Here is a 576,716-nt window from a genome sequence, read left to right as displayed (position 1 = left end):
GTGACTGTTGTGTTTTCTCCGGGTGCTCCGGTTCCTCCCACACTCCACAGAAGAGGTTAATTGACTTCCATAAATAAGGATGATTGGTGGGCTGAAGGGCCTGTTTCCACACTGTATCTCTAAAGTCTAAACTCTACCGATGTGGGAGTCGTCTGCAAACGTACAAACTTACCATGTACATTTATGTCTAAGTGGTTTAACATAAACAACAGAGTTCCCAGCACCGATCCATATGGAACTCCACGTGCCACAGACTTCCAGCCTGAATATCGTCCTTCCACCACAACCCTCTATGAGTAAGCCAAGTCTAAATTCAAGTGACCAAGTAATTGTGGATTCCATGTGTTTTAATTTTCTGAATCAGCCCACCATGATGGACTTTATCAAATGCCTTACATGCACCCGCCCTACCCTCAGCGATCACCCCCATCACCTCCTCAAAAAACGTAATCAAGTTCGTAAGACATGGGCTGCCAGCAGACTGTCCCAAATGAACCCATTATTTTCCAAGTTGAAGTAATTCCTATCCCAAAGAATCCTCTCCAATAGTTTCCCTACCATTGACGTGAGACACACCAGCAAAAACTTTCCTAGTTTCCCTCTACTTCCATTCTTAGGAAAGGAACAACATTTGCCCCAAGGGTGCAGAGAAGATTTACAAGGATGTTGCCAGGACTCGAGGGCCTGAGCTATAAGGAGAGGTTGAGCAGGCTAGGACTCTATTCCTTGGCGAACAGGAGGATGATCTTATAAACATGTACAAAATCACGAGGAATGGATCGGGTAGACGCACAGAGTCTCTTGCCCAGAGTTGGGGAATCGAGAACCAGAGGACTTAGGTTTAAGGTGAGGGCGGAAAGATTTAATAGGAATCTGAAGAGTAACCTTTTCACAAAGGGTGGTGGGCGTATGGAACGAGCTGCCAGAGGAGGTCATTGAAGCAGGGACTATCGCAACATTTAAGAAGCATTTAGACAGGAACATGGATAGGATAGGTTTAGAGAGACGTGGGCCAAATGCAGCCAGGTGGGACTAATGTCGATGGGACATGTTGGCCGGTATGGGCAAGTTGGGCTGAAGGGCCTGTTTCCACGCTGTGTGACAATAGACAATAGACAATAGACAATAGGTGCAGGAGTAGGCCATTCAGCCCTTCGAGCCAGCACCGCCATTCAATGCGATCATGGCTGATCACTCTCCAGTCTCCCTGCAACCTTGCCTGTGGTTAGAGAAGATACAAAGATCTTCGCCAAGACCCCTGCAATCTCCTCTCGCCTCTCTTAATAACCTAGAATAGATCTGGAGATTTATCCATCCTAATGGTCTTCAATCTCCTTGATTTCAACTGCCCTTGCGTATTAGTATTCCACACACTGATCTCACTGCCCTCCATGTCCTTCACCTTGGTGAATACAGATATAAAGTACTCATTTAGTACCTTGATTACATCCTCTAACTCTAAACATAAATTACCTCTTTATCCTTGAACAGTCCTACCTTCTCCCTGGTTACCCTCATGTTTGTAATGTACGTATAAAAAGCCTTGGAATATTCTTTATCTGACTCGCTGTGGCATTTCATGGCCCCTTTTGGCCTCATAATCGCGCATAAATTATATCCTGCTCGAAGTGCATGTGTGTGTATCAGTTGTGTGTGTGTGTGTGTGTGTGTGTGTGTGTGTGTGTGTATGTATATCAGTTGTGTGTGTGTATATATCAGTTGTGTGGGGCCACACATACAGAACAGGTGTGCTCACATGTGCACATGGAAAAATGAAGAATATGTATCAATGCACTCGTGTTATAACTTGTGTCTGTGTGGGTTTGTGTATTCGGGCATGAATATATCTGTGAGTGGGTATGTATATCTGTGTGTATGCGGTGTGTGTGTGTGCCTGCATGTGTGCTTGTGTACCGGTGTGTGTATCTGATTGTGTGCATCTATGTGCATTTGTGCGCGTGTGTGCCTGTATGTGCATGCTTCTGCGTGTGCATGTATAAGTGTGTGTAAGTGTGTATCACCACAAGGGCATTTGCAGCAAACCACTGAAAGAACTGGAGAGATAAAACAAAACTATCTCCGTCCTCACCCCCCTCTCCCCAATCACTCCCCTCTCCACTGTCACTACCCTCTCCCAGTCACTCCCCTCTCCCCAGTCACTCCCCTCTGCACTATCACTCCCCCTCTACCCAGTCACTCCCCCTCAACCCAGTCACCTCCCGATGTATTCAAGAGCGAGTTAGATATAGCTCTTAGGGCTAACGGAATCGAGGGATACGAGGAGAAAGCAGGAACGGGGGTGACTGATTTTGGATGATCAGCCATGATCATATTGAATGGCGGTGCTGGCTCGAAGGGCCGAATGGCCTACTCCTGCACCTATTTTCTATGTTTCTATGTTTCATCTCCCCAGTCACTCCCCCTCTCCCAGTCGCTACCCTCTCCCAGTCACTCCCCCTCTCCCCAGTCACCCCCCCCTCTCCCCGGTCATTCCCCCTCTCCCGTCACCTCCTCTCCCCAGTCACCTCCCCTCTACCCAGTCACTCCCTCTCTACCCAGTCACTCCCCCTCTCCTCAGTCACTCCCCTCTCCCCAGTCACTCCCCAGTCACTCCCCTCTCCCCCGCCAGTCCCCTCTCCTTCCCCTCTTCCCAGTCACTCGGCCTCTAGTTACACCCCACCGTTTCGGTTGCATACACCACACTGCCCACCCGTCCATCTCTCCCGAACCACGCACCCTCCATCAAGCCCCAACACAGCTGGAGGTTTGGAAGACATCATTCAGGGAAGTTGTTGCAACTTCCACAAACTATGTAATGTTCCGGAATCCCGGGACTGTCGCTGTGTAAAAACACGGGGAGCAGGAATGTTGGGGACAGGAGCAGCGAACCCTCTCCCAAACAGTCTGAAGAAGGGTTCCGACTTGAAACGTCACCCATCCTTTTTCGCCAGAGATGTCGCCTGATCCACTGAGGTACTCCAGCACTTTGTATCTATCGTCCGGCTTCCTTCCGCGTTCCACGGATATTTTGGCTGCTGGGCTGGAAGGCCATTGTAAATAGCTTGGAGTTCAGGAGCAGCTTCTTCCCAACAACCATCTGAGTAGTTGGGGAACACTACCAGCCCCAACTAAACTCCAAACTACCGACTGCTTGGGTTGCACAAGGCACTTTGGGCTCCGTTTAGGTTTTGCACCATATTGGGTTTTTTAAATATTCATTGAACTTCTTGTTTTATTTGATTGTTTATTTTTATATTATCAATTAAGTACTGTGTTTACAAACCTGTGTGCTGCTGTTGCAAGTAAGAAAAAAATTGTTGTGCTTTGGAACAAATGACAATAAAACACTCTTGACGACTTTTGAACGATAGATTCTTCAGGCAGAGGGTGGTGAATTTGTGGAATTCTTTGCCACAGAAGGCTGCTGAGTCAAAGTCAGTGGATATATTTAAGGCAGAGATAGATAGATTCTTGTTTAGTACAGGTGTCAGAGGTTATGGGGAGAAGGCAGGAAAATGGGGTTGGGGGAGAGATAGATCAGCCACGATTGAATGGTGGAGTAGACTTGATGGGCCGAATGGCCTAATGCTACTATCACTTATGATCTTATGAATCAGAGAGTTGCAAACTCATTGAAGAGAGCTGTAGATGTAGCCCAGACCATCACGTAAACCAACCTTCCTTCCATTCACTCCATCTACACTTTACGCTGCCTTAGCAAGGCCGCCAGCATAATCATGGACCAGTCTCACTCTGGTCATGCCCTCTTCTCCCCTCTGCTAGGTACAGAAGTTTTAAAACGCACACCTCCAGATTCAGGGACAGTATCTTCCCAGCTGTTGTCAGGCAATTGAACCATCCTATCACCAACATGAGAGTGGTCCTGACCTCCCATCTACCTCATTGGAGACCTTTGAACTATCTTTAATTGGACTTTACTGCACTTTATCTTGTACTAAACATTATACTCTTTATCCTGTATCTGTACACTGTGGACGGCTTGATTGTTATCATGTACTAGACCAAGTGGACCTGTTGGGCCCAAACCTCTCCTGCATTGGTGCAGCACCCCCTCTCCCATCCCCGCCATCCCCCCTCCACTCTCCTCCCTCCCCCCCCCCCCCCCCTCCCTCCCTCCCCCCCTCCCTCCCTCCCTAGGAGATAGATTTAAACTAAAAGGGGAATAACTTTTAAAATATAACACCGATTTCAATGAAACTTCTTCCATTGGCACCAAAGGGATGATGGTGAATAAGGTGGGACTAAAATTGTCGCGCTATCGTGTACCATTTTGGCTGTAGTTAAGGAACAAACAAACAAACAAACGATAGCTTTAGTATATAGATAGTCTTTTTCACTGACTGGATAGCACTGAGCAAACACTTTTCACTGTACCTTGGTACACGTGACAATAATAAACTAAACAAAATAAATTAAACAAAACTAAAGAGTCTGGTAGGAGTTATTGGGAATCTGAGGAGAATTAAAAAGTGGGATTGATAGAGGATTTAAGTCAAATTGGATACTTGATGGTCAGCAAGGAGTCAGTGGGCCGAATAGCCTGATTCTCTGCTGTGCATTTCTCCAACTCTGGGAGTCTAAGCACCAGTTGTGGCAGAATTTATATTCATCCTCCAGGATTATTTCTGTAAGTCAATCAGGAATGGCATGAGATACTAGCGACTGTAAATGTTGGTTTACAAAAAAGGACACAAGTGCTGGAATAACTCAGCGGGTCAGGCAGCATCTCTGGAGAAACTGGATAGGTGACGAAGGGATAGGAACCCTTCTTCAGGCTTCTGAATTGTGTGATTGTGTTTATAGGTAGGAGAGAGGTGACACAACAGCAGGCAAATACTTTGGCCCACCGAGTCCACACTGACCAGCAATCCCCATACACTAGCACAATCCTACACACTGGAGACAATTTACAATATTTACCAAAGACGTTCCAAACCTGCACGTCTTTGGAATATGGGAGGAATCTGGAGCACCTGGGGAAATCCCACAGTCACAGGGAGAATGTACAAGCTTCGTGCTGACAGCACCCATAGTCAGGATCGAACCCGGGTCTCTGGCGCTGTAGGACAGCAACTTTACTGCTGCGCCACCGTGCCGCCCAGAGAGGTCGAATGGCTATCTCTTGTCATAAGTAAATCTAAATGCCTGGCCTGCAATATGATTGATCAATGTAATTGTTTCCTTTGTAGAATCCTTCTCCACGTCCTTTCCAACTTCCTGCCAGCAAATGATCACCAAAATAGGAAATATGAGTCACAACTACCGAGATACACACACGATTGCCTTGACACCCCTGACAGAAATATCGCTGAGAGCAACAGCCTGCAATTCAATCTGTCAGGTGGCAGATGAGTTTGTATTTACAGCTGAGCAAAAATGTATCCATCTTTAAACATCAAAGGTGCCATAAATGTAACGTAACTGCGGACAAATGAGGGGCAAGAGCAGGCTCCCTGCTCCCTCCAATCTGTTCCATCGTTCATCAATGTCATGGTTGATCTACTGCCTCAGCTACATATTCCATATCCCTTAAAGCCCTTCGTGTCTGTATATAAAATGATGAGAGGGCACAGATAGGGTGGACGGACGGAATCTGTTTCTCCAGGCTGGAAATGTTTAGTTTAGAGATACAGCATGGAAACTGGCCTTTCAGCCGACAGAGTCCGTGGCGAGCAACAGTAACCCATACACTAGTTCTATACTACACACTAGGGCCAATTTACAGAAGCCAATTAACCCACAAATCTGTACATCTTTGGAATGTGGTAGATAACTGGAGCACCCAGAGAAAACCCATGCAGTCACGGGGAAAACGTACAATAACTCCGTACTGACAGCACCCGTAGTCAGGATCGAACCGGGGTCCCTGGTGCTGGAAGGCAGCAACTCTGCTGCTGCGTCACCAGAAGGTTCAACACTAGAAGTCATAGCTATAAAGTGAGAGGGGGAAAGTTTAATGGAGATGTGTGGAGCAAGTTTTTCACACAGAGACTGGTGGGCCTGGACTGCCCTGCCAGGGGGTGGTGGAGGCAGATACGATAGTGGCGTATAAGGGGCTTTCGGATTGGCACGTGAAAATGCAAAAAAATGGAGGTATATGGGTCATGTACAGGAAGATGAGGTCAGTTTAACGCTGTCATATTCCGTATGGACATTGTGGGCCATAGCTGCACCTTTCAGTGGGCAAGAGAATGGATTTGAGAGGGAAAAATAGATCAGCCACGATCGAATGGTGGAACCAACTCAATGGGCTGAATGGCCTCATTATATCTTATGATCTAAACACTGATTGTCCCCCCTGTGCTGGTTTTCAATAACTTGTGGATAAGCTGATCCACGAATCTTTGACCATCAACAGTTCCCAATGTCTCACTAATTAATAAATAAAACCCCCTCCCTTCCCCTCCCTCCTTGCCTCCTTTTTCCTCCCTGGTCATTTTACCAGTTCCACAGCTCCTACGCTGCACTTTTCTATGTTCTATGTCCAGAAATGTATTCATCTCTGTTTCTGAATGACTCGTGTGCTGCCTTGCTTCTGGGTACAGATTTCTCAGGATTCACTAGCCCCCGAGTAAAGAAAGTTTCCCTTATTCTGTCACTGTGACTTTTGGATCAAGTCACCTCTTACAATGAACACATCATCCCTTAAACTGGCCCAGTGAATCTTGATGCATTCCCTCTATGGCAAATATATCATTTTGTTTAGGAAAGGAACTGTACAGAATATTCCAGATATTCTACAGACAGCATATTGTCGGTTTGCATCACAGCTTGGTTTAGGAATATTTATTCACAAAATGCTGGAGTAACTCAGCAGGTCAGGCAGCATCTCGGGAGAGAAGGAATGGGTGACGTTTCGGGTCGAGACCCTTCTTCAGACTGAAGAATTTGGTTTGGGAATAGCTCTGCCCAAGTCCCTAAGACATTGCAGCGAGTTGTGCATGTAGCCCAGTCCATCACACCACCATCAACTCCATTTACATTTCACGCTGCCTCGAGAAAGCAGCCAACATAATCAAAGACTTATCCCACCCCAGTCATTCCTTCTCTTCCCTGCTCCCATCCAGTAGAAGGTATAGAAGCTTGAAAGTGCTCACCATCAGAATCAGGAACAGCTTCTTCCCCTCTGTTATCAGACTAGTGAATGGTCCTTCCATAAGCTAGGGTACAGTGCTGATTTTCCCAACTTCATTGTGGACATTGGACTTTTTCTCTGAAACTGTAATGCTACAATGCCAAGGACTGTATTCTGCATTCTGGTATAATCTCTTTACTGCACCTGTAATTCTGGTTTACTGTTATGATTGTGTATTATATTAATGTATAGTGTTATCTGATTTGATTAGATATCACGTATCTAAAAGCCTTTCACCGTAGCTCAGAATAAAAGGACAAGCCTTTAGAAAGGAGATGAGGAGGAAATTCTTTAGCCAGAGGGTGGTGAACCTGGTGAATTCATTGCAACAGATGTCAGTTGAGGCCAAGTCATTAGGTATTTTTAAAGCAGAGATTAATAGGTTCTTGTCTAGTAAGGGTGCCAAAGGTTACGGGGAGATGGCAAGAGAAAGGATTTGAGAGGATCAGCCACGATCGAATGGTGGAACCGACTCAATGGGCTGAATGGCCTACGCCTGCACCTATTGTCTATTGTCTATTGTCTATTCTGCTCCTATATCTTATGATCTAAACATTGATTGTCCCCCCTGTGCTGGTTTTCAATAACTTGTGGATAAGCTAATCCAAGAATCTTTGACCATCAACAGTTCCCAATGTGTCACTAATTAACAATGGAATGTTGGCCTTCGTAACAAGAGGAGTTGACTATAGGAGCAAAGAGGTCCTTCTACAGTTGTACCGGGCCCTGGTGAGACCGCACCTGGAGTACTGTGTGCAGTTTTGGTCTCCAAATTTGAGGAAGGATATTCTTGCTATGGAGGGCGTGCAGCGTAGGTTCACTAGGTTAATTCCCGGAATGGCGGGACTGTCGTATGTTGAAAGGCTGGAGCGATTGGGCTTGTATACACTGGAATTTAGAAGGATGAGGGGGGATCTTATTGAAACATATAAGATAATTAGGGGATTGGACACATTAGAGGCAGGAAACATGTTCCCAATGTTGGGGGAGTCCAGAACAAGGGGCCACAGTTTAAGAATAAGGGGTAGGCCATTTAGAACGGAGATGAGGAAGAACTTTTTCAGTCAGAGAGTGGTGAAGGTGTGGAATTCTCTGCCTCAGAAGGCAGTGGAGGCCAGTTCGTTGGATGCTTTCAAGAGAGAGCTGGATAGAGCTCTTAAGGATAGCAGAGTGAGGGGGTATGGGGAGAAGGCAGGAACGGGGTACTGATTGAGAGTGATCAGCCATGATCGCATTGAATGGCGGTGCTGGCTCGAAGGGCTGAATGGCCAACTCCTGCACCTATTGTCTATTGTCTATTGTCTATTCTGCTCCTATATCTTATGATCTAAACACTGATTGTCCCCCCTGTGCTGGTTTTCAATAACTTGTGGATAAGCTGATCCAAGAATCTTTGACCATCAACAGTTCCCAATGTGTCACTAATTAATAAATAAAACCCCCTCCCTTCCCCTCCCTCCTTGCCTCCTTCTTCCTCCCTGGCCATTTTACCAGTTCCACAGCTCTCCATGTTGTATCCCTCGTGACTTCACGCCGTCCCTAGCCAACAATGGGCCTGCCAGGGCACCAGCCTGCCCGAGGTCATTTGTCGCCAGCCCTGATTGTTCCGGATCTTTTCTCTACTCCAACAATTCACATCCAACCCCCCCCCCCCCCCCCCACCCAACACCCCCCCCCCCCCCCCCCACCTCTACTTTCAGTCTGAAGAAAGGTCCTGACCAGAAACCCGAACGTCACTCATCCTTTTTCCCCAGCGATGCTGCCGGCCCCACTTAGTTACTCCAGCACCTTGCGCCTATCTTTGGTGTAAACCAGCATCAGCAGTTCTTTGTTTCATCAAATAATCCTTCCGTTTTGATTGAAATAGCTAATAGCTGCCCAAGCATACTTTCCGCATTGCTTCCAATCTCTCATGTTGTACACAATCACTTTGCTCTCCTCTCTCCCCTTGATTGGAAAGTGGCGTCACATCCTCAGTGAGCTGGATGCCTCCCTGTGTGGTCTGATCAAGGGGGATGACAGGACAGTGCACAGCTTGTATTGAACAGGAGCTGATTATTGGATAGATTTTCCTTTTGTTCAAAACAATGCTTTCAAAGAAGAAACCAATTCCCAACAAGAGGAAGTTGCCTAACGAGGGAAGATTGAGCAGGTTGGTCTCCAATACCCAGTGTTTAGAAGAATGAGAGATGATTGTATCAAAACATAAAATGCAGAGAGATCTCAACGGGGTCAACTGGGACCGGAACAATGAGATTTTAACGCTGCAGTTTTTCAGGCACATCAACACAACACACCAAATAGGATGGAATTATCAAATACTAGGGCACAGATTTAAGGTGAAAGGGGCAAAGTTTAAAGGAGATGTGCAAGGCGAGTTTTCTCTGGAACACCAGAGGAGGAGGGGAGATATGATGGAAATGTTGTAAATTATGAGAGGCATACTTAGGGTAAACAACCAGGAACCTTTTTTCACAGGATGGAAGTGTCAAAGACTAGAGGGCATAGCTTTCAGGTGAGAGGTGCAAAGTTCAAAGGAGATGTGCAAGGCAAGTATTTTTCACAGAGGATGGAACCTGGAACGCACTGCTGGGGTAGTGGTGGAGGCTGATACAATAGTGACATTTAGGAGACTTTTAGATAGGCACATGGATGTGGAAGGACATGGATTATGTACAGGCAGAGGAGAGTTGATCTTGGTATCATTTTGTCACAGACATTGTGGGCTAGGTTATAAATAAATGCACAATAAACAATCTTGCCATAAACTATCAGTTGTGGAGACAAAAGGAACTGCAAATGATTGAATCGTGAACGAAACATAAAGTGCTGGAGGATCTCCGCATGTCAGGCAGCATCTGTGGAGGGAATGGACCAACGATGTTTCAGGTCAGGACCCTTCTTCAGACTGATGCATAAATTATCAGTTATATCAGGCAACTAGACCATAATAGTGCAAGCCAAAGCACGGAGATCAACTCTGCAGTGTAAGGTCCAGAGTATTTTTTGCTGAGATAGGGTTGTGATTAATGTAGTGCAGGGTGGTTCAGCAGCCTGATGGTTGATGGGGAAAAGTTGTTCTTGAATGTGGAGGTAATGTTTCTCAAGCTCCTGTACGTTCTTCCCGATGGTATAGGTTTAGTTCAGTTTATTTTCACGTGTACCGAGGTTCAGTGAAAAGCTTTTGTTGTGTGCTAACCAGTCAGCGGAAAGGCAATACATGGTTACAATCGACCCATCTGCAGTGTAATAGAGGTTTAAAAGAGTGGAGTAATTGTAAAGCGTGATTGCAGATCCACTTCCGTGACAGGCACACTATGAGTTGCCTGGCGTGGATGCCATTTTGGATCCAATCCCCATTGTTGGGGTAAATAATGTGTAACTGTGCTGTTTGACTCTATGGCTCTGACATGTTTACATAGAGATTAATTATACATGGAATCTTTCTTTCTCTTTCTCTCATGCATCTTCTTTCTCTCCACCTCTCTTTCTCTCTCCCCTCCTCTCTCTCTCCCACTCTCTCGCTCTCTTCTCCCTCCCCTCTCTCTCTCTCTCTCTCTCTCTCTCTCTCTCTCTCTCTCTCTCTCTCTCTCTCTCTCTCTCTCTTTTTTTCCCTATCTTTCTTTAATTCAGATGGTGCTGATCCCCTAATTATGGCTCCCCCTTCATTGCAGTTCTCCAACTGTGTTCCTCCTGTTGTTTCTCTAACCATGCAGCACCCCCTCGGTGCTGTATTTCCAACAATGCAGCACTCCATCAGTGCCATCCCTCCAACCATCCAGTACTCCCTCATTGTATCTCCAACCATGCAGCACTCCCTCAGTGTTTCATCTCCAACCATGCAGCACTCCCTCAGTGCTGTGTTTCCAACAGTGCAGCACTCCATCAGTGCTGTCCCTCCAACCATGCAGCTCTCCCTCAGTGTTTTATTTCCAACTGTGCAGCACTTCCTCATTGTATCTCCAACCATGCAGCCTCAGTGTTTTATTTCCAACTGTGCAGCACCCCCTCATTGTATCTCCAACCATGCAGCACTTCCTTGGTGTTTTATTTCCATCAGTGCAGTTCCCTCAGTGCCATCCTTCCAACCATGCAACATTGCCTCAGTGCCATCCTTCCCACTATGCAGCATTCCCTCAGTGCAGTCCCTCCAACAGTGCAGCATTCGCCAGCATTGCCTGCCCAGCTCTCTCAGCATCGCTCCTCCGTGTACACCCACTCCCCTCGTGACTGCACGACAAGGAATATGTCACATGCAGCCGAGACTGATATCCATCCGAGCTACTTTTAAAGTGTGTCTCCACAAAGCCCACTCACATCCATTACTGCTGAGGAATCCAATTAGAGGTCCTATAAATACCTGCAGAGATTCAGAATTTTTAGTCATTTCCATTGCTGTATTGTATTAATAGAAAGTTGGCCAAATTTCTGAAACTGTGTCATAATCAGAAATATCTTGTCTGATCCACTGAAATGTTGGAGATGCAATGTTGGGGGGTGGTATCAATGAATGGACCAAGCACTGATTGAGAAACATGTGGCATCTGAGCCACTGAATGTGCTGGTCACTAGGACCTGTGCCCAGCCTGGGCATCATGTTAAGCGCTGCTGGGCCCTGTGTACTAGAGAGGGACCTATCATGGGACCCATCATTCCCTCCACCACCGGTGGGTGCAGGGATGGCATTGACAAAATATACTGTTTTTTTCTTTAGGTTTTACAGATACAGGGTGGAAACAGGCCCTTCAGCCAACTGAGTCGGCACCGACCAGCGATCCCCCCTTACACTAGCACTATCCTACACACGAGGGACAATTTACAATTTAACCAAAGCAAATTAACCTACAAACCCACATGGCTTTGGAGTGTGGGAGGAAACCAGAGCACCCAGAGGAAACCCACGCAGTCATGGGGAGGACGTACAAACTCCGTACATACAGCACCCGCAGTCAGGATTGAACCTGGTCTCTGGTGTGGTAAGGCAGCAACTCTAACACTACGCCACCATGCCACCCTGAGCATGTCAACTATGGTGGAAGCAAGCTATGGTTATGGAAATTTGACTTCAGTAGCACTGGAGTGAAAAGTGTTGTTAGACTAGGGATTATAGAAGTTGAGACACTGGGAGAATGGTGTGGAGTCTTTACACTAAGTATAGTTGAACAGGCAGGAGCAGCCTGAAGGGTTGTAATGTAATTTAGGGTGAAATACTGATGGAGAAATGGTGTTTATAAAATAAATCTTGCATCTTTTCATGAATTACTCATGAACTTCCTTTACAACCTAACTATTAGGATAAAGGTAAAGCTGCTATTATAGTCAAGGGAAATTCTATTTAAAGATTATCGGAGAAAATGCCCACAGAGCAGAGTGTGTCTCTGATGGTCAGTGTTGCTGGCGAGGCTGCAGAGCATGGCCCATTGGTTCGATGCTTCCTTTATTTTCACGTGGACCAAGGTACAGTGAGATTCATTTTCTGCACACAGATCAGTAAGATTATTGTGTAGGAAGGAACTGCAGATGCTGATTTGATCCAAAGATAGACACAAAAAGCTGGTGTAACTCAGCTGGTCAGACAGCATCTCTGGAGAAAAGAAGAAAAGGTGATGCTTCGGATCGAGACTCTTCTTCAGACTGTCGGTGACATTTTGGGTCGTCTTTGGAGGCGTCTCGACCCTAAACATCAACTGTTCCTTTTCTCCAGTGGTGTTGGCTGACCCACTGAGTTACTCCAGCTTTTTGTGCTTATCTTCAGTAAGATTATTGCCATAAATAAGTACAATCTCTGATTAAGTACATCATGCATAAAAACAGCCCACTGAATCTATATGCAAGTCTCATCAGGTTTTGGCAACATTTTCAGTCCAAGCCACAGCTGGCCATAAAGGCCCATTGCAGCTGTCACCTCCATCCGTCGTCCTCTCCTCACACGGCCACCATCAGCCTTCGTGCCACGGGGGTGTCTTCTGCAGCCAACCTTGAGGGCACGGAAGGTAAGACCCCCCCAGTATTGGCCCCTTGTCCAGCGTCTTCCGGTCTTCGAGGGCAAGCAGAGGTTGGGCTCGGCAGCTTCTTGGTTGTGCGTTGGCTGGATCCCGGAGCTGGTTGCCAGCGTTCCAGAACAGCAGCGGTCACAGGTGGCCAGATGTCAGAAGAGGCCGCCTCTCCAACACTATTTATTGATTGAATTGATTGAAAGATACAGCATGCAAACAGGCCTTTCAGCCCACCAACTCCACGCCAACTATCAATTACCCGTTCATTGTAATTCTATGTTATCCCACTTTCACAGCCATTCTCTGCACACCATGGGGCAATTTGTGTCCATTTTTTCGGGCGGCACGGTGTCGCAGCGGTAGAGTTGCTGCCTCACAGTGCCAGAGTCCCATGTTCGACCCTGACTACAGGAGCTGTCTGTACGGAGTTTTGTACGTTCTCCCTGTGGGCACGTGGGTTTTCTCCTGGTGCTCCAGTTTCCTCCCACACTCCAAAGACGTGCTGGTGTGGAGGTTGTTTGGCTTTGGTAAGTTGTAAAATTGTCCCTGGTATGTAGGATTGTGTTAGTGTACGGGGTGATCTCTGGTCGGCGTGGATAGGGTGGGCCAAAGGGCCTGTTTCTGTTCTGTAACTCTAAAGTCTACAGTCACAAGGATGTTGCCTGGATTGGACAGTTTGAGTTATCAGGAGAGATTGGATAGGCTACATCTGTTTCCCTGGAGTGAAGGCAGCTAAAAGATGATAGGATAGAGGTTTCCAAGATTATGAGAGGCATAAATATTGTGGATAGCCAGAGTCTCTCCCATGGCAGGGGATCTGAAACTGGAGGCATAGGTTTAAGGTAAGAGAGAAAAGGTTCAGAGTGGAGTCAGAGATGTTGCTCTAAAGGTTTGATGGATTAAAAGATACAGCACGGAAACAAGCCCTTCGGCCCACCGAGTCCACGTTAACCATCGATTACACGTTCACGCTAAATTTTTCGCACAGAGCATAGTTGGTATCTAGAATGAGCTGCCAGAGGAGGAGGTGGAGGCAGGAACAGGACCAACATTAGAGAGGCATCTAGGCAGTGGTTGAATGAGCAGAGCGTCGAGGGAGATGGAATTAATGCACTCAGGTGTTTAGTTTAGTTTAGCATGGGAAAAGGCCCTTCGGCCCACCAAGTCTGTGCCGACTATCAATCAATTGTTCGCACTAGTTCAATATTATTCTACTTTCTCATCCACTCCCTACAAACTAGGGGCAATATACAGAGGGCAAATTAACCTACAAGCCCGTTCATCTTTGGTATGTGAGAGGAAACAGCACCTGGTGGAAACCCATGCGGTCACATGAAGAACGTGCAAACTCCACACCCGAGGCCAGGATGGAACCTGGGTCTCTGGTGCTGTGAGGCAGTGGCTCTACCAGCTGCGCCACAGTGCCATCCTGGGATCAGTATAGATGAGAAAGATGGTTAGCATAGAAGCATTGGGCTGAAGGGCCTGTTTCTAGACTGTAAATTCTTCCGCAACAGCTCCGTGTGAACTCCTACACCACACAAGCTGCAACGGTTCAAGGAGACAGCACTCAGACACCTACACAAGGGCTATTAGGGATGGCCAATGAATAGTGACCTTGCCAACAACTCTTCATTTTACGAATTAAAAAATATGTTGAGCTGTTTCAAAGAGTTGACACAGGCTGAGTGGCTTTTCTCTGTGTTTAATGATTCTATAAACAGACTGTGTGGATAGAGTGCGTACAATAAAGCAGAAAATGCAGTGAATGTATCACAGATCAGTCAGTACGAAATGGAGGTACTGGTGTAGGCTGAGGGAGAGAAATTATTGAATTTACAATTTAGCTTGAATCCCTGCAAGCCCAGACTATGGGAAAATAAGACAGCTGGGTCCTTCCTCAGGGGAATGGGTTAGATCAGGAGTAGTCACTTCGCTGGGAACACCTCCCTCAGTGGAATAATGATGGAAAAGTCCCACTCCCTCCGAATGTTTAACTTAAGTTTAGGCTTATTATTGTCGCGTGTACCGAGCTACTTTGAAAAGCTTGTTTTGCATGCTATCCATTCAGATCAGATGTGGGATGTGGATTTTAAGGGCGGCACGGTGGCGCAGCGGTAGAGTTGCTGCCTCACAGCACCAGAGACCTGGGTTCCATCCTGACCACAGGTGCTGTCTGTACGGAGTTTGTATGCTCTCCATGTGACCATGTGCGTTTTCTCCGGGTGCTCCAGTTTCGTCCCACACATCCTAAGATGTGTACGTTTGTAGGTTAATTGGCTTCGGTAAAATTATAAATGATCACCATGGGGTGACTGCTGGTCGGCGCGGACCTGGTGGGCTGAAGGGCCTGTTTCCGTGCTGTATCTCTAAAGTTTCAAAGTAAAGGGCGGCCCAGTGGCGCAGCGGGAACGTTACTGCCTTCCAGCGCCCGAGACCCGGCCCACCAAGTGTGCCGACCCGTCTTTTCATCAAAGATGTTGGTTCATATTTGCATCCACTGATAAGATTTAATGACGAAGAGTTCAGATAACACCAGCTGGTCAGTTTTACAAGCTTGCAAAATTATTCATAAGCATTCCACAGCAAACAGCAGTGCCGAGCACTCGCGGTGATTCAAACACACCATGCTGCAACAACAAAGTCTATGAAGATGTGACATTTAAAAATTACTTTGGCTGTCCTATTTGCATGGGTTGTGAATCTAAGACGCCGCAGTCCTCTGCTCCCAGGAAGGCAAACGGTGTTGAGCAGTTATCCGAGCCACTTGCTTAGAATAAAACACTGTTGGTGCCTGAGATGAGCTCTTTAAATCACAGCGGGCTCGCCGTGTGGGAAGGTTGCTATTAATAGCTGCGTTGAAGGTTTGACTGCCAGGGAGGTTGGCCGGTTGGGACGGCAAGATGAGACTCTCCAACAAATTGCCGAGCACTTCTTTGTGTAGAGATTCCAGCAGCACACAGGGGATAAAGCTTCTGGCAACAACAAAAACAAGAAATGGAGCTCAAGACAAAGAGACAAGGAGCAAAGAAAAGGGTTCAGAGAGATGGAGATCGGAATCTCGTCACCGCCATTGTAAAAGCCTTTTGTGGGCAGTGTGGCGTGACTGGACAATAGAGATGTCCAGGACAATACTGTGTCTGCCCAGATTTATAGAAACCACAGGATGTAGCCAGGACTCCACGGCCTGAGCTATATGGAGAGGGTGAGCAGGCTAGGACTTTATACCTTGGAGCGCCGGAGGATGAGGGGTGATCTTATTGAGATGTGCAAAATCATGATATGATAAGGATAGGGTAAACTCACAGTCAGTGAAAACACTATATGTACAGAGTCATTTGCCCAGATGAGGGCAATCGAGAACCAGACAACATAGGTTTAAGGTGAGGGGGGAAAGATTTAATAGGAACCTGAGGGGTAACTTTTTTTACACAAAGGGTGGTAGGCATGTGAAACGAGCTGCCCGAGGAGGTGGTTGAGGCAGGTAATATTGCAACATTTAAGCAGCATTCAGACATGTATATGGATCGGATAGGTTTAGAGGGATATGGCCAAACGCAGGTGGGACTGGTGTAGATGGGTCATGTTGGTCAATGTGGGCAAATTAGGCCAAAGGGACTGTTTCCACACTGTATGACTCTATGACCGGACATAATCTGCAGACCAGGGAAAGACACAAAGTGTTGGAGTACCTCAGTGGGTCAGGCAGCATCCCTGGAGCACATGGGTGGGTGACGTTTCAGTTCAGGCCATCTTGTTGTCCGCAATGTCTGCAATGGGGTAGAGGTGAATCGGAAGTATCCTAGCTTGTGGAAGGACCATTCAGAAGCCTAATAACAGAGGGGAAGAAGCTGTTCCTGTCTGGTGGTGCGCACTTTCAAGCTTCTGTACTTTCTGCTGAACGGGAGCAGGGAGAAGAAGGAATGACCAGTGTGGGACAAGTCTGTGATTATGTTGGCTGTTTACCCGAGGCAGCGTGAGTTGTCAATGGTGGGGAGTCTGGTGTGTGTGATGGACTGGGCTACATCCACAATTCTCTGCACAACCCCCCAAATAAAGTTTGAATCATAGAATGATTAACCCAAACGGGGGCCATTCAGCCCCTTTGGAATAGGAATAGGAATACTTCATTGCCACATGTGACTAGGCACAGTGAGATTCTTTGCTTGCACACACAATGTATACAAATAGCAGCCACCTACGGCGCTGACAAAGTTACGAAGCACGCCGGCTCCCCCTTTTGTCCCCCCACGCCAGGTCCCCATTGTCATTTGTCCCCCCCTATTGTCCATTGTTCTCCACCCTCCTCCCTCACGGCGCTCCCCCACCACCACGCCATTGTTCTCCCCCTTCCCCTTCACGGTGGTTCCTCCAAACTCTCATCGACCGTCGACCGCGGGTCGACCCATGAGGCATCACCGCCGCCGCGAGCTTCTCCACCACAGAGCCCCATCATCACGAGGCTTCACCACCGCCGAGGCCCCATCGTCGCGAGGCTTCACCACCGCCAAGGCCCCATCGTCACGAGGCTTCACCGCTGCCGCAGCTTCACCCCGGTCGAGGCCTCCCCGCTGTCGATGCCCCACTTCACGCCTCCATGGTGCCGATCCGGGCCCCAGCCGCGGGCTCCGTCGGCCACTCCACCGACCCGGACTCCGACCCGCGAGGCCCCGGCTTCTACGCAGCGATCCGGGAGGCATCGAGACCGCGGCGCCTCAATAAAGGCCGGCCGCGTTCCCAGTCACAGCCGCGGCCTGTCGGGAAGCTTTCCCATAGGTGCAGCAAAGGGCAAATGTAGAACAAATGAATGAAAGATATGCAAAAAGTAGCAATCTCTGGAGGAAAGGAATAGGTGACAATCTCTGGAGAAATAGCCCATTGTGTGTGCTAGTCCCTATTGAAGACCCATCCAGCGGATCTATCTCCCCCTGATGCTCCTATAACACTTTTGGTTTTAGGTAGATATTTGATTCCGTTTTTTTGTTAAATAATTCAATTGGATATGACTTTGATGTTCCATCAAACATCCAATTATTGCCTGGACATGTTGCTGAAACCCTCTATCCAGTTCTTGACCTGATATTGATTGAGTTCAATTTGGTCAAATGAAGTTAATTGATGCAACATTAACTGCCCTCCCAGTAAGTCCAGAAAATTGATCTATAGTCTACTGGGAAGAAACTCTGCAACACTTGGCCTCACCTGAAGCCTAGTTAACTCTGTACCCGCTCCCTGCCAATGGATCTACGAGAGTCTGCGGGGTTCGTCAACATAGAGTCAGACAGCACAGAAACAGGCACTTCCGTCCAAATCACCCACGCCGACTAGAAGCCCCATCGAAGCTTGTTCCATTTGCCTGTGTTTGGGAGAGATTCTAATACTAGAGGGCATGGGTTTCAAGTGAGAACGGTGAGATTTCAGAAGGATCTCAGGGGCAATTTTGTCACTCAGAGGGTAGTTGTGTCTGGAATGAGCTGCCAAAGAAAGCTACAGAAGCGGACACAATTAGTTTAGTTTATCGCCACGTGTACCGAGGTACAGTGAAAAGCTTTTTTGTTGAATGCTATCCAGTCAGCAGAAAGACTATACATTGATTACAATCAAGCCATCCTCAGTACAGATATAGGATATAGGGAATAACGTTTAGTGCAAGATTACATCCGGTAAAGTCCGATTAAAGGTAATCCAAGGATCTCCAATGAGAGAGATGGTAGGTCAGGACCGCTCTCTAGCTGGTGGTAGAATGGTTCAGTTGCCTGATAACAGCTGGGAAGAATCTGCCCCTGAATTTGACATTTGGAAGACAATTGGACAGATGTGTGCATAGGAAAGGTTTAGAGGGATAAGGGCAAAATACAGGATGGGTCTAGCCCAAAATACCAACTTGGTCAGCATAAACAGGTGGGCTGAAGGGCCTATTACCCTGCTGTACACTATGTGATACCTCTATGGCTGGTAGTGTATAATTGTACATGGGCTTTCTTTAGTTTAAAGATACAGAGTGGAAACAGGCCCTTCGCTCCATCAACCAACAACCACCCAGTTCTATCCTACCAACTAAGGGCAATTTACAAATCCATTTGGAATGTGGGAGAGAACCGGAGCATCCGGAGGAAACCCACGTGGTCACAGGGAGAACGTGCAAAATCCACACGGACAGCATCCGAGGTCTGGATCGAACCTGGATCTCTGGCGCTGTGAGGCAGCAGCTCTACCACTCCACCACCATGCTGCCCTGTGTTCTCCAATGTTATGACCGTGGACAGTTGGGGAACATTTCGCTCCATCTGGTTAACATTCAAAAGGTTAAAGCAAGAACTCCTATATTTATAAAGTCACAGACAGAAGCCATTTGGCCCATCAGTCCATGCTGACACCAATTGGCACCAGCTCACCTTGGTCAAAGAGTCGCCTGAATCTGATGATGCTGCCTCTCTGCCATCTCCTTACGCACTTGCAATGACAAGGTTGGCACGAGCAGATCGATGACAGCATCTCGACTTGTGTGAAGACCGTCACTAACAACATATGGAGCTCACGAAGGAGTAAGGATCTGTCACCTTGCTCATTGATGGTGTGGTGCCCTATACATTCACCAAGTCAAGGCACGTCGGTATGAAAGAGAGCTGTGTGCAGTAAGCTGGCACAGAAAGTGCATCAGTACCGCCATTACAGGTTCAGGAAATGGCGCAAAATGCTGGAGTAACTCAGCGAGTCAAGCAGTATCCCTGGAGAACATGGATAAGTGATGTTTTGGGTCAAGACCCTTCTTCAGACTGATCATAGGGGTAGGAAAGAAAGCTGGAAGAGAGGAGAGGCAGGAGTGGTTGGTGATAGGTGAACACAGGCCAAGTTTTTGTGGTAGATTTAGGTTTATTATTCATGAACCAAGATACAGTGAAAAGCTTTTTTTTGCAAGCTTTCCAAATAGATCAGATATACCATACATAAATACAATCAGTTCAAACTCAAATACAATAGGTAGAGCAAAGGGCAAGATATGGATACAATAGTTCTCAGTATTATAGAGCACCAGTTCCAGAGACAAATTCTAATGTCCACGATGGGGTAGAGGTGAATTGGACAGTGCCCTAGCTTATGAACTGACTGTTCAGAAGCATGATAACAGAGGGGAAGAAGCTGTTCCTGAGTCTGGTGCTGCGCGCTTTCAAGCTTCTGTACCTTCCGTTTGATGGGACGAAGGTGAAGAAGGAATGATGGGGTGGAACAAGTCTTTGATTATGTTGGCTGCTTTTCCAAAGCAGTGTGGTGCAGATGGAGTCGGCAGTGTGTAAATCTGGTCTGTGTGATGGACTGGGCTACATCCACAACTCTTCAATTTCTTGCGGTCTTGGGCAGAGCTGATCCCAAACCAAGCTGTGTTGCAACACCTTGATTACCTGCCTCCTCCAGGGGTCCAACACTCTCCCCCAGCACGGCAGCAAACACCTCCAGAGGATTCCCTTCCCCGAGTCCATCTCACACGACCGCACCTCAGCCCCGGCCCCTGGTCTCTGAGGAAACACTGCCCTCACTCACTGAGATCTCTGCCTCTCTCAGCAGTGCTCCTACAAAGCCTTCTCCCACTGCATTTCCGCCAACATACCACTGCAGTCTCCCTTCCCCAACTCAACCTGAACTCTTTAACCACATCCCGCACCTCATCCACCCCTTGCCTCCCACTGACAAGAGCAAAGCCAGGGCTCCTGACCGTTTTACATCTCCCCCTGAGCCTGTGCCACCCTGTTGCCTCCTCAATGCACCACATGAGACATAACCCTCAATCAATGTGGATCCCAAATCATCCCAAATCAAAATCATCTACATGAAATGCTGCCTCGATAAGGCGGCGTCTGTCATGAAGAATTTCCCCCCCCCCCCCCCCCCCCCCCATCCAGCCGTGCCTTCTTCTCGCTGCTGCCACAGGGCAGGGGGGTTCAGCATTCTAGCAAACCTCATCTCCCCTCTCTTCAAAGCCTCCTTATCCTTCCTACCAGACCTGCACACAATACTCCAAATGCGTGCGAACCAATATCCTGTCGTTTGCTTTGGAGAGGCTGCAGAAAGGTTTACTAGAATGATGTCTGGATTAGAGGCTGTTATCTGCAGGGAGAGGTTGGACAGACTTGGATTGGTTTCTCTGGAACACCAGAGGTTGAGGGAAAACTTCATACATGTATATGAAGTTAAGAGAAGCATGGACAGGGTAGACAGTCAGAACCTTTTCCCGAGGATGGAAACGTCCTCGCTGTAAAGGGAGGGGGAGGGGGGAAGTTTAAAGGAGGTATGAGGGGAAGGTTTTTTGCACAGAGGGTGGTGGGTGCCTGGAACCCCCTGGGGTGGTGGCAGAGCCAGATACAATTGTGCCATTTAAGAAGCTTTCAGATAAGCACATGGATATGCAAGGAAATGGGGGGATATGGACAATGTGCAGGCTGAGAAGATTAGTTCAACTTGGCATCATGTTCAACACGGACATTGTGCTGTACTGTCCAGTGTTTTATGTTCTAGTCACAATTCTGCAATCGTTATTTGCAAATTAGGGAGGAAAGGTTCAAAAGGAACCTGAGGAGTAACTTTTTTACACAAAGGGTGGTGGATATATGGACGAGCTGCCAGGGGAGGTAGGTTGAGGCAGGTGCCATTGCAACATTTAAGAAACATTTAGACAGGTACATGGATAGGACAGGTTTAGAGGAATATGGACCAAACACAGGCAGGTGGGATTAGTTTAGATGGGACATGTTAGCTGGTGTGGGCAAGTTGAGCTGAAGAGCCTGTTTCCACGCTGTATCACTCTATGACTCACTGACTCTATATAGCTCCTACGAGAAAGTCATTTTAGAAAGTTCTTGACTTTGAGAGTTTTAGTTCTGACCCGGGAGCTCCAGCAGCTTGTTGCGGCATTTGTTGTGCTAACGATATTCAGCAATTATTTACGGAGTGGAGCAACGAGTTGCAGACTCCAGCAAAAGGAAGAGGTTTGCAGCTTAGAGTTTTCCGTCTGGTGCCACCGACACCTTAAGCATGAAAACATCACCCGTGTAAAATATACCAAAAGACTCCTGCAGCTTCCATCCCTCACTATAACACTCTCAGACTCATCACATCCGCTGCAGTAGCACCCTGTTATACTCCGGATCCATCAGTATCGTGCGGACATACTCCACACTCACAGCTCTCCTGCTCCCTCTCAGTGACACACCCCAACACTATACGATACACCCCACAATAGTGTGTAAAATCATGAGGGGAATAAATGTGTGAAGCATTGGCACAGGTGGCTGAGGGGTGATCTTACAGAGGTGTATAAAATCATGAGGGGAATGGGTGGGGCGAATGCACAGTCTTTTACCTAGAATAGGGGAATGAAGAATAAATAGGTTTAAGGAGAGAGGGGAATGATTTAATAGGCTCCCGAGGGAAATCTTTTTCCCTCAGAGGGTGGTAGGTATATTGAACGAGCTGCCAGAGGAGGTAGTTGAGGCAGGTACTGTAACACCATTTAAAAGATATTTAGATGGGTGCATGGATGGGAAAGGTTTAGATGAATATGGGCAAACACGGGCAAATGGGATTAAGTTAAATGGGGCATCTTGGTTGGCAGGAGCTAGTTGGGCCGAAGGGCCTGTTTCCATGCTGTATGATTCTATAACTCTTATCTGTAGCTCTAATCTGACATTCAAAGTTATACCTGTGCTGCACTGTTCTATGTTCTGTGTTGTTCAACAATCTCTCGGCCCACAGAGAGGAGCCACCAGAAGGACAATCACACTCGAGTGTGAATGATTGCTGATGACCCTGACCCACACTCCATGTTACACCCCATTTCTGTCAATATGAGCATTCTGGTCTATTCCACTGAACCATTCTCCTATAAATCTCTCAAAGTAAATCCAAGTTATACGCCTCTAAAGTATGTAGTGCAGAGCGTGCATCATCTCTCTCTGAAACACCAACCATCCATTTCCCTGCGTGGAAGATGCCTGGCCCGCTGAGTTCCTCTAGCAGTCTGCTCTAAATGATATACCCCATAAGCAAATATTCTCTGACATATCCAAGAAACAGATCCGCCATGCACGGTCTTTTACCTAGAATAGGGGAATGAAGACTCCAGACTTTCACACAGAAGGTGGTGGGTACATGGAATGAGCTTCCATAGGAGGTAGTGGAAGCGGGTACTATAACAACATTTAAAATACATTCGGACTGGTATGTGGATAGAGGGAAAGGTTTAGAGCAAGGTTTAGGGCACAAAGTGCTGGGGTAACTCAGCGGGTCCATCAGCATATCTGGAGAACATGGTTTCGGGTCGGAACTCTTCTTCAGACTGATTGTGAAAGCTAGGAGAGAGGAGAAGCAGGACAACACGTGGACATAGGCGAGAGGGAGTTGGAAGGGGGGGGTGGGGTGGGGTGGTTGATAGACAGATGGTTAGATCAAAGGCGAGGGAAATATGGGCCAAACGCGAGCAGGTGAGGCATTTTGGTCGGCATGGACAAGTTGGAGCGAATGGCCTGTTTCCATGCTACATAACTCAATGACTGTACTATATATGTCACACTATCACACTCTCTTAAATCCCATATAGCAATACACTTTGATGAACCACACAACCCACACTGCAACACAAAAGTAGTCACAAAGATAAATTGGACTATCTGCAGCATTCCAATTTAGTACAGAGAAATGTTCGGGAAGATTTGATGGAATGGTTTAGAATGAATAAAAACTGAGACAAAAATAGATTCTCGGGTGTGCTGTAAATGAGTGAATGTACTTTATTTTCGGTTCAATTCTCACCACAGAAACCTGCATCAGATCCTCTTGCGGATGTCTCCACTGTGAGTTTTAAAAATAAAACAAGTCGCAGTGCAATAAAGCTGAATATTGGCTGCTACCTCTCTCCGCATTGATCTTCAAGAGCCATCAGCCTGTAATTGTTTTCCTTTGGTAATATTAATCTATCTTTTGATAAGAGTTGCAAAGAATAAAACTAATGTCATTGCGGTATTCTGTGACATTTTAATAAGAAAACGCAGATAGAAGCTTTTATTGGAATCATTTATCATCTTTACAATTTTGGCTCGCTATTAGTGGCTTCTGAAATTAATTTGATAAAAAATTAATCCAAACGCATGCACAATGAACGAGGAGGTAATGATGGAATTTTTAATATTAACTATATTCTTTCCTCTGCTATTTTCTGGGTTCCAGTTTAGTTCCACCATCCTTTGAAGGGCCCAATCCTGTGGTGTACTTTTCTTCTGTTCTATGTGTTGGTAGATGTGATTAGTTTATCTTGGCATCGTGTACAGCACGGACATTGTGGGCCGAAGGGTCTGTTCCTGTACTGTACTGTTCTACATTCTATGCCATACACCCAGTACATGGACACACTCCCCATCACAGACTCTCATAGAACACAGAACAGTACAGCACAGGAACAGGCCCTTCAGCCCACAATGTCTGTGCCGAACATGATGTCAAGACCAACTCTATTCTGCCTGTACATAATTCATATCTCTCCATCCCTGCATATCAATGTGCCTATCCAAAAGTCTCTTAAATGCCACTGTCGTGTCTGCCTCCACCACCACCCCTGGCAGCGCGTTCCAGGCACTGTGTAAAAAACTTGCCCTGCACATTTCCTTTAAACTTTGCCCCACTTACCTTAAAAATTATGCCCTTTGGTATTTGATTTTTCCACACTTGGAAAAAAATTCCAATTGTCTACTCTATTTATGTTTCTCATAATTTTATATACTTCTATCAGGTCTCCCCTCAACCTTCGGAGTTTCAAAGAAAACAATCCAAGTCTATCCAACCTCTGCCTGTAGCTAATACTCTGTAATCCAGTCCATCCCCTCCAACAGCCCACGACACTCTCCTCTATCAGTGACTCTCTCCACCCATTGAATCTCTTGCCACACCGTGCACGATCAACACCCCAGCATTTGCAACCATCCACCCCCTTCTGATCTTGAAATGGCATTGATGTGAATATGGGTGATAAATTAAGTTAACTTATTGTTAAATCATTCTTATTATTATCCTCACATTTTTCTGTTTACGCACTGTAGATTTTCATGGTGTGCAACTGAAATGAATTAAAACTGCAGAAGCCTGACGTGTGTCTGTGCGCGTGTGCCTGTGACTGTGTCTGTGCGCGTGTGCCTGTGACTGTGCCTGTGCGCGTGTGCCTGTGCGCGTGTGCCTGTGACTGTGTCTGTAGCCATGCGTTTGTCTGTGTCTGGGTCTGTATTATGTGTGTCTGTGTCTGATTGTAACTATTTGCGTGCCCGTGTCTTTGTATGTGGCTGTGTGTGCATCTGTCCTGTATGTGTGTGTGTTTGTGTGCGTCAGGGTCTGTGTTTGTGTCTGTGTGCGTGACAATGTGTGTGTCTGTGACTGTGTATGGGTTTCTGTGTGTGTGTGTGTGTCTCTGTCTTGTGTGTTTGTGTGTGTGTGTGTGTGTGTGTGTCTCTGTCTTGTGTGTTTGTGTGTGTGTGTGTGTGTGTGTGTCTCTGTCTTGTGTGTTTGTGTGTGTGTGTGTGTGTGTGTGTGTGTGTGTGTGTGTGTGTGTGTGTGTGTGTGTCTGTGTTTGTGTCTGTGTGTGCATGTCTGTGACTATGTGTGTGTCTGTCTATCTGTCTATGTATGTGTGCGTGTGAGTCAGTAAGTATGTATATGTATATGTTTTTTGTATGTGCATGTTAGCGAGACAAAACATGCCTGTTTTGACATTATCTCTGTGTGACATTGTGCTTGGATGGGTAAGAGAGGGAGATTGCATGGTGATGTACTTGTGTTTTCAATATATCTGTGTGTAGATATACCTGTGTATGTGTCGTATGCCTGTGTCTGTACGCATGTGCCTATGCATGCGTCTGTGTGTGTCTGTGTATATACTTGTGTATATGTCTATCTGCTTGTGTCTCTAGCGTAGAACCACAGCCCAGTCACCATGAGGGTCCCACAACCTCATTCCACACTCTGTCCCCGACCAGTCACTGCCTGGGGCCAGTCCTGCCCCTGCCGGCTTTGTCTTTCATTTGAGGATATAACCATATAACCATATAACAATTACAGCACGGAAACAGGCCCGTTCGGCCCTACCAGTCCACGCCGACCACTTTCTCTGACCTAGTCTCATCTACCTGCTCTCAGACCATAACCCTCCAATCCCCTCCCATCCATATACCTATCCAATTTACTCTTAAATAATAAAATTGAGCCTGCCTCCACCACTTCCACCGGAAGCTCATTCCACACAGCCACCACCCTCTGAGTAAAGAAGTTACCCCTCATGTTGCCCCTAAACTTTTGTCCCTTAATTCTGAAGTTATGTCCCCTTTTTTGAATCTTCCCCACTCTCAAAGAGAAAAACCTACCCACGTCAACTCTGTCCGTCCCTCTTAAAATTTTAAAAACCTCTATCAAGTCCCCCCTCAACCTTCTACGCTCCAAAGAATAAAGACCCAACCTGTTCAACCTCTCTCTGTAGCTCAAGTGCTGAAACCCAGGCAACATTCTAGTAAATCTCCTCTGTACCCTCTCCATTTTGTTGACATCCTTCCTATAATTTGGCGACCAGAACTGCACACCATACTCCAGATTCGGCCTCACCAATGCCCTGTACAATTTCAACATTACATCCCAACTTCTATATTCGATGCTCTGATTTATAAAGGCAAGCATACCAAACGCCTTCTTCACCACCCTATCCACATGAGATTCCACCTTCAGGGAACAATGCACAGTTATTCCCAGATCCCTCTGTTCCACTGCATTCCTCAATTCCCTACCATTTACCCTGTACGTCCTATTTTGATTTGTCCTACCAAAATGCAGCACCTCACACTTATCAGCATTAAACTCCATCTGCCATCTTTCAGCCCACCCTTCCAAAAAGCCCAAGTCTCTCTGTAGACTTTGAAAATCTACTTCATTATTAACTACACCACCTATCTTAGTATCATCTGCATACTTACTAATCCAATTTGCCACACCATCATCCAGATCATTAATGTAAATGACAAACAACAGTGGACCCAACACAGATCCTTGGGGTACTCCACAACCTGACATACAGTTGTCAACCATTACCCTCTGGTATCTCCCATTCAGCCATTGTTGAATCCATCTTGCAACCTCACTATTAATACCCAACGATTTAACCTTCTTAATCAACCTTCCATGTGGAACCTATTTTCTGGATGGCAAAATTCCGGAACATTCCCCCACTAGTAGCAGCTTCGAGTGTGAGCAAGCAGAGTGGGCTATCAGTCAGAGATCACTGGGTAGGGCAATGAGCAAATCTGCACCCTTGGGAAGCAAGGGAACTACGGCGGAATGCAATGTCGAAAAGTAATCGCAAAGAAATTAGTAGGATACTTAAAAAAAACGCTGCAGGCTTGATTAAGTAAGTCCCACACTCTCTCTCCAACCCCATCTACCCATATCCCTCCCTCCGACTTTACATTTAACTTCACCTCTTCTCTCGTTATCTGACACCTTTTAGTCTATTTTTCACCTCTAGCCTTTGTCACTAACTCCACCCATCTGCCGATCACCCCCTTCGCCTGTATTCACCCAGAGTGCAGGAGTAACTCAGTGGGTCAGGTAACATGTCTGGAGAATAAGGCTGGGTGACGTATCGCGTCGGGACCCTTCTTCAGACTGAACAACATGGGCACGTTGGCCAAAGGGCCTGTTTCCATGCTGTATGACTTGGGGCGGCACAGTGGTGCTGTGGTAGAGTTGCAGCCTTACAATGCCAGAGACCTGGGTTCAATCCTGACTGCAGGTGCTGTCTGTACAGAGCTTGCACGTTCTCCCTGTGACTGCATGGGTTTTCTCTGTGTGCTCCAGTTTCGTCCCACAATCCAAAGATGTACAGATTTGAAGGTCATTGGCTTATGTAAATTGTAAATTGTCCCTAGTGTGTCGGATAGTGTTAGTGTATCGGGATCGCCAATCGGCGTGGACAGTGGGCCAAAGGGCCTGTTTCTGCCTGTATCTCCAAAGTCTAAACACTCTATGACTCAATGACGCCTCCAACTAGGTTTAAGGGCAGCTTCTTCTCCACAACCATGGCTCTTGAACACTACAAACACCAACTAACCTGCAGTCTATGAACTGTCTCTATTGCACTAAAGACTTGGGCTTCTTGCAATAATATTGGGGTTTTAAGTCATTGCTTTTTTTGTTTATTATGTTATCTATGAGTATTGTGCTTATAGGCCCGTTAAGCCGCAGCAAGTAAGAATTTAATGGTTCCATTTGCGGTGCATATGACAATGAAACACTCTCCTCTCCTGATTCTTGTCAAGCATTATGTTGGAGATGGTGATCGAGGAGACAGCTGTCTGCTCTCATTCCCATCTCCCATGCCTTGCTGTTTCAACTTAGTCTTGCAGCCTTGGTGCATTATAACTGATTGGGTGGACGGTTCATTGGGGATGGGTGCGTCGTTTGACAGGACCCATGGCTCAGTCCCTCGGGATCTTGCCTTAAATCCAGCCTCCCCTTCATTCCCAGAGACTCAGAGCAGCTCCCCCGTCACGACTGACCCGGTGGTGTCATCTCTTCAACGTGCCCTACGTCAGCCATTCAGAAGGAGCTTATCTCTGTATCCAGCCCTGGCCCCTTCCCTGCCCTGGGCATGTTTGAGAGGTCAGCAGGGGAAGTATTTTCAAAAGTTCATGTTCATAAATTCTCGGAGCATAATTAGGCCATTCGGGCCCATCAAATCTACTCCGCCTTTCAATCACGGCTGATCTAACTTTCCCTCAGAAAGGTCTACTCCACCATGCAATCATGGCCAATCTATCTTTCCCTCTCAACCCCATTCTCCTGCCTTCTCCCCATAACCCTTGACACCCTTACTAATCAAGAATCTGTCCCTTTCCACCTTAAAAATACCATTGACTTGGACTCCAAAGCTGTCTGTGGCAATGAATTCCATAGATTCACCATTCTCTGACCAAAGAAATTTCTCCTCATCTCCTTTCTAAAGGTACGTCCCTTTATTCTGAGCCTATGGCCTCTGATCTGAGACTTTAGGGTGAGAGGGGCAAAGTGCGTTGAGGGGAGACTTGATAGAAGTATAAAAAATTACAAGAGGCGTCGATAAGGTAGACAGACAGAACCTTTTTCTCCAGGTTGAAAATGTGAAATATTAGAGAGCATAGCTTTAAGCTGAGAAGGGCAAAGTTTAAAGGAGATGTGCAGGGCAGTTTTTTTACATAGAGAGGATGGTGGGTGCCTGGAATGTGCTGCCAGGGATGGTGGTGGAGGCAGATATGATAGTTGGATTTAAGAGGCTTTTAGATAGGCATATGCATAGGCTGATTTAGATATATTATTGTCACATGTACTGAGTGAGGTTCAGTGAAAAGCTTTGTTTTGCATGCTTTCCATTCAGATAATATGACACATAAATACTATCAATAGACAATAGACAATAGGTGCAGGAGTAGGTCATTCGGCCCTTCGAGCCAACACCACCATTCAATGTGATCATGGCTGATCATTCTCAATCAGTACCCCGTTCCTGCCTTCTCCCCATACCCCCTGACTCCGCTATCCTTAGGAGTAAAACTCAAGTACAATAGGTAGAGCAAAGAGTACAGAATATAGTTCTCAGCATTGTGGCGCACCCAGTTCTATAGACAAAGTCCAATGGGGTAGAGGTGAAACGAGCAGTACCCTACTTATGGAAGGGTCCTGTTGGAGGGGCTGCTCCCATTATGCAGGGCTCCAACCCCAAAGGTCACCTATTCCTTTTCTCCAGAGATGCTCCCTGACTTGCAAGGTTACTCCAGCATTTTGTGTCTAACTTCGGTACAAACCAGCATCTGCAGTTCCTTTCTACACGATGTTCTACATTTCAGGAATGTGTGAGTTTAACTCTGAGGGCAACAAATGAAAGAAAGGAATAGTGAAGAACTATAGATAGGCACAAAAAGCTGGAGTAACTCAGCGGGACAGGCAGAACTGTGCTCACTTTAAAGAACAATAAAACATTGAAGTGCCATGGGAACTGCACTCCCTCCACCAGCACTGAAAGCATCCGATAATTCTTCCTCGTCACTGTACCTCTGATGTATGTAGAGTCATAAAGTCGTAGAGACATACAGCATGGAAACAGGCCCTTCGGCCCAACTCATCCATGCTAACCAAGAAGCTCCAAACTAATTGTTGTTCATGGGATCTTGCAACTGGGAATTAGCTACTGGGTTTACTTCACTGTACCATTGACCACACACACACACGTAGATCATTCATGTGAAGCTTCATCCCCAGGGCCATAGCTGAGCCGGTCCTGCTGAGCCGGATGGCCACAACGCATAGATCAACTTGCACTTTACCCTGTCCAAAACTGTTACAACTGTTACAACTGTTTCGTTTTCGTTGGGTTGCTGCTGTCTAAATCACCTAAATTATTGCATCGTATGGGAGGCGCATTCCCAATCTCGTTGTACCCCTGGGTACAATGACAATAAAGATATATTGTATTGTATTGTATTGTATTGTATCCTGAGATGTTCTGAGCTCCTGGAATATCACCCAGGATGGAAAGTCTTGCCTGGATGTCAGGTAGATATTGGCTGCAACAACCCCATAAATTAGCAGCATCCTCTCTTCTATACGAGGCTTTGGAAGCGGACAGGGTATCATTCAAAATGTTCCTCTAATGGTGCATCGCTCCTCAATAATCCTTAGAGTGGATCGGAGGCAGCCTGCAGTAGCACAGAGGGGCAGAGCAGTGGTGGAGGACACTGACAACATTGCCTGGCCAGGCCGACCCCTGCAACTCCGACCCAATGCCGTTGCCAGAACAATGGGCCCTTAATATGTTTAACCTTTAGAATCTTTTAAATCAAGATAATACTCTACATTTTTAAGAATTTTGGAACTTGAATACAAGATGGCACCTGAAACATGACGACTCTTGTGCACTGCCTTAGTGGAATCTACTGTTCTTACACGACAACTGTTGCACTCTTTATGTTATGTTATGTTTAGTTTAGTTTAGTTTAGTTTAGTTTAGTTTAGTTTAACGATGCAGCATGGAAACAGGCCCTTCAGCCACCGTCCATGCTGACCATCGATCACCCGTTCACACTAGTTCTACGTTATCCCACTTTCTCATCCACTCCCTGCACACTAGGGGCAATTTACAGAGGGCCAATTAACCTACAAACCCACCACCTTTTGGATGTGGGAGGAAACCGGAGCACCTGGAAGAAACTCATGCAGTCACAGGGAGAACATGCAAACACCACACACAGACAGCACCCGAGGTCAGGAGTGAACCCAGGTCTCTGGTGCCGCGAGGCAGCGGCTCTAGCAGCTGTGCCACTGTAAAGGGACTATCCCATTTTAGGCGATTTTAAGGCGACTGCCGTCGCCGACAGTTCGCCAGGTGTCGCGGGCATGATCATGAGGAGCCTTCCAAGAATCGTAGTGGATCTCTGCGCGTCGCTGAGAAATCAACCGGAGTGAAATTTCTCGGCGACAGCTGGCTTGTCGCCAGCTATCGTTGCTTATTGTGGGCGCTGTCGCCTGCTGTCCCCAGGTTTGCTAGGTTCTCTTAGATGCATTTAGAAACACATTATATTAAAATAAGTAAAGTCATTTCGAAATACCATAAAATGCTTGTGTTTAACCAATTTATTTACCGTCAGGACATTTGACAGGTAGATTGGAGGCGACAGTTTGACGGTCAGGTGAGCGTGGGAATTTTGCGATGTTTATGGCCATCAGCCATTACATTTAAAGTGAGCTCCCAACCCAGATATGCAACCCAGAAACCAGATATGCATCTACCGTACATTTTCAAAGAATGCCCACACACTTTCCACAAAAATCCACTTAACCACTTTTTAAATATTTTTTTTTAATACAGCTATTAGTAAACTGGAAGTAAATCCAGTTTATGCCTTGTTACAGTGATGCTTGGCTTTTAAGTAACCCATACAAGATGTTATAGTTCAAAACTCTCAAGTACTTACCGACTTGTCAGCAATTTCAGCGAAAATGAGGACGCCGGAGAAGCATTGACAGCGTGGGAATTTTGCGATGTTTCGGAAGACGCTGTAATCTCGACCTGACTCGGCATTGTCGTGGTCATTGTCGTCGGGTAAAAGAAAAGTTCGGCGATCTGCTACGACTTTGACAGTCGCCGGCAGTCACCTTAAAATCGCCTAAAGTGAGACAGGCCCTTAACGCTCAATGATTGTGCTTGTGTAATAAGATTTGTACTGAATTGTATGCAAAAAAGGAATTTCACCGTATGTAGGTACATGTGACAATTTGTCTCCATTTTGCCCTGGAGCATGGTACATTAAACCCTGACATCAGATTGTTAAACAGAGAGGGTTAAAGATTGACATCTTTACACCCACCAACGTGTGGCCTTTCTGCAGATTAATCAGGGCAAGTTTCTAACGAGCGGTTGCCAATTGAGCCAGAGCTTTACCCCCCTCAGGAGTCAGTCAGGAGAAAGGCAAGTCTTCAGAAACAGCTCGGTAGTTGTGAAATTATTCACTCTGACAGATCGCTTGCTAGGCCGGAATGGTGCCTGCTAATTTATCACAGTCAGCACTGAGCTAAAACAGAGAGGAACAAAGAAAGCGAACAATGATAACCAGACAATAGAGTTTAACTTGATCTGTCCTTTGCTACTTGAAGGAGAACATATTCATAAGCACATATCGTCGGGCAGAAGATACAGAAGCTTGAAAGTGTGCACCACCAGACTCAGGAACAGCTTCATCCCAGCTGTTATCAGACTGCTGAATGGTCCTCTCATAGGCCCAGTTTCCAACCTACCTCATTGTGGACCATTGGACTTTTTCTCTGGAACTAACGCTACAAAGCTGCAAAACTATCTTCCGCACCCTGTTATTTTTCTTTTTGCTCTATCTGTTGTACTTGCATAAGGCTTGATTAAACTCCTGTATACTCATGTTTATGAGTCTGAAGAAGAGTCCTGATCTGGAACATCACCTATCTGTTCTCTCCAGGGATGCTGCCGGACCCACTGAGTTACTCTAGCATTTTGTGTCCCTCTTTGGTATAAAGCAGCATCTTCCTTTTTGTTACATGAATGGTATTGTCTGGTGTACCTGGATGGCACACAAACAAAAGCATTTCACTGTCTCTCAGTGCACGTGACAATAATAAACCAATGGCAATACTTATTTAGAGGGACAACATCTGATCCCTCTCCTGCCCATTGCCTGCAGAACAGGTTTAACTCCATTTCCCAAGGGTTGGTCAATCTCATTTGGTGCCACAAATACTTCTGTGTCTTGTACATTTAAGCCCAATAGTCAAAGACAAGTTCCAAACCTAACACTCAGGTAAGACTTAGTGGTCTATTGGACTGGACGCTCAACTTATAACTTCATAAGTTCATAAGACAGAGCAGAAGTAGGTCATTCGGCCATTCAATCATGGCTGATCTATATTTTCCTCTCAACCCCATTCTCCTGCCTTCTCCCCATAACCCTTGACTCCTCTCCTTAAAAATACCCAATGACTTGGCCTCTACATCCATCTGTGGCAATAAATTCCACAGATTCACCAGCCTCTGGCTAAAAGAATTTCTCCTAATCTCCTTTCTAAAGAAACGTCCTTTTATTCTGAGGCTGTGCCTTCTGATCCTAGACTCTCCCGATAGTGGAAGCCTCCTCTCCACATCCACTCTATCCACCTCTTTCACTATTCAGTAAGTTTCAATGAGATCCCCCCCTCATCCTTCCAAACTCCAGCGAGTACAGGCCCAGTGCTATCAAACGCTCATCAACTGACATCCTGTCCACTCCCCCAAGGGAGTGACCCTGTGAGGGACCCTGGACTGTAGACTGCTGTAGAATGGCTTATTGGCTTCTTGGTGGCATTTGGCCAAATGTTGACACTGCTCCATCCATCATGAGGGGTTATAAGTGGTGAATTTCAAAGAGATAAAGAGGAAAGTTCTCCACTATTTATTTTCGATATTCTGACTCGTACTGATCTGTATGCAAAGAATATCATTTCACTGTACCTTGGTATTCATGGTAATAATGGAAAGATTGAAACATTATTTGGTATGAATATAAAATTCTCCAATTTCAAGTAATGCCCCCTCCTAAATGCTACCCCTCTCCTTAACCTGACGCATGCACAATTTTCCCAACATCTACCTCCCCCTCAGTCACCCTGCTCCATATACTCATCTCCCATCCCCAAATCCCATATCTTATTTCCCTCCCTCCAGCTTTGCATTTCATACCTCCTCTTCCTATCTGACACCCTCTTGTGTCCTTTACCATCCCTAATTGAATTTATTTGAAAGGCGCAGCAAGGAAACGAGCCCACTTTGACCATCAATCACCTGTGCGCACTAGTTCTATTTTATCCCACGTTCTCATCCACGTCCCTCACACCAGGGGCAATTTTAGAGACCAGTTAACCTACACACCCACAGGTCTTTGGGATGTGGGAGGAAACTGGAGCATCAGTGGAAACCCCCAGGGATTACCGGAAGAAGGTGCAAACTCCACACAAGCACCTGAGGTAAGAGTTGAAAACCCTGGAATTTAGAAGGATGAGGGGAGATCTCATTGAAAATTTCCAAATAGAGAAAGGCATGGATAGAGTGGATGTGGAGGTGATGTTTCCACTAGTAGGACAGTCTTGAAGCAGAGGGCACAGCCTCAGAATAAAAGGATGTACCTTGTGAGAGGAGATGAGAAATAATTTCTTTAGACAGAGGGTGATGAATCTGAGAGGCAGCAGCTGTACCAGCTACGCCACTATGCCGCCCAATAGGTCATTGGGTTTTTGTAATGGCAATGGTTTATTATTGTCATGAGCAGCGAATTACAGTGAAAATCTTTGTGTGCCTGCTGTCCAGCCAAATCTTTCTGTTGCCTGACCCTACAATTAGTGCATGGCTAATCAACTCTTTCACTCTGCTTGACATTCGTACCCAACAGAAGTCAATCAATCACACTCTTGGAAGTTCCTATCACGCCCCAATTCTCATTTCTCAATTCCCAATTCTCCCCCACACTAGTCGTCTTGCTAGTTTCACTGTTTGTATCCCTTCATTATCACCTCCTCCACAGCCAACAATGGACCATTGTGGGCTCTACCTTTCCCAGGTCATCAGTGTTGGCTCTGATTTATTCTGAACCTTTTCATACATCTAGTTTCCGTTTCCCCTTTCTCCAGAGATGCTACCGGCCTGCTGAGTTATTCTAACGTTTCGTGTCTATTCCAATTTTCACTCTTTACTTGAAACAATATTCTCCATTTTATTAATATTTCTGCATAGTAAAGGTGCCTCCTGAAATATTGGCTCCAGTGTAAATGGGTTATGGATTTAAATTGGCTGTGAGTTTCTGCATTGAGTTGTCAAGCACTGTAAAGTTTGCTGCCAAGTACTTAAAAGGAAATGTGTGCTGGAGATCAGAGAATATGGATGTGTCAATAATCTCCACATAAAAATATTTTAAAGTAGGAAGGATCCATGCTGAGAGTTCTTTGGAGTGTTTTTGATGTGATTGATGCATCTCAGATGAAGATATGTGCAAGATGCAAAGTGCTGGATGAACTCAGCGCGTCAGGCAGCATCTGTGGAGGGAATGGACAGGCAACCCTTCTTCAGACATTGGAAAAGGAGGGAGAAAGCTGGAAAAGAGGGGATGAAGCATGCAAGTGATAGGTGGATACGGGTGAGGGCGGTTTATTGCTGGTTGGATGGTGTAAGTGGCAAACTCTGGAGGTGAAAAAGAGACGTTGTATGAAAAAGAGGTGTTATATAAGGAGAGAAGAGAAGGAGCAAAATGTAAACCAGAAGGAGGGATGTAGTTGGAAGGGAAGAGGGGAAAGAGGAAAGAGGGGGCTCCATCTTATGGGAAGACCATTCAATAGAGTCATAGAGTCATACAGCACAGAAAAATGCCCTCAGTCCACGAGTCTATTGCAACCAAGATGCCCCATCTCAGCCTGTCCCACCTGCCCGAGCTTGGCCCACATAACTCAACCTATCCTACCTATGTACCTGTCCAAATGTCTCTTGAACGTTATGATAGTACCTGCCTCAACTACCTCCTGTGGAAGCTCCTTCCATATACCCAACATCCACTGAGTGAAGAGGTTGCTCCTCAAGTTTCTATTAAATCTTTCCCCCTCACCTTAAACCTATGTCCTCTGGTTCTCGATTCTTTAAACCTATGTCCTCTGTTCTTCATTCCTTAAAACTACGTCCTCTGGATTATTTAGAAAAACAGGTTGCCCCTCTTCTCACTCATTCCTTCATGAGGAATGAATTTGTTTTAGGAGAGAGGGCGTACACTCCCTCTCAGTGACTAATCTCACCGTCAAGTCCTTCTTGAACAGGGTTCTCATTAAAAGCTTGCCAAGTCAGGAGGAAATTGATGATCCACTCAGATCCCGGGCACCTTGCGGGAAGCCAGGCTTTCATGATTCTGTCCCCGCTGAGCAAAACCTGCTTCATCCCAGAATGAGTAATTGCAACAAATTACACAGAACAGCAAGGGGTGCATGATTTTTTTTTTAAATCACGTGAACACTGAGGCACACCCCAGCAGGTATGACTGCTGCAAGGAAAGCAGGTCACTGCAAAATGCAGCAGATCGAGGCAGCAAAATGCAGAGCTTGTCATTTTGGTTGGGGAGTGAGGTCAGCTCTTACAATCCCATTGGGTTCTCTCATTGCGTTGGAAGGAACTGCAGATGCTGGTTTACACCTAAGATAGACACAAAACGCTGGAGTAGCTCAGCGGGTCAGGCAACGTCTCTGGAGAAAAGGAATAGGTGACATTTCGGGTTGAGACTCTTCTTCAGACTGAGAGTCAGGAGAGAGGGAGCTGAGAGATATGAAAAGGTACATGGAACAAATGAATGAAAGATATGCAAAAAGACAAATCAAAGCCAGCAACGACGATCAAGGAAAGGTGAAGCCCACAATGGTCCATTGGTTCACAAGGCCCAAAACATCACCCATCCTTTTTCTCCTGAAATGCTGCCTGACCCACTGAATTACTCCAGCACTTTGTGTCTATCTATTTTTTTTGTTGCATATAGTTCAGTAACAATCTTACTATACAGAGGCACAATCATGGTTCAGTACAAGAGTGTACGAATAGAGGATTACACTGAGACAGTTCACAACAGTCACCACGTTTCTGGTGCCATCTTGCACCCTTCAGGTTCAGAGTCGTTAAAAGAGTCTTAATCTTTGATCACACAGAGGGTGGTGGGTATATGGAATGAGCTGCCAGAGGAGGTAGGTGAAGCAGGCACTGTAACATTTTATTGACACTTGGACAGGTACATGGAAGGGAAAGGATTGGAGGGATATGGACCAAATGCAGGTAAATGGGACTAGCTTAGATGGAGATCGTAGTCAGCACAGACGAGTTGGACCGAAGGGCCTGTTTCCGTGCTGTGTGACGTGATTCTATTGCTTTAGAGGCCTGTTGTCCTGCTTTCAACCTGTTTTTCAATTTTACGGAGCACAACAATAGCTTGCAATTATCAAAAAGAGCTTTAATTTAAAACATCTAGTACATTTTGCAGGAGTGATGATCAAAGGCAATTTGACACCAAGCCAGGGATGCAAGATGATAACTAAAAGCTTTGCTCAGCTTCATCTTAAAGGAGAAGAGAGAGTTTAGGGAGGGAGTTGTCGAGCTCAGGGTCACAGTAAGTGAAGATATAGCTGTCAGTGAAGGAAGGAACAAATCCAGGAGTGATCAGAGGTGAGAACCCAGAACAGTGCAGCACAAGAACAGGCCCTTCTGCCCGCACAAGGTCTGTGCCGAACATGATGCCAAGATAAACTAATCTCCTCTGCCTGCACGTGGTCCATATCCCTCCATTCCCTCCACATCCACGTGCCTATCTAAAAGATTCTTAAACACCACTGTCATAATTGCCTCCACCTCCACCCACGGCAGCATGTTTCAGGCCCCCACCTGTGTAAAAAATCTTGTCCCGCACATCTCCTTTAAACTTTGTCCCTCTCACCTTAAAGCTGTACTCTCTAGTCTTTGATATTTTCAATCAGTTCAGTGTTGATCTTTTACCTCAGCATCATGTTCCTCGGAGCATTGGGAGCCTGAGGGGTGATCTAATAGAGTGTATAAGATCTTGAGTGGAATAGATAGGGTGAATGCACAGAGTCTTTTACCCACAGAGAGTCAGGATCCAGAGGACATAGGTTTAAGGTGAGAGGAGAAAGATTTCAAAGGATCCTGAGGGGCAACTGAGGGTGGTGAATATATGGAACGAGCTGCCAGAGGAGATGGACACAAAAAGCTGGAGTAACTCAGCGGGTCAGGCAGCATCTCTGGAGAAAAGGAATGGGTGATGTTTCGGTTCGACACCCTTCTCCAGAGGAGATAGTTGAGGCAGGTACTACAACGGTATTTAAGAGATACTTGGACAGGTACATGGATTGGAAAGGTTTAGAGGGATATGGGTCAACATGGGCACCTGTAGCTGACATGAGGCATCTTGGTCGGCATGGACGAGTTGGGCCAAAGAGCTTGTTTTCATGCTTTATGACTCTACACCTTTTTGACTCTATGACCCAGTCCAATGTCCATTGGCTTTGTCAATACCCCCCAAAAATCGACTGACCCCTGTCTTGAACACATTGAGTGTCTGAAACTTCCCAGCCCCTTGAGAAAAAATCACCGTCTTCTGGGTGAAGACATTTCTTCTCATCTCTGTTTTGAATGGCCAAGCCCTTCAGCTGAGTCTGTGACTCTAGGTTCTAAAGTTACCAGCCAGGAGAAATAACATCCCAGTATTGACACGATGCCATCAGCATAATCAAGAATGTGTCTCACCCCTCTCCCTCGTCTCCCCTCTCCCATCAGGCAACAGGAACAGAAGTATGGAAACGCATCCCTCCAGATTCAGAGACACTCACTTCCCAGCTGTTATCAGGCAACTGAACTATCCTATCACCAACTAGAGAGCGGACCTAAGCTACTTCCTCTTTGGAGATCTTTTCGGACTACTTATAACTGTACTTTACTGGACTTTGCATTAAACGCTATTCCCTTTATCCTGTATCTGATCACTGTAGGCGGCTTGATTGCAATCATATATAGTCTTTCCGCTGGCTAGATAGCACGCAACAAAAAAGCTTTTCAATGTACCTCGATATATGTGACGATAATAAACTAAACTAAACAGTCGTCAGTAAGAATTTTGTGCATCTCAATGAGATTATCTGGTCTCTCCACAGAATTTATGGATCACAGGCAGGAAGTTCATCAGAACACCAGCTGTTACTCAGTTTGTACCTTTGCACATAGAACTGCCTGAAGAATCAAGTCTCGTCTAAAATAACCACAGAATTTAATTACATGTTTGGGAGTTGATTCATGAAAACAGTGTGAAGTCAAAAAAATTATTCTTGGCTTTTTGTAATAATTCCTATTTTAATAATGAATGTCAAACGTTTGGAGAAAATAAATCTGTGGGTGTCTGTGCTGTTTAAATATTGACAGGAAGCTACAATTCAATGGAATCAACTATTTGAAATTGGGGAACATTGCCAGGAACACGACCTTTGTGTGTAATGAGGGGTAGAATTTACTAGAATGATGCCTGGATTAGAAGGTAGAGGACATAAGGAGAGTAGAAACAAGGAACTGCAGGTGCTATTTTATAACAAAGTGCTGGAGTAACTCAGTGGGTCAGGCAGCATCTCAAGAGAAAAAGAATGGGTGACGTTTCGGGTCTGAAGTAGGGTCCCGACTTGAAATGTTATCCATCCAATTTGTCCAGAGGTGCTTCCTAACCCGTTGAATTACTCCAGCACTTTGTGTCTATCTTCGCCATGAGGAAAGGTTGGACAAATTTGGATCGTTTTCTCTGGAGTGTCGGGAGATTTTGAGAGACATGGATAGGTTAGACAGTCAGAAACTTTTTCCCAGGATAGAATTACCAAGGATTAAAGGGCGTTGCTTTAAGTTAAAAGGAGTTGTGAGGGGCAGGTTTTTTTTACATAGAGATTGGTGGGTGCCTTGCCATAGAGGTGGTAGAGGCAGATACAATAGTGGTATTTGAAGACTTTCAGACAGGCACGTGGATATGCAGGGAGTAGAGGGATAAGGGAGGGGAGATGAGTTTCACTTGGCATCATGTTCAGCACAGAAGTTGTGGGCGGAAGGACCTTTTTGTGCTGTACAGGAGGGACAGTCAAAGAGAATATGGTATAATAAGTAATGGGATTAATGTAGGATTAGTGAGAATGGGTGATTGATATCCTGCATGGATTTGGTGGGTCGAAGGGCCTGTTTCTATGCTGTATCTTTCTTTGACTCTACGAAACACCACAGATCAGCACTATTTGGTGAAAAAGAAACAGGGTACACATTTCCCCTCAAAGACCATTCATGAAAAATGTGAAAGAATAGAAACAAGGAGGTTTTCAATACTTTAATTTAGTTTAGTTTAGGGACACAGCATGGAAACATGCCCTTCAGCCCAACGAGTCCACACCGACCATCGAACACTGTTCACTATTTGCAGAGGGCAGTTAACCTACCGACCCGCACATCCTTGGGGTTGTGGGAGAAACTAGAGCACCCAGAGAAAACCCCATGAGGTCACAAGGAGAACGTGTAAATTCTACACAGACAGCATCCAAGGTCAGGATCGAACCCAGGTATCCGGCACTGTGAGGCAGTGGCTCTACCCTCTGAGCCACTGTGCCGCCCTGCAGTGGAGAGGTTGGGAAGGAAGGGGTTGCACAAAGGGCATATCTCCAACAGAGCGACGCCAAATGGGTTAAAGTGGTTAGATAAGATGATGCTTCTTTGTCTGTGCTAAGTATTACTCAGAGCAAAGCTGTGGGATATTGCCAGCAGGCCAGACTATGCGCATAATTGCTGAAGATGCTCAGAGCACTTCTGGGGATTAAGTTGCCAATTCAGTAGGCCATCGGCTAAAAATGCAAAATAAAATAGAGAAAATTCCTCCCACAGCAGTTTGGGATTTACAACTTAACTTTGAAACTGACCAGTAGACTTGACCAGCTCTGGCCAGCAATCACCCCGTACATAACACTAACTACATACTGGTGTCAATTTACAAATTTATTGAAACCAATTAGCCTGCAAATCTGTACGTCCTTGTGGTGTGGGAGGAAACCGGAGCACCCCTTGTAGTGTGGGAGGAAACCGGAGCACCCGGAGAAAACCCATGCGGTCACAGGGAGAATGTACAAACTCCGTACAGACTGCACCTGTAGTCAGGATCGAACTCAGGTCTCTGGCGCTGTAAGGCAGCAGCTCTACCACTCCGCCACTGTGCCACCCTTTAATATTGCAGCGACATTTAAATATTGTGTTATAATCATAGAACTGTACAGCACAGAAACAGGCCCTTCAGCGCACCCTGTCCATGCTGACCAAATTGGCAGACTGGGCTAGTCCTATTTTTCTGAGGTTGGGCCATATCCATCTAAATCCTTCCTATCCATATATCTGTCCAAATGTCTTTTAAAAGTCATAATTCTTCTATAGCTTCCACTGGCGGCTCGTTCCAGATATGGACTGCCCTCTGAGTGAAAAAGTTGCCCTTGAGGCCCATTTTAAATCTCTCCCCACTCAGCTTAAGCCGATGCACTCTAGTTTTAGAATCCTCTACCTTGGGAAAAAGGCAGCGAGTGTTCACTTGATCCATGCCCCTCGTGATCTTGTACACCGCAATAAGTTCACTCCTCAGCCGCCTACACTCTAAAGCACAAAGTCCCAGCTTATCCAACCTCTGCCTGGTAGTCCAGGTAACATCATGGTGAATCTCTTCTGCACCCTTTCCAACTTAATGACATCCTTCCTGTAGCTGGGCAACTAGAACTGCACACAGTAGTCCAAGTGTGATCTCACCAACTTTTACCAACAGTGTTGGTGAACGTCCGAGTGTAAAAAACCAACTGATGTCCTAATAACCTTTAGAAAAGGAATTCAGTCAATAGAACCATTGTGGCCATATGTGACTCCAACCTAGCTGAGTGCTAACTGCTAACTCTCTTCCGAAGTTGCTCGTAATCAGGAAAATGTACTAAACACCAGTAGACACAAGGAACAGCTCGGTCCACCAAAGCTGCTGGATCTCCTGGTTGGTAACCATTTTAATTATCTTTCCCATTCCCACACAGACCTTTCTGTCCTGGGCCTTCTCCATTGCCAGAGGCCACAAAACAAACTGGAGGAACAACACCTCATATTCCACTTGGGTAGCTTACAAGTGTGAACATTGAGTTCTCCAATTTTAGGTAACTTCATAATCCTCCCCCTCTCTCCTTCCAGCATGTACCCCTCTTCTTTCCCTGCCCCTCCCCCCTCCTCTATGTCTCACCTGTACTCACACCTATGTCTCACCTGTACTCACATTCCCCACTCCCTCCCCTTCCACCTGCATACCTTCCTCTAGCTTCATAATTCGTAACTATTCAATTATTTTGGCTGATACCATTTTGTCTTTTCATCTCAGGCCTTTATCCAACCATTTGCCTATCAAATAACCCCCTCACCAGCCTCAACCTATTACCCACCAGGCTTTGTCCTGCCCTTCCTCTCTTCCAGCTTTCTCCCCACCATTTATCTGCAAAACCACTCATAAATATAAACCAGAGCAAAAGCCTACAAGTAAAAAACAAACTGCTGGAGGAACTCAGTGGGCCAAACAGCATCTAAGGAGGGAAATGGATTAACAATCATTCATCTGATGCAACTCAAAACCTAATTTGTCCACTCGCTCCATAGATGCTGCTTTGCCTATTGAGTTCCTCCAGCATTTTATGTTTTCCTCAAGATTCCAGCATCTGCAATTTATTGTGTCTCCTAGACACCCATCAAGATTGGGGTAAAAAGTCACAAAGTGCTGGAGTAACTCAGCAGGTCAGGCAGCACCTTTGGAGAACATGGAGAGGTGACGTTTCGGTCGTGACTCTTCTTCAGACTTGAGTTGGAGTAAAAACCAACAATAAATGATTCTTATGTTTATTCCTCTTTGAACTAACAGCCTAGCAAGAAATGGATATTAAGTAAATAATTCACCAATCCAGTAAATTAATGGATGTTATCACACATTTAATTCTTCAATTCCCAAAGCACAACCACTTACATTATCAATTTGCACTTTGTATTTAACTTGCTAAGTGAGGGTGTTAAACTGTTGTTAAAGGGGCAATGGCCTCTCCTTAAATTGCTGTAACGCGATATACTGTAACTGCACATTACATACATCAATTCTCCAGCTAATCAACAATGGCATGAATTGATTGTGGCTTCCGCTCCTAATGTTCCGGTAAGTTTTGAACCGTTCCTGCCATCCATCCCTGATCCAGTGGAGATTGGGTGATGTGCAGAGAAGGGTCAGTAACAGTAGACCTCAGTGATCAGACAACAAACTGTGCAGGAATCTGAGGTGTTTTATGGCAAATCAATGGTGTATTCTTAGAGTCGGGAGGGCATGCATTTCAGTAAGAGGAAATAAAAGACAGATTGTTATCTAAATGGAAGGTGACTTCAAATGAATAAGTTAATACCTATAGCAATACACAGTCAAGAGTGTTTAGTTTAGTTTAGTTTAGTTTAATTTATTTTAGTTTAGTTTAGGGATACAGCGTAGAAACAGTCCCTTCGGCCCCACCGAGTCCATGCCGCCCAACGATCACGCATGCACTTGATCGATGTTATCTCAGTTTCGCATCCTGGACGCAAGGGGCAATTTACAGAAGCAATTAACCTGCAAACCTGTACGTCTGTGGAATGTGGGAGGAAACCGGAACACCCAGAGAAAAATTTGCAGTCACAGGGAGAACATACAAACTCCGTACGGGCAGCACTTGTTGTCAGGATTGAGCGTGAGTCTCTGTCACTGTAAGGCAACAATTCTACCACTGCGTGGCTGTGCTGCCCCAATTATTATATGTACCAACAACGGAACTATGAAATGCAGTAGCATAACAGGCCTGTAAACACAATACACACAGATATATAATATACTGTCATTAAGCTGGAAAGAGTGCAGAGCAGATTTATGAGGATCTTGCCTGGAGTCAGGGCCTGAGCTGTAGGGAGAGTTTGGGCAGGCTAGGACTTTACTTCCTTGGAGCACAAATCAATGAGGGGTGATCTTATAGAGGTGTACTGTACAATAATCACAAAAGGTATAGATAGAGTGAACACACAGTCCTTTACCCAGGATAAGAACATCAAAACAACCAGAGGACACAGGTTTAAAATAAGAGGGGAATGATTTAATAGGAACCCAAGTGGCAACTTCCTTTGCCCAGAGGGCAGTGAACCTTCTGAATTCCTCCCCGACCCAACCTTGTGCCTGTGTCGACTCAGAGCGTCGGGTCTGGATGCAGGTGACCCGCGATGTGGTCACTAACTCTGAAATTGGTTCCTCCAGTGTACGGCAGGAAACTTTGCCAACAACAAATGCTGATTGGAAGAAGTCTAAGTGAATCACAAACCAATGGTATGAACACTGAACTCTCCAATTTTAGGTAACCAACTAACCCCTCGCCTTTCTTTCCCCCTCGCTACCCTGTGCACCAAATGGACTCGTTCCCATCTCCCCTCCACCTCCCCTTCCACCTATATTCCCTCCTCTGACTTTGCAAATCGGACCCCGTCTATCCTTACCTCACACCTTTTGTCTTTTCATCTCTGGCCTTTGTCCAACCAATCAAAAACCTCTCCTCACCTGTATCCACCTATCGCTCGCCAGACTTTGCCCTGCCCCTACCTCTCTTCCAGCTAGGGTATTATCTGGTTCACCTCTACCCCAATGCGGACATTGGACTTTGCCTCTGGAACTGATGCACTACAATGCTGAGAACGATATTCTGCACTCTGGATCTTCCCCTTTGCTCTTCTTATTGTACTTGAGTTTGAACTGATTGTATCGATGTACGGTATATTTATTGGATAGCATGCGAAACAAAGCTTGTCACTGTACCTCGATACACATGACAATAATAAACCTAAACCTAATTTATCTGCTCGGTCCACACGATGGGGGAAAAAGGAACCTTTGCTGGCTTCTCCCACACCTCCGAGCAAAAGATAATGCCAGTTATATCTGAGGTTCGTCAGACCAACTTTTCTTCAACTTTGTTTCAGGGCGACACAGTGATGGAGCGATAGAGTTCGATCTTGACTACAGGCCCTGTCTGTACGGAGTTTGTACGTTCTCCCTGTGACTGCGTGGGTTTTCTCGGTTGCTCCGGTTTCCTCCCACACTCCACAGACATACAGGTTTTTAGGTTAATTGGCTTCTGTAAATTGGCCCTGGTGTGTAAGATTGAACTAGTGTATGGGTGATCTCTAGTCACTGTAGACTCGGTGGGCCGAAGGGCCTGTATCCAATATGGTATCTTGAAACTAAACTAAACCTCAAAGCAAATGATAACGTTTGAGGTTTGTCAGACCAACTTTGCTTCAAGGGAAAATAGCAGGTGAGAGCAAGTGGAAGTTTAGCAGCCTCCACCGATCTCTTCAGATCTTTCTCCTTCACTTTTTTTAACCCAGAGCCCTCCATTCAATGAGATATAATTCAGAAATTCTTCAGTAACTGCCAGGCATCAACCTGGAGATTCATTGCTGTTGGAAATAATTGAGTCAGGGTCCCAGATGAAAATGTGACCCAGCTTCTAACGCAGCTCTGACGTGAGGTCTCTCATCTCTGGAGAATTTACGCAAGCAGAATTTTATTCTGAACATCAGAAACACGAACCTGGAGAATTCACTCCATTCCACGAATCCATTAAAAAGCTTTTACAGGACCCAAGAGACTCTTGCCCCTCGAAGCAAATCTATCTGTGCCGCCAACTCCATCTCACTGCGTTCTGAATTTCAATTTGCAAAGAGAACAGCGGAGTGCCACAATTCAACTCATAAGTTGGTCAGAAAGGGAAGAATCGCAAGGGAAGGAAGCAATTTGTTTTGTCAGAAACTCGAGCACAAGATTCAGTGGAACATTTACGATGCTTTAAAACTGCGATAATCTGCATCTGGATTTCCTGGATTATTGGATTTTACTATGACAGCTCACTTTTATTTCACTTTTTTTTTACATGTTAGTCAGAGTCATACAGCAGGAAAACTGGCACTTCAGCCCAACACGTCCATACCAGCCAAAATGCCCCACCTACGTTAGTTCCATTTACCCATGTTTGGCCCTTATCCCCACCAACCCTTTCCTATCCATTTACGTCCAAATATCTTTCAAATGTTTTTTATAATACCTGCCTCAACTACTTCATCTGGAAGCTCGTTCCATATACCTGCCACCCTCTGTGTGATGAAGATGCCCTTGAGGTCCCTTTTAAATCTTTCCCTTCTAAACCTTTTAAAACAATGCCCTCTTGATTCCCCTACCCTGGATAAAAGTGTGCATTCACCCTATCTGTTCTCCTCATGATTTGAGACACCTCGATAAGGTCATCCCTCATCCTCCTGTGCTCCAAGAAATAAAATCCTAGCCTGCCCAATCTCTCCCCATAAGACAGGCACTTGAGTCCTGGCAACATCCTTGTAAATCTTTTCTGCGCTCTTTCCAGCTTAATGATGCCCTTCCTGTAGCAGGGTGAACAAAACTGCACACGATACTCCGTGTGGCCTCATCAATGTCTTGTACAACTGCAACATGATATCCCGCCTCCTATACTCAGAGCCCTAACTGGTGAAGTGCTGTGTGCACACACCTTATTCACCACCCTGTCCTCAATACATGTGACAACAAAGTACCGTTGCACTATTGAACCATTGAACCTATGACTGCATTTTCAGGGAAACTATGTTCTAGTACTTCTAAATCCCTTTATTCTGCAACACTCCCAAGGGCACTACCGTTCACTGTGAAAGTAATTCCCTGGTTTGGCTTCCCAAATGCAGCACCTCGCATTTAACTGGATTGAACTCCATTAGCCATTCCTTAGCCCATTTAACCACTAATTAAGATCCCGCTTAAGATCCCAATCATCTTATTCACTGTCTGCGATATCACCAATGCCCTGTGCATTTACTTTAGACTTTTGACTTAGAGTCATAGTCATAGACTGATACAGTGTGGAAGCAGGCCATTCGGCCCAACACGCCCACACCGGCCAACAATGTGCCAGCTACACTCGTCCCACTTGCTTGCGCTTGGTCCATATCCCTCCAAATCTGTCCTATCCATCTACCTGTCTAATTGTTTCTTAAACGATGGGAGAGTCCCAGCCTCAACTGCCTCCTCTGACTCATCTGCCTTACCCATCAGGCCCGTTGCATTAAAATGCATGCAGTTTAAACCAACCCTTCCTCGCTCTCTGCCTTTCACCTGCCTATTCTGCCCACTAATCTTTCCCACACCACCCTCCATACCCACTTCTAGCCTCTCACATGCCTCTGTCCTGCACGATATCCCACCCCCTGCCAATCCAGCTTAAACCCTCCCGTGTAGCATTAGCAAACCTTCCCGCTAGGATGTTGGTCCCCTCCAGTTTAGGTGCAACGCGTCCCTTTTATACAGGTCACCCCTGCCCCAGAAGTGATCCCAATGATCCAGCGTGGATCTTTAGAGATACAGCATGGAAACAGGCCCTTGGGGCCACCAAATCCGCGCTGAGCAGCAATCACCCCATCCACTAGCACTATCCTCCACACGAGGGACAACTTACAATGTTACCGAAGCAAATCAACCTACCAACCTGCACGTCTTTGGAGTGTGGGAGAAAACCAGAGCACCCGGAGTGAATCCATGTGGTCACGGGAAAAACGTACAAACTCCGTACAGACAGCACCCGAGGTCAGGATCGGACGTGGGTGTGTGGCGCTGGCTGTGAGGATTTGATTATTTTCGAAGGATTTGTTTGGCGAGGACAAACGAAGGCAATCAGAATTTGCTTTTTGGACTTCTGTCGGAAAGTAGAGACTCTCTTTGTTGAAAGAGTCCTCTAATTGGGGAGGATTTGTTCGTGTTTTCTGAAAGTCGTAGGAGCGGCAGTGGCTGGCGGAAGGCCAAGTTGCACTTGAACTGGTGGGAGCTGAGTCTGGAGCGGTGTTTGTGGTCTGTAGCAGCGGAAAGCTCCCTCCCACACCGACTTTGCCCGGTCCAGGTGTGCCGGGTAAGTACGGCAATAGTGCATTGGATTTTCGTTGAAGCCGGGAGGGCGACCGAGACCTGGGGAAGAAGCCTCCGGAAGCTCCATTTTCTACGACGGGACGATTGGCACGGACTTTTCCCTATCTTATCAGGAGGAGACTGCTTCTGTTGCTTTGCCAGGAAAGCCTTCACAAGACTTTAAACTGCTGCAAATGCGTGGAGGTGCAGCAATAGCAGAAAGACTGCTTTGACATATAAAATACTGAGACGTTTTGTTTTGCTCCACGCCCTAAAGATGGCGGCCCCCAAGAATTATGCAGCTGCCGTACAGTCGGCAGTCTCCGTGACTAAGGGCCATGAGTCGTTGGGGCGTATACATGGGGTGAAAGTGACCTTGCAGGGCAACATTACCTTCAAGGCTGTGCTAACCGCGTTGGGGGAGACTGTTGGCAAGAAGGCCATAATGGCAGGCGCGGTGGTCAGTGGGAAGGCTGTTGTCATCCTAAAGACTGAGCAGTCGGTGGCTACCGCATTGGAAAGGGGGATCACGGTGGCTGGGATTTACATGGCGGTGGACCCATGGGGACGGCCCGTGCTGCCGGTCATGCTGTCCAACGTTCCCCCTTATGTTCCGGACGCGCTCCTGCTCCCACATGTAACTAAGCTGGGGGAGGTGCGGTCTGGGCCCACCAAACTGTTGCATAGGTTGGATGATCCCGAAATGCAGCATGTATTAACGTTCAATCGCCACGTGTACATACAGCTGGCACAGGGGATTGATATGGAGGGGAGTTTTGAGGTTGAATGGGAAGGATTCTGCTATCGCGTGTTTTGGAACACGGGCCAAGCACGCTGCCATGCATGCAAAGAGGTGGGGCATTTCCGCAGGAATTGTCCCAAGCACCGGGCTGCCAGCTCCACCAAGGTGGCCCAGGAAGGCAGTGCTGGCCCATCTGGGGCTGCTGGTTCTACCACGGTGGCCCGTGATGACTTTGTTCCCTTGCTCCCATCCTCCATTCCCCCACCACCCCCATGTCCCGTACCTGTGGCGGAGGATGCCGGTGCAGTGTGGGGGGTGGATGAGGGGCACTGGGAGAGACAGAAGAGTAAGAAAGCTAAAAGGAAGAAGAAGAACGTTCAAGCGGGACGCCAGGCAGAAGGTCACCTTAATGAGGGTCCCCCAGCAGTAGATATTATCGAGCTCGCCTCTGAGCCTGAGGGTCTGAAGGCTGGAGAGGATGAGCAGGTAGATGGCGGGGCGGAGGAACAGGCTTCAGCAATGGAGCTGACTGTACCACCGCACGCTAGTGGTTATAAGAGGAGGAGGCACGGGGCCTCTAACACGGAGAACGGCCCTGAAGGTCAGGGGCGACCTGAAGGGAGGTGTTTCTCCCCTGTTGAGGCAGAGTACCCAGTACACGCTTCCTCTGGGCAGGAGGATGCCTCTGTAGTGCAGGGACCACCTGAGAGTGGTGACACACTACCCAAGGGGGCTGTTCCCCCAGGGATTGCGTCCGCTGGCTTAGAGGGTGACCAGGGGAAGATTGATGGGGGGGACTTGAGTGTGGGGGTGGGTCCCCAGCCCATGCTCCCCATTGAGGCTACAAGTCCTATTGAGGGGTGTGCTGCCCCATCGGCTGAGGGAGCAGGGGAGACTCCGGGAACATCGCCCCCTGAGGGCCAGAGCGAGGTGGTTCCCCTGGTGGTGGGGGACGGGGACTCTCTGGGTGACGGTGCTAGGCCGGGTGCCCTGGGTGCGAAGGAGGACATGGTCGTTTCGGATCGTGTCCTTCGGTCGGACTCCAGACGTACCCTCTCACTGCCCGCCCCGGAGACTTCCTCCGACATCACTGCCCCCAATCCGGTTACAGAGGGCAGTGGGGGTGTGCAGGAGCCTGGCCATTTACCAGGCAGCTTGCCACAGTTAGAGGTACCGGTACCTGCCCCCGTCACTGATCCTGGGGGTGGGATGGTGACGGAGGAGGGACCGGGTGATGTGGCCGACCCGCCCACCTCACAGGGAGGGGTGAGCGAGGCGGCTGGGAGTCAGAACTATCCAGACTCGGGCTCAGACATTGAGTGGGAGGAGGAGGGGGACGTGGAGTCCAGCGACAGTGAGTTGATGGACTGTCCCACCCGCAGCCCCGTGTCTCGGCTTGTTGATATCTGGGAACTCCGGAAGTTTCTGAAGGACAGCAGAGGGAAGAGGAATAAGGCAGATCTGGCTGTTGACTGCTGGTCGGACCTGACGGTACCCTTGCAGTCCATTTATGCCATCCTTCAGGAGGAGGGGAACGTGGCAGGTGTATTGAAAAATGAGCGGCGCCAGCTCCAAGAGCTTTTTAAGTCCCTAAAGAAAGGGCAGAGGGCTCGGGGAGGCTCCATTCCGTCAAGGGGGGCTGGTAAAAGTTCTTGTGCGCTTTCAAAATGAAGCTCACTATAGCCAGCCTGAATATTAATGGGGCCAGGGAGTCTCTCCATAGGTTTCACCATCTCTCGGTGCTGAGGGACGGGAGGTACGCGGTGAGCTTCCTGCAGGAAACACACACTGTGGCTAGTGACGAGCCCACCTGGCTCCTGGAGTGGGAAGGGGGGGTCTACATGAGCCATCTCACCTCCATTTCGAGTGGAGTGGCCTTCCTGTTGGCCCCATCTTTCCAGCCGGAGATTGTCAAGGTGCAGGACATTGTACCAGGCCGGTTGTTGTATCTGGCCGTGCGCCTGGATGGCGTGCCGTTACATTTTATTAATGTGTACGCCCCCAAGAGCGGTGCTATGCAGACGCGGTTAACACAAGAAGTGACCGCGCTGTTGAACACCATCGATCGGGGGGAGTGTGTTTTCCTGGGGGGTGATTTTAATTGTACCCTTGAGGCGAGAGATCGCTCTGGCATTCAGCGCGATCCGGCAGCGGTCAAGACATTAAGGGAGTTGGTGGATTCTTTTGAGCTAGTAGATGCTTGGAGGAATTTCCATCCCAACTCCGGCGCCTTCTCATACAGGTTTAAGGGGGGTGGTTCCCGTATTGACCGTGTATATGTGTCTAAGGCTTATGTGTCCTGTGTCTCGGCAGCCTCCATGCGGTTGGAGCCGTGCTCGGACCACTGCCTGGTGCGAGTGGACTTTATCCCGACGCGCACACGGGCAGGGTCCGCGTACTGGCACTTCAACAACCGGCTACTGGAGGAGCGCCGGTTCCGGGACTCATTCAAGCAGTTCTGGGCGGAGTGGAGGGAAAGGCAGGGGCGTTTCCCTTCCCTAAGGCAGTGGTGGGATGTAGGGAAGGCTTACGTCCGTCTGTTTTGCCAGGACTACACGAGGGGGTCGACCAAGGGGCGGGACTCCGAGATCGGACGGCTTGAGAGAGAGTTGCTCGACTCGGAGTCTCGCCTGGGTCAGACGGAGGGGGACTCATGTGAGTGGGAGGAGTACCAGGAGAAGAAAGGGGCACTGAGGGACTTGCAGCTGAGGAGGTCCCGGGGCGCGTATGTGAGGTTGCAAGTCCAGATGTTGCACGATCTGGACCGCTCCTCCCCCTTTTTCTTCTGCCCTGGAGAAGTGCCGAGGTGCCCGCAGGCAGTTTGTCGAGTTGCTTGTGGACGATGGCTCCTCCGTCACGGATCCAGAGAGGATCGGTGCCTCAGTTAGGTCGTTCTATGACACTCTGTTCTCCGAGGGAACATCTAGTGAGGAGGCACAAGGGGTGCTGTGGGAGGGCTTACCCGTAGTGTGCAAAGAGGTGGCTGAGCGCCTCGATGATCCCCTAACTCTGGAGGAGTTGACTGGTGCCCTGCACCAGCTCAGTAGGGGCAAGTCTCCGGGGCTGGATGGGCTGACTGTGGAGTTTCTTCGAGCCTTCTGGGGTGTCCTGGGGGGCGACTATGTGAAGGTGTTGGGGGAGAGCCTGGCGACCGGGGAGATGCCCTTCTCATGGCGAAGGGCAGTCGTCGTCCTGCTGCCCAAGAAGGGCGATCTCCGCCTCTTGAAGAACTGGCGCCCGGTCTCTCTTCTCAGTACGGGTTACAAAGTCTTTGCACGGGCATTGGCCAATCGCCTGGGGCCCATGCTGTCCCATGTGATCCACCCTGACCAGTCCTACACAGTCCCGGGCCGGTCCATCCAGGACAATATCCATCTGGTCCAGGACCTGATCCATCTGTGCCAGAGGGCTGGTCAGTCCGTTGCCTTTCTCTCCCTTGACCAGGAGAAAGCGTTTGACCGGGTGGGACACGACTACCTTCTCGGGACTCTGCGGGCGTTTGGATTCGGACCCCATTTTGTGGCCCGGGTCCGGCTCCTATACGCTGCCGCAGAGTGCCTGGTCAAGGTCAATGGCTCTTTGTTGGCTCCCATTCACTTTGGGAGGGGGGTTCGTCAGGGATGCCCCATGTCCGGCCAACTTTATTCCCTCTGTGTGGAGCCATTCCTGTGTCTCCTACGGAGGCGGCTGGCAGGTTTGGATTTGCCGGGGCCGGGGGTGGAGGTGGTTCTCTCGGCCTACGCCGACGATGTGCTACTAATGTTCACCGACCCGGTTGACCTACGGAGGATGCGTGAGTGCCAGCGGGTGTTCTCAGCCGCATCCTCCGCCAGGATCAACTGGGGGAAGTGTGCTGGGCTCTTGGTGGGTCAATGGCAGGTGGACTCCCTGCCGGAGGAGATGGCAGCTTTTGCGTGGAGCACCACGCACCTCCTCTATCTGGGGATCTACCTGAGTCCCACTGAGGGGGCTTGGCAGGCGAATTGGCAGGAGCTGGAGGCGAAGGTGGTCGCCCGTGTGGGGCGCTGGTCAGGCCTCCTTGGTGTGTTATCATATCGGGGTAGGGCTTTGGTCATAAACCAGCTGGTGGCCTCTCTGCTGTGGTACCGGCTGGCCACTCTGGTCCCGTCCTCTCGTTTCATCGCCATGATACAGAGGAGGTTAGTTAACTTCTTCTGGGGTGAGAGGAACCACTGGGTCTCTGCTGGGGTTCTGAGTCTCCCGTTGGAGGAGGGCGGTCAGGCGCTGGTCTGCGTCCGCACTCAGGTGGCAGCCCTCCGACTCAGGACCTTGCGGAGGTACGTGTACTCCGAGTGCCCTCCCAGATGGCACACGCTGGCCACGTACTTTTTCTGCCAGGGGCGCTGCCTCCAGGAGGGATCACGGCTCCCGGTAGCGGGCATGAGTCAGCGCGCTAGGCGGGAGTTGCCTCGTTTTTACCGTGATCTCCTGAGAGCCAGGAATTTGGTCACCTTCAGCCAGGGCGCTGCTCCTCAGGGGGAGGGGGGTGCTGTGGTTGTGAGGGGGGCCGGTCCTCACCCTGTCACGGTGGGTGTCGAGGAGAGGCATGTGCGTGGAGCGATTCCGACTGGGCTTACCCCCGCTCCGTCGGAATTGCTCATCGGGCCCACGGCACGGGTCCCTTCCCGAGAGCCGGCCCCACGCAATATGAGCCGCCTTTCCCAGATGCCCAGCGTGCCGTTCCGTGACGCGGAGAGGCGCGTTTTGTACAGGCTGCTCCTGCACACTCTCCACTTCCTCGCTCTCGTCTTCCGTCCGGACACGCCCTGGCGGTCCGTGTTACCACCTGACGGCGGGAGCGGTCCCCAGTGGAGGTCTCTCTATAAGGGGGTCCTCCCGCTTTACATCGGGGTCCTGGGGTGGAGAGTGTTGCAAAAGGCTATAGCCTGTAACAGATACTTGAGCCGGTTCACGGTCTCGTCTGCCGCCTGTCACTTCTGTGGCGAGGAGGAGACCGTGTACCATTTGTATACAGAGTGCGTGAGGTTACAGCCCCTGTTCCAGTATCTGAAGGGGCTGCTCCTCAAGTTCTGGCTCCATTTTAGCCCCACGCTTTTAATTTTTGGGCACCCGGTACAGAGGGGGGAGGGTCAGGAGGGAGGAGGGGGTCTCCCTGTCGGTCTGCTCCTGGGCCTGGCCAAGATGGCCATCCGCGGGTCCAGGCAGCGGGCAGTCGACGGCCTACCCCTGTTCCGGGCTTACGTCCGTGCCCGCGTGTCCCTGGAGAGGGAACACGCGGTGTCCACGGGGACTCTGGAGGCCTTCCGTGAACGCTGGTCGCCGCGGGGGGTTGAATGTATTGTTGACAGAGATGGCGGGATTTTAATGTGATAATTGTTTAATTTGTAAACTGCCGATATAGGCGGCTTTTGTTTGATCACATTTTGCATAGTATGTTTGTATGTTTTTCTTTGGAATAAAACTTTTATATATTAAAAAAAAAAAAAAAAAAAAAAAGAGGTCAGGATCAAACCCAAGTCTCTGGCACTGTCAGGTAGCAATTCTACTGCTCTGGTACTGTGTCGCCTCAAATTGGCCCAAACGATTTCTCATCCAAATTGTTGATATAAACCACAAACATCAATGGGCTCGAAACCGATCCCTGAGGCACACCAATAGTCACAGGCCTCCAGTCCAAAAAACAACCTTCCATCAACCTCCTCTGCTTCCTTCTGTCAAGCCATTTGGGAATCAAATTAGCTATCTTTATCCAATTAGCTCTCTCTAGCTCTCTTTTATGTTTCATTCAAGTTGCTTCTTGCTTTTCTGAACTTCAATAGATACAAGTTAAAAGTTGACCTTGTCCAACCGTTCATAAGACAATCTCCTCATTCTGGGTCTTACACGAGTGGATTGCATCCAATGCATTCCAATCAACTAAACCACTCTGGACCCCACATGATCTAATCTTCCAGACCAGTCCACCACGTAGGGCTTTGTCAAAAGCCTCACTATAATCCATAACAACAACATCTACCACCCTGTCCTAATCAATCCTCCCAGTTACCTCTTCAAAAAACACTTACAGATCAGTGAGACACACACAAAGCAATGGGTGTATCAAATCACAAGGTGAAATAGATAGGGTAACTGCACAGAGTATTTTACGCAGAGATGGGGAATCAAGAACTAGTGGACACAGCTTTAAGGTGAGAGGGGCAAAATTTAATAGGAACCTGAGGGGCATTATTTTCACACAAGTGAATGGGCTATCAAAGGAAGTAGTTCAGGCAGGTACTATAATAGCATTTTAAAGATATTTCGACAGGTACATGGTTAGGAAAGGCTTAGAGGGCCAAATGCAGGCAGGTGGGACTAGCGTAGATGGGACATCTTGGTCGGCATGGATGTTGGGCCGAAGGGCCTGTTTCCGTGCTGTATGATTCTATGATTCTGAGGCAGTGAGCAGCCATTTACACTTCTCTGTTTGACCTTCCAAATAAATGCTCCTAGTCTCTGCCCTCCACCCCCACTCCTACCCCCATCTCCTCTCGCTTGATGTCTGTTCCTTACTACCGCCCTGTGGGGGAATTGTGTGCAAGGAAACAGCCTGAGTGTGTGTTCAGACTGGGTGGGCTGTGAAGGTGAGTTGTTTGGCTGTAGCACAGACTGAGTGATAGCATCCTCACTGTCTGACTCACAGCCTGTGAATGCCTCTGAATATAAAGCAACATCTCTTATACTTTCAACACAACAAAGGTATTGTACATTGGGATTATGAAATATATTTGTCATCGGGTTTTGAGGAAAGATCAGTTCCAATGACGTACAAAACAGAGGCACTGCCAGTCCCATTTGTCTGCATTTGGCCTCTGAAACTGTGCTGTTCCTGTGCTGTACTAGAACCTAGAACATAAAACATAGAATATAGAACAGTGCAGCAGATAGACACAAAGTGCTGGAGTAACTCAGCGGGTCAGGCAGGATCTCTGGTCTGAAGAAGGGTTCTGACCCGAAACATCGCCCATCCTTTCTCTCCAGAGATACTGCCTGACCTGCTGAGTTACTCCAGCACTTTGCGTCTATCTTCGGTATAAATCAGCATCTGCAGTTCCTTTCTACACATAGAACAGTACTGCACAGGAACAGGCCCTTTGGCCAACAATGTCTGTGCCCAACATGATGCCAAGTCCAACTCTTATCTGCCTGCACAAGATCCATATCCCTCCGTTCCCCACATATCCATGTGCACATCTAAAAGGCTCTTAAACACCACTATTGTATCTGTTTCCATTACCACCCCTGGCAGCGCGTTCCAGGCATTCATAATTTCTGAGTAAAAATCTTCCCCTTCGCATCTATTTTAAACTTTGCCCCTCTCACCTTAAAGCTATGCCCTCTGGTAATTGATATTTCCATCCTGAGAAAAAGGTTATGATTGTCTACCCTATCTAGGCCTCTCATAATTTTATGTACTGTACTTCTATCAGGTCTCCCCTCAACCTCCAGCGTTCCAGGGAAAACAATCAGGGGAAGGCAGCAGCAGCCAAGTTCATGGCACCGTGGGTGGCTCTGCGGCAAAAGAGGGGAGGAAAAAGAGTGGAAGGGCTATAGTGATAGGGGATTCAATTGTAAGGGGAATAGATAGGCGTTTCTGCGGCCGCAAACGAGACTCCAGGATGGTATGTTGCCTCCCTGGTGCAAGGGTCAGGGATATCTCTGAGCGGCTGCAGGACATTCTGAAGGGGGAGGGTGAGCAGCCAGTTGTCGTGGTGCACGTTGGCACCAACGATTTAGGTAAAAAACGGGATGAGGTCCTACAAGGTGAATTTAGAGAGCTAGGAGATAAACTAAAAAGTAGGACCTCAAAGGTAATAATCTCTGGATTACTACCAGTGCCACGTGCTAGTCAGAGTAGGAATAGGAGGATATTTCATATGAATACGTGGCTTGAAAAATGGTGCAAGGGGGAGGGATTCAAATTTTTAGGACATTGGAACCAGTTCTGGGAGAGGTGGGACCAGTACAAACAGGACGGTCTGCACCTGAACTGGAATGGAACCAATGTCCTAGGGGGAGTGTTTGCTAGTACTGTCGGGGAGGATTTAAACTAATGTGGCAGGGGGATGGGAGCTGGAGCAGAGAGACAGAGGGGTGTAAAATGAGGGTAGAAGCAACAGGTAGCAAGGTGAAAAGTAAAAGTGGCAGGCAGACAAATCCAGGGCAAAAATCAAAAAGGGCCACTTTTCAACATAATCGTACAAGGGGTAAGAGAGTTGTAAAAACAAGCCTGAAGGCTTTGTGTCTCAATGCAAGGAGTATACGTAATAAGGTGGATGAATTAAATGTGGAGATAGTTATTAATGATTATGATATAGTTGGGATTACGGAGACATGGCTCCAGGGTTACCAAGGCTGGGAGCTCAACATCCAGGGATATTCTATATTCAGGCGGGATAGACAGAAAGGAAAAGGAGGTGGGGTAGCGTTACTGGTTAGAGAGGAGATTAAAGCAGTGGAAAGGAAGGACATTGGCTTGGAGGAAGTGGAATCGATATGGGTAGAGCTACGAAACACTAAGGGGCAGAAAACGCTAGTGGGAGTTGTGTACAGGCCACCTAACAGCAGTAGGGAGGTTGGGGATGGCATCAAGCAGGAAATTAGAAATGCATGCACTAAAGGCGCAGCAGTTATAATGGGTGACTTCAATCTACATATAGATTGGGTGAACCAAACTGGCAGGGGTGCTGAGGAAGAGGATTTCTTGGAATGTTTGAGAGATGGTTTTCTAAACCAACATGTCGAGGAACCAACGAGAGAACAGGCTATTCTAGACTGGGTATTGAGTAATGAGGAAGGGTTAGTTAGCAGTCTTGTTGTGCGAGGCCCCTTGGGCAAGAGTGATCATAATATGGTAGAGTTCTTCATTAGGATGGAGAGTGACAAAGTCGATACAGAAACAAGTGTTCTGAACTTAAAGAAAGGTAACTTTGAGGGTATGAGGCGTGAATTGTCCAAGATAGACTGGCGATTGATGCTGAAGGGGTTGACGGTGGACATGCAATGGAAGGCATTTAAAGGTCGCATGGATGAACTACAACAAGTGTTCATCCCAGTTTGGCAAAAGAACAAACCAGGAAAGGTAGTGCATCCGTGGCTAACAAGGGAAATCAAGGATAGTATTAAAACAAAAGATGAAGCATACAGATTAGCCAGAAAAAGTAGCATACCAGAGGACTGGGAGAAATTCAGAGTCCAGCAGAGGAGGACAAAGGGCTTAATTAGGAAAGGGAAAATAGATTATGAGGGAAAACTGGCAAGGAACATAAAAACAGACTGCAAAAGCTTTTATAGATATGTCAAGAGAAAAAAATTAGTTAAGGCAAATGTAGGTCCCTTGCAGTCGGAAACAGGTGAATTGATCATAGGGAACAAGGAGATGGCAGACCAATTGAACAAATACTTTGGTTCTGTCTTCACTAAGGAAGACATAAACCGTCTGCCGGAAATAGCGGGGGACCGGGGGTCTAACGAGATGGAGGAACTGAGGGAAATCCAGGTTAGTCGGGAAGTGGTGTTAGGTAAATTAAATGGATTAAAGGCAGATAAATCCCCAGGGCCAGATAGGCTGCATCCCAGAGTGCTTAAGGAAGTAGCCTCAGAAATAGTGGATGCATTAGTGATAATTTTTCAAAACTCTTTAGATTCTGGAGTAGTTCCTGAGGACTGGAGGGTAGCTAATGTAATCCCACTTTTTAAAAAGGGAGGGAGAGAGAAAACGGGGAATTATAGACCAGTTAGCCTAACATCGGTAGTGGGGAAAATGCTAGAGTCAGTTATTAAAGATGTGATAGCATTACATTTGGAAAGTGGTGAAATCATCGGACAAAGTCAGCATGGATTTACCAAAGGCAAATCATGTCTGACGAATCTTATAGAATTTTTCGAGGATGTAACTAGTAGAGTGGATAAGGGAGAACCAGTCGATGTGTTATATCTGGACTTTCAGAAGGCCTTCGACAAGGTCCCACATAGGAGATTGGTGTACAAACTTAAAGCACACGGTATTGAGGGTTCAGTGTTGAGGTGGATAGAAAATTGGTTGGCGGACAGGAAGCAAAGAGTAGGAATAAACGGGTCCTTTTCGGAATGGCAGGCAGTGAGTAGTGGGGTACCGCAAGGCTCAGTGCTGGGACCCCAGTTATTTACAGTGTATATTAATGATTTGGACGAGGGAATTGAATGCAACATCTCTAAGTTTGCGGATGACACGAAGCTGGGTGGCAGTGTTAGCTGCGAGGAGGATGCTAGGAGGCTGCAGAGTGACTTGGATAGATTAGGCGAGTGGGCAAATGCATGGCAGATGCAATATAATGTGGATAAATGTGAGGTTATCCACTTTGGCGGCAAGAACAGGAAAGCAGAGTATTACCTGAATGGTGACCGATTGGGAGAAGGGGAGATGCAACGTGACCTGGGTGTCATGGTGCACCAGTCATTGAAAGCAAGCATGCAGGTGCAGCAGGCAGTGAAGAAAGTGAATGGTATGTTGGCATTCATAGCAAGAGGATTTGAGTTTAGGAGCAGGGAGGTTCTGCTGCAGTTGTACAGGGCCTTGGTGAGACCGCACCTGGAGTATTGTGTGCAGTTTTGGTCTCCTAACCTGAGGAAAGACGTTCTTGCCTTAGAGGGAGTACAGAGAAGGTTCACCAGATTGATCCCTGGGATGGCAGGACTTACATATGAGGAAAGACTAGATAGACTGGGCTTGTACTCGCTGGAATTTAGAAGACTGAGGGGGGATCTTATAGAAACATATAAAATTCTTAAGGGGTTGGAGAGGCTAGATGCGGGAAGATTGTTCCCGATGTTGGGGGAGTCCAGAACCAGGGGTCACAGCTTAAGGATAAGGGGGAAGTCTTTTAGGACCGAGATGAGAAAACATTTCTTCACACAGAGAGTGGTGAGTCTGTGGAATTCTCTGCCACAGAAGGTAGTTGAGGCCAGTTCATTGGCTATATTTAAGAGGGAGTTAGATGTGGCCCTTTTTGCTAAAGGGATCAGGGGGTATGGAGAGAAGGCAGGTACAGGTTACTGAGCTGAATGATCAGCCATGATCATATTGAATGGCGGTGCAGGCTCGAAGGGCCGAATGGCCTACTCCTGCACCTATTTTCTATGTTTCTATGTTTCTAATCCAAGTCTGTACAACCTCCCCTTATACCCCTAATCCAGGCATCTTTCTGGTAAACCACCTCTGCACCCTCTCCAAAGACTCCATATCCTTCTTGTAAAAGGGTGACCACAACTGCACACAATACTCTAAATGCGGCCTGACCAAAGTTGTATAAAGTTGAATCATGACTCTTAGACCCAATGCCATGAGCTATGAAAGCAAGCTTCCCACATGCCGTCTTTACCATCTTATCTACTTGTGTTTGCCACTTTCAGGCAGTTATTGACTTGGACCCCAAGATCCCATTGTACATCCTCTCCCATCCCAAACTTCTCAAGAGTTAAGAATCAAGAGTGTTTTATTCTCATATGTCCCAAAACAGAACAATTAAATTCTTACTTGTGCCTCCTCCAGTGTATCCTTTAACACCTTCATGTTATAGAGTTCTACAGCGCAGAAACAGACCCTTCGGCCCATCCTGTCCATGCAGCATTTTTGCCCATCTGCACTAATGCTATTTGCCACATTAGTATCGTACCCTTCCATGCCTTCATTATTTAAGTGTCTGTCTAAATGCCTCTGGGGTGATTGTATCTGATTCCACACTTCCCCTGGTGTTAAGTTGCAGTTCAAACTACTCTCTGTGAGAAAACACATTCTTCCAGATTCAGGGATGATTTCTTCTAGACTGTTATCAGGCAACTGAACTGTCCTCTCACCAGCTAGAGTGCTGTCCTGACCTCCTATCTACCTCGTTGGATACCTTTGAAGAATCTTTAATCGGACTTTATCTTGCACTAAATGATATACCCTTTATTCTGTATCTGTACACTGCAGACGGCTTGGTTTTAATCATGTATAGTCTTTTCATTGACTGTACAGCATGTAACAAAGAAGCTTTTCACTGTACCTCGGTACAGGTAACAATAATAAACTAAACGAATAAACTAAACTAAATCTTCCCCCTCAGATTCTTGTCACTCTGATCAAATCACCCATTGGCCTGTACTCAAGGGAATGCAAGGAAGGGGTAAAGGTGTGGATGTGGGAAGGAGCGGGAAAGCATGCCCCCTTTATAAAGCAAATGATCCCAACCCGTTCACAATATGAATGGGACTGGAAGGTTGGGGTGCTGCCGGTGTGCTCCTACTGCCCTCCTCTGTGCGTTTCTGATATTGCAGCACACATTACACTTTGACTAAGGGCCTGTGTGTGTTGTGCACAAATGAACTCTTTAACTGCAGCACTGTACCGGTTTCGTTTATTGCATCCTGTGACAATAGAGCTCAGAATGAGACCCTTCAGCACATGGTGTCTGTGGCTTTTTAAAGAGTGACCCAATAAAACCTACTGTCCTGTTATTTCCAATGATCTTTGCTTAAATGGTTTTCCAATCTCCATTGAAAGTTCCAGGATGCAATGTCTAACTGTAGGAAGTCAAGAGAATCAAGAGTTTTTTATTGTCATATATCCCAAAATGGAACAATGAAATTCTTACTTGCAGCAGCACATCAGATATCATGTTACTCTATAAAACCCATAATAAACAACAACAAAAGTTCAGTAAATACGTATATTAAAAAAGTAAACAGGCAAAGAGTGCAATGTCCCCAAGTCTATATAGTTCTGGATTATAGCCTATTTGGAGGTTGTAGTATTTAATAGCCTGATGGCTTTAGGGAAGAAGCTGCTGCTGAACCTGGACAATACAGTTTTCAGGATCCTAATCCTTAATCCAGATGGCAGGAGTTAGATGAGAATGTGGCCAGGGTGCTGTGAGTCTCTGATGATGCTCGCTGCCTTTTTTGAGGCAGCAACTCCTGTAGATCCCTTCAATGGGGGGGGGGTCAGTACCCATGATGGACCGGGCAGTGTTCACCACTTTTTGCAGTTTTCTTCGTTCCTGACGTTCAAGTTGCCAAGCCAGGCCATGATGCAACCAGTCAACATGCTCGCTATTGTACACCTGTAGTGGTTCAATAGTAATTCCAAAGAACATGGATGCCTTGACTATTCCCACTCCAAAATGTGCTGGCAAGGGATTAGCTGCTGTAAATGACCCCAGGTGAGAGGTAGTGACTCTAACAAACTATTTTTTACATAGAGAATGGTGAGTGCCTGGAACGAGCTGCCCAGAAAAGTGGGGGTGATACATTAGCGACTTTTAAGAGGCTTTTAGACAGGCACATGAAGAGGAAGGGGTACTAGTGGCGCAGTGTGAGGCCCCTTTCAGTGAGTGTGCCAGTGCCGCAGTGAGTCTGTCTGTGTTTGTCAGTGAGTGCCACTATATATGTGTCCCTGTGAGTGTGTGAGAATGTGTCAATATCATAGTGTGTCATCAAGTATGGCAGTGTTCCAGTGATCGTGTCAGCGTGAGTGTGTCAGTGCTACATTGAGTGTATGAGTGTGTCAGCGCTGCAGTGTCAGTGTATGCATGTGTATGTCATTGAGTGTGTCAGTGTGTGTGTGTGTGTGTGTGCCAGTGCCATGGTGATTGTGTGTGTGTGTGTGTGTGTGTGTGTGTGTGTGTGTGTGTGTGTGTGTGTGTGTGTGTGTGTGTGTGTGTGTGTGTGTGTGTGTGTGTGTGTGCGAGTGTGTTTGTGTGCGAGTGTGTTAGTGCTGTGGTGTCAGTGTGGGTGTGCCACTGCCACAGTGAGCGTGAGCCAGTGGGCGTGCCAGTGCCGCAGTGCGTGTGAGCCAGTGGGAGTGCCAGTGCTGCAGTGAGTGTGTTAGCGTGAGTAAGTGTGTGTGCCAGTGCCGCAGTGAGTGTGAGCCCATGGGTGTGCCAGTGCCGCAGTGAGGGTGTCAGCCTGAGTGTGCCAGTGCTGCAGTGAGTGTGTTAGCGTGAGAAAGTGTGAGTGCCAGTGCTGCAGTGAGTGTGTAGCATAAGTGTGAGAGTTCCAGTGTTGCAGTGAGTGTGTTAGCGTAAGTGTGAGTGTGCCAGTGCCGCAGTGGGTGTGAGCCAGTGGGTGTCCCATGCCGCAGTGTGTCAGCGTGAGTGAGTGTGTTAGCGTGAGTGTGGGTGTGCCAGTGCCACAGTGAGTGTGAGCCAGTGGGTGTGCCAGTGCCGTAGTGTGTCAGCATGAGCGAGTGTGTCAGCATGAGTGAGTGTGTTGGCATGAGTGAGTGAGAGTGTGAGCCAGTGGGCGTCCCAGTGCCGCAGTGTGTCAGCATGAGTGAGTGTGTTCACGTAAGTGTGAGTGTGCCAGTGCCGCAGTGAGTGTGAGCCAGAGGGTGTGCCAGTGCCGCAGTGTGTCAGCATGAACGAGTGTGTCAGCATGAGTGAGTGTGTTGGCGTGAGTGAGTGTGAGTGTGCCAGTGCCGCGGTGAGTGTGAGTGTGCCAGTGCTGCAGTGTGTCAGCATGAGCGAGTGTGTCAGCGTGAGTGTGAGTGTGAGTGCGCCAGTGCCACAGTGAGTGTAAGCCAGTGGATGTGCCAGTGCCATGGTGTGTCAGCATGAGCGAGTGTATCAGCATGAGCGAGTGTGTCAGCGTGAGTGAGTGTGAGTGTGAGTGTGAGTGTGCCAGTGCCACAGTGAGTGTAAGCCAGTGGATGTGCCAGTGCCGTGGTGTGTCAGCATGAGCGAGTGTATCAGCGTGAGTGAGTGTGAGTGTGCCAGTGCCGCGGTGAGTGTGTGTGTCAGTGCCGCAGTGTGTCAGCGTGAGCGAGTGTGTCAGCGTGAGTGAGTGTGAGTGTGCCAGTGCCGCGGTGAGTGTGAGTGTGTCAGTGCCGCAGTGTGTCAGCGTGAGCGAGTGTGTCAGCGTGAGTGAGTGTGCCAGTGCCGCAGTGAGTGTGAGTACGAGTGTGAGCCCGTTGCCCCCGCAGTCCCAGCTCAGTATTGCAGACCGCCGCAGACTTCCTCTTCCTCCGCCCGGCCGTAGGGGTTCGGTCGCCGCTGCAGCACCGGCTCCGGGACCGGGACCGGGACAGACAGACTCACTCAGACTCGGGCTGCGGGCTGCGGGCTGCGGGCATCCAGCGGCGGCTCCAGAGCCCAGCGCTCCTCGGTGAGTGTTTACCGGCTGGAACACCGCACAGAAGCTACCGGCGACCGTGCAATGCTCGAGTGTGCAAGCGGTGTGGGCTTCAGTGAATCAGATAGACAGTGAGTGTGAGAGGAAATCTGTGCAAGGAGGGGCAAGCGTGAGTGTGGTGCTGACGTGTAAGGAAATAGTCGTGAGAGACGCTCGTGTACAGTGTGAGCAGAAGCGAATATGTATTAAGCTGCAAGTGTTGGAAATCAGAAATGAATCAGAAAAATGTTGGAAACACTCAGTGGGTCAGGCAGCATCTGTGGAGAGAGATGCAGATCAAACCCTGCAGGACTCATAATGTGAAGGTTAAATCCCTCCCCCCACCCCAACCCCCCCACCCCCTCAGATGCTGTCTGACCTGCTGAGTATATACAGCATTTCTCCCTTTCATCAGAAAGTGTAAGTGTGCAAATGAGTGTGAATATTTCAGGTGAGCGTGGATTAATGTGAGACGGGATCACAACCAGTTAGAGGTTCTGGGTGTGAGAATTTGAGTGTAGATCCACGAGCCAAAGTCAAGTATGCAAAATCAGTGTGTTTAATCAAGTGCGCAAGGAGCAGAAAATTAGAGGAGTTTTATAGTCAAGTCGTTCGAGCAAATGAGTGAATAAATATAAAAATTAGCGTGACGCTGAAATCAGTGTGGAAGTATTGCGAGAGTGAGTGTGAAAGTGCATGAATCAGTCTGGTGTGTAAACGTGTACGGTGTTTTAAAGTCAATCTGTTAATCCGTAAAGGGGAAAAAAATCAATGATGATTTGATGGCAGAGCAGACAATGGGCTGAATGCCCAATTCTACTATGCCTTGTGGTCCAAGCTGCAGTCAGTGTTGATGGTCGCCTGGATTGGAGTGTACAGATTATAACAGAGGTTGGACAAAACTTGGATTATTTTCTCTGGGAATGTCAGAGGCTGAGGGTGCAGAAGGATTTAACAGGATGATGCCTGGATTAGAGGGCATTATCTTTAAGGAGAGGTTGGATAAACCTGGATTGTTTTCTCGGGAGCATTGGAGGTTGAGGGGAGACCTGATATAATTATACAAAATTATGAGAGGCATAGATAGGGTAGGTAGTCTTTTTATTCCGGGGTGGAAATAAGACCCTGAGACATTGGAGCAGAAAAGTCTACTCTGCCATTCAATCATGGCTGATCTAACTTTCCCTCTCAACTCCAATCTCCTGCCTTCGCCTCATAACCCCTGACAGCCTTACTAATCAAAAATCTGTCAATCTCTGCCTTAAAAATATCCATTGACTTGCCCTCCACAGCCTTCTGTGGCAATGAATTCCATAGATTCGCCACCCTCTGACTAAAGAAATTCCTCCTCATCTCCATTCTAAAGTTATGTCCTTTTATTCTGAGTCTGTGCCCTCTGGTCCTAGATTCAGCCACTGCTGGAAACAACCTTTCCACATCCACTCTATACAGGGCATTCACTATTCGGTAAATATCCCCCTCATCCTTTTAAACTCCAGCGAGTACAGGCCCAGAGCCTTCAAACACTCCTCGTTTGTCAACCCAATCAAGCCAAGAATCATTCTCATTTTCATAAACCTCCTCTGGACCATCTCCAATGCCAGCACATCATTGCACAGACATGGGGCTCAAAACTGCTTATAATATTCCAAATGTGGCCTGACCAGCACCTTATAAAGCCTCGGGACTCCATTCTTGCTTCAAATGTCAAATACTAGAGGACATAGCTTTAAAGTGAAAGGGGGAAAGTTTAAAGGATATTTGTGAGGCAGTTTTTTTTACACAGTGTGGTTAGTGCCAGCAGTACAATAGGTAAAGGGGATAGGTAATAGTGCAAAGGGGAAGATACAAAATTCAGAATGTACTTCTCAGCATTGTAGCGCATCAGTCTGCCGTTCAGAAAACATTTTGGTTTAAACCAGCATCTGCAGTTCCTTCCTGCATAAAATACTTGGCTTGTCCAATTTTCTTTCCAAGTTACGCAATCTCTCGTCTGTCCACATTAATCCATCTGCCACATCCTCACCATATCCCTCTGAAGTCTCTGCGTCCTCCTCTTACCTCACACTGATGCCAGGCTTTGTATCGTTAGGGACTTTGAATATTTAATATTTGATTCTCCTCATCTAAACCCATTGATATTGTGAATACATGGGGTCCCAATACTTTAGAGATATAGCCTGGAACTGGCACTTCGGGCGACCGAGTTCACACCAACCAGTGATCATCCCGCACACTAGCGCTATCATACACACGCAACAATTTCCAATTTATGGAAGCCAATTAACCTACAAGCCTCTATGCCTTTGGGATGTGGGAGGAAGCTAGAGCACCCGGAGAAAACCCACGCGGTCATAGGGAGAACGTACAAACTCTGTACAGATAGCACCCGGAGTCATTGTTGGACCCCAGGTCTCTGGCTCTGTAAGGCAGCACCTCTACCACTGCGCCACTGTGCCGCTCTACTGCTCTGATATTGACATCAAACATTGGAGTAGAATATTGATCCCTGTGGGACCCATCATCCCACCGTCCTCCAACCCAAAGATCACCCTTCATCCCCACCCCCTTCTTTTCTACCTCTTAACTGACCTTCAATTCACATCAGTGGATTACCTCTAATTTTCTTTAATACTCACGTGGGTCTTTGTTAGAAAAGAAATGATTATCTCTTTCTGGACAGAAGGTTTATCAGATTAAACTATTAATAGCTTATTCTAAGGGCTTCCTGAAGGTGCAAGTGCATCACATCCACTGGGTCTCCCTCATCTAGTCCCCTGTTCACACCAACCTGAATCTGTTGAGCTGCAGCTAGTAAGAATTTATGAAGAAGGGTCTCTATCCATATTCTCCAGAGATGCTGCCTGACCCGCTGAGTTACTCCAGCACTTTGTGTCTTCCTTAGTAAACCTGCATCTGCAGTTCCTTGTCTCTACACTGTGAGTGCTTGTCTCTACACTGTGTTCCTCGAGCACATGACAATTACACAAACTTGACCACAAAATCGCTTACACTTCTCTTCCATAAATCCACGTTGACATATTATTTTCCAAATGGCCTATTGTCACTTCCTTAGTGATACTGGTGATGCCATCCTTGTTGGTCTACCGCGCTCTGATTTTCTCTCTTCCTCTTTTTCTTTAATGCCTGTAGACGAGCTCCTACACAGCATCTTTCATGGTCTCCAAATCATCATAGGAGCAGAAAAAAGCAATTTGGCCCATCGAGCCTGCTCCGCCATTTGATCATGGCTAATCTATTTTTCCTCTCAAGCTCATTCTCCTACCTTCTCCACAAAACCTTTGACACCCTTACTACCATCCTACCAACAACTAGAGAGCAGTCCTGAGCTGCTATCTACCACATTGGAAACCCTCAGACTACCTTTAATCAGACGTTACTGGACTTTATCTTGGACATTATTCATGACCAAGATGCCCCATCTATGCTGATCCCATTTGCCCAGTCTTGGGCAGAGCTGTGATGCAACCCAACAGTATGCTTTCTATGGTGCACTTGTAGAAGTTTGTAAGAGTCACTGGAGACGTGCAGAATTTTGTCTGTCTCCTCAGGAAGTAGAGGCGTTGGTGTTCTTTCCTGGTCATCTCATCGATGCGGCAACAGAAACTCATGCAATCTCTGGTTTCCGCACTGGAGTCCCAAGAGTTCTGGCTCCAATTCTCCCTTCCCTTGGGGAACAGGAACCGTGCTCCCTGCCTATCACTCTGCTGTTAGTGGGAGCTTCTGGTCCAAACTGCCTGTTACATTCCCTGTGTCACAAGAGTGACCACACGTCAATGCACTTAGAACATAGAAAGGTACAGCACAGGAACAGGCCCTTCGGCCCACAATGTCTATGCCGAACAAGATGCCAAGATTAACAAATCTCATCTGCCTGCACATGATTCATATCCCTCCATTCCCTGCCTATCCATGTGCTTATCTAAATGCCATTAGCGATGAAATTTGGACAGTTACATGGATAGGAAATGTTAAGAGGGATATGGACCAAACATGGGTAAATGGGATCAGCGAAGATGGGGCATCATGGTCAGCATGGACAAGTTGGGCTGAAGAGTTTGTCTGTTTGCTGTATGACTCTATAACTCTCTGTAACTCTAACCTGGGCCAAAGAGCCTGTTGCTTGACTCTATAACTCAACTTTCACTCCCTAAAATGCTGACTATTTCAATAGCGCAGCACTCCTTCAGTCAGTGCAGATTTTGACATGTCTGGAGTGGGATTCGATCCTTTGGCCAACTAGTTTGGGGATAAGAGTTGCCAAAGTTGGGCCAAAGGGCCTGTTTCCGTGCTGTATGACACTTTGACACTAAATATTTCTGTACAACCTAACACTATGATGTGTGTAATGTGAATGCAAGATCATTCTATTTTTATTTAAATTATTTTATGTTTGACTTTAGACTTCAGAGATATAGTACATAAACAGGCCCTTTGGCCCACCGAGTCCGCACCAACCAGCGATAACCCCATACACTAAGTGATTAGTTGGAAGGCGTGTAGAAGAGATTCACCAGGATGTTACCTGGACTTGTGGGCTTGAGTTACAGGGAGAAGTTGGATAGGCTGGAACCTAATTCTTCGGAGCGTAGGAGGCTGAGGGGTGACATTATTGAGGTTTACAAGATCATGAGAGGCACAGATAATGCGAACGCTCACAGTGTTTTTCCTCGTGTAGAGGTTTCTAAAACTAGAGGGCATAGGTTTAAGGTGAGAGGGGAGAGATTTCAGAGGGATCTTAGGGGCAACTTTATAAACTCATAGGGTAGTCTGTATCTAGAATAAGCTGCCAGAGGCAGCAATAAATACAGATACAATTATGACTATTAAAAGACATTTGGACAGATATATGGATAGGATGGGTTCAGAGGGCTGTTGGCCAAATGCAGGCAAATCTGACTAGCCCGGTGATCAGCATAGATAAAGTGGGCTGAAGGGCCTGTTTCCGTGCTGTACAACTACATGACTCATGGCAATGTCGTCTTCAGCTCCTGTGTGTGAAAGTCAATGACAGGAGAGTGCAGATGGGGTGGGGGTTGGGGGTGAGAGTGGTCTGTTTAGTTACTGTTAGCAGGCAGCAGAGGGAAGGGGAGGGGAGGGGAGGGGACGGTGAGCTGGTGTGTGTGGTTGGTCAGGTGCTTTCTAAAATTGGCGTCCCAAGCTCACAGATGCAAGCAGCGTGAAACCACAAGAATTAGCAAACTCTTTAACACATCTCCACCTGCACCTGACCTCAGATGAGATGAAATCGCTGGTTCTGTTTTGAGTTGCAAGGCCAAAACTCTGGTTGAGCCATGGGTATTATGTCACATGCTGTTGCTCCTTTCCCACGTCGCTTCCACTGACTCACACGGCCAGGAAATTGTCCCTCCCTGCCACCGTCATCGCTGCTTACAGTGGGTGGGGAAAGAGTGGGGTTTTTTTTACCTTGGACCCCACCAGAGTGACACATTTTGCTGGGGTATGTTTATCAGAGCGAGGAGTGGGGGGGGGGTAGTCTAAGGCTTTCAAATGTTGAATTGGACGCTGTCAGAATGTACACAGGGCTGCACCGAAGCATTTCATGTTCATAAGTCATCGGAGCAGAATGAGGCCATCAAATCTATTCCTCCATTCAATTATGGCTGATATTATCTTTCCCTCTCAACCCTATTTTCATGCCTTCTCCCCATAACCCTTGGCACCCTTACTCATCAAAAATCTATCAATCTCTGCCTTAAAAATATCCATTGACGGCCTCCACAGCCACCTGTGCAATGAATTCAGCAGATTCAACACCCTTCTGACTAAAGAAATTCATCCTCTTCTCCTTTCTAAAGGTAGGTTCTTTTATTCTGAGGCCCAGTACAGGCCCAGTGCAGTCACACGTTAACCCCGTGCTCATCACAGGTCAACCCAATCATTCCTGGGATCATTCTCATCAATCTCCTCTGCACCCTCTCCAAAGCCAGCACATCCATCCTCAGATGTGGGGCGCAAAACTGTGGCTCGCAATACTCCAAATGCGATCTGAACAGTGCCTGGTAAAGCCTCAGCTTTACATCCCTGTTTTTATTCTCTATTCAATGAAATGGAGCCGTCAAATTGCACACAGCAAGCCCCCATGAACTCCAGTGAGATAATGGCTCAGCACTGGGGTGGCAGGGTGGCGCAACGATAGAGTTGCTTCCTTACAGCGCCAGAAACTCAGGTTCGATGCTGGCTGTATGGAGTTTGTCTGTTCTCCCCGTGGCCAGGTGGGTTTGCTCCAGTTGTTCTGGTTTCCTCCCACACTCCAAAGACCTACAGGTTTGTAGGCTAATTGGCTTGGTAACATTGTAAATTGCCCCTAGTGTGTAGGATAATGTTAGTGTACGGGTGATCGCTGGTCGGCACAGACTCAGTGGCCGGTTTCTGCGATGTATCTCTTAACTAAACTAAACTAAAACACTGGTTGAGATGCTGAGTCCGGGACATTGGAGGAACTTAGCTGTTCTATCACAACACTGTTTGTGAGATCTCGTCTACCCACTCCATAGGACTAATGGGGTCAATGTGTGATCAGACGTGACGGAATTGTTTGAGTGAAAGATGCAGCATGGAAACAGGCCCTTTGGCCCATCGAGTCCATGCCGACGATCGATCACCCGTTCACACGAGGCCTATGTTATCCAACTTTCTTATCCACTCCTTACGCACTAAGGGACAATTTACACAGGACCAATTAACCTACGAACCCGCACATCTTTGGAATGTGGAAGGAAACCAGAGCACCAGGAGGAAACCCACGCTGTCACAGGGAGAATGTACAAACTCCACACAGACAGCACCTGAGGTTTGGATCGAACAGGGGGTCTCTGGCGCAGTGAGGCAGCGGCTTTACCTGCTGCGCCACTTTGCCGCTCCTGTCCTTCTGGCCTGGGTTCTGCGCCCAAGTCTCTGGAGTGGGACTTGAACCCAGGGCTGTCTGAGGGAGAAGAGAGAGCACCCATTGAGTGCATGCTAGGTCGGGCTTGTATGCATGGCGTGACAGTCTTTGAACGAGTTACTATCAGTTCACCTTGTGGGTTTATGGACTCGAGCAGATTCTGCTGTGCAGCTGTGCCCTGCTTCCTGTTCACATCACAACGGGGCTCCACAAATAGAGGCGGATGTGGTCACACAGTCATGGCATCGAGCTTCTTGTGTTAGCTCACTGCGAGTCCCGGTGTTCTCTGGATGTAACAGACCTTGACAAAGTGCTGAAGACTCTCGTTGTACCGGCAAACAGCCGACAAGCAGTGTCGCTCTTTCCTTGCTGTTGCTTTGCCAGTGTGAGTGCTCTGCACAGAAACAAGCCAGTGCCTCACACTGTGGGAGAGACTAGTCGTGCTGGGAATCACCAGGGCAATTCAACACTCCGTCTGAAATCAAGGACCAAATATCAGTGAGAACTACTCGTGCAGACGGTGCAGAATACAGACGGTGCAGGAAAGCAAGCTGCAAAGTGTCTAGACTGGAGGTAACGTACCATTTGGGCATCTAACCACCACACGCTCTTTGCAAATGCTTTGCAAAGGCAGGACCTTTGTAGGTGATGGTGTAGACACAAGGAACTGCAGATGCTGGTTTGCAAAAAGAGACATCGAGTGCTGGAGTACCTCAGCGGGTCAGGCAGTATCTCTAGAGGACATGGATAGGTCTGAAGAAGGGTCCCGATCCGAATCGTCACCTATCCATATATTCCAGAGATGCTGCCTGACCCTCTGAGTTACTCCAGTACTTTGCGTATTTTTGTGTATTTAACCAGCATTTGCAGTTCTTTGTTTCTACGTAGAAGAATACAGTATAGAACTGTACAGTACAACACCTTGTGCCTTTTTTTGGTAAGCCAGAGTGAAGATAGTTGACAGAGGGACTCTGGGGGTGATGGGGAGATACCTTTAATGCTGCCAGTGTTGTTTTGTACAACCTGTTTTTCTGAAAAGGCAGACATGGCTTAAACAGGAGCTTTCAAAGTAACTGGATAAATAGAGGAAAGAGTAAAAGGGTCTCAGTGGGGGACTAATTGGCACCACTCCTTCCCACACATCATTTTAGGCAATGTGCAATCCCTAGAACATAAGTCTGAAGACAAGAGCAAGACTGCCTTACCAAAGGGACATGAGGGAATGGTGGATTCTGTTTCTGATCTTATAGAGGTGTACAAAATCATGAGAGGAAGAAATAGATCGGATCGGATATATGCACAGTATCTTTTGCCCAGAGAAGAAAATCGAGAAGCAGATGACATAGGTTTACGGTGAAGGGGGTGAAAGATTAAATATGAACTTGAGGGGTAACTGAGAACCAGAGGACATATGTTTATGGTGAGGGAGGAAAGATTAAATAGGAACCTGGGGGATACCTTTTTTTTTTACACAAAGGGTGGTGGATATATGGAATGAGCTGCCAGAGGAGCTATTTGAGCCAGGTAGATTTCTTAATCGCAACATTTAAGAAATATTTAGCAGATACATTGGATAGGATAGGTTTAGGGATATGGGCCAAGCGCGGGCAGGTGGGACAAGTGTAGATATAGACAATAGACAATAGGTGCAGGAGTAGGCCATTCGGCCCTTTGAGCCAGCACCACCATTCAATGTGATCATGGCTGATCATCCACAATCAGTACCCCGTACCTGCCTTCTCCCCATATCCCTTGACTCTGCTAACTTTCAGAACTCTATCTAACTCTCTCTTGAAAGCATCCAGAGAATTGGCCTCCACTGCCTTTTGAGGCAGAGAATTTCACAGATTCACAACTCTCTGGGTGAAAAAGGTCTTCTTCATCTTCATTCTAAATGGCCTACCCCTTATCCTTAAGCTGTGGCTCCTGGTTCTGGACTCCCCCAACATCGGGAACATGTTTCCTGCCTCTAGCGTGTCCAATCCCTTAATAATCTTATGTTTCAATAAGATCCCCTCTCATCCTTCAAAATTCCAGTGTATACAAGCCCAGTTGCTCCATTCTTTCAACATATGACAGTCCCGCCATCCCAGGAAATAACCTTGTGAACCTACGCGGCACTCCCTCAATAGCAAGAATGTCTTTCCTCAAATTTGGAGACCAAAACTGCACACACCTGCATGCTTGCTTTCAGTGACTGAGAACGACACCCAGATCTCGTTGTACTTCCCCTTTTCCTAACTTGACACCATTCAGATAATAATCTGTCTTCCTATTCTTACCACCAAAGTGGATAACCTCACATTTATCCACATTAAACTGCATCTGCCAGGCATCTGCCCGCTCACCCAACCTGTCCAAGTCACCCTGCATCCTCATAGCATCCTTCTCACAGTTTACACTGCCACCCAGCTTTGCGTTATCTGCAAATTTGCTATTGTTACTTTTAATCCCTTCATCTAAGTCATTAATGTATACTGTAAATAGCTGCGGTCCCAGCACCGAGCTTTGCAGTACCCCACTAGTTACTGCCTGCCATTCTGAAAGGGACTCTTTAATCCCTACTCTTTGTTTCCTATCTGCCAACAATTTTCTATCCATGTCAGTACCCTACCCCCAATACCATGTGCTCTAATTTTGCCCACTAATCTCCTGTGTGGGACCTTATCAAAGGCTTTCCGAAAGTCCAGGTACACTACATCCACTGGCTCTCCTTTGTCCATTCTCCTAGTTACATCCTCAAAATATTCCAGAAGATTAGTCAAGCGTAATTTCCCTTCGTAAATCCATGCTGACTCAGACTGATCCAGTTACTGCGATCCAAATGTGCTGCTATTTCATCTTTTATAATTGACTGCAGCATCTTCCCAACCACCGATGTCAGGCTAACTGGTCTATAATTCCCCGTTTTCTCTCTCCCTCCTTTCTTAAAAAGTGGGAGAACATTAGCTACCCTCCAATCCACAGGAACTGATCCTGAATGTATAGAACATTGGAAAATGATCACCAATGCGTCCACAATTTCTAGAGCCACTTCCTTAAGTACCCTGGGATGCAGACCATCAGGCCCTGGGGATTTATCAGCCTTCAGTCCCATCAGTCTACCCAACACCATTTCCTGCCTAATGTGAATTTCCTTCAGTTCCTCCATTACCCTAGGTCCTCTGGCCACTAGTACATCTGGGAGATTGTGTCTTCCTTAGTGAAGACAGATCCAAAGTACCTGTTGAACTCATCTGCCATTTCCTTGTTCTCCATAATAAATTCACCTGTTTCTGTCTTCAAGGGACCCACATTTATCTTAACTAATTTTTTCCTCTTCACATACCTAAAGAAGCTTTCACTATCCTCCTTTATACTCTTGACTAGCTTACCTTCGTACCTCATCTTTTCTCCCTGTATTGCCTTTTTAGTTATCTTCTGTTGCTCTCTGGCTTCCTGCTCATCTTTGCTATGCTATACGTCTTCTCTTTTATTTTTATACTGTCCTTGACTTCCCTTGTCAGCCATGGTCACCTCTTACTCCCCTTAGAATCTTTCTTCCTCTTTGGAACGAACTGATCCTGCACCTTCTGTATTATTCCCAGAAATACCTGCCATTGTTGTTCCACCGTCATCCCTGCTAGGGATATGGGCCAAATGCAGGCAAATGGGTCTAGCTGAGATTGGGCACCTTGGTCTGCATTATCAAGTTCAGAAGTCGAGTGTTTAATTATCATATGTACTGCATCTGAACAATTAAATTCTTACTCGCAGCAGTGTAACAGGCTAGTAAACACAGTACCCATAGATAACATGTAATAAACATAAAAAATTAATTAAACTAATAAACCCCCAAAAATAGTGCAAAATAGCCCGAAGATCTTAGTTCAACCAAAGATAGTCCATAGTTTAGTTGGTGTTGTGTAGTGTTGAGTAGTGTTGGGTAGGCTCCCAAGAGCCTGATGGTAGTTGGGAAGAAGCTGTTATTGAACCTGGTGGTCATGGTTTTCAGACTCCTGTACCTTCTTCCCAATGGCAGGAATGAAATGAGGGTGTACCCAGGATGTAGGTCTTTGATGATGCTGGCTGCCTTTTTGAGGCAGCACCTCCTGTAGATCCCATTGATGGTGGGGAGGACAGTACCCATGATGGGCCGGACAGTTTCTACCACTATTGGTCATTTACTCCCTTCTTGGGCATTTGAGTTGCTGAACCAGGCAATACATTCTCTATTGTTCATCTGTAGTTGGGCAGAAGGAACTGTTTCTGTGCTCTATAATTATGTGTAGGCATTAACAATCTTAGTTTCGAGATGCAGTGTGGAAACAGGCCTTTTGGCTCGCCGAGTCAGCGCTGACCAGCGATCACCTCTACACTAAGTCTACACACAAGGGACAATTTACAGAAGCCAATTTACAGAAACCTACACAACCAGAGCATCCGTACAAAACCCATGCAGTCACAGGGAGAACGTTCAAACTCCGTACAGAGAGCACCTGTAGTCAGGATCGAACGCTGGTCTCTCCCGCTGCGTCATTGTGCCACCCAGTTGGCCGGCGTTTATTGCTCTGTCACAATGTAAATGCTGAGATAGACACAAAGTGCTGGAGTAACTCAACAGGACAGGCAGCATTCCTGAAGGACCTCGATAGGTGGCATTTCAGGTCAGAATCCTTCTTCAGACTTCAAGGGTTCCGATCCTAAATGTTGCCTATCCACGTACTCCAGAGATGCTGCCTGACCCGCTGAGTTACTTTGACAATTTGTGTTTTTCTTTGGTATAAACCAGCATCTGCACTTCCTTGCTATTGGAAAATGCTGAGAGCCCTGATTCAGCAACCTTTGGACGTTGATGAGTAAACAGCTGGTCTGGCTGCACAAGTACACTGGCTGTCTCTTCAGTGTGACAAAAAAGATCAAGATCAATCACTTGAGAGTCAGACAATGGCCCAAGCTGCAGAAGGAAACCAGGTTTCCCTTCCTCATGGATATGACGCAGCCATGAGCTGTGAACAACGATCGGACGCCCTCCTTGTCACAGCACTGGGGGTGGGGAGAGTGTCACGTAATTATACCGGATGGACCCACATAGATACATGTGTAGGGAGAAACTGCAGATGCTGGTTTATACGGAAGGTAGACACAAAGTGCTGGAGTAACTCAGTTTGTCAGGCAGCATCTGTGGAGAAAAAGGATGGGTAACATTTTGGGTCGGAACCTTACTTTAGAATGAAGAAGGGTTCCGACCCGAAACATCACCAATCCTTTTTCTCCAGAAATGCGGTCTGACCCACTGAGTTACTACAGCATTTTGTTTCTATCTTCCTTATAAATATATGTTAATATGAAGCTGGGACATCTGATGGTTCATAACAATACTGACCGTATCCGAGTTATGAACACCTAAATTATGGACACCCACCCACTCATGCTGACAAGCTCCCATGAGTTTGTCATTCAACCGTCTGACTTACATAGACACAAGGAACTGCAGTTGCTGGTTTATCAAAAAGAGGACACAAAGTGCTGGATTAACTCAGCAGGTCAGGCAGCATCTCTAAAGGACATGGATAGGTGATGTTTTGGTTTGAGACCTTTCTTCTGACTGATTGCAGTTGGGAGAGAAAGCTGGAAGAGAGGTGGAGGGCAGGACAAAGCCTGGCAAGTGATAGGTGGATACAGGTGAGGCAGGGGGGCATCCAGGTCGGGTGTAGGGAAGAGAGGGGAGGAAAAGTGGAGAATTCAAAGTTCACACAATTGTTCTTTAACAAGATTATTTATATATTTTTTATAACAATACAGACCATGCTTGGGTTACAAACACCTAACTTATGGACATCCCCACATACAGAGCAGCTTCCATTATATTAAATTGAAAGTCCAACTTGCGTGCTTATGTTCACACCTACGAACACAAGAAATAATATTCTCCCCCCTCTTCACATTTAGTTATTGGCCTTTCGTAACAGCCTTGTTTAGTTTAGTTTTGTTTACTGTCACGTGCACCGGAGGTACAGTGAAAAGCTTTTTTTGTTGCGTGCATTCCAGTAAGGCAATGGCATTGAGTGCGTGCTGGACCCAGCACGGTTAGGTCTGCTGCTGAAAAAGTTCTTTGTGTTTGGATCAGGTTCTTTATTAGTGAATGTACTGATGAGTCCACGCCAATCATCAATCACCTCGTACACTAGTTCTATCTTACACAATAGGGACAATTTACAGAAGCCAGTTAATCTACAAACCTGCACACCTTTGGAGTGTGGGAGGGAACCGGAGCACCCGGAGAAAACCCACACAGTCACAGGGAGAACGTACAAACACCATATGGACCGCGCACATAGTCCGGATCGAACCCGGGTCTCTGGTGCTGCAAGGGAGGAACTGCACCACTGCGCTACTGTGCCGCCCTGGTTGGTTGGTCCCTGGAGGTGGAGTGAATGGGGAGTGGTGATGCACTACAATGCTGAAAACTATATACCTGTACCTTCCCCTTTGCTCTACCTATTGTACTTGAGTTTGACGGTTGTAATATCAGATAGCATACAAAACAAAGCTTTTCACTGCAGATCGGTTAATGTGATAATACTAAACCTAGACCTAAAAAGGACTCGCTTCCCCTCCCCCCCTCTCCTGTGCCCCACCTGGATTGACGCCTATTTTCCCCCTCCCCTTCCACTTACATTCTTTACTCTAGATTCACAATTTGCAACTCTTCAATCCTATTGTCTTGCACCTACATTTTCATGGCCAATTGCCATCTGCCGATCAACATCCCCCCTCATCTGTATCAACCTATTACCTGCCATACATTATCCTGCCCCTCCTCTCTTACAATTCTCTTCACCCCCCACCAATTAGTCTGAAGAAGGGTCCCAACCCGAAATGTCACCTATCCATGATTTAAACTTTAGAGTTTAGAGATACAGCATGGAAAAAGGCCCTACAGCCCATCGAGTCCACGCCAACCAGTGACCAGCAACCCATACATGAGCACTATCCGACACACTAGAGACAATGAACAAGGTACAGAAGCCAATTAACGTGCAAACTTGCACGTCTTTGGAGTGTGGGAGAAAACTGGAGCACCTGGAGAAAACGCATGTGGTCAGAGAATGTACAAAGTCCGTACAGACAGCGTCTGCAGTTAGGATCGACCCTGGGTCTCTGGCGCAGTAAGGCAGCAACTCTACACTGTGCCACCATGCCGCCCTGTGCCCCAGTGCTTTCCAGAGATGCTGCCTGACCCGCTGAGTTGCTTCAGTGCTTTGTCTTTTGTTTCTTTTTTTTGTAAACCAGCATCTGCAGTTCTTTGTTTTTACCTAAAAGGGGCGTGTTCCACAGGTGGAGTAATTGGGATCAGTGCCAGAGGAGCACTGATTGGGGAGTGGAGCCACCTTGCCAGTCTGTTCCTGGTAAAAACAGGAAGGTCACAAGCTACTTAGCGATGTATATCTTCACTTCACCCTTAGACTTTACTATAGAGATACAGCGCACAAACAGACCCTTCGACTAACTGAGTCCATGCCGATCAGTGTAGGAAAATAACTGCAGATGCTGGTACAAATCGAAGGTATCACAAAATGCTGGAGTAACTCAGCAGGTCAGGCAGCATCTAGGAGAGAGGGAATGGGTGACGTTTCGGGTCGAGACCCTTCTTCAGTCAGTCTGACTTAACTTAACATAATTTACAGACACATTACACTGATGGGTGATCAGATAAAAATCTCAAACTCAAGTCCCCACTTGCATCCTGGGTCTCTGTTCTGGGGGTACCCCCTGGTGTAGGTCTGGGTGCGTCAAGGCTAGGGTAGTCTGTGATTGCAGCTGAATGCGCAGAGAAGCTACTAGATCTTGCAGGCTGCAAGGCAGTGTAGGCCTGCTGTGATGGTGTTGACGTACGTAGCCTGCCGCTGCTGTATCTGTGAGTAATATGGCATCACTGGTGGTGGCATCAGTGGTGGCCCCATCAGTGACTGTGGCTGCACACAGATACATATCAATGTTAAGTGAAAGGCAAATAAATCAAAGCTTTTAACAAGCTGTGTGTGACAAAGAATTTCAAGTCCAATACACAAAAAAGTATTATAAAATTAGATACCTGGTGAACCTGCTGATGTGGTGGTCCCATCAGTGGCATCTGTTGTGTCATCCCATCAGTCCCATCTGTGCCTGTCCCATCTGTTGCTGCCCGATGTGTCCCATCTGCTGCAGAGTCTGCAACACACATGAATTCATGAATTCAGGGCGGCACGGTAGCGCAGCGGTAGAGTTGCTGCTTTACAGCGAATGCAGCGCCGGAGACTCAGGTTCGATCCTGACTATGGGTGCTGCACTGTAAGGAGTTTGTACGTTCTCCCCGTGACCTGCGTGGGTTTTCTCCGAGATCTTCGGTTTCCTCCCACACTCCAAAGACGTACAGGTATGTAGGTTAATTGGCTGGGTAAATGTAAAAATTGTCCCTAGTGGGTGTAGAATGGTGTTAATGTACGGGGATCGCTGGGCGGCACGGACTTGGAGGGCCGAAAAGGCCTGTTTCCGGCTGTATATATATGATATGATATGATAATATTTCATACAAAAATATAAATTTTAAGGTCAAATATTAAAATCAAATGTCCCCAAAATTCCACAAAAATCACAAAATATTTACCGCCTGGGAGAAGTTATGGGCCATCGTCATGGCAGCCATGATGTAGTTGAGCTATACGTTCTCTGGAATCTTGAGCAGTTCATTCCTTTAGAATCCCAGGAAAGTGTCAACAACCCTCTCATGTGGTGACTGGGGCTGTGTCATGGCCTGTCTGGCTTCCCTGGCCTCTGTTGCCTATTGCATGAGCTGCAAATAAATGGGTAAGTAAATTTACAGGTAAGTACATTTGGAAAAAAAAAAGAAGATGGATGGATGAGAAGAGAACTCTGTCAAAATTTTCCCCAAAAGTACTTCCCACCTTGATCAGCTCCTGCTGACTTGCCTCTCTCTCCTCTACCTGATTTGCTCATGGTGGAGCCTGCAGTGGAGCTGGCAGTGGTCCTGTTCCTCTTGCTGTGCTGCTGACTGGTGGAGAGGGTGGATCCAGAGGTTCCTTCAAGTGGATCAAACTCCTCCTCACTGGACATACTGGGCAGTGGCTTCTTCTTGTCAAACTGGAAGAAAATAAATGTGTTTTTACAAACTTTCAAGACCATCAGGACATGGCAAGCAAGATGACAATCAAATTATCAATTTCACAATAACTATTTTGTAATAATTACCTTCTTGGTGCTCCGTCAAGTCTCAACTCGCACTATATGTAAAGTGATAAAGCCCCATTTGTCGAGGATCCACTGCTGCCTCTGGGTCAATGTTTTGCCACCAGACCCTGACTTATTCACAATCTGAGACAGCTTGCCATATCTTGTCCTCTAGATTTTAAACCACATACAGAGTTGGTCAATGGTAAAAAATAAAGGTAAATAAAGTCCAGTGTGAATTACCTGCCTGCAAGAGAATGGAGATAGCAGCTGCCACACAACATGAAGTTGGTACTTACAGGTGCAGTCAGGGAACTCCTTGGCCTTGGTGTCAAGTAGTTTGTTCTTCTCGGCCTTGTTCCTGTACTGGTGGTGGTTCTTATCATACAACTGTGGGTATGTTTGATATCAATCACCAGCTCACCTTCCTGTTCCCCGCTGAACTCGTAAGGAACCACCTTGGGTCTTCTTACAATTGAGGCCTGGGGGGTGGTGGGGACAAGGGCCACCTCCCTGGTCTCCTCCTGGACCTCCTCCTCCTGGGTCCCCTCAGTCTCCACCTGCCTGGTGGGTGGGTATGGGGGTCGGACTCTGCTCTTGGGCTGCACCTTCTCCGTGGAGCCATGTTGCACTACTCAGTCCACAAGAAAAAAACGCACAATGTCCACACACTATAGTGACATGACCATGGGCGTTCCCCACAGAAGCACCACTGACGTAGCCTGGCGTAGCTAGTCGCATCAAATGTCGCTGATGGTAGCCAGCTGTCGTAGGTTGTCGCCAGTATGGTCGTAGCTTGTCATCGGTATGGTTGTAGATTCACGCACCATCTTCTCGGCCTTGTTCCTGTACTGATGGTGGTTCTTATCATACAACTGTGGGTATGTTTGATATCAATCGCCAGCTCACCTTCCTGTTCTCCGCTGAACTCGTAAGGAACCACCTTGGGTCTTCTTACAATTAGATTCAAACCCACTGTCGCCGAAATTTTTTCAACATTCTGAAAATTCAAAGGCGACCAGAAAGACACTACGACTCTTTGGAGACTACTCACAACCTTACAGGCGACACCCCGGCAACCATGTGGTGATAACCTAGTCGCATGTAGTCGCCTCAAAAATTGCCTAAGTGGGACAGGTGTTTAAAGCAGCAGCTCTACCAGCTGCGCCACTGTGCTACCCACTTCTTGGTTGGTAATCAGATGCAGCCCTGATATTATCAGTTACTTTTATTCCATATCTCAATGGCCCCCAGATATCCTCTGGCGATTTGGGTGGGGCACCAATTCAGATCTATATTGATTCAGTGACGTGCAATCTTAGCTCAAAAGAAGTGGAGCTAGAGAAATATTTACTTTTTCACTAGTGTTCTCCTTGACCAGGGTCAGGTACTAGCTGAATATATTGTTCCTCTCGACGGATTTTCACGTGCACCTCCTTTAACCTCATCTATAGCACCAGGTGTTCCCAATGTGGCCTCCTGTACACAAGCGTAGACTCAGCGATCATTTGGGAGAACAGTTATCGGGGGGATTTATATCCAGACAAGTAGGGGGGGGGGGGGTAATGCATTTTGGGATATCATTTTCTGTTAGGACATACAAAGGCAATGTCAGGGACCAGTGGAGCATTGATATTCAGAAAGACCATAGGAAGCAAATCTATAGCTCATCAACAGTGGCAATGGGGTGGAGAAAAAGGCATTTGGTATGCTTGCCCTCAAAGGCTAAGACATTGAATATAAGAGGTGTATGACTCGATGAGTCATAGAGTCATGACTCATGTGACTCAGAAGAGCTGTGACATTATAATGCAGCTATATAAAACATTTGTTAGACTACCACGGTGCATCCATAGAGGCAGAATTAGTACTGGTATTGATATTTGTTTATTATTGTCACGTGTACTGTGATACAATGAAACGCTTTGTACGCATGTCATCCAGTCAAATCATACCATACATACATACATCAAACCATACAGGTCATACAAAGAGAAAAATACCAGCGTTGAAAAGATGGTGGTACAGCATTACAGCTACAGAGAAAGTGTAAGGTCTGCATTGAGGTAGGTTGGGAGATCAGAACTACACCCTTAGATTATGGGAGGAGCGTTGAGAAGTTTGATAATAGCAGGGAAGAAGGCGTTTCTGAATCTAGTGGAATGTGCTTCCAAGCTTTGCTATCTTCTGCTGAACAAGAGAGGGGAGAAGAGAGAATGACTGGGATGTGAGTGCTAAAAACAAGGAACTGCAGATGCTAGTTTATACCAAAGATAAACACAAAATGCTGGAGTAACTTAGCGAGTCAGGCAGCATCTCTGCAGAACATGGATACCGCGTTTCGGGTGGGAACCCTACTTCGGGGATGCGAGTGGACCTTGATGATGTTGGCTACTTGCCCGAAACAGCGTGAAATGTAGATGGAATCAAAGGGGAAGAAGTTTGTTAGTGTGATGGACAGGGGTACGCCCACAACTCTGCAATTTCTTGCTGCTTTAGCTGTTCCAAATCGTTCTGTGATGCATCCCGACAGGATGCTTTCAATGGTGCATCTGCAGAAGAGTCACCACTGGAGGCATGCCGAATATAAATAAGTTGCTTTCTTGACTGTTGCTTCAATGTGGTAGTCATGTTTCCCATAAAATGGTGAAGGGTTATGATAGATCAATCAGTGGTTCTTTATTAGAGTGGTTCTTTATTATCACAAATACCAAGGTAGTGTGAAATTCTTTTTGTTTTAGTTTAGTTTAGAGGTACAGGCCCTTCGGCCCACTGAGTCTGCGCTGAATAGCCATCCCTGTACATTAGCATTATCCTACACATTAGGAACAATTTTACAATTTTTACCAAAGCCAATTAACGTACAAACCTGTACATCTTTGGTGGGTGGGAGGAAACTGGAGCATCTGGAGAAAACCTACACGACCACAGCGGGAACGTACAAACTTCGTAGCCAACACCCGTAGTCGGTATCGAACCTGGGTCTCTACTGCTGTAAGACAGCAACTCTACCGTTACAGCATTGTGCTGCCCCAAATGCAGTTTTTGTGTATTCAATTCAGTAAAATTATTACCATACATAAGCACAATCTCAGAATAAGTACGGAATGTATAGAAACAGCCCACTGAGTCCATATGCAACAGTTGCCAGGTTTTGGTACCATTTTCAAAGTCCCAGCTATAGCTGGCCGTAAAGGCCTGTTGCAGCCGTCGCCTCCACCTGGATCATCCAACGAACTGACATCCCTCTCCTTGCCAGACCGCCTTCAGCCTTTGTGCCCCAGGAGTGCCTCGCACAGCCGACCTTGAGGGCACAGAAGGTAAGACCCCTGTACCTCTTACCAGCCCGTTGTTCAAGCACCTGCCGTCGCTGACTCCATCCTGCCTCCTCTCCGGTACTCTCGTCCTCGGGGGTCGAACAGGGGCCAGGCTCGATGGCTTCCGTCTCCAGGTGGGTTCCCGGTTCTGCGGCGGGCGAGCCAGGCCTGCCGGCACGGTGTGGCAACGCCCCACAGACTGTGCCGCACATGGCCCGTTGTGATGTAACGAGTCAGTGCAATGGTAAGGGAGAGTCGCTCTGTAAGGCCACTCTGTCCATTTGCCTGGATATGTTCTGCCCCCACCTCTCTTCCACATTTCTCCCCCCTATTGCGATCAGTCTGAAGAAGGGTTCTGAACCAAAATGTCACCTATCCCTATTCTCCAGAGATCTCCTGACCCGCTGAGTCTAGCACTTTGGGTCTTTTTGTGTAAACCAGTATTTGCAGTTCCTTGCATTTCTTTTACTGTATTCCCTTTATCATAAATTTATCCTTCCATACATAGACAGAGAGACCAGACCTGTGGACAATATGTCAGAGAAGGAACTGGAGATGCTGGTTTAAACCGAAGATAGACACAAAAAGCTGGAGTAGCTCAGCGGGACAGGCAGCATCTCTGGAGAGAAGGAATGGGTGACATTTTGGGTCGAGACCCTTCTTCAGACGAAGGGTCTCGACCCGAAACGTCACCCATTCCTTCACTCCAGAGATGCGGCCTGTCCCGCTGAGTTACTCCAGCATTTTGTGTCTATCTCCGACAATATGTCAGGCAATGGTCTCACCAGAATGTGTGGCATTGGAGTGAGCTGTCTCTATTTTTGGTTTCAAACCATCTTGCATGATGGTCAATGCACTTTCTCACAGAACGTGGAACAGTGCCGCACAGGAACGGTCCCCTCAGCCAACAATGTACGCGCTGAGTACAACTCTAATTATTTCCCTCTCCCTTTCTGTCGGGCTGCAGGGCAGCAAGGATGGGGAAACAGAACAGCAAGCTGCGTCCTGAGGTAATGCAGGATTTACGGGAGAACACGGAATTCACGGAGAACGAGATTCAGGAATGGTACAAGGGCTTTGTGAAGGATTGCCCCAGTGGCTACCTGACAATAGACGAGTTCAAGAAACTCTATGGCAATTTCTTCCCTTACGGTGATGCCTCCAAGTTTGCAGAGCATGTATTCCGTACCTTCGATGCAAATGGAGATGGCACGATAGACTTCCGTGAGTTCATCATCGCTCTGAGCGTCACCTCCCGAGGAGGCTTGGAGCAAAAGCTGAAGTGGGCTTTTAACATGTATGACGTTGATGGGAATGGCTACATCAGCAAGCCGGAGATGTTGGAGATTGTCCAGGTAGGCAACTTCACGCCAAATTCCCCAAAACATTTGCATTGGCAGATTGTTTTTTTTTCCCTGCACTGTTTCTTTTCGGAATTGTTTGGATCAGTTCCCAGTTTTCCCTTAATTTAAAGTAAGACACAAAGTGCAGGAGTAACTCAGCACGCCAGACAGCATCTCTGTAAACCAGCATTTGCAGTTCCTTGTTATTACAATTTTTGAGCTGTTATTGTCGAGAGTTGGGATAGTTTAGTCTAGTTTAGTTTGGACATTGAGTGTGGAAACAGGCCCTTCAGCCCACCGAGTCCATGCTGACCAGCAACCACCTGTACACTAGCACTATCTTACACACTCGGGACAATTATTTTACGGAAGCCAATTAACCTACAAACCTGCACATCTTTGGAGCGTGGGAAGAAACCGGAGCACCCAGAGAAAACCCACGTGGTCAAAGGGAGAACGTGCAAACTGTACAGACAGTACCCCAAGTCAGGATCGAACCCAGGTCTCTAGCGCTGTAAGGCAGCAACTCTACTACTGCGCCACTGTGCCGCTCCACCTGATAGGATCATAACAAAATTGCTGCGGGTAGTTTGGGTGGGAACCGGGTAGTACACTGTCTCATCGATCAGACCTGCCTCTGTAGCATGGTGACCATCAATAATGAGAGGGTAGACACTAAATGCTGGAGTAACTCGGCGGGACAGGCTGCATCTCTGGAGAGAAAATGGCACCCATTCCTTCTCTCCGGGGATGCTGCCTGTCCTGCTGAGTTACTTCAACATTCAATGCCTACCTTTGATTTAAACCAGCATCTGCAGTTCTTTCATAAGAGTCTGCCTTCCCCATACACAGGCGATCTACAAGATGGTGTCATCAGTGATGAAGCTGTCTGAAGATGAAGCTACGCCCGAGAAAAGAACAGAAAAAATCTTCCGACAGATGGACACCAATGCAGATGGTAAGTGGCAGTAAAGCTGACCCTTGGTTGGCATTGGCAGAGACTGATACAGAAAGAGGGCAGTCGATTCAGAGTTTTAGTGCCAGCTGTTGAAGAGAGACCTCCAATTAGTCATTAAGTTGGAACGGGTGCAGAAGAGATTCACTGGGATGTTGCCTGGACTTGGGGGCTTCAGTTATAGATGGAGGGAGGTTGGATAGGCTGGGACTTTTATTTTGAAGGAGTGTAGGAGGCTGACGGGTAACCTTAGTGAGGTGTACAAGATCACGAGGGGCTTATTGTCATAGAGTCATGCAGCATGGAAACAAGCCCTTTGTCCATGCCAACCAAGATGCCCCAAGACTCTCTTGCCCAGAGATGGGGAATCGAGAGAACCAGAGGTCATAGGTTTAAGGTGAAGGGTGACAGATTTAATTGGAATCTAAGGGGTAACTTTTTCATACATACGGTGGTGGATGTATGTAACGAGCTGCTAGAGGAGGTAGTTGAGGCAGGACTATCTCAAAATTTAAGAAACAATTAGACAGGTACGTGGTTAGGACAGGTTTAGAGGGATATGGACCAAACACAGGCAGGTGGGACTATTGTAGGTGGAACATGTTATGTTGGTCAGTGTGGGCTAGTAGGGCCAAAGGGCTTGTTTCCTTGCTGTGTGATATAGATTAAAGCTGAGAGGGAAGAATTGTAAAACCAGAGGTAGGTGGAAGGAGACTGGGGGAAATGGATGCAAGTCCAGGTGGGGCACGGGTTAGAGCAGGGGTGGGGGGGAGAAGGAAAAATATCCTGGAAATTCTTACCTGGCTACTGTTGGTCTCACCAGGAAGACTATCTCTGGAAGAGTTCATCAACGGAGCAAGGAAGGATCCATCCATCGTCCGCCTCTTGCAATGTGACCCCAGCACTGCAGGGCAGTTCTGAAACGTTGCCCACGGGACAAGTGCTGTTGCTCTGTGCCATTCCTGCCTGCACCGACCCCGAGTGGTCAATCAATGGAAAAGCTCAGGCAAACGGAAACCCCAGTCTATATTAAAACTGAGCATCCGCCAACCTTCCAATGAAGATATTGCATGCAGCAACAGATTTGCATCTTATAGTATAATAAATACATAAATGTGCCAAGATAAGGGGAATTCTGCTGACCAGCTAAAAGAAAATGCTGCCTCATCTTTACTTATGTCCACTTCTGTTGTGGATATAGCTTTTTGTGGTCCAATATTTTTTTGATTTTAATTTAATAGTACAGAGTTTTAGTTTATACCTGACATAAGGAAAAATGAGGACCAAAGTCTGATGGGTTAATGTTTACACTATAGTACTAACAACTTGAGTTGGTTGCCTGGCACATCCATGACTCTCCGAATTATTTTGTACGCAATCATCCATTTCTATACCCCTAGTCTGAAGTTTGGCAAGCCCACCAGTGGATGACTGTGGATCTCACCCATTTGATGAAAAAAATGTCATCACAGTTTTCAAAGCATTACAGAGATGGTGAGAAAATACTTCTTCAAGATGAGGGGGCAGAAATAAGACCAGCCATTTCAATAGTGAAGAAATTCTTCCATGCAAAGAGAGTGGGGGAAATTTGGAACACACTTCTACAAACAGCAATTGATGCCAAGTCAATTGTTAATTTTAAATTAGAGATAAACAAAATAGAGGTGTTAAAGAACATAGGAAACAGTAGATTTATATAAATATCACAGATTAGCCATCAGGTTGCAGAACAATCTTGAGCCATTGAATGGCCTCCACTGCTCCTGTCTTCCTTTCTCCTGTCTTCCTTTCTCCTGTCCAACTTATGCTTACAATGTCAGACCCCCCCCCCCCCCACCGGAAACTCTAGAGAAACATGATGAATCCCTATCATATCCCTTGCTATTAGCCATTTATCCCAGAAATCTGTTCCCTAAAATCATTCAATCCTCTTAGAAATGTCAACATTTACCAATAAGCTATATACAGCCATTGGCCAAAATATCTGGCAACACCATGAGAGCAATGCTGACCGCTTCTTGTAGCTTACTCTTTCTGTAATGCTCGCCTTTGTTGCTTTAATTAGCCTTGTCCTTAATATCCAAATTTGAAGTGTAGTCCATTATGCTTTTCCATATGTGAAATATTCCGCTTTGTGTTAGGATTTTATCTGCAGTCTGTATTAAGGATAGGGACATTACAGATGTGGGTTTGTACATGTTTGAGAAATAACTGTGGTCTTAAAATGATCAAAGATACTCCTGCAAACATCTTTACCACATCGAGATGTCCCAGAACATGGGGCGCTAGAATTCTCCAGCAAAGTTAAGGTGCATTCTCAACCTCTATCTCTGTCATTGGTCATTAACCAATATCTGTTGTGTCTGAATAAAAAGTTTAATAGTTGCAGTAATGACAACAAATTTTCTCATCAAATCCTCCAGTGTTCTTTCACACCAATGCAGGAGGTTACAAAGGGAATCCAATTGTGAAATGCAGCCTCTTCCAGTCAGTTCAATTCACAACATGTAAGTGCCATACACCATCAGCCCTTTAAGCTGTGGGAATCACCAGTCCCAGTTCCTGTTGGTCAGATTGTTGGGCGTAGTCGACACTGACTCGCCTTTATCCTGTGCACAGTCCCTGAGACTGACATTATTCTTGCATCATTGTCAAGCTGAAATAAAATCTGGTTGCAGTAACGTTTAGGGTTTTTCCAACTCTGGTTGGATGAGTTTTTGGAGGTACCTTCACTTGACTTCATGCCTGCCACTGCCTCAAGCCCATTGCCTAGGAATCAATCAACTGCTGGAAATTTGAAACAAAAACAGAAAATGCTGGAATTGACAGGTCAGGCAACATCTTCGGAAAGGGAAACAGTTAACATTTCAAGTCAAGGGACTCTTTGTTAGAACTGTCCTGGTTTTTGGATGCCTGTCACACTATGGCCAATCTGAAATGAAGTCCCCCTCCCCTCTCCCCTTTGCCCCCTTCCTCCACCCTCATTGTTTTACCAGTTCTCCACATTGTTTCCCTCTTGAGATCATACCTTCCCGAGCCAACGATGGACCTACCAGGGCATCGCACTGCCTGGGGTCATTTGTGTCTGGCCTTGATTGGTCCAGGTCTTTCTTCGTTTCCAGCTCTTCAGCCCCTCACCCCCCCCCCCCCCCCCCCCAACTTTCAGTCTGAAGAAGGATCTCGACCCGAAACATCACCGATCCTTTTTCTCCAGAGATGCTACCTGACCTGCTGAGCTACTCTTGCACTTTGTGCCTGTCTTTGGTATAAACCAGCATCTGTAGTTCCTTGTTTCTACTGAAATGAAGCAAACTAGTTGCACAGTTGGACAATTCCTGGCTCTCAGTCAAGAAGTCAAGTGTTTTAGCAACGTAAACCAAAGTCAAAGATTTTTTTAAGTACTTTGAATGCCCCACTGATTACTCTCTGGTGATTTCTGCTTCAGCAGGGACCTGGAGATTAAATGTAAACTCTGAAGATTCGAGTACAATCCTGGAGATTTGGCAAACTGATCAAACTCTATCTGCAAGTAGTTGTTTTTAAATGTTTCTTCAGTGGCCTTAATTTAAAAAATTAAATATTTTACTGATTCTGCCTTGGAATAAATTACGGACTAATGTTTAGTGTATTTCTGTGCAAAACAGATGTGAGGATCTTCAAACGAAACAAAAAGATACCAGATGCACGTAATCAAACAAAACTGGTTGACAGAGACCCTTAGCATGTTGGGCAGCATCTGTAGAAGACTCTTCCTCACAACATCAGATCCAAAATCTGTTCCTTAAAGCACATCAAGTCCCAAGAAGGGTCCCAACCCAAAACATCGTCATTCCATTTCCCTCCACAAACCCACTGAGTTCCACCAGCACTTTGTGTTTTGCACAAGATTCCAGCATCTGCAGTTCATTGTGTCTCCAGTAACTTTTAAACTTAAAGTTAATAGATTTTTGTTAATGAAAGGGAAGTGGACCAAAGACAGAAGCTTCGAATTAGGGCAGAGTGCTAAAATGATCTCAGTGGAAGAGACTGAAAGGACCCTTCCTGTTGACCCTGTCAGTGAAGCAAAAAAAAGAGGTTGTGCCAAATGTAAGACGATGTTTTAATTTGTTACACACCATCTAGCCATACATAACATTGTGGCTGCACAGTGGCGCAGTTGGTAGAGCCGCTGCCTCACAGCGCCAGAGACTCGGGTTCGATCCTGACCTCAGATGCTGTTTGTGTGGAGTTTGCACGTTCTCCCTGTGACCTCATGAGATTCCGCCGGTTTCCTCCCACATCCCAAAATCGTGCAGGTTTGTAGCTTAATCGGTAGGTCTCTGCAAATTGCCCCTGATGTCTAGTAAGTGGATGAGAAAGTGGGATAACATAGAACTAGTGTGAACGGATGACCGATGGTCGGTGTGGACCTGGTGGGCCGAAGGGCCTGTTTCCATGCTGTATCTTTGACCAAATCTAAATGAACCCACGTTGTCATAGAGTACCCAATCTAGCCAACCCAGTACTGACAGTATAGATGGTCTTGATCATCTTTAACACAGTCCTAATAGAATATACCAACCAGAACTGATCCAGTGGTTCTGTGCTTATTTTGTTCAACTAACTTTCCTGAGAATATGATGCTACTACAATAACTCCACTGAAGAATTTGTTTCGTCTTTCCGATTTATTTCCAATTAAACCTCAGGTATATGAAGAGAAAAGTACTGATCACTTGCTTGGGTCTCGACCCGAAACGTCACCCATTCTTTCTCTCCCGAGATGCTGCCTGACCTGCTGATGAGTTACTCCAGCATTTTGTGAATAAATACCTTCGGCTTGCTTCAGGTTTATCAGTACTTATTAACTTGTAAATTGCATTTTGTTTCTGTACGTGTGAGAGCTGTGTGTCGATTTCTTCACTCTCAGGCTGGTTCCAAGCTGACAGGAGTCAGGGTCTCCCTGAAGGTCCAAAAGGGAACATTCATGTTTACATTTGCCTTCACCTGAGTAAAAATTAAAGCAGTACAAATCACCTAATCAGTTGCAACTTTGTTTTTTTACAAAGCGCCATATGGTATCTTCAAGACATTTTGGGGATGTAAGTGTGACTGTAAAGTCTGGTGTTTATTGTCCAAATCTTGTTGCACTGGGTCAGATGAATTGTCTTGTTCTGATGAATATTTCATTATTATGTGAAATAACAACCTTTTCCTCGAACGTCATGAATTCACAGATTGTGTTCAGGAGTCAAGAGTGTTTTATTGTCATGTGTATCGAAATGGAACAATGAACCTGCTCTCTTGATCCAGAAATTGGTGGCAGTAACTCTTATCTCCAAACTAGATGTTCAGCAATTCAATTCCCACACCAGACACTTCAAAATCTGCATTGTGAGGGAGTGCCGCATTATTGAAATACTTAGCACTTTAGGCAGTGAAAATTAAGTTACAAAATCATGAAACTGTCATAGTCATATAGCATGGAAATGTCCCCTTTCCCCAACTCGTTCATGCCGACCAAGATGCCCCATTTAGCCAATCCCATTTTCCTGCATTGGCCCATAACCCTCTAACCATTCTTGTGCATGTATCTGTCCAAGTGTCTTTTCACCGTTCCACTGGGTGGCGCCAGCAAAGGCCGCCTCACCAACAGTTTGGCTCGTCCCTTTGTTGTTTTTTAGGATGTGTTAAATGAATATTTTAGTGTTCATTAGCTTGTTTTACGTAAGGGGGGGGGGGAATGTTTTTTATTCTCTTACCTCGACGGAGATGCAATATTTTTCTGTATCGTATCTCCGTCCACACTGCGGCCTAACATCGAGGAGCTGGCGGCCTTTGCTGGAGACTGACTTCGGGAGCTCCAACCGCGGGGGCCTGCAGACTTTACATGGTGGAGCAGGCGATCCCTGTCAAGGATCGACCTTGGAGCTCCAACTGAGGGAGCCTACGAACTTTAACATCGTGGAGCTCGCGGTCCCTGGTTAGAGCCCGACTTCAGGAGCTCCAAGCCGCAGGAGCTTCGACCGCTGGCTGCCGGAGCTTCGATCGCCCCGACTGCGAATGGTTCAACTGCCCCGACCGCGGGAGAATAATAAAGAGGAAGAGGTTAGGCTTTATTGCCTTCCATCACAGTGAGGAATGTGGGAATCCGCTGAGTTGGATGTTTATGTTATGTAGTTGTGTGTATTGTTGCTTTTTTTGAAAGGAAAACAGCACCAGGAGGAACTCTATGCGAACATGCAAACTCCACACAGTCGGGGCTGGCTATCAGATTGAATCCAGACTCCAGACTGGCCCTTCGGCCCAAAATGTCTGTGCCAAACATGCCAAGGCCTACTCTTATCTGCCTGCTCATGACCCATATCCTTCCATTCCTAGCAGGGATGATGGTGGAGCAGCAATGGCAGGTATTTCTGGGAATAATCCAGACGATGCAGGATCATTTCATTCCAAAGTGGAATAAAGATTCTAAGGGGAGTAAGAGGCGACTGTGGCTGACAAGGGAAGTCAAGGACAGTATAAAAATAAAAGAGAAGATGTATAGCATAGCAAAGATGAGCGGGAAGCCAGAGAATTGGGGAACGTTTAAAGATCAACAGAAGGTAAATAAAAAGGCAATACGGGTAGAAAAGATGAAGCACGAAGGTAAGTTAGCCAAGAATATAAAGGATAGTAAAACCTTCTTTAGGTATCTGAAGAGGAAAAAATTATTTAAGACAAATGTGGGTCCCTTGAAGAAACAGGTGACTTTATTATGGGGAACAAGGAAATGGCAGACGAGTTGAACAGGTACTTTGGTTCTGTCTTCACTAAGGAAGACACAATCTCCAAGATGTACTAGGGGACAGAGGACCTAGGGTGACGGAGGAACTGAAGGAAGTTCACATTAGGCAGGAAATGTTGTTGGGTACACTGATGGGACTGAAGGCTGATAAATGCATAGAGCCTGATGGTCTGCATCCCATGGTACTCGAGGAGGTGGCTTTAGAAACCATGGATGCATTGGTGATCATTTTCCAATGTTCTATAGATTCTGGATCAGTTCCTGTGGATTGGAGGGTAGCTAATGTTATCCCACTCTTTAAGAAAGAAGGGAGAGAGAAAGTCGGGAATTATAGACCAGTTAGCCTGACATCGGGGGTTGGGAAGATGCTGCAGTCAATTATAAAAGATGAAATAGCAGCACATTTGGATAGCAGTAATAGGATCAGTCCGAGTCAGCATGGATTTACGAAGGGAAATCACGCTTGACTAATCTTCTGGAATATTTTGAGGATGTAACTAGGAGAATGGACAAAGGAGAGCCAGTGGATGTAGTGTACCTGGACTTTCGGAAAGCCTTTGATAAGGTCCCACACAGATTAATGGGCAAAATTAGAACACATGGTATTGGGGGTAGGGTATTGACATGGGTAGAAAATTGGTTGCCAGACAGAAAACAAAGAGTAGGGATTAACGGGTCCCTTTCAGAATGGCAGCCAGTGACTAATGGGGTGCCACAAGGCTCGGTGCTAGAACCACAGCTATTTACAATATACATTAATGATTTAGATGAAGGAATTAAAAGTAATATTAGCAAATTTGCAGATGATACAAAGCTGGGTGGCAGTGTGAATTGTGAAGAGGACACTATGAGGATGCAAGGCGACTTAGACTGGTTGGGTGAGTGGCCAGATGCATGGCAGATGCTGTATAATGTGGATCAATGTGAGGTTATCCACTTTGGTGGCAAGAACAGGAAGGCAGATTATTATCTGTATTGTGTCAGGTGAGGAAAAGGGGAAGTACAACGGGACCTGGGTGTCCTTGTACATCAGTCACAGAAAGTAAGCATGCAGGTACAGCAGGTAGTGAAGAAAGCTAATGGCATGTTGGCCTTCATAACGAGAGGAGTATGGGAGCAAAGAGGTCTTTCTGCAGTTGTACAGGGCCCTGGTGAGACCACACCTCGAGTATTGTGTGCAGTTTTGGTCTCCTAATTTGAGGAAGGACATTCTTGCTATTGAGGGAGTGCAGCGTAGGTTCACGAGGTTAATTCCCAGGATAGCGGGACTGTCATACGATGAAAGAATGGAGCGACTGGGCTAGTGATCACTGGAATTTAGAAGGATGAGAGGGGATCTTATAGAAACATATAAAATTATGAAGGGATTGGACATGCTAGATGCAGGAAACCTGTTCCCAATGTTGGGGGGGTCCAGAGCCAGGGGCCACAGTTTAAGAATAAGGGGTAGGCCATTTAGAACTGAAACTTTCACACAGAGTTGTGAATTTGTGGAATTCTCTGCCTCAGAAGGCAGCAGAGACCGATTCACTGGATGCATTCAAAAGAGAGTTGGATAGAGCTCTTAAAGATTGCAGAATCAAGGGATATGGGGAGAAGGCAGGAACAGGGTACTGATTGTGGCTGATCAGTCATGATCACATTGAATGGCAGTGCTGGCTCAAATGGCCGAATGGCTTGCTCCTGCACCTATTGTCTATGTATCTATGTATGTAACACCTGTGAATGACAAGCCCACATTCCATTCATTTCTGACTTGTGCAGGCATGACTGTGAAACACTCCCATGGGCTGGACATCCTTTGAAATTTCACGCATGATTAGGCTCTCAGCAGCTGAAGTAATTTGCAAAATCTTTGTGAAACTGCATCCAAACCTGAGTGCAGTCATCTTTCGCTTTCATACTACATGAGATTGTATCTGGATTACAAATTGATTCAAACAAGACAGCAGGAAACAGGATCTCAGATACTTCCCCTCATACAGAAAAAAGGTACGACATATTCAGATCAACTTTTAACCCTTTAAGATCATTATTCTCCAATACTGGCCTGTTGTCTCACTGTTTAATTTAGTTTAGAGATACAGCGAGGAAACAGGCCCTTCAGCTCATCAAGTTCTTGCCGATCAGTGAACACCCATTCACTGGTTCAATCCTACACACTAGGGATAATTTAGAGCCCAATTAACCTATAAACATGCACGGAGCACCCAGAGAGAACCCACTCGGTCACAAGGAGAATGTACAAACTCCGTACAGACAGCACCTTTAGTCATGACTCATGATCAAACCCGGGGCTCTGGTGCTGTAAGGCAGCAAACCTACCGCTGCACCCTGTGCCACCGTTGGGGACCATACTTGCAGCAGACGGGACTCTGATCTCTGGAATTTCTTAAAACCTACTCCTTTGACCAGGCTTTTAGTCACCAGCCCTAATATTACCCTATGTTTCTTTTAATGGTGCAGCATGAACACAAGCCATTTGACCCACCAAGTCCATGTCGACCATCGATCACTCGTTTACATTAGTTCTCTAATTCCAGTTTCTCATCCACTCCCTGCATACTAGGAGCAATTTACAGAGGGCCAATCATATCTCCAACCTCACATGTCTTTGGGATATGGGAAGAACCTGGAGTACCTAGGGGAAACCCACATGGTCACAGGAAGAACGTGCAAATTCCACAGAGACAACACCCAAGGTCAGGATCCTATTAAATCTATCCCCTCTGGCCTTCAAATTCTGCCTTCTGGTTGTTGATTTTCCTACCCTGGGAAAAAAGATTACATACACCTCTATAAGATCACCCCCTCGGCTGCCTGTGCTCCAAGGAATAAAGTCCTAGCCTGCCCAACCTCTCCCTGTAGCTCAGGCTCTTGAGTTCTGGCGAGATCCTTGTAAATCTCTGTACTCTTTCCAGACATTGTAAACTAGATGGCTTTTTACAGTTGTCTGGTAGCTTCAGAGCAAGTTTTAACAAAATAATTTTTCATTTTAAACACCAACATGTGCAGATCCAATCTCTCCTTATTAGGTACCTGATCAATCCGGTGAACTTTCTCTGCTTTTGTTTTCAGACGATTATATTCTTTCTTAAGTTAAGCAATCAAAACTGCACGCAGGACTGCTGGTAATGTTTGGTTTATCTGCGGTTAAAGCTGCAGTATTTTCAACAGCCATGGAATGAAGTCTAAAATCTCCTTTGCTTTGCTAATTACTTGCAGCAGCTGCATATTAACTTGCAATGTTACGTGCATGAGGTCACCAAAACAAATAATATTCTGCTTTTCCTTTTTTTTCTACCTGCTGATAACAGTTTTCACAATATACTACATCTGCCATTGTTTTGTCTAATCTGTTTTTATCCCTTGCAGAGAGTTTGAGTCTTCCTTGCAACTTACTATCTCAAGGACTTAAAATCATACAGCCCAGAAAATGGCCCTTTGGTCCAATTCATTCATGCCGACCAAGATGTCCCATCTATGCTAGTTCCGTTTGCCCACGCATGGCCTATTTCCCGCAACCTTTCCTATCCATGCACCTATCCAAATGTCATTATTGTACCTGCCTCAACTGCTTCCCCTGACAGCAAGTTTCTTATGCCTATCACCCTCTTTGTGAACAAGTTGCCCCTCCGGTTCCTATTGAATTTTTCCTCTCTCACCTTAAACCAATGTCCTCTAGTTCTTAATTCCTCAACTTGAGAAAAATATTACGTACTTTCATCCTATCCATGCCCCTCATTTTAGGCAACCTTCAGCCTCTGCTGCAAGGAATACAGTCCGAGCCTACCCAACCTTTACCTGTAGCTCAGGCACGAGTCCTGGCAACATCCTCGTAAATCTTTAATACACTCTTCCCAGACATGGTGAAATGTCTGGGCTTTTTATAGTTGGATACTAGCTTCATTGTAGGTTAGCTGAATTAATCAATATGCTTAAATAAGGGTAATTAGGTTGTTTGGTGAGGGAATAAAAAAGGTCCAGGGGCATTTTACAAGAGTGTTATCTGACAAAACTATTTGAATCTCAGCCACAGTGGTGCAGCATGTGTGCCGCTGTCACAGCACCAGAGACCCGTATTTGATCCTGACCTCTGACGCTGTTTGTGTGGAGTTTGCACAATCTCCCTGTGACCGTGTGGGTTTCCTCCGGGTGCTCCAGTTTTCTCCCACATCCCAAAGATATGTAGGTTTATAAGTTGATTGGCTGCTGTAAAATTAGCCCTAGTGTGTAAGGAGTGGATATAAAAGTGGGATAACATAGAAACAAGGTGTCATCTGTTGTGAAACAAACTATCACAACAGATGATGGTTTACAAATAAAGTCAGAGTGTTGGAGTAACTCCGCTGCTTGACCCACTGAGTTACTCCAGCACTATGTGTCTTTACTGGAATAACATAGAACTAGTTTCACCCAGGTGACCAATGGTTGGCATGGACTGTCGGGTCTGTTTCCATGCTGTATCTTTCAATCAATCATGAGCTGTGACCAGCATTGTCACAACTGTGATCTCATTGAATAGCAGAGTAGCCTCAAGGAGCCAAGCAGGTGAGTCCTGCTCTTAATTTTGTACATTTATAACCCAGATGGCATAAATACTATTGGTGCTGCCTGATAGAGGATGGTGAAGACTTGCTCATTATGGCCAATCTGAGGTGTCAATGACTGAATGCAGGGAGAGAGGAGGGGATGTTAATCCTGGAAATATTGAGCAGATGAGATGGCTTTTGTGGAAACAGAAGAGCTAAGTTAATGGAGACACAAGGAACTGGAAAGTGTGCCGAAAATAACAAGGAAAATGATCAAATGAAGCTTGAAGGCACGTTGGGTGGAAGGTTTGGATAAGCAGAACCCTATCTTTCCCCAGCCTGGAGGAGAGCTGTGAAAAATAGAGGTTGAGAGTTCTTTAATTTATAATGGAGAAGCCACAGCGTAGGTAAAAGGAAGACATCTTAAAAGCACTGATGTGGAATGTTTGGTTCTCAGAACAGATACAACTGAGCTAGAGAAACCGGGTACACAAAATGTAGTCACAGGAAACAGGAGGTGTGGCCAAGGGAGACTGTGGGCTTGGATACATCTCCTGAGATGGAGATGAAGCCAAAAAAGGGTCAGATTGAGAGCTCGCAAAATTGAGGGCAGGGTGGAAATGTTGTAGAAAAGTTAATTGAATTGTTCATTCTCACATGAGTGGAGCTTGAATACAGTTATCAGTTTCTAAGTGTGTTTTTGCACTAAAGTCTTGCTTTGCAGTCTTTTTTTCATTGTGTTGTATAATTGATGTACAACTAATATATAACTCTAAGATAGACACAAAAAGCTAGAGTAACTCAGCAGGACAGGCAGCATCTCTGGAGAGAATGGGTGACGTTTTGGGTCGAGACCCTTCTTCAGTCTCCCTCCATTGCTGACCCAATAAATACTGACAAGTGTTTTCCCAACTTCCCCTTTCTAAAATTATCTTTTAGTCCCTTGAGCTTTGTACCTCGATCAACGGAACACCATGGACCATCTCTTGCACTACCATGGACCTTTCTTCTAATTGTGTTTTACACCATTTTTTTATTGCCTTGCGGAATTGTAAATGCAATGTATAATTTATGTTTTGTGTTATCCGAGTCTGTGCCTATGTTGCTGCTGCAAGTAAGACTGTCATTGCACCTATACCTCGCTGTACTTGTACATGACAGAGGGCTGCGGAGGCCAAGTCAGTGGATATTTTTAAGACAGAGATAGACAAATTCTTGATTAGAATGGGTGTCAAGGGTTATGGGGAGAAGGCAGGAAAATGGGATTAGGAGGTAGAGATCAGCCATGATTGAATGGCGAAGTAGACTCAATGGGCCGAATGACCTAATTCTCCAACAGTGGCGCAGTGGTAGAGTTGCTGCCTTACAGCGTTAGAGACCCGGGTTTGATCCTGACCACAGGTGCTGTCTGTACGGAGTTTGCACGTTCTCCCCGTGATCGCGCGGGTTTTCTCCGGGATTTTCGGTTTCCTCCTACACTCTCTAATCCGGGCAGCACCCAGTTTAGTTGGTGCATTTAGGGAGGAGAGGAGGAGGAGTGGGGGAGCGGTCGGTGTTCGTAAGTTAATTTAAAGAATGGGTCGACTGGGCTTGCATTCACTGGAATTCAGAAGGATGAGAGGGGATCTTATAGAAACATAAAATTTTAAGAGGATTGGACAGGCTAGATGCAAGAAAAATGTTTCCGATGTTGGGGGAGTCCAGTACAAGGGGTCACGGTTTAAGAATAAGTGGTAGGCCATTTAGGACTGAGATGAGAAAACATTTCTTCACCCAGAAAGTCGTGAATCTGTGTCACAGAAGGCAGTGGAGGCCAATTCACTGGATGTTTTCAAAACAGAGTAAGATTTAGCTCTTGGGGCTAAAGGAATCAAGGGATATGGGGGAAAAGCAGGAACAAGGTACTGATTTCAGATAATCAGCCATGATCATATTGAATGGCAGCACTGGCTCGAAGGGCCAAATGGCCTACTCCTGCACCTATTTTTCTGTTTCTGTGTTTACTCTTATAATGTGAACTTGACTCGAGGCCAATCCATTATCCCCAGAGTAATCTTACAAGAAGTCTTCAGATTGGTCTCTGCTTTAATAGACGCAAAAAGGATTCTCAATCCTCTCCATGCACTTTCCAATCCAGCTACCATCTCTCACCAATTCACACCACTCTCTCTGCCATTCCCATCCATCCTCTTTCACCCATCTCTCTCTCTCTCCCACCCCCCATACCAATCCAATCCCCTTGCACCCATTCCCACCCATCCCCTCAACCATTCCCACCCACCCCCTCTCACCCATTCCACCCCAGACCCCCATAGCCATTGCCAGTCACACCAATCCATCTCCACAGGCCCCTGGATGGGGGCCGACATCGGGAGCTCCGGCAGCGGCAGCGTCTTCGCCCACCCCGAATCGCGGGGCTTGGGTCGGCCCGCCGCGGACCTTTCACCGTCCGGCGGGGGCTTCAATGTCGGGAGCCCCGACCGCCCCGACGTGGCAAGTACAACAGCTTGACCGCGGAAGACGGCAGGGAAGAGAAAAAGACATTCTGGCCTTCCATCACAGTGAGGAGGGACTGGAGGAGACTCGCTGTGATGGATGTTTCTTTTGTTTGGTGTTAGTTTATGATTGTATGTGTTATTGCATTTTTATTGATTATTCTTAATGGTCTTATTGTTGAACTGCGGGTAATGTTTCATTTCACTACACATTTATGTGTATGTGACAAATAAACGACTATTGACACCCATTTCACCCACCCCCCATACCAATTCACCCCTTCTTACCCATTCTCACCCCCCTTGCCCATTCCAACCCAGTCCCCACCTACCCATTGCCACCCGAACCAATCCACTCTCTCATACATTCCTTCTCAATCTTGTCCATTTCAACTCACATCCCCACCCATACCAATTCATCCCTTCACACCCATCTCACCCCCCCCACTCCCAATTGCCAGCCATACCAATCCACCCATTCCCACTCTCTGTCGCCCATTCCAACCTAGACCCCGACCCATTGCCACAATCCACCTCTTCTCAGCCAGACTACCCACCTAGGCTATGCCAACCTACGCCAACCCAACCCAACCCAACCCATTGATGGAAGACAGTGGCCAGTTCAGCAGGCCGTGTCTGCTCGGGGGAGGGAGAACCGTTTCCAGTCCCGTCACTCGTCGCAGGGACCGAATCCTGGCGGAGACCGCGGTATCGCCTTCTACCTGAGGCCGACGACAAAAACCGTCCCGCGCCGCCGGCCCCTGCTGATGACCGGGCTCGGCGCGCATGCGCCACTGAGATACGGGCCGACAAGGCGAGCACTGCGCACGCGCACGTCCGGACCATTACCAGCGGTCCGAGGCCACGCATGTGTAGACGTTCCACCGGCCACCGCCCTGCCAACTCTGCGCGTGCGCATTGCAACTCCCCATCGGCAGCGGCTCGGTGGTTGCCACAGCAACAGTGACGTTACACTCCTTGCAAATCTGCCTGGCGACCCCGTGCCCAACTGTTGCCTGGGTGACCCCGAGGGGGGAGAAACGGAAGCGGAAAGGAGCGGGGAGCGGAAGCGTGTAGTCAGAGACTGAGGCAGGGAGCGGCGATAACGTGAGTGAGGGGGCGGCTCAAGGAGCCGGGCCCCGCTCCTAAACCCGCTGCCAGCCACGCCCGGGCAGAGTGAGGGGAGGGAGCGGGGACTGAGGGAGGGAGGGGGAAGAGTGGGAACTGAAGGTGGGAGAGGAGTACATGTTGAGGTGGTGTGGAGGGAAGGGGGTGGGGAGGAAAAGGGAGATGAGGAGGGTAGGGAGGGGAAGAGCAGAGAGGGAGGAGCAAAAGGGTGGGGGAGAATGGGTTTAAGTCGGAATGATGAGAGGAAGGGCAAGGAGTGGAAAGGGGGGGGAGTAGGAGAAGGGTGGAGGGAGGAGGAATGGAGGAGTGATGTGAAGGAAATGGGTGAGGGAGGGGAGGTGGATGGGATATAAGAGGGAGGGTGAGAACTGGCGAGTGGAGACCAAGGTAGGGGGAGAGTGGAACAGTGGAAGCGTGGGAAGGTGGACAGGTGGACAGGTTGGGTTGAGAGGTACAGGAAGAGCGAGGTAGGGGCTTAAGGTGGGGAAGGGGCATGGTGGAAATTGTGTGCAGTACTGGTTATCCAACTACAGGAAAGGTTTGGAGAAGGTACAGAATACGTTTACCAGAGTGCTACCCGAATTGGAGGTGTTAGCTAGAAGAAACGGTTGAACAAAGTTGGATAATTTCCTCTGGAATGCTTGAAATTGAGGGGAAACTGGATAAAAGTATATGAAATTATGAGAGACACAGATAGAGTAGACAGTCAGAAGCTGTTTCCTATAGAGGAAATGTCAAAGACTAGAGGGCATTACTTTCAGGTCAGGTGGGGAAAGTTTCAAGGAGATTTGTGGCATGTTTTATACATAGATACATGTTTTATACATAGGTATGATAGTGGCATTTAAGAGGTTTTTAGATAGCCACAGGGATATGTGGGGAATGGAGGTACATAGATCATGTGCAGGCAGAGGAGATTAGTTTAACTTGGCATCATGTTGGGTGTGGGTAGAAGGGCCTGTTCTTGTGCTGTTCTATTCTAAGGGGAAGCGCAGGGGAGGGAGAGTTGGAAGGTTAAAGGTGGCATGGTGGAGAAAGGAAAGAAGGGGAGGGAGGAGGTAAGTGGAGGCAGGTGAGAAGGGTTAGGGCAGGTTCGTGAGGGGGCTGGTCTGCAGTGTGGACGAATGGATGGAGGCTGGACTGCACTGGGGGGGGGGGGGGGGGCAGGTTGGGGGCCTTGACGTACTACAGAGGAAGTGCTGGTGAATGGAATCACATAATAACTAGATTGTTTTTGCTCCTGGGATCATTGCTGGGCTCCAAACCCTGCACAATCTGATTGATTTGGATCAAGTATAATATATCCAAGTTGCTAAAGATACCAAAGACAGCCATCAGGAAGGAAGATGCACAGGGTCTTTTTACATGATGTAGATGGTGCAGTGAATGGGAGAGGGCATAACAGAGTATTTTGTAACTGGTGAGAGGCTGAAAGCTGCTAGTGTCCTGAGGAAGGGACTTGGCTGTCCTTGTGCATAAATCACCAGCAATGTGTAACTTCTCTGGAAGGATCTGTTTGAGAGAAAGCAGGTTTGGCAAAGGCTCAGCAAATTGGCATATTGGTTCATGGGCTTGTTTTATGAGTAGTAGACATTAAGCAGAGTTGCTTCTGCTCTCTTGATTTTAGATGAAGATGTGATCTTTTTCAAAAAGATCAAAATTCTTGCAAGCTTGCAGAGTTGATGTCTTGAATACAGCTCTGTTTCAAGCAGTCAAACATTCCGGCCAGAAGTTGGAAAGAGATTCAACTTTGCAATTAACTGGCGGTGAGTGATGAGGTGCTCCAGTCATGTGGTATGATTAAGGCAGAGGCCAATTAAGTAGCTTTTAATGGGGTGGCACAATGGCTCAGCTGGTAGATCTGCTGCCATACCATGCCTGAGACCCTTGTTCGATCCTGACCACGGGTGCTGTCTGTTTGATCGTTCTTGTGACTGTGTTTTCTCTGGGTGCTCTGGTTTCCACCAACATCCCAAAGATGTGCAGGTTGGTGGGTTAATGGGGCTCTACAAATTGCCCCCTAGAGTGCCGGGAGTGGATGTGAAAATAGCACAGAACTAGTGAACAGGTGATGGAAAGACATAGGGGACCCAGTGGGCTGAAGGGCTTGTATCCATACTGTATCCCTGAACTAAGGGAATCAAATGAAAGGAGGTTTTGAGGCAAATGGCTCTGAAGTGAAAGGTTAGTCATTATTTAAATGGTAGACCAGACATAACAGCTGGCTGATTTTGGCATGTATTCATAATAACGATGAGGGAAGAGTGTTGGGCCCAGTCGGTGTAGTTGGGGGGGGAGGGGGAGACGCAGAAATTGAAACCAACAGCCTGCATGAGGGATAAGGGATTAATTGGCAGGGTCCAATATATTGGATCAGTGAGCTTGACAAGAAATGGAGAAAGCATTGGGGACTCTTAATTGCTTGGTATTGCAGTGGAATAACTCATGATTTGCACGACAAGTCTCAGAAATGCACTATATTAACATTGCACCTGCAGTGGGTAATAATTCTGGGAGATGCTGGGGCAATAATAGAAAGACCTGTTGGAAACAATGGATTCATGGTGCTGTGCACAAAGATTGACATATTGTAGCAAGGCTTCCAACCCAAAACATCACCTGTCCATTCCCCCTCGAGATGCTACTTGACCCATTGAGTTCCTCCAACACTTTGTGTTTGGCTTGGCATTTGCAGAAACTGAGGTTGAGGTACTGTAGTAAAGGTCCCGACCCAAAACTTTGCCTGTCCATTCCCCCCTCAGAGTTGCTGCTTGACACACTGAGTTCTTCCAGCATTTTGTGTTTTGCTTAGATATTGCAGCAACCTAGAGATAGATGAAAAATCAAGCATTCACTGGCAAAGTATAAACTGAGGGCAAAGATTAGAGTGATTAGATAAAGTGAAGCATCTCAAGGCGCACAATCCACTTTTCTAATATTTAAAATGTTGTACAATATAGAAAATGCATATTGTATTTGGTTAAAGTCTTTGGATTGAGGATGACTTGCTCTGTAGTTCACATTGCAATGCACTTTGATTGCTTTGACTAATTTAAGCAGAATGTTTAATGCTAGAAATTGCTCGGACCAAGTTGGATCCTTGTTAGCCCATACATAAGATACGATAAAACTTTATTCATCCCCTGAAGGAAAATGGTCTGCCGACAATCACAACACACGAGGTACACAAAAACCTGAAATTAAAAGTGAAAAAAAGAAAGACAAGTGACTGTTGGCTGGCTGCTGTGTACACAGCGCCTTCACCAGAACAAATGAACAAACAAACAAATAAACACAGACTTATCCCCTGGGCAGAGGATTCTAAACTAGAGTGCCCCCCTCCCCAATACCGGGTCCCCCTTTGTTCTCACAGCGGTCCCCCCCCCCCAGGCCGGGTCCTCTATTGTTCTTCACGGCAGTCCCCCAAGGTGGGGTCCCCATTGTCTTCTCCTCCCTCACGCTCATCGACCGCGAGGCCCCACTGCCACCGAGGCTCCCGTTGTCGTCGAGGCCCAAGTTGCTGCCGTCACATCGAATGTGATTTTAAATATCTTCAGCGCAGAGGGGCTAGAGGGTATAGCTTTAAGGTGAGTGGGGCAAAGTTTAAAGCTTTTTTTTAGTGATGTGTGCCTGGCATGTGCTGCTGGGGTGATAGTGGAGGCAGATACGATAGCGCTATTTCAGAGGCTTTTAGATAGGCATGTGGATATGCAAGGAATGGAGGGATATGCATCATGTGTAGGCAGAGGAGGTTAGTTTAGCTTGGCATTATGTTCAGAATGGGTGTTGCGAGCCAAAGGGCTTGATCCTATGTTGTACTTTTCAATGTACTGTGTTCTATGCAGTAAATGAACAGGCAGTTTTGGGGTGGTGCCTGCAAATAATTAAATGCCAGGTGCTGTCCTACCTGTTTCCAGCATATTCGATGTTTGCTTTAGCTCCCTTAAAGTTGGTGTAGAGCCGATCATTTTGTGATTCTTAGCCTTCAAAAGTTGCAGCAACTTGTTTATTCTTGCTGAGAGTACTGGTTGAACCAGTTTAATGAAGCAAGTTACATCACAATCTGAGTACTTTGGGGTTTCTGCAGTGGGTGTAGTCCCTCCAGTTGCATTTACCCTGTGAGCAGGTCGCTAATCGAGTGAAGAGACCTGAAGATTACTTGTATAGACGTTGCAAGTTAATGTGTATGTGAGAGGGTAAGCAATCCTGTGTGGTCGAATGGCATAACATTAGCGACCTTAAACAGAGGGTATAGACACTGGTACAATTAGTATGCGTTTCTGTGGGCTTTTCAACTCTTGCATAAAATAAGATCACTTTTCTCGTTTCTAGTGTATGGAACTAATTGTTTCTTTTAAAATCTTGTTACTGAATGGTGTTACTGTAGCTGAATTAAGATGTTAAAATGATAGGGATTGATTTGGCAAGTAGTATTAACTGTTATGAGTCTTGCAATGCAATGTCTGTATTTTTCACGGTCATCCATCTTGCCACTAATGAACTGCGTCATAAGGGGCACCAATACTGCATTGAAATCTGCTTGTAAACTTATTTTAAACTCTGCTGTTTGTCTTCATACTCACGAGTCCTATTCACCTCAGCCCTGTGACTGCTGGCTCACGCTAGCTTCTTGTCTGACCACACCTTGCTTTTAAAATTCTTGTCTTCCTTTTCAGATCCCTCCATGGTGTTTTTCTCCCCTCTCATTCTCATCTCCAACCCTCTGCATCCTGTGCTCCTTCAATCTGGGGTTCTTGTGCTTTATTAATTTCAATTATTTCTCTTCTGCTGGCTTCTCCTTTCAGCTGCCAAAGTTCTGAGTTCTGAAACTTCCTAAACCTCACCTCCTCCCTTGTTTTTCACTTTCACCCATTAAAAACCACTTCTTCTTGACCCAGCTTTATTTAATGGTTTTAATATTTCCTTGTGTGGCTTTGTGTCATTTGTTCTGATAACATAGCTGTGAAGTTCTCTGGACTTTTTAAAGGTTTGAAAAATCCGTATAAATCCCAAGTTTTTACTTTTTCAGCATGACTGAAATTTAGTTGAAGAGGGAGTTTGTGGCAACAAACGTGTTCCATTACTTGTCTAAAGAACAGTGCGCATTTTACTCTGCTTTTGCTGCTAAATTCGAGCACACATAATACTGTCCGTGGCTGTATTGCTTTAAGGATATTGTGAGCTATCAGATTACTGCTTTTTGTTCTAAGAGAAGGTACCTGAATATTACAGCACTCTTGAAATATCATTTTAATTTGTTCGTAAGAGTGTGAATAAAGAACTGCAAAGTGCCTGCAGGGGTGGGAGTGGAACGGCTATGGGCAACGCCTGTGAATCTGCCTCTAATGGGGTGGGTCTTTCAGAGTCAGCACAGTGAGTAACATGGGCTGATTGGACTCCAAAGACATGTTTAGCAGTTGTCTGGTCTGTTCAGACCTATCCCTGGCATTTCCCCAGCTTGGCTATATTTTTAATTAAAAATAAATTTGTAGATGACAGATCCATGCTGAGTGTTCACTCTGCACATTGAGCACCTGGCACATTTAGTGGTGAGTAATGGGTGTGAATACTTCCTGTCTTTTGGTGGCACTGTGCCAGCAGAATAAGTGTCCCACCCTAATTGAACCATCCTAGAATTGGCCCAGGTTCTCAGGCAATGTAACTATTAAAACTGTAAAATATTAGAACATTTTTAAAATTGTAACTCAAACTTGAAAAAATTGCAAATTTATAAAGACCGTGGAAAAATAATTTCTGAAATGTTTTTCTGGATCTCAGCTTGTGAAGTACTTTCAGCATTAATGTTATCGTGTAGAAAGCACAGTAGTCAATTTGGGAGGAGGAAACAAATTGGTGGAGGAACTCACTAGGTTGGGCAGCATCTGTCGAAGCAACGGGATACTTGACGTTTTTCGTTAAAACTCTGCATCAGAGCTGAGTCTTGAGTGTTTAATTGTCACATGTACCAACAATGGAACAGTGAAATTCCTACTTGCAGTAGCATAATAGACCTCTAAACACAATACTCATAGTTAACATATAAACATAAAGTTCAATAAATTACAAACCCAAAACAAATGCAAAATAATCCCGAAATCCTGAGTGCGACCAAGATCGTTCATAGTTTAGTTAGTCTTTTGTAGTGTTGATGGTTGTTCGGAAAAATGTGTTCCTGAACCTGGAGTCACTGTTTTCAGACTCCTGTGCCTTCTTCCGAATGTTTGGATGAGAGACTGGCAGTACAAAGGGTGAGGTCAGCCAGGATAGGTGAATCCAGGTGAGGACTTCATGGGCAGATGGTGCTGGTTGGGGAGAGAAGGGACAACAAAGAGGAGACAACAAATGCTGTGGATGGAATCTAACAAAGGTGTTGAGTGAAACCAGAAAAGGGAGGAATGTGGGGACACAAACTGCAGTTGTTGGAATCTTAAGCAAAACACAATGTGCTGGAGGAACTCAGTGGATCAGGAGGCATCTGTGGAGGCAATGGATAGGTGACATTTCGGATTGGGTTGGAGAGAGAGGAGAACTTTTTCAAAGTAGTCATAATTTGAGGAGATTTTACTGTGGAGCAGTAAGATGCAAACATGGGGAGCTGCAGATGCTGGAATCTTGAGTAAAACAAAGTACTGGAGGTGCTCAGCAGGTCAGGCAGCATCTGGGAGGAATGGATGGGCAGCATTTCAGGATGTGATCTTTCCGCAAATGTATAGACTTCTGTTATGTTTTGTTAAAATTAATGATAGTTTTGTAGATGTAGGTAGATCGTCATTTTGATTGGTCATAAGATTGCCGGGTTCTAAAGATGTTAGCTTGTGTTCATGACAGGAGTGTTGTGCTGGGCTGTGAGATCAGAGTATCAGAAGGTAGGAGTGATCATCTATGTTGGTCTCGTTGAACTGTTGATGATAGTATGGTAAAGACCTTCACATCAGATAATTTTCTTTGGAACACCGTAGGTTGAGAGGAGACCTGATAAAAGTTTATAAAGATTATGAGACATAGATATGGTAGACAGTCAAAACCTTTTTCCCAGGATGGAAATGTCAAAGACTAGAGGGCTTAGCTTAAAGGTGAACGGGTCAACATATAAAGGAGATGTACAGGGCAAGTTTTTTTACATGGGGTGGCACGTGCCTGGAACACGCTGCCAAGGGTGGAGGTGGAGGCAGATAAGATAGTTACATTTAGGAGGCTTTTAAGAAAGGCACATGAATATACAAGAAATGGAGGGATATGGATCACGTGCAGGCAGAAGGGATTAGTTTAACGGCGTCCTGTTTGTTAGACATTGTGGGCCTTAGGGCCTGTTCCTGCGTTCTAAAAGGCATTGTTTGCACTAGAAAAACTTTGTGCACTGCAGACCGTCTCTACTTTTTACGGGAAAGGTTCTATCTTCTTTGCCATCATTCATCATAAGGTAACTCAATAAAAGAAAGTTCAATAAATTATTTTAAAAACATTAATGCAAAACAAAAACCCAAAGTCCCTAGTGCAACCAAGACAGTTCATAGTTTAGTTAGTGTTAGTAGTGTTCCTGATAATTGTTGGGGAGAACTGTCCTCAACCTTTTCAGACTTCTGTCTATCCAGTGCCAGTGGTGAAATGAGAGCATGGGCAGGGTGGTTTGGGTCTTTGGTGATACTGCTTTTTTAGGCAGCGCCTCCTAGTGATCCCTTCCATGGTGGGGAGGTCAGTACCTGTGATGTACCAGGCAGTGTTCACGTTTTGTATTCTCTTTCGTTTCGATGCATTCAACTGAACAAAAAGTTATTTGGTGTTCTCTTCCATACCCTTCAACTCTGTTGCTTTCTGTGTTTTCTCTTCCTCTGTACCTTTGCTCAAGGCTGCATCAATCCCAGTGATGTTCTTTGCTTTTATTCTGATGCTTTGCAATTTGTTGATTTTTTTTTCATCTTATTAATTTGATTTAATGTAGACTTTGAGTCCTTGCTATGTATTTTAACCTGTGTAGCCTTTATTGTTTGGACAGGTTCTGTGCTGTAAAACAATGACAATGTGTCCATGCCGACCAGGTTATCTAACAGAGCTGGTCTACTGTACACTAAGCATTATTCCCTTTATGATGTGTATGTGCACTGTGGATGGCTTGATTGTAATAATGTAAATCCGCTGACTGTTTAGCACGCAACAAAATGCTTTTCACTGTACCTTCGTATACGTGACAATGAACTAAACACTTGCCTGCATCTGTTCCATGTCCCTCCTAGACTGATTTTACTCCAGTATACCTGCTCAAACTGTTGAATTTTAGCTGCTGTATTTTAAAGCCATATGGTGATCAATTGTTGGGATTGTTTATCCCTATGAAATTTGCATGTTGCTACCATTGTCTTTTTAGTTTGGCATTGGCTTACTTTGCTCTTCGCTTCCGCTCTCTTAAGCTTTATAGGCCATTTGATATTTACATTCTGCCAGCACCCAAGACCAGTGGTCAGGAAATGAGTAGGATCACTGGGATATTCAACACATTGATTTTTCTATCACCCTACTTCCCCACTCTCATCCCCCCCAAAAACCCCATTACCTTGAAACTTTCAAATATGGAAGATTCAATATAAACAAGACAAGTGGTTCATATGAGTTGGTTCGCGTTTAGGCATTATCGTTGGTTTGGTACACTACAGGAGATTTCTGATTTCCACAGTGAGATCTCTTGTGCAGAGATGCAAAGAATTGCCAGACTTGAGTTTGAGGTTTGCGTGTTGGCTTGTGATCCCAAGGAAATTGTTAGATTGTGTTGAAACAAGGAACTGTAAATACAGATTTATACCAAAGATAGACAAAAAGTGATGCAGCAACTCAGCAAATCGGGCAGCATCTCTGGAGAAAAAGGATGGGTGACATTTCAGGTCGGCACCCTTCTTTAAATTGAGTCTGAATAAGGGCCTGAAATATCACACATCTTTTTTCTCCAGAGATGCTGCCTGACTAGCTGAGTTACTCTAGTACTCTGTGTCTACCTTTGCTAGATTGTATTTCTGTATATGCAAACATCCCAAATATCTTTGAAAGCAGCCTGTCTTTTTGTTGTTGTTGTCAGTAGATCTCTTCTGCAGGTGCATTTAACACATTGCAAATTCTTAATCCTTTGTGCTTGATTTGCCTTTTTAACTTTGTTCCAGACTCTGAAGACAATAGGTTCCTTTATTTTACATTGGCAGGTGTAATTGAGTGGGATAATATTTCAGTTCAGGGCATAGTAATGGAACTCTGAAATTGGTGTTGTTCATATATCAGCCCAGGGCTCTGACAAACTTCCTACTCGCCTATTAAATTTCAAAAGCAGTACCATCCCTTCAAAATTTGAATTGTTGCCCCTATCAGTATTCGTGGGACTGTCACTGCCAGCAGACCTGCCACCTACACCACACTGATTTAACAATCACTTTCACTCCGTTTTCCATGTATGAAAGCAACAAATGATTCTACAAGATTATTATTTATTTATTTTTGTATCTGATGTCTAATCATCAATTGTGCAAGGATCTGGTTTGAGTGACTAACTCTGGGTGGCACCGCAGAGCTGCTGCCTCTCAGCAGCAGACACCTGGGTTCGATCATGATCTCGATTGCTGTCTGTGTAGAGTGTGTACGTCTTCCCTGTGGGTTCCCTCCAGGTACTCTGGTTTCCTCCCACTTCCCAAGGACGTGTGCGTTTGTCGGTTGATTGTCTTCTGTAAAGTTGTCCATGTGTGTAGGGAATGGATGAGGAAGTGCGATATCATAGAACTAATGTGACTGGGTGATTGATGGTTGGTGTTGTGTCGGTGGGCCGAAGGGCCTATATCCATGCTGTATCTTTCTGCCAAGCTGACGCAGTTTGCCTGATGTTTGCCTTGACTTCAAAAGCATGGAGGCAACTTTAATTTGTTGTAGCTCTTAGTTGCAATGTTGACATCAAGGTACTTATGCTAATTATTAAGTAAAAATGTGATTAAACTGCAGTTACATGCTACATCTAAAACTGGAAGTATTGCTGTTTGTGAGCTGCTTTCTATTTCACGTATTTAGTTTGTGAGCAAGTGTATTGATTGTCAACTTAGAAATAATGATCTATATAAATGCAAGGATAAAAGTCTTCAAATCATTTGATCCACCTGTGTGAATTGACATGTTTTTTGCAACATTTAGGTCAAACAAGCTATTTAGGTCAATGTTTTTTCTGGTGTTCTCACTCCACCTAAGTCTTAGTCTCAGCCTATCTGTCCATCCACTTTTGAAGGAATCCATGTTTGACCTACTAATAATACATGTCTTCTAAATTCCTCCTCTGGATTAATAGTGACTATCTTGTATTTATGACCAAAGTGTGAACATCTTTACACAATCTTATTGAATCCTGCACTGTTTTTGAAGACCAGATCAAGCTTAATTTGCAAACTAAGACCTAGTTAACCCAGCTCCATGTACCTTTATAAGAATTGCTAGCAAAAATATGAGTAGTCTTTGGTTTAAAAGCTATCAAGCCTCTCTCTTATGAATGTATTTTTCATTTCTATCATGTTATACATTTTCCTGTAATTTTGCCCAACTGAGAATTTAGAAAAAAATATTCTTCCTAAATTACATGGGCAGGCTCCAGCAATGACTAACCACAGGGAAACGTGTGCAACTAATTAAAGGCCTGTCCCACTTAGGCGATTTTTTTAGGCGACTGCCGGCGACTGTCAAAGTCGTAGCAGATCGGCAAAATTTAATTTTACCCTACTACAATGACCACGACAATGCCGAGTCAGGTCGATACAAGTTCGTTTTTTGGGAAACTAGCACCTGGCTAAGAGATTACACCATCTTCGGAAACATCGCGAAATTCCCACGCTTACCTGACCATCAAACTGTTGCCTCTAATCTACCTGTCAAGTGTCCTGACGATAAATAAATTGGTTAAACAAAACTATCTTCTGGTATCTTCAAATGCCTTTTCTTAATTTAATATTACGTGCTTCTAAATGCATCTACGACAACCTAGCAAACCTGGGGACAGCATGCGACAGCGCCCGCAATAAGCTACGATACCTTGCGACAACTAGCTGTCGCCAAGAAATTTCTATCTGAATTTTTTTTTGCCGTCGCACCGAGATCCGCTACGATTCATTGAAGACTCCTCACGATCATGCCCGCGACACCCCAGCGAATGTTTGGTGACAGCCTAGTTGCCGGCAGTCACCTTAAAAATACCTAAGTGGGACAGGCCCTTTACTTAATAAACTCCATGTTGGTGGCACCGCAGCGGTGTGAGTGTCCCGGGGAGCCATGCGCGGCCGCGGGAGTCCTGGGGAGTCGCGAGCAGCGGCAGGAGTGTCCCGGGGAGTCCTGGGGAGTCGTGAGCGGCGGCGGGAGTATACAGGGGAGCCGTGCACGGCCGCGGGAGTCCTGGGGAGTCGCGCGCGGCGACGGGAATGTCCCGGGGAGTCCTGGGGAGTCGTGAGCGGCGGCGGGAGTATACAGGGGAGCCGTGCACGGCCGCGGGAGTCCTGGGGAGTCGCGCGCGGCGACGGGAGTGTCCCGGTGTGTCACGCAGGCCCGTGCACCCACCGAAGACTGGACACGCCCCAGTAGGCCCGACTCGACCCACAGGCCTTCCAGGGGACTGCGGAAAAGCCGGGTGGCGAGGCTTGTCTCGGTCGAAGGAGGCTCAGTGGTTGCGGTGATGGGAGCCTCGGCGGCGACAGCAGGTGACTTGGCAGCAGTTGTGCCTCGCGGTCGACGAGGAGGAGGGGAAGACATTGGGGACCCGGCGTGGGGGGACCACCGTGAAGAACAATGGGGACCCGGCATGGGGGGATCGCTGTGAGGGACGGTGGGAAAACAAAGGGGGGCCTGGTGTGGGAGGGGCATTCTTGTTTACAATCCTCTGCCCAGGGAATGTCTGTTTGTTCATTTGTTCCGGTGAAGGTGCTGAGCATATGGCAGCTAGCCAACAGTCGCTTGTCTTTTTCTTTTTGTTTTCACTTTTAATTTCAAGTTTTTGTGCACCTTGTGTGTTGTGACTGTCGGCAGACCAATTTCCCTCCGGGGATGAATAAAGTTTTATATCGTATTATGTATTTTTTGATGGGAATAACACAGTACTATCATGTGTGTAGAAACAGTACAACACAGAAAGCATGTTGACTATGGTGCCTGTTTTAATCCCATCTGCCTGTACTTGATCCATATCCCCCCATTCCCTGCCTGTTCATGGCCTGTCTAAATGCTTCTTAAACATTGCTTTCTCATCAGCTTCCACCACCTCTTGCATCATATTCCAGGCATCTACTGCTCTGAGGAAAGAAGATATCTTTCAAATCTCCTTTAAACTTTCCCCCAGCACCTTAAAGCTGTGCCCTCTAGTATTTGACATTTTTACCCCTGTGAAAAAATCATCTACACTGTTTATGCCACTCATAATTAAAAAGACCTCCAGTGTCACAAAGATCCACAAAACCCTGGACAGACTCTCATTTTACTTCTACCATCGGAAAGAAGGTACAGAAGTCTGAAACCCCTGACCACCAGGTACAAGAATAGCTTTGTTCCAACATCCATCAGGCTCTTGAACACTGCACAACACTAACCTCAACTGTGAACTATGGACTGTCTTTGGTTGCCCAAAGGACTTTAGTTTTTTTGCACATACTGAAGTTATTTATTGAATTTTTGTTTATTATATTATCTGTATTGTTTATAGGCCTGTTGTGCTGGTGCAAGTAAGAATTTAATTGCTCCACTGTCAGAGCATTTAAACACCTGAACCTTGTATGGTTTCTCCCTGCACATTCTCCAGATTGTCTTTATCATGGGTGTAATGTGGAAATGGAAACTAAGGACAGCACTCCTCTGATAATTATGGGGATAATTTCTTGTGTTTGTACAGCCTTAAAGATGGATAAAGCTGAGCTGGTTGAGAAAGCAAAGTTTGCCGAGCAGATGGAGCGCTATGACGACATGGCGGCCGCCATGAAAGCCGTTGCGGAGAAAGGCGAAGAGCTCTCAAACGAGGAGCGGAACCTGCTCTCCGTCGCCTACAAGAATGTGGTTGGCACCCGCCGCTCCTCCTGGCGTGTCATCTCCAGCATTGAGCAGAAAGAAGACAATACCGAAAAGAAGCTGCAGATGGTAAAAACTTACCGAGAGAAGATTGAGAAAGAGCTTCAGGATATCTGCGGTGATGTTCTGGTATGTGATTGATCCCATTCAAAGCCAAATTAAATTTGTTCATATGTTCAAGGAGTAGAATTATGCCGTTTGTCCCATCAAGTCTACTCCACCATTCTATCATGGCTGATCTATCTTTCCCTCTCAACCCATTCTCCTCATAACCCTTGATAGACAATAGACAATAGGTGCAGGAGGAGGCCATTCGGCCCTTCGAGCCAGCATCGCCATTCAATGTGATCATGGCTGATCATTCTCAATCAGTACCCCGTTCCTGCCATCTCCCCATACCCCCTGACTCCGCTATCCTTAAGAGCTCTATCTAGCTCTCTCTTGAATGCATTCAGAGAATTGGCCTCCACTGCCTTCTGAGGCAGAGAATTCCACAGATTCACAACTCTGACTGAAAAAGTTTTTCCTCATCTCAGTTCTAAATGGCCTACCCCTTATTCTTAAACCCCTTTTCATATTCTATTGGAGATAGTGCAGACAATTTGTGTACAGCAAGTTTCCACAAACACCACTGATAGTTTTACTGATGTTGATTGGAAAACACAGAGTCCCAGGAAGCCAAGAGCTCTCCTGACCTTTGAATAAATGCTGTGGGGTTTTTCCTTTGAGAACATGGTAGGGATCACAGCTTAGCTCTTTCTCTGGATGATGGCCCCTCCTTCAGTAAAGCACTGCATCCACAGGCTGGATATAGGCACTGATCATCCAGAATGGATTTACAGCCCACAGCTTTACTGGTGCAGAGACAAGTATGCAGCCAGCATGCCTTAGCTGTCATGGTAATTGGGAGAGCCTTTTGCATACTTTCTGGCTCCTGTTATTCATGGTGCTTCCCCCCTCCCCCCCACTCCCCTTCCCCCCCACTCCCCTTCCCCCCATTCCCCTTCGCCCCCACTCCCCTTCCCCCCCACCCCCCTTCCCCCCCACCCCCTTCCCCCCTCCCCCCCACCCCCTTCCCCCCCACTCCCCTCCCCCCCACTTCCCTTCCCCCACACCCCAACCCTGCCCAACATCAAAGGGCCCCAACTGCGGAGGCGCAGACCCGTTGGGGATCCGGCGGCCATCTTACGTATCGGATCAACGGGAGTGCCCCCGGGGCCATGCCAGGCCCAGAAATTGTACCTATCCGTGCACCCATTGGCGGGCAGGGAGTGTGCTCTGGGGCCGTGGGCGGGACGCGGTGGCAGGCGGGGAGTCTCTCCCGGGGCCGTGCTGGCCGCAGCAACCCTACCAATCCATGGACCTGTTGGCGGTGAAAGCCACTTACCTGTGCGTGCAGCGCTGATCAGCGGCGAGCGGAGGGGAACAGCGGCGACGGCCACCCTGTTGGACCCTCTGCTGGCACCTCGCTGCACCACTGGAGGAAGGTGAGGTGCGAAGCATGCCGGGATGGGCACCGATCCTCCCGGCGGGGGGGGGGGGAGCGCATTTGTTAAAGTCAGTTCCCCAACCCTCATTGGCCGCGACTCCCTGCCCCCCCTCCCTCATTGGCTGTCACTCAGGCAGGTCCCAGTGCGACGTCACACGCTGAACATGGCAAGAAATCATTTTTTTAGGGTAATTTTTAAACTTTAAAATCTCTCTAACTTTAAAAATATAACCAATTTGAATGGAACTTGGATGAAAAGGTCCCCAAGACAAAGGTGAGTAAGGTGGTCCTAAAATTGTCGCATTCCCGTGTGACGGGGGCTCAAAAACACGGTTACATCACGGGCATCGGATAACATCCCTCAGACTAACATCCCTCAGAATAACAAACAGAGTTTTAGTAATATATAATAGATATAATAGCACTTTGAGGCAGCGCTCTGTGTTTCGGTCCAAAATAAGTTGGTAAACCTGTCAATTGTAGGGGACTTGCAGACATGACCCACCTTTGGTGCTGAAGTGAAAATGTCAGCAAAGGACCTATCCACTCACAGGAATGCTACTTTTTACACCCAACTGCATTCCTTCCGTAGGAGTGGCTAGTAAGATTTATGTTGTAAACCTAAATAATTTAACCTCGAGTGTAATGTAGTCAGCTACATATGATTATTAAACTACAGAGATTCTAAATCATTCCAATGACTCTTGCCTAATGGGAAAGTGGAGAAAGTGGATGCAGCTTGTCCTTAATTATGCTGGTGGCCTTGCTGAGGCTACGTGAAGTGTAGGTGGAATCAATGGCATGGAGGTTGGTTTGCATGATGGTCTGAGCTACATCCACAATTCTCTTGCTATTTCTAGCAGTCTTGATTGGAGCTGTTCCCAAACCATGCTGTGATGCATCTCAATAAAAAGCTTTCTGTGTCACATCTGTAGAAACTGGTGAGGGTTGTTGTGGACATGCCAAACTTCCTAAGCCTTCTACGGAAACACAGGCATTGGTATGCTTTCCTGACCACTACTTTGATGTGTCTGGTGATGTTTATTCCCAAGAACTTGAAGCTTGTGATCATCTCTACATAATCCATATTCCTCCATTCCCAGCATTGCATAATTGTGAATTATCTCCTGTGGAATTGCCACTGCAATTCTTGCAACAGGGTAATAGCAAGACGATTTGTCAATCTTTTTTTTTTTTCTTGAGGGTTGTATGAAACTTTTTATCATCACTCTGAGCTATGATGATTAGTACTCCAATTATATTTTAACCATACCAGTGCATTATGTTGGGTGCAGGGATTTGGGGCCATACTCTTCCACTTGTCCCAAGCTGAACCAATAGTTTAATGAAATAAAACAATGCTGGAAATATTCAGCAAGTCGGGCAGTTCCAGTGACAAGAGAATTGGCGCGGCCCACTGGCACAGTTGAACGAGCCACTGGCTCACAGCGCCAGGCACCTGTGTTTGATCCTGACTTTGTTCTGTCTGACTAGCATTTGCATGTTCTCCCTGCGAACGCATGGGTTTCCTCTGGATGCTCCTGTTTCCTCCCACATCCCAAAGACGTTATAGTTTTTGAGTTAATTGGCCTCTGTAAAATTGCCCTTAATATGAAGGAATGAGAAAGTGGGATAACATAAAACTAGTGTGAGCGGGTAATTGATGATCAATGTGGTGGGCCGAAGGGCATGTTTCCATCCTGTATCTCTAACGTAAACTAGAGATCAAATTGTTGAATTATTGCACAGTTCCAACATTTCTTCTGTGTTTTACCTCAGGGCCTTCTGGACGATTATCTTATCAAAAATGCATCCACTTCTGAGAGCAAGGTCTTCTACCTGAAGATGAAGGGCGATTACTACAGATATCTCTCCGAAGTTGCAAACGAGATCAAGAAGCAGAGTATGTTTGAAAAATTTAGAACTTAATTGAAATTTGTTGTTTTTTTACACAGGAATCCTCCAGGTTGCGCAAGCTGCAGTTTTGGATCCTTTATCTGTGTATCCATCTTTCCATCACGCATCCACAGGTCCATAACATATTGGAAACCATTGCAAAAACATGAACGTGAAAGATTCCTAATATCTCTAGGGACCAAAAGAGCAGCTTGTTAAACAAATTAAAAACGTGTTTATATTTTTGGAAGTGATCTTTGTTGATGGTGTTTTCAAATGTTTAGCTGGTTCTATTTTATTGCCTGCACCAGTAGGTAAAGTTTCCTTTCCCCAAAGATAAGCTTTTAATGTTTTCAGTAAGTTTCAGACAAAAGGTACTTCAAAGATACAAACAGCTAGGCTTTAAATTGAGTAGTCTGGTCGTGTAATCCACATCAGCCAACAATAACGGGTCTCCAAGTGGATCTGTATTTACAATTCCTATCATTTTTTGAAGTTGGAGGTGCTATCCATTGTTATAATATGGAACAATTTGAATTTATGGAGCAGCTATAAAATAGCAAGGGACTTGCTAAAATACTGCTGGAGCAGATGAGATAAATAGCACAAGAAAGGAGAAGCAAGAAATAGAAACAACGCTGATCAGGTGAGATGTAGGGTTGGGTTGAACTAGATGAGCAATTGAAACGTTCTGGCACAGCTGTTTGAATGGCCTAGTTATATCTTGAAGGACCTTTGTTGCGGCAATGCTGTCTAGATTACGGGTATTAACTGTAAGGAGAAGTTGGACAAACTTGGATTGTTTTCTCTACAATGTTGGAGGTTGATGGGAGACCGGATAGGTATATAAAGTTATGAGGGGTGTAGATGGGCAGAACCTTTTTCCCAAGGTGGAACTGTCGAAGGCTACCGAGCATAGGTTTAAGGTGAGAGGGGGAAAGTTTAAAGGAGATGTGTGGGACAAGATTTTTGGTATGCAGAGAGTGGTGAGTGCCTGGAACGTGCTGTCAGGAGTGGTGGTGGCGGCAGATACGATAGTGGTGTTTAAGACTTTCGGATAGGGACATGGGTTTGGAGGGATATGGATCACATGCAGGCAAAGAAGATTAGTTTAACATGGCATTGTGTTTGACACAGACTCTGAGCTTAAGGGCTTGTTCTTGTGCTGGAGTAACTCAGCAGATCAAGCATCATCCCTGGACATGGAACATGGATAGGTGATGTTTTGGGTCGGGACCTACTTCAGACCGAATGTCGGGGGGAGGTTTGAAGGGTCCCGGCCCGAAATGTCACCCATCCCTTTTCTCCAGGGATGCTGCCCGACCCGCTAAGTTACTTTGTCCTTTTGTGTATTCGCCAGCATCTGCAGTTCTTTGTTTCTATATGCCATTAGCTGATTGTAAACTGAATGGAATATTGTCACACCACCTGATTTGTGTGCACAGCCATCTACCGTTACCAAGAGTAGCATTTCTCTTTTGAAGGTACGGTGGAGCAGTCTCAAAATGCCTACCAGGATGCATTTAAAATCAGTGAAACTGGCATGCAGCCAACACATCCCATCCGCCTGGGCCTCGCCCTCAACTTCTCCGTGTTCTACTACGAGATCCTGAACTCTCCTGACAAGGCGTGTCAGCTGGCAAAACTGGTGAGTGGCAAAAACTGTTTGGTGCTGTAGTCAGATCCATTCATTACGTCTCCAAAGACGTACAGGTTTGTAGGTTAATTGGCTGGGTAAATGTAAAAAATTGTCCCTAGTGGGTGTAGGATAGTGTTAATGTACGGGGATCGCTGGGCGTCGCGGACTTGGTGGGCCGAAAAGGCCTGTTTCCGCGCTGTATATATATGATATGATATGATATGATTACTGCCAGTGTTTATGTCACCACCTCCTGCAGCTTGAATCTCCTCCCCTCACCTCCACTAGATACAATCGTTTCTTCTTCACCATCACAAAGAATAATGCAAGTCTTAAAGATAGACACAGTAACGCAGCAGGTCAGACAGCATCTCTGGACAAAATGGATAGGTGACGTTTCGGGTCGGGACCCTTCATTAGACTGATTGTAATCTTTCAGACTGCCCCTACGATCCATCTGGACCTGACCCAAAGCATCACCTATCCTTTTTCTCCAGCGTCTGTAGTTCCTTTTTATTACACAATGCAAGTCTTTCTAGGTTATGGCACTAACTATTTGTGTCCTGCTCCAAATGGCCAGCATTTGCTCATGGCTCGGACACTAAGTGTTGGAGTAACTCAGTGGGTCAGGCAACATCTCTGGAGAAAATGGATAGGTGACGTTTTGGGTCAGGTCCCCTCTTCAGACGGATTCTAGGGGCAGTCTGAAAGATTACAATCAGTCGTTGGGACCCTTCTTCAGACTTTACCTGAATCATATAAAATAGCGCCAGACGCATGGCAATTCGTGTACTGCCTCAATGTGACCTACTATTCCCATGTCCTAGCACTAAGTATGATTGTGTTTATGTATAGTAAGATAGTTACTGAACCTGTAAGCAAAATGAATTTCACTATACCTAGGTACATTTGACAACTGGAGCTGAGGGGTTAGGTATTACTGGTCAATGGTTGGAATATTGTGGACTCCCCTGATTCTTGCTTGATGTTTGTACCATTGATCGAGGGTCTCAGGGCAAATCCCTAATCTAGTATTGTTCCTGTTTTCTGGCCAGGTTTCAGCCACTGCACCTCAACACAGTGCTGCTGAGGCTGGTTATAACGAGTCAGCTTGTTCACTGACTACAGTCACACTTTTCTTGTGAGTTTAATGTGAACACGGGACGCGGGGCCCCTCTTCCCCTTTCAGTGTTATCCCACTTTCTTATCCATTCGCTACACACTAGGGGGCAGTTTTACAGAGGCCAATTAACCTACAAACCCGCACGTCTTGGGGATGTGGAAGTTAACCGGAGGAACCCCGCAGTGGCAGGGAGAATGGGTGAACTCCACAGACAGCACTCGAGGTCAGGATTGAACTCTGGTCTCTGGCGCTGTAAGACAGCAGCTCTACCAGCTGCCCCACAGTGTTTATCTTTGCTCGTTTCCGTGAATGTGGTGTTACTGGTTTGCCAGCACAGTTTTCTGCTGAAACTCCATTCAGTTCAAAAGCAGGCTCTGTAGAAAGCTTCACTGTAACAGTTGTTGATAAGGTGGAGGGAAGGGATGGGGGTTGTACAGTCTTCTGTTGGTTGATGGGTGACCTATTGTCATTCTCTTATGTTGCAGGCGTTCGAATCAGCAATTGCAGAACTGGACTCATTGAGTGATGATTCATACAAAGACAGCACCTTGATTATGCAGTTACTAAGGGACAACCTAACTGTATGTATTGTATAAATGGGGAATATTTCTAGCACTTAAATCCTTTCCCCCTGCTAACTTTGGCATGTATTCTATGCATATTTGAACTCTGATTTAAGGTAGCATTGACTGTCAACTCCAACTGCAGTAGACCATTAAAAGTAAAATTCTGAATGTTGGAAGGAAACTCGCACTGTAATAAAGTGTAATAAACACTTAAGAAAATACTGAAAATACACAGATAACTGTGGAGAGTAACATTTCATGTCGATGACCTGTGTATTTTCAGCATTTTCTGATTTTATTTCAAGTTTTTAGCTTCTGCGTGGTTTGCTTTTCCAATTAACATTTTGGATTAGAATCATAATTTTAGTTTAATTTTACCTTGGAAACAGGCCCTGCATCCCACCAAGTCCATGCCAGCCATCGATCACCTGTTCACAGTAGTTCTATGTTGTCCCACTTTCTCATCCACTCCCTACACACTGGGGGCAATTTGCAGAGGCCAGTTAGCCTACAAACATGCATATCTTTGGGATGTGGAGGAAACTAGAGCATCCAGAGGAAAACTACGTGGTCACAGGGAGAACGTGCAAACTCCACACAAACAGCATCCAAGGTCAGGATCGAACCTGGGTCACTGGCAGAGTGAGGAAGCAGCCCTACCAGCAGCACCGCTGTGCACCTAAATGGGACAAAACTGGCATTCCTTGTGGACTGTGATGCCCGTCTATGCTGATCCCATTTACCTGCATTAGGCCTGTAAACATGTCTTTCATTTAAGTATCTGTCCAAATGTCTTTAAAACATTGTTATGTTAACTTTTCATCAGAATGCAAAACATTAAGAGGCGACAGATTTTGAGCAAGTGTGGAAAGTGTCTAGGAAAGAACAGAAGGCCTGTTATGTAGACGGCACCAAATAAGAGGAACAGATAGGAGAACTGAAATAGCACAGTGGCGCAGCGGTTGATTTGCTGCCTTGCAGCGCCAGAGCTCCTGACGATGTGTGCTGTTTGTATGTTCTCCCTGTGACTGCGTGGATTTTCTCCGGGCACTCCGGCTTCCTCCCACACTCCAATGGCGTGCAGGTTTGTAGGTTAATTGACTTCTGTAAAATTGTAAATTGTTCCTCGTGATTGGAATAGTGCTAGTACACGAGGTAATCGTTGGGTGGTGCGGATTCGATGCACGGAAGGGCCTGTTTCTGTACTGTATCTCAAGTCTAAAGCCGATGTGGAATGTGACAAGTAAAACAAAAGGGGGTATGAGGAACTAAATGGCCATAGTACAATCATTGTGTGTGACAGAGATTATCATCCAAAACTGTTGGATATTTGTGTGTTCAACATATTCTTTTACAATCTTTCCTCCTGTGTAATTACAGCCATATGCTTTGCTATGGCTCTAACATGGTGATAATTTGTCTATCATTACTCTGCTCTTAATTACTGTGCTGCTATTTTGTGCTGTCTACTCAATAGATTCAGTGATCGATGATGCAATGCTGAACAAGAATTGGGGGGGGGGGGGGGGGGGGGAAATAGAACACTAAACAGTACAGCACAGGAACAGGCCCTTTGGCCCACAATGAGCCAGATGAGGTTGAGGATGTAAAATAGTCTAATGCCCTAAATATTGCATGGGTATGATGGAGCGCTGTGGCATTGGATCAATGATTCTGAGTGCCTAAGGATGGAAGCACTGGTTTTAAAGGTTCAACAGTGGTGGTTGATGGACCAGATGGACGCCATGACAAAGTTGTAAGTTTTGGGTTATGTTCACTGGCAACAAGGCAAAGACAGTTGTCAGACACCGTGGGGGCATGGTGACGAGCGGCAGCATGGTGGCACAGCGCTAGAGTCGCTGCCTTGCAGGTTCGTTTCTGACTACGGGTGCTGTCTGTATGGAGTTTGTACGTTCTCCCCGTGACATACGTGGGTTTTCTCCGGGTTCTCCGGTTTCCTCCCACTCCAAAGACGTTCAGGTTTGTAGGTTAATTGGCTTGGTAAAATTGTACAGTGTCCCTAATGTGTGTTGGGTAGTGTTAGTGTATGGGTCGGCTGGCCGGCGTGAACTCAGCGTGCCGAAAGGCCTGTTTCCGCGCTGTAGCTCTAAACTATATTAAAAGAAGAGCTGCTCAAAGGTATCTGAGCAGCAGCAAAATTAAATGGAAGGATATAGGTCAGGGGTGGTGGAGGCAGATACGATAGTGTTTGGAAGCTTTTGGGATAGGCACATGGATTTGCAGGGAATGGAGGGGTGTGAGTCATTTGCAGGCAGATGAGATTAGTATAGCTTGGCATTATGTTCAACATTGATATTTAGGGCCTATTCCTGTTTTATGTTCTTTGGATCATGTGCAAGCAGTGGGGTGAGTATCATTCGGCATCATAGTTGGCACAGACATTGTGGGCCGAAGGGTCTGTTCTGGTACTGCAGCATTTAATAATCTGTAGATCATTTGAGAGGCTTAAAGCCAGGTAGCTGCTTGGTTGTGAAGGGAAAAAAACTGCAGATGCTGGTTTAAATCGAAGGTAGACACAAAAAGCTGGAGTAACTCAGCGGGTCAGGCAGCATCTCTAGAGAGAAGGAAATGGGTGACGTTTTGGGTCGAGACCCTTCTTGTGTCTGAAGAAGGGTCTCGACCTGAAACGTCACCCATTCCTTCTCTCCAGAGATGCTGCCTGACCCGCTGAGTTACTCCAGCTTTTTGTGTCTGCTTGGTTGTGACGGTATGTTATTACAATGATAAGTTTGCCATGGTCAACTTGTGGTGGAGGAGGATGTGTGGTGAAGGGTGTTCCTGCTCCCACATTAGTGATGGTCATTTTGCTTATTTGCTTAAATAACCCTGTCAGCACTGAACTGATGTAGTTTCCTTGCGAGTGGTAGAAATGGGAAATTTCTGCTTGCTGTCTGAATATTCCTTGAAAAGACACAAAACGCTGGTGTAACTCAGCGGGTTAGACAACCTCTGTGGAGAACAGGTGACATTTCAGTTTGGGACCTCAGACTAGGAAGTTTGAAGAAAGGTCCCCACCCAAAATGTTGCCCATCCACGTTCTCCAGGGATGATGCTTGACCTGCTGAGTTACTCCAGCACTTTATATATTTTTCCTTGGTAAACCAACATCTGCAGCTCCTTGTTTGTGAATATTGCTTGACTCTGACATGATCCCTGTTTCCTTCCCGCAGTTGTGGACCTCGGACAACCAGGGAGAAGAAGTGGAGCAGGCCGAGGGAGAGAATTAAGCCTGCAAGCTGCCTTCTTCATTTATTCACTTTCACCTCCTGTCTGCCAAACTGCCCCACCATTCCCCTCTTGGTTCTCACTGACTTATTTTAGGTAATGCACCCCATCCCCTTAGGATCAACTCTGGGATCACCTACGCAGATCACCTGTTTCCTGATGCACCCACAAATTGGGGGGAGGGGAAAGAGTCTTTCACTGGTGGTAGCTCTAAGCTATCCTGCTTCTTGCAGTTCTTTGGGTAGGTGGCTGTTATCTGGCACGCATGTTTAAATTTCTTTCGGATGGTAAAATTGGCCTGTGTTCACGGTGAGAGTGGAGGGAGGAGTTGGTGTGGTGGAGCACTGCTTGGTGAGAGACTTGTTGCGTGTTAAAATGAATCAATCCTCGAGAGGTAGGTTCAGTTTTCTGCCTTTTCCTACTTGGCGACATCCCTCTTAAACTGGCCGTTCCTCAATCGTTTCCTCCATGTACAATTGCGTTGCCCTCTCACCCTCCCTGCTCTTGAGCACTGCTGCAAACTATCATCCCTGTGTTGGTGGTTGCACAGCTCCCATGGCGCTGGGAACGGGGTGCAGAGGGGGTCTACTAATTATGGGAGTAAGATGGTTGAATAATTGCTGGTGCGCTTTCGCTGTCAGGCGGGCCACGGGGACCTCTTTCTTTTGCAAAGGCCTGAATACCGATCACCCCAGTGATCTCTGAATGGATCACCATTCCTTTCCCTTCCCGTTCTTCTACACAAACCCTTGTGTGGGCACACTTCCAAATCTGACTCTGTTCACGATTCTACATCAGGTGTGCTTGGTGCTCAGTTTTCTGTTCCCTCTGATCTCCTTGTGCTCACTTACCCCACCACCACACTGCTGAGTGTGTATCAAATCACTCCTCACCATCATCCCTTCCCATCCATCCAAGCTCTCCTGCTAATTTTAATGTCTATTCACCTTTGGTAATAACTGGTAGCTGCAGCAACCACCTGCAACCTATTTCTAATCACTGTGCAGATATGCTTCTGGTATTTCAATACTAAAATAGAAGTCTCTCTAACTTATGAATTATATCAGTCCAGACCTTAGCTTGAGACACATTGGACCTTTCCTTCCCCAGACGTGGTTTGGGGGGGGGGGGGGGGGGGGGGGAAGGGATTTGTATGATGCCTTTTAATTTATCATTTCCTACACCTTTATGAGTAATGCCGTTTATTAAAATCATTGTCGTACCCAAGAGCAGGCGTTACCTCCACCAGCCTAGCCTCCCCTCTGCTGCTCTCGGCACCAAGTGCAGGCTCTGGGAGTTACTGTCAGCATCCATTGTTAGGGCTTGCTTCTCGGTGCTCCACACTAGAGACTGCTAAGTGTCAGCTAAGAGTTTTGTAGTTCTGTTAACCTGCGCACTCATCTGCATCATTGAAGAAAGGGCTAAAATGGAGAGGGGAGGGGCCCATACTGGGTGAGAATGTACAAAATATCAGTGCTGCAGAAAGCATTTCTGATTTTTTCTCTTTGATCACATTTTACGGATGTGCACCCCTCATCTGTAGGTCATTTTTGTCTGTTCACTGGAACATGTACCGTGCACTATATTGTTTAAAAAACTATTGAAATTACTTTTACCTGACTTTTGGTGACCTCTGGTAGTGAATGTGGAGCAGCCTCTTGTCTTGCCTCTGTTTATCTCGTGGCTGCCTCTCTGCTTTGTTTTTACTTTACTGACCAGTATTCTGTCTTCATTCACTTCTGTGACTGTTGCAGCATGCATGTGATTGTGGAACCGTGGAGCAAACATATTAAATTTGTCTTTTTTGATGTACGATTAGCTTTGTGTAAGTTTCTTTTTTTAAAATTGGATTGCATGGAAAGTCAATCCAGAACGTGCAAGACAGTTCAAAATGAAATAAAAGTTTTATTGAGAAATTTGTGTGTTTTCTGTCTCTGGGTATCTGGTGATATCTGCCCTCTGTGGTGGGGAATTGTATAACTGTGATGGAGAATGTGTAGAGAAACTTGTTAAAATGTTCCATGGATGAACGACTTGAGATAAATACATAAGCTTGGAGGGAAGATTTAATAGGAACCTGAGGAGTAACTTTTTTACACAAATGATGGTGGGTATATGGAATAAGCTGCCCAAGGCGGTAGTTTAATCAGGTACTATCGCAAGGTTTAAGAAACATTTAGACAAGTATATGGCTAGGATAGGTTTGGAGGGATATGGGCCAGTGTAGATGGGACATATTGGTTGGCATAAATAAGTTGGGCCGAAGGGTCTTTCCACGCTGTGTGACTGCCATGGTGATAAATGAAAACCATGAGTTTATGGGATCTGGTGGTTTATGGGATCTGGAGACATCTTTATATCTGATGGTGGGGATCCAGAAAGTGAACAAAACATCTCCCCACTGATTGTATAATCAGGAAATTATTCCAAACATGACCAATGCAGCTCAAAAGCCATGGCAGTCCCACCAACCTCCTTTTAACCTCACACCTGCAAGTTTAGTTTATTCAGCATGGGTACAGGCCCTTTGGCCCACTGAGGCCACACCAACCATCAATCACCTGTTCACACTAGTTATGTTATCCCACTTTCGCAACCACTCCCTACACACGAGGGACAATCTGCAGAGGGCCAATTAACCCTCAAACCTGCATGTCTTTGGATTGTGGGACGATGTGCAAACTTCATACACAGACAGCACACGAGGTTGGGATTGAACCTGGTCCTCTGGTGCTGTGAGGCAGCAGCTCTACCCACTGCTGCCCTTGAGTCCCCTCACCTATGAACAGACCGAAGGATGGTGAACCAGTGGAATTCATTGCCACAGATTGTAGTGAAGGCCAAGTCATTGGGTATTTTTAAAGCGGAGATTGATGGGTTCTTGGTTAGTAAGGATATCAAAGATTGTGGGGAGAAGGCAGAAGAATGGGGTCGAGATGGTAAAACAGATTAGCTATGATTGAAGACGGAGTAGGCTCAATGGGCCGAATGGCCTAATTCTGCTTCTATGCCTTAAGGTAATCCACACCTGCCCATTTCTCCAGAGATGCTGCCGGACCTGCTGAGTTACTCCAGAATTTTGTGTCTATCTCTGCCCATCAGCTACTCATTTATACTAATCCTACACTGGTAAATGTTGAGAGACTTTCTGCTGACTGGATAGCATGCAACAAAAACGCTTTTTGCTTTGCACGTGACAATAAACTTAACTGACTAAGAGATTTTTAATTGATTCTTGTCAATGATCTTTACTGATCATCTCTGGTTCCAATAGTCAAACTTTCCCTTTTTTTTAAATGGTATGCTGTAGAAAAAAAATAACCAATGGGTTGCTATGATTTGGATAATCCAAAACTAAAGGGCCCAAAAGCACTCAATGGTTTAGAAAATGTGAACTTTCTTCATTTCTGAAGTGGTTAGAATGTGAAACCAGTTGAGGCAAATGCTTTCAAAAAGCTCTAAAGGCAATGTATAAAATAAAAGGGAGCAGATGTGTTGAATCTTAGATAAACTGAATGGACTGAGAAGAGATTTACCTATTAATTAGCACAACCCAGTTGGATCGAAAGGACTGCATCTACTGATTATGTAACAAAGATATCTGGGTTTGTTTGGGAATATAATCCTTAGGAAATAAGATTCCTAGTTTAGATATACAGCATGGAAACAGGCCCTTCGGCCCATTGAAACCATGGCGACCAGCAATCACCCCGACACTAACTCCATCCTAAACACTGGGAACAATTTACAGAAGTCCATTGACCTACAAACCTGCACATCTTTGAAATGTGAGAGGAAACCGGAGCACCTTGGAGAAAACCCTAGTGGTCATGGAGAATATAAAACTCCGTAGACAGCACCTGTAGTTAGGATCAAACCTGGGTCTCGGGCACTATAAGGCAGCAACTCTTACCGTTGCGCCACCGCGCCACCCTACTTTCCAAATAGTTATTGTCCAGTACATCCTTGCTATATAAATTAGGCCTCCACTGTATTAGTTATCTTCCTGCACAGCCCATAGTCCTTTTTGTCACGGCCGCTTTGGACACTCAAATGCCATCAGCAACCCTGTTTCCACCACTCTCCAGCAGTCCATTCCAGGTACTCACCACTGTCCACATGTTCTCCAACTGGAAATACTGTTCAATGAACCAACAGACCAACACCTGGGGTAGCAAAGAATATCGAGTCTCACTGTAGAGGTGACTGGATGTGTTTATTTCTTCATTCACAGATTCCTGGGCGTTAACATCTCAGATGATCTATCCTTGGCTCAGCACATCCATGTATTCGTGATGAAAGCATGCCAGTTCTTCTAGTTTCAAAATTTGAAGAGATTCAGCAAGTTACTAAATACTCTAAACAAATGCAGGTGCAGTACAAAAAGTAACTTAACTGTTTGCATCATGGCCTGGTACGGCATTTGCAACACGGGAACATAAAAGGTTGCAGACAGTGGTGGACTGAGCCCGGTCCATCATAGACACAGCTCCCCCACTGTTGAAAGCAACTACATGAGACGCTGCCTTAAGCAGGCAACATCATCATCATCATCATCACCAAAGATCCCCACCATCCAGGCCATGCCCTCTTCTTGCTACTACTGTCTGGCATGAGCACTATCTGACAGAAACCTTCATTCAGAATAAAAAATATATACAAAATAAAAGCTGTCTATACGGTCAGTGACCATACATACAAATGTGTCATAATCAGTTGTATTTACATCTATCTTTACACAAACACCTGTGCCACTCGTGGGGAGACATCCCTTCCCTCGTTTGAGGCGTGTCCCCACTAGACTCTGCCCCTCAATGACCAGCAGCGGAAGGACCCTAGGTTGTGGTCCTCCCCCACAGAACCTTGACATTGGATCAGCAAGTCCCTCGGCATGTACCCTTGCAGTCTGGAGTGGGCCAGTTGACATCATTCCTTGAAGGATTTCTTGCTCTGCTGGGAGACCAACAAGTTTCGGGAGACCAGAGAGTATCTTTCTCCGGGTTGATGGTCTTCCAGCAGCACTTGATGTCCATCTCCAAATATGTACATGAGTACAGCCCGTAAGTCACTGTTTTCCGGGCGGACAGAACGGAAGAATCCGGGAAATCCAAGGGCGGAGGAGTTTGCTTCTTGACCAATAATAACTGGTGTAATCCTGGAAATATTAAGATGCTTTCTCGTTCCTGCTCGCCGGACCTGGAACATCTAACTATCTCATGCCGACCATTCTACCTACCCCGGGAGTTCAGCTCGGTGATCATCACAGCCGTCCGTCTATATCCCACCGCATGCAGACACCGACGTGGCACTGTCCACCCTACACGATGTGTTGTGTCAACACCAAAACAAGAACCCTGATGCGGCTGTGCTGGTGGCTGGAGACTTCAATAGGGGAAATCTCAAAAAGGTCATGCCCAACTTCTACCAACACATCACGTATGTCACCAGGGGGGAAAGAACTTTGGACCACTGCTACACGCCGTTCAGGAAAGGCTACAAGGCCGTTTCTCTCCCTCCTTTTGGGAAATCTGACCACGCTGCCATTTTCCTGCTGCCGGAGTACAAACAACGGATAGTACGGGAAGCGACAGTGACGAGGGACGTAAAGCGGTGGGCTGACCATTCAGAGGCCATGCTGCAGGATGCACTGAGCGAAGTCGACTGGAACATGTTCCAAACAAGTTCCAGAGACGTAAATGAGTTTGCGGAAGCGGATACGGACTTCATTGCCACAATAGCCGATACCATCATCCCCACGGTAAGGGTCAGTATCTTCCCTAACCAAAAACCCTGGGTGGACAGGTCTATTCGCGTGGCCTTGAATGCTCGCACCGCTGCTTACAACTCCGGTCTGGCATCCGGCAACATGGACGACTACAAGGGAGAGTCCTACCGACTGCGAAGGGCAGTGAAGGATGCAAAAAGGAGGTACCGGGACAAGATGGAGTCACAGATGGAGCAGCAGGACACCAGGCGCCTTTGGCAGGGGCTACGGACTATAACTAGCTACAGGTCCAGCACCCCCTCAACCGGAAGTGCCGGCTCCTCCTTAGCTGATGACCTGAACTCTTTTTATGCACGGTTTGAGACGGGTAACACCCCCAGCTCGCCGTCTAAAAACAACACCGAAGGGGCGCTGGCTAGCGAGGCTGGAGGGGGATCTATCGCCGGGGATGTGCACACATTCTCGGTGTCCGAGCATGAGGTGAGGTGGGCTCTGACACTTGTGAACACGAGGAAAGCTGTAGGCCCAGATGGTATATCTGGGCGAGTACTAAAGTCTTGTGCTACTCAGCTTGCTCCAGTGCTCACCACAATATTCAACCTCTCCTTGGCAAAGTCCATGGTCCCTGCATGCTTCAAAAGATCCATCATTGTACCGGTGCCAAAGAATGCCTCTCCAGCGTGTTTAAATGACTACCGACCGGTGGCCCTCACCTCGGTTGTCATGAAATGCTTTGAGAGGCTAGTCAAGAAGCACATCTGCGCCCTCCTTCCTCGCAACATGGACCCACTACAGTTCGCATACCGTCCGAACAGGTCCACAGATGATGCGGTCTCCCAGGTTCTACACACCGCTCTCTCTCATCTGGACAGCCAGGGGGGCTATCTGAGGATGCTGTTCATTGACTTTAGTTCAGCATTCAACACAATAGTCCCCAGCAGACTGGTTGAGAAGCTGCTGGAACTGGGGTTTAGCACCCCTCTGTGTGCCAGGCCCCAAGTGGTCAGGATGGGGGAACACACATCTAGCTCCCTCACCCTGAACATAGGATCCCCCCAGGGCTGCGTCCTTAGCCCCCTACTGTACTCCCTGTACACACATGACTGTGGGGCCAGGTTCAGCTCAAACTCCATCATCAAGTTTGCTGATGACACTGTGGTGGTGGGCCGGATCTCCAACAACGATGAGAAGGCCTACCGGGAGGAGGTGGCTGATCTGGCACTCTGGTGTCAGGACAATAGCCTCCTCTTGAATGTCACAAAAACTAAGGAGCTGATTGTGGACTTTAGAAGGGCTAAACATCCAAGGACGTACACGCCACTGGAGATAAATGGGTCTATTGTGGATAGGGTGAGCAGTTTTTAATACTTGGGAGTCTGCATCGCAGAGGATCTGACGTGGGCAACGCACATTGCCGCACTGGTGGGTAAGGCTAAGCAGCGCCTTTACCACCTTAGACAACTGAGGAAATTCAGAGTGTCTCTGAGGATCCTTCATTGCTTCTACTCTGGGGCTGTAGAGAGCATCCTGTCCGGCAACATTACAGTCTGGTTTGGGAACAGCTCTGCCCAGGACAGGATGGCCCTGCAGAGAGTAGTGCGTTCGGCAGAACGCACCATGGGAACTACACTCATCCCCCTGCAGGACCTATACATCAGGAGGTGCAGATCCAGAGCAAGCAAGATCATGAGGGACCCCTGCCACCCCAGTAACGGACTGTTCCAGATGCTACGATCAGGCAAACGCCTCCGCTGTCACGCTGTGAAAACGGAGAGGATGAGACGGAGCTTCTTCCCACAGGCCATCAGGACTGTCAACTTTTATAACCCCAGAGACTAAATTTTTGTCGACACTAATAGTAACTTATTAACTTTATTTATATGCTGTAACTGTAATTCTTTTTGTGCACAATCCGCAGGCATTGCCACTTTCATTTCATTGCACATCGTGTATGTATATGTGACAAATAAATTTGACTTGACTTGACTTGAGAGAGTCCTCTGTTAAGGAGCTGCTCAGGATGAACCGTGACAAGGACCCTTGCATCACCGCACAATGCAAATCCACACTCTTCGCAAATCCACACTCTGTAAAGAGGTGGGCAACCATCTCCTCTCTGTGGTCGCTTATCCCAAGGTCAGTGTGCATCATAGGAAGACGCCAAAGATACAAGTGATAGATGGATACAGGTGAGGAGGAGTTTCACTGGCAGATCGGTGGAGATAGTAACAAAGGCTACAGGTAAAAAGGAGACAAAAGAATGTCAAATAATGAACGAAGAGGAGGATGTAAAGCCGGAGGAAAATAAAGTAGAGAACAGGTAATGTGCAAACGAAGGATGAATAATGATGAATAATGCCCCTCTGAAAAAATAGATATATGACCCATAAGCAGAGAACCATTTACACCATGCTGCCTCGGCAAAGCCACCAGCATAATCAAGCACAAGTCTCACATGATCACTCATTCTGTTCTCCTCCCCTCTCCCATCAGGCAGGAGGTACAGAAGTGTGAAAACACACACCTCCAGATTCAGGGACAGTTTCTTCCCAGCTGTTATCAGGCAACTGAACCATCCTATCACCAACTAGAGAGCAATCCCGAGCTACCATCTACCTCTTTGGAGAAGCTTGGACTATCTTTAATTGGACTCCACAGGACTTTATCTTGCACTAAACGTTATTCCCTTTATCCTATATCTGTACACAGTGGATGGCTCAATTGTAATCATGTATAATCTTTCCGCTGACTGGTTAGCAGATAACAAAAGTTTTCACTGTACCTCTGTACACATGACAATAAAGTAAACTAAACTAAACTAGAAAATACAAGGAATTTATCATAGAGGGGGATGTAAGGGCCACAACATTATGAAATTCTAATAGAACCATTAAGTAACAGAGGGGTATTCCCCAGCCTAATGTCGGAAATATCTGTAGTGCTAAAAGAAAATGCGATTTTTTTTTGTCCCAAAGAGTTCCTCCGGCACTTTGTTCTTTGCGCAACATTTCAACATCTTCAGACTCTTGTGTCACTCAAGTATAAATGCAACTGCACCTGGCCTTGGGGAGATGACACCATACTGTGCAGACTGAGTGTAACTCTTACACAAGAAAATATTTACTTGCCATGGAGGGAGTGGACGAGACTGTTGTGTAGAAAGGAAATGCAGATGCTGGTTTACATCATAGACACAAAATGCTGGAGTAACTTAGCAGGTCAGGGAACATCTCTGGAGAAAAGGAATAGGTTCTTCAGAAGGATTTCGAACTGAAATGTCACCCAATCCTTTTCTTCAGAGATACTGCCTGACCCGCTGAGTTACTCTGGCATTTTGTGTCTATCTTCTGACCAGAGTGTTTCCAGGGATATGAGGTTTGGATAAGGAAAGATCAAATACTCTGTGATTGTATTCTCTCATATTTCGAGGATTGAGAAGGGGTGTCATCAACGCTTATAACGTGCTTAGAGGCACAACAGACTGCATATGCTCAAATCTTGAGTGCTGAAGAAACTCAGCAGGTCAGGTAGCATCTCTGGAGGGAATGCCCACCCAGATGCTGCCTGACCTTCGAGTTCCTCCAGCACTTTTTGCTTAGCTGGAGATTGCAGCATCTGCAGTTCCTCCATGAATCGTTGGGATAGAGATAGGCTTAGATCTCACTGAAGGTCGGGGCGGGGCGGGTCGAGTCGGGTCGGGGCGGGGCGGGGCGGGTCGGGTCGGGGCTGGGTGGGGTCTAGTCGGGTCGGGGCGGATCCCATTCCACTGTTTCCGTGGTGGAAACGAGGGTTAATGAATAACACTAACAAGCCCAATCACCGAGCCAGCCGCTCATGTTGTGCGTTAATTAGCTTATCTTTTAGCAATTGCCAGGAAGAGGAATTTGTTGAAATCGTGATATGAACTCAGACAGACCGTCTGGGTGTGTGAAACAGGTGTGGTCAGTGTCTTTCGGACTTCTCCAAGCTTGATTGTGATAGTTTGTGTGGTCGAATAGGCCAAGCGGGATCACCGCCTGCTTTATAGAGCAGTCTCGCCATTTGAGCACGTCAGCAAATTTATATATCAATCCACTGATTGTAAATACAATCCTGCCTAATGTACAATGGACAGACTTGTACCCAAATAAAATTATAATTCCTTCCAATCAAGGTGTGGGGAACCGTGCAGAGCGTTTGGGATCTAATTGGAGGGGGGGGTTACAGGTATCCTATCCTACCCCTCCCTTCTCATCTCACCCTATCTCTTTACCCGACCATTGAGTTGGTGCCTGCGTTAATACGCGCAGTTCTGTGGACTTTATAAACAGTTCGTGTCCGCTACATTAAAATATAATCTCACCCAAAAAAGAGAGTGGAGGCTCGCGGAGGTAAGGAATGAGACTTGTCATGAGACACTGCAATTCCGAGAGCCCCTAATCTTAGATTGGAGCCGTTCCCCACCCTCTTCCAAACCGGCCGGAGATTCCTCGGGGGAGTCAACAGGAGTCGGGCAGGTCCGGTCAATCTGACCCGGGTGGGGTGAAGGCTGGGAGAGGAGGGGAGGGGAGGGGAGGGGAGGGGAGGGGAAGGAAAGGAGGGGAGGGGAGGGGAGGGGAGAGGAGAGGAGGGGAGGGGAGGGGAAGGAAAGGAAAGGAGGGGAGGGGAGGGGAGAGGAGGGTTGCTCTGTGCCCCTTGTCCCGGTTGTAACGCGGATCCCGGGGAGGGTGGTGAATTCTCCGTTGAAAGGCGGCTGAAGGGCGAACGCTTGTGGTCGAGGGTCCCTTCAATGGTGAATGGTCACCGAGTCGTGTTATATTTGGAGTTGTGTTGGGCGTGTATTGGAACCCTATGGGGCAGAAGCCTTGGTTCTGTGTTCCTGTGGCAAAAACCGGGCCTGCCTTTGTGGTCTACCTCCTGGTGCTTCCTCCAAAGGAGGATGTCCAAGAGCCAGTGTACAGAGTGTGGTGGGAAGGGAAGTGTCCCCAGTCTCTCCTGTATATGTATCTAGACTCAGCAAATGACTAATTCTTAAGAGCCCCCTAAAATGGCCCTGAAAACCAGCAAGATTTGGGCCCAGAGAGATGGGGATAAGCCACCTGTAAATTAACAACCTTTTAAAAAAATCAAACCATTGCCTCCCACTAATCCTCACAAGTCTTAAGATTGTGGTGGTGGTGGTGGTGGTTGGTGGTGGTGGGGGGAGATTTAATAGGAACTTTTTTTAACATAAAGGGTGGTGGGTGTATGGGACAAGCTGCCAAAGGAGGTAGTTGAGGCAGGTACTCTCGCAACACTTAAGAAATCTTTGGACAGGTACATGGATAGGATTGTTTAGAGGGATATGGGCCAACTGCAGGCAGGTGGGACTAGTGTAGATGGGACATGTTGGTCAAGTTGGGCCAAGGGGGCAGTTTCTGTGCTGTGTGACTCTAAGTTGATGACTACACGGCATCCTGACGTTGGCCTGTTCTTGATTGGTCCCTGTATAAGGTTTGGTCAGAGGTGACCCATGAGATGTTGATGGAGATTGGTGAAACAGTTTCCAGTTCTGCTCTCTGGTGGTGCGGTAACTGTGATTAGAGGGATATCTCCTTTCCTGCACCATTCACTTGTTCTGTTGAAACTCCCCACAGAACTTTGCCAGCACCAAAAATGAATGCGACCGGACCCGGCTACCCCATTGCCTCTCTCTACGTCGGAGACCTACACCAAGATGTCACGGAAGCCATGTTGTACGAGAAGTTCTCTCCCGCCGGGCCCATCATGTCCATCCGTGTGTGCCGGGATATGGTCACCCGGCGATCCCTGGGCTACGCTTACATCAACTTCCAGCAGCCTGCAGATGGTGAGTGAGCACGAGCGTGGAGGCAAGTTGCTGGGCTAGCAGCTGGAGGTTTGGGCCAATGATCCAGAGCCACGAGTTTGAATCCCAAATAGAAACTTAAATTAAAGTAATTAAATGTAGTTAGTGAGAGTGTCACAGAACTGAACAGCACAGAAATGGGTCATTCGACCCACCTCATCCATGCTGACCAAGTTGGCATACTGGGCTAGTCTGATTTAGCCCAATTCCCTCTAAACCCTTCCTATCCACATATCTATCCAAATGTCTTTTGTAAGCTCATTGTATCTGCTTCCATAGCTTCCTCTGGCAGCTCATTCGGAGTAGAATAAGTTGCCCTGTCCCTCTGAAATCTCTCCCCTCTCATCTTAAGCCTATGTCCCCTAGTTTTAGAATCTCAGCCTCCTACATGCCATAGAAAACTCCCAGACAATCCTAAAGTTAGGAACAAACACAATATTTTAAAGACATTTCGACAGATACATGGTTGGAAAGGTTTAGTGGGATATGGGTTTGGCATAGATGGGTTGAGTTGAACTGAGGGGCCTGTTTCGGCGCTGTTTGATTTTCTGAATCTGGGCCTCTGCTATAAGGCGCTGTGGTGTGGGCTGATGGATCACAGTAGTGAAGCGATGCATTAACAGAATAACTGTTACTCTGCAGGCACAGTGCAGCCTCCTGGTGCCAGAGAACTGTGTTTAATCCTAACTGTGGGTGCTGTCTGTATGGAGTTTGTGACCACGTGGGTTTCCTCTGTGTGCTACAGTTTCCTCCCACATTCTAAGTACATGCAGGGTTGTAGGTTAATTGGCTTTAGTAAATTTGTGCTAGGTGTGTAGGATAGACCTTGTGTATGGGGATCGTTGGTCAGTGTGGAATTGGTAGGCCGTAGTGCCTGTTTCCGCGCTGTATCTCTAAACTAAACCACATAACTGCAGGGACGGTAACTTCACTCTTTCTGTCCCCAGCTGAACGTGCCCTGGACACCATGAATTTTGAGGTGATCAAAGGCCGGCCTGTCCGAATCATGTGGTCCCAGCGTGACCCCTCCCTGCGCAAGTCTGGCGTGGGCAACATCTTCATCAAAAACCTGGACGAGTCCATTGACAACAAGGCCTTGTATGACACCTTCTCCGCCTTCGGAAACATCCTGTCCTGCAAGGTAGGACCCTGCGGGCGCTACATGAACCACCAGAGCCTAGGGAGAGAAGCGTACCACCAGAGTCTCCACTGGACCAAAGGTTCACCTGGATGTGTATAGGACCAGCAATATTTGTCCTTGAATGTCATTTGTTGCTGCCCCTGATGTATCCTGGTCCTTTCTTGCTTCCAGTTCCTCCTCCCTACAATCAATCTGAATAATAATAATAATAATATTCATTTATTGTCATTGCAACGAGTACAACGAAATTAAAAAATAGCCAATCCTGACGGTGCGTACAAACATATATGCAATAAATGCAAAAACAAATAAATACATAAATACAATTAAATACAATTATATTAAGTACAAGATTTTTTAACGGTGTTGCCTAGTGCAAAGGTAGTGTTCAGTTCTCGTATGGCCCTGGGGTAAAAACTGTTCTTAAGTCTGTTTGTTCGGGATTTGATCGACCTGAAACATCGACCAGAGGGCAGATGAACAAACAGACGGTGGCCGGGGTGGGATGGATCTTTTATTATTTTGCCTGCTCTACTGAGGCAGCGTAGGCTGAACAGGTGCTCCAGGGAGGGCAGTGAGCAGCCGATGATCTTCTGGGCCGTCGTGATGACCCTCTGAAGGGCCTTCCTGTCCTTTTCTGAGCAGCTGGCATACCATGTGGTTATACAGTATGCCAGCACACTCTCGATGGAGCAGCGATAGAAGGACAACATGAGCTTCTCCTGCAGGTTGGTTTTCCTGAGGATCCTCAGGAAGTGGAGTCTCTGCTGTGCCTTCTTTACTGTGGTGATGGTGTTGGTAGACCAGGTAAGATCCTCTGCGATGTGCGTACCCAGGAACCTGAAAGCTGGTACCCTTTCCACACAGACCCCATTGATGTAGAGTGGGTCGTAATCTCCACTGGTTTTTCTAAAGTCAATTATAAGTTCCTTTGTTTTGGAGGAGTTCAGGACCAGATTGTTCACTGAACACCATGCTGCCAGCCTTTGGATTTCATCCCTATAGGCTGTCTCATCTCCTTCTGAGATGAGTCCAACCACAGTCGTGTCATCCGCGAACTTGATGATGGTGTTGGTGGGATGGGTGGGGGCGCAGTCGTTAGTGTAGAGGGAGTAAAGGATGGGGCTCAACACACAGCCCTGTGGTGAGCCGGTGCTCAGTGTAATGGTGGAGGAGAGGTGAGGGCCTATTTTGACGGTCTGGGGGCGGTTGGTCAGGAAGTCCTTGATCCATTGGCAGATGGTTTGGGAAAATCCAAGGTCGGAAAGTTTGGTGACCAGTCTGCTCGGGATGACCGTGTTAAAGGCAGAGCTGAAGTCGAGGAAGAGCATCCTCACATAGCTCCCCTGGTGTTCAAGGTGGGTCAGTGCAGTGTGAAGAGCAGTGTCGATGGCATCCCCTGTAGACCTATTTGCTCTGTAGGCAAACTGGTGTGGGTCGAAGGTGGGTGGGAGGCTGGCTTTGATGTGCTGCAGGACCAGTCTCTCGAAGCACTTTGTGATGACCGGTGTGAGTGCTACCGGACGGTAGTCGTTAAGACCGCTGATGACAGACTTTTTCGGCAGTGGGATGATTATGGCGGACTTCAGGCAGGGAGGGATGGTGGATTTTAAAAGGGACAGGTTGAAGATTTTTGTGAAGACCTCAGATAATTGGTCTGCACATTCCCTCAGCACTCTGCCCGTCACACCATCGGGGCCTGCAGCTTTCCTGGGATTCACTGCTCTGAGCACGCGCTTAACATCATACTCCTGCACAGTGAAGGTGTTGCTGTCAGGTGCTGGAGAGGGTGTTATGTCTGCCACTGTAGCTTTCACCTCGAAACGAGCAAAGAAACAGTTAAGTTCCTCTGCCAGCGAGGCGTCGCCGTCGGCAGTCGTGCGGTTGCTGGTCTTGTAGTTGGTGATGTGCTGGATGCCTTGCCATACCCGCCGTGGGTCATTGTTGGAAAAGTGGTCCTCAATCTTCCTCTTGTAGGACGCTTTGGCATCCTTGATGCCTCTCTTCAGGTTGGTTCTAGCAGCACTGTATAGAGCTCTATCACTAGACCTGAAGGCGGTGTTACGGTCCTTGAGGAGAGACCTGACATCCTTTGTCATCCAGGGTTTTTGATTGGGATACAACCGGATGCGTTTGTCGACGGTGACATTGTCAACACAGTTTTTGATGTAGCAAAGTACAGTTGATGTGTACTCCTCCAAGTCCTGATCCTCAAAAATATCCCAGTTGGTCCTTTCGAAGCAATCCTGCAGCTGCGAGGAAGCTCCTTCAGGCCATGTCTTAACAGTCTTTATGGTGACTGGAGCTTTCCTCCTGAGTGGGGTGTATGCTGGAGTTAGGAATATGGACAGGTGATCTGACTGCCCCAGGTGTGGTAGTGGTGCTGACCTGAAACCCTTCTTAATATTTGAGTAAACCTTGTCTAGTGTGTTTTTCCCCCTGGTAGCACATCTTATGTGTTGTTCAAGTTTCGGGAGAACTGACTTTAGGTCTGCATGGTTGAAGTCCCCGGCTATGATGTGGGCTGCTTCTGGATATGTGCTCTGTTGTGAGTTTATTGCACCGAGCAGGTAGCAGAAGAATGGTCCTGACTCAAAATGTCACCTATCTACTTTCTCCCAAGATGCTGCCTCACCTGCTAAGTTACTCCAGTACTTTGTGACTCTCTTTGGAATAAACCAGCATCTGCAGTTTGTTTTTATTGCAACTTGTCCTATGCGCATAGAATAAGTCTGTATGGGACCAGCATCAGTCTGACTTTTTGCCAGAAGGTGGTGGGTGTATGGAACGAGCTGCCTGGGGAGGTAGTTGATGCAGGTGCTATCACAACCTTTAAAAAAACACAATTGGACAGGTAGATGGATAGAATAGGTTGAGAGGCAAATGGGCCAAATGCAGGCAGGTGGCACTGGTGTAGATGAGGCATGTTGGTTAGCATGGGTAAGTTGGGCTGAAGGACCTGTTTCCACACTGACCCTAAATGATGCCTGTCCTTTCCTTCCACTGATGCTGACTGATCCCTTGGGTTCCTCCAACATTTTTTTTGCATCATAAGCTTTTCACTGTATCTCTGACCACATGACAATAATAAACTAGAGTACTCTCATTTAGTCATACAGCATGGAAATGGGCCCTTCGGCCCAATTTATCCATGCTGGCCAAGTGCCAAGCTCAGCTAATTGCGTTTCCCCAGTTTTGATCCATGTTTCCTATCCATGTGCTTGACCTAAACACAAAGTACTGGAGGAACACAGCAGGTCAGGCAGCATCAGCAGATGGAATGGACCGAGTGCAAGGGTTTACTTTAGTTTATTGTCACGTGTACCGAGGTACAGTGAAAAGCTTTTTTGTTGCGTACTATCCAGTCAGTGGAAAGACTAATCATGATTGCAATCGAGCCATCCACAGTATACATGATAAGATAATGGGAATAACCTTTAATGCAAGGTAAAGTCTAATTAGTTAGTCCGAGGTTTGGGGAGTTGGAGAGGGGAATGGGGAATCCTTTAGTATGTTCCCGTCTGGAATTAGAAGGATAGAATTATGGAAGGGGATTGTCAGAAATGTTTAGTTGTTCTGTGGAGAGTGAGAGGGTGAATGGTCTGCCTTTCCATCAGTTCATCTGGAAGCTCTGCTCCTCCTTTTGCAGGTAGTCGGTGATGAGTGCGGATCAAAAGGATACGGCTTCGTTCACTTTGAGACGCGAGAAGCTGCCAACCGAGCGATTGATACCATGAACGGGATGTTGCTCAATGACCGGAAAGTGTAAGCCTTGTTCTGTGGCTGGGAGAGACTGTGGGGGCTATCACAGGCTGTCTCCAGAACATCATTTATTTCTAGATCCTCTGAGGTTGTGCTCTGACATGATTTCCTTATAAAAGAAAACTGCAATATTTTTTCCTCAATATACTGGATGTATAAAATTAGCCAATATATAATTGGACCCCGCTGACGACCAGAAAAGGATAAATTGCTGGAGTAACTTAGTTGGTCGGGTAGCGTCAGTGGAGAGAATGTATCCAGAGATGCTTCCTGACCTGAGTTACTCCAGCACTTTATTCTTTTCAAACCAGCCTCTGCAGTATGTATCACCAAAACTAACAAAGCTTCTCCAATTCTGACAAAAAGCCATTGACTTGAATGGCCAAACCACCCCATCCCCGGGCACTTTCCCCTGCAACCGCACGAGATGCAACACCTGTCCCTTTACCTCCCCGCTCAACTCCATCCAAGGACCCAAACAGTCTTTCCAGGTGAGACAAAGGTTCACCTGCACCTCCTCCAACCTCATCTATTGCATCCGCTGCTCTAGATGTCAACTTATTTACATCGGCGAAACCAAGCGCAGGCTCGGCGATCGCTTCGCTCAACACCTGCGCTCGGTCTGCATTGGCCAAACTGATCTCCTGGTGGCCGAGCACTTCAACTCCCCCTCACATTCCCAGTCTGACCTTTCTGTCATGGGCCTCCTCCAGTGCCATAGTGAGGCCCACCGGAAATTGGAGGAACAGCACCTCGTATTTCGCCTGGGCAGCTTGCAGCCCAGTGGTAGGAACATCGACTTCTCCAACTTTAGATAGTTCCTCTGTCCCTCTCTTCCCCTCCTCCTTCCCAGATCTCCCTCTGTCTTCACCTATATCCTTCCTTTGTCCTGCCCCCTGACATCAGTCTGAAGAAAGGTCTCAACCCGAAACGTCACCCATTCCTTCTCTCCCGAGATGCTGCCTGACCTGCTGAGTTACTCCACATTTTGTGAATAAATACCTTTGATTTGTACCAGCATCTGCAGTTATTTTCTTATATTGACTTGAAATGTCATCTCCTGCTTACCTCCCCACGTTTTCTGCCCGACCTGAGTATTTCCAAAATTCTCGGTAACTGTCAATTGAATTGGAAGATACAGCATGGAAATGGCCCACCGAGTCCATGCTGACCATCGATCACCCGTTCACACCAATTATATGTTATCCCATTTTCTAATCCACTCCCTACACACAAGGAGCAATTTACAGAGAGCCAATTAACTCACAAACCCACACATCTTTGGGATGAGGGAGGAAACCCACATGGTTGCAGGGAGAACATGCGAACTCCACCCAGACAGCACCCTACGTCAGCATCAAACCCGGGTCTCTGGTGCTATGAGGCAACGGCTCCACCTGCTGCGCCTCTGCGCTGTGATAGTAGTTTTCAGTCTGAAGCATCACTCATCCTTTTTTCCCCCCAGAGATGCTGCCTGACCTGTTAAGTTACTCCAGTGTCTATCTTTGGTATAAACCAGCATCTGCAGTTCTTTGTTTCAAATTGAAAGTAGTGGTGTGGAGATGTCTCTAGTGGTCTGGCTGGGGAAGACTTGAGACGATCAATCTCCTCGCACAGATCCATCGAGACATACTGCATACACCTCCAGCCACGGGTGTTGGTCAGGTCTGTCTGTGTCTAGGTGACTTCAGTGGAGTGTACTCCCTCTCTGGGACTGTGCAGGTTAAGCGAACTGAAACCAGTCGCTAACAAATGCAGTTGCTCCTGAATTTGCATCCAGTGTGTTTGTGTTTTGCAAACTAAATGAGGTTGGTTTTTTATCCTTTTGGAGAGATCTCTAGGAGGACTGGATGTGCAAGTGTTTGAAGCTGACATTCCCTATTCCGATGCAGGGTTTTTATGAATAACTAACCTGCCTGCCCCATTTTCAGATTTGCAGTGAGCTGACACGTCTCTGGTAAATGTGGTTGATAGAACAAAGCAACAGCCCCTTCGGCCCATGTTGTCTGTGCCAAACATGATGCAAACTTAAACTCATTTGCTCTGCCTGCATGTGATCCACATCCCTCCATTCCCTGCCTATCTAAAAGCCTTGTAAACACTACTATCGTATCTGCCTCCACCACCACCCTTGGCAGGATGTTCTGGGCACTCGCCACCCTCTGTGTTCAAAGTTAACTTGCCTCGCACATCTCCTTTAAACTTGGTAAGTCATTGGAGCAGATTTAGGCCATTCAGCCCATCATCTACTCCATTCAATAATGGTTGGTCTATCTTTCCATCTCAACCACATTTTCCTGCCTTCTCCCCATAACTCCTGACACCCTTGCGATCAAGAACCTGTAAATCTCTGCCTTAAACTTCCCCCTCTGACCTTTACTCTATGCCCTCTCTATGACTTTTTTATGACTGTTTATTTCAAATCTCCAGAATTTGTGTTCATTTTACTTGTTCCACTGTGGCTGTGTGGTAAGTGTAATCGCCAGGCTATTATCCAATAGAATGCATTTTCCATTCAACCTGGTAAGTTTCAAGAGAGTGTAAAGAGCAGAACCCAGTGAGTTTCAGGGGAACTTGGAAACAAGGTCCATCTTAGTGAGTCATTGGGATTCCCAATCAGTCGCATGGCTGATCCCCTTCCTATTCCTTCCTTTGAGATGCCATTGGGTAGAGATAGAGAGAAGGCAAGAATTTGCTGAGAGTTGTGGACATAGCCCAGACCATCACACAAACTCTCCCTTCCATTGACTCCATCTACATTTCACTGTAAGGCCACCAGCATAATCAAGGAACAGTATCAGTTCCAGTTTACTTTGAAAATAGTTTTCAGTCTGAAGCATCACTCATCCTTTTTCTTTTTCCAGAGATGCTGCCTGACCCGTTGAGTTACTCCAGTGTCTATCTTTGGTATAAACCAACATCTGTAGTTCTTTGTTTCAACTTGAAAGCAGCGGTGTGGACATGTCTCTGGTGGTCTGGCTGGGGAAGGCTTGAGATGATCAATCTCCCCACACAGATCCATCGAGACATCCTGCATCCTCTTCTCCCCTCTCCCATCAAGCAAGAGGTACAGAAGTATGAAAACGCACACCTCCAGATTTGGGTAGTTTCTTCCCAGCTGTTAGCAGGCAACTGAACCATCCTCTCACCAACTAGCGAGAGGTCCTGAGATGTCTACCTCATTGGAGACCCTCGGACTATCTTTAATTGGACTGTACTGGAATTTATCTTGCACTGAACTTTATTCCCTTTATCCTATATTTGTACACCATGGATGGTTGGTTGTAATCATGTATAGCCTTTGAAACTGACTGGATAGCACGCAACAAAAAGCTCTTCACTGTACCTTGAACATGTGACAATTAGCTACACTAAACCAAGGATGCCAATAAAACAAGATCTGAAATTGTAACTGCATGACCTCCTGCCCGTGACCTCCTGCCCGTGACCTCCTGCCCGTGACCTCCTGCCCGTGACCTCCTGCCCGTGACCTCCTGCCCGTGACCTCCTGCCCGTGACCTCCTGCCCGTGACCTCCTGCCCGTGACCTCCTGCCCGTGACCTCCTGCCCGTGACCTCCTGCCCGTGACCTCCTGCCCGTGACCTCCTGCCCGTGACCTCCTGCCCGTGACCTGCTGCCCGTGACCTCCTGCCCGTGACCTCCTGCCCATGGGATTGTTAACAATTGGCTGTTAATTATGTTAATTTTGGTTTCCCTCATTTGTGAATGACTAATTTGGATGTTGTGTTTGTAAAAAGATTTGTCGGCCACTTCAAATCGCACAAGGAGCGGGAAGCGGAGTTTGGTAGCAAGGCTTTGGAGTACACTAACATCTACATCAAGAACTTTGGCGAGGACATGAGCAGCGGCAGACTACGGGAGATCTTCAATGTATTTGGTCAGTTTGGGTGTTTGTGCTCTATCTTCCCCCTCCCCTGACCTTCGACTAGACCTCTGTTTAACGAGCGTGACACAGATCGGTGGTGTCATAGTTATAGTCGTACAGCGTGGAACAGTCCCTTTGTCCCAACTTGCCCACTGCGACCAACATGCCCCATCTACACTTGTCCTGCCTGCGCTTTGCCCATATCCCTCTAAACCTATCCTTATCCTGTCCATGTACCTATCTAAATATCATGATACTACCCCCTCCAGCAGCTCGTTCAATACACCCACCACCCTTTGTTTGGTTTTTAAAGTTACCCCTTGGAATCCTATTAAATCTTTCTCCTCCCAACTTAAACCTATGTCTTCTGTTTCTCAATTTTCCTCCTGAGGTTCCCCAGTTCTTGGGGCACTGACTTAACCAGGCTGGATGGAACAGGAAGGGACAGAAGGTGAGTGTTCGGGGAGGGGTCAGGAGGCCAGGTGATGGGAGAAGGCCTTCTCTCCGCCTCCCACACTCCAACAAATAAAACCCTTGGCCTGTAACTCAAGCTCGCGAGTCCACGTGACACCCCCTTGCACCCTTTGCAACTTAATGACTCAAGCCAAGAGTGTTTAGTTGTCATTTGTACTGAAAACAGAACTATGAAATTCTTGTTTGCAGACACAATATCCATTGATGACACAATTTTAAAAAATCAATAAATTAAAGTAAAATTGTAATATTGCAAAAATTCCAAAGTCCTTAATGCAACCAAGAAAATGTTGTAGTTTATGATTTAGTTAGGTAGACACAAAATGCTGGAGTAACTCAGTGGGACAGGCAGCATCTCTGGAGAGAAGGAATGGTTTAGTTAGCGTTTGAGGTGTTTAATTACCTGGAAAGAAGTTGTTCCTGAACATGGAGGTCATGGTTTTCTGACTCCTGTACCATCTTCCTGATGGTAGGAGTGAAAGGAGAGCGTGGCTAGGGTGGTGTGGGTTCTTGATGATGCTGGCTGCCTTTCTCAGTCAGTGCCTCCTGTAGATCCCTATGATGGTGGGGAGGTCAGTACCCATGATGGACCAGGTAATGTTCACCACTTTTTGTAATCTCCTGGGTTTGAGTTTCTTAAGGCCGTGATGAAACCAGTCAATACGCTTTTCGCCGTACACCTATAAAAGACGTCCTGCTTGTATCTAGGTGGCTGGGATGAATGATGGGAGGGATGTTCTGGGGTCTGAGGAGTCTGTGGCTGACAGAGGTGGGGTGGTGACCATGGGTGTGGGATATGGTGGAGGAAGGGAGGGGTTTGGATCTGCCTGTCTTCCACCCCACCAGCTCCGTGGCTGCTAACGTTGTGTGACTGACACTGAGCACATCTCTCTGGTTCAAGGAAAGACGCTGAGTGTCCGGGTGATGATGGACCAGCACGGACGTTGCAGGGGCTTTGGCTTCGTCAACTTCGAGAAGCATGAAGATGCCCTCAAGGTGAGAAGGTGGACAGAGTTTGCCTGTGTAAACCAGCATCTATAGCTCCTTGTTTCTAACTCCTCTGACAGCTCGTTCCAAATACCCTCTGAGTGAAAAATTTGCTTCTTGGGTTCCTCTCACCACAAACCTGTCCCCTGGTTCTTGATTCCCTTACTCTAAAAGACTCTATGCATTCACCCGATCTGTTCCCCTCATGATTTTATACTCCTCTATAAGTCCACCCTCGGCCTCCTTCTGTCCAAGGAATCAAGTCCTAGCCTGTCCAACCTCTCCCTAGAGCCTAAACCTTTAAGAAACTCTTCATTTTCATGGCTTTGACCCTGTTTCCACTGCAACGCACTGGAACGGAGGTCCTAGCCAGTCCCTGAGACCCTGGGCCAAGGTTTGGTATTTCACTGTGGTGAGCGTTGGAGTAGATGGTCTAAGCTGATGGGATCCCGTGATGACCGAGCACTGTGTTCTGTAATGTAAGTCCTCCCCCTCTCGTCCTGACTCACGGCTCTTTGACATCTCCAGGCCGTGGCCAAGATGAACGGCAAGGAGATCAACAGCCGGGCGGTGTATGTCGGCCGGGCCCAGAAGAAGGCGGAGCGTCAGAGTGAGTTACGCCGCAAGTTTGATCTGATAAAACTGGAGCGGAACAGTCGGTATCAGGTGAGTGGGAGGGGTTGGGAACAGGCCACTCGGCCCCTCCAGCTTGCCCTGCCATTCAACATGATCATGGCTGTGGCACAGAGAGCACCTTGGATGGATTGGGGAACGTGGCAGCACTGGGGCAGGCGTTGCCCCTGTTCCTGGGGCACTGATGCATCTTCTGGTCCTTGGTCCTCAGGGAGTGAACCTCTACGTGAAAAATCTAGACGACGGGATCGATGATGAATGTCTGAGGAAGGAGTTCTCCCCGTATGGAACTATCACCAGCGCAAAGGTACCAGCCATGAATCCCATCCCCCCTCCCCCACCTTCCCTCTTCTACAAGGTACTGGGAACCGGCTACAGGTGCAGAACGGGTTTGGCAACTTGAGGCGATTGGCAGTGAGGTAGTCATGGCAACACCAGGAACTCGTGGACTGTTACATAGAAAACGCAGTGCTGGAGTGGCTCAGCAGGTCAGGCATCATCTCTGGACAACATGGATAAGTGAGGTTTCGGGTCGGGACAGGGTGGCAATTGGCCCTGCGGCCCACCTAGTGCACACAGACCAGCGATCACCCTATATATACACTAGTTCTATCCTACACACGAGGGACAATTCACAATTTTTTAAATATCAATCCTTAGTCAGGATTGAACCTGGGTCTCTGGTGCTGAGAGGCAGCAGTCTGAAGATCGTTTAAAGACACTGAAGAAGAATCTACCTGTAACATCAACTATCCATGTTCTCCAGAAATGCTGCCTGACCCAGCACTGAGTTGCCATCACCAGCGCAATGGTATCAGCCGTTTATCCCCTTCACGGGGGAGTTACTCTGGCACTGGAGGAGGGGAAGGCTGGTTTGTGTGTTCCAGCCCTGTGGGGGTGGAGAGATGGGCTCTGTCTGGCCCGGGGTTAGACTCTAACCTGCGTTGCCTTGCCAGGTGATGACGGACGGTGGTCACAGCAAAGGCTTTGGTTTTGTCTGCTTCTCCTCGCCAGAGGAGGCCACCAAGGCTGTGACGGAGATGAACGGGCGCATCGTCGGCACCAAGCCCCTATACGTGGCCCTGGCCCAACGCAAGGAGGAACGGAAGGTCCACCTCACCAACCAGTACATGCAGCGTTTGGCCAACGTCAGGGCGCTGCCCAGCCCGCTGCTCGGATCCTTCCAGCACCTGCCCCCTTCCGGATTTTTCATGCCCACTCTACCCCAGGTAAGTGGAAGGGGAGACGTGTGGATGGGGGCAGAAATAAGTTGGGAATTGGGCAGATCGCATGGAAACATTTTTCCCCCAAAACTGTTTTTTCCTCAAGACAGCTTTTTTCCACTTGTTGATTTCAATAGACAATAGGTGCAGGAGTAGGCCATTCAGCCCTTCGAGCCAGCTCCGCCATTCAATGCGATCATGGCTGATCACTCTCAATCCAAAGTAATTTTTCAATGGTATTCTCGTATCCCAACGAAATAGTATTGTTATAACCAATTTGGCCCAAATATAACAGTCCCCACTTCTTCATAAAATAGTACAGCACTGGAACAGACCATTTGGCCCACAATGTCTGTGCTAGACATGATGCCAAATTAAACTAGTCTCAATGACCGGGGTGGGACACGTCTCTGATGATAGACACGAAATGCTGGAGTAACTCAGTGGGTCAGGCAGCATTTCTGGAGAGAAGAAATGGGTGACTTTTCGGGTCGAGACTCCTCTTCAGTCTGAGGAAGAGTCTCAACCTGAAATGTCACCCATTCCTTCTCTCCAGAGATGCTGGCTGTAGCGCTGAGTTACTCCAGCAATTAAGTGTCTATCTTCGGTTTAAACCAGCATCTGCAGTTCCTTCCAACACATTATGTTGGCTGCTTTTCCGAGGCAGCGTGATGTGTAGACGGAGTCAATGATTGGTACGGGCATATTGGGGATGGCTATTCCTAAGTAAAATCCCGTGTTAAGTTGCACGATTCTGGTCTCCTTTTCTGATTATTGTTGAAGTGGAAGGTGAATGAGTTGCTTTAAGTTCTGAGCACGTCTTGTGAATGGGAGAGCATCGTGTCTCTGTTCCCATTGGTCAGTGTTAACCTTACTCCCTTCCCATTCCTACATCGACCTTTCTGTCCTGGTCCTCCTCCATTGCCCGAGTGAGGCCACACACAAGCTGGAGGAATAGCACCTTGTATTCAGCTTAGGCAGCTTACAATCCAGCGGTACGAACGTTGAGTTCCCCAAGTTTGGGTAACACCTACAAACCCACCGCCCTACCCCTTTTCCCCCCTCTTTCTCATCCCCCTCTCTTTCCTGTGTCGCACTCATTCCTTCCGCCTCCCATCTCCCTTCCTCAGTCTTCACTCTTCACACCTCTTTTCTCCTTATCTCACAGCCCTTTGTCTTCTCACCTCTAGCCTTTGTTGAACCATCTGCCCAATGCAAGTCCTCTCACCTGTATCCACCTATCACTTGCCAGGCTTTGTCCAGTCCCCACCTCTGTTTTCTAGCTTTCTTCCTTTCAATCAATGAAGGTCCCGACCCAAAATGTTGCCTGTCCAAGTTTTTCACAGATGCTGCCTGACCCGCTGAGTTACTCCAGCCACTTTGCATCGTCCCTTTTTGTGTCCACAGGTTCAGAACCGGACTGCATATTACGCTGCCTCTCCAGTGACTCCCATCCGCCAATCCCAGCGTTGGCCTGCGCACCCGATCCGCCCTCCTGGTGAGTAACGGTTCGATGCAGCCTGACTATTTACCAGGAAGAGTAACTCTCCACAAAATAACAATACTTTTATTTTGTTTTTTAAAACACACGCACAAATTCCAAGTGTTCCGAAATACTTGGCACAAACATTCCCTTCTTCAACTGGTTATTTTCAGCTGTAAGATCGCGAGGATCTCTGAATTCAGCTGCCTTGACTGCGCCAAACTGGCTGATCAGCCAACCCTGTTAACGAACCCTCGCCCAGCAAGCAAACGGGACACAGCACAGATTTCATTAACGTTTTCATTATCGTTCTGTAAAACCTATTTAAAGATTAGAATGTGCACTTCTGGTTAGGTCAGAATTATGAAGAATAAACTGTTAATGTTGGGCATTCTGGTGACTGCTGTTCTTTGGTGAAATTCGGCTTTAAGAAACAGGATTGTGGACTTTCTCTCTGACTATGTCAGGAATACAGAGTGCTTGAGTAACTCCGCGGGTCTGGCGCCATCTCTGGAGGACATGGATAGGTGATGTTTCGGACCAGGTCTCTCCTTCAGACTGCAGAAGGGTCCCGACCTGAAATGCTGCCTGTCCACAAACGTCCAGAGATGCTGCCTGACCAGCTGAGTTACTCCGGTACTTTGTATTTTACACAAGATTTCAGCATCTGCAGTTCCTTGTGTTTAATTGTCATATGTAACATCATCATAACAAGGAGATTCTTGCTGCAGTTTAACAGGCCTGAAATGCAATAACACACTGATAAATATAATCAATGATACAATAATTTAATAACTGTAATACTAGGTACCCATCATAGTGCAACCAAAGACGTGGGCCATAGGAGATCACAGTTGCTGAGGTTAGTGTTGTGCAGTGTTCAAGAGCCTGACATTTAGATTAGTTTATTGTCACGTGTACCACGGTGAAAAGCTTTTTGTTGCGTGCTATCCAGTCAGTGGAAAGAATATACATGATTACAATTGACCTGTCCACGGTGTATAGATACAGGATAAATGGAATACCATTTAGTACAATGAACAGTTCAATTGGATGGTCCAAGGGTCTCCAGTGAGGTAGATGGTAGACCATGACCAGTCTAGTTGATGATGGGACGGTTCAGTTGCCTGATAACAGCTGATGGTTGTTGGGAAGAAGCTATTCCTTAAACCCGGAGGTCATTGTTTTCAGGCTCCTGTACCTTTTCCCGGTGGCATGAGTGAGATGGGAGCGTGGCCAGGATGGTGTGGGTCTTTATTGCTGGCTGCCCTTTTGAAGCATCGCCTCCTGTAGATCCCTTTGATGGTGGGGAGGTCAGTATCTGTGATTAATGCTGGACTAGATTTTTGACCTGTAATGGCTGCGGTGAATACAATTATCTATTATTCTCACCACAAAAATCCAGGCCAGCATTCTAGATTACCTGACTGTTAGGATGGAACTGTAGCGCAGCGGTGCAGTTACTGTTTTATAGTACCAAAGACTTGAATTTGATACTGACTACAGGTGCTGTCTGTATGGAATATGCATGTTTTCCTTCTGACTATGTGGGTTTTCTGTGGGTGCTCCGGTTTCCACCTACATTCCAAAGACTAGCAGGTTTGTAGGTTCGACACAATGCTTGTGTGACCCAGCGAGTCAGACAGCATCTCTGGAGCGAAAGAATAGGTGATGTTTCAGGTATCACCCTTCAGACCCAAAATGTCACCTATTCTTTTTCTCCAGAGATGCTGCCCGACCTGCTGAGTTACTCCAGCATTGTGTCTATCTTTGGTGTAAATCAGCTCTGCAGTTCTTTTCTACACAGGTTTATAGGTTAATTAGCTTCTGTAAGTTGTCCCTAGAGTACAAGATGGAACTAGTGCATGGGGTGATTATTGGTCGGCATGAACCCGGTGGGCTCAAGGGCTGTTTCCATGATGTATCTCCAAACTAGGAAGCTAGTTTCGGGAGCTAATCCAGGGAAGTTGGACCCATTACATCTTTCGAGTGCTTTGTAAAAGTACCACCAGAGGGCTGCCTTCACCACAAACTAGTCTGATTGCTTTGCAAACTAGGAAGGGAACAGAGAAGAATCACAGTGCTGGAATAACTCAAAGGGTCAGGCAGCATCTCTGGAGACCATGGACAGTTTCTTCCCAGCTGATATTGGGCAACTGAACTGTCTTATCACCAACTGGAGACCTAATTGAAGACCTTTTAATTGGACTTGACTGGACTTTATCATACACTAAATGTTATTCCCTTTATCCTGGATCTGTACACGGTGGACAACTTGATTACAATCATGTAGTGTCTTTTCGCTGACAGTATAGCACAAAACAAAAAGCTTTTCACTGTACCTCAGTACATGTGACAATAAATAAACTATACTAGGTGATGTTTCGGGTCAGGACCCTTCTTTACATCCCAACTTGAAATGTCACCTATCCATGTTCTCCAGAGATGCTGCCTGACCTGCTGAGTTACTCCAACACTTTGTGTTGTTTTGTGTAAACCAGCATCTGCAATTCCTTGTTTCTACTGAGGAATGGAGAATATTTTCTGGTTTGCAATGGGTTTATGTTTCACAGTTGGGGAAGTGATATTTCCCCAGCAGACATGTCTAGAAGCAGGGGAGGTCCTTCAGAAAAGGGATATGTGTAGGAGATGACGAGAAATTACTTCACCAGGGATGGTGAATGTTTGGAATTCTCTATCCAGGAGAGAGAGAAGAAACAACATATTCATAGTTTCATACAACGTGAAATGAGCCCTTTGGACCAACTCATCCATCCAAGATGTTCCATCTAAGCTAGTCCTTTTTACTTGCATTTGGCCCATATCTCTCTAAACCTTTCCTATCCATGTATCTGTCCAAACAAATTTTAAGTGTTTTTGTTGTACCTGCCTTAACTACCTCCTCTGGCAACTCATTCCACATACTCTGACTTTCTCATAGAAAATCAGAGTCATAGAGTAGAAACAAGACCTACAGCCAAACTTGTCCATGCTGATCAACATGCCCCATCTACACTAACCCCAACCTGCATGCGTTTGGCCCATAACCCTCTAAACCTTTCTTATTCATGTGCTTGACCAAATGTTTTGTGATAGTACCTGCCTCAACTTCTTCCTCTAGCAGCTTGTTCCATACACCTACCACCCTTTGTGTTTAAATAAAAGAGTTATCCGGTTCCTATTAAATCTTTCCCCTCTCACCTTAAACATATGTCTTATAGACAATAGGTGCAGGAGGAGGCCATTCGGCCCTTCAAGCCAGCACCGCCATTCAATGTGATCATGGCTGATCATTCTCAATCAGTACCCCGTTCCTGCCTTCTCTCCATACCCCCTGACTCCACTATCCTTAAGAGCTCTATCTAGCTCTCTCTTGAATGCATTCAGAGAATTGGCCTCCACTGCCTTCTGAGGCAGAGAATTCCACAGATTCACAACTCTCTGACTGAAAAAGTTTTTCCTCATCTCGTTCTTGATTCCTCTACTCGGGATAAAGGCAGTCTTTTACCCAATCTATTCCCCTCATAATGTACACCTCTAAGATCACCCTTCATCCTCCTGCGCTTCAAAGAATAAACCCCTCGCCTGCTCAACCTCTCCATATAACCCGGACCCTCAAGTCCTGGCAACATCCTCGTAAATCCTTTCTGTGCAATTTCCAGCTTCTAGAGGATGACCAAAACATCTGATAAGGCATGGTTTTATAATTGAAAAAGACACTTGGACATGTTCATGGATAGGAAATGTTTAGAGGGATATGGGCCAAACACTGGTTAATGCAACTAACTTAGATGGGGCATCTTGGTCCATATAGATGAGTTGGGCTGAAGGGCTTGTTTCTGTGCTGTACAATTCTATGACTACAAACAGGAAGAGTTCAGAGTCTCCTTGCTATAAGGTTAAAAAGAACAGATTGGAAGATTAGGGAACGTGATACAGAAACTGCAGATGTTGGTTTCCAAAAACGTCTGGGTTGCTGACCTGCTGAGTTACTCCAGCACTTTGTGTCTAGAGAGGCTAATGTTCCTTTACTTGAAGCGTGGTAGAGATAAACATGGAAACCACAGGCAGGTGAGTCTTGTCAGCAGTAGATAACCTGTTGGGAAAACTTCTTGGATAGGATTTATGATCACTTGGAAAGGCAAGGACTGACTAGAGGGAATGTATGGAATATCCTGTCTGTCAAATCTGAGTTATTTTGAAGAGGTTACAGTGGCGGCACAGCGGTAGAGCTGCTGCCTCTCGGCACGAAAACCCAGGTTCGATCCTGACTACAGGTGCTGTTTGTACGTTTTCCCTGTGACCGTCTGGGTTTCCTGCCATATCCCAAAGACATGCGGGTTTGTCAGTTAATTGACCTCTGTAAATTATCCCTAGGATAGAACTAATGTAAGGGATGATTGTTGGTCGGCATGGACTCAGTGGGCCAAAGGGCCTGTACCCACACTGTATCTCTAAACTAACTACGGAGTGGTAGTGGAGAGTTATTCTTCTGTCTGCACGTTCGTCACCAGTGGTGTAGCATGGGGATCAATGCTAAGACTTTGGAAATGTCTGTGCTCTAAGCAAGATTGCTGAGGATGCAAAGGTTGATGTAGGGAGAATGGTGCCCCACGGGTACAGGGATGGAGATCAGCTGGGAAGAGTTCAGAGTTCCCAGATCCCTCAGCAGGGAGAGGCATGCTTTGACTCGTGGTGTGATTCAGATCAGTGCTGGGCCCATTGATTTGGCATCTACATCAATGATTTGCATGAGAATATGCAAGGCATGATTAGTAAGTTTGCAGATGGCACTAAAAGTAGAATGTTCAGAAAGATTATCAAATTTGTAGTAGGACATTAATCAGTTAGATAAGTGGCCTGAGGAATGAGTTCAATTCTGATAGATGCATGATATTGTATTTTAGGAAGTCAAACCAGGGCAGGACCTTCACAGTGAATGTCTGGGCTCTGGGGAATGTTGTAGGTCAGGGGGATCGAGGAGTACGAGTACATAATTCCCTGAATGGTGTCACAATAGGCAGGATGGTGAAGAAGGCTTGTGGCATGCTGGCCTTCATCAGCAAGGGCATTGAGTAAAGTAGTTGGGATTTTATATTGTAGTTCCATCAGACATTGCTGAGGCTACACTTGGTGTATTATGTTCAGATTTGGTCATCTTGCTTTGGGAGAGAAAATAGATATGGTGAATGCAGAGCCTTTTGCAAACATTGGGGGAGTCAAGAACTAGAGGACAGTGGTTTAAGGTGAGAGAGGAATGATTTAATAGGAGTCTGAGGGGCAACTTTTTCATTGAGGGTGATGGATATATGGAACGAGCTGCCAGAGGAAGTGGGAGAAGTGTATGTAGTCAGTGTTTAAAAACACTTGGCCAAGTACATCCCATAGGATATGAAAGAAATGCGAATAGTGTGAATGGGCATCTTGGTCGGCATGGAGTTGGGCCGAAGGGACTGTTTCTGTGCTGTATGCCTCTGACTTTGGAAAAATGTTTTTTTATGCTAAGGGAATCGTGGGACATGGGGTTGGAGCAGGAAGGTGGTGCTGAGGCGGTGACTCATCCATTATGCAGGGTAGCAGTGTGGGCACAATGGGCAGAATGGCCTCCAGTGTCTTTGTGCTTTCTCTTTTGTGTTTGGACCTGAGATGCCCTTTGTTTTCCTCTGCGGTAGTGTTTTGCATTTGATTGCAGAGGTGTTTATTCTGAACTGTGACTGCCCCCCCATGGTGAGAGGAGGTGTCCCAGTGCCTGATCCCATAGCTCCACACTGAACCTGTACGGTCTTCGTTGAGCTTCGAGGATTGCATCGGGTTAGGAGTTGGATTGTCCTGGTTAGGTGTTGATTTGGGGTCCGAGCTTGGATAGGTCTGATTGACTCTTCAGACTTTAGAGATACAGCGCAGAAACAGGTCCTTCAGCCCACCGAGTCTGCACCGACCAGTGATCACCCATACACTACAGTGTATGTATACCCATACAGTGCAGAAACAGGTCCTTCAGCCCACCGAGTCTGCACCGACCAGTGATCACCCATACACTAGTGTATGGAAACCCATACAGTGCAGAAACAGGTCCTTCAGCCCACCGAGTCTGCACCGACCAGTGATCACCCCATACACTAGCACTATCCTACGCACCCTGGGGACAATTTACAATCTTTAAAGCCAATTAATTTACGAACCTGTACATCTTTGGAACGTGGGAGGAAACGGGAGCACCTTGAGGAAACCCATGTGATCAATGGGAAACAGTCCACCACGGTAAGTAGATGCGAGATGCTGCAGGACGGAAGCAGTGGCCCCATGATATCAATATGGATGTGGCCAAAACGCCGGTGAGGCACTGCAGTCTTGAACTGACGCCCGGACGTGCCGCTGAACCTTCAATGTTTGACATGCAATGCACGTCCGGGCCTAATGACCGGCCTGCTTCCGGACCTATGCCACATTAATTTTGCAGCAACCACCGTCGCCTGGATAGATGGGTGGGCCAAACCGTGAATGGCGTCGAAAACCCGACGATGCCAGGCCGCCAGAGCAAGAGGCCACGGCTGCCCCATGGAGGTCTCTCATCTGCTTACGGTGATGGACCATTTCACGTGGTGGCCGGAGGCCATCCCACTCGTCGACACCTCGGCCCTATCATGTGCACGTGCCCTGGTGGCCCATTGGGGTGCCCGTTTTGGGGTACCGCTAGACATCTCGTTCGACCGGGCTGCCCAGTTTGCGTCAGAGCTGTGGTCCGCAATGGCTCGCCTGTTGGGGACTCGGCTCCTCCACTCGACGGCTGACCACCCCCAATCCAATGGGTTGGTGGAACGTTTCCACTGCCGTCTTAAGGACGCTTTGAGGGTTCACCTCACTGGTCCCAGCTGGATGGATGAATTGCCGTGGATCCTGTTGGGGATTCACACCGCCCAAAAGAAGGACTTGCAATCTTCATCGGCGGAATTGCTTTAAGGCTTTCCGCTTACCGTGCCCGGGGAATTTATTCCAACTGCGGGCAGCCCCCAGGAGTCACCGTCATCCATGTTGGTCCGTCTGCAGGAGAGGCTCCTGTCCCAACGTCTCGGCATGGTGTCACTCCATCGTATGTGCCTCCGGCTCTCGTCGACAGCTCGTATGGTTTTCTTCGCCGCGATGCACACGGGTTGCCCTTGCAGCGCCCATATGAAGGTCCTTTTCTGGTGCTGTGACATGGGCCCACGAGTTTTGTATTGGACATGGGGGGGGGGGGCGTGGATTTATGAAAGGTAAATCATGTCTGACGAATCTTATAGAATTTTTCGAGGATGTAACTAGTAGAGTGGATAAGGGAAACCAGTGGATTGTTATATCTGGACTTCCAGAAGGCTTTCGACAAGGTCCCACATAAGAGATTAGTATGCAAACTTAAAGCACACGGTATCGTGGGTTCAGTATTGATGTGTATAGAGAACTGGCTGGCAGACAGGAAGCAAAGAGTAGGAATAAACGCGTCCTTTTCAGAATGGCAGGCAGTGACTAGTGGGGTACCGCAAGGCTCAGTGCTGGGACCCCAGCTATTTACAATATATATTAATGATTTGGACGAGGGAATTGAATGCAACATCTCCAAGTTTGCGGATGACACGAAGCTGGGGGGCAGTGTTAGCTGTGAGGAGGATGCTAGGAGGCTGCAACGTGACTTGGATAGGTTAGGTGAGTGGGCAAATGCATGGCAGATGCAGTATAATGTGGATAAATGTGAGGTTATCCACTTTGGTGGCAAGAACAGGAAAGCAGACTATTATCTGAATGGTGGCCGATTAGGAAAAGGGGAGATGCAACGAGACCTGGGTGTCATGGTGCACCAGTCATTGAAAATAGGCATGCAGGTGCAGCAGGCAGTGAAGAAAGCGAATGGTATGTTGGCATTCATAGCGAGGGGATTTGAGTTTAGGAGCAGGGAGGTTCTGCTGCAGTTGTACAGGGCATTGGTGAGACCACACCTGGAGTATTGCGTACAGTTTTGGTCTCCTAATCTGAGGAAAGACATTCTTGCCATAGAGGGAGTACAGAGAAGGTTCACCGGATTGATTCCGGAGATGGCAGGACTTTCATATGAAGAAAGACTGGATAGACTCGGCTTGTACTCGCTGGAATTTAGAAGATTGAGGGAGGATCTTGTAGAAACTTACAAAATTCTTAAAGGGTTGGACAGGCTAGATTCAGGAAGATTGTTCCCGATGTTGGGGAAGTCCAGAACAAGGGGTCACAGTTTAAGGATAAGGGGGAAGTCTTTTAAGACCGAGATGAGAACGTTTTTTTTCACACAGAGAGTGGTGAATCTGTGGAATTCTCTGCCACAAAAGGTAGTTGAGGCCAGTTCATTGGCTATATTTAAGAGGGAGTTAGATGTGGCCCTTGTGGCTAAAGGGACCAGGGGGTATGGAGACAAGGCAGGTACAGGATACTGAGTTGGATGATCAGCCATGATCATATTGAATGGCAGTGCAGGCTCGAAGGGCCGAATGGCCTACTCCCGCACCTATTTTCTATGTTTCTATGCACCAAAGTGCTGCCCTGTAACTCGGGGTCTATTTGGATTGGTTTGGTCAGGGTTAAGGGCAGTCCCTGGATCGGTCGGCACCAGTGATCTACATTTCTCTGTGACTGGGGTCAAACTCCTCCTGACCTGGAAGACAAACATCCTATTTGTGACCCTGTCGCAAGCCCCAGGGTCCAGTCCTCTTTCCTCACCTAGCCACATTCTCCAGAGATGCTGCCTGACCCGCTGAGTTACTCCTGCACTTTGTCATGTTTTTGTAAACCAATATCTGCAATTCCTTGTCCACCCCTTCCTTGACTGGTGGGTGCTCTCTCTGAGGTCTTGAACCAAAATGTTACCTGTCCATGTTCTCCACAGATGCTGCCCGACCTGCTGAGATCCTCCAGGGCTTTATTTATTGCCTAAAATGCAGTCAAGGGACTAGTTCTTTAGGAGATGGGACTACCCTGTCCACATAACCATTGGACCCGTTGACGTTGGTTCTATATTGCCCCACTTGTATAACCACTCCTTACACATTATTTAGAATCAAATTAACCCACGAACCAGCTGGCCTTTGAAGTGTGGGAGGAAACACACACAATCACAGGGAGAATCTCCACACACAGCACCCATAGTCAGGATTGAACCTATTCCTGTGCTGCACTGTTCTGTTCTTTAGATTGTGTGCAGGTAGTTGGGGTGAGTTTAATTTTGTGTTTTGGTCGGCACAGATATCACAGTTCCAAAGGATCTGTTCGGTACTGCATTATTTAATGAGCTGTAAGTCATTTGAGAGGCTCAAAAGCCAGGTAGCTGCTTGGTTGAACTCTGCATCGTGTTTAGCACGGACAGGGCAGAGCCTGTTCCTGTGCTGCCCTATTTTCTGTGTAATGTGTGAATGTTGTTGTTACAGCCCCCTACCACGGCATGGTCCCAACCACCAGAGGAGCAGCTCCCCGGAGAGGTGTCACCAGCATCAGCACAGTGAGACAGGCTTCCACCCAGGTCCCCCAGCTCCCCCCCAATACCCAGAGAGTCGGTGAGTAGCCTGCAGCCCCCCACCACACTGTCCCAGCCACCCGGGCGGGCTTGGGTTTAGTTAGGCCAAGGTACAGTGGTGTCTTTGCTGCGTGCTAACCTGTTAGCACTGGTTACAATCGATTACCATCAAGCCATCCACAGTGTACAGATACATGATAAAGGGAATAACATTTAGTGCATTTAGTCAGAGGGTCTCCAATGAGGTAGATGGGAGGTAGATCAGGACCGTTCTCTAGTTGTTGATAGGATGGTTCAGATGCCTGATAACAGCTGGGAAGAAACTGTCCCTGAAACTGGAGGTGTGCGCTTTCACACTTCTGTACCTCTTGCCTCATGGGGGAGGGACAATTTCTTCCCACTCTCCCTCCCACATGGCCCTTTCCCTGTTGGTCTCTTCCCGCAACACTTGTTTTCTAGCTGCCCTGTTACTGCCGCCCGCCTTCAGCTGGGAAATCCCCATCTCCCCAATCTAAACCACCTACCTCACCCCATCCCCCTCCCTGCAACCTCTCCTCCCTCACAAGACAGCCTGTCCCTGCAAAACACTGGATGAGTAGACTTGATGGGCTGAATGGCCTAATTCTGCTCCGATGCCATGGTCTAAGAGGGAGAGCAAATGGGGGGGGGGGGGCAAGAGACATAGTGCGGCATTTTACTACATCGAAGGTGCTATATAAATGCGAGTAGATGTTTCCACACGACCCACTGGGTTTAAATGGACATTGGTTTATGAGGTTGTTGCCGGAACTCGAGGGCCTGAGCTATTAGGGGAGGTTGGGCAGGTCAGGAGTTTATTCCTTGGAGTGCTAAATGCTGTGGTGTGACCTTAAAGAGTCGAGACCTGGTCACTCTCTCTTCTCTCCCCTCCCACCAGGCAAGAGGTACAGAAGTTTTAAAACTCGTATCTCCAGATTCGGGGACAGTTTTTTCACAGCTGTTATCAGGCAACTAAACTGTCCTCTCACCAACTAGAAAGTGGTCCAGACCTATCTACCTCATTGGAAACCTTTGAGCTATCTTTAATTGGACTTTATCCTGCAATAAACGTTATTCCCGTTATCCTAGATCTGTACACTGTGAACGGCTTGATTGTAATCGTGTATCGTCTCTTTGCTGACTGGTTAGCACACAACAAAAAAGCTTTTCAATGTACTTCGGTACACGTGCCAATAATAAACTGATTATGGCGGAGAAGGCAGGAGAATGGGGTTGAGAGGGAAAGATAGATCAGCCATGATTGAACGGCAGACTAGATGCAATGGGCTGAAAGGCTTAATTCTGCTCCTATGACTTATGAACTTGTGCATTTTTAACCTGTTTCTTTATCTTGTTTGGAAACAATCTGATTGTTGTGCAGCCACAATCGGAACACAGACCGTCGGTCCGCGTACAGTGCTATCCGGACCAATGGTGCGGGTCCTTCCACAGTATAAATACACCCCGGGAGTGTGCCACGCTCGGCATCCGCCCGGCACACAGCAGGTACGGCCTAAACCTCCGGCAACAATCGGCTAAATCTCCGGCAACAATCCGCTAAACCTCCGGCAACAATCAGCTAAAGTGGGTGGGGAAGGGTTTTGCTCTAATGTTTTTCCAAAGTGCGGGTAGTTCTGCTGTTGGCAGTTGTCACGTTTCAAAGAAACTTCACCGTTATAGAAAATTGCATTAGAAAATAATTTGACAATGGGAATAGGGGCTTGGAGGCTGGAGTGTTTGACTCGCAATAATAAAGAAAATGGGCACAAATTGCTGGAGTAATTCAGTGGGTCAGGCAGCATCTCTGGAGAAAATGCTTGGGTGATGTTTCAGGTTGGGACCCTTCAGACCTAATAAAGCTTTTATCTCCCAGTAAAATTTTCAAAAAAGTGCAGACTTTCTAATAGCAAAGGTTGTACATGACATGATTTAATAGATCAGCATTGCACAAGTGTGAATGAGAGTGATCACATGTCGGGTTCAAATGAAGCAAGTGCTGGGGTCAGCCGCTGGCGGGGTGGGCTGATCTGTCATGGATTCTCTGGCATCACTCCTTGCCATTGACGATTGGCATTCCACTTGGTCTGGAGTTCAGAGTGTGTAACGGGGTCTCTCTCGTGCTGCAGTTGCAGGTGCCCCAGTCTGTGCCACGTGTCCATGGTCAGATGCCACTCACGACCTCCATGCTGGCTGCTGCCCTCCCTCACGAACAGAAGCAGATGCTGGGTACGTGTCTACCTTGGAGACTGCACACTGCCAAAGGACCAGGGGCTTCTACCGTAGTTGGACCTTATTTTACTTTAGAGATACAGCATGGAAACGGGCCCTTCGTCCCACCAGGTCTGTGCCGATCAGCAATCACCGTACAATGCTACTATCCTACACACTAGGGACAACTTGCAATTTTTTACCAAAGCCAATTAACCTACAAACCTCATCTTTGGAGTGTGGGAGGAAACTGGACCACAAGTGGAAATCCCATGCAGTTACGGGGAGAACATACAAACTCTGCACGGATAGCACCCGTAGTCAGGATTGAATCTGGATCTCTGGTGCTGTAAGGCAGCAAATCTACCACTGTGCCACATAGTTCCATAGTTCCCGACCATAGTCACACAGTGTGGAAACGGGCCCTTCAGTCCAACCTGCCCACGCTGACTAACCTGTCCCATCTACACTAACTCTACCTGCCTGTGTTTGGCCCATATCCCTCTAAAACTATCCTATCCATGTACCCGTCTAAATGTTTCTTGAACATTGCGATAATACCTGCCTCAACTACCTCCTCCGGCAGCTCATTCCATACACCAATTTGTGTGGGGGGAAAAAGTTGCCTTGTTCCTATTAAATCTTTTCCCCCGTCACCTTAAACCGATGTCCTCTGGTTCACCTTAGAAACATGTAAACTCTTTCTGCTGACAGTATAGCAAGCAACAAAGGCTTTTCACTGTTCCTTGGTACACATGACAATAATAAACTGAACTAAAAGGTCTTTTTGGATATATTTAGAACCCACGGGCAGATGATGACTGGGGACGTTTTGGAACTCTTATGTTGCTCTTGATTTTTAGGTGAGCGTCTCTATCCGCTGATTCACAGTCTGCACCCGACCCTTGCTGGCAAAATCACCGGGATGCTGCTGGAGATCGACAACTCCGAGCTGCTGCACATGTTCGAGTCTCAGGAGACCCTCTGCTCCAAGGTACGGGAGTGGCCGGTGTGGCCTGGTTTACCGAGAGGGTTGGATGTTGTGGGGGGTGGGAATAGCAGAAGGTCGCTGGTGTCCTGTGGTTGACAGAGAAAGCTGAAGGATCATACAGTAAACCCTCCTTATTACGGACCTCATTTTAACTGGCTTCGCTTATAGAGGTCGGGCCTACCGACGCCGCCCTTGGCCCACAATACCTCCGCAGCTGCCTCCAAGCCAGACCTACTGCCACCACTGCCAAGCCCAGACAGCTTCCTCAGCTGCGCCCAGACCACACCTGCCACCGCCGCCGTGCCCTACCTGCTCACCGGCCGCCCGTGGGCTGCGACCATTGGCACAACCGATCCTTGCATCAGCTCGCCTGGATTCCAGGCCCAGATCCAGACCAAATCTAAAGAAAGGTCTCGACCCATAATATCACACGTCCACATTCTCCAGAGATGCTGCCTGACCCACTGTTACTCCAGCACTTTGTGTCCTTTTGGGTATTAGCCAGCATCTGTAGTTCTGTTTCTACTACTTATACAATGATACACTATTACTCTGTAGTCCCTTACTCGGTTATAGCAGACAGTCGGCAATAACTGACACCCTTCCCACCCCATGGTCCGTGACAACGAGGGTTTACTGTATATTCTTCACACGGCTTCCTGGTACATGATCCAACTTTGCTATCATCTTGCGCTTGGCCTGCCAAGTTTGGCTGGATCCCTGTCCTGTTCCCTTATCGACCTTTCTGTCCTGGGCCTCCTAGAGTCATATAGCACAGGAACAGGCCCTTCAGCCCATGCTGGCCAAGATGACACGTCCACACTCGACCCACCTCCCCATGTTTGGCCCATATCCTTTAAAACCTGTGTGTGTGTGTGTGTGCGCACTGGGTCCAGGATTCTGCAAAGTCTTGAACTCAGGGATTGAATCTTACCACCCCCCCCCCCCGCAGCGTTGGGCAAAGATTGAGTGGATTCAATGATACGTAATTATCACATGAACCTAGATACATCGAAATGCTTTGTTTTGCCTATAACCCGGTAAAATTATATAGCAGCCATCACCTAGGCCATTGTCCTTGGTCCTGCTGAGCCTACAGAACCTTGCTTGGTCTCTTGCAGGTGGAGGAGGCGGTGGCTGTGCTTCAGGCTCATCAGGCTAAAGACGATGTGCAGAGGAAAGGAGCCCTGGGCTGACCAGGAGAGGCCACGTGCACAGGTCAGTGTCCCTGCCTTCCGCTCGCCTCCAACATGGCCGACCGCTGCACCTTGTCCTGCTTCCCCTCGCAATTCAACATCAGCGGCACAGTGGAGCTGCCGCCTCACAGCGCCAGAGACACGGGCTCAATCCCAACTACGGTACTGTCTGTGTGGAGTTTGTACATTCTCCTCGTGACCTGCGTGGGTTTTGCCCGGGTGCTCCGGTTTCCTCCCACATTTCAAAGAAGTACAAGTTTATAGGTTAATTTGCTTGATGAAATTGTCCCTTGTATGTAGGATAGTGCCGTTGTACGGGGTCAGCACATACTCCGTGGTCCAAAGGGCCTGTTTCCACGCTGTATCTGTAAACTTAACAGCGTTCAGTGTAGAATGAAAGGGACAGTGCTTTGCCAGGCCATTTGGCCCATCTGCTCTGCTGTGGCCCTCCATGTCACTCCAGGCTTGCTGTAAATACAGCATGGAAACGGGGCATTCAACCCACCGTGACCATGCTGGCCATCGATCACCCGTTGACACTAGTTCTATGTTATCCCACTCTCTTAACCACTTTCTTAGTATACATCGAGAGCAATTGTTGGAGGGCCAATTAATCTCCAAACTTGCATGTCTTTGGGAAGTGGGTGGAAACCCATGTAGTTACAAGGAGAATGTGCAAACTCCACACAGACAGCACTCGGTCAGATTCGAGCCTGGGTTTCTGGCGCTGTGTACCCTCTACTCCAGGTCAGAGGGTCAAAGTTTATGTGTGGGGCAATTATTTTAGAGTGGTGGCTGCCTGGAAAGCACTGCCAGGGGTGGTGGTGGAGGCAGATACAATAGTGCCGTTTAAGAAGCTTTTAGATAGGAACATGGATATGGAGAGACATGGATCACGTGCAAGCAGAAGGGATTAGTTTAATTTGACGTTGTATTCGACATTGACAGTGTGGGCCAAAGAGACTGCTTCTGTGCTGTATTCTTCTATGTTCTATCTTTATGATATAGGAGGCCTTTTGGCCCATTGAGGCTATACCAGCTCAAAGAGCGATGCCATTCTCCCAATTATTCCCCTGTAACTTATTTCCTCTCATGACCATTAACACCCTACAACTCTCCTACCACCCACCCACCATGGTGCCCCTTAACCTGTCAGCCTAGTAGACACAAAATGCTGGAGTAACTCAGCGGGACAAGCAGCATCTTCAGCCATTCCTTCTCACCTGAGATGCTACCTGACCTGCTGAGTTACTCCAGCATTTTGTGTCCCATTCCTTCTCTCCCGAGATGCTGCCGTACCCGCTGAATTACTCCAGCATTTTGTGTCTACCTTTGATTTAAACCAGCATCTGCAGTTTTTTCCCTACAAACAGCAGAGGTTGGGATCGAACCTGGGTTGCTGGATCTGAGGCAGCAGCACTACCTGCAGTGTGACTGCGATCGGGTCCATTGACTGTGTTATTCCTGGTTCAGAGGTTTAGACTTGCACATAAATTGAAATATCGATTGCCTTTTTAATGTGTTTAATCCTTTTGGTTCTGGTACATCCCTTGCAAATCTTGCTTCTGCTTTGTTTTTGCATTCTTTTACAATATCAAACTACTATCAGATTAATCCAAAACTCACTGGTTCTCTAGTATGCTTCAGGATTGAAAGCAGCTAGCCTTGCCAGATAAGAGAAATCAGGAACTGCAGATGTTGGTTTACAAAAAATACACGGTGTCAGGAGTGGATGAGAAAGTGGAATAACATGGAACTGGTATGAACAGGTGATCAATGGTCGACGTACTCTTGGTGGGGTGGTGGTATCTCTAAACTGATGGTGACAAAGGCACAAAGTGCTGGAGTAACTCAGCAGACCGGGCAGCATCTCTGGAGAACATGGATAGGTGGCATTTTGGGTTGGGAATCTTCAGACTGAAAGCAATGGGGGCTGAAGAAGGGTCCCATTCTGAAACACTGCCTATCCAGGTTCTCTACAGATGCTGCCTGACCCACTGTGTTGCTCTAATACTTTGTGTCCTTTTTTTTTTTTTAAAGCCTTGCCAGATCTTGGTTTGCATGACCTCAGCCACAGTATATGATCAACTCGTCCAAGGGGTAGGAATTCCAGCAGCACGGCTAGTGTCTTGTGTAGTTGGATGAATAGAGGCATTGCTTCAGCCTTCCATGGGAAGAGGAAACCTGAGCTTTTGACTTTCCTAGTTTATTGTCATGTGTATAGAGGTACAGTAAAGCTTTTTTTGGTGCATGCTACCCAGTCGGAGGAAGGACTAGAGATTACAATCAAGCTGTCCACAATGTACAGATACAGGATAAAGGGAATAACTTTTAGTGTAAGGTAAAGTCTCATTAAACCTAGTCTGAGAGTCTCCAATGAGGTAGATGGGAGGTCAGGATTGCTATCTAGTTGGTGATAGGATGGTTCAGTTGCCTGATAACAGCTGGGCAGAAAGTATCCCTGAATCTGGAGGTGTGCATTTTCACACTTCTGTATCTCTTGCCTGATGGGAGAGGGAAAAAGTGGGAGTGTCTAGGGAGGGAATGGTTGTCTTGGCACCAGGTTATGATGTTCTCAATCTCCTTCCTTTACTCCGTTGCATCGTTATTTGATATCTGGCCCTTTACACTGGTATTGTCTGCGAATTTGTAAATTGAGTTGGATTTGTAATTGGCTGCACAGTCATGGGTGTATAAAACGTAACAAAGGGGGCTGAGAATGCATCCTTGTGGAGCATCAGTGATGAGGATTATTGTCGAGGATGATATGTTACCTGGATACTTGAGGGAGGCAGTCTCGTGATGCAACTCTTATGATCAGTCTACGGGTCTCATTTATTGCAGGATTGGAAAAACTCCAGGAAACCCATTTTGTGAAATGAAGACGACTTTTGGAAAAACAATTAAATAAATTGTTCATGTTGTTGAAGTTTCAATGGGAGAGAATTGATCAAATAGTCTGGGAGATAAAGGTCTATCTGAGATTGTGCTGATTGTCCTGAATGTATGTCCTACTATCACCTTTATTAAACTACACTGAAACTGGATCTAAAGTGCTTTGGTTCTCTTCTTTTCTCGTGTATGGAATTTAGAAATTTAAACGGAAAATGCATGTTGGTTATGGAAGGTATTTATTCACAAAATGCTGGAGTAACTCAGCAGGTCAGGCAGCATCTCAGGAGAGAAGGAATAGGCGACGTTTCGGGTCGAGACCCTTCTTCAGACTGATCTGAACTGTTGGTTCTGGAAGGTCTCCATATAAATAACACCCAGCAGAAGCAGTTTAGTGTCTCCCTTTTTCTAGGAAGGGTTGGGGGAACATGTTTGAAGTTTATTGTGATTCAAATTTAATCTTTTTGCTTTAATGTCCACTTGCCTTTTCACCCTGGGAGGTGCTTAGTTATAGCTTTACCTTTTCGACAATTAAACTAAGATTTGCGGCTTCATCGAGTGTATCCTTCGACATCGTGGGAAGCTAGGGAATAAATTTCGGAGACCCCAGCAGAGATATTTGCATTATCTTTAGCCACGTTTGAGGCAGCGGAAGACTGGAGGGTGGCTGGTGTCTTTATTTAAAAGGGCTGCAAGGATAAGCTATGGAAGTACAGGTTAGTGAGCCTAACAAAGAGGGTAGGAAAATTACCGCAGGGGAATCCGAGGTACAGGATCTTCCCCAGCCAACAATGGGTCATTATGGACTCCATCCTTCCCGAGATCATCTGTTGCCAGCCCGTTTTGTTCTGACCTTCTCTGTCTTTCGGTCTGAAGAAGGGTTCTGACTTGACACATCACTTATTCCTTTTCTCTAGAGATGCTGCCCGACCCGCTGAGTTACTCCAGTGGACAACATTTGTTGGTGTAGTGGGCAGTGAAAGTTAAGTAACACTACAACAGAATTCAGGGAAATAATCCAAGAAAAGGCAGATGGAATTTCACTCAGACAAGTGAAAGATTTTACAATTTGTTAAGTTAAACCATGCCAGGACTGGCTCTAAATGGAAGGCCATTGGAGTGTGTTATAGAACAGAAACCTGGGGCTACAAATACATCTCAAAAATGGTGATGGCTAGATAGGGTGGTGAAGGGATTTGGCACAATTGGTTTCATTGGTCAGGAAATTGAGCACAGGAATTGCAGTCTGAAGAAGGGTCCTGACCGATCATCACCTATCCCTTTTCTCCAGAGATATCTGATTGCCTTAGTTACTCCTGCGCTTGTTTACCTTTGGTACAAACCAGTATCTGCAGGTGTTTGTTCATATAGAAATTGGAATGTCCTGTTGCAACTGTGCAGGCTGTTGGAGAGATCACCCTGCTCTAGGAAGGATGCCATCAATAGACAATAGGTGCAGGAATGGGCCATTCGGCCGTTCGAGCCAGCACCACCATTCATTCACAATCAGTTCCTGCCTTCTCCCCATACCCACTGACTCTGCTATCATTAAGAGCTCTATCTAACTCACTTGAAAGCATCCAGAGAATTGGCCTCCACTGCCTTCTGAGGCAGAGAATTCCGCAGATTTACAACTCTGACTGAAAAGGTTTTTCCTCATCTCCGTTCTAAATGGCCTACCCCTTATTCGTAAACTGTGGTCCCTGGTTCTGGACTCCCCCAACATTGGGAACATGTTTCCTGCCTCTAGTGTGTCCAATCCTTTAATCTTGTATGTTTCAATAAGATCCCCTCTCATCCTTCAAATTCCAGTGTATACAAGCCTAGTCGCTCCAGTCTTTCAACATACAACAGTCCCGCCATTTTGGGAATTAACCTAGTGAACCTACGCTGCACTTCCTCAATAGCAAGAATGTCCTTCCTCAAATTTGGAGACCAAACTGCACAGTACTCCAGGTGCAGTCTCACCAGGGCCCTGTACAACTGCAGAAGGACCTCTTTGCTCCTATACTAAACTCCTCTTGTCATAAAGGCCAACATGCCATTAGCTTTCTTCAATCTAGCAATCAGAAAGCGGCAGAGATTTGCGAGGATGTTGCCAGGACTCCAGGGCCTGAGCTATAGGGAGATGTTGGGCAGGCAAGGACTTTATTCCTTGGAGCACAGAAGGCTGATCTTAGAGAGATGTGTGACATCATGAGGTATACAAGGTAAGTCATCTTCCCTGGCTAGAGAAAATTGTGAACTAGAGGGCATTGGTTTAAGGTGAGAGAGAAAGGTTTAATAGGAACCTGAAGGACATTTTAACAGATGCTGGTGGGTATATGGAATAGACTACTGGAGGAAGTAATTGTGGCATGTACAATAATATTTAAAATACATTTGGTCAGGAACATGGATAGAAAAGGTTTAGAGGGATATGGCAAACACTGGTGCCACCAGCACTGGCTGCCTCGCCATCTGTCTGTCCTTCCTACTGTTTTTGTTATTTTAAGTATGTGTTAAAAGTATGTTTTAGTGCTTCTTGGTTTATTATGTGGGGGGTGGGGGGGAATTGGGGAAAACATTTTTTCCATCTCTTACCTCAGCGGAGATGCGATTTTTCTCCGTATCGTCTCTCTGTCCCCACTGCGGCCTTTCCTGGAGACTGGCCCGGCACTCCATGTTGTGGGCGTGGACTTTAACATCGTGGAGCTTGCGATCCTTTGCCGAGGATTGACCGTGGAGAGCTCCAACTGCAGGGCCTGTAGAGTTTAACATCGTGAAGCCTGCGGTCTCTGGGAAGAAGAGGCCGACTCGGGAGCTCCATGCCGGTTTTTCAACCGTTCCGACGTGGGGTGTTTCGATCATCCCAACGCGAGCGCTTAGACAGTCGGCAGCGGCGACTGTGGATGGTTCAACAGCCCCGACCACGGGTGAACAAAGAGGAAGTTGATTGAACTTTATTACCTTCCATCAGCGAGGTAGGTATGTTTATGTTAGATTTTATTTTATGGGGCTGTGTGTTGTAGCTCAAATTTCACTGTACCTTAATTGGTACATGTGACAATAAATTGATCTTGAAATATGGGCCAAATACAGGCAGATGGGGCATCTTGGTTGGCATGAATGAGTTAGGCCACATGGTCTGTTTCTGTGCTGAGATTAATTGCCACCATGGTGGTTTCACCTTTCCCATGATGGGCAATAGCAATACCTCCACTTAAATAATGAAAAGACATCCCGTGTCATTTATTAACAGTTTAATACCTGAGTTTGAGATTTACAGTGCAATACAAGATCTAAACCACAACATTGAATGCCTGAGATATCTGGAACCATGCTTTAGGCAGGAAGGTTATTAACAATTTAATCTGCAATAAACATTACATCACCAAAGAGAGTCTGATTTCTGATAGTAAACGCAAAGCTTGACCTCAGCTAAAAACTTCTTCCCTACTTTAAATGCAAGGGGTCACAGCTGTCTCCACCTACCACAAATGTTGTCAAATCTGCTCCATCTACACTGCCTCCATTTTATATTCCCATGGCTACATTACTTCAGTTGTAACAGTACCTCAAGTATGACAATTGGGCTAAAGAAAATCCTCCTTGTCAAAATATCAGAGTTGGGAGGAAAAAAAGTTTCACTGCTTGCCTAAAGTTTTTGCTATGACACCTGGAGCACAGGAAGAAATGGGCTGGTACTCAACTCAACAATTCACATTGCAACGCCTTAAACCATGTGATATTTGACTAGTTTATACACCCACTTGTTCTCTCAGTAGGTCTGCCCTGTAGTTGGAGAACTGGGAATAATGTTTGGAACATTTGGTCTAGGCAACTGTTAGTGGTGGGTCAAAAAACACCATATCTCCATTCCATTGCTTGACATGGGATAGCTCCAACTAAACAGCACTAAACATGAATGAATCCAGAGTTTAGTGCTGGAAAAAACTGATCAAAATCTTAGCAAATTGTGTCGGAAGAAGCTGCAGAGGTTGGTTTATATCAAAAGTAGACAAAATGCTGGGGTACCTCAACGGGTCAGGCAGCATTTCTGGAGAAAAGGAATAGATTACATATCATGTCGGAACCCTTCTTCAGAGAGGTCAGAAGGGTTCAGACCCAAAATGTCACCAATTCCTTTGCTCCAGAGATGCTGTCAGACCCATTGAATTACGCTAGCATTTTGTGTCTAGTCCCAGCAGATTTCTATGGTTCTGGCATTTGTGGACACTGGTAATTTTTCAACATCTCTTTTAGGGGATTGGTCCTCCCAGGTTCACCATTCAACCAGCTCGCATGTTAATTCCCTGGAAGCTTTTCCTCCAACAACAATGAAATATGTTCCTATATACACATGCTCTCATGCTGCCATTAAATTCTATGTATTGTTCCTCAGGCAGACTCATTCCCAGCAGAAATGTAGCCCGATAGTGCAACTGACACACAAGTAAAGCATCTAAAGAGGTGGCATAGGTGGAAGCACAAGGTAGATGGGCGATTAAATGAACCGTGAACAAAGACTCACTCCATTACTCTCCCCTCCCGCACAGAATGAACTACATTTAAAAGAACAAACGGTAAGGTTTCACTGACTGGATTGATTTGAATACCTTCTACTATCTGAATGTGTGTGCAATTGTGTATGTAGTCAGCTGAATCCCAAAAGTCAACACGTCTAGGATATTGGACACAGATATAATTGGAATTATACCCGGTGAAGGGCAAAACAATCACTAGAAAAACAAAGGTGGGGTGGGAAACTAAGTAACCCAAGAGGTTACAGAATCCAATTGTTGTAGATTTTCCAAATAATGCTTTATAAAAAAAAAAAATGTGAGATGCTCTTTTGCTGCTCAGGAATTCAAACTGCTAACAGGCCTATTGCTATTTATAGAGTCTTAGATCTATAGTGATCTGTGCAATCCTGGATTAATTCGGGTGAAGGATTCTGATGCAAGTTGTATAGGAGCTGCCACTATTTACAAGTGTCCCTTTTGTGCGAGGACAGGCACAATCTGCATCAAACCAACTACAATTCTAAAACAGCTTAATCCCATGCTCTCTTTGGTGTCAGGCCAGATTTTCAGGAAAGTCTTTGAAAAGCAAAACAAATGCAAATCCATATATGCAACAAGCACAGGTTTTTCCCCCCTAAAATTTGTTCAAGGGTGAGGTTGTCTCAGCAAGTGTCTGAGACTCCCACATAGCAAGCTTTTATTTAACAAGCTTCTCAGTGTCTTGGATCAGGCGTTGCCCAGCCGCGTTGTTTGGCTCCAGTTTCAGCATCTCTCGAGCATCAGCAAGGCTGCCCTTGTAATCCTGAGGAAAGAAAAGCAAGACCTAGAGCTCTCTCTCTTTCCAATCAATCCTTGTGTGGCCATACAATACTGCAAAACAAACCAACCTCAAGCATCTGGAGAAGTCAAGATTTATTGTAGAAATTGCTTTAGTAAGAGGTTGGTGAATCTGTGGAATTCATCGCCTTAGACAGCAGTGGAGGCCATCATGGATATTTTCAGAGCGGAGATTGACACCCTTACTAATCAGGAATTTATCAAAGGTTATGGGGAGAAGGCAGGAGAATGGGGTTGAGAGGGAAAGATAGATCAGCATGATTGAATGGTGGAGCAAACTCAATGGGCTGAGTGGCCTAATTCTTCTCCTATTACTTTGGAACAGAGCAGATTTGTACACCGATCCCTGAAAGTAGTTTCAGGGTGGTCAAGGAGGCTTTTTGTACATTGTCTTTTATCAGTCAGGGTATGGAGTATAAAGGCAAAGAAGCAACGAACTGAGGATTCTGGTTTACATAAAAGGACACAAAGCACTGAACTCCGCGGGCCAGGCAGCATCTCTGGAGAACATGATTAGGTGGCGTTTTGGGTCAGGACCCCTCTTGGTTCAGAGTCTGAAGGAGGTTCCCAATTCGAATGGTCACCCATCCATGTTCTCCAGAGATGATGCCTGACCTGCTGAGTTACTCCAACACTTTGTGTCCTACTGAATTATAGAAGTTGGGATGTCATGTTACAGTTGTACAAATTGTTGGCATGGCTGTGCTTGTAGAGTATTGTGCTCAATTTTGGTCACCCTGCTTTAGGAAGGGCTTTATTAAGCTGGAAAGAGTGCAGAGAGGTCGAGGAGGCTGTTGCCAGGACTCGAGGCCCTGAGCTGTAGAGATATGTTGGGCAGGCTAGGACTTTATTCATTGGAGTACGGGAGGCTGAAGGGTGATCTTAGAGGTGTATAAGATCATAAGGAGAATAAATAGGGTGAATGCATAGTCTTTTACCAAAGTTGGGGAATCAAGAACCAGAGAACATAGGTTTAAGATGGGAGGCAAAAGATTTAATAGCAACCTGAGGAGCAGCTTTTTCCACAAAGTGTGATGGATATATGGAACGAACTACCAGAGGAAGTATTTGAGCCACACTTGACAGTTGTCTGTGTGGTGCTTGCACGTTCTTCCTGTGCGCATGCATTTCTTCTGGGTGTTCCAGTTTCCTTCCACATCCCAAAGTCATGTGGGTTTGTTTTTTAATTGGCCCTCTGTAAATTGCGTAGTGTGTGTAGATAGTAGATGAAAAAGTGGGATAACATAGAACTAGTGTGAACAGCGATCGATGGTTGGCGTGAACTTGGTGGGCCAAAGGGCCTGTTTTCATGCTGTATCTCTAATCTAAACACATTTGCTAGCTGCATTTTACTTACCTTCAGCTCTTTGCGAGCCTGTGCACGTCGATAGAATGCCTTCAGGTTTCTAGGATCCAAGGCCAAAGCAGCCGTGCAGTCCTTCTCTGCTTCACGATACTGCTGCAGGTTCAGGAAACACAGCGCCCTGCCAGGAACCACACAAGCCAGCTCAGGAAATTAGGGGCAGACAGCAGGTAAAACCAGAGCCACTGGCAGTGCAATTAATCATCAGGGATGGGTAATGAACGCAACCTTTCTGGTGACCCCCACACATTGGAATGATTACAGTTTGCCTGAATTAACACAAAGATGAGGTCTGATTTGAGTAGGAAGGAACCGCAGATGTTGGTTGGTTTATACCGAAGATAGACACACAGTGCAGGTATAGCTCAGCTGATCAGGCAGCTTCTTTGGAGAAAAGGAATAGGTGACGTTTTGGGTCGGAACCCTTTAGATCCGATCTGATTTCTTTAGGTTTAGATTATTATTGTCACATGTATCGAGGTACAGCGAAAAGCTTTTGTTCGCCTGCTATGTAAACAGATCGGATAACACCATACATAAATATATCAAGTAAAACTCAAATACAATGGTTAGAGCAAAGGGGAAGATACAGAGTGCAGAATATAGTTCTCAGCATTGTAGTGCAACAGTTCGAGACAAAGTCTAATGTCCACAATGGGGTAGAGGTGAATCGGACAGTACCCTAGCTTGTGGAAGAACCATTCAGAAGTCTGATAAAGAGTGGGAAGAAGCTGTTTCTGGTTTGTTTGCCAGTTACATCACTGTGCTACTCGGACAAATGTTGCTCGGTACCTGTTGGTAAAGGTGGTGTGCTCCTTGCTGTTCAGCCTCAGGCTTTCACTGTACTTCTCCGCTGCCTTCCTGTGCTCTCCTTTCTTCACCAGTAAGTTCCCTGCTTCCTTCAAAGATCTGGCTTGCATGAGGCTGGCGGAAGCTGGATAAAGCAACCATTCGGGGTTAGTGTTCACTCGAGGCTTCCAGGGCTGCCTTGTGTGTCCAACATCATCCTCTGCATCATGCTAATCTCCGTCTTCCCCATGCCCTGTTAGAGGGCATTAGCTATAACTTTAGAGATACAGCACGCAAAAAACAGGTCCTTCGGCCCACTGAGTCCATGCCGACCAGTGATTACCCTCTACATTAGCATTATCCTACACACTAGGGACCATTTACAATTTTACTGAAGCCAATTAACCCATAAAACTGCACGTCTTCCGGTGTGGGAGGAAATCACAGCACCCGGAGAAAAGCCACACGGTCACAGGGAGAACATACAAATTTTGTAGAGACAGCACCTGTAGAAAGGATTGAACCCGGGTCTCTGGCGCTGTAAGAAAATGGCTCTACCACTGTCACAAGTAGAGGTTGGACAGACTTGGATTGTTTTCTCTGGAGCATCGGAGTTTGAGAGAAGACCCAATAGAAGTATAAAAAATTATGAGAGGCTTAGATAGGGTAGACAGTCAGAATCTTTTTCCCCCAGGGTAGAAAATGTCAAAGACTACAGGGCACAGCTTTAAGGTGAGGGGGGCAAAGTTTAAAGATATGCAGGCATAGTGCCCTCTGGTCTTTGACATTTCCACCCTGGCGATAAAGGTTCTGTCTACCCTATCTATGCCTCGTGTTTGGTCTGAGTGACTGACCTGTGCCGTCGCCATTCTGCTGTATAGTTGCTGTCTCCACGCCCGTATTTCCGGAAGGGTTAGGTCTCCACTTCTGCTGAAGTGCGGCGGGCACGGATGGTAGAGGAGGGAGATTATCACGCCAACTGTTCCCATCCCTATCCGTCAACACCTTCCTCATTCTGCAAAAGGGATGGAGGATAAACAAAGGAAGATGAATTGCAAGGCAGACAGGAAGGAAACAACAGCAGTCCAAAACAAGGCAATCACCACCTCACCATCATTAATCCATTCTAGGACAGCTGCCAGCAAAAAAATTACTATTATCATATCGTATCATATATATACAGCCGGAAACAGGCCTTTTCGGCCCACCAAGTCCGTGCCGCCCAGCGATCCCCGTACATTAACACTATCCTACACCCACTAGGGACAATTTTTACATTTACCCAGCCAATAAAACCAGGAACTGCAGATGCTGATTTATTTTAAAAAAAGACTGGAGTAACTCAGTGAATCATGCAGCATCTCTGGATAACATGGAACAGTAACGGTTCAGGTCGGAACCCTTCTTCAGACAAATTACTGTTGTTTATTTTAGTTTATAGATACAGCATGGAAACAGACCCTTCATTGATCACCCATTTCCACTTGTTCTATGTTATCCAACTTTTGCATCCACTCCCTACACACTAGAGGGAATTTACAGAGGCCAATTAACTTACAAACTTGCTTGTCTTTGGGATGTGGGCGGAAACCGAAGCACCCAGAAGAAACCCACATGGTCACAGGGAGAACATTAATTGGGAAAAATCAAGTTCATAGTTGAGGTTGTGCTGCACAGTGTTCAACAGCCTGATGGCTGTTGGGAAGAAGCTGTTCTTGAATGTGGTCATGACAGTTTTCAGTCTAATGCAGTACCATATTCCTTACGATAGGAATGAGATGGGAGTGTGGCCGGGATGGTGTGGGTCTTTGATGCTGGCTGCTATAGATCCCTTTGATGGTGAGGAAAGTACCCATGATGGACCAGGCAGTGTTCACCACTCTCTGTAACCTCTTATTCCCATCATAATTCCCATCATGATACAACCATATGCTCTCTACCGTACACCCTGTAGAAATCCAAGAGTATTGATTGACATTCCAAATCTCCATCTCCCCAGTCTTCTAAGGAAGGAGAGGGATTGATGGGCTTTCTTTGACTGTATCAACGTGCTGCTTCACTCCTCACGGACCTGCATCTCTTGCCCACCGCTTACCTGTTCACAGACACAAAGTGCTGGAGTAACTCAGCAGGACAGACAGCATCTCTGGAGAGAAGGAATGGGTGACGTTTTGGGTCAAGCCTCTTTAGACTGAAGGGTCTTGACCCAAAAGGTCACCCATTCCTTTTCTCCAGTGATGCTGTCTTTCCTGCTGAGTTACTCAAGCATGTTGTGTCCATCTTTGGAAGAAAGTCTAATTTGAGGAAGGAAAATTAGAGGGACTGCAGCGTAGGTTCTCTAGGTTGCTATTGAGGGAGTGCAGCGTAGGTTCTCTAGGTTAATTCCCGGGATGGCGGGACTGACGTATGATGAAAGAATGGGTCGACTGGGCTTGTATTCGCTGGAATTTAGAAGGATGAGACAGGATCTTATAGAAACATAAAATTCTTAAGACAGGGTAGATGCAGGAAAAATGTTCCCGATGTTGGGGGAGTTCAGAACCAGGGGTCTCAGTTTAAGAATAAGGGTTAGGCCATTTAGGAATGAGATGAGAAAAAACCCTTTTCACCCAGACAGTGGTGAATCCATGGAATTCTCTGCCACAACAGGTAGAGGAGGCCAATTCACTGGATGTTTTCAAGAGAGTTAGATTTAGCTCTTAGGGCGAAGGGAATCAAGGGATATGGGGAAAAAGCCAGAACGGGGTACTGATTTTGGATGAGCAGCCATGATCATATTGAATGGTGGTGCTGGCTTGAAGGGCTGAATGGCCTACTCCTGCACCTATTTTCTATGTTTTTATGTAAACCAGCATCTGCAGTTCCTTCTTGCAAGCTTACCTATTCATGCCGTCCTGAGCAGCCTGAACGTTGCCGTCCACCTGTGTGGCTGTCCTGAAGTCCACGAACGCCTGGTCATACCGCTCCAGCGCCTCATATGCACTAGCCCGACGGATCAATGGCTTCAGTGCGAAGGGAACAAGCTCCAAAGACCTGGCGGGAGAACCACAAGACAGAGCGACATTCATTAGCCCACTGCAATTGGAGTAGTGTATTGGTCTGATCGCCACGCTATAAAAGGATGCGACTACATTGAGGCTACAACCAAAAAAATAAATGCCTCTACTTCTTCAGGTGACTGAGGAAATCTAGCATGTCTTCAACAACTCTTACCAAGGGGCAGTAGAGTTGCTACCCTACAGTGCCAGAGACCCACATTCGAAGCTGACTACAGGTGCTGTCTGTACGGAGTTGGTACGTTCTCCCTGTGACTGCATGGGTTTTCTCTGAGTGCTCCGGTTTCATCCCACATTCTAACATGTGCGGGGTTTGTAGGTTAATTGGCCTCTGTAAATTGTCCCTAGCGTGTAGAATAGAACTAAGATACAGGTGATCATTGGTCGGTGTCGGCTGAAGGGCCCGTTTCCATGCTATATCTCTAAAAACTAAAACACTAAACTGACTTCTACAGATGCACCATGGAAATCCTATTGTCAGTTGCCACACAGCTTGTTTTGGGAACGGCTCTGCCCAAGACTACACAAAATTGCAGAGAGCTGTGGATGTCGCCCAAACTCCCCACCACTGACTCCCACATTTCTTGCTGCCTCGGGAAAGCAGCCAACATAATCAAAGACTTGTTCCCCCCCCGATCATTCCTCCTTCTCCCTGCTCTGGTCCAGATGGTACAGAAGCTTGAAAGCACTCACTGACAGACTCAGGAACAACTTCTTCCCCTGTTATTAGGCTTCTGAACAGTCCTTCCATAAACTAGGGTTCAGTCCCGATTCTCTAATCTACCTCATTACAGACATTGGACTTTTTCCTCTGGAACAATACTGAGGAACTACACGCTGCAGTCTGGTATTTTTCTCTTGGCTCTCTATCTGTTGCACTTGTGTATGGTTTCATTGTATTCATGTATAGTATTATCTTATTTTTTTGGAAAGCACACAAACAAAAACTTTTCACTGTACCTCAGTACACGTGACAACAATAAAACTTTACCCAAAAACCCCAAATTAAGCTATAGAGGGTGCTTATTTTGGTGGCCTTCCCAAAAGATAAGCACTTGTAAGCATCAGGCATTTTGTTCTTGTTTTCATTCCCAATTCTTGACTTGGCCTCAGGTAGATGAAATTAACTATGGAGCCTCTGTAATCGAGCCCTACATTACTATCCTTTGTAACAATCCGAACATTGCTTCTTTAGTTCTTGAAGTAGTTAGCTCAGGTACATACGCGGTGCAATCTTTTATACAGTCACTGCAACTTCCAGTCTTTAAATAACAGGCAGCTCGGTTGGAATACATAACACTCAATTCCTCCGGCCATTTTGCACCTGAAGCAAGACAAAGAGGAAAAAGAACTCACATCATCGACAGTATGAACAACTGATGGAAAGGAAAGGGTTGGAGGAGAGAGGGGTAAGGGGTCAGGAAGAGAGGGGAAGGCGTGGGGGGGGGGGAGAGTTGGGTCAGAGAGGGGAGAATGGGAGGGGAGGGTAAGGGAGGGCAGAGGGGGGGGCAAGGAAGGGGAGGCAAGGCAGAGGGGCAAGGGAGGGCAGAGGGGGGCAAGGGAGGTGAGAGAGGTGAGAATGGGAGGGGGGTAAGGGAGGGCAGAGCCAGAGGAGGGGCAGTAAGGGATGGGGGTAAGGAAGGGGAAAGGGGGTAAGGAAGGGGAAAGGGGGTAAGGAAGAGGAGGTAAGGAAGGGGGTAAGGGAGGGGAGAGGGGATAAGGGAGTGAGGAGGGTAAGGGTCCCTCTCCCCTACCCCCGTCTCTCTCTCCCCTTTATCCCTCCCCACCCCCATTTACCGGCCTCCTGCAGCCGCCCAATGGCCTCCGAGTAGCGGCCTGCCGCCTCCCCGTACCGCCCGTGCTGGAACAGATCGTTGCCGGCGCTCTTCAGCTTCGCCGCGGACGCCTGAGGGCCTGAGGCCCGGCCACGGGCCGCCATCGCGCACGGGAGCCGCTCTCGGGGGACGGGACGGGTCTGTGCTGTGGTCCCAGGGCAGCGGGAGGACGGGCCTGTGGTAGTGATGCGGGGCCTGTGGTAGTGATGCGGGGCCTGTGGCTGAGGAGGGAGACAGAGAGAGACACAGAGAGAGAGAGAGAGAGAGAGAGCGAGAGAGAGAGCGAGAGCGAGAGAGAGAGCGAGAGCGAGAGAGAGGGGGAGGAGGGCGGACTGTGGGCGGACTGAGGCTGGCCCGACCCCAAGCCCCGCCCTGGCGCCTGAACCACTGAGGCGTCGGCTCCCCCGCACCACGCAACAAACAGCCGCATTTGTCTCGCGCCTGCGCTGCCAAGGCCCACTCCCAACCTCGGGATACACTTCAAAATACATTTATATGGTATATGGATAGGAAGGTTGTAGAGGGATATGGATCAAATGCAGGCAAATAGGACTAGTCCGGTAGGCCCACTTGTACAGCATGGACTAGACGGGCCGAATGGTCTTTATACCTCAGAGATACAGCATGGGGACGGGCCCTTTGGCCCACTGAGCCTGCACGACCAGCAATCAATCCCACTCTCCTACACACGAGGGACAATTTATAGATTAACCTGTAAAGCCGCTCGATTTAGACAATAGACAATAGGTGCAGGAGGAGGCCATTCAGCCCTTCGAGCCAGCACCGCCATTCAATGTGATCATGGATGATCATTCTCAATCAGTACCCCGTTTCTGCCTTCTCCCCATACCCCCTGACTCCGCTATGCTTAAGAGCTCTATCTAGCTCTCTCTTGAATGCATTCAGAGAATTAGCCTCCACTGCCTTCTGAGGCAGGAAGGGTAGGGTCTCTCTCCCCTGTGCTCTACCACGGACTCTAACTACTGCTGCGCCACTGTGCCGCCTGTTTCAATACTGTACAGCTCTATGCTCTATCCCTTCCTAATAACCCTGCTCCCCTGCCCTGCTACCTGCAAAGATCTGTGAATGGCACTCCAAATCCCCACTGTTCCTCAACTTTTCTAAATATCACACTATGTCTTGTTTGACTTGCCCAAATGCCTCAACATACTATGAAGTAAATTCCATCTACCAATTCAATACCAACCTAACAAAAATTAGGCCTTGGCTCACTGGAGTGAGAAGAATGAAAAGCCGGGTCTCTGGCACTGTGAGTCAGTAGCTCTACCTGCTGCGCCACTGTACCGCCCATGAGCTCTATGATTCTGATTCCCCAGCTTGGAATCTGGACTCTACAATGGAGTAAAACTGTGAAGTGGGGCAGATGTATTACCTCAGATGTCGGGACAAGGTGGTCCTTCTCCTCTCCGGCCTAGTTTCTAATAGATGGTAGACTTGTCGGATGTGGCGGCGCTACCCTAGCAGCTGCGGATCGCCTGCGGTCCGTTTGTCTTTTCCTTCTTGTCTTATTTTTAATGTTAGATGTATGTTATAGTTTACTTTTGGTTGTGTATTATATGGGGGGTTGGGGGGGGAATGGGGGAAACTTTTTTTTAAAATCTCCTTCAACGGAGATGCAACCTTTTTCCGGGTCGCATCTCCGTTCGTGCTGCGGCCTAGCAACAGGGAGCTGGCGGCCTCCAGACTTCCCATCGCGGAGCTGGCTGACTTCGGAGGCTTCGGCCGCGGGCCCTGTGGACTGTGGCGTCGGGAGCTCGTGGGTCCCTGGTTGGCGACCGAGTTTCTGGGGCTTCAGCGGCAGCGTCTTCATCCGCCCAGAATCATGGGCCTTGGGTCGGCCCGTTCGCAGGACTCTTCGTCCGGCTTGACTTGGAATCAGCCGCGGGATCTTCCATCGCCCAGCGGGGACTTCAGGGTCGGGAGCCTCAATCGCCTTGACGCACCGTTCGCAGGACTTTTCATCGTCCGGCGCGGCTTAAAATCGGCCACGGGATCTTCCATCGCCCGGTGGGGACTTCAGGGTCGGGAGCCTCAATCGCCTCGACGCTGCAGTTTTGAGTTTTGACTGCCCGACCATGGGTGAAGAAGCAAGGAGATAAGACTTTTTTTTTACCTTCCATCACAGTGTGGAGGTGCCTGGAGGAAAGTCACTGTGATGGATGTTTGTGTTGAATTATGTAGTTGTGTGTTTTTGTTGCTTTTTTGGTGTTGTGAATGCATGCTAACTAAATTTCGTTCCAACTTGTTTTGAATGACAAATAAAGATATTCTATTCTATTCTAAACTCATTGAGATGCATAATGGCATCAATGGGGCAGCACAGTGGCGCAGCGGTAGAGTTACTGCTTTACAGCACCAGAGACCTGGGTTCAACCCTAACTACGGGTGCTGTCTGTACTAGGGTTGCCAATTGTCCCGTATTAGCCGGGGAACATCCCGTATATTGGGCTAAATTCAAAGAAGTACAGGGTTGTAAGTTAATTGGCTTTGATAAAATTGTAAATTGTCCCTGGTGTGTAGGACAGTACTAATGTATGGGATGATCGCTGATTGGTGCGGACTCGGTGGGCCGACGGGCCTGTTTCCATGCTGCATCTCTAAACTCTCAACTTTAAAGTTAAAGTCCAAAGTCTAAATTATACTACAATGGGTATGATACTGGAGAATACTCAGTGAAAAGAAAAGATTTAAGGCCTCTAAGGCAAGCTGAAAGTGCCGATTGTCTGAAAAAAATCCTCAACTCAAACTGAAACTGAAACTTCATCTCTTTATTTTTCAAACAAACAATGACTATAAACTGAGTCAGGTTCAGTTTCAATTTCCTGAAAAACACTCTGAGCTGTCCACAGACATTTTCAGAGATAGATATTTTGCAGTAAACCTGATAAAGAACATTTAAAGTTACTTCCAAGAGAATAAATTCCCTGTCTATTAAAATACGAATTAAAAGTTAAATGTAGGTGTTAAGTCCCTGTACCTCAACACACATCTTTGCCGTATTTCTTTATTCTAAGATAGACACAAAGTGCTGGGTAACTCAGCGGATCAGGCAGTCTGAAGAAGGATCCCAACCCGAAATGACACCCATCCATTTTCTGCAGAGGTGCTGTCTGACCTGCTGAGTTACTATAGCACTTTGTGTCTATCTTTGGCATAAACCAGCATCTGCAGTTCTTTGTTTCTACCTCTCTTTATTCCTGCTGTGACCAAAAATCTATTAATGTCTATTTTAAAAATACTTAAACCCTGAGCTTCCACAACTCCCGAAAAAAAGAGAATTCATAAGAATGCAACAATCTGACCAAAGACAATTTTGTCATTTCAACCCTAAAATTTTTCAACTGGTACCTGGCCTATTTAGTTTAGTTTTGTTTAGAGCTACAGCGTGGAAACATGCTCATCGGCCCACTGAGTCTGCGCTGACCAGTGATCCCCGTACACTAGCACTATTCTATACACTAGGGAATTTTGCAATCTTTACCACAGCTAATTAACCTATAAACCTGTATATCTTTGGATTGTAGGATGAAACTGGACACCCGGGGAAAACCCACGGATCACGGGGAGAACGTACAGACAGCACCCTGAGTCAGGATTAAAACCGGGTCTCTGGCGCTGTATGGCAGCAACTCTATCGCTGCTGCTAGTATTGATGCCTGAGAATTCTTTGAATCTCAATGAGTTTCCCTCTCATCCTTGTCACTCCAATGAATGTAGACCAAATTTAGTTAGGTTGGCACTGAATTGGTAAATGAAATTTAATTCGGAAACATGTAAGGTTCAGCATTTGACAAGGCAAACAACAGTGTTGAGGAACAGTGGGACCAGAGAGCCTTACCACGGATCCTTACAGCCAGCAGGGCAGGGAGACAGAGTTAGTAGGAAGGGATAGGCTCATGGAGCTGTACAGCATGGAAACAGGCCATTTGGCCCACCTTGTCCATTGGAGAGTGCAGAGGACATTTATCAGAATGCTGCCTGGATTAAAGGGTATTAGCTATGAGGAGATATTGGACACACTTGGATTGTTTTCTCTGGAACGTCAGAGGTTGAGGGGAGACCAGACAGAAGTATATAAAATTATGAGAGGCATAGCTGCAGTCAGACCTTTTCCTTCAGGTGGAAATGTCAAAGACTAGAGGTACAGCTTTACAATCAGAGGGGCAAAGTTTAAAGATGTGTGGGGCACATCTTTTTATACAGGTGATGAGTGCCCGGAACACACAGCCAGGGTGGTGATGCCATGTACGATAGTGGCATTTAAACGGCTTTTAGACATGCACATGGATATGCAGGAAATAGAGGGAAACCAGTCATGTTCAGGCAGAGGAGATTAGTTTAATTTGGCAATATGTTCGGTATGGGCATTGTGGTGTATGTTCCTTTGCTGTAGCTTTAAAGTCAGTGGGACAAAATTTAAGGGAGATGTGCAAGGCACATTTTTTTACACAGAGGGTGGTGGGTGCCTGGAATGCGTTGCCAGGGATGGTGGTGAGGGCAGATACGTTAAGCTTTTAGAGATGCACATGGATATGCAGGGAATGGAGATATATGGATCACGTGCAGGCAGAGGAGATTGGTTTATCTTGGTATCATATTGACTGTACGCTGAATGGCCTGTTCCTGTGCTGTACTGCTCTGTGTGACCGCTGTTAAAATCTCTCCTTCATTTTATAATTCCAGATTACCTCCCCTCACGACAAGAGGAACCATTGCACCGCAGCGAAAACAACCCGGCTTTGTTCTCATTTCCTGGTTGTACGATAGAGACTCCTCCCTCCCTCTCCCTCCCTCCCTTTCTCTCTGCCTTGTGCAAACAGTTGCTTCTCATCCCATCTCATCGCCCCCTGCGGATTTATCTGGGGTAAAGTTTCCCCCTCTCTCCTTGTCCGTGCACTGGCCACAGCCGAGGAGAGTCGTTAGGATGGAGGAGGAGGAGTACGACTCCACTTGGGTGGAGAGCGAAGAGGAGCCGGGACGCTCGCCATCGCCCGCCGGCTCGCCGGAGCGGCCGCAGACGGTAAGAAGACGGGGTTCGGGGTGCGCACCCTCTTGCGCTTGATTGACAGCTCGCCCGGGCCCTGGCTGGTGCAGAGCGGAGTCCCCGCTCCGCCACACTCCTGCACCGGCAGCGACCCACGCCTGTACACAGGCCTCCAGTGTGCTGTATCTGCGTGCAACCCGGCCTTCACTTAGTTACAGAGTCGCACAGCAGGGAGACTGGCCCTTCGGCCCAACTTGCCCATACCGACCTAGACGCCGCATCTCCACTCGTTCCACCTGCCTGACTTAAATGCATAGAACTTCCTGGTAGCGTGTCTGTGATTGATATCAGCTGAGAAACAGGCCCTTCGATCCAAAAGGACACAAAGTGCTGGGGTAACTCAGCGGGTCAGGCAGCCTCTCTGGAGAACATGGATAGGTGACGATTTCAATCAAGACCAACTTGCCCAAGCCGACCAAGATGCCCCATCTACTGCTGCCCACGTTTGGCCCATATCTATCGAAACCATTACTATCTATGTACCTGTCCAAATGTCTTTTAAATGTTGTTTTAGTATCTGCCTCAACTACCTCTTCTGGCTCACTCTATTCCTTAGTGTACTGTCGGGGAAAGATTTAATAGGAACCTGAGAGGCAACTTTCTCACTCAGGGTGGTTGGTATATGGAACAAGTTGCCGGAGGAGATAGTTGAAGCAGGTACTATAACAACATTTAAAAGGCATTTGGACCGGTACAAGGGCTTAGAGGGATATGGGCCAAACATGGGCAGTTGGGGCATATTGGTCGGCATAGGCAAGTTTGGCCAAAAGGCCTGTTCCATGCTGCAAGACTCTATGACTCGCTGTCTATATCCCATTGAAGACTCTCAGAAGATATTTTTGAAGCTTCCTACCATCGAGAACTGGATACTGAGTCACGATGTATCATGCTTGCAGATATTTGGACAATGATGAGGACATAGTCAAGGAGATCAGTGGGAGAAAATGAGGCCAAGATCAAATCAGAATAAAAGGGATGTACCTTTAGAAAGGAGATGAGGAGGAATTTATTTAGTCAGAGGGTGGAATCTGTGGAATTCATTGCTGTGGAGGCCTTCATTGGTATTTTTAAAGCGGATATTGACAGGTCCTTGATTAGTGAGGGTGCCAAAGATTATGGGGAGAAGGCCGGAGAATGGGGTTGAGAGGGAAAAATAGATCAGCCATGATTGAATGGAGGAGTAGACTCAATGGGCCAAATGGCCTAATTCTGCTCCTGTGACTTATGAAATCATGACCTGATGGAATGGTGAAGGAAGCTTGAATGGCCACATGTCCTATTCCGACAATTTCTTACTTCAATCTAGAAAGCAAATGGGAAGCAAAAGGAAACAGATAATTTTATGACAAGGTTGTTGTGGGAGAGACCATGCCAGTAAACAGTTTTAGAGAAGCCAAATGTCAGCCTGCTTCTAAATCATTGTACCTGCCTTTGAGACAATGCAAAGAGAGCAGCAACCACCTACATTGTCTGAAATTTGCAAGTAAGAGAGGTGACCTCATTGAAAAATATTATGTCATAGACTATAATGAAAAGGAAAGCCTACAAAATTTTGAACTGAATGGTATCAGGTGTTTTAAGTCAATGGACAAAAGAATTATATTAATATTTCTGTTTAGGTTTATTATTGTCATTCCATTTAGGTACAGTGAAAAGTTTTGTTTCACATCCAATCAGACCGGATAATACCACACTTAAATAGAATCAAGCCAAACTCAAATACAGGTACAATAGGTAGAGCAAAGGGAAGAGAGAAGAGAGAGTAAATAATATCGTTCTCAGCATTGTAGTGCATCAGTTCCATAGTCAAATGTCTGCAATTGGTTGGAAGTGAATTGGACAGTACCCTAGCTTATGGAAAGCGTTCAGAAATCTAATTAAAGAGGGGAAGAAGCTGTTCCTGAGTCTGGTGGTGTGCGCTTTCAAGCTTCTGTATCTTCTGTCGGACGGGAGCAGGGAGAAAGAGGAATGACCGGGGGTGGACAAGTCTTTATGTTGGCTGCATTTCCGAGGCAGTGTAAAGTGTAGATGGAGTCAATAGTGGAGAGTCTGGTCTGTGTGATGGACATCCACAAATCTCTGCAATTTCTTGCGGTCTTGGGCAGAGCTGTTCTCAAACCAAGCTGTGATGCAAGCTAGCAGTATGGGGCATATGTAGAAGAGTGTGAATGCCAAGCTGGTTAATGAATAATTGTTAGTAATATATTATTATTGGATAACGTCAGGTTAAAAGATATGTGCTTTACTGTACAGGAGGACCGAGAGAAGACATGGCCTGAGTCAAAAGTGTGGAGAAGATCTCTGGATGACGTAGGTACCACAACGCAGATGTTGTGCATGCTTACATTTAGATTATTATTGTCACATGTACCGAAGTACAGTGAAAGACTTTAGTTTTGTATGCTATCCAATCAATCATATAATACTGTACATGAATGCAATTAACTTAAACATAAGCACAACAGGTAGTTTAATTTATTTTAGTTTGGAGATACAGCGTAGAAACAGGCCCTTCGGCCCACCGAGTCTGCACGGACCAGCAATTACCCATACACTAGTTCTATCCTACAAACCAGGGACAATTTACAGAAGCCAATTAACCTACAGACTTACACGTCTTTGGAATGTGGAAGGAAACCGGAGCACCCAGGTCCGAGAAAACCCACGTGGTCACAGAGAGAACGAGCAAACTTCGTACAGACAGCAGCCGTAGTCAGGGTTGAATCTAGGTTTCTGGTGCCGTGAGGCAGAAACTCTACCACTGCGCCTCCCTGAAGAATGAAGAGAATCCGATATATCAATAGTACTTTATTGTCACATTTACCTAGGCACAATGAAAAAAAAATTTACATACAAGTTCAGTAACAATCTTACTGTATATAGGCCCAATCAGACTTAAATGTAAGTGGGTAGATTACACTGAGGCAGTACACAAGAGTTGCCAGAGCTAATCTTGTACCCTTCGAGTTCAGAGTTGTTAAAAATGTAGAGTCAGTACTTGGTCATGAAGGCCTGTTGTCCTGGCGATGGCACTGGGCCGGAGTTGCAGGGGTCGGCGGTGGCCAGAAGATGTGGTCGGTGTCCTCCACTGTAGCTCCATGTCACTGCAGGCTGTGTCCGATCCGCCAGATCATCCTCTTGGAGCAACGCCCAATTTAATTGAGCCACAGGCTGCTGCAGGGACTCCAGTGGCCCACTACACCGACACGTCGACCCACGAATGAACTGTCCCCTCGCCTCGCGCGGCCACCACTCAGCCTCAGTGCTCCGGGGCGCCTCCTGCAGCCGACCTCTGACCAGAGCGCCTCTTGGGGTGCGGGAGGTGAGCCCCCAGTCTGCTCTCAGGCAGCATCGGGCAGTGTTGAGGTGATCATAAATGATAGGAGCAGAATTAGGCCGTTCGGCCCATCAAGTCTACACCATTTAATCATGGCTGATCTATCTCTCCCTCCTAACCCCATTCTCCTGCCTTCTCCCCATAACCTCTGACACCCGTACTAATCAAGAAGATGAGGCAAGGGCTCAGGTACATCCTGTGGCACTATTCACATATCGCCATGTTGCCAGCCTTGTGGACAGCCAGGGTTACGAGAAGGAAGATTGAGGGAAAGGAGAGGAGAGAAGAGCAAAGTGGGAGATGGACAAGGAAAGGGAGTAAAGTGTGGAGTCATGCATTTTGGTAGTTGGAATAAAGGCAAAGACTATTTTCTAAATGGTGAGAGGATTCAGAAATCAGAGATGCAAAGGGACTTGGGAGTGTTGGTGCAAGATTCTCAAAAAGTTAATTTGCAACTTGAATCGATAGTAAGAAAGACAATTGCAATGCTAGCATTCATTTTGAGAGGACTAGAATATAAAAACAGGGATGTGATGCTGAGGCTTTATAAGGCACTGGATAGACATCATTTGGGGTGTTGTGAGCAGTTTTGGGCCCCATATGTGAGGAAGGATGTGCTGGCATTGGAGAGGGTCCAATGGAGGTTTACGAGAATGATCCCAGAGGTGATTGGGTTAACGTTTGATGAGCGTTTGACAGCACTGGGTCTGTACTCACTGGAGTTTAGAAGGATGAGGGAGGGACCTCATTGAGACTTACTAAATAATGAAAGGTCTGGATAGGGTGGATGTGGAGAGGATGTTTCCACTAGTGGGGGAGTCTAGGACCAGAGCCTCAGAATAAAAGGATGCACCTTTAGAAAGGAGATGAGGAGGAATTTCTTTAGCTAGAGGGTGGTGAATCTGTGGAAATCATTGCCACAGATGGCGGTGGAGACCATCATTGGTATTTTTAAGATGAAGGTTGACAGATTCTTGATTAGTAAGGGTGTCAAGGGTTATGGGGAGAATGTCCAAATGTCTTTTGAAGCTCATAAATGTATCCTCCGATAGCTTCTTCTACAAGCTCATTCTAGATACAGACTACCCTTTGAATTAAAAAGTTGGCCCTGAGGTCCCTCTTAAATCTCTCCCCTCTCACTTGGGACAAGATTGGTTGGGGAAGGAATGGATGGGGGTGTGAGAGGAGAGAGGGAGCAGAGCCAGAATCGAGGGGCAACGAGGGAGGGGGGGAAGGGATGGAAGTTGGGGTTTGGGAAACGCGGACTGGGGACTGGAGGAGGGGAGGATTGGATGTGAAATTGGCCACAAAGCCTAGGTTTGTGTTTAAACGAATACAATAATTAAATATAAATGTTTGTCTCTCAAGGACAAGCCTCGGCGGCGGAGTAAGAGGGCAGCCATGGATCTCCAGCGATATCGGCACTACTACCCTGTGAGTCACACAGCACGGAAACAGGCCCTTCAGCCCCACTCGTCCATGCTGACCAAGATGCTCGTCCTATTTGCCTGTGTTTGGCCAATATCCCTCTAAGCCGTTCCTATTCATGTACCTGTCCATACGTCTTTTAAATGCTGTTATAGTACATGCCTCAACTACTTCCTCTGCCAGCTCGTTCCATATACCCTCCACCTTCTGAGTGAAAAGGTTTCCCCTCTGATTCCTATTGAATCTTTTTCCTCTCACTTAAACATATATCCTCTGGTTCTTGATTCTCTTACCCTAGGGAAAAGACTCTGTGCATTCATCCAATATATTGCCCTCATGATCTTATATACCTCTATAAGATCGCTCCTCAGCCTCCTGCACTCCAGGGAATAAGGTCCCAGCCTGTCCAACCTTTCCCTACAGCTCAGGCCCTCAAATCCCAGAAACATCTTGTAAAGCTTTGGTTAAATTCTGAATGTTTTTTGCAGAGATACGCAGAATGTGATTGTTCACTCCAATAACAACTCCCTATCACCTCTCTTTAGTTTAGTTTTGTTTGGAGGTACAACGTGGTGGCAACAGGCCCTTCGGCCCATCGAGTCCACGCCGAACAGCAATGACCCGTACACTAGTTCAGTCTTACACAATAGGGACAATTTACAGAAGACAATTTACCTACAAACCTGTATGTCTTTGGGATGTGGGAAGAAACCGAAGCACCCGGAGAAAACCTACACGGTCACAGGGAGAACAAACTCTGTACAGACAGAACCCGTAGTCAGGATTGAACCCGGGTCTCTGGCTCTGTAAGGCAACATCTCTACCGCTGTGCCACTGTACAACTCTTTAGTATATCCGCTCTCATGTATTTTTCTAACTTTCCCAACTCAGCTGACTTTAACCACTCCCTCTGTACTCACTCCTCTCTGCCTAAGGACGTTTGTGTCACACTCCCTCTTGCATGTAGGTACCAGTGCTTTTCCAACATTGATCCTGCTTCTGTTCCCAACAGGATCTGAAGGAGAACGTGGAGCAGAGTGGCAACTCCAACTTTATGTTCTACATGAACAAAACATGCTCACAGCCCAACGGTAAGTCCTGGCCTGCTGATTAATCCCCTTATCCATGAGGATGGCGGGTGTCATGGGTAAGGCCAGCATTGAGATTGTCGTGGGAAGCTACCACTATAGACACGTGGCAGAGGTTGGGTTTGGTGTGTGGGCTTCTGATCCAGGGATGATGGAGGAATGGTCGATGTATCGGTGTGATCTCCACAAAAAGGACGGCAGGCTTGGCGAGTACCTTCTTAGAGAGCAAGAATGAAAAGTGTCTTGTCATATGTCATGAAACGGAACTATGTAATTCTTACCAAATATTCTGTTTACAGTACTCCGTAAACACCATAATAAACAACAAAAAGAAAAGTGGGGCATCACGGTGGCGCAGGGGTAGAGCTGCTTCCTGCCTACGGGTGCTGTATGTAGTGTTGTACATTCTTCCTGTACCCGCGTGGGTTTTCTCCGGGTGCTCTGGTTTCCTCCCACACTCCAAAGACATGTGGGTTTGTAAGTTAATTGGCTTTGGTTAAATTGTAAATTGTCCCTAGTGTGTAGGATAGTGTTGGTGTAAAAGGTGATCGCTGGTCGGCACGGACTCGGTGGGCCGAAGGGCCTGTTTCTGCACTTTTTCTCTAAAATCTAAAGTCAGTCACACCTAGTGTAACAATTTGATTCAGTCCCTGAACGTAGATTCAACAAGCTATTGTTTCATACATTTATTTTTGCTGCTTTCAATCTTTCAAATACTGATGGAGAATTCTTTGTTTATTAGGTTATAAAATAGTGGACATGTTAACTAAATGGAAGGGAAAATATGAACACTTGGAGAGGAACCACTCATACATCCAGTGGTACGTACCTGAAGGGGACAAATGTTCCCCTACAATAGATGTCGGACTAACTGGTCCATCTTTTCCTGCTTTCTGTCTCCCTCCTTTATTTTCACGTGGTCTCTGTAGGTGACAAGTTTGAACTGACTAAGAAAAGAAGTATGGGGAAAATATATTTTTTAACCCTAATAGTTTGTTGAATCTTGGCAGACGCTACTTCAAGAATGAGGGAATAGGATTAACAATTGGACAGGTGCTCAGAAGTGATTGAGGTGTAATGGGAGAGTGTGTGGGTCTAAGTTATAAACAGGCCTTTCAAGGTGCCAGGACAGACATAATCGGCCAAATGGCCTCCATCTGTGCCACAGGGTTCTGTGATTCCATTAGATGTCCTGGAATAATGAAAAATGTCCAGTATTTTCCAATTTAGCTCCTCTCCTTACAGTGTACAGTGGGCTATCAAACCTGCACGGCATCCTGGTGCATCCCACTGCAACATGCACGCTACTTCATTGCAGTATATATTTCATTATTTGCAGTCATAATTTCTGGTTGGTATGTCTGATTTCATCCTAGTTTCTAATTAATTGAGTTTGGTTTAGGTTTATTATCGTCACATGTACCAAGGTATAGTTTAGTTTAGTTTATTGTGACATGTACTAAGGGGAAAAAACTTTTTGTTGCATGCTCTCCAGTTAGCGGAAAGATGATACATGATTACATTCAAGCCATCCAGTGTACAGATGCAGGATAAAGAGAATAATGTTTAGTGCAACGTAAAATCCGAATGGTGAAAAGTACTGTGAAAACCTTTGTTTTGCATGCTATCTAATCAGATCATAATACGCTACATAAATATAATCAAGTCAAACTCGAGTACAATAGGTAGAGCAAAGGGGAAGATACAGAGTGCAGAATATAGTTCTCAACATTGTAGCGCATCAGTTCCAGAAACACTGTCCAATGTCTGCAATGGACTAGAAGTGAATCGGACAGTTCCCTAGCTTATAGAAGGACCATTCAGAAGCCTGAAAACAGAGGGGAAGAAGCTGTTCCTGAGTCTCGCAGTGCGCACTTTCAAGCTTCTGTACCTTCTGCCAGACGGCAGCAGGGAGAAGAAGGTATGAACGGAGTTGGAACAAGTCTTTGATTATGTTGGCTGTTTTGTGTTTTCAGGTTGTTTCCACTACGAGAGCCTGGAATGAACTGGTGGGCCAAAGAACTGACAATTCAAGAAATCAAGGTGTGTATTGTGGAGAGGGGTATTCAGCATGTTGTCCTGCTTTAGAAAGTCAGACAGCATAGAAACAGATCCATCGGCCCACCGAGTCCCATATTTTCTGCGTTATCCCACTTTTGCATCCTGGTTACAAATAAAGACATAAAGTGCTGGTGTAACTCAGTGGATCACGCAGCATCTCCGTAGGACATGGACAGTCTATTTTTAATTTACTGTAGAGATGCAGTGCGGAAACAGGTCCTTCAGCACACCCGAATCCACGTCAACCAATGATAACCCCATCTACTAACTATCTTACGCACTAGGGACAATTGACTGTTTTACCAAAGCCAATTAACCTACAAACCTGTACTTCTTTTGGAGTGTGGGAGGAACACAGAACAACCAGAGAAAAGCCACGCAGTCACAGGGAGAACGTACAACCTCCACACACAGAACCCATAGTCATGATCGAACCCAGATCTTTGGCGTTGTAAGGCAGCAACTACCACTGCGCCATTGTGCCGCCAACGTTTCCGGTCGGGACCTTTCAAACTGATTGGGGGAGAAAGCTGGAAGAAAGATGGAGGCGGGATATAACCTGACAAGAGATAGGTGGATACAGGTGAGGGGGGTGGCATTGGTAGGCAGATGGGTGGACAAAGACCAGAGATGGGTAGAAGACAAAAGGCTGGGAGATAAGAACAGAAGAGTAGCGAAATGTGAAGCCAGATGAAGGGATATAGTTTGACGGAAATTGATGTACGCCATTTATTATTTATCCATGGACTCCTGAGATGCTGCCTGACCTGCTGAATTACTCCATCGCTTTCTGTCTTTTTTTTGTGAACCAGCATCTGAAGTTTCTTTAGCTGTATCTCTTTTGCTGTTCTCAGTTTATTGTAAATCTATCCTTCCTTAGACAGAGAGATCAGACCTGCGGACAATATGTCAAGGTATGGTCTCACTAGAACATGTATCATTGGAGTAAGCTACCTCGACTCTTGGATTCAAACCATCTTGCATGAAGGTCATTGCACTGTACTGGAACTTTTAAATCATTGTCTGTGTTAAAGATGAATAAATAAACCTTTCACTATCAACAGTCATTCAAACAATCCAACGTTGCAAAGGAGAGGCTTATCGAAGCATACAAGATGATGCTGGATTTCTACGGCATTCAGCTGGTGAATGAAGAAACGGGAGAGGTGAAGCGTGCCTGTCAGTGGAAGCAGCGATTTCACAATCTCAATCAGTGAGTACAGGCAAACACTTTCATTTCTATGGAACCAATGCCTCAGGGAAATGTAAAAGCTCAGTCTGAAGAAGAGCCCCAAAGCAACCCAAAACCACTGATCTCTTTCCTCCACAGATGCTGCCTGATCCGTTGAGTTACTCCAGCTTTGGGTGTTTTACTCAAGATTCCACCATCTGCAGTTTCTTGGCATAGAGTCATACAGCACGGAAATAGGCCGTTCGGCCCATTTTGCCCATGCTGACCAAGATGCCCCATCTACACCAGTCCCACCTGTCTGAGTTTGGCCACTATCCCTGTAAACCTTTCCTATTCATGTACCTGTCCAAATGTCTTCTAAATGCTGGAATACTACTTGCCTCAACTACCTCTTCTTGCAGCTCGTTCCATATATCTACTACTTTGTGTCAAAAAGTTTCCACTCGGGTTCCTATTGATTCTTAATTTTCCTTACTCTAGGTAAAAGACTCTGTGCATCTACCCTAACTATTCCCCTCGTGATTTTGTACACCTCTATAAGATCACTCCTCATCCTCCTGTGCTCCAAGGAATAATCCCTAGCCTACTCAACTTCTCCCTATAGCTCAGCCCTCGAGTCCTGGCAACATCCTCTTAAATCTTCTCTGCACCCTTTCCAGATTGGTTTAATGAATTCAGGGGTGAAAGCTTTTTGTTTGAGGGGTTGTACCATCACTTTCGTATGTTGGTAAGTTATAGGAGCAGAATTAGGCTAATCGGCCCATCAAGTCTACTCTGCCAATCAATCATGGCTGATCTATCTATGTTTCCCTCTCAACCTCATTCTCCTGCCTTCTCCCCATAACCTCTGACACTCGTACCAATCAGGGACACTAGGTCAGAAATGTTTATGTCCCACTGCTACGATGTTCTTGTTGCAGAATAAGGGTTTGACCTTGATGCTTTCCCTTTCTAATTTTAGACACATGCACAACAATCTCCGCATCACAAGGATACTGAAGTGCCTCGGAGAGTTGGGCTTCGAGCACTATCAGACACCACTGGTTAAGTTCTTTCTCATAGAAACCTTGATCAACAAGCAGTTACCTCAGGTTAAGGACAGTGTGCTGGACTACTTTCTTTACACCATCAGAAATAAATCAGAGAGAAGGAAGTTGATCATTTTTGCTCAGGAACATTATCAGCCTCTCACCGATTTCATCTGGGGACCGCCCAGAGGAACAGAACACAGATTCAGCCATATCTGCGAAGAGGTGAAGAAGGAGGTGGTGGAACAACAGAGTGAGGAAGGTTTGGATGAAGACCTATTGACTAAAATTAGCGACGTGCCATCAGAGGCAGGCAAAGACCAGGCTCTGAAAAAGAGACAAAGATGTTCACATTCAAGTGAGGAGAGTACAAACGTCATGAAGGACACTGATCAAGGATCTGAAAATCTTTCAGTGTCTGGGACTCTCGATACCGACTCAAGTAATGAGGAGAAGACTAGTTGTGAGGGGAAATCTCCAATTCCTGAAAACCCTGAAGAACCAACTGAATGCGAGGACGAACTTGTCGCCAAAGTCAGTGAGACCATCTCACCACCAGAGAACTGTGAAGCCACACCCAGGGAGAAACCTGGAGATCCTTTGACATTGCCTACAACAGAAATTGTGGTTGAAGCTAGCAGCGAACAAGGAAAGAAATCCAAAGACAATGCATTGTCTTCAGGAGAATCCAACCTGTTGACCATGGAAGAGAATAAATCGACGACACAGGACCCCGCCATGACGAATGCGGCGGGACTGATGGAGGGAGTATTTGTGACAAAACTAGCCGGCACGGAAGATGATAAGACTGCAACGGAAGCGAACAAAATTGGGAATGTAGCACCTGGAATGATGGATGAGGGAAGTGAGCCAGAATCAAACATCAGGGAAGAGGGAAGTCTTACAAAGGAAGCTACAACAAGGAATACAGGAATGATAGGCCAGAACACATTAGCTGAGTCACTTGGGCATGAAGAGCTCAATAAACCTGTTGATGAAAGTGAGACTCGGAGATTTAATCAAGATGAAAGCGAGTGTGGGGAGGCAATGGAAATTCAAGAAACAAGAACTATTAATGAAGACCATAGGGAAGAAGATGTAGACATGGAGCCAAGTGATAATTAAACGACCAGGAGGCACAGATAATTAGAGATAGAGAAAAAAAAAATTAAAGTCCGAGGAAACAGACAAATGACTTGTGGCTTTGTCATGCTGTGAGGTTTTAGGATACAACTTTGTGAAAGAGCAAAAGGTCTCTGTGCATCAAGAAAACTGGGAAGATCGTGCTAACACACAATGGCGCTTTAGGGGTTGGGGAGTGAATCGGCCCGTTGTCCATAAACCTTTGAATGCAAGAGACTGAATTTGGAATTTATTGCATATAAATAAAGTTCCCGATTTTCTTAATATAACTTTGATTGCAGAGGAAGTTGAATTAAAAAAAACTATTTTATACCATGATCTAGACAGGTTTTCTTCCGTAATTTTGTTGTTCCGTAATACCTGACACAAGTGTCTATGTAAGCTGATGTGCTGACCACTAGTATATCATGTTCAGACAGTCTTGTGGAGAGTAATCAGACTGGGAGGAATTGTTGCAAGAAGCCATGGATGGTGTGTATGTACCTGAAACTCTGGTGCGGTCCAAACTGGAAGGAAATGTTTGCAAGTCTGAAGAAGGGTCCCGACCCAAAACATCATCTATCCATGTTTTCCAGGGATGCTGCCTGAACTGTTGAGTTACTCCAGCACTTTGTGTCTTTTTTTGTGCAGAACAAAAGCAGGTTTTAATGTAATAAAATGCCCAATTCATTTCATAGAATTGTCATCAAACAACTTGAAAAAGCTCGATACATGAATTTAAAACGAGTCAAAGAGTCATACGGCACGGAAATAGGCCCATCGGCCCAACTCGTCTCCTCTGTTTCCCATTGTTCTGTTTTCAGCCCCGTCTCCAAATTTGAGGAAGGATATTCTTGCTATTGAGGGCGTGCAGCGTAGGTTCACTAGGTTAATTCCCGGAATGGCGGGACTGTCGTATGTTGAAAGGCTGGAGCAATTAGGCTTGTATACACTGGAATTTAGAAGGATGAGGGCAGATCTTATTGAAACATATAAGATAATTAGGGGATTGGACACATTGGAGGCAGGAAACATGTTCCCAATGTTGGGGGAGTCCAGAACAAGGGGCCACAGTTTAAGAATAAGGGGTAGGCCATTTAGAACGGAGATGAGGAAGAACTTTTTCAGTCAGAGAGTGGTGAAGGTGTGGAATTCTCTGCCTCAGAAGGCAGTGGAGGCCAGTTCGTTGGATGCTTTCAAGAGAGAGCTGGATAGAGCTCTTAAGGATAGTGGAGTGAGGGGGTATGGGGAGAAGGCAGGAACGGGGTACTGATTGAGAGTGATCAGCCATGATCGCATTGAATGGCGGTGCTGGCTCGAAGGGCTGAATGGCCTACTCCTGCATCTATTGTCTATTGTCTCCTACCTCCAGACGGAACAAACAGTTCATCATGGTCTTTACCTGTCAGCCCACCAACCTCCACATCCGACCCATCATTCTCCAGCATTTCGGCCACCTTCAACATGGCCCCACCACCAGTCACCACTTCCCAAACTCCCCTTTCCACTTCCCATCGAGCCCATTCTCTCCACAGCCTCTTGGTTCATTCGCCCCTTCACTAGGTACTTTCCCTGCCACCACAGGAGATACAACACCTGTTCCTCCCTCGCCTCTATCAATGACCCCTGCAGCCCTTCCACGTGAGAAAGGTTCACCTGCACCTCCTCCAACTTCATCTATTGCCTTCCATTTTCCGATGTGCCCTCCACTACATCAGTAAGACCAAGCGTAGATTAAGCGATTGCTTTGCCAAAATCTTGCATTCCATCCACCAGGGCCTGCTGGATCTCCCGGTTGCTCACCATTTAAAATCCCGTTCCATTCACATTTCTGTCCTGGGCATCCTCCATTGCCTGAGTGAGGCCACACACAAACAGGAGGAACAGCACATATTTTGCTTGGGCAGCTTATAACCCAGCAGTATGAAGCAGGAAGGTTTGAAATGGTGAGCAACTGGAAGATCCTGTTGGTCTCAGCAGACAGTACAGGAATATCTCAAATAAAAAATGAAAATGCTGGAAACACTCAGCAGGTCAGACAGCATCTGTGGAAAGAGAAACAATTAATGTTTCAAGTCCAGAAATTATGATGTCCCAGACCTAAGACATTAATTGTTTCTTCCTCCACAGATGCTGCCTGACCTGCTGAGTGTTTCCAGCATTTTCGGTTTTAATGTTGTAGAGCTAAAGGAATGAGTAAGGAATGCAAATGAGGAGTTTGCTCCATTAAAGGAAGGCAGACGCCCAATGGGCAGAATAGCCTCCTTCCAGCCACCAGCAATCAGGTTCATAGAAAGAAACAATACCCAAACAGGCCCTTCAGCCCATCTAGTCCATGTTGGCCAGCATGTGCCCGACCATTCTCTGATTCCATAATCCACCCCATGGACTTGTTGATCTGACCTTGACATGAGGAGGTGGGATGGCCACCATGTAGTCATTCACCGATCTTCCAATTGCTCCACCCCACTGTCCCTTACTGTCACCCCACTGTCTCTCTACAGAGAGAGACTCTACCCACCATATTCTTATTGTGTTTTGAACTAATGTCTTGAAGGCGACATGGTGGTTCAGGGGTAGAGTTGCTGCCTTACAGCGCCAGAGACCCGGGTTCGATCCTGACTTTGGGTACTGTCTGTGCGGAGTTTGTACGTGCTCCGGTTTCCTCTCACACACCAAAGACGTACAGGTTTGTAGGTTAATTGGCTTTGGCAAATTGTCCTGAGTGTGTAAGATAATGCAAGGTGATTGATTGCTGGTTGACGCGGACTTGATATTAGAGTTGTTTTTTGCATGGTATTTTTCTTTACACTGCTTTGCACTACAGCACACGAACAGGCCCTTCGGCCCACAATGCCCATGTCACACATAATGCCAAAAAAAACTAATCTCCTCTGCCTGTATGTGGTCCATATCCCTCCATTCCCTGCATATCCATGTGCCTATCTAAACGCCACTTCAACACCACTATCGTATCTGCCTCCACCACTACCCCCGGCAGCGCGTTCCGGGCACCCACCACCCTCTTTGTAAAAAACCTTGCCCTGCACATCTCCTGTAAACGTTGCCCTCCCTCACCTTACAACTATGCCCTCTGATCTTTGACATTCCCATCTAGGGGAGAAAGGTTCCGACTGTCTACCCTATCTGTGCCTCTCATAATTTTATACACGGTGTAAATTATCTATATTTGATGATTTTTATGCTGTCTGACTCTTGTGTCCGTGATGCTGCTGTAAGCAAGATGTCCATCGTACCTCACCCCAGTTGTGCAGATGACAATAAACTTGATTTGACATTTGTGCTTGTTTCGATGGCGGTATAAACCACAGAGTGTGGATTGGTTTAAACTTTGAATTGGAGACATAAGGATCTCAAATACTGCAAATGCTGGAATCTCGAGCACAACGCAACGTTGGAGGTACTCAGCGTGTCAGGCACGACAGGCAGCATGTCTGGAGGGACATTTCGAGTCGGGACTATAATTTCTTCAGCCTGTGAGGAAGTGCCCCGACCTGAAACGCCGTCTGTCCATTCCCTCCACAGATGCTGCCGGACCCACTGAGTTCCTCCAGTGTTTCAGCTTTGAACGCTGCTTGAACCAAGGAACTTGCTGCCTTTCCCGGAGCGACGATGTTTCTGTTTAAAAGATCCTTCGGCCCTACCGGGTCATCCCGACCATCACGTTTAGAGTTCAGAGTTTGGAGATACAGCGCGGAAACAGGCCCTTTCGGCCCACCGGGTCCGCGCCGAGCAGCGATCCCCGCATATTAATACTATCCTATACCCACTAGCGACATTTGTTATATTTACCAAGCCAATTAACCTACATACCTGTACGTCTTTGGAGTGTGGGAGGAAACCGAAGATCTCGGTAGGAAACCCCACGCAGGTCATGGGGAGAACGTACAAACTCCGTACAGACAGCACCCGTAGTCGGGATCTATAGTCGGGATCGACTACGGGTTCTATTTGATCCCATATTCTCATCCACTCCCAGCACATTAGGGGTAATTTACAGAGGGACAATTAACCAACAAACCCCGCACTTCCTAACCGGGCAACAGGTTACAGAGAGAACGTGCAAACTCCACACACACAGACAGCACCCGAGGTCAGGATCGAACCCGGGTCTCTGAGCCTGTAAGGCAGCGGCTTTACCAGTTGCGCCACTGTGCCGCCCTTAAACTTAGAAGAGTCCTCGCAAAACCTCTCCGCCTCTCCAGCGCCCACCTTTCAACCACCTCTGCCAAGACGGGGGCCACCGCAGACGTTTTGTGAGCTGGGTGTTTGATTGGGTCTTGGGGTGAGTTACTGAGCGTCCGGCGCTAGCTAAATCCCGGCGGTTGGTGTGTGGGAGAATGATGGGGGGGGCATGCTGGGTGTGGGGGGAGTGGTGGGGGGGGGCATGCTGGTGTGTGGGGGAGGGGGCAGGGCCGTCTTAACGCATGGGCCTGATGGGCACTTGCCCGGGGGCCCACGAGCATAGGGGCCCCATGCTGATCTGTGTATGTTAAGTGACTTGCAATAAATAAATACTACTTTTAAAATGTAGGTTCAATAAGTGCTTTTTTCGCAACATTTTCGGTCACTAAGTGCTTCTCACAGCGATCTGTAAGTGCTTTTCGCAACAATGTAGCACCCTAAGTCCATCGCTAAGTGCTTTTCGGTAAGTGCTTTTCGCCGGCACGACAGGGGGGGGGGGGGGCTGGTAGGGAAAGGGGGGTGGGGGAGAGTAACGGTAGGGGCCCCAGTACACTGTTTTGCCCGGGGGCCCATAATGTTGTAAAAACGGCCCTGGGAGGGGGGGGCATGCTGGTATGTGGGGTAGGGGGGCATGCTGGTGTGTGGGGGAGGGGGGAATATGCTGGGGTGTGGGGGAGGGGGAGCATGCTGGGTGTGGGGGAGTGGAGGGAGGGGGAATATGCTGGGGTATGGGGGAGGGGGAACATGCTGGGTGTGGGGGAGTGGAGGGAGGGAGGGAGGGGACATGCTGGGTGTGGGGGAGTGGAGGGGGGAGGGTTTAATGCTGGAGTGAAGCTTTGAAGGTTTTGCCAAGTCCCCCGCCCCTGTGCTGAGGCGCTGTCAATCACAGTGGACACGGGCAGCAGTCGACAGGAGTCTAGGGGTTATCCTTGCCCTGGTCTTGTCCACTATTTCGTGCAAAGCGGGAGCTGAACGGGAGAGCCGGGGAGCATGGCTGCGTTTTCAGCGCTGGGACTACTCGTGTTGAGCCACCTCCTCGCCCATCCCGGAGCCCAGGTAAGGCACCGGCTGCCGGGGGTCCGAGGGTAGGTAGAGGAGGGTGGGGGGCGGGAGGGTAGATAGAGGAGGGGGGGGCGGGGGGTAGATAGAGGAGGGGGGATGCGAGGGAGAGGTTGGGGGGGAGGGCGATGTTACCCCAGGTCGGAGGCTGGGAGTGAGAGCGTCTGGCGGGAGAGAGGTAGGGAAGCGGGCAGAGGTGTGTGGTGGGGGAGGGGGGGTCTACGCTCAACCCCCCCCCGCAGAATACACTGACCCCCCAAAACAACACTCCACCACCCCACCCCCTAAGAAACCGGATCACACTCGCTCCCACCCCTTCCCTCTCCCCTGGACAATACTTCGACCGCACTCACCCTCCCCCCTTTCCTGGACCATTCTTCCCCCCACTCTCTCCCCCATCTCCCATATTGCCCCCCCCTCCCGGGCCAATTCCCTCCCGCATCCCGTGTACCCTCCGGACCACCCCGGGGGTCTGACCCGCTCCCCGCACTGAGGCGGGGGGCTACCCGGCCCACCGCGGCGATGCTGGCGGAGGGGGAAGCCCACTGGGCGGCCCGGGATGGGGCAAAGCGCCACCAATATCCATCTGCCCCCGCTCCTCCTGAACGGAGAGGCGCCGGTTGTGAGTTATATTTCCCCGAGGAAAGGGGGTTTGCTTGGGGCGGAGAGGGGGAGACAGAGACTGGGATGGGAGCGGTGTGAGTGGGAACTGTCCTCTCTTGGGCTCCTGTCCTGGGAGAGGGGGTGGGGGACGCGAACTCCCGCTCTGTCCCAGGGGGAGTTACTCTGGCTTTGACTGGAGAGGCTGCGGGGGATAAGGGAGGTGGAGGGGCTTGGGGAGGGGGTAGGAAGGGGGGGGGTAATGGGGATTGAGAGAGGGGGGTGTGGAAGAGAATATGGAGAGGTTTGGGAGGGAGGGGGTGGGTGGAGAGGGGTTAGGTGGGGGTTGGAAGGGAAGGGGGTTGGGATGGGGGAGAGAGGAAAGTATTGAGGGGTTGGGAGGGGGTGAGGGGGTTGGGAGGGGGAGAGGGGGTTGGGAGGGGGAGAGGGGGTTGGGAGATGGGGATGGGGTTCCTCTGTGTGTACCCCCTGTCCCGTCCCGTCCCCCGGTGCAAGGAACACTGCCAGTCTGTACTCAAGCCCAATGTACAATGATCTCGTTGTTGCCTCGAATCCCCGCTGTGTAGTTCCAGGGTTGAAAGGAATACGGATCTGCCCCGCACCGTTGGGCTGAGCGGCAGTGTGGCCCCGCCGGGACACCCGCACTCCCTGCTCTGCCCCGCCCCGGCTTCTGTCGGAGCCCGCCCCTACCCCCTGCCCCTACCCAATCCCCCCACCCCCAGCCAATCCCCCCACCCCCAGCCAATCCCCCCACCCCCAGCCAATCCCCCCACCCCCACCCAATCCCCCCCACACCCACCCAATCCACCCACCCCCACCCAATCACCCAATCCCCCCCACCCCATCCCTCCACCCCCACCCAATCCCCCCAACCCCCACCCAATCCCCCCAACCCCCACCCCATCCCTCCACCCCCCACCCCATCCCTCCACCCCCACCCCACCCCTCCACCCCCACCCCACCCCACCCCCACCCATTCGCCCCATCAAGCCCGTGCTAGCTGATGAATTTCATCTCTCTGCTCGCCCTCGGGGCTTGAATCCAAACTGTTGAACGTTACCGATGTCTGTGGTTCCTCATCGTCTCTCCCCGCCCCTCCCCTTTCACTCCCCCTCCCCTTTCCCTCCCCATCCACCCTCCCTTCCCATCCACCCCTCCCTTCTCTTCCCTCCTCTCTCTCCTCCCCAACCTCCCTCTCTCCACCCTCCCTCTCAACTTCCCCTCCCTCTCCCCCTCCCCCCCCTCTCTCTCTCCCTCTCCCCCCCTCCCTCTCCCCCCCTCTCTCCCTCTCCCCCCTCTCTCCCTCTCCCCCCCTCTCTCCCCAACTCGCCCCTCCCACTCACCCCCTCCCACTCACCCCCTCCCTTCTCCCCCTCACCCTCTCCCACTCACCCCCTCCCTTCTCCCCCTCTCTTCTCCCCCTCTCCCCCCGTCTGCCAGATTTTGGGGGTAGACAGTACTCGGCGGTTTCCCCTCTACCCCGCGTATTGCCGCTCAGACTCCCCCTCCGGCACCGTGGGATCTTTGTAATGACCCGAGCGAGGCGCAGCCCAGACTGAGTGCGTGCGCTCCGTTTTATTTCTTGTCCTGATCTCCACTCTCTGCCCCTCGGCCTCTCAGGCGCAGTTCAACGGAGGCGCGACCGGCCCGCCGGGACCCCCGGGAGACGACGGCATTGATGTGAGTAGCCAGTGTGAATGAACAGCCAGCCGGCTCCTTGCAGCGCTGCCGCCACAGACCAGGGATCTGTCGTTTTCACAACTTACCCTTCCATCGTCTACTTCTCCGCTGACTGCCCAGCCTGAAGAAGTTTCTCGACCCGAAACGTCACCCATTCCTTCTCTCCAGAGATTCTGCCTGTCCCACTGAGTTACTCCAGCATTTTGTGTCTATCTGTACGGAGTTCGTATGTTTTCGCTGTGACCGCGTGGGTTTTCTCCGGGCGCTGCGGTTTCCGCCCACACACCCTAAAGACGTACGGGTTTGTAGGTTACTTGGCTTCGTTCTGTAAATTGTCCCAAGTACGTAGTTTGGAGCTGGTGGACGGGGTGATGGTTGGGCCACGTGGACTCGGTGGCCCAAAGGGCCTGTTTTCCTCGCTGTATCTCTAAACTAAACTAAAGCGGGACTCAGTAATGTCAGACTCGTTGCAGCGTAGAACAGCACAGCATAAGATCAGCCCCTTCGGCCCTCGATCTCTGTGCTGAACATGGTGCCACAAAAAAATCTAATACCCTCTGCCTGCACATGATCCAAATCCCCCACCATCATCCTACATACCACCCAAAAGCCTATTTAACGCCATTGTAGTATCTGCTCTCCCCCCACCCACCCCCAAACAGACAACCACCCTCTGGGTAAAACAAAACTTGCTCCACACATCACCTTTAAACTTTCTCCCTCTGACCTTAAAGCTATGCCGTTAGTATTTTATATTTTCACATTGGTTCTGACCTATCTATGCCTCTGGTAATTTTATATACGTCTGTCAGATCTCTCCTCAGCCTCTAATGCTCCAGGGAAAACAATCCATGTTTGTCCAACTCGTTATAGCTAATACCTTCTACTGCAGGTAGCATCCTTTGTAAACCTCTTCTGCACCCTCTCCAAAGCCTCTACACCTGGATCCCTATCCCTCCATTTCCAGCAACTGGATTTCCTTAACAACTGCGGGTGTATTTATTTTCTTAATTTAAATTAAAACACAATTAAAATTAAATCAACTTTTGATAGTCCAGCTGAGAGAGAAGAAACATTTTATTTCCTGCGCTCACCTACCTGCCCACAGGTGGGTTTAAGTGTAACTTTTCTGAAGACGTTTTAAAGTTCTAACTTAACTGAGGACTGGTGGAATGAGATGCAGTTGCGTGGGATGGTCCACAGCTTCATTCCCACCTCGAGGTTCCACCTTCGTCAATGACGTCACTTGGGTTTGAATGAGGGACATTGGGATCTCCCTCCAATGGTCCCCCCCAGAGGACTGACCCTCCTTAAACACAGTCCCCAGTACCTCAATAGCAATGCACCAGGACAGAGGTAACATAGAAACATAGAAAAGAGGTGCAGGAGTAGGCCATTCGGCCCTACGAGCCAGCATTGCCATTCAATATGATCATGGCTGATGATCCCCATATCCCTTGTTTCCGTTAGCCCTAAGAGCTATATCCAACTTTCTCTCTTATATACATCCAGTGAATTGGCCTCCACTGCCCTCTGTGGAAGAGAATTCCGCAGATTCACAACTCTCTGGGTGAAGCCACGAAAACTCTCTAAGACTCAATTGTTCATTTTTTGCAACGTATACCAAGGTCCAATGAGATTCTTTTTTTTTGCCTACAGACCAATAAGGTTTTTGCCATACATAATATAATCCCCAATTAAGCAAATAATGCATAGAAACAGCCAACTGAGTCCATATTTACCAGGTTTTGGCGCCATTTAAAAGGCAGCTGGCCATAAAGGCCCGTTGTAGCTATCACCCCCATCCAGTCAAACCCCCAAACCGTCGTCCCTCTCCTCGCACGGACATTTTCAACCATCGTGTCCTGGGGGCATCTCCTACAGCCGAACAGGGTGCGGATGGTAATACCCCCAAGTTCTTCCTACTGTCGAGCTGAATAGCATGGAAACAGGCCCTTCAGCCCATGTTATCCAGTGTTGCTGTGCAAATTTTTCAGGTGCCGGAGCTGTCACTGGTGCCGGAGCGGCTGCTATTAAATTCCCCACTAGTTAAAAGTCCACGCTGTTTGTTTTGGCTTTACTAGAGTGGCACTCCGTCCGGTGAGCTCCAGCAGTACTGCACCCCTGATGTTATCCATGCTGGCAAAATTGCTGTACTATCTTAGTCACATTTGCCTGCATTTGGCCTGTATCCCTCAAAACATCTGTTGCAAAAAGTAAACTGCTGGAGGATATCAGTGGGTCAAGCAGCATCTGTGAAGGCAAAGAAAGGGTCGATGTTTCAGGTTGTGATGCTGCATCAGGACTGTTGTTGGGGATGCACTGGTCAAATCATGCACAGCACGATTCCAAACTTGGTAATGTGGCAATGATCACGATGCAAGGGAAAAGAGGCCAGCGTGTGATGTGATGTTGATTGAGTAAAGTATAAAGTAGGATAACTGGGAGAGAGTCAGGGGTTGGAGTGGGTGGAGCAAGCATTGTCGGTGGTGGAGGAGAAACTTCTTCGGTTTCATGTAGAGCAATGTTGTCCCTGAGAGAAATGGCACCCTGGTGCACTCTTTCAACTAAAGAGCTTTACTGGGCAACACCAAGGCACAGCGATAGAGTTGATGCCTTACAGCGCCAGAGACCTGGGTTCAATCCTGACTATGGGTGCTGTCTGCAGGGAGTTTGTACATTCTCCCTGTGACCACGTGGGTTTTCTCTGGGTGCTCCGGTTTTCTCCCACCTTCCCCCTCAGAGGTTAATTGGTTTCTGTAAATTGTCCCTAGTGCGTGGGATAGAACTAGTGTATGGGTGATCACTGGTCGGTGCAGACTTGGTGGGCAGGAGGGCCTCTTTCCAAGCTGTATCTCTAAACTAAGCTAAACTGAACTGCTTAAAGACAATGCCAGGTCTACTTAGATGGTTTGTGGACCGTTGAGGTGATTAGGTGTTGAGGTTAACTTGTATTTAAAGTTATTATGCAACTTTATAAAACTTTGGTTAGAATGCGTTTGAAGTATAGCATGCAGTTTTGGTCGTTCCATTACAGGAAGGATATGGGGGCTTTGGAGAGGGCACAGTTGGGGTTACCAGAAGGTTACCTGGATTAGAAAGTATAGTTATAATAATAGTTAATTATAACAATACTAGTTGGACATATGGGTTGTCTTCTCCGGGGTGCCACAGGTTGCAAGGAGACCTGATAGAAGTATATAAAATTATGAGAAATATAGTTTGGGTAGACAGTTAGAACCTTTCTTTCAAGGTGAAATTGTCAAATACTAGAAGGCAGAGCTTTAAGGTGAGAGAGGCAAAGTTTAAAAGAGATGTGCAGGGAAAATGTTTTACACAGAGAGTGGTGGATGCCTGGGATGGTGATGGAGGCAGATACAATAGGGAGGGGTGTTTAAGAGACTTTTATATTTGCACATGGATATGCAGGGGATGGAGGGATATGGATCACATGCAGGCAGAGGAGGTTAGTTTAACTTCACCACAAAATGCTGGAGTAACTCAGCAGGTCAGGCAGCATCTCTGGAGAAAAGAAATAGGTAACATTTTGGGTTGAGACCCTTCTTCAGACTTGCCCTGAAACGTCACCTATTCCTTTTCTCCAGAAATGCTGCCTGACCTGTTGAGTTACACCAGCATTTTGTGTCAGTCTTCAGTGTAAACCAGCATCTGCAGTTCCTTCCTATACATAGTTTAACTTGGCATCAGGTACGACAAAGACAGAGTGGGCCCACAGAGTGTGCTGTGCTGTTCTATGTTTGTTCTGTGGATTCATTGCTTCTGTGTGCAAATCTGGGTCTTGAATTAGATGTGTAAAGTGGGGGGTCAACACGCTGAAAGCTTCAGTTCTAAAAGCACGTCCGACAGATAAGGTGGGAGATGGAAGATTTGTTGACGGGAGAGGTGGATAAACCCATACAGGCCCTTAACTGCTGTGTCCACACTGACCATCTATCCATTTCTCCCCTCCCCCCCATAAATTCCCCTCCTTACACTAGAGGTAATTTACCAATTAACCAATGGGTCAATTAACCCAGCAAACAACACCCCTTTGGGTGTCAAGTCGAGAGTGTTTAAGTGCCATATGTACCATCAACAGAACAATTAAATTCTTACTTGCAGCAGCATAGCAAGTCTGTAAATACAATACAATGCCAATATATAATAAACAAAACATTATTCACCCCAATTCTCATGCAGAAAACCCAAAAGTCCTTATTGCAACCAAAGAAGTCCATAGAAGTTCATTGTGGAGGTTAGTGTTGTGCAGTGTTCAAGAGCCCGATGGTTGTTGGGAAGTAGCTGTTCTTGAACCTGGTGGTCACGGTTTTCAGGCTCCTGTACCTTCTTCCCAGTGGTCGGAGGGAGATGAGAGTGTGGCCAGGATGGTGTGGGTCTTTGATGATGCTAGCTGCCTTTTTGAGGCAGCGTGTCCTGTAGAATCCTTCGATGGTGAGGTGGCTATGCTTCTCCTCGATGGTGAGGAGGCCGTGATGGACCAGGCAGTGTCTACCACTCTCTGTAATCTCTTTATGTAGAAGGAAATCAGGGCATTTGAGAGAAACAGAAAACCTGCAAACTCCACACAGACAGTACCTGAGGTCAGGACTGAAGTCTCTGGCACTGTGAGGCAGCGGCTCCACCTGCTGCTCCACTGGTGTTAGTTCATTATTGACGTGAGTCCTGAGATACAGTGAAAGTCTTTGTTTTGTGTGGTAACCAGTCAAAGCATACCACAAAAGATGCCTGTCCCGCTGAGTTACTCCAGCATGTTGTGTCTATCATATCATATCATATCATATCATATACATACAGCCGGAAACAGGCCTTTTCGGCCCTCCAAGTCCGGCGCGCCCAGTGATCCCGCCCAGTGATCCCCGTACATTAACATTATCCTACACCCACTAGGGACAATTTTTACATTTACCCAGCCAATTAACCTACATACCTGTACGTCTTTGGAGTGTGGGAGGAAACCGAAGATCTCGGAGTAAACCCACGCAGGTCACGGGGAGAACGTACAAACTCCTTACAGTGCAGCACCCGTAGTCAGGATCGAACCTGAGTCTCCGGCGCTGCATTCGCTGTAAAGCAGCAACTCTACCGCTGCGCTACCGTGCCGTCTTCGGTGTAAACCGCATATGCAGTTCCTTCCTACACAAAGCATACCACACATCAGCAAAATGGACAGGAAACAGAATGTAGAATATAGTGTTACAGCTACAGAGAAAGTGCAGATTAGAAAAAAAGTGCCTGGGCTGCAACAAGGTAGATTGGAGAATCAGGAATGCATCTTCAGCTTTTGATTAAAAATCTTTGGTAGAGTACATCAGTTAAGAAAGAACTAAATTAAATAGCATATTAAATTAAAAAAATATAAGAAGTAAGGTCCATGGAGATGGGTGTTTCTTCCCCTTAACCATGGTGGCACAGTAGTAGGGTTGCTGTCTTGACAGCACCAGAGACCCAGGTTCGATCCTGAGTACGGGTGCTGTCTGTACAGAGTTTGTATGCTCAATTCAATTCAGTTCAATTCTCCCTGTGATCGCGTGAGTTTCTCCGGGTGCTCTGGTTTCCTCCCACATTCCATAGATGTGCAGGTTTGCAGGTTAATTGGTCTATGTAAATTGTCCCTAGCATGTCGGATAGAACTAATGTACAGGTTATCGCTGGTCGGTTCGCACTTGAAGGTTTATCTCTAAATTAAGCTAAACTGAACTGCTTAAAGACCATACCAGGTCTACTTAGATGACTTATTCACAAAATGCTGGAGTAACTCAGCAGGTCAGGCAGCATCTCGGGAGAGAAGGAATGGGTGACGTTTCGGGTCGAGACCCTTCTTCAGACTGGAAGCAGATGTGGCTGTGGTAGCGAGTCTGGGTCAAGATGTGGTCGTAGAGTAGGAGGGCAGGAGAAATCACAGAGGGGGAGCAGCGAGAGAGCATGTTGCTAAACTCTCGTCGAAGAGAGGAGGAGAACTTCTTCAAAGTGGACATACCTCGAAGAGAAATCGCAGTGGAGCAACAAGTAGTATAAGAAAATAACTGCAGATCGGTACAAATCGATTTATTCACAAAATGCTGGAGTAACTCAGCAGGTCAGGCAGCATCTCGGGAGAACTTAGATGACTTGTGGACCGTTGAGGTGATTAGGTGTTGACGTTGTGCAACTTTATAAAACTTTGGTTGGAATGCGTTTGGAGTACCGCATGCAGTTTTGGTCGTTCCATTACAGGAAGGATGTGGGGGCTTTGGAGAGGGCACAGATGGGGTTTACCACAAGGTTACCTGGATTAGAAAGTATAGTTATAATAATAATTAATTATAACCATACCAGTTGGACATATGGATTGTTTTCTCTGGGGTGCCATAGGTTGCGAGGAGACCTGATAGAAGTATATAAAATTAATTACGAGAAATATAGTTTGGGTGGAAGGACCTGTTTCCACGCTGTATCTCTAAAGTAAACTAAACCCACTGGCAGTGTAGGGGTTTACTCTTCATTTTAGTATAAAGAGCTTCAGTATCAGTTTGAACCTTTCTGAATCCAGTGGTGTTACCTTTCTGTGGCGCTGGGTCACACTGGCATCGGTCCAACTCTCTCCTCTTCGAAAGCTCAAACATAAACTTGGCTTTAGGCTTTTACCTTCATTAACCTGTGACTGTTTTGCTCGTAGAACGTTGTACAGGCCTGCGGGTGGTAGTTATGAGGGGCAGTAAGAGCTTGTGTGTTACAAATCAATGTGTTTGGAAAGGAAGGGTTTTAGATTATTATTTTAGTTTAGTTTATTCTTGTCGCACTTGACACAGACTATAAATCATAGAGCTAGTCAGATTTGTAATTTGACCAGTTAACGCCAGTTAATTATGTTTGCCCCACTAGTCTAGTTAATTAGTTCACCTTTTAATTACTAATTAACTGGACTACTGACAGCTGCCAGAGCCTGGTTTTTGCTTTTCATTTTGCTTTATTAGCATTGGAAGGCATGTTTCTATTTGAGCCTTACTGTGAAATTCCTTTGAGTAAAATCGCTCTCGTGAAGCAGTTCTGTTTGTCCTTGGGTTCAAATACAGCTCCCCCACTCCTCTGCACAATACCTACACCATTGAGTCCACACAGATTCCAGGCAAGAGCAAGCTAGCTAGTCGTGTACAACACTACAAATTCTTTGCTCTCCATGACCTACCTGAATGCTGCAATTGAATCAGCCTCCACAATGATCAAACAGACATCAAATCCTTTTCACACCTCTTGCACAGAGGGCTGCTAATCCTGTCACCATGGTGATGTTCTACGCAGCAAGCGAAAAGAAACTCGCAGTGTGTTCTGGACTCTAAAAGGTTTGCGTTTGCTTTATTATTGTCACGTGTATCGAGGTACAGTGAAAAGCTTTGTTTTGCATGCTATCCAATCAGATCGGATATGCCATACATAGACACATTCAAGTCAAACTCAAGTACAATAGATAGAGCAAAGGGGAAGATACAGAGTGCAGAATATAGTTCTTAACATTGTAGCACATCAATTCCAGACATAGTCCAATGTCCGCAATGGGCTAGAGGTGAATCGGACAGTACCCTAGCTTATGGAAGGACTGTTCAGAAGCCTGATAGCCAAGGGGAAGAAGCTGTTGCTGAGTCTGGTGGTGCGCACTTTCAAGATTCTGCCGGTTGGGAGCAGGGATGAGAAGGAATGACAGAGTGGGGCAAGTCTTTGATTATGTTGGGTGCTTTTCTGAGACAGTGTAAAGTATAGATGGAGTCAATGGTGGGCAGTCTGGTCCATGTGATGGACCACATTTATCCTTTCTCTTCCTCATGATTTTATACACCTCTACAAGATCGTTCATCATCCAACTGCACTTCAAGGAATAATGTTCTAGCTTGCTCAACCCTATAGCTCAGGCCCTTGAGTCCTGGCAACATCCTCGTCAATCTTCTCCGCAGTCTTTCCAGCTTAATATCATCCTACAACAGGATGACCATAACGGAACACAAAACTCCAAACATGGCCTCATCAATATTTTGTACAGCTCTAACGTAACCTCTCAACTTCTATACTAAGTACTCTGAATGATGTAGGCCTATGTATCCAAAGCCTTCTTGACCAGTTCAGTTGAGTTCAGTTCAGTTTAGATTATTGTCACGTACCGAGGAGGTACATTGGAAAACTTGTGTAGCCTACAAACCAGTCAGCAGAAAGACAAAACATCATTTACAGTTTATAGATAAATGAAATAAAGTTTAGCGCAAGGTAAAGCCAGCAAAATCCGATCAAGGATAGTCCGAGGGTTACCAATGAGGTGGATAGTAGTTCTCTGGTTGTTGTCGGGTGATTCAGTTGCCTGATAATAGCTGGGAAGAAACTGTCCCAGAATCTGGAGGTGTGCATTTTTACACTTCTATACCTTTTGTCTGATGGGAGAGGGGTGAAGAGGGAGTGGCCAGAGTGCAATTCAAACTTGCTTATGCTGCTGGCCTTGCTGAGGCAGCATGAAGTATAAATGGAGTCAATAGAAGGGAGGTTGAGTTGTGTGATGGTCTGGGCTGCGTCTACAATTTGCTGGAATTTCTTGCAGTCTTGGATGGACCAGTTCCCAAACCAAGCTGTGAAGCATCCTGATAAAATGCTTTCTATGGGCGGAGCACCCTGTCAGCCTGTGATATCACTTTCAAAGAATTATGTACCTGCACTCCTAAATCCCTCTGTTCTACAACACTCTCCAGAGCCCTACCAGTCGCTGTGTAGGTCCTGCCGTGGTGCAGCCACTTACCCCCCTTCAAGAATCTGACAACAGAGGGGAGGGAGCTGTACCTGAATCTGGTGGTACGTGTTTTCATGCTTTGTATCTTCTGCCCAATGGTAGAGGGGAGTAGAAGGAATGACAGGGATGTAAATTGTCCTTAATTATGTGTAGGAAGGATTTGAAAATGATGGTTTACACCGAAGATAGACACAAAAAGCTTGAGTACCTCAGAGAAAAGGAATGGGTGACCTTTCGGGTCGTTTTTGGGTTCAGTCTGAAGAAGGGTCTCGACCCAAAACATCACCCATTCCTTTAGTCTCAAAGGGCCGATCCCAAAACAGTCTGTGATACTCTCTATGGTGCAACTGTAGAATCATTGAGACCTACTGCTTGGGTAGCTTACAACCCAATGGTATGAACATTGAATTCTCAATTTGTCGGTAACTAGCTAACAATAACCCTTCCCTCTTTCCCTCCCCACCTCCTTCCCCCCCCCCCCCCCTCTCTTCCCTGTGCCCCATCTGAATGTGCACCCATTACTCTCACAAACCATCTCCCCTTTCCCCTTCCGCATCACTTTCCACCTACATCTCTTCCCCTGGTTTCACATTTAATTTCTCTCCTCATCTTATCTCATTGTCTTTTCATCTCTGGCCTTTGTGCAACCATCTGTCAACTGCCCCCCTCACTGTAAACACTTATCGCTCACAAGGTTTGGTCATGTTCATAAGTCGCAGAGGCAGAATGAGACCATTCGGCCCATCGAGTCTTCTCCACCATTCAATCATGGCTGATCTATCTTTCCCTATCCCCATTCTCCTGCCTTCTCCCCGTACAAATCAAGAACCTGTCAATCTGTGCTTTAAAAATACCTGCCCCCACCTCTCTTCCAACTTTCTCCCTCTACTGCAATCAATCTGAAGAAGGGTCCTGACCCAAAATGTCACCTATCCACATTCTCCACAGATGCTGCCTGACCTGCTGATTTACTCCAGCAGTCTGTCTCTTTTCAAAAATTTATCATTGGGGTGATGCCGAATTGGATCAAGTGACCTGTTCCCTATGCTTGATTTTCTCTGTAAATGTAACTGCTGTGATCTGCTGTTTCCAGGCATATCTGACATTTATCTCCTTTGCTTTCAACAGGGTGAACCTGGGCCTCCTGGTTTACCGGGTCCACCGGTAAGTTAATGACATTAATTACAAAAACGCGGAGCACTGTTCAGTGCGGTTCCACAGAATGCTGGACATCTTTGACCACTTTTACTTTAATTTCTATTCAGGGCTTCGCGGGTGAACCTGGAGACCCAGGGACCCCCGGAATCGCAGGCTTGGCCGGACTGCCCGGAATAGACGTGAGTACCAATCCTGCCTTCTATTATCCGTCTGAACCCCTAACCTGTTGTGGGGGAGCAGAGAGGGGACTGACGTTTGGCACTGGTGCATGAGAAAGTCCTGAAGTGTGAAACAGCCAGTAGAAGGATGAGGGGCGACCTCATTGAAGCTCACCAAATAATGAAAGGCCTGAAGAGAGTGGACGTGGAGAGGATGATTCCACAAGTCTAGGACCGGAGAGCACAGTCTCAGAGTAAAAGGACGTCCCTTTAGGAAGGAGATGAGGAGGAATTTCTCTTGCCAGAGGGTGGTGAATCTGTGGAATTCATTGCCACAGACGGCTGTGGAGGCCAAGTCATTGGGAATTTTTAAAGTGGAGATTGATAGGTACTTGCTTGGTAAGGGTGTCGATAGGACCGAGGGAGTGCTGCAGGGTTAACAATGCTTTTATTGGGTGAAATGTTAAATCCTAGTTTCTCTCAGTTGAATGTAGTTTAAAGAAGGCTGTCCAGAACAAAAAACTCTTCCCCAATGCTTGACCTTTAATTAACATCACTGAAAATCATGCCTCATCACTTAGGCAGCTTACGCTCATGGCATGAACATTGATTTCTCTAATTTCAAGTAACTCCTGCATCCCCTCCCCTCTCTTTGCCCCTCTCCACCCTCGTTGTCCTACCAGTTCCACTGTTCATTCACATCCTTATCCCGCTTGTTATGATACCTTCCCCGGCCAAATATGGGCCCCACCCTTCCTGAGGTCATCTGTTGCCGGCCCGGATTTGTTCTGGCCTTTTCTCGCCTCCAGTACATTTATTCAGCCTCTCCCCCTCCTCCCACCTCCGCTTTCAGTCTGAAGATGGCTTCTGACCCGAAACGTCATCTATTCTTTATTTCCGGAGATGTTGCCTGACCCGCTGAGCTACTCCAGCATTTAGTGTCTGTCTTAACTAGTTCCTCTCTTGTTGATCTCCCCAAATTGTCTGCCACATTTCCTTCATTCCAAAACCAGGCACTTAATACGTATCCCACTGCCCTTAATCATGGCCTAAGATTTTGTAAGGCATTATGTAAACCTGTCTTTCAAAAAAAAAGTGAACTTTATTCCTTGGAGTGCAGGAGGCTGAGGGGTGATCTTGTGGAGGTGAACAAAATCATGAGAGGAATAGAAAGGGTGAATGCATAAAGTCTTTTACCCAGAGTAGGGGAATCAAGAACCAGAGGATTTAAGGTGAGAGGGAAAAGAATTAATCGGAACTCGAGGGACAATTTTTGGGCAGGTACATGGATAGGAAAGGTTTAGACCTAGAACAGTACAGCACAGGAACAAGCCCTTCAGCCCACAATGCCCGAACTGAACATGATGCCAGATTAAATTAATCTCCTCTGCCTGCATGTGATAAAGGGTTTAGATGGATTTGGGTCAAATGCAGGCAATTAGGACTATTTTAGGTGGGCCATTTCGGTTGGCTTCTCTCAGGAACTGGCTGAAATGTATCCTTCAAGAACACTGAAAGGAACGGGCTATTCTCTAGTGTTGCTGATTTTTACGGGAAAGTTGTATGCATATTGGCCACTCATTCTCCTGTTACGAAAGAACCTCAATGACGGTAAAGTGCTTCAGAACATCATGAGATTGCAAATAGAGGCCTACATCCCTGGATTGAGATCACCACCTTCGTGCGGGAATTGATTAGACAAGAAAAATAGAACAGCAGACTTTGGATATTTTTAAGGCGGAGATAGACAGATTCTTGATTAGTAAGGGTGTCAGGGGTTATGGGGAGAAGGCAGGAGAATGGGGTTGAGAGTGAAAGATAGATCAGCCCTGATTGAATGGGCCAAATGGCCTAATTCTGCTCCTACAATTTATGAACTTATGAAGTGTGAAATATCTTCTCCAGGAGTTAACGTGCACAGGGAATTAAATCATTTAATCAGTGAATCGGAAATAAGGTGCTATAGGATCTCCACACTGGTTTCTGTCAAGGGACATACAAAGTTACTAAAAGGAAATTGATAAAGATTACAATAATTGCTGGAACGAGCTTTGTTAACAGCGTATTAGGAAAGAGTTCCCACCTCTCATGTCACCTGATGTGTGTGTGGGATTGGAGACTTCAGTCCCCGAAGTCTGTCCAGGTGCTGCTCAGTGACCGTGAGTTATTTAATAACCAGTGCTTCTGACTGTGATGACCATTACCCAAACGTGTGTAGACATCTACCCAGACTGGTGGCAGGCTGAACAGCCTGTTCCTGTGCTGTGGCAGGACAAATCCCAGCAGCACTAGGGGCGGCTCAGTGGTGCAGCGGTAGAGTTGCTGCCATACAGCGCCAGGACCCTGGTTTCAATCCTGACTTTGTAGGTTAATTGGGTTTGGTATAGATTATAAATTGGCCCTAGTGTGTAGAATAGTGCTGGTGTACAGGGTGATCGCTGGTCGGTGCAGACTTGGGCCGAAGGGCCTGTTTCCAGGCTGTATCTCTGACACTAAAACTAAAAACTAGTGAAGTTGGTTCAGAGTACATAGAACATTCAACTGAGAACATAGAACAGTACAGCACAGGAACAGGCTGTTCAGCCCACGATACCCATGCATACATGATGCCAAGACCTCGCTGATGACTGATTTTATCTCTTCAGGGTTTGCCTGGGTCCGATGGTACATCCGGAGCGGACGGATTGCGAGGAGAACGGGTAAGTCGCATTTCAGCAGCATGGTCTGAGCTTGCACCTCGTGTCCTTGCCTCGGGTCCCCCAGTGGCAGAGTTTACAGACATCCTGAATGTACGAATACTTGTGCCCCTCCCCCAGCAGAGAACGTGACTACACGCCAACGCTGACCACACACTGGGCATTCTGTGGCATTGGTTGAGGGGCCTCAGTGAGATCAACCTGGAGCCCATTACTTGCCATCATGTATGTTCAGACTAGCTGACACCGAGGCACAATGGTGGGAGATAAATGAAAGAGGGCGGCTGTTTTCAGTCCAAGTGCTGGAGTAACTCAGCAGGTCAGGCTATTTCTCTGGAGAAAAAGGATAAGCGATGTTTCGGGTCGGGATCCTTCTTCAGATTGAAAGTAGGAAGTGGGGAGGGGACGGAGGTGAAGAGCTGGAGGCGAGAAAAGACCAGGACCAATGACCTGCAGAAAAACAATGTGGGGAAATGTGGAATTGGTAAATTGATTAAGGTGGAGGGGAGGGGAGTGTAAGATGACACCTAACCATGTCCTCCAGAGATGTTGCCTGACCCACTAGGTTATTCCAGCACATTGTGTCCTTTTCCCACAGCTTCTTCCAAGTACCAAGAAACGAGGGGCAACGGATGCGAGGCACAGCCTCCATCTGAAGTTTCCTCTGAGTCATTCACCTGGGAAACCTATTCCTTGATCGTCACTGGGTCTAAATTCTGGAACTGCCTCCCGAGTACCACCGTGGGAGTACCTTCACCAGAGGATTTGCAGCATTGTTACTGTTGTTCCGATGGAATGATCTGAAACTAACAATACTGAGAGATGTTTAGATATAAGTTTAGTTCAGACTTTAGAGATTTAGAGAAGTGGAACGAGGCCTTTCGGCCCACTGAGTGCGCCAACCAGCGATCACCTCGTACTAGCACCATCCTACACAATAGGGACAACTTACACTTTACTGTAGCCAATTAATCTAAAAACCTGTACTTCTTTGGAGTGTGGGCGGCAACCGGAGCATCTGGAGAAAACCCATGCGGTCATGGGGAGAACGTACAAACTCCGTACAGACAGCACCCTTAGTCAGGATTGAACCCGGATCTCTGGCACGATAAGGCAGCAACTCTACCGCTGCGCCACTCTGCCACCCCAGTTTAGTTTAGTTTATTGTCACATGTACTGAGGTACAGTGCAAACGTTTTTTTGTGCTGAGAAGACTCAGGAGTCAGGAGTAAGTTAAACTCAAAAAGGCTTTCGCTAGAATCCTAATAAATAAGAGTACAAAGCAAAGCGTGAGAAAATCCGAGACTAAACAAAGACAGAGACAAACATCAGCACTTAAATCGGGAACTCAGTAGTTAACACAAATAATAATGCTTCATGGGTGAAAATCCTTAAACATAAATGAACAAAAGGCTATGCCGCCACTGTGGTCATTGAGGGATCAGCAGGCACTGTGAAAGAAACCATCGAAAGCACCAAGCAATGAATAGGAAGGCCTCTTTATCCGTGTGCTCCTGATACCAGGCAATAATTTCATCAATTATGTGTCAAAGAAACAAGAAACAAACACTTTAAAAAACAAAAAGACACAAAGTGCTGGAGTAACTCAGTGAGTCAGGCAGTATCTCTGGAGGGCAGGATAGGTGACGTTTCGGTTCGGAACCCTACATCAATCCTCGGATTGTTTGGCTTTCCCAAACGCCCAGGGCAGCCACCCCTCGGCACCGCGCTGGCGGTGAGTCGGAAGTGGGATTTGAACCTGTGCTGTGTGAGGGTGGGAGCTCTGGGCAAGGGGGTGCAGCCCAGAGTGGGCAGCAGCCCGGCGATGTTGACAGTGAGCTGTGATGTTGTTTGTTCACAGGGAGACCCTGGACCTCCTGGACCCCCCGGTGAGGACAGACTGACGGTGAGTGAACATCCGGAACCTGTGCGTGGTGGTGCCTAACCCCGGGGTCTGCCCTCGTCCCCATCTCCCTCAGCATTCACCGCCTGCCAGGAAACTACCTCCCACTGCTGGCAGTGGCTGTGAGGAGGGAATAACTAAGGGGGAGGGGGAGGGAGATCTGAGGGAGGGGAATTTGGGGAGGAGGGAGAGGCAGAGGAGCTGAGGGCAAGACAGGGGGTAGGGGTAGGACCATGAAACATGGGAGCTGAATTAGGCCATTCAGTCTACTCTGCCATTCGATCATGACTGATCTATTTTTCCTTCTCTATAATTTAGTTTAGTTTAGAGATACAGCGTGGAAAGGAGCCCTTCGGCCCACCGAGTCCACATTGACTAGCAATTACCTATACACTAATTCTATCCTACACGCCAGCAACAGCTTTCACAGTGGCAAATTAATCTGCAAACCTGCATGACTTTGGAGTGTGAGTGGAAACCGGAGCACCCGGAGGAAACCCACGTGGTCACAGGGAGAAAGTACAAACTCTGTACAGGCAGCACCTGTAGTCAAGATCGAACCCAGATCGGTGCCTGTATTTATGTCAGGGACCGGTCAGAAGTCCCCAGCTGTGTGGAGACTCCTGTCCTCCAGACTACGACCCCATCCTGTCAGACTGGGCGCTAACTGGCGTTCCTTGGCTGGCCAACATTTACAGAAATCTTGACTGAGACGCAAGGAACTGTAGATGCTTGGAATCTCGCGGCGTTCTCTCAGTACTGCACATCAACAAAACCAAAATCCAAACACTTACACTATATTGTTTAGATTAAAGATACAGCATGGAAATGTTCACCGAGTCCACGCCGATCACCGATCACCTGTTCATGCTAGTTCAATACTATCCCACTTTGGCATTTACCCGCTACACCTAGGGCAATTTACAGAGGCCAATTAACCTACACATCCGCACACCTTTGGGATGTGGGAGGAAACCGGAGCACCTGGAGGAAACCCACAAGGTCGCAGGGGGAACGTGCAAACTCCACACATAGAGCACCCAAAGTCAGGATCGAACCCAGATCTTTGGCACTGTGAGGCAGCAGCTCTACAACTGAATAAGAGATGCCTCACCTTGTCCTTCTGCTGCCATTCCAGAGATGGTTTGCTGCCTGCTGTAAACTGTCACAGTCACCCTTCCTGACATGGGAGAGTCTATATTGAATTAGGTTTGAGCTCATTGCTAAGGGGATTAGGTATGATGCTGGACCTTTACAATAATGGTAATTGTTTTATTTTTCTTCCTTATTACACAGGAGCCGGGAAAGATTGGACTGCCGGTAAGTCAGAGTTTTACTGGATGTGGACCTCAATGTGAGATAGCTCGCTCAGCCCTTCCTTTCCATGTACCTGAAAAAATGCTTTTTAAACACTGATTGTATCTGCCTCAACCACCTCCTCTTGTAGTTTGTGTAGGAATGAACTGCATATGCTGGTTTAAATCGAAGGTAGACACAAAATGCTGGAGTAACTCAGCGAGACAGGCAGCATCTCTGGAGAGAAGGAATGGGCGACGTTTCGGGTTGAGACCCTTCTTCAGACCCTCTTGTAGTTTGTTCCATACACCCACCTCCCTCTACTTGGATCTCCTTTACATTTTGGTTTAGTTTAATTCAGAGATGCAGCATGGAAACAGGCCCTTCGGCCCACCGAATCCATGCTGAACATTGACTCTACACTTCAAGAACTCACACTAGTTCTATGTTATCCCACTTTCACATCCACTCCCTACACACTGGGGGCAATTTACAGGGGACCAATTAACCTACAAACACGGATGTCTTTGGGATGTGTGAGGGAACTGAAGTACCGGGAAGAAACCCATGAGGTCATGGAAAGATCAAGCACAACCACACAAAGAGCACCCGTAGTAGGATTGAACCCGGGTCTTTGGCACTGCAAGGCAGCAACTCTATCGCTATGCCACAACGCCACCGTCTTAAGTGGCAGAGCAGGCGAGCACGACCTACCCTTGCTTCGGTTACTGATCTTATGTTCTTAAGCTGCAAAACAGATAGGATTTTGTTGGGTCGGCATTTCAGGGGAGGCTGGTAGTATGTATGTAGTGATGTCAGAGACAATGTAGGGAGAGGAAATATGAGATTTGGAAAATAGGATGAGAAGTCTACATTTGAGAAGTGACTGACTGGATCAACGCACACAAGGATGGCTTCACTAGGGCTTGGCGCAAACTAGGGCACAGGCAGCAGTTTACGTGGACCCAGGGAGGCAGGGTTTGGAGGTCAAGTGGACAACTGTTGGGCGTGTAGCCCACGTCAACAAGCTATGTTTCCCGACTACAACAGGACAAGAAATCTTTCTCATGCATTAGAACAACAGCCCCTACCCACAAGCAAAGGTAGATTGAAATTGGACCTTGACTCTTGGGAGATTCAGTGGGTAAAGGAGAGGAAGAATTCTCCCATCCACTTCTCTGAGCCTCACAGTTAGACTTTCACAGAGTAATCAAGGGGTGCAGAAAGAAGTGGGTGGATTGGGATGTTCTGGGAAATAATGGTCCCGGTTATTTCTGGTTTTGTGCCTTATAATGGTTTATAGTTTGTAGAAAAACCACCAACTTTTTTGCATTAAACCTCTCCAGGGATCTCAAGGAGACATTGGACTGGAAGGCCCCCAGGGTCCGAGTGGTCCAAGGGTAAGTGAACAATGTTTACTTTAGTTTAGAGATACAGCATGGAAATAGGTCCTTCAGCCCACCGATTCCACGCCAACTATCGATCACCCGTTCACACTAGTTCTGTGTTATCCCACTTTCTCATCCACTCCTTACACACTGGGGGCTGATTTACAGAGGACCAGTTAACCTACAAACCCTCACGTCTTTGGAGTGTAGGAGGAAACCAGAGCACCCGGAGGAAACCCACGTGGTCACAGAGAGGTCAAGTGGACAGCACCCATAGTCAGGATCAAACCCGGGTCTCTAGTGCTGTCAGACAGCAGCTCTTCCGCTGCGCCATTGTGCCTCCATACATTGGAGTGTGCGTTCTTGTGTCTAAGCGAGCTTGTCTGAGTGTGATTAGAGTGTGTCTTGGTGCCTGTATTTATGTCAGGGACCAGCTAGAAGTCCCCAGTTGTGTGGAGACCACTGTCCTCCAGACCACGACCCCGTCCTGTCAGACTGGTATTCGCTGGCTGGCCAACGTTTACAGACATCTTGACTAAGACGCAAGGAACTGCAGATGCTTGGAATCTTGCAGTGTTCTCTCATTACTGCCCCTCCTACAGCACGGTGCTTCCTCAGTACTACACATTGACACAATGTGAACTTGCCAGGGCAGAGGGCTGCATACTGAGGCACAGCCGTTGTGACGTGGCACTGCCCACTCCTGTATCAGCCCGCACGTGCGCACAGGGTGTAACCCCGTCAGTGCTAATGTTCTCCCTGTCTACCCAGGGTGGTGATGGTCTTCGTGGACTTCCAGGACCTCTCGGACCCCCTGGACCTCCGGTAAGTGTGACACCCATGGCAGATGTTTGAGACTCCGGAACCAACTTGAGGAGGTTCGAGAACATCCAACATCCACCACATACCATGCACCTCCCATCAACCACCACCCACCTCTCACCACCTACCTACCACCCACCACTGGCAATCCGTCACCCACCAACCCCCCACCTCACCGAACACTGAACTCTTGCCACCCATCACCCATAACCCACCCACCACCCACCAGTTACCCACCAACCTCCCATCACCCACCCACCACCCACCCACCGATCACCCAACACTGAACTCTTGCCACCCATCATCCACCCACCCATCATCCACCTCCACCCACCACCACCCACCACCCACCCGTCCCCTAACTCCATCACCCACCAGCCACAGAGAACATGTGGTACCCACCACATACTGTGCACTATCCTCCACCCACCTGTAACCCACCCACCACCCAACATCAAACTCCTGTCACCCGTCGCCCGCCAGCCATCACCCGTGTGATGTGTGTGACCTGGGAAACTGGGAGCTGTGGTTTGGAGAAATAAAGCGGCCGGCCAGGAGTTGTTGAGTCTGGATGTGGCAAAAGCCAGGAAGAGGTTGACTCGGGATGAGTTAAGAGTCGCGTGTGTTTAATTGCAAAATGCACCGAGAGCAGAACAATGGAATTCTTACTACATGTGGCTTTAGAAGCACGTTAAAATCAACAACTTAAGAAATAAATAAACAACGAGTGGAGGGAAGATCAGGCACCTGTGGAGATCATGGGCCAGTTGAGGTTGGCTCAAATGCCTCTCTAGTGCTGGCTGGTGTTACGGTTCACACAGAAGCTCCAAGCACTGGGCTAAGCTGTGGAGAGTTGGAGCTCAGGGGTGAATTCTCATCTACTGAAGGATGATGAGAAATGGTTGAGAAACGAATCTTACTTGGTGTACCTAAACAAGAACTTGTCCTCAGACACTCACTCATTCTGTTTCCTTGCAGGGTGAGCCCGGACTCTACACAGGAGAAGGAAGCGGGGACTTTTCTGTAAGTTTCCCAAGACGTTTGTTGTCTGCATGAGCTGGTCTGAGTGCTTTCTGTAGGTTGCGTACGACACTCTGTACAGAACTGGGGTCACAACCCTTGCAACCAGCAATGCAAGGGGGACATAAGAACATAAGATATAAGAGCAGGAGAGAGCTACTCGATCCCTTGAGCCTGATCCATCATTCCTCAAGATCGTGGCTGACTTTCCTCGGCACCATTTTCCTGCCATTATCCCCATATCTCTAGCTCTTAAATACTCATAGAGTCATGCAGCATGGAAACAGGCCCTTCGGCCCACCTTACCCACGCCGACCAACACGTCCCATCTACATTAGTCTCACCTGCCTGCGTTAGGCCGATATCCTCCTAAACCTGTCCTATCCATGTTCCTGTCTAAATATGTTTTAAACATTGCGATAGTACTTGCCTCAACTACCTCCTCCGGCAGCTCATTCCATACACCTTCTACCTTTGTTTAAAAATATATATCCATTAGGTTCCTAGTAAATAATTCCTCCCTCACCTTAAACCTATGTCTTTTGGTTCTCAATTCCCCAAATCTGGGCAAAAGACTGTGCATTTACCCAATTTGTTCCTCTCATGATTTTGTACACCTCTCTAAGATCACCCCTCATCCTCCTACACTCCAAGGAATAAAGTCCGAGCCTTATCAACCTCTCCCTATAGCTCAAGCCCTTGAGTCCAGATAATGTCTGTTTTGAATGAATGTGATGACAGCCTCCACCATCTCTGGGATAGGGAATTGCCTTGTGAATGGACCTCTGTCCTCAACAGCTAACCCTCTATGATAAGACCATGTCCCCTGGTCCCAACCAGGGAGAGAGCCTCCCTGTATCCAGCCCATTGAGTTCTGTAGGATTTTCTTCAAATTTTAATTAGCTCCTAAATTCTAGAGAGTGCAGATCCAATCTACTCAATCTCTCCTCATAGATGAAAGTCCATATGTAATCAGTGGGCCTTCACTCTTTCTATGCTTTTTTTTACGTAAGGCGACCAAAACTACACACAATGGTCCAAGTGCGGGCTCATCAAGGTCCTGGATAATTACAATACATCTTTAATCCGGTACTCAATCAAGGCTAACATACCATCACCTGCCTTTACTTTGAAGCCAATAGTGCTTGCTTTGATCTTGTCCCTGGTTTCACCCCAAGGATCTTTCCATTCCAAACCTAGTCCAAATCATTGACTTTGTGCTAACCATCAAGCATCCATTATTATACTAATCCCAACCTGCCCCATTATATTCTCCCCATTTTCCCATCACTGTTTCCCAAAAGATTGGTAATGGATATTAATTGACAATGATCATTGATCATTGATTGACAATAGAAACCGCATAAATGGATATTGATTGGAAACATACACTGATAACTGACAATGGATAAAGATTGACAATGGATTTTTATTGACCGTGAATATTAATTGAGAACTTACCCTGATGTCTTTTATTGATTGACAATGGATATTGATTGCCGAACAATTCTAATTGACAATAGTTGATTAATTGTTGATATTGATTAATTTCTAATATTGCTTGACAGCTGATTATTATTTGAGATCAGAGGATGGCTGATGTTAATTGATAGTTATTTCTGAATTTAATTGACAATTGATAATGATGAATGTCTGGCAGTGGTTGACTCTGACCTCTCTGTCCCTCTCCGCAGTGCCCAACGATGTGTCCCGCTGGTCTGCCCGGACCGTCTGGAATGCCGGGATTCAAGGTGTGGGAATGCGTTCCATGTACTGGTGTACACCTGTCAGCCTGAGTTCCCTGTCCAAGGCTGACGTCTCGGCTTCCCCTGTTGTCACATCTACCTTCGAAAGTTCACGCTGACTGGATAATTACTGTGTCGCCCTGAGAGAACATTGAACAAAGAACAGCATAGCACAGGAACAGGCCCTTCAGATCCCAATGTCTGTGCCAAGCATTATGCCAAGACCAACTCTACTCTGCTTGCATATGATCCACATCCCTCTATTTCCTGCATATCTACCTGGCTAAACAAAAGAAGCTGAATGTATGATGGTTCTTAAAGCAATTAGAGAGTCTAGTTGGTGCATGTGTACACGGAAGCACATGTGTCTCACTGTGTGTGTGTGTGTGTGTGGGCGCACGCACTTGCATTGTTTAATATCTGTCCAACATTTTGTGTAGGTATATGTGTCAAGATTACTCTATGTGTGCATGTAAAGGTTGCTCTGTGTGTGTGCATGTATATATGTGCGCATGTATATGTGCATGTACATGTTCAGATGATAGATGGATAGATAGATTAGATAGATAGATAGATAGATAACGGTTGCTATGTGAGTGTGGGTACATGTTACTGTGTGCATCTACACCTAAAGGAACATCCCGTCATATTCCCTGAGTGGGATGAACATTGAATTCTCCAATTTTAGGTAACCTGCCCTCTTCGGACCCTTTCTCTTACCTTCTGGTCCACCCAGGTTTAATTTGTTTGTCTCTCTCTCTCTCTCTCCTCTCTCTGTTTCTCTCACTCACCCTGTTTTCCACCCTCTCCCCTTGCCCCCTACCACGCAGTTTCTTTCCCCTCTCCCACACACTCCATCTGTCCATCATGCATGTGGCCCTCCCACTGGTCCCTGTTCCCCCCACCATTCCCATTTACTGGCTCCTGTTCCCCCCACAATTCCCATTTGCCCACTCCACCGCCCTTACTTGGTTCCATGCTTTAACCTCCCTTTCCCACGATCCCGTCACTTGCAGCCCTTCGTTGATCCACTCATCACCTCCAGCCTCTGCTGCTACTTCTGCCTTCCCAACCCCCCCCCCCCCCCCCCCCAACCGCATCAGCCAATCATAAGGAATAGTAAAATTAGGTCATTTGGCCCATCAAGTCTACTCCGCCATTCAATCATGGCTGATCTATCACTCCCTCCTAACCCCATTTTCCTGACTTCGCCCCATAACCTCTGACACCTGTACTAATGAAGAATCTATCTATGCCTTAAAAATATCCACTGACGGCCTCTACAGCCTTCTGTAGCAAAGAATTCCACTAATTCGCCACCCTCTGACTAAAGAAATTTCTCCTCATCTCCTTCCTAAAAGAACGTCCTTTAATTCTGAGGCTATGATCTCTAATCCTAGACTCTCCCACAAGTGGAAACATCCTCTCCATGTCCACTCTATCCAAGCCTTTTTTCTATTCTGTATGTTTCAATAAGGTCCCCCCTCATTCTTCTCCTGCATCCATCCACCTATCACTCGGCAGCTCTTGCCCCACCCTCCCACTCACCTTTTTATAGTGTCTATCTCTCCTCAACCCTTTCCGTCCATAAATTCATGTCATAGGATCAGAATTAGGCCATTTGGCCCATCGAATCTCTACCGCCATTCAATCATGGCTGATCTATCTTTCCCTCTCAACCCCATTCTCCTGCCTCCTCCCCATAGCCCCTGACACTATTACAAATCAAGAATCTGTTAATCTCCTTAAAAATAAATTACTTGGCCTCCACCACTGACTGAGTCAATGAATTCCACAGATTCACCACCCTCTGACGAAAGAAATTCCTCCTCATCTCCTTTCTATCGATACATCCCTTTATTCTGCAGCTGTACCCTCTAGTCCGAGCTCTTCCAGGAGTGAAAGCATTCTCTCCCCATCTACTCTATGAAGGGTCTCGACCGTAAACGTTGACTGCCCATTTCCTCCACAGATGCTGCCTGACCCGCTGAGTTTCTCCAGCAGATTGCTTGTTGTAGATTCTAGTCTCTTGTGCTTCATAGACAATAGACAATAGACAATAGACAATAGGTGCAGGAGTAGGCCATTCAGCCCTTCGAGCCAGCACCGCCATTCAATGCGATCATGGCTGATCACTCTCAATCAGTACCCCGTTCCTGCCTTCTCCCCATACCCCCTCACTCCGCTATCCTTATATATAAGGATATTTTCTTATATAAGGATATAAGTATAGTTTCTATACATCACTGCGTGTGCCTATGTGTAGTCGTATGTGTGTGTGTGTGTCTGCACATGTGTGCATGTTTACACTGTTGGTCTGTGTGCGTGTGTTGTCTTGATTTGTTCTCAACAAATTGACCAGACTTCCTGAAAGAGTTGGCAAGAGGGAGTAGTGGATTTCCCGTTACCACAGCCCAGAATCCATCCAATGATTCTAGGAGGAGCTTTTATAGAAAGCAGGAAGAGATTTAGTTTATTCGTTTTTTTAGTTTTAGAGATACAACATGGAAACAGGCCCTATGGCCCACCTAGTCCACTCCAACCATCTATTACTTGTTCACACTAGTTCTAAGTTGTCCCTGTTTCGCATCCTACACACTATGGACAATTTGCAGAGGCCAACTAACCTACAAACCCGCATGTCTTTGGGATATGGGAGGAAACCAGAGTACCCGGAGTAACCCACGCAGTCACAGCGAGAACGTGCAAAGTTCACACAGACATCACCCGAGGTCAGGATCGAATCAGGGTCTTTGGCACTGTGAGGCAGCAGCTCTTGCAGCAAAAGAGAAATGGAGCTGAAATTTGACCGATGAATAGTTGGCTCAGGAATGGAAGGGTTGGACTTTGCACGAGTCCCCTTTGTTCCAGGAAATCAGCTAGGGTGGTGATAGGTGTCGTCAGAAAGAACTGGAGGAGGTTGTTCACTGCTGCCTCACCCGGTGGGATTGTTGTCGGTCCCTAATCAATCCGTAGCCTCTCTGATACATACAACCTTCACCCATCCCTGATCCACTCCATGGTATCTCTTTAGACTTTAGAGATACAGCGCAGAAACAGGCCCTTCGGCCCACCGAGTCTGTGCCGACCAGCGACCCCCTTACTCTAACATTATCCTACACACTAGGGACAATTTACAATTTTACAAAAGCCATTTAACCTACAAACTCACACGATCACAGGGAGAACGTACAAACTCTGTACAGACAGCACCCCTAGTCAGAATCAAACCTGTCACAGTAAGGCAGCAACTCTACCGCTGTGCCACCGTGCTGCCTTTCAGTGCCTGGCGGTTGTTCATGATTTGAGTCTTTTGTCGACGTTGGTGGATCACCAGTGCCATTGATTGCTTCCATTTTTCCATCCAGGGTCACACAGGCCATAAGGGGGATCGTGGTGAGCCTGGGAAAACAGGAGCAAAGGTAAATTCCTGGCGCTTTTATACCGGCGGGTGCGGGGACACTGAGAAGGCCAGGGCAAATAGCCAATCGTCTCTTATTTCAAGAGTCAAGGGTCTTTATCTGCCATCTGCAATGGGATCAGCACAACAATATACCTACTTGCTGCAGCTTTGCAGATACATTAAATGCAAAACCTTACGACAAATAAATATATGATAAATTATAATTTATACTCAGTAACCAGACCATAGCATTGCAAACTGAAGTACGTATTGCAACCTTAGTCCAAATCCACAGTAGTTAGGGCTGTGGTTAAGGTAGTGCAGGGTGGTTCATGAGCCTGATGGTTGTTGGAAAGCAGCTGTTCTTGAACCTGGAGGTCATGGTTTTCAGGCTCCTGCACCTTCTTCCCGATAGTGGCAGCGAGATGAGAGCGTGGCCAGGGTGGTGTGGGTCTTTGATGATGTTGGTTACCTTTTTGAGGCAGTAGGATCTACTAGGCAGGATCCTGTAGATCCCTTTGATGGTGGGCAGGTCTACCTGTGATGGACCGGGCAGTGCCCACCACTCTCAGACACCTCCTTTGTTCCTAGGCATTTAAATTAATGCTCTCTACTATACACCTGTGGAAGTTTGATAGGCTATTCGGCGATTTGCTGAGTCTCCTAAAACTTCTGACGAAGTAGAGGCATGACGAGCTTTCTTTGTGATTGCGTGAATGTGCTGGGCCCAGGACAGATCTTCAGAGATCTCCACCAATGAAGTCAGGTCCATGGACAAGGTTTCGGCCAAGGTTTCGGCCAAGGCCAAACTCCACATAGACAGCTCCGGAGGTCGGGATCGAACCTTGGCCTCCAGTGCTGTGAGGTGGAGGCACTACTGTGCCATCTCTCTTTAATTCTGGGAAAAGTTAGTTCTGAAGATGAGATTGAGGGCGGATTAATTATTTGGGCCACCTTGCTTTTCGCCCGAGTTCTAAACATTGATGGTTTGCGTTTACAGGGAGATCCTGGACATCCCGGTGTGCCCGGGTTGCCCGGCACAGTCGGATTACAGGTAAGAGCGGCTTGCACTGGCTGTGGGGAGTGGGGGGGGGGGGGGGGGGGGGGGGGGTTGGGGGTGTAGAGTTTTCAACGGGTGCGGAGGGGAGTGGTGTAGGGGTACTGTAGCGGCTGGGGGGGGGGGGGAATGAGGGTTGTTTAGAGCTTTCAATGGGTGGGGAGGGGGGTGGTGGAGGGGTACTGTTGTGGCTGCATTGGCTGGGGGGGGGGGGGGGTGGGGGAGGGTGAGGGGGTTGATATAGGGCTGGGGGGAAAGGTATTAACCTTTTACAACTCGATGGAGATCAAAGATCCAGAACTACAATGAAACCAGGAACAATGTTGTGATCCACCTTCCCCACCTGTATGTTTCATAGAGTCATACAGCATGAAACCAGGCCCTTCAACCCAGCTCACTCATGCCGACCAAGATACCCCATCTATACTAGTCCCATTTGCTCACATTTGGCCCATATTCCTCTAAATATTTTTTAACATTGTATCTGTCCAAATGTATTTTAAATGTTGTTACAGTACCTGCCTCAGCTACCGCCTCTGGCATCTCAATCCATATATCCATCACCCTCTGAGTGGAAAAATGTTTCTCCTCTCATCGTAAACCTATGCCATCTAGTTTTAGATCCTCCCAACCTGGGATAAAGGCTGTGACCATCTACTGTAACCATGCCCCTTGTGATTTTATAAAGCTCTATAAAGTCATCCCTCAGCCTCCTTCACTTGAGGGAAAACAGTCCCATCTTGTCCAGTCTTTAGACTTTAGAGATACAGCATGGAAACAGGCCATTCGGCCCTCCGAGTCCACACTGACCAGCGATCACCCCATACACTAGCATTATGCTAAACACTAGGGAAAATTTACAATTGACCGAAGCCAATTAACCTGCAAACCTGTACATCTTTGAGATGTGAGAGGAAACCAGAGCACCCGGAGAAAACTCACTCAGTCACAGGGAGAACGTACAAACTCCATACAGACAGCACTCGAGGTCAGGATCAAAACTGGGTCTCTGGCGCTGCGAAGCAGCAACTCTACTGCTGTACCACTGTGCCGCCCCTAACTCTCCCTGTAACTCAAACCTTGTATTCCTGGCAACACTCCTGTGATTGACTGATCACATTAGCCGTGGTGCATTATCTAAACCGGTGCCTACCTGCTAACTATCACCCTGGCATTACACTCCCTGAGAGTTTACTCTGCCATCCCCCCACTTCAGTCACTGACCCTTCCTCTGGTGGGATTACACATGTGATGGGAGAGATGTCTGACAAACGAGGCCTCAGATACAGGAACCGAAGGCACAAGAGCTGCCGGCCGTGAGGTGAAACAATTTATTACAGGATAAAGTAACGGAGGTTCCCCGGCCGGACTCCTGATCATTCCTGGATATTGTCTGGGAGCCAGAGCCCACCTCAGTGACAGTTCATCGTCACGTAGTCATAGAGTTATACAACACGGAAACAGGCCCTTCGGCCCAACTTGCCCACGCCGACCAACATATCCATCTACACTAGTCCCACCAGCCTGCATTTGGTTCATATCACTCTAAACCAGTTTCTCAACCTTTTTACCCTTGCGGAACCCTTGAAATAATTTTCATGTCTCAGGGAACCCCGACATAAAAAACCGTCACGTACAGCTCCTGTCCACTGACCACTAAAGGTCGTTTCACACTGGCGCCGTATAGACGTCGCTAAATATATTCCCTATGATTATTATACTTTTAAATGACATAACAAGTTGAAAACTTTATTATAATACCCAAGAATTTTCCAAGAATATGCCATACGTGTATAATAAAATTACGAATATGAAATTAAACACAAAAATGACTCAAAAATGCATTTACATATGATTGGCAAGGATGTGCATTTCTGCTCTACATTGGTTCTAGTCCTGGGGAAAACAAACCCACATATGACCACTAGTTGCAGTAGTTTAAAGTATAATGTCATCTTGCTTATTGAAGTACATATAGAAGTACTTGTTGAAGTAAATTTGCAAGTAAATTGATAATCAGCCCAAAAAGGTGGCAATTGGCTTTTCTGCTGTGTTTTATATTTTAACCACATCTTAATTAATTAATATAGTTATATAATCTTGCACTTAAATTTAATATTTACTCATTACAGTTCCACCACTGATTTTCTGGCACTCTTGGTTCCAGAAAATCAGAAAATGGTTTATCCATTTTACCTGACCAAAGGAGGTCACGGCCTCCAATAGGGGTACAACAGTGCTGGAACAGTCCACCTAGGCTCCACCTAGGTTGCTGGGGGGGCCGAGATACCGGCCTGCACAGCTGGCCAAGGAAGTCGGCTATGGGAATACATGTGCGGCTCCAGCTGGGCTGGAGTTCCAGAGCCCCGGCCGCAGGTTGCAAATTCAACTCACCGATCGTCCATGGAAGTCCCGATGAGGTCGACATAGGTTGCCTTGCCCAGCCTAGGTGCCACATTTTCGGGAAGACTTCCAGGGCGGGGGGATTTCCTGCAGATCCCCTAGCGCCCTCTAGCGGAACCCCAGTGTTCCGGGGAACCCGGTTGAGAAACGCTGCTCTAAACCTATCCTATCCATGTACCTGTCCAAATATCTCTTGAACCTTGTGACTGCCTCAACGACCTCCTCTGGCAACTTATTCCATACACCCACCACCCGTTGTGTAAAAAAAGTTGCTTGTCAGGTTTGTATTAAATCCTCCCCCCCCTTATCTTAAACGTACGTCCTCCGGTTTTCGATTCCCCTACTGTGGGTGAAAGACTGTGCATTTACTCTCTCTATTCCTCTCATGATTTTGTATACCTCGATAAGATCACCCCTCATTCTCCTGCCTCCAAGACATAAGTCCTTGCCTGCTTATACTCTCCCAATAGCTCAGGTACTCAAGCCTTGGCAACATCCTCATAAACGTGTCTTCGTCTTTCATGGAAAAGTGTTTATTTAGTTGAGTTTAGAAATACAGCATAGAAACAGACGACATCCTTGTAAATCTTTTCTGCACCATTTCCAGCTTAACAAAATCTTTCCTATAACAGGGTAACCAAAACTCTACATGTGGCCTCACCTATGTCTTGTGCAACTGGAAAATGACCCCACAACTTCAATAATTTCATCAATTATGTGTCAAAGTCACAAGAAACAAACACTTTAAAAACCAAAAAGACACAAAGTGCTGGAGTAACTCAGCAGCTTAGGCAGTATCTCTGGAGAACATGGATAGGTGATGTTTTGGATTGGGACCCTTCATCTGTCTGAAGAAAGGTCCTGACCCAAAATGGCATTTATCCATGTTCTCCAGAGATGATACTGCCTGAACTGCTGAGTTTTTTTTGTAAACCAGCATCTGCTGTTCATTGCATCGCTATGCAAGCTGTGTATGTGGGAGCAGGTCTGGCTGTGGAAGAGAGGGAGGGGGTTGCTGGCTGGATTGTCATAGTGTCACTGTTCTGTTCCCTCCACAGGGCCCTCGAGGACCGAGAGGTCTGCTGGGTAAGCTCGGCCCCTCTGGCAGCAGGGTGAGTCAATGCTCGCGGTGGGTTTGATTCTGCGCTCTACAACAACCTGCGTTTAAATAGCACCTTACACAAAAGAAGGGGACCAAAGCCTCGGGAAGGCAGAAGATGCTAGCTGTGGGGAGGAGAGGAGAGGGGAGGGTATGTTTGGCGCTGGGTTCAATGGTACTTTATTGTCACATGTACCCAGGTATTGTGAAATTCTTTTTTTGCATACAGTTCAATAAAAATCTTACTGTACATAGGACCATGCATACTTAGGTGTAAGGGTGTACGAATAGTAGATTACACTGAGGCAGTACCCAAGAATCACCACAATTATGGCACAAATTTGTATGCATTAAGTTTCTAAGGTTTTTTACGTTCAGTTTATTATTGTCACATATACTGAGGTACAGTGAAAAGCGTGTTATTCAGTAAGCGGAAAGACCATACATGATTACAATTGTCCACAATGTACAGATAGAGGATTAAGGGAATAACGTTTAGTGCAAGATAAAGTCCAGTAAAGTCCGATGAATGGTAGTCCGAGGGCCTCCAATGAGGTAGATAGTAGCTTAGGACTCTAGTTCACTACAGGTGCTCCTCAGCTTCCGATGTGGTTCCGTTCCGAGAAACCCATCGGAAACTGAAAGTATTGTAAGTCGAAATGCATTGAAAACGCACAATCGCGTGTCCGGACGCGAGCGGCGGCTCGCTACGGGTTGCTGCCGTTTGCACCATCGCAAAGTCGAGCTATCGCAAGTCGAAACATCATAAGCTGGGGAGCACCTGTAGTTGGTGATAGGATGGTTCAGTTGCCTGATAACAGCTGGGAAGAAACTGTCCCTGAATCTGGAGGTGTGCGCTTTCACACTTCTGTACCTCTTGCCTGATGGGAGAGGGGAGAGGAGGGAGTGCGGCTGCTCCTTGATGATGCTGGTGGTGGCCGCAGGGACGGGGGGCTGCCGCAGGGACGGGGGGCTGCCGCAGGGACGGGGGGCTGCCGCAGGGACATGGGGCTGCCGCAGGGACATGGGGCTGCCGCAGGGACAGGGGGCTGCCGCAGGGACAGGGGGCTGCCGCAGGGACAGGGGGCTGCCGCAGGGACAGGGGGCTGCCGCTGGGACCTTTGGTGGCCGGTCAATGCGAGTTGGTGCCTGATTCTCTGTTCCGATTCTCCTGTTTGCCCACAGGGTCTGATGGGATTTCCAGGAACTTCTGGCCCTCGAGGGGCTCCTGGGAAAGTTGTAAGTATAGAAACACCGGGAATACCCTCAATACCTTCTGAATCCTCCAACCTTCCTTTCATTGGCGTTTAGAGTTGAAGGGGGTTAGGATATTGCTTCAAACAGTTTCGTCTTTGAGTTTTTAAAAACAAAATCAAAGTGGCCAATACACAGCCTTGGAGAAGGATGATGTGGTGGCAAATATTGCAATCTTTACTCTGTTGAGGGTTGCGAGGTGGAGTGGGCAGTGGAGGTACCACAATCTGGGACAGGCTTGTGTTCAATGGTTCTTTATTATCACATGTACCGAGGTAGCAGTGAAATTCTTTTTTGTTCCATATAGTTCAGTAAATTATTACTACACATAAGCACAATCCCAGATGAAATACAGTGTATTGAAATTTATAGAAATAGAAATATATAGAAATAGAAACAGCCCACTGAGTCCACATGCAAGCATTTAGAAACAACCCACTGAGTCCATATGCAAGCATATAGAAACAGCCCACTGAGTCCATATGCAAGCATATAGAAACAGCCCACTAAGTCCACATGCAAGCATATAGAAACAGCCCACTGAGTCCACATGCAAGCATATAGAAACAGCCCACTGAGTCCATATGCAAGCATATAGAAACAGCCCACTGAGTCCACATGCAAGCATATAGAAACAGCCCACTGAGTCCATGGGCTCTCGCAGCTATCCTTGTTGGTGCGGAAGGGAAGACCCCAGTTTCATCTTACCAGCCCCTTGTTCTTGCATCCACTGTTGCTGATTCTCTCCACCCTCCTCTCTGGCTCTCTGTTCCTCGGGGACGAGCAGGGGCCGGGCTCGGCGGTGTCCCTCTTCAGCCGGGTTACCGGTTCCATGGCGGACAAGTCAGACCTGCCAGGGTGTGGCAGCGGCCCGACATTCCCTTCTGCCTGATCGCACTTGTGTTGAGGCTGATTGAGTTACTAGTAGCCTGTGACTTCCGCATGGTGAGTGAGGCCACTTAGTGGATTGGCCTGGCTGCTAATCAATGATTGTTTTGTGTTGATTCCAGGGAGATGCAGGTCGCAAAGGACATGTGGGAATCCAAGGAACTAAAGGCGGCTCGGTAAGTCACTTTCTGATATTTTCAATGGATATTTCTGCCATGAACCTACCTCAATTTCTCAAAACTCGTTGAATGATGCAGAACATGTAGGATAAAAACCATTAGAGCTCGTCATTAGCTTCTGGTTTATTATTGTCACTTTGTAGACACAAGAAACTGCAGTTGCGTGATTACTAATAGAGACACAAAGTGCTGGGTATTCTCTGGGTCTCTCTAAAGGCTCTGAAGGAGAGACAGGACAAAGCCTGGTAGGTAATAGGTAAAACAGACAAGTGAAGGGGGGTTGGGGGTTGATTGTTGGACCAAGGTCAAAGATGAAAAAAAAGATGCGAGATAAAAGGATTGAAAAATGAAGCCAGAGGAAGGAATGGACAGCGAGGGTGAAGGGAGAAATAGGTGGGGCACAGGGGAGGGGGAGGTAAAGAAAAGGGGGTGTGGTGGGGAAGGGGGAGAGTTGTTAGAGGTTATCTAATATTGGAGAATTCAAGATTCATTGGATAACTCTTTACAAAGATCCAGCACAGGCACAATGGACCAAATGGCCTCCTTCTCCAGAGTGGGATTCTGGTCAACCTTTCTTCCGATCGTGGACTCTTGGCAGGGTAGTGTGGAATGAATAGAATGAGCAAGAGGCAGAGAGATGCAGTGAATGATGGGGAGGTTCTGTAGAGTGTGGAAGATGCAGAGATCCTTTTAGACCTAAGACTTTAGAGATACGATGGGGAAACAGGCCCTTTGGCCATATCGTGTCCATGAAGACCATTGTCGATCCCCCCGTATACCACCACTATCCTACACACTAGGGACAATTTTACAATTTTTACCAAACCCAATTAGCTTATAAACCTGCACGTCTTGGGAATGTGGGAGGAAACCGGAGCACCCGAGGAAAACCCACGCAGGTCACAGGGAGAACGTACAAATTGCACACACAGAGCACCTGTAGAACCCAGGTCTCTGGCACTGTGCGGCAGCAACTCTACCACCATGCTACTCTGCCGTCATGAGAGGCTTGGACCACTAAAGACTCCAGCAATATTCACCAAACCAACACCTTGGCAGATCTCCATACAGGTCACGGGTTCTGGTTGTATGTACTTCAACAGGTCACAACACGTGACTTATTAACCCGCCCCAAGTCTCCTGTGATTAGCCACTGACACTCTCACCCTATCTTTCCATAACCAATTGGAAAGTGAGTACAAACTTCAATACCTGATTGGACACTTCTTGCCTTCTCTGCCTTCCCAACATTTGTACAAATAAAGATGACAGTTTTCCAATGAAGTCTCATCGAATTTAGTCCCGCCACATCCACTTACATTCCAGGAGATTCCAGAACATTCCTGGAGCATTGACTCATAACTGGAAAAAGATTATGACTGGACAATTATGAGAGGCATAGATAGGGTAGAAAACCCTTTTCTCCCAGAGTGGAAATGTCAAATAGACAACAGACAGTAGGTGCAGGAAGAGGCCATTCGGCCCTTCGAGTCAGCGCTGCCATTCACTGTGATCATGGCTGATCATCCACAATCAGTACTCCATTTCTGCCTTCTGTACTAAGATGAGAGGGACAAAATTTAAAGGAGATGTGCGGGGCAAGTTTTTTTACACAGAGGGTGGTGGGTGTCTGGAACATGCTGCCAGGAGTGGTGGTGGAGGCAGATGGTGGTGGATCCGATGGTCTGAAGGGCCTGTTTCCACGCTGTATCTCTAAACTAAACTTTAAACATTCAAAACACGTGAGGGTCACTAACGCCAGCACAGAGCTCCCGGCTTTCCCAAGAGCCCCAAAATTGGACTCCTTATGGAAGCCAAGGCCAATGGCCAACATCCTGTGGATCCCCAGCAGTAACTACGGAAACGCGTGCATCCAATCGATGGAGAGGAATGGGGAGAGTCGACTTCAGGGACATCTATAGCTCCGGATTCGAGTTAACTTAGATGGATGTAATGGTTAAATGTGTTAGAATGTGCTCGTTTTCATTCTTATTAAAATGTTTCTTTTTTTTAATAGTTTTGTACAGATTTCTATGTTTGTGTCAGTGGCTTACCTGTCAGCCAGATAGTCTTAGGGTGGGGCTTACCTGGCAGTCAGGTGCTCTGGGGCAGAGTTTACCTTTCAGTCATGTGTTTCTGGGGGTGGGATTTACCTATCATTCAGGTGGTTCATACGATCCTAAGACATACTAGACCAAGTGGACCCGTTGGGCCCAAACCTCTCCTGCATTGGTGCAGCACCCTCTCCTCCCCCACTCCCCCTTCCCTCTCCTCCCCCACTCCCCCTTCCCTCTCCTCCCCCTCTCCCCCCTCCTCCTCCTCCCCCCCTCCCGCCCTCCCCCCCTCCCGCCCTCTCCCCCTCCCGCCCTCTCCCCCTCCCCCCCTCTCCCCTCTCCCCCCCTCCCCCCAGCCCCCTCTCCTTCCTCCCCTCCCTTTCCCCCTCACCCCTCCCTCCCTCCTCCCTCCCTCCCTCCCCCCCCCTCCCTAGGAGATAGATTTAAACTTTAAAATGTGAATAACAAAAAATATAACACCGATTTCAATGAAACCTCTTCCGTTAGCACCAAAGGGATGATGGTGAGTAAGGTGGGCCTAAAATTGTCGTGCTATCGTGTACCGTTTTGGCTGTAGTTCAGGAACAAACAAACAAACAAACAAGAGTTTTAGTATATAGATGAGCAGAATTAGACCATTTGGCCCATCGAGACTGCTCCGTCATTCAATCATGGCTGATCAATTTTTCACTCTCGACCCCATTCTCCTGCCTCCTCTCCGAAACCTATCACACCCTTATTAGTCAAGAACCTATCGATTCGTTCTTTAAAAATATGCTCTTCTGTACCTTCTGCCATTCGGAAGAGAGGAGAAGAAGGTATGACCAAAAGTCATTTTGAGTTTGAGTTGAGTTTAGTTTATTGTCACCTGTGCCGAGTTACAGTGAAAGATTTTTGTTGCGTGCGGAACGACACTACATGATTACAATCGAGCCACCCAGAGTGTACTGATACATGATAGAAGGAATAATGTGAATAATGTTTAGTGCAAGTTAAAGCCAGTAAAGTCCAATCTAAGATAGTCCGAGGGTCTCCAATGCTGTTCTAGTTTGCTTCTCTAATCTATTTCTCCTATTGTTCCAATTTCTCTTGGTTTGATAGGTCTCTCTCTGATGGTACCTCTGGCTTTGTTAACTACTCTCTCCTCTTGTTACAGGGGAAGATTGGTCCTCGGGGGCTGCTTGGTCTAGCTGGTCAGAAGGGGGAACTGGTAAGTGTGTCCAGAGCATTTGCTCTGATTGAATCTCTTCCTTTTGTACAGTCATTGTAGAGCAGGCATGGAACGTGAGATGAATTCTAGGTTTAGGTTTACTATTGTGTATTAAAGCTTTGTTTTGCATGCTATCCAATCAGATCAGATAATGCTATACATAAATATAAACAAGTCAGGTTAACTGTACCAATGTATTCTGTAAAGTTTTGTTTAGCATTCTATCCAATCAAATAGATAGTATAGATAATGCTATACATAAATACAATCAAACCAAACTCAAGTACAATAGGTAGAGCGAAGGGGAAGATACAGAGTGCGGAATATAGTTCTCAGCATTGTAGTGCACCAGTTCCAGAGTCCGCAACGGTATAGCAGTGACTCGGACAGTACACTAGCTTATGCAGGGACCATTCAGAAGCCTGATAGCAGAGGAGAAGATGTTCCTGAGTCTTTCAAGCTTCTGTGTCTTCCATCAGATGGGAGTGGGGTGAAGAAGGAATGACCAGAGTAGGAAAGATCTTTGATTATGTTTCATCTTGTCAGAGAATTTAGACCCTGGGGTCAGTTTTTAAACATACAGGCTGATCTCTTAAAGAGATAAGATGATCTTTTTCCTCGTCGAGGCAGGTGAATCTTTTCAATTCTGCTATTGATGTTGCCATTGGTTTATTATTGTCACATGCACTGACACACAGTGAAATTAAAGTTTGTTTTGCGTGCTGCCCACTCAAATCGTACCATGCACTGGTACAGCAGGTAGTGCAAAGAAAACAGACATTGTGGGCTGAAGGGCCTTGTTCTGTGCTCTATGTTCTTTGTTACTTCAGTTGTAGTTTAATTTACTGAAAATTCTAGGCTTCACTTCATAAGAAAGATTTGGTGACATTAGAGAGGGTGCAGAAAAGATTCTCTAGAACAGTTCCAGGCACAGGGAATTTAGGCATTGGATGAAACTTCTACGTGTTTAGCAGTAAATGTTGAACGAACGCTGAGATTAATCAGAGGCAGATGAAATGTGGGGGTAGGAGTGAGGTACAGTTTTTTTTGGACGTCATGACCGCTTCAAGCTATCTATGAGGGCTCGTTCAAGAATTCTGATTGTCTTGAACTGAGTTGTTTCTAAAGGACTTAGGAATGTTCTGAAATATTTCAGGGAAGTCAAGGGCGTGACGGACGTGACGGAAATCCAGGAGCCAATGGAGCAAAGGTAATGTGTCGAGTTTATTTCCTCACGAGTTAAAGCCACCGCTGTTAAAGTAAAATACAATGAAGTAGTTCTGAGTAGGAGGAGATGGAGATAACTCCAGGAATGTGTTGACAATATGCATCTTGTGTTACAGGGTGAACCAGGGCAACATGGAGCCCCTGGAGAGAAAGGCCCGGTTGGGCAGCCTGTAAGTATTGATCCTCCGAAACGTCAGCAGATCTTAGTGGGGGGGATGCAAAGAAAAATAGACACCAATTAGAGGGCACAGAGGACAGAATGAGAACATGGTTAGGGCCAGATAACCATGTGGCAGATAACAGTGGTCGGAATGAGAGCACAATGAGAGCACACAGTCAATCAAGGCTGGAATGAGAACATGGTGAGAGCACACAGAAATTAAAGGCCTGAATGAGAGCACCATTAGAGTGCACAATTAACAGAGGCTGGAATGAGAACATGGTTAGAGACACAGAAATCAAAGGTCGGAATGGGGGCATAATTAGAAGGCATTGATTACAGAGGCCAGAGTTGAAAACATGGTCAGAACACACTGATAAAAGAGGTCAGAATGAGAGCATGATTAGAGTGCACAATTTACATAGGCCAGAACGAGAACATAGTTAGAGCACACAGATAACAGAGGTTGGAATGATAGCACACAATAAACAGACACCAGGATATGAGCAGCTGAACAACACAATTAACAAAGTATTAAAACAAAGCATTGGTCTGCATCGACCTGTTGCCTCTCCACTGCTTTCCCCTGTCAATAGTCAATAGTCGTTTATTTGTCACATACACATAAATGTGTAGAGAAATGAAACATTACCCGCAGTTCAACAATAAGACCAATAAGAAGCAGGCTAGGACAGCACAGTCAGTTCCACAATAAGACTCGGCAGTGAGGCAGCATTTTAGTTTACTTTAGTTTATTATTGTCACGTGTACCAAGGTACAGTGATAATTTTTTTAATTGCATGCTATCCAGTTGGCGAAAAGACCACACATGATTACAATCAAGCCATCCACAGTGTACAGATACAGGATAAGGGTACAACGTTCAGTGCAAGAAATAACATTGAAGTATGATAAAGTCCGGTTAAAGATTGATCAAAGGTTGTCAATGAAGTAGATGGGAGGTCAGGACTGCACTCTAGCTGTTGAGAGGACCATTCAGTTATCTGATAACAGCTGGGAAATATTGGAATTTTGCGTTCAGTTCCTATCAGGAAGATAGACCTTTAAACTGGAAAGAGTGCAGAGAAGATTTACAAGGTTGTTGCCAGAACTCGAGGGACTGATTTATAGCGCGAGGTTAGGCAGGCTAGGACTTTATTCCTTAGTGCACAGGAGGCTGAGAGGTGATCTTATAGAAATGCATAAAGTCATGAGGAGCATATATTGGGTGAATGCACAGTCTTTTTCCCAGGGTATGGGATTGAAGGACTAGAGGGCATTGGTTTAAATTGAGAGGGGAAAGATTTAATCTGAGGGGCAACTTTTTCACACAGAGGGTGGTGGGTGTAAGGAACGAGCTGCCAGAGGTGGTCGTTAAGGCAGGCACTATAACAATATTTAAAAGATATTTGGACGGGTACATGGATAGGAAAGGTTTGGAGGGATAGGTGCCAAACACTGGCAAATGGAACCATCTTAGATTGGCTCATGGGTAGTGTAGACTAGTTGGGTTGAAGGGCAGGTTTCCGCGCTGTATGGCTTAGTGACTCTAGCTGATTTTTTGTCTCTATTTGTGTACCTCAGGGATTACCTGGCAAACCAGGATATCAAGGAGCTGCAGGTGAACAGGTGAGCTGTCTTGCATAACACAAACAACAGTACATGTAGCGCACAATGCAGCTCGCATACAATGCAACTGCATGTCCCAAGCATCTCAATGAACCCTTGCATGACTGTCGCTGGCCCTAAGCATTGATGCTATGGTGTTATGCGTTTATTTGTCATATGCACCAGATATGAACCACAATAATTAAATTCTTACTTGCTGTAGCTTCTTAGACACATTGGACACAACAAGTTCATAGGTTATAGGAGCAGAATTAGGCCATTCGGCCCATCAAGTCTACTCTGCCATTCAATCATGGTTGATTTATCTTTCCCCCTCAACTCCAATCTCCTCCCTCCTCCCCATAGCCCCAGACACCCTTACAAATCAAGAACCAGTTAATCTCCATTGTAAAAATATCTATTGAGTTGGCCGTCTGTGACAATGAATTCCACAGATTTACCACCCTCTTGACTAAAGAAAATCCTCTTCATCTTCTTTCAAAAGGCACGTCCTTTTATTCTGGGGATACGGCCTCTGGTCCTAGACTCTCCCACTGGTGGAAACACACACTCCACATTCACTCTATCCAGGTCTATCACGATTAATATTTCACGAAAAAATATGCAGTAAGCCCTCAGTTATTCAAGGTAAAGCAGACCATGAGAGTGCAAAAACCAAACAGTGCTGAACTTAGTTCCTAGCTCCGCAGTAATTCGGTGCTGAGTTAGGGATGTGTAGGGTGGTTCAAGGCGCTGATGTGAAGAAGCTGTTCTTGCACCTGGGGATCATAGTTTTTAGGCTCCTGTACCTTATTTCTGATGATAGCAGTGAAAAGGGAGCATAGGTAGGGTGGTGTTAGCTCCTTGAGGCAGCACCTCCCGAGGTGGAGAGGTCAGTACTCATGATGGAATGGGCAATGTCCACCACTATCGGTAGGCTCCTTCATTCTTGAGGGTTTTGATTGCCGGGGTAGTGTGTAGCGTGAGATTACATAACCAAAAGGGAATGAAGTGTATTCTGTTTCACAGAGAAATAGCTCACCCCCAGCTGTCCAGACTCAGTCCTCCAGTCCAAAGGTTCCTCCATCCATTGCAAGGACCGGGAAAAGGGAGAGGTGAAGGCTTTTGCCTCATAGAAAACTCTTCCTGGTGCTCAGACCTGGAGGTCTTGTCGAACTCCTCCTCTTCACATCTGGAACACCTGGCAGTGAAATGCTGTCCCTTCTACTTCCTGAGGGATTTCAACTCCATCATCATGACCATGGTCCACATCCCACCCCAGTCCATCTAACACTGGAGGAACTGCACCTCATGGTTAAAAACACCAGACGCCGTATGCTGAGCCCTTCGCCATCTTTGCCGTGGACTTCAACAAGTTAGCTTGAAGAAGACACTTCCAAACTACCATCATAATGTCTCCTGCAGCACCAGAAGATTAAACACCCTCAACCACTGGTGTTCCACACTCAGAGTTACCTTCTTCCAACATTCAGACAGCGACTGAAGAGGGCAGAGGATTGTACAGAGCAGACCAAGGCAGGCAAAAGGGTGACATTTGCAACTGTTTGGACTCGGTAGGCTGGAGGAAGTTCAAGGTACCTGAATAAATACGCCACAGTTGTGAACAACTTCATAATAAAATGTGTTCCTACCAAGATCATCCAAGTGTCCGCCAGCCAGAAGCCTTGGATTAACTAGGAGGTCCACAATCTACTGAGGACCAGATCTGTGGTGAACAAGTAAGGCAATTCAGAGATGTTCAGAAAGTCCAGGGCTGAGGAGGCTCCCTTGGGAAACAAAGGCAGATGGGTGAGGAGAGGACTTTGGTTGTTGGTCGACCAAGAGAAGGTGATGGCTGGAGGCCTGCAATAGCCTGGGGCTTGCCTGGGTTGGGCACCGCTCTTAACAACTGGAGCATGGACTAGACTTGGAACATGCTACCAAAACTCTTGCATGCATACTCAATAGACTATTGCTGCACAACTGCTAATCATGGGTGTTATGGTGATCCTCTACTGGACTGTTTGTAAGAAAATAATTTCACAGTTTGCACTTCACACGTGACAATGAAGCACCATTGCACCTTTGAACCGTTGAACTTTCAGAAGGCCGTTGCAAGCACAAAGAGACACTTCCAGACTAAACTGGAATTTCAGATGGATGCTCGGCAACTGTGGCAGAACTTCCACACCTTCACTCCCGACAAGGTGAAACTACGTAGCTCAAGTAACAGCAACACCTCACTCCTCATGTTGTCGACCTCCTCGTGGTGAGCCCTATCAACTGACCTCGGTCAGGCGAATGACAACAAACAGTGACTGCAGAAGCAGAAATAGCAGAAATAACAACGAACAAACAACAACAGCCTGCCGTCCAAATGCAACCTCATTCGCTGCAGCTGGGCGCCAACCCGGAGCATGTACCCTTCTTAGGGCGGGCACCTACGAATGTTGAACCGGATGGCATCACCCTGCTGCAGCTGAATGCGGAAGGCCTCACCAAGGCGAGGACCACCATCAATGAACATCTGCTACAGACCCACAAAGTCACTGCAATCCTGCTCCAAGAGACTCACAAAAGTGACAGCTCCCACCTGAAGATCCCTGGTTATACCCTGGCCGCCTACACCGACAGTGACACCCATGGGGTTGCCACTTTTATCTACAGTGCCTGGAGGGCGTTACATAACTTCTGCTGCCTCAAACGCAAGAGAGAAGAGACCTCACTCCTGGGCATGCTCAGTGCTTTCTCTGCTTGCTTCTAAGGGGAGAACAATGATGTACTTTCACAAGCCCTCACTGCTTCAACACCCTGTGATCTCAGTCCCTGGGGCCATCGTCAGAAGATCCTTCACGAGAGTGAACCCCAGAAAGTGTCCAGCCCTGGCAGTGTAATCAGCCATTCTATACACATTGTCATACAATAGTCTAGATATGATGGTCTTACTTGAACCAAGTAATGAACCAGAGTCCAGAGTGTTTAATTGTCACATGTACTGACAATGGAAGAATAAAATTCTTGCAGCATCTTAACAAGCCTGGAAGCACTGTACACACAGATTATATATATTAAACAAAATTCAACACTAATTCAAAATAAGCCTGGTCCTTAGTGCAACCAAAGATTATAGTTGAGGTTAGTGTTGTGTAATGTTCAAAAAGCCTGATGGTTGTTGGGAAGAAGCTGTTCTTGAACCTGGTGGTCATGGTTTTCAGACTCCTATGCCTTCTTCCCGATGGCAGGAGTGAAGCAAGTGTGTGGCCAGGGTGGTGTGGGTCTCTGATGGTGCTCGCTGCCTTTTTGAGGCAGCGTCTCCTGTAGATCCCTTCGATGGTGGGGAAGTCTGTACCCGTGATGAACCGGGCAGTGTTGAATATCACTTGCGCTGTTAGATACCATGCTGTATATTATGCTCACTATGGAACCAGCCACAAATGTTCACAAATAATTCAGAGTCTTGGACACGTACACCTGTACTTGGTCTTGGACAGGTACTGTACACCTGTACAATATCTTGCACAGATACACCTGTACAGTATCTTGGTCCAATTTACCTGTACTGGTCTTGGACAGATACCCCTGTACAGTATACAGGATCCTGGACAGGTACACCTGTACTGTACCAGATACACATGTACAGGTCAGGTCACTCCTCGGCCATCTCCCCTTTACAGGTCCTCAGTTATTCATCCTCCTACGATGTCAGTCCCATTTGTAACCCCAGGGACAATTGTGGATGAACAGCTCGCGTTCATCCACAATGCGTGGTGTCGGCCCGTGGTGTCAGTGCGAGCTCTGCGTGGTTTGGCCTGGCTTGTCACTGATGCTTTGCCCCTTTTGTCCTCACACAGGGAGGCCGAGGACCATCGGGAGGTCCAGGACCCCAGGGACCCCCTGGGAGTGCGGTAAGTCCCCCAACATCTAGACCTCAGCTGGGTACACCACTGGATCATTGTTGCATTTACCTGCTTCTCTGTCTCTGTGTTCTAACTGTTTGCTGTTCATATCACAGGGAGAGATGGGTGACTCTGGCGACATGGGTGAGCAGGGACCAAGAGGTGTTGACGTAAGTGGTAACAATAGAAAATCTCGGGCTAGACTTGCCCTATCAGTATGACCCTCTACCCCCCTCTTCCCTCATTTCCTTGGCCAACTCCATACAGACAGCACTCATAGCCAGGATCGAACCCAGGTCTCTGGTGCTGTAAGGCAGCAACTCTACCGCTGCGCCACTGTGCCGCCCTAGACCGATCCTTGAGCACATTTGGTTTAGAGGTGGGGAAGGAAATGGGCTGCCTTTCCCTGATTTGGCCTTGATGCTACTCCAAACCTCGAGTGCCAGAGACCGAGCAACCTCCGCAACTCAGGGGCAATTATGGATGGGCTACAAAAATTGGCGGGGTCAGTAAATGAAAGGTGTTGAGACTCAGCCTGGTCAAGATAATCTTGAACAAAGAGGTTACTGGGGGTCTATTCAGCCTGAATCTGATGGAAAAGTAGGACAGGCTTGAAGGGCTAAATGGCCTTCTCCCCATTCTCCTGTGGCACTGGTCGGGGCTTCTTGAGACTTTAGGCTTTAAAGATCCTGTGTGGAAACAGCCCCTTCGGCCCACCCAGTCTGCGCTGACCAGCGATCACCCTGTACGCTAGCACCACCGTACACACTAGGGACAATTTACAATTTGCAGAAGCCAATTAACCTACAAACCCACACATCTTTGGAATGTGGGAGGAAACAGGAGCACCCAGAGGAAACCCACGCAGTCACAGGGAGAACGTACAAACTCCGTACTGACAGGACCTGTAGTCAGGATCAAACCGGGGTCTCCGGCGCTGTAAGGCAGCAACTCTGCGCCACTGTGCCACCCCTTCTGATGCACCTGTTGCTGTGGAACCTCCTGCGGCCGCTCACCTGCACGGGGAGCACGTTATGCCCCTACTCCCAGCACCCTGGAGGAACAGGGCTCAGGAGGAGGCTGTTCTGACCAACAAGCCTCTGCTAGTTCTTTAAAATTCTGGAATTAGCCTTGCCTACTTTCCCTTAATCTTTGGAAATTATTTCCTTTCAAGTATTGATGTAGTTCCCTTTGTGAAGCTCAGTGGCTCCAGGTTGTAGAACTCGATGACCGAGGACAGGGAGGCAATCTCTGGGTACCTGTTACTGAGTGGCGTTGTTGTGTGCGCGTGTGCGTGTGTATCAGGCAGTGTGTGTGTGTCTGTGTGTGAATGTGTATTACTGAATATTTGTGTGTTTTCCCACACATGCATGTATGTGTGCATGTTTGTGTGTTTCACATCCACTGCTTTAAATATTTCCATTCAGAAATGCCCCAAGCTCAGTGCGCTCTGTCAGACAGACTTGCATTTCTATAGCACCTTTCAAGGCATCACAAGTTCCTGCAGTATAGTGGTGGTTGCTTTTCAGATGATTCCTCTGAGCTGTGGTCGCTGCTGTGAGACTGGAATTTCCCTCGTCAGTGTGTGCACAGGAAGCACTCGCAGTCAGGCGATGATGTACAAATGACATGCTCTGGTGCTGCTTGTGGAAATGGAAATATTAGCCACAAAAACAGAGGTGTGGAGAATAAAATCCTTCAAAATGCGATCTTTCACTGAGAGAGAAATGTAGTGGTGGCAATAGACTCTTTGGATTGGCTTCTTACCAGGAAGGTAGCAATGGGAGAGAAGCCACTGAAGTCTTTTCTGAAGACGGTATCTCTCGACTGACTGCAGTGTCCAGGACAATATGCTTCATTGAGTTCAGAGAAGTACATTCACACTAGCTTGTGCTGCTGACTGAGTCATAGTTTAGAAAACAGAACAATATGGTAAAGCATAAAGTGCAGGAGGAACTCAGCGGGTCAGGCAGCATCTGTGGATGGAATGGACAGACGACGTTTCGGGTCGGGACCCATTCCTTCCACAGAAGCTGCCTGACTTGCTGAGCTCCTCCCACACTTTATGTTTCGCTCAAGATTCCAGCATCCATAGTTCCTTGTGTCTCTGTAGAACATGATTCGTATCACTCCATTCCCTGCATATCCATGTACTTATCCAAAAGCGTCTTAAACGCCACTATTGTATCTGCCTCCACCACCACCCCTTGCAGTGTGTTCCAGGCACTCACCAACCTCTGTGTTCACAGAAGCAAAGCCTGCCCCACACATATTCTTTAAACATTTCCCCTTTCTAAACTAAACAAAGGGCAGTATGTTGAATATTACAGCACCACACATCAGTCTCAATGAGGTGCTCAAAGAGTTGAGAGCAACATCTTCTGGCGCAGAGATGAGAGCTCTGCTCGCTAGTCAGGGCTCAGGATCAGTAAAGGTCCCGACACAAACCGTCACCAATCCATGTTCTCCAGAGATGCCGTCTGACCCGCTGAGTCACTCCTGCACTTTATGCCTTTCTCACTGTCAGTTCAGTTTTAGTTTAGTTTAGAGATGCAGCATGGAGACAGGCTCTTCGACCCACCGAGTCCACGCCGACCATGACTCAACCGTTCACACTAGTTCGATGTTATCCCACTTTCTCATCCACTCCCTACTGGGGACCATTTACAGAGGCCAATTAACCTACAAACCCGCATGTCTTTGGGATATGGGAGGAAACTGGAGCACCCGGAGGAAACCCATGTAGTCACAGGGAGAACGTGCAAACTCCACAGAGACAATATTCGAGGTTAAGATCGAACCCGGGTCTCTGGTGCTGTAGACGGCAGCTCTACCTGCTGCACCACTGTGCCGGCCTACCAGACGTCCCCATTGCATGCAACACCCATTGAGTCGGTGTAAACAGGTGGTGGACCGGCAAAGGTCAGTGTGGTCAGATCACTCCGCACCTCTGACTGCAGTGGAAATATTTCTTCTGCGTCTGGTAGGGAGTGTGCTTCTCTCTTCTGCATCCACTACCCCATTCTTGAATTCCTCTCTTCCTCCCTTTCCCAACCCCCCCTCCCCCTCCAACTATGCCCCATCACCACCCTGTCCTTCATTCACTCATTCTCACTAACAGCAGTGGGTGTTAAGTTAAATTAATCTCCGCTGCCTGCATGTGATCCATATCTGTCCATTCGCTGCATATCCATGTGCTTTTCCGAAAGCGTCTTAAACACCACTATCGTATCTGCCTCCACAACCACCCCTGGCAACACGTTCCAGCACCCTCTGTGTAAAAAAAACAACTGCCCTTTATACCTTCTTTAAACTTTGCCCCTCTCACCATAAAGCTATGCCCTCCAGTATTTGATATTTTCCATCCTGGGGAAATAGGTTCTACCCTATCTACCCTCTCTATACCTCTCACAATTTTACATCGTTCTGTCAAGACTCTCTTCAATCTCTGACATTCCAGAGAAAACAATCCAAGTCCGGCTGGGTTTCCTCCAGGTGCTCTGGTTTCTTCCCACATTCCAAAGACGTGCAGGTATGTAGGTTAATTGGCCTCTACAAAATCCCCCTAGTGTGTACGAAGTGGATGTGAAAGTGGAATAACGTAGAACTAGTGTGAGCAAGTGATCGATGGCCGGCATGGACTAGATGGGCCAAAGGGCCTTTAGACTTTGAATTTTTTTGGAAATACAGCGCGGAAACAGACCCTTCAGCCCACTGAGTCGGCACCGATCAGCGATCACCCCATAAACCAGCACTATCCTGCACACGAGAGACAATTTCCAATTGTTTTATACCAAAGTCAATTAATGTACAAACCTGGACGTCTTTGGAGTATGGGAGGAAACTGGAGCACCCGGAGAAAACCCACCCGGTCACAGGGAGAACGTGCAAACTCCGTGCCGACAGCACCCATAGTCAGGATCAAACCCGGGTCTCTGGTGCTGTGAGGCAGCAACTCTACTGCTGCGCCACTGTGCTGCTTCTGTTTCCATGGTATCTCTAAGCTCAGAGTTCATGACCAACTGCCCTTGTCCTGGTCCCCAATTTACCCCGCTCCCCTCCCTCACCCCTTCCTTAGGCTGCTGTAGAGAGGGGAATGCATACACTAAGATGCAGCCACCTTCTCTGTGGCCCTTTCACAAGTAATTGAAATTAAATATCCCAGAGATATTTCACTCCCTCCTACAGGAAGGGACTTGGTAAATCTGAGTTGTTGAAAAGACTGGGCTTTCTGTCTAGCTCCCTCGCTCGCTCAAAGGCTTATTGTTCACTCCTTGCATAAGGCTCCATGGTAGCCTGACCCAGCTTGGGACTGATGTTTGCACAGCCCCAGTAAGGAGGGCTGGTTTCTGGCACGACTTTCGGGAGCAGTGAACGAAACAAACTCCACTCAGTACCTGGGATCCTGCAGGAATCTTCCGGAAACTGGCTCGAAGCTTGCAGGGAGCAGATGAATGCAAGACGCGGCCACGGGTCCATCAGACTGACATTTGTGCTGCTGGTACACTACAATAACAACTTACAATTAAGAAGCACCTTCAACACTGTAAAATGTCCTGGGAAGCTGTGGAGGGGCATCACCAAACAAAATTCTATTTAAGAAAAGAAGAGCTTTTTAAAATTTTAATCATACTGTTAATCATAAAATCCAAAGCTCTAATTAAAGTTGGATTGGGTGTGACTTTGCTGCCTTATGCATACAGCAGAATAGTACTAAGAACTAACTTCAAATAACCCTTGCATCCCCTGTCTCTCCGTACCTCCCTCCGCCACCATAGTTGTCATACTAGTTTCACTGTCATCCTGCTGGGTTTCACTGTTTGTATTACCTATTACAACAACGGACCATTGTGGGCTCCACCTTTCCTTGATCATTGTTGCTGACTTTGTCTTTTTGCATATCTTTCATTAATTTATTCTTTGTACCTTTCCATACCTCTCAGTTCCCTTTCTCCTGGCTCTCGGTCCAAAGAAGGTCTCAAACCAAAATGACACCTATTCCTTTTCTCCAGAGATGTTACCTGAGTTACACCAGCTTTTTGTGTCTATTGTCTGTGTAAACCAGCATCTGCAGTTTCTTCCAACACATAGAACAGTACAGCACAGGAACAGGCCCTTCAGCCCACAATGCCTGTGCCAAACGTGATGCAAAGTTGAACTAATCTCTTCTGCCTGCACATGATCCATATCTCTCCATTTCCTGCATATCCACAGGAATGCCTCAGAAGAACTATTGGACAGAGATTTATTTTTTGGGATAAGTGATACAGAGGCAGTGTGAGGATAGGTGTAGGAAGGAACTGCAGATGCTGGTTTACACCGAAGATAGACACCAAATGCTGGAGAAACTCAGCGGGACAGGCAACATCTCTGGACAGAAGAAATTGGTGACATTTCGGGTCAAGACCCTGCTTCAGACTGAACGCCAGGGGAGAGGGAGTTACAGAGATAAGGAAGTGTAAGAGATCAAAACAGATGAAGTTCAAGGAAAATGTAGGATAGACCATTGTTAGCTAGGAGAAGGTGACAACAAAGCAAACAGATAAAATGTCTGTTCAGACTGGTCGGAGAACTGGGAACGGGGAGGGATGGAGAGAATGGGAAAGCAAGGGTTACTTGAAGTTAGATAAGTCAATATTCATACCACTGGGGTGTAAGCTGCTCAAGCAAAATATAAGCTGCTGTTCCTCCAATCTGCGCTGGGCCTCACTCTGACAATGGAGGAGGCCCAGGACAGAAAGGTCAGTGTGGGAATGGGAAGGGGAGTTAAAGTGTTAAGCAACCGGGAGTTCAGGTAGGCTTAGGCGGACTGTGCAGAGAGGTTTTGTACACATGCAGAGATAATGACCAGGTACCTACTACCTGCAAGAATTGTCCAAGTCGAGATGATTATTGATTCTAAAACAAATTTGTATCAGAGGGGATCGAGCAGAGGGATGGAACTTTAGGGAGATAGAATGGACAGAGTGGGCCGAATGCTCCCCTGCTCTGCTATGACTTCCAAGCATGACCGTGTATACCTGTGCCCATGTTCTCCTGAAAGTGTGACTGTACCTGTATACCTACCTGTAGGTATGTACCTCTGGATGTGTATTTAGCTGAATCTGCACATCCACGTTGTTAAGGCAGTATGTCTGAGTGGACTTCAATGGTACTTTATTGTCACATGCTAAGTTAGGGCGGCACATTGGCGCAGCGGTAGAGTTGCTGCCTTAAAGCGCCAGAGACCCAGGTTCGATCCTGATCATGGGTGCTGTCGGTACGGAGTTTGTACGTTCATCCTGTGACCTGCGTGGGATCTCTAACACACTAAAGACGTAAAGGTTTGTAGGCTAATTGGTTTGAAAAAAATTGTGAATTTCCCTAGTTTGTGGGGATCGCTGGTAGGCGAAGATTCGATGGGCCGAAGTGCCTGTTTCTGCACTGTGTCTCCAAACTAAACTAAACTACTGGAGAGTAAGATAGTAGAACACACTGATTCCATACAAAAGAGTCACCGCATATTACCCTTCAAATCCAATTTTATTGTAATGGTTAGAGACCTAACTTAGCCATAAAGGCCAGTTGTTCCGCTGCTGTATCTGCTGTTGGCTGCTCACCTTTGGTGCTGTAACACTCATGCCTCCTTTCCTTGGTCTGTACAGGGTGAGATGGGACCTCCTGGACTTCGAGGTGTACAGGGCCGCGGAGGATACCAGGTAAGCGACTCTCAAGACAACAAGACTCACCACTTGCCGTAATGAAGTACTGACGAGGTGCTGCAATGTTGGAAACACATACTTGAGCTTGACAAAATCCCACAACCTTCTGATAATGGTTGAAGTGATGATTAATGGTTCAATGGTTCCCTTATTATCACGTGTATCAAGGTGCTGTGAGATTCTGGAGTTTTTTTGCATACAGATCAGTAAGATTATTGCCATACATGAGTACAAGTACATAATACATAGAAACAGCCCACTGAGTCTATGCTATTAACTGTATACTTTATCCTTACATTTGATCTCCCATAGTGCAGCACCTGACACTTGCTCACATTAAACTCCATCTGCCATTCCTATGCCCATGTCAGAAGCTGATCTAAATCCAGCTGTATCCTTTGACAGTCTTCCTCGCTGTCCACAACTCCACCAATTCTGATGAGGTCTGCAAACTTACCTAAGTGATTTCAAAATGAAATTGGAATGGCAGAGATCCCTTTCTTCCAATGTTCTCAGTTACATTGGCCTGAGACAGGAGAGATCCTTGTTTAATGATCCCACCTGACTGATGGCAGTGACAATGCAGCACAACCTCAGTGCTGCTGTTGGAGCGTGTGTACTGGTCTTAAATCAAAGCCCTATGTCAATCTCCTGTCTCCTTTGCGTGGATATAGATGTGGAATCCAGTCTGTTTTCCTTCATCTGGACCTTGAATCACTGACCTACCCTGGGCCAACAACTTCCGTCTTTAATATCACACCAACAGCTGCTGAATGCTGTTCAGGTGCTCCCCCTGCAGTCCTGAGAGGCATTGCAGATTCTCAGAAGCCAGAGAATTGTGCAAAAGGGCACAACGTGCTGGAGTAACTCAGCGGGTCAGGCAACATCTCTGGAGAAAATGAATAGGTGATGTTTTGGGAGTGAACTGTCAGGTAAGCATGTTCTCCAGGGATGCTGACTGACCTGCTGTTACTCCAGCATTTTGTGTCCCTTTGTGTAAACCAGCTTCTGCAGTTCTCTCTTTCTACATAGAGTCGTGCAACAAGGAAACAGGCCCTTCAGCCCACCATCTCGATGCCAACTTTATAGAAACATAGAAAATAGGTGCAGAAGTAGGCCATTCGGCCCTTCGAGCCTGCACCGCCATTCAATATGATCATGGCTGATCATCCAACTCAGTATCCCGTACCTGCCTTCTCTCCATACCCCCTGATCCCTTTAGCCACAAGGGCCACATCTAACTCCCTCTTAAATATACCCAATGAACTGGCCTCAACTACCTTCTGTGCAGAGAATTCCACAGATTCACCACTCTCTGTGTGAAAAAAAACTTTCTCATCTCGGTCCTAAAAGACTTCCCCCTTATCCTTAAACTGTGACCCCTTGTTCTGGACTTCCCCAACATTGGGAACAATCTTCCTGCATCTAGCCTGTCCAACCCCTTAAGAATTTTGTAAGTTTCTATAAGATCCCCCCTCAATCTTCTAAATTCCAGCGAATTATTGTCCATTTGCTAATATCAGGCTGGTATCCTTCCGTGCCCTCCCTATTTAAGTGCTTGCTAAAATATCTCTGAAATATAGTGTTTGCAGCACCTTCACTGCCCCAGCCTTTGCTCTTCACCATATCTTTCCATTGTTCTTTCTATTTGTTTCCACCCTGTGCTCTTCCTCCATTTCCTCACCTCCTAACCCCTTCCCTCTCCAGTTCTACCACCTATGAATTGCCTTTTAAACTTCTTGCTCTCATCATAAACCCAACCCCTCTTATTTTTGATACCCCTACCATGGGAAGAAAGACTCCCTGACTATATACCCTTTCTGTGCCTTATAGTTATATAAACCGCATCAGATTTTACAAACCTGTTGTGCTGCTGCTGCAAGTAAGAATTTAATTGTTCCGTTTTGCGACATATGTCAATAAAACACTTTCTCTCTTTCTCTCACTGTCTCTCTTTCTCTCTCTGTCACTATCACTCATTGTCACTCTATCTCTCTCTGCCTCGCTGTCTCTGTCTGTCGTTCTCTGTCTCTCCCTCTATCTCTCTCTCACAGCCTGTCTTGTTCTGACTGTCTCTGTCTCTCTCTCTCTCTCTCTCTGTCTCTCTCTATGTCTCTCTCTCTCTCTGTGTCTCTCTGTCCATGTCTCTGTCCGTCTCTGCCAATGTCTCAACCTCTGTCTTCACCACCCTAACTACAATGTTGCCACCGTCAGGGACCTATGGAGTGCTGGCCAGACAGGGTGGGCTGCTCCCCAGCAAGGACCATACCATCTTGGGCAGGCAAGAGGAAAAGACCCCCCTTCCTGTCATCCTAGCCCCCCCCCCCACCCCCACCCAGGGGGCAGTGTTGTGCTCATGTTCTCATTTATAGCGGTTACTCTAAGTTCTATATGCAAGTGGACGTTTCCTTATAGAGTCATCCAGTCTACAGCGTAGATACACACCCTTAAGCCCAGCTTGCCCACACCAACCAACATGTCCCATCTACACTGCCTGCATTTGGCCCATATCCCTCTAAACCTGTCCTATCCATGTACTTGTCTAAATGTTATGTAATTTTTATTGATTTTTATTTGAGGGCCTGAAGTACACCCCCATCAAGGTGATCATCCAATATCTACACATCTATAAATGTAACTGAGGGAGATTAGACAATGTTTAAATCCTGATGGTAATCCCATGTTTAAATGTATTATCAATTTTAAAAATTATTCTCCGTGTAAGTTTTATTTGTGAAAATTTGTGGTAACTTGCAAGTAACTTGCTCTTCATGCCCCATCCTCACCTCTTCATGTTATCTTTCCCTCTTCCTTTCTTTATCCATGCTTTCCCTTGGACCTTGCCACCTCATTCCCTTCCCTCTGACCGGTTCTCTCATCCACTCACTCCCTCTCTCTCCACCCTTCCAATCTCCAATGCTGTCGTAATAATGTGACTACACTACTCATCCTCTCTCCCCTCTGTTTCACTGTCTCCTCCACCACTGTTTCTCCTGTCCCTGTCCTTTTCTCCACCTCTCTCTCCCCATCTCACCTCCATCCCTCTCTTCTCCTCTCATTCCTCTACTTCAAGCATTTTCCATCCCTGATCTTCACTCACCCAAATCCTCATTCTCCCTTTCCTCATCCCTCCTTGCTTCATCCCTTCATGTCCTCCCTCCCTCCTCTCCTGCCCTGCTATCTCCTTCCCTCTTGGCCTCTCCTCTCTCACTCATTCTTTTCTTAACTTGCGTTACCATCCCTCGTTTTTGCTTCCATTCTTGCTGACCAAACTTATCCCTTCTGATCACTGCCCCTCCTCTCTCTCATTCTCCTCCTTCCTCCCTCCTGTCCCTGCTCCTCCACTCCTGATTTCTGCCTGCTAGCTGCCCCCTCCCTTCCAGTCCCCCCTCTCAATGCACCAGTACCTCACACTGTGAATGTCTCCTCAGGGCAAGAAGGGTGAGAGTGGGGAACCTGGTGTGCCGGGACCAACGGGAATCCGTGGCGATTTTGGCGAGAGGGTAAGTTCGATCACTCTACCTCATCCTTGGCAGTGGTGAATGAAGTCAGTGGTGGGACGGGGTGGTGAGACACCTCGGCTTTCAGTTGCTGCTGTGGTGCTGCAGGTAGAGCCATTGCCTCACAGCGCCAGAGGTCCTGGTTCGATCCTGACCTCGAACTGTCCTGACCTTGTCTGCGCGGAGTTTGCACGCTCTCCCTGTGACCACACAGTTTCCTCCAGGTGCTTTGGTTTCCCCCCATACCCCAAAGACGTGCGGGTTTGTAGGTTAATTGGCCCTCAGTAAATTGCCCCTAATGTGTACAGAGTGGATGAGAAAGTGGGTTAACAGAGAAATAGTGTGAACGGGTGATCGATGGTTGGTGTGGACTTGATGGGCCAAATGGCCTCTGTACATGATGTATCTATAAACTATACTAAACTAAATTCTGCCCGGCATGAGTGGAGGGATGAAGGAATGAAGGGTGGGATGTCTTTGATTATGTTGGTTGCTGTACCAAGGCAGCGTGGTGTAGATGGAGCCGATGGTGGGGAGTCTGGTCTGTGTGATGGACTGGGCTACATTTCTAACTCTGTAATTTCCAGCGGTCTTGGGTAGAGCTGTTCCCACACCAACCTGTGATACAACTCAGGTTTGCTAATGAGATGTGGCTAGGTAATTGGGCAAATGGTCCTTTTACGCCTATATAACTCCTATAAACCCTTCCCCGAGATGTTAAGATTTAGCTTGACTAAGTAACTCGCATACCTTAAACTCACATAGTTTAAGAAAATATTTTTAGTTTAGAGATACAACAGGGAAACAGGCTCTTCGGCCCACTGTAATCCTGCTGACCAACGAATACCCAGTACATAGTTCTATCCTACACACCAGGGACAATTTACAGAAGCCAATTAACCTACAAACCTACACGTATTTGGGATGTGGGAGAAAACCGGAACACACATAGAAAACTCACGAGGTCACAGGAAAACTTGGAAACTCCATACAGAAAATACAAACTCCACACAGTTGACTGTTATGTGTAGATTAGGGAGAAGTGCAGGTTTATTGAGTACACAAGTGCATGCCAAGAGAGAGCTCACTGGGCATCACCTCGGACTGGGATCCAGAACAGTGCCAGTAGCTTCGAGTTCTCTGGGTCAAGCTACTCTAGAAGGAGTCCCCGGAATGTGATAGAAAGGTGTAAGACTCACTTTTGGGTTGTACTGTTGTTTTTTTTGCTGTATTACTAAATGTATTAGTCTTAATTTTATATAGTTGAAGTGAATGAACACCCTAGATAGAGCAGTGGGATCACACACAGTCACACAGCTGGTCAGACAGCTGGTAGAGCTGGTAGAGCCGCTGTTTCATAGGGCCAGACACTCGGATTCGATCTGAACCTCGTGTTGTCTGTGTGGAGCTTATACGTTCTCTCCATGACCGTGTAGGTTTCCTCTGGGTGCTCCGGTTTCCTCCTACATCCCCAAAACGTGCAGGTTTGCAGGTTAATTGGCTTCTGTAAATTGTCCCTGGTGTGTAGGAAGTGGATGAAAAAGTGGGATAACAGAAAACTAGTGTGGACGGATGATCGATGGTCGGTGTGGATTCGGTGGGCCGAATGGCCTATTTCCATATTATATCTCTAAACTAAACTGAACTAAACTAATTAGATGCCTCCATGATTTTTTCACTACCAGGAAATAATTTGTTTATTTTTCCTTCTCAGGGTCCTGTTGGACCATCTGGTCCCAAAGGTAACCAGGTAAGGAGAGGATCTAAGCTACTTCTGCCACTGACTTCTTGTTGCTATTGCTGGTTGAACAACTCTCTGGGAGTCTCAATACGCTGGACCTGTCTCCCATCCCCCACTGCCCACCTTATCACAACCATTAGAAAATGGACTCCTTTCCATGGATGCTCTGGGATAACCTGGATGTGTTGTCTATCTAAAAAAAAGACGCAAAGTGGTGGAGTAACTTAGGAGATTGGGGTTGAGTATGAGATATAGATCAGCCATAATTGAATGGCGGAGTAGACTCGATGGGCTGAATGCCCTAATTCTGCTCCGATGACTTATGGTCTTTTAACACGAACCGAGAATCAATTCACTCATTTCAACCCTCTGGTTAGTTCTGAATTCCCATTCGAGTTAACAAATACATTTTTTTGCCAACCTTTGGTCTCTACCTTCAACTGAAAATAATCAGTAATGATCCAATTAAATTGTAGAACGGGCCTGACAGGTAGCTTGGTCCTGTGGAGGAAAATGTTGGCTATTTTGTATTGTTTACTGTCACGTTCTTTTCTGAAAACTCTGCCACAAGTTTAACGCAGGTTTTGTAAATTGTGCAGATATTTGAAATCTGAAATAATAGCTAAAAAGTTCTGTAAATCCCCAGCAAGTGGATAGAGAGCAAGATTCTATGCCTCTGGTCTCTAGAAATGGAAATGATGTAGGATGTAACTCTGGTTAAAAGCTAACAGATAAATCAACCAAGTCACAATACTAACCAGGCCAACCCAACCCAACAAGACACAAGCTAATCTGCTGGCATTTTTCAAATAACTTTTGACCTGCTGGACATTGCCACCATTCTCAGCCTGACTTCCAACTGTTCTGACTTCTCATTGATTGCTAACATTCTGCCGTGTTGTTCACTTGCTATCCGCTGTGCTGTTTTACAGGGACTTGCGGGGTCTGATGGGCTACCAGGGGAGAAGGGAGACATGGTAAGTTGCATTACAGATACAGTGCAGAGCATGATACTGCTCACATCTAAAGACCGCCATGTATGATACACCCATCAGCCATTAATAATGTGTTCAGTGGAGGCAATCTTAATGTCTTAAGAGTCATGGAACTACAAAGCACACCCAACAGGCTCTTCAACCCATCTTGTCCATGCCGACCAAGTTGGCAAATTGGGCTAGTCCCATTTGCCTGCATTTGGCTGATATCTGTTTAAACCCTTCCTATCCATGTATCTGTCCAAATGCCTTTAGGAGTTATATTGCTTCCACAGCTTCCTCTGGCACCTCGTTCCAGATACGATCTACCCTCTGAATGGAAAAGGTTGCCTCTGAGCTCTCTCTTAAATCTCTCCCCTGTCACCTTAAACCTGTGCACTCTAGTTTGAGAATCCTCCAGCCTGGGAAAAAGACTTACAGATCTATTAAAAACAATAATTTGCTTGTGCATGTTATCATGATTCAAATTGTGACCTGACAAAGAATTTCTGCAACCTATCTTAATCTAATTAGAATGATTTGGAACAGCACATTTTGGTCCACCTGGTTCAAAGTAATCCAATAATGAGATGCTGTTTGTGTTACGACAATGATTTGTTGGCTATGATATGATAATAAGGTAATGTTTGCATTATTATAATGAGGGTTGCTTGTGTTATGGTAAAAAAAAAAAGCACTGGTTATAATAAGATAATGATGTGTTAATTGGAAATTGGCTGTATAATAATTCTAAGCTACTAATTAAGGTAAGGGCGGCACATTGGCGCAGTGCCAGAGACCCAGATTCAATCCTGACTCCATGTGCTGTCTGTGCGGAGTTTGTAATCTGTGACTTCCTGTGACCACGTGGATTTTCTTTGGGTGCTCTGGTTTCCTCCCACACTCCAATGACAATGCAGATTTGTAGGCTAATTGGCATCGGTAAAATTGTAACTTGTCCCAAGTGTGTCGGATAGAACTAGTATATAGGGTGATTGCTGGTCGTGTGGGCCGAAGGGCCTGTTTCCATGCTGTATCTCTAAAAACCAAACCAAAAAAACCCTAAAAATAATAAAATTCTGGTTAGAATATAACAATGCCATTGCACTACAAATATAATATAATTAGCTGCTGTTGAACTGGTAAAGAAATTTTACTGATATAATGATAATTGCTGCTGGTTTTGATAGTATTTTAGCCACAGTGTACGGGGATATTGCTTGCATTGTATTGCTGCAGATTCTGATGATGGGATGCTGCTGTGATAGGAGAATGAGATGCTGGGTGTTTTATGCTGGGAGTCAGGGTGGTGGGCAGTAGGTACCGGATGGGGACACACCACAACTGAGGCACCTTGATCCAGGTACTGGGTGTGACAGATGCAGAGTGTTAGAATATTGTACCCTCATCTGGAAAGTGTCGTGCACACCGACATTTGCACTGGTTAGGTGTTTAGGGACATTGATGGGTACTGCATTCATTTCCTCCCATTTCAAAAGACCATTGTGGGAAAGGTCTGAGTGGAAGCCCCATGAGTGGGATACATAGAACAGTACAACAGAAGAGTAGGCCCTTCGGCCCACAATGTCTGTGCTGAACACAATGCCAAGGCCAACTCTTATCTGCCTGCCCATAACCCATGTTCCATAATTCCCTGCATATCCATTTGCCTATCCAAAAGTCTCTTAAACACCACTATTGTATCTGCCTCAACCACCACCCCTGGCAGTGCATTCCAGGGAAAGTAAAACTTTCCCCGCACGTCTCTTTTAAACATAACTTTAAACATAACTCACCTTAAAGTTATGTCCTCTAGTCCTTTGACATTTCCACCCTGGGAAAAAAGGTTCTGATTGTCTACCCTATCTATGCCTCTCATAATTTTATATACTTCTATCAGGTCTCCCCTCAACCTTCGGTGAAAACGATCCAAGTTTGTCCAACCTCTCCTTGTGACTAATGCCCCTAAATCCATGTATACTTAGAGATAGCGTTGCGCAGTGAATGAGTTGAAGTTAAGGTTTCATATCAATGACCCACCATAGAGTCAGAGTCTGACAGGCCATTGGTCTGAAACAATAGCTGATGTAAGATATTGTTCTAAGTGAATCTTATCTACTGTGTTTGTCTTCCTTGTAGGGTCAGCCAGGATCACAGGGACAGAAGGGAGAGGTAAGGTCACTAGAGAAATGGCAATACTGTCCACTGGGAAGCTTTGAGATGGATTGCTTAACTCACTATACACCTTGTCTTCGATGGTACTCTTCCCCTTAAATATAAACAAGGTCCACTGGTAAATAAAGAAAGTGCTGTTGGAACTCAGCAGGTCTGGCAGCATCTGTGGAGAAAAATGGACAGGCGATATCTCAGGTCGAGGTCTTGATGTAGCCTGAAAGGTTAGTGGGGAGGTAGCCAGTATAAAGAAGAGAGGGGGAAGGGTAGGCACGATCTGGCAAGTGATACGTGCTTGGAGGTGAGGAGAGGCTGATGGGCAGATGGAGAGGGAGGTATGGTGACACCGACAGAGGTTGGGAGGCAATGTGGATATAACAAAGAGCTGCAGATTACATCTCCCAGCCTCTATCACAGTCTCTGTCTGTCCCTGCCCCCAACTCCATCTGCCCATCAACATCTTCTTCCCTGCATCCACCTGGTGCCTGCCAGACCTTGCACCACCACTCCCCCTCATCTCTTTATATTGGTGATCTCTACTCGATTTCATCAGTCCATTATTATTGGGTTATTATTGTCACGTTTACCGAGGTACAGTTAAAAACGTTATATAGCATGTTATCCAAGCAGATCAGATAATACTATACATAAATACAATCACGTCAAATTCAATTACAATAGGTAGGGCAAAAGAGAAGATACAAAGTCCAGATGCAGCCTCTCGAACCTGTAATGTTACCTGTCCATTTTGTTCCACAGATGCTGCCTGATCTGTTCAATTCCTCTAACACTTTGTTTTGCTGCAGTTTCCAGCATCTGCATACTCTTAAACCTCAACAAGACCCACTAACCGTCCATCAGAATGTTACTTTGAATGGATAGTCATTAGGCAGCTAAGGTGACCCATTTTGCTCACCCCCAATATTCAGGCAGCTGGTGGACGTCAGGGGTAGTCAGTGGCCTTGTCCTCTGTGAAGAACCAATGTGTCCTGGGTTTGGGGTGGGAGCCAAGCCATTAGTCTTGGGGATTTACAACGTGTGTCTAACCCACAATGCCTCAGTGTGGGAGATGGTCAGGTGGAGAAAAAACTGACCGTGTTCAAATCTTTATTTTATTTTCTTATTTATCTATTCTCGGGATGTGAATGTCACTGCCAGTGCAGTGACTTGTGAATCAATGGTAAAGAGTCACATATAAAGTAGACTGTGTGAGGATGGCAGATTCACCTCACCGATTGGTGATGCAGCGCTCTTGGGTTTTCACTGCACCCAGTTGGACACTGTTACCAAAAAGTGGCTTTAAATCCACATGTCTGTAATGACGAATCTAAATTCTCTACCGTGTTGGGATTCAAATTATCGTCTGTGGATCAGTGGTCCTGAACTCTTCCCATTAGTCCAGTAACTCGTGTCAAGAGTTCTGGTATTAATTTGTGTCCGTGTCCTTGACCTTGGATCTTTCACTAGGTTCCAGGGATCATGGGCTGACCTTTCTGTAATCAGTAGAATCAAAGAACTACAGATGCTGGTTTATACCAAAGTTAGACACAAAGTGCTAGAATAACTCAGTGGGTCAGGCGGCATGCCTGCAGAAAAACAGATAGGTGACGTTTTGGGTTGGGACCTTCGGCCATTTTCTACATGACCTGCTGAGTTACTACAGCATTTTGTATCTTATCTTTTTGTAATCAGACTCTTGAACACTACAAGCACCAGTTAAATTATGAACAATGATCTTGGTTGCACAAGGGACTTAGGTCTTTTTTGCTGTAATGCTGTTTTTGTTCAATTTATTGAAATTGTTTTCTCTATTATTATATACTTATGAGTACTGTGTTTATAGATCAGTTAAGCTGCCACCCAAGTAAGAATATCATTGTTCAGTTTTCATTACATATGACAGTTGAGCACTCTTGAATGCTCTTCCCATTCCCTGCTCTGTAGCCCGGACCTCGTGGTGCAGTGGGTCCCAAAGGCCACAGTGGGCCAGCTGGCATGACCGGAGCAGATGGAATTCCAGGCCCACTCGGGCCAATGGGTGCAGACGGAGAGCCCGGTATCCCTGGAGTAACTGGAAGAAAAGGTCCTCCCGTGAGTAATCAAGAGAGGGCATGGGGAGGGCGGGAGAAGGGGGGGAGGGGCGAGTGAGGGGTGGGGGGAAGATGCTGGTATCATTTGATAAGCAGAATATAAGCCCACCTGTGTTGCACAGAGACTTTTCTGATAAACTCCCCTCAGGAGCAGCACAGTGGGGCAGCTGGTAGAGCCGCTGCCTCACAGCGCCAGAGACCCGGGTTCGACCCTGACCTCGGGTGCTGTCTGTGTAGTATCTGCATGCTCCCCCTGTGACCACGTTGGACTTTCCCCCGGTGCTCCAGTTTTTTCCCACATCACAAAGACATGCGAGTTTGTAAGTTAATTGGCTTCTGTAAATTTCGCCAAGCGTGAAAGTATGAGAAAGCGTGATAATGTAGGACTAGTATGAACGGGTGATCGATGGTAGGTGTAGTGGGCCAAAGGGCCTGTTTCAATGCTGTATCTTTCAATCAATCAAATCAGTCATCAGTCCACCTCCATTGTCAAGATTAAACCCCATAATACAGAAAGAGGCCTTTCACCCTACTTTTCTGTGATAGCCCAAGCTAGCCCCACATCTCCTTCTCCACATCTTTAGCTCCTCAAGCTTCCCCTTTCTCCTCACCTTTCAAATTCTCATATTTATTTTCAACTTGCTCTCCAGCATCTCTGCTGCTCTCTTGTCATCCCCAATTCACCATCAATCTTCCTTCAGGTCACTCCTATGAACATCCACTCTTCTACCAGCACAAGATTACAAGGAAGCAGGAGTAGGAGCTCACCTCAAGGTTGCCCCGCTGTTCATCAGTATCGTGGATCGTCCACCCCAAGTCACATCTCCTCGTCTTTACCAGTTCCACGTCGGCCTCAATCTTTCAATCTTTCAAATATTTATCTATTAACACCTTAACTATACCTAGCCCAGTCCATCACCTACCATCCCGCCCCATTGACTCTACCTGCACTTCACGCTGTCTCAGGAAAGCAATCAACACATTAAAAGGACGTACCATTAGAAAGGAGATGAGGAGGAATTTCTTTAAGTTTATAAGTCACAGAAGGAGAAGGAGGCCATTTGGCCTGTCAAGTTTACTCCGCCATTCAATCATCGCTGATCAATCTTTCCCTCTCAACTCCATTCTCCTGCCTTCTCCCATAACCCTTGACACCCTTACTAATCAAGATTCTGTCAATCTCCACTTTAAACATATCCAATGACTTGGCCACACATATGTGGCAATGAATTCCACAGATTCACCATCCTCTGACTAAAGAAATCTCCTTTCTGAAGCTACATCCTTTTATTCCGAGGCTATGCCCTCTGGTTCTAGACTCTCCCACTAGTGGAAACATCCTCTCCACACTCACGCTATTCAGACTTTTAGTTTCAATGAGGTAAGTTTCAATGAGGTCCCCCCTCATCCTTTAGTCAGCCAATTGACCTGCAAACTTGTATGCCTTTGGAGTGTGGGAGGAAACTGGAGCACCCAGAGTAAAACCCACACGGTCACAGGGAGAACATACAAACTCCATACAGACAGCATCTGTAGTCAGCATCAAACCCGTGTCTCTGGCACTGTAAAGCAGCAGATCTACCACTGTGCCACTGTGCCTCCCTTTACTAATTAACTCTGGTTATTTTACACTTTTCTCAATGACCTACAGGGAAAGCAAGCAAGTGAGCAGCAGATCCGGGAACTCTGCCAAGGTCTAATCAACGGTGAGTCTAACCTTGCATGTCTCACATAATGTCAGAATGGCCAATCTGTGCACAGCAAGCTCCCAAGCACAGCAGCGTGTTAATAACCAATCTGGTTCAGTGATAACGAATGTAGGATATAGTGATAGGAGTTTGCAGATCCTGCCACGTGATCCTTTACATTCACTGGGAGAACAGAGTATGCCCAATGAATGGATGCGATAGTGTAGTTTATTGTCACATGCACTGAGGTACAATGAAAAGCTTTTTGTGGCATCCCATTCAGTCAGCAGAAAGACTACACATGATTACAAGTGAGCCGTCCAATATGCAGATACAGGATAAAGGGTATAACGTTAGTGCAAGATAAAATCCGATTAAAGAGTCTGATGGTCTCCAATGAGGTTGATGGGAGGTCAGGACTGCTCACTTGTTGTTCATAGGACGGTTCAGTTACTTGATAACAGCTGGGTAGAAACTGTCCCTGAGTCTGGAGGTATATGTTTTCACACTTCTGTACCTCTTGTCTGATGAGAGAGGGGAGAAGAGAGGGTGTCCAGGATGAGACTCATCATTAATTATGCTGGTGGCCTTGCTGAGGCAGCGTGAAGTATAGATGGAGTCAATGGAAGGGAGTTTGGTTTGACTAATGGTCTGGGCTGCATCCACAATTCCTAAGCCTTCTAAAGTAGAGGCAATGGTATGCTTTCTTGGCCATTGATTCGATAGGGCTGTTCCAGGACAAGTTGCTGGTGATATTTACTCTTAGGAGCTTGAAGTTTGTGTACCACTTCGCTTCTTGAAGTCGATCACAATCTCATTTGTTTTGCTGACATTGAAGGAAAGGTTGTTATCTTGACACCAGGATCCGAGGTTCTCAATCTTCTTCCTGTATTCCGTCTCGTCATTATTTGATATCCGGCCCACAAATTTATAAATTGAGTTGGATTTGTACTTGGCTACACAGTCGTGGGTATATAAGGAGTAAAGAAGGGGGCTCAGAATGCATTCTTGCGGGGCATCAGTTTTGGGAATTATAGAGGATGATTTGTCACCAATCCTCACTGATTGTGGTCTGTTGGTCAGGAAGTCAATGATACAGTTGCAGAGATTAATTATAAATTAATTAACATGTACAAATTCAGCTAGTGCAGCTGGAGAGTATTCATGTACTGAAGTGAAAACCATTACATGGATGGCAGGGAATTCCTTCCCCAGAGGGATGAGAATTTGAGGTGGTCAAGGAGAACAGCAGGGATGGGTCAAGGAAAAGCTAGAGAAACATAAGAGGACGAGCTGAAGAAAGGGGGAAGGGGATGGGGAGAGATGAAGTGGGTTGGGAGGATACTGGTGAGTCAGAAACATTGACACTATGCTGTGCACTCTCTCCGGGTTTACACAGATTAGCATTATCACCAACATGGTGTCTGGTTCCACAAGTATGCATGTATGCCACTGAAACCAACTTTACATTCAAGTGGCAGCAGTAATATCCATTCAATCTGAATTATGCACCATATGTAGAAACAAAGAACCGCGGCTGCTGGTTAATACACAAAAGGACGCACAATGTTGGAGTAACTCAGCAGCATCTCTGGAGAACATGGATACGTGATGTTTCAGGTCGGGTCCTGACCCAAAATGTCACCTATCCATGTTCTCCAGAGATGCTGCCTGACCTGCTGAGTTACGCCCGCACTTTGTGCCTTTTATTCACCTTTTGCCATTATTTCGGTTATAAAAGTCTAATCTACACACTTGCAATGGCAACAAGCTCGAGGGGCAGGTGACCCATTCCAGTTGCTAATTCATTGCTGCTATATTTTTAGCAAGCTGTACAGTATACGGCCTGTGGGCAGAGGAAGGGCATTGCCCAGGGACAAAGTTTACATGGCCATTCTATCTTATGTGGAAAGCATTTACAATGGGTAATGTGCGTACATAATGTAAGATTTTGTTCATACATGTTCTGAATGCAAGCAATTCCTATCCCACTAACAGCATCACTTTTAGTGTGGGTAAACTTTGCTTGATGGATAATAAACAAAACAGGTTTCCAAGACTGCATCTAGAGTTTCGGATAAGAATGTTGTGAGATTTATTGTATTAGATTCATAGAATCCTACAACACGGAAACAGGCTCTTCGGCCCAACTTGCTCATGCCGACCAAGGTATTCCATCTACACTAGTCTCAGCTGCCCATGTTGGGCCCATATCCTTCTAAACCTTTACCGTCCATGTACCTGGCCAAATGTCTTTTAAATGTTGTCATAGTACTTGCCTCAACTACCTCCTCCAGCCACTAATTTCATATACCCACCATCCTCTGTGAAATAAATTGCCCCTCAGATTCCTATTAAATCTTTCCCCCTCACCTTAAACCTATGTCCTCTTCTTTTCAATTCCAATCTTATTGTTTTATAAAAGGAAGAGTGCTCTTTTCTCTTTCTTTCCAAGATCTTTTTTCATTGTTTACTAATTGCCAATTCCTTTGTTTTGCAACTGAAATGAAATTTTCAATGAAACTGTTTTTCACGGATAAGGCCCCTCACGGTCACGATCAAATTTTCCTTTTAAATCCAATCAGTTGACTATTTGTGGCGAATGCTTTGAACTTTGCCAACAAGTTGTAAATAAATGTTTGAATGAGAGGGGGAGTCATGTGAAACAGGATGGTACTGTTGGGTTCAATAATCTCCTTCAAACCTATTCAAATTTCACTGAGCAATGGTCAGCATATTGTGCAGGCTAACTTGATAAAGTTAATTGCAGATGTTCAGAATTTATAATGGAGTTAATTTGTGAGCAGCAACTATGATATATAAACACAGACCAGCTGCTTAGTGAAGTTACTGAGTGAATCAGTAGTTAATACATTACTTCCTATGACTATTTCATCACTTTTAAAGTCCAATATATTGATGTTATTATTTTGAAAATTAATGTAATATTGTGTAAATGGGTTTAAGGGCAGCACATTGGTTTGATCCTGACCTCGGGTGCAGTATTTGTGGAGTCTGCACATTCTCCATCTGACTGGGCGCTCCGATCTTCTCCCACATCCTCAAGACGTGCGTGCTTGTGGGTTAATTGGTCTCTGTAAATTGTCCACTAGTGTGTAGGGAGTGGATACGTAAGTGGAATCAAAGAACAAGTGTGAACTGGTGGTTGGTGCGGGTCTAGTGGGCCTGTTTCCATGCTGTATCTCTAAACTAATCTAAAACAATAGGCTTGCATTTCATTTTGTTGTTGAATATATTAGCCAATAATTGAAGAACAGTTCCCCTGTACTTGGGGAAACCTCCAAATGACATCAGTGATAAGCACCAGTATAGCCATTGATTCCAATACAGAACAAAAGTTGTATTTTAAATGTTCTACTGGTGTAATGTTATAGAACTATGTAATTGAAGTTTACACAATTCAAATTAATTATCAAGGAATTAAATTCTGACAGAACTAAATATATTTAAGTTTCTCAGCCATAATCTTCAGTGTCATCTTGCACTTGTCCAGATTCTCTTCAGGGTGAGGACATGCACTCCTCACCAAACAAGACATTGGAAAAGAGAATCAACTCTTCATCTCCTGCTGTAATGTATTAATTGTCAGGATTTCAAACACTGACTGCCTCCCCTCCCTTGGTCTTTGTTCTTGCAATTCATTGAAACAGAAGTTGGATACTATCTCTGAGTTCATCTCATCTTCTCTGCTGACTGGTGTAATCAGTCATGACCTTCAACCAGATTAGCACAAATATTGTTATGCAAGACAATTCCAAATCGTGGCACTACTGGAGTGAAGTTGAGAGCCAGATTTAACTTTGGGTGTCAGTGCCGCAACTGGTAGAGCTGCTGCCTTACAGCACAATGTTCACCTCGGGGTTGTCTATGTAGAATTTGTATGTTCTCCCTGTGACCACGTGGGTTTCCTCCAGGTGCTCTGATTTACTCCCACATCCCAAAGACATGTGGGTTTGATGGTTAATTGGCCTCTGTAAATTGCTCCTAGTATGCAGGGAATGGATACAAAAGTGAATTAACAGAATTAGTGTGAACGGGTGGATCGGTGTGGATTTGTTAGACCAATGGGCCTGTTTCCTCGCTGTATTTCTAAACTAAACTAGCTCATTAACCAAGCTTGGGCCATGAGACATGGGCTTGAACTTTATTCCATGCTTGGAGTCATCGCATGTCTTGGTAATACGTGGTAATACTGTTGCTATGCCAGAAACTGAAGCACCACCTACCTCTTGAAGTGAATATAAAAAATCACACGCCTTCGTTCAAAGAAAAGCAAGGATGTGTTGACCAACATCTTTCCCATCATCAATAAGATGGCTGGCTCTCCATTGCAATCTTGTTATTGCAAATTGGAATTGCGTATGCTTGAGGTAAAAGCAAAATGGAAACTTCACAACATTTAGTTCAGTTAATTGACTGTGAAACACTACAGACATAATGATATAAACGGCTTTGCAGTATACAATTCTTCTTTCTAACTTAATAACTGTAATAATGAAAAGTCAGAATTATAAAAGAGAATTCAGCCAGGTGGGACTAGTGTAGATGGGACATCTTGGTCAACATGGGCAAGTTAGGCTGAAGGGACTGTTTCCGTGCTGTCTGACTATATTTGCAATATGCCTTTTTAAAATTCAGGCATGGAATGTGTTCAGGTCAGCTTGTAATATCATATCATATCATATCATATATATACAGCCGGAAACAGGCCTTTTCGGCCCACCAAGTCCGTGCCGCCCAGTGATCCCCGCACATTAACACTATCCTACACCCACTAGGGACAATTTTTACATTTACCCAGCCAATTAACCTACATACCTGTACGTCTTTGGAGTGTGGGAGGAAACCGAAGATCTCGGAGAAAACCCACGCAGGTCACGGGGAGAACGTACAAACTCCTTACAGTGCAGCACCCGTAGTTAGGATCGAACCTGAGTCGACGGCGCTGCATTCGCTGTAAAGCAGCAACTCTACCGCTGCGCTACCATGCCGCCCTCAAATGTAATGTCCATCCTTGTTAAGGTGGTGTTGCAACATCTTCTTGAACCACTCTATTCTGTGTGGTCTGTTGTGCTTTGACTGGATTGTATCTATGTATGGTATATATGATCAATTTGGATAGCATGAAAAACAAAGATTTTTTTCTGTACCTCAGTACACGTGACAATAATAAACTGAAACTTTAGATTATCCCACTGTGCTATTAGGCAAGGAGTTCCAGATTTGAATGGTCAGGACAGACTGGATGTGCCGAATGGCCTAATTCTGCTCCTATGTCTCATGATCTTCTTCTGCTCCAGTGTCAAGTGGATAGATTTCCAAGTCAGAATGTTCTGAGACATGGAGGGAATTTAGAGGCTATGGAATTCCCACATGCTTCAAGGGAAGAAGTATGAGTAAGTAACTGCTGTGTATTTTGTAGATACAAACTGCAGCCTCATGTAAGGATAACAGTATAACAGTATAACAGAGCTTTATTATGCAAGGATGATTGAAGAAGTAAATGTTGAGGGTGACAGATGGGGTGCTGATGACGGCTTTGACTTGGCTGGTGTTGAGCTCCCTGTGTATTGTTGGCGGAGAATATCTCTCACAATCCCAAGGAGGCTTGTTGATTTATGCATGACCCATAGGAGCATAGGAACTTTGGTTATAATTCCATCAACAATGCAAATTTAACAATGGAATTGAATTTCTTGATTATTACTTTTCCAGATCAAATTGCCTTGTTAGCTAACAACCTCCGGAGGCCACTGGCGCCTGGAATGACAGGACGGCGTGGACCTCCTGGACCTCCAGGTTCCCCAGGACCTAAGGGCCAAGTTGGCCACCCAGGGAGGTCAGGTCCAACAGGACTAAGTGGACCATCGGGAGAGCTCGGTGACACAGGACCTCGAGGTAAGAGCAAGGTGGAAGGCGTTTAACTTCACCTGAAGTCTGACCTGTCAGTCGGTTCTCAAGTGTACCTTGAAGCTGAATGTATAAAGTTAAACAGTAAGGAAGAAATTTGCCTTTGATTACGTAAGCCAGATGTACACTGGCTGCTGTTTTGCATTCACAAAGAAGAGTTCTCCATTCTGCTGTCAGATTTGCTCCTGTTTAATAACAAGGTGACTGTTCCTGACCTCATCTGTGCCCTCTGATTCCCTTAATATCCAAAGCCTTCAGCACCTGGAAAGTGACGGTGATCCAGGACATTGTGGCTTAGATCATCTCGGTGTTCTTCGAGTAATTTGGAAAGCTGTTTATTTATTACTGAGATCCGAGGATCTCTGGCAGACCCAGCAGTTATTGGCCACCCTTAATGGCCCTTGAGAAGCAGGTGGTGAGCCACCTTCTTGAATCATGCAATCATCCTTAGACTATTGTAGAAAATATAATGGTTAGGAATTTCAAAAGCATCATGCAATATTTTGTCTGTACTGTTTCCATGACGCTTTTGTGCTAGATTTTGCAGGGGTTCATCGGTAAAACCTTCAAGTTGAATTAATCACACTCTATGGTGACCTTTAAAGATGCTTTGGAAATTAAACTATTATTTTAGGCACAAAAATGGTAATAGGTATTGTTTAAAGAACTTTTTTTTTTAAACCCTTAGAGTTCATTGTGCAGCCATGTTAACAGAAAACAGTTCTGCACAATTTTTAAAAAATTATTAAAATGCAAATTCCTCAGAGGTGGTAGATCAAATATTGTTTTACATTTTTTTTAATAAATAAATTTTCAACTGTACAAATACACCAGTCTAGAACACAAAGTGCTGGAATAATTAAGCGAGTCAGACAACATCTCTGTAAGGAAAAAAAAGTGCTGGAATAACTCGGGGAGGGGTCAGGCAGCATCATTGGAGGACATGGATAGGTTACGAGTTGGTGTAAGAAATGGCATTAACCATAAGTCGTTAAACTTCACAAAAGGTACTTTATTAAGATTACATACAGAGACCATGGCATTAGCCTCCGTCAGGTTTCACATCGCAGATCAGACCCCCACCAGCTAGTTACATACCATGAGATGGCCTAGTGGAAAACCTGGCATGGATCAGGGATCAGGTCGGCAATAGGAAAAACCAGGTATGGATCAAGTCAACAATAACGATTGACCTACATCCTCCCCCTTTGGCTTCTGCCCATAAGCTAAACACTAGCATGCAAAGACATCATATATATATAGATGTTAAAAAAAAAAATAGCTACAAACTACAGCGAAGCGGTAGAGGATGCAATGTAAAATATGAGAGAGTAATGTTAGAGTCCAACGATTGCATCTAGACAAAGTCCTTGTATCTGGAATTAGGCTTGCAGACCCATGCCGCACGTGTCCAGTACGACCCCTCAGAGGTATTCTTTGCGGGTGATGCCTCGACCGGCACGGGTTTCACAGGGGATTTCTCGACAGGCCTTCCAAGTGATTTCGTCATCGGCACCGACCCCACTGGCGGTTCTCTCACTGGTGTAGAGACAAGCTCCTCGATGAAGAGATCGTGATAGTCTGAGGATATGCTGCGTTGAATCAGGAATTGGAATGAGTTGATGAACAGCTTTGCTGAACGAAACTAGTTCCATATCTGTGCAGGCACCAAAACCCAAAAGTGGCAATTCGTATGATTGTCCCCCTAGATGGCACTGTAGCTTTACCATTCCGATAAGGTTGACTGCACTGCCGCCATACGCTAGGAGGGTGGCATTACATGCATTTAATTACTCAGCATTCTTGGGATTCTGTACACGAATGAATTCCGTTTTAGACATAACATTGCATTTGGCTCTAGTGTCTATTTTCATTTCAACTGCGATGCCGTTTACCTTCACTGTAGCCATTGGTTCACTGTTCCGTGCATTTCGTTTCTTAATGGAATGTGTTTGCAGCGTGATGCCGTCGACCTTGGGCACTTCATCCGTGCTGCTAACAGATAGATCGGACAAAGGCTCTGGCTGTAGCAAATGAACAGGTTATTTAGTCTTCTCCTTGCTGAGACTGCGTGGTCGGGAACTACAGCATTTCCAGAAATGATTGCGTCTTTTGCAGCCGTGGCAAATTTGGCCAAAAGCAGGTCATTTCTCCTTCTTTACAAGACGAGTACCTCCACAATTAGTGGACTCAGTAATAAGTCACATCACAGGCTTATCAAGCTGTGCTCTCATTGCTATCTCAGGCTTCCGTTGTCTATGAAACGGAGCCTGGACAGTATCAATTCCCAAATGTGTTGAATGCTGTGCCTCCGTCAGTGTTCTGGCGTTATGAATAGTGAACTCATAATTCTCGCAAATGGAGACAGCCTTATCCAAAGTTAAGCCAGGGTCGTGGTCAAGTTTTCTTCTTAGCTTATCACACACGAGACTGCACACTAGTCTATCTCTAATAAGCTCGACACAGAGCCCGCCAAAGCTGCAACTCTTTGCTGCCTTTTTAATAGCACAGATAAAAGATTCAATAATCTCACTGTCATTCTGGTTCCGTTAGTTGAACTTTACACGTTCGACAATAGGATTGGCCTGGGGCTCGCATAAGTGGCAAAACTTTCTTTTGAGACATTCAGGGTTGTCCGCCGATTCTGCAGGGGTTACGACCGGGGGTGCAGCTGGGTGAGTTATTGCCCCCGCATATACAAACTGCTGTGCTCGTTCGTACGCTTCTTGCCTGCGAGATTGAGGAACTAGTTTGCACGAGCACTAGCTGGTTTGTCATAGTAAGAGGCCGCGATGAAGACATCATACTGATGTTCAAAGATGCGCCAACACTCTCTGATGTTGCTATCGAAGACGAGCGGGTCCGTTTTTCGAAACGCTTCAGCCATATGTGAGACTGAAAACTCGTAAAAATAGGAGCTGAAGTCGATTTGAAGGTTTACTTCTGACACCATGTAAGAAACGGCGTTAACCATAAGCCGTCAAAATTCACAAAAAGTACATTATTAAGATTACATACAGAGCATGGCATTAGCCTCCGTAAGGTTTCGCATCGTAGATCAGACCCCCACCAGCTAGTTACATACCACTAGAAGGCCTAGTGGAAAACCCGGCATGGATCAGGGATCAGGTCAGCAATAGGAAAAACCAGGTATGGATCAAGTCAGCAATAGCGATTGATCTACAGTTGGGACCTTTCTTCTTCAGCATTTTGTGTTCACTGCAAGATTCCAGCATCTATAATTCTTTTGTCTCTAATAAACCATCCTACTTCTCTTAAGTACATCATGAAATTGTGTTAATGTAGTAAGGACAATTGCGATAATTGATTGGAGACACCAGAGACTGGATGCTGGAATTTGGAGCAAAAAATGAACTGATGGAGGAACTCAGTTGGATGAGCAGCATGTCAGGGGAAAGACACAAAATACTGTAGTAACTCAGCAGAAGTGGCATCGCTGGAGAGGAATGGGTGGTTTCAGGTCGAGACCCTTCTTCAGCTGAGAGTCAGGGATTCACAAAGGAATTGTTTTGGGTCTTCAAACATAATTTCCTTTCATACCACAGATGTTGCTTAGCCCGCTGAGTTCCTGCAGCTGTGTGGGTTGATTTTTCTCCGCTGTAATTATTTTCAGCCTCGAAAAGCACCATTGAAAGTACTATGCTCAATTTGAATGTTTCTCTTTGTTCAAACCAAGGTGATTCTGGAATAAAGGGAGACAAAGGTGTCCTTGGCAGAGCAATTGATGGTTTAGTAGGACCCCAAGGACCTGCAGGTATGCCATAGGTCTTAGCTAAACAATAAATTTATACTCTTAATTCAATAATTTTGTTTCCCTCCAACAATCCCTCAAAAATCCACAAAATATGTGAATTTTATGAGTTTGTTTCTCAATCCATTGAAATGCTATTACATTAATAATCATTCTGTAGAATGTTTAAAGAACAAGTACTTACTGTGATGTGCAATATGCAATTTATTTGTTCAGAAAAGTCAATAAATATTGCTATCTATTTCTGCAACCTCCTTCTGCTCTATCACCCTCAAGAATATCTGGAATCGTTCAGGAACATTGAATTCCTTCACTCCTTCACTAGTACTTGTACCCTCAGACTTTGTCCTGCGTTCTGCAATTTTCTCCTAAATTCTTTCTGTCACTCTTTCCTCCTTTAAGAAACTTTCTAAAATGCATCTCTTTCACCAAGCTTTTGCCATCTGTTCTCATATTTCTTTTTGTGGCTCAGTGTCAGATTTTGTCTATGAAGTACTTTGGATTGTGCAGTACTTTGGATCTTTAGTTGCTCTTTGAATGACTCCCTAGACCACTGCTGTCTTTGTGTTTAGTTTAGAGATACAGGCCCTTCGGCCAGCTGAGTCCACACCAACCAGCGATCTCCATACACTAGCACTATCCTGCACACTAAGGACAATTTACAATTTTAAGAAAGTCAATTAACCTACAAACCTGTATGTCTTTGGTGTGTGTGAGGAAACCATAGCACCCGGAGAAAACCCAAGCGGTCATGGGGAGAACGTACAACGTCTGTACAGACCGTATGTACGTACCATTTATCTGCTTAACTACTTGTGCACCTGTGATTTGCTCTCAATGAATGGTGCATGAGGACATTTCCCAATTTATCAACATTCTGGTTTTTCCACTTAAGTTTCTAACTTCATATTTATCCACGTTATACTGCATCGGTCATGCATTTGCTCACTCAGAATGTCTGTGGAATCTTGAAGCCTCTTTACGTTCTCCTCAGAACTCACAATCCCACAGAGTTTTATGTCTCTGGCAAACAGTGATCACTGCCGATCACCCGGAGAAAGTTCAATTTATTTATATTTTCTGTTTCCTGCTGCAAACCAATTTTAATTCATACCAGTATTTTACTTTCAGCCCAGTGTGCATTGATTCTGCATACCTCAACAATGTAAACAACAAAAACAAAAATTGGCTATGGTAATTTGGGGAAATGCATTCAAATATATGAAAATAGTCCACCGATGTTTATTCTTCAATAATTAATACACAATATGTCTTTAAGGCAAAACAAAATCAGGAAAAATAATCTAGTTGTGGTGCTCAAGAGAAGATAAATATAGTGTCTACCAAAGAAGAATACACGCCGAATGCGGGCAAATAGTGTAGGTGGGCAAAATGATCGGCATGGTGAGCCGTTTTTGTACTGTACAACTCTATGAACAAACGAAAAGGTATATACACGGCTGAAAAAGCAGTAAGCCTGAAGAGTGGGAAAAATTTAAGAATTCAGCAAAGGAGGACTAAGGCATTGATAAGGAAAGGGAAACTAGTGTCAAGGAGTAGGCCAGTAAGTAACGATGACAACAGAGTGTAAAAGCTTTTATAAATATTTGAAAAGGAAAAGATCAGCGATGGTTAATGTTATATAGGCCTTGGAGATTCAGACAAGAAACATTACAGTATTTACTATCATTTTCCATCTCCTTCTGTCTCTAGGTCCCGCAGGCCCAATGGGACTCAGTAAAAATGGTCGAGATGGCGCACAAGGAGACCCAGGTTATCCAGGAGAACCAGGACGTCCTGGTGGGAATGGCGCTATGGGAACCCCAGGAATCTGTGACACCTCCGCCTGTCAGGGAGCTGTTGCAGCAGTAAAATCAGGATCTTCCAAAAAATCATGAACTGGATGATCACAGAAGCAAATAAGAAAACTTGAAGCACAGCCCTGAGATTCAATAAATAGAAAGAGACAACAAAAAGACAATTGATCAATGTTTCGGATCCTGGTACTAAAAGTGTTGTATATGTTCATGAGGAGGTGCTAAAATAGACAAATAATTTTTAATCATGTGTTTTTAGATCATTTGCAATTCTGTTTGAGATCTGTAAAGATTTATCTGGAGTTAGTCTAATCTGGTTAGATTTTTTTTAACACATTTTAAACAGTCCCTATAATTCAGTTACACTTTCTTGTCATTGTTAAATAATACTATCAATTATTAATGCTTATCTCAAAGAAGCACCCTTTAATAATTATTCATGTATTTTAACTGTGAGGGGTTACACTGTACATACGATATAAATTTAACGCTCAATGTTTTGTATAGTAATCTAAATTCAGATTCAATAACATCTCCCAATTTCATGCCAGTTCAAGGACAAAAGAGATTTACAACATTTTTACCCAAGTGCATTTTTAATGAACAGAAATATGGTTGATCATACCCACCCCTCAAACTGCATCATTATTAGTTTTACACATTTTGTGTACAGAAACCGAAATAATTATTGTAAATTCTACGTAACAATTTATGGCTTGTTGTTACTATATAACCATCCCCTTGTGTAACATTTTCCATAAATGAATAAATCCCTATCAAACTCCTGCATCCACTAAATATGATGCTGTAACCTTAACTTTAAATATTTATTTTTTGTGGGTGCCTGTTGTCTGTAAAATAAAGCTGTTGCCACCAACTGTTGTAAGATAATGAATAAAGCCACTTTTCAGAAAAAAAAGAAACAACTTAACTCAGTCCCAGCAATTGCCAATCTGAACTAAAGTTCCAGCTCAGACAAGAAGGTAATGCAACTTTGAGTAGTATTTATAGGGTGAGGATGAACAGAATTTTGTAAACTGAGTTATTTGTGATCTGAAAGGTGTTGCCTGAAAGAATGGGGAAGGTAGACAACATTCAATAGACAATTGACTAAACAGTGAACAAGGGCTGCATGGCTGTTGGATTAACTGCAGAGCTATCTTTGTGAGATGTGTGTGACTGTAATCAGATGCCTCGCTCACCAGCATGATACACCATTCATAAGATGCCAAGTGCTGGATAAAAGGGAAATATCATTGACTTTTGGTAATGTATAGCATTTTTTTGTCAGCTTCTCTACACTCTCGGGAAGATGTAAACATTGCATTGGTAGCACTGATATTTGACAGGAGAACGCAGCATGCACATAGGAAACTATTTAATATTGAGATATCACAGATGTGAAAGAGCAATCCTGAATAATTGCCAACGTTCCAGCAGAGATGTAGAACAGAGATGAGTTTTAATGCACTCTTACAGGTTTAGGTCTCAACTAACTTTTAACTTTATATCGGTGGCACGGTAGGTATTGAAACTGGACTACTAACTGCTGGTTGGTTCATTTTCTTTCTGGAATGATTGGGAAGGGCAGTGATAACCTGAATCTTGCACATGAAACCCAGTGAAATATTCCTGCTCCCCATGGGCCAACAAAAGAAGGTAAAATGCATCATGTTCAACATCCCATGTCCTTTTGTTAGTTCTGACTGGGTTCATCTGGTTGGATAGTTATGATGACCTTCCTGCTCAAATCAGGGTTAAAATCATAACTAGCAGTAAAATGACAATGATCAGATCCTAAGCTGAAAATTTAATGGACACCGTTATCTTTGGAAACCTGACCAAAGCAACTCAAAGCAGATTAACTATTGCAAATTCATAGCTCAACAAAGTGGTTTGAATCTTTGAATGAAACATTTTGTAACAATGCCTTCATGGGCAATTTGGGATGGATGCCAGTATCTACATCCTATCAGACTACAGTACTGAAGTAGATTAATAGTAATACTGCATACAGCTCTCTGTAGGAAAGTGAGAATTTAGGGGTATTTACAAATTATTCAATAATTGAATTACTTGATAGACAACACTGACCAAGCTATAAGTGCAGCACTTCCACGGATCAAACAGCCTTTTTCTGTATACAGATACAATTATTTACTTTTTCCAATAGTCCTACTCAACTTTCATAATTACAAGGGTAACACAATTCTACTCAGTGGTGCAGCTAAGCTATTATGTGCCAACAGCAACTATAATCCAATGGCAAAGGGAAAGAATGGGTAGTGTTTTTTTAAGTGCACCTTCACATGTCACTTGTCATGACACATTTCTTCTCAAGGCAAAGAGTACTCTCAGCTATGGATATTTTACCAATGTAATAAATGACTATTATGGTCAAGGTTTGAGCATGGTTATCTATGAATGGTCGATTAATTCTCACCGTGGAAGTTTGTTTGTGCTGTCTGTCATTATACCTGACTATTGCCTGAGAATAAACTGTCTTGAAATGTTTGAGACACAGGACAACAGGAATATTCTGCAAACCTATTTGTTGGCTAAATAAAATAGACATTTTGGTTTTAATTTCAGGACACAGGAAGTAACCTTTGGACCTATCTTGTCTGAAATGGCTTGCAGCTTTCCAATTAATCCCATTCCTCAGCGTTTTGTGCAGTAAAAAAAAATATTTATCCAATTCCTTTGAAACATTATGGCCATACTTTCTCTTTTCGCAAATGTTTTTATAAAGAGTTCAGTTCTCCCAGGCAATACTTTGACGTTGCATTTTGTCAGCTAGTTGTTTGACATATGGAAAACAAGCTTTGTTCACAAGTCACACTGCTAAAGAAAATCAATGCAAGTGTGGTCCTGCTCATCTGATGCCATGTGCAAGCTTATTTCCCCATTGACAAACAACATATTTGACTTTCAACAAGCTTTGTCAATAGCTAAAGCTTAGGAATTCATTGGAAGTTAACTAGTTAAAACCACATATCTTTGTAGCTGGACCCCACCACTAACCACATTTTCCCATCTCCACCCCTTTCCGCCTGCCGCAGAGACCGTTCCCTCCGCAACTCCCTGGTTAACATCCCTTCCAACCCAAATCACCCCCTCCCAGGTACCTTCCCCTGCAACCGCAGAAGATGCAACACCTGTCGCTATACCTCCTCCAGGGACCCTGACAGTCCTTTCAGTTTAGGCAGAGGTTCACTTGCACCTCTTCCAACCTCATCTACTGTATCCATTGTTCAAGATGTGGACATACATCGGCGAGACCAAACGCAGACTGGGCGATCGTTTTGCGGAACACCTTTGCTCAGCCTGGGCGAACCAACCTGATCTCCCGGTTGCTGGACACTTTCATTCTCCTTCCCATTCCTACACAGACCATTCTGTCCTCAGTCTCCTCCATTGGCAGAGTGAGGGTAAACGCAAATTGGAGGAGCAGCATCTCATATTTCGCTTGGGCAGCTTACAGCCCAGTGGTATATTTATTTCTCTCACTTCAAGTAGCCCCGGCATTCCCTCTCTTTATCCCTCTCCCACTAGCTTCTCATTTTCACCCTACAAACAGCTTACAATTTCCTGTTTCCTTTATCGTCGTTACTTTTTTGCATATCTTTCATTCATTGTTCTTTATCTCTCCACATCACCGTCTATATCTCTTGTTTCCCTTATCCCTAACCAGTCTGAAGAAGGGTCTCAACCCAAAACATCACCCATTCCTTCTCTCCAGAGAAGCCTCCTGCTGAGTTACTTCAGCTTTTTGTGCCTTTCTTCGGTTTAAACCAGCATCTGCAGTTCCTTCTTACATACTAGTTTCTCTAATGCTGCTTTTACTCCAGTACCAGAATAGCTCAAGGTAATGAACAGCATCCTTTTATACCTTTAATAACAGACAATCTGCTGGGGAAACTCAGTGGGCTGAGCAGCATTCGTGGAGGGAAATGGACAGTTGACACATCCTGTTGGGACACTTCCTCTAGACTGAGAGTAGAACAGAGATCGCCAGTATAAAAGGATGAGAGGGCAGGAGTGGGGTAAGAGCAGGCAGGCAGTCCCCCAATCCCTCTCTTTACATTGGCTACCTCTCCTCTACTCTTTCAATCCAGATGGACAGTCCCCACCCAAAATCTCAACTGTCCGTTTCCCTCCAAATATATTGCTTGATCCACTGAGTTCCATAGATTGTTTGACCCATAGATTGTGTGTTGCTCTAGATTACAGCATTTGCAGACTCTTGTGTCTCTAATATAGCAACTGTGACTTTATTACATTATCCTTTCTTGACATCTCTGTAACCACTGGGACAATCCACCAATCACATCACACCTTTTCAACCTACTCCTTTATGTTCTTGTTCAGTAGAACAAACCCATTTCCTTTCCATGAATATCTATTTCGATTTTGTCAAAAAACCTCCAGAAATGGTTTTGTCTTCCTGTATCTGCAGCATTACCACTAATCTCTCCATAATCCATTCCTGGCCCAATTTTCTCACCTAAATATTATCCCTGGTAAGATGCTGTTTGGAAATAGTCTCATTCAATAATGAATTGCTGGCAAACCTTCCAGTATTTCAGAAATGTTATTTCTCAGAAGATTCAAGAGGGTAATTTTGTTATCTTTAAAGATGGTAAAATATGGTAATTTTAGTGTGCTGTAATTGGACTAAATTTATTCATAGTAAAACCAGTCTAGCAGATGTTCCAATTTCCATCCTGCCCTTAAATATACCTGGACTATCTCTGACATCTCCCTCCCGTTTCTGGACCTCACCATCTCCATCACAGGAGAGACTAGTGACGGACATTTACTACAAGCCCACCGACTCGCTCAGCTATCTGGACTACACTTCTTCCCACCCGGTCCCCTGCAAAAAGTCTATCCCCTACTCCCAATTCCTCCGTCTACGCCGCATCTGCGCCCGGGATGAGGTGTTTCAGACTAGGGCTTCCGAGATGTCCTCGTTCTTCAGAAAACGGGGCTTCCCCTCCTCCATTATAGATGAGGCTCTCACTAGGGTCTCTTCTACATCCCGCAGCTCCGCTCTTGCTCCCCCTCCCCCCACTCGCAACAAGGACAGGATCCCCCTCGTTCTCACCTTCCACCCCACCAGCCAGCGGATCCAACATATCATCCACCAACATTTCCGTCACCTACAACGGGACCCCACCACTGGCCATATCTTCCCATCCCCTCCCCTCTCTGCGTTCCGCAGAGACCGTTCCCTCCGTAACTCCCTGGTCCACTCGTCCCTTCCTACCCAAACCACCCCAACCCCGGGCACTTTCCCTTGCAACCGCACGAGATGCAACACCTGCCCCTTTACCTCCCCCCTCAACTCCATCAAAGGACCCAAACAGTCTTTCCAGGTGAGACAGAGGTTCACCTGCACTTCCTCCAACCTCATCTATTGCATCCACTGCTCTAGATGTCAACTTATTTATATCGGCGAAACCAAGCGCAGGCTCGGCGATCGCTTCGCTGAACACCTGCGCTCGGTCCGCATTAACGCAACTGATCTCCCGGTGGCCCAGCACTTTAACTCCCCCTCCCATTCCCAGTCTGACCTCTCTGTCATGGGCCTCCTCCAGTGCCATAGTGAGGCCCGCCGGAAATTGGAGGAGCAGCACCTCATATTTCGCCTGGGCAGTTTGCAGCCCGGTGGTATGAACGTCGACTTCTCCAACTTCAGATAGCTCCTCTGTCCCTCCCTTCCCCTCCTCCTTCCCAGATCTCCCTCTATCTTCCTGTCTCCACCTATATCCTTCCTTTGTCCCACCCCCGACATCAGTCTGAAGACGGGGCTCGACCCGAAACGTTACCCATTCCTTCTCTCCCGAGATGCTGCCTGACCTGCTGAGTTACTCCAGCATTTTGTGAATAAATCGATTTGTACCAGCATCTGCAGTTATTTTCTTATACTAGTAGATGTTCCTAACTACTGGATATTTTTCATTGTTTTTGTCTAGTTGTAATATAGACAAATTCCTCATGGGCCCATTCCTCATAGAGGGGGGACAGGGAAAGGGAGAGGGTGCCACTCACCTCGCTGCAGCCAGAGCGAGCCGTGGACCCAAAGCCTCTCCTGCATTGGTCTTGCACCCTCACTCCCACCACTCATCCCCGTTATCCCCTCCTCATCCACTCCATCCCCCCTACCCCACCCCCATTCCCCTCTCCCACCCCCACTCACCCCTCCTCCCTCCCCATCCCTCCCTAGGAGATAGATTTAAACTTTAAAATGTGAATAACTTTAAAAATCTAACACCGATTTCAATGAAACTTCTTCCATTAGCACCGAAGGGACGACAGTGAGTAAGGTGGGCCTAAAATTGTTGCACTATCGTGCACTGTTTTGGCTGTAGCTCAGGAACAAACAAACAAACAAATGAGTTTTAGTATATAGGTAATAATATATCCAGTGTACCTGCTAAGTTTAAAGAGAATGTATTATGAGGTCTGATACACAAATGGGTGTACAAGAACCAGGTTCTGTGTTGGAACTTGGTTAGTGTGAAATGAACAGCATGTGAATCTGAATGAGTGGACTGGGTACTGGTGTGTAAAAGGAGGAACAAGGGCACTAGTGAGTGAAAGCATAGGTATCAGCACCCAGTATGTGAAAGGGAACAATTATATCGACATTCGGTAAGCCGGATGCCAAATCATCGGGATTTTCAATTGTCGAACAGAAGATTATCAAAGTTTTACTGTATTACAATAATTGGTATAAATCTTTTGTCACTGATTTTTTGACATTTTACAATCTAAAGAAATTCAACAAATACAAATTGGATGAATACCTTTATTAGCTCAAAGATAAATACATATTTGTTTTAAATTTTAATGATAGTGATAGATTTTTTTAAATCAGAAATCTTTAACATACTGTGAAACATCTTTCATTAATATGCTTTGTTATTTACACACTGCTAAGTTGACAGAAAACCCTTCAAGGATTACTGTTTATATTTATTTTAAACATATTAACTAAAAGCTATCCAGTTTAACTAAAATATGAAATATACTTAAATCATATAGTTCAATGTAAGGTTTATTAATTTATGAAACAAATTTATTTTAAAGTATTTGGTCATCCTTTATTTTAAATATCAATAGCACTATCAACAATTAACAGGTCATTGAAATAAAACCAAACAGATCCATTTAATGAATAAAACCTCTTTATAGAGTAAGAAATCATTTTGTATTGCTAAAGATTATAAATATCTTGTACCTTAAATATATTGCAAAATGTTAAAGCTTATGTAGTAGTTAACTATCAGTTTCCAGTAAAGGGACAGCATCCTCTTTTTGCCACACACTGGATGGCATATAAAACATAACAACCCGATTAGCATGCTTTATTAAAGTGCTTCAGTCTTGTGAAAATAAGTTTTTCTTTTCCTAAACTGTTCATACTGTGATAAAAACACTTCAGTATGATAAAACATACACATTTATGCACTCTTATGCTGAGCTTTCACCATACCTTTGTAGTTGTGGATGTTTCATCATTTATAATTAAATGGATACTGTCTCTTTAACTGCATTTTCATTTTATTAGCAGCATTTGGGTGTAGAGTTGTTCAGTGTGTTAATGTTGCTGTTGTCAACATTTTCCGGCTAACAAAAATCAATTTATACAATGTTCAGGCAGTATACCAATGCTGTGATTGGTCAACACCACTGCTCCAAATGCATTCAATTTAAATATCAAAGACAGGAAGGGAAAATATGAATCAACCGTGATTTTTAAATATGTGTATTAAAACATTTATATAATTTATAGCGCACATTAAAATATTTTGAAAGGTTTACATGGGTGGCCTGATAGCCATGATAATATTTTTGAGCTTTAACTCAGCCAAATGTAAACATCATTGATGACTGATTATTCATCATGTATCTGGACATAAAGATCAAAGAACAGCATTCGTCTGTATGCCTGTTCATATTTTGAAATGTTCCCTCAAGAAAAAAGTTGAATGAGAAATAAAAGTACAAATAAAAATGATGGACAGCTAAGTAAAATACCTGGACCTTAGGAATTAGGGAAATATAGTTATATGGCACAAATCATGGTGGACTCAAATTTTCTGCCACCATCTTTGATTTCACAGTGCAAGTTAGGAGTTCTGAACATTGCCAGTGATAATACCACCTAACCACTATGCTGGGATGACAAGTAGTTTATTGCTCTGTTTCACTACCCTTTTCCATTTCCTGATTCTGACTTTCGATATAGTGAATCAGGGAGATACATTTAACTTTGTACCTCTCTTGGAACTGTAACTTCACTCATTCTGGAGTTCATTTACCTTCCATCACACCATGATTGTGTACACTCGTAGTTACAGTGTGATCTACTGGTGCTTCTATTCTTGGTTGTTTCAGTCTTCTGCCAGTTTTCCCACAGAAAACACTCTCAAATTCCTTGAAGATAAAGAATATTTACCACTTACTCCAGTAATAACTATTATGCATATGTTAAATTGCTAAAAATAATAATTAGTAATTTTTAATTTACATTAAGTCTAGTCAACTTACTTCAGCCTGACCGATTTTGTCCGATTGCACCAATTCTGCCTCAGATTGAACATGGAAGAGTACCACACAGGAAGAAATCCTTCAGCCCACGTCTGTGCTGATCATAATGTTAATTTAAAGTGCACATCTGCCTGCACATGGCCTACAACCCTAAATTCCCTGCCTGTTCATATGTCTGTCTAAATGCTTCTTAAATATTGCCATTACATCTGCTTTACCACCTGCTCTGGCAGCACTTTCCAACCCTATCACTCTGTGAAAAATACTTTCCTCGTTAACTTTGCTCCTCTCACCTTAAAGTTATACTCTCAAGTATTTGACATGTTCACCCTGGGAAAAAGACTCTAACACTCCGGAAAAAAATAATGCAAGTTGTCCAACCTCTTCTTATAATTAACACACCCCAATCCACACTACCTTCTGATAAACAAGTTCTGCCACCACTCCATAGCCTCACTGACCTTCCCATAGTGGGATGGCCAGAACTGCACACAATACCCCAAATGTGGCCTAACCAAAGTTTTATAAAAGTGCAACATAGCTTCTTGACTCTTATACTCAATGCCCCTTCTGATTAAGGGAAGCATGCCATACGCATACTTTACCACATTATCTGCTTGTGTTGCCACTTTCAGGGAACTATGGACTTGCACCCAAAAATCCCCAAGGAGAGAGTGCAAGGGGAAAATGACTGAAAAATAAAACTAAAGTTATGACCACATGGCTGCTTCCCTGTGGAATAGTTGATGATCTGCTTCAATAAACAAATATAATTCAGTTGCTTAGCTGAGTAAAGAAAATGTCATTTAATTTCCTTATATTTACTGTTACTTACTAGTTTTGATTGTACAAATTGATTTGAATATTTGAAGAGTAAAAACATTCATTACAATCACGTCATTAATTTGTTCATGACGCATTGTAGGAAAAAGCTTGAATGAAGCAACTCAATGAACAACAATGCACGTGGTTTAATAAGGAATTTATTACTCTAATATTATGTTGTAGCCATCTTTTTCTTCTTAATTAAACATAACCAGGTTAATATCCTTGGTGGTCCTGTAGATAAAGTTATCCACAGATGAGCCAAATCAGATTTCTTCAATGGCCTGTGCTTGTGCTTATCGCTAAGGCTCAAGTATGATTAAGGTTACTATGGCGTAGTAGTTTTGCCGTGCCCATGTAATTTTATTCTACTGCAAATCAAACTTCAAGAAACCAATAAAGGATACTTAGGGGAAAAAAACAAACCTTACCTTTTTTAGTGTATCACCGTGTTTTTCCTGAATATACTTGAGAAACGCAGTAGTCCATTGTAATGTAGTGGCCTTATCAGTCTCAGAATTGCAGAATGGAACAAGATAATTCAACTCGTCACAACATATACGGATCCTGCGCCTGCAAATAAATGCAAGTGTCAGTGAATTCCAACTATACATTTTTTTAAATGCCTACACATCAGAACTTATTTGATGCACTTTAAGAAAATGTTTCATTTCTCCTTTACCTACATTTAGATATAATGGTCAAGACTATAATAATTGAATGTGATAATCATAATATTAAAAAAATGACATGGTCGATTAAAAAAATGGGCAATTGCAATCAACAATCATTTCTTTAGGAATGCAATTAAAATGCATCCTGTTCTCTTCATCAACAGAATCAATTATTTTCATTGTACTTCAGTGCAGTTGCTAAATTAAATAGCTCATCTTCTTCCGTTCCGGCCTGTGAATAGAGGGCTCATTGCCTGGAACGCGTTCACTGTGACTGGAAGTTATATTTATCCAATTCAAATTCTTTTAGCTTTGAATTTTTCAAACCTCTGATTAGAATAAATATGAAACTAATATGGAGAAGAAATAGCTGAAGGGTTGTGGGAGTTAAATGGATTGGGCAATCGAGGTAACAATTTGCAAATTAATTTAAATACTCAGAAATGCAAAGTACGATTATAAAATGAAAGAAACTAAATTAGAACTAAAAAAAATTAAGAGCCAGTAATAGCAGACATGATTTTCAAATACAAAAACAAAGTGCTATAAGCAAATTGGGCCCTCAATACGTGTTCCTGTGTACAGGTCTGCTAATTGAATCAATTCTAAAAAGGTTTTTATATGTATGATGCCTTACTGATAGTGTTATTTTTCTACTCAAGAATAATAAATGAAGGCTTCACTGAGGATAAATATAACTTTTATTAGTTCACATGTGTACAATGAGACATAATACAATGTAAACTGACAAAAATAACCTCACAGACATATTAGAATCACAGAATGGAAAAAGTGGAAGAGGGTACCACTGGGCAGGTGATGGGGATAAGATCTGCTGGGAGGAATGATCAGATTATAAGTCTCTTAGCGATTCACCATTTACTGTTTTGTTTGCCCTTCTTAAAGTATTTCCTCTGTGGTAGGAAATGCTATCAACACATAATTTTCAATACAGAGGAATTGTGCTCTTGGTCTGGCTCAGTCTTAGAACAAAAAAAGCTCAGTTCCCTCCTCAATCTTTGTGGTTTTCCATCAAAATAGCTGTGCACAGGTTTATTTTGACAGGAATCCACATTGTTTCAATGTATTCATCTTCAACATGAACATTCTAACTCTTGTAGTTCCTTTTTTATTAGACTATCCCAGTGAGACTGCAGTAGCACTGCAACATTGTCAGAGAAACAGCTGACTGTGCCTGAACCCCTCTGTCAGTGGATCATCAACTTCCTGACGGACAGGAAGCAGCATGTGAGGCTGGGAAAGCACATCTCGGACCCGCAGACCCTCAGCATAGGAGCACCGCAAAGCTGCGTACTCTCCCCTCTCCTTTACTCTCTCTACACCAATGACTGCACCTCCACAGACTCCTCTGTCAAGCACCTCAGGTTTGCGGATGACACTACCCTGATTGGACTGATCCAGGATGGGGAGGAAACTGCCTACAGAGGGGAAGTGACACAGCTGGCGTCCTGGTGCCATCGCAACAACCTGGAGCTCAATGCTCTCAAGACAGTGGAACTAATTGTAGACTTTCGAAGAGATCCCCCTCCCCAACAGCGGATGTACTTCCTGCGGCAACTGATGAAACACAATCTGCCACAGGCAATGATGGTCCAATTCTATCCTGCTATCATTGAGTCCGTCCTCACCTTCTCCATCAAGGTCTGGTTTGGCTCAGCCACCAAGCATGACATCCGGAGGCTGCGACGGATCATTCGCACAGCTGAGAAGGTTGTTGGCTGCAACCTTCCCCCCATTGACGAATTGTACACTGAAAGGGCCAGGAAGCGAGCGGGCAAGATCATCTCTGACCCCTCTCACCCTGGCCACAAACTCTTCGAAGCACTTCCCTCTGGAAGCCGACTCCGGACTGTCAAAGCAGCCACAGCCACACATAAAAACAGCTTTTTTCCACGAGTGATAGTTCTACTCAATAACCAAAGTCTGTAGTCTCTTTTTTGCTCTGGTTTATTTTCACCCACATGTTTGACCGTAATGTTGTATCCTTATTGGTTTGATGTGGTTACGCTTTATTCTTAATTGTTAACTGTATGTTTGTGTTGTCATTTGTGAGCGGAGCACCAAGGCACATTCCTTGTATATGCATACTTGGTCAATAAACTTATTCATTCATTCATTCATCTAGTCCTGGAATATGTCACTAGTCTTTGCCTGCTCTCTCCTCAAAACCCACAACATCTGGTCAATACTTCTGTCAGACAGCATTCATTCAAATGTTGCAGACTTCTGCCCAGGATGTACTGATATCAACAATGATCTTCATAAAGATGTATGACTTCCAGAATTTCTTTATCAACTGCTTATCTTGAAAATCTGATTTCCAAATGACCTATTTGAATGTGTGTTGAAGATATTAAGATTTGAATTTGGATATGACATCCTGGTGCATTGGCTGGGTAAGGATCATCATGGTTCCAGCTCTGCAGGAAAAAAGGTTGGAAATCTATAAAGTAGCCTGAGCCACTGTCCAACACTAACAATGTATTAAGTTCAAGGTTACTTTTCTCAAAGTAATGCTTAACTGCTGATTAGAAATAGGAAAAGAAGGGGGCAACTGTTATCCAAGCTCTCGTTTGCCTTCCAGATTACAGGGAGAAGCATTTCAGAAAACCTCCAGTATTTTTAGAAATTCTCCCTGGTAGATATGGGGTTTCAGCACAAGATTTTCCCAAGCATTACATCCTGCAGGGGTATCTGATATTTTTGGTATTGGTATATTATATGCCGATAATGAAAATCTTTATTTTCCATGTTATCCAGGCAAATCATGCCGCATGAGTACATCAGGTAGAGTAAAGGGAACATAAATAGTTTGTGGAACTATAGTGCTATAACAACAGAGAAAGTACAGATTAAAAAATTGCATGGCAACGAGGTAGATTGGAAGATTCATTCCGGGCATATGAGGTCAGTTTAAGAGTGGGTGCCAAGTAATGATGCCTCCCGATAAGATGCTTTCTGGAGTGCATCTGTTGAAATTAGCTAGAGTTATTGGAAAGCAATTCCAGGACTAGATGAGTGAATGAATGAATAAGTTTATTGACCAAGTATGCATATCCAAGGAATGTGCCTTGGTGTTCCGCTCACAAATGACAACACAAACATACAGTTAACAATTAAGAATAAAGCATAACCACATCAAAACAATAAAGATACAACATTACGGTCTAAACATGTGGGTGAAAATAAACCAAAGAAAAAAAGAGCAAAACATTTCCTTAGTCTTTTGAGGAAGCGGAGGTGTTGTGTGCTTTCTTGGGCATAGCGTCAATGTAGTTGGATCAAAACAAATTCTTAATAATACTAGAAACTTGAAGCTTCTGACCATTTGAAATTCAGCACAATTGATGATGACGGGGGCATGAACTCCACCCCACTTCCTGAAGTCGATGGCTAAGATCAAGATGGCTGCGTTCAATAAGATGGCTGAATCGACCAACTGGTAAACATTTCATCTGATGAGTTGTAACATTTTCTTTGGATATAGTTTTCCCCTAAGCCAAGAGTGTTATATCAAATCAACAATGCTCTGTGGGTGGTGTTAAGTGAGGTTCCGGTTCAGAAACAATATCTCCAGTTTCCGTATGAGATAATCCTTTCTTTAGATAAAGGTATATTTCTTCCTATGTTAGACACAAAATGCTGGTTACTCAGTGGGACAGGCAGCATCTCTGGAGAGAAGGAATGGGTGATATTTCGGGTCGAGACCCTTCTTCAGACTGATCAACATATTTCTTCCGATGTTGTGAGGTAAAACATGGGTGCTAGTGGTAACATACTTATATCCCTTTATATTTTTCCAAAGTTTGGAGTCTAAATGAACCAAAGATGAAATAAATACTATTTAATAAGGCAAAACATGTAATGCCTAATACTTTATTTCCCGAATTTAAAAACACATTTACAAAACAGCTATCTGCCCTACCCCATTGAGGGTTCACCTGCGATCTCTCTCCATTCGGTTGTGTCTCTCTCTACGCTGGCAATTCAGTTCTTGTTGGTTCCCATGCGTGGGGCCAGGGGTGGTTGGATGTGTCATTTGCCACTGTCCACCTTGGGCAATATTTGTATTTTGATTCTCTGTCATGTTAGTAAGGTCACTAAGAACTTTGTGTTCTGTTTCTACATTGGCTTGCCGTGTGCGACTACGACATCGTTTGTTCACTACTTGTTTACGTAGAGTTTCATCTGTGCAGAGAAACAATTATGAAACATTCTGTATCTTTTCTTTATAAGGTTTCTGCATACTAGTCAGCAGTAAATTGCTAATGGTTTTAATCATAATTGAAAACACATAGTTCGGATACTCAAATCTATTCAATTTAAATAAAATTGCCCTGTTCCAATATTTAAAAAAGTTACCAAATACTGGTGAAATTACACAACATAGAACAGTACAGCACAGGATCAGGACCTCCACCCACAACAACCATGATGCCAATCACACTAATTTCATCTGCCTGCTCATGGTCAGTATTCCTCTATTCCTTGCCTATTCAAGTGTCTGTGTAACTGGCTCTTGAACATTATTACTGTATCTGCCCTCACCACCTCCAATGCAATGCATTCCTACTCCAGTGTCATATAAAATCTTCACACATAAACTTTGAATTTTTCCCCTCTCACCGTAAACCTTTGCACTCTAGTATTTAACATTTCCACTCTGAAGAAAAGAGTGACCCTGTGTCCTATCTATGCCTCTCAAGTTGCCCCTCAGCCTTTGATGCCTGAGAAAAGTTTAGTTTACAGATATAGCATCAAAACAGCCACTTCGCCCCACCAAGTCTAAGCCATTTGCTGTATACTTTGCTCTTGCATTTGAATTCCCAAAAGGCATCGCTACACACGTTTAGATTGAACTCATATTGCCATTTCTTCCCCCAACTTTCCATCTGATCTTAGTTTAGTTTAGAGATACAGCACGGGCAGAACGTACAAATTCCGTACACCCAGCACCTGTAGTCGGGATCGACCAGGTCTCAGGTAGTGCAAGCGCTATAAGGCAGCAACTCTACCATTGTCCACCGTGCTGCCCACAAATCTATATCCTCTTGTATCCTTCACAACCCCATTAATGTTTGTGTTGCCTGCATACTTATAATCATGTTTATATATATTAGTCAACAGATGTCCTAGCACTGATCGTTGCAGAACACACTAGTCAAATATCTCTAACTCGAATAACAATCCTACTTGCCTCAGTCATTGCATGCTTTTTTAGCCCTCCTTACTCCTTGTTTAAATTCTTTCCTAATTTCTTTATATTCCACAAGGCCCATTTAAGCTTTCTAAACCATATATGCGCTTCCTTTTCCTTTCGACTAAATTTACAATATCTTCATCTTTCATCTTCAAAGAAACATGATAATCCTGAACTTTAACCAGTTTTAATACTCCCACATATTAGATGGGCAATTACCCCAAACAGCCATTCCCAATCTACTTTCACCAGTTCTGACCTAATACTGTTGCTTTGAGTCTTCAGCCAATTTAGCACTTTCACCGTAAGTCTTGTTCTTTTGGTAACTAGCTTAAAAGTTATATAATAATGATTACTATTCCGAAAATTCTCCCCCACTGAAACACCAATCATCAATCCAGACTCATTCAAGGTCCTTCTCTGGTTAGACTATCCACATATTGTTTCAGGAAAACAAGATTCAGATTTCCTCATTTTACCAAGTTTACAGAATGACTGAAATTCAAAGATTAAGTCTGACTGTATGATTGCCACTTGTTCATTTTAATGATGAAAAAACGTTTATAAATTCTTCTTAGGATTGCCAGATTTGTCAGTTTTGGTCCATTGGAAAAGTGGATGAATTTCTAAGTTTCCTGCACAATACGAGGGTAAAGTATTTTTGAGGTATTAACTATTTCTGCTGCGGTTGCAATAATAGAAGAAATAATCAGTGTCACATGAACGGTCAAATGTTATCAATTAAAGCCCACGTGCTAGGATATCAGCTGACCACCATGTTAAAATAATTTCAGATCACTGCAAAATTTCCAAACTTAGCAGTTTGCTTTCCCAATAAAATTGCAAAATACAGATTGTGGAAACGTAAATTGAAAAGCGACACATTTTATTTCCTATAAAATGAAAAGCAAGATATCACTGTTTATTTAAAATATCATAAAAATTACAACAGAAATTGCTCAATAAGCATGATCAGTTTCTATCAGTATATTAGCTCTCATGGGAGCACTTAATTTGGCCAATCATTGATATTTAACTTTGTAGAATTAATGCTAAAACTATAACCCATCTCCATAATTTTTACTAATTCTATCTTGAAGATTATAATTCCCCATCAGTGCAGTGGATCCTCCAGAATGACCCACACATGTCCATTTTCTTGTATGATACCAGAGAATGAGTCATTTAATTTTGGAGATTCAATCAAAGCCACGACATTTGTAAAAAGAAATAAAAGCAGAACTTGCTCAAAATACTCAGCAGCTCAGACAGAATCTGTGAAAAGAGAAGCAGAATGTATATCTCATTGAAGACAACTCAGAAGTTCTTTTCCATTTCTGATAAAGTCAGAAGTTCTTTTCCATTTCTCTCCACAAATGTTGCATGATCTGTTAAGTGTCTCCAACATTTCTGTTTTCATTTCAGATTTCCAGCTTCCAGTTTTTTGATTTTCACATGTCACCAAGAATTGGTTCTTAATGTTTATTGCTCTGGAACCAAGGTGGTGTTGCCCCAGCAAAGATTGTCTAGATTTGGCAATGTGAGGATTGAATCCATGTGTTTGACCTTCATAGCTCCTACATTTAACAGCGGAGCATTTTACAGAAAACCTGTTTTTGTGTTATACATTTACAACCAGTGCAAAACATTGCTAGACAAATCATATTCCCTTTCTTATCCTTGCCTTTTAGCTGAAGATTTGCATGGTAGGCTCTATTTAGTTATACTATTACCTTCTTAAATTACTAAATTGTATCCTTACCTTCTACCTTAATCCAGACTTGCTCAGGTAAAGATTTGTTTCTGTTGCAGTTACTCAATGCCTGCCTTGCTGATTGGAGTTCCTCCTGGAAACATAAAGAGAATGCTCTGGGCAGGGTAAGCTCCTGTGCGCCGGCAGATTCTAGCACATTTGCTTGGCTTCCTGTGCCCTATTAAACCAATTAAAGCGACCAGGTAAGTAACTCCGGGTTTAACCAAAACTCAGTAATGTATTAAGACTAGAGCTTATTCTGATCATAATACATGGGAGAAAAATTTCCCAACATTTAACACATTAATGGATTCCAAATGCAGTAGTCAAGTGATTTACAAAGGTGAATTCTTCAAGTGAGAATTAGGGAAAACACAATACATTTAGAAAGGAATGTAGAGGAGAAAAACAGCAGAGAGAATCTGAAAACAGAATGGCAGTTAATTTAAAAGGGACTCAAAAATTACATTTGAAGAGGATGGGAAGTTGGTTAACAGAAGGCATTGATGAAATTAAGAACGAACAGTTTCAGCAATAGATATGCCAAGATAGAGGTAGACGTTGGCAATACTATAGAAATAGGAGGCAATCTTTGTGACAGAAATGATAGGTCACACTGCAGCCACAATCATTAATTTATCATTATAGGAACTTCATGGCTCTGTATGTTTTATTATAGTTCTGAATCTTCTCTATTTCTTACATGGTTTAATGTTACTGTTTCTTTCTATCTCTACTTTTCTAATCGTTTATTCTTTATCTCCTTTTTAATTCTCAATCACCCTCTTCCTTTCAGTAGTAAATGTTGTGGATGTTAAGGAAGCGATTGCCAAAGATTGTGTAACAATATGTGTGTCACAGTTCCTTCCCATCTTTTCACTTATGGTGTCCCATCCTAATTGCATGATATTTTTGCCTCTCATCGCCCAATCTGCCTCACATCTGAAGAGATCACATTTGAAATATTGCATATAGTCTGGTCTACTGAAGGAAGAATATACTTGTGAAAGATGGAATGCATTAAAGATTGATTGCTGTGTCAGAATGTTTCTTGCATGAGAAAAGATTAAGAAGACAGGTCCTAACCTTCCAGTTTTGAGGAATGAGATAACATCATTTAGGAGTACAATTTTTTTACTGGGGTTGACAGGCTAGGAGCTGAGTTGATATTTCCTGGGCTGGGATGTCTAAAACTAGAGGTCACGGTCTTAAAATAAAAGATTGGGTATTCAGGCCTAAATCTTTGCAATTCTCCACCCAATAGAGGTTCTGACATGGAGTATATTCAAGACAAAGGTTGAGATAATTATACAGATTGAGGAATTAAGAGATACATGGGTTAGTGAAGGAAAGTAGCGCTGTGGAAACATAAAACTCAAGGATTTAGTAAATGACAACAGGAATAAAGGCATAATGACCTCTCCCTGCTTCTATTTCTTATGTACGTTGTGGCGGTGATTCCTATTTACTTTGCTTGTAATCACTTACCTTCTTCTTGGGGAAAAAAAAGTATATTGTTCCTTACCTTCCCCTCAGTCTGCTTTTAGTTTTCAATTTGTTCGGAATCTAAAGAATTCTTAGGATGAGGCTTTTACCATGCCAAATAAGTACAATATTTTATATTTTAGCTCGTCAAATAATTACAAACCTTCAGTTTTCTTTGAGATTCTAAATATGTATTAAAATCAAATTGGGTAAAGCATTGCTTTTCGTTCCTCAATCCCAAACTGCTCTCTGGTTTACAGAACGTAGTTTGAAAGCTATAATAATTATATGAATAGCCTATCAATTATCATTCTTGCACATTGGGTCTTCCTCTTTCTCTCTCCCATATTAAAAAATACCCAAATAGAACCCAAATATGCACATTTATTTCTTCAATTGAGAAAAAAAACCTCCAAGAAGCTTGATAAAAATATTTCACATTTTAACTGATTAAAAAGTACTGACATATCTTGGGAAACTGTGTGAACTGGAGAACTGTGTGCACTCAGCCAGTAGTATCGCAGCTCAGGCAACATGTTAACAAGATATTTGGGAAAAAAACGAAGTGTTCAGGCAAAAACTTTAATAATGCACAACATAATAGGTGAAAGTAATTGTGAAATATCAAATCTTATTTTATTTCCTCCTTTATTTTATGCATTGGAAATTAAGTACCAATAAAATTGTTACCAATAAAAGATATTGACGATATTTATAAAAATGATGCAATAAAACATCTTATGGTGGTGCACCTGACAAACAATATTTAAAGTAGGCAAATTAGTTGAATATTTGACATTTGCTCCACAGCAAAGAGATTAGGGCCCATTCTGGCTCCACTCAATTTGTTCATAACAAACACATAAATAAGCAGGAAATTCTCGTGTTTAAAGCAGATTCCATTAAAATAATTATTGTTATATTGTGCAATCATAGCAATGCACAATTTAAAATATAATAAATTGTTAAATTGAGCCTACCTCTAAATAATGAGAATTTTATCTCACCAATATAATTCAGCAAATTTTTTACCTGAGTTTGACCAGAGGTAGTATTGCCAGTTGGTGTACAAGTGTTTGGTGTGTATAAAGGGTATGCAAATTGCAGAGCAGAAGTCCCAGTCTTGCTTTTGACTAAAGTAGTACATTTGTTTTGCTGTGGATGGAGAGGTATCCCCATCAACTCTGAAGGATGCCGGATCAAAGCAACCAAACTAGAGAAAATGAAGCAAAAATAGATAAGTATATATATTTGATAAGTACTGGGCTGCTTTACATTTTCCAAAATTCTGATCTTTAACTTATTAACACATCTCAAACCTGTTTTTTTCAGAACAATCCAAAAAGGTGCAAATGTGAATATGAAAGGTTATACAATGTATGTATTGGCGTAATATATTTTGTGACATTTAGCATATGGTCAACAATTAAAACAGTGGATTAAATTTAAATATTTGCAGATTTTATCAGGTACATAGACATTGTGAAATTTCAAAGTATGTTATCTTCTTCTGAGAGAATTTATATTAGGAGACATGGAGATAGAAACATTATGTCCATGCATCCAACAGGTATGTATGCCAATCTTATATACTGGCACTCGGTCCTGTAGCTTTTTACGCTACTGCATCTCAAGTATTATCTGAATACATTTTGCAAGAATAGCGACAACCACCATCTTCTCTGGGAATGCATTCCAGATTTAAAACATGATCAGCTAAAAACAATCATCATAACTTGTACCCCATAGCATAAACCTATGCCATCTGGCTATAGATTCCTCTGCCAAGGAGAAAGATTTTCACTATCAGTTATGCACCCCCTAAGTTTGTATACTTACATCACATCACCTTTTAGTTTTCTCTACTCCAAAAAAAGAATATCTATTCTTGCTTCATAGTCTAGCAAGTCCACAAATTGTACAAATACATTACATTCTGATAAGTACATGCCTTAGCCAATGAAAATGCTGCAGACTAAACATTTACATTAGTTGTGAGGACTTGTTTTAAAATGTGAAAATGGTTTCTCAAATGAAAGAAAATTATGAACAAAATAATTTAATAAGATTTATTGGTACAGAACAGGTTAATTTACCATGGCCCTAATTGCTGCAGTATTAGGCTAATAAGGTGGTGTTGAAATGAATCGAATTTAATGGTGGTTACTTGTCTGGAGTAAATGTTAAAAATAAATACTACCCAATCAGATATGCATCCCAGTAAGAGAGTATTTGATGCGGGTGTGTTTCATTGTATAATTCTTTACAGTTCTCTAAATATTCAGTACATTGTATGTTGACTTTAAAAAAAAAGCACACACTTGTTAAAAGTAACTCCTGAATCCTGCAACTCCTGTCGTTCCTGGTTTTCATTTTGGACTGCATTAAATCTGTCTTCAAGACGTACTCTGGGTCCAGTTTTACATCTTGATTCTTGTCCTGCCATTGAGCTGTCCCCTGAAATCTTCTCCTTGTCTGAATTACCCATTGTCTCTCTATTTTTCAGCGTTAGTCCATTAGGTCGGGTGGTTTCTGCAGAAGAATTTTGGGAGAATTTCTCCATATTTTGCAAATTATTAGTGCTGTTAATAGGTAGTGGAGGGTCATTCAAAAGCATCATTTTTAACTCTTGGAAATCAATGTGCCCTAAACACTGGTTGTTACCCACATAGTGAGATTCTGAAGTGGGGTTCATAGTACTGGTAACAGGGTACAGATTCTGATTGGCAGAGTTGGCTGTTGAGTAGGGAACCTGGTTAGATGAGTTGGCTGTTGAAAATGCAGCCTGGTTGGTAGGATTGGCAGACTGGTACAAAGTAGAATTCAGACGAGTCTCCAATTCACCTTCCCCTGACTGGGACTCCATATGTGAATATAGAATGTGCTGCAGCTGGGTGTATTCAACCTCGCTCATGTCCACGAGGCCAAGATCGGAGTTGGTGAAGTTCAATCCCGGCTCTGTGAAGGGGCACTCGGAGGTACAAGTGGTTGGGGTTGGCTCCGAGGACCTGGATTCATGAGATGGGGAACGGAGCGACTCTGGTGTGGCCTCAGAAGAAAGCATCATCCAGAAGAAGTAAATATTTTAAAAAACACCTTGCTCGCTTCTACGACTTAGAATGGCAAAAACCAAGAGGCAGGGTGCAATTGGACAGCACCACCTTCACCCATCTAAGCCAACGAATCCCCTCAAAAACTAACACTAGACCCAGTGAAACAAAAACACCTCAAAACTCACGTTATCCACTTCCCTTGCCTTTTAAACTTATGTTCAGAAACACAATTTTTGCTATAATTTAAAAAATAAAAGGATAAGTCTCCCACTCCAAAAGCTCTGGGAAGTCTCACACAATCGCCGTGCAGCACGACCTTCAATTCACTGCACCCTTTGCTCAACCTTTTCAGGCACTTGGGTTTCAGTTTTTATTATCAAAACAAAATAAAACCGATTTCTTCAGAGTGGGGGGGAAAGAGTGGTGAACAACACACGGAGCAAATAGGGCGGATAAACCCTTCCCTCCTGCCCAAGCCCCAAGTTTTACGCCCAGAGCACCGCGAGCTGCCGCGGCCGCCACAAACCCATGTCAGTGCCCGGTGTCCGCGCACACAGTCGCCGCCCTCCCGCCGTCTGGTCGCCACAACCACGGAGGATAGGGCGTGGAGAGGAATAGGCCTCCTTTTTATTGCCCCACCCACGCGCCGCACACGGCCGCCGCCGCCGCTCGGCCCGTCCGTCCGCTTCCCTGCCCACCCTCCCAGGCCGCGAGCTGCCGATCAGCAGCGGCGCCGCCCTTCCAGCGCGTGCTCCGCCCTTTCCCCCTCCTTCCCTCCTCAGGCTTTTTGAAAAGGCGCCCAAGCAACCGCCAGCCGGCCCGCCTCACGCGCCGATAGGGCGTCACCGCCTACGCCCCGCCCATCCAATCAAACCCCGCCGCTCACTGCGCCCGCCCCCGACCGTGGACGCGTCACGTGGGCCTGTCGTGCCACCTCTTCGCTCACCGTGCGCATGCGCCTGTCGAGGCTGTTGTCCGCCTGAGGCAGTTTGTTTCGCTCAGCCGTCGTACACACGCACTTATTTATGAGGTAAACATAATCGTATGTCGGGTGAAGAGTCAGAAAATTTGTGTTCGATTTATTAATGTGCCTGGTTTGCCCGGAATTTTTGCCGGCCCCGTTTAAAATCTGCCCCGATAACCTCAAGTCGGTTTATTTGCGGCTGTGATCAAGCGGTAAACTCAATGTGGCTTAAACAAGCAGATTATGAAGAAGGGTCTCGTCCCGAAACGTCACCCATTCTTTCTCGCCAGAGATACCGCCTGCCCCGCTGTTACTCCAGCATTTGGTGTCTAAGCAGATTCTCTTGTCTCATTAACGACAGCTTGACTATGACAATGAGTCGCCGTCAGCGGTCCGGCCCCTTGACAACCCGCCTGTTATTGACAACAATTAGTCTGAGGAAGAGTCCCGACCCGAAACAACGTCTATCAATGTTCTCGTCGCTCAGTTACTATAGCACTGTGTGTGTGTGTGTGTGCGCGTCTGTGTTTATAAACTATCATCTGTTCCATGCCTCCCCATTATTGACAACCTGTACCTCGACCTCCTACGTTCCGGAGAAGCCAATCGAAGTTTGACTATCTCCTTATAGCTAATGACTACTAATCCAGACAACATTCTGGTAAGTCTCTTCTGCACCCTCTCCAAAGCCCCACATCCTTCCTATAATGAAGCAACCAGAATTGCACACAAAACTCAAAATGCAGTCTAACCAAAGATTTATAAAACTGCAACGTGATTTCCTGACTCTTGTACTAAATGCCCTGACTAATGGAACTCACTGCCTGGAGAGACAAGGAACTCCAGATGCAGTTTAACTAAAAATAACACCAAATGCTGAAGTAACTCAAAAGGTCAGGTCATATTATCCCTGGAGGCCATGGATAGGTGTTTCAGGTTGAGAACCTTTTCGATTCTGAAGAAGGATCCGAGGTATTTCAAAGCTTTTTTTTTTTTCACTGCCTGGAGTCAACTCCACACCATCTTTTCAATGAATCCCTTGGATGGGTGGTAACTGTGATCCCTAATCAGGCATTAGGGAAATTAGTTTGGAAAATGGAAAAGTAGCACATCAGTAAAACATCAGTTAGGATCATACTGAATGGTACAGCAGGCATGAGATACCAAATGTCCTACTTTTGCTTGATTTCTTGTTTATTCCCTTTGCCAATTATGTCGTTACAGACAAGATGTCGTTGCAGACAGTTAACCTGCTTTCCTGCAAATATTTTCCGTTGACCATGTATCCAATTCCCTTCTGAAAGCTTCAATTCATTTTGTTTCTACTGCACTTAGAGAATGTGACTTCAAGATCATCACTTTGTTTTGAGAATAAATCTTTGAGAATAACCACAAATAACTAATATCTTTCCCAGATAATGCAGGATTCTGTTTATGAGAACTGTTGTAACCCAAACTATTTTAAAGTTGGAAATGCGGCTTCCCAGCAATATATTTAAATAAAAACATAGGCTAACCAAGGGGAACATGTAGTTAATGAAGGGCAATTTACTCAACCAAAGATAGACAAAAAATGCTGGAGTATCTCAGTGAGTCAGGCAACATCTCTGGAGAAAATGGATAGGTGGCATTTCATGTCGGGACCCTTCTTCAGACTGAAGTCTCCTGACCAAAAATGTCACCTATCTATTTTAATCGTGCTACAATTACTCCAGCATTTGTGTCTATCTTTGATATAAGCCAGCATCTGGAGTTCATTTTAATTACAATTTACTAAACCATTCAGATTTCCCTGCAAGGTTTAATAATAATGCTGCAAACTGAATTCTGATGAAGCCAAAGATGCCTGTGGCCTCACACCAACCCTACTGGTATCCCAAGTTCTCGTTCATATATGCAGGCTATCCACAAGTCAACCATTCGTAACCTGGTAAGCATCTTCATTTGTCAATCCAATTCAAGGGCAAGCTAAATAAGGCACTTCAATATGATAAATGATTACAGAAAATCCTGCAAGAATTTATCATTAATGAGACATTAAACAAATGCCACACCTACTCTCAGGTGAATGTAAAGCACGAGATATCTCCATAGCATTTTAGAAGGGGAGAAAAGTGCCAGAGAGGTTTAAAAACTAAATTCCATCATTTAGAGCAGGGGTGTCAAACTCATTTTAGGTCACGGGCCAGAATGGGCAAAATGCGACTTCATGCGGGCCGGATCAGTTGTGCACGCGCGAATGCACCCACAGCTTTCGTTGCTTTCATTTGTTCAACCTGTTCTCATGTGTCAGTCTCTACTATAACTACAAAGTGTTTCACTTTACGAATTTCGTTTCTTATGAAGATGATTGCCCTGCAAGCATTACTTTTATGATTGGTATTAACTTACAGTTGTAGGCTACAAGAAAGTTGTGATGAGAGAGAGAAAAAACAATGTTATTTTGGCTAAGATTGTTTCCGGAGCAACACCCTTGCCATTAATAAAACATTTGAAATCGAACATTAGGTGACACAAATGTAGACCTAACGAAACAAATTGTAAATGTAGGCTACACAACTGCACCTAATCTTTATTAGCCTGCATCCAGCAATCAAACTCAGACAATGAACACAGCAAGCCTCTAATTTTTATTGAATTGATCACATTTACAATAATAGAATAGTCAGAAAATGAATAAATCACTCATTTTTCACCTGCTGCTTCCAGACACCTGACATCTCTTGGCTTTAACCAGCCTGTCAACATCAGGGACCAGCCTGTCAACATCAGGGACCAGTTTCTGGGCAGTTGTGATTTTCATATTGTCATTTAGATTAGCAGTGTGGATTTGTTAATGTTCATTATGGAGAATGCCTGCTCACAGAGATATGTTGTCCCGAACATGCAAAGGATCATTGAGGCAAAGTCTGTCATCTTCGGGGACATCGGTCCCAGGTATTGATAGAATGAGTCCAGACCCACAGTCCCAAATTTATATTTCAGAGCCGAGTTACACTGAACTTCAATTAGTTCCATTTGGAGTTCCTCCAGCACATCTGATGCTGCATTGACGGCAAACGGCGAGCAAAACGGTGAGAATTCCTTCTCGAGCTGTGTGAAGACTTGGAAACGATTCTGAAACTCACTTTTCAGCTGTGATATTTTGTCCATGTACATGGACAGGTACATGTTGTCATTATTCCCATGAGCGACACACACAGACTTCAAACAGGGGAAATGAGCCGTGTTGCTCCGGGATAGTTGCATCTCCCTCAGGCCTAATTTAATTTGAAAGGCATGAATGTTGTCGTAGTATTCTGTAATAAGCTTATTGGGGTGCATGTTCATTAAGCACATTTAAGTGCTCTGTTATATCCACCAAAAATGCAAGATCGTGAAGCCAGTCTGGGTCATCCAACTCTGTCACTGGCTTCCCTTTCTCATTCATGAATAGTCCAATTTCTGCACGTAATTGAAAAAAACGTTTGAGCACAACCCCTCTGCTGAACTCAGCGTGGTAGGGTCGGCTGTGTCCAATATTTCTTTCGGACAAAAGAGTGTCAAATTGACGATGGTTGAGTCCCTTGGCTCTAATAAAATTAACCGTTTTGATTACTACATCCATGACATTGTCCATTTTCAGCCTCCTGCTACATAACGCCACTTGGTGTATAATACAAAAAAACTCCAGAATTCCTGCTCTGTATTCTCTGCCTGAACTTTCACTCTGAGTTTCGCAACACCTGCCTTTTTCCCGACCATGGACGGTGTGCCATCTGTTGCCACGCTGACAGCGTAACTCCAGTCAACCCCAGTCTGTCCAAGGCCTCGACGAGGCTGGAGAAAACGTTGTTCGCCGTTGTGGTGTTTGTCATGGGCACCATCTCTACAAACTCCTCGGTGACGGTCAAAGATGCATCAAAACCACGAATAAATATTCCCAATGGAGCTACATCAGTCACGTCGGTGTTCTCATCAATTGCAATAGAGAAAGCAATAAATGACTTCATGAACATTGACTTCTCCAACTTTAGATAGTTCCTCTGTCCCTCTCTTCCCCTCCCCCTTCCCAGTTCTCCCTCTATCTTCCTGTCTCCACCTATATCCTTCCTTTGTCCCGCCCCCTGACATCAGTCTGAAGAAGGGTCTCGACCCGAAACGTCACCCATTCCTTCTCTCCTGAGATGCTGCCTGACCTGCTGAGTTACTCCAGCATTTTGTGAAATAAATTACTTCACTTTGTCTTTTAGTTGACTGTTCAAATCTCCTGCAAGGTCCTGGATTCTCTCTGCCACAGTATTTCTTGACAAGCTGACATTACCAAAAGCCTGTCTCTCAGGGCACACCAACTCAGCCGCCGACAGCATGCATGCTTTGATGAATTCCCCCTCTGAGTATGGGTTCGACGCAGCAGCTATTTTGTTGGCAATAATATAGCTGGCCTTGACAGTTCCATCATGAGTCTCGACTTTTGGTGAACACTGATTGCTGTTTTTTCAGAGCTGCTTCAAGCTCGTTTACCTTTTGCGTTCTGAGTTGTCCTGCGTACTTGGCATATTTTTTTCCGTGTGACGTCTCATTGTGTCATTTGATATTGTACTCTTTTTTGCCACAGCCACTTGTTGCAAGCATATCAGCACACAGGTTTGCCATTGACCTCACAGAAGAAATAAAGATCTTTCCAATTTTTATTGAATATCCAACCTTCGATGTCAAATTTTCTTTTCTTGGAAAGCATTTTGAACCACAGCATCAAACAGCACGTGGTCACTGGCTGGATGAGGTCATGTGGGACATCACCTTGTCCTGTATTTGGGAGTGAAATAGTTGGCACCCCGAGCAGTGGGAGAGAGAGTGGCGAGGGAGACGGAGCGGCGAGGGAGCGGCAAGGGAGAAGGAACGGCGAGGGAGAGGGAACGGCGAGGGAGAGGGAACGGCGAGGGAGAGGGAGCGGCGAGGGAGAGGGAGCGGCGAGGGAGCGGCGAGGGAGAGGGAGCGGCGAGGGAGCGGCGAGGGAGAGGGAGCGGAGAGGGAGCGGCGAGGGAGAGGGAGCGGCGAGGGAGAGGGGGAGGGAGCGGCGAGGGAGAGACAATGTCGTGAATATACTTTTTTTCCCAAATCATCCTGCGGTCCGGATTAGACCTCTGTGCGGGCCGGATGCGGTTTGACATCCCTGATTTAGAGCCTTGCTAACTGAAGACGTAGCCGCCAATTGTAGAACAATTAAAATTGAGGATCTGCAAGTGACCAGAACTGGAGGACCACAGGTGCCTCAGAAAGATGGAGGATTAATTTGGGGGAGAGGGAGGAGGAATGGGCTTGGGGAAGTGGGTATATTGCCTCATGCTAAATTAATTTTAAAACAAGATAACCAAATCAAAATTGCAAGGTAGAACACACGGTGAAGGGAGAACTAGACTTAATTTAAATTTGAACACAGGCCGTTTAATTTTAAATTGCCTTAGACCCAAATGGCTAACATATTCTGAGATTATGTCCTCTAGTTTTAGATTCCCACTATTTACCTTCTAAAACTCTTAGGAATTTAAAATATTTCTATGAGATCTCTCCCCATTCTGAATTTCAGAGATTATTCTGAACTGTCTTTCCTCATTGAATGATTCTCTGATCTGAATGAGCCTTTGTTGCAACTGCTCAATGACTATTAAATATTTTTGATTTAGGAAACTGAAAAACACTACACATTTGATCTCCTTACATAAGTTCATAAATCATAGGAACAGTATTAGGCCATTTGGCCTGCCGAGCAAACTCTGTAATTCAATCGTGGCTGATCTATCTTTGTCTCTCAAACCCATTCTCCTGCCTTCTCCCCATAACCTTTGACATCCTTACTAATCAAGAACCTGTCAATCTTCGCTTTAAAAATACCAAATGATTTAGTCTCTACAACCGACTGTGAGAATGAATTCCACAGTTTCACCACCCTCTGCTAATGTACCGACCTCCCCCATACACTTTTACTCTTTTCCAATAATGTTACCTTTACTTTTCTAATTACTTCCTATCCCCATCAGAAAAATGAGCCACAGTGTTTTTGAGTTTATGAATGCCTTCATCCTATTACTATTTATATTTATTTATCTGCCTTGGCAGGTTGATTATATCTGTAGGTTAAGGTGCCTTTTATAACATGACAGTTGCTTTCCTCCATAAGTTATTAGTGTTCGTCATATTCTCATATTTTCTTACAACATAAAAGTAGACCATTCAGTCTATCTCTATTCACTCATTTTGTTCGGACATGGACTCTCATGTGCGTGTCAAATTCACCCTGATTCTCCTACTACTCAGAGACCATTTCAGCTCTATGGCAGGAAGGCACAAACCATAGAAGCACTCAGGTCATTAAAGTTTGCAATTCATCATTTCCAGTTAACTTTCCTCATTGCGAAGTGTGAGCAAACGGGAGCACCCACGAGGTCACAGAAAAAATGCAAACTTCACACGTGTGGTACTGGAGGTCACAACCCGAGTCACTGGAGGTGTGAATTAGTGGCATGCCCTTTCGCGCCACAATAATTTTAGGTCTGTTTTATTTACTAACTGTATATTTTCACCATTCCACCAAACTAATCTCAATCATGTTACCATCTAAATTAGAATCAAATTGTAAGTCTATCTCATTAACCGTCTTTCTTTTCTCTATAGATATGGGTTGATCCGGTGTATATATCCAACACTGTTATTGCATCAGATTTGTAATTTTATTTTGGTTTTATTTCCCATATGTGTTAAATGGATCTTTCACTTTTCACAGAAAAAGTTTCAGATGTTTTCCAACCAGGAGCTAAAAGAAGTTCAACAAGCTGTAAAATTGGGAAGTGACTAGAAGCAAAAGCAAAGTCCTTCAATTCTTGCTGCAGATGATTTTTAAAGAGGTAAATGATCTGATGTGAAAAGGATTCAAAAATGCAATAAATTCCCAAGTACAAAATATCAGAAAACAAAATCATAACAGATATCAGATATATTGAAATTGTAGCATTAATATGACTGTGAACCCATTCTGTAAATACCACTATTGCATGAACTCATCTCTTGCAATTCTGAAAATTAAGTCTGAAATTTTACTTTATTGATGTTTCTGAATTTCTCCTACAACATCCAATAGGGTGAATTGAATCTGCTGTGAGGTTGCTCATACAAAACTGGTGGGTATTTTGTTGTGCAGCAAAGGTATATCAGACTGTGATTATTGGTGATGGAGTCAGTTAACTTACTTTATTGTATTACGTTCTGAGATTTTTACTATTGTTTTGGGATTCAAATTTACATTTCTTTTCTGTGAAAAAAATATACAATTGTGGCTTTAATTTTTATATATTCTTGTTCATGTGTACACAAATTTTACCTGTCATTTTTCTCGTGTCACCGATTTAATAGATTCTTTAGTTTTACTAATGAAATCCTAGCTAGTTGAAAAATTCAAGCTGGCAACACCAACGCAAAAAAAATTAGAAGCAAATCGAGTGATTGGTTAAGTATTTTCTTTAATTTGATAGTGTTTCCTCACTTTTTGATGATAAGACTGATTTATCGAGGCTAAAAGGACACTGAAAGCTAATGTAGCCAATAAGGCTGGTTACATTTCTGTTCATTTATTTGTAGATTTCCCCCTTTGACATTTTAGTTTTGAATGCGGAATTAACCTAATCACAAGAATGAATTAACATGCCTTAATGTCCTATTCAGAGGCAGTGCCAAATATGGGTTTTTCACATATGACACTAATCACTGGGAGATTTTCACTTTGAACAACAAATGTCCTTTCCTATGACATAAAAGAGGCCACTCAGGTCATGGAATCTGCCAACTCTCAAAGCTATCCCATCGAACCCATTCCTCTATAACCATTTCTCTATAACCTATTCTCTCACATAATTTTCAGTTCCATCCTGATTCTCCTACCACGCACAAACATTAGCCAATCAGCACTTTGGGATATGGTAAGAAACTGGAGCAGCTGGTGAAAACCCATGCAGTTACAGGGAGAATGTGTCAACTCCACACAACACTGAAGCTCAAAATTGAATTTGGGTCTCTCGTGCAGCGAGGCAGTTACACTACTTGCAGCACCACTATATTATTGTACAGGGGTTGTCAGATTCTTTCAAACATGAACATATCAATCTCTTAACATTAAAAAAAACTGTACATGGATAATCTCACATTTTCCCTCAGCATGAAATCTGAAATAAAGTACGAGGAGCACTCAGCAGGCCCGACAGCATCTGGAGATGTATGGATTATGTGCTGGCAGTTACGAGTTGGTCTTGGCATCATGTATGGCACATACATTGTGGACCAAAAGTCCTGCTTTCGTGCTGTACTGTTCTATATTTTAACAGAGAAAAGTCCAGAAGGTCCCACATTCAAATAGCACAGATGTCTCCTCACCTGCTGAATACAACATTTCTTCATTTTTAAAAAATTCTGGATTTATTACATCTTTGGTGCTATTAGTGTTTATTTCTGCCTACTGAGCCGCAGAGTCAAGAATCTTGGTGTTTTTGTGGGGGGTTTGCCCTTAACCAAATTACTACACATACAGAAAATCTGTAGTAAAAACAAAATGTTGGAAATACACAGTAGGTCTTCAATCTAAAACATTATTATTGTTTTTCTCTCCACATACTTTGTCTGAACTGCTAACTATTTCCAGATTTAAAAAAATGTTTTGTTGTTACTGCAATCAAGTCTCTGACATTATTTTGAGTTGCATTGTTAGTTATTCTCCACAATCCTCCCCCTCCCAGCAAAAAAAAACTTCGGCGATTACGTGCGGCGCTTACGGGTCACGTGTGCTGCGTATAATGGCGCTGGTCCTCCGGTCGTGCTTGGTGCTGATTGCGGCCTCGTGTCGAAGGTGACCGTGGTTCAGGCCAGAGCCGTGCTTATTTCGGAGCAGAAGTCGGAGGGCGAGGGACAGTAGCGAAATCAACACCAGGAGCATTTGGAGATATAGTGAGTAGCTCGGAGCCGTGGAACAGGGCGTTGGGCGCTTGGGCGCGGTGTAGGCCGCGCGCAGGCCCGGTTACAACCCAGTGCTGGAACGGCCCGAATAGCTCGGTGCTTGCACTTGTGATGTGTGTCGATTCCCCAAGACAGCGTAACCCATTTATACTGATTGTTTTTGGCATAAAAAGGCGCCGTATGCCCTGGGCAGTGTCCATCGAGAATCCATCCGCCTCAATGATCACCGTTTCATGGCCCTTGTATTTTGTTTCGGATTAATCTGCATCATTTAATACCGGAGTAAATCGGATTAAATACGGCCTCTTTGCACATGTGCAGGTGATTCAGATTGTAGTATGGACTGCTTTTAGAGTGTAATATGAATTATTTGGTTTATTGAGCTCCGTTGACAATCTGGGAGAATACATTCTTCCCAGGGTTTAGCTTTTTAAAGTCATTTTTAGTTGTATTTCAACGATTGCAAAGTTTGCCGCATGTCCCCTCAGTATTTTGCGAAATGTGCCGGCTTGGATGGTTCACATACAAAGGATAGGTTAAACGTTTGGAATTAAAATTAAAAATAGGTTAGCCAGCAACTACAAAGAGAATCGAGCGGACCGAGTTAAAAACAACCTTTTTAGATCAATGACCTTTAGTTATTTAATTTTGAACTTCCATGCTGTGCCACAATTAATGCTTACATCCTTTTTTTTAAAAAAAAAAAGCATTTTAACCTGTAATAACTTCATTGGTAAAGGAAGCAGGAATGTTTTCCGAAACAAATAGGCTTATGAAATGTATTAATTTTGTCCATCAGCTTATTTAGTTTGCCTAGTCCCCTGCTGTGTTTGACAGTCTATCATATACATTGATATGACACTGATTTGGAAAATATTAGGGAGGATTGTGGTAGTATAGTGATTATATTTCTGGACTGGTAATCAAGAAGTCACATTTAAATCGTAGCAGAACAGGCTTTTATGCTCAGTTAATTAAATACATCTGAGTTAAAAGACTGGTATCAGTAATGTTAACTGGTGACTAGATTGTTGTTTAAAAGTTCTTCTGGTTCACTCTTTAGTGAAAGCTGCCAATCATAACAGTTTGTAAACCAACATGTAGCGTTCCCTTTTCTACATAGCAACTTGATCAGTAAAATATCTTGTCAGTTGGTCAAAGGCAATTCATCTTGTTAATGATGCTGAATTTAAGAACTATTGAAATATTTGTAAATTTAGCATAGTTTTAATCACATTTGGACCAAATTACATAATAGGAAAACAAAAATACAGATTTTACTGATGTTTCTGCCAATTACCAACTATTACTAATGTAATACAAAATGAATACTGTTTAAGGAAATGTATATTTAGATGTGGTCAATATATTCATTTATTATGTCCCAGAGTGGTGAAATATTAAGACCTCTGACAGTCAACTTCCCAATGCCCCCTGTACTTGAAAAGTTACACTGTGGTGTATTGTATTCAGATTTTGTGAGAACAGTTAGGACTGTGGTGATAATTTGTAATGAGATTCCATATTGGTTTTTCATAGGATTAGGGAGAAATTAATATTTAAATGAAATTACACATACAAAAAGTGTAAGCACACATTAGACAGATGGTATACAATTTGGTTTTGGGAACTTTTTAGGATTCTCTATTTTATTCTTCACCTTATGATATGTTTCAGATTGTTGGTTATCAACACTTTATTCTCGAGTAAATTTCTGGTTCCTGATAGAATGTTGGGAATCTTGGATACCAGGTGCTATTACATTTAAATGAGAGTTGAGATTGAAAATGCAGATGGGGAAATCGTGCATTGCTAACAGCCAGAGATTTTAATGGATTAAAGCAAAATAATTGAAATACTCAATAGGTTGGGAAGTATTCGAAGGCAGACACAAAATGTTGGAGTAACTCAGCGGGACAGGCAGCATCTCTGGAGAGAAGGAATGGGTAATGTTTCGGGTCGAGACCCCTCAGTCTCTTTTATAAACTTTTCAGGTTATTGACACATTGTCAGAAGTGAATAAGTGGAACTGGAATGTACATCGAACAGTGATTGATCAGAAATGTTAACTGTCCCTCTTCACAGAACGCTACCTGATCAGAGTATTTTCAGCATTTCTATTTTAAATTAACATCTGCAGTTTTTTTTAACATTCAACTTCTCAATGGATGATTTATTAAAATCTTAAATTCTCATGTTCGTGAATCTTCATTTTTCGTTCTTAATGCATTATGTTTAGTGTAGCTTGAGCTTCTTACTGGTAATTTCATTATTCAAGCTGTGCTGTGATTTTGGCCTACTTGTTTTGTTGGCCATTGCTTTGGAATTGCCCAAGGTGGAATTTGCTCATATGTTTCTGCTTTCGCTTCAACAGCAATCCGTTGAAAGCCAAAGAATACTATTATTATGTGCCTTTTCTTAGTTATTTATGTTTCATGACCAGGTCATTGCTGGTAAGACCGATTTACTATCCATCACTAATCTCCCTTGAGATGGTTGTTGTGAACCATTACCATCCTTCTGATGAAAGAACTACTTCTGTTCAGTAGGGAGCTCCATAATTTAGATATGGTGACTATGAAATGTTGGCAATTTACTTCCAAGGTAGGACGGTATGTGACTTGGTGGGAGACCTGCTGATAGAGGTATTCTCCTGCACCTCAATCACTTGTTCTCAGTGATAAAAGGTTGTGGGTTTGAATGGTGCAGTTGGAGCAGCTGAGGCAGATACTTCAGTGCATTCTGTCGATATCATGCACAGCATCCACAGTGTGCTGGTGGTGGAAGGGACCCCAATCAAGTGGACTGGATTGTAGAGCTACTTAAATGCTTGTGGGGGCTGTAGTCAACCGGACAATTGGAGTATTCCAGGCTTTTAATATTCCTGAATGCTCGTGGCTGCCTTGTAGATGGCGAGAAGGGTTTGTGGAATCGAGAGGATGATCATTTGTCACAGTACAGCCAGCCTGTGGTAAATGGCAGAAACCCAAAGGAACTAATGTGGTTGGTTCATTTGGGCTTCTTGTCAACAATGGCCCCATGAAAGTTAATAGTGGGGGGGGGGGGGGAAAGAGATCTTGGTGATGGTGATACCACTGAATGTCATGGTTGGGTGTTTAGACGTTCACTTATTGGAAATGGCCATTGCCCGATACTTTACCTAGCACAAATATCACTAACTACTTGTCTGTTTGTACCTGCATGTTGTCTAGGTTCTGTTGCATATTGTTGGGGGGTTGTGAATGGAATTGAATATAATGCACTCATTGCCAACACTCCCTTTTCTAAACTTATGATGAAAGGAAGGTCATTGAATACAACTGTAAGACATGCAGGTGAACTCCTGCTGTATTTCCTGGGGCTGATTTCATTGACCTCCAACAACATACATTTTTGAGTGTGAGGCGTGACTCCAGCCACTAAATGCATGCTCTTGATTGACCATTGATTTAAGTTTCACCAGGCTTCCTAATTTCGCACATTGTCAAATGTTTCCTTGATGTTAAAGGCAGTAATTCTCTCTCATCTCTAGAATTCGGCTCCTTGGCCCATGTTAGGACAAAGCCTGGCGAAACCCAAATCGCTTTAGAAGTACTATGAATTGCATGATAGCATTGTCGATGACAATATGGGAGAATATTATTTTATGCATGATATTATTTGCTAGTATTTTATACATTAGACATTGTTACGGCATTATTTTATACATTGTTGTTTAAGGTTTGTAACTGCTTAGGCATTAATGAGCTGTCGCATGCAAACTAATCGAATAACTCATTTAACACCACATGAGATGCTCACTGGCAGACCCATGCCGATGCCCAAATGGAGAGGTCCCTACAATCATCAAGGCTAAAGCAAAGGTACAAGCTGCAAAGGAGTGTTATACAAAGGAGTGTTACAGAGATGCGTCCCTTCGGATTCTCCCCATCCCTTTGCAGCTTGTACCTTTGCTTTAGCCTTGATGAATGTCCGCATCCCTTCGGATTCTGCTACCCTTATCATCAAGGCTAAAGCAAAGGTACAAGCTGCCTTCATTTTGAACACCAGTAACCACGACAACACCATCCTCTATTTTGAAGAGTGAACGCAGACTGCTTAATCAGTAATTAGCATGATAGAAGTTGTCTGTCTTTTTTGGATAAAGAGGACATATTTGTAGGGGTTCCATACATTGGATAAATATCAGTGTTATATCTCTATTTCTCATGGCCACATTATCTCTAAAATAATCTAATTTCCACAGCTTCTCCTTGGATGTAGCTAGTTCTTTAAGAAGGAAGTTGTGACGGATCATCCAATGGACATTTCTGGCAGAGCTTAATTTCAATGTTTCATCCATGCTGTGTTGAAGTTGGAGATGTTTTAAGAGCCACTTCCTCCTATATATGTTTAATTGTCCGCCATTCTGGAGTAACTGCAGCAAGACTTTGATCTGATTGCTGGTAGTGAGTCATTTAGATTAGTTCACAGCATAATGTCTTCGCTATTAAGCATGTGCTGTACCTTTCCAAATTTCCAACCAGATGTTAAGGTCTTCTGGTGGTGTCACAGTATGTTTTGATCACACTCCTGATTGAACCAAGATTCCTTGGCTTGAGAGTAATGATGGATTGAAGGAAATGTCAAGCATGAGGTTACAGATTATGCTGATGTTTACCCCTGCTGCTCCTGCGGCTTCATAAAATCTTATGATGCCAATTTTAAAATGGCAGGATGTTTTAAAATCTGCTATTTTGCATGTTTGTACAGATGCTCCCATGCTTACGATGCTTCGACTTCCAATATTTCAACTTTACGATGGTGCAAAATTCATACACATTCATTAGTACTTTGAATTTTGATCTTTTCCCGGGCTTTTCCCAGACTCACAGACCTCCGCCGCTGCCCCGTTATCTCCTCAGCCAGGCCCCAGGATCAACATTTAGCCGCGGCGGCTGCAGCAGCGTCACTCAAATGGCCTCCTGGGCGTATGCGCCAGTTAGCGAGGAGGCTTCTGGGAGCATTAAATGCATTTTCAACCTATGATATTTTCATTTTACGATGGGTTTGTCGGAACGTAACCCCATCGTAAGTTGAGGAGCACCTGTAGCACAACGCTGGATGAATGATTGTGTGCTGGTTGCTTCTACCGGTGCAGTTTGGTACTAGGTTGATGAAGACAGCTTTGCAGTTTTTTTCTTCATGTTGGTTTATTCACAACCTGCCTCGGACCCGTTTGGCAGCTATAGCTTTAGGGACTTGGCCAGTGGCAGTGCTACCAAACCACCCTTGGTGATTTCCATCGGTGTCCCATCCGTGGTACATTATGTAATCTCGATACAGTATTTTTGCCATTCTTTTTCAAAGGTGAGCAGGAAGAGATATCCATCCCCATTGTTCAACTTAATGCTATTGGATTGAATGCGGTCTGCATTCAATGTTGAAGATTTTTCAGAGTACATCCATAATGTCATTCACTGTGTTGGGGCTGTCTTTAGAAATACAGTGTAGAAACAGGCCCTTCGTCTCGTCTGAAGAAGGGTCTTGACCCGAAACGTCACCCATTCCTTCTCTCCATAAATGCTGCTTTTTCATTGTATCTCCATCTGCGGCTTTAACATCGTGGAGCTGGCAGTCCCTTTGTTAGGGATCGACTGCGGGAGCTCCAATCGCAGGAGCTTTGACCGCCCCGATCGCGGGAATTTCGATCACCGACTGCGGGAGCTTCGATCGCCCCATCTGTGGAAGTTTTGATTGCCCTGACAGCGGGAGAAAAGGAGGAAAGAAGGTATGTTATTGCCTTCCATCACAGTGGTGAATGGGAGGTCGCCGAAAAAACAAGATGGACGTGCTGCCTGCACTGGTGAGGCCTCGGAGGGAGTGTGGTGGCTGTTTAATTTTTATGTGGTTATATGTATCTTGTTGCTTTTTTGTATGACTGTTGGCAAATCAAATTCCTTGTATGTTTACATACTTGGCTAATAAATTAATTAAAATACAAAAGATAAAAGGAGCAAGGCTAGTTGAGGGCCCTGGTAGCTGAAGCCATAGCCACCATTGGTGATTAACCTTGGAAATTAGTCGGACAGCACCGAAGTCGGCTCTTTTCCCCAATGTCCATGCTGACCAAGATGTCCTATCTTAGCTGGTCCCATTTTCCTGTATTTGGCTTGTATTCTTCTAAACCTTTCCCATCCACATACCTGTCCAAGTATCTTTTAACTGCTGTTATAGTGCCTGCCTCTTCCGGCAACTTGTTCCATATATTAGGGGGAAGTCTTTTAGGACCGAGATGAGAAAGTTTTTTTCCACACAGATAGTGGTGAATCTGTGGAATTCTCTGCCACAGAAGATAGTCGAGGCCAGTTCATTGGCTATATTTAAGAGGGTGTTAGATGTGGCCCTTGTGGCTAAAGGGATCAGGGGGTATGGAGAGAAGGCAGGTACGGGATACTGAGTTGGATGATCAGCCATGATCATATTGAATGGCGGTGCAGGCTCGAAGGGCCGAATGGCCTACTCCTGCACCTATTTTCTATGTTTCTATACTCACCACCTACTGCATAGAAAAGGTTGCCCCTTGGGTTCATATTATGCTTTAACCTATGTCCTCTGGTTCTTGATTTCCCCTACCCTGGGTAAAAGACTCTGTGCATTCATCCTATCAATTCCCGTGATTTGCTCCTTGGCCTTCTGCACTCCAAGGACTAAAGTCTGCCGAATCTCTTCTTACCTCAGCCCTAAGAGTCCTCGTAATCCTTCTCTACTGTCTTTCCAGCTTGTGTAGAAGAATGCACATACGCATTACAGGATTGGAGACAATCACAGGTATGAATGGCACAAAATTGTACGAATCTGAACACCAGGCTGAGAGTTTAACACAAGGTGCTGCTTAGCAAGCTCAAGCATGGTGGGTGAATAGGACAGTGCGAGTTTGGACATCAAAAGCAGAATTTTGGAATGGGGTGTGGGGAGAGTGGAGAGAAGCGAGAGGAGAGGGGAGCCCCTGATTGCGTGCGGGCGGCTCCGCTAACGGCGTCCATCTTGTTGGTGCGCGTGAAGGGAGAGGCCGTGCGTCAGACGCACAGTGAAGAGAGAGACGTCATTCGCACAGACGCACAGCAGTGCTTGGGAAAATGTCTTTAGAAAGGAGATTTTTGAAGTTTAAAACCTCCTAAAGTTAAAAAATATAAGACCAATTTAAATAAATATGTTATAGGCACCAGCGGGGAGAGTGGTGATTAAGGTGGTTTACCGTTTTGGCGAAATCACTGATTATATATATATATATATATATATATACACAAGATCTGAGTTTTAGCAGTTAAAATAAAATATATATATATACTAGACAAAGTGGGCCCATTCTCCCACCCTCCTGTTTCTCTCCTCCCCCAGCCCCACTCTTACTCTCCCCCACCCCCCTTTCCCCACTACCCCCCTTTCCCCCACTCTTCCCCCCACCACCACCAACCCCCGCTGTCCCCATCCCAGTCGCACTCTCCCTCCCACCCTCCCCATCCCCCCCACTCTTGCTCTCCCCACCCCCCTTTCCCCACCAGTCCCGCTCTGTCGTCCCCGACCCGCTGCCTCCCCCACTCTCCTCCCCCCAGCCTGACCCCCCTCCTACCCCTATCCTCCACCCACTCGCCCACTCCGCGGACCCGTTGGCAGCGAAAGGCACTTACGGAGTGTGCAGGGAGGAGGAGGAGGTTGCTCCAGAGTGCGGCCGTTACTGGCGTGGCCGAGCCCGGACTACTGGAGACGGATAGGGCGGGGGCGCGCTGGGCCCGGGCGATAGCGGGGACTGGAGGAGGCCGTGGGTTGAAGGGAAGGAGGGAGCTCCGGAGTGCGGCCGTTACTGTGGCGTGGCCGAGCCCGGACTACTGGAGCGGCTAGGGCGGCGGCACGCTGGGCCCGGACGATAGCAGGGAGAGCATCCCCCTTCTGCTCGGAGTGTCCCCCAGGTGTGGGAAAGTGGAGAGTGTGGGGAGAGAGGAGAGAAGCGAGGGGAGAGAGGAGAGGGGTGCCCCTGATGGCGGGCGGGCAGCTCCGCTAACGGCGTCCATCTTGTTCGTGCGAGTGAAGAGGGAGGCCGTGCGTGGCGTCTGGTGACGTCATACGCACAGCAGCGCTTGGGAAATGTTTTTAGAAAGGAGATTTTTGAACTTTAAAACGTCTGTAACTTGAAAAATATAAGAGGGATTTAAATGAAATTGTTATCTGCACTGGTGTGGAGAGTGGTGATGAAGGTGGTGAAAAAATTGTTGTGGCGCTACGATTTACCGTTTTGGCAAAATCAGAGATACATAGATACAGATATATACATATACAAGATCTGAGTTTTAGTAGTATAATAAGAGTGTGCTGCCCCCCCCCTGATTTATTGAAGGTTTTCAGGGGGGCGCTGTGGTGCGGATTTAGTCTTCAGCGTGTGTATGTCTGTGATTTCGGCTGATTTCGGGAAAAACGGTCAACCGTAGTGCCACGATTTTTGCACCGCATTAATCACACCGCTGGACGCTTGCCGAAAATGATTTTTTAATTTAATTCGGTCGTATATTTGTTAAGTTACAGAGGTTTAAAAGTCAATACTTTTTTTCTCTCAGTTATTTCGGCTGATTTCGGCAAAAACGGTGAACCGTAGCGCCACGATTTTTGCACCGCCTTAATCACCACGCTGAACGCTGCTGGAAAATGATCTTTTTATTTGATTCGGTCGCGTATTTTTTAAGTTACAGAGGTTTTGGTAAAAAAAATATTAAAACCAGCCGGTTTTTCCATTGCCTTCAGCGTGTGACGTCAAAAAGCTCGCGCAACCCCCCTCCTACTGATTTATTGAAGGCTTTCAGCGTGGCGCTGCTGTGCGTATGGGCTCCCCTCTCCTCTCTCCCCTTGCTTCTCTCCTCTCTCCCACACCCGGGAGACCCTCTCCCCGCTATTCCCCCCCCCCCCCCGGACCTTTGACTGATGCGCCCCCCCCCCCCCCCCCCCAGACCTTTCACTGATGCGCTCCCCCCCCCTCCCCCGGACCTGTTGGTGCTGGGGGCAAGAGAGAGTAGGGGAAAGGGGTGTGCTGGGGAAAGGGGGGAGAGTAAGAGTGTGTCTGGGGGAGAGAGAATGGTGGCGGGGTCTGAGAATGGGGACTGGGGAGGGGGACAACAGGGGTCGTCCGGAGGGGGCTTGGTGGTGGGGGAAATAGGGGTACTGGGAAAAGGGGAGGTCGTGGGGAAAGGGGGGGGTGTGGGGAGAGTAAGATTGGGGTTGGGGGAGGAGAGAATGGGGGGTGTGGGAATGGGCCCAACAGGCCCTCCCCCCCACCTGATTTATTGAAGGCTTTCAGCGTGGCGCTGCTGTGCGTCTTTGCGTATGGGCTCACCTCTCCTTTCTCCCCTTGCTTCTCTCCTCTCTCCCACACCCGGGAGACCATCTCCCCGCTATCCCCCCCCGCTATCCCCCCCCCCCCCCCCCCGGACCTTTCAATGATGCGCTCCCCACCCCCCCCTCCCCACCCCCCCCCGGACCTTTCACTGATTTCACAATGGGGGGTGTGGGAATGGGCCCAACGGGCCCTCTTCGCTAGTTGGGCCCATTCCCACACCCCCCATTCTCTCCTCCCCCAGCCCCACTCTTACTCTCCCCACACCCCCCCTTTCCCCACGACCTCCCCTTTTCCCAGTACCCCTCTTTCCCCCACCACCAAGCCCCCTCCACACGACCCCTGTTGTCCCCCTCCCCAGTCCCCATTCTCAGACCCCCCCCATTCTCTCTCCCCAGACACACTCTTACTCTCCCCCACCCCCCCTTTCCCCAGCACACCCCTTTCCCCTACTCTCTCTTGCCCCCAGCACCAACCCCCCACCCCAGCTGTCCCCCTCCCCAGTCCCACTCTGCCTTCTCCCACCCCCACTCTCTCCTCCTCCACCCTCCCCGTCGCCCCCGCCGTTACTCTCCCCCACCCCCTTTTCCCTACCAGCCCCCCCCCCCCCCCGTGGTCCTGGCGAAAAGCACTTACGGATCTTGCAGGGAGGAGGAGGGAGCTGCGGAGCGCGGCCGTTACTGTGGCGTGGCCGATCCCGGACTACTGGAGACGGATAGGGCGGCGACGCGCTGGGGTCCGTGCGATAGCGGGGAGAGGGTCTCACGGGTGTGGGAGAGAGGAGAGAAGCAATGGGAGAGAGGAGAGGGGAGCCGGTGATCGCGGGCGGGCGGCTCCGCTAACGGCGTCCATGTTGTTGGTGCTGCGAGTGAGGTGAGGCCGCGCGCGCGTGCGTGCGTGCTGACGTCATACGCACAGACGCACAGCAGCGACACGCTGAAAACCTTCAATAAATCTGTAGGAGGGGGGCAGAGCGAGCTCATCTCACAGGGGCATTGTGACGTCACACGCCTGAAGGCCTTCAATAAAAGCCGTTAGAAATAAAATGTTTTAACTTTAAAACCTCTGTAACTTAAAAAATATACGACCAAATTAAATGAAAATATCATTTTCCCACCAGCGTTCAGCGTGGTGATTAAGGCGGTGCAAAAATTGTGCGCTACGGTTCACCGTTTTGCCGAAATCACAGATGTCTATATATATATATATACATATATTCATACACAAGATCTGAGTTTTAGTAGTATACTAGCAAAGCGCGCCGTTGGGCCCATTCCCACCCCCCCCCATTCACCCCCCATTCTCTCCTCCCCCAGCCGCACTCTTACTCTCCCCACACCCCCCTTTCCCACGACCTCCCCTTTCCCCAGTACCCCTCTTTCCCCACCCCCCTTTCACTACAGCCCCCCCTTTCCCTACCAGCCCCACCCCCCTTTTCCCTACCAGCCCCAGCCCCCACCGTTACTCTCCCCCACCCCCCTCCCCCTGTGGTCCCGGCGAAAAGCACTTACGGATCGTGCAGAGAGGAGGGAGCTGCGGAGCGCCGCGGTTACTGTGGCGTGGCCGAGCCCGGACTACTGGAGACGGATAGGGCGGCGCCGCGCTGGGTCCGTGCGATACCGGGGAGAGGGTCTCCAGGGTGTGGGAGATAATAATATTGATAGATATACACCGATCAGCCAAGACATTATGACCACTGACAGGCGAAGTGAATAACATTGATTATCTTGTAATAGCACTTGTCAAGGGGTGGATATATTCGGAGGCAAGTGAACAGTTAGTTCTTTAAGTTGATGTGTTGGGTGCTGGAGAATGGGCAGGATTAAAGACCTGGTGACTTTGACAAGGGCCAAATTGTTATGGCCAGACGCCTGGGTCAGCATCTCTGAAACGGTAAGGCTTGTGGGGTGCATCCGGTCAGCAGTGGAGAGTACCGACCGACAGTGGTCCGAGGAGAGACAAACCACAAACCGGCAACAGGGTGTTGGGCGTCCTAAGCTCATCAATGCGCGAAGGCAACAAAGGCTATCCCGTCTGGTCAGAACTGACAGAAGGTCTACTGTGGCACAAGTCACAGAAAATTTTAATGGTGGTTACGGGAGGAATGTATCGTAATACACAGTGCATCACACCCCTGCTGCATATGGGGCTGTACACGGAGGACCAACAGCATAATGGGCAGGTGGTCTTAATGTTTAACTCATCAGGCCATAATGTTGTGGCTGATAGGTGTATACTAGACGGGTGTGCACCTGTTGGGTGCAAATCTCTGCAGCGGACAGTCCTGTGGGCGCGGCTGAGAGGGGGGGTGAGGGGAGGGGGGATTGAGGAGGGATGAGGAGGGGGGGTTGAGGGCTGATGGAATGGGTGAGTGGGGGGGAGGCGAGGGATAAGGGAGGTTCGGGGGGGATCGAGTGGGGGAAGGGGGATAAGGAGGGATGGAGTGTGAGTGGGAGGTGGGGTGGGGGAGTAGAGGGTGCTGGACCAATGCAGGAGAGGTTTGGGCCCAATGGGTCCAGGAGTGTCCTCTGGGGCCATGTGCATGCGAGGGGGGACAGGGAAGAGGAGAGGAAGCCACTCAGCTCTGCCCCGTGTGGCCAGTGGTGCGGGCAGAGCGAGCCATGGACCCGAAACGCCTCCTGCAGTGTCCTGTGGGTGCAAACCTCTCCTGCGGGCCCAGCATCCCTACCGATCCATGGACCCACTGGCGGGCGGGGAGAGTCCCCCGATGCAGGCCCCAGCAACAGTACTGATCCGTGGACCCGTTGGCGGGCAGGGAGCGTCCCCCAGGGCCATGGGAGTGCGAGCGGGGACAGGGAAAAGGCACTGGCCTCGGCCCCGTTTCTCCTGAGGGTCTCTCCTGGGGCCTGGGTAACCCTCCTGCAACTGACGATCCAGTGGGCCCGGCATGGACCCGTTGCTGGGCGGGGAGTGTACCCCGGGTCCGTGGGCAGGCAAGGGCGGACAAAGAAAAGCCATTTACATGGGGCCATGTGCATCCAGCGTTGATTGGCGGGGAACGATGGTGACGGCCATCTTGTTGGACCCTCTGCTGCCACCTCTGACGCCATACTGCACCACGGGAGGAAGGTCAGGCGCAGGGCACGCCGGGACGGGAGCTGGTCCTCCCATGGGGCGGGGCGAAGCGCATTTGTTAAAGTCAGCCCACCCTCGTTGGCCGCAACTCCGTCACTCATCGTGCACCCCCCCCCCCCCCCCCATCTCATTGGCTGTCACACGAGCGGTTTCCATCGTGACGTCATACGCCGAAGATGGCAAGCATCGGTTTAATAAGGTGATTTTTAAACTTTAAAATATCTCTAACTTTTAAAATATAAAACCAATTGGGGGGGGGGGGGGGAGAAGGGGGGGATGAGGAGGAGGGGGGAGGGGAAAGGGGAGGGTGAGCCATTGACAGCCAGCAGCCATCTTTCTCCTTCGCTGTGGTGCCGTGCTCCTCCAGGGGAGGGTGAGCGCAATTAAAGGCGGTACAGGGAAGGGAGAGGGTGTGACTGAGAAGCCCTGGACCCAAAGCCTCTCCTGTATTGGTGTAGCACCCCAAAACCCCTACTCAATCCCCCTTATCCCAACCTCCCCCTCCCCCACTCTCCTCTTCCCTGACCCCCACTGTTCCCCTTCCCCCACCACCACTCTCTCATCCCCCCCCCACCAGCCCCCCCACCCCTGCTGTCCCCTTCCCCCCACCTTCCTCCTCCCCACCCGCACTCTGCCCTCCTCCCAGTCCCACTCTCCCTCCCACCCCCACATGCATTCTCCCCACCCCCTTTCCCCACCACCACTCATTCCCCTACTCTCTCCTTTCCCCCACCCCCCATTCTCTCCTCCCCAGCCCCACTCTCACTCTCCCTCACCCCCCTTTCCCCACACCCCCCTTTCCACCACTATCCTCCCCAGCCCCACTCTCACTCTCCCCCACCCCAGCTCCTCTCCTCCCCCCACCCTCACCCCCTCCTACCCCCACCCTCCACTCCACCCACTTGCCTCACCCCCATTCTCACTGTCCCCTTCCCCCACCCCCACTCTCTCTCCCCCCCACCACCATCCCCTTCCCCCCACACCCCCTCCTCCCCCTTTCACTCTCACTGTCCCCTCCCCCCTCACTCTTCCCTGATCCCCATTGTCCCCCTTCCCCCCCACCCCCACTCTCTCTTGCCCCCACCACCACCCCCTCCCCGCTGTCCCCCTTCCCAGTCCCACTCTCCTCCCACCCCCACTCTCTGCTCCTCCCACCCCCCCTCCCCCCCACTCTTCCCTGACTCCCACTGTCCCCCTTCCCCCCCACCTCCACTGTCCCCTCCACTCTCCCCCCTGACCCCCACCCTCCACCCACTTGGCCCCCACGTCCACTCCCCTCCTTTCGTTGGCGGTGAAAGGCACTTACCGAGCGTGCAGGGAGGAGGTAGCGCCGGACTACTCGAGTCGGGCAGCGGAGGTGGGACTACTCGAGTCGGGCAGCGGTGGAACTACTCAAGGCGGACAGCGGAGGTGGGACTACTCGAGGCGGGCGGTGGCATGTCTGGGAGTGTGGGAGGGGAGAGAAGCGAGAGGAGAGAGGCCCGGCGGGAGGCGCGCACAAGATGGCGGTGCGTGAGGAGCCGCCATCTTTCTGAAGTCGCGACAGGCCGTCAGTGGCAGCGGCCCTTATCGACGCCACCGTGGGTGGCAGCGGCCGCTGAAGGAGGAGGCGAAGAAGCTACCCGCTGCGGCCTGTGTGCGGTAATGGTGCGGGACGCTGGGCCCGGGCGGGAGGGGGGACCCGAGGACGCCGTGGCATGGGTTGAAGGGAAGGATGAGTGGACCATCAGTCCGACCATCTCCCTCCTGCTCGGGAGTGTCCGCCGGCTGTGGGGGAGAGGAGAGGGGAGCCCCTGATTGCGGGCGGGCGGCTCCGCTAACGGCGTCCATCTTGTTTGTGCGCGTGAGAAGAGGCCGTGACTGGTGATGTCATACGCACAGCACTTTGAAAAAATGTGTTTAGAAATGAAAGTTTTAAACTTTAAAATGTCTGTAACTTAAAAGATATACGGCCAATTTAAATAAAACTTGTTATAAACAGTCGCCAGGACAGTGGTGATTAAGGTGGCGCTAAAATTGTGGCGCTATGGTTTACCATTTTGGCTGTCGGTCCACATGTTATATATATATTTGCATGAATTGTACCGGGGGGGGGGGGGGGGGGGAGTGCAAGCTCATCCCACAGGCGCACGGGTCCCATTGTGACGTCACAAGCTGAAGACCTTAAAGAAATCAGTTAGAAATGAAATGTTTTAACTTAAAACCTCTCTAACTTAAATAATATACGACCAATTTAAATGAACTTGTTATAGGTAAAAATTGTGGCGCTACGGTTTAGTTTTGGCAAAATCACAGATACAGACGTGTATATATATATATATATATATACACACAAGATCTGAGTTTTAGTAGATAGATAGATAGAGAGAGAGAGAGAGAGAGAGAGAGAGAGAGAGAGAGAACAGAGAGAGAGAACAGAGAGAGAGAGAGAGAGAGAGAGAGAGAGAGAGAGAGAGAGAAAACAGAGAGAGAGAGAGAGAGAGAGAGAGAGAGAAAACAGAGAGAGGAGAGAGAGAGAACTAACGTTTAGTGTAATAAGGTTCCGAGTTGCAGCATTCCAGTAACGCCAAGCGTCTTACTGTGCAACCGTACTGTATTTGGCAAGTTGCTTGGGTAGACCTATCAGATAAAAAACACCCACTATCCCCTTTTCCCTCCCCCAACACTGCCACTATGATGCCAAATAGTGCCACTAGACTGAAGTGCTAGAACCTTGAAGAAAATGCATAGTGCTGGAAGAACTCGGCATGTCAGGCACCATTTGTGGAGGGAAATGGGCAGCTGATGTTTCAGGTTTAGGATCTTTTTTGTGATTGATGTTAATTACTGTTGGGAGTAAGTAACCTGAGCTTTGTAACATGGAATGGACCATCGTGTGATGTCGATCCAACTATGTCAGCCAGCTATAATACTCTGCCATGCATTTCCTCTTAAGCCATGATCCATATATAGATTTCTCATGGAGGTTCCAAAAGAAATTTGGCATTTGCTTAAGATTTGTTTGTTGAAAAGATTAAATTTTCAAAGGTTTTAAAATGCATTCAAAACACAGATTTGATATTCATCTATAGGGGTTTGTATTTAGAAATCTCCTTCTTTGGATGTTAATTCTACTGTCTTAACCTATTATTGAACAAGAACGTAGCATTAATTTGCACTGAAATTTCCTTCCTCTTTATCTGTTCCATTATTATGTTATCCTTAGGATAAGAGATTAATGGAGCAGTGGAATAGGAAGGATAAGAGAATACTTCAGCAGATAATTTAGTTTGGAACATTGATTAGTATGTCATCCATACAAATTGATAGCAGGAGTATTCTACTCAACCCCGCAATCTTGCTGTGCCATTGAATGAGATAATGGCAGATCTGATCATAACCTCAACTCTATTCCTGCCTACCCCACGTAATTTTTCATCCCTTGATTAAGAGTCTATCTTGTACTGTTCTCGGAGGTAGACATTTAATTAGCAGTTGTCATATTACTTGTATGATGATGTTGGAGAGGACTAAATGTTAATTGTGAAGTTTTCTGAGATTAGAAACTTATTTTTAAACATAAATAAATCCTCCTAGCTGAAAGTTTCTTTCTTTATCCTTGTGCTAGGCAATATTGTTTGACATTTGAATTATCTCAAGTATGCTACCATCAATCTAACCTTGAACACTCTCACACTTTTAACAGCATCCCACTTTCCAGATGTTCCTTTGCCCACAAGCAACCTACTACTCCCACCAATCAACGTTTGCAAATTTTTGTCTTATGTCATCAAAGTCTGCCTTGCCCCAATTTAGAACGTTATCTTGTGGACCTGCCCTGTCCTTGTCCAGATGATTTTAAAGCTAACTAGAATAGGGTGGACCCGTTGGGCCCAAACCTCTCCTGCATTGGTCGAGCACCCTCTCCTTCCCCCCCTTCCCCTCCCCCCCCACTCACCAACTCCATCCCCCCTCAACCCTCCTTATCTCTCCTCACCAACTTACCCACTCCACCCCCCCCCCCCCCCCACTGTTAGGGGCTCTCCGGTGGTGCTGCCATTCCCGCCCCACGGTTCCTCTCTTCATTGGGGAACGGGAATCCGCTTCCTTCAGGCCCCGCCTCTTCCGCTCTACTCTCCCACCCCTCATCGGCCGCCGCCCCCGTCACTTGTGTGCGTCCCGTCCCCTCCCCCTCCTTACGGCCCCGCCTCTTCTACTCTCCCGCCTCTTCTGCTCTCCCCCCCCCTCATTGGCCGGTACTCCTGCCAATCAAATGGCGATCTCAAAATGGTGGTCTCGTATGATCCGTTGGGTTCTCATTGTAACGTCGAACACGGAGGTGTTACTGCGGCTGACAGGCAGGGCAAGTGGAAAAGGATTTATTAAAGTTTAAAATGTCAATAACTTGTTAAATATAACAACAATTTGAACGAAACCTGCTAATGCACATCGCAGGACAATGGTGAGTAAGGTGGGCCTAAAATTGTTGCGCTATCGTGTACAATTTTGGCTGTGTTTCGGGAACAAATATATATAAATATATACACACACACACACACACACACACACACACACACACACACACACACACACACACACACACACACACACACACACACACACACACACACACACACACACACACACACACACACACACTTACTTATTTATTTATATATGTGTATATATTTATGTGTGTGTATATATAAATATAGTATAAGAAAATAACTGCAGATGCTGGTACAAATCAAAGGTATTTATTCACAAAATGCTGGAGTAACTCAGCAGGTCAGGCAGCATCTCAGGAGAGAAGGAATGGGTGACGTTTCGGGTCGAGACCTTACTTCAGATAGTTCCTCTGTCCCTCTCTTCCCCTCCCCCTTCCCAGATCTCCCTCTATCTTCCTGTCTCCACCTATATCCTTCCTTTGTCCCGCCCCCCTGACATCAGTCTGAAGAAGGGTCTCGACCCGAAACGTCACCCATTCCTTCTTTCCTGACCTGCTGAGTTACTCCAGCATTTCTATCTATCTTATTAAAAGTCAGATCTTGTGTATATGTATATGTATATATATATATATGTGATTTCGGCTGATTACGGCAAAACGGTAAACCGTAGCGCCACGATTTTTGCACCGACTTAATCACCGCGCGGACCGCTGCTGGAAAATGATTTTTTAATTTAATTCGTTCGCATATTTTTTAAGTTACAGAGGTTTTAAAGCGCTGCCCCCCCCCCTGATTTATTGAAGGTTTTCAGGGGGGCGCTGTGGTGCGGCTGTGCTCAGTACGCATGCGCGGCATCTCCTCAATTTCACTGATTTCGGCTGATTACGGCAAAACGGTAAACCGTAGCGCCACAATTTTTGCACCGCCTAATCACACCGCTGGACGCTTGCCGAAAATGATATTTTTATTTAATTCGGTCGTATATTGTTTAAGTTACAGAGGTTTAAAAGTCAAGACTTTTTTTCTCGCAGTTATTTCGGCTGATCTCGGCAAAAACGGTGAACCGTAGCGCCACGATTTTTGCACCGCCTTAATCACCACGCTGAACGCTGCTGGAAAATGATATTTTTATTTGATTCGGTCGTGTATTTTTTAAGTTACAGAGGTGTTAGTAAAGAAATTTAAAAATCAGCCATTTTTTCAATGGCCTTCAGCGTGTGACGGCAAAATGCCCATGTGAGAAGAGCTCGTGCAACCCCCTCCCCCATGTGAGAAGAACTCGTGCAACCCCCCTCCTACTGATTTATTGAAGGCTTTCAGCGTGGTGCGTCTGTGCGTATGGGCTCCCCTCTCATCTCTCCCCTTGCTTCTCTCCTCTCTCCCACACCCGGGAGACCCTCTCCCCGCTATCCCCCCCCCCCCCCGGACCTTTCACTGATGCGCTCCCCCCCCCCCGGAACTTTCACTGATGCGCACCCCAGCCCCCCACCCCCCCCGGACCTTTCACTAATGCGCTCCCCCCCCCCCCCCCCGGACCTTTCACTGATGCGCTCCCCGCCCCCCCCGGACCTGTTGGTGCTGGGGGCAAGAGAGAGTAGGGGAAAGGGGTGTGCTGGGGAAAGGGGGGGTGGGGGATAGTAAGAGTGTGTCTGGGGGAGAGAGAATGGTGGCGGGGTGTGAGAATGGGGACTGGGGAGGGGGACAATAGGGGTCGTCCGGAGGGGGCTTGGTGGTGGGGAAATAGGGGTACTGGAAAAGGGGGGGTCGTGGGGGAAGGGGGGGTGTCGGGAGAGTAAGATTGGGGTTGGGGGAGGAGAGAATGGGGGTGTGGGAATGGGCCCAGCGGGCCCTCTTTGCCAGTATACTACTAAAACAGATCTTGTGTATCTGTGATTTCGGCAAAACGGTGAACCGTAGCGCCACAATTTTTGCACCGCCTTAATCACCACGCTGAACGCTGCTGGAAAATGATATTTTTATTTGATTCGGTCGTGTATTTTTTAAGTTAGAGGTTTTAGTAAAGACATTTAAAAATCAGCCATTTTTTCAATGGCCTTCAGCGTGTGACGTCAAAATGCCCATGTGAGAAGAGCTCGTGCAACCCCCTCCCCCATGTGAGAAGAGCTCGTGCAACCCCCCTCCTACTGATTTATTGAAGGCTTTCAGCGTGGTGCGTCTGTGCGTATGGGCTCCCCTCTCCTCTCTCCCCTTGCTTCTCTCCTCTCTCCCACACCCGGGAGACCCTCTCCCCGCTATCCCCCCCCCCCGGACCTTTCACTGATGCGCTCCCCCCCCCCCCCCCCCCCCCGGAACTTTCACTGATGCGCACCCCAGCCCCCCACCCCCCCGGACCTTTCACTAATGCGCTCCCCCCCGGACCTTTCACTGATGCGCTCCCCGCCCCCCCCGGACGTGTTGGTGCTGGGGGCAAGAGAGAGTAGGGGAAAGGGGTGTGTCTGAGGGAGAGAGAATGGTGGCGGGGTCTGAGAATGGGGACTGGGGAGGGGGACAACAGGGGTCGTCCGGAGGGGGCTTGGTGGTGGGGAAATAGGGGTACTGGGAAAAGGGGGGGTCGTGGGGGAAGGGGGGATGTCGGGAGAGTAAGATTGGGGTTGGGGGAGGAGAGAATGGGGGGTGTGGGAATGGGCCCAGCGGGCCCTCTTTGCTAGTATACTACTAAAACAGATCTTGTGTATCTGTGATTTCGGCAAAACGGTGAACCGTAGCGCCACAATTTTTGCACCGCCTTAATCACCACGCTGAACGCTGGTGGAAAATGATATTTTTATTTAATTTGGTCGTATATTTTTTAAGTTAGAGGTTTTAAAGTTAAAACATTTTATTTCTAAGCGCTTTATTGAAGGTCTTCAGCGTGTGACGTCACAATGCCCCATGTGAGATGAGCTCGCGCTGCCCCCCTCTCCTACTGATTTATTGAAGGTTTTCAGCGTGGCGCTGCTGTGCGTCTGTGCGTATGACGTCAGCACGCACGTGCGTCCTCTCCTCACTCGCACCAACGACATGGACGCCGTTAGCGGAGCAGCCCGCCCGCGATCACCGGCTCCCCTCTCCCCTTGCTTCTCTCCTCTCTCCCCTTGCTTCTCTCCTCTCTCCCACACCCTGGAGACCCTCTCCCCGCTATCGCCCGGACCCAGCGCGCCGCCGCCCTATCCGTCGGGTCCCCCCTCCCGCACGGGCCCAGCACCGTTACCGCACACAGGCCGCAGCGCAGCGGGCAGCGCAGCGGGCAGCTCCCCCCCCCCCCCCCCGCGCGGAACATTAACTGATGCCCCCCCCCCGGACCTTTACTTTAATGCGCTCCCCCCGTTCACCACCGCCACTCCCCGCATCTGACATTACTCGGGTCGGGCAGAGCTGACCGCCGGGAGATGTAGTCGCAGTCGCCTCTCCCGCTCGGGGGCTGGGGGGGGGATGCGGCACCCGCCCGACTGACGACAGTGCCTGTCAATGCGGGGTGACGAAGGCTCTACTGCTGTCCCCCCCACTCCCCTCCCTCACCCCCCCCTCCCTCACCCCCCCCTCCCTCACCCCCCCTTCCTTCCCCCCCCTTCCTCCTCCCGCTCCCTCCCCCCCTCACACCCCTCCCACCTCCGCCGCACGCCTCGAGTAGTCCGACCTCCGCTGCCCGACTCGAGCAGTCCGGAGCTCCCTCCTCCACCCTGCAAGCTCGGTCAGTGCCTTTCGCCGCCAACGTCTCCACGGAGGGGAATGGACGTGGGGTCGAGTGGGTGTAGGGAAGGGTGGGGGTGGGAGGGGGGTGAGATTGGAGGAGAAAGGGGGTGGTGGTGGGCGGAAGAGAGTGGGGGTGGGGGGAGGGGGCAGTGTGGGTCTGGGAAGAGTGGGGAGGAGGGGACTGTGAGTGAAAGGGGGAAGAGAGAGGGGTGTTGGGCAAGGGAGGGTGGTGGTGGGGGGAAGGGTGACAGTGGGGGTGGGAGGGGAGGGGAGGGGGACAGTGAGAATGGGGCTGGGGCGAGTGGAGGGGGTGAGCCCCCCCCCTCCTCTCCGCCCCCCCCCCCCCATCTCCTCTCCCCCACCTCCCCCCACTGAGATTGTTTTTTTTTTTTAACAGACCCTACGAGGACGGGCCCAACGTATTTTACTAAAACTCAGATCGTGTGTGTGTATAATATATATATCTATCTTATTAAAAGTCAGATCTTGTGTTAAATGTATATGTATATATCTGATTTCGCTGATTACGGCAAAACGGTAAACCGTAGCGCCACGATTTATGCGCCGCCATAATCACCACGCGGACAGCTGCTGGAAAATGTTTTTTTAATTTATTTCGGTCGCATATTTTTTAAGTTACAGAGGTTTTAAAGCGCTGCCCCCCTTGATTTATTTAAGGTTTTTAGGGGGGCGCTGTGGTGCGGCTGTGCTCAGTACGCATGCGCGGCATCTCCTCACTTGTATATATATATTTCACTGATTCGGCTGATTACGGCAAAACGGTAAACCGTAGCGCCACAATTTTTGCACCGCCTTAATCACTACGCTGAACGCTGAATTTGATTCGGTCGCGTGTTTTTTAAGTTAGAGGTTTTAGTAAAAATAAATAAAAAATCCGGCCGTTTTTTCAATTGCCTTCAGCGTGTGACGTCAAAAAGCTCACGCAACCCCCCTCCTACTGATTTATTGAAGGCTTTCAGCGTGGCGCTGCTGTGCGTATGGGCTCCCCTCTACTCTCTCCCCTTGCTTCTCTCCTCTCTCCCACACCCGGGAGACCATCTCCCCGCTATCCCCCCCCCCCCCCCCCCCCAGGACCTTTCACTAATGCGCACCCCCCCCCCCCCCCCCGGAACTTTCACTGATGCGCTCCCCGCCCCCCTCCCCCCCCCCCCCCCCGGACCTGTTGGTGCTGGGGGCAAGAGAGAGTAGGGGAAAGGGGTGTGCTGGGGAAAGGGGGGAGAGTAAGAGTGTGTCTGGGGGAGAGAGAATGGTGGCGGGGTCTGAGAATGGGGACTGGGGAGGGAGACAACAGGGGTCGTCCGGAGGGGGCTTGGTGGTGGGGGAAATAGGGGTACTGGGAAAAGGGGAGGTCGTGGGGAAAGGGGGGGTGTGGGGAGATTAAGATTGGGGTTGGGGGAGGAGAGAATGGGGGGTGTGGGAATGGGCCCAACGGGCCCTCTTCGCTAGTATATATATATATGTATACGTTTGAGATTTGGATGTGGACCTACAGCCAAAACGGTCAACTATAGCCCCACAATTTTAGCACCACCTTAATCACCATTGTCCTGGCGATTGTTAATGAAAAGTTTTATTTAAATTGGTCTTATATTTCTAAAGTTAGAGAGATTTTAAAGATTAAAAATTACCTTTCTAACCGACTTCTTAAAGGTGCTCAATGGGGCACGTACGACTTTAATTGCACTTCCCTCCTCACTCGCCCAAACAAGATGGCCACCACAGCGGGGCTGCCCGGGTTCAGTGGCTAGCTCTCCTCTCTCCCCTCGCCCGCACCCGGGGAAGACTGAGCAGGAGGGAGATGGTCGTCCACCCCGTCCACTGATCCTTCCCTTCCGTCCCTTCAACCGACGGCGTCCTCGAGTCCCTGCTCCCGCCCGGGCTCAGTGCCCCGCACCATTACCGGAATACAAGCCCCCAGCGGGCAGCTTCTTCTCCTCCTTCAGCAGTCGTCGACGACGGCTGCTTCCACCGACGGCCCCGTCGTGACTCCACAAAAATGGCGGCTTCTCTCCTTCTCCTCCTCACGCTCCGCCATCTTGTGCGCCCCTCCCGCCACCGGGCTGCCCGCCTCGAGTAGTCCCAGCTCTCGCCGGGCCCCTGCCGCCGCCGACGCGCTGCCAGCCTCGAGTAGTCCCAGCTCTGCCGGGCCCCAGCCACCGCCGCTGCACGCATGGGCACTGGTAAGTGGCTTTCGCCGCCAACGGGTATTGGTGTAGCACCCTCAACCCCCCCCCCCCACTCAATCCCCCTTATCCCCCCCATCCCCTACTGATCCACTCCATCCCCACCCCCACTTGCCCCACCCCCACTCCCTCCCCTCTCCCACCCCCACTCTCCCTGCCCGCACCCCACTCCCACTCTTCCCTCCTCCCCACCCTCACTCTTCCCTCCTCCCCACCCTCACTCTTCCCTCCTCCCCACCCCCACTCTGCCCTCCTCCCCACCCCCACTCTGCCATCCTCCCCACCTCAATTCTGCCCTCCTCCCCACCCCAACTCTGCCCTCCTCCCCACCCCAACTCTCCCCTCCTCCCCACCCCAACTCTGCCCTCCTCCCCACCCCAACTCTGCCCTCCTCCCCACCCCAACTCTGCCCTCCTCCCCACCCCCACTCTGCCCTCCTCCCCACCCCCACTCTGCCCTCCTCCCCACCCCCACTCTGCCCTCCTCCCCACCCCCACTCTGCCCTCCTCCCCACCCCCACTCTGCCCTCCTCCCCACCCCCACTCTGCCCTCCTCCCCACCCCCACTCTGCCCTCCACCCCACTCCCACTCTGCCCTCCTCCCCACCCCCACTCTGCCCTCCTCCCCACCCCCACTCAGCCCTCCTCCCCACCCCCACTCAGCCCTCCTCCCCACCCCCACTCTGCCCTCCTCCCCACCCCCACTCTGCCCTCCTCCCCACCCCCACTCTGCCCTCCTCCCCACCCCCACTCTGCCCTCCTCCCCACCCCCACTCTGCCCTCCTCCCCACCCCCACTCTGCCCTCCTCCCCACCCCCACTCTGCCCTCCTCCCCACCCCCACTCTGCCCTGCCCCCCACCCCCACAATTCCCTGCCCCCCAATGTCCCCTGCCCGCCACTAGATGGGGATAAAGTAGGGACCTCGCCCGCACCCGGGGAAGACTGAGCAGGAGGGAGATGGTCGTCCACCCCGTCCACTGATCCTTCCCTTCCGTCCCTTCAACCGACGGCGTCCTCGAGTCCCTGCTCCCGCCCGGGCTCAGTGCCCCGCACCATTACCGGAATACAAGCCCCCAGCGGGCAGCTTCTTCTCCTCCTTCAGCAGTCGTCGACGACGGCTGCTTCCACCGACGGCCCCGTCGTGACTCCACAAAAATGGCGGCTGCTCTCCTTCTCCTCCTCACGCTCCGCCATCTTGTGCGCCCCTCCCGCCACCGGGCTGCCCGCCTCGAGTAGTCCCAGCTCTCGCCGGGCCCCTGCCGCCGCCGACGCGCTGCCAGCCTCGAGTAGTCCCAGCTCTGCCGGGCCCCAGCCACCGCCGCTGCACGCATGGGCACTGGTAAGTGGCTTTCGCCGCCAACGGGTATTGGTGTAGCACCCTCAACCCCCCCCCCCCCCCACTCAATCCCCCTTATCCCCCCCATCCCCTACTGATCCACTCCATCCCCACCCCCACTTGCCCCACCCCCACTCCCTCCCCTCTCCCACCCCCACTCTCCCTGCCCGCACCCCACTCCCACTCTTCCCTCCTCCCCACCCTCACTCTTCCCTCCTCCCCACCCTCACTCTTCCCTCCTCCCCACCCCCACTCTGCCCTCCTCCCCACCCCCACTCTGCCATCCTCCCCACCCCAATTCTGCCCTCCTCCCCACCCCAACTCTGCCCTCCTCCCCACCCCAACTCTCCCCTCCTCCCCACCCCAACTCTGCCCTCCTCCCCACCCCAACTCTGCCCTCCTCCCCACCCCAACTCTGCCCTCCTCCCCACCCCCACTCTGCCCTCCTCCCCACCCCCACTCTGCCCTCCTCCCCACCCCCACTCTGCCCTCCTCCCCACCCCCACTCTGCCCTCCTCCCCACCCCCACTCTGCCCTCCTCCCCACCCCCACTCTGCCCTCCTCCCCACCCCCACTCTGCCCTCCACCCCACCCCCACTCTGCCCTCCTCCCCACCCCCACTCTGCCCTCCTCCCCACCCCCACTCAGCCCTCCTCCCCACCCCCACTCAGCCCTCCTCCCCACCCCCACTCTGCCCTCCTCCCCACCCCCACTCTGCCCTCCTCCCCACCCCCACTCTGCCCTCCTCCCCACCCCCACTCTGCCCTCCTCCCCACCCCCACTCTGCCCTCCTCCCCACCCCCACTCTGCCCTCCTCCCCACCCCCACTCTGCCCTCCTCCCCACCCCCACTCTGCCCTGCCCCCCACCCCCACAATTCCCTGCCCCCCAATGTCCCCTGCCCGCCACTAGATGGGGATAAAGTAGGGACCTTCAAACACCCACAGACAAGCTCTGATTGGACATGATATAATAAAGAAGAAAAACTTTGGTCTCAAACCAGAGTATCTTTTTTTTCAAACTGCGAGACCAGTTAATGGTGATGTTCAAAAAAATCCAGGTGTCCTTGTACACAAGTCACCAAAAACCAAGATGCAGGCACATTAAGACAAAAGGTTTTATCGTTATTATTATAAGATAATTTGAGTACATGGGGTCAAGATGTCTTACAGAAATTAGGTCTTGGTGGATTGCACATGGAGTTGTGACTTGTTCCAGGGATAGCAGATCTGCCATACAGCAAAGAGAGTCGCAGTCGGCAAAGCCCAAATTTTCTCAAGTTTAGAAAAACGTGAAGAGGTCTCCCTGAAACAAACTGGAAAACCCAGTGCTGGAGTAACTCAGCAGGTCAGGCAGTGCAATTTCCTCCACACATTTTGTCTGACCTACTCCAGTGACTCAACTTTTTTATGTTTTGATCAAGATTCCAGCATTTGCAGTTCCTTGTGTCTTCAGGGGTGATAAGGGTAGAAACTGGGAGATTATTTCTCCTGGCAGAGGACCAAGAAGTCACATTATAAGAAGTATGTCTTTTAGGGCTGAGATGGAAATTTGTTTTCACAAGTGCAGAGAAATCACAGAATTAGAAAAATAGCGATGATCTTGGTGAATCACATAAAAGGCCTGAAGTATTTTTTAAAATCTGAATTGGATTATTTCCCCAAAAGATTCTAAGATTGTTGCAAATATGAGATAAAGAGATGAAACATTGTTTCAAAACAAGGTATTGTGCGTGCTTGAAGTTTCATGGGATCAAGCTTTAATTAATAATTTGATCTTAATTTTTATACTTCATTGTGGCATTTTTTTTAAAGAGGTTCAGTCCTTATGAGATGTTAAAGCAGGCTTAAGTTCTGGTCCACATTGATGTCTCTCTTGGGCATTGTTTCTACGGATTCACATCAATGTTATTAGGATCCTTCTGTAAATCTGCGTGTGTATATATATAGCAGAAGCCACTCATTGACCATGAAATGTCATAGAATGCCCTGAAGATGAAACATCATGTCAAGTTACAATTATGATGTTTAGAAGCTCGTGACATTACAGCATTGTGCCATGGTTTATTGCAATTTTTGTGATGGAAATTAATTAGAATTTAATCATTGCATTTATATGATTTTATTTATCTTGCTCCTGCTATCACTGATTTAGCTGTAGTAGTTTTAAAGACTTTTCATAATTGTTCAATAAGCACATGCTGCAGGATAATTAATCTCTTGCAAAGCTCTTCCAAATTCTTTACGTCATTTTATATTGCTTCCATCTTCCCTCAGAATATAAACAAGACCTATATAACAAAGTCATGAATTATAGAAATTGCAGCATAGAAAGTGGTCACTCAAAATACTGATGTCACTGGATCTCAGTAGAGAAGTAGTAGTCAGTTTTTTTATAATTGTCCCTCCGATTTATAGTCGTTTCTATAGAGATTTTCCTGTTTTCTGGTTGTTTTTTTGTTGTTAAGTACTAGTTTTCAAACTTCTATTTTTGGTTCTGTCTGAATTACAAAACAGTAACTTTTCAGCTTCATTATTATAGATGATAGATTAAAGAGAAGTGTGTAATTTTTTTTATCATGTTTTTTATGATGCTCGAAGAGCCCATTTGTTCTTTGCCTATTCATGATAAGAAAGAACTGCTTAAATTAATCCTTCTTTCCAGCTTTTGTTGTAGTCGTCTTGACCACGTCATATTAAATATGACGAGTTTTTCCCTCTTGAAAGGAAAGTGCTGTATGGAGCCTCAGCTTGAACATTCAGACACATCTTTCCAATTTGTGTAAATAACCTAAATAATAGAATAAAATTTTAAGATCAGAAAGAGAATTATGATTTTTTTGTATTATTTAGGTTAGGTTGTAAATGTGTCTAAATCTTATCAGATTTATTTCCAAATATTAGTGAATTTGGAATATGACACCTGAAACATTAAAATTTTGAGATTCTGAAGAAAATACCAAATTAGATTTGGAATTTTTCTTCTTGTATGTTACATTTAATATTTACTCGATGGGCGTTGAGTCCAAACCCCCCCGGGCAGCCATCACGGCTACCGTGGACCCGTTGGGTGCAATCCTCTCCTGCAGCTCAACGGCGATGGGCGTTGCTTTGAGTGAGAAGAAGCCCCAGCGGACAACCTGCGCGCATTGAGCACACACGCGGATCCAGCGGCCATCTTAAGTACTAGATCAACGGGCCTCTACTGCGCAGGCTACAGTTGTACCGGGCCCTGGTGAGACCGCACCTGGAGTACTGTGTGCAGTTTTGGTCTCCAAATTTGAGGAAGGATATTCTTGCTATGGAGGGCGTGCAGCGTAGGTTCACTAGATTAATTCCCGGAATGGCGGGACTGTCGTATGTTGAAAGGCTGGAGCGATTGGGCTTGTATACACTGGAATTTAGAAGGATGAGGGGGGATCTTATTGAAACATATAAGATAATTAGGGGATTGGACACATTAGAGGCAGATAACATGTTCCCAATGTTGGGGGAGTCCAGAACAAGGGGCCACAGTTTGAGAATAAGGGGTAGGCCATTTAGAACGGAGATGAGGAAGAACTTTTTCAGTCAGAGGGTGGTGAAGGTGTGGAATTCTCTGCCTCAGAAGGCAGTGGAGGCCAGTTCGTTGGATGCTTTCAAGAGAGAGCTGGATAGAGCTCTTAAGGATAGCGGAGTGAGGGGGTATGGGGAGAAAGCAGGAACGGGGTACTGATTGATAGTGATCAGCCATGATCGCATTGAATGGCGGTGCTGGCTCGAAGGGCTGAATGGCCTACTCCTGCACCTATTGTCTATTGTCTATTGTCTATTGTCAGGCGCGGACTGGTTGGGTTCCCATTGTGACGTCGAACACTAAGGTGCCACTGCGCAGGCGCGGCTGACGGACAGGGCAAGTGGAAAAAGGATTTATTAGAGTTTAAAAATTGATTTTTAAAGTTTAAAAAGTGAATAGATTTTAAAATATAAGTCATTTGAACTGCAGGCCAATGGTGAGTAAGGTGGGCCTAAAATTGTTGTGCTATTGTGTACTGTTTTGGCTGTATTTCGAAAACAAACCTACAAGATAAGAGTTTTACTTATATTATTATATATTATATATATATATTATACCAAGTAGACCCGTTGGGCCCAAACCCCTCCTGCATTGGTGCAGCACCCTCTCCTCCCCCTTTCCCCTCCAACCCTCCCTCCCCTCCCGCCTACCCACTCCCTTCCACCCCCTTTCCCCTCCACCTCTCCTCCTCCCCCACCCTTCACCCCATCCCCAGACCCCCTCCCCCATCCCCTCCCTCCAAACCTCCCACCCCCATCCTCTTCACCCCTATCCCTCCCTCCCCTCCTGCCCCCCTTGGCCCAACTGTGGAGAGGGGAAAACCAGTGACGTTGACCCCGTTTCTCCTGCGGAGCCGAAGTGTCTCCTGCAGCTCAGCTGCAATCTGCGGCGGGGAACGGTGGCGACGGCATGGACCCGTTGCCGGGCGGGGAGCATCTCCCGGGGACGTGGGTGGGCGAGCGAGAGTGGACAGGGAGAAGACAATGCCCTCGGCCCCATTTCTCCTGCTGCGATCAGCGGGGCTGGCCATCTTGTAGGACCCTGTGCCACGGCCTCTGCAGTGGAGGTCAGGCACGTGGCACACTGAGACGGGGGGCCGGTCCTCCCGCTAGTCCTCCGGGGAGGGGGGGGGGACGCAGTTATTAAAGTTTATAAGGTAAATTGTTTTTAAAACGTAACAAAAGTGGGTTTATTCACACCACAGGGGAATGGTGAGTAGGATGGGCCTAAAATTGTGGCGCTATTGTGTACCGTTTTGGCTGTGTAGAGGGCATGGTACACACATAAACACAAACAAACCAAGAGTTTTAGTAGTATATACTAGACAAAGTTGGGCCCATTCCCACACTCCCCCAGCCGCACTCTTTCTCTCCCCCACCCCCCCTTTCCCCAGCACCCCCTTTTCCTGCACTCTTCCCCCGCCAGCAATCCCCCTCCCCCACCCTCATTGTCCCCCTCCCCAGTCCCACTGCCTCCCACACCCACTCTCTCCTCCTCCAACCCTCCCCCCCACTCTTACTCTCCCTCACCCCCCTTTCCCCACCAGCCCTCCTCTGTCGTCCCTGAGCCGCCGCCTCCCCCACTCTCTCGTCCCCCAACCTGACCCCTCCTCCTACCCCTATCCTCCCCTCCACCTACTCGCCCACTCCCCTCCGCGTACCCGTTGGCGGTGAAAGGCACCGGCGAAAGTGCAGGGAGGACAATAGACAATAGGTGCAGGAGGAGGCCATTCATGGCTGATCATTCTCAATCAGTACCCCGTTCCTGCCTTCTCCCCATACCCCCTGACTCCGCTATCCTTAAGAGCTCTATCTAGCTCTCTCTTGAATGCATTCAGAGAATTGGCCTCCACTACCTTCTGAGGCAGAGAATTCCACAGATTCACAACTCTCTGACTGAAAACGTTTTTCCTCATCTCAGTTCTAAATGGCCTACCCCTTATTCTTAAACTGTGGCCCCTTGTTCTGGACTCCCCCAACATTGGGAACATGTTTCCTGCCTCTAAAGTGTCCAACCCCTTAATAATATTATATGTTTCGATAAGATCTCCTCTCATCCTTCTAAATTCCAGTGTATACAAGCCTAGTCGCTCCAGTCTTTCAACATATGACAGTCCCGCCATTCCGGGAATTAACCTAGTAAACCTACGCTGCACGCCCTCAATAGCAAGAATATCCTTCCTCAAATTTGGAGACCAAAACTGCACACAGTACTCCAGGTGCGGTCTCACTGGGGCCCTGTAGAACTGCAGAAGGACTTCTTTGCTCCTATACTCGTCTCCTCTTGTTATGAAGGCCAACATTCCATTGGCTTTCTTCACTGCCTGCTATACCTGCATGCTTCTTTTCAGTGACTGATGCACTAGGACACCTAGATCTTCTTGTACGTCCCCTTTTCCTAACTTGACACCATTCAGATAATACTCTGCCTTCCGATTCTTACCACCAAAGTGGATAACCTCACACTTATCCACATTAAACTGCATCTGCCATGCATCCGCCCACTCACTCAGCCTGTCCTAGTCACCCTGCAACCTCATAGCATCTTTCTCACAGTTCATCCCCCAGCTTTGTGTCATCTGCAAATTTGCTAATGGTACTTTTAATCCCTTCATCCAAGTCATTAATGTATATTGTAAATAGCTGCGGTCCCAGCACTCGAGCCTTGCGGTACCCCACTAGTTACTGCCTGCCATTCTGAAAGGGACCCATTTATCCCCACTCTTTGCTTTCTGTCTGTCAACCAATTTTCTATCCATGTCAGTACCTACCTCCAATACCATGTGCTCTAATTTTGCCCACTAATCTCCTATGTGGAACCTTGTCAAAGGCTTTCTGAAAGTCAAGGTACACCACATCCACCGGCTCTCCCCTGTCAATTTTCCTAGTTACATCCTCAAAGAATTCCAGAAGATTAGTCAAGCATGATTTCCTCTTCGTAAATTCCATGCTGACTCGGAACGATCCTGTTACTACTATCAAAATGCTCCGCAATTTCATTTTTATAATTGACTCCAGCATCTTCCCCACCACTGATGTAAGACTAACTGGTCTATAATTGCTCGTTTCCTCTCTCCCTCCTTTCTTAATAAGTGGGACAACATTAGCTACCCTCCAATCCACAGGAAAGTGCAGGGAGGAGGAGGGAGATGCGGAGTGCGGCCGTTACCGAGGCGTGGTCGAGCCCGGACTACTTGAGACGGATAGGGCTGGGGCACGCTGGGCCTGGGCGATAGCGGGGACTGGAGGAGGCCGTGGGTTGAAGGGAAGGAGGGAGGGGGAGGGAGCTCTGGAGTGCGGCAGTTACTGTGGCATGGCCGAGCCCGGACTACTGGAGAGGATAGGGTGGCGGCGCGCTGGGCCCGGGCGATAGCGGGGAGAGCATCTCCCTCCTGCTCGGAGTGGCCTCCGGGTGTGGGAAGAGAGGAGAGAAGCGAGGGGAGAGAGGAGAGGGGAGGCCGTGATTGCGGGCGGGCGGCTCCGCTAACGGCGTACATCTTGTTGGTGCGAGTGAGGACAGAGGCCATGCGTGGCGTCTGGTGACGTCATACGCACAGCAGCGCTTGGGAAAATGTCTTTGGAAAGGAGTTTTTTGAAGTTTAAAACCTCCTAAAGTAAAAAAATATAAGAGCAATTTAAATTAAAATGTTATAGGCACCAGCGGGGAGAGTGGTGATTAAGGTTTGGCGAAATCACTGATAGTCCATGTGTGTGTATATATATATATATATATATATATATATATACATCCAAGATCTGAGTTTCAGTAGTATAAATATATATATATATATCTATATATATATATATAGATAGAATAGTCAAACATATAGATATATATATATATCCAAGATCTGAGTTTCAGTAGTATAATATATATATATCTATATATATAGATAGATTAGTCAAGCATATAGATATATATATAATATAGATATTGATAGATTATCAGTGGTAGAATCATGTAAATTAAAATTAATACATTTTGCTACATAGCTCATTTTCTTTATGTAGCACGTACATACTTTCAACATTTTGAAATTTGGCAAAGATTCAAAGGAAATTAATCGTGGATATCTAGTTTGGCAGAAGGTAGACCAAAATGCTGGAGTAACTCAGCGGGACAGGCAGCATCTCTGGAGAGAAGGAATGGGTGGCGTTTCGGGTCGAGATCCTTTTTCAGACTTGTTTAGCAGATATGGGAGACGGGCCGCACTGATATTTTTATGTCCAATATTTTGAAGAGAATGCTTATGGTTTATTGCTGAGAATGCTGGTCTCACCAATCTTATGTTCTTGGTCCTGGAGGGTGGGATTCCTTGATAACATATGGAGTGTAGGAATCGCTATCAAGGAAAGGATATATTCTCCACCCCAAATTATTCTTTGAACTGCATGTCTTGCCAAGCTATTTTATTAAGTCATTATTTTAATATCAGTAAGAGAATTATTTTATAATTATAAACATAAGGATAAATTATAATTATAAACACATTGGTGTGGACCATAGACAAGATAAAGCTGAGGATATACGTGCCTTTAGTTAAAAAGATGGGTTTCATGGCGAGGAAGATTTTTATTCCAGATTTAGTTAACTAAATTTAAATTGTGTGATGAAATTTGATCTTCTGCCTTTATTTCATTAGATTCTGGATTGTTAATCCAAATATGTAACCATTGTTATCTGGCTCAGGAACATGACTTATTCCCTGTGCCAACCACCCTACAATTGGTGCTGCACGTTTTCTGCCATGCTTGTTAGTGGTTCTGCTTTCTTGTCCCAAGATGGAGTGATTAGTCCTATGGTTGAGTTGACAATTTGGCAGTTCTTCTTTTCATCCAATTTTGCAGGTCTTTTCCTTTCACTGCAACTGTTTCCATGTTACACACCATTTTAGCAGATGTTTAGCAATACAGATGATCCCCGACTTACGATGCTTCGACATACAATATTTCGACTTTGAGGTGGTGCAAACGGCAGTGACCAATCGCGAGACACGGCTCGCTTCCGGCCACGTGATCAGGTGTATTAAATGCATTTCAACTTATGATATTTTCGGTTTCCGATGGGTTTCTCGGAACGTAACCTCTTCGTAAGTTGAGGAGCACCTGTAACCACATTCTCAATGATTGAAGTTCTTTCTGCTTTTCATCTAGAACTAGTAGAACTACTGGGTTTAACGTGAATGATTTAACCTCGGGTGTGAATTTGTGAATGGTGATTGCATGTAATTTAGTTACTGCATTAATTGCAACTGTAGTTAGCTACATCTTGGTATTGTCCCGGTATTTAAAAGTGCCATAAAATAATCTGAAGTGAATAAATGGACTGAATTGCTCGGCGCTGGTTTACCGAAATTTGTCAGTATTTCCACTAATTCATCTGTAAAATGTATGGTTTAAATGGCTCTTTTACATCAGAGCTACATTAGAATTACAATTTACATTAGAATCTATTGTTCCACAATGCACAAGATGCACAATGAGTTAGGTTTAACTCTTAGGGCTAAAGGAATCAAGGAATATGGGGGGAAAGTAAGAAAGGGGTACTGAGATGATCAGCCATAATCATATTGAATGGCGGTGCTGGCTTGGAGGGCCGAATGGCCTACTCCTGCAACTATTTTTCTATGTTCTATGTTTCTGAGCAGAATGGCTATGACCATGATTAGATTATTTAGTGCGTATTTCCTCCATTCCAATTTCACCAAGAGAATTGGGATGTGTAAGGAAAAGGCAAAATAGAAAAAACAAAACAAAACAATTTTTTCTTTGTGTTGCAAAAAGTATCTGTTCAATAACCTTTCTATAAATAGAATATACTTATGATATGGCTGACATTATACATGTAGTCCAAGAACTACAGACTCTTGGAAATAATAGTCGTTTTTCACACATGAATGTAGCGCAATGCGTATACATATTTGGCGTACACACATTTTTTTGCTGAAAAGTTGCATTACGCGCCATATTATGAATTTTGATGTCCAAAATTCAGAATTTTGCATCAAAATTATATGAATTTGTAACATCAAATGTTGGAAGGTCTGCATACCATGGACTGCAGTCCATGTGATGCAGTGGTTGATAGAAAATTAATCTCCTTTAGAATGCAGTTCCAAAAGAAATAAAGGAAGAGTTAGTCATTTGGTGCTAAGTTTGCTAAGCGATCCAATTTTTTCGCTGTAACCCATATCCCGATTCTCTTGATGTCAAAAAAATCTATTTTGCTTTGAATATACTCAACAATCATGCCTCAACTTCACCTTGGCTAAAGAATTCCAAAGATTTACGATCTTTCTGGCTTCAGGGAGTTTTTTCTCATTTTTATCTTGTTTGGAAGACCTTTTTATTTGGAGACCATAACCCCCGAGATCTGGATGCTCTGATCAAGGGAACTTCATCCTTTCATCTAGGCCCTGTCAAGCCTTTAGAAGAAGATCTCATGAGGGTGCCACAATGTTGCAGCAGGTGTTGCTGTTTCCTCCCAACTCCAGCCACCTAGGTTCAAGCCTGACTACCTTTCCTAAGCATGGAGCTTGCAAATTCTTTGTGTAGGAAAGAACTGCAGATGCTGGTTTAAATCGAAGGTAGACACAAAATGCTGGAATAACTCAGCGGGTCAGGCAGCATCTCTGGACAGAAGGAATGGGTAACATTTCGGGTTAAGACCCTTTTTTAGACCCTTCTTGTCACCAAGTGTATTTCCTTCATGTGTTACAATTGCCTCTCACATCCCAAAGACATGCTGGTTAGTTGGCTAACTGGCTTCTGTAAATTATCACTGATATAATTGGTTATTAGGAGAATTGGAGTGGACTTGATGGATGCAAGAGAATGTGAAGTTACAGGCAAATAGGTCTGCGATTGATGGAATTGCTCTGAGAGCTAGCATAAACTGAGGGTTGAATAGCTGTCTCCTATGTTTTATGAGAATGAGATTGCTGGTTGGTTTCAGAATATGGTCAAACTGATCTGGCATGTTCCAGATTATTGGATTTTCCCCCTATTAGTATTACAACACGTTTTTTAACTCAATAAATTGCCTAATGAACCTATTGTTTAATGGGAGTATGGGAACTGGGGGGGACATGCAGCAAAAGGAAGCATGGTCAACATTACCTAAGAACCCAGATGCAGAACTATAAGGATTTAGGAATAATCCAACAGATTTTATGTATATGTCCTGTCTGCTCATTTTCGCTCTTACGCTAAATATTGCAATCCCAGGAAGATTTCCTGGGCCATTCCACATTGTGGAGCTGTGGAAATTAGGTGGCGCTATGAATAAGGGGTAGGACATTTGGGACTGAGATGCGGAAAAACTTTTTCGCCCAGAGATGTGAATCTGGAATTCTCTGCCACAGAAGGCAGTGGAGGCCAATTCACTGGATGTTTTGAAGAGGGAGTTCGATTTAGCTCTTGGGGATAAAGGAATCAAGAGATATGGGAAAAAGCAGGAACGGGGTACTGATTTTAGATGATCAGCCATGATCATATTGAATGGCAGTGCTGGCTCGAAGGGCTGAATGGCCTACTCCTGCACCTGTTTTTCTATGTTCTATGTTTGTAAGCAGAATGACTTGGACTATGATTAGATTATGTTTCTATGATACTGTTTGACTACATGTGTAAATGCTTTATCATTTAAGTGGTTTGGGATTTTAGAATATGAAAGGTGAAAAGTAAATCTCCATTTTTATTTTAAATGATTTATAATCATTTAAGTAATGACTAAGTAACTTAATTCTTGTTATACCTGCCAGTTGGTATAATTAGATTTGTATTATTATTGCATTGCATTGAAATGTAATGTAACGCCATAATGTAAATTTCAAGCAAGTTGTGAAACTTTTAAGGAAAAATAAAGAAAAACTAATGGTGAAATTGGACCAAAACCTGCAACAAGGTTTATTACCGCATTGCTTTAGCCAGGTGCTTTGTTCTATTCTATTCGGTAAGCCTATTGTATGTTACAGTCCCTATTCTTCATTGCAGCAGCCAGGACACCATGTTGATCCATTTATGGACAACCAAGAATTTGTAGGTCCACCCCTATCAAAGGATAGCCTAAACCTTTCTGGGGAAAGCTGTTTTGCCAACAAGGCGGATTCGTATCAAACTGCTGACGCTGCAACAAACATGTTAAGTGATAAAGATCCTCTGCTGCCATCATCCAGTACGCCGTTCAGATTGGAGCTGCAGGCAGATGGTACTGAGCAGTGCGAGATAAGCACAACTGAAGGTACTCCATCCTTCCATTGTATCTTGAGGAATGTATTCAATGACTCTGCCTATCCATTTAAAAAAGTTACCAATCTGACTATTAACTAATACTTTGTGGAATTGCTTATATCTGTTGCTTAGGCACGGATTTTTTTTTTTTAACTGAGCATGTGCTGACTTTCATTTGAATCAAATAGCCCTTGTTATGGATCTGTAGCATATTAAATTTATCAGGGTGTTTTCTACCTGTGCAGATCCTTTGAAAGCATGATCATGCTTAGTTCCAAATTCACTTTCTGTCCATTACTTTCTCATTGTAAATCATCCATCTAACAGCATTTTAGAATTACTTATGGGAATTACTTATGAGATCCTGTCTGCTCTGATTACCCACAGAAATGTTCAGCATTTGACAGCCTGTGCTCTCTGATATGGGACATCTCTGGATTTCTTCCTCTGCTTGTTTGTCCTTTAGGTTTTCTTTGTTTTCAGTCAAAAAAATAATTGCAGATGCAACCTGGGCCATGAGGAAAATAAAATGGCTGGAAGTGCTTAAATCTTGTTTTGAAACACACATAAGTATTAAATAGCACAAAAATTATTGGAAGATGTTGTAGGTCATATGGCCCTTTGAATCTGATCTACTGTTTAGTAACATCATTGCCTTATTAAGTCCACTTTCAATTGATCTCAGCATCCTCTGATATCCTTAGTATATTAAGTTAATAATTAGAAACGTAGGAAATAGGTGCAGGAGTAGGCCATTGGGCCCTTCAAGCCAGCACCGCCATTCAATATGGTCATGGCTGATCATCCAGAATCAGTACCCTGTTCCTGCTTTCTCCCCATATCCCTTGATCCCATTAGCCTTAAGAGCTATATCTAACTCTCTCTTGAATACATCCAGTGAATTGGCCTCCACTGATTCCACAGATTCACAACTCTGGCTGAAAAAGATTTTCTTCATATCAGTTCTAAATGGCCTACCCCTTATCTTACATTTTTCCTGCATCTCGCCTGTCCAATCCCTTAAGAATTTTATATGTTTCTATAAGATTCCCTCTCATCTGTCCAAATTCCAATGAATATAAGCCCAGTCGATCCATTCTTTCTTCACATGTCAGTCCTGCCACCCCGGGAATTAACCTGGTGAATCTATGCTGCACTCCCTCAATAGCAAGTATGTCCTCAAATTAGGAGACCAAAACTGCACACAATACTCCAAGTGCAGACTCACCAGGGCCATGTACACCTGCAGTAGGATCTCCTTGCTCCTACACTCAAGGCCAACATGCCATCAGCGTTCTTCACTGCCAGCTGTACCTACATGCTTGCTTTCAGTGACAGGTGTACGAGACACCTAGTTCTCGTTGCACCTCCCTTTTCCTAATCTGACACCATTCAGATCATAATCTGCCACCTTGTTCTTGCCACCAAAGTGGATAACCTTGCAATTATCCACATTATACTGCATCTGCCCACCCACCTACTTGCCTGCGGCATCATAACATCCTCCTCACAGCTCACACTGCCACCCACCTTTGTGTCATCCGCAAACTTGGCGATGTTACATTTAATTCCCTTGTCTAAATTCTCAGCTTGTTGGATACTGTATCGTACAACATGTAAACAGGCCCCTCCGTTCAACCCGCCCATGCCAACCAAACCAGCTGAACCAGGTGGCTCAGATCACTCTAAGTTAGTGCACATGGTATTGAGGGGAGGGTATTGAGTGGTTGGCAAACAGGAAGCAAAGAGTAGAAAAGAACAGGTCCTTTTCAGAATGGCATGCAGTGACTAGTGAGGTGCCGCAAGGCTTGGTGCTGGGACCCCAGTTGTTTACAATATATATTAACGATTTAGACGGAATTAAATGTAACATCTCTAAGTTTGCGGATGACACAAGCTGGGTGGCAATGTGAGCTGCGAGGAGGATGCTATGAGGCTGCAGGGTGACTGGGATAGGTTGGGTGAGTGGGCAAAAGCGTGGCAGATGCAGTTTCATTGGGATAAATGTGAGCGTATCCACTTTGGTGGCAAGAACAGGAAGGCAGATTATTATCTGAATGGTGTCAGATTAGGAGAAGGAGAGGTGCAACAAGACTTGGGTGTGCTTGCACATCAGTAAGCAGGCAGGTGCAACAGGCAGTGAAGAAAGCTAATGGCATGTTGGCCTTCATTGCGAGAGGATTTGAGTTTAGGAGCAAGGAGGTCCAACTGCAGTTGTACAAGGCCCTGATGATACTGCACCTGGAATATTGTGTGCAATTTTGGTCTCCTAATTTGAGAAAGGACATTATTGCTATTGAAGGAGCGCAGCGTAGGTTCACCAGGCTAATTCCCTGGATGATGGGACTGACATATGATGAAAGAATGGGTCGACTGGATTTGTATTAGTTGGAATTTAGAAGGATGAGAGGGAATCTTATAGAAACATAAAATTCTAAGAGGATTGGACAGGGTAGATGTGGGAAAAATGTTCCCGATGTTGGGGGAGTCCAGAACCAGGGGTCAGTTTAAGAATAAGGGGGTAGGCCATTTAGGACTGAGATGAGGAAAAACCTTTTCACCCAGAGAGTTGTGAATCTGTGGAATTCTCTGCCACAGAAGGCAGTGGAGGCCAATTCACTGGATGTTTTCAAGAGAGAGATTTAGCTCTTAGGGCTAAGGGTAAAAAGCCGAACGGGTTACTGATTTTGGATGATCAGCCATGATCATATTGAATGGCGGTGCTGGCTCGAAGGGCTGAATGGCCCACTCCTGCACCTATTTTCTATGTCAACCTTTTCTATCCATGTATCTGTCCAAATCTCTCTTAAATGTTGTTATTGTTCCTGCCTCAACTATTTCATCTGACAGATCGTCCGTATACCCACCACCCTCAAAGTGGAAAATTGCCCTTCCATTATTCCTATTAAATCTTGCCTCTCTTGCCATAAGCCCATTCCTCTAGTTCTTGATGCCCCTATCCCAGGAAAAAGAGTGCGTCTTCACCCTGTCTATTTCCCTCATGATTTTATTCATTCCCCAGAAGATCACCCCTCAGTCTTCTTTGCACCAAGAAATCAAATACTAGCCTGTTGAATTCTCCCTATAGCTCATGCTTGGAAACATATTCATAAATCTGCTCTGCTCTCTCCAGCCTTATGACATTTTTCCTAAAGCAGGATGCCCAGAACTCAACACAGTACTCCAGGTGCAACCCCACTAACATCTTGTACAATTTGTGTAATGATGCTCTACTAAATTATGTAGTATAGAGCCTTTGATATTTTTAGTTTGCAGTAACAAAAATAAACTCAAACTACCTGAACTTAATTTAATGCTAAAAACGATAGGAAGACGAGCATTACCCATCCCTGACAACATGAGCAGATGAAGAAGATAAATATTTGTGCTATATGTGAAAGAAAAGTTTCATTTGAAAATGCATTAATTTAAAATGATATATATGGTAAAGTTAGTAGGATGATTGTTAATTGGATTGAATACATTTTAGATCAGCTTTGCCTAATTTTTGTTTTTTAATTTTAGGCTGCAGAGTCCAATATATGCAAATTTTAACCTTATTTACTCTGGGTGTTGACTTTTAAGGTTTTTTTAACGTGATAGTTTGCTGAACATAATTTATGTTCAAACAGATCTGGAAAAGCACTCTTCCGAGATCTAGCCTTCCTAGTAAGATATATTCATTGTTTAATAAATAGATTTTTTAGAAAGCAACTGTCGAAATGAGAGAATTATGATTAAATAAATGTGTTTGAAATATATAGCAAGACTCTAAATTAATTATTTATTGGTTTAGATTAAATAGATTCTATACTTGACAGTCCTTAAGATATAGCAAACACACTTGTCATTAGTTATGTGTAAAAAAATATCTAGGCTATCAGCAAAATGAGAAAAGATTAGTTGCAACAATTAATAGCTGGGTCCTGATGTCTTCCCTAACATCTGTATTTTGTATACACAATCATACTTAAATTATTTCTAGGCAGTTAGAATAAGGTATAAATGAAAGTTATTTATGGTAAAATTAATTTTAATTGATTTAAAAGAGCTCATTTCTTGCGCATTATTAATTGCAGTCCTAGATTTGGGTGCTGTGGGAGATGTCATCACCTCAGTTGAAGATGATGAACACAGAGTGTCTGATCTTCAAGAGTCTTCACAGAACAGCAGCATCTCTGAGCCCCATCCAACTCAAACAAACAGGAAGTCCCCCCGTCTCCACACACCAGGTTCGTGATTGCAGAAAGAAAGGATTGAATGAAGATCCTTCTGGGTTTGAATTTTGTTGGAAATATATTTTGAAAGTGTGGATCTAAAAACCTGTTCCTCTGACAGTTTGGATTAGCTTTAATATTGTCACTGTTATCCTGATATCAGACGGATTTAGACAATGTAAGAAATACCAAATAGCCATTTATTTGGATCCATTTAAGCTTGCATTTGATAAATAATTGATCTCAACTTTATCCAATGGCAGATCCATCTTCCTTGATTCCCTTTGCATTTACAAATCTAATTATCTGGAGTATACATGAATAAGTTAGATTGTGAAGAATCAGTTTCAATGAAAACATTTCTTATGATGTCTGACTTTTTCTGAGATTGACTCACCATCACAATCCAAGTGAAAGCATCCACTTTGTCAGGTCTCCTAAAGATTTTGTTTCCATGAGATCACATCACCTCTCCTAAATGCTTGAGGGTAAAGGTCTCACCTACTCTGTTTCCCCTTTCACTGCGATCCTCTCTAAGAGGTTTTCCAGTGAAAATGTATCTGCTGCTTAGAGCAACTGTTTAAGAATGTGAAAACTAGATATAATACACCAACTCAGTTTCATCGAGCCACCATATAATTGGAGTAAGACTTGTTTTATTCCATTCACAAAAAGGGCTACCTCCCCATTTGTTTTCCTAATTGCTTGTTGTGTCTGAATGTTCGCTTTCAGTGATTTTTTTTTCTGTGGAGTGACATCTGAGTCCCTCCAAATATCAATATCTCCATGTCTCTTGAGAAATTAGGTGATTCTGGTTGTCAGATTTTCTTTGCAAGTTGCATATTTTTTCATGCCTCCATAATATATGTATGGTATGATATAGGTAAGTGAGGTTTGAGTAATATCTTCCTTGCCATTTAATTCTTTGAGTCCAAGTATTATCATGTCATACCTTTGCTGAACTGTTCAAGCCAATGTATATACTTTCTAAGCTGTGATATCCAGAAGACAGCATAAGACCTAGGAAATTAATTTATTGAGGCAACATTTTGCTGAACACTTACTCATCCTCAAGGAGTGAGGCCCAGCCCTCCATTGTCAGAGTGAGGCCCAGCGCAAATTGGTGGAATAGCACCTCATATTTCGCTTGGGTGGTTTACACCCCAGCAGTATGAACATTGACTTCTCTAACTTCAGATACTCCCTGCTTTTTCTCTCTATCCCCTCCCCCTTCCCAGTTCTCCCACTAGTCTTCTTGTCTCCGACTACATCCTATCTTTGTCCTGCCCCTCACCTGACACAGTCTGAAGAAGGGTCTCGACCCGAAATGTCACCCATTCCTTCTCTCCAGAGATGCTGCCTGACCCGCTGAGTTACTCCAACATTTTGTGTCTACCAATTGATAAAATCTCCTGGATGCATTTTCAATGCCTGGGCTTCTGCACTCTTAAATGCCATATAACCTGCCCTAGTTGAAGCACCAGATCTATTTTCATGTTGATTTTTGCATGTAACTTTGGATAGCAAAGCCGATGCTCTAATGATTTTCCCTACATTTTGTGTATTTTTTACAGTAGCCATAGAGGAGACTAAAGAGGATGAAAACAAAGATCAGTCTCCAAAAATTATCCACCCAACCAGTAAAGAATTTAAAAAGACGTGGGGATTCCGACAAACAACTATTGCAAAACGTGAAAACGCTGTAGATGCGGAGAACTCTGACACTGCTCTAAGTGAGAGTTCAGACCAATTAACTCCTTCACTTAGAAGGAGTAGACGACAGACTCAGCGATCTGCACGGGTTCAAGAATTTATTTCAGCAGCTCAAAAGCGTTATCGCCGAATGACGGACTTTGAAGGCGGTGAATTTGGCTCCATTACAGCTTGTGAGGCAGGTATAGGTTCTGATGGTAGCACAGAAATTGACGAAAAGCCTATTGGATTGCTGGACCTGGGTTCTGGCGATACTGAAGCAATGAATGAAGTGGCCAACTCTGATGAGGACAACAGCACCAATAGTGACAGTGATGAACTTACTTTAAAGGAGCTCCAGAATCAGTTGAGAAAGCGACGTGGTCAGGAACAATCTTGTTCACCACAGAGTTCACAGAAAGTACCGGAAAAGAGTACAGAAGAAAATAAAGTCAAAAATAAATCAAAGTCACTTGGCACTACCAAAACTAAAAAGCAAATAGTTATCCCTACAAAAAAAGGTGTTAAAAGTGAAAAAGAATCCACATCACAATCTAGGGCTCCTTCAGAGAGTGACGATGAAGGCTCAGTTGCCCAATCAGACAATGGCTACAATGACCCTGATAAACTGTATTGTATATGCCGACAACCACACAGCAACAGGTATGTGGCCTGGGGAGTCCTATTCATGTATTTGTGCAAAACAGCCGTTTATTATTAATTAATGCTTGCATTCATGACAGAATGGCAGACAATGCTTCCCGTAGTTATCAATAATTTCAAAATTGAAACCTTGCTATGATTCTGAATATTTGAAGCTGTCAAAATGCACACTTATTAATATAACATTATAATGCAATTTATAAACTAATCAAAAACATTTTTAGTATTTGCAAATACTCAAGTACTTTCAGTATTCTTTTAAGTATTGTCTTCTCAAAGCCTACAATATACAAGATAATAAGGTAGATTATCCTAATTGCAGACAGGAAAGGCTCAGATAGGGGAACATTTAGGGGATGTTTAGGGGAACATTTAGGGGATAGGGGAACACTCAGATAGGGGAACTGCCTGACTCAGATAGGGGAACATTTGTAAGGAAACAGATCAAGGCACAGAGGTGCCTACTTAACATGCCAAATAGGAATAGGCCACCAGGCCCTTCAAGCCTGCTGTGCCGTTTTTTTAATTGATTTTTAATTTTAGTGAGCTTTATTACTGTGCTCTGGGGTAATTCCTCTTTGCAGTACTAAATGGCTTGCCTTTTTTTCTGACAGGTTCTAGATTCTTTAGCAAGGGGAAACATCCACCCTGTCAAGCTTCTTGAGATAACCACTCATTCTTCTCAGATCTGAAGAATACAAACCTAGTCTATTCAATCTCTCCTCATAAAATAATCAATTGGCAAATATATACACTTTTAGGAAAGTATCTTTTGTTGAAGCCGTAACTACATTATTCATTATTGACTTAGATGATAGGAATGCTGACATACCCATGTTTGCTGTAAGAAAATAACTGCAGATGCTGGTACAAATTGAAGGTATTTATTCACACAATGCTGGAGTAACTCAGCAGGTCAGGCAGCATCTCAGGAGAGAAGGAATGGGTGACGTTTTGGGTCGAGACCCTTCTTCAGACCTGAGGTTCCTGAGATGCTGCCTGACCTGCTGAGTTACTACAGCATTGTGTGAATAAATACCCATATTTGCTGTTACACAAAGATGTGCAATATTGTAAGCAGTGGAAAAATAAAATTGGAGAACTTAAAGTTGAAATAGGACAAAGTTGTACTAGATAATTTTCAGTGTAGGCAAATGTGATTTGTATGTGATTCGCTTTTGATGAATTCCGTCAAAGGATGATAGGAAGTAATTTGTGCACAGTGATGAAGAGTGCTATTTATTGTGTGTAGTTCAGGTTGCCTAACTATTAGAAAGGATGTTATTACACTGGAAAGCTTGCGCAAAAAAATCACAATTCTGTTATAGGAGTGCACTGTTTGAATTAAAAGGAAACACTTGATAGGGCTGGATATTTCCTGAGGGTAGGAGGCTGATGGATGACCTTATAGAAGTATACAAGGTATCAAATAAGCCAGGGTGTTAACTGTTTACTGAAGAAATAGCACATTTCGTATGACCTAGAGTGGAAAGCTTCATCTTGGGAGCAGATGCAGTGGAGGTGGAGAAATTGAAAGCAGGCAATGATGGCAGCCTTGCGAGTTGCAGAGTTCGAGGAAGTGTAGTCAAGGCAATCGTGGGAGTCAGTGTGTTTGTAGTCGATAATTTGATTGATCTCTGTGATGGATCTTTAAACAGTAATTCTTTCCACTGCCAGTGAACTGCAACCACGGTTTATAAGTTTACAAAACTGCTTTATAATTACTTGCCTCTGATGCTCCCAACAGAACTTCTGAAATTCATGACCTCTGCTGCCATGGGTAGCATGCCCATCAGAAACCTACCATCCCCTCTAAACCCACTCTATTATGGCTTGGAAATATCATGGTCCTTCATGGTCAGTTGGTCTAAATTATAGAAATCCATATTTGCACTTGCAGTGACCAAAAATGTCGTTTTAGCAACACTTCGAGAGCATGTATGGCTGGGTAGCATTTACTGGCTTTGCTATGATAGTCATATTGCAAAAAAAATTATAAAACAAATGATCGTGATTAGGTGTTTTCTAAACCTTAAAATATTGTACATAGATAGTGTGCTAATTCAGGTGTTCTTGGCAGGTTTATGATTTGCTGTGATCGTTGTGAAGAATGGTTCCATGGTGACTGCGTGGGAATTACAATGGCCAGAGGACGCTTATTGGAACGCAACGGAGAGGACTATATCTGTCCTGATTGTAGTCCTTCTCCAACCAAAGGTTCAGATACCACAGAAGTGAAGACTGGCCAACAGGAAAGTAAACCAGTCCTTGCAGGCACTGATGAGCAAAATACTGCAGCTGGAAAACGAGATGGAGGCACTACCACTGACCAGGGAATAAAGGGCAGGATTGAGAAAGCAGCTAATCCAAGTGGCAAGAAGAAAATCAAAATATTTAAACCGGTATGCTGTTTTGATATGTTTACACATATTTAGATATACTACAAATAACTTGGGCATTTTGTTTTAGTTTTTTCCCTAGTGTTTCTTATTCAATGAGCGCTATTAAGGGGAAGTACTTTCAGTAAAGTATGAAAGCCTTTGCCAATTGAGAATCATGTTAATCGAAAGAGACTCAAAGTAACCTCCACAGATATGCAATGTGAATCTTTGCAGTAAATTAATCTGTTCCTGCATTTAATATTTAATGTAGATGAATAAATTATGTAAAATGAATTTCTTCCCATCTGCAGTTATCCTTGCACTCTTTAGCATTTTCAGGTTTAGAAATCAACAGATTATTCTTACTATTACATTTTTGTTCCTTGTTTGCTCTTTGCTCATTGATTTGATTGAAACGGGCATGCAATTTCAGGGAAGTTCATTACTGTTCCACATCACAACTAAGTTACAAATATTTTATTTTATTCCAATTTAGCTACTTTCTACAAACACACATTCTCCATAATTTCCATCCCTTTGTTATTTCCCTATTGTAATACAATTTGATCCTCTGGACAGTTACTTCCTTTGCTAGAGTGCAAAAGGACATAAACCAATCTTTCTCTATAGATTTTTCCCCCATTATTGTGATAAAATTAATGGGTGAAAATAATATTGTCCGGATTTGAGATCATTTGAATGTTAATTATCCTTGGCATCTTCACTTCTCTATTTCTTGTGTCTTGGTTAGACAATTGGAATTATTGAATATCCTAATTCCAATAAAGGATATCAATAGAGTTTCATAAATATAGTTATAGGAAAGATATTGTCAAGCTTGAAAGGATTCAGAGAAGATTTACAAGGATGTTGCCAGGACTAGAGGGTCTGAGCTATAGGGAGAGGTTAAGTAGGCTGGGTCTCTATTGCTTGGAGCGCCGGAGGATGAGGGGTGATCTTATAGAGGTGCATAGAATCATGAGAGGAAGATGTACAGAATCTCTTGCCCAGAGTAGGGGAACCGAGGACCAGAGGTCAGGTTCAAGGTGAAGGGGAAAAGATTTAATATGAATTTGAGGGGTAACTTTTTCACACGAAGGGTGGTGAGTGTATGGAACAAGCTGCCAGAGGAGATAGTTGAAGCTGGGACTGTCCCAACATTTAAGAAACAGACAGGTACATGGATAGGGCAAGTTCGGAGGGATATGGACCAAACTCAGGCAGGTGGAACTAGTATAGCTGAGACATGTTGGTCGGTGTGGGCAAATTGGGCCGAAGGGCCTGTTTCCACACTGTATCGTTCTATGACTATATTCCGTCATTGAGGTTTGGTATATATGATCTGTTTGGATAACATGCAAAACAAAGGTTGTCATTAAACTTTGGTGCACGTAACAAAAATAAACCTAAACGTAAAATACAACTCATAACTATTTGCTTGTTTTTATTAGGCAGTGGATGTTGCAGCAGTACCAAAGTGTATTGGGCCGGGGTGTGGCAACTTCGCCTCTACTGACTCGGTGTACTGCAGCAATAATTGTATCCTCAAACATGCCGCAGCCACTATGAAATCACTCAGCCAAGCCAAGGACCAGAAACAAAAACTAAAAGAGAAAGGAAAATCAAAGCCAGAAAAGCTGACTTCATCCAAGTCCTCCGCAGAGGTAAAGAGAAATAAATCCATTTTATGTCCAACTTAGAATATAAAGCACAGAATGAAAGCTCTATTGGACTTTTGATGGAATGGTATAAATTGTGATAAAATACAAGCAGTGTGTTCTTTGAGACACTTGAGTGCAGTGGAGTTGACTCATTTGTGTGCAAGTGGATTTTGCAGAAGCATACAAACTATTGGTTCTAATTGTTTCCTCCTTTGTGCCTCTTGCAATTTTCTGCACTTCACCTCCCTTTTTGGTCAAGGTGATAAACCCTAACCCTAATGCAGCAGCCACTTCCCAATAGATGCACTGCCTTATTACTACCAGAATTGGGTTGCCAATGGCAGTATGTTTAAGTTAAGCATTTAATGCTTCTGCATGCCTCTTGAATATCCATTTATTGAGACTATTGTGTTGTCTAAATTGCTATCTTTTTTCTTCTGTGGTTATAGACAATAGGTGCACGAGTAGGTCATTCGGCCCTTCGAGCCAGCACCGCCATTCAATGTGATCATGGCTGATCATTCTCAATCAGTACCATTTAATTCAATTATGATTAAATGCCATTAAACACAGGTTTTCATTTGTAAAGCAGATAACAGGTGGTGTGATTTTTAATCCTGGAAGTGATAGCTTGCTCCAGGAATGTCGATACCAGTATATTTCGGAGAACCATCTCTTAATGGGAAGGTTATGATGATCCCCAATACTCTAATTTGATATTTGGAGGACTAAAGCGTCACTGCCCTGGTTGAGGCAGTAGTACGGTTGAATTGTAAGAACACTGTTTTAAATCCCGTTGGGTCCAAGCCTCTCCTGCAAAGGTTCTTTAGTAACTGAGCAGCAGGCACGTGCCGCCTCTTCCACTCCCCCCCCACCCCACCCCCCCCATTTGCCGCTACTCACGTCACTCGGGCGGGTCCCGCCCCCGGCGGCCATCTTGGGCACGGCAAGTGGAAAGGGGATTGATTAAAGTTTAAAATGTCAATAACTTTTAAAATATAACACCAATTTGAATGAAACGTTACTGCATACCACAGGACAATGGTGAGTAAGGTGCACTATTGTGTAAAATTGTTGCACTATCGTGTAACGTGTATTTTGGGAACAAACATACATACATACAAACAAACATACAAGATGAGGGTTTTAGTAATATGTATATGTATGTATGTATAGATGTATATTAGAATTGGGTGGACATCTTGGGTCCAAACCTCTCCTGAGGGAGCCACTTGCCCCAGAAGGCCATCTTGGGCACCCTCATTGGCCGCCACTCCCGTCACTCGGGCAGGTCCCACCCCCGGCAGCCATCTTGAGCACGGCAAGTGGGAAAGGCATTTATTAAAGATTAATTTATTAAAGAGATTTATTAAAGATTAAAACGTCAATGACTTTAAAAATATAACACCAATTTGAATGAAACTTGCTACGGCACATCGCAGGACAATGGTGAGTAAGGTTGGCCTAAAATTGTCGGGCCATCGTGTACCATTTTGGCTGTATTTCAGGAAAAAAACAAACAAGCATACAAAATGAGAGTTTTAGTTATATATATATATAACTAAAACTCTCATTTTGTATGTTTGTCATTTTGTATGTTTATATATATAGATAGATAGATAGATAAAATAGTAGCCGCACAATACTACCTCTTTGCTTTTCTGTGTCGACGTGTTTAATTTTGTGTGACCTGTGTAATAATTTTTTTTCCAGGTATTTTGAACAAAGTGCAAAAATACTTCCGCCTCGGGCTTTACAGATTAAAACCGTATGCCTGAATTCACAATTACGTTTAGGGATTTTGCTAATATAGGTTTTTCTCTGCCCATGAGCATCTAAATTCGAACCAATTTCAGTCTAAAGAGCATTTGCATATGAACGTAAAATACTACAGCATGACCAATCTATTCAGCCTAATAAATCTGCATGCACTCCTCTGGGAAATAATCCGGGTCATCCCCCACCTTCCTCGCCATGTGTCTTTTCATTTCTTTCCATTTTAGTTTTTCAGCACTCGCCTTTTAAATACCATAGAATTAGTCCTTGCCACTACATTAGGAAAAAAAATCTTAACTATTTTTTGCTAAATGTTTTGAATCAGTGCATTCTGAAACTCCTGCATTTGCAGCTCACTAAGGCCTGAATATTAAGGGTTAGTCTCAGTCTTTCATCTTTGTACCATGATGCATTTAGATATAAAACCTGGTTTGAGAAGTTTTTGTAATTAGCCAATTATCAAAGATGACATTTTCTGCTATTCCTATTTCTATCAAAGAGCCATTCGTAAAGCTGCATTCTTTAGTAGCTGCATTCTTTAGTAGCTGTACATGCGCAAAAAAAAAGCACTGTCTCTAAGTTCAACTTCCATTTACCCTCTTGTATGGTAAAAACCCAAGTCCAAACACTCCTGCCACTTAAAAGGATAGAAATTGCAGGCACTTGAAATGTAGTTTACGCACCATCATTCCTTACCTAACATTGCCATTGTTATACATTGATTCCAAAGATTGTGGCCATTCAAGAAGATGATTCGCCACCAATTTCTCCCGGGTATGCAGTGATGGTTTTTCTGATATGCAGGGATGCCTGTCTCGCCTGTAAGATCCATGTCCTCTTTGGTTTTTTTTTAAAAGGGCTTCTGTACTAAAAAAGAAACTCAGATGCTGGTTTATACCAAAAATGTAGTCTGAAGATGATGATGATGATGATACTTTACTGTCACTTGTACCAAGCAAGGTGCAGTGAAATTATTTGTTTTTGCCTACAGAGTACACAAATGAGTCGGCACAAAGGTACCGACAAAGTTACAAAAAGTACTCATCCCTTCTTCGTCCCCCACGGCATTTCACATTAATGTCTAGTGGCCGACTGTAAACTTGGAGCTGTAATGTTACTGAGTAAAATTGGGGATAGGGGTCAATAGTATTGAAATTGTACTTGTTTAGGATAATGGGAAATGTGTTCAATATCTTCAATTTCCCAGTCTTGTTTATTCAATAAAGTAGGTGATATTGTAGACAGTGACGAGGATTAACAAAAATTATAATAGAATCAGCAGTAGGGGGCTGTCGAACGGCTAAGGAGTTCAATGTAGATAAGTGTGTGGTGTTACATTTTTGGAAGTCAAATTAGGGCAGGACCATCACAGTGAATGGTGGGGCATCGGGTAGTGTAGAGCAGAAGGATTGAGGAGTACAGATACATAGTTCCCTGAAAATGGCATCACTGGTAGACACAATGGTGCAGAATGCTTTTGGTACACTATCCTTCATTGTCAGGATATTTAGAATAGAAGTTGGGATTTTATGTTAAAATTGTACAACATGTTGGTGAGACCATACTGTGTTTGGTTTTGGTCACACTGCTATAGAAAGGATGTCATTACGTTGGAAAGTGTGCAGAGAAGATTTCCAAGTCATGTTCACGTCATAGGAGTGGAATTAGGCAGTTCGATTCCACCATTCAATTATGGCTTTCCCTCCCAACCCGATTCTATTGTCTTCTACCCATAACCGTTGACACCCTTACTAATCAAAAACCTACCAATCTCCACTTTAAAAATACCCAAAGACTTAGCCTCCACAGCTATCTGTGGCAATGAATTCAACAGATTCGCTACCCTCTGACTAAAGAAATTCCTCGGTATCTCTTTCCCAAAGGTACGTCCTGTTATTCTGAGGTTGTGCCCTCTGGTCCTAGATTCTCCCACTAGTGGAAACATCCTCTCCACATCCACCCTATCCAGGCGTTTCATTATTCGGTAAGTTTCGATGGGATTCCCCCTTCATTCTTAAATTCCAGTGAGTACAGACCCAGACCCAGAACCGTCAAATGCTCATACATTAACCCAACCATCCCCGGGATTATTCTCATGAACCTCCTCTGGACTGTCTGCAATACCAGCGCATCCCTAGTCGGATATGGTGCTCACGGTCTGACCAGTGCCCTATAAAGTCTTCACATTACATTCCTGCTTTTTATATTCTATTTCTCAGGAAATGAATGCAAACATTGCATTTGCCTTCCTTACACTGATTCAACCTGCACATAACCTGCATCAGCGCACCTAAGTCCCTTTGTACCTTCGATTTCTGAATACTCTCCATTTAGAAAACAGTCTACACCTTTATTCCTTCTACCAAAGATTGTACCAGGACTCGAGGGCCTGAACTTTGGAAAAGGTTGAGCTGGAGTGGACTTTATTCCTCAGAACACAGGAGGCTGAGGGGGTGATCTTACAGAAGTGTATAAAGGAGAATTAATAGGGCAAATGCACAGTCTTTTACCCAGGGTGGGGGAATCAAAAACCAGAGGACATAAGTTTAAGGTGAGAAGGGAAAGCTTTCATAGGAATCTGAGGAGCAACCTTTTGTGGTGGGTATATGGAATGAGCTGCCAGAGAAGGTAGTTGAAGAGGTGTATTGATAGGAAAGGTTTAGATGTATACTGACTAAGTGCAGGCAAAGAGCTTAGATGGGGCATCTTGGTTGCCTTGGACAAGTTGGGCCAAAGAGCCTATTTCTATGCTGTATAACTCAACTTTTTTCAAAATGAGAACATTCTACTTTAAATTAACATTTAGAAGCCAGTTTAAATGAATAACTGATTTGAAGAAGGTATGCAGTATGGTTATTACATTGTAACGTTAAACTATTGTTGTTGCAGGTGAGTTTGAAACCACTTGCAGCTGGTCCACACAGATCCGAAGAACTAAATGCAATGGAAACGACGGCCAAGAAATTGGCAGTATTAGTCCATAAGAACCCCTTGCCATCACTAAAGGAAACTGTATCGAGCACTGTTGCAGGGACATGGACGATTGATCATAATTACATCGCTGTTAAACCAGAAAAGAATGTGATATCAACTTCCGTTTTTTACGAATCGTGTATGTATCATACCGTAATTTTCAACATTTATTTACTTTCTCTTTCCCCCCCTTGCAAAAAGAAATTTCCTTCTAGCCAGTAATTGAACCTTCTGCATTAGTGAAAGGTTAAACATTTTTGAATGTCTCATATGAACTCAGTTAATCTTTTCATTTTATATTTATTCACCTAATTTCTGTTCCCTGACCAAACATTTTTCTTCCAGGAATATTTGTGCTATAGTATCATTTTCTTGTTCTTACAGACCCAGTACAGAAAATACTAAAAGATCTTTGTCATGTCCCTATCCATTAGCATACGCCAGGAGTTGTACAAAAATGCGGTATTTAAATTATGCTTTCATTTACTCTTCTATGAGGAAGCAATACACCTATGATTAATTTTCACTAAATTTTGTCCCAGCTTGTGTGCTGTTTCTTGTGGTGTTTAGTGAAGTAGCACACTGAACCATTTTGCGTTTATCCACTGAAGTTTCAGCACATTATCTAAGAGCCTTTGGGGCTGGACGTGCCAGGTTTGTAATGAGAGATTAAAAATATACCAAGTCACTTGCTCAGTTAATATCTTGAATCTTTCGTTAACCTTTCATAGTAATTGAATTTAATTGCACTAGTAATTGCTGAATGCCGTGAACTTCTCATGACCACAGCGTGTTTATGTATTTCTACTGAATAACTGGTGGAAACATAATTAGTGACATAGCAAGGTAATCGCTGATCAGCAGGTTGGTATGAAACAACTCTTATACATTGGGGCAATTGTGTATCTGCTGTGGAGCATCCCGGATGACCAGGACTGATTCTTCATGAACCTTTGATGTGGAATGACCTGGCCTTTGCAGCACAGGCGATGTTGAGGCATTACATATCACCATGACAAAGGTGCAAGGGGTCTTCCTCTGCCCCCTCATTTGGTAGTTGAAGCTATATTATATTCTGTTTCAAATTCTCAGTTTAAAAGTCATATTAATCAGTACTTCTATTTAGTATGTCCAATTAAATTCATTATTGAGAAGCCAGGTCACACAAGTAATTTAAAAAATAGATTGCTTTCATGGAGTAGGGGTGTCTATTGCATTACATGAGTAAGAACAAGTTAGATTATGCAGAACGAAGTCAGAAGATATTTGCTTCAAAATATGAAGTGGTGCTCTTCATTCGCAGAGAGATGGTCAGCATTTCATAAGAGGAAATGTAGTTCCAAGTTTAAATTGTATGTGTGTCGTCTTGAATTTTGCTTTATGTTACTTGACTTGCCAGTTGTGCTGATACAAAGTAGCTAAAGGGCTTGTGGCGGGGGGGAGGGGGAATCAGTATAATGAGATTAGAATGACAGTTCCAATTGTAACAACATAAATCTTCACAAACCTGCTAGAGATTTGGCAAGTGTTATTCAGAGTTTCATTAGGAAACATGGGTCGATGCACATTGTAACTTTTATTTCTGTACTTCAACTGGCAGCTGCAGGTGAGATGGTGGTGGTTGAGTTGGACTGGTTAAGAGGATTCATAGTAGTTAAAAATATTCTGTTTCACATCTTTAAAATCTTAAAAATTTTACATTTAAAATGAATCAAGCTAATATCGGCTACAATGGTCATTAGGTGCAGAAATAGCTCTTTGGTGCCATTTATCCTCTCATTCATTACTTGCATACCCTAAATACTTAGAAGCAGTTCTCATAAGTAACGTACAATTGGATGTTGTTTTATACCTTCCTTAAACTCACCTGACAATTAAAAAACATCAAGGCCTGTTATTTCACTACTTGATACGCAATGTTTTACTGTGCTATAATTTGACCGACCCATGTCGATGTATTGAGGATGTCTTCATATACCACATGGCAGTTCCTCTCGTCTCTGGTGTATTTCCAACTCTGACCTGTCTGATTGGTCCATACTTCCTAAATATATCATACATTTCTTCAGCTGTTATTTTGTATGGCAAATTTCTTACGTATTTCTTTAATAACAAGCAATTAATGAAGTCACATCCGTTAAGGACCATCCATGCCTTATCTGACATCAAGAGGAAATTAATTAATATGAGAATTTTGTCTCAAATCGCTTGATTTCTGGCAAAAAGTTCACTGTGTGAAAAAGTTACCCTTCAGATTCCTATTAGAGTGGGTCACACATTTACTTTGATTACTGTAATTGAATGGTTAACTTTCGGATATTAGGATATATTCAGAAAAGTCACCTTTGTGGAGATTTTTTTTTTTAGGGAAGTGAGGGGAATTTGCAAAATTTCTACAGCAACCTGTATAATATATTATAGGAACTACAGTATAATCTGTTGTGTCTCAAGAATAACGGAGTAATGTTTTGCTTTTGTGTCGCTATCTGTAAGCTTGTGAGCACAAACTGGGCAAAGTTATGTCATTTTACAAATGTACAGCTGGAAGACGACATAGTGGCACTCCCAGAAGAAGCAGAAAAAGGATTTCTCAACTCTTGCTTCTTACTCCAAATATGCTTCAAATGATGGTGATTTTTTTCCATTCATACAGTAGTCAGTAAGATCATTGACAATTTTGAATATGCTTACTCTAGAGTTGACAATATAAATTGCAATTACTCTCTTTTCGTTACTTTTAAAACCTTTTTTCTACCTAATATGGAATTAAATAGGATTTTATGGACCAAGATATCCAAAATATTGTAGCCTTTTTATGTCTAAAGGTTGAAACAATGATGCAGTAGTAGTGCTGCTGTTTCTCAGTTCCAGGCACCTGGGTGTAATCCTGGTCTCATGCGCTGTGTCTGTCTAGTTTGCACATTTTCCCTGTGGCCGTGTGAGTTTCCTTCCACATTCCAAAGATGTGTGGGAAGGTTTATCAATTCCAATAAATTATCCCTTGGTATAGGTAAATGTAAAATAAATCAAAAGTAGGACTGATATTTGTGTGACAGATTAGTTAGAGGAGAGCCTGGAAATAAGGAGAGGTGAATTGACGAGATTGCTGGGAGTTAGCATGACCAAATGGACTACATGGCCATCTCCTCTGTCATAACAAGTAAGTACGCTTATTCTAAGAACTTGGTTCACATAAATTGGAACAGTTGCTTTTAAATGCTTTTTTAAAAAAGTTAAACATGTAAAAGTCTTTGTCAAGCTTTTTCTCCTCTTAATTTCTCTCATTATGGTCACACTCTGGTCAACAACTGCGGATGACGCTGAATGGAGGATGCTTTCTCACGCCTTAGCTGGACTATCTGTAGCATCGGTGATATGTCTACTGCTCACGAGGTCAATTCCCTTACCGTGCTTTAGAAAATCATGCTAAATTTAATCACTGCTCGACTAGGTTCTGAATCCTCCTTTTAATTATTACACCACTTTTGAAAATGCAACAGTATCTGCTACCTATAGCAATTACACCCTGTTGCAGTATTTCTTGTCTCTTGATGACCTCCGAACTTCCAATCAGAATTAAATTCTAATCTACCCATTTTAAGAAAGCTGGGTGAAAGCTTCTATCCATAATTGTTTGGGTGGATATAATTCCTAAACATTGATCGATGTAGAAAATCTTCAGATCCTTCAAGATCCATCACGGAATAGCAGTAAATAAAGTGAGTTCAATAAAAGTTACTTAGGTTATTGGATTGCCATAATATCACATAACCTGTGTTAAACCTGTGGACTTTACTCTGCCTTGCACATTCGTTCCAAACCAACTTAATTGGCTCTTAACTGCTCTTTAAAGTGGGAAGACTAATCTGTGAGTATAAATGCTTTCCTGGCAACCAGACACTAAAGTTTAGTTTAGTGATACAGCGTGGAAACAGGCCCTTTGGCCCACCGGGACCGCACCGACCAGCGATCCCAGCACATTAACACTATCCTACACATACGAGGGACAATTTTTACATTTACCAAGCCAATTAACCTACAAACCTGTACGTCTTGAGTGTGGGAGGAAACCGAAGATCTCGGAGAAACCCATGGGGAGAATGTACAAACTCTGTACAGACAGCACCCGTAGTCGGGATCGAATCCGTGTCTCCGCCGCTGCATTCGCTGTAAGGCAGCAACTCTAACGCTGCGCCACCATGCCATACTTCCTCACCTTTTAAAACGGTGTTCTACAGATGGTATGGAACAATACTTTATTTCTGCCCATTCTTCCAGATTCTTGGTTGTCTTGAAGTCTTGTAGTATTTTCCATTTGCAATCCCTCCTGCTTGTTTACAAATGATTATGAATAAATTTGGAATAATTGTGGTGGAAATCAAAATTTAAATATTTGGAGAACTTATTTGTGGCAAATACACAAGCTGCCAGAGGAGGTTGTTGAGGCATATGGATCGAGCTGCCAGAGGATGTTGTTGAGGCAGGCACAATAACGATATTTAAGACCTTTGGTCAGTTGCGTTGATAGGAAAGGTTTAGAGGGATTTGGGCCACACTGGAGCAGGTGAGACTGGTGTAGATGTGGCATCTTGGTCAGCATGGGCAAGTTGGACTGAAGGACTATTTCCAGGTGGTATGGCTCCATCACTAAGTAATTTGCACTTGACCCTAATTTACATTCATATTTAGATGAACAATTATCTGTGAAATCTATACCTTTTAGAAGTGCAGTAACTGATCAGTCAAGTGACTACTTGACCTATTCCTTCCTACCATTTTGATTTACAAAACAAAAAAAACGAATCTAGGAGTTCATGAATGGAATAAAAAGAGCATAAATATTCATTCAAAGCATAATGGGGAACATACCACGCTTGTTCAAGTGTGAGCAAGTTAGTTGTTCCCATTGTTACAAAGAATGTTCTTCATACATGCACCTTGGACAACCCAAATGACACTACGATATGATATGATAATTCAATCGTTCGGGCACTGTGGCATCAAAACACAGCCCGCAACTCACGCCAAGCATGCGAGATGCTAACGTGTTTTACTGTTAGGCAATGTAAAACTGAATTAGTAATTATTTACAGAACATTACTTCATCTTAAGAACAAGCCTTTCAGTGTCCATTTGTGTGTTTTTATGGGGAACATCCTTGGGTGTGAGAAATGGGAAATGAATTGGATTCAAAATTTTGGAATTGATTTGATTCCTGCTTATATTCAATATTGTTAAACAATAAGTATAGAAGCCTTTCATCTTTTTTTCACTCTAAAACATTTCATGAAGCTTAAAGCAACATATTTTGACTGAACAACACTGCAGTTGCTGGAATTCAAAAATAAAAGCAGAAAGTACTAAAAGCGCTCAGGAGGTCAGGTAGCATCCATGAAAAGAGAAACAATTAATGTTTCAGGCCAGAGAACTGGTAAATTTCAGATGAAGGATCCTGGACATGAAACGTTATTTTTTTCTTTTCAGATGTTGCTTGACTCACTTGCACTTCCTGCATTTTATGTTTTTATTTCACCTTGTGCAGTAGCCTGTTTTGAATTGCAATTAAATCTGGTTTAATGAATTACTTCTTAAGGTTAGGATTATCTTTTTGGAGTTGACTGCTGTGTAATGTTGGCTGCATTTACTATTTTAATAACTCCAATGGTTTCAAAATAGTTAGGTCTGATACAAAATCAGTTTCAAGTTGAGTAACATTTTAGAAAGAAAAACTGAATTTTTCAGAATTACAACCTTCCATCAGAATTAACAGGACCTATAGCTCTTCATAGCTCCATTGGAAGTACTTCAGATTTCACAAGCAGCTTCCTTGCAATGTTCCATGGCATCCCTGAAGAAATGAGCAGGTGAGAAGGATCTTCTCTGGATATGTGCGTCTCGACTCCGTAGAATAAACTAAGGTTCACCATGTCAGCTGGAGGGTCTTTGAGAAGGAAGTACATTGTTGTCTTAAATAATATAGAATATTCTTCAATGAGAGAGAGAGGCAGAGGTTCTGTTTTCAATGTGGTGCTATCTGTGACCATTGTACAGAAATGGGCATAACCTACCCTCTGAATGGGGTACCACGACTGGACATTATTTTTATATCTGCCTAAAGTTAATTTCGATAATAATCAGTTTGAATCAAATTCAGCACTTAAAGGAGTTGATGAAATTGGCCATTTTAACTTCTGTAAATATTTATTGTGGGTCAGTGAATTAAAAACATATTAGATACTTTATATTCATTATTGATAAGGCTCTTGCTGAAATAGATTGAGATTTCCATTTTAGATATTAATTTGGACAGTAAAAGTCACCCTAACATATTTTAGTTTCATCAATCATTCAATCAATTGGACCTGAATTCAAACCCATGTCCCAGAATGGAATAGTAGACACAAAATGCCCAAGAATGGAATACTCTACCAACTCTGCTTTTTGACAGAACTTAACCAATATTACCGCAGTCAATGCAATGGCTAGCAATTATTGTGATATTCTGACTGAATGCAAATTATTTTATAAATTATATTCTGCCTAAGGTTTGCTGAGTGGTTGTAAAACTGCAGTACTTAACTCTACTTAGCAAAAAGTTAAAATATCAGATAAATTATATGATAACTGAGACTGATTCAGTCTTGTTTAGTAATTAATGATTCAGATTAACCACTCCATTGATGTAAATTTGCTTTGCAGCTGGTATCTTCTGTATTGTACTTTGGATTATGTGCACGCATCTCAGGTTTAAACTCAAGAACAAGAAGTGCCTTCTTCCAAATTAGTTGTTAAATTGAGCTAATTTTTCCATAATGTGGATTGGCTCAGAGGAAAAAAAGGAATGCATCCAAATTGCTGGGTAACGTTTATCCTTCAATATCCTGAAAAAAAGCATATTATTTATTTTACATTTATTGGACTACAAATTGTAGCTTTTGTTTGCAGTACAACAGTGATCATATTTAAAACAACAAATGCAAAATTCAAGATAACAGGAGTAGGTCACCAGCTCCCTAAACCAACATAGCCATTCAATAAAATCATGGCTCATTTGACCCAGGTCTCAACTTCTCCACTGCGCCAGTTCTTCACAGCCCTCACTTCTCCAGTCTTTCAAAAATGTATCTACCTTTTAAATATGGTATGGCACTTTATTTGTCACATGTACTGAGGTACAGTGAAATTCATTTTTGTATGCAGCTCAGTACAAGTATCACTATACATAGGCACTTGAGATACATATTAGAAAAACATCTCAGATACAGTTCAAATGTTTAAAAGTAGTACACTAATACAGTATACAGTGTCACCAGTTTGGCACCATATTTAAGTCCCAGTTGTAATACATCCAGTGTTCTCGCCTCTCAACCCTCCAGGAGGCAGAATTCCAAACATTCACCCTCTGCATGGAGAAATATCTACACACCAGTTTTAAATGCCCCCCCTTGGAACTATCTTCTTGGTCAAGACTACCCCACTTATGGAAACTTATCTATCTACCATGCAATGTCACTTTAGGCACTAGTAAGTTTCAATAAGGTAATTGATTCTTTCAAACTTGAAAGAATATCGATTCAACTTTTAGCCATTTGTGAAAGCATACCCAGTCCTCTCATCCCAGGAATTAGCCTAGTCAATCCTTCTGTACTGTCTCCCATGTGCATATTCTTTTCAGGAGCCAGAACTGTACACAGTCCTGTACACTGTACACAGTCCTGTACACTGTACACACAAGTACTTTGTTGATTGAAATACTTTGAGACATCCAGTAATGACAACTGGCAGATGATTAAAATTTTCTACCAATTCCCTTCCATGCCATTGGAAAATATATTTCTAAACAGCTGTATGTTCAAAGCATATTTATTCAAGATCTTGGCAATTGATAATCTGAAGAAGGGTCTCGACCCGAAACGTCACCAATTCCTTCTCTCCAGAGATGCTGCCTGTCCCGCTGAGTTATTCCAGCATTTAGTATCTACCTTGGCAATTGATAAATTGTGTTGAAATTCAGACAATGTTATGATTAGTAGTTACACAACTAGCAGCTGTTATGTCTTGATAATGAAAGGTTTATTACCTCTGGCATTTTGAAAATAATGACATTAAATATCTATTGAAATTCTTAGTCTTAGTCTTCACATCCTGTAACTAACCTTTGCTACAATTGGATAGATATATTCTGCGACAACAATATCCAGAGATAGGAATAGGTTCAATCATCAGCAAAATCTGATTTTGTTTTATTTATAATGGGTGAACAGTTAATGTAGGTCAAATCACTGAGAGCTCTGCACTACCTGAAACCTGAAAGGTTTGTTGCGCATAACTACTGTAGAAATTTTTTTTTTTCTCCCCATACTAGCTGAAATTTGCCACCACTGCTGGAGTTTTATAGCAAAGGTTTGATTTAAAATATGAGCACAAAGCAGTACTTCACATCTGGTCGTCATCGACAGAAATCTGGACACTTTCTGGCTCAAACCTATGCACACAGTGGCAAGTGCAGGTATTTAAAAATACATTTGGACAACAGTAACAGGATCGTTCCGAGTCAGCATGGATTTACGAAGGGGAAATCATGCTTGATTAATCTTCTGGAATTTTTTGAGGATGTAACTAGGAAAATTGACGGGAGAGCCGGTGGATGTGGTGTACCTCGACTTTCAGAAAGCCTTCGACAAGGTCCCACATAAGAGATTAGTGGGCAAAATTAGAGCACATGGTATTGGGGGTAGGGTACTGACGTGGATAGAAAATTGGTTGCCAGACAGAAAGCCAAGAGTGGGGATAAATGGGTCCCTTTCAGAATGGCAGGCAGTGACTTCCGCAAGGCTCGGTGCTGGGACCGCAGCTATTTACAATATACATTAATGACTTGGATGAAGGGATTAATAGTACCATGAGCAAATTTGCAGATGATACAAAGCTGGGTGGTAGTGTGAGCTGTAAGGAAGATGCTAAGAGGTTGCAGGGTGACTTGGACAGGTTGTGTGAGTGGGCGGATGCATGGCAGATGCAGTTTAATGTGGATAAGTGTGAGGTTATCCACTTTGGTGGTAAGAAGAAGGCAGATTATTATCTGAATGGTGTCAAGTTAGGAAAAGGACGTACAACGAGATCTGGGTGTCCTAGTGCATCAGTCACTGAAAGGAAGCATGCAGGTACAGCAGGCAGTGAAGAAAACCAATGGAATGTTGGTCTTCATAACAAGAGGAGTTGAGTATAGGAATAAATAGGTCCTTCTGCAGTTGTATAGGGCTCTAGTGAGACCGCACCTGGAGTACTGTGTGCAGTTTTGGTCTCCAAATTTGAGGAAGGATATTCTTGCTATTGAGGGCGTGCAGCGTAGGTTTACTAGGTTAATTCCCGGAATGGCGGGACTGTCATATGTTGAAAGACTGGAGCGGCTAGGCTTGTATACACTGGAATTTAGAAGGATAAGAGGGGATCTTATCGAAACATGTAAGATTATTCAGGGGTTAGACACGTTAGAGGCAGGAAACATGTTCCCAATGTTGGGGGAGTCCAGAACAATGGGCCACAGTTTAAGAATAAGGGGTAGGCCATTTAGAACGGAAATGAGGGGGAAAAAAATTCAGTCAGAGTTGTAAATCTGTGGAATTCACTGCCTCAGAAGGCAGTGGAGGCCAATTCTTCGAAAGCATTCAAGAGAGAGCTAGATAGAGCTCTTAAGGATAGCGGAGTCAGGGGGTATGGGGAGAAGGCAGGAACGGGGTACTGATTGAGAATGATCAGCCATGATCACATTGAATGGTGGTTCTGGCTCGAAGGGCCGAATGGCCTACTGCACCTATTGTCTATTGTCGATGGTTAAATATCTCTGACTCTGATAATGTGACTCTTCAGTCTGATGCTCAATTATTTGAGGAAAGAATTTTATATATTTTAACTTTTTTAATCAAATATTAGTGATCATACTGGATAATCTTGCTGTTGCCCATCGATTAAATCATTCTGAAAGACACTTCTGTGCATTTACCGACAACTGTAGGTGGTCAGCTTGAACACTTAATAATGAATAGATGGGAAAGTGGAACTGAAGAAACCGTGGCTATACCACAGAACAAATCAGGAATTTAAAATTTTGGGGATGTGTGTGTTTGGTTTGTCAATAAATAGAGCAAAGAAGAGTAGATTGGTGATTTTTTTTTTTTTAAAGGTCAGTTGACTGATGTAGAAATTAGACGACATCCTTTATTGCAATTTGGTAAAAACACAATTATATGTTTGATTTGAATTGGAAATAAAGCTAAATTCCCATAATATGAATTATTGTTCCCACTATCTGAAAGCATCTAAATAATTCCTAAAAGTATCATGCTTGTTTGATCTTAGTTCAGTCCTTGTGTAATTTTAAAAATTTTAATGTGTTGGAGTAACTCAGTGTGTCAGGCAACATCTCTGGAGAATATGGATAGGTGGTGTTTTGGGTCATGGCCTTTCTTCGAATGAATCAGATTTTGTTTTGCCATGTCTTGTCTGGAAGGTGCTGCCTTCCACAAAATAGTATTTATGTAATGAGAATATGTATCCTCTTACAAATGATATCATAATCCATATTCTGGACATTTCTATAATGTTCCCGATTTACCAGACAAATCTCCATATACAGTTTATATTGAAAAATGCATTCTTGAAGTTTTCACATCCATCCAAAACCTTTTGTAAATATTGAATATTTAAGTAAAATATTATGAAAGTCAGTAAATTCAACCACAAATGAATGTAATGGAGATTAGAGTTGGTTTAAAACTGTAGTTCAGAGATTTGCTTAGATGCATTTTTTAGAAATACTTGATTGACTTGGACTTCTCCAAGGAATGCTTTTAATCTGTTTTGCGGTACTTTCTTTGGCCAGAATGAATCCCAAACTAATTTTGGATCAGTAAATTTATTGTGACAAATAGATTTCAATCTTAATCTCAAAATATTATTTTGGTAGTCAGTTGTACAGCACAAAAAAATGGCCATTTGACCCAATTCATCTGTGCTGACCAAGGTGTCTATCTCAGCTTGTCCCATTTCCCCACTTTTGGCCCTAATTACTCTAAACCTTTATCCACGATTCTGCCCTTGAAACATTGTAATTATACCCACCTCTATGGCTTCCTTTTGCAGCTTGCTCCTTATACCCATACTCTGTGGAAAAACCTGCCCCTCACATCCTCTTTAAATCTTTACCCTCTCACCTAAAATCCATGACCTTTAATATTAGACTCCCATACCTTGGGAAAAAAAGATAGTGGCCCCTCATAATTTTTAAAACAAAAAATTTGATAGCAAAAATAGATATTAGTGTGATGCTGCACTAATGCAGAATAATTTAAAACTATTTTTCAGGTAGAAACATGAAATGCTGAAATTAGCTGTTGCTTACAGTAGATTGGTACACCTTCTACTTACATCAAAGGTTTGGGACAAGCTTCATTGCTCCAGTAACCTGGTTTAAATTAGCGTGAAGAATAGTCCTGACCAGAAACGTCATCTGCTGGTTTTAATTGTCTTTCAGAGTCCATTTTTAACAGCACATTAATTTTTTTTTAATGCAACTTGGATGAAACATCGTACGTGAAGAAAAAAGAAGAATGAGCATTGATATCCTGCTTTTCATGTCCAGTTTGTGTTCCTGAGTGCTTTACAGCTTTGACATCAGAACAACATATGAAAATTATAGTTGGAGTAGTCAGCATCTCGAGCCTCTTACACCGCTTTGTAAAAAAACGGCTCACTTCAACTTGTGTCCATCATGGTAACCTTTCACCACCACTACTCCCTTCCTCCCCCTCCCCCGAATCATCAGTATTGGTTTCCTATTGTCAGAAGTACTGAGATACAGTGAAAAACTTTAGGACATCAGTATAGCATGTAATGTAAAAGCAAAGGTAAACTGCAAGCAGCGACAGGGAAAGTGCAAGGACCACAGCGAGGTAGATTGGGAGATCAGGAATACATCCTTAGCATACGAATAATCGGATAACAGCAGGGAGGAAGCTTTTCTTGAATCATGTGGTACGTGCTTTCCAGATTTTGTGTCTTCTACCCAAGGGGAGGGGAGAATTACCAAGGTGGGTGGACCTTGATTATGTTGGCTGCTTTCCCGATGCAGCATGAAGTACAAGAGGAGTTAATGGGGAAAGTGTAGTTTGTGTGATGGACTAGGCTGTGCACACTACTCTCAACTCGCAGCAGTCTTCATCTGAAGAGGTATTGTACTTTCTTGGTCATAATGTGAATGTCGTCAGACCAGGACAGATTGTTGGTGAAGGTTATACCTAGGAACATGAAGCTCTCGACCATCTCCACTTCAGCTATTTGATGCAGACTGGAGTGTATATGCGACCCATTGGTATTGCAGTCAAGAATGACTTTCACTACAATTCTGTGCATTCTAATATGATTAACGAGTTCTACAGGGTTTGCCGATTAATGTTCAAGTTGAGCTTGGCCATATGGATGGGTATTATGAATAGTGCTGTTTGTGTTTGGCATCTGCGTGCACTTGTCAGTCGACTGGCCTTGCCCGTTTAAATGGTCAAGGATTCCCATGAATTTATGAGAATTCCCTACAGCTAGGTAAATAACTGGTTAATCACCGCTCTCGTTCTACTTCAAATAGCACCTTAGAATCTTTTATCAAATAGTGTAAAGGCAAAGCATCGGAAGGGCAACAGGCCTGATAGTGCTGCCGTTCCATGTATTCAACTGAGATTGTGCATTGAGGTTACCTGCAATGGTACTTGCCACTTGATGGATGAGAATGTAATGGCAATCTGAGGAAGGTAGGTATCAAAACATATATTGCACTACAACAAATAGTCATGCCATAAGTGAAGAAGTTCAGTTTAGTTTATTGTCAGATGTACCAATGTACAGTAAGGATGCAAAGCAGCCAGGATCTGAACTTAATATTAAGTTATCAGTGCAATGCACATGTATTGAACTTCAGGGTGGTTGGGGTCAGCTTGGGGAGAGCATCATGCAATGTACTCAATCTTGGCCTTGCTTCTTATTTTAACACCAGATAAAGTGAAACTCTTTTTACATTTTCCCAGGCAAATTTTAGTTTAGGCTCATAGCAATCTAGTTGCATTGTTCCGTTAACAAATGCTAGATTTGCCATTAAAAGTTCATGTTGTCTTAATTACATGCATTTTCTGTGCAATAACTTGCATTCTTGGTAACACTTTGAGGTTGATGTGCCACTGATCAGTTAGAAGCTTAACTGAAGCTAAAAACAATGTAAGAACAGTGCCAACAGCAATTGGCATTGTTCTTACAAACAATGTTCTTAGTTTTTGGTCAACCTTTATCATTATTATTATTAATTTTGCAATGCTTTTCCAAAAAATTCCATTACATTGAGAAGAATTAATTTAGTGATAATTGTAAGTGGTTAACAGAAATTTATAATAAATATTACATTTCAACAATAAAGAATGAATCCCAAGTAACTGGAACTAAACCTGTTCATATGCTGGATTTGTTCTGTGGGACTCCACAAAGCTGAAAAACACACATTTCAGTTATTTCAATTTAGTATCTTGATAAATTTCAATGTTTTCAATCCCCAATTAACATAATATCACTAATTTGATGCAACATACATAATCTGCTGAAAAATATACAATCCCAGTTATTCACCAAGAGAAATAAAAAATAATGTTGACTTCAAAAGTTAACCAGCAGTTGTTTTTCATGCTGTTCAGAACAAGTTAATTATAATTGGTTACTTTTGTAGGATGGGTCTATGAGAAGTGAATTTATAGCATTAAGCTTTCGCACATTCTAATATAAATGGAAAGAGATTTCCATAAATGCTCAGTAGAACACGAGGCTCGTGTGGAGAGGGCTGCAAAGTGAACAATTTTAGATACCAACATAGTTTTACCAATATTTTATTTTAAATTTCCAACTGTTGTAAAACTAGTAATTGTTATGAATTCTAGTTAGGAATTCACTTTTCAACAGCTTACAAGAATCCAAATTCATACACACAGCTGTAAAAACTTGTAAATGATTAGCTGTGCTGCTTTTTTTAGAGAGAGTTAGAGCTCCTAATGATAGCGGAGTCAAGGGATATGGGGAGAAGGCAGGAACGGGGTACTGATTGTGCATGATCAGCTATGATCACGGTGAATGGCGGTGCTGGCTCGAAGGGCCGAATGGCCTACTCTTGCACCTATTGTCTATTTTGCTATTTAGTTCAGAATTTGAATTCTGTATTTTAAGCCTGACTTACAATTGTTGATTTGAAGCCAAACTGGAATTCATTAGGAGTTCATGGGATTGATTTTTTTAGACCTGTTTTGAGTTCATGCATTATTTCAGTGTGTACTTAATGAAAAATATCCAGAACAATCAACTACTGGCTAGTAATATATAGTAATTACAGTTTACTAATAATGTTCTTTTTTGCTTTTTGTCATGTTAGTTCTGCTTCTGGCTCCTTTAGACAATTCCAGGATGCAAATTTATTTGTAGAATTTCAGAAGACCATGTTGAGTGATCAACCTTTTATTAGTGCTAACTGGTTGTGTATAGGGTTAACTACTTGTAAGGTTAAATACTAAAGACCTGATACAGTTTTTAAATCTCAATGAGCTGAATTAGCTGAATATAGCTTTCTAGAGGATGAAGCAAGTCGACTTTGTAAATGATGCAAGGCCAAATGAATAAAGCCACATCATTGATGCTTCCAGACTGAATCGTCGAACCTATAGTATTTGCTTCCCACATTTTATTCAGTTCAAAAATGCATATCTGCGAGTCTTTTATTTGTTAAATTGAAATACATTTTAATGAAGATGTATTAGTTTTGCATCAAGAAAATTGAACATCACAAGACTTTTCACTTTGGAAAAATATATTTTCTTTAATAGTTCAACAAGAGGGCTCAGCTGACAAGAGAACCAATTCTGCTTCAGTGGATGAACAACCTAACGCAAGTATGCAAGCTACGTCCTCCAAACCATCAATTACAACAGTGAAACAGTCAGTCAATACAGTGGAGCATCGTGCTGTAACTAAACAACCTATTTCTGCAACTCAACAACTTGCTGTTTCTAGACATAAGGCTTTGTCCAAACAGAAAACTTTATCTAAGCTGCAAGCTTCATCGAAGTATCCAATTTTGTCTAAGCAGCAGTCTTCATCTAAAGACAATGCTGGATCTAAATACCGAATACCAATGAAGCATTCTGCTCTCACACCAAAACAATCAGTGCATCTAAGTGAACAGTCTCTGGCAAAAAGATCAGGGGATAAGCAACAGTCAAACCCTGCTGTAAAAAACACCAATCAATTATCCAACTCTCAGATCCGCCTCAATATCCGGCGCTCGCTAAAGGAGATCCTTTCTAAAAGGTGAGAAATTTAAGACAGGATTGTTTATATGGAATTGTTAATAGGGAAGGACCATACTTGCCGAATGTACTTGTATCAGTGTGCCATCTTTAAATAGGTTGTGATTTACCAATTTCCAACCTAATTTTGGAGTGAGTTTCACTTTGAGATTTATAATTTTTAAAATATTGTCCGTGCTCTGGGTTCAGTTTTAAAATCTTCCCTTCAACCTTCAGCATAAATGAGCAGTAAATTTAAATGACTGATTTCTGCCTAAGCATGCTTGTCTGACAATTGGCGTACTACTGTTTCTCCTGCTTATTAATATAAGCTTTAGTCAAATTATGTTTGTCAAAAGTTTGTTTTCTCTTTATTCTCCATGTGAATGAAGTCCCTCACCCCGATGCCTTTTCTGTTACATTTTCTATCCATCTTAAATATTTTAACTTCATCCCCAAAGTAAATTGAGTACAGTGCTTTCAACTGAAGTTTAGCCAGTGATGTGAGAGTAGGAGAATTCCAACATCTGTCTTGTGTCTCCATTTCCAGAGCTAAAGACTCTAGGTGGATTTTAGCAGTTAATTTGTCCTGCCATCTTCCCAAATTGTTTTTGTCTCCCATTTTTTTGCCTGTACCCTTGTTAAAATATTATTCTTCCTACCAAAGTAAATTACTTCCTATGCAATTACTTAATTTTAATCTGCGGTGCATAGTTCCTTCATGGGCATTATAAATAATGCGAACTTTTAAATCTAATTTAAATTTAGCAAAGACGTGTTTTTTTAAACTCCTGTACCCAAATCCCTAATTCAAAGCTCTGGGTTACAGGGTAATGAGTATAACAGTAATATTTGTACCTGTGACCAACAATCAGGGAGTTGATAAAATATTTTAGTTGCTGTCCATGGGTTACTTGTGTCTCAGATGAAGCTTGTGCATCTCTATACTGCCCAGTGGGTCAGTCTTATTATTCACTATTAAACTCTATGTGCCAAGCACGATCTTTTTTCTTGAGATGCGTACTCTTTTATCCAGGTTACCAAGGTAATGACCACATTTATTTATGCTTGTACAACCAGGGTGAATGATTGCGACGATCTTCGTGTAACTGAAGACACAATAGGAAAGATAGCAGTGAATGTTGAAAAAGAGCTTTTCACCCTGTTCCAAGACACTCACAGCAAGTACAAGAGCAGATACCGGAGTATTATGTTCAATTTGAAGAACCCCAGGAACCAGGTATCTTTTGCGCTTCTGTTGTAAAGTTGACGCTTGTTTTATGCATTTGATGAAAAGCCACCTGCATTGCGTGTGTATATTTGTACATTACCTATTTATCAGCCCCATTCATTGGTTTGTTTCTTTCAAATTTTTTTTTTGTAGGGACTCTTTCGGCGTGTTGTACGAGAAGAGATTGTTCCCTTCCATTTGGTACGTATGAGTCCTGAAGAAATAGAATCAAAGGAACTGGCAGTTTGGGGAGAACAGGAGAGCAGAACTGTGAGTATCTGAGCTCAGAATCCTGGTCTGGGGTCCATTTTAATTTTATACATACATGTTGGTGCAGTTAAACTGTTTGGTAAGTATGTGGTGTATCAGTATTGTTGGTGAATTGGACCTTGTGAGCCAGTCCTATTCTTCTCCATAACTATGGAAATGGTAACTTGTGGCTGGCTGCAGTATCTTGCATTCCTGATTGATGATTCCATAACTAAAGAATGTGATTTAGAAGCTCTGTTTCTTTTAGTTTTGGAAGCATAAATGGAAAATGCTGGAAATACTTAGCCAGTCAAGCAGCATCTGTGGATAGAGAAGCATACTTGTCAATTTGAATATATTTTGCCTGAACTGAGAAAGAGAAAATAAGTTTCTAGTCTTTGGGAAATTGGAGGAGTGATGGATAGAAGAAAGGGAATAACTCCAACGGAGAGATTATTTTTCTGTTTGGAACAAAGTGGAAATAGACACAAAGCAGATGTAGTCCCAATGTACAGTTTTGAATTTAAATTGACTGCAATTATTGGAAAATCTGAAACAAAAACGTTTCAAAATTACATTGTCTAAAATGGAAATTAAGTATTCCAAACAAAATACATGTGTAATTTTATTTATTCATTCGCACAATGTAAATGTCACTGAGTAGGTGAACATTTATTGCCCAGTCCTAATTACCACTGAAGTGAGTAATTTTCGAAATGTTTCAGTAAAGGTTGATTGTTTTGAGGGCCACATGGGTTTGGAGTCTTGCAAAGACTAGACTGGGTAAGGAGATTAGTGGGCGACGTTTCAGTCGACACTATTGATTTTATTTCTGGATTATTTAATTAATTAATGTGTTCTTTTCCCTAAAAATTGTGCTGGGAGAGGATCAGTAGCCCAAGCCTTGGGATATTCCTCAAAACAAAAATAGATTAAAAGGGATGAAGTAGGAAGTAGGTGAAGCTGGAAGGGTTCCACGGTGTTAATTGAACCCTGCGTAATGTATATCACTTTGACATAAGAGTTGGTGAACTATTTAATATGGACTGCAGTGACGTGACAACTTTGAAATAAGAGTGTTTCTTACCAGAGTTAGGATAAGCAGTATTTCTAATTAAATCTGAATTAACCAAATTCATTGAAAATAAAAAAATGTTCAGTGCTGAGCAACTCAGCAGTACGGAGGGAAACTCCTGAAGTTCAGGTCAGTGATTTATCATTAGTTGCAATGCCACACGTGCATTCTGACTAGCTGAGTATAGTCACCCATTTCTGTTTTCAGATGCGCAACATCCACATTATTCTGAGTTTTCACAAAACTGAACACATTAGGCTTGATAAATATCAAACCTATTGTTATGGTTTATCCTGCCGTTGAACCAATAGTGCTTTCAGTATGATGAGAGTAGTGACATATTTTGATGTTGTTTCACAGGCACAGGAACAAAGTGAGAGATTGCAGCGTGAAACCAAAGGAACAGCCTCCCGGGCAGCGAACACACATGAAGTTGATATGGAGGAGGCACCACCCATGTCAGATGTACGTATAAAGTTTGAAATAAACTCTAAAATGTTGTCACTACATACACCGAAGCAAGCAGCTTTCCTTTGCACAATACTTTACCTACTCACTTATCCCTAGTTACTGACATGGCGTACAAGGTGAAGCAGCTTCTCAAGTAATGACACTCTTGGAAGCTTTCTTGCAAAGCAATATATTGCTGTAACTGTCACTCACTTTCAACCAATTACACAATGTCAGCAAGTCCTTGAGTTTCTATACCCATGTTTGCAAGTGCCAATGTGCCAATATTTATTTGTCAGTGATGCAATCATCAGTTACTCACTATTCCCCCAATTAAGGAATGTTCTGCCTTGAATGAAAAATCTTCTAAATCTTATCCTTGTATCAAGGCAGCAGTAAAGGTTCTTTTTTTTCTAATGTATCATTACCTGGTCTGTGATCTTTCAACTTCCAGCAGTATTCTGATGCCCAAGCCTTGGGATATTCTTCAAAACAAAAATAGATTAAAAGGGATGACATTTTTTAATTAAAAACTGCCCAGACCAGTATCATCGACATTTGGCACGGTCTCAATTCATAATCCAATGCTTTCTCAAATGCTATTGCTCTGCTCTACCGATTCAGATCCAGCAACACTAAGGAGATATCAACATGTTTAGAGAGTACATCAAAATTGAATTCAGGAGCTTTGAATTGCAGCAACAGAGGAGCTTTCAAATGTATTCCAGCTACAAGTAATGACAGGAAGGAATCAATGAACAAAGCGATTCCATGTGAAATCAAAATCTCACAGAAGAAGGGAGTTACTGGGCCTCAGTAACATGTGTAAGAATTTTGAGCCTATCACCTTCCTTGTTTGAGGTGATAACTTGAAGTTACAGGCTGGCACAGAGCCAAGATCTAGGCGAAACGTCACCAATACCTTTGCTAGGCGCCATGGGGACCAAACATTTGGATGGTTATGATGATATGGCTGTTATAGTCTTTCTAATTAAGTAACCTGTAAGTAAGTAAAGTATTTATTATCATATGCACAAGTATGGTGAGATACAGATACAGTTCAAGACCTTGCAGCAGCACAGGTGCACACTCAGACAGCACACAACCTAAATTATACATAAATTATCCAAGATGGTGAAATGATACAGACTATGTAACGAAGTGTTTATGCAAAAACAATTTGAAAACAAGTCCATGGTAGTACAAGAGCTGATCTGTAGCGTTCTATTGCTGAATGAGGATTGGGGTTGTGCGAGTAAGTTCAAGAACTGATGTTTGTAGGAAAGCACCTGTGCCAAACCTGGTGGTGTGGGACTTCGGGCTTCTGTACCTCCTGCCTGACAGTAGCAACGAGAAAATGGCATGACCCTGATGATGGGCATCTTTGATAATAGATGCTGTCTCCTTGAGGCAACACCTCATGTAGATGCTTTTGATGGTGGGGAGGGCAGTGCCTGTGATGGGCTGAGCCGAGTTCACAACTGTCTGCAGCCTCTTGCGTTCCTGTGAGTCAGAATTTCCATACCAGACCATGATGCAACCAGTCAGGATTCTTTCTACAATGCATCTGTAGAAATCTATTGGAGTATTCAAAGACATGGCAAACCTCTTTAACTCTCTCAAAAGTAGTGGTGGTGGTGTGTCTTCGTGATTACAGCTATGTGCTGGATGGACAGGTCATCTGAGGTGTTAATGTCCAGGAATTAAAGGTAAAACCCTTGATGCATGATCATGGAAAAACATGAGACTAACAACTAGGGTGTATGACTGTACTTAATCTTGTTTGTCAGCAGATTTCTACATAAATTGAAGTTCCATGTAATGGTGATCATTTCAAAGAAAGCATTGTCATCATCACTTATTTGAAGGAACAGAATTTTTCTCATCAGTTCATATTTGTCATTCGAGGTTTGTTAAAAGTACTGAATAGAAAGATATTTAGTCTGATATTGACCCAAATCCAAAGATGAAAACACATGGGTGATCAGTTGGTCAGAAGAGTGGGTTTAAACATCTGAAAAGAAGAGAATGAGGAGTGATTTCAAGAGAGAATGAGAGTTTTGAGATATCTAATTTATTAATATTCCATTCATATGCTCATGGCCTATAGCAGGAAGCTTAATATTTAACTTATTCCTTTAACTTGTTATTTATCAATTTTTCTGTTCTGCGCTCTCTTCCATGCAGCTCTCTCTATCTACCCTTCCCACCTTTCTCCCCTCTTTCCACCTTCTATCCCCTCTTCCTGTCTTTCTCCTTCCCGCCTTTCTCCCCCCATCCCACCTTTCTCCTCTCTCCTTCCTGCCTTAAATGTATTTTACATGCAGCAGTGGTAACTAATTGGAATCAATAACTAATCTTTTTGCATAATAGATATAATATGTTCTATAGGCAGAATCATCAATTTAAAAAATGCATTTAATAAGTGATGTCCTGCAGATTTCTTAGTGGAATTCATAATGGCAGTAATATTCTAGCATGTGTTCCCATTTAAGTATTTAAATAAGAACATTTGCCATGATTTACTCGCTTTAGCTTCTGCATCAAATGTCAATTGATGTCTTTTTTGAGAAGTTAAAATTTTGATGTTTGGTACTTGAAAATAATTCAATTGAAACTCTTCACTGCAATCTCCTGAAATTGTCAGCATTCTGCCTTATTCATAAATGCCATTTATACTGGAACTATTGCTGGTATTGTGCCAAAGGAAAGAGGGCATGGAAAGAGAAGACCTGGCACAACCATTGCTTGAGGTAGAATTAATAGATTGTTCAGAATTAAATAATTATTTAGGATAATCTAATGAATTCTTGCCCCACCCCCAATCCCACCAAAAACCCTGAAACTAGATGAGCTGAGCAAAATGTCTAATAAGGGACAAATAGTTGGAATTATCTGCTTATCAGGAATTAACAAATTATAATATAGCCACCAATTAAACTCGAAAGGCATTTCTAGAATCAGGTTGTGTAGGAAGGAACTGCAGATGCTGATTTACATTGAAGATAGACACAAAATACTAGAGTATTCAGCGAGTCAGGCAGCAATTCTGGAGAAAATCCAGAGATGCTGCCTGACCGGCTGAGTTACTCCAGCATTTTGTGTCTATCTTCTAGAATTAGATTGTCTGTTTCATCACTGACATAAATTAAAGCAGTTACAAAAGCTGGAAACAGAATCACCAAATTTTAAAACCAATGTGATAAATCTTGTGAAAAAATACGTAGCCAATTCAGAGCAACCGTGCATTCCTTACAAAGCAAAGGTATTAAGATTAAAAGCGCACTTGCTAATGCAAACAATTGGTATAGAAAAGATTTAAGTTCATGATGGAAAATGGCAACGAATTGAGACTGAATCAGTACGTACTAGTTTTGGATTGGCATAATCAATTTTGAATTTAATGTGGCAGGTTTATTTTACAGATTTATATTAGAGATGAAGAAAAATGGAGTATGACCCTTAAATTTCGATCAGGCATGATGCATGCTGCCCAGGCTGCAGAGATACTAAATGGATTTTTTGCCTTGATTTTACTAAGCAAGTCAGGGTATTTTACAGGAGAAGAAACCCAGAGGCTGTTCTAGAGATTTGTGAAGTTATTCATGTCATCAAGGTTGCCATTGAAATTTTTGAGTAAACTTTTTCCTGATGTATTCTGATGTAAAGGGATGTATTCAGTGAGCCAGAAGGCCTAACAAATCATTCAGAAAGAGGAAGTTGATGCTCCTATCTTTTCTAAAAGAAAAAAAAAGAATATTATCCAGGAAACTACAGACCATTGCTTCAACATCCATTCTGGTTAAACTATTGAAATCCTTATAGATAAGATCAGTCAGCATTGGGATAAAGGTAAAATTCTGGCTAGCTCCTGAAAAGTTCCTGAAAAATCAAGCTTTTTATGGTGTGACGCTACAACTCGATTAGTACGGTGGTGGGTGTAGAATACTTGAATTTCAGTAAGGCATTTGAAAGTATTTCCATGGAATGACTGATACCAAAAATAATATTTTATGGATGGACCAAAGGAACTGTGATAAATCACAGCAGGTGTAGGGATTTTTCTTTAACATTCTAACATAGGCGAGGACCTTCAGTGCTGGTTGCTTACAAACGTAAGACACTGACTCATAGTCAATTTAAGACGGTACCTACCTTCTCCAGGAGGAAAGAGAGTAAGTACAGGATTTTTTGTGGGGGGGAGGGGTGAGGGAGAGACGGTGGGAAATGAACAAGGTAACATTTTGTTGAAGGGATGAAATAAATGTAACATTACAAAGTTATTCTGAAACCAGGAACTGTAGATGCTGATGTACAAAAAAAACACAGTGCTGGAGTAACTCAAGTGAGTCAGACAGCATCTTTAGAGGATGGGGACAAGTGATATTTTGGTTTGGGGCCCTTTAGACTGATTGTAGTAAGGGGGAAAACCTGGAAAAGAGGTGGGTCGTGGGAGCAAAGTAATGCTTGTGGTTTCAGTAACACCATCCTTGGTGAGATCTCATTTTATCAACAAAATGAAGATGTTAACTCCACTAATAAAAGCTTATTTAAAACAAAATCACCATTCTTTTGGAAGTGGAAGAACATGGGATCTGGGGAGAATTAAAGTCTCCTTGAATCAATTGGGTTCTAGTTGAACCAAATCTTGCCTCCATTGTCCTGACTTAGCTGTATGGGGGCAATACTTCAAATTTCTACTGCCCTCTATGTAATGAGCCACTTCAAACATCAACCTGAATGTTCCAATTTTAAAGCTGTGCCCCACTTAATTTGGTTTTCCTACCAGAGGAAATTGTGCAAAAGCTTCTGTTTCCTATCCTTTTTTTTGCTTTCTACAAAACATCCATCTGTTGAGGAAGATCTCAGCAATTTGACCTGGGTTTTGAATTTCCCTTTCCCATGTCTAACCCTACTTCCATGAACGGTGTACATTGACCACATTACAGACACTCTCCCTACATACTGTATCTCACCAGAAAAAGAAACTGCCAAGAAGAAACAACCATCCTCTCTTTCTCTCACAGGTAGGAAAATGTCACACTTCACTGCCTCATATTGTACTAAGGTTTGTAGTGATCATTCACAAAATTTAAAGGGAGTATATTTTCAAGTGATTAAAAGTACTGCAACTGCCTTGATATCCTATGATTCTCCCTGGTGACCTTGGAATCCTATCTTCTGCACTGATTTGGAATACAGCTATCTAAATGAATTGATGAAACCCTCAGCAACGTTACACACTCGTCCTAATTTTGTGATCTTGAGTTTCGTGGATGGATACAAGTTTGAACCCAACAGCTGTGCAACTCTTGGCAAAATGTATTAAGTTAATTGATAATATAGTCATGAGAAACACTGATGTAATCCATACATTTTAGAGCATAATATCTTACTGGGGACAGCATGCAATTTATTGTTTAAACACCTGTATATATATTGTCTAGCACTAGTGACCCAATTGACTCCTGCAATTCATACAATGAATGGTTTCTCCACAATAATAGGAGAAAGGTGGAGGTTGAAAGTAATTATATTCCCAACCACCTACTGCCTCTTTAAACTGAAGGTCTGGGTTTAAGGAGATGTAGTTAAAGAAGCCTTGGTGGGTTGCTGTAGTTGGTGCACTCTATGGCCGCAATCATCTGATGCACCATTGTTCACTTTCAGTTGGAAATGAAGTTAAAGGGTTGTTCTAGAAAATTACTAGGTTTTTCTTTTGGGGGGGGGGGGGGAGATTGTGCTAATTATAGGGGAGTTCATTTTGAAGCAGTGTCATTAATCTTTCCAGATGAGTTTCAACTTGGGTAAACAAAGAATCCAGAGCACCATTCATGTTCTGAAATGCACAGAATACACGGAAAACTATAACTGAGAACTGAAAAATAGTACTGTCAGATCTTGTATTCCACTGTACAAAGACCCTTTCTGCCTCTGCATCAGTTCAAAACAAAATCAGCAATACATAGATTTAAAATAGGGTTTGCACTGTAATTAAACCAAAAGATTGAGCAATGCACCTCAGACACTGCCTCAGAATCACTTGATCATTAATGACAGAAGATTTCATTCCATTCACTGTTTATCCAAAAGTTGAGTGATGCTCTTCCTGAGGAAAACAATATGTATCAGAAGGAATACAACCGTGACTAATTTTGTGTAACACTGCACGTTATTGTGGGAAATGTCCCTTTTGAGTAACATAATTTCAAGTGTATACTAGTTCTTTTTTGCACACACCATCTTCAATGCACGCAAGGATCATCAAGGATCTGCAAACAAGGTGTCCCATCAGTCTGAAGAAGGGTTTCGACCTGAAACGTCACCCATTCCTCCTCTACAGAGATGCTGCCTATCCCACAGAGTTACTCCAGCATTTTGTGTCTACCGTCCCATCTGAACAGTCAAGTGAAGTCTGCAACTGGATGGATGTTCTATTGTCCATTGTTTCTTTAAACTACATGGGCATAATCAATTGACAAAAAAATGAAAGTATTGTGGTCTCTGCCTGGAAAATGGCTACTGAACTCAAAATGGATGCAAGGAAGTCAGATAATATTCTCATAGTAACGCACATCCAAGCTCGATCATCCTCCAAAAATCCGCTGTATATGTCCTATTATTGAGATGAAACTAAGACATAAAGGTCTGCTGACATATCCTCGGCCCCAAAAATAGATTTTTAAGCCTGTATGCTTGAAACATGGCTTTGGCTGATTTTTTTCTGCCCCACTTCCCTCCTGTGTCGCATACTATTTCATATAATTTAGTAGAAAGCCAATTGATGTTTGGCTAGAATTACTGTACGTAATTGGAATTGTACAAGCTGCAAGTAAATTTTATTTATAAGAATTTTAACCATTTTACTTTTTAGGTACCCCTAGTTTAAAGTCTCGTGAAAGTGTCAAGTTTTGTGGCGTCCCTTGCAAACTCTTTTACCATCTTTTCCTCTTACGAAAAGGACCACTACAAAGGTTTTTGTCTAACCACTTGACCATTGTCTACTGGCTCATTTGTAGACATTTTGCCATGATTTTCATGAGAATCCATGAAGCCATTCTCCATCACAAATCAAATGAAGATGCATGGTGACTACCAAATTGTAGGTGCTATTTGCACATTTGCCAATGGGCATTACTCATTGGTATAATATTTACTTTAACTACTTCAATTGAGGATCCTTTTTATTTTTTAACTTTGCAAAGCATATCTTTTGCTCTGCATCTTTCCTAGATATCCCATTGATTATATCATTTATGATGAATTTGCAGCAATCATCTTAAAAGTTGAATAGGAATTTTCTTTTTGATTCTGTGGTATTCTGAACCCTGCTTCTCAAGATCACACATGATATCTAACCCTACTTCCTTATATATAACTTTTACGTCCAATTTATCTTAATGTTTTTGGTAAACAATAGTGGAGAAAGTTTTTCACTTTAATGTCGGTTGACGAGCAAAATAATTCCAAACTACTTCCTTCCTCTGCTTGTTGGTTAATTCCCGTTCATTCCAAAAGGTCCCCATTCATACTGTATTTTTTTTTGTCCTGCGTGTCCTTACCCACAGAAATATTTTCTCTTAATACATTGCCCCTTCGGACTTAATTGAAGATGTGCCATCAAGCAGGATGCAGCCACGTTTTCTGAGTTATCAGCTGTTAAATACCCTTCAGTTTTCTGCTGCTTCCATTTGTCTCTTACTGGAAAATACGCAAACAGGACATTATTAACAATGGGTGGCTTACCATAAACATTCAATCAAGATCTTGTAGGTTATGTTCAATTGGTTGCCAACTGTACTTAATGCAACATTACCATTCAGTTTGGTTTCTATGTTTTCCCTAGCTGATGTCCCCATTCTACAGAATAAGCAATGAAATTGCCTCATGTAGATGTGGCTGCTGTTATTTACCACAAATTATCATTGCTGATCATTTCTGCTTGCATAGTGATCTTGGGTATCTTCTGCCATAATGTAAAAGTGAATGAAAGCTACTTCTATATGATGAGCTGTCCTTCATCCAGATGTATACACATCATTAGACAGTGGGACACACAATTTGCCTTATGAGCTGAGGGCTACAAAAATACCACTACTTGTGGCCAAGTGCCAAAGTGGACAGGATACTCTGCCAAGTACTCCCCCTACACATATGTGTTCATCTTGCACTTCAAAAAATTACTCAAATGTTTCTAAATTCCTTTTTAAAGAAAGGTAAAGATGAGCATTTCAGTGTCAACGTCAGAGTGAAATCAAAACAATGCATCAAGAGACCAGTGTTCAATGCAATGGCATTCTGTCCAAGAAAATCACTTTTAATGAGGAAAAATGCAGGAGGAAAACAAGCAACATAACAGACTACAGATATCCAAATTGTAAGAATAATTTGGGTTACAGGTAGGGTTTCACCCATATTAGAAACAGCAGCCAAGATTGCTTGGGTTTTAAAGTGTAGAGGACTGGGGAGTACTTACATCACAAGAGTGAGACACTGCCAATCTGCCTTTCAAAAATCCAGCAAATGATCTACATAGAAAATAAGTGCAGGAGTAGGCCATTTGGCCCTTTGAGCCAGCACTGCCATTCAATATGATAATGGCTGATCATCCAGAATCAGTACCCTGTTCCTGCTTTCGCCCAATATCCCTTGATTCTGCTAGCCCTAAGAGCTATATCTAACTCTTGAATACATCCAGTGAATTGGCCTCCACTGCCTTCTGTGGCAGAGAATTCCACAGATTCACAGCTCTGGATGGAAACATTTTTCCTCATCTCAGTCCTAAATGGCCTACCTACCCCTTATTCTTAAACTGTGACCCGCCCCCCGGTTCTGGAATCGCTCAACATGGGGAACATTTTTCCTGCATCTAGCCTGTCCAATCCATTTAGAATTTTATTTGTTTCTATAAGATTGTTCTCTAACAAACAACTTGACCTTGAATGGTTAAAAATGGCCATAAACTTGCAAAATCAGCATGTGGCTGGCATACTGGATGTATTATGACTGCAATATCTTGCCACAGAGCTTTAGAAAATGGTTTCAAAAGTGATTAGAGCAGCAAAGAAATTTGAGGGGCGAAAAGCTTTTGTATTAGGTGCCTGGAGCTTGCTGCTAGAAGTGGTGGAAGCAAATAGGATAGTGGTGTTCAAAAAGCTTTTATATAGCCACTTGAACATGGAGGGAGATGTATCATGTGCAGGCAGCAGGAATTAGTGTAATTTGGTAGACATCATAGACCATAGGACCTGTTCCTCCGCAATACTGTTCGATTCTAAATGTTTAATGATTTTTCAATATTTATGGGTTAAAGGTTGTGAAAGTTCCTGTGTAGATACCAAATGGATTCACTTTTATTTATGCTGCGAGGAAGCCTTTTTGATAAGTAATAAACTGCTGATCATTTAAAGTTACAGGAAGATATTAATTCATAACATCTGTTTTTCACACTGGTCTAAAAGGAGACCAATTATGCACCCAGAGGGTTTATCTGCAAAATGCATTTTTAACAAATGGAATTTGTTAGTCTTTTTGGCAAAAGTTTTAAAAAATACCAACATGGTGAATTGTCTTTGAATTCTGCTTCATTCTGTATCGATCTTAAGCGCGAACCTGCCCCTTTGACCTGCACATAACACCACATTGTTGACTCACTCGTGTGCTCTAAAGTGGTTCATCAAACCACTTGGTAGTGTGTACTTCTGCTCAAGGAAAGCACAGCAGCATCTTGGGGGGAAAATAAAGGATGGTGAATATACATAGATTTTTTTGTTGAGTTTTCTGATGAGGTAGGAAGCTGTCAAAACCTCAAATTCCATCCCAGATTTAGTTACAGAATATAATGAACAAGACAGGAAGTTAAGAGCAGTATAAATAGGAGGACAGGCATGACATTTGAATTGGAGGAGAGGTTGGTACTGAAATACAAGTCTTTTACGGTTTTTTCTTATCTGTTCTATGGATTTGAAGGATTTTGCAGAGATCTCATTGATGGTACTTATTCGGTGCCTTTGGAGGTAGTCTATTGTAGGTTCCATTTCTCAAGTCATGTTGCACACTCTTATTCAGTACACCTTGAGCTTAGTGCCTGGTTTTTGTTGGTCTTCAAGCACTCTTTTCCACTGTCAGCCAAAGGTTGTGCTGAAGGCAGTGGTAAATTTCATCATCTGTATCTACCTTTGCTTGGCAATGGATCTTAAAATATGGAAAGTAATCAATTTTTCTTGTTCTGGTGTGAATATTTGTCAGCTCGGGGTTGAAGATGTTTTATTCCTGGAGTTGAATCATTGTTTGGGGTAGAGTTCATCAGCTTTATGCTGCAGAGCAGGTTGGTAGAAGACAATTATTTTCCTGCTACACATTGTAATGCCCATGATTTTGCCCACTATAGTGAAAGAATCCAAATGAATAAGGTTGAAATGCATTTAGTTAGTTCTGTCTATGCCAGTGGGAAGTTTATCTGAGGCGGGGTACAGATTTGAAGGAAGAAAGAATGAGACCGAAGACACAGAAGGTAATAGGTGCTAAAGTGACAGGCCTGTGAAAACCTGGATTCATCCTTGCATATGGAATGGAAGTGTTCTTCAAAGCATCACCCAATCTGCATTTGGTTTCTCTGTGTAGAAGAGACCACATTGGGGAAGAGAGGCAGCGATGAGAGATTGAAACTTAAGCACATAGCCTTACTTTATTCAAATTAGCTTTGGAAACAAGGTAGAAATCAATCTTTGTTTCAGAAAATGTTCATTAAGTAGCTTGACAGACAAAGTGCTGGTGAGGCAACATTTCTGGAGAAAAAGGATGGGTGGAGATGCTGTCTGACCCACTGAGTTACTCCAACATTTTGAGTCTATCTCTGGTATAAACCAGCATCTGCAGTTCTTTGTTTCTACGCTAACTTGGTTCTGTAATAGTGCTGACTGAAATTTATGGTTCATGGTTGCTTATTAAAGCTGACACTATTTTACCCATCGTCGGTCAGTACGTGAAAGCAGTTTTATTGGCACAAAAAAACCCAGTAATCACTGGTAAATTAGATAACATCGTGCAATCTGCTTCTCACAGATGAGGACAAGATTAATGCTATGCAAAAGTATTCTGCCAACAGGAATAGAAAAACTAATTAACTGACGCCTGGAGAATAAAAGCAGGCAAACTGGATTAGGAAAAAAATGAAATTGAGGAAATAAAAGATTACATCCCATTTTGTGATATCTTTCCAATTTTTATTTAGTGAGTGCAGCAACAAAACAAAAGGCATTTCATTGCTCTGTTATGATTGCAGGTTTACATGATGGTATTGAATTATTTATTTCTCCAGATTCCAGATTTTTTTTTCCCTTATGTATTTTTCAAAAATTCTTTAGAAAATTACTATAGGACCTGAATCCAGTGCATTCTAAATTGCACCCTGAGTACAAAATGTGTAGATTACTGTTTTGGTGATCTGTTGTGCTAGACTGCAATTTGTACATCAGGTAATGGTGGTTGTGATTATTGTCATATTCATCAGCTTTTCAAATGACAAAAGAAAATTCTGTCCTTCAGGAGCAAGAAGATGCACACCCTACTCAGAAGACCAACCTCCCACTACCTGACATCTTCAACAGCATGCTTAAAGACACGACAAATGAACATCGAGCCCATCTGTTTGATCTGAACTGCAGAATCTGTACAGGTAAACAACACAAGGACATTTTGGGATATATCATGAACACTACTCAGTGCAACTGGTTTTTGAGAATAAAACATACAGCTCAATTATCGTCATGCTATGAGGCAAAGTAGAAAATTGGCTGTAATACTGCACAAATAATCCAGAGACTACAAACCAACAAATGGAGTTCTCGCCCCACTATGACAGCTGGGTCATTTAAATTTGGTTAAATTAATAAATTTGGAATAAAAAGCAAGTGTCAGTAAAGATAACAATCTACTGGGTTCATGATAAGAACACATCTAGTTTATTAAAGATGTTGGGGAATCACATTCATTCCTTTTGGCCTATATATAACTCCAGACAAAACATTGTAGTTATCTCTTAACTCCCCTCTGAAATGGTCTAGAAAGCCATTCATTTTTGGTTAAAACTACTGTACATAATTTGAGTAATGTTCAAGAAAGTGGCCATCACCTCACAGTTAAACTAGATAGAGAATAAATGTCCCACATTTATAGTATGACATTAATGCATTGAATCCTACAGGTATAAACAATGCTTTTCAATCGATCACATCTCATTATTCTTTAAAAGAGCCATTGAATTAATCCCTCTCACACAGAGTGTTGTAGGGTTTCTCTATTGAGGTATTTATCTGATTTAAGATTTCAATCATCATCCCAAGCAATGCAGTCACAGCATCACAACAAGCTAATTTTTTTTTAAGTGTCATTCAGGGACCAATGCAATCCAATTTGGTGCATAACGTACTTTTTCTTGGTGTCTATCTACAACATTATTTTGTCGGGTGGTAAATCTGTTTCAAGCTTATACAAAGTCCAAGGTGCTGGATTAACTCAGCAGGTTGGGTGACATCTGTAGAGGAAATGGACAGTCAGGTCAGGACTCTTCAACCTGATTGCAGAATGGGGTGAGAAAATTGGAAAAGAGGTCAGAGTGGGACAAAACCTGGCAAGTGATAGGTGGATACAGATTGGGGGGGGGGGGAGGTCGTTGGGATAGACTGAATAATAGTTATGTAGTGTGATCAGTGATACAAATATAAAAAGCCGTAATGCAAAATATCAGCTGGAATGTCTGATTACATTTGAAAGTTACTGTTTGAATGTAATCATGTATATACTTGAATAGGGAAACCTTGCAAGGAAAGGTGGGGCTACTTTGCTTGGTCCAAATGAATTCAGTCTCAGTGACATATTCCAGGGATAATGCACAAATTGTAGTTAAATTGACTGTATTTAAAGACCAAGGGTTAAGTTATCTCATTACTTGCTTTGCCCACTTTTAGGTAAAGTTCAAGTCTCGGATGATGAGCCAGTGCCTAAAAAGCCAAAAGTGATAGCCAGAAAACCAGAACCAAAACCAAAACCAAGAGCCAATGTGAGGCAACAGCAAGAACAGGACCAACGAACATTGACTGCTTCGCCAACGAGTGAGCAGCCTGCTACAACCCAAAAAGTGACTCCTCTTTCCAATGCATCAGAAGGCCCGCCAACCACCAATGTGGTTACTACACAGCTCGCTTCAAAATCCATCAGCAGTTCCTTCATGTCACCAGTCAATGATCCAACTAAGGCTGCTGTGGCCAACCCACCATCCATCAGTGTAGTTTCAAGCCTTAATACCCCTAGTGTCCCAAAGACTATATTTTCATCTTCAACGACAACTGCAGTTACTGGGACAGTGAGAACTGTTAAAAAAGAGGAAGAGGAGTTACCAAAATCCATCCTGACATCTGCAGTTCCAAAATCTATACTCTCAAAACCATCAGGGACACCTGAGCAAAAGTACAGAGTATCAACAGTAAGGTGTGTAAGGAGACAACAAGTCTTTTATCCCAAATATAGCTGTCAAAATAATGCAGCAAATTTGCATACAAAATAATTCCAAATAGGTTTGAGAATAAATTTCTATTCAGAAGCTGGGTGGCTAATGGTGCAACCATTCATCTGTAACTTAACATCACTATTTGGATCCCATCAGTACATTTGGATAATGTGCTTTTATTTATTTTTAATGGGGTTGTCTGCCATTACACACAAGCCAGCTGGATGTAGCTACTGGAATTTAAAATAAATTCTAAAGTTCTGAATGAAGTTGAGGCAGAAATCCCAATTAGCTTTACATTTCTCAGCTAATTCGCTGTTTTACTCATATCACGAACAACATCCCATTGCTTCTCTTTCTCCCCTACCTTAAATTCCCGTTATAGTGGAAAATCTATAAATTCAGCCAAAAAGCTTTAAATTTGGCAGATGCAAAGTGATGCATTTGGAAAGTCAAATTGGGGTCGGACATATACAGTAAATGGTTGGGACACTGAGGAATGCTGACAAAAGGAAGGATCTTAGCGTTCAACTCCATAGTTCCTTGAAAATGGCAACATGGGTGGCGAATATAGCACTTTATCTTCGTGGATCAGAGCTAGGATATAACAGTTTGATTATTATATTGGAACTTTATAAATCATTGGTTAGACTGCATTTAAAAAACATGACATAGGAGCAGAATTTGGCCTATTGAATCCACTGCCATTTGATCATGGTTGATATATTTTTCCTCTCAACTCTATTTTCCTGCCTTCTCTCATAACCTATGATCCCCTTGCTAATCAAAAATTATACCAATCTGCTTTAAAGATAACCAATGTCGACCTATACACCATTCTGTGGCAATAAATTCCCCAAATTCATTAGCCTCTAGCTAAAGAAATTCCACCATCTGCATTCTAAAGGTACATCCTTTTATTCTAAGAGTGTGCCCTCAGGTTCTAGACTCTCCCATTACTGGAATCATCCTTTCCAAGTCCGCTCTATCTAGGCCTTTCATTATCGGGTAGGTTTCAATAAGATCCCCTTCTCATCCTTCAAAACTCCAGTGAGTACAGGCCCACAGCCTTCAAGCGCTCCCCAAACATTAACCCAATTATCCCTGGGATCATTCTTGTAAATCTCAACTGGGCCCTCTCCAACACCAGCACATCCTTTCTCAGATAGGAGGCCTAAAACTCATGATATTCCAAATGTGGAATAGAATGGATGTGATTGCACACTTTTAGGTGACTTCAACTCAAATAATGAGGTAGTGGATACGAAGCCAAAGGTAATAACCAGGAAATCGGAACCAAAACCAAGAGGTGTGAGATACCAGCAAAAACGAGACAAAGGAATAGTGACCATAAAAGCAGCCTGCTTCAACCGAAGAAGTGACCTGATCCCCTAATGCATCAATAAAATAAGAGGCTTAAATAGGGTAGATTAAAGGAGATTTGAGGGGTGTTTTTCTACACTTACTTAATGCCTGGAACTCTGCTACACCAGATACACCACATTTAATCGTTACGTTTAAGAAACATTTAGATAAGACACTTTAAAAGTAAAGCAAAGAAGGGCATGGATCTAATATGGACAGATGAGTTAATGTACCTGGGCAAGAAGGTCAGTATGGACTTGGGCTGAGGCCCATTTCTGTGCTGCATGATTCTTTGACTTGTTTCTGTTAATTAATCTGTCCTGACTAGTTGTAAAAACACCTCAAACTGCCATATGATTGCTTCTTCATCTCGGGGATAATGTTAATATTGTTGTTGAGGCAAAAGAAGACGAAATATTGTTTAGGATAGACATGGCAAAAGAGGCAGTATTAAGAGGTATGTAGCTTACTTTCCTCTAGGCCTGGAGGAAGTATGTTTCAGTCTGTTCCAAGAAGCAAGGAAGGAAATTGTGGCAGCCCTGACTACAATATTTAAATCTTTTCTGGTCACGCAAGTAGTGTCAGAGGATGGCAGGATTGCAATTGTTGCACTGTTTAAAAGGGAATAAACCAAGTAGTTGGTTAGTTGGTGATGATCAATTTCTATGGAACAGTATAAATCACCATCTGGAAAGGCGAGGATTAAAATATTTTCACGCAGTGGATGGCAGTGTTTAGGCACTGGATGGGGGAGGCAGATTTAAATTCACGTTTAAACTCGCCACACTTATTCCTGCACAGGGACGGCGTGATTGATAGCAGTGCAGAAGTAGTAACATTATTGTCACATGTAGCTAGTTGCAGTTAAATGTTTTGTTTTACATACAATCCAGTAAAATCACATTGTGTATAAGTACAATAATACACAAGTAAAATAGTGCAACGATTGTGCTAATGTACGATGCATTGACCCTGGGGCGAATGGAATTTTTATAGAAGGGTTCCATCAACATGAGAATATCTTAAATCACTTCTGAACACAATTCATTCTGCAGTTAAACAAATATTTTTGGCTTAGTGACCCTGCAAACTTAAGCCTGAGCACAGTTTGGCACGCGTTCACTTTGCTCACTAAATGTACTTGAAGTGTTCATATTAGGTTTTTAGTTTGGTCAAGCACTGTTTCAACAACAATTATGCTTAAGATGTGAAGTAAACAAACATTGAGGCAAAATAAAGGAGATTGAGAGAGATAAGCAAAAGGTAAAGCACTTAAAAATAGAAACGTATGTGAGGATGCAGAGGATTTATGGAAAGGCCGATCACAATGGTGAACTTAACATTGTAGATAAAGTTACATTTACTCTGGAGCATCTGGGTAGAGGTAAATATGGAAACTAGCAGAGATTTAATTGTCTGAGATGGTTGGGAGTTTTTCCTGGACATACTGGTACAGAAAATGTGTGAATGAGAGGTTATTGTACAAACCATTAGTAACTGATCAATAGAACACAGAATGTTAGAGAGAATCTGGTGAGAAAATATAAACAGTCACTAAGATGAGGAACTTTCCATTTTTAAGATGTTAGCAAAGATCTTTCCATCCGAGTCTTGAACTTCCTTGAAGGGTGGAAGAAGCAGAGACTTGCATATTTTTAGGCAGAGATGGATATCTTCTTAATAAGAAAGAAGATTAAAAGTTAGACACAAAAAGCTGGAGTAACTCAGCAGGACAGGCAACATTTCTGGAGAGAAGGAATGGATGACGTTTCGATTGAGACCCTTATTCAGACAAAAGTTACCTGGGGTAAGTAGGAACACAGAGTCATGGTTGCCATCACTGAATGGTCGCAAAGACTCACAGATAAGGTATTTGAAAAAGTGTTTGAGCCAAAATAGTGGGTAAATCTGCTGCTTTATTAATAGTTGGTGCATTCACATATAGAATTTGTTAAACAATTACGGTCTTAACAGCACAGGAATGGCAGTGATATCAGGTAGTATGCATAAAGATAATGGCCAGAACAATTGAGGGTCATTAATGGATTGTAGGGAGTAGGTTGGACATGTCATTATTTAGAACCAAAAGATGAGAGGTGATAAAACTGCTGTTTTTGCAGTTTCAAAGGATCAGTAAACAAGCTGTTTCATCCACTTCCATTGATTACAAATGTGTTAAATATGAGGTGGGATCACTGCTGACATAAGACTTTCTGACTGGATTTTTTTTTGTCTATAGAGTTTCTGAATCAAAAACTCAAGTGGAATTGGATACTTCATTATTTCTTTCACACCTGGATGCAATTTGGAAAGGATTCATCAACATGCATGGCGTTGCAAAATTTGTTACTAAAGCTTTTCCAGTCTCTGGATCTATTGACTATCTTGTAGAGGTAAGGAAGTCTGCCCCATTTTCTCTGTTTTCTGTATGCTTGTGACAGTTAAGGGGATGTCAGTCTTTGAACATTTCTATTGTTAGGGTTAGATACATTTGTAATCATTCTTGAGCATAAGAGCGACTGGGAAGGGGAAATCAAATAGTTGAATGTTGAGTCTGTTAAGAAACAGCTTTTTTATACAAATTACATTTTTATGGGACCTGTAAAACCATGGGAAAATTGGAAGTGGTTTTCCAATACTCACATAAGAGCAGTCTTCAATTTGGTATTTGAAACCTAAATTTCACCCAACACATACGCGGGTCAATGTTTAAAGCATCTCGATTGATGTTTGGGATACTAAACAATGCAAGGTGTATTAGGTGAAGAGGATGATGGTATAATTGCTGCACTAAATTATTTGTTTAAGTTATTCCTCTTGTTTGCTGTAAAACTGTCACAGTGAACTCTTAATTTTACATACATTGATATTTTCAAGAGTACTTAGCTGTGTAGTAGTACCAGTGGACCCGTTGGGTCCAAACCTCTCCTGCATTGGTGCAGCACCCTCTCCTTCCCCACCTCCCCCTCCCCTCTCCCTCCCCTCCTCCCTCCATTCCCTGTTCCCCTTCCCCTCCCCCCCCTTCCCTTCCCCTCCCCCCTTCCCTTCCCCCCCAATCTATCCCCCTCAACCCCCCCCTTATCCTCCCTCCCCCTCTCCATCCACCCCCCTTCCCCTCCCTCTCTAGGAGATAGATTAACTTTAAAATGTGAATAACTTTAAAAATATAACACCGATTTCAATGAAACTTCTTCCGTTAGCACCAAAGGGACGATGGTGAATAAGGTGGGCTTAAAATTGTTGCGCTATCGTGTATCGTTTTGGCTGTAGTTCAGGAACAAACACATGAGAGTTTTAGCATATAGAAGATTCAGTCATTTGGTATGGTTAAGCTTGTTTATATTTGAGGCACATCTTCATTTTCCTGGTAAGTCTTTTGAAACTAAAACTTATGTGACTCAAGTTGGAATGAAGAAAGAGACATGGTTATTGAAATTTTCTTTTTTAAAAAGTAACTGAAAACAGTTATTGCAAACTGTAGAGATGAGGAACTGCAGATACTGATTTATCAAAAATGACACAGTGCAGCTGTAATTCAGCGGATCTGGCAGGTTCTCTGGAGCAAGGACCCAACCCAAAACCTCGCCTATCCGTGTTCTCTAGAGATGCTGCCTAACTCGCTGTTACTCCAGCAATTTGTATCTTTTTTGCTAAAATGAGCATGAAAATGGAATTCCACAAAAGGCCTGTGTGAATAGATAAGGATCACCAAAAGGATTCCTCAACCTCAATTGGCTTAGGCCAATTTATCAATAACTGCCACGAGCAATTAAATGCTTCTCTTTGTGATGAAATGAGGAAAGATTGGAACGACTGGGCTTGTATTCACTGGCGTTTAGAAGGATGAGAGGGGATCTTATAGAGACGTATAAAATTATAAAAGGACTGGACAAGCTAGATGCAGGAAAAATGTTCCTAATGTTGGGGGAGTCCAGAACCAGGGGCCACAGTCTAAGAATAAAGGGGAGGCCATTTAAAACTGAGGTGAGAAGAAACATTTTCACCCAGAGAGTTGTGAATTTGTGGAATTCTCTGCCACAGAAGGCAGTGGAGGCCAATTCACTGGATGAATTTAAAAGAGAGTTAGATGGAGCTCTTGGGGCTAGTGGAATCAAGGGATATGGGGAGAAGGCAGGCACAGGTTACGGATTGTGGATGATCAGCCATGATCACAATGAATGGTGGTGCTGGCTCGAAGGGCCAAATGGCCTCCTCCTGCACCTATTTTCTATGAAATTCAGCTTTTTTTTTAGCAAATTTAATTTTGGTTTGTATCAATGATATCAGCATTGGTGTTGCAAGGAGAGATTTGCTTGTAAAGTTTTTATTTTTTAATTATTTTTCTGTTTTAGGATTTGCCGGACACAATTCATATTGGTGGCAGAATTTCACCCCATACGGTATGGGATTATGTAGGAAAACTGAAGTCATCTCTCTCCAAGGTATTGCACTTTTAATCTATGTAATAACTAGGATCTGTAATCTACCCCCAAAAATTGTTCTAAATTTATATACCTAATTTTTGCTTCATTTATGCAGAGATTTTTTTTGTTGCACAGAATAATTTACCATAAAATAAAATCATTTCGCTTTCCCACAGTTATTCAAATTTTTCCGTTTTTGCAAAAAGCATCCATTCAACAATGTGTAGACCACTTCCTTCCGGCAGACATGAGGAGCCAGAAGCACACTGAACTGTACATGATCTCTTTCATCATGCTGGCTGTCGAACATTGGTGCATTGATGTCTGATTGTGGGGACACTGCTGTTGTAGGTGACAGGCTTGGGGGGGGGGGGGGGGGGGGGAATAGACAGCAATTGGAAGGGGACAAGATGCTGGTGATGGTAGCATGGAAGGATTAATTATTCTTCCTGTAGCAATACATTTGTTAAATAAGCTATTTATGGTGACTGGACAACTGCACTTTGCTGACAGATAGCTGCATAAGCAATCGGTCAGATTTCTGAATTTATATTACAATAGTTTCTTCCCTGCTTGGCAGCTGAAATGTTTTCCCTCCCAGTGTTAACATTTGTCACATTTTCAATAGGAAACACTCTACTAAATTTAAATATAAATATTTTCTACTTTTTTTTCAAAATGAATATTTGATACCAAAATTCTACAAGGGGGTCACATTTTTAATTACATTTTTTTTAAGTCCCAGGTCACTTCATAGGTGTATCAGCAAACAAAACATTGCCAATCAATACAAGTGACCAGAAGCTTTTTTTAATGAGATTTAAATAAGGGATTTTAGAAAGGAATACGAAAGCTTGTGCCTAGATGGTGGTTAAAATTGGGGATGATCAAGAAGTTGTTATTGGGGAGAGATTTGAGGGATGTGGACACAGAGGAGATTACTGAGGAGGAAGATAAAATTATGCAAGTATTGGGAAATGATGCAATTTTTAAGAGGCTTTGCTCAATTGTGATCCAGTATACTCTGCATGCAGGAAGCAGATTAGCAGGACTGGTGCGGGTTAGGATAGAGTTTGCAGATTATTGTCCTACGTCTCCAGGTTACCGCCTGTGTGGAGTTTGCATGTTCTCCCTATAACCGTGTGGGTTTCCTCTGGGTGCTCCGGTTTCCTGCCACATCCTAAAGATATGTGGGTTTGTAGGCTCATTGACTCTCTGTAAATTGTCCCGAGTGTGGGTAGCGGATGCAAAAGTGGGATAAAACTAGTGTGAACGGGGGGTTGACAGCCAGTTTAGACGATGGGCTGAAAAGTGTTGCCATGCTGTATCTTTCAATCACTCTAAAAAACAATAGCAAAGTGGTCAAGCCTTAACTGCTCTCTATACAAAGCAAAGTAGCCAGGATTTAAGGGGAATTTTTGGGGATGGGCAATTAATACTGACTCCAGCAGGAATGTTACCCAGAGGAATGTTTGGTGAGGAATATTTTGACAAGTAATAACTCTGAGGTTCATATCACCCATGAAACAATTAGGTCTGAAGACATTGGCAACATGCTGTATACACTGATGTTCATTTTGTAATGTTCCCAATGTTGGAGTCCAGAACTAGGGCCCACAGTTTAAGAATTAGGGGTAGGCCATTTAGAACGGAGATGAGGAAAAACTTTTTCAGTCAGAGAGTTGTAAATCTGTGGAATTCTCTGCCTCAGCAGGCAGTGGAGGCCAATTCTCTGAATGCTTTCAAGAGAGAGCTGGATAGAGCTCTTAAGGATGGCGGGGTCAGGGGGTATGGGGAGAAGGCAGGAACAGGGTTCTGATTGAGAATGATCAACCATGATCACATTGAATGGTGGTGCTGGCTCGATGGGCCGAATGACCTACTCCTGCACCTATTGTCTATTGTAATGGTCAGGGTCATTGTAGAACTATAGCTCCTGGTTGCAGCCTGGCTTGTGTTGAGTGATTTCTGCTTTGTTTTCTTTCCATGACAAATGCAGGAAGTCTGTCTCATTCGTTTTCACCCAGCCACGGAGGAAGAGGAAGTCACCTACATCTCGCTGTACTCCTACTTCAACAGTCGTGGCCGTTTTGGCGTGGTGGCAAATAACGCCAGACACATCAAGGACCTCTATCTAATTCCACTTGCTGCTAATGACCCGATTCCTTCCAAATTATTACCTTTTGAGGGCCCAGGTAAGAGCAGATTATTTAGAAACATGATTAGCAAAACGCCAGGTGAACAGCAACTTGCTAATAACCTGCTGGCTCACATTAGCACTTTACGGGCACATAACCTGGTATATTCATGTAGCCAAATAATTACAGGTGCTCCTCAACTTACAATGGGGTTACTTTCTGAGAAACTCATCATACACCGAAAATATCGTAAGTCGAATACATTTAATACACCTGATCACGTGGCCGGAAGCGAGCTGCTGCTCGCTACGGGTCGCTGCCGTTGCCCAGCGTTTGCACCATCGCAAAGTCGAAATATCGTAGGTTGAAGCATCGTAAGTCGGGGAGCATCTGTACACCTCTTTTTGAGACTTCACTCTCCTGTTTCCCCTGGTGTTAGATTTTTGTTTTGCATTATCTGAGAGAGTTCACTCTGCTTGCTATCCCTGTTCTTCCACAATCTGAGAGCACTTAATACTTGCGACATTTCTTTTTCCACCATATGTGGGAATCCAGCCTGACTGGAAGAATGTTTTGCAGACCTGGGATGGTGGGAGTGACTTGTCCACGATCTTCATCTCTTGCGATTGATTCTACACCCATTTCCCACAACATTGCTGTATGTTGTGGACATGAATGCTTCTCCAAGGTTTGTGGCATTTTGCCAAAGACTTTGCACCATTAAATATGTATATTAAATTATCCAGTCAACACACAGTAATGAGTGAAATCTGTAAATAGTGTACTTGGATAATTCTGGGGTACAATTGACAGCGCAATGTAATCACTACTTGGTATCATATGACTTTCTAGCAGTTAAAATCCATTCCAAAACGGATGTTAATGTAATTTTATCAGGTTGAGAGTCATTTTGGAGAGTGCTTGCAAAATCTATTGCAGTGGATTTGTTGAGTGTTTGCCATTGTCAGTCCAGTGTTACGTAAGCATGCTCAATTCAGACATTTGAGGAGAAACAAGTCGCGCTTAATCTTGTCTAACAAATAGATTGAGCAGTCTTAACTTCGTGGATTTTTGGAATGTACCAGAACTATTGGAGAAACTTCAAGATTAAAAAAAAGGTAAGTCCAATAAGTATGAAATGACTATCACTTGCGTGGCATACAATATTTTTGGTGGAGGCAAGCAAAAGGTATATTTTAGTACAAATTTACTTTCTCTTTGAGGTTATCCTATAAATTCATATACAAAAAAAACAAGCTTTTTCTGGCATTCTATCATATTATAGCTTTTTACTTCCTTTTTACTTCCTTCTCATCATAGGGTTTTGCAGTGAATTATGCCTTTGATTTTCTTTTAATACCATGATTTGTTTATTGGACTTCAATGTGCATGTTAAATTGCCTGACCAATGCAATGCAACAAACAGGGAACTAGAGCCATATACAATAGCAGCACAGTTTGGGGTAGCCGCAATAGAGTTTGGGGTTGGGAATTTTTAATAGTACCTCATCAGCTACAGATGTGTCCTTCATATTCTTTTTAAACTAAATTTCTAAGTATCTTTCTGTGAAGATTTTCAAGATGCATGCTACAGAAAGAAATGAACTGAGGCCATTTGGAGATGTAGAGTTCTCAGCTATCTTGTATTTCATCATTACATATTTATGGAGCATACTGTGCACATTTAGGATTTACTTTTTAGTTTCTTTTCTGGAACACTTTTTTAAATTGGGCGGTTTCTAATATCTTCACACCTGTGTATGTTGTGTAGAAAATGTATTTTTAATCTTGTAACTTTGTTTTTTACATAACTATTATTAATAAAGTTATTTCCAGAACATTGCATTTGGGATTTGTGTGAATTTGAAATGTCTGGCAGTGGATGGGGTCAGCGGCTGGCACCGTGATGCCAATCATGGAGATGTAACTCCGGAACTCTTAGTGTTTGAAGTTCAGAACCTTGTAAAGGATTGGGCATTTGGTATTGTAGGGTTTGATGTGGTCAGCAGCACCATGTTTCTTCAGCATTCAAGTCTCGGGAGACACCTTTGTATTTTTTTCAGTGTTGATGGGAAAGTAAGTCCCTGCTTACTATGCATTGGTGCAGTGGGTTCAATGTCTGCAGGTAACAGCTGCCATTTATATTTAACACCAGACCTATTTGCTCCTGACTAATTCTTTTTTTTTCTGCTTATGAAAATAAATATTAGAAAGTTCTATCAGTTCACACTTCTTTTTATAAACTGCAAAGAATGATACACCAGCAATGTATCGTTTAAAAAAAAAACCTTAGCACGTTCCATCATGATCTAATTCTAATGTGGTTTTCTCTGCAGCTCTGTAACTGTTGATCTGTTGTCAACAGAATGCTGCCAGTTTTACCTTTTTGCGTTTCCTATGTATTGCACTCTCTACATGTAGACTTACTGATCTCTGTCCAATTCCAGAGTGTCAACACCTGTTCATTTGAGACATTTGATCAAGTTGACTTTGCAGGCACGACTCCAACAAAGATAATGGACACACTGCTGCCATTTACATTGCTATGTAGTCTGTGTGACTGACTAAAATTTGATCAATCCTGAACACACCATTGGTAGCTGGGATTAGTTTTATCCTTGGGAAATTAAGCATAAATACATTCAAGGGAGAAAAAAAATCTAGATCCTTAAACCCCATTCCTGTTTTGCTGACTATCAATCTTCCTTCCTTTTCATGTTAGTGTTTAATGTGTCCTATAGTCTCTGGAGCACATTTATTGTCTCCTGGACAATAGCAATTCCTAACAATTTACTGCAGTTTATAATATTACCGTTATAGACGGGCTTTGGTTTGTTCTGTCCCAAAAATGTATATTTTGAAACTCTGGTTTATGCAGGAAATCTGCATGAAATTGGCTATGCATTGTTGCCCTGAGGGTACAAAGAGAGCAGTGTGGAGTGAGTGGAGTTACATTTTGTCAAGCCCCTTTCAATCCTTTTACAATTTACAACTGCTTTTATTATCACTTAATAGAGTGCCAGTTAAATTCAGCTTCACCGTTTGTGATGATGGGTTGAACTTCGCAGCTCAAATGCCAAAGATTACTAGTTGGGATATTGGTTCTTCATAAACATATTATTTTTGATAATCTCATCCTTTACAGTACCAATGAATCAGAAAGAATTCCAGAAGCATCATGCACCAGTAAATTGCAGAATTTAATCCCCAAAATTAGTCTAATGTAAAGATCTTGAATGCTGCTTTAATTGATATGATATGCTAAATTGAAATATGTCCCACAACAAAATTTGGAATGTGAGACTTTAGTCTTGATTTGATCTTTGCCTTTTTTTCTTTGCTGATCCTATCCTTTTTTGACCAGTAACTCAGCAATTCCTGTTGTGTGTCTGCACTTGAGAGAGATACAAAAGGTTGCCAACATGTTAGCAAGAGAGCATCTGCAATGATTGGATCTCCATGACATACAGAGATGATGATGAGCACTTGGAATCCCGAAAATGTCTGACTGCATCTCTGAGCTTGTGAAAACGCAGATTTTAATTGTGGCTGGGAAATTTTCCTTTCAGGTGCACCATCACTTCCCATCATTAGTACCTTCCCAGGTCTAACATTCAGTAATTGTCTTACATCAGCAATGTAATTTGGGTGTGAATGCACTAGTGTCAAGCATGTTTCATTGTCATATATACCAGGATTAGAACAATTAAATTCTTACTTGTGCAGCGTTACAAGCCCATTAATGCAATAACATACAGAAACATTTACAAATAATCAGTCATACAATAAATTAATTAGCAGTAATAAACCAGGTATTATACTAGGTATTACTTTGTCCATTAAAAAAAAATTGTCTTAACAATTAAGCACCAGTGAAACCATAATTACAACTTATTTTTCCCTTACAACCCCCTATACTCTGGCTTTCTTTTAGTTTGTATGGCAGTACATAATGAAAGATGCCGTCCATTTCGATGGATTGTAGATTGGGTGTCACTCGTGTTGGCTGTGTTTGTGTTAATGTCAAAGAGAGGATTATATCTCGCTAGGTTAGAACTGTAAATAGGACAATAACTTCTGCTAACAATAATCAGGAACTCATGTTAAGATTAGTGTTTCTAGCAGAAACACTGCAATAATTATATAAACTTCTATGAAATAACATGAGAGGTTCATACAGCACAGAAACAGGCTATTTGGCCCACTGTCTTTATGGTGACCATCAAGCAAATGTTTTTTGTTTTTTGTTTACTACCCACCTTTCCATCAACTTCCCCCAATTTCTACCACTCACCTAAATGCTACATGCAATTTACAATGGTCAATTAACTTACCAACTGCAAGTATTTGCATTGGGGGGGGGGGGGGGGGGGTGGCTCTCTTTCCACCAGAGAGCACCTAGTGAAAACCCTTTCTCACGAGGAGTTACAAAGTGCTGGAGTAGCGGGTTGAGAGGCAGCATCTAGGGAGACCATGAATAGGTGATATTTCCAGTCAGGGCCACTGTCACAGAGAGACTATGTGACCCCCCCCCCTCACTGACTGGACCGGAGATCAAGGTTCAACCCGACTCGATGGAGCTGCTGTTGAGCAGGTCTTCACGTGTACCTCTGGGTCGCTCCATGTTTCAATGCAATTCATGCACCATTTTGTAAAATGAGTCATTCATTGTATGGCAAATTCCTGACTACATTTGAGTCATTTATTGTATGGCAAATTCCTGACTACATTGGAAAGATATTTTGTGAGTACTGGGGAGATTGGGTCATTAGAGGATTAAAATGAATCAAACATCACCTGAGTAATGTTAGTGTGAAGAAGAGTCTCGACCCGAATCGTCACCTATTCCTTTTCTCCAGAGATGCTGTCTGACCCGCTGAGTCACTCTAGCTTTTTGTGTCTGTCTTCAGTTGATCAAATGGATCTCCTGTTAATAAATTCATCGTTGTCAATCAGATCAACAGGAAAACTTCCAGCGGCTGTAAGGAGGGGGCATCTGCTCGTGTTCCCATTCCAGGTTGTCTCCCATAAATGTTTATCAACAGGGGCAGGAACATACATGATGCATCAACCCTGTGAATCCCGCACATCTGTCATGAATATTAGCATGTGCTGGAGGGCAGCCTATCTTTGCTTTTGGCACAGTGCACTGGTCAACTCTTGAGGAGAAACCCTGGGATTTGAAAGGATCCAAACGCGTTGGTAGATCACTGAGGACCACCAGCAAAACTAAAGAAGATTGTTCTCAAATAATAACATTTGTAGAGTTTCACACAACAAACGTTTAGATAATTGGATGAAATAAGTCGAAATGCCCCTCCCAATCCCTCTATGTTCTCTGTAGGATCTCAGCCATGCAAAGTAAAAGCCCCTGAGTTCATTGTATTATTCCTTTGATCCTAGGCAGACATTTGAGGTGCTACAATTGCCAGGAAACTGTTGCAAATCACGATCCAGCCATGCCTTCAATTGCCACCCAACTGAGTATTCTGCTACTCACACAGAGTGGCTTTTGTCTATGGGGTTTTCAGGGTTGATGCAACCAGTAAATTAGGACTAGCATCTCTATCACTTTTTGTAATCAAGAAAATACAGTTAGATGCTCAAATGAAACATTTTTAAATCAAGAAACTACATGATGGCCCTCAATCGTAGAATAGTACGCTTATAAGTTATATTAGGAAATAGTCCCTAGTCGGATTTGGTTTGTACCTAATTTAATATTTTTGTCATTATCACCACAGATTAGTAAAAGGTTATGCTAAAAAATGTATTTCAAAAGAAGAAAGAAATAGCCAGTAGCACTTTCTCACAACCTCAGACTGTCCCAGAAACCCAGATTCATTACTTTAGAGAGGTCATTAGAAAATAAAGACTGTACTTGTGTGCAGCAACACCAAGACAACATTGAGACACGGGCTGGTAAGTGGCAAGGAATATTTATACCACAGTGCTAGGCAGTGATTATCTCCACAAAGAAAGTTCAACTCCAACCTTTAACATTTGGTGGCATTACCAACATCAAGGCTCTCACCATGAACAACCATTGACCAGAAACTCAACTGGACTCTGGCTACAAGAGCAGGTCAGAGGCTGGGTATTTTGAAGAAGTGACTCACTACCTTTCCACACGACAAGGTCCAAGTCAGAAATATGATGGGATTCTCTACTTGCCTGGATGAATGCAGTGTCCATACCAGCATCCAGGCCAAAACCACCACTTGATTGGCAAAGGAAGACACAAAGTGCTGGAGTAGCTCAGCGTTCCAGGCAGCATCATTGGAGAACATTGAGCGGTGACGTTTTGGGTCGGGGCCATTCTTCAGATCCTTGATTGGCACCCTGCCCACCACATTCATTCCCTCCTCCACAGGCACACTATGACTGCACTGTGTACCAGCTACACAATTTACTGAGTTACTGGCCCAGGCTACTGTGATGGTACCTCTCAAACCTGCAGCCTCTACCAACAACGATGCGAGCAGCAAGTGGTTTAGAGCACCACCATCTTCAAATTCGCTACTAAGTCTCACACCATCCTAATGGAAATATATCACCGTGCTTCATTGCTGCTGAGTCTAAATCTAGGAACTTCTTGATAACACCACTGTGGGAGTACCTTCACACGACAAACAGCATCAGTTCAAGATGGCTTACTGCTGCACCACTGGACAAATTAGAGATGGCTGAAAAACTCTAGCCTTGCCTGTGACATCCACGTTGCCAAAATGAATTTGAAATTGTATATATAAATTGTGCCAATTTTACTCCTGCCAAAATAATTACTCTTTAATCTATCTGTTTAGGAAGGAAATTGATTGAAAAACAAGGCAAACTTTTTGTTTTGCTTTGAAAAGCTGTATTTGATCACATCTGCACAACTATTGGAATAACTAGATGCAGAAAAGAAAATTCTGATTTCCCTCTGCTGCACACCAAGGTTTGTCAGGACTGACTGCCGAGCTCGTGCACTAGATTCAAATGTACAAACTTCAGGGTCATGGTTTGCGAACTAACCATAGCATTTAAATAGAATTACATTCAATTTTTCAAAAATAGCATCAAAAACATGATTGATAGTTGGTGGGTTTTATTTCAAATTCATTCTCCCAAACCAAGAATTTACCTTCGCCTAATAATATGCAATGTCCATATACATTGTGGCTTTCAGTTCAATTATTTTTGCATTTTGTATTCCAAATACATGCTTTATGTTTTTGTTTCAACTTTCTTATCAGTAGATGTTATTGATTTACAATGCGTTAATGCAGCAGGTCGAGGTAGGTTCCTACCTCCTGTTAAGTAAATAGAAATTTTCAGAAGATTTCATTTCTACTGGATCCCTGGTTCAGGCAGAATGGGTGTTAACTGACTGACGCCAATATTTTTTAGTTCTAAATAGTCACACTTTATGATGAGTTGCAACTAAGACGATTCCATTTCCCAGGGTATTTAAGACAGTTTCTGATAGAGCGGATTTTTTTTTTTAAATGACAAGTCCAAAATGTGTTTTGAGTGAAGGGTGAACAGTATCAGAGTGTGAATGTGGTTTACTGCTTTGGCGAAGGAGGTGGGTCAGGATTGTTCTGCCTTGGCGGACCTCTGGTCTTACAAATTAATATTAAAATAGCAGTTATTAGTTTAAACAAAGGCTTGGCAAGTAAGCATCCAGGCAGATCCACTGTGCACCGCAGCGCCCTCCGTCCTGTCTCGCAACCGTGCGTTGTGGAATTAACATGGGAATCCCATCCACAACCTCTTATTCAACTTCAACTTCAACTGCCCCTGCCCCTGCCCCCGCCCCTGCCCCCGCCCCCACCCTAAACCTCAGAGTAAGTATCTTTCAATCAATCTTTTTATTTCAACGTCCATTCCCAACATTATCTAGTTTTGTTTTTATCTCCCATGTTTTGTTCTTCAATTTAAAGCGTTTAAATGGAGTTAAAACATTTAACTCCATTTAAGTGCTAAAACCACCAAGTTAGGTTTTTAATTGAAAGGTAGCAGAAGTAGATTCAATGACAATTGTTTAAATACGTGAACCAGACTCGTGGACCAGGATCGGCGAGAGCAGGATAATTGGCTCATTCACACCTTCCTCGCCTTGTCTGATTCCAAGTCGCTTCACCTGGTGCCACGGGGTCTTCTGGTCAAGTCTGAAAAGTGAGATTGATTCAGCACCCAAGGGGAACATTTCGGCGTTGTGGAGGCTTCAATGCGCTCTTCGTCACCGGATAATACAAAATAACATTTGTCTTCAAGTATCTGTGATACCTCCACGTGGAATATACGGATTGGGATTGTTGGCCTGCCTCTAAAATATTGGCCCTTGCTTAGCGGGGGGGAATTCTTCAAGTCCCAATGTTCAGTGCGTTTTCCTGCCGTTCGACTTGAAATCGACTTCGGCGTTTCCATCTTTTACCAAGGCGGTTCGCATGGTGAGTCCCAGAGCCCCCCCCCGGGCCGCCCCCCGCGCTCCGCTCCAGGGACTTGATAAATTTAGTTGCGTTGCAATAGTTCTGGTTGAGGTCATTCCTTTTTATCCCCCTGGACCGCTGTTAGTTGCGGAGCATTTCCTAAAGGTGTGCGCCTTCCTCGCGAATGTTTGTATACAAGTGGGCCTGGACGCGTTGGACTCTGGAAGAATGAGGGATCTCATTGAAATGTACCGAATAGTGAAAGGTCTGGATAGAGTGGATGTGGAAATTATGTTTCCAGTAGTGGGAGAGTCTAGGACCAGTAGGCAGGCATAGCCTCAGAATAAAAGGATCTTTTAGAAATGAGGAGGAATTATTTCTTCAAAGATAGACGCAAAATGCTGCAGTAACTCAACGGGACAAGCGGAATTTATTCAGTAAGATTGTGGTGAATCTGTGGAATTCATTGCCACAGACGGCTGTGGGGGCCCAGTCATTGGGTATTTTTAAGGTGGAGATTAATAGATTCGTGGTTAGTACGGGTGTCAATGGTTATGGGGAGAAGGCAGAATAGGATTGAAAGGGAAAGACAGATCAGCCATGATAGAATGGCGGAGAAGACTCGATGGGCCGAATGGCCGAATTCTGCGTCTATGACTTATGAAACTGAACCCACAGAAACCCGAGTCAACAAATCACGCTGTGGCCATTCGATCCACCCAAAACATGCTCACATTTTGAAGAATTCCCCAATTTAATCCCACTCCTGTAATTCTGCAATTTCCTCCTCAGCTTTAAAAGGGTTTTTTCCTCCTTTAGGTTACTTTGTATCTTTTTGGGGTAAATTGCAGCCTTTTAAACAAAAAAACATAACCCTCTCCATATCCATTAACTTAAAAAATAATTATGGTAAAATCATTAAAAAGAATTTTACCAAAGTTTACATCTGTGACGTAGCGGTAGAGTTGTTGCTTTACAGCGCCAGAGACCCGGGTTCGATCCGGATTACGGGTGCCGTCCGTAGGGAATGTGTACGTTCTCTCCGTGGGTTTCTGCAGGTGCTTCGGTTTCCTCCCACACTCCAAAGACCTACAGGCTTGTAGGTTAATTGGGTTCTGTAAAATTGTAAATTGTCCATAGTGTGTTAGTGTAAAGGTACTCGCTGGTCGGTCCACGTTGTATGCCTGCCTTTATCCAGGTTGTGGGCGCCGGAGGAAGCGGTCAACATCAGCGCACTGCGGTGTGCCTCTGCCCATCTGTCTGGAGAAGTGGGAGTGCGAGTGTTGTGTTGGACGAGTTGGACGAGTCGTGGTGTAAACTCAGAGCCCATTAGAATTGCTGTAGTATGTTAGTTTGTACCATGCAAAGCAAAGCAATTGTAGCTGGAGGGTGTGGATGAGCGAATGGTCCAGCAATGAATCTGGAGAGTTCTCTTCCACGCTCCCATTTTGCATCCAGTGCGCTGGCGCAACCGAATAGAGTGATACAGACAAGGGTTCAAACGGTGACCGAGAATGGCGCTGACCCATTCGCACGAGGTTTGTATTAAGTTGTGCGCTTTAGTGTTGAAGCTTGCTGAATCATGAATGTAAACTAGTTTCCCTCGCTGTGGACTACGTCTCAGTCTGATACTTAGTGGCAACGAATTCATTGCCACAGATGGCTGTGGAGGCCAAGTCAATTGATATTTTTAAGGCGGAGATTGACAGGTTCGTAATTAGCATGAGTGTCGGGGGTTATGGGGAGAAGGCAGGAGAATGGGGTTAAAAGGGAAAGATAGATCGGGAAAGAGATCAGCCATGATTGAATGGCGGAATAGACTTGATGGGCCGAATGGCCTAATTCTGCTCCTATAATTTATGAACAGTAAGCGAACTTTACTACAGACATTGAAATCGCCTCGGTTGCTGTGTTAAGAGTCTTGGTGATGACCTCCGTCCAGATTTTCCCTATAAGTTGGACATTGCCAATGTCTCCATTCCCTCCCCGAAGTCTCCATCTTCCCAGCTGCTTCCTCCATCCTTTTCTCCTTTCGCTGCCTACTCCTATCTTCCCTCCGAATTTAGACTGTCAATACCTGCCAGGTTTCTCCAATCCCCATCCAGCACTCCGCGTGGTTTTAATAGTTTTAACAAAATGGAAGTGTAGAATGTTCGCGGAGACGGGATGGGGCGCCACGGATCGTGATGTGATTACTTAAATCTTGTATGCAGATAGAATGTATGTGTAAATTAAATCGTGCTGAATAATATCCATATTGACCAAGCTTTAATCTCCCAATGCTGGAGGAAATCAGCATCTGTGGAGGGAAATGGACAGACTATGTTTCGGGTTAGATCTTCCTTCAGACTGATTGGAATAGAGAGAGAAAAAACTACAGCGATCAATCTGAAGGGTCCCAACCCGAAACGTCGCCTGTCCATTCCCTCCAAATATGCTGCCTGGCCCGCTGAGTTCCTCCAGCTCTTTGTGTTTCGCTCAAGATTCCAGCATTTGAAGTTCCTTGCGCTTCTATTTAATCCTCGTTTTCTCTGTAACAATCGCCAAGTTCTGTAGATGAGAACATTGTACTTGATTGGAGGGATTGGTCCAACTCGAAGGAGACCGTCCGTGTTTAGGAAGGAACTGCAGATGCTGGTTTACACAGAGGTCAAACGCGAAATTGTGGAGTACCTCAGCGGGTCAGGCAACATATCTGGAGAAAATGAATAGGTGACGTTTTGGGTCAGTTCCCTTCTTCAGTTCTTGGTCTTCCGTGGGCCTGAATCGCCTGATGCAACTTCGCTTTAACTCAGATTGAGAGAGTCCTGGTTTTTCAGAACGTCGGCGGGACATTTTGTAATATAAGAAAATAACTGCAGATGCTGGTACAAATCGATTTATTCACAAAATGCTGGAGTAACTCAGCAGGCCAGGCAGCATCTAGGGAGAGAAGGAATGGGTGATGTTTCGGGTCGAGACCCTTCTTCAGACATCAGTCATTCAGATGCTGCCTGACCTGCTGAGTTACTCCAGCATTTTGTGAATAAATCGGGACATTTTGTAAAATTCGCAACGTGTTCCGCCCGTTTTTGTTTCTTAGTTACTGGTTAATGGAGATCAATTTAAATGAGTTCTGATATATTAAAATGTGTTTTTCTAAATCTCAGACCAGTGGGAGACGGGATGTCCCCAGTGTAAGTGCGCTGGAGATCACACCGAATATTGACCACATTATTTATCTTGTCCGCTGCAGGTTTGGAAAAGTGTCGACCCAATCTCATCCTGGGGCTGGTCATCCGGCAGAAGGGCAAGAGGCGGCAGCAAGATCCCGAGCCTGCCAGCCTTCCTGAGTCCGAGAAGCCTGAAGCCACCACCTCGGAGGAGAAGAGGAGTCGGCTCTCTGTGGCTGAGGAGATGGAGGTGCAACGTTACACCGCGTCCATGGCCAGAGAGACCAATCTCGCCAAACCCCACGCGTTGTCCGGAGAGCCGGCCGCCTCAACCCCACCTCAGGTCTCCCCGCCCGCCGAGCTCCGCGGGGAACCGGTCCCACCAACGGCGAAGGTCCACAACGCGAGCACCGCCGTCCCGACGCAACCACCGCACGCCGCCAACTCTACAGCCGCGCCCGGCGGCTCCGCGGCCAAAGTGGCCAACCCTCTCCAACACATCCTCCAAACCCTCTTCGGTGGCAAGAAAACCTTCGACAAAGCCAAGGACTCTCCCGATTCTGCGGGCTCCACTCCGGAGCCAGAAACGGGCACTTCCTCCACCCCTCTGATAGACCCCATCGTCCAACAGTTTGGGCAACTGAAAGAAGACAAAGCGGGGCCCGAGGTGGAGGATGATGACAACCGGCCCTATGACCCAGAGGATGAGTACAAGCCCGAGGCCGAGAAGGTCTACGACCTAGAGGATGCCTACGATCCGGCCGACGAGACCATCCTGGAGGAAGCCATGGTGACTGTGGTCGGGGGCGCAGGTCCAACCTTGGGCTCCAAGAACAGCGGCGCAGCCCCCAATATCTACCTCCCTCCGCTCTCCGCCGCCTCGTCACTCCAGGAGCAGCAGAAAATGCTGGACACCTTGAACAAGCAGATCGAGGAGCAAACGCGCCAGGTGGAGGAGCAGGAAGAGGCACTGAGGCAGCAGCGGGCGGCCGTTGGGGTCTCCATGGCTTGTTTCTCAGTTTCGGACGCCTTGATGTCTCCGCCGCCGAAATCCTCTCAGAAATCCGACCCGTTCGACATGTCGGAGGCGGCCACTGGGCAGCTTCCTGGCCCCGAACCCACCCCCTCCTCTTCCGCGGGACCATCTCAAGTGATTGACCAGCGCCGGGACCCCCGGCAAGCCGCCGTCAGGAGAGCGATCCCCAACCAGCCCCCGGGCGTCCGGAGGGAGGTGCCCGGGGAAGGCGCGCCCGCTCCGGGTGACCAGCTACCCGCTCCTCCTTACAGTAGCCCAAGGATCCAAGGCGCGGCGCCCACCGGCGGGGCTGGACTTCTCCAGGAGCCCGCGGCGCCCGCCGCCCCGGCGGACGGGGGTGTCCCGGCTCCCGGTGGGATGTCGTCGGAGACGGTCCAGCCGCCGGTCTCTCTGGAAACGATGCCGGCGCCGGTGTGCGCACCCCAACCGATGGCTTTGGTGGACCCGGTGCAAGTCGTCCATCCTCCGAGCAAAGGTCTCCTTCCCACCCCGAATCTCCCACCCCTCCTGGGGCCCACGTTCACCAGCGCCGGCTGCTTCCCCTCGCCTGTCCGCGGACCCCAGAGCTTCGGGAACAAGCAGGCCAATTTCCACCCTTCCGCCATGCAACAGGCGATGGGACCTTACCCAAAGTACCAGCGTCCTAACAACCAGCCTGACTTCAACCGGGAGCCGCGACCTCCGTTCCAGCAGCCGCGACCTCCGTTCCAGCAGCAGAAGCCACCGTCACTCTTCCCAAGAGGAGCTCCGGGCCCCCGGTGCCGCTTCCAAGGGCAGCCGCACTCTGGATACGGCAACCAACCTCCCCACCACGGGGGCAACCAACCTCCCCACCACGGGGGCAACCATTCCCCGTCTCCCCATGAACCGCCCCCTCCAGGTTCTGCTCCCAACGCCGAGTCCGAGGGACAACGACCAGGGGCGGTACAACCTCAGGAGTCCGAGGCCCGGGACCGTGAGCGAGCCAGGGGTCACCTAGCGAGACCCCGGGACCGACAGGAAGGCCCCCCGTACGAATCCCGCTACGGGCCAGAGCGAGGAGACGCTCGCCACCCGGCCGAGCGGTTCCGCAGGGGAGCGGAGGACAGACGGAGAGACAGGGAGCGGGATTATGGGCGGCCGTGGGAGCGGGACAGAGACCGGTCGTGTAATCGGGACCGGGAGTGGGACAGGAGCAAAGAGCGCGATCGAAGCAAGAACCGGGAACGGGAACACGAGCGGGACCGGGAGCGCTACAGGAGGAGGGAGCGGGACAAGGGCAGGGAGATGGAGCGCAGCAGAGACAGGGAGCGAGGCAGGGAGCGGGAGACCGACAGGGGCGAGGAGAGCAAGAAAGCGGCGAGCGAACCCTCTGCTCCCAACAATATCAAGCCCGAGTCGTGAAGCGTCCAGGGCGAGACTGAGCGACTGATGCCGGGTCTGTTCACCCGCGGCGGAAGGGATTTGGACCGGAGTCCGAGCGGGCGACGACCCGACACACTGGACAACTCAGGACTCCGGGGACCGGTTACCAACTTTGCTCCCGGCCCAACCAGACTTTTGCACCTTTTTTTTCTACATTTTTATCAGACCACGGTTCTAGATTTTAAACGGTCTCGAGCCGATACAATCCTTTTTTGTTTGTTTTGATAACTTCTGATATCACCAGTGGCCGTTTCCCGGGCACAGATACATCTCCGCTCAAGACTGTTGGCGAAAAATGCTTTATCCTGGACCCGCCACCGCCTTCCCCTCAGGGAGGCGAAACCAACGTTGACGGGGCACCACTGGATTTCGGGACGTTTGCCCGGCCATGTCTCTATGAATGGTGACCCCAGGGACGGATGTGTTACCCAATCCAGAGTGGCTGCGGCCGAGGGAGAGGAGACAGTGTGGGCTCCAAGAGGAAACTCCATCCCCATTCTCTGTACCTAGAGTTAAATATATTTTTAAACGGTGGCAGTGCGGGGGGGGGGGGGGGGGGGGGATGAGAAAACTGCAACGCCGAATCTGAATGAAATATTCTCGTCGTTTTGATATTGGTGTTCATTGTGGTTTGCTGGTGTGACTCCGGCTGGTGTCCGTGTTGGCGTGAAGGGCTTTCTCACTGCACCTGTCCTCACGGCCACCTGTTGGGGATGTCCTGTCTGATCATTAAATCTTCAGGAATCCTTTTGTATGTGTGTGTGTGTGTGTATACACTAAGAAACACGCCTGCTCCTATACGTGAAGCTCGGATAACGGCAAGAAAGAAGTCATTGGAATCTTCAGTCAAACTCCGGTGGTGGGGGTGATGTTTGAGATTGGGTTTGTAAAACGTCTCTGAAAAAAAATTCCAACGTTTGCGCCTGTGGATTCGAGACTCTCTCCCCATCCTGTGTGTGTGGGTTTTTTCTAAAGAAAAAAAATCCTCTGAAATCTTAAAATTCCCATCATTGCAAAATGACAGCTGCTTATTGTCGATATGCAAAAGGGTGCTTTTTTTTCCCCCTCGCCACCTTTTACTACTTGCAGATACTTTGCCAGCGTCGAGTAGCCCTGATTCTGAGTATGTTCGAGCCCCAACCTAAGATCACACTAACTACTTTTTTAACGTGTTAGTGAAGCCAACAAACTTTGTCACTGGATGTACAGATGGAAATAACCGGCTTTGATTTGCTTACGGTGTTTAAAAAGTGAAATGTACAGTATAATTAAAAAAAATACAATTTAAAGATGTGTATAGGATTTTTTTTACCCTTGTGGAATTGAGGTAGTTTGCTTAAATTTGTCACGTCGAATTTAGTGTCTCGTGCACAAGTAAAGTACGGTGAGGTACAGGTACAATGAAAATCTTCCTTGCAACAGCATCACTGGCCCATAGACTAAGACAACACACAGAAGCATCAATTATACATCAATTGCAACTTCTACAGGGAAAAATATAATGCTTGCAAAAACATTAGTGCAAACACAATTAGAAAACCAGTCCAAGGGATGGTCAAGAGTGATTCATCAGGGTTAGGCTTGTCTGGGTTGGTTCAAGAACCTAATGGTTGTATGAAAGTAGCTGTTCCGGAACCTGGTGGTGTGGGACTTCAGGCTTCTGTACCTCCTGCCTGACGGTAGCAGCGAGAAGAGGGCACGGCCCAGATGGTGGGTATCCTTGGGGTCGATGCTGCCTTTTTGAGGCCATGCCTGGTATCAATGCTTCCAATAGTTGGGATGACTGTGCATGTGATGGACCAGGCCGAGTCCACACTCTGCAACCTATTGTGTTCATGTGTTTTGGAATTGCCAAACCAGGCTGTGTTGCAACCAGTCAGGTTACTTTCTACAGTGCAGCTGTCGAAGTTTATCAGAGTATTCAGTAACATGTTGAATCTCTTTAAACTAGGGAAGTCGAGGCACTGCTGTGCCGCTTCATGATTACAGTATCTATGGACTGTACGCAGGACAGGTCATCCCAGATGGTACCTTTGCTAATTCCATTGCCGACCCTTCCAATGAAAGCTGGCAGGTTATCTCCTCACTTCCCCTTTCTGAAGCGCCTTTCCATGACAGGAGGCTTGTTCCTTGGTGAATGACGATTCGCCCAGTCTGTGTTCTCTGATGAAGAAAATTGAACAGTGGAATATAATCTCCAAGAGAAAGTGAACATTAACAAGAGAAGAGGAAAGGTTTGGCAGAGCAGGGGTGGCAGGTTCAGGGAGAGGGTCAAACCAGTAGAATAATAATTAGTGGTGTGGTAGCATTGAGGGATGAGTATGCAAGAACATTACAAGTATGTAAGGGGCAAATGATTTGCATGGGTGTCAGGGTTATGGGGAGAAGGCAGGAGAATGGGGTTGAGGGAAAGATAGATCAACTGTCATTGAATGGCAGAGTACTTGATGGGCCGAATGGCCTAATTCTGCTCTAAATTTAGTAACTTTTGAAAAGTTTAATAGGGAGAGGATTGGGTCCCTCAGATTAATGAGGTGTGGAGTTACAGAACACATGAGGGTTGAATGAATAATTTTAACCTGTGTTTACTGAGGAAACGACATAGATGCTAGTGAACTTGGGATAAGTAATAGTGATGTCTTGCAGAGTCCACGTTGCAGAAAGGAGGTGTGGCAGGTCTTCAAACACAAACGGAGAAGCAATAACCTGCAGATGCTGGAACCTTGAGAAACACTGTTAGAGGAATTTGGCATGTCAGACAGCATCTGGAGAGAATTCGACAGATGTTTCGGGTCATGACCCTTTAGGTTCTTGCAGGTTTTATGCAAGGGAACCCGTGTGTCACAAATTTGTCTGAAAATGCATCATTTTCACTTGTCTGGGTTAAATTCCATCTGCTGTTCCTTTGCCCATTTTCTCAGGTAGCCAATTGCCTTTTGTAATTGTAAAAATCATGAGAGGAATAGATCGAGTAAACGCACACACATGTCCAGAGTAGGGGAATTGAGAAGCAGAGGACATACGTTTTAGATGAGGAGGGCAAGATTTAATTGGAACCTGAGGGTGAACTTTTTCACACAAAGGGTGTGGCTATTTGGAACAAACTGCGTGAGGAGGTAGTTGTGGCAGGTATTATTTATAACATTTAAGAAACATGTGGATAGGTACATGGATAGAACAGGTTTAAAGGGATATGGGCCAAATGCAGGCTGGTGGGACTAGTGTAGGTGGGACATGTTGGTCTGTGTGGGCAAATTGGGCCAAAGAGCCTACTTCTACACTCTTGAACTCTATGACAACATGACAATTTTGAGGTAATCTGCACAGTTGCTAATCATGCTGCACATCCTCAACAAAATCATTAATATATATGACAAACAACAGGGGACCGAGCACTGATCCATATGGTACATCTGAATAAACATCCCCCCACTACAATCCCCTATCTCATCCTGGATCTCTTATGTTCTAGTCTTCACTGCCTGTCAACAAGTCAGCATTCAAATTGAAAGTTGCTCCAGAATTTTCAGAAGGAATTTTAAAATTTGGAGAAAATCCAAATTACTTTAGGTTGCAAAAATTATCCTGCCTAGTTAATTACTTCAACAGACTATGCATTTAGTAGACATAAGGATCTGCAGATGCTGTTTTATCAAACAAAGTGCAGAAGTAACGCAGCAGGTTTGGCAACATCTCTGGAGAAGGGTCCTGACCTGAAATGTCGCCCATCTGTGTTCTCCAGAGATGTTGTCTAACCTGTTGAGTTACTCCAGCACCTTGGTAAAAGAAAAATCAAAATGGTATTCCACTAAAGGCCTGTGAACAGATAATGATCACCAAAAGGATTTCTCGACCTGTAATGGCTGAGGGTAATTTGTCAATATCTCCCACGAATGATCGTGTTTCTCTTTGTGATGAAATGCAGCTATTTTTTTGAGCAAATTTAGTTTTTTTAAATTGTTGCCATCAATGATAATAGTTGGTGTTGCAAGGAGCAATTTGCTTGTAATGTTTGTCTTATTTAATTATCATTCTGAGTTGCTTAAGTACTTTGTGCCTGTCCATGCCCATAAATGCCTAAATGTATCGGCATTGTAAATACTTAAAACATAATGAATAATGTATGGTACCAAACCTGCAACTGAGAAAACTGCTAGTGCGGCTGTGGGTAAAAGCTATCGGCTTTCTATGAACCCATGGATTGAGGACTTGAGCTCAAATACTCACTGCTACCACCAGGGATCGATTTCAATGCAACACAAGTTCAAGCAAAGACTATTCAGTCCCCTGAACCTCTTCAGTGAGAGTACATAGTGTGACCTTGTACCTTCCTGTTCACTACATCCCTTAATATCTTAGTTAGAAATATATTAACCGTTTGCCCAGCATTGATTGCCTTTGGCGAAGATCTGTACCCTTCTGTACAGAAGTGTTGCGCAACTTTACTCCTGAAAGCCTGGTTCTAAATGTTACACACAAAGTGTTGGAGTAACTCAGCGGGTCTGGTAGCATCTCTCTGGAAAAAAATAACATCTCAGACCCGCTCAGTTACTCCAGCACTTTGTGCCTATCTTTGGTGTAAACCAGCATCTGCTGTTCCTTTCTAAATTTTAGACTCTATCCTGATCCTGGATTTGCCCAGCCAGCAACAAGCCAGTAAAATCAATTTACTTTTAAAATATCATCATGCCACCCAGTGTTTAAATCTCTAAGAAATGCAACTCCCTATAACTTAATCCTTTGAATCTGAGCATGATTTACTTACTAATTACAGGAAAGGAGACCATTCCTACTGGAATAGCCATACACACAATGTGGCATACATGACAGAGCAGCCTGCTTGGTGCTATTCACTCATTCTATTACTGGTGCACAGTAGCAGCAGTTTGTACCATTGACAGGATACAGTACAACAACTCCAAGGCTCCTTGGACAGCACCTTCCAAATCCACCACCTCAAGCTAGAAGGACAAGGGCAGCAAAAGCAAGGGGAACACCACCACCAAGTTACCCTCCCAGCTACACACTTGGAAATATATCACCGTTCCTTCACCATCATAGTGTACACTACATATATATACACTACATTCCCTCCAAAGTTTGAAAGATACATGGAAACAAGCTCTTTGGCCCGCAGTCCATGCCATCCACCGATCACCCGTTCGCACTAGTTTTATGTTATTCCTCTTTCACATCCACTCCCTACACACCGGAGGCAATTTACAATGGCCAATTAACCTACAAACCCCCATGTTTGATTCAGGGCAGAGAAACCCATAAATAAGTTGTCAGTAATTGTAAATGCTGCCTGGACTAGAAGGTATTAGCTATAAGGAGAAGTTGAAGGGAGACCTGATAGACCTGAGAGGCATAGATAGGGTAGACAGTCTGAACCTTTTTCCCAGGGTGAAAAGAGCATAGTTTTAAGGTGAAAAGGGCAAAGTTTAAAGGAGATGTGCAGGGCAAGTATTTTTACAGGGTGTGGGTGCCTGGAATGTGCTGGATGGTGGTGGAGGCAGATATGATAGTGGCATTTAAGAAACTTCTAGATAGGCGTACGGATATGCAGGGATATGGAACACGTGCAGGCAGAGAACTTAACTTGGCATCATGATCAGCGCGAACATTATGTGTCAAAGGGCCTGTACCTGTGCTGTACTGTTCTATGTTCTCTGCAACTGACTGCTGGTCCAGCAGTGAATGTGAATAAGGTTCTGGTAAGTGGAAAATAATTAGCCAGGTCACCATTCACTGAGTGTCAATGTTTGACCAATAATAGCCTTATGTAAGCCTGTTAATAGTCAAGCAAAGGAAGGCAAATCTAGGCCTCTAAATGTTCAAAGAGTGTTTATAGTTATAATGCTGAGCTTTGAAGCTATGGTTAATATTACAGGTCAGTAATAAGTACACGAGCTGGGAGCACACATTGGAATTCTCATCCTGGCCATTACTTGAAATGTTTCAAAGGATCATCTCTAACCCTCGGAGATGTTTCCGTATGGAAGTTCTAATCTGCTATTTTAAGCCTCTGGCCTGTTAAGAAAGTGAGACTCTGAGTATAGTTTACTCTGTTGGTCTTTACTGCCTCTTATACTCCATTCCAGGCTTCAAAAGACATTTGGACAGATATCTGGATAGGAAGGGCTTAGATGGATATGAGCCAAATGCAGACCAAACTCGGTCAGCATGGACAATGTGGGCCAAAAGGCCTGTTTCTGTGCTTTATGACTCTATGCTAGGAATGCGATGACTTGGATTTGAATTAGGTAGCGGAGTGGATGCTCATTTTTAACTGTCATAGAGTCATACAGCGTGGAAACAGGCCTTTCGGTCCAACTTGCCCTCACTGACCAAGATGTCCCATCTACACTAGTCCCACCTGCCTGCGCCTGGCCCATATACCTCTAAAACTATCTTATCAATGTATCTGTCCAAATGTTTCTTAAACATTGCAATCATACCTGCCTCGACTACCTCCTCCAGCAGTTCATTCCATACACCCACCACCCTTAGTAAAAAAGTTACCCCTCAGGTTCCTATTAAATCTTTCCCCCCTCACCTTAAACATAGAACATAGAACAGTACAACACGGAACAAGCCATTTGGCCCACAATGCTAACCATGCGGTCTACTTAAACTAATCCCTTCTGCCTCCACTTGATCCATATTCCTCCATTCCCTGCATATCCATGTTCCTATCTAAAACCCTCTTAAACACCTCTATCGTAAGTGCCTCTACCATCATCCCTGCCCCGTATTGTTCCTTTCAGGGACTTTGACCCCTAGATCCCTCTAAATTTTCTGAAATTATGGTATACTTTCCTCTTACATTTGGTCTCTCCTGAAGTGCAACACTGCTCACATGCCATTGCCATTTCTCCACCCATATCTATAACTGGTCTATATCCTTTGGCACCCTTCTTCACTGTCTGCAATTCCACCAATTGCTGTGTCATCTGCAAACATACTAACCATCTCATTTATATTTTCATCCTAGTCATTATATACCACAAACTACAGAGGTCCCAGTATAAGAAAAGAACTGCAGATGCTGGTACAAATCGAAGGTATTTATTCACAAAATGCTGGAGTAACTCAGCAGGTCAGGCAGCATTTCGGGAGAGAAGGAATGCGTGACGTTTCGGGTCGAGACCCTTCTTCAGACTGATGTCAGGGGGGCGGGACAAAGGAAGGATATAGGTGGAGACAGAAAGATAGAGGGAGATCTGGGAAGGAGGAGGGGAAGAGAGGGACAGAGGAACTATCTAAAGTTGGAGAAGTCGCTGTTTATACCACTGGGCTGCAAGCTGCCCAGACGAAATTTGAGGTGCTGTTCCTCCAATTTCCGGTGGGCCTCACTATGGAAATGGAGGAGGCCCATGACAGAAAGGTCAGACTGGGAATGGGAGGGGGAGTTGAAGTGCTCGGCCACCGGGAGATCAGTTTGGTCAATGTTGACCGAGCGCAGGTGTTGAGCGAAGCGATCGCCGAGCCTGCGCTTGGTTTTGCCGATGTACATAAGTTGACATCTAGAGCAGCGGATGCAATAGATGAGGTTGGAGGAGGTGCAGGTGAACCTTTGTCTCACCTGGAAAGACTGTTTGGGTCCTTGGATGGAGTTGAGGGGGGAGGTAAAGGGACAGGTGTTGCATCTCGTGCGGTTGCAGGGGAAAGTGCCCGGGGATGGGGTGGTTTGGGTAGGAAGGGACGAGTGGACCAGGGAGTTACGGAGGGAACGGTCTCTGCGGAACGCAGAGAGTGGAGGGGATGGGAAGATATGGCCAGTGGTGGGGTCCCGTTGTAGGTGACGGAAATGTTGGCGGATGATTTGTTGGATCCGCTGGCTGGTGGGATGGAAGGTGAGAACGAGGGGGATTCTGTCCTTGTTGCGAGTGGGGGGAGGGGGAGCAAGAGCGGAGCTGCGGGATGTAGAAGAGACCCTTGTGAGAGCCTCATCTATAATGGAAGAGGGTAAGCCCCGTTTCCTGAAGAATGAGGACATCTCTGACCCCCGAGTGTGAAACACCTCATCCCGGGCGCAGATGCGGCGTAGACGGAGGAATTGGGAGTAGGGGATAGACTTTTTGCAGGAAACCGGGTGGGAAGAAGTGTAGTCCAGATAGCTGTGCGAGTCAGTGGGTTTATAGTGAATGTCCGTCACTAGTCTGTCTCCTGTGATGGAGATGGTGAGGTCCAGAAACGGGAGGGAGATGTCGGAGATAGTCCAGGAATATTTAAGGGCAGGATGGAAATTGGAAATGAAGTGTTTGAAGTCAGTGAGTTCTGCATAGGTACAAGAGGTAGCACCAATGCAGTCGTCGATGTAGCGGAGGTAGAGTTCGGGGATGGGGCCGGTGTACGCCCGGAACAGGGATTGTTCGACGTACCGACAAAGAGGCAGGCGTAGCTAGGGCCCATGCGAGTGCCCATAGCTACGCCTCTGGTTTGGAGGAAGTGGGAGGAGTCAAAGGAGAAGTTGTTGAGGGTAAGAACCAGCTCTGCTAGGCGGAGGAAAGTGCTGGTAGATGGGGATTGGCTGGTTCTACGGTCGAGGAAGAAACGGAGGGCTTCGAGACCATCCTTGTGGGGGATGGAAGTGTAGAGTGACTGGACATCCATGGTAAAGATAAGGGAGTGGGGGCCTGGGAACCGGAAGTTATCGAGGAGATGGAGGGCGTGTGAGGTGTCTTGGATGTAGGTGGGGAGGGATTTAACCAGGGGGGATAGGATGGAGTCGAGGTAGGTGGAAATAAGTTCGGTGGGACATGAGCAGGCAGAGACAATGGGTCTGCCGGGACAGTTGTGTTTATGGATTTTGGGTAGGAGGTAGAATCGGGCGCTGCGGGGCTGGGGAACTATGTTTGGAGGCATTGGAGGGTAGATCGCTGGAGATGGAGGTCCGTGATGGTGCTGATAATAAAGGTCTGGTGTTTGTCGGTGGGGTCATGGTCCAGAGATAAGTAGGAAGAGGTGTCTGAGAATTGTCGTCTGGCCTCGGTTCGGTAGAGGTCAGCACGCCAGACTACCCAGTATAGATCCCAGCAGAACAATAGCCAGAATAACACCCTTCCACCACTACCTTCTGTCTTCAATGGGTCTACCAGTTCTGAATCCAATCTTCCCATTTGTTCTCCCACTTCTTACCATCATCTGCATTATAAAACATTATTTAAATTTAACCTTTACCACGTTCATCACCAGATTCAGGAGCAGCTTCCTCCTGTTAGTTTTAGTTTAGTTTTGGTTACAGAATAAACCATAATAAACCAAACTAAACTGTTTAGTAAGTCTGAAGAAAGGTTCCGAGCCGAAAAGTCACCTATTCCTTTTCTCTAGAGATGCTGCCTGACCCGCTGAGTTACTCCATTGTGTCCATCTTCGGTGTGTCTATCTTCGGTGTAATCCTACACTGAACTAGACAGTCATCAGGCTTCTGAACGGTCCTTCCATAAACTAGGGTATTGTGCAAATCATCTTTCCTCCATTGTGGACATTGGACTTTGTCTCTGGAACTGATGTGCTACAATGCTGAGAACTATATTCTGTACTCTGTATCTTCCCCTTTGCTCTACTTATTGTACATGTTTTAATTGATTAGATTTATGGATAGTATTATCTGATCTGATTGGAGAGCATGCAAAACAAAGCTTTTTACTGTACCTTGATACACGTGACAATAACCTAAACCTACGCGGAGTTTGAAGCTAAGATGTTTTTTTCTTGAACTCCTTGGGTTTTGGAGGAACAGAGTCAGGGGTCAAATCCAGAGAGGTGAGAGTCAGAGAACAACAGAGAATTAAAGTGACAGCAGGCAGAATGGCAGTCATGTCCAACGTGGTCACTCAACCTGCATCTGGTTCTTCCATTGTAGAAGAGGCCACATTGTGAACGCTGAATGCACTAGGTTTCGATTTATTGGAAGATACAACATGGAAACAGACCCTTCCGCCCACATAGTTCACGCTAGCCATTAATCACTCATTCACACTAGTTCTGTTATTCCATGCATTCCCCTCAAAATCTACCACTCACCTACATACTATATACACTAGTTCTGTTATCCCACTTTCTCATCCACTCCCTATACATTAGAGACAATCTACAGAGGGCCAATTAGCCTACAAACCCACACATCTTTGAGATGTGGGAGGAAACGAGCACGTGGAGGAAACCCACACGGGCAAACTCCACACAGACAGCAACCTGGGTGAGGTTCAAACCAAGCTCTCTGATGCTGCTGCGGCGGCAGCTCTACCCACTGCGCTACTATCGGAGGAAGTACAGATGAATCATTGCCTCACCTGGAGAGTATGTCTGGGTCATACCGAATGGAAACAGGCCTAGCGGCCCAACTTGCCAATGCTGACTAACATGCCCCAAGTCCCAGTAGACCCACCTGCCTGCATTTGCCCATATCCCACTAAACCTGTCCTATCCATGTACCTGTCTAAATGTTTCTTAAACATTGTGATAGTACCTGCCTCGACTAACTCCTCCGGCAGCTCATTCCACACACCCACCACCCTTTGTGTAAAAAAGTTACCCCTCAGATTCCTATTAAATCTTTCTCCCCCCTCACCTTAAACCCATGTCCTCTGGCACTTGATTCTCCTACTCTGGGCAAGAGATGCTGTGCGTTTACCCAAACTATTCCTCCCATGACTTTGGGCACTCCAAGATCACCCCTCAACATCCTGCGCTCCAAAGAATAGTCCTAACCTGCTCATCTTCTCCCGAGACCTCAGCCCCCCCCCCTCCCCCCAAAGTCCTGGCAACACGTAAATGTTCGTAACTGTTCTCTGCACCCTTTCAAGCTTGACAACATCCCTGGATGTTGGGAAGGGAAGAGGGAAACAGTTGATTGTTCTGCAGAGGTATGGGAAGAGTCCGCAAGGAGAGGGCGAGTATTGGTGGTCCTGGAAGGGTAGGTCAGGCTAATCCTGGAGGTAACGCTCCTTGTGGGATGTTGAAATGGGAGGGAAGATAAGGTGGTCTCAGCTTCCTTTGCTCCAGGAAAGCGAGCCCAGCCCAGCCCAGCCCAGCCCAGCCCAGCCCAGCCCAGCCCAGCCCAGCCCAGCCCAGCCTATCCAATCCAATCCCTCCCAAAACTAATGTCCTTTATTCCAGGAGCCATCCCGGTGAATCTCCCCAACACTTTCACCAGCATTGACCATTGCAGAACCAATAGTCCAATTGCTTTGTAATGTTGCAACATAACGTTTTCCACTTCAATCTGCCCTAACCCTCGTGATCTCCACAGAAATTCAGAGAAGAGTTTAGACTTTAGAGATGCAGTACGGAAACAAGCCCTTCAGCCCACCATGTCCACGCCGACCAGTGATCACCATGTGCACAAACACTATCCTACACGTTAGGGACAATTTACAATGTTACCAAATCCAATTAACCCACAAACCTGTACGTCTTTGGAGTGTGGGAGGAAACCAGAGCACGGGAGAACGTACAAACTCCGTACAGACAGCACCCGTAGTCAGGATGGAACCCGGGTCTCTGGTGCTGTAAGGCAGCAACTGTACCACTATGCACTGTGCCACCCCATGTTGATGCTTTTCATGTAATTTCAACAGACCGAAGAGAAAAATTAAAGCCACTTACACACAATCTAGAAAAAAACATTTATTAGACAAATGAACCTCATCATTTTGTCTTTCTATCGTGACCATGGTGTTTGCTGGATGGAGGCTGCATCACAAATGTTTCAGTTTCACAATTGAAAGTTATTTTTAACACGGTGCTTGCCACTGGCCCTTAGGGAGGTGGGGCTACCTGTGACGGGGTGGGCAAAGTTCAACTGGCCTGGGACAGGCAAAACGATCGACTGTTCTCCCAGTGTCAGCGGAATCCAAGGGAAGAATCATCCAGGCACCTGGTCAGGAGTCTATTCATTATCGAGAGGAACACCATGGTACCAGTGGGAAAGTCGCTCTAAAGACCAGAGCACAGAACAATAATGCACAGAAGATCTTGATTAGTTGCCTCTGGTTTTATGAGTGTCGCTGCCAATCGCCCTGCCAGGAAAATAATGACTGTGGTGAAGCATTTCGGTTGGCAGGAAACACGTTTCATCAGAGCTGGTAATCAATCTCACAGCGGCAGGATTTCCCTCGAAACGATGTGAGATAAAGGGACAATCAAACTGTGGAGCTGGGCTCTGCATGGCTGCAAGATTCAACATCACTGTGAAAGTTATATCTCAAATCATGGCGACAGAGAGCACGGAAACAGGCCCTTCGGCCCCACTTGTCTGTGCCAAGTAAAATGATCCATCCAAGGTAGTCCTATTGGCCCATATCCTAAAACTTTAAAAACCTATATCCTTTTGGAAAGCATAGAAGACTGCTACTGAGCTCAGGAAGCTCAGCAGGGAATGTGTGAAATGTCATTGAGAGCGGCCCAGAGAGTCTGCATGGCTACAGCTCACTGTGCCTGTTTTTGCTGAGGATCTGGGTGTAGCCCTTGTGTCTCCTTGGTTTGTACTGTAGCAGTTTGGAATATTCCAGAAGCAGGCGCTTCCAGTAGCAGGAAACATCCTTCATCTGCAAGTGATCCTGGATGAACTTGTGGCCCCTGGTAAAGACAAACAAGGAAGGGAGTTACTGGAGAGACAATCTTTATAAGGAGATACAAGACACTGCAGAAGCTGGAATCCTGAGCAAAATATAAAGTGTTGGAGGAACTCAGTCAGTCAGGCAGCATCTGTGGAGGGAATAGATGAGTAATGTTTGGGTTGGGGCCCTTCTTCAGACTCTTGGTCTGAAATCGGGTCTGAAGTCCAGACTCGAAACATTGTCTGTCCATTGCCTCCCCAGATACTCCCTGACCCGCTGAGTTCCGCCAGCACTTTGTTTATTTAGTTTAAAATAGAGGTACAGCATGGAAACAGGCCCTTTAGCCACTGGGGTCACGGCAACCATCGATCACCTGTTCATACTTCTTCTCGGTTATCCCACTTTCTCATCCACTCCCTGCGCACTGGGGGCAATTTGCAGAGGCCAATTAAACTACAAACTCACATGTGTGTAGGATGTGGGAGGAAACTGGAGCGCCCGGACGAAACCCATGCAGTCACAAAGAGAATGTGCAAACTCCACACAGACAGCATCGAGGTCAGGATCAAACCTAGGCCTCTGGCGCTGTGAGACTGCAGCTCTTCCAGCTCTGCAACTTTGTATTGTTGTTTGTACTTTAATCAATCTTTACAAGGGATGGGAAGTGTGACTGGGTCTAATAATCAGCATTGACAGCAGGGAAAATATTGGAAATTACCTGCAGGTATGGCTGGGGTACAGAGAGCCAGCGGAAACCTGATGCCTACTGCACTTCCCGGCCTCCCAGTGAGCTATGAGTGGTGGCAGATGCTCCCAGCGAGTCGTGGCCATACCTCAACAGCAGGCCTGGCTTGCCCACTGCAGAAAAGAGGGACCCTTCTGGAGTTGTCCGAGGCTCGGCTTCTGCTCAACCCTGAAGACCGAGAACTGATGAGGAGGACTATGATAGCGACGGACGCTGGACAAAGGGCCTTTTCAACGGGCCTTTAAGGTTAAGATAAGACTATACTGTTAAGAACTTTGTAACTTTGTGGGCGCCAGAAACAAGGCCACTCTTTTGTGTACTGCCTCTGTGAAGTCTACTTTTACACCACAATTATTGTACCTTTGAACTTATCTATGATTGTGCTTTTCTCCAGTATGATTTTACTTGATTGTATGCAAAACAAAGATTTTCAATATGACTTGGTACATAGACAATAAAGACAATAAATACAATAAAGTATCATCATTGTCATCTTCACTTGCTCCTGCCAGCAGTTTGTCGGTTCAGTTCCCACGAAAAGAACGGGAAAAGGGCCTGATGCTCCACACAACATGGAAGAAACTCTCCGCTATCGGGGGAGCGTCATTGGACACAGCACAGCGCCGAGACAAAAGGAACTGTAGCTGTTGCGATGCAGAGATGCATAGAAGCTATTCTCACCTTGCCAAGACTTGGCGGCACATTGGCACGGTAGTAATGCAAGTAGGTAACTGTTGATCTTGACATGTTCAGCACAAATATTGTGGGCCAAAGGACCTGTTCCTGTGCTGTACTAATGGCGGGGCAGGCCGAGGGGTTGAGTTGCCTGCTACTATGTCCTTGTAATGTCCATACTTCAAGGTACATCTCTGGGTAAGAAACACTTGGGGATATTGCCAATGGGAATGCAGTCTTTGTGTTCAGCACCTGACATCCAGTGCACTAATCTCGTCAGGACAGAGAGAAACGCACACTGGACTAGAAGGGCCCCGACCCAAAACCAGTTAATTCCCTCTAGAGATGCCTCCTGATTCGCCACATTCCTCAACCACTATGTTCTACGCAAGATCGTGGCATCTGCATTTCCTTGTGTCTCCAGAGCTTGAAGTTCACTGTTCTGGGGACTGTGATATTTAGTTTGAGAGTAAATGTCCAGTGGAGGACGCACAGGAAACGTTCTGCATTATGTTCTGCTCATGTTTGGTCACGCTGAGCACAGCACTGACGCACAATGCATGAAATGGGAAGGGCTCCTACCCCTTGCAAATAACTTCAGAGAACAAAACTAAAATGATGTTATGCGGCACAGTGTTGAGTTGCTGCCTTACAGTACCAGAAACCTGGCTTCAATCCTGACTACGGGTACTGTCTGTGTGGAGTTTGTACCATCTCTCTGTGACCGCATGGGTTTTCCCCGGGTGCTCCAGTTACCTCCCACACTCCGCAGGTTTGTAGGTTAATTGGCTTTGGTAAAAATTGTAAATTGTCCCTAGTGTGTAGGAAACTGCTAGTGTACGGGGTGATCGCTGGATGGTGCAAACTCGGTGGGTCGAAGGGCCTGTTTCCGCGCTGTATCCCCAAACTAAACAAAAACTATGGACATGATTAACTGTCAGTAACCCGCTGCCTGATGCAGGGCTGATACAGGGTCCTGACCGAAACATCGATAGACCCTCTACCTCCACACATGCTGCCTGACTCACTGAGTTACTCCAGCAGCATTTTGCTCCAAATACCCATATCCGCAGTCTCTTGTATCTACATTTAAGTTGAAAACTGACAACATCGGGATTTATGCTCACCTTTCTGCGATCTCTCGAGCAAACTGGTCATTTTCCTTAACGAACTGCAACAAGTTCCTAAAAGACAAACAAATAAACACTCTGTCCTCTTATACACAGAAATAGACTGGAAATAATCCCTTCAACCCACCGAGTCCAAGTGGCCATCGATCATCTGTTCTCACTAGTTCTATATTATTCCACTTTCTCATCCACTCCCTTGACACTAGGGGAAATTTACAGAAACCAATTAACCTACAAACCTGGACGTCTGTGGGATGTGGGACGAAACCGGAGCATCCAGAGAAAACCTACGCGGTCACTGGAAGAACGGACAAGTCTATACAGACAGCACCCGTAGACAGGATCGAACTCGGGTCTCTGGCGCTGTGAGGCAGTAACACTACTGTTGCTCCATTGTGCCGTCCTACTGTTCCTCCAGCATTTTGTGTTTTGCTCCGTACTCCAGCAGCTGCAGTTCGTGTCCCTAGGGGAATGTGAACTCAGTGAGACACAGGAGCCCTAGCCTGCATAGCTGATGCCCATGCCACAGGCTTACCTTACGTCGGAGAGGTCCTGCTTGACAGGAATATAATGCACCCATGGCTTCAACTGTGGGTAAAAGAACTCCAGCCATTCATTCCCAACGTGGAAAACCAGAGACCCACACAGAAACAGATGCTTGAATCGGAAACTGGCTGCAACTCCTCGGAAGTTAAACAGATATCTGAGTAATAAAAAAATATAGGCATCCATTTCAGTCCATTCTTTCATATCACTTTACGGCTTCCAGTAACACTTCAACACCACACAATGGATCAACCAGCCTACAATTTCCCAGTTTACTGCTCCTGCCCTTTCTAAGGAATGGATGATTACGTTTTTCCATGCAGGGGACAAATGGGTTGAGTTTTGGACGTTTCTGACGAGATGCTTACAATCCCCTCAGCTCTTTATAAAAAACACAGGCTCAAAACCACCAAGACCTAGAAGTTTAGCTATCTTCAATCTCACAAACAGTCCGATCACAATAGAACATAGAACAGTACAGCATGGGAAAAGGTTTTTCAGCGCACAGTATGCGTTTCAAACACGATGTCAAGATCACCTCTTGTTTGCCTGCACATAATCCATATCCCTCCATATTCATGTGCCTATCCACAAGTCTTAAATACCACTATAATATCTGACTCCACCACTAGCCCCAGCAGCACATTCCAGGCACTCACCTCCCTCTGTGTGAAAAACCTGCCCCACACATCTTCTTTAAACTTTGCCCCTCTCATCTTAAAGCTATGCCTCTAGTATTTGATGTTTCTACCCTGGCCAAAAGGTTCTGACTGTCTACCCTATCTATGCCTCTCATGATTTTACATACTTCTATCGGGTGCCACAACCTCTGGCATTCCAGAGAAAACAATCCAAGTCTCTCCAACCTCTCCCAGTAGCATCATTCTGGTAAATCTCTTCTGCACCCTTTCCAAAGCCTCCACGTCCTTCCCATAATGATGCAACCAGAACTGCGAGCAATACTCTAAATGCGACCTAAGCAAAGTCCCATAAAGCTGACATCATGACTCAATGCCACAACCTACAAAAGCAAGCACACCATAAGCCTTCTTTACTATTCTATCTACCTGTGTTGCCATTTTCAGGGACTTCTGCATCCCAAGATTTCTCAATACATCAATGCTATTAAGGGTCATTCCATGAATTGTATATTTTCTCCTTGCATATGACCTCCCAAAGTACAATACCTCACACTTGCTCGGATTAAACTCTATCTGCCATTTCTGTAGCTGATCTATATCCCGCTGTATACCATGACAACTTTCCTCACAGACCGCGACCCCAGCAGACTTAGTGTCATCTGATAACTTACTAATAAACCCATTACATTTAATGCATTAAACAGAAGTCCCAGCACAGATCCCTGCGGAACTCCACTGGTCACCTCTACCCTGAATATCATCCTTCCATCACCACCCCTGTCTTCTATCAGTAAGTCACTTTGGTAACACCAGGGGAACTAAAACTCGGTGCTGAGTTACACATATGAAGTCTGTGGCCCTTTTTAGGATCTACTTCTCCTCTCTTAATCCACAGCCATGATCCCCATCCGTTCCATGCCCCCTCCCCCCAGGCTGCTGAATTAAAGAGAAAGACAAGTTCCAAAAGTACACAACTGGTCTATTACCTTCTAAAACATAAAGCGTGGATTAACTATTCACACGGAAAGGATAGAATTAGCACTCATTTGAATGTGTGATTGATTAGCAAGAGCCAGCATTTTGTTAAAGAGATATTTTGCTTGGGCAGCTTACAACCCAGCATTATGAATTTGATTTCCCTAGTTTCAAGCAACCCCTGCATTCCTTCTCTCCACCCTTGACGTCCTGCTAGTTCCATTGTTCGCATCCATACATCCCTTCGTTATCACCTCTTCCACAGCCAACAATGGACCATTGTGGTCTCCACCTTTCCTTGGTCATCGGTGCCGGTTGATTTGTTCTGCACCTTTTCATACCTCTAGTTTCTTTCCCCGGCTCAGTTTGAAGAAGGGTATCGACCCGAAATATCACTTTCTCCATAGATGCTGGCTGACCCGCAGAGTTACTCCAGCATTTTGTGTGTATCATCTTTGTTAAAGACAAGTTATGTCTAATTAATTTGAGAAGAGTATTATTTGATGATGCAACAGAGAGATGATGAGAGAAATCGGGTGAAGGTGGTGTGCATGAACTTTCAATAATCATTCAGTAAAGTACCTTATAGGCTTGTCATCAGGATTGAAGTCCATGGAATAATAGACCTGATAAAAGTATTTAAATTTATGACAGGTTTAGATAGAACAGGCAGAACCTTGTTTCCAGGGTGGAAATGCCAAGGACAAGAGGGCATAGCTTTAAGGTGAGAGGGACAAAGTTTAAAGGAGATGGAGGGAGGAGGTTTTTTACAGAGGGTGGTAGAAGCCTGAAACGTGCTAATGAGGGTGGCGGTGGAGGCAGGTACGATAGTGGTGTTTATGAGGGTTTTAGATAGGCATGTGGATATGCAGGGAATAGTCGATCAGATAGAGATACTTAAGATCGAGAAAGGTGCAGATAAAGTGCAGCAGGAAAGTCTGCGATGGAGAAGCACTGAACTAGGAGACAAAGAAAGATGATCGGCAAATGAACTAAAAAAGCCATGAGGCTCAGTGGTCGAGTTGCTGCATTACAGCGTCAGAGTCCCATGTTTGATCCTGACTATGGGTTCTGTCGGTATGGAGATTGCACGTTCTCCCTGAGACCGCGTGGGTTTCCTCTGGGTGCTCCAGTTTCGCCCCACACTCCAAAGACATATGGGTTTGTTGGTTATTTCGCTGTGGTAAAAAATTGTAAATTGACCCTAGTGTGCAGGATAGTGCTAGTGTGTCGCCAGGCCGTGCGCTCGGTGGACCGATGGGCCTGTTTCCCCGCTGCATCTCTACAGTCTAAAGTAAAGTCTCAGACTGAGTAATTGGGGTCTGGAAGTCCCTGTTTGGTGTAGAAATACAAGCAGATCCAATTGTAGCATTCAAACGGGGAGTGTGCAGAGGTATCTAAAAGGATAAACAATTGCAGGACTACGGGGAGAGTTGGTGAAACAGGACCAGCTGGATTACTGTTATATGGAGACAGTATGAACTTGATCTGCCAAATGGCTGTATTCTGTGCTGTCACCATTCTGTAACTCTATGAATCGACCATTCCTTTTCTGGTGCTGGGATAATAAGTTAGCATGCAAGCCTATTGCGAAGAGAATGGGAAGGATAATTCTTCACAGGATGCACAGAGCAGACCACAATGAGGACATATGCATCGTTAGCAATGCCAGCTTTATTGACTTTCCCTTTAGGAAGGATGTCATTAAGCTGGAAATAGTAGAGATTTACGAGGATGTTACCAAGACTTCAAAACCACTATAGGGAGAGGTTGGGCAGGCTAGGACTTTATTCCTTGAAGCATAGGAGGCTGAAGGGTGATCGTATAGGGGTGTATAAAATCATGAGAGGAATAAATTGGGTGAATGCACTGAGTGTTTTACCCAGAGTAGTGGAATCAAAAACCAGAGGACATAGATTTAAGGAGTGATAGAAAGATTTAATGGGAACCTGAGGGGCAACTTTTTCAGAGGGTGGTAGGTAAATGGAACGAGTTGCCAGAGGAGGTAGTGGAAGCAGGTACAATAACAGCATTTAAAAGACAGGTACATGGACAGGAAAAGTTTAGAGGGATATGGGCCAAATGCAGATAGGTGGGACAAGTGGGACATATTGGTCAGCATGGGCAAGTTGGACCAAAAGGCGTGTTTCCATCCTGTTGAGTCCATAACTGTGTCTGAGAAGATAGTGTTGAGCTCCCTACTTGAACCTCTGTAGTCCGTTCTTGTTCTGTTTTGATATGACTGAATGGTCATTTCAGAGGGCAGTCAAGAGTCACACAAAGCCAAATCAGCTAAGGAAAAAAATTATCCTATCGATATTAATGATGTAGTAGTTTTGTGGTTACCCTCATTGAGATGAGTGTTTTTATATTTTTGAATCCAGGGTATTGAACTTAAATTCCACAGCTACCACGGTGGGATTTAAAGTCAAATGACTGGATTATTAGTTCTGGCCCCTGGATTGCTAGTTCAGCAATTTAGCCACTGCGCCATCATTCCTGTGACATACTTGTATTTGCAATGCTCCACCAATGGAATTTCTTTAGCTGGGGGTTTTCCCAATGTGTCCTGTAAACAGATCAAATTAATAGATCAACAATCAACAGAAATTTACATTTATGCGGAGCCTTTAATGAAGAGAAAAGCCCCATGGAGCAATATCAAGAAACAATAAGTTAGTCAGGAAGGCGTTATGGCAAGTAACCAGAAGCTTGGTCAGATAGGAAGGTTCTAAGAAATAAGCTAATCAAGGAAACGTTGAGAGCTAAAGAACTAAGGAGAAGTCAGTTTGTGGAGTAACAACAAAGACAAGGATAAAATACAGTGTTGTTGGCTTAGGAACTGAACAGATAAAGGGCAGGTGGGTGTGGGTTTTGCCAGGACGATATCAATTCATTGAACTGAGATTTTTAAGTAAGTCCTGCCTTCACCGATGTTGGTTTCCATTTCCGAAGGCAGGGTTGTCATGTACAAAGATTCACTTCAGTCAAGATTTCTCATGCAGTGGAAGTTTGTGCCAACAGAGAGGGGTTGCACACAGTGATGGTAAGTAAGCTAAGTGAGCTTCAAGTAGAAGAAGGTTTACAGATGACTTCAATTCAGCATCCAACTCCGACATCTTACCTTCTCAGACTTCCAGGCCTGGTTTTTAGTGTATTGTGCATCGACAAGCAATGGATCCTCCCGAGAGAGCAGAATAAGAGGATCTCGTTCTGAAATTGTCCTGAAATGGAAACAAACCGTTTTATTTCAACCTGTCCAACCTGATATGTGGCGCAGACTGTGCAATCGTTTCGCTGAACACCTTCGCTCAGTCCGCTTTGGCCGTGATCTCCCAGTTGCCAAATGCTTTAACTCCCTTTCCCATTCCTATACTGACCTTCCTGTCCTGGGCCTCCTCCACTGTCAGAATGAGGCCAAATGCAAATTGGAGGAACAGCAACTCATATTTCTAGACAGCTTACAATCCAGCAGTATTAATATTGATTTCTCTAACTTCAAGTAACCGTTGCATTCCCTCTCTCTCCATCCCTCCCACATCCTAGTCGTCCTTCTAGTTTCACTGTTGTGCTGCTTAGTTTTACTGCTTCACTCGTTAGTTTCACTTGTTATCACCTTCTCCACAGCCAACAATGAATCATTGTGGGCTCCACTTTCCTTAATCATTTTTGCTGGCTTTGATTTGTCCTTTTGCATTCATTTATTCAATAGTCAATTTATTTGTCACATGCACATAAATGTGCAGTGAAATGAAAAATTACCCATAGTCCAACAATAAGACCAATAAAAATAAGCAATAAAAATAAGCAATAACACACACAATCATAAACCAACACCAAAACAAAAAGAAACATCCATCACAGTGAGTCTCCTCCAGTCCCCTCCTCACTGTGATGGAAGGCCAGAATGTCCTTTTTCTTCCCCTGCCGTCTTCTCCCACGGTCAGGCTGTTGAACTTGCCACGTCGGGGCGGTCAGGGCTCCCGACATTGAAGCCCCCGCCGGACAGAGAAAATCCCGCGGCCTATTCCAGGCCGTGCCAGACGGTGAAAGGTCCGCGGCGGGCCGACCCAAGCCCCGCGATTCGGGGCGGGCGAAGACGCTGCCGGAGCTCCCGATATCGTTCCCCACCCAGGGGCCTGCGAGCTTCCGATATCCACGCGGCCTTTATACCTCTTCGTATCTCTAGTTTCCCTTTCCCCTAACTGTCTGAAGAAGGGTCTCGACCCAAAACGTCACCCAATTGTTTTCTCCAGAGATGCTGCCTGACCTGCTGAGTTACTCCAACATTTTGGATCTATCTTGGATATCTTTGGATATCTGCATGTCGGGTGTCAAGGAATAGACATAGACAGATGGAGCGGCACAGTGGCGCAGTTGCTGTCTTCCAGTGCCAGAGACCCAGGTTCCATCCTGTTTTTGGGTTCTCCTGTTACGGTGTTTGTACGTTCTCTCTGTGACTGCGTGAGTTATCACTGGGTGCTCCGGATTCCTCCCACACCCCGAACACGTAAAGGTTTATAGGTTAATTGGCTTCGGTAAGTGGTAAGTGGTAAAATTGTCCCTAGTGTGTAGATAGTGCTAGTGTACAGAGTGATCGCTGGTCGGCGCTGACTCGGTGGGCCGAAGGGCTGTTTCCACGCAGTATCTCTAAAGTCTAGTCTACATACACAGATAGGAATCCCGTGTGAGAATGTGCATGTGATGTCCATAGGGTCTTGCAATAATGGTGAGATAGTTTTACAGAGCTGCCACTGTGTGCCAATAAACTTAGAATAGATATAATAAATCTGTCATGCATGTACGTCACGTAAACCAGGGGCAGTAAAATGGGAACTGGATTCCGTCAATGCACCATAATCCAATAATTGCACAACCAACTCTACTTCATCTAAATTCAACTTACTCCTGTTCCCTGAAAGTTAAACCACAGGATCTCAACAAGAGTGCATCTCTCAATTATGTGCTCTTCCACATCAGTTAAAAATCCTTCTATTTTTTTTATAGCAAGACAGTTTATTCCTTTAATTCCTTTACTACACTTTTAAGCAAAGGTAAACTTTGGAATTAGCCTTCATACTGGGAGGCAGAAGCAGCATGTGTCAAGTTGAGAGACCATTCCTGGCTATTCCACACTGTGTGGAACACCCTTTTTAATTGAATTACCTTGATCCTCTAAAGAAACCTTTAGAGACTTTCTTCTCCCATGGCCATTCTTCAGCTGACCTAATAGGGGAAAGAGTGATAGGTTGTGATAGTTGCTGCCGTCTGGAAACACACACTCCTTTCATGTACCAAGCACAGTTTTATCTTTCCCACCAAATAGTTTGTTCTCTTTGCTGCTTAGAATTGGAAAAGCCTATTTAAATTTCTATTAGAGATATTCCCTTTGTTCTTCCTCAAACCCTTCCAAAACTCTTATCTTAAACACTTGTCCTCTAGTCTGATACATTGCAGTCAGAATGTAGAACAGTACAGCACAAGTACAGGACCTTTGGCCCACAATGTCTGTGCCAACTATGATGCCAAGTTAAACTAATCTCCCATCTGACCGTGTGATCTGTATCCTTCCATTCCCCGCACATCCATGTTCCTATCTAAAAGCTTCTTAAATGCCATATTGTATCTGCCTCCACCAGACCTCCCAACATTTGATTTTACAAATTCATCATTTTGATGTCCAAAATTCAGAATTTTACTTCAAAATTCATAATATGGCATGCATAATGCAACTTTTCAGCAAAACAAAAGTATGCACTCCAAATGCGCATATACGTTGCGCTACAGTCATGTTTGAAAAACGACTATTATTTCCAACAGTCGGTAGTTCTTGGACTACATGTACAATGTCAGGCCTATCATGAGTATATTCTGCTATTTATAGAAAGGTTATTGAACAGAGATACTTTTTGCAACACAAAGAAATAATTGTCTTGTTTTGTTTTTTGCCTTTTCCTTACACATCCCAATTCTCTTGGTATTGAATAAAAGAACAATGGTCATAAAATGTATGACTAAGTTATGAAGAAAGAGTTGATATTTGTGACTCGACTAAGCACACGGAAGCATTTGTTGAAGTAAATTCGTACATTAATTGATAATCAGCCCAAAAAGGTGGTAATTGGCTTTTCTGCTGTGTTTTATATTTTAACCACATCTTAATTAATTAATATAGTTAGATAATCTTGCACATAAATTTAATATTTGCTCATTACAGTTCCACCACTGATTTTCTGGCACTCTTGGATCCAGAGCTTTGCTGGTTTATCCAGCTGGCCAAGGAAGTCGCCTTTGGGGAAAGATGTGCTGGCTCCAGCTGGGCTGGAGTTCCAGAGCCCCGGCCGCAGGTTGCAAATTCAACCCACGGATCGGCCATGGAAGTCCTGATGAGGTCGAGATTGGCTGCCTTGCCCAGCCTAGGTGCCACATTTTCGGGGAGATTTCCAGGGCGTGGAAATTTCTCGCGGAACCCCTAGCGACATCTAGCGGCCGAATTGACAAATTGCAATTACCGACTGTTTTGCGGAAAAATGTGAGGCGAAATCGGAATGGTGGAAATGAAATAAGAAAGCGGAAACTTTCTGCCAAATTCGGAAGGGTTGGGAGGGGTGCTCCACCACCACCCCCAACAGCACATTCCAGGCACCCACCTTCCTCTATGTAAACAAAACGTGCCTCGCACATTTACTCTCCCCCTCTCACCTTAACGTTATGCCCTCTGTTCTTTAACATTTCCACCCTGGTAAAAGGTTCTGATTGTCTACACTGTTTATGCCTCTCTATGACGCTAATACTTCAGGACAGATTTCATCAGCACAATAGAAAGAAATAGCTCACTGAGAGCAGTTTGCCACTTTCTGCATCATCCCAACCACTAAATAACCTAGTCACCATCAGAGCCAGGCTAGAACTCAGAATACACGGGACTTGGAGGTATCGAGCACTCCCACTACGTGCATGGGCAAACTGTATGAGGCGGTCCCTTCAGCACCAACTCCACCTGCAGATCCAACTCACGTTTTCATATCCTTCTGCATCAGGTCCCAGCGTCCAAGCCCAGTGGGGTAAATTGGCCAAACCGCGGGGCCTCCCTCCCAGAAGGTCCATGCAGGGTACATGATGTCATTGTACTCTGATGTCTGTGTGTGCGAGAAAGAGAGGGAGAGAGAGAGGGGGGGGGGGGGGGAGAGAGAGAGAACCAAACAGAAAAAAAGAGAGAGAGAGAGAGAGAGAGAGAGAGAGAGAGAGAGGGGGAGAAAAGGGGGAGAGAGAGATAGAAGGGAAGTGATAGGGAGAGATAGATATAGAGATAAAGAGATGGAGATAGATAGAGATAGAGTAATAAAGATAGAGAAAGAGAAATAAAGAGAGAATTATATTTAAATACACTGGAAAGCCAGAGTTGTATATCGTTCCATTAGTTTATCTTCCAGTGCCACACCAGGGAGTCTGGTAAAAGGTTCTGATTGTCTACACTGTTTTGGTTGAGAAGGTGCTACAATGCTGAGAACTATATTCTGCACTCTGTTTTTTTCCCTTTGCTCCACCTATTGTACTTGTGATTATATTTATACATAGTATTATCTGATCTGATTGAATCACATGCAAAACAAAGCATTTTACTGTACCTCAATACACGTGACGATATTAAACCTAAACATAAGGTTAAATTCCTTCCACAGATGCCGCCTGACCTACTGAATTCCTCCAGCACTTTGTGTTTTGCTCAGGATTCCAGCATCTGCAGTTTGTTGTGCCATTGTGTAAAATTCACATTTCCTTCCACAAGTTCTCTATGAGCATAAATTCTTACATTGCCTCTTGGGCAAAGACAAACTAAACAGTTTGCTGCTTGAAGGCTCGGTTGCTTGCAACCACCCTCTACTGCCAGCACTGAACCAACACAGACATTGTACTGCCTTGGTTGCTCCACATACTCTGGTTTTTGGACTATCATGATCTAGTTTACAGAGTAAATGGTCATTTATTGTATTCAGTTTGTTGTGGCATCTAATGTACCTGTAAAGCTGCAGCAAGTAAGAATTTCATCATTCTGGTTCATATCCAATACATATAACAAGTAAACACTCTGGACATTTCAAATGCTTTTCTTTCCCTGTGGCATTAAGGATTTAAAGTGTAAGAAGCTAGGCATCGGCACACATAACACTCATGACTCTTGAGGTTTAAGGTGAGAAGGTAAGGATTTAAAGGAGACTAGAGTGTTAATGTTTTCACACATACCAGAACTGTGATCTTATTTGACAATCGTAGAACCTAGAACAGTACAGCACAGGAATGGGCCCTTCTGCCCACAATGTTTGTGTCGAACATGATGCCAAGTTATAGAAACAAAGAACTGCAGACGCTGATTAACAGACAAAAGGACACAAAGTGCTAGAGTAACTCAGCGGGTCAGGAAGCATCTCTGGGGAACATGGATAGGTGACATTTTGAGTCACCTATCCATGTTCTCAAGAGTTACTGCCTGACTTGCTATGAAGACAAGTTAAACTGATCTCATAGGCCTATACACGATTCATATCCCTCTATTCCCTACACTTCCGTGTGTCTATCTAAAAGTCTCTTAAATACCACTGTAGTATCTGCCTCCACCACCACTCCTGGCAATGCGTTCCTGGCCCCCACTACACTCTGGATAAAAAATGTAATCTTCATTAAAAGCCAGCAAATCTTCATTAAATTTCCCCCCTCTCACCTTATAGCTATGCCCACAAGTGTTGGGCATTTCCACCCTGGGAAAAAAGGTTCTGACTGTCTACCCTATTTATGCCTCTCATAACTTTATAAACAAATGAACAATGGTACTCTTACCTTGCTGAAAGATAAAACAGGCCTGGCGGGTTTCATCCATTTCGGAGCCTGCGGGTAATCTCGGACATTGAGGATAAATTCCATGTCAGGGAAATCACTGATTATTTCCAGTATAAAATGCTCTACCCCACTGCACCTAAACACAAAAGAGAAAGGGCTGAGGTTCATCTGCTGATCAGGAATTTGAGCTACAAATCTTTGATGGTTCGGTTGAGAAGATTTTTGCCCCAGTTGGAAGATTGTGGGTTCAATTTCCACTACAAGTTTTGAACCCAAAAACCTTTGCTGACATTCTGTGAGATTGTGGCAAGAGAAGGGATACCCTCTTTCAGACTAGAGATAGTGGGAGACTTTGGCAATGGCAGAGATGCTACAGTGATATTTCATCTTCTCCCTTATCTGCTTTATTTGGAAGGGGAGGGTGTCTCCACATGCTGCACCATTGTGCTGCCCTAAATGATGAAGTCAAGTTTTCAGTAGTTAACAGTTATGGGAGCACAGTGGCACAGCTGGTAAAGCTGCTGTCTCTCAGTGCCAGAGACCCGGGTTCAATCCTAACCTTGGGCGCCGATTGTCTGGAATTTGCGCGTTTTCCTTGTGACCATGTGGATTTCCTCTCATATCACAAAGACGCAGGTTTGTACCTTAATTGACCTCAAGTAAATTGCCTCTAGTGTACAGGAAATGGATGAGAAAGTGAGATAACATAAAACTAATGACAACGGGTGATCGATTGGCATGGACTCGGTGGGCGAAGTGCCTGCTTCCATGTTTTATCTCTAACACTAAAACAGATGATAAAGAATTTCAGAGTCAAACATATTTCAAGATAAAACTCATGCTTAGTCACTTCAATGCAAGAATTTCAGGCGGCACAGTGGCGCAACGGGAATTGTTGCCTTATAGTGCCAGAGACTGGGGTTCGATCCTGAATATGGGTGATGTCCGTTCTTTCTGTGACCATGTGGGTTTTCTCCAGGTGCTCTGGTTTCCCACATTCCAAAGATGTACAGGTTTGTAGGTTAATCGGCTTTGATAAGTTGTAAAATTGGCCCTCTTTGGTGTAGGTCAGTGTGCGGGGTGATTGCTAGTCGACGCGGACTAGGTGGGCCAAAGAACCTGTTTCCACGCTATATCTCTATATTCTAAAGAATAAATGCATCAAATACCAACAGGCTAAACTGCACTCCTACCTGGCAGGAAACATGCAGCTGTCTTGACGATAGAGTTTGCCCTTAATTATCTGGTAATGCGTCCCCACTTCTTGCCCAATGATCTCTGCCATCATTTCTTCAGAGATTCCTTGTCGGAAGGGTAAAAGATCTTCCTCTAGCACACTGCATGAAGTATAAAATATGTTCACCAATCAGTTATGCGGTTCTAACATTTGTTAGCAGTTCTACAACAAATATTGATAGTCTATTGCAAAGAACCAGACTGCATATGTTAGACATTGGAAATAAAAATGGATAATACTGGAACTCAGTGGGTCAGTTAGTGCTTAGTTTAGTTTAGTTTATTACGTCTACCAAGGTACAGTGAAAAGCTTTGTCGTTGCATGCTATCCAGTCAGCAAAAAGATTATGCATGATTAAAATCAGGCCATCCATAGTGTACAGATACAGGATAAAGAGTATAACATTTAGTGCAAGATAAAGTAAAGTATGAATAAAGTAAATTTGAAGGTCTCCTGATAACAGCTAGAAAGAAACTGTTCCTGAATCTGGAGATATGCGTTTTCAAACTTCTGTATCACTTGCCTAATGGGAGAGGGGAGAAGAGGGAGTGACTGGGGTGATACTGGTCCTTGATTATGCTGCTGCCTTGCCGAGCAGCGTGAAATATAGATGGAGTCAATGGGAGAGGTCAGTGAAGAGAGAAAGAATGTAAATGTTTTGCATCAACCTAAGATGTTACAAACTAAGGAAATATACAATAGATGGAGGATACTGAACAGTGTGAAACAAAAAATTATTGGGCTATAATTGAAATAATTGGTTCTAAAGCCAAATGAGCCTAGGTACGGAATATGAGGAGGGAGGTTATCCAAGAACAGTGTACAAATGTTTTAGCACACTGTCAAGATTCTCTCTTGTCAGAAGATACTTCCTCTCAAGGGAATAATTAGAATTAGGGAAGAATAAGTGGTTCACTTTAAAAAGATGGAATTATATAACACTGAAACAGGCCCTTCGGCCCAACTTGTCCATGCTGATCAAGATGCTGATAAGCTAATCCCATTTGCCAGCGTTTGGCCCTTATCCCTTTAAAACGTTCATATCCAGTACCTGTCCAAGTACATTTTAAATGTTGTTAAAGCATCTGCCTCAACTACCTCTGGCAGCTCATTCCATATACCACTTTCTGAGTGAATGAGGTGTTAGTTTTTTCACTGAGTCATGAGTCTTTAGACCACTCTTTACTGGAGGGCGGTGGAATCGTTAAATATATTTTTAAGGCGAAGAGAGATGAATATTTAGCGAGCGGGTGGGTGAATGTTTACCACAGGTAGACTGGAAATATAGTTCTGTTTCTTCATCATCACTGAATCTCCTAGCTTTTAAGGGTAATTAGTGGTAGGCAAAAAACACCTGCTTTGCCAACATTGCCCACATAATGTAAATGGGTAAGTGAGAAATGGGATGATCTAGCTTGCCTGGTGTATCTACTGGGAAAGTTGAACAATGAGAGATACATCATTGTAACTTTGTGCCTTTGGCTACTCAAGATTCCAAACCCTAGATGTGCAGCTGCAGCTAATATTTACCTCACAACACTTCATGAACAAGAGATGGGATAAGGCTGAAACCAAACTAATCTTTAAATGGAGGGGGAATGTGATAGTGCCAAATGCACTGGAGCTTACAGCTGTGGGAAATTATTAAATCTAAACATAATTCAAAAAGCAAAATATGCCATCAAAATAGATAAGTGAGCTCATACCGTTGGTGACAGCTGCAGTTATGTGGGCTACAGGGCTGGTACGATTCCAACGCAGCCGCTATCTTGTCCTTGAATTTTTGCCAATCTTCATTTGGAAAATTATGACAACAATGTTAGATATGGAGTTATAATCAATAGATGCTCAGTGAATTTGATAGCTCAATTCTGACTAATGCCAATAATTCCATTTCATTCCATTCCTTCACTGCTCTGTGAGAGCAGGCTGCACAACTATTAAATCTAGCAGCAAAATTCTATCATTCTATCATTTCTATTAAACATGTGATTTTTTAAAAAAAAGTTAAATTCATAACCTTGGAATTAAATCATAGATATTCAACAGCATAATCAGGAAGCAAATACCACATGAATGGGGGCGAAAACCAGGAACAATCTTTTTCCAAAAGGTATTGAACTCCAAGGGCAATCGAAGCATTCAAAACCGAGGAAGATATTTACTCGAGAATACTATTGATCAGAATAGTGATAGATCATCGACTGAACACCAAAGGGATGAACAGCCTAATTCTCTCCATGATTTAAGTTTATTATTGTCGTGTGGAACAAGGTGCAGTGAAAAGCATTGTTGTGCATGCTACACGTCAAGTCAGATATGGAGCAGCGGTGGAGTTGCTGCCTTACAGCGTCAGAGACCCGAGTTTGATCCTGACTATGGGTGCTGCCTGTACGGAGATTGTACATACTTTTTGCGATCGCATGGATTTTCCCTGGGTGCTCCGGTTTCCTCCCTCCCACAGTGCAAAGATGTGCAGGTTTATAGGCTAATTTCAACTTCTGTAAATTGTCTCTAGTGTGGAGAATAGAACTAGTGCAGAGGTGATTGATGGTTTGCGCGGACTTGGTGGGCCGAAGGACCTGTTTCCATGCTGTATCTCTAAACTAAACTAAACCGTACATAAATACAATCTCAAGTACGATAGAGCAAATGGGAAGATAGAGTAAAGAATATAGTTCTCAGCATTGTAGCGCATCAGTTACAGAAACCAAATTCAATGTTTGCAATGGGGTAAAAGTGAATTGGACAGTACCCCAGTTACTGGAAGAACTGTTCTGAAGCCTGATAACAGTGGGAAAGATGTTCCTGATATGGAAAGGACAGTCGCAGGGACTAAATGGAGTGAATGATTCATTTCTCTGTGCTCAGATTTCTAATTCTTTTAGCTGGCTGTCAACTGCAGCTTACTCTGTCACTGAGCAGCACATCACTAGGCAATTCAGTTAGGGCGCTTACAGAGTTTTGTGAATAGATGGATAATCCAAAGAGCCAGCACAGCCAAAGACTCTTTCACTGCATTATCAGCGTATGATATTTATTATTTTATTCTTTACATTGATGCTTATTTAACTATATATTTGAGTGTATTTTCTGGAAAAATACCAATTATACAGTTCCTAGCATAAGATTATCATTTAATTGAAACTTTCCAAGAAGAGAGAATGTAGTAACCTGCAAGAATCCACAAAAATAAACTAGATTCCTGAAATCTTAAGACTAAAAAAAATGTAAATATTCAACAGGTCAGATAGCATTTATAGAAAGGGAATGTTAACATTTCAAGTCTAAGGCTTTTCATCAGATCACATTTTGTCATTTCCAGAAACATTTACTCCTGTTTCTTTCCCAATGATGCTGTCTGGGTTTTTTCCAAAACTAGTTTATATTCCACAATCTTTTTTGATGAAGCAAGATTTTTGGCTTTTTGCCTCAGGTAACATTGGCTGTTAAGAACAGGAAAAGTGGGAGCAATTATCAATTTGTGCCAGCTCCATCAGGCAATCAGCAAAACGGAGATAGTCAGACTTCAGGAAGTGGTGTGTATTGCGTTTACAAGCCTGTCATCTGCTGCAAGTAAGAATTTCATTGTTCTGTTGCAGTAGATACGATAATTAAACACTCTTGACAAAAGGCTGTCAGATAAGGAGAGAAAAGGAAAGCTAGAGGGAGGGATATGGATGGGATGTGTGGAGTTGCTTAGTTTACTTTAGTTTATTATTTTTGTCACGTGTACCGAAGTATAGTGAAACATTTTTTGTAGCGCGCTATCCAGTCAGTGAAAAGATTATGCATGATTACAATCAAGCAATCCACAGTGTACAGATACAGAATAAAGGGAATAACGATTAGTGCAAAATAAAGTTTAGCAAGGCCGATTAAAGATGGCCCATGGGTCTCTAATGCGGTGGATAGTAGCTCAGGACCGCTTTCTACTTGTTGATAGGATGGTTCAGTTGCCTGAGAACAACTGGGAAGAAACTGTCCCTGAATCTGGAGGTGTGAGTTTTCACACTTCTGTACCTCTTGCCTGACGGGAGAGGGAGTGACCGGAGTGAGATGTCATGGATTATGCTGGTGGCCTTGCCGAGGCAAAGTGAAGTGTGGATGGAGTCAATGGAAGGGAGACAGACACAATATGCTGGAGTAACTCAACGAGACAGGCAGCATCTCAGGAAAGAAGAAATGGGTTACGTTTCAGGTCGAGAGCATTCTTCAGATGTGTGATGGTCTGGGCTACCTCCACAATTCTCTGCAATATCTTGTGGTCTTGGATGGAGCTGTTCCCAAACCAGACTGTGATGCATCCCAATAAATTGCTCTCTATGGCTCATGTGTAAAGGAGTTATAGTAGATACAGGCCATTTGGTCCATTGAGTCTACTCAGCCATTCAATCATGGCTGATCCCTGTCTCCTAATCCTATTTTCCTGCCTTCTCCCCATAACACTTGATACCTGTTCTAATCAAGAATTTATCTATCTCTGCCTTAAAAATATCTACTGACTTGGCCTCCACATCCCTCTGTGGCAATGTTTCACAGATTAACTACCCTCTGACTAAAGAAGTTCATCCTCACCTCCTTTCTAAAAGAATGCCCATTCATTCTGAGGCTAAGACCTCTGATCATAAACTCTCCCACCAGTGGAAATATCCTTTCCACATCCACTCTATCTATGTCTTTCATTATTCTGTAAGTTTCAATGAGAGTTGTTGGGGACATGCTGAACTTCCTAAGACTTCTAAGGAGATAGAGATGTTGGTGTGCTTTGTTGGCATTTGCTTCGATATGGGTGGTCCAGGACCGGTGACTAAGGTTTAGTGCAAGTTAAAATCCAGTAAAGTCCGATTAAAGATTTCCTCTGATGTTTTGACATGCCCTCCCCACATAGTCGTCCTGGTCTGCCCTTCCTCCCCAGCCCACTCCTCTCCACAGGGTGTAGCCCAGCTCCCCGTCCGATCTGAGGGGTTATTTGACCGAGCTCCAGAAGCCGGGCCTGCCCAGAGTCGCGTTACCTGCTCCACCGCCATCTGCAGCCGCCCACAGACCCCGGTACCAGACGAGCGCCGCCAGCAACCGCCATCTCACCGCCATCGCGCACCGCGCCTGCGCACAGCCACCGCTCGGGCTGGCCTCTCGTCGCCACGGCGACAGGGCCCAGTATGAACAACAGCTAACTTCCTCAGCCTGGGAATGCATTCATACCTCATTTTACACAGAAGCAAATACAATCTTTCAGGATTTAAAAAGGTTTTGGGACTTAGGTTCTTGCTTTAGAGAAGTTATTACCTCTGTGCACTCATTCGTTGGACGGAACGTCAATCATGACAGAGCCCGCCTTTCACGCTAACCATCGGTACCCCGACTAATGTCCCGCCTGCCAGGGCACATTGGATGGTTCAGCATTGTCCTTCCCTTTTTATGAATTTTTAACATTTCAGAACTAATAACATTTCAGAAATATTAAAAAGTATTCCTGATAATGTTTCACCAATGTGGTGCACTCAGTGCTGTACATAATAGTATTTTTCAATCGCAGGTGTGTTCCTAGGCAATTTAATACTGCTTTTTGCAAAAACTGATTAAAGGAGCAAAGCTATTAAAAGAACATTCTTTATTGAAGGCATTAAATTATTAATTACTGGCACAGTATCAAAATTCATACAGTTTTCACTCATTCATGCTATTCTGGGGATCTAACTTAGAGAGCTAGCACTCCAGAAAATGGAGAATAAAAATGTAGTCTTACATTCCAATATTACATAGATACAAGGAACTGTAGATGCTAGTTTACAAAAAAAAAGGACACAAAGTGCTGAAGTAACTCAGCAGGAAAGGTGATATTGCAGGTCAGGACCTTTGTTCAGACTAAAATCTAATTGAGTGTTGCATTGATTGTAAATATTCACCCTGCTGAGCAGAAGACTCATTCCCTACAACAATATCAAATTATTGAACAAATTATCTGGTTATTTTGAACAATTGAACAAATTATCTGGTCATTTTCATGGCACTGTTTATACCTTGATGAATGTATATTGGCTGCTTCTTGTACATAATTAAATCCCACCTTCCCTTCCTCGCACATAGCTCTTTTGTGGGAAAAAATTACATCACTCAATACAATAGCTTGATTGCAGTAGATATTCCAAATTCCCAAAATAAAAGTGATTCACTATCTCAAAAGCATTCCCTGATCTGACGCTATCCCTTTGCTGTAATATGGTACCTTCAGAACTTTAGTCTGATCACAAATCACATTCATGAATTTAGCTTTCACTGACCAGGTTTGAAGAAAACACATGATAGGACACAAAATGCAGGAGTACGTTATAAAAACAAAGAACTGCACTTACTAGTTAACACACAAAAGGACACAAAGTGCTGGAGTAACTCAGCAGGTCAGGCAGCACCTCTGGAGAACATGGATAGATGATGTTTGATGTCAAAGTGTAGTCCATACATGTTCTCCAGGAATGCTGCCTGACCTACTGAGTTACTTCAGCATTTTGTGTCTATCATTGGTATACACCAGCATCTGTAGTTCCTTTCATCATACTTTGAAAAAAACACATTTCAATTTAGACATTTTATGCTAAGATCAAAATGTGGTACAACATTGGGGGCAGGACAAAACCTGGCAAGTGATAGGTTTTTAGGAGGGAGGTTTGATTGACAGATGGGGAGATGAAAAGGGAACAAATCAGGCAATGCAGATTCCTGTCACTATTTTAAATTGAAATGATTACTGCAAATAATTCATGTTAGAATTAGAAACCACTGTACTGAAAGGAAAACTGAACATTTATCAAAATATAGTCTAACTGGTGCGATGGTATTCAGGATTGACAGTGCATTGATCCATCTTGGTTATACCAGTGAGGGAAATGATTGAGACATGGTCACTGGTTTCTAGTTTGCAAGGTATAGAGCCGCATAATGGTGCAGCTGGTGGAGCCTTCGCTACAGAGTGCCAGAGCCCGGGGTTCGATCCAGACCTTGGGTGTTGCCTGTGTGGAGTTTGCACGTTCTCCTTGTGACCATGCGGGTTTCCTCTGGGTGCTCGGATTCGTCCCACAGCCCAAAGACGTGCGGGTTTATAGATTAATTGGCCCTCTATAAATTGCCCCTAGTGTGTAGGGAGTGGATGAGAAAGTGGGATAACATAGAACTAGTGTGAACAGGTGATCAATGGTCAACGTGGTCTTGGTAGTGGGAAGGGTCTGTTTCCATGTTGTATCTCTAAACTAAACTCTAAACTATACACAGCAGAGAGTACTGTAGATTTTCATGTAATCCATGGACAGTACATCCATAAGCATGGGTGAAAAATCTGAGTTATCAGTCGGTTTAAGTCCAGTGTGGAGACTTATTTCACATCCACTGTCCTAGATCAAGTCAAAAATGTCTCAAGCGCAATGCCTTGAATACATTCAATGGCTTTCTGAAAAGCCTTTTGAATTTGGTAAGTTCCATTCAAACTCTCCTCTTAATTCTTCAATAGAGTCAACTTTCCTCTTGAACAGATGAACCAGGATTTCTGGGCTGCTTCAATAACTCTTCCAATTTTTCCAAATCATTTTCCACTGAATCGCTGTCGGCAATTTCATGAACTAAACCTTCTGTTACATCAAGCCTGGCTCTCCTGGGGAGAAAAATGAATTAATTTAAGACAAGTAGCAAAAACACCTCTAAAGCAATGAAACTAGTGACAAACAAATTCACAAGCAAGCACCTTGGAGTTTTTAGTTAGAAAATAATTATTGTACAGGGCAGCACACAAGCACAATTTACAGAGCTACTACCTCACAGCTCCACTGAGCCAGGTTCGATCCTGACCTCGGGTGCTGTCAGTGTGGACTGAATTAATTGATTGAAAGATATAGGTGGAAGCATGAAGGACATGCTTCATGATAGATCGTTGTAACAATGTAGCTTGTAATGAAGACTAAAACAAAACCATTCTTTGAGCCTTGTGCTCAGTGTGATTGAATTCTGGTGCTGAACAGAGTTCTATTTAGTTTAGAGATACAGCTTGAAAACATGTCCTACAGCCCACGCCGACCATTGATCACCTGTTCAAATGAGTTCTATGTTATACTACTTTTTCAACCACTCTCTACACACCTCTCTACACTGTATATCAAGAAATAGCAGAGGAATTGAATAACCTTTTCGCATCAGTCTTTACAGTGGAAGACACCAGAAGCATGCCTGCAATCCTAGATTTAGGAGGTGGAAGTTAGTGGAGTGCCGATTACTAAGGAGAAGGTGCGAGGAAAACAGAAAGGTCTGAGGGTGGATAAGTCACCTGGATTGCACCCCAAAGTTCTGAAGGAGGTGGCGTCAGAGATTGTCTAGGCATTAGTTGTGATATTTCAAGAATCATTAGAGTCAGGAGTGGTTCCTGAAAATTGGAAAATTGCGAATATTACCCCGCTGTACAAGAAGGGAACGAAGCAGAAGAGCGGAAACTATAGGCTGGTTAGCCTGACTTCAGTGGTTGGTAAGATTTTAGTCAATTATAAAGGATGAGGTTACGCAGTACTTAGAAGTTTACGATAAAATAGGCCAAACTCAGCATGGTTTTGTGAAGATCTTGCCTGACTAATCTGCTGGAGTTCTTTGAGGAAGTTAATGGCAGGACAAACAGGGGAGGCTGTAGATGTTGTTTACCTAGATTTTCAAAAAGCCTTCAATACGGCGCCATATGTCAGACTACTAGGGAAGATGAGAGCGCATGGTATTAAAGCGAAGATACTAGCATGGATAGCGGGTTGGTTGGATGGTAGAAGGCAAAGAGTTGCAATAAAAGGCGCTTTTTCACGTTGGCTGCCTGTGACTAATGGAGTTCCGCAAGGGTCGGTGCTTGGGTTGCTTCTCGTCACGTTGTATATTAATGATTTGGATAAGGGGTTTGAAGGTTTTGTGGTCAAGTTTGCAGATGATGCTAAGATAGGTGGAGGGGCAAGCAGTGTAGAGGAAACAAGGAATCTGCAGAAGGACTTGGACAGATTAAGAGAATGGGCAGAGAAGTGACAGATGAAATTCAGTATGGCAAAGTGCAGAGTGATGCATTTTGGTAATAAGAATAAAGGCGTAGATTATTTTCTAAATGGAGAGAGAATCCAGAAATCGGCGGTGCAAAGGGACCTGGGAGTGCTGGTGCAGGACTCCAAAAAAGTTCATTTGCAAGTCGAATCGGTAGTAAGGAAGTCAAATTCAATGTCAGCATTTATATCAAGAGGGCTGGAATACAAAAACAGATATGTAATGCTGAGGCTCTATAAGGTGCGGGTCAGGCTGCATTTGGAGTACTGTGAGCAAATTTGGGCCCCATATCTGAGGAACGATTTGCTGACTCTGGAAAGGGTCCAGAGGAGGTTTACAAGAATGATTTCAGGAATGAGTGGGTTTGCATATGATGAGCGTTTGACAAGCGCTGGGCCTCTACTCGCTGGAGTTTAGAAGGTTGAGGGGGAACCTCACTGAAACTTACATAATAATGAAAGGCATAGAAAGAGTGGATGTTGAAAGGATGTTTCCACTAGTGCGAGAGTCTAGGATCAGAGGTCATAGCCTCAGAATTAAAGGGCACTCTTTTAGAAAGGAGGTGAGGACGAACTTCTTTAGTCAGCGGGTAGTTAATCTGTAAAGCTCATCTGTGGAGGCCGTCAGTGGATAGTTTTAAGGCAGAGACAGACAAATTCTTGATTAGATTGGGTGTCAAGGGTTATGGGAAGAAGGCAGGAAAATGGGAAATGGGATTAGGAGCCAGAGATCAGCCATGATCGAATAGTGGAGTGGACTCAATGGGCCTATAACCTGTGAACACCAGTCCCAATTTACAAATTAACCTACAAACCTGCACGTTTTGGGATGTGGGAAGAAACTCATGCGCTCACAGGGAGAATGTGCAAACTCCACACAGGCAGCGCAGACAGATTGAATCCGGGTCTCCGGCACTGCGATGCAGTTACTCTACCAGCTGAGTTTGCGGTGTGGACTTAGTTGTCCCTCTGACCATCTGTGTGCTCTAGTTTCCTCCCACATCCCAAAAATGTGGGTTAGTAGATATAATGGCCCTGCAGATTTACCCTAGTGTGTAGGGAAGTTGGTAAATGAGAGTATGTGTAGAATAAAAAGTTGGCCCAACATTAGTGCCCAAGTGGGCATGTGATGGTTGATTTGACTCAATGGACCAGTTTCTGTGCTATCTCTCTCTATAAATCTCCGTGAATCAACGAGAAGTGGCAATTTAAAAAATGACAATATTACAAAGTGTTCTAGTTTCAAATCCATTGCTTTTTTGTGGGAGGTCCTGCGAGCGAGCGGATCGAGCGCAGCCTGCGGCAGCTGCATAGAGCGGCAATGGAAGGAGCCGAAAGCATCGCGCTAGGACGGGCCGACTCCTACTTCACCAATCCAGTGCCGTGAGCACACCGGGCCTTAGGGTGAGAGAAATCTGAATTTCATAAGTTCATAACTTCATAAGTTTAAGGATGAGGAGGGACCTTGTTGAAACTTACCGAATAGTGAAAGGCCTGGATAGAGTGAAAGTGGAGAGGATGTTTCCACTAATGGGAGAGTCTAGAACCAGAGGGCACAGCCTCAGAATAAAAGGACATATCTTTAGAAAGGAGATGAGAAGGAATTTCTTTAGTCTGAGGGTGGTGAATCTGTGGAATTCAAGCTGTGGAGGCCATTATTTGGTATTTTTTAGGCAGAGATTGACAGATTATTGAACAGCCAGGGTGTCTAGGGTTATGGGGAGAAGGCACGATAAAGCGGTTGAGAAAGATAAATCAGCCATGATTGAACGGCGGAGTAGACTTGATTGGCCGAATGGCCTAATTCTGTTTCTAGAGGTTATGAAGGTGAGGGTGGAAAGATTTAAAGTAACCTGAGGAGTAAACTTTTCACACAGAGGGTGGTGGGTATATAGAACAAGCTGCCAGAGGTGGTAGTTGAGGCAAGTCCTATAACAACATTTATCTTGCAATAAATGTTATTCCTTTTATTCTGTATCTGTAACGCAACAAAAACACTTTTTGTTGTACCTCAGTAGATGTAACAATAATAAACTAAACATTTAAAAGACATTTGGAAATGTACATGGAAAGGAAAAGTTTAGAACGTTATGAGCCAAATGCAAGCAGGTGGGACTAGGGTGGATGGGGCATATTGGCTGGCATGGGCAAGTTGGGCCAAAGAGCACATTTCCAAGCTACATGAATCTATGACTATGTTATTCTAATATCGGAGATCACAAGGCTATAATTTCTTACCATTCTTCCAACTTAAGTTTGTAAGTTTCTTGGCGCACCCTACGCTTCTTTTCCCGCAGAGTCTCCCCATTAGCTTTCTGCGCTGCCACAATCAGAGCCCCAGCTGGAACCCTGGAAGATGAGTAACATGGATGGACAATACACATACACATGGATCTACATCAAGAATCTCATGCAGCTAGACTAGAGAGCTTGCTGATTTTTCTCTGGTTTTGGGTGCCTCAATCTTCAAGCTCTTTTACAAAACAAATGCAAATCGGGGAAAAATATATAATCAGAATTCGTCACTTTGAAACTTATCTCTAAGACATGCGGGTTTGTAGGTTATTTGGCCCTTTGTAAATTGTTCTCAATGTGCAGGGCGTGGATAAGGTGGGATAACATAGAACGAGTGTGAATAGGCGATCAATGGTCAGCGTGGACTCTTTAGAGATGCAGCATGGAAACAGGTCTCTCGATCCATTGAGTCCACTCCGACCAGTGATCACCCCGTACTAGCACTGTCCTACACATTAGGAACAATTTACAGAAGCCAATTAACCTATAAACCTGTCGCCTTGGGATGCAAGGGGAAACCAGAGCACCCGGAGAAAACCCATAGGGTCACAAGGAGAATGTACAAACTCAGTACAGAGAGCACCCGTAGGATCAAACCAGGGTCTCTGGCGCTGTAATGCAGCAACTCTACCGCTGCGCCACAATGCCACGTGAAGTAATCACGAAGGGCTGAATGGCCTCCCCTGTTCCTACTAATCTCCAAGACTTTTTTGAGGGAGTTATAAATTACAGAACTTTACAATTAATCTTCATTGAAGCATTTGTTGACTCACCCCATGAATGCACCAATGACTGTTCCTGCCACAAATCCACCCAGTCCAAGAGACATCCGGAATACTCCTCCTGTGATCGCTAAACATGAAGGATGTGTTTTACATTAGCTTATTGTAACAATTAACCTACAAACCCGCACTTCTTTGGGGTGTGCGAGGAAACCGAAGCACCCAGAGGAAACCGAAAGGCAGTCACAGAGAGAACATCCAAACTACACAAAGGCAGCACCCGAGGTCAGGATTGAACCGGGGTCTCTGGTGCTGTTTGGCAGCAGCTCTATTGGCTGTGCCACTTGTACTTGAGTTTGGCTTGATTCTATTTTGTATAATATTATCTGATTTGATTGGATAGCACACAAAGAAAATCATTTTGCTTGGCACACATGACAATAATAAACTTAAACTTAAACCAAAGGACAAAATACAAAGGGCAAATCTCATAACGAATTGACAAGAAATGTATTTACCCAAATCAGTTGCAATGCGTAACTCAGTAAAATCACTACACTTAAGAATAATATAAAATATTAATTACAATTAATGAAGGAAAAAAAGTGGGGTCCCGTGGTTCAAATAATGGAACTGTAAGCAGACTCTCACCTCCAGCTACAGAATAGTATCTCAGGAGATTTTGATCATGATACACAGATAGACCCGTGCTAATTGTACTGTTTGGGAAAAAAAAGCAAATTAGGAATGAACAAATAGAAATCATCAAAGTACCCTGAAAACAAAAGTACAATCGTATACATAATTACACAAGGCCTGCAGCAGCCTGGGGCTTGCCTGGAATGGGCAACGTTCAAACAACTAGAGTGCAGACTGAACTTTGAAAATGGCGCCAAAACATGGCGCCTGTTGCATGCGGGCTCAATGGACTATTTCTATAAATTTCGCTCACCAGGGATAGGCTTGGGTATAGCAATACTCTGCTGGACTGTACGCAAGGAAATAATTTTTATTGTGCGTTTGCATCCGCACATATGACAATAAAAGCACCATTGTACTCTTCAACTGAATCACTGATAGCGTCTCCCAAGAGTACTGCTGGTATATGAATCCCATCTCACCAAATCCACCCAAAACTTCATCCTAAACATTGATGGTGTCCCAGTATCCACCTCCCCTCACATCCGGAATCTTGGAATCATCTTTGATCAAACCCTCTCCTTCGACAAACACATCAAACACATCACAAAGACAGCCTTCTTCCACCTCAAAAACATTGCCCGTCTCCGTCCATCCCTCTCCTCCACAGCTGCAGAAACCCTCATCCACGCCTTCATCACCTCCCGTCTGGACTACTGCAACAGCCTCCTCTATGGCGCACCCTAAAAAATCATCAGTAAACTTCAATACATTCAAAACTCCGCTGCCCGTCTACTCACCCACACCCCGATCCGTGACCATATCACCCCCGTCCTTTACAAACTCCACTGGCTCCCCATCCCCCAGAGAATCCAGTACAAAATCCTCCTCATAACCTACAAAGCCCTCCATAACCTGGCCCCACCCTACCTGACCGACCTCCTCCACAGGCACACTCCCACCTGCACCCTCCGCTCTGCTGCTGCCAATCTCCTATCCCCCCACATCCGGACCAAACTCAGATCCTGGGGGGACAGGGCTTTCTCCATCGCTGCTCCCACCCTATGGAACTCACTACCCCAAACCGTTAGAGACTCCTCCACACTCACCACATTCAAAACATCGCTGAAGTCTCACCTGTTCAGTACTGCCTTCAACCACTGAAGGTCACCTCACCTTCTGTCTCCTTTCTCTGTTCGTTTACTTATTTACTTATTTATCTATTTATTAATTTCCCTATGTTCTCTAAATCTCTGTAAAGCGTCTTTGAGTATATGAAAAGCGCTATATAAATAAAATGCATTATTATTATTATTATCTCTTGCCCTCACTTTAAATATTATTTTCCATTTGCACCATTTTTACATCTTTTGCTTCTATTACATTATTTATCTTATGTCTAATCTTAACTTTTTTATCTCATGCCCCTAATGAATCGTACTTTGAGCTGTGCCCATGATCTTTGAAGTATGTTCCTAAATGTCTGAAAAAGGGATCCAAAAACCAGCTCTTTGGGTAAAAAATGGCTATCAAGTCTTACAACTAAGATAACAGGTAAAATTAAAGAGACAATAACTTCCTGATGTAATGTCACCAATGGTCCCAGGGGAGAAATCTCATCAAAAACTAAATGTCATTCCATTCATAATTTCTCTGCTACTTATTATTCTTTTATGTAATTACCTCCTTATGATGCTGGTTTACTCCAAAGATAAGACACAAAATGCTGGAATAACTCAGCGGGTCAGGCAGCATCTCTGGGGGAACAAGAATAGGTGATGTTTCGGGTCAAGACCTTTCATGAGGTCCGATGAAGGTTCTTGACCCGAAATATCACCTATTCCTTTTCTTCAGAGATGCTGCCTGACTCGTTGAGTTACTGCAGCATTTTGTAACTATCTTCACTGATTATATTAATGCATTTGTTTTAGCATCTATTTTTATCTGTCTGGAAGCAAAAACAAATGTGCTCAATCTACCTTTGGACTATCTTTAATAGAGATATTATTATTCCCTTTATCCTGTATCTGTACACTGTGGATGGCTTGATTGTAATTATGTATTGTCTTTCCGCAGACTGGATAGCATGCAACCAAAAGCTTTTCACCGAACCTCCGTACCCATGACAATAAATTCAACTAAACTATATTCCATTTTCAGTATTTGTACTACAACATTTTACCTTGCCATTACAACTACTAATTTTAAAACAAAATACTTAGCAAAGAAATAGCCACTTATCAAGAATTCCAGCATGTATTATGGAAAAACTGTTCAAACAATGGGCTGTCAAGGAACAGTTATGAGGGCATTTAATCTGTTCGAGATTGTTAATTTATCAATTTATGCTCTTGAGAACAGAAATGTTAATATTCTCAAATTTATCTTGAAAAATACTTAATCACCTTAGAGATGAAAGACTGCACATGCTGACATTTTGAGGAAAAATTGAACTGCCGGAGAAATTCCAATTTTAGGTGGCATAGTGGCGCTGCTAGTAGAGCCGCTGCCCCACAGTTCCAGAGACCCAGATTCAATCCTGACCTCAGGTGCTGTCCGTGTGAAATTTGCACTTTCGCCTATGAATGCGTGGGTTTCCTCCGGTTTCTTCCACATGCCAAAGACGTGTGGGTGTGTAGGTTAATTGGCCCTCTGTAAATTACCCATAGTCAGTAAAGAGTAGATGCGAAAGTGGGAATGGATGATCGATGGTTGGCCTGGTGTCGGTGGGCCGAAGGCCCTATTTCCACGCTGTATCTGTAAACTAAATTAAACTCAGCAAGTCAAGCAGTATCTGTGCAGGGATGCAGTCGAGGGTATCCCACCTCAGATGCTGCCTGACCCGCTGGGTTCTTCCAACAATCTGTTCTTCAATCACTTTCCAAGAGGTGTTGACTTCCCAATTTAATGATGATAACTAAATTCTCAGATTCTCTCCAGATATATGACAATGGTTCCAAGAGCTATAAACCTTTAGCTTATGTGTTATAACACCGACTAAACATTTCACTTACTTGAAAATGGTGACAAAGGCAGCCACACGCCAGCTCCATCGCCATCCATAACGGACAAAGCCTCTGATAGCAGCATCCTGCGCCGACCTCTGATGGATGAGAGAATAGTCAGCAATGTCGCAGGCAAATAGTTGCTCATTCACACAAGCTACACAGTTGGTTGCTGCTCACATTACTTGTTATTGTCACGTTTAGTTTAGTAATACAGCACGGAAATAGTTCCTTTGGCCCACCGAGCCCACGTCAACCAACAATCATCCCGTACACCAGTTCTTTCCTACACCCTAGGGACAATTAACACAAGCCAATTAACCTACAAACCAGTACATCTTTGGAATGTCGGAGGAAACCGGAGCACCCAGAGACAGCCCATGCGATCACAGGGCGAACGTAAAAACTCCGTCCAGGCAGCACCCATTCAGGATCGAACCCGGGTCTCTGGTGCTATGAGGCCGCTCTACCACTGCGCCACTCACTGCATGCATTAACATAGTGAAAATCTTTGTTTTGGGTTCTATCCAGGCAAATCATTACCATAGTACAATCAACCTATACACAAGTACAACCGGTAAAAAGAGAAAGAAAACAGAGTGCAAAAACTTAATGTTACAGCTACTGAGAAAGTGCAGAAAAAGGGTTAGGGATGCAAAGACGTAGACTGGGAGATTGGAAATACATCCTAAGCTTTAGTTTAATTTAGTTTATTGTGACTTATGCCGAGGCACAGTGAAAAGCATTTTGTTGCTATCCAGTCAGCAAAAAGACTATACATGATTACAATTGAGCTGTCCGCAGTGTACAGATACAGGATAAGGAAATAACATTTAGTCCAAGTCCAGTAAAGTACGATTAAAGGTTGTCCAAGGTTCTCCAATGAGGTAGATGGTAGGTCAGGTCCGCTCTCAGTTGCCTAACAGCTGGGAAGAAACTATCCCTGAATCTGGAGGTATGCGTTTTCACAATTCTGAACCCCTTGCCTGATGGAAGAGGAGAGAAGAGGGAGTGACCGTGGTTAGACTGGTCCTCAATTATGCTGGTGGTCTTGCCAAGGCAGCGTGAAATGTAAATGGAGTCAATGGAAGGGAAGTTGGTTTGTGTGATGGTCTGGGCTGCCACGCAATGAAAAGGTCCATTCAAACGTCTATGAACAGCAGGGAAGAAGCTGTTCTTGAGACTGGTGATGCGTGCTTTCAACTTTTTGTACCTTCTCCTTGACAGGAGTGGGGATAAGAGGAAATTATGTTATGTTGGCTGGTCTCCCAAGGCAACGTGGTGTAGATGGAGTTGAAGGGGTGGGAGAGGCTGGTTTGTGCGATGGACTGGGCTACATCCACAGCTCTCTGCAATTTATCGCAGACTTGGGAAGGACAATTGGCAAACTAAGATGTGATGCATTCCAATAGGATACTTCTGTAGAGTTGGTGAGAACATGGGCAGAAAGAAAATGGGATCAGGGTAGGTTTAGTGCAAGTGGATGCTCAGTGGGCCGAAGGGCTGTACTGTGTAATCTAATACTCACCACGGCTTCCAAGCGATTCCTGTAGACCTCAGCCTGACTCTGCTCGATGTAACGGGTTCTAGCATGTCGGGCAGCGGGAATCCCGCCATACATCATCCCAACTATTCCTGCCACAAGGGTGCTCTTCCAAATATTGATTAGTTCCTCAGGATAATTCTTCACCTCGCTGCAGGCGCAATACTCATATTCAGTTATGTACCATCATTGCCCAGCGCTAGTCAGCCCACATGCCCATTCTACAAAGAAACTCTCGCAAACTGTAGAATGCAAGTTATTATATTGTTAAGGAATAAAATACTTCCTACTTTTAAGTCCAAAGCTGATAGATTTTGTTAGCCAAATATATTTAGGGATACGGTATAAAGACACATACATGGATTTAAATCCTTCAATTTATTAACATTTCTTTTCCACAGAAACTGCCTGACATGCCAAGTGTTCTCAACAGCTTCTGCAAAATATATTTTAAAATCATACATCAACCATTATTTAATTTATTTGAATGGACTGACAGATTTGAATGGACTGACAGGAAACTGGAGGACCTGAAGGAAAACCCACACGGTCACAGGGAGAACGTGCAAACTCCAAACAAGTAGCACCCGAGGTCAGGATCAAATCTACGTCTCCGGCACTGTGAGACAGCAACTCTACCCGCTGTGCCACTTCATTGCATCCACTTTTTTCAATATTTTGATAGTTCAAAAGTTTGAGACAGTTCAGGTGATCGTAAAGGAACCTCATTCCATCTCTCAGTTTCCTCTTGCTCAATTGTTGCATTCACATCATGCTTCTGTTGATGTAGACACAAGGAATTACAGATGCTGGTTTACAAAAACAGGACACAGTGTTGGAGTTACTCAGCAGATCAGGCAGCAAAGCTGGAGAGTCTGAAGAAGGGTCTCAACCCGAAACGTCACCCATTCCTTCTCTCCAGAGATGCTGCCTGTCCTGCTGAGTTACTCCAGCATTTTGTGTCTATCTTCGGTGTAAAACAGCATCTGCAGTTCCTTCCTACATTTCTCTGGAGAACATTTCTCTGGAGAACCCTTCTCCAGTCTGTTCTCCAGAAATGTTCCCCGATGCACATCCAGCACTTTGTGCTCTTTATCTGCTATGAATATTTGTCAAAAAGACGACATTTTGCCTAGCTTACTCCATACAAAAAATGATTCGATTCATACTTACTCGCGATCAAACAGCTCCCGCAGTCTGTTCCATCCTGTCTCAGGGACCTGGGGGCTACCAATAAATTTAGGAAGTTTCTCAACTGGGCTTCCCATATCCTCCGAAGCATAGAGCCGTGGAAAGCGAAACATTTTTACAGAAGCAGAAGTTGTGTATAAATGCCTGTCACCAGGCAATTCTGTAGCACAGCGGCAGGTTGATGGTCTGATGGTTTCTCAGTCCGCCACAATTGCTCTTCATTCAGCTCCAGATGCAAGAGCTCACTGTAAATCAACAATACAAACCAAACTCCATCGTTTGTTTCAACAACCATGTTCTCAGAGCAATACCTCTCAATGCCCTGACTATAAGTAATAGAACATTGGAATATTATAACTAATACTCACTTATCATTTCCAAACGCCCATACCTTTGTCTCTCCACCCTCTCCTTCCCACACTTTCACTCATAAACCATTCCTTCACCAACCCCTTACCCCTCCTGCTCTTTCTCTGCCCTTGCCCTCTTGATTCCTTGACTGTCATTTCCTGTCACTCCTTATCTCATCGCCCATCCCATCCACCCCCTGAGCTCCTCCTCCCTCCCCCCCTCCACCTTTCCCTGCCCCCTCTCTCCTCACCCCATTCCCTCCCCATCACCCTCCATCTCATCACCCTCCCTCCTCCTCCTCCCATTACCCTCCCTCCCTCCTCACCCTATTTTTCATCCTCCCTTCTCATACCTCCTCCTCCCTCTATCGCCCTCCCTCCCTTCTCCTCCTACCTCTCTCCATCACCCTCATCCTCCCTTCATCACCGTCGCTCCCTCACGCCCCCCCTTCCCCCCCTCTCCCGGTGATATTGGCGGCTCCTGGCTTTCGTTCCCGGGCATCAATGACAGCACAAACGGCCGACAGATTGTGAACATACTTCCCCTTTCCCCAGCCAGGAGACGCGCCCCAAAGACCGATGTTCGGGAAGCCAGGAGCAGCCTTGACCGAGGTTGGGCGCCCTGAACCTGGAGCAGGCCTCAACTCACCGCTGAGACTCGGGGAGCGGGGCATCATGGGGATTGTAGTCCAATAAAAAGCGCGCATGCGCCCTCCTCCCTCTGGAGATGCATTGGGAAGGTCACGAAGTGCTGGAGTAACTCAGCGGGTCGGGCACTATCTCTAGAAAAACTATCAATTTTCTCCAAAGATGCAAACACCTATCCATGTTCTTCAGAGATGCTGCATGACCCGCTTAGTTATTCTAGTGTTTTGTGGCTATATCTACGTTTGTCTCACAGCTGGGATGCATGCTATGCCCTCCACACCTGAGACCCAATGCAAAAGGTGATGAGCTTCCACTGGGAATTACCTCCCCCAGCGCCCCCGCTTCCTCTCTCCCCCTTTCCCCACTAACCCTGTTCCATGGTAGTTTCTGAGCACTTTAAAACCATAGGTTCATAAGACATAGGTGCAGAATAAGCGAGTTCGGTGACACTCGACCGTGGATGTGCAGGGCATAGGTCACCTGTGCTAAACATTCTCGCCAGCTGAGCTGCTACGTGTATACAAACCTGCGTTTCATCTGTATTTTCCAGTTTTGCTTCTTCGAGGTAAGAAAATACTGCTTTCAAAACTATTAATTAAGTGTATTTGTGGTTAATTTGTGGTTAACATCAGGAGCTCCGGCAGCGTCTTCGCCCGCCCCGAATCGCAGGACTTGGGTCGGCCCGCCGCGGACCTTTCACCGTCCGGCGTGGCCTGAAATAGGCCAAGGGATTTTCTCTGCCGGGGCTTCAATGTCGGGAGCCCCGACCGCCCCGACGTGGCAACTTCAACAGCCTGACCACGGGAGAAGATGGCAGGGGAAGAGAAAAGACATTCTGGCCTTCCATCACAGTGAGGAGGTGACTGGAGGAGACTCACTGTGATGGATGTTTCTTTTTTTGTTTTGTGTTGGTTTGTGATTTTGTGTGTTATTGCTTATTTTTAGTGCTCTTATTGTTGGACTGTAGGTAACGGAATTTCATCCAAAAGACTTGTTTTTTTGGATGACAATAAAGGCTATTCTGATTCTGATTCTGAAAACTACAATGATTTTGTAGGTTTTATTGCTTTATGCTTTGGTGAGTGAGCAAGATCGTGTTGATTTTCTTTTGAATTGTAACTTGTACAGGAGCTGCTGCTCAAGCGGGAATATGTCGCACTTCCCAAACCATGAGTTATTCTTGGTTTTCTCCATCGTTCTTGGATTGTCGGCGATGCAAAAGAAAAACAAACATTTGAGTGAAGGAATTGCTGCTTTGTGCGGGCGGTGGCTACAGTCCGGAATGTCAATGGATGACCACCGTAAACTTGAAGTTGCTGTTCGTGCAGCGATTAGACAGCTGCAGAGGTCAGCATCCAGCGGAGCGGTTTGTCTGATCAAGCTCTCCCTATAATAATACCCAGAAACACATTGTTCTGGTAGACACAAAATGCTGGAGTAACTTCCTGTAGGGTCTCAACCTAAAACGTCAGCCATTCCTTCTCTCCAGAGATGCTGCCTGTCCTGGTAAGTTACTCCAGCATTTTGTGTCTACTGGAGTGATACTGGAGTCATGTGATGATAATAAATGTAAATATAAACCAGAGAGAGAGAGACTGGGAGAGGCAGGAGGGGAAGAGTAAGAGAGTTGAGGAGGAAAACTACCAGCCACATAGTTAGTCCCGTCTGAAATGGATATGTTTCTTCCATCTGTACGTACGCATGTGTCTGACTAAAAATAGATATCAATATTATGTGAAGCAGGTGCTGGTCAGAAATAAAAAGAAGCAGGGGGAGGATGTGGTTAAGGAATTAACAGAGGAATGAGTACAGGAGCAGAGAGTCTGGACAGAATTGTTGGGCAACAGGTGAGAGCAGGGGGATTAGGAGGGGAGGGAGAGAGGGCAGGCATGGAGTGAGGTGTTCCTGCACAATTTAAATGTGCTGGATATAGCCTGAGCTTATAATGTTTACAGCATTATATTATCCTTTAACCAACGTGCAGAATATAGTGTTATAATTACAGAGAAAGTACAGATTGAAAATAGTGCAAGGGATGTTGTGAGACAGATTTGGAGATCAGATTGCTCCTTAACTTATGATAGCACTGTTCAGTAGTCTGATAACAGCGGGGAAGTAGCTGTTCCTGAATCTCATGTTACTTACTGTTAAGCCTTTGTATCTTGTGCCACATGACATTATATTGTGTTTAGTTCCAGGCACCCCACTTGCACAGAGATGAAGGTATTGAAGAGGATGTAGAGAAGATTTAGCAGATGGTACCAGTAATATGGGACTTTGGAAATGTGTAGAATCTGGGCTAGTTCTTCTTAAAGCCGTGAAAGAAAGAGGGAGGAAATATATAACGAGAGACAAAATCATTAAGGGTTTGGTGGAAAATGTTACATGGAGCCCAATTATATTGATAAGAGATGTTGGTAAGGTGAAGAGAAAGCAGAAGGATATGAAAAAAAATGCATTCTGTAGTGAGTTGTGCTCTAGATTGTATTACCTGAAAGGAAATGGAAGCAGATTGAACATCAGGTTTCAACAAGCAATTAAAATAAAGGTTGGCGCGATAGTGCAGCACTAGAGTTGCTGCCTGACAGCACCAGAGGCCCAGGTTTGATCCTGACCTTGAGTGCCATCTGCACGCAGTTTGTACGTTCTCCCTGTTTCCGCCAAGTGCTCCATTTTCCTCCCACGTCTCAAAGACATGCGGGTTTGTAGGTTAATTGGCTTATATAAATCGTCCTTCACTGTGTGTAAGATAGAGCTAGTGTACGGGTGATTGCTGGTCAGCGCAGTTTCAGTGGGCAAAAGGGCCTGTTTCCACGCTGCATCTCTAAACTAAATTAAACTAAAATAGGAAGAATATAAAGAGGTGTAGGGAGAGGCAAGGTCAGTGTGACAAATTGGATGTGTGTTCCAGACCTGATCATGTACATTGAGTATGAGCAGATTATAAAGTATGACAACAATGATATTCTTTCCTTTTCTGAATTATTTCATGTGCAAGGCTTTGAAATGGAAATGCCTCGGGGAGAAAGAAGAACAGGGTGAGCGAAAGAAGGAAAGGTAGGCTTTATTGAGGTAAGCATTTCTCCTGCTATCCTGCCTCATTCCACCCCTCCAGCCTATACCCTTCCCTCTGGCTTTACATTTAATTCCTCTCCACTCATTATCTGACAGCCTTTTCACCTCTAGCCTTTGTCACTGACTCTACCTGTCTGCCAATCACGCCCCCCTCCCCCCCCCCCCCCCCCCCCCCTCACCTGCATCCACTTTATTGGACTTTACTGGATTTTGTTTTGCACTAAATGTTATTCCCTTTATCCTGTATCTGTACACTGTGGAGCACTCAATTGTAATTATGTACAGCCTTTCCACTGACTGGATAGCTCACAGCAAAAAAGCTTTTCACTGTACCCTGGTGCACATGACAATAAATCAAACTAAAGTAAACCATCACTTGCCAGGCTTTGCCCTGCCCCCATCTCTCTTTTCAAGCTTGCTCCCCCCCCCCCTATTCCATTAGTCTGAAGAAGGGTCCCAACCCGAAACATCGCCTGTCCATTCCCTCCAGTGATGCTGCCTGACTTGCTCAGTTACTCCCACACTTTGTATTTTCAGGTGCTTGTGCAGCATCATTGGTGACTCTGACTTTACCGAGGAAGACACACAAGTGAAGAGCGCTCAAAAGGACACAAAGTGCTGGAGTAACTCAGTTGGTCAGGCAGCATCTCTGGAGAACACGGATAGGAGACGTTTTGGCTCAAGACCCTTGTTCAGATCTCTATGAATTCTGCTTTCTCTGTGAATCTTCGACCATGTTCTGAACAGGATTATTCAGGTACCGACCTGAAACATCGCCTATCCATATCCTCTAGAGATGCTGCCTGGCCCACTGAGTTACTCCAGCGCTTTGTGTCTGTTTTTCTGGAAACCAGCAACTGCAGTTTTTTTTGTTTCTACTTCTTATTAATAGATCCAGGTTTACTTCATTTGTTATCTCTGACCAATAAGGAGATTGTCTCTAATAGAACACAAAGTGCTGGAGTAACTCAGGGGGCGAGGCAGTATTTCTAGAGGACATCAATAGGTGACGTTGGGTTGGGATCCTTCTTCAGAGTGCTCAATATTGCTCATTCCTCATGAATGATTAAATATATAATATTTCTATACAATATGACAACAGTCAGTTAAAACAGCAATCAGAGATTAAACAGAGTAACCCATCTGCACACTGAGGTGGATGCTCAAGATTCCACAGCCATAATTTTGAAAAGCTTTCTGATCTTTAGTTTTATTAGCTACATGCATCACAGCTTGGTTTGGGAACAGCTCTGTCCAAGCCAGCAAGACATCCTCTAGAGATGTTGCCTGACCCGCTGAGTTACTCCAGTACTTTGTGCCTTCCTACACGATCAAGCACATTTTCTTCACAGTCATTCTCTTTGCACTGAAAATAGACACAAAATGCTAGAGTTACTCAGCGGGTCGGGCAGCATCTCCGGAGAAAATAAATAGGTGCCTTTTTGGGATCGAGACCCTTCTTCAGTCATCAGCCTTCAGTCTTCTTCAGCCGTTTCTCCAGCGATGCTGCCTGACCCGCTGAGTTACCCCAGCGTTTTATGATGTTCGGTGTAAACCAGCTTCTGTAGTTCATTCCTACACATTCTCTTTGCACTACCTGTTGTACTTGCGTGTGACTTGACTGCACTCATGTATAGTATGACTTTACTGGATAGCACGCAAAAAGCTTTTCACTGGACCTCGGTACACGTGACAGTGATAAACCAATATCTTTATTCAAACCTTGCGCACGATACATATTTATTTCAATCAAATAGCCCACATCGAAATCATGAAATGCTAACTTTCGTAGAAAAATACGTACAAAATATACTGCAACAGTCTCTGCCCCGAGGAGATGCTGTGTATACATACACTTTCACTTTGAAAGATGTAGAATAAGAAAGACAATCTCTGCCGCGCTTCATTAAGAGACATCTTTGCCCTGATTCTAGCCACGCGGATGCTGTTAATCCAGGAGAGTGATTAGGACATGGTCATCTTGCCCCTGCCATAACATTTCCCCCGGGAAGTCCACCAACGCATGTTTCCGCGCCCTCATCAAAATGCCAACCACTTTATCCGAGATGGTGACATATCTGTCGAAGAGCCTGCCGAAGGTGATTCTGGTCTTCCCGTCCTTGCCCTGAGCGCCCATGTCTCTGATGATGTAGCACAGTTCGTCAATCTCCCTGCGGACGTGTCTCTGGGCTCTCTCGCCCCTCTCCGCCGACTCGCTCCCCTCCTTGGGCCGCCCATAGCCCCGGTCTCCCTTCTTCAGACGCAAGGTCATGGCGTAATCATAGTCAAAGTCCTCACTGAAAGGGTTGAGCTTTTGCTTCTCGATGTGATCCTCAGCCCACCGGAGCCAAGTGCTCCTCAGATCTCCCATCGTGTGCACATGGACCTTTCGGAGCAACCTTTTCCTCTTCACCCCATCCTTCCCCTCGCACTCTTCTTCATCCCCCTCTTTCCTCTTCTCTCTTCCCCCATCGCTGGCCATGCTGCCGTTGGCCATCGGCTCCTTGCCTTCCCTCTCTGCTGTCGTCCAACTCTCGGCGATCTCTGACGCCTTGCTCTGGCGAAGACGTCTTCGGGTTGGGGACCTGTCGCCCAGAAAGGGTTTCGGTGCCTCCTCCAACGCCGGCTGGTTGAAGCGATCGGTCATCAGACTCACCAGCTCGTTGCTCTTCGTGGTCTTCCTGCCGCCCACGGTTTTAACCACGGGGAGAGTCCTGATGGACAGCCCAATCTCTTGAGGTGCCATCGGTTCTTTCACAGACACCACGTCGTTCCCGTTGGAGCTGCTTTTTGGTTTGAGCTGCGGCTGTCCAGCTGTCTGCATCTCAGGCACACAAGGACAACACTCCTTGACGTGGTCTTCCTCGGCCGAGCTGCTGGGCTGCCAGCCCACCGGTTGTGTTTTCTGCCTGTCCGTGTGTTCATTTGCCCACTTCTGCCAGTTTCTAGCCAGGCTGTTCACCATGGAGACGCACCTAAACCTCCTGGCAGCTTTACTGACGGCTCTGGGAGACCTGGCCTCAGCGTTCATCCTTAGTGTTCACCCACACACTGACTGCGATAGAAAGGGAAAGTAAGCCTCGACTCTCTGCTCCCCGGGGCCGCTCTCATGCGCTTTATATAGCGCCCAGCCTGGAGGTATTTCGAATAGTATGTGGCATTTCAGCTTCAGGACAAGTGCTTGGTTCCGACTGGCGCCCGCACATGTCCACTCCCTCATTCCTAGATCGGTCTCCACTCTTCCTCCCCCCCCCCCCCCCCCCCTCTCTCTCGCTCTCCCTTATCTCTATGTCAGTCTGTCGCGTTTTCTATCTCTATCTGTCTTTCTCTCTCTGTCCACTCTCGCTATTTCACTCACTCCTCTCTATTTCTGTCTCCTTCCCACTCTTTGACTGTCTTTAACTGTCCGTCTGGCTTTCTCTGTCTATCTCTCTCCCTGTCTCTATGTATTTTCTCCCCCCCCCTCTCTCTCTCTCTCTTCCATCTCTCTCTCTCTCTCTCTCTCTCTCTCTCTCTCTCTCCCTATCTCTCTCCTGTCCCTTTCTCTTTCCCTCCCTTCATCCCTCTCTCTCCCTCCCTCCTTCCCTCCCTCTCTCTCTGGCTCTATGTATTTTCTTCCCACCCTCTCTCTTCCATCTCTCTCTCCCTATCTATCTCCTGTCCCTCTCTCTTTCCCTCCCTCCATCCCTCTCTCTCTCCCTCCCTCCCTCTCTCTATCACCCTGCTGCAGACTCTGCATCAAGATGCCAAGCCAATGTCTTGCAATCTGCAATAAAGTGACAGGCAGAACAGATAATGTCAACTCTCAGATCTAATAACAAAAAAAAGTCACAAAGTGCTGGAATAACCCAGCAGGTCAGGCAGCATCTTTGGAGAATGTGGATAGGTGATGTTTCTGGCCGGGACCTTTCTCTCTCCGTGCAGTGACATGGAGCGGCAGATGGAGAACACCATAACATCGCCCAGCCAGGTCGACACAGTGTTGCCGTCAGGACAATGGGCCTTTATGGCCAAGTTAGGTCTCCACATGTTTAACAACTCTGAAGGGTACAAGATGGAGCCGAATATGTGGTGACATTTGTGTACTGCCTCAGTGTAATCTACCATTCTTATATTCTTATACTTAAATCTAATTGTGCCTATGTTTAATAAGATTGTAGAAAGAAAAAACTGCAGATGCTGTTTAGTACACAAAAGGATACAAAGTGCCGGAGTAAATCAGCAGCTCCAGAGTTCTCCAGCATCTCTGGAGAACACGGATAGGTGACATTTCAGGTCAAGACCCTTCTTCAGACAGTAGTAAAATGGTTAAGTTTCATTTAGTTTAGTCTAGAGATACAGCATAGAAACAGGCCCTTCAGTCTAATGAGCCTGTGCCGACCAATGATCACCAATATACTAGTTCTATCCGACACAGTAGGGACAATTTTACAGAAACCAATTAACTTACAAACCGGCACATCTTTGGAAAATGGGAGCAAACTGAAGCACCCAGAGAAAACCCACGTGGGCACACGGAGAACGTACATACTCCACACAGACAGCGCCCATAGTCAGGATTGAACCTGGGCCTCTGGCGCTGTAAGGTAGCAAGTCTACCGCTGCGCCACTGTGCCGCCCCTTGCAATTGAAATGTATGCATAAAAAGACTTTCACTTTACTGAGGTAGATGTGACAATAAAGTACCATCAAACCTTTTTTTTTCCTTAACAAGGTGCTTATTTTCAATTTCTTACCCTTACACGGTATTGGAAAGATCAAAACTGCCCGGCAATTTGCAAACACCAATCAAACAGACATCACAATACAACATTGTCATCCTTTTTCACAATGCATTCAACCCCATGTGGCGACCAGCGTTCATGGAAGGCCTCTATTGTCCCTGTGGACAATGTGTGCACCGTCTCCAGGGACATATGAACATAAGCCCGGAAAAGGGGCAGGCAGTCGAATCGGCAGAACCCGCGATTGCCCGTTGCCTGGATCTGCGAATGGTCTTCTTGTCCAGGCCCAGCAGGAAACCGACAAGGAAATCACCCCACCAATCCCACCGACAGACCTTCCCCCTCCATATTGGGTGGCCATAGATCAGGAGCTTGGGGCTGAAATGCAGTCAAAACTTGAGGAGCAACCCCGTCAGATGCTATCATAGAACCGTTGTGTTTCTTGGTCAATACGCAGCAATGGGAGTGATCAGCGCGAACAGTGTAAGTCGCAGGGACTGCGGTGACCTGAGGCTCAGTGTGGTACAGAAAGCTTAATGAGAATGATTCAGCGATGAGGTAGCAGGAGATAACATAGAGTAACATGACTTTGGAATGACCGGTGTGTTATTTCTGTGTGGATGTACTCGGCGTGCAGTCTCCTGTGTTCTGCTGCACTAATCCACGACAACAGATTACACACTCTGCTGTCCTCTGTGAGTCACATGTTCCATTCAACTTCTTCCATGTAAACAGACCCATAACTTCTGACATCATGTCTACAAATGACAAGCCTTAAAGGGGCAGTGCCTTCAGCAGATGTGTTGGTGCCTGGTGAAATTAATAATTAAACTCTTTGCCATTAGTGATTAATTTGCCACTGCTGAGACACCATACGTGTATAGATACAAGGAACTGCAGGTGCTGGTTTACATAGAATGACACAAAGTGCAGGAGTTATTCAGCACCTGAAGAAGGGTCCGGACCCGAAATATCACCTATCCCTGTTCTGCAGAGATGCTGCCCGACCTGCTGAGTTACTCCAGCACTTTGTGCCTTATGGTATGTTAGAACCTATCCATACTGTCTGACTTTACCAAATTGAATTAGACAATATTTGAAACTCAGTTTTTTTGCAGTAATATTGGCAGCAAAATCAGACAAGATATGGAAATTTGAAAGCACGCACCAGCAGATTGAGGAAAAGTTTATTCCGCGCTGTTATTATCAGACTCTTAAGCAGACCTCTCCTGAGTTAGGAATGAATTCACGATCTTCCAATCCACCTCATTGTCCCCTTGCACTTTTTAAAAATCTGCACTTTCTTTGTAACTGCAAATTATATTCTGCACTCCATTTATTTTCAACATTTTACTATTTGATCTACTAATGTATGGTATGGTTTGCCTGGATTACATGCAAAACAACGTTTTTCACTGTATCTTGGCAGGCATGAAATAGTAGAACAACCACACCAATAACTCCTCAGTTCTTGTAACTCTTAAATCCGTCAATCTCATGCCATCTGCTTTAATGTCCGGCCTGTGATCCGACCATCTGCCTATCAAACCGCTCTCGCCTATGTCCACCTATTACCTGCCGTGCTTTGTCCTACCTCTCCTCTCTCCCAGCTTTCTTCCCCCCCCCCTTGCAATGTCTGAAGATGCATCGCGTCCCGAAACGTCATCTATCCATGATCTCCAGAGATTTTGCCTGACCCACTGAGTTACACCAGCACTTTGTGTCTTTTGTATAGACCAGTATCTGCAGTTCTTAGTTTCTTACGAGAGTCTGTATATCTATCTGTAAAACAGAAAGCTGTAAAATATTTAATAAATTCTGACAATGGAGAATGTATAATTGGTAGATAATCTAGTAGTTTTGATTTCACTCCCAGTGTGATTTTAGTGTAAATATAGATCGCCTTTCCTTTTAAATTGTGCCAGGGGAACTAATACAGTTAATTCTCGTCCATCTGTCATCAGTAATTTGTAAATGGCAGCATTTGAGAATAGCGTGCTTTTTCTCTGTGGTAATGTTAGGGTCTCAGGGCTGTGTCGGACTGAGTGAATCAGAATTCCTTGCAACCACCTAGCAGAAACCCAATGGCAGAGCGGGGGAGATTACAGGTGCAAAGGGAGGCATTTCAAGTCTCCTTCAAACTCAGCACATCCCCCAACACTGTAAGGCCAATGCACTGTAGTCACGATTGCCGTCTTGGAAACAAGCCAGATAATATAAGGCTGAGAGAAGACCTGATAGAAGTATATTAAATTATGAGAGGCATAGATAGGGTAGATAGTCAGAACCTTTGCCCCATGGTGGAAAAGTTAAAGACTAGAGCCACAGCTTTGAGGCAATCTTATAGAGGCGCACAAAATCATGAGGGGAATAGATAAGAATCTTTTACCCAAAGTAGGGGAATCGAGAACCGAAGGACATAGGTTTAAGGTGAGAGCGGAAAGTTTAACAGGAACCTGAGGGGCAATGATTTGACACAGAGTGCGATGGGTATATGGAACGAGCTGCCGGAGGAAGTAGTTGAGGCAGTTACTATAGCAACATTTAAAAGACATTTGGACAGGTACATGGATAGGTTCAGAGTAAAGATAAATACAAACTGCTGGAGTAACTCAGCAGGTCAGGCAGCATCTCTGGAGAAAAGAAATAAGTGACGTTTCAGGTCAAGAGCCTTCTTACACAAGGTTTAAAGGGATATGGGCTAATGTGGGCAGGTGGGACTAACATAGATGGGGCATGCACAAGCTGAATTGAAAGGCCTGTTTCCATGCTGTATGATTTTATGACTGTGATTATCCAAATAAGGCAAATGTTTGCTAACAGTAAAAAGTGCACTGGTGACTGATTTCTGTGAACAGGTGGTCACTTTGGGGTGGCTGATCCAAGTATTTGAGTCAATGTCCCGGGGAGGTGATTGGGCACTGACCTCTCTCTAGTTACATGGAATGCATGTTGTTAATTTATGAGACCAACGTTCTGCCAGAGATCTCTGCTCTCAAAATAAAAACAAGATTTGGACTCTGATTGATATCCGCAAGGAAAGGATGGAAGTCAGTGTTGACTATCAATAGAGCATGCAGTTTAAAATGCTATCCACCATAGTCATTTTACCCAGGGTAGGATTAACCTGGTGCTGGGCCTAGCATATGTTATAAAGGAGCCCTAAATACGGGACAAGGTGACGTCACCACCCGCAGCCCACGTGACCTCACCCTGCCAGCGGCCACGTGCTCCCACTACACCAATGGCGGCCGTCCGGGCCGGGAGGCGGGTTGCTACGCAAACTCCGTTAGGCGGCGTCCGGGCCTACAGTGTCTGGAGGTAGACACAAAATGCTGGAGTAACTCAGCGGGTTATCTCGGAAGAGAACATCTCGGGAGAGAAGGAATAAGTGCGTTTCAGGACGAGATCTGAAGGGAGAAGGTCTTGACCCGAAATGTCACCCATTTCTTCTCTCGAGAGATGCTGCCTGACCCGCTGAGTTACTGCAGCATTTTGTGTCTTCCTTCGATTTAAACCAGCATCTGCAGGGGGTTTTTTTCCTACCCTTCCGAAGTGTCTTGACCCGAAACGTCACCCATCTTCTGGCTGGACCTCCATGAGGCGCTTGTCTCTTGGGGGCGGGTTTGCCGGCTCCATAACGGTGGGAAAGCCAGGCCTGGTGCCGGGGGAAGCAGCCGGAGCCAGGGCCTGGATGTGACTGGGTAACCGTGAGCCTGAGGTGGGCCAGGGGGAAAGGCGGCAGCAGCAGCAGCAGCAGCGGCGGTGAGGCCGGGCGTTGGTGGAGGCCACTGGCGCTGCCCTCAGCTCCCCCGTTCCCCCTCCGCTAAGCAACCTCCGTCAGGCGGCGTCCGGGCCTACAGCACCCCCCCCCCCCCCCCCCACCCCCACCCCGGCCCAATACGGGACATGGGCGGTCCCATACGGGACAAGTCAATTTTGCTCAAAATAAGGGATGTCCCGGCTAATACGTGACAGTTGGCAGCCCAGTTAGCCTACACTGTGCGGGCCTACAGAGTCAGGGCCTACGGCGGCTAAACATTCCTCTTATTATAATATTGCCTGTCCAATTGGGTGTTTCGAGCATTTTTTACATTTTAATTTCATATTTCAAGCATCTTAGCTTTTAATGCATTTCAATCTCAAATTTGAATCAGTGTACAAAAAATGACAACGTTACAAAGCACGGTGGCTCCTCCTTTTGTTTCCCCCCCCCCTCCTCCACAGCGATCCCCCCACGCCGGGTCCTCTGTCCTCCATTGTTCTTACCCTCCCTCCCCTCACAGCAGTCCTCCACGCTATCATTGACCGTCGACCATGGGTCAACCCGCGAGGCATCGCCGTCGCCATCCCATCATCGCGAGGTTTCACTGTTGCCGCTGCCGAGGCTTCACCACTGTTGACGCCCCACTTCACACCTCTGTGGTGTCGACGCGGGTCCCAGCTGCGGGCTCCGTCGGCCCGTTCGCGCGTTCTACCTGCGAGGCCCCGGCCGGGCCCCGACACGGGCTTTTACGCGGCGATTCGGGAGGCATCGAGACTGCGGCATCGCGATAAAGGTCTCCGGCCGTGTTCCCAGTCCACAGCCGCGGCCCGTCGGAACGCGTCAGAAGAAGCTGCAGATGCTGATTTACACCGAAGATAGTCACAGAATGCTGGAGAAACTCAGCGGGATCTCTGGAGCGAAGGAATGGGTGATGTTTCGGATCGAGACCTTTCTTCAAACCAGAGGTGCCGGAGCGGCCCTCTGGTGTGCCCTGGCAGCAACGCCTCCAAAGCCTCAACATTCCTCCTGTAATGGGGCAACTAGAACTGCACACAATACTCCAAATGCAGTCTAACCAAAGTCCTATAAAGCTGCAACATGACTCCTGACTCTTACACTTTGGGATATTTTGCTTTGTGAAGGGCACTGTTCAAATACAAATTATTGTTGTTGTATTAGCTGAACCCGACCTGTGACAGATAATCGTTTCCAGTGGATAGCACATTCCTGAACCTTGGGATCTCTTCATTCTAATAGCCCACTCTACACTCTGGAAACATGTACAAGGGTTGAGGAAGACACAAAGTGCTGGAATAACTCAGCGGGTCAGGCAGCATCTCTGCAGAACATGGTAGGCGATGTTTCAGGTCAGAACCCTTCAGTCCGAAGATGGGTCCCATAGGGACCTGATACATCACCTATCCATGATCTCCAGAGATCACTCCAGCACTTTGTGTCTTTCCTTGGTAAAACAGCAACTGCAGTTCCTTTAAAGTAAAAAGAACTGCAGATGCTGGTTTATACCAAAGATAGACACAAAATGCTGGAGTAGCTCAACGGGTCAGGCAGTATCTCTGTAGAACATGGATAGGGTTTGAAGAAGGGTCCCGACCCAAAACGTCACCTATCCATTTCCTCCAGAGATGCTGCCTGACCCACTTAGTTACTCCTAGCACAGTGTTTTTCCTTGGTAAACCAGCACCTGCGGTTCCTTGTTTCTAAAGACTGAGATTTTCCATTGAACTGATCCCACTTTTTTCACAGCGGGAAGAGTTTCCAGAGAGTGAGGAATCTTCGGGCGGACATTCACCTTTGATGTGACCTCCTCAGTATTCCCCCCCCCCCATGTACTCCTGAAATCCTTCTCCTCTTTGACTAACTCAGGTCAGTCTTAAAAATGCAAACCTGTTTACCTGTTTATTTATATCCCACAGAGCAGTCGGGTGATGGAAAGTCATTAGCACGGGACAGCTGAATAATTTGACAGGTGTTGGGGGGGGGGGGGGGGGGGCAAGCATAAAATTATGGCTTCTGGTGTCAAGCAGACTACATTGGTTCACGGTTAATGTTATATGATTCACAAGCTCCTCATGCGCAATAAAGCATCTGGATAAATGCTCAGCTGACTCATGACTTAACATGTTTGAAAACAAATTGTTGGAGGGACTTGCTGGGGCAGGCAGCACCTGTGGAGGGAAATGGGCAGGCCACGTCTCAGGCTGTTTGGAATGGGGGGGGGGGGGGAATGCTTGAAAAGAGAGGTGGGACGAAGCCTGGCATGCAATAGGTGGAAAAACAAGGAACTGCAGATGCTGGTTTACGAAAAAAGGCACAAAGCGCTGGAGTAAGTTAGTAGGTCAGGTAGCATCTGTGGAGGGAATGGGGAGACCTCGTTTAGGGTCTTCAGATTTAGGTACTTAACAATATTTAAAAGACATTTGGACAGACAAGGATAGGAAGGGTTTAGAAGGATATGGGCCAAACGGAGGCAGGTGGGGCTGGTGTAGATGGGACATCTTGGTTGGCATGGGTAAGTTGGGCCGAAGAGTCTGTTCCATTGTGTATGACTCTACGATTCATTGGCGTGGGGAAGAGGGGGGGGGGGGTTGAAGGAGAAAGCTGTGTTACCCCAGCACTTTGTGTCTTCTTTTGTAAACCAACATCTATAGTTGCTTGTTTCTCCACCCATCACTTGCCAGGTTTTGTCTCGCTCCCACCTCTTTACCAGCTTATTTCAAATTAGTTTGAAAAAGGGTTATTTTCACCTCTAGCCTTTGTCCATTCAACTGCCAGTCAAAAAGAACCTCTCACCGTCATCCAACCATCACCTGCCATGCTTTGTCCCACTCCCACGAGCTTTTCCTCCCCCATTGCAATCAGTCTGAAGAAGGGTCTCGACCCAAAATGTCATCTTTCCATGTCCTCCAGAAATGCTGCCTGACCCGCTGAGTTACTTAAGCACCAGCTTATGATGTATCTTGTGTACTATCTCAATGTAATCTACCATACCTACATTCTTGTACTTAGGTATGATTCTGCCGATGTATAGTAAGGTTTGTGCTGAACTGTTAGAAAAAAAAAAAGGAATTTCTCTGTGCCTAGGTACATGTGACATTAAAGTACCATTGAACCATTGAGACAACTGTCAGGATTAGGTTCTCAATAAGTTGACCAGCAGATGGTGACACAGTCACAGCAACAAGCATTTTAACATTATGAAATATATTTCACAAAGTTATAGAGTCACGTAGCACAGAAACAGGCCCTTCAGCCCAACCTGTCTATGCTGACAAGATGCTCCATCTAAGCTAGTCCCATTTACCTGCATTTGTTGCATATCCCTCTAAGCTTTCCTGGATCTCGGATGTCCTGGAGTGGATATACTGAAGAAAGATCAGTTTGAAGAAGGGTCCTGACCTGAAATATCATCTGTCCAGTCCCTTCACACATGCTGCTGACCTGCTGACTTCCTCCAACACTTTGTGTTTGATTGCAGGAAATGTTTGGACCAAGTGATGCAGTGGTAGAGCTGTTGCCTTACAGTGCCAAAGACCTAGGTTTGGTCATGACTATGGGTGCTGTCTGTGCGGAGTTTGTATGTTCTCCCCGTGACGGCGTGAGTTTTCTACGGTTGCCCCAGATCCTACGCAATCGATGATTCTTCACACGTTATCCCAGGGCAATCAAATGACTCTCCACATGTTATACTACAACAATCAAATGATTCTTCACTCTATTCTATGCAATCAAATAATTCTTCACACGTTATCCAATTGGATCATTCTTCACTCTTTCTGAAAAGGCCTTTATTTCCTACATTATAGCACGCAACAAAAGATTTTCACTGTACCTCAATACGTGTGACAATAAACTAAACTAAATTAAACATTTCTGCTACTTTTAAACCAATATCATCAAAAGTATTCAAAGAAAACAAACAGCCCAATGTTTCAGACATTGCTGTAATTTTTCCCTTGGGTTTGACTTGGAGCTCCGTGCAAATTAATATTTGACTTCAGGAGGTTCCAGGTCTTTTCTGGAGAATTGGCTATGAGATGTGACAGGTTTATTGGTGAGTGGATTAAATTCTCCAATTGTTTCCTCATTCTTGAGGGGAAAAAAAGGCAGGCATAAATCTAGCATGAAAGAGGCCATAAAATGTGTGGGGCTGGTGGAGAGACCTCAGTACAAGAACCACATCTGTGCTTCACAAAAGCCAGATGTGGAGCACACTGTCGCAGTGTGAACCCGAGGTTGCTTGTCCTTCTCCCGAAGCTTTGACAGGTTAAATTTACTGTCTAGTCTCAGAGGACATTGCTGCAATTATTCTGATTTAATTTCCTTAGTTATGAAAATAATACAATCTCAGGTCTTATCCCAATGGACGAGGAATATATGCGAGGTGGAGAAATATTAAAATATATCTTTCAGGCATAAAAATATCAGGCTGCACAAAGGCACACGGTAGAGCCTGTCTCACCGCGCCACAGATCCGGCTTTGATCCTGACCTCGGCTGCCATCTGTGCGGAGTTTGCACGTTCTCCCTGTGACCACGTGGGTTTCCACCGGGTGCTCCAGTTTCCTCCCACATCCCAAAGACGTGCGGTTTTATTGGTTAATTGGCCCTGTAAATCGTCCCAAGTGTGCAGGCAGTGGATGAGAAAGTGGGATTACATAGAACTAGTGTGAACGGGTGATCAACGGTCAGCGTGGACTCAGTAGGCCAAAGGGCCTGTTTCAACGCTGTATCTCTACAATAAATTAAATGGTTGTGCCAAACATGATACCAAAAAAACTAGTCACCTCTGCACATGTTCCATATCCCTCCATTCCCTACATATCCATGTTCCTATCCAAATGCCTCTTAAACGCCACTGTCGTTTCTGCCTCCACCACCAATTAATAATTAAAATCAAATGTGTAAGAAGGAACTGCAAATGCTGGTTTAAGTCGAAGACAGATACAAAAAGTTGGAGTAACTCAGCGGGACAGGCAGCATCTCTGGAGATAAGGAATGGGTGATGTTTCGGATCAAGACCCTTCTTCAGTCCTTGACTGCTATAAATTAAGAAGCAGAATATAATACAATCTGATGTGTTTTATTTAATAGAAGTTTATTTTAATGGATTTTCCAAAGTCATTGATGCAAAGCACTATTCACCGGGTGGCACCAGCAATGGCTGCCTCGCCAACAGTCTGTCTGTCCTTTCCTTCTTTGTGTTTAAATAGTATGTGTTAAATGTATGTTTTTAGTGTTGTTTAGCTTGTTTTATGTGAGGGGTTGGGGGAGGGGGGGCGGTTGGGGGAAACTTTTTCCGATCTCTTACCTCGACGGAGATGCGATTTTTCCCCGTATCGTATCTCTGTCCGCACTGCGGCCTAACATCAAGGAATTGGAGGGCTTTGCTGTAAACCAACTTTTGAGAGCTCCACTGCGGGTGCCTGTGGACCTAACATCGCGGAGCTCGCGATCCTTTTGCCAGGGATCGACCTCGGAGCTCCATCTGTGGGTGCATGCGGCATGCATCACAGAGCCCGTGGTGACTGGGCAGAGACCGACATCGGGAACTCCAAGCTGCGGGAGTTTCGACCGCCCCTACGCAGGAGTTTCAATCGCCCCGACGCGGGAATTTCGATGGCCCGATGCGGGGTCTTCGACCATCGGCTGCGGGAGCTTTGATCGCCCCAACGGATGGTTCGACTGCCAAGACTGCGGGAGAAATAAAGAGGAAGGAGCTTGGACTTTTTTGCCCTCCGTCACAGTGAGGAATGTGGGGAATCTGCTGAGGTGGATGTTTACGTTAACTTTTATGTATCTGTGTGTCTTGTTGCTTTTTTATCGTATGGCTGTATGGTAATTCGCATATCACTGTACCTTAAATGGTACGTGACAATAAAAGACTTTTGAAACCTTTGAAGTTCCTTATACACCCATAATTCTGATTTGATCTGAAAGAAAATTAAAATTTGTTCTGCCTAAATTTCAATAGGCAGTGCAAAACCAAATTAATTTGGAGTACACTTTTAAAAATCTATCGGAGCCTAGGCAAATAATCCTATGGAATGATAGATGATTGCATACCTGCCAATAAATTTATAATCAAAGACTTGTCCCACCCAGCCATTCCGTTTTCTCCCTCTTCCCATCCGGCAGAAGAAACAGAAGCTTGAAAGCGCGCACCACCAGACTCAGGAACAGCTTCTTCCCTTGTTTTCAGGCTTCTGTATGGTCCTTCCATAACATAGGGAACCGTACGATTCACCTCGACCCCATTGCGGACATTGGACTTTATCTCTGGAACTGGTGTGCTACAATGCTGAGAACTATATTCTGCACTCTGTATCTTTGCCTTTACTCTATTGTACTTGAGTTTAGCTTGATTGTTTTTATGAATGGTATTATCCGATCTGATTGGATAGCATGCAAAACAAAGCTTTTCACTGTATTTCAGTACACTTGAGAATAATAAACCTAAACGGCACATTATTCCTGTAGAGCACAGAATACTAGAGACACTTAGACAGGTACATGGATAGGAAAGGTTTAGAAGAGATGGGCCAAATGTGAGCAAATGGGATTTATGTAGAAGGATGGTGAATCTGTGGAATTCATTGCCACAGACGGCTGTGGATGTCAAGATTTGGTTATTTTTAAGGGGGAGATTGACAGATTCTTGATTCGTAAGGGTGTCAAAGGTTACGGGGAGAAGACAGGAGAATGGTTTGAGAGGGAAAGATAGATCAGCCAAGATTGAATGGTGGAGTAGACTCGATGGGGTGAGTGGCTTACTTCTGTTCCTATATGAACATATGAATTTATCTATATCAGTCTGAAGAAGGGACCTGACTCCAAATGTCGCCTGTCCATGTCCTCCATTGATGCTGCCTGACCCGCTGAGTTCCTCCAGCACTTTGTGTTCTGCACAAGAGTTCAGCGACAATGAGGAGGGCTGCCACGAGCAAATGCTGAGAGCGTAGGGGGGCCTGTGCTGCTGGGTGCTAGGAGGGCCACCGAGAATGAAGGGGGGCCCAGCGGATGTGTGGCAAGCCTGGTTCACCACTGCGAGCAGAAGATAAGACTGTTCGATGGCCTCTTTGTAACTTTGTCGGCGCCAGAAGCATGGCGAATCATTGTGTGCTGCCTAGGTGAGGCCTGCTGTATGATTTTATGGGTTTTATGTGAAACAAAGCATTTCACTGTACCTAGCTAGGTACATGTGACAAGAAAGTATAATTGAATCATTGCTTCTGCCTTTGCTTGCGTCTCGCATCTTATTCCAACTCAGTGAGGAGAGCAACAAATATAGCCGCTTCATGGAATGTGTACCGGCAGCTGAAAATGTATGATTCTGCACAGACAACTTTGTCACCATCTCCTCTCTGCACTCACCAATGCTATTTTTACAGAACGAATCTCAAAAACACTCGGGTTGACAGATGGTGAGAGGCTTGGGAGATAAGATTCTGCCAGAACGTGTGAGCTGATTTACCCCAGGCCCACAAACTCTCCCCTTTGTTCAATATATTCCCATTATTATCCACTCTCCAGCTCCGGAAGCAACTGGGGAAGTCACCATTTCCTGCCTACCTTTACATACCCTTGAGAAGCTACTGGCGAACTACCTCTCAAACCAACTTCTGGTTCTTCTGTAGAAACTGCAGTTGCTGCCTGACAGCCCCAGAGACCCGGGTTCGATCCTGACTACGGATTTTGTACGTTCTTCCTGTGACCACATGGGTTTCCTCCAGGTGCTCCAATTTCCTCCAACATTCCAAAGACGTGCTGGTTTGTAAGTTAATTTGCTTCTGTAAATTGTCCCAAGGATAGAACATGTGTATGGGTGATCAAAGGTGGGTGTGGATTCGGTGAGCCGAAGGGCCTGTTCCTTCGCTGTGTCTCTAAACTAAACAACACTAAACTGAGGCAGCTGGAGGTCTTTTGCCACACGCAGAATGCTAGATCAATGGTGGTCGGAGGCATTGGGTTTAACTGGTTAGCAACATGGGCTTAATTGGTTGGAAGTCACTGGTCTAACTGATTGATAGGATTGAGTTTAGCGGCATTGGGTTTTAACCAGTTGGAGGAATTGAGTGTAACAAGGTATTTGGTTTAAGGTTTCACGGGTTGGAGGCATTGGGTTTAACTGGTTAGTAGCATTGAGTATACCTGGATGGAGCTCTTGGGAGGTATTTGGTTTAAGCAGTTGATAGCATTCGGTTTAATTGGTTTGAGGCAATGGGTTTAACCAGTTGAGTTCATTGAGTTTAACGGGTTGATAGCGTTTGGTTAGATCTGTGCAAGCCTCACATGTTGCATTAGAAGTCCAAGGGCCTAATCATCATGGTGGTGGCCTGCAGGGAGTAACTGGGGCTCCTGAAGTAGTGCCACTTGATGCCGTTGAGCTTTCGCAGATGGTTGCCAGCTGCGTAGTACATCCCATTGAGGTTGGACAGGCCACAGGCATCGAACCACCAGCCTGAGGGGAGAGAGAGGCAGGTTCAAAGTCAGTCCTGATCCCAGTTACGGGATGCCCCAATCCGTTAAACCCAATGCCGTCAACTAGTTAAACTCAATGCTACCAACTAGTTAAACCCAATGTTACCAACTAGTTAAACCCAATGTTACCAACTAGTTAAACCCAATGTTACTAACTAGTTAAACCCAATGCTACCAACTAGTTAAACCCAATGTCTCCAAACAGATAAACCCAATGTCTCCAACTAATTAAACCCAATGTCTCCAACCAGTTAAACCCAATGCTATGACTAGTTAAACCCAATTACCAACTAGTTAAACCCAATGTCTCCACCTAGTTAAACCCAATGCCTCAAACAGATTAAACCTAATGCTACCAACTGGTTAAACCAGATACCTTTAATTGCCTGAAGAAGTTACCTCTAACTGCCTAAAGTCTGAAGAAGGGTCCCAAACAAAAACTTTGCCCTTCTTTTTTACCCCAGAGATGCTGCCTGACCCGCTGAGTTCCTCCTTACACCTGGTGTCTATCTTTGGTATAAACACACATGTGTAGTTCTTTGTTTCTACCTTTAACTGGTTAAATTAATGCCTTAAACCAGTTAACTAATTCCATCACGTTAAACCAATACCTCCAACCACACCACTCCCTCCCCCCACTCCTCCCCTCCCCCCCCCCCCCCCCCCACCAAAGCTGGGTCTCCGGCTCTGTGAGGCAGCAGTTCTACCAGTTGCATCACTGTATACCGCCCTTAATAATTTGTGGAGTGGCCTTAAAGAGTCACAAGCAAAAGACAAAAAGTGCGGGATGAACTCAGTGGGTCAGCCAGCATCTGTGGAGGGTAATGGACACCTTTTCTGTTTTCCGCAGAGACCGTTCCCTCCGTACCTCCCTGGTCCACTCGTCCCTTTCCACCCAAACCCCCCCTCCACAGGTACTTTCCCCTGCAACCGCAGGAGATGCAACACCTCTCCCTTTACCTAACCCCTCGATCATCCAAGGACCCAAACAGTCTTTCCAGGGGAGTCAGAGGTTCACCTGCACCTCCTCCAACCTCATCTATTGTATCCACTGTTCCAGATGTCAACTTCTCTACATCGGCGAGACCAAGCGCAGGTTCGGCGATCGTTTTGCTGAACACCTCCGCTCAGTCCGGCTTAACCAACCTGAACTTCCCCCTCCCATTCCCAATCAGACCTGGGCCTCCTCCATTGCAATTTCTTTTGACTTTCTAAGCTCTCTCAGATCAAAGGTGTATGGTCACTCTGAGCAGGGATGTGGGTGGGTGGTGGGAGGGTGGTGTAGGGAGGGGGGGCACCCTCGTACCTCCAGTTAACAGCAGCGCACACTTGCAGTGGCAGTTGTCGTTGTCCGCGTCATTGGTGCTGAAACTGACCCCGTGAGCTGCCAGGCTGCTCTGGAGCCCTGCTGTGCCTCTGTATCCCCTCACGAAGAGCCTGCGGGAAGGAAAGATGGTTGGCAAACTTGCAGACGACACTATGATAGCTGGGGTCGCAGACTCCAGGAAGACCCAGCCATGTAGAAGCAATGGCCAAGAAACCACTGCACCACCTCTACAAGTTTAGAGGTACAGCGCGCAAAACAGGCCCTTCAGCCCACCGAGTCCACGCCGACCAAAGATCCCCATCCACTAGCACTATCCAACACATTAGGGACAATTTACATTTTTTACCAAAGCCAATTAACCTACAAACCTGTATGTCTTTTGAGTGCGGGAGGAAATCGGAGAACCCGGACAAAACTCATGCGGTCACGGGCAGAACGTACAAATGTAGAATTCAACGCATGTCCCTAATACTGAGAGGTGGTGGGGCAGCAGCCAGGGCCGTTTTTACAGCATTATGGGCCCCCGGGCAAAGCAGTGTACTGGGGCCCCTACCGTTACTCTACCCCACCCCCCTTTCCCTACCAGCCCCCCCCCTGTCGTGCCGGCAAAAAGCACTTACCGAAAAGCACTTAGCGATGGACTTAGGGTACTACATTGTTGCGAAAAGCACTTACAGATCGCTGTGAGAAGCACTTAGTGACCGAAAATGTTGCCAAAAAAGCACTTATTGAACCTACATTTTTAAAGTAGTATTTATTTATTGCAAGTCACTTAACATACACAGATCAGCATGGGGCCCCTATGCTCGTGGGCCCCCGGGCAAGTGCCCATCAGGCCCATGCGTTAAGATGGCCCTGCCCCCAATCAGTCTGAAGATGGATCCCAACCCGAAAAGTCACCTATCCATGGTCTCCAGAGATGCTGCCTGACCCGCTAAGTTACTCCAGCACTGTGTCTTTTTTTTGTAAACTAGCATCTGCAGTTACTGGTATCCACATGCACAAATAGAGCAGGTGTTGTCAATTGAGAAAAGAAACAGAGGGGAAAAACACAGTGTTACCGCTGCAGAGAACATGCAGATGAAAAAAGTGCAAGGGCCACAATGAGGTAGATTGGAAGATCAAGAACATTTAGTTTAGTTTCGTTTATTATCATGTGTACCGAAGTACAGTGAAAAGCTTTCGTTGTGTGCTAACCAGTCAGCAGAAAGACTGATTACATGATTACAATCGAACCATCCTCTGTGTACAGATGCACAAAAAAGGGAATATCATTTAGTGCAAGGTAAAGTCCAGTAAAGTCTGATTAAAGATAGCCGGAGGGTCTCCAGAAAGGTATCTAGTAGCTCAGAACCCTAATACATCCTTCGCTTATGAGAGGTCTGTTCAAGAGTTTGACAACAGCAGGAAAGAAACCATTCCTATATCTGATGGTACATGCTTTCAACCTTTCATGTGCTTTAATCGTTCTTTGTCCTGATCTTTCAAAAACAAAATCTTATGCACTGGTTTCATATTACTTTACATGCAAAGGGACAGCTCCTCAGACATGTCATTTAACTGGATCATGGTTAATTATATAGGCAACATTTTAGTATTTATTTATTGCAAGTCACTTAACATACACAGATCAGCATGGGGCCCCTATGCTCGTGGGCCCCCGGGCAAGTGCCCATCAGGCCCATGCGTTAAGACGGCCCTGGCAGCAGCTCTATCACTGCACCACCCTGCCGCCCCTACTACCAGGTAACTGCACCATCCTATCAACAACTAGAGAGGTCCTGTCCTACCATCTACCCCATTGGAGACTTTCGGTCTACCTTTAATCAGATGCGAGTTGCTGGGGGGGGAGTCCCTTTGCGATGGGAGGGGTGGTGTGACCAGGAAACCGATACAAAGCTTGTTGTTAAGAGAATCTTGATGAACAATGTTATAGGATGGCACGGTGTTGCAGTGGTCGAGCTGATGCCCTACAGCGCCAGAGACCTGGGTTCGATTCTGACTCCAAGTGCTCCGGTTTCCTCCCACATTAGAAAGATGTGCGGGTTTGCAGGTTAGTTGGCTTTGGTAAGAATTGTACATTTTCCCTAGTGTGTAGGATAATGTTAGCATACAGGGATCACTGGTCAGCTTGGATTCGGGCTGAGGAGTCTGTTTCTGTGCTGTACATCTAAACTAAACTAAAGTGTTGGATAAGCAGTCCATCTAATCCGTCATTGATCCAATGACCTTCCTTTTGGTTGCCATACTGACTACACTACAGACTTCAGCGCCAACTCCAAGTCGAGACCGCCCTAGGAAAACACTCTGCTGTTTGCTTTGGCCACAGGATTGAAGATTTGTTCTCTTCTGGACAAAAATAGGTCTGTTATTTACTTATCCTCAGCTGGGCAATCTAGCCACATAGATAGAATAGACGGTCAGAACCTTTTCCCCCAGGGTGATAATGTCAAAGGCTAGGGGGCACTACTTTAAAGTGAGAAGGGCAAAGTTTAAAGGAGTTATGTGGGATAAGTTTTTTTAATGTCAAGTGCAGGGGAACTGAGTGCAGAATATAATTCTCAGCATTGTAGGGACAAAGTCTGATGTCCTCAATGAGTTAGAGGTGAATCGGACAGTACCCTGACTTATGGGGGACCGTTCAGATGCCTGATAATGGAGGGAAAGAAGCTGTTCCTGAGTCAAGTGGTGCACGCTTTCAAGCTTCTGTACCTTCTGCCAGACGGGAGCAGAGGGAAGGAATGAACAGGGTGGGAAAGGTCTTGATGTTTCCTCTTAGTCAGGGAATTTGGACTCAGGGGGTCACTATTTAAATATACAGGCTTATCTCTTAACGAGATAAGATGATCTTTTTCCTCGTGCAGGCAGGTGAATTTTTGGAACTTTGTTATTGATGTTGGTACCGGTTTATTATTGCCACATGCACCATCACACAGTGAAATAAATCTTTGTTTTGCGCTCTGCGCAGTCAAATCGGACCATGCACAGGTACAGCAGGTATGGCAAATGAGAAAATAAACAGAATGCCGAATGCAGTGTTACAGCTACAAAGAAAATGCAGATTTAAAAAGTGTAAAGGCTGCGGTGAGGCAGATTGGAAGATCAGCGTTAATTCTTAGTTTATGAGAGGACCGTTCAGTAGTCTGATAACAGTGGGGAAGAAGCTGTTCTGGTGGCATGTGTGCTTTCAAGCTCTTGTATCCTCTGCCCGATAGGAGATGGGAGAAGAGGGAGTGATCAGGGAATGAATATTTCTTAACAATGCTGACTGCTTCAAAGGGCGGAGGAAGCTCTTTAAAGTCGAGGTGATCTCATGAAAAAAGGAGAACGTACAAACTCCATGTAGACAACACCCAATGTTAGGATAGAATCGGGTCTCTGTAAGGTGGCAGCTCTACCACTGCGCCACTGTGCCACCCTTAGTAAGGGTGTCAAACATCACCAGGCGAAGGCAGGAGAATGGGGTTAAGAGGGGAAAATAGATCAGCCATGATTAAATGGCAGGGCAGACACAGTGGGCCAAATGACCTAATGCACGCAACAAAAGCTTGTCAGTGTACCTCGGTACACGTGACAATAAACTGAACTGAACTGAACTTCAGGATTGTCCCATGGACAATTGTTCTGCCTATTTACTAGCTTTCCATTTGTACAGGGCTTCCTTAATAATTGCAGTGGAGACAATAAATCCACCCATGCAATTATTTTCTGTTCCTGCGTTACATTGTCCACACTCGAAAATGTCTGGCAAAGACATGGTAAACAGTGCGACTGTTTGGAACAGCAAGACGGTGTGGAATGTGATAACTTAGCTGGGGAGCCGATGATTTTACTGTGGGTGACATTTAGTTTTAGTTTTGTTTATTGTCGTGTACCAAGATAGAGGGAAAAGCTTTCGTTGCAAGCCAACTAATCAGCGGAAAGACAATACATGATTACAATCGAGCCATTCACACTGTACAGATAAATGATAAAGGAATAATGTTTAGTGCAAGATAAAGCTAGTAAAGTCCAATCAAAGATTGTCCAAGGGTCACCATAATAGGACTGCACTCTAGTTGTGGTAGGATGGCTCAGTTGCCTGATAGCAGCTGGAAAGAAACTGTCCCTGAATCTGGAGGTGTGCATTTTCACGCTTCTGTATCTTATTCGTACCAGAGCCGACAAACAGCACCTATAATAAAATTAGCAAGGCTGGAAGGACCCATGGGTCAGGCAGCACCTGTGGGGAAGGAGAGACAGCATGAAACCTACACTACCTGTATTTCTTTCGCTCGCCGCTCAAGCGGAACCTCTCGTACAAGCCGTAGACGTGGTTTGCGTCCCAGTCCCTCAGCTCAATCCGTAGGGTGTAAGCTCGTTGACTGGTCAGCCGATGAATGGCTTCGTTTCCCAGCCAGTGCTCGGCTGAGCTCTCCCCGAAACCCTAGGCCAGAAATAGGAGAGTTGAGGCTGTGTGTTAAGGGGGCATCTATCCACTGAAATAATGGTAAACCATCTCCATCATGACTCTTATACTGCCCTGACCTATGAAACCGAGTATACCATATGCCTTTTTCATGACTCTCATAATTTTATATATTTCTATCAGGTCTCCCCACAACTTCCCATGTTCCAGAGAAAACAACCAAGTTTGTCCAACCTCTCCCTGGAGCTAATACATCCTAATCCAGACATCATTCTGGTAAACCTCTTCTGCACCCTCACCAAAGCTTCCACAACCTTCTTGTAATGGGGGCGACTAAAACTCCACACAATACTCCAAATGCAGCCTGACCAATGTCCTATAAAGCTGCATCATAACTTCCTGACTCTTATACTCACTTGACCTATGAAAGCAAACATACCTTATGCCTTCTTGACCACTTGTGTTGCCACTTTCAGGGAGTTATGGACTTCGACTACAAGATCCCTCTATACATTAATGCTGTTAAGGGTCTGGCCATCAATTGTATGTTTTCCCTTACATTTGACCTCCCAAAGTGCAACACCTCACACTTGCTCAGACTAAACTCCATCTGCAATTTCCCTGCTCATTTCTGAAGCTGGACTATATGTTCATGTTCATAGTTCATAAGATCAGAATTAGGCCATTCAGCCCATCGAGTCTACTCCACCATACAATCATGGCTAATCTATCTTTCCCTCTCAACCCCATTCTCCTGCCTTCTCCCTTTAATTGACATTCTACCTAACCAGCAGATGCTGGTTTAAACCGAAGATAGACACAAAAAGCTGGAGTAACTCAGCGGGACAGGCACTTGACTCAGAGGGTCAAGACCCTCCTTCTCCAGTCTGAAGAAGGTTTTCGACCCGAAACGTCACCCATTCCTTCTCTCCAGAGATGCTGCCTGTCCCACTGAGTTACTTCAGCCTTTTTTGTCTAAACGATTACCTATCAATCTCCTCTCTAAAAATACCCAATGTCTTGGCCTCCATAGTAGCCATTTGTGGCAATGCATTCCACAGATCCACCATCCTCTGGGTAAAGATATTCCTCCTCATCTCCATTTTATTTTGAGGCTGTGCCCTTTGGTCATAGACTCTCACAATACTGTAAACATCCTCTCCACATCCACTCTATCCAGGCCTTTCATTATCCGGTAGGTTTAAATGAGATCTCACCTCATCCTTCTAACCTCCAGCGAGTACAGGCCCAAAGCCTTCAAACGCTCCTCTGACATTAACCCAATTGTCCTGAGTTCGATCGTGACCTCTCCCTCGTAATACAAACATCTCCCACTTTCTCCCCCACCTTCCCAAGACATCTGCCCCTTTCTCCCCCCACCCTTCCAAACACCACCCCCCCCCAGTCATAATACAACCTTTTCAATCACCACCCTGCCCAGAACAACCTTTCCCCCTCCACCTCAACCCAAAACCTCCTCTGCTCTCACTCACCCTTGCAAAGCTTCTCCACATTTCCACTTCCCAACGGTTTATGTTTAGGTTTATTATTGTCACATGTACGAAGGTTCAATGAAAAGGTTTGTTTTGCCTGCTATCCAAACAGATCAGATAAAGCTAGACATACATATAATCAGTTCAAACTCAAATACGATAGGTAGAGCAAAGGGGAAGATACAGAGTGCAGAATATAGTTCTCAGCATTGTAGCATATCAGCTTCGGAGGCAAAGTCCAGTGTCCGCAATGGGGTAGAGGTGAATCGGACAACACCCTGGCTTATGGAAGGACCATTCAGAAGCATGATAAGAGAAGGGAAGAAGCTGTTCCTGAGTCTGGTGGTGTGCGCTTTCAATCTTCTATATCTTCTGCCGGACGGGAGCAGGGAGAAGAAGGAATTAGCAGGGATGGGGCAAGTCTTTATGTTGGCTGCTTTTCCGAGGCAGCGTGGTGTAGATGGAGTCTGGTCTGTGTGATAGACTGGGCCAAATTCACCACTCTGTTGCAGTCTTGGGTGGAGCTGTTCCCAAACCAAGCTGTGATGCAACTCAATAGGATGCCTTCTGTGGTGTCTCTGTAGATATATCCAACATCTACAACTCTTTGCAATTTCTTGCAACTTCAAAGCTTTTTTGCGGTACATTCAAAATCCCCACCCCGCACACATCCGACGTAGTTCCCTCTCCCTGTCCCCTCCTCCTGCAGAGACGGGCATTATTACCAGGACTTTCTGCCTCTCCATTGTTCAGCGGTTTTAATCTGCTCCCCTCCCCGCAAAGAGTTACATTCCTGACAGCCCACACTACATTTAACAATTCCCAAAGCTCGCTGTTATTTTTAAACTTGCTCCGATTCGCCGAGCTCAAGTCTTTCAGTGTAATCGGAGATCATTCCCACATCAGCAGCATTCAGTCACACAGTGAAGACCCCAGAACAGGGGCAGTGACCTGGTCCACAAATGGAGATCTGTAGTTTAAAGTCACACTCTGTGAAGCCTCTACACCGTGCTGGCTTCTGGCATCAGCCCCGGTTTCGTGAATGGCTTGAAGCCAAAGCAGTCAGAGGCTTCAAACTCTGGGAAACCCTTATCTTGATGACGATCACTCTCCCCCAGAAAAAAAACAGCCTTCCCTGAAGCGAATGTGCCGAGGGAGATGACCAACATTGCCTCAGGTCAGGTTGAGATTATTGTCAGGAGTTGGTATACGAGGAACTGCAGCTGCTGCCTTACAAAAAGAAAGTGGAAATTTGATTGCACAATCTTGTTGTTTTCTCACTTCATGCAACTGAAAATCTAAACTGAGTTTCGTTGGAGAAACAAGGAATTGCAAATGCTGGTTTACATAAAATAGCACAAAGTGCTCGAGTAACTCAACTGTTTCAGGCAGCATTTGTGGAGAACATGGATGGGTGATGTTTGGCTCGGGACTCTTCCTCAGATTGTTATGGGGGTGAGGGAAGAAAACTGGAAAAATGGTGGGGGAGAGTTACCAGTCAGCTTTGTCCTGCCCTTCTTCTCTTCCAGCTTTCCTCCCCCACTATATGTCTGAAGAAGGGTCCCGACCGGAAACATCACCTATCCATGTTCTCCAGAGATGCGGTCTGACCCGCTGAGTTACTCCAACACTTTGTGTCTTTTATTGAGCTTACTGTCATCTTCATGTGTATGGTGAGGTACAGCGACAATAAAACATTTGCTTGCAACAGCATGGCATTTTAGATTTAGGTTTTTATAGTAATGTGTACCGAGGTACAGTGAAAATCATTGATTTGCATGCTTCAAGCAGATCAGATCATTCTATACATGAATACAATCAAGTCAAACACAAGTACAATAGGCAGAGTAAAAGGGAAGATAAAGAATGCAGAATATTTTGCTCAGCATTGTGGTGCACCAGTTCTATAGACAAAGTCCAATGTCGACAATGGGGTAGAGGTAAATTGGACAGTACTTGAGCTTATAGAAGGACCGTTCAGAAGCCTGATAAGAGAGGGGAAGATGCTGTTCCTGAGCACACTTTCAAGCTTCTGGTACCCAGGCACACAGTCTCAGACAACATATGACAACATATATTGTACATAAACTACACATAAATTCTGTAAGATGGGGAAAATATAAAGATGGAGCGAAGAAAATAAGGCAGCATCTCTGAAGAGAAGGAATTGGTGATGTTTCAGTCGAGGCCCTTCTTCAAGTTGGGGAAAGACAGTCTTCTCAGATGAGGGCTTGTTGGCCAAGGATCGTTGGCGGGGTGTTGGCACTGGGGGTGGACAGTTGTTGCTATGGGAGTGCAGCATTGTTGCTGGTGCCCTCCTGTGTGTGAGGTGTGAAACTAAGGCTACCCCCGGTCCCTCAGGTGCATGGACATCACTAAGAGTAATCACTCCTCGACCATCACCATTGATATTAGAGATACAACGTACAAATAGGCCACAAGGTCCACCAAGTGCCTGCTGACCAGCTCGTACACTCTGTATTGGAAGGAACTACAGATGCTGGTTTATACCAAAGATGGACACAAAATGCTTGAGAAACTCAGCAGGTCAGGCAGCATCTCTGGAGAAAAGGAATAGGTGATGTTTTGGGTCAGAACCCATCCTCAGACTCTTCAGCATGTTCAAATTCTTCAGATCACCCGTACGCTCGTTCTATCCTACACACGACGGACAATTTACAGAAGCCAATTTACAGAAGCCAACCTACAAACCTGCACATCTTTGGAGTGTGGGAGGAAATTGCGTGGTCACAGGGAGAACGTACAAACTCCATGTAGAGAGCACCTGTAGTCAGGATCGAACCCGGATTTCTGGCACTGTAAGGCAGCAACTCAACCGCTGAGCCACCGTGCTGGCCTTGATATCTGGATATTTATCGTCTGGACATTTATCTCATTCCAGTCTATGAGAGCTCGCTGTGCACGGACTGACTGCCATGTCCCTTACATTGTGACTACACCAAGAGACGACGTTAGCTAACAAGTGGTTTAGAATGTGTAGGAAGGAACTGCAGATGCTGGAAAATGTCTGAAGCTGCGGAAGGTGTTGTAGAAATTGAAGAATTGTTTGTTTTTTTCACTCACCAGTTTATACTCGGTCCAATTTCTCTGGAAGTCCAGGCTGCCATTAAACCTCCTCTGTATCACTGTCCAACCCCCGCCACTAGTCTCCATGTCACAATAAACCTGCAGAGGAGGACAGAGAGAGAGGGAGAGGGGGGAGAGAGAGAGTGGGGGAAGAGAGAGAGGGAGTGAGAGAGGAAGAGAGAGGAGAGAAAGAAAGGGAGAGCGCGGAGAGAGAGAAGGGAAGAGAGCAGGAGAGAGAGTAGGGAGCAAAAGAGAGGTGAGAAATATGGGGGAGTGAAAGAGAGCAGAGAGAGGGAGAAAGGGAAAGAGAGAGAGTGAGAGGTTGGAAAAGAGGGAGGGGGTGAGAGACAGGAATGTGAGAGATTAAAAGGAGGGAGAGAAGGAGAGGAGAGAGTGGAGAGGAGAGAGAAAGAGATTGAGAGAGTTCCCAGAATTAATTTTCTCTTCCATTCTCAGAGGACTTAATTTTCCAACACCCAGTAGTGTAAAAAAACATTTTACACCCCATGATGTATCTGCCGAGGGTTTCTCACCACAGGATCTAGGCGATTAATCTAGAGCAGCCTGGGATGCTCACAACCCAAGATTATTAAACCAGCTAAAGATGTAGGATAATGGTTTGCAAAAGATGAAAAGCTGGGGATATTTAAAATAACAAAGCTTGAAAGATACAGCGTGGAAACAAGTCCTGCGGCTCACCAAGTCCATGCCGACCACCGATCACCCATTCACACTAGGCTTGAAGAAGGGTCCCAACCCAAAATGTCACCTATTCATGCTCTCCAAAGATGCAGCCTGGCCCGTTGAGTTACTCCAGCACTTTGTCTATTTTTGTAAACCAGCATCTGCAGTTCTTTATATCCACACACTATGTTATCCCACTTTCTCATCCATTCCCTACACACTAGGGGGCAATTTAAAGAGGCCAATTAATCGACCGCCCGCGCGTCTTTGGGATGTGGGAGGAAACCGGAGCACCTGGAGGAAACCCACACGGTCACAGGGAGAACGTGCAAACTCCACGCAGTCAGCATCCGAGGTCAGGATCGAACCTGGGTCTCTGGTGCTGTGAGACAGCGGCTCTACTCGCTACGCCACTGTGCCGCCCATCGCTATATTGCTGGTCCCTGCTGGAATCTAATATTGAGTTCCTGGTCAGTCCAGGTGCAGGGAGTAAGGCAGAGTAACGGGTCTGATTACCTGCCGGGGGTCGGTGGCGTTCCTGATACGGATGGTGTAGACACCGCTTCCAGTAGCACCGGACGCAAAGGCCTCCGAACAATCTCTGTAGATCTTCTCCTCTTTCTTGGTGTCTGCTGTTTGAGGAGAGGGAGGAGGGGGGGGGAAGACAGAACAGAGGGAGAGAAATGATGAAAAGACCAAAGAATGATGGAAAGGAAGAAAAAATGGAGAGAAGGTGGGAGAAAGGAAAGAAAATGGTGGTAGAAAGGAAAGAAATAAAGAAGCCAGCAATGAGTAGGCAAAATAAAAGAAGAGAAGAAATATTACTTGCTGGAGTCAGGCAGCAGGTCAGTGAAGAGAAGGCGGACATTGTCTGATTCAGGTGTGTGAATCTCCAAGAACAATCCCCTGGCCTGTTCTTGTGCTGTACTGTTCTACATCCTGTGATGCTCTCAGAGCTCATGAATCAATAGATGAACGAGGAGAGGCAAAAAAGGACATATTGCAACCATGAGAAATAAAATGCAGCAGTTGCTGGAAACCTGAAACAAAAGAGAATGCTGGAAATACCCAACAGATCAGGCAGCATCTACAGAGAGGGAAAAGCAGAGTTTAGTTTAGTTTAGTTTAGAGGTACAGTGTGGAAACACCCTTCAGCCCAACGAGTCCGTGGTGACCAATGATCACCCACTCTATCCTACACACTAGGGACAATTTAAAGAGGGCAATTAACCTGCAAACCTGCATGCCTTTGGGATGTGGGAGGAAACTGCCATAACTGGAGGAAACCCATGTTGTCACAGGAAGAACATGCAAACCGTATAGAGAGGGCCAGTGGTCAGGATCAAATTCAGGTCTCTGGTGCTCTAAGGCAGCAACTCTACCGCTGCGCCACTGTGCCGCCCTTATTTTTAATTTATGAGAAATGACAAAAAGCAAGTTAACGTAACCTTACAAAAGTCTGAGAAGTTCCGAAGCAAACAGGAAAGGCTGGATATCTGATATACAGTATTGAGTGCCAAGGAATGCAACATGCTGATTAGCACCTCACATTTCTCGTGGGCAACTTACAACCCAGCGGTAGGAATGATGAATTCACTAATTTCAAGTAACTCCTGCATTTCTGCTGCTCCTCCCCTCTCTCCCCCTCCCTGGTCGTTCTACCAGTTCCAATCTTCACATCCTTGTATCCCTTTTGTTATCACACCTTCCCCAGCCAATAATGGGTCATTATGGGCTCCTCTACTTTCAGTTTGAAGAAGGGGGTTCCTACCTGAAACATCAGCTTGTTCATGGGGTCCACAAATGCTGCCTGACCCGCTGAGTTAGTCCGGAATTTTGTGTCTTTGCAAAGACAAGTGCTGTTCCTCAAGCTTGTAATGGATATGGTTAGACTAGTGTGGCTGTTCAGAGTGGGAGTGTGATGGAGAATCGTGATAGAAGCCACATTTGCGCTGACGAGCACAAAGAACCGATACCTCAACAGTGGAAGAGAGAAGTTAGCTGACCTGACATCTTGGATGAGATGATTCCTTTGCCACCATTTGAGCAAACTGGGACGAAGTGTCACCAATGTCATCTCAGTAGCACATACGTTGTTGATGTTGTACATTCTGTTTATCTGCAACAAACCATTTATTTTGCAATTGCTGTGAAGAATTTGCTTCTAATGACAGGTCTTTCTTGAGCCAAACCCCAAGATATTTGCTGACTGTTTCTGGGCTTGACCCCTGAGAAGATTAAACATTCTTGCTCAACTTACGGCTAAACTTGCAATTCCATTTGTGGTAGAGAGCTACGATTAAATGTTTCAGCACATTTGCACAGTTGGCACTCTTTACACAGTTTAGCTTGGGATGTCTCAGCTGGTGTGTGGCAAAACACATCACAGCCTTTGATGGAAGAGGAGGTTGCATTTTCATGGAAAGCTGGGAAGAGTGCGCACTTGATGAATTTTTTGTTTTAGTTTTTAGTTGGAGAGATGCAGTGAGGAAACAGGCCCTTCAGCCCACTGAGTCGGTACCGACCAGCAATCCCTGCACACTTACACTATCCTACATGCACTAGGGACAATTTACAATTTTACCAAGCCAATTAACCTACAAACCTGTACGTCTTTGGAGTGTGGAAGGAAATCGGAGATCCCAAAGAAAACCCATCCAGGTCACGGGGAGAATGTACAAACGTACAGACAAGCACCCGTAGTCAGGATCCAACCCGGGACTCTGGCGCTGTAAGACAGCAACTCTATCGCTGCACCACTGTGCCGGCCAAATGTGTATTTAATATTGAGAAAGAATTGATAAACTAACAGAAACCAAAGCTGGGTTAAATGGGTCATTATTGGATTGGAAATTGGTAATTTGGGGTGTGCCGCAGCTATTAATGCTGATATTAACATGTCCATTCCTCAAGTTTAAAGGAGATGTGCAGGGAAACTTTTTGTTTACACAAAGGGTGGTGAGGGCCTGGAATGCACTGCCAGAACTAGTGAATGAAGCAGATATGACCTGGATGAAAAGGATGGGTGACATTTCAGGACAAGTCCCTTCTTCAGACTGAAAGTAGGGGGGTGGGGGGGGGGAGCGTGAAGAGCTGGAGGCGAGATATTACCTCATGCGAGGTGTGCCTGGTAGGTCCATTGTTGTCGAGGGAAGGCTTGATCTCAAGAGAAACAATGTGGAGAACTGTGGAACGGGTAAAACGACGAGGGAGGAGGAAGGAGTCAATGAGGGAGGGGAGGGGAGGATGAGGGGAGTGTAAGATGAAGTTACTACAAATTAGAGAATTCAATTGAACAGTTGTAGGTTCCTGTGTTGAACCGTTATATGTTCCTGTGTTGGACCATTGTATGTTCCCGTGAACCATGGTATGTTCCTTTGTTGAACCATTGTATGTTCCTGTGTTAGACCATTATATGTTACTGTGTTGCATGTACAATGTACAGTACATTCAGAAAGTATTCAGACCCCTTCACTTTTTCCACATTTTGTTACGTTACAGCCATATTTTAAAATGGATTAAATTCTTTTTTTTTATCATCAATCTACACACAATACGTCAGAATGAAGAAGCGAAACAGGTGTTTAGAAATTTTTGCAAAGTAATTAAAAAGAAATAACTGAAATATCACATTTACATAAGTATTCAGACTCTTTGCTATGACATTCAAAATTACGCATAGGTTCACCCTGTCTCCTTGGAATGTTTCTACAACTTGATTGGAGTCCACCAGTGGTAAATTAAATTGATTGGACATGATTTGGAAAGGCACACACCTGTCTATATAAGGTCCCACAGTTCACCTTCCAACAGGACAACGACCCTAAACACACAGCCAAGACAACGCAGGAGAGGCTTCGTGACAAGTCTGTGAATGTCCTTGATTGGCCCAGCTAGAGCCCGGACTTGAACCCGATTAAACATCTCTGGAGTGACCTGAATATAGCTGTGCATCGACGCACCCCATCCACCTGACAGAGCTTGAGAGAATCTGCAGAGAAGAATGGCAGCAATTACCCAAATACAGGTGTGCCAAGCTTGTAGCGTCATACCCAAAAGTACTTGAGGCTGTAATCGCTGCCAAAGATACCTCATCAATGTACTGAATAAAGGGTCTGAATACTTATGTAAATGTGATATTTCAGTTATTACTTTTTAATTACTTTGCAAACATTTCTAAACACCTGTTTTTGCTTTTCTATTATGGGGTATTGTGTGTAGATTGATGATTAAAAAAAAAAGAATTTAATCCATTTTAAGATAAGTAAGAATGTGGAAAAAGTGAAGGGGTCTGAATACTTTCTGAATGCACTGTACATTCTACACCTGGTATGCTCCGTGTTCCTACCTCTGCCCTTAGAGACCAGGGTGATGAGGCGTTGCACGGTGCCCATGATCCGTAGTTGCTGACGCTGCAGATCGGTGCTGTTGTTGCCGGCTGTGTTCAGACGTCTCTCCAGCTCCCCGACCGTGCTGACCTGCCGGGCCAGAAGCTGCTGGAGACTCTCCCACTCCCTCCTGAGGGAGCCCACCTCACTCTGATGCCTGGCCTCCATGTCGAACACCTTCCTCTCTAAAAGGCTGAAGCAGGCGTCGCAGAGAGCGAGGTTCATCAGTAAAGCTCTTCACGGTACCTTGGTACACTAAACTAAACTAAGCTAACGATTCATTACAACACCTGTCCCTTTACCTCCCCCCTCAACTCCATCCAAAGACCCAAACAGTCTCTCCAGGTGAGGTAGAAGTTCACCTGCACCTCCTCCAACATCATCTACTGTATCCGCTGTTCCAGGTGTCAATTTCTCTACATCGGGGAGACCAAGCGCAGGCTTGGCGATCGTTTCGCTGAACACCTCCGCTCAGTCCATCTTAACCAACCTGATTTTCCGGTGGCTCAGCTCTTTAACTCCCCCTCCCACTCCCAATCTGACCTTTCTGTCCTGGGCCTCCTCCATTGCCAGAGTAAGGCCCAGTGCAAATTGGAGGAACAGCACCTCATATTTCGCTTGGGTAGTTTACACCCCAGCGGTATCAACATAGACTTCCCTAACTTCAGATAGTCCCTGCTTTCCCTCTCTATCCCCTCCCCCTTCCCAGTTCTCCCACCAGTCTTCCTGTCTCCTACTATATCCTATCTTTGTCCTGCCCCATCCCTTGACATCAGTCTGAAGAAGGGTCTCGACCCAAAACGTCACCCATTCCTTCTCTCCAGAGATGCTGCCTGACCCGCTGAGTTACTCCAGCATTTTGTGTCTACCTTCGGTCATAGGTTTAAGGTGAATGATGATTCCATAAGCTTGGGTACTGTCCGGTTCACCTCCACCCCATTGGACTTTGTCTCTGGAACTGGTGTCCTACAATGTTGAGACCTATATTTTGCACGCTGTATCTTTCCCTATGCTCTAACTATTGTACTTAAGTTTGACTTGTTTGTATTTATATAAGATATTGTCTGATCGGTTTCGATAGCATGCAAAACAAAGCTTTACATGGTATATCTCTATACGTGACAATAATAAACATAACTTAGTTGAGGTGCTTGGAATTACAGGAAAAGAGGGAGAGGCCAGAGAAATGTATTAAATAAAGTACAACTAGAATGAGTCAAAATAAACTTGATACATTTGTAGTGTACAGAGGCTCTGGTGAATCATATCTTTGATCACACAGCTGCCTTTATTACTTCAATAAATGGGAGATGTTAGTGGCTTAGCATGGATAGAGTAGACAGTCAGAAACTACTTCCCAAGACCAAAATATCCAATACCAAAGGGAACAGCTTTAAGATGAGAGGGGCAAAGTTTAAAGGAGATGTGCAGAGCAAGCTTTTTTCACACAGAGGGTGGTGGGTGCCTGAGACATGCTGCCGGGGTTGGTAGTGGAGGCAGATACGAAAGTTGCATTTAAGAAAGTTTTGGATAGGCACATGGATATGCAGGGAATGGAGGGATATGCATTAATAAAGATTATTAGGGTGGTGACTCTGTGGAATTCAATGACAAGGCATTGGGTATTTTTAAGGCAGAGACTGACAGATACTTGATTGGTAAGAGTGTATGGGGAGAAGGCTGGAGAATGGGGTTGAGAGGGAGAGATAGATCAGCCATGATTGAAAGGCGGAGTAGTCATGATGAACTGAATGGCCTAATTCTGGTCTTATGACATGTACTGAAACGTTCAGGCAGATAAGTGTTGGTCTTGACATCATGTTCGGCTTGGACATTGTGGGCCGAAGGGCCTGTTCCCATGCTTGACTGTTCTATGTTCTATGTTCTATTCAGTGTGTATTATGGCCTGGGCCATTGTAGCAGATATTTCAGCTGGCATTTGCTTGTTTAACTAATGGCTATTTTTATTCCCTGAGCCCCAAATGATACTTTCACTGCCAATTGAGTAATGATTTACAGGATTGTTGGAATAAACAGCACAGGCAGCAGCTCTTACTGAATTCCTGGGAGAGTGACTGCCAGGGAGAAGCTGAGTTTAATGGTGATAGTTAGAAGACTATTTTTGTGTGCAGTTGTCACAACAGCAGCCTGACCAGTGACCAGGCCCCGAGTTAGTAGTGAAGATAGACACAAAATGCTGGAGTAACTCAGCGGGTCAGGCAGCATCACTGGAGAAAAGGAATAGGTGATGTTTCGGGTCGGAACCCATATTCATACTGAAAGATATGGGGAGGGGGGAGCTGAAGTTTGCACGATCTCCCTGTGATCGCGTGGGTTTCCTCCAGATGCTCCAGTTTCCTGCCGTGCAGGTTTATTGGTTAATTGGCCTCTGCAAATTGCGACAAGTGTGTAGGGAGTGGACGAGTAAGTGGGATCACATAGAACTAGTGTGAATGGGTGATCGATGGTCAGCGAGGACTCGGTGGGCCGAATGACCTGTTTACATGCTGTATCTCTAAACTAAACTAAACTCAATATTGTTAATGCTGGCGCAAAAAAAAACCCCATAAGTGATTAGGGCAACCAAAGACAGAGTCGCAAAACGTGAGCATGAATAAGGGTCCCGACTCGAAACATCACCTTCACCTTTCCATTTCCTCCAGAGATGCTGCCTGACCCGCTGAGTTACTCCAGCACTTAGTGTCTTTATTGGGGTTGGGACTCGTCTTCAGACTGAAACCTTCCATTCTGTGCAGCAATCCACTCTGACCTCAAGCACCACAACTCTGAGCATCGACACTCTCTCACACAGCTCACCGGAACATATCGTACCATAAATCACTAGCTAGGCACAAAATGCTGGAGTAACTCGGCATCTGTAGATAGAAGGAATGGGTGGCATTTCGGGTCAACACCCTTATTCAGACGAAGGAGAAGAAGAAGGGTCTGAAGAAGGGTCTCAACCCAAAACGTCACCCTGTCCTTCCATCCAGAGATGCTGCCTGTCCTGCTGAGTTACTCCAGCACTTTGTGCTGAGCATCTGCAGTTCCTTTCTACACAAATCACGAGCTAGCTTGGCAAAACGCCTGATAATCCCTGATAAAGTGGGTTATGGGGAGAATGCTGGATTCCCCGCACTCTGGTTAACTAGTTCGAGACTTACCGATTATGGTGGTGTATTCTGCTGATGTCGTTGGTTTGCAGCAGGAGCTGTTTCTCCAGCTTGTTTGTCCAAAGGGAGTTCTCCAAGAGTTGGATTTCAACCCTCAATGTCTGGTTTAAAACCTGTTAAACAAGGGACACGGATCAAAAGTCAAGTGGTGGGAGGTGCACTGGGCAGGGGCTGCAGAGGGGTCTAATGTAATGTTGAGCTGGAGCGGGGGGAGTACAGAGTGAGGAGGGTGGTGGAGTTTAGTTTAGTTTAGCTTAGTTTATTGTCATGCGTACCAAGGTACAGTAAAAAGCTTTTTTGTTGCGTGCTATCCAGTCAGTGGAAAGGCTATACGTGATCGCAATCAAGCCATCCACAGTTACAGATACAGGACAAAGGGAATAACGTTTAGTGCAAGATAAAGTCCGATTAAAGATAGTTCAATGGTCTCCAATTAGCTAGAAGGGAGGTCAGGACTGCTCTCAAGTTGATGAGAGGATGGTTCAGTTGCCTGACAACAGTTGGGAAGAAATCTGGAGGTGCGTGTTTTCACACTTCTGTACCTCTTGCCTGATGGGAGAGGGAGTGACCAGGGTGAGACCAATCCATGATTATGCTGGCGGCCTTGCCAGATCTGCCAGATATCGAGACCAACATTAGGTTAGTGAACACACCATGTCACGTCTCCACAATCTGGCTCCCTGTTTGGGCATTTACTCACTTGTGGCAAACTCCCTCCTTCTCCATCTCCCATCCCCCCAGCTCACCTCCCTCCACCCCACCACCATCCCTTCCTCCACTTCCACCTCCCCTCGTCCTCCACCGCCCCTCCCTCCCACATCACCTCGCTCCTCCCCTCCATCTCCCCTCCACCATGCCTTCCTCTACCTCCACCTCCCCTACTCCATTCCCTTCTACTCCCAACCCTCAGCTCCCTCCTCCTCGCCTCCCACCACCTCATCTCCACCTCCCCTCCCTTCTTCTCCATTTCTCCTCCCTCCAACTCCCCACCATCCCTTCCACCACCTTTACCTCCCTCCTCCACCGCATCTCCATTATCTTGCCCTTACTCCAGCTCCTTCTCCCGCTTCTGACCTCCTTCCCTCCAACGTCCACAGCACAGAACCAGGCCATTCAGCCCATCGAGTCCACTCCACCAATCAGTCATGGATGATCTATCGTTCCCTCTCAACTCCATTCTCCTGCCCCATAACCCTTGGCACCATTAATAAACCTTGTACTATGGAGGAAGTTAAGGGTCAATAATCTTGAGTCTGGTGTCACACAGAGACCACACTGTGTAAGGACGGCAGATATTTCTCCTGAAGGACATTAGTGAACCAGGCGTGTTCTTATAGCAGCCCTGTGGCCCCATTATCACCTTTACGAAGACTGGTTAATTATTTCGTTTAGGTCACTTTGAGATACAACGTGGAAACAGGCCCTTCAGCCCATCGAGTCCTCGTCGACCAGCGATCAGCCCGTACACTCGCACTATCCTATACACTCGGGACAAATTACAATTTTACTGAAGCCAATTAACCTACAAACTTGCACGTCTTTTCAATGTGGGAGGAAACCCGGAGAAAACCCACACGGTCACAGGGAGAACATACAAACTCCGTACAGACAGCACCCGTAGTCAGGATCGATCCTGGGTCTCTGGCGCTGTAAAACAACTCTACAGCTGCGCAACTGTGTCGCACTTTTAAATTCCAGATTTATATTCACTTTCTTGCTTTTTTAAATCCATGGTGAGCCTTTAAGAGACTTGAGTCCTGTAATAAATGGTGTATTTTTGTTTAAGTGGTGGAGCAGTGGTAGAATCGCTGCCTTACAGCACCGGGGATCCAAGTTCGTACCTCACTACGGGTGCTGTCCATACGGAGTTTGTACCTTCTCCTCGTGGGTTTTCTCCGGGTGCTCCGGTTTCCTCCCACAGACGTGCTGGTTTGTAGGTTAATTGACTACAGTAAAATTGTAAATTGTCCCTAGTGTGTAGGATGGTGCTAGTGTATGGGGTGATCGCTGGTCGGCGTGGACTCGGTGGCCAAAGGGCCTGTTTCCGCGCTGTATCTCTAATCTAAACTAAACTTGAATTCAAACTCCCCGGGCACTGCGGTGGGATTTGCACTCATGCCCCTTGATCAATGGTCCAAAACTCCAGATGCTAGTCACAAAGTCACTGTATGCCTGACATTCAAATTCTGGCAAAGGTCTGGAGTTTAAAAAAAATCTTGGAGCACTGCTGTTATATGACGTGTAACATTTCAGAAACTGGAAGCTTGAGGGAGAGGTGTAAGTGGAACGAAGAATGAGGTATTGAATTGGGGAAAAGTTGATGATCAGCAGATTCTGTTTTTTCTCTGGAACGCTAGAGGTGGAAGGGAGACCTGATAGAAGTATATAAGATTATGAGAGGCATTGATGGGGTAGACAATCAGAATGTTTCCCAGGGGTGAAATGTTAAAGATATCTAGAGGGCATCGCTTTAAGGTGCGAGGGGCAAAGTTTAAAGGAGATGTGCGAGGTACGTTTTTTTTTTACACAGAGGGTGGTGAGTGCCTGGAACGCACTGCCAGGGGTTATGGTGGTGCCTGGAACGCACTGCCAGGGGTTATGGTGGTGCCTGGAACGCACTGCCAGGGGTTATGGTGGTGCCTGGAACGCACTGCCAGGGGTTATGGTGGTGCCTGGAACGCACTGCCAGGGGTTATGGCGGTGCCTGGAACGCACTGCCAGGGGTTATGGTGGTGCCTGGAACGCACTGCCAGGGGTTATGGTGGAAGCAGATACAATATTGGTGTTTAAGAGACTTAAGTTGGCGGATGAATATGCAGGGAATGGAGGGATATGGATCACACGCAGGCAAAGGAGATTAGTTGAACTTTGCATATTGTTCGGAACAGGCACTTCAGCCCCTAATGTTCTCTCCGTGACCGCGTGGGTTTCCTGCAGGTGCTCCTGTTTCCTCCTACATTCCAAAGACGTGTGGGTTTGTAGGTTAATTGGCCCTCTGCAAATTGCCCCTAGTCTGTAGAGTGTGTTAACATAGAACAAGTGTGAACAGGTGATCGATGGTCAGCATGAAGGGCCAGTTTCCACGCTGTATCTCAAAACCAAACTATACCTGCACCCCTCACCTGAGCTTCAATGTCAGTCAGCCTGCGTGACCTCTCCACCGTCTGACTCAGCAGGTTGGTCCCTATCTCCAGCATGGTCACCGTGTGGTTCTGTACAATGCTCTGCTGCAGATCAACCATCTCTGTTCTGATGTTGTCCACAATGTAACTTTCAAGCTGCAAAATGATTAAAACAAGGATTATTGGAACAGAGACACAAGGAACTGCAGACAAAGAAACAGGCTGTGCAGGCGAGGACTTTATCCCTTGGAGTGCAGGAGGATGAGGGGTGATCTTATGGAAGTGTATAAAATCATGAAGCGAATAGCTCGGGTGAATGCACAGTCTTTTACCCAAAGTAAGGGAATCAAGAAGCAGAGGACATAGTTTTAAGGTGAAAGAGGAAAGATTTAATAAGAGGGACAACTTTTTTGTGCAGAGGGTGGTGGGCGGAACAAGCCAGAGGAGTTAGCTGAGGCAGGTACTACAACAACATTTAAAGTATATTTGGACAGGTTGATGGAGAGGAAAGGTTTTGAGGGATATGGGCTAAATGCAAGCAGGTGGGACTGGCGTAGATGGGGCATCTTGGTTGGAATGGACAAGTTGGGCGAAGGGTCGGTATCCGTGCTGTTTGACACAAATGCAATGTTCATGCCATTGGGTGGTAGGCTGCCCATGGAATATAAAGTTCTGCAGTGTAACCTTACTGTGATAACAACTTTAATTACTTCACATCACAATCTCCACATGCGAATTAAAGAATGAAGCAAGACTGGGAACTGGATAAACTCCATCTCACGTTTTGATAACCTTGAGTTAACAGCGTGACATTTAAAGAGAAACTTGCAGATTTGTACTGCGGATCAGTATCAGAGCCTAACCATAGCCAGATGGTGCGTTTCCAGTCAAATCTGCCACCGGTGGTCCTCCCAAGATAATTTTAAAAATCTACTAAAATCAGAATTTGTGCGATAACAGAGAAGGGCAATCAGAGAATGATTCAGAGAGCAATTAGCTCCACGGTCCCGAATGTTGGCAACAAGAAGCCAAACTGATCAACTTTGGATTTCCTTGTAAAGTCCAGGAGTCAAGTCAGGTTGAGTTTATTATCATCTGCACGAGTATGATGAGGTATATACAAGAACAATGAACATCTTACTTACAGCAGCATCGCAAGCAACACAGACAGCACACAGAAAAATAAATTACTTGTAAAATTACAGATACAATTCTGCGATACTGCAAAAAGAAAGAAGATTGTGTAAAAGAAACGAGACATTAGCACAAAACTAATCGGATCGGTGGAATTTGCCCAAAGGCTCATTGAACCGCTCGACCAGGAGGGAGCTGCTGGGGATGATGGACGTGAAGAGCAAGGGCAGGTCAGCTGCAGGAGACACCTCTAGGACACAAAGATGGCCGGGCGAGGAGAGGGACTTCAGTTCACAGGCCGGTGGAGCATGGAGCATAGAACAGTAGAGCACAGGAATAGGCCCTTTGGCCCAAAGGTCCGTGCTGAACATGATACCAAGTTAAACTAATCTCCTCTGCCTGCATGTGATTCATATCCCTCCATACCCTGCATATCCACGAGCCCATCTAAAAGCCTCTTAAATACCACCATCATATCTGCCTCCACCTCCACCTCTGGCAGTGTGTTACAGGCACCCACCACCTTCTGTTTAAAAAACTTGCCCCGCACATCTCCTTTAAATTTTGTCCCCTCTCGCCATAAAGCTATGTTATCGATAAGTAGGAGAGAATTCAGCCAAACATGAATGAGCCAACAAACCCATTCTAAAGATGTTTTACGTAACCCCTAGATTTACAATCACAACACTCTGGTGTATTATACTGCCTGCAATGTGAGATTCCTTTAATTGCCGGGAAAATCAAACATAATATAGAGTCTGCACAGTGACACAGCTGATAGAGCTGCCGCCTCATAGTGCCAGAGACCCGGGTTCGATCATGACCTCGGGTGTTATCTGTGTGGAGCTCATACGTTCTCCCTGTGACCCATGGGTATCATTCGGGTGATCCAGTTTCCTCCCACACTCCAAAGGCATGCTGTTTTGAGGGTTAATCAGCCCTTGTAAATTGCCCATGTAGGGTGTGGATAAGAAAGTGAGATAACATAGTAGTGAGAATGGGTGGACGATGGTTGGCATGGACCTGGTGAGCAAAGGATCTGTTTCCATGCTGTATCATTTATAAAATATCAAATCATTGCCATTATTGGCTCAGATACTTGTTTGTTTGATTGATTGAAAGATACAGCATGGAAACAGATCCTTCAGGCCGCCGAGTCCACAATGACATAGAAACATAGAAACATAGGTGCAGGAGTAATCCATTCAGCCTTTCAAGCCAGCACCGCCATTCAATATGATCATGGCTGATCATCTAAAATCAGTATCCCTTTCCTGCTTTTTCCCGATATCCCTTGATTCCTTTAGCCCTAAGAGCAAAATCTAACTCTCTCTTAAAAATATCCAGTGATTTGGCCTCCACTGCCTTCTATGGCAGAGAATTCCACAGAATCATAACTCTCTGGGTGAAGACGTTTTTCCTCATCTCAGTCCTAAAAGGCCTACCCCTTATTCTTAAACTGTGACCCCGGTTCTGGACTCCCCCAGCATCGGGAAATTTTTTCCTGCATCTAGCCTGTCCAATCCTTCAAGAATTTTATACGTTTCTATAAGATCCCCTCTTATCCTAAATTTCAGTGAATACAAGCCCAGTCGACTCATTCTTTCATCATATGTCAGTCCCTCCATCCCAGGAATTAACCTGATGAACCTACGCTGCACTCCCTCAATAGCAATAATGTCCTTTCTCAAATTAGGAGACAAAAATTGCAAAATACTCCAGGTGCAATCTCACCAGGGCCTTGTACAGCTGCAGTAAGGCCTCCTTGCTCCTAAACTCAAATCCTCTTGCAATGAAGGCCAACATGCCATTAGCTTTCTTCCCTGCCTGTTGTACCTGCATACTTACTTTCAGTGACTGATGTATAAGCACACCCAGGTCTTGTTGCACCTCCCCTTTTCCTAATCTGACACCATGCAGATAATAATCTGCCTTCCTGTTCTTGTCACTAAAGTGGATAACCTGAAATGTATCCACATTATACTGCATCTGCCATGCTTCTGCCCACTCACCCAACCTATCCAAGTCACCCTGCAGCCCCATAGCATCCTCATTGCAGCCCACACTGCCACCCAGCTTTGTGTCATCTGCAAACTTGGAGATGTCTCATTTAATTCCCTGGTCTAAATCGTTAAGAAAATATTGTAAATAACTGGGGTCCCAGCACCGAGTCTAGTCATTGCCTGCTTTTCTGAAAAGGACCCGTTAATTCCTATTCCTTGCTTCCTGTCTGCCAACCAGTTCTCTATCCATGTCAATACCCTACCTCCAATACCATGTGCTCTAATTTTGCACACTAATCTCTTGTGTGGGACCTTGTCAAAGACTTTTTGAAAGTCCAGATACACCACATCCACTGGCTCTCCCTTATCCATTCTACTTGTTACATCCTCAAAAAATTCCAGAAGATTAGTCAAGCATGATTTCACCTTCATAAATCTTTGCTGACTTTGACCGATCCTGTCACTGCTTTCCAAATGCACTGCGAAAACATCTTTAACAATCGACTCAAGCATCTTCCCCACTATCGATGTAAGGCTAACTGGTCTATAATTCCCCGTTTTCTCTCTCCCTCTTTTCTTAAAAAGTGGAGTTACATTGGCTACCCTCTAGTCCACAGGAACTGATCCAGAGTCAAGAGAACATTGGAAAATGATCACAATGCATCCACGATTTCTAGGGCCACCTCCTTGAGTACTCTGGGATGCAGACCATCAGGCCCTGGGGATTTATCTGCCTTCAGACCCAACAGTTTACCCAACACCATTTCCTGACTAATTTGGATTCCTACAGTTCCTCCCTCCCACTAGATCCTCAGTCCCCTAGTATTTCTGGCAGATTGTTTGTGTGTTCTTTAGTGAAGGCAGAACCAAAGTAATCGTTTAACTGTTCTGTCATTGCCTTGTTTTCCATTATAAATCCACCTGTCTCTGATTGTAAGGGACCTACATTTGTCATCACTAATTTTTTCCTTTTTACATATCTAAAGAAGCTTTAAGTCAGTTTTTATTTTCTCCGCAAGCTTTCTTTCATGTTCTTTTTTCCCCTCTTAATTAACCCCTTTGTCCTTCTTTGTTGAGTTCTAAATTTCTCCCAGTCCTCCGGTTTGCTGCTTCTTCTGGCCAATGTATATGCCTTTTCTTTGGATTTAACACTATCCTTAATTTCCCTCGTTAACCACGGTTAAGCCGCCTTTCCTGTTTCATTTTTTCACACCAGACAGGGATGAACAATTTTTGGAATTCATCCATGTGGTCTTTAAATCTTTGCCATTGCATCTCCACCGTCAACCCTTTAAGTAGAATTTGCCAGTCTATCCTAGCCAATTTCCGTCTCATACCTTCAAAGTCTCCTTTCTTTATATTCAGGTCCCTAGTCTTTGAATTAACCTTGTCACTTTCCATCCGTTGACCATTGATCACCCGCTCACACTAGTTCCATATTGTCCCACTTTCTCATCTACTCCCTATGCTCTATGGGGCAATTTACAGAGAGCCAATCAACCTGCAAACCTGCACATCTTTGGGATGTGGAAGGAAACCGGTGTACCCGGAGGAAACCCACACGGTCAAAGGGACAACATGCAAATTCCACACACGGGAAGCAGCTGAGGCAGCAGCTCTCTCTACCTGCTGCATTACATGGTCTTACTGAAACACCTGTCCATGGGGCAGACTGCAGCTGAATTTTCTCCTCAGTTAATGTTGCAAGTAATCACTATTTGTAATGTTGCAGTGATTGCTAAACTGAACTAAAACGCAGAAACGGTCCAACATTAATTGAACATAGATTGCCAGCAGGCTGACATGCTTGGGGCCTTTCTGACCATATTGATTTACTAAACGGATAGCAATCAGCCAAAGTTATTGAAACATTTAAAGATTTGTTTTAACAATTGATTTTAAAGCATATGTTTGCAGTTAGTACTAATGATAGCTCTATTTTCTCTCTGTTGCACTTATAAACACAGCAAATGATCCCAAAGGCCTCCCAAGAACAATTATCACAGAAAAGAATTTGAGGAGAGGCCATGATTTCAGTGTTTTGATTGTGTGTTCTTGAGGTGGACTCTGATGCTGATGGAAACAAGCCAGGGAGCAAATTATGGAGTGAGTGAGAGGGCTAGTCTAAATGAGCAGACTCGATGGGCCAAATGGTCTTCTCTGCTCCTCCTTTCCATGTTTCATTCAGCCTATGTTGGATGTTTGGTACAGATAGGGTGGACAGTCAGACCCTTTGTCCGAGGCTGGAAATGTCAAAGACTTGAGGGCGCAGCTTTAAGGTGAGAGGGGCAAAAATTTAAGAGGATGTCCGGGGCACGTTTTTTACACAGAGGATGGTGAGTGTCTGCCAGGGGCGGTGGTGGAGGCAAATACAAATGTGTTGTTTAAGAGGCGTTTAGATGGATAAGCCTCTTACAAGTTTCTTCCCAGCTGTTATCAGGCAACCGAACCATCTTTTCACCAACTAGGGAGCAGTTCTGACCTCCAATCCACCTCACTGGGAACCTTCAAACTATCTTTAATCGGACTTTACTGGGCTTTATCTGACACTAAACATTATTCCCTTTACCCTGTACCTGTACACTGTGGACAGTTTGATTGTAATCATATGGTCATTTTGCTGACTGGATAGCATGCAACACAAAAGCTTTTCACTGTACCTTGGTACATGTGACAATAATAAACTAAACTACGCTAAGTAAAACAGGTAGTGCAAAGAGGAAAATACCAGAGTGTAGGTTAGGGAACAGCTACTTTCCCACAACCATCAGGTTTTTGAACCAACCCACAGAACTCAAATCCTAAAATAGACACAAAATGCTGGAGTAACTCAGTGGGACAGGCAGCATCCCTGGAGAAAAGGAATGGGTGACGCTTCGGGTCGAGACCCTTCTTCAGACACGTCACCCATTCCTTCTCTCCAGAGATGCTGCCTGTCCCGCTGAGTTATACCAGCATTTTGTGTCTATCTTCGGTTTAAATCAGCATCTGCAGTTCCTTCCTACACAACTCTAATCCTACCTTGGCAACGGAACGTTGTGGGCCACCTCTTGCACTTCCATGGACTTTTTTCTACTTGCGTCTGGCTTGAATGTCCAGCAAGGAGAGGGAAAGATAGATCAGCCATGATGAATGGTGGAGTAGACTTAATGGGCGGAATGCCTACGTCTGCTCCTTTGGCTTATGAACTTGATTTCCCTACCCTGGGTAAAGGACTGGGCACTCATACTATCAAGTTTGTAAGAGATAGTTTCTGTTATTCCCTAACTCGCCCTTCTACCTCACCCTCCAAAGGCTGTACTTGCCCATGGAGGAGATGAGGAGGAATCTCTTTAGTCAGAGGGTGGAGAATCTGTTGCCACAGATGGTGGTGGAGGCCAATTATTGGGTATTTGATAGGTTCTTGATTAGTAAGAGTGTCAAAGGTTACAGGGAGAAGGCAGGGGAATGGGGTTGAGAGAGAAAGATAAGCACATAGAAACATAGAAAATAGGTGCAGGAGTAAGCCATTCGGCTCTTCGAGCCTGCACCGCCATTCAATATGATCATGGCTGATCATCCAGCTCAGTAACCTGTACCTGCCTTCTCTCCATACCCCCTGATCCCTTTAGCCACAAGGGCCACATCTAACTCCCTCTTAAATATAGCCAATGAACTGGCCTCAACTACCTTCTGTGGCAGAGAATTCCACAGACTCACCACTCTTTGTGTGAAGAAATGTTTTCTCATCTCGGTCCTAAAAGACTTCCCCCTTATCCTTAAGCTGTGACTCCTGGTTCTCGACTTCCCCAATATCGGGAACAATCTTCCCGCATCTAGCCTCTCCAACCCCTTAAGAATTTTATATGTTTCTATAAGATCCCCCCTCAGTCTTCTAAATTCCAGCGAGTATAAGCCTAGTCTATCCAGTCTTTCTTCATATGAAAGTCCTGCCGTCCCAGGGATCAATCTGGTGAACCTTCTCTGTACTCTCTCTAAGGCTAGAATGTCTTTCCTCAGATTAGGAGACCAAAACTGTACACAATACTCCAGGTGCGGTCTCACCAAGGCCCTGTACAACTGTAGCAGAACCTCCCTGCTCCTATACTCAAATCCTCTTGCTATGAATGCACCCATGATCGAATGGCGAAGCAATGGACCGAATGGCCTAATTCTGCTCCGATGTCATGATTTATGGACATTGCCCTTCACGAAAGTCTCTATTTTTGATTGACTCAGAGGGATGTTTCTGAAAGCTGCAGCCTTTGATGTGTAGCAATCCCCCCACACGTTGCCAACTAACAGCATTGAGCCCACACTGTCCCTGCCTAACCATCTGAAAGAGCCGGATGAAACTGCAGAATGTAGTGGACGCAGCACAGACCATCACACAAACCATCTGCACTTTATGCTGCCTCTGTAAGGCCACCAGCATAATCTAGGATGATAGACACAAAATGCTGGAGTAACTCAGCGGGTCAGGCAGCATCTCTGGAGAGAAGGAATGCATGATGTTTCGTGTCGAGACCCTTCAGAAGAAGAAGGGTCTCAACCTGAAAGGTCACCCATTCCTTCTCTCCAAAGATGTTGCCTGTCTCGCTAGGTTACTCCAGCATTTTGTGTCTATCGTCAGTATCAACTAGCATCTGCAATTCCTTCCTAGAGCATAATCAAGGACCAGTCTCACCCCAGTCACTCTCTCTTCTCCCTTCAGGCAAGAGGTACAGAAGTATGAAAATGCACACCTCCAGATTCAGGGACAATTTCTTCCCAGCTGTTATCAGGCAACTGAACCATCCCATCAACAATGAGATAGCGGTCCTGAGCTACTATCCACCTCATTGGAGACCCTCAGCCTATCTTTAATTGGACTTTACTGGACTTTATCTTACATTAAACGTTATTCTCTTTATCCTGTATCTATACACTGTGGACGCTTTGATTGTAATCATGTGTAGCCTTTCCGCTGACTGGATAGCATGCAATGAAAAGCTTTTCACTGTACCTTGGTATCCAATCTAATCTAAACTAACTAAACCAAACGAAATCCCACACACAGCCTCCTGCTTCCTCTGAGAGGGCTGTGTGAAGTTGTCACGGATCCCAGGGTGCCCTGAGGAGAACACCTCCAGTTCCGACACCCCCCCTCCCTCTGGCCCGTGAGAGGGGACTCCTGGGGATGGCCCGAGCAGAAGTCCACCAGACAGCACAACCAAAGGTTACAAGTCGGTGGCTACACCCACAGCGGCAGATATTCACTCACATTCCAATGGCACTACTGCTGCGAAACGAGTGAGGCAAAAATGTTCAAAGACTGTGATCAAAGACTGTCACAGCAGGAGTTTCCTTCGCCTGAAGCTTGGCACTTGGGCAAACACAGACATCCTTTCCCATCCTGCCTCGCTCCCTTTCCCTTCACCAAATCTCCTCTATGATGAGAGCCCACTATCTCTCTATTCCTCCAGCACTTTGTGTCTTTTTGTGTAGTCTGAAGAAGGGTCCCAACCCAAAAAACATCACCTATCCATGTTCTCCAGAGATGCTGCCAGACCTGTTGAGTTACTCCAGCACGCTGTATCTGCTTTTTGGTAAACCAGCATCTACAGTTTTACATCCCCTCTCCATTCCTTCTCCACCTCTGTCTTTAATCACACCACCACTGGAAGTCCCACCTTCAGTTGCCTGGCCCCTGAACTTGTGAATCCCCCCTCCCTAAATCTCCTCATGATGCTCTCTGGCCAATTCATGGGCCATCTGCCCCAAAATGGCAAGCACAAAACACAAGGTGCTGAAAAGGAACTGCAGATGCTGGTTTACAAATAAAGACACAAAGTGCTGGAGTAACTCAGCGAGTCAGGCAGCATCTCTGAAGAACATGGATAGGTGAGGTTTCGGGTCCGGACTCTTCTTCAGACTGATTGTCACAGGTGTTGAGTGGAACGTAGTGCCATAGGTGGTGGTGGAGGCAGATACGATAGCGGTGTTTTAGAGGCAATTTGACAAGCACATCGATATGCAGGGAATGGAGGGATATGGATCATGTGCAAGCAAATAGAGTTGACATTGTGTTCGGTTTAGGTTTAGGCTTATTATTGCCACATGGACCAAGGTACAGTGAAAAGCTTTGTTCTGCATGCTATCCAATCAGCTCAGTTACTATACATAGTTACTACCAAGTCAAACACAAGTACAATAGGTAGAGCAAAGGGGAAGATATAGAGTGCAGAATATAGTTCTCAGCATTTTAAAGCCTCACTTCCATAGACATTGACACAGACGTTGTTGGCCAAAGGGCCTGTTTGTGTGATTACTGTTCTATGTTCCATAACTCAGCGGGTCAGGCAGCATCTGTAGAGGGAATGGACAGATGGCATTTCGGGTCGGGACCCTTCTTCAGTTTTAATGTGGGGACATTCTGAAGTCTGGGAAAACCTTGTGGGCACCATGGCTTTGTGTTTGCCCAAGGTCAGTGCTTGACCCATGAGGTGTGGCTGAACAGGAGGTCTGTTCCCTCTGGAATTCCAAACCCCACTCACCTCTATCCACCTATCATCGCCAGGTTTTGTCCCCACCCCCACCTCTCATCCAGCTTTCTTCCTCCTCCCCAACCAGCCTGAAGAAGGGGCCTGATCAGAAAGTCACCTATCCATATTCTCCTGAGATGTTGTCTGACCTGCTGAGTTACTCCAGCACGTTGTCCCTCTGTAAGTTAGCAGGTTCAATGCTTTGCCTAGACTTAGTGTCATGCAATGCAGAACAGGCCCTTTGGCCCAACTCATCCATGCCGAATAAGTTGCCCATCTAAACTAATCCCAGATATCCGTGTTGGACCCATCCCTCTCCAAACCTTTCCTATCCAAGTACTTGTTATTGTGCCTTTTAAGTAATGGGACTTTTTTTTTTGAGGATGTAACTAGGAAAATGGACAGGGGAGAGCCGGTGGATGTAGTGTACCTTGACTTTCAGAAAGCCTTCGACAAGGTCCCACATAGGAGACATGGTACATGGTATTGGGGGTAGGGTACTGACATGGATAGAAAATTGGTTGGCAGACAGAAAGCAAAGATTGGTGATAAATGGGTCCCTTTCAGAATGGCAGGCAGTGACTAGTGGGTTACCGCAAGGCTCAGTGCTGGGACCGCAGCTATTTACAATATACATTAATGACTTGGATGAAGGGATTAAAAGTAACATTAGCAAATTTGCAGATGACACAAAGCTGGGGGGCAGTGTGAACTGTGAGGAAGATGCTATGAGGATGCAGGGTGACTTGGACAGGCTGTGTGAGTGGTCGGATGTATGGCAGGTGCAGTTTAATGTGGATAAGTGTGAGGTTATCCACTTTGGTGGTAAGAATAGGAAGGCAGATTATTATCTGAATGGTGTCAAGTTAGGAAAAGGGGACGTACAACGAGATCTGGGTGTCCTAGTGCATCAGTCACTGAAAGGAAGCATGCAGGTACAGCAGGCAGTGAAGAAAGCCAATGTAATGTTGGCCTTCATAACAAGAGGAGTTGAGTATAGGAGCAAAGAGGTCCTTTTACAGTTGTACAGGGCCCTAGTGAGACCGCACCTGTAGTACTGTGTGCAGTTTTGGTCTCCAAATTTGAGGAAGGATATTCTTGCTAATGAGGGCATGTAGCGTAGGTTTACTAGGCTAATTCCCGGAATGGCGGGACTGTCGTATGTTGAAAGACTGGAGCGACTAGGCTTGTATACACTGGAATTTAGAAGGATGAGAGGGGATCTTATTGAAACATATAAGATTATTAAGGGGTTGGACACGTTAGAGGCAGGAAACATGTTCCCAATGTTGGGGGAGTCCAGAACCAGGGGCCACAGTTTAAGAATAAGGGGTAGGCCATTTAGAACAGAGATGAGGAAAAACTTTTTCAGTCAGAGAGTTGTAATCTGTGGAGGCCAATTCTCTGGATGCTTTCAAGAGAGAGCTAGATACTCTTAAGGATAGCGGAGTCAGGGGGTATGGGGAGAAGGCAGAAACGGGGTACTGATTGAGAATGATCAGCCATGATCACATTGAATGGTGGTGCTGGCATGAAGGGCCGAATGGCCTCCTCCTGCACCTATTGTCTATTGACTTATTAACTAATCACCAAATGTAAGTTGCCTGAGTTCTACATTCATAGATTCCTTGAGCTGCACAGCAAGGCGGCAGCCCCTTCGGCCCAACTCCTCCATGCCCACCAAGATATCCCATCTACACGTCCCACTTGTTGGCGTTTGGCCCATCTCGCTGCAGGCCTGTCCTATCCATGTACCTGTCCAAGGGTTTTTTAAACGTTGTTACTGTACCCTCGTTAATTGCCTCCTCTGGCAGTTTGAAATAGATTTCAGGACTCACCAACCTGAGAAAGTAGTTCCCATCTCTATGCTGCGGTTGAGGATTAAGCCGGGCGTACGAGGGAAGACCGGGGTGGGTGGAGGGGAGACCGGGGTGGGTGGAGGGGAGACCGGGGTGGGTGGAGGGAAGACGTGGGTGGGTGGAGGGGACACTGGGTGGAGGGGAGACCAGGGTGGGTGGAGGGGACACCGGGGTGGGTGGAGGGGACACCGGGGTGGGTGGAGGGGAAACGGGGGTGGGTGGAGGGGAGACGGGGGTGGGTGGAGGGGAGACGGGGGTGGGTGGAGGGGAGACATGGGTGGGTGGAGGGGAGACATGGGTGGATGGAGGGGAGACCGGGGTGGGTGGAGGGGAGACCGGGGTGGGTGGAGGGGACACGGGGGGTGGGTGGAGGGGAGACATGGGTGGAGGGGAGACGTGGGTGGGTGGAGGGGAGACGTGGGTGGGTGGAGGGGAGACGTGGGTGGGTGGAGGGGAGACGGGGGTGGGTGGAGGGGAGACGGGGGTGGGTGGAGGGGAGACGGGGGTGGGTGGAGGGGAGACGTGGGTGGGTGGAGGGGAAACCGGGGTGGGTGGAGGGGAGACGGGGGTGGGTGGAGGGGAGACGTGGGTGGGTGGAGGGGAAACCGGGGTGGGTGGAGGGGAAACCGGGGTGGGTGGAGGGGAGACCGGGGTGGGTGGAGGGGAGACCGGGGTGGGTGGAGGGGAGACGGGGGGGTTGGTGGAGGGGAGACATGGGTGGGCTCGGTCTCACCTTGTGCAGCCACTGGCTATTGTTGCGGGTGGACGTCTCCAGTTGGCGGAGTTTCTGATCCGAGACGCCGGCCTGGCTCAGCGGCCAGTCCCGCTGCAGGACCTTGATGTCGCGCCGGCCGGCCGCTCGGCCCGTCTCCGGGGCGGGCAGCAGGAAGGTGAAGCTGCAGGGAGCCCACTGGCCATCCCCCGCCGGCCCCTCGGCCCCTCGCCGCCCGCCTATCGCCCGCCCCAAACTCAACCAGGCGCCCAGGACTGACAGAGCGACGGCGCAAACCCACATCCCGCAGCCCCGGGTAAATCACCCCCCTACCCCTCAACCTGCCCCCCTTCCCCGGGCAACCTGGATCCTCCCGGCCCGGACACCGGCACTGCCTCTCAGGAGGCCCGCTCCTCACATCCTCCGTCTCTCACTCCTTTATACTTTCTCTTTCTATCTATCCTCTGGTGTAGATGTCACCTCTTTGTCTCTCTCGGTCTTCCTCTTGTCCCTCTTCTTCTTTCCTCGTTAACTTTCTTTCTGTCCCCCTCTCTCCGTCTCTCTCTCCCTCTCTCCGTCTCTCTCTCCCTCTCTCCGTCTCTCTCTCCCTCTCTCCGTCTCTCTCTCCCTCTCCGTCTCTCTCTCCCTCTCTCGTTAACTATCTTTATCGTTGTGTCCCACTCTCTCTTTATCTCTGCGTTTCTCTCTTTTCCTCTGTCTTTCTCTCCCTCTCTCTTTTCCTCTCTTTCTATTTCTCTCTCTGCCCTCCTCTCGCTGTTGGTCACTTTCCGCCTGCCTCACTCTCTCTCTCTTTTGTATTCCCTCTCCCCCTCCCTCCACCCCCCCTCTCCCACCTCTATCCCTCTCTATCCCTCCCTTTCCTTCCCTCCCGCCCCCCTCTCCCCCTTCTCCCTCCTCTCCTCTCCTCTCCTCTCCTCAACGTTCACAGAGACGGGATGGAAGACCAGCCAAGACGCGATGCATCGTCTCCTCTCCTCCTCCCCCCTCGCCCACCTTGTCCCGTCCCAGCGGGAGACCAGCTGCGGAGAGGAGGCGATCGGAGCTTCGGGGCGGGGGGAGAGTATGGGTGGGGGAGAGCGTGATTGGGGGCGCGGGAGGGGGGTCGGGAGAGGATGGGTGGATGGGGGAGCGGGAGGAGAGGTGGGGGGGGGGGGGCTGGGGGGGGGGGGGGGGGGGGGGGGAGAGAGGAGGCGATAGTGGGTGGGTGTGTGGGACCAGAGATGGGGAGCAGAGAGTTTTCTCCAGAGATGCTGCCTGACACACTGAGTTACTCCAGCACTTTGTGTCTATCCGTGGCGTTAGATGTGGGTTCGATGTGGGATGGTGTGTGTGTGTGTGTGTGTGTGTGCAGCCGCCGGAGTGTCTGTCCCTCCTCTGGTCACCGCTCACCCGCCCCGGTCCCCGAGTTTCAGAGCACAGGGGGGTGTGAGAGAGACATTGCTGACAAATGTGGATGGGGCAGTGTCCGGGCTCCAGACGAACCTGCACCGCCACTCCGTGGACAGGCTGAATAGGTACAAAGTGGAACATAAAACACTGCACTCAAATGCATGTCCAGAAGGCAGGAGAATGTGAGTGAGAGGGGAAATTGCTATGACTGAATGATAGAGCAGCCACGATTGAATTGCAGAGCAGACTCGAAAGGCCGAATGGCCTAATCCTGCCCCTCTGTCATATGGTCTAATGAACCTGACCCGAAATATCACCTATCCATAGTATAAGAAAATAACTGCAGATGCTGGTACAAATCGATTTATTCACAAAATGCTGGAGTAACTTCTTCTTCAAACTGAAGGGTCTCGACCCGAAACGTCACCCATTCCTTCTCTCCCGAGATGCTGCCTGACCTGCTGAGTTACTCCAGCATTTTGTGAATATATCACCTATCCATGTTTTCCAGAGATGCTGCCTGACCCGCTGAATTACTCCAGCACTTTGCATCTATTTTTATAATCTAGCATCTGCAGTTCCTTGTTTCTAAAGTTACCTAAACCTTATTGAAGGTGGGGGATGATTGCGGAGCTGAATGGTCTATCTATTCTTGCTCCTGATTTGTATGTTCATGTTTACAGATGTTCGTATGTTTCTCTAGCCTTGCCAGCTTATCTATGTCATATATATATATATATTATCATTGCCTTTTCCTCACAATTCCCCATTGAAGGGGAGCCACAGTGGCGAGCCTTGATTGGCCGCCTTGCAGCGCCAGAGAGCCAGGTTCGATCCTGACTCGGGGTGCTGCCTGTACCGAGTTTATATATTGTCCCTGTGACCGCGTGGGTTTTCTCCGGATGCTCGGTTTCCTCCCACATTCCAAAGACGTACAGGTTTGGAGGGTAATTGGCTTCGGTAAATGGCCAAAGAGCATGTTTCCGCGCTGTTTCTCTCTCGTCCAAAGAAAAGCTCTCGTTCTCAGAGTTCTCACGGGTCCAAGACACAATGTAGTCCGTGGAACGCCTGCCCTCTGTTGGACATGTTCTAAATTACAGTTTTCACAGGGACCTTGCTAACGTGGAGGCACTCGGAACTGCAGATGCTGGAATCCCGAGCAAAACACAAAGCACTGGATGAACTCAGCAGGCAGGCAGCATCTGTGGAGGAAATGGACAGACGTCGATTCGGATCGGGACCATTCTTCAGACTGAAGTTGATATAGGTGGGAGAAAGCTGGAAAAGAGAGGTGCAGGCGAGACCAAGCCTGCAAGTGATCGGTGGATATAGGTGGTGGGGGGGGGGGGCTTGATTGGCAGGTGGATGGAGTAAGTAATAGAGGGTAAAGGAGAAAAGGAGACAAACGGGTATCAGGTAAGGAGAGGAGGAGGGGTGGTGTAAAGCCAGAAGCAGGGATAGAGGTGAGAGGGAACAGGTGAGAGGTGAAAGGGAAAGTGGGGGGATAAAAGGGAAATGCAGGACCCGAGGACGGGAGATGTGTATGAAGGAAGGGAATGGATCAGGGGGACTAGAGAGGTGATGGATGACAAACATATTGCACGCATTATGCATTCCCTCCTTGGCTCTGACCCCCACTCTCACCTCTCTCTCACAGCACTGTCACGTCTGTTGCTCTAGGGCGGCACAGTGGTGCAGCGGCAGAGTTGCTGCCTTACTGCGCCAGAGACCCGGGTTCAATCCAGACTATGGATGCTGTCTGTGCGGAGTTTGTACATTCTCCAAGTGACCGCGTGGGTTTTCTCTGGGTGCTCCGGTTTCCTCCCACACTTCAAAGACTTGCAGGTTTGTAAGTGAATTGCCTTCGGTAAATTGTAAATTGCCCCTGGTGTGTAGAATAGTGCGAGTGTACGGGGTGATCGTTGGTCGGCACGGTGGGCTGAAGGACCTGTTTCTGTGCTGTATCTCTGTATTTCTAAAGGACTATCACAGAAGCACATCATTGGCCCCTGAACATTACAGTAACCCAGACACAGGGACAGGAGAATCAGTCATAACTGCAAAATAATTATAATGGTTTAACAACTTTATCTGATCATGTCAATCACATGAGAACAACTGGATGTCAATAAAAAAACACAACAATAATAGTTTATCCACAACACAACCTTTCACTGAGAATATTTGAATATGTATATATATTTATAAAGCAAAGTTATACATTAATTGGACCAGGAAAATCAAATTGTATGTTATCTTAACAGTTAAATAATTCTATGTTATACTGTAATTATATTTGTCATTCTGGATGTACTGAGTAAACAAGTTTGATTGTCAACTTTTACATGAATAAGTTGGTTAAACAGGAAAACTGTGTGAAATAGGGTGGTACAGTGGCACAGCTGCTGGAGGTGCTGCCTCAAAACAGCAGAGACCCAGGTTCCATCCTGACCTCGGGTGCTGTCTGTGTGGAATTTGCACGCTCCCCCCGTGACCGCGTGGGTGTAGGTTTCCTCCGGGTGCTCCGGTTCCCTCCCACATCCTAAAGACATACGAGTTTGATTGGCCCGCTGTAAAATTGCCCCATGTGTGTAGGGAGTGGATGAGAATGTGGGATAACATTGAACTAGTGTGAACGGGTGATCGATGGTCAGTGTGAACTCTGTGCGCCGAATGGCATATATCCAGGCTGCATCTTCCAATCAATCAATTCACATTGAGGCCAATGCTTGTATCTGCTTTAAAACATTGAACCTCTTTTGTATACAAGAAGGAAGGCAAGGATGGCCGATCGAAATATGTTCTGTCCATCTTCTCGCACGCCCCCTCGATAGCAATATACACACAAGGATGTCGTATGAACTAGCTGGCGCTGAGGGACCAATGTCTTTTCCTGTAATTGGGCCATGACAAAGTCTCCTGCTGAGGATTAACCAACACAGTGGTTTGGGGTTACCGATGGAGCCTTGGGAGAGATGTGGTGGGTAGTCCAGGTCTGAAATGTAGCTCAGGTAACACGTGCAAAGGTGTGAGCGCAGAGGGAAGGTTAAAGTCAACATGGATGCTTTATTCTCCCAGAGACACAGCTCTAACGGAGCATGGCTGATATCTCACCTCCTGGCCTCTTCCCAGACACCTGTTTCCATCAGAACAACACCTTCCACCTGGTAGACCATCCCAGGATGTTTCACTGAGGGGGAGCGAACAAGGTCTGATACCAAGACCCACAAGGATACATGAAGGGTGTCTAATTATTTGATCAAAGGTAGGTTTTGAGGAGTGTTTTAAAGAAAATAGATGATGATGCGGGGAAGGGGTGGGTTGGGGTGGGAGAGTGGGAAAGAAAGAGGGAGAGAATTGAAAAATAGAAGAGAAAGGGCAAAAAGGAAAGACTTGGGGAAAGTGGGATAGAAAAGGGGAATGAAAGTGGCAAGAGACAGAGAGGGGCATAAGCTTGTGGGGAGGTGGATGCAGGAAAGCAGTTGATTTGGGATATGGTAAAGAGGGCAAGTGGGTGAAGAGAGGGATGGGAGCTGTGGTGGGGAACAGAGGTAGGTTAGGAGGTGGAGGAGAGGCAGGGAGAGATAAAAGTAGGGAGTGGAAAGGGGAGGGAGCGATAATGGTGGTTGGTGTGGGAGAGGGATGGGGTGAGCAGGGAGAGGGGGGAGGAGAGGAGGAAAGGGGTGGAGTGAAAGGGGTAGAGGAGGGAGGGGGAGAAGGGGTGAGAGAAAGGGGTGGGGAGGTGGAGGTAGAGGAGAAGGAGGGAGAGGAGGGTAGAGGGAGGGGGATAGAAGGAGGTGGAGGAAGGTGAGGAGGGGAGGGAGGGGTGGAGGAGGCATAGGGTTAGGAGTGGGAGGGGGGCTGTGTGGAGTGGGATGGGCAAGGGTGGTAGGTTGGGGAGGGAATGAAAGGCTGACTGCCTCTAACCGTGTATGCAATTGCTTCCCCTCAGCGTGGATAATTCCATCTAACCTGGGCATCCACAACCTTTTGGGAGATGAAGGAGAAGGAGGTTACAGGTTTGGCAAAGTCTGCACAAAGTCCACCATCCATCTCTGAACCTATTCCTGTTGGTGTGCGGTGTGCCTCTGCCTCCCACCTTGTCTGGATCCCCCCCACCCCCTCGCCACTTCACCAGCAAGCCCCCCCGTTACGACGAGACGTCACAATCCTCTGACCTCTGCCCACTGGCCTGTTGTCTCTTCCTCCATTTGTTTCCTCTGTGTCTATGCGTTTTTTTATCTGTAAGGCAAAAAGTAAAAAATAAATAAGCTTGTGCTTTATTTTGGGATCACCTAGAATCAGACGTTTACCAAAAGCTCAGCCGTCTCCAAGACTCGTGTCAAACTACCCGAGTTCCCCAACCTGTGAAAGCACGAAGTGGACACAGAGGGGTAAGGGGAGAGAGAGGCGGTAGAGGAGGAGAGGTTTAGGAGGAGAAGGGTAGAGGAGGGAAAGACATATAACTTTAGACTTTTGTGCCAGAGATCCGGGTTCGATCCAGACTACGGGTGGTCCCTGTATGGAGTTTGTGTGTTCTCCCTGTGACCACGTGGGTTTTCCCCAGGTGCTCCGGTTTCGAAAGACGTACAGGTTTGCATGTAGTGGATTGTCGCTCGTGTGTAATATAGTACGAGTATACGGGGTGATCACTGGTCAGCGCGGACTTGATGGGCTGAAGGGTCTGTTTCCGCTCAGTATTTCAAAACTAAATAAACTAAATTTTAACTATCATGAAATTGAGGGTTGTGGGGGAGAGATTGAGGGGCAAGGAGAGAGATTGAGCGGTGTGGGGAGAGATTGAGGGGTGTGGGGAGAGATTGATGGGTGTGGGGAGAGATTGAGGGGCGTGGGGAGAGATTGAGGGTGTGGGGAGAGATTGAGGGGTGTGGGGAGAGATTGAGGGTGTGGGGAGAGATTGAGGGGCGTGGGGAGAGATTGAGGGTGTGGGGAGAGATTGAGGGGTGTGGGGAGAGATTGAGGGGCGTGGGGAGAGATTGAGGGTGTGGGGAGAGATTGAGGGGTGTGGGGAGAGATTGAGGGGTGTGGGGAGAGATTGAGGGGTGTGGGGAGAGATTATGGGGTGAGGGGAGAGATTGAGGGGTGTGGGGAGAGATTGAGGGGTGAGGGGAGGCATTGAAGGGTGTAGGGAGCGAGTGGGTTTGACACAGCCGTTAACTTATTGAACGGAGGATGAGTTTTGGGTGAGCGAGAATGTTAGGCCTGCTCTGGTTTCATAGTTGGTGCAGAATTCAGAGTTCTGGTTATAACAGGAATTCTGAAGTTAGTTTGCTGGCCCCATTTAGTTCATCCACTGAATGAATTTCCAGGCAATCTTAATTTTGGAGCAAGGTCATCTACATCTACTCCCCATGAAAGGCCTGCACCGAATCGGGTAAACAAGTAAATAAGTGCTTCTAAAAATGATCCTGTCTGACCGCAGTCCTGGACTAACCTGTAATAATTCTGAATTGGCAGTCTAAAACACTGAGTTTATCACAATTCGAACATTCTGGAAAATTCTCCCCACAGAACTCCTTGCACAAACTGGCCATTAAAAGTAGCCAAGGATCTCCTGCCAATGACTAAATTACAGTATATACTAAAATCAGAGTATTAAATTGAACTGGTTATTGTCATTATGCTGGAAAGAGTGCGGTGAAGATTTACAATCAGTTATACAACTTATGGAGCAAACAGATCTACGGAGGACGCCATTGCCACAGCCCTCCACACTGCACTGAGCCATCTGGAACACCTGGGGAGCTACGTGAGGATTATTTTTATTGACTGCAGCTCAGCTTTCAATACGATCATCCCTGACATACTAGTCAACAAGCTGTCGGACTTAGACTCCCCCCTCTCACTTGCGTCTGGATAAAGGACTTTCTCACTAACTGCCCACAAACAGTCACAATGGGCCCCCACTGCTCCTCCACCCTCACACCCAGCACTGGCTCTGCACAGGGCTGTGTGCTGAGTCCACTCCTCTATGCTCTGTACACTTATGACTGCATTCCCGTCCACTCCACAAACTCCATTATTAAATTCGCGGATGACACCACTGTGGTCGGACTCATATCAGGAGGAGACGAGGCAGCTTACATGAGGTGGTGTTCTGCAAGCAACCTGGCACTTAACACCAGCAAAATAAAGGAAATGGTTATCGACTACAGGAGCCACAGAGCGGACCCAGCCCCGCTCTGCATCAACAGGTACTGTGTCGAGAGGGTTTCCACCTTCAAATTCCTGGGAACGCACATCGCAGAGGACCTCTCCTGGTCTGCCAACACTTCAGCGGTGGTAAAAAAGACCCAGCAGCGATTGCACTTCCTGAGAGTGCTAAGGAAGAACAGTCTAGAGGAGAAGCTGCTGGTGGCCTTCTACCACTCCACCATCGAGAGTGTGCTGGCATATTGCATCACAGTGTGGTATGCCGGCTGCTCAGCAGCAGACAGGAGAGCTCTGCAGAGAGTTATCAAAACTGTCCAGAAAATCATCGGCTGCCCTCTGCCTTCCCTGGAAGACATCTCCAGCTCTCGGTGCCTCTGCAGAGCCAGGAAAATAATCAAAGACCCCTCCCATCCTGGACAGTCCCTGTTCAACCTCCTGCCCTCTGGTAGGCGGTACAGGTGCATCAAAAGCCGGACAAACAGACTCAAGAACAGTTTCTTTCCCTGGGTCATCAGAACTCTAAATTCCTCAAATATTCACACGACATGTGAAATGCTGTCATCCATTCCACGATAAAAACGGAGCACTCGGCAAATATTTCTTTCTTTCATTTCTTTTAAAGTATTTATTACATTTTAAAGTGCAATATTCTCCCAAGTGCAATATTCTACCTACGTGTGATAAATATATATTAATTTACTACTTTAAGCATTTAAATGACGTGTTGGATGTGTTTTTAACTTGTTTGAACTTGTTTTGGTTGCATTGATCAGGAGTAGCTCTCCTAATTTTGTTGTATCTCTAGGTACAATGACAATAAAGGCATTATTATTATTGCAAGGATTTTGCCTGGATGTGCATTCTCAAAGTGCTGGAGGAACTCAACAGGTCAGGCTGCATCTGTACAGAGAATGGATAGGCAATATTTTAGGTCGAGACCCTTCTTCAGATTGATTGAAGTGGTGGTGAGGAAGCTGGAACAGAGAAGGGGGTGGGTGGCACAAAGCTTGGCAGGTAGAAGTGAGGGGGTTTAAAAGACGAACGGGTGGAGTAAAGGGAAAGGCTAGAAGTTAAAAGGAGACAAAATGTGTCAAATGAGCAGAGAAGAACCTGAAACATCACCTATCCATATTCTCCCGCGATGCTACCTGACCCGCTGAGTTACTCCAGCACTGTGTCTTTTTTTTTAACCAATCGTAATGTTCTGAATTCCCCATAAGGGACTCGCAAGGCCTGTTGAGGTAGGTCAGAATCGCTCTCACCAACCAGAGAGCTGTTCTGACCTACCATCTACTTAATTGGAGACCCTCGGACTGTCCTTTTTCAGACTTTACTGGATTTTATCTTGCACTAAACGTTATTCCATTTATCCTGTATCTGTACATTGTGTGCGGCTTGATTGTAATCATGTTTCCACTGACTGGATACCATGCAACAAAAAACCTTTCACTGTGCCTCAGTACACGTGACAATAATAAACTAAAGTAAATTAAATTAAATTTACATGTGACAAATGATAAATTAAACTATACTAAATGTATACTGAAACTATACGGGAAAACTAAAACGAAACTAAAACTAAGCTAAAACTAAGCACCTTACCCCCGGGGCAGTGTCTTCTCCTTATTCTGCACCTCCTCGACATCGTCAGGGCAACACAGGGCTCCGAGCGATTGATTGAAGCCGAGAGCTCTTGTCGTGTCCTGGTCTCGGTCCCCCACTTGTAACCACACGTCTGCTGGTTCCTAACGCAGGGACCCCACTCACTCCACGGCCCCACCTCGCATCCGTCTGAAGAAAAGTCAGAAAGGCAACAAAACAGTCACCAGAGGGTTTTTTTCACGAAGCTTAATTATGTGGTTAAGCTGCAAAGAGTGCAGAGAAGATTTAAGAGGATGTTACCGGGACTCGAGGGCCTGAGCTATAGGGAGAGGTTGGGCAGGCTAAGACTGTTCCTTGGAGCGCAGGAGGCTGAGGGGTGATCTTATAGAGGTGTACAAGATCAAGAGGAGAATAGATAAGGTGAGTGCACAATCTTTTACCCAGAATAGGGGAATCAAGAACCAGAGGACACAGATTTATGGTGAGAGGGGCAAGATTTAATAAGAAGCTGAGGACAACTTTTTAGTTTATTGAACATTTTTTCCTTTATTCTGTTATCGATGAGGATTGTGTTCACAGGCCTGTAATGCTGCTGCAAGTAAGAATTTCATTGTTCTGTTTTGGTGCATATGACTATAAACCACCCTTGACTGCTGCAATCATTCTGAAGAAGGAGCCTGACCCAAAACGTTGCTGTCCGTTCCCTCAGAGATGCTGCCTGACCTGCTAAGGTACTCCAGCATCTGTGTGTTTGCTTGTGTCTTTGTGCGTTGTTTGTCTCTATGTGCCTGTGATGTTGCTGCAGGAAAAAAAATAATTGTGCCTGTACCACACTGTACTTGGGCGGCACAGTGGCAGAGCAAGAGAGCTGCTGCCTCACAGCACCAGAGACCCAGGTTCAATCGTGACTATGGTACTGTCAGTTTGTACATTCTATCTGTGATCGCTTGGGTTTTCTCCGGATGCACTGATTTCCTCCCATATTCCAAAGATGTGCAGGTTTGTAGGTCAAATGGCATGTGTAAAGTGCCCCAAGTTTGTAGGATAGAACCAGTGTACAGGTGATTGATGGTCCGCGTGAACTTTATGGACCTCAAGGGCCTGATTCCATGCTCTGTCTCAAAATTAAACTAAACTAAGCTGTATTTCTGAACTAAATGTTTAAAAAACATTGATACAAGTACATGGATAGGATAGGTTTAGAAGGATATGGGCCAAATGCAAACACCTGGGACTAGTGTAGATGGACTAGTGTATGTCAGTTGGCGTGGGGAGGTTGGGCCGAAGGGCCTGTTTTCAGGCTGTGTGACAGAGGGCTGTATGACACACAGGGCGGCACAGTGGCACAGCGGTAGAGTTGCTGCCTTACAGCGCCAGAGATTTGGCTTCAATCCTGATTCGGGGTGCTGTCTGTACGGAGTTTGTAAGTACTTCCTGTGACCGCGTGATTTTTCTCCGAGTGCTCCGGTTTCCTCCCACACTCCAAAGCCAAACAGGTTTATAGGTTAATCGGCTTTGGTAAAAAATGTTGCATACTTTCCCTCGTGTGCAGGATAGTGTTTGTGTACCGGTGATCACTGGTCGGCAGGGACTCGGTGAGCTGAAGGGCCTGGTTCCGTGCTGTATCTCTAAAGTCTAAAGGCTCCATGACTCTATGAATCTATAAGATGACACTAAAATCGACTCGGCGAGAGGTGAACAACGTACCCACACATTCCATCAGCCGGGCCTCTGGAGCGGACCCTTTAGGACAGGTTGTGTAGCACTTCCCCTTCAGTAGGTAGTGGTCAGGTCTACACCTGATGCAGAACTCTCGGCTGAAGCAGTCTTCACAACCCACGGCCTTGCACCCTGGTGGAATGAAAGGAGGCAAAATTATCCCTTCACTTCAGCCCTGTTCAGCTCTGTGGGAAGTATAGAGGATCCTGGGGGCAGGCTTGAAAAGAATATGCAAGATGTGATTGTAATTGGTTTTCACTCCTGACTTTACGTTCATTGTTTCAGACAGCTGTGGAGGCCAAGTCAATGATATTTTTAAGGCGGAGGTTGAGAGATCCTTGATTAATACAGGTGTCAGGGGTTATGGCGAAAAGGCAGAAGAATGGGATTGAGAGGGAAAGATAGATCGGCCATGATTGAATGGCGAAATAAACTTGATGGGCTGAATGATCTAAATCTGCTCCAAGAACATGAGTTGAAGTTGGGTTCAATATGACACAAGCAGTTCAACTGATGGGACATCTCATCAACAGTTGGTGATGCCACACGTGGAGTATTATGTTTGGTTTTGGTCACCCTGTTGTAGGAAAGATGTCATTAAGCCTTAAAGAGTGCAGAGATTTACAAGGATGTTGCCCGGACTCAAGGGCCTGAGCTAAAAGAGAGGTTTACAGGCTAGAACTATTCCTTGGAGCGCAGGAGACTGAGGAATGATTTTATAGACATGTCTTAGACCATGAGCGGAATAGATAGGGTTAATGCACAGAGTCTTTTACACAGGGTAGGGGAATCAAGAACCAGAGGATGTAGGTTTAAGGTAAGAGGGGAAAGATTTAATGGGAACCTGAGGGGCAATATTTTTCAATCAGAGGACAGTGGGTGTATGAAATGGGTTGCCAGAGGAATTATCTGAGGCAGGTGTAATAGCAACATTTAAAAGACACTTGGAAAGGTACATGGATAGGATAAGTTCAGAGGGATATGGGGCAAACACAGGCAGGTGGGACTAGTGTGGATGGGGCATGTTGGCCGGTGTGGGCAAGTTGAATCAAAGGGCCTGTATCCAAACAGTATAACTCAATAACCACAAAGTGCTGGAGTAATTTGGCGATCCTGAGCCAAACCGTCATTGTTCTCCATGCAGCATCTCTAGCAGACAAGGATAGGTGATGTTTGGAGTCTGAAGAAGGGTCCCGACCCTGAAGATAGACACAAAATGCTTGAGTAACTCAGCAGGTCAAGCAACAACTCTAGAGAAAAAGAATAGGTGACATTTCGGGTCGAGACCCTTCTTCGGACTGAGAGGACCCCAAATGTTGTCTATCGTGTTCCCCAAAGATGCTGCCTGACCTGCTGAGTTACTCCAGCACTTTGAAATCCAGGTTCCCTACGGGTTGCCAGCGCAGAGGATGGAAGGAGCACCCACTTACTGAGACAGCGGTTGGCATCTTTGCCGCGCACACTGTAATGGCCCAAAGGGCAGACGTGCATGCACTCCCCGTGCTGACGGATGCCCTCCCTCCTGATCAGCAGGAAGAGGCGATGCTGGCAGCTCAGGCAGCCATTGTCCGCCGAGCAGTCCTGGCAACTCCTGCACTTTGGCAGCGAATCTGCGGAGAGAGGGGACAGAAGAAGGTGTCAGGGCATGCGGGACTGCATGGCTGGGCGGAGGCTGCAGTTCTCCAGGCTTCGCTGTTCAAAACCAAATTTACCTGCTCCATGGATAGGTGTGCAGTAAGCATTCTACACATGCACCTCGTGCACACCTGCATTGCAAACAGGATCAATGTGCACAGGTTTATAATATAATATAATATATAATTAATCTAACATACTGATATTTCATATAATATACTATAACATACACAATATAATTTGATATTATTAATATAACATAAACTATTCCACATGTGCAGGCTTGTAGGTTAATTGGCTTCTGCAAATTGTTCCTAGAATATAGGATAGAAGTAGTGTGCAGGTGATCGTTGGTCAGCGTGGACTCAATGGGCCGAAGGGCCTGTTTCCACGCTGTATCTCTAAACTAAGCTTAACTAAAAATAAGACACAAAATGCTGGAATAACTCTGTAGGTCAGGCAGCATCTCTTGAGAACATGGATAGATGATGCTTCAGGTCAGGACCCTTGGTCAGACTGATTATCGGGGGTAGGAGAAAGCTGGAAGAGAGGTGAGCGAGGACAAAGCCTGGCAAGTGATAGGTGGATACAGATGGGGGAGGAGGGGTTATTGGCAGGTGATCTTTTCCCCTGATTTCTTGCCTGAAACTATCTATCCATAATCTATCCACGTTCTCCAGAGATGCTGCCTAAGCCGCTGAGTTACTCCAGCACTTTGTGTCTTTTTTAGGAAGCCAGCATCTACTTTTCCCTGTTGCTATAGAGCAAAGAGGTTTGCTGCAAGCAGATATGCAATAAATAACTACACAGTTATTTAATTACATAAACAGCTGCAATGCAAACTGGTGAAGTATGAATAAGTGTAACTGAAATAGAGTAAATAGGTATATCGTGAAAAGGTGTAAGTAAGTGGCCAGTAAACAGGTACCATTTGAATCGGATAACTGTGACCAAATGTAACAGTGCATTATAAGCAGCTGCACAGTTAACAGGTTACACTAAACAGGCAGGCTTTAACTACCCGCATAGAAACCAGGTGCATCATTAGAAGTTGCGTTGTGTATAGTTTCCAAAAATAGGAAAACTGTGAATTCCGAAGAAGGGTAACAACCTGAAACGTCACCTATTGATGTTCTCCAGAGATGCGACCTGACTCGCTGAGTTACTTCAGAACTTTGTGGTTTATTTTGTAAACCAGCTTCTGCAGCTCCTTGTTTCTCCACCTACAGGTACCACTTGCCAGGCTTTGACCTCCCTCCACTTCTCTTTCCCAGCTTTCTCCCGACCCCCCCGCCCCCACATCCCCCCGCCCACTCGAATCAACCTGAAGAAAGTCCCGTTGCAAAACATTCTCTATAGATGCTGCCTGACCCATTGAGTTACTACAGAACTTTGTGGGGATTTTTGTAAACCAGCGTCTGCAGTTCCTTGTATTCACATCACTGTGAACAGTGTAAACAGGCACATCATGACCACCGAAAATAGTTGTATTATACAGGCGCACAAGAAACACATTGCAGATAGAAATGCTGGCCACAGTGCTACCCTCTAGTTTAATGATTAGATCAGAGTGAGAGTATTTATCCTGCAAATTAATCCCAGATGAAGCTGTGTGAGTTGTAAATACTTTTTCTGGAATGGAACTGGTTTACACACATTGATTATTTACTATAAATAATTGTTCTGCACCCACAACGTGATAATTTATTTCTCCTTTCATGAGAAGCGCAGAGCCTTGGCCAAGTAATCTGCCAGGAATCTGCTCAAGACTAGAGTAAGGGAACACAAGGAACTGTAGATGCTGAAATCTTGACAAAAGCACAAAGTGCTGGAGGAACTCCACAAGTCAGGCAACATCTGTGGAGGGAATGGACAAGTGACTTTACGGATCAAGACTTTTTGAGATAATTTCAGGACAGACTGGACAGACCCAAAACCTTGTCTATCCATCCCCTCCCTACATGCTGCCTAGAGTTCACAAGTTCATAAGACAATAAGGCATAGGAGCAGAATTAGGCAATTCTATCTGATCTGTTTTTCCTCTAACTAACGAAGGTCAGTTAAAAGTGTTGGAGAAATACAATTCATTCCTCTCTGCTCAAGCCACCTTATTCCTGCACCATACCAATTATGTTGGCTAACAGCTCAAGAACGTTGCGTACTCAATAAAAATTTACTACTCCTCTGTGGCTAGTTTAAATATTTACTGTTATTCTGTGGATATCTTAAAGAGCAGTTATATCTGGCTATTCCTTATTTAATGACTTTGGCAGGAACAGGTAATTCAGCCACACCAGAAAGGAGTGTTATGTCTAAATCAGGCTCATTTGTATCATTGAGTCGCTAACATAATTTGGCTCCTTCCTACAGCTGCTGCCAGTTTAAACCATAGACACAAAAAGCTGGAGTAACTCAGCAGGACAGGCAGTATCTGGAGAGAAGGGATGTTGAGTTCTGTCCTGCTGAGTTACTCCAGCTTTTTGTATAAACTATGCAGCTCCTTCCTACACTAAAAGTCACAGGAGCAGAATCGGGCCATTCTGCCCAACGAGTCTTCTCTGCCATTCGTTCATAGCTTATCTATTTTTTCCCTTTCAACCCTATTCTCCTGCCTTCTCCCTGTAACATGTGGTGCCGTTACTAATAACGAGGCTATCAACCTGCACGTTAAAAATACCCAATGACTTGGCTCCCACCACTGTCTGTGGCAATGAATTCTGCAGATTCACCACCCTCTAGCTAAAGAAATTCCTCCTCATCTCCATTGCTGATTAAAAAATTATCGGTGGTGTTATTTGATTGGTTTCTACCAGAGTTTACGGATTGCTACATATAGCTCATAACCTGCGGCCACCAATTTTCTTGCATAAGCAGCGTCTTGTACAATTTATGTTTCTGTGTGTTGTCTGAGTCTATGATGCTGCTGGAAAATTTTCATTGAACCTGTAACTCCTCGTGAGAAACTTGATATGACTTTGCACAATAGTTACATGGAAGCATAATTGCTACTTATAACATGAATAGCTATGGATCGTCAAATTGTTCTCCATTTAATGCTAAAAAGGACACAAAGTGCTGGGGTAACTCAGCGGGTCAGGCAGATATCTCTGGTAAATATGGATAGGTGGCGTTTTGGGTCGGGACCCTTCTTCAGACCGATTGCATTGGGTGTGGGGAGAGAAAGCTGGACGGGAAGTGTGGGCATCTGAAGAAAAGTCCACATCTGAAACATCACCTATCCACGTTCTCCAGAGATGCTGCCTGACCCACTGAATTATACCAGCACTGTTGACCTTGTGTCTACAGGTCTCTGTTCAACACTGCTCAGTTGAAATGCAAGAGTTGTTTCACAGAGAGAGTTCACACAGTGGGTAATCACAGAGCCCTTGGCTTGTATCTTATGAAGATCTGAATCTCATTGCTCTGTCCAGATCTAAGCTCACACATCCCCTCTGAGATACAATGCCCAAAACTAAATTTTTAGTTTAGATTAGAGGTAAAGCGTGGAAATAGGCCCTTCGACCCACCAAGCCTGCGCCGACTAGCAATCACCCCGAACACTAGTTCTATCCTACACGCGAAGGGACAATTTACAGAAGCCAAATTAACCTACAAACCTGCATGTGTTTGGAATGTGGGAGGAAACCGGAGCACCCAGAGAAAACCCATGTGGTCACAAGGAGAACATACAAACTCTGCACAGACCGCACCCATAGTCGGGACTGAAGGCAGTAGTAAGGCAGCAACTCTACCGCTGCACCACTGCGAATGTCGTACTCCAGAAGGCATCTGTGTACAATAATCTGCCATCGGGAAGAAGGTGCAGGAGCCTGATAACTGTAACGTCCAGGTTCAGGAACAGCTTATTCCTTACAATTATTAGGCTATTGAACTTACTGAACTGCAACTAAACTCCAAATTAGAAACTGCTTTGATTGCTCCAGGAACTTTGGGTTTTTGTTTTGTTTTTTTGCACAAATTGGGTTTTTCTTTATTTATTGAACTTTTTTGTTTGTTTATTACATTATCCATTGAGTACTGTGTTTACAAACCTGTTGTGCTGCTGCAAGTAAGAATTTCTTGCAAGTAAAAATTGGTCGGCACAGTGGCGTTGTGGTAGAATTGCTGCCTTAAGGTGCCAGAGACCTGGGTTTGATCCTGACAATGGGTGCTGTCTGTATGGAGTTTGTACCTTCTCCCCATGACCATGTGGGTTTTCTCCAGGTGCTCTGGTTTCCTCCCACACTCCAAAGACATACCAGTTTGTAGGTTAACTAGCTTCGGTTAAATGGTAAAATATTGTCCCTGGTGTATAGGATAGTGCAGGTGTCGGGGATCGTTAGTTGGCGTGGATTCAGTGGGTCAAAGGGCCTGTTTCCGTGGTGTATTTCTAAAGTCTAAAGACTAAAGTCTAAAGCCTAGATACACATAGATAGATACTCTCACGTGTGAGAGTATGCATATGATGATAGGGAGTTGCAATTAGAGTGTGCTAGTTTTAGAGCTGCCACTGTAAGTGTGTGCCAATTAACTTGTAATAGATATACGGGGATCTCTGGTCAGTGCAGACTCAGTGGGCTCGTGGATCCTTCATTTAGAAGGATGAGGAGATCTTATCGAAACGTATAAGATTATTAAGGGGTTGGACACGTTAGAGGCAGGAAACATGTTCCCAATGTTGGGGGAGTCCAGAACAAGGGGCCACAGTTTAAGAATAAGGGGTAGGCCATTTAGAACTGAGATGAGGAAACACTTTTTCAGTCAGAGAGTTGTAAATCTGTGGAATTCTCTGCCTCAGAAGGCAGTGGAGGCCAATTCTCTGAATGCATTCAAGAGAGAGCTAGATACTCTTAAGGATAGCGGAGTCAGAGGGTATGGGGAGAAGGCAGGAACGGGGTACTGATTGAGAATGATCAGCCATGATCATATTGAATGGCGGTGCTGGCTCGAAGGGCCGAATGGCCTCCTCCTGCACCTATTGCCTATTGTCTATTGTCTGATGCCTGTTTCCGCGCTGTATCTCAAAAAAACTAATCTCATTGTTCTATTTTGCTACATATGACAACTCTTAACTCTACTAACATCAGCTTGGCAACCAGTTTCAAATCAACACCACCTCTCTGCTTTGTATTCTGTGCATAAGGTGCCTTCATTCCTAAAGTTCAGATCGCTTACTGAGATGGCAAATAAGACCAGACCTGCTGGAACATCACATCACATCACTTCTGTCTGAGAAGATTCCTTTTATTCAGGCTCAGCACCCGACCCACAGCCTCCACGATACAGACCCCATCACAAGGTGGCCTGACTCTGCTGGGTCCTACTGCTCTCCCCCTCCTACAGGGAACCTCAGTAATGATGGGTCTTCCCCTTCCCCCTCTTTTAACCAGGTTACCCCCACCACACCCCACCCATACAATAGTCCTCACGCTCCCCTCCTCTCTGAACACCCACCATCCCCCCACCAGATCTCGCCTCGGCCTTTGTCCACTCCCCGGCCCCCCTCTGACTCCAACCCCTACCCTTGTTGTGTCTTCACCATCCCCCCTGACCTCCCCCTTTCTGATACGGAACGGTCTGTCCTCAACAGAGACCTCACCTTAGTTCCCCTCCGTCCCCACCTCAAGTTCCGGATCCTCCACGACGTAGAGCTTTCCATCCGTTGCCTCCATCTCCACGCCTTTTTCTATGGGAAGGAGTTTTCACCACCCAGTGATGACCCCTTCTCCCATCTTCACTGGTCTCCCTCCTCTTGGACTCCCCCAGATGGCCTTCTACCTTCGCTGGACCTCTTTATTTCTAACTGCTGGCGTGACATCAACCGTCTCAACTTTTCCACTCCCCTTACCTACTCCAACCTCACCCCCTCTGAACGTACATCCCTCCGCTCACTTTGCAGCAAACCTGACATTATAATCAAACCCGCCGACAAGGGAGGTGCCGCGGTAATCTGGCGCGCTGACCTCTACCGGGATGAGGCCAGGCCACAACTCTCAGACACCTCCTCCTACCTATCCTTGGACCATGATCCCACAGATGAGCACCAGGCCTTAATCTCAAACACTATTACTGATTTCATCACTTCTGGCTGTTTGCCTTCCACAGCCTCCAACATTATCGTTTCCCAGCCCCGCACAGCCCGTTTTTACCTTCTCCCCAAAATCCACAAACACAACTGCCCTGGCAGACCCATTGTTTCTGCCTGCTCCTGTCTCACGGAAATGATTTCCACATACCTCAACTCCATCCTATCCCCCCTGGTCCAATCTCTCCCGACCTATGTCCAAGATACCTCACATGCCCTTCATCTCTTTAATGACTTCCGCTTTCTGAGCCCCCACTCCCTCATCTTTACTGTGGATGTTCATCCCCCACCAGGAAGGCCTTAAAGCCCTCCGTTTCTTCCTCGACCGCTGAACCATCCAATTTCCCTCGACTAACACTCTACTCCGCCTAGCGGAGATGGTCCTCACCCTCAACAACTTGTCCTTTGACTCCTCCCACTTCCTACAAGTCTAAGGCGTAGCTTTGGGCACCTGCATGGGCTCCAGCTGTGCCTGACACTTTGTAGGGTAAGTTGAACAATCCCTGTTCCAGCATTACACTGGCACTATCCCCGAACTCTATCTCCGTTACATTGATGACTGCATCGGTGCCTCCGACACCTCCCTCCCCTTTCTTGAACTCACAGTCTCCATCACAAGAAATAGGCTATTGACCGACATCTATTACAAACCTATTGATCCCACAACTATCTCGACTACATTTCTTCCCACCCTGTTTCCTGCAAAGACTGTTATCTCCTACTCCCAATTCCTCCGTCTACACCGCATCTATGCCCAAGATGAGGTGTTCCATATCAGGACATCCGAGATGTCCTCATTCTTAAGGGAACAGGGGTTCCCCTCTCCCATCATAGATGAGGCCCTCACTCGTGTCTCCTCGGTAACCAGCGGCTCCGCTCTTGTTCCCCCTCCCCGTAGTCGCAACAAAGACAGTCCCCCTTGTCCTTACCTTCCACCCCATCAGCCGTCGCATACAACACATAATCCTCTGAAATTTCTGCCACCTCCAACGGGATCCCACCACTAGCCACATTTTCTCATTTCCACCTCTCTCTGCCTTTCGCAGAGACCGTTCCCTCCGCAACTCCCAGGTTAACTCATCCCTTCCCACCCAAACCACCCCCTCCCCAAGTACCTTTCCCTGCAACGCAGAAGATGCAACACCTGTCCCTATACCTCCTCTGTCCAGGGACCCCGACAGTCCTTTCAGGTTAGGCAGAGGTTCACGTGCACCTCCTCCAACCTCATCTACTGTATCCGTTGTTCAAGATGTGGACTCTTATACATCAGCGAGACCAAACACAGACTGGGCAATCGTTTCACGGAACACCTTCGCTCAGCCAGCATGTACCAACCTGATCTCCCGGTTGCTGGACACTTTAATTCTCCTTCCCATTCCCAAACAGACCTTTCTGTCCTCGGTCTCTTCTATTGTCAGAGTGAGGTTAAACGCAAATTGGAGGAACAGCATCTCATATTTCACTTGGGCAGCTTACAGCCCAGTGGTATGAATATTGATTTCTCTCACCTCAGGTAGCCCCGGCATTCCCTCTCTCTCTCTCTATCCCTCCCCCACCCAAGTCACACTAGTTTCTCATTTTCACCATTTTCATTTTCACCCATTTTCACGCCTATTTCCTTCATCATCGTTACTTTTTTGCATATCTTTCATTCATTGTTCTTTATTTCTCCACATCACCGTCTATATCTCTCATTTCACTTATCCCTAACCAGTCTGAAGAGGGGTCTCGACCCGAAACGTCACCATTCCTTCTCTTCAGGGATGCTGCCTGTCCCGCTGAGTTACTCCAGCTTTTTGTGTCTATCTTCCTTTTAGCCTGACTCTGGTTTCTAATCTCCAAGCCATTCTCCACCCACATGGCCTTAATTTCATGGACAATCAGCCTTGTATTGAAGACAGAAATCAATGGATTTTTGGACACCAAGTACGTTGAGGGAAATGGAGATCAGGTGAGAAAGTGAAATTGAAATGGATGATTCCCCATGGCTTTCTTGACTGAAACAGCAGGTGTCAGGGGCCATGTGCCTTGCACTGCTCCTTTACTGTGGTCTTATTACATATTGATGTCCCTGGAGCTGGACTTAATCCACGACCTTCCAACTCGAAGGCACCCACAGTGCCCTGCTCGAAACTCGACCCATCCCTGGAAATTTAACCAGCTGTTTTCGGATCCAGGACTTTCTCTGAGAGGTAGGACACGTTCCCACTCTGCCTTAGTGACAGGGCTGTGAAGAAGAGGAAAGGAAGTATGTGGAAGGAGGTTGAGCCACATGGCAGCTGCTCACAGACATGGACACTGAGACGGCAGTGGAATGAAGCAATCACATGTCAGCTGATACAAGTAGATAAACTTATGGGAGGCATAGACAGGAGTGGACAGTCTGAACCTTTTTTTCCCCAGGGTGTATAGGTTAAAGACCAGAGGCCATAGCTTTAAGGTGAGAGGGGCAAAGTTAAAGGAGACGTGCAGGTTAAGATTTTTACTCAGTGGGTAGTGACTGCCTGGAACGTGTTGCCAGGGGTGATGGTGGGTACAGATACGAAGAAGTGTTTAAAATTATTTTCATATGGGCTTGATAAGATGGAGTTTAGGAGAAGTGATGGTATGTCACATTGAGAGTAGAACATAGAAGCCCAGAAAGAACAGAGATATAACAATGAATAAGGGAGCATTGACTACAGGGAGAGATTTTTTTTTCTGGAATGCTGGAGGTTAGGGGAGACCTGATAAATGTATATAAAATTATGGGAGGCATGGACAGGGTAGACAGTCAGAACCTTTGTCCCCAGAGGGAAAAATCAAATACTAGAGGGCATAGCTTGAAGGTGATAGGGGCAAAGTTTAATGGAGATATGTGGGGCATGTTTTTTACACAAAAGGTGGTGAGGCCCTGCAACTCACTGAGGGTAGTGGTTGAAGCAAATCGTTAGTGACATTAAAAAAAACTTTTGGATAGGCATATGGATATGCAGGGAATGGAGGGATATGGGTTATATGCAGGTAGATAAGTGATGGTCCAGGCATCATGTTCGACACAAACATTGTGGGCTGAAGGGTCTGTTCATGTGCTGTACTGTTCTATGTTCTAATGGAGATATGCAACAAGACAGATCTGCAAGGAAGTCCATTTCTGAAGAGAGACACAAAAATGCTGGAGTAACTCAGAGGGTCAGGCAACATCTCTGGAGAAAAGGAATAGATGATGTTTGGGTCAAGGCCCTAAAGAAGGGTCTCGACCTGAAACATCACCTATTCCTTTTCTCCAGAGAAGTTGCCTGACCTGCTGAGTTACTCCACCATTTTGTGTCTATCCGGTGTAAACCAGCATCTGTTGTTCCTTCCTACACACGTCCATTTCTGAAGTCCGTTCAGAAGCCTGATAACAGAGGGGAAGAAGCAGTTCCTGAGTCTGGTGATGCACACTTTCAAACTTCTGTACCTTTTGCAAAGAAGTCCATTTAACCCGACGTGTATGCTAGATCTTCTGAGAAAGTGAGTGCAGATCATAACCAGGTGTTGCATGATTTCTTTTTTCCTGATCTCTCACTTTGATTTTCCACCCAATATTTTAAACCTGGGTCCCCTGCTCCTTTAATCATCCATTAGTGATGCAAGATTCCCACTCTTCACCCTGTCCAATCTCATCGTAATCTGGTACCCCCAAAGCAAATCGCCCCTCACCTTCTTTGTTTCAAATAACAGAACCCAAAATATTTCTAATCTGTCCTGAGAAATGTAATCATTCAAATCTGAAATAATTTTGGCTGGTGTTTTCTGCATCATCTCTGGATCTCCCACATCCTCTCTGAAATGCAGTAGGCAATGGTCGTAATTGGGTGCAGCATTCCTGTTGTAGTCTACTCCCTGTGGTATGCAGCTTCAATACAATCTGCTTGGCTTTTATCTCTCCTTTAGGTTTTTGTTCATTATTGATTATTTTCTCTATTGCCATAAATCAGTGCCTCTTTGTTTACTGATCCTCCCATTGTTTCCCCTTATTTATTTTACTAAAATCCCTCATCTAAAGGGAAAAGTCCAATGTTTCCAATAAGTGCATTTGGTTGAGTCTAGTGAAGGGCATATCCTTGAAACGGTGTAGAAAGGAATGGCAGATGCTAGTATATACCAAAGATAGACACACTCTCCTGGAGTAATTCAGTGGGTCAAACAGCATCACTGGAGGAAGAGCCTGAAGGGTCCCGACTGAAAACGTCACCCACCCTTTTTCTCCAGAGATGCTGCCCTGGTCTACTGAGTTAGTCCAGCACTGTGTGTCTATCATTGAAAGGTTGTTAAACACAAGGAATTGCAGCTGCTGGGATCTTGCACAAAACACAAAGTGCTGGCGGAAATGTGGAAATGTGTGAAAGTACATGTGTAAAGACATGGCAGTCATTCTGTCACACTGCTCTCACAGTAGGGGAGACCCATCCACTGAGCAGCCTGACATGGATTTGTTATTGCGTTGTCAGAGGCGGCTCTGGTGGCAATCACTCTAGGGGCATTTAAGGGGCTATTAGATAGGTGAATGGACAAACAGTGAATGGAGGAATGTGGACCATGTGCTGGTTAAGTTTAGTAAATTGGCATAATCTTCAGCATGGACATTATGGGCCAAGGGGCCTGTTTCTGCCCTATGTTCTGTATTCTAAGGGTCCTGAGCCCAAATGTCACCTGTCCAAAGCATTTTTTGCTTTGCTGGAGATGAGGTCGATGGTAGGTCAGGGCGGCTTTCTAGTTGGTGAGAGGATAGTTCTGCTGCCTGATAACAGCTGGGAAGAAACTGTCCCTGAATCTGGAGGTGAGCATTTTCAAACTTGTGGACCTCTTGCCTGATGGGAGAGGGGAGAAGAGGAAGTGATTGGGGGTGAGACTGGTCCTTGCGTATGCTGGTGGCCTTGCCAAGGCAGCGTGAAGTGTAGATGGAGTCAATGGAAGGGAGGGAGGTTGGTTTGTGTGATGGTCTGGGCTGCGTCCATGATCCTCTGCAATTCCTTGCCATCTTGGATGGAGCTGTTTCCAAACCATACTGTATGTGGCCCTTGTGGCTAAAGGGATCAGGGGGTATGGAGAGAAGGTAGGTATGGGATACTGAGTTGGATGATCAGCCATGATCATATTGAATGGCGGTGCAGGCTCAAAGGGCCGAATGGCCTACTCCTGCACCTATTTTCTATGTTTCTATGTATGTATGTATGTATATAAGAAAATTACTGCAGATGCTAGTACAATCCGACGGTATTCACAAAATGCTGGAGTAACTGTTACTCTGTGAATATGTATATATGTATGTATGTATGTATGTATGTATGTATGTATGTATGTATGTATGTATGTATGTATGTATGTATGTATGTATGTATGTATGTATAGATAGAAAGAATCAACTGGACAGATTTGGTGGGTCTATTGTATGACAGAGAGCCACAGAGACGGCAGATGTTAATATCTTGTCCAAAAATTAAGCCGCTAGAGAAACTCAGCCGGTCGAGCTGTAGAGGGAAAGGAACCGTCAGCTTCTCGGGTCTCAGTCCAAAACGCCGACTGTCCATTTCCCTCCGCGGATGCGGCCCGACTCTTTGAGTTCCTCCAGCGCTTTGCATTATGCTCCGCGTGGGGGGAAAAGATGCACATAAAACACGAGAGCAAAGACACTGAAGATAACCGGGGGCGGCGGGAGATAGCGGATGGGAAAGGGACCGAGAGGGATGAGTTGGTTAGTTGGTCGGGGCCGCGCCAATTGGGAGAACACCGAGTCAAACTTCTCCGGTCGGATAAAAAGCCACGAAGCTGAGATTGGAAGGATCCCTAGCCGAACCGTCATTTATCCACGTCCTCCAGAGATGCTGTCTGACCCGCCAAGTTACTTCAGCGTGTTCTGTTTAAACGCCACCTGGCCCCCGCGTACCTGCCCGTTTCTTTTATTTTTTTATGACCTTCTTGGGTGGATATGCCGAGGGAGGTGGGGAGATGGGCGACCAGATACGGCCACGGATGCAGAATGGGATAGATACCCAGACAGAGGGAGGCGAGGGGACCTGGGGTGGGGTGGTGAGGAGGGGTTTCACCGTTCGGACCCTGAAGAGGGAATGGCGCAGCGGTAGAGTTGCCCACTTAGCGGCCGAGACCCGGGTTCGATCCAAACCTCGGGTGGTGTCTGTACGGAGTTTGTACGTTCTCCCTGTTACTCGGTTTTCTCCGAATGATCCGGTTTCCTCTCGCATCCCAAATGTAGGTCAATTGTAGGTTAATTGGCTTCTGTAAATTGTCCCGACGATTGAACTGGTGTACGGGGTGATCACTTGTCGGTGCGGACTCGGTGGGCTGAAGGGCCTGTTACAACGCCCTATCTCTAAAACTAAACTAAAGAGATGAAACCCGTTCCTGCCCACAAGATAGACAACGAGACACAACCGAAATCCCACCGGGGTTATGTAGACACAAGGAACAACAGATGCTGGTTTATCAAGAAACAAAAAAAATACACAGAGTGCTGGAGTAACTCGCGGGTCAGACAGCATCTCTCTCCTTGGGGTATGCCTACTTTGAAGAAGTTCTCCTCTCTCCGAAGGGAGTTCTGTGGGACACTCTCTCGCTGCTCCCCGTCTGTGATTGCTACGGCTCACTGGCGCTCCCACCATGCCCCAAACCCTGTCAAAAAGTGTCTGAAGAAGTCCCAACCCAAAACGTCACATATCCATGTCCTCCAGAGATGCTGCTTGACCCGCCGAGTTGCTCCAGCACTTTGTGTATATCTTTTGGTATAAACCAGCATCTGCAGTTCCTTGCTATTTCATGTCTCTGGAGAACATGGATAGGCGTTGTTTCGGAATTAGCTCAGCCCCGGGGCTAAAGCTGAAGAAATATGATTAAAATAAATGATATTTTGTTATCACTTGTGGAACGTCACAGTGAAAATCAAACTGCAGATGCTGGTTTATACTGGAGCAACTCAGCGGGTCAAGCAGCATCTCTGGAGGACATGGATATGTGACGTTTTGGGGTTGGGGACTTCTTCAGACCCTTTTTGATATAAACCAGCAGATTTAACCAGGAAACTGCAGATGCTGGTTTATATCAAAGTTGGACGCAGAGTGCTGGAGTACCTCAGCCGGTCAGACAGCATCTCCGGAGAACATGGATAGGTGACGTTTCGGGTCGGGACCCTTCTTCCTGAGTCTGAAGATCCACCTATCCACCTTCTCCAGAGATGTTGCCTGACCCGCTGAGTTACTCCAGCATTTAGTGTCTACCTTCGATTTAAACCAGCATCTGCAGTTCTTTCAGACACACGTTGATTCTATCTTTCAGAAGCAATCGCTGCGCCCAGCGCTGTTGGTGAGGAAGGACGGAGAACCGGGGAAGACTCAGCGGGACTGGGGTCCCATGTGAAAAACCGCGGCGCCCTTTCCTCCCTCTCCCCTCCCCTCCCTCTCCCCTCCCCTCCCCCCCACGACCGCTCGGCACCTGCATGCCCCGCTCCCTCGCTCGGAGTCTGCGCTCGGAGTGGGACTTCTTCATTCAGCCCAGAGTCAGTGCCGACACGGGCAGAGCCAAACCTCCGTGCGGGCGGCCGGGACCTGCCTCCCCGCAGGGTTCCTGCTCCACCATTCCCCCCTCTTCTCCCCTCCGACGTTTACCTCTCTCCTCTGCGCCCGATCGCAGCCAGCAGCCCAGGAGGAAAAGCCCCGCTGCCAACGCTCTGGGATACATGGGTGGTGGAGGCTCCCTGGCCACGGGCTCCCGAAACAAGCCGCTGCCCCGTGTGCTGTGGCCGGTGGGACTGTCCCGGGTCAGGAGTCGGTGCCAATGCTCCGTGCCAACGTTCGGCTCTCGCCTCTGGTCCCATCGACAGTGAGGATGCTTCACCCCAAACTCTCCCGCAGACCGCAGGGGGAGCGTCAGAGAGTTGAGTTAACCCATTGACAGCCAGTTATTCGCCTCTGTCTCTCTCCCTCTCCCTCTCTCTCCTCCTCTCTCCTCCTCCCTCCGCCGTCCCACTTCGGGAGGTGACTAAACCTCCGGCTTTATATGATGCCCCATTTTAATCCTGACAGTTTCGCACATTGTTTCCGAACGCGCTGTGCTGGAAGAGAGAGACCCGAGGTTACACCAAGAGCTCCCCACAGCATGGCTGGGTTAGGCAGGGCTCTGGTGGCGCCGGCTTCTGCCTTCCCTCTGCCCTGCACAGAGTTACCGGGAAATGCCAGCGCACATCAAAGCTGGATACATAGAGCATAGGACCAGGCTCTTCGGCCCACACTGTCCGGGCCCAACGTGATGCCAAGACCAACTCTTATCTCAAGAATCAAGAGTGTTTTATTGTCATATGTCCAGACTTGCAGCAGCACAACAGAATATGTCAACATAGTACTCCGTAAAAGTTCAGTACATAAAAACAAGCAAACAATAATAGCGCAAAAAGACGAAACCAAAGCCCCCAAGCCTATGTAGTTCCGAGTTTATTTAGGGTTGTAGTACACATAATCCACGTTCCTCCATTCCCCGCCTATCAAAAAAGGCTCTTAAACGCCACGATCGTATCTGCCTCCACCACCACCCTTGGTAATACGTTCCTGGCACCTGCCACCCTCTTTGTAAAAACCCTGCCCCGTACTTCTTTAAACATTGCCTCACTCGTCTTAAAACCCTGCCTTCTAGTGCTTGATTTTTCCATCCTGGGAAAAAAGGTTCTGACTGTCTACCCTCTCTTATACTTTATCAGGTCTCCCCTCAACTTCCCGCATTCCAGAGAAAACAATGCAAGTCCATCCAACATCTCCCTATAGTTAATACCCCCTAATCCAGGCATCAAATGCTGCCACCTTACTGGTGCAGGCGCAGGTGCTGCACGTCTGAAAAGAAACGCAAAAATACTGGACATATTTGATCAGCTAGACAACATCCGTGAAGAAATACCTAAAAGATTGGGTAGCATCTTTGGAGGCTGACAGAGGAATGGGTGCACGGGGACAGCAACATGGGGGGACATGAACAGAATAAGGCCATTCTGCTCCTCCCTTCAAACTGATCATGTCCAACCTCGCTCCACATAACATCCATGCCCTCTGCGGTTTGTTAACCGGTAATTTTTGGCAATTAACAAGCATAAACATTCCTAAATGCTTTCACTGCACCAAAGCGTTAATCTGTGTCATTTCAATTCTACGATGTGTGATAAAGCGTTTTGTTCTGAAACTGCAGTTAAGAGCTGTTATAACAAATCAACTTGTGATCTGACTACACATCAGCAAATCAAGATGCTCAATTCTCACTCTGTTCATAATTGCTAAACAGGGTTAGTTAGATAGCTGAGTTCATTGACACGTGTACCGAGATACAGTGAAAAGCTTTTAATTGCGTGCTATCCAGTCAGTGATTACAATCAAGCCATTCACAGTGTACAGATACAGGATAGAGGGAATAATGTATCGTGCAAAATAAAGTCCAGTAAAATCCGATTAAAGATAATCAGAGGGTCTCCAGTGAGGTAGACGGGAGGTCAGGACAACTCTCTAGTTGTTGATAGGACGTTGATAAGGGGATCTTGTTCCCTTCCCCCTCTGTTACCACCTCAACCCCAGTCCCCTTTCAGCTATATCCCTTCACATTTTACTCTTCCTCTTCTCTCCTTGTCTCACACCATTTTGTCTCCTTTTTCTTCTCTGAGCTTTATCCACCCATCTGCCAATCAACCCTCACCCCTCACCTATGTCACTTGCCAATCTTTGTCCTGCCCCATCTCTTTTTCTACTTTCTCCTCCCTACTACAATCAGTCTGAAGTACTGCTATCCACTTTGCTGCTGTAAATTTCCCCGGTGTGGGACAAATAAAGAAATATATTATTAAGTAGGAACCCAATCCAAAACAATGTCTGGCCATTCCCTCTCTAAATGCTGCCAGACCATCTGAGTTCATCCAGCAATTTATGTGTTGCTCATATTTTAGTTTTGATTTAAAGATTAACCTTTCATATAGCTTTCATGTTAATTTCTGAACTTCCCAAGGGCATTTCAGAACTTTAAAAAATAGAGCCCCATCTCTTGTAATTTCCATATTTGCCAGCTAATTTTGCCAGTTTGACGCCCTTCCTGTTACCTTGACTCTGTCTTCTGTCAATATTTTACAATCATGTCCATCAGAGTTTGCTTGTAGGTTTGAAGGACTTTATTAAATACCCTATGGAAATCCATATAAGTAAGTCATAGGACTTTATACAGTATGTGCACAATGTAGGTATAGAATCATTCAGCACCGAAAAAGGACATTTGGCTCAAGTCATCCATGCTGACCATGATGCCCCATCTAAGGTAGTCAGATTTACATGTGTTTAATCCATATCCTTCTATTCTATGTACCTGTCCACATGCCTTTTAAACATTGTTATAGTACCTGCCTCAACCACTTCCTCCGGCAGCTCGTTCCACATACCCACCACTCTCTGTGGGAGAGAGGGTATGAAACTTCAATCACCTCTTCAAAAAAATTAAGATTTGTGGGGCATCTCATTGATGTTATCGTTGACTTTTGTGAATAGTCAGAATAGTTTTTAAGGTGCTCAGTTGCTTTCTCCTTATATATAAACACAAATAGTTTTCTAGTGGCAGATTTAGGCTTACCATGAAAAATCTCACCCCAGTCATTCCCTCTTCTCCCGTCTCTTATCAGGCTAGAGGTACAGAAGTGTGAAAATGCATACCTCCAGATTCAGGGACAGTTTCTTCCCAGCTGTTATCAGGCAACTGAACCATCCTATCACCAACTAGAGAGTGATCATGAGCTACCATCAACCTCGTTGGAGGCCTTCAGACTATCTTTAATCAGACTATCGCGGACTTCATCTTGCATTAAACATTATTCCAAGCTTTTGGTTGACTTATTCTTTGGGGCTATCTTTCTGAAATTTCTAACTCTGGTGCCGTCTTGTATGGAATTCAGGTAATTGATTAAAGATGGCTAATTCCACTGCTAATTTATTGGTCCAAGTCAACATAACTGAAAATACCATCTAATAACTACATGACGAACAGTGACCAGTTCTTTTTATGATCCCATGTTACTAGTCCAGCTGACCAGGAAAATAGTTCTTCCCACATATTCTTTCCCTGACTTTCCTGTGACAAATTGTTTAACTCACAAAAAGTTGATTCTCTTTCTTCCATTTGATCAAAGGAGAGCATAGCTTGACTGGCCAGCTGTAAATATTCTTCCTCAGAAGACGAAGAAAAAACGGCATGTCTCCAATGATTCTTTACAATTTCTACAGATGCACTATGAAAAGCATGCTGTTGGGATACATAGAAGCTTGGTTTGGCCCAAGACCACAAGAAATTGCACAAGAGTTGTGTACATAGCCCAGCCCATCACACAAACCAAATTGCCCCCATCGACTTCATCTATACTTCACTCTGCTTCAGTAAAGCAGCCAATGTAATCAAGGACCACTCACACATGGAAACATAGAAAATAGGTACAGGAGTAGGCCATTCAGCCCTTTGAGCCAGCACCGCCGTTCAATAGGATCATGGCTGATCATCCAAAATCAGTACCCCGTTCCTGCTTTCTCCTCATATCCCTAGATTCCGTTAGCCCTAAGAGCTATATCCAACTCTCTCTTGAAAACATCCAGTGAATTGGCTTCCACTGCCTTCTATGGTGGAGAATTCCACGGATTCACAACTCTGGGTGAAAACACCCCTGTCATTCTCTATTCTCCCCTCTCCTATGGGGCAGAAGATACAGGTTTAAAAGCACATACCACTAGATTCAAGAACAACTTCCCTGCTGTTATCAGACTCTTGAAAGGTCTTTTTATATGCCAAGGAGGAATTCCCAATCTTCAATCGTTCAATGGTTCAATGTCAACTGGTGCAAAAGAGACACCAGATGCATCTGAATGTGTTTGTGAGCATGTAAGTATGAGTTTTAGTGTGCAGTGTCAGTCTTAAGAAGTTGTCAGGCCTCGAGGCATGAGCCATAGGGAGAGGTTGGGCAGGCTTGGATTTTATTCCTTGGAATATAACAGGTATAACAGAGCTTTATTTGTCGTTCGGTACCGAAGTACCGAACGAAACTACATAGCAGTCATAGAAAAAAAAAGAACACAAGACACATAACCCCAACACAAACGTCCATCACAGTGACTCCAAACACCCCCTCACTGTGATGGAGGCAACAAAACTTCCACTCTCTTCCCCACGCCCACGGACAGACAGCTCGTCCCCGACCGACCCGCACAGTCCCCGCACCGGGCGCTGAAACGTCCCGCGGCCGAACCGGGCGATGAAAGGCCCGCGACCAAGCCTTGCGCAGCTAAGTCCCGTGGTCGAGCCGCACCGGGCGATGTCAAGTCCGCAGCCGCGCCGCACCAGCGGTGAAAAGTCCCGCAGCCGAGCTGCACCGGGTGATGTTAAGCCCCGCAGCCGAGCTGCACCGGGCACTGTTAAGCCCCGCAGCCGAGCTGCACCGGGCACTGTTAAGTCCAGCGGCCAAGCCGCACCGGGATGTAAAGTCCAGCGGCCAAGCCGCACCGGGTGATGTAAAGTCCAGCGGCCGAGCCGCAGCGGGCGATGTTAGGCCCCGCAGCCGAGCCGCACCCCGCGCCGTGAGGAAGAGAAAAGTTCCCCCCCCCCCACACCCACCCACCCACACCACCCCCTCCCACACACACCACCCCCTCCCACACATACACAACCAAAAAAAATATATAAAAACCATCCCAACACCGACACACAACAAAAAAAAGGGGAAAAAAAGACGGACAGACTGCTAGTCAGCCGCTGCCGTTAGGGGTGATCTTATAGTTTGAGGGGTGATCTTATAGAGATGTATCAAATCATGTGAGGAATAGTTAAGGTAAATGCATAAAAGTCCTTTACCCAGGGTAGGGGAATCAAAAACACAAGAGCATAGGTTTAAGATGAGAGGGGCAAAATTTAATAGGATCCTGAGGGGTAGCTGTTTCACCCTGTGGGTGATGGGTGTATGGAATGAGCTGCCAGAGGAGATAGGTGAGACAGGTATTACTACCGCATTTAAAAAATACTTGGACAGATACTGTACATGGATAGGAAAGGTTTAGAGGGATATGAACCACATGTGGGCAAATGGAACTAGCTTAGATGGGGCATCGTAGTCAGAATAGACGAGTAGGGACGAAGGACTTGTTTCCGTGCTGTATGACTCTATGACTCTATGAATACGAGAGTATTTGTTATTTCTGCTTGGGAGGGATATATTTGGATATCATGGACTTCCCAGCTGCCTATTCTGAACTGGAATTTTATGGAGGTTTTGCAGTTTTGCTGGGAAGGAATGGATATATTCCTTCAGCTATATTCAGAGCGCACTGTCTGCTCTCACCTGGGACATTTTGTGGGAGGAAACGGTGGGAAAGGAACCCTGCAGGCAGAGTATCTGATGAATATAAATCTCAGCAGTTACATAAACATCACAGTCGGTGCATTTGTAAGTTCATGTATAGTTCCCCCGTTGTACTTCACCAACAGCAAAGAACACCACAATCATTTTCAGCTGTTTGAAGGACTGATAGAATCTTTGTTATTTCAACTTAAATAAACTAGGACTTTGCTGCAACAATATTGTGACAAGGAATATTGGGACAAGCTTTGATTGGGTATCTTAGTTAGCAATGACAAGTTGCCTCTTTCTGTGCTGTATAATATATGCATGGTGTTTCCTTTGTCTGCACTTACTGCTAAATTTACCAAGTTATTGGTAATAGGAGGTAATCAGAAGATGGTAATCAGCAGGAGTTAATCAGGAAACTATCTCTTGGTAACCAGGAGATGAGGAGGAATTCCTTTAGTCAGAGGGTGGTGAATCTGTGGAATTCATTGCCACAGAAGGCTATGGGGGCCAAGTCAATGGATATTTTTAAGGTGGAGATTGATACATTCTTGATTAGTAGGAATGTCAGGGGTCATGGGGAAAAGGCAGGAGAATGGGGTTGAGAAGGAAAGATAGTTTTGCCATGATTGCATGGCAGAGTAGACCTGATGGGCTGAATGACCTTTTTCTGCTCCTGCAACTTATGAATTTATGAACTTATTATATTCTGGATCTTTTATTCTTTCCACATATGTGTGATTATTACAAATTACCCAAACAATACTGTCATGGCAGTAATTATTAATGTGACATTAAGCTGCATAGCATGACCTTTGAGAACTTTGTACCATGTTGATAAATGTTTATGAAGTTGATCCATGCTACGACATATTGGACTAATTAGCAACGTTTATTTCCAGTACATCTATATGGCAATGGTTTGTTGCTTGGTTTGTCATTTGCATTGCTCTTTAAAACATTTATTCTTGTATAACCCAACCTATAACCTCCTCTTGGACCTCAGGCAAGTGAATGAAGCCTAACTCAACACTGGGAACATCTTCTGCTTCACTAAGTTTGCTCTGATTGACGTTCCATTGTCATCCAAAAGATCAGCCCCAGCTTGCCCTCCCCACTCCCAATGGTGGAAGCATGACTGTATGTTGTTGGTCCAACCTTCATCAAGGTGCATGTTTCTCTGGTCTTCTCCATGCTTCTCACAACCTTTTCCCCAGGGTGGAAATGTCAAAGACTAGAGGGCATAGCTTTACGATGAATGAAGCAATGTTAAAGGGAGATGTGCAGGATAAGTTTTTTAAACAGAGGGTGGTGGGTGTATGGAGTGACCAGCCAGGGGTGGGGTGGAGGCAGATACAATAGCAGTGTCTAAGAGGCTTTTGGTTTTACAAAGCATTATGTTTATATATCTGTTGTGCTGCTGCAAGTAAGAATTTCATTGTTCCGTTTTGGGCGAGATGACAATAAAACACTCTTGACTCCTGAAAGGGGCTGTTCCTGTGTACTACTGTTCAATGTCCTAAGTCTTGTCCCACAGTTTAAGGACCCACCCTTCTCCCATCTCTGTGTTGGATGCCGGTTTATGGAAAAGGACACAAAGTGCTGGAGTAACTCAGCGGGTCAGGCAGCATCTCTGGAGAACACGGAAAGGAACATTTTAGATTGGGATCCTTCTGCAGACCCAACACTTTGTGTTCTCTCTCATCTCCTCTTCATTGGTCTGAAATACCAAGACCCTCAACTTCGACACGTGGCTGTGATTCAATGGGTTGCAGTCAATTACCTCCTGACTTCAAAGGTTGTAGATCAAAATTGTAAGATTCAACTCCCTCTAGAGACTCAAGTGTAAAAATAAAATTACAGTGCAATACTGAGAAAGTGCTGAACATCAAAGTTGCCGCCAAATCATTAATCATGCAATGTATTTTTATGGATAAGATAGTTTACGGCTATACAATAGAATTAGCCTTCTTGATGAGGTGATGATGTAGAATTAGAATGGAGTTAAGGCTTTAAGATAGAGTTAAGTTTATGTCTAGGATTACAGCAGTATGTTCAGTATCATGAATACAGAAACATAGATTTGGAATTTCTCCGTAACTTGCCTCTTGAATGTGATGTTTAGTTTGCACACAGTCTTTTATCCAGTTGACAAAATATTAACATCTTACACCTTAATATGTTGTCAAAAATACCACAATATCCTTTTGTGAATTAATCTACAAGGAGGTTAGACATGTGTGAGTCTGTTTGTGGTAGGCGTGTTAGAGTATTTACCAGGGAATTGGCAACATGATAAACAATATTACTTCCAGCTGGAGTGCCTTAGTCGTACAGTAATTGTATAAATATGAAATGAAGGAACTAAATGCCGTGTATTATAAATATAGTCACAATGGCAGAGAGAGCTTGTTTTTATATCAGCACTTTTAACCCCAGGACATGCCAAAGCACCTTGAAGATAATTAACTGCTTTGAAGTGAAGTCACAGTTGGTTTGTTGGCCATTTGTGCACGGCAAAGTTGCACAGTCAGCGGGAAGTCATTAACTTTGGGTGGCACAATGGTGCAGCGATAGAGCTGCTGCTTTACAGTGCCCGTGATCCGGGTGTGATCCTGACTACAGGTGCTGTCTGTATGGAGTTTGTACGTTCCCCCTGTGACCGCTTGGGTTTTCCTCAGGTGTTCAGGTTTCCTCCCACACTCCAAAGACGTGCAGGTTTGTAGGTTAATTGGCTTCCGTAAAGATTATAAATTGTCCCTCGTGTGGTGGGATAGTTCTAGTGTATGGGGATTGCTGGACGGCACGGACACGGTGGGCTGAAGGGCCTGTTTCCGCACCGTACGTCAAAATCAAACTAAACTAAACTTGCACTGGTCATGTCAGTTATAGACTCTATCCGGAATAGATAGCATGAATGCACAGTCTTTTACCCAGGGTAGGGGAATCAAGAAGACAACAGTTTAAGGTGAGGGGGGGGAAATTTATTAGAAACCCGAGGGACAACTTTTTTACACAAGGGGTAGGTGTGTGGAACTTGCTGTCAGATGAGGTGGTTGGGGCAGATACCATCACAATGTTTAAGAAATATTTAGACAGGTACATGGTTAGTTTCGTTGAGTTTTATTGTCACGTGTACCAAGATACAGTGAAAAGCTTTTTAGAGGGATATGGGCCAAACGCAGGCAGGTGGGACTACTGTAGATGGAGCATGTTGGTCGGCATGGGCAAGTTGGGCCGAAGGGCCTGTTTTCACGTTGTATGACACTATGTTACGTGGAGAGATGCTATGCCACAAGATAGGATGTAATTGCATAGGAAAGTCCAGAGGAGATTCACCAGGATGTTTAAGATACATGGAAGTGCAGATGTTCAAATTTTGGGCAAAACACACTCTTTTCTGCTCCCCACACCCCTCAACCCATTCTTCCCACTATCCTGCTCCTTTCTCTCTCCTCCACCCCTCTCACCATCCCCTTCCACCTAGATCTCTTCCTCTAGCTTGACATTGCACTCCTCTTCTCTCATTATCTGACACCCTTTTGTCTCCTTTTCATCTCTAGCCTTTATTCACTCTTCTGCCAATCAAACTTCCCTGGTGAGTATCTATCACTGACGTGCCAGTTTTTGTCCTGCTCCCATCTCCCTTTTCCAGATTTCTTCCCCACTACTACAATCAGACTGACGTGAAAGATTGCCTGTCTATTCCCTCCACAAATATTGCCTGTCGTACTGAGTTCCTCCAGCACTTTGTGTTTTGCTTCCAATCTACCTCGTTGCAGCCTTTCAACTTTTTTTTCATCTACACTTTCTCTGTAGCTTTTTTTTAAATCACATAGTGTGTGGTGAGTGCCTGGAGCTTGCTGCCTGGGCTAATGGTGGAGGCAGGTGGAGGCATCTCACTCCTGCCATCGGAAAGAAGATATAGGAGCCTGAAACCTGTAATGTCCAGGTTCAGCAACAGTTTCTTCCCTATGGCCATCAGGTTAGTAAACACTACAACCTCCAAATCAGCTCTGAACTACATAGACTTGGGGGCATTGGTTTTGTCTTTTTGCACTATTATTGGTTGTTCATTGTTTTTATGTAAACAATATAATAAACAAGAAAAAAAGTTCAGTGTGTGTACACACGCACACACACACACACACACACGCACACACACACACACACACACACGCACACACACATATATCTATATATGTGCGTGTGTGTGTGTACACACTGAACTTTTTTTTCTCGTTTATTATATTGTTTACATATTCTGTTGTGCTGCTGCAAATACGAATTTCATTGTTCTGTCTGGGGCTTATAACAAGAAAGCACTCGACTCTTGAATAGTGGCATTTAAAAGGCTTTTAGATTATCCCTGTTATGGATATGCAAGGAATGGAGGGATATGGATGACGTACAGGCAGACAAAATTAGTTTAACTTGGCGTTATGTTCGGCACAGACAGGGCCTGTCCCTATGCTATACTGCTTCATTTCCGATGTAAGAGAACAGACAGGTTTTGTTTTAATCTCTCACCAGAATTTCTGACAGTTCAACTCTCTCTCGGTATGACACTAAGAATGCCAGGTTTGCCTCTGATGCAGGCTTCTCAAAGTCTTTTTCAGGGAGTTTTCACTGTCCCAGTCAATCGATTGACTTTTTGCATAAATCTGTCATATTCGCCTTTAACTGTCTTTAAGTTGCATCCTTTAAACTAAGTTATACTCCCTGCATTTCCATGTGTACTTGAGTTTGACTTGATTGTATTTATATGTCATATTATTTGATTTAATTAGATAGCATGCACAACAGGACTTTCCACAGTACCTCAGTGCATGTGACAATAATAAACCCATACCTAAACCATAGCATGCAAGCAAAAAGCTTTTCACTGTATCTCAGTACCTGTAACAATAAACCAATACTAATATCAAGGTGCAGTATTTGTCTAACGAAGGGTCCCAACCCGAAACGTCACCTATGCATATTCTCCAAAGACGCTGCCTGACCCGCTGAGTTACTCCAGCACCTTGTGTCTATCTTTGGTATAAACCAGCATCCGTGGTTCCTTTTTATTGCAATTTGTCAGTGGGTTAGCGCGTAGATGCATTGTCACGGAATATTGCAAGTACATAGTTATAGAATATTACAATGGCTTACCGCTCATCATGGCTACAGGCATTAAGGTGAACATCTGCTCTTTGTCCTCCTTTCTGAGGACAGCTATGACTAGGGAGCCAAGCAACAAACACGTGTCAACATTCCTCATTTTATACGAAAATGGCATTCCGGTAATAAAGGAGTTGGAACGACAACAGAATCAATGCACGATGCAAAGGGTAGGAAGAGGTCATTCAGCCTATTGTGCGGATTCTTTGACTCAGCTGTCCATCTGCTCTCATTCCCCTTTCTGGTCCCAACCCACTGGAGGTTTGTTTCCTTTCCTGTGCTTTATATCCATTTCCCTTATGATCCCGTTGAATTTGTTCCATGGTCCTTTCTGATGTCATATTTCAGGATACTAGCTTGTTGCAATAAAAAAAGCATGCCTGCAGCCAATTGTTCTGAGCTTGGAAAATATTAACTAAAGTCATGGATTCATACAGTCATATAGCATTGAAACAGGCCCTTTGGCCCAACTAATAATTGCTGATCAAGATGCCTCATCTAAGCTAACCCCATTTGCCTGTGTTTGGTGCAGACTCCTCTAAACCTTACCTGTCCAAATGTCTTTGAACTACTTAATTGGGCTACTGTGTCTTCTGGTTCTTGGTTCCCCTGCCCTGGGTACAAAACTCTGTGCATTCACCTTATCTATTCCCCTCATGATTTTATACATTTCTTTAAGATCACTCCTAAACTTACTGTGCTCCAAGGAATAAGGTCCTGGCCTGCCCAACCTCTGCCTATAGCTCAGGCCCTCAAGTCCTGGCAACATCCTCGTAAATCTTTTCTACACTCTTTCCAGATTAAGGTTATCCTTCCTATAGCACGCTGACCAAAACTGAAGACTATACTCTAAATCCAGCCTCACTGATGTCTTGAATAATTTTAACATAACATTCCAATTTCTCTATTCGGTACTCTGACTGATAAAGGGCAACGTACCAAAAGCCTTATTGATTACCATATCTACCTGCAGTGTCAAGGTATTTGGTTCTATCAAATCTTTTGGAAGGTAAAACTGTTTACTGATGCTGCTGTTTGTAGCTCGTTGTCCAATTATGTAAACAAAGTACACAATAGATATCATAATAAAACAAATAAAGAAAATTAGCGAAATAAATTTAAAAAACAATATTAGTGCAAAACAAAGCAAAAGCTCAAAGTCCCTAGTGCATCCAAGACAATTCGTAGATTGGAGTTTGGTTGGTGCCTGATAGTTGGGTAGAAGGTATTCCTGAACCTGAAGATCACAGTTTTCAGATTCCTCTAACTTCTTCCCAATGGCAGGAGTGAAGAATGAGAGCCTAGCCAGGGTGGTGTGGGTCCTTGATGATGCTGGCTGACATTTTGAAGCAACGCTTCCTATAGATCCCTTCGATGGTGGGAAAGTCAGTACCTGTGATGGACTGGACAGTGTCCACCTTTTTGTAATTTTCTTCGTTCCTGGGCATTCGAGTTGTAAAATTAGGACGCAATGGAACCAGTCAATATGCTCTTCATCAGTAGAAGGTCAAGAGAGTTTTCATCAACGTACCAAATCTCCTCAATTTTCAAAGGAATCAGAGGCGTTGATGTTTTCTTTATGAAATCAATGTGCTGGGTCCAGGACAGATCCTCAGAGATATACACGCCCAGGAACCTAAAGTTGTTGACTCTCTCCACCACTGACCTGTCGATGAAGAAAGGTTTGTCGATCCTCAAGATGCGCAAGTACAACATGCGGAGCAAAGAGAAAAATACCAGAGTACAGCATTGTAGCACTACAGTTCACAGAAAAAGTCCAATGTCCACGGTGAAATAGGTTGTAAGGTCAGTTGCACCATGGCTTATGGGAGGACTCCAACCTCAACCTCAACCTATTTGCAACTTTATCTCCTCATTTGCTCCTTTCTCTACCTTTCATTCCTTATTGCTTATCAGGAATCTATCTTCCTTCAAAATATTCAAAGACTTTACTTCACCTGCATTCTGAGGAAGAAAGTTTAGACGACTCAAAGCCTGAGATATAACATCAAATTTGACTTAAATGGAATGGTTTCTTATTTTTAAACAGAAACACTTAGTTCTAGATTCACCTACAAGCAGAGCCATCCTCTCCACAGCCACCCTTTCAAGACCCCTGGAGATTTTTGGCAAAGTCTAACTGATCAAAACATTTCTAAAAACGTTTACAGAATCTATAAAATTCCATCCAGAATGTCACTTAATAAACAATTGTTCCAACTGGACTTTCCCATCTGATTCCCGTATCTGCCTGATTCCCGTATCTGCCAAGCCGCCTGGCCATAACTGTGCTCTAAATTACCTTTAGGTATGGAGCATTGAGAATGCATCCCTGATTCTGTGCTATTCCTAGCTGCTAAATTGCAAATGTAAAATTCGGAAAAAAGGAATGGGTATTCTTTCCTAAAAGTTTGGAAAGACTTTTAACACCCCCTACTTGAGTTGGGGAATATTTCTAAAATCTCAGTTTTGGTGTTGGTTTATTATTGTCACATGCATCGAGATACAGTGAAAACTTTGTTTTGAGTGCTATCCAGACAAGTCATACCAGACATGAGTACAATCAAACCACACATAAATACAGACACAAAGTGTTGGAGTTACTCAAGAGGCCGGGCAGCATCTGGAGAACATGGATAGATGATGTTATGAGTCCATCATCTGCTTTTCAAAACCCCCCCTCACCTGTATCTATTGCTTGCCAGGCTTTGTCCTGTTCCTCCTCTCTTCCAGGCACCCCCCCCCCCCCCCAGCCCCCCAATCAGGGCTGATTTTACAGCATTATGGGCCCCCGGGCAAAGCAGTGTACTGGGGCCCCTACCGTTACTCTCCCCCACTTACCGAAAAGCACTTAGCGATGGACTTAGGGTGCTACATTGTTGCGAAAAGCACTTACAGATCGCTGTGAGAAGCACTTAGTGACCGAAAATGTTGCGAAAAAAGCACTTATTGAACCTACATTTTTAAAGTAGTATTTATTTATTGCAAGTCACTTAACATACACAGATCAGCATGGGGCCCCTATGCTCGTGGGCCCCCGGGCAAGTGCCCATCAGGCCCATGCGTTAAGATGGCCCTGCCCCCAATCAGTCTGAAGATGGATCCCAACCCGAAAAGTCACCTATCCATGGTCTCCAGAGATGCTGCCTGACCCGCTAAGTTACTCCAGCACTGTGTCTTTTTTTTGTAAACTAGCATCTGCAGTTACTGGTATCCACATGCACAAATAGAGCAGGTGTTGTCAATTGAGAAAAGAAACAGAGGGGGAAAACACAGTGTTACCGCTGCAGAGAACATGCAGATGAAAAAAGTGCAAAGGTCACAATGAGGTAGATTGGAAGATCAAGAACATTTAGTTTAGTTTCGTTTATTATCATGTGTACCGAAGTACAGTGAAAAGCTTTCGTTGTGTGCTAACCAGTCAGCAGAAAGACTGATTACATGATTACAATCGAACCATCCTCTGTGTACAGATGCACAAAAAAGGGAATATCATTTAGTGCAAGGTAAAGTCCAGTAAAGTCTGATTAAAGATAGCCGGAGGGTCTCCAGAAAGGTATCTAGTAGCTCAGAACCCTAATACATCCTTCGCTTATGAGAGGTCTGTTCAAGAGTTTGACAACAGCAGGAAAGAAACCATTCCTATATCTGATGGTACATGCTTTCAACCTTTCATGTGCTTTAATCGTTCTTTGTCCTAATCTTTCAAAAACAAAATCTTATGCACTGGTTTCATATTACTTTACATGCAAAGGGACAGCTCCTCAGACATGTCATTTAACTGGATCATGGTTAATTATATAGGCAACATTTTCCACACTCTTTTGCCCTACAATTGAAATTGCCTTCCCCACTAAAACCTGGTCAATCTCAGTCCTGAAATTTTAACTTCACCACAGACATTGCTTGATTTCCGCCACTCTTTGGGTAAATAAATCCTTCTGACAGAACCCCTGAAAGATCTAGGCAGATACAAACACACGAATAGGAAAGATTGAAAGATATGGGCCAAACGTGGGCAGGTGGGACTAATGTAGATGTGGCATCTTGTTCGGCATGGACGAGTTGGCCCAAAGGGCCTGTTTCCATGAAGTGACTCTATGACTCTAATCGTCAAGCCAGAGAAGCTTGAAGGATCTAGCTTTAGTTTGTAGATTAGTGGCCTTTACTTGAATTTGCCAACCATAGGGAATGTTTTAATCCTTCTCTCCTGATCGAGCACTTTAGTAATTTTAAAATCCTTGGTTACCTCACCTACACGCAAAGAAATATAAGCCGGGTCTGTGCAACCTGTTTTTAGTCGGGAATAAAATGCTGGGGAATATCACTGCATCAGGCGTACTCATTCACTGCCTCATTGCAAAGTGTTTTAACTCTCTTAAACTGATACAGTCTACACAGAAGTAATACATTAAAAAAATGTTCTCCCCCAAAGGTACCCTGGAGAAAGAACGGAACAGCTCTAGAGGAAGGAGTGAGTGACAGGGCTGCACATGTTTGTATTTAAATTGCATAAACCGTCTGGTAATTGCATTCTTTGGAACTGCCAAGTTTAAAAAAGGGGGACATTTCCAACTGTTATTTTACCAGATGATTTGGCTCAACCTTACCTTTTAAACCTTTGTAGTAAAATGTGCTGTTTTTATAATAGAAAGCATTGATAGTCATCCAACCTCGAGTTTGGTAGCAGTCGCAGTGAATTCTAAATGAGATAACACTGTATAGCTGTTATTATATCATATATAGTGGGCTTCATGTTCTCTGCTCTATTTTATGGGCTTTGTTTTTTTTGGTTGCACATGTTTTATATTATGTGTCCACTCGTCTATGTTCCATGTTGTTTGTTTCTCCTCTATGTTGCATATATTCTGTTTCACTACTCCTGCTCTCAATCCAATGCAATGTGATCTGTGACACATGTTTCAAGCTCCATCTTCCACGCCATGAGTTATGTTACCTGCCTTCAATGTACCAGGAGAGCAGGGGCTTTACCCTAGGATCGATTGATTTTAATTCAGGTTACAAATCCCAAGGCATTTTAATTTTAATTATACAGATATTAAAAACAAGAGGGTAACAAGGGAAAGGGTAGGATCAATCAAGATTAGGGGGGCATAGTGGCATGCGGTAGAGTTGCTGCCTTACAGTGCCGGAGATCTGGGTTCGATCCTGACTACAGGTGGTGTTTGTACAAAGTTCGCATGTTCTCCCTGTAATCATGTGAGCTTTCTCCGGCTGCTCCGGTTTCCTCCCACATTCCAAAGACGTGCAGTTTGGTTAATTGGTTTCTGTAAATTGTCCCCAGTGTGTAGATTACAACTAGAGTACGGGTGATCGCTGGTCGTCATGGAAGGCTCTGTTTCCACGCTGTATCTCTAAACTAAACTAAACTAAACTAAATTAAACTAAAGGAAGGTATTTATGCTTGGAGTGAGGGGATGTAGACAAGGTATTTTACATCAATATTCACCAAGGAGGATAAGGAGGAGAATGAGGTCAGTGTGGGGTATACCAAGGGCCTTTTAAGATCACAAAGAAGGTGGTGTGAGGTTTCTTGAAGAGCATTAAGGCAGATGCCCCAAGTACCTGATGAGATCTGTCCCAGTTTGTTGAAAGAGAAAAGAGATTGTTGGGGCTTTGAGGATGACCTTTGTATCCTCTCCAGTTACAGGTGAGGTCCCGCAGGATTGGAGAACGGCCAACATTGTACCTTGATTAAGAAGGGAAAGAGATAATGCAAGAAATTATAGGCCGGTGAGCCTCATATCAGTGGCAGGAAAGCTTTTGGAGAGGATTCTTATGGATAGGACTTACTTGCATTTGGAAGAGAATGAGCTAATTTGGGCTTTGTGCAGGGCAGGTCATGTCTTACAAACTTGATTGAGTTCTTTTGAGTAGGTGATGAAAGTGATTGCTGGGGGTAGGGCATTGGGTGTTGTTTACATAGACCAGAGGCATTTGTCAAAGTCCCTAATGGTGACTGATTAAGATACATTGGATCCATGGTAACTTGGTAGATTGGATTCAGAACTGGCTTATGCACTGAGGGTAGTAGTGGAAGGGTGATGTTCCGGCTGGAGGTCTTGTGGCCAGTGGTGTTCCGCTGGGATCTCAGTAGTTTGCGAGGCACATAAATGACTTGAATGAAAATGTAGATAGGTTGTTGGTAAGTTGTCTTGTTTTTGTGCAGTCTTTTCTTTTCACTGTCTTGCATATTTTATGTGTATTTTGTGTTTTGCGTGCTGTCTATGTGCCTGTGATGCTGCTGCAGGCAAGATTTTCATTGTACCTGTACCTCACCGTCCTCACGCATATGACAATAAACTCGACGACTTGATTAGTGACTTCCATTAAATGTTCCATGTGCCATATGTAGGGTGGTACAGTGGCGCAGCGGTAGAGTAGCTGCCTTACAGCGGCAGTGATCTGGGTTCGATCCTGATTACGGGTACTGTTTGTACGGAGTTTGTACGTTCTCCCTGTGACTGCGTGGGTTTTCATGAGTCAAAAGCAGTGTAATATTTCTGTACATTAGAGAACAACATGTTGGTATAACATAAAGTCTCATCCTCTAACAGTTTGGGTGATTGTAATTCAAGTCCCACACGACACACTTAGGCACAGAAGCTAGGCTGCAGAGAATTCAGAGCAATGGGAATGGCCATCATATTAAAAAATAAATAGTACTAAAACCATGAAACTCAATTGAAAGTGTAAAGACAGCAAAGGCTGGGAATAAACAGCAGGGGTCAGAAAGCATCTGTGCAGAGAGAAACAGAGTTAACAATCACGTTTAAACACCTTTCATTAGGTGAAAGTTCTTTTCCCGGAAATGTTAACTTTAGTTTAGTTTAAAGTTACAGCATGGTTCAATAATATCCCACTTTTTCATTCACTCCCTACACACTAGGGGCAATTTACAGGGGGGCAATTAAACTACAAAGCTGCCTATTTTGTAACGCAGTCATTTCTGGGGAGGCTATGTTAGCAAACACAAGGGTGTTGGTACGACGCGTTGGTATAGGATAGGACTCAGGCAGCAAAGTTTCAGTTTTAGTTTTAGAGATACAGTGTGGAACAGGCCTTTCGGCCCACCGAGTCTGCAGCAACCAGCAATAATCCCAAACACCGTCATTATCCTACACACTCTAATTTAACTCTAATTCAAAGGGAGGTTGGATGAAGTTTAGTTAAATACGTGCAGTTTTCTGTCAAAAGTCATTATGCCCTAGGCTTCATCCCTTTCCACATAATAATGTAATAATTTGCAAACAGTAAACTCCCATAAACAGCACTGATTTGAATAACAGAGGTCCCAATAAATTAATTCCTGTTACTGAACTGCCTGAATAGAGCTCACCAAACAGAAGGCATCTTCCATGCGATGCAATGACAATAATTGCTAAGGAGCTGCCCGATCTATCAGTAATTTATTTAATGTATGAACTCTGGTTCCTATTAAAATTCCAGGAGGACTCATTTGGATTCAATAAAATAAACTGTTTTCCTAGATCATTTGACCAGAAAGATGTTGGTAACACTCAGTGCGTCAATCAGGGTGATGGGTTGAACCAAAGAAATTCGATATAAACCTCCACCTGTCACTGCCAGACCTGTTTTGTAATTTCAACACTTTCTGCACGGCCCACCTTCCCTTACTGACCAACTCTAAGGAAGCAACAGCAGGAAATAATAACCATGAAAGAATTTATTACTGTGTTGCCATTTTGGGCCCAATTAAATTCTGGATCACTTGGTCTGGTTTCTGACGTACAGCTGGAAGAAACCTCTTTCAGGATTGGAAGCTTTTCTCCAAATTATTTCAATGTGTTTTAGGGTGTTTAAGCCACCTCCCACAGCTCACAGTAGACACAGGGTCGGCTCCTCACCATCTCAACACCGGGTGCTTATCTCAGTTATGCTGCATGTGCTGAATTACTGTAAAAACACAAATTACTAGGGCTATAACACTGGGATAAGCACTCAACCAAGAAAACCAAGCCCAATGCCAAAGTAGTATCTAATCTGTTGTTGTTCGTCCTTCGGGTTCGACGATGACCATGACTTCACTTTCAGTTGGAGGATTGGTGACTGTGGGTCCGGAAGTGACTGGTGAGGCCCACATGTAGGATACAAGTGGATGGCTGCTGCAGTGGAAGTGGAGGTAGCCCGGGTCTTGCGCGCGGTGCGTTTCCTCTGGGCCTCTGCAGTGCGTCTGTTCTCTGCTGCACGGGCTCCTGTGGTGAGCTTGCTACGCCAGGTTGGATGGTCCAGAGCAAGAGACTCCCAAGTGCTGAGCTTGATGTCCAAGTCTTTGAGGGACACTTTGAGGCAGTCCTTAAACCTTTTCTTCTGTCCTCCTACTGTGTGCTTGTGTACAGGTGGTATCTAATCTACCTGTACACACTCATGCTGTAGGGAAATACCTAACTTCATATTCAGTAATAACCTATCTACATATTGACAAACACACAAGCTAAATGTTTAACCAAGAAACCCAATCCCAATGCCACATGAGAATCTAAAATGTCTTTATACATTTAAAATATGGGACAACAAAAATTAGACATGTCGTTGCCAGGATATCATTGGGGTTTTCAAGAGGACACCTCCCTTCACTGGTGTTTCGTTGAGTTAGGCCCATGACACCTCGTGAAGGCTCAACAGTCCTTGCATCCCAGAACCATTGCCCTCAATACCTGCTCTCAACACCTGAAGTGCTGTTTAATAATAAGATTTAAATTACTTAAGGTAATTGGAAAAAGCACCAGAGGGATGGTGAGTGGAAATTTATTTTATGCAGTGAGTCGTTCTGATCGGCACATAATGTAAAGAGTTTTAATAGGAACTTTCAAAAGAGAATTGGTTAAATTATACGGGGAACACTTTACAGGCTGCTGTGAAGGAACAAGGTGATTGGGACTAATTGGAAAGCTCTTTCAAAGAGCTGGGACAGGTGTGATGAGCCAAATAGCCTCCTGCCATAGCGGTGTTTCAAAGTACTTGCAGCAGAGAACCAGGTTATTCAGCACAAAAGATCTATGCTGGTGCATCATCTCCAATCAAGCTTCTGCTCACTAAAGGCACCACTCACCTCAATCACATCCCCCTGCTCTCTGATTAAAGGACTTCTCCTTTAGCCATCATTTCTATTTCTTCTCTCCAGGGCTCCAGACACATTTCTGTGTCCAATTTATAACAATTTTTTACGCCTCAAATTACTCATGTATTGTTCCCAGAAAATAGTTTTTAAATGTTTCAAAATTGCAGAGAATTGTATATGCAGCCCTCTGTATCACACAGACCAGACTTCTCACCACTCTCTGTAATTTCTTGCAGTCTTGTTGAAGGGCCTGCTTCCATGCTGTACTTTGAATCTTTGAGGCGCCTTCTTTAAGCTTTCTGATTGATAAATATAATTTATTATTTTTATCTTGGAGATTTAGTTTCTTTGTTAATTTTGAAACATCCTTCTGTCCAAGGAGCACATTAATTCAGGTTATTGAACAGTTACCTTGAAAACCAGGCCAGCCCTTAATGTGAAGTGTTGGCTAGTTCTGCATGTTTCCATGCAAAGCAACAGATGGAATTCTACATCAGCACAAACACTACACCACTGGACCACAGATCTCAGTGGATGCATTGTGCTTGTGAAGCCACATCCTTGGCCCTTGAACCATATTTATTCAAAGATGCTTGGGTTAGAAAAGGCCAAAACCCAGAGAAGAAATGTGTTGGCATTGAGGGTTGTTATATCTGGAGTTCACCATTCCAACTTGTTGTGGAATTGGTTCCATTAAACTTGCCGACCAAGATGCTCCATCTAAGCTAGTCCCATTTCCCCGCATTGGGCACATATCTTTCTAAACCTTTCATATCCATGTACCTGGCACTTAAATGGAGAGGAATGGTTGCAAGGGACTTCGGCAGAAATACAGTAATTTTCATATATGCAATCAACTGAGTTTCCTAAAATTACTACCATTACTTAAACCTATGTTAAGATTTCTTGATTTTTTTGGATGTTTTAGTTTTTGATTTGGTTTGCTGATTCTTAATAGTTTTCAAATGCATCCAAATGCCAGGGGCACCCAGAATCATGCAATTTTCTTCGTAAAACAGTTGGTTAATCATGGAAGTCAGAGAGACTTATAACATAGAAACATGCCGAATTCATCCATGCTGACCAAAAATATCCCACCTAAGCTAGTCCCATTTGGCCCATATCACTCTCAACCTCTCCTATCCATGTACTTGTCCAAATATTTTTTAAATATTGTTTTTGTACCTACTTCAACAACCTCCTCCAGCAGCTTATTCCATATACTGCCCTCAGTGTGAGAAATATTGCCCTTTAGTTTCCAACTAAATTTTCCCCCCACACTTTAAATCTATGCCCTCGAGTACTTGATTCCCTTGGGGAAAAGACATTGTGCATTCACCTTATATATTCTTTTGTGATTTTATTGGCCTCATTAATGCAACCTCTCAGTCTCCTGTGCTCCAAGGAATAAAGTCCTAGCCTGCCCAACCCCTTGCTATAGCTCAGGCTCTCACATCCTGCAACGCTATGTATATTCACTCTAACATTGCCAATGATAATGTTGTCAATGTTTATTTAATCAGTCTTCACCATCCTCATTCAAAATTTATTTATATTTCTGTTCTAGCCTGCTCAACCTCCCAATGTAGCTCAGGCCGATGAGTTCTGGCAACATCCTTGTAAATCTCTGCACTATTCCCAGAGTAATGGCATCTAATGGCATCAAACAAAGTGATTTTTGTTTGCTTTTTTTATGGCTGTGATTGGTTCTGGCTCACACATGCAAAGATATTCTATCCAAAATAGCAGGAGCCTGATCTTTTGGTTTAGAAAAACTTTAGGCAGAGAAACACCAGCAGACAAGGTTAACTTGAACTCACTTCTTGAGTCAGCTGTGAAACCAGGCAACTGACCCTGGCCCTTCATTTAACCTGTCTATTGATAGCCCTTCCCATCCACCAGAGAGTGCATGGCAGGATATTAATCCATGGGTCTCTGCTTTTGATTGTTTGGAGTGCTTTGACATTTGACTCTATGAGGTTGGAATCTAATCAAGGAATTCTGCCATTTATAAATAGAATAAAGGAGACCAAAGAGCAAGTTCCAGCCTGGAATAGTATACAAAATAATTTTGAACGTATAAAACAAGTGATATCAGGGAGTTAGTTGCTGGTGAGAATTTAACCAAGGGGGATAGGCACCAAGTGCAGGAGTAACAGCGGGTGAGGCGGCATCTCTGGAGATAAAAGATGGGTGACATTTCAGGTCGGGATCCTTCTTCTGAAGAAGAATCCCGATCGAAACATCACCCATCCTTTTTCTCCACAGATGCTGCCTGACCAGCTAAGTTGCTCCAGCACTTTGTGTCTTTCTTCAGTATAAACCAGCATCTGCAGTTCTTTTCTACACATTTTCTCTAACCAAAGGGATTGTGTGTTTATTTGTAAAAGATAAGGGGACGTATTGTGGTCTGGAATCTATTCTGGAGGTTTAACGTTTATAGTTGGGGTTATACGGTATTTTTCACACAGAGCATGGAGAATGGAGATGGAACAGTGGTGTAGCTGGTAGAGCTGCTGCCTCACAGTGTCAAAGACCCGGGTTTAACCTACCTGTTGATAGCCTTTCACATTCACTGAAGAGTGTATGGCAAAACGATATTAACTCATTGTTAAACTGATTGTGCTTCAGTTCTGACCACACTTGCTGATCCAGATGAATGTGGGAGTTTTTGGATTGAACGCCCCATTAAATAGCATCCAGGCACATATTCAAATGTTCAGCATAAAAAGATATATGTCAAAACACTCTTTGAAAGTGAAATCATTTTTGGAATCCATGGATTTTAAATGAATTAAATCATTTAATTTTCTCTGGATGTATGCACACGGTGTTTTATTGTAGGTAACAAGATGCTAGTAAAAACCTTTAATAAACATACATATCACTGGACTGAAAACAAAATAATTACTTTTAATCTTTTAGAGTTGCCGGTGTACCATATGATTGACTCTGTTGGCGCACTGCCAATAGACAATAGACAATAGACAATAGGTGCAGGAGTAGGCCATTCAGCCCTTCGAGCCAGCACCGCCATTCAATGCGATCATGGCTGATCACTCTCAATCAGTACCCCGTTCCTGCCTTCTCCCCATACCCCCTCACTCCGCTATCCTTAAGAGCTCTATCCAGCTCTCTCTTGAAAGCATCCAACGAACTGGCCTCCACTGCCTTCTGAGGCAGAGAATTCCACACCTTCACCACCCTCTGACTGAAAAAGTTCTTCCTCATCTCCGTTCTAAATGGCCTACCCCTTATTCTCAAACTGTGGCCCCTTGTTCTGGACTCCCCCAACATTGGGAACATGTTATCTGCCTCTAATGTGTCCAATTCCCTAATTATCTTATATGTTTCAATAAGATCCCCCCTCATCCTTCTAAATTCCAGTGTATACATGCCCAATCGCTCCAGCCTTTCAACATACGACAGTCCCGCCATTCCGGGAATTAACCTAGTGAACCTACGCTGCACGCCCTCCATAGCAAGAACATCCTTCCTCAAATTTGGAGACCAAAACTGCACACAGTACTCCAGGTGCGGTCTCACCAGGGCCCGGTACAACTGTAGAAGGACCTCTTTGCTCCTATACTCAACTCCTCTTGTTACGAAGGCCAACATTCCATTGGCTTTCTTCACTGCCTGCTGAACCTGCATGCTTCCTTTCATTGACTGATGCACTAGGACACCCAGATCTCGTTGAACTCCCCCTCCTCCTAACTTGACACCATTCAGATAATAATCTGCCTTTCTATTCTTACTTCCAAAGTGAATAACCTCACACTTATCCACATTAAACTGCATCTGCCATGTATCCGCCCACTCACACAACCTGTCCAAGTCACCCTGCAGCCTTATTGCATCTTCCTCACAATTCACACTACCCCCCAACTTAGTATCATCTGCAAATTTGCTAATGGTACTTTTAATCCCTTCGTCTAAGTCATTAATGTATATCGTAAATAGCTGGGGTCCCAGCACCGAACCTTGCGGTACCCCACTGGTCACTGCCTGCCATTCCGAAAGGGACCCATTTATCCCCACTCTTTGCTTTCTGTCTGTCAACCAATTTTCTATCCATGTCAGTACCCTACCCCCAATACCATGTGCCCTAATTTTGCCCACTAATCTCCTATGTGGGACCTTGTCGAAGGCTTTCTGAAAGTCGAGGTACACCACATCCACTGACTCTCCCTTGTCAATTTTCCTAGTTACATCCTCAAAAAATTCCAGTAGATTTGTCAAGCATGATTTCCCCTTCGTAAATCCATGCTGACTCGGAATGATCCCGTTACTGCTATCCAAATGCTCAGCAATTTCGTCTTTTATAATTGACTCCAGCATCTTCCCCACCACTGATGTCAGACTAACTGGTCTATAATTACCCGTTTTCTCTCTCCCTCCTTTCTTAAAAAGTGGGATAACATTTGCTATCCTCCAATCCACAGGAACTGATCCTGAATCTATAGAACATTGAAAAATGATCTCCAATGCTTCCACTATTTCTAGAGCCACCTCCTTAAGTACTCTGGGATGCAGACCATCAGGCCCTGGGGATTTATCAGCCTTCAGTCCCATCAGTCTACCCAAAACCATTTCCTGCCTAATGTGGATTTCCTTCAGTTCCTCCATCACCCTAGGTTCTCCGGCCCCTAGAACATTTGGGAGATTGTGTGTATCTTCCTCAGTGAAGACAGATCCAAAGTAACGGTTTAACTCGTCTGCCATTTCTTTGTTCCCCATAATAAATTCCCCTGCTTCTGTCTTCAAGGGACCCACATTTGCCTTGACTATTTTTTTCCTCTTCACGTACCTAAAAAAACTTTTGCTATCCTCCTTTATATTATTGGCTAGTTTACCCTCGTACCTCATCTTTTCTCCCCGTATTGCCTTTTTAGTTAACTTTTGTTGCTCTTTAAAAGAGTCCCAATCCTCTGTCTTCCCACTCTTCTTTGCTATGTTATACTTCCTCTCCTTAATTTTTATGCTGTCCCTGACTTCCCTTGTCAGCCACAGGTGTCTCTTACTCCCCTTAGAGTCTTTCCACCTCTTTGGAATAAATTGATCCTGCAACCTCTGCATTATTCCCAGGAATACCTGCCATTGCTGTTCTACCGTCTTCCCTGCTAGGGCCTCCTTCCAATCAATTTTGGCCAGCTCCCGCCTCATGCCTCTGTAATCCCCTTTGCTATACTGTAATACCGACACTTCCGATTTTCCCTTCTGCCTTTCCGTTTGCAGAGTAAAACTTATCATGTTGTGATCACTGCCTCCTAATGGCTCTTTTACCTCTAGTCCCCTTATCAGATCAGGATCATTACACAACACTAAATCCAGAATTGCCTTCTCCCTGGTAGGCTCCAGTACAAGCTGTTCTAAGAATCCATCTCGAAGGCACTCTACAAACTCTCTTTCCTGGGGTCCATTTCCAACCTGATTTTCCCAGTCTACCTGCATGTTGAAATCTCCCATAACCACCGTAGCATTACATTTTTGACACGCCAATTTTATCTCCTGATTCAACTTGCACCCTATGTCGAGGCTACTGTTTGGGGGCCTATAGATAACTCCCATTAGGGTCTTTTTACCCTTACAATTTCTCATTTCTATCCATACTGATTCAACATCTCCTGATTCTATGTCACCCCTTGCAAGGGAATGAATATCATTCCTTACCATCAGAGCAACCCCACCCCCTTTGCCCACCTGTCTGTCTTTTCTATACGTTGTGTACCCCTGAATATTCAGTTCCCAGCCCTGGTCCTCTTGTAGCCATGTCTCAGTGATCCCTACAACATCATACTTGCCCATGACTAACTGAGCCTCAAGCTCATCCACTTTATTTTTTATACTACGCGCATTTAAGTACAACACTTTAACTTCTGTATTTACCTCCCCTCTCACATCGTTCACAATTGGCCCTGCCCTTAATTTCTTTTCCGCTCTAGAACTTCTGTTCCCATTCTTCCGAGAGTCTTTTGCAATATCTCCTGTATTCCCTTTTACCTCATCTTCATATTCACAATTTGTTAACCCCTCCCCCCCACTACTTAGTTTAAAGCCACAGGTGTCACACTAGCAAACCTGCCTGCCAGAATGTTTGTTCCCCTGCTGTTAAGATGCAACCCGTCCCTTTTGTACAAGTCACCCCTAGCCCAGAAGAGATCCCAGTGGTCCAGAAATCTAAATCCCTGCTCTCTGCACCAGCCCCTCAGCCATAAATTCATACCCTCTATCTCTCTGTTCCTGGCCTCACCAGCACGAGGTACCGGTAGCAGTCCAGAGATAACTACCTTCGACGTCCTACTTCTCAGTGCTTTTCCCAACTCTCTAAACTCCCGCTGTAGCACCTCCTTCCTCTTCCGCCCGACGTCATTCGTGCCCACGTGCACAACGACTTCAGGTTGATCGCCTTCCCTCACTAGGATTTTCTGAAGCCGGTCTGTGATGTGTTGAACCCTGGCACCAGGGAGGCAACAGACCATCCTCAAGTCCCTCCTGCTGCCACAGAATCTTCTGTCCGTCCCTCGGACTATGGAGTCACCGACCACTACGGCTCTTCCAGACTTCGGTCTCCCCTGTCGAGTATCCTTGCCAACAGGTCCGCCACTCGGACTGGAAACGTCTTCTGCCCCGACAGTTCCCAAGAGGGTATACCTATTTGCAATAGGCACAGCCACTGGGGTCTCCTGTAGTCCACGTCCACGTCCACTCCCCCCTGAAACAGTCTCCCACCTTCGCTCGACCTGGACCCTTGGCGTGACAGCCTCACAATAGGTCCTGTCGAGGAAACTCTCGCATTCTCGGATGGCCCTGAGGTCATCCAACTGCCTCTCCAACTCCACCACACGTCCCTTCAGGAGCTGCACCTGGACACAGTTCTTGCAGGTGTAGCTCCCAGAAGCTCCAGCGACGTCCCTGTCTTCCCACATCCTGCAGGAAACACACCGCACCAACTTTTCCGCCATCACCTTGTGCCTATAACCAGCTCTGGCTTAAAACAATCGTATCCTCCTCACCTCAGCCTCCTCGCTGAAGACTCGCACTTTTCTCACTGGGCACTTCCCTCACTGGGCTGCACCTGAACAGGGCTGCACCCTTTTGCAAGTATTGCTTATATCACCAATTAAATTGCCTGATTGTCCAATTTACCTGACTTCTCACTTAAACTAGCACTTACTTTACTGCTCAGCCAACGGGCGTCCTTGCTCTGCTCCCGGACTTTTCAAATTGACTACTAGCTTCCTTTTGGCGCTCTTTTTAAACTGCCTGTTCAACTGCGATTAGCACTTACTTTACTGCTCAGCCAACGGGCGTCCTTGCTCTGCTCCCGGACTTTTCAAATTGACTACTAGCTTCCTTTTGGCGCTCTTTTTAAACTGCCTGTTCAACTGCGATTAGCACTTACTTTACTGCTCAGCCAACGGGCGTCCTTGCTCTGCTCCCGGACTTTTCAAATTGACTACTAGCTTCCTTTTGGCGCTCTTTTTAAACTGCCTGTTCAACTGCGATTAGCACTTACTTTACTGCTCAGCCAACGGGCGTCCTTGCTCTGCTCCCGGACTTTTCAAATTGCTCACCGTTATAAAGCAGCAATGTATTTACTAATTTATTTTCTATTGAGAGTTATGAATTATTTGTGAGGCTCCATGGTTAACAAGGTGACCTTTGAACATCTGTTGCACTGAAAGAAATGTAGCTGAGGCATTTGAATCATGATCCTGGATCATGTTAAGACATTTGGTGCCCCGTTGAAGCATGTGAAAAGTGCATCAAGATTCGGAGAGCAACCACCTCCCTTCTGTTCTCCTCTTTGTCATTTTCCTTAAACCGCACAATGGCTGCAAGCTCTCCTCAAGTCATCCTCTCAACTTCCAGCCAAATGACAGGTCCCCAGCAGAGACACAGCACCTCTGAAATGGAATGAGAGGACAGGCAGATATAACAAGATAGAGTCATAGAATCATAGAATCAAACAGCGTGGAAACAGGCCCTTCGACCCAACTTGCCCACACCGACCAACATTTCCCATTTATACTAGATTTGGGAGGAGCTCCATCCAATACCGCAAGAAATTGCAGAGAATTGTGGACGCAGTCCAGTCTCACACAAACCAACCTCCCTTCCATCAACTCCATTTACAACATGCGCTCCCTCAGCAAAGTCACCAGCATAATCAAGGACGAGTTGCAACCCAGCCACTCCCTCTTCTCCCCTCTCCTATCAGGCAAGAGGCATACAAGTGTGAAAATGCACACCTCCTGATTCAGAGACAGTTTCTTCCCAGCTGTTATCAAGCAACTGAACCATCCTATCAACTAGAGAGCAGACCTGAGCTACGATCTACCTCTTTGGAGACCCTCGGACAATCTTTGATCAGATGTTACTGGACTTTATCTTGCACTAAATGTTATTCACATTATCCCCTTTATCATTTATTTGTACACCGTGGATGACTCGATTGTAATCATGTATTGTCTTCCGATGACTAATCAGCATGCAACAAAAGCTTTTCACTGCACCTTGGTACACGTGACAATAAGCTAAACTAAACTACCTGTTTGCATTTCGCCCATATCCCTCTAAACCTATCCTATCCATGTACCTGTCTAAATGTTTCTTAAATGTTGTGATAGTACCTGCCTCAACTACCTCTTCCAGCAGCTCGTTCCAGACATCCACTACCTTTTGTGTAAAGATGATTTCCACAACTCTGTCCTCGTCTCCTGTGGCAACCATGATGGAATTTGGATACAGACCCTGGAGAAACAGCAAATCTGATGATCTTTGATTGGACAACACTCACGAAGATTGCAGATGACAATATCTGGCAATGTGGCAGATGGGTGCCAAATGGAAGGCACTGCAGCTTTGGACAGTAGACAGAGTCATGAGTTCCCATCCATGGGAGCTGAGGAACTTAATTGACTATAATGTGATGATAAAAACAAAGAAGATTTTCCTGTAACACTGGTTAGAAGTGGACAGAGGGCCAATTAACCTACAAACACATGTCTTTGGATGTGGGACGAAATCGGACGCAGTCATGGAGAACATGCAAATTCCACACAGACAGCTTCAAAGGTCAAGATTGAACCTGGGTCTCTGAATTCCTCAATTAGATTCCAGCCTCATTGAGTCAAATGCCAAAACACTCTGACCAATTAGAAGCAGAGACTGCAGTTTAACAATGAGTTAATATCCCTCTGCCATGCACTCTCCAGTAAACTCCACACAGACAGCACCTGAGGTTGGGATCAAACCCAGGTCTCTGGCGTTGTGAGGCAGCGGCTCTACCAGCTGTGCCACCGTGGACTAACGTTATCGCTAATCTGCATCCACCCATATCATGGCAGACTTCCGCAATGTTGTATTACGTGAAATTAAGAACCTTCCAATATGTGACTGGTGATCAGTGACAGACCATGGCACACATAACCGTCCAATGCACAATTCACAAGCACAAAAAAGCGATTCACTCTGCCACCCCTGCTGCAATTATCTGGCTTCTAAGTGCAAAATTACAGTGTTGTTCTCTAGTTCACCAGATAATCAAACAGAAATCAGGTCTGATTTTAAGCAGGAATGCTGGACATTGGTTGGATTCTCTGGCTGGGTAAACGGTGCCACCCATGAAGTGACTGTGGGAAAATTCAATGTTTTAAAAGGCTAACATTTCTGCTATTTCTGAATCATGCAAGCTCTATAATAAAACACGGTCTTGTCCAATTATATAGTCTGCACTTCAGGAAACGGCATAGTGATTCACCAGAGGAATATTGTGCTTCAATTGCACATTATAAATAAAAAGAGTAGGGCAAGAGCGTAACATTTACAACAGATGCTTTTCTTTTAAATGATGGTTATGTCTTTATCCATGAGATGACAAGAGTGCAGGTATCTGGATTGTGTTTAGGAGATACTTGTACATGATCCCAACAGCTGCACTCTAACCACACTTGAGGACTGAAACATCTCCTGTATTTAATAACTGACTTTGACTTGAGGACACTGGACAATCTGCGAACGTTTTGGACTTTGCTCATGCTCTAGGGCTTGATTATCGGGGAATGAAGGCCAGATGACATGAATCACCAATCGGTAGCATCGTAGGAAGCGAAATGCACAGGAGTTGGCTCCTGTAAAATACTCAGTCATGCTAGGTTGATCTGAGTTATTTGATGCCACACATTTATATACGAAGCTTCTACTAATTACTTACAGGCAAGGCATTGGTTAACACATAGCGTGCTGAATAATATAAGATCATCACATATAAAATTCAGCTAAATAGACACAAAGTGCTGGAGTAAGTCAATGGGTCAGGCAGCATCTCTGGAGAAAAAGTATGGGTGACGTTTCGGGTCTGGACCCTTCTTCAGACTTAAAATTAAGCGATATGGATTAGGAAAGTGTGGATTATATGACTGAATAAACTTGGGTCAAAGAGCAAGTTGAATTTAAGGAATGCCCCATTGGAAATGCTTCCACAACTTTTGCAAAAAGAATGCCAGAATTAAACACAAGAAACATCAGATGCTGGAATCTTGTGTAGAATGCAAAGTGTTAGAGTAACTCAGTGGGTCAGGCAACATCTCTGGAGGATATGGACAAGTGATGTTTCGGGTCGGGACCCTTCTTCAGACATTGTAGTGGGGAAGGGAAAGCAAGAAAAGAGGTGGGAGTGGGAATAAGATCTACATTTTTGAAGGTATCACAAAATGCTGGAGTAATTCAGCGGGTCAGGCAGTATCTCAGGAGAGAAGGAATGGGTGACGTTGCGGGTCGAGACCCTTCAGACTGAAGGTTTTCCTACATTTATGAAGTGTCTTTTATAACTTTGGGATGTCCGAGTGCCTGATGAAGTACTTTTCAATGTATAATCATAGATTTAATGTAGGAAACCCGGCTGCCTATCTCTACGGAGAATGTTCTCACAGACAGCAATGCGGCAATGATCAGGTAGCCTGTATTGTAGTGATCCTAATAGAAGAATTGAGAAATAAATGTTGGCCAGGATATCGGAGAGTTCATGCCATTCTTAGGACAATTAGGGGATTGGACACATTAGAGGCAGGAAACATGTTCCCAATGTTGGGGGAGTCCAGAACAAGGGGCCACAGTTTAAGAATAAGGGGTAGGCCATTTAGAACGGAGATGAGGAAGAACTTTTTCAGTCAGAGAGTGGTGAAGGTGTGGAATTCTCTGCCTCAGAAGGCAGTGGAGGCCAGTTCGTTGGATGCTTTCAAGAGAGCTGGATAGAGCTCTTAAGGATAGCGGAGTGAGGGGGTATGGGGAGAAGGCAGGAACGGGGTACTGATTGAGAGTGATCAGCCATGATCGCATTGAATGGCGGTGCTGGCTCGAAGGGTTGAATGGCCTACTCCTGCACCTATTGTCTATTGTCTATTGTTTCCCTTGGTATGCATGTAAGCACAGTTTAATAATCTCATGCAAAGATCTTTGACTGTATATTTAAATAAAGGGAGGTATATTCAAATAACATAGATCTTGATTTAATCAATTGTGAACAAGATGTCATGCTTCCTGCCAGTTCCCTATTCATGTTGATCAGGAATGGTAAGAGATGCGTAAGAAGTCTGAATCAGAGGAACATAGAGATTTCGGTTGGATGTAGGCTGGTGAAGATTAGAGAATTAGACAGGGTGAAACCGCAGAGGAACTTGTAAATAAGGATGAGAATATTAAAATTGAAGGTTATTGAGTTAGGAGCCAGTGAGCACAGGGAATGGGGGTAAATGGGATGTTGTGAGTTAAGGCACAGGCAGCAGAGATATTGATGGCCAAAGGTTGATGGAAGTGGAAATTCAGCAGGGAGAGAGCTAAAAGAGGGGTGCTTGAGGGTTTCAAGCAGCAGGTGTGCCAACTTGGGTGGGCCAGAATCAGGCAGGTTTAGGTTTACTATTGTCACGTGTACCAAAGTACAAAAAGCTTTGTTTTGTATGCTCACCAACAGATCAGATACACCATACATCGTCGAACTCACGTATAATAGATAGAACAAAGGGGTAGACACAGAGTGCAGAATATAGTTCTCAGCATCAGTTCCTCAAAGTCCAATGGGGTAGTGGTGAATTAAATAATAGCCGAGCTTATGGAAGGACCATTTAGAAGCCTGATAATAGAGGGGAAGAAACTGCCCCTGAGACTGGTGGTGCGCGCTTTCAAGCTTCCTTATCTTTGCCCAATGGGAGCAGGGAGAAGAAGGAATGACCGGTCTTTGATTATGTCAACTGCTTTTCCATAGCATCGTGGAATGTAGATGGAGTCAATGGTGAGGAGACTGGTCTATATGATGGAGTGGGCTACACTCATATCTCTCTGCAATTTATTGCTGTTTTAGACAGAGCTGTTCCCAAACTAAGTCTACATCTTCTGGTACCAGACTTATATTCCTTCCGTTGTCCTGCATTGTCCAAGATGCAGGGTTACATCAATGAATGTCTTAGTCTTAGGCTACAGTCTTAGAATAAAGGGGAGCCCATTTAAAACTGAGGTGAGAAAGTACTTTTTCACCCAGATAGTTGTGAATTTGTGGAATTCTCTACCACAGAGGGCAGTGGAGGTCAAATCACTGGATGAATTTAAGAGAGAGTTAGATAGAGCTCTGAGGGCTAGTGGAAGGCTTGCCAAACTGCATATGTAGAGAGCGCAGTCAGAGAGCCACAATCCCGTAAGTCTGCGTATCACAGAAGGGCTGATGTTTCCACTGAGCCATCCTAGTTATCTCAAATTAGCAATCAAACCTCACCAGACATCTTTAATTAATCTGCACTTTATTAGCTCTTGCCTGATGTGGAATACTGCACTGAAGTGTCATCTGGAGCAAATGGGTCTCAAACCCACAACTCCTAACTCAGATGCACATTGCACTTCCATTTTTTTTGTTTCTTATAATGTTCTCTAAAGCACATATTGTAACTGGCTCTTTCCCGAAACCTCTGGGAATATAAAGTCCCTGCAGTAATTTTTTTCTTCCATTCGATGCTTCACAGTTAACAGTCCATGCTTCTGTCTTCAAAAAATCTTTAGTCTTTATTCTTCTGAAGTCCGGAACTCATTAAACACAGTTCTCTTTTGTCTTTTTGAGATCCAAGTGCTAGGAAGAATGAACCACAAGTATAGATCTGCACTGTAATTACTGGACACGTGTTCTACAGATGCCAAAGCAACTAGTTTCCAACTGACATTACAGGATAACTTACCACATCTAACTGGCTGCTGTGGAAGATGGTCATGATCAAGAGTGGGTTCCATATTCCTCATGGGCAGCATAACAAAATGATAACTTCCATTTATGAAAAAGGAAAGATTTAATAGGAACCTGAGGGGCAACTTTTTCACACAGATGTCGGTGGGTATATGGAACAAGGTACCAGATGAATATAAGAAAATAACTGCAGATGCTGGTACAAATCGATTTATTCACAAAATGCTGGAGTAACTCAGCAGGTCAGGCAGCATCTCGGGAGAGAAGGAATGGGTGACGTTTCGGGTCGAGACCCTTCTCAAGGTACCAGATGAAATAATTAAGGCAGATACTCTTCTGGAATTTTTTTGAGGATGTAACAAGTAGAATAGATAAGGGAGCGCCGGTGGATGTGGTATATCTGGACTTTCAAAAAGTCTTTAACACAAGACATTAACGTGCAAAATCAGAGCACATGGTATTGGGGGTAGGGTATTGACATGGATAGAGAACTGGTTGGCAGACAGGAAGCAAAGATTAGGAATTAAGGGGTCCTTTTCAGAATGGCAGGCAGTGACTATTGGGGTACAGCAAAACTCAGTGATAGGACCCCAGTTATTAATGATATATATTAACGATTTAGAATCAATGAAGGAATTAAATGTAACATCTCCAAGTTTGCGGATGACACAAAGCTGGGTGGCAGTGTGAGCTGTGAGGAGGATGCTATGAGGCTGCAGGGTGACTTGGATAGGTTGGGTGAGAGGGCAGGTGCATGGCAGATGCAGTATTATGTGGATAAATGTGAGGTTATCCACTTTGGTGGTAAGAACAAGAAGGCAGATTATTATCTGAATGGTGTCAGATTAGGAAAAGGGGAGGTGCAACTAGACCTGGATGTCCTTGTACATCAGTCACTGAAAGTAAGCATGCAGGTACAGCAGGCAATGAAGGAAAAACAAATGGCATGTTGGCCTTCATAGTGCGAGGATTTGAGTATAGGAGTAAGGAGGTCCTACTGCAGTTGTACAGGGCCCTGGTGAGACCACACCTGGAGTATTGTGTGGAGATTTGGTCTCCTAATTTGAGGAAGGACATTCTTGCTATTGAGGGAGTGCAGCATAGGTTCACAAGGTTAATTCCCGGAATGGCGGGACTGTCGTATGTTGATAGACTGGAGCGACTGGGCTTGTATACACTGGAATTTAGAAGGATGAGAGGGGATCTTATTGAAACATATAAGATTATTAAGGGATTGGACACGTTAGAGGCAGGAAGCACGTTCCCAATGTTGGGGGAGCCCAGAACCAGGGGCCACAGTTTAAGAATAAGGGGTAGGCCATTTAGAACAGAGATGAGGAAAAACTTTTTCAGTCAGAGAGTTGTAAATCTGTGGAATTCTCTGCCTCAGCAGGCAATGGAGGCCAATTCTCTGGATGCTTTCAAGAGAGAGCTAGACAGAGCTCTTAAAGATAGTGGAGTCAGGGGGTATGGGGAGAAGGCAGGAAAGGGGTACTGATTGTGGATGATCAGCCATGATCACATTGAATGGCGGTGCTGGCTTGAAGGGTTGAATGGCCTACTCCTGCACCTATTGTCTATTGAGACCCTTCTTCAGACTGATGTCAGGGGAAGGGGCGGGACAAAGATAGGATGTAATAGGAGACAGGAAGACAGTGGGAGAACTGGGAAGGGGGAGGGGAAAGAGAGGGACAGAGGAACTATCTGAAGTTAGAGAAGTCAATGTTCATACCGCTATTGTCTATAAGAAACTGCAGAGGCTGGAATCTTGAATCATAGGAGAAACAGGAAACAGCCATTGCTGAAAACTTGAGCAAAACACAAAGAACTGGAGTAGCTCAGCAGATCAGGTAGAATGTCTGGAGGACATGGATAGCGCCTGAAGAAACGTTCCGACCCAAAATGTTGCCTATCCATGCCCTCCTGAGATGCTGCCTGACCCGCTGAGTTACTCCAGCACTTTGTGTTTTGCACAATCAAACCAAACACAGGTATAAAGGTAGGGGGAAAAAGATGTTGTTGGTGGGATAAAGCTTGACAAGTGATAGGTGGATACAGATGAGGGGAGGGGGGTGCTTTGGAAGATGGGTGGAGTAAGTGACAAAGGCTAGAGGTGAAAAAGAGAGAAAAAGGTGTCATAAGGAGAGACGAGGATGTTAAAATGTAAAGCTGGAGGGAAGGAGATAGGAGGTAGGGGAAAGAGGGGAAGTAAAATGGGAAATGAGGGACTCGTGATGCAAGAAGGGATTCTGAAGGAGGAGAAAACAGGAGCTGTCACCCTGCCCCTTTCCCTCCTCATAGTCATACAGGATGGAAATAGGCCCTTCGGCTCAACTCATCACTGCTGACTAACATGCCCCATCTAAGCTAATCCCAGTCGCGCGTGTTTTTTTGCCCATATCCCTCGAAATCTTTCCTATCCGTGTACCTGTCCATGTGTCTTTTCAAATGCTGTTATAGTACTTGCCTCAACTACCTCCTCTGGTAGCTTGTTCCATATAACTACCACCCTGAGTGAAAAAGCTGCTCCTGAGCTTCCTAGGAAATCTTTCCCTTCTCACCCTAAACCTATATCCTCCGGTTCTTGATTCTCCTATCATGGGTAAAAGACTGTGCATTCACACTATCTTTTCCCCCTCATTATTTTATATACCTCTGTAAGATTACCTCTCAGCCTCCTGCGCTCCCAGGAATGAAGTCTTGGTTTATCCATTCTCTCCCTATAGCTCAGGCCATCAATTCCTGGCAACGTCCTCGTAAATCTTTTCTGCACTCTTTCCAGCTTAATTACTTCTTTCCTATCCCAGGGTGACCAAAACCGAACAAAAGTGCAGTATGCATTTTCATGTTTGACTGCTATTATAGTGTTCACATTCTTCCGACTGCGTTTTCTAGGCCACAGTACGACTCTGGTTGTCTGACAGAATAGCCCCTTTGCCCCACAACCAGGCTAATCATGGAATCTTGATTTACAGATTTAAAGGGAACTAGACCAAGTGGACTAGTTGGGCCCAAACCTCTCTGGCATTGGTGCGGCACCCTCTCCTTCCCCCTCCCTCCCTCCCTCTCCCCCTCCCCCCCTCCCCTCCCCCTCCCTCCCCCCCTTCCCTCCCCCTCCCCCTCCACCCTCTCCCCCACTCCATCCCCCTCAACCCTCCTTATCCTCCCTCCTCCTCCCTCCCTCCCTCCCCCCTCCCTAGAAGATAGATTTAAACTTTAAAATGTGAATAACAAAAAATATAACACCGATTTCAATGAAACTTCTTCCATTAGCACCAAAGGGATGACGGTGAGTAAGGTGGGCCTAAAATTGTTGTGCTATCGTGTACCATTTTGGCTGTAGTTCAGGAACGAACAAACAAACAAATGAACAAGAGGTTTAGTATATAGATGGCAATGTCAGCCCTCTAGAGTTCTGCTGGCTATGATAGGACTGCGACAGAGCACGAAAGTAACAGAACCGCCATTCTACTCAGGAAAGTGGTGGCAGTGGTAGGGTTATTGCCTTTTAGCGCCAGAAACCCGGTTTCAATCCTGACTAAGGGTGCTGTCTGTACAGAGTTTTACATTCTCCCTGTAACCACGTGCGTTTTCTCTGGGTGCTCTGGTTTCCTCCCACAGTCAAAATAATTGCACGTTTGTAGGTTAATGGGCTTCTGTAAATAACTCCTGGTGTGTGTATTCCTAGATAGAACTAGTATAAGGGTGATTGCTGGTTGGCGTAGACTCGGTGGGTCGAAGGGACTGTTTCAATGCTGTATCTCTAACAAACTGCAAAAGACGAATCGGCATGACTGTTGTGATATTGCTGGGACTACTTTGTGTATCCAAGAACTACTTTGTTTGCCTGTGTATATAAGTGATTGGTGTGATTAGGCGGTCACTCTGGATCCAGGCGGCCTTGGAATAAACAGCCTGGAGTACAAGCTGCACCATGATAACATCATAAACATGTGTACTCGTGGTCCTTCCAGAGTCACAACAAAGGTACAACAGGTACCGGACCACGAAGTACAACATGGTGGCAGCGGTTTGGGTGTTTAGCCTAGAAAAGGAAAACAACAAAAACCCCAAGAAAAAAAGTTAACAAGTGCGTAAGAAAGAAAAAAAAAAAGAAGGTTAACAAAAAGGAACCCAGCAAAAAGGTTAACAGGAAGATAAGATAGAGCCCTGAAGAACGAAAAACGTTTCCCGCTCGGTAAGGGGCCAATATATGTAGGTATATATATGTAGGAAGTGGCGGCGCCTAACGGCTGCGGCTCGCTAGCAGTCTGTTCGTCTTTTTCCTTTTTTTTTTGTTGTGTGTCGGTGTTGGGATGGTTTTTTTTTTTTTTTGGTTGTGTATGTGTGGGGGGGGGGGGGGTGGTGGTGTGGGTGGTGTGGGTGGTGTGGGTGGTGTGGGTGGGGGGGTGGCGGGGGGGGGTGGGGGAAACCTTTCTCTTTTAGGTCTCTTCCTCACGGCGCGGGGTGCGGCTCGGACGCGGGGCCTAACATCGCCCGGTGCGGCTCGGCCGCTGGACTTAATAGTGCCCGGTGCGGCTCGGCCGCGGGACTTTTCATCGCCCGGTGCGGCTTGGCCGCGGGACTTTACATCACTGGTGCGGCTCGGCCGCTGGACTTAACAGTGCCCGGTGCGGCTCGGCTGCGGGGCCTAACATCGCCCGGTGTGGCTCGGCCGAGGGGCTTAACATCGCCCGGTGCAGCTCAGCTGCGGGACTTTTCATCGCTGGTGCGGCTCGGCCGCGGGACTTAACATCGCCCGGTGCGGCTCGGCCGCGGGGCTTTACATCGCTGGTGCGGCTCGGCCGCGGGACTTTTCATCGCTGGTGCGGCTCGGCCGCTGGACTTAACATCGCCCGGTGCGGCTCGGCCGTGGGACTTAGCTGCGCAAGGCTCGGTCGCGAGGCCTTCCATCGCCCGGCTCGGCCGCGAGACGTTTCAGTGCCCGGTGCGACTCGGCCGCGGGGACTTCCACCCCCTTGCGGGGACTCTGTGGGTCGGTCGGGGACGAGCTGTCTGTCCGTGGGCGTGGGGAAGAGAGTGGAAGTTTTGTTGCCTCCATCACAGTGAGGAGGTGTTTGGAGTCACTGTGATGGACGTTTGTGTTGGGGTTATGTGTCTTGTGTTCTTTTTTGTGTGACTGCTATGTAGTTTCGTTCGGTACCTTGGTACCGAATGACAAATGAAGCTCTGTTGAACTGTTGAACTGTTGAACTGCTCAGTAGTCAGCGGCGAGCTGCCGACGTTGCGCTGCAAGCTGCTGAGGGCGGTGTGTGAAGGCCAACATCGCGCCCCAGCACCTGTGCAGGCCCGAGATTAGGAGCCTGCGACTGCTTCGCGGGGGAGAGACCGGAGGCGACCGGGAGACCCGACACCCACGGAGGTGTGCGGTGACCGGGGAAGACCGACACCCACGGAGGTGTGTGGTGACCGGGGAAGACCGACACCCACGGAGGTGTGCGGCGACCGGTAAGTCCGACACCCACGGAGGTGTGCGGCGACCGGGGGAGGCCGACTCCCACGGAGGTGTGACCTTTCGTTTGCCGGGAATTGAGAGGAGAAAAACAATAAAAGGTGAACTAATGGTAATCATTGTGACCTCAATTTGGTAGCAAATAAGAAAAAGATTGGCCAAAAATATGAGTTCCAGCCCGCTTTTAATCTTGTTCTGTTTAAAAGAAAATTGAAATCTGCCGCTGAAACTGATGCACACGGGCCCCATATTAAAAGGTTATAGTAAATAGTTTCTAATGATGTCATCCCACACACAGCTACAGAAATATGGATATTGCACGCACATGAACTATTTTGATCACAGTGCCTTTCTGAAAATATGGTTATGGGTGGTAAAACAATGGAATTTCAGATATTTAGCCATTAAATGTTCCTGGAGTTTTATTTACGGCAATTTAAGTAACATCTTTAGTTTTGGAGATAAAGCGTGGAAACAGCCCCTTC

At 45.4% G+C, this 576,716-nt stretch overlaps 15 protein-coding genes across 30 annotated transcripts; 7 read left to right on the top strand and 8 right to left on the bottom strand.

The window, feature by feature from the left end:
- Nucleotides 1-64,031: 64,031 nt before the first annotated feature.
- Nucleotides 64,032-90,977, top strand: LOC144604458 (neurocalcin-delta-like). Of its 3 annotated transcripts, none has more exons than XM_078418902.1 (4): nucleotides 64,032-64,307; nucleotides 84,638-85,025; nucleotides 85,866-85,971; nucleotides 86,792-90,977. In XM_078418902.1, exons 1-4 carry the CDS (start codon nucleotides 64,261-64,263, stop codon nucleotides 86,887-86,889), a joined length of 639 nt encoding a protein of 212 aa, XP_078275028.1. In that variant the 5' UTR covers nucleotides 64,032-64,260; the 3' UTR covers nucleotides 86,890-90,977. The 3 variants fall into 3 exon arrangements, with proteins under 3 accessions (XP_078275028.1, XP_078275030.1, XP_078275031.1); XM_078418904.1 differs by having other exon boundaries at nucleotides 64,035-64,209; XM_078418905.1 differs by lacking the exon at nucleotides 64,032-64,307 and adding an exon at nucleotides 71,425-71,716.
- Nucleotides 90,978-100,706: 9,729 nt separating this feature from the next.
- Nucleotides 100,707-125,816, top strand: LOC144604457 (14-3-3 protein beta/alpha-B-like). Of its 4 annotated transcripts, XM_078418900.1 has the most exons (7): nucleotides 100,707-100,867; nucleotides 102,516-102,654; nucleotides 113,769-114,070; nucleotides 117,210-117,333; nucleotides 118,811-118,974; nucleotides 120,574-120,669; nucleotides 123,846-125,816. In XM_078418900.1, exons 3-7 carry the CDS (start codon nucleotides 113,777-113,779, stop codon nucleotides 123,900-123,902), a joined length of 735 nt encoding a protein of 244 aa, XP_078275026.1. In that variant the 5' UTR covers nucleotides 100,707-100,867; nucleotides 102,516-102,654; nucleotides 113,769-113,776; the 3' UTR covers nucleotides 123,903-125,816. The 4 variants fall into 4 exon arrangements, with proteins under 4 accessions (XP_078275026.1, XP_078275025.1, XP_078275024.1 ...); XM_078418899.1 differs by lacking the exon at nucleotides 102,516-102,654; XM_078418898.1 differs by lacking the exons at nucleotides 100,707-100,867; nucleotides 102,516-102,654 and adding an exon at nucleotides 102,704-103,072.
- An 8,448-nt stretch (nucleotides 125,817-134,264) lies between these two features.
- LOC144604667 (embryonic polyadenylate-binding protein-like) lies at nucleotides 134,265-163,006 on the top strand. Its single transcript, XM_078419309.1, has 15 exons — nucleotides 134,265-134,396; nucleotides 135,241-135,452; nucleotides 136,418-136,611; nucleotides 140,261-140,376; nucleotides 144,132-144,271; nucleotides 145,635-145,729; nucleotides 146,249-146,386; nucleotides 146,565-146,660; nucleotides 147,310-147,582; nucleotides 148,984-149,074; nucleotides 158,485-158,610; nucleotides 159,970-160,094; nucleotides 160,715-160,814; nucleotides 161,660-161,790; nucleotides 162,909-163,006. Exons 2-15 carry the CDS (start codon nucleotides 135,260-135,262, stop codon nucleotides 162,981-162,983), a joined length of 1,893 nt encoding a protein of 630 aa, XP_078275435.1. The 5' UTR covers nucleotides 134,265-134,396; nucleotides 135,241-135,259; the 3' UTR covers nucleotides 162,984-163,006.
- A 6,096-nt stretch (nucleotides 163,007-169,102) lies between these two features.
- Nucleotides 169,103-178,592, bottom strand: LOC144604456 (mitochondrial import receptor subunit TOM34-like). Its single transcript, XM_078418897.1, has 7 exons — nucleotides 178,223-178,592; nucleotides 177,650-177,749; nucleotides 176,250-176,402; nucleotides 174,224-174,384; nucleotides 173,373-173,514; nucleotides 172,575-172,701; nucleotides 169,103-171,182 (listed from the first exon to the last, which is right to left on the bottom strand). Exons 1-7 carry the CDS (start codon nucleotides 178,362-178,364, stop codon nucleotides 171,078-171,080), a joined length of 930 nt encoding a protein of 309 aa, XP_078275023.1. The 5' UTR covers nucleotides 178,365-178,592; the 3' UTR covers nucleotides 169,103-171,077.
- Nucleotides 177,749-195,238, top strand: LOC144604455 (uncharacterized). 2 transcript variants are annotated; one of them, XM_078418895.1, is made up of 9 exons: nucleotides 177,749-177,834; nucleotides 182,965-183,301; nucleotides 185,579-185,635; nucleotides 188,031-188,096; nucleotides 189,103-189,181; nucleotides 189,921-189,999; nucleotides 191,155-191,221; nucleotides 192,304-192,452; nucleotides 193,393-195,238. In XM_078418895.1, exons 2-9 carry the CDS (start codon nucleotides 183,206-183,208, stop codon nucleotides 194,582-194,584), a joined length of 1,785 nt encoding a protein of 594 aa, XP_078275021.1. In that variant the 5' UTR covers nucleotides 177,749-177,834; nucleotides 182,965-183,205; the 3' UTR covers nucleotides 194,585-195,238. The 2 variants fall into 2 exon arrangements, with proteins under 2 accessions (XP_078275021.1, XP_078275022.1); XM_078418896.1 differs by lacking the exon at nucleotides 177,749-177,834 and adding an exon at nucleotides 179,746-179,761.
- Nucleotides 195,239-199,688: 4,450 nt separating this feature from the next.
- Nucleotides 199,689-276,383, top strand: col9a3 (collagen, type IX, alpha 3). Its single transcript, XM_078418893.1, has 32 exons — nucleotides 199,689-199,843; nucleotides 202,088-202,147; nucleotides 212,040-212,075; nucleotides 212,177-212,248; nucleotides 214,873-214,926; nucleotides 216,785-216,829; nucleotides 218,123-218,146; nucleotides 219,469-219,522; nucleotides 220,282-220,335; nucleotides 221,311-221,355; nucleotides 223,047-223,103; nucleotides 226,466-226,519; nucleotides 227,501-227,554; nucleotides 231,019-231,072; nucleotides 232,245-232,298; nucleotides 233,324-233,377; nucleotides 236,591-236,644; nucleotides 237,801-237,854; nucleotides 237,988-238,041; nucleotides 239,616-239,660; nucleotides 243,491-243,544; nucleotides 243,652-243,705; nucleotides 250,180-250,233; nucleotides 253,668-253,739; nucleotides 255,451-255,486; nucleotides 256,410-256,454; nucleotides 258,591-258,623; nucleotides 260,568-260,714; nucleotides 262,365-262,419; nucleotides 268,138-268,320; nucleotides 272,030-272,107; nucleotides 273,818-276,383. The coding sequence occupies exons 1-32, from the start codon at nucleotides 199,778-199,780 to the stop codon at nucleotides 274,000-274,002; spliced, it is 2,040 nt and encodes a 679-aa protein (XP_078275019.1). The 5' UTR covers nucleotides 199,689-199,777; the 3' UTR covers nucleotides 274,003-276,383.
- A 4,610-nt stretch (nucleotides 276,384-280,993) lies between these two features.
- Nucleotides 280,994-296,167, bottom strand: LOC144604666 (transcription factor-like 5 protein). Its single transcript, XM_078419308.1, has 6 exons — nucleotides 294,763-296,167; nucleotides 293,474-293,654; nucleotides 290,966-291,050; nucleotides 287,945-288,191; nucleotides 283,740-283,881; nucleotides 280,994-282,369 (listed from the first exon to the last, which is right to left on the bottom strand). Exons 1-6 carry the CDS (start codon nucleotides 295,506-295,508, stop codon nucleotides 282,247-282,249), a joined length of 1,524 nt encoding a protein of 507 aa, XP_078275434.1. The 5' UTR covers nucleotides 295,509-296,167; the 3' UTR covers nucleotides 280,994-282,246.
- Nucleotides 296,168-296,462: 295 nt separating this feature from the next.
- LOC144604453 (death-inducer obliterator 1-like) lies at nucleotides 296,463-411,044 on the top strand. 4 transcript variants are annotated; one of them, XM_078418890.1, is made up of 18 exons: nucleotides 296,463-296,524; nucleotides 303,222-303,342; nucleotides 341,106-341,349; nucleotides 345,419-345,571; nucleotides 347,131-347,911; nucleotides 349,992-350,313; nucleotides 351,744-351,956; nucleotides 356,619-356,841; nucleotides 371,606-372,089; nucleotides 373,148-373,307; nucleotides 373,452-373,568; nucleotides 374,983-375,087; nucleotides 386,620-386,749; nucleotides 388,041-388,560; nucleotides 392,184-392,337; nucleotides 394,297-394,386; nucleotides 396,368-396,563; nucleotides 408,159-411,044. In XM_078418890.1, exons 2-18 carry the CDS (start codon nucleotides 303,328-303,330, stop codon nucleotides 410,492-410,494), a joined length of 6,243 nt encoding a protein of 2,080 aa, XP_078275016.1. In that variant the 5' UTR covers nucleotides 296,463-296,524; nucleotides 303,222-303,327; the 3' UTR covers nucleotides 410,495-411,044. The 4 variants fall into 4 exon arrangements, with proteins under 4 accessions (XP_078275016.1, XP_078275015.1, XP_078275018.1 ...); XM_078418889.1 differs by having other exon boundaries at nucleotides 341,103-341,349; XM_078418892.1 differs by lacking the exon at nucleotides 296,463-296,524 and adding an exon at nucleotides 305,221-305,428.
- LOC144604591 (general transcription factor II-I repeat domain-containing protein 2A) lies at nucleotides 299,769-302,850 on the bottom strand. The gene is given in 6 exon segments (XM_078419212.1): nucleotides 299,769-300,121; nucleotides 300,124-300,246; nucleotides 300,249-300,444; nucleotides 300,679-300,898; nucleotides 300,900-300,988; nucleotides 302,842-302,850. Coding segments are annotated over 6 exon segments (990 nt in total).
- Nucleotides 411,045-422,175: 11,131 nt separating the features above from the next.
- On the bottom strand, nucleotides 422,176-442,965 carry poglut1 (protein O-glucosyltransferase 1). The gene is made up of 11 exons (XM_078418888.1): nucleotides 442,884-442,965; nucleotides 439,575-439,659; nucleotides 437,825-437,968; nucleotides 436,632-436,767; nucleotides 434,814-434,935; nucleotides 432,963-433,022; nucleotides 430,921-431,020; nucleotides 430,307-430,365; nucleotides 426,170-426,337; nucleotides 425,632-425,688; nucleotides 422,176-423,103 (listed from the first exon to the last, which is right to left on the bottom strand). The coding sequence occupies exons 1-11, from the start codon at nucleotides 442,960-442,962 to the stop codon at nucleotides 422,947-422,949; spliced, it is 1,167 nt and encodes a 388-aa protein (XP_078275014.1). The 5' UTR covers nucleotides 442,963-442,965; the 3' UTR covers nucleotides 422,176-422,946.
- Nucleotides 442,966-443,495: 530 nt separating this feature from the next.
- On the bottom strand, nucleotides 443,496-457,301 carry timmdc1 (translocase of inner mitochondrial membrane domain containing 1). 5 transcript variants are annotated; one of them, XM_078418880.1, is made up of 8 exons: nucleotides 457,204-457,301; nucleotides 456,296-456,558; nucleotides 455,108-455,273; nucleotides 453,589-453,677; nucleotides 450,587-450,654; nucleotides 449,987-450,065; nucleotides 449,157-449,267; nucleotides 443,496-445,513 (listed from the first exon to the last, which is right to left on the bottom strand). In XM_078418880.1, the coding sequence occupies exons 2-8, from the start codon at nucleotides 456,424-456,426 to the stop codon at nucleotides 445,375-445,377; spliced, it is 783 nt and encodes a 260-aa protein (XP_078275006.1). In that variant the 5' UTR covers nucleotides 456,427-456,558; nucleotides 457,204-457,301; the 3' UTR covers nucleotides 443,496-445,374. The 5 variants fall into 5 exon arrangements, with proteins under 5 accessions (XP_078275006.1, XP_078275010.1, XP_078275008.1 ...); XM_078418884.1 differs by having other exon boundaries at nucleotides 449,157-449,233; XM_078418882.1 differs by lacking the exon at nucleotides 457,204-457,301 and adding an exon at nucleotides 457,058-457,100.
- Nucleotides 456,983-517,345, top strand: LOC144604451 (uncharacterized). 3 transcript variants are annotated; one of them, XR_013548725.1, is made up of 7 exons: nucleotides 456,983-457,876; nucleotides 458,440-458,658; nucleotides 460,310-460,383; nucleotides 513,787-513,944; nucleotides 514,335-514,522; nucleotides 515,810-515,942; nucleotides 516,630-517,345. XR_013548725.1 is itself a non-coding variant. In XM_078418887.1 (5 exons), the coding sequence occupies exons 4-5, from the start codon at nucleotides 461,089-461,091 to the stop codon at nucleotides 469,753-469,755; spliced, it is 414 nt and encodes a 137-aa protein (XP_078275013.1). In that variant the 5' UTR covers nucleotides 456,983-457,876; nucleotides 458,440-458,658; nucleotides 460,310-460,383; nucleotides 460,924-461,088; the 3' UTR covers nucleotides 469,756-470,840. The 3 variants fall into 3 exon arrangements, 1 of the variants encoding a protein (XP_078275013.1); XM_078418887.1 differs by lacking the exons at nucleotides 513,787-513,944; nucleotides 514,335-514,522; nucleotides 515,810-515,942; nucleotides 516,630-517,345 and adding exons at nucleotides 460,924-461,143; nucleotides 469,397-470,840; XR_013548724.1 differs by lacking the exons at nucleotides 513,787-513,944; nucleotides 514,335-514,522; nucleotides 515,810-515,942; nucleotides 516,630-517,345 and adding an exon at nucleotides 469,397-470,840.
- On the bottom strand, nucleotides 462,326-463,417 carry abraa (actin binding Rho activating protein a). Its single transcript, XM_078419307.1, has one exon. The coding sequence runs from the start codon at nucleotides 463,415-463,417 to the stop codon at nucleotides 462,335-462,337; it is 1,083 nt and encodes a 360-aa protein (XP_078275433.1). The 3' UTR covers nucleotides 462,326-462,334.
- angpt4 (angiopoietin 4) lies at nucleotides 472,686-511,570 on the bottom strand. The gene is made up of 9 exons (XM_078418879.1): nucleotides 511,289-511,570; nucleotides 499,057-499,212; nucleotides 495,926-496,047; nucleotides 492,722-492,954; nucleotides 488,890-489,005; nucleotides 487,687-487,788; nucleotides 482,961-483,127; nucleotides 478,681-478,811; nucleotides 472,686-477,354 (listed from the first exon to the last, which is right to left on the bottom strand). The coding sequence occupies exons 1-9, from the start codon at nucleotides 511,568-511,570 to the stop codon at nucleotides 477,194-477,196; spliced, it is 1,470 nt and encodes a 489-aa protein (XP_078275005.1). The 3' UTR covers nucleotides 472,686-477,193.
- rspo4 (R-spondin 4) lies at nucleotides 516,828-537,608 on the bottom strand. Its single transcript, XM_078418885.1, has 5 exons — nucleotides 537,536-537,608; nucleotides 523,603-523,782; nucleotides 522,161-522,304; nucleotides 520,454-520,642; nucleotides 516,828-516,919 (listed from the first exon to the last, which is right to left on the bottom strand). Exons 1-5 carry the CDS (start codon nucleotides 537,606-537,608, stop codon nucleotides 516,828-516,830), a joined length of 678 nt encoding a protein of 225 aa, XP_078275011.1.
- Between the last annotated feature and the right edge of the window lie 39,108 nt (nucleotides 537,609-576,716).

The sequence above is a fragment of the Rhinoraja longicauda genome, chromosome 22 (assembly GCF_053455715.1).
Source record: "Rhinoraja longicauda isolate Sanriku21f chromosome 22, sRhiLon1.1, whole genome shotgun sequence".
NCBI classification, from domain to species: domain Eukaryota; kingdom Metazoa; phylum Chordata; class Chondrichthyes; order Rajiformes; family Arhynchobatidae; genus Rhinoraja; species Rhinoraja longicauda.
Note: the sequence above shows the minus strand (reverse complement) of the source record. Positions and strands in the feature narration are given on the sequence as shown.

Excerpts from the sequence above, each read along its gene's own strand:
- LOC144604458 (XM_078418902.1), top strand. The coding sequence starts at position 64,261 with ATGCTCGAGTGTGCAAGCGGTGTGGGCTTCAGTGAATCAGATAGACA. Across the intron at positions 85,026-85,865 it reads AGATGTTGGAGATTGTCCAG|GCGATCTACAAGATGGTGTC; the intron begins GTAGGCAACTTC and ends CCCCATACACAG. Across the intron at positions 85,972-86,791 it reads GATGGACACCAATGCAGATG|GAAGACTATCTCTGGAAGAG; the intron begins GTAAGTGGCAGT and ends TGGTCTCACCAG.
- LOC144604457 (XM_078418898.1), top strand. The coding sequence starts at position 103,033 with ATGAAAGGAGGTTTTGAGGCAAATGGCTCTGAAGTGAAAG. Across the intron at positions 103,073-113,768 it reads AAATGGCTCTGAAGTGAAAG|CCTTAAAGATGGATAAAGCT; the intron begins GTTAGTCATTAT and ends GTGTTTGTACAG. Across the intron at positions 120,670-123,845 it reads TACTAAGGGACAACCTAACT|TTGTGGACCTCGGACAACCA; the intron begins GTATGTATTGTA and ends TCCTTCCCGCAG.
- LOC144604667 (XM_078419309.1), top strand. The coding sequence starts at position 135,260 with ATGAATGCGACCGGACCCGGCTACCCCATTGCCTCTCTCTACGTCGGA. Across the intron at positions 140,377-144,131 it reads TTGCTCAATGACCGGAAAGT|ATTTGTCGGCCACTTCAAAT; the intron begins GTAAGCCTTGTT and ends GTTTGTAAAAAG. Across the intron at positions 158,611-159,969 it reads CCCCAATACCCAGAGAGTCG|CCACAATCGGAACACAGACC; the intron begins GTGAGTAGCCTG and ends ATTGTTGTGCAG.
- LOC144604456 (XM_078418897.1), bottom strand. The coding sequence starts at position 178,364 with ATGGCGGCCCGTGGCCGGGCCTCAGGCCCTCAGGCGTCCGCGGCGAAG. Across the intron at positions 174,385-176,249 it reads GCTCAGGACGGCATGAATAG|AATGAGGAAGGTGTTGACGG; the intron begins GTAAGCTTGCAA and ends TCCCTTTTGCAG. Across the intron at positions 171,183-172,574 it reads AGGCTCGCAAAGAGCTGAAG|GATTACAAGGGCAGCCTTGC; the intron begins GTAAGTAAAATG and ends TTCTTTCCTCAG.
- LOC144604455 (XM_078418895.1), top strand. The coding sequence starts at position 183,206 with ATGGAGGAGGAGGAGTACGACTCCACTTGGGTGGAGAGCGAAGAGGAG. Across the intron at positions 185,636-188,030 it reads GGAGAAGATCTCTGGATGAC|GACAAGCCTCGGCGGCGGAG; the intron begins GTAGGTACCACA and ends TTGTCTCTCAAG. Across the intron at positions 192,453-193,392 it reads CGATTTCACAATCTCAATCA|ACACATGCACAACAATCTCC; the intron begins GTGAGTACAGGC and ends TTCTAATTTTAG.
- col9a3 (XM_078418893.1), top strand. The coding sequence starts at position 199,778 with ATGGCTGCGTTTTCAGCGCTGGGACTACTCGTGTTGAGCCACCTCCTC. Across the intron at positions 227,555-231,018 it reads CCGGCACAGTCGGATTACAG|GGCCCTCGAGGACCGAGAGG; the intron begins GTAAGAGCGGCT and ends TTCCCTCCACAG. Across the intron at positions 231,073-232,244 it reads TCGGCCCCTCTGGCAGCAGG|GGTCTGATGGGATTTCCAGG; the intron begins GTGAGTCAATGC and ends GTTTGCCCACAG.
- LOC144604666 (XM_078419308.1), bottom strand. The coding sequence starts at position 295,508 with ATGATGCTTTCTTCTGAGGCCACACCAGAGTCGCTCCGTTCCCCATCT. Across the intron at positions 291,051-293,473 it reads CTACCTCTGGTCAAACTCAG|GAGGAACTCCAATCAGCAAG; the intron begins GTAAAAAATTTG and ends TTATGTTTCCAG. Across the intron at positions 283,882-287,944 it reads CGAATGGAGAGAGATCGCAG|GCGCAGGATCCGTATATGTT; the intron begins GTGAACCCTCAA and ends ATTTATTTGCAG.
- LOC144604453 (XM_078418889.1), top strand. Across the intron at positions 372,090-373,147 it reads AAGGAGATCCTTTCTAAAAG|GGTGAATGATTGCGACGATC; the intron begins GTGAGAAATTTA and ends TTGTACAACCAG. Across the intron at positions 392,338-394,296 it reads CTATTGACTATCTTGTAGAG|GATTTGCCGGACACAATTCA; the intron begins GTAAGGAAGTCT and ends TTTCTGTTTTAG.
- poglut1 (XM_078418888.1), bottom strand. The coding sequence starts at position 442,962 with ATGGCGGTGAGATGGCGGTTGCTGGCGGCGCTCGTCTGGTACCGGGGT. Across the intron at positions 434,936-436,631 it reads CTGTTTTATCTTTCAGCAAG|ACATCAGAGTACAATGACAT; the intron begins GTAAGAGTACCA and ends TCGCACACACAG. Across the intron at positions 431,021-432,962 it reads GGTTTCTTTAGAGGATCAAG|GACAATTTCAGAACGAGATC; the intron begins GTAATTCAATTA and ends TTTCCATTTCAG.
- timmdc1 (XM_078418880.1), bottom strand. The coding sequence starts at position 456,426 with ATGTTTCGCTTTCCACGGCTCTATGCTTCGGAGGATATGGGAAGCCCA. Across the intron at positions 453,678-455,107 it reads GGAATCGCTTGGAAGCCGTG|AGGTCGGCGCAGGATGCTGC; the intron begins GTGAGTATTAGA and ends CTCATCCATCAG. Across the intron at positions 445,514-449,156 it reads AAACTTAAGTTGGAAGAATG|GAGAGCCAGGCTTGATGTAA; the intron begins GTAAGAAATTAT and ends TTTTCTCCCCAG.
- LOC144604451 (XM_078418887.1), top strand. The coding sequence starts at position 461,089 with ATGAATTCTGCTTTCTCTGTGAATCTTCGACCATGTTCTGAACAGGAT. Across the intron at positions 461,144-469,396 it reads TTCTGAACAGGATTATTCAG|CAGTCCTCCACGCTATCATT; the intron begins GTACCGACCTGA and ends CTCCCCTCACAG.
- abraa (XM_078419307.1), bottom strand. The coding sequence starts at position 463,417 with ATGAACGCTGAGGCCAGGTCTCCCAGAGCCGTCAGTAAAGCTGCCAGG.
- angpt4 (XM_078418879.1), bottom strand. The coding sequence starts at position 511,570 with ATGTGGGTTTGCGCCGTCGCTCTGTCAGTCCTGGGCGCCTGGTTGAGT. Across the intron at positions 478,812-482,960 it reads GGCGAGCGAAAGAAATACAG|GCTCTTCGTGAGGGGATACA; the intron begins GTAGTGTAGGTT and ends TCCTTCCCGCAG. Across the intron at positions 477,355-478,680 it reads TGCGCTGCTGTTAACTGGAG|GCTGGTGGTTCGATGCCTGT; the intron begins GTACGAGGGTGC and ends CTCTCCCCTCAG.
- rspo4 (XM_078418885.1), bottom strand. The coding sequence starts at position 537,608 with ATGTATCCCAGAGCGTTGGCAGCGGGGCTTTTCCTCCTGGGCTGCTGG. Across the intron at positions 523,783-537,535 it reads ATCGGGCGCAGAGGAGAGAG|ATTCGCTGCCAAAGTGCAGG; the intron begins GTAAACGTCGGA and ends CTCTCTCCGCAG. Across the intron at positions 520,643-522,160 it reads CCGGCTGATGGAATGTGTGG|ACGGATGCGAGGTGGGGCCG; the intron begins GTACGTTGTTCA and ends ACTTTTCTTCAG.